The sequence below is a fragment of the Chlorocebus sabaeus genome, chromosome 16 (genome assembly GCF_047675955.1).
Source record: "Chlorocebus sabaeus isolate Y175 chromosome 16, mChlSab1.0.hap1, whole genome shotgun sequence".
Lineage (NCBI taxonomy): Eukaryota > Metazoa > Chordata > Mammalia > Primates > Cercopithecidae > Chlorocebus > Chlorocebus sabaeus.
Genome location: NC_132919.1, coordinates 43,228,892 through 43,805,607, shown reverse-complemented (window position 1 = coordinate 43,805,607; position 576,716 = coordinate 43,228,892). Strand labels below are relative to the sequence as shown.

The following is a 576,716-nucleotide window of genomic DNA, read 5'->3' as shown; positions in this document are numbered from 1 at the left end:
GGAAGAAAGAGTATCAGCGATTGAAGATCAAATGAATGAAATGAAGCAAGAAGAGAAGTGTAGAGAAAAAAGAGTAAAAAGAAATGAACAAAGCCTCCAAGAAGTATGGGATTATGTGAAAAGACCAAATCTACATCTGATTGGTGTGCCTGAAAGTGATGGGGAAAATGGAACCAAGTTGGAAAACACTCTGCAGGATATCATCCAGGAGAACTTCCCCAACCTAGTAAGGCAGACCAACATTCAAAATCAGGAAATACAGAGAACGCCACAAAGATATTCCTCGAGAAGAGCAACTCCAAGACACATAATTGTCAGATTCACCAAAGTTGAAATGAAGGAAAAATTGTTAAGGGCAGCCAGAGAGAAAGGTCAGGTTACACACAAAGGGAAGCCCATCAGACTAACAGCAGATGTCTCGGCAGAAACTCTCCAAGCCAGAAGAGAGTGGGGGCCAATATTCAACATTCTTAAAGAAAAGAATTTTTAACCCAGAATTTCATATCCAGCCAAACTAAGTTTCATAAGTGAAGGAGAAATAAAATCCTTTGCAGAAAAGCAAATGCTTAGAGATTTTGTCACCACCAGGCCGGCCCTACAAGAGATCCTGAAGGAAGCACTAAACATGGAAAGGAACAACAGGTACCAGCCATTGCAAAAACACGTCAAAATGGAAAGTCCATTGATGCTACGAGAAGTTGCATCAAATAGCGAGCAAAATAACTAGCTAATATCATAATGACAGAATCAAGTTCACACATAACAATATTAACCTTAAATGTAAATGGACTAAATGCTCCAATTAAAAGACACAGACTGGCAAACTGGATAAAGAGTCAAGACCCATCAGTTTGCTGTATTCAGGAGACCCATCTCACCTGCAAAGATACACATAGGCTCAAAATAAAGGGATGGAGGAAGATCTACCAAGCAAATGGAAAACAAAAAAAAGCAGGGGTTGCAATCCTAGTCTCTGATAAAACAGACTTTAAACCATCAAAGATCAAAAGAGACAAAGAAGGCCATTACATAATGGTAAAGGGATCAATTCAAGAGGAAGAACTATCCTAAATATATATGCACCGAATACAGGAGCACCCAGATTCATAAAGCAAGTCCTTACAGACCTACAAAGAGACTTGGACTCCCATACAATAATAATGGGAGATTTTAACACCCCACTGTCAACATGAGACAGATCAACAAGACAGAAAGTTAACAAGGATATGCAGGAATTGAACTCAACTCTGCATTAAGCAGACCTAATAGACATCTACAGAACTCTCCACCTCAAATCAACAGAATATATATTCTTCTCAGCACCACATCACACTTATTCCAAAATTGACCACATAGTTGGAAGTAAAGCACTCCTCAGCAAATGTAAAAGAAGAGAAATTATAACCAACTGTCTCTCAGACCACAGTGCAATCAAACTAGAATTCAGGACTAAGAAACTCAATCAAAACCACTTAACTACATGGAAACTGAACAACCTACTCCTGAATGACTCCTGGGTACATAAGAAAATGAAGGCAGAAATAAAGATGTTCTTTGAAACCAATGAGAACAAAGATATAACATACCAGAATCTCTGGGACACATTTAAAGCAATGTGTAGAGGGAAATTTATAGCACTAAATGCCCACAAGAGAAAGCAGGAAAGATCTAAAATTGACACTCTAACATCACAATTAAAAAAACTAGAGAAGCAAGAGCAAACACATTCAAAAGCTAGCAGAAGGCAAGAAATAACTAAGATCAGAGCAGAACTGAAGGAGATAGAGACACAAAAAACCCTCCAAAAAATCAATGAATCTAGAAGTTGGTTTTTTGAAAAATCAACAAAATTGATAGACTGCTAGCAAGACTAATAAAGAAGAAAAGAGAGAAGAATCAAACTGATGCAATAAAAAATGATCAAGGGGGCCGGGCGCGGTGGCTCAAGCCTGTAATCCCAGCACTTTGGGAGGCCGAGACGGGCGGATCACGAGGTCAGGAGACCGAGACCATCCTGGCTTATACGGTGAAACCCCGTCTCTACTAAAAAATACAAAAAACTAGCCAGGCGAGGTGGCGGGCGCCTGTAGTCCCAGCTACTCGGGAGGCTGAGGCAGGAGAATGGCGTAAACCCGGGAGGCGGAGCTTGCAGTGAGCTGAGATCCGGCCACTGCACTCCAGCCCGGGCGACAGAGCCAGACTCCGTCTCAAAAAAAAAAAAAAAAAAAAAAAAAAAAAAAAAAAAAAAAAATGATAAAGGGGATATCACCACCAACCCCACAGAAATACAAACTACCATCAGAGAATACTATAAACACCTCTATGCAAATAAACTAGAAAACCTAGAAGAAATGGATAATTTCCTGGACACTTACACTCTCCCAGGACTAAACCAGGAAGAAGTTGAATCCCTGAATAGACCAATAGCAGGCTCTGAAATTGAGGCAATAATTAATAGCCTACCAACCAAAAAAAGTTTTCTTTTCATTGTTTTTGAGGAATTGTTGGAATAATGGAGCAAATGAATGTATTTGGTTTTCCCATAGCTGACACTTACTGTTTCAGATACTGCATTAGGCACCAGATCCCAATTAACATGCAGATTTATTTGTCATACAAATCTTGCAGGATACTTCACCCTACAGTTTGACATAATCCTTAAGTTACATTATCTTGCTCATCATTTTACATTCAAGTCCCCAGCTATAATTGTACATGTATCTTATCTTGTATTTAAGCTCTGTCATTTTGGCTTCATGAATTTTAAAGCTTTGTTGTTTGGAACACATACATTTAGGATTGCTCTAGCCTGTTGTTGAATTGACTTCTTCTTATTATGTGATAATGCTTTTTGTCCTAATAACTTTATTTGCTCTGAAAGCTACTTTGTATTATATTAGTATATCAATTTCAATTTTCTTTTGATTAGTTTCCTTGGTCTATGTTTATTCCATTCTTCATGTTCAATCTATTTGCATCATTATATTTGAAATAATCCTAGTAGATAGCATATAATTGATATTTTAATCCATTCTACCAGCCTCTCTCATTTCCAGACTTCTATTTAGCCCATCCAGTTTTATTTCACGTATTATGTTCTTCAGTTCTAAAGTTTCAGTCTTGGAAGTGAACATAACAGTCCAAGTCATGTCTTCAGATGACAGAAGCTCCAGTCAACATCTTGAGTGTAACCTTATAAAGAGACCATGAACCATAGCCACTCATCTAAGCCATTCCTGGATTCTCCACTCAGAATCTATGAGGCAGTAAATGTTTGTTATTTTAAGCCATTGAGTTGTACTATAATTTGCTACACAGTAATAGATAATAAATATATACTTTATGCTATCTGCCTTAAATTTTATATAGATAGATATATTAAGAGGGGAGGACTTCAGGTATTTGTTTTATTATGTCGTTTTTATCAAATGGGTCAGTCCTCAGAAATATTAAGTCCAAATTTTGCAAAAATAATATCAGTTAAAACAACTCCAAGATTTTTTGTCCTTTTCTGTTAGAGAGGTTTGTATTTCCCAAGATACAGAGATTAGGCTATGTGCTAAAAAATTAAATTAATTTATGCTATGAATTATCTAATCAGACCATCTTGGAACTATTCCCATAGATAATATATTTATTTAACCTGATCCCCTACATGTCATATAGAACTTTGTGGTGGGACCTTGACTTCTTAAGATTTCTTTTTTAAATAATCTGTAGATGCAAATTATCTTCCTCATTCCAGTTAAGATACTGGTAGCTAAAACCTCCTATGGGCAAGCAATACATTTTTAATTCAAGAGATATGGGAGAATATCTTATCAGAGATATTTTATCTGCCTCAGGTCCCTGTTCACCCGGAAAATTACCAAGCTATTTGAACAATAAAATAATTCCCAAAGAAGCCAAGCTCTTTTCAGAGTGAACCTTTAACTCCAAATCATCAACAAACACCTGAGACCAAACATGAGCGCTTATTTGACTAGACAGTTAAAATAACCAACCCATATCACAAATAATCACTATTGCTCTTTATACCACAGCCTGAACACCCATCCAGGTGGAAAAAAATAATAACAAAATGGCAAAACTTGCAGGCCAATATAAAAACTGTTTAGAGAAACCTCTAGAGATTCTGGAAATCAGAGTTTCTAGTTTGAAGTGATTCAAAGCACCTGTTTCTAGCATAAGCTGTCCAGATGTAAGATGATGTTTTAGTTTATTCTGGCACTAAAGAGATAATATCTGATTATTCTATGTCTATAAAGTCTTAGTTATTCCTTTGTCATTCAAAGTCATACAAATGAAATATAATTTGTGTGTATCCATGCACTGCTTAGACAGATGGAAGCACAGCAGGTAGGTAAACACTGACATTCTCTTCCATGAATACCATCAAAGGAAAGGTCAAAGATAAGGTAGTAAGTAAAGTGAATGCAGATTAGACAAAACATCTGTTTAAATAGGATAATGGAAGAAATATTCATTGCTTTTACAAATAGAATTTTCTCTTCCAAGTTATCAATGAACATCTGCTTAATTCTCCATTCCTTGCAGCCTACTACATTAGCTTTCTGATGAAAATTAATAGCTTGATAAAGTACAATTAGTCACAAGAAAGAATTTATGCTTTCTCTTTTTTATTACAAATTGTTAATTTTGCAAGCATAAGAGAAGTTGTTATTAGAGATAGCCTAACCCAGTTTGAGAAGAGAGAAAGGCATTTTAAGAGAAGAAACTTTTAAACTATCCAGTTATTCTTTCAAATTTGCAAAAGAAAATTAGAACTTCCAGGTTTTACATTATAATTTTAAATAAACTACTCTTCTAATTGGCAAAAAGAAAGACTACTTTGTAAGAAATGAAGAAATAAGGTAAATACGATTTTTTAAAATAATTAGTTTGCATCTCACTTCTCTTTTGTAGCATTTAATGCTTTTCACTTCCTTTCCTAATTTGACCTCCCTAGTTTTTGTGTCAGAGGACAACCTCAGCTCTCTCGTCTCTATTATCTTCTTTCTTTTCTGTCACATGCAAATCCCTCCATTTCAGCTTTCTGTTTTAACTACTGGTTCCACAGATTTTGATTTATCCGAAGTAGGTGGGATCCAGGTATAGGTCCATTCTTTGTATGTCTTGTAATTGTTTATTGTATTCTGTACAATAAATATAAAAATACAGTGGAGACCAAAATATAATATTGTTATTTTGTTTCACTTGCTCTTGTTTTGTTTTCAGAAAATAAAAGTCTTTCCCTATGTCTTAAGGTTAGAGTGTGAGGCTGAGCATAAACATTATTCCAAGAATTGAGTTTAGCTTGAGTGGGGCGCAGTTTTAATTGGATTGAGTTCACTTTACTAGCCCAACCTCCAACTTCCTACAACAGTTATCAGAGATCTCAGTATTTGAAACGGGGGTTGGATTGGGCCACATTTTTAGAACTTTTTTTTTCATCCTTTAATTCAAATCTATAAAGGCCCTAAATTTGTAGGAATGTGAAAGCCTGTGCAAAAATATTATGTTTTCTAGCCTTTTCTCTGCAAATTCTTGGCAAATTTTTTTTGTGCAAAGGGCCTGTACAAAGGGATATAATTTTCAGGCTGAATCTCATTATGTCTAGATTACAATTTATTCTACTAAATTATTATTTAAAGGCTCAGCTGGTTTTCCCTCATCCCTGCAAAATCTCTTGATATGTCAGGTCAATGGTTCCACCTGGAGAAACCCAAACCAGATATGTTCCCTCAGGTATGAATCTCTCTGCTCCTTAATAAGACTCCTTCCTCTCTGGAATTCAGTTCATCAAGACTTCCTTGTTATCATCATAGCCCCAAAGAAACGTATGATTTTTATATTATCTGTTTTTTCTTTTTTCTTGTTACTAAAGTAACGAAAGTCTTTTGCAACTGGAAGCAGATAGCTATTCCTCTTAGACGTGCTGATTCATCAACCTATGGGCCGTGCTTTGAGAAATATACTTCAGTGTCATACTAGAAACTGTTTTACATTCCCTGTAGCCTGAGGCATGTACACAAGCCAAGTAATTTTCTTATTTTATCAACATATTAAAACTGCCCAGCTTGGTGGCTTTAAATATTAAAACTATCAGCCACTAGGAATCCTAGGTAAAACATCTCTTTCTAGTTAAATTGACATTATCTCAAATTTTACTACTGGTTACTCAGAGTCTAACCCTCTTCTCTGTAATTCAGGTGTTGAAATGTGACTTGTCCTTAAAAAGTACATAGCAGATGCACATCTTCTATTTTTCCTCTGAAAGTTAAATTGATATTTAAAAATTAATCAGTACATTTTGTCTCCACTGTGTTCAATAAGGAAGAAGCACTGTTTACAGCATTACCTAGCACTTAGTGGACTCTCAGTAAATGTTTTAAATGAATAAATGGTATTCATTGATTCTGGTTCCTTCCTTTTGTCTTTATCCTAACTCTTTCCTCAACCTCCCAATTTCATCTCTGAAAATCCTAGCAAGAATAATTATCCTATTCATTCCTATTTTCTATTACAAATTTTTGATAGCTCTTTTTTGCCTACTAAATTAAGTTTAAATTCACAATTTGGCCATTAAAGTTTTCCACAACAGGGTTTAAAGCTATATTTTTAGCTTATTGCTTTGCATATATCTTGCGTTTAAACAACACTGGAAGAATATTCTCTAAGTTTCCTGAAAATGTACTGTGTTTTCATTCCTATATGATTATGTCTGCTACAGATGGAAATTGTCTTTTTCTCACTGACTTCTTTACCTATCAAAATCTTATACATCCTTTAGTATCCATCTCAAATGCAATAATCACCTAGACACACAACTTGATCTTTGAAACTGGACATGATCCTTTTTTCCTTACATTCATTATAGCATGTGGCCTATAGTTCTTGAAAATGATTGCTTAATTCTATGTTGTAATAATACATTTTTTTGTTTGCCTGTTTCTAAATGTGAATTTCTTGAAGGCAGGGGCTATACTGACTCCTGTCTATATCCCATATCACTGCTACAATAACAGAGGCAGGAGGCAGAGAAATTATACACAAAAAAGAGCAGGTCCCTGGTAAAAGCCCCACCCTCAAGCCAAAAAGCCTGCGATCTGAGCCCAAAGTAAGAATTTATGTCATGTTTTCCTGCTCAAATGTTACCTTTTCCTAAACCACCCTTATCCCTACCCTGCCCCATCCTGTGTCTATAAAGACCCCAGACTCAGCTGGCAGAGAGGAGAAGCAGCTGAACTGGAGACCACAGCTGGACATCAGAAAGAAGCAGCTTGACTTCAGAGGGACAGCTTGATGGTGTAACTTTGGAGAAGAATCTGACTAGAGATGACCAGCCTTCTTGGGAAGATTACCTACACCTGCTTCCGTCCCCTTTTGAGCTGAGAGTCATTTTCACTGGCAATAAAATCCCCCACACTTACCATCCTTCTATTTGTCCATGTGACCTCATTATTCCTGGATGCTAGACAAGAGCTCAGGAGCCATGAGTATGGATACCAAAGGCTGTGACACTGGCCCTTCGCCCTCACTGGTGGAAAGAAGCCATGGACCCACTGAGTTTTTAACACTCAAGCTGTCTGTGGATGGCAGAGCTAAAAGAGCTCTGTAACATGCCCTCTGGGGCTTCAGGCGTAGCAGGTATCCTCCACCCCCAGATGCTGCCATGGGGCCCACATGCAATTTGCTCCTCCTGGCATCCAAAAGTGCTCACCCTGGCTTCTACAACCGTTCACCTGCACACTCCCTCCTGCAAGGGGTGAAACATAGTGGGTCCAAGTGAGTGGAGTTCACTCCTGCCAGTGCCAAAGTGACTGGCTGGTTCCAGAGTTCATGTATTCCAGTTCCTACCTTGTTCACTCATGTGCTCCCTCCTGCGAGGAGTTGAGAGCAGTGAGCTGAGTAAATGAGGCACCCTGTTGCAAGTCCCATGAAAGGATGAGGGAAACATCCTGCTTCATCACTCCATTTCCTCCAGCAACAATCACATCACATTATATCTAGCATATTATACACACATTTTAAAAAATAGTATACTTTTGTATGTGGAAAGGTACTGGTCACCCAGTTTCTGTGTACTCACTTCACCCATTTCATAGATAAAATATATGACTCTAGAAAGTTTAATGAATTGAACAGAATTTCATCAAATTTAAAGAAACCTAAATACAAAATATTAAAGTGATACTTAAGTGACTCCATGTTAGCTAAGACTGAGCATAATTTAATTAGGAAAAATATGCTCCATAAATTTCAATTGTTTTTCATATAATGTTTAAATTCACCATGGTAGGATGTTCCACTTTAATTTCACTATGAATTAAATAATCTTAACACAGTCAATCAAGACAAACCTTTATTCATTTTAATGTATCTTTTGTGGTAAAATGCAAAGTTTATAGAGCATTGATGTGACTGAGACATTATAGGACATGCATTATTACTCAATTATGAATCTTACACTAATCAACACTTTTGTATATTCTCATTCTAGGCTTTTAAAATAGTTTTTAAAACATTAACTCATTCATTAAAATTAACACCAAATTTTGATTTTGAATATGTTGTATAATCTATTGACCTACATAACAGCTGCTTCCTTGCAACTAGTCAAATGATATTAATATCATAACACTTTTTATTTATATACTTTTGTATATTTATTTAAGGAATATCAGTGCTTCTGTGCTGGGTCCTCAAAAGAAAGTCAATATGTAAAGAGGACTGGAGAGGTACAGAGTGACTAGCCATAAAACAAGAGTGTATGGTTCTCACCTTGTGACAGATGAATCCACACAGGCTCAGTTCACAAGTAAAGAGCCTTGTAAACAAACATAAATGCTTCACCTCTGAGTCCATTTTGTATTCAGTTTCAGCTGCTCTAAAGTTGTTCTTTTATTTTGTAGAGCAGCCTGGAATTCATCAGAGACAATCAAGCAGTATAGAAAAAGTCAATATCCCGCTACATAGTGGCTCCCTGGTTACCTCCAGCTTCTCTGGTGTCCTACCATAATGTCTTTCTTGCAAGCAGAGCAACAAGTGAGTCACACGTCTAAATGTGTATCTGAGGGCAGATGTTGCCCAATGGACTTAGAAGTTTGAACTAATTCTTTTGCAAATGAAGTCAGTCCGAATCTATAGCCTCAAACTTACAATTACTCAGATGGAATCACAATCAGCCTTCTGGAAACTGGACAAACCAGGACTCTCAATAAAAATGAAACTTTAAATATACACAAATATCTATATTAGTCTGGCAGTTATGGACACATTCCTAACTAGTGGTCAGACAGAATTCTGAGAAAAACAGAATAACATTTGGTTCTATTGAACGACCAAAGTCCCTGCCCAAATTAAAAAATAAAAAATAAAAAAAGCTTCTTGACACTGATTTTCTTATGTTCAGGGACATTTTAACTATCCATTGCTTGACGTTTCAATGTTATTCAGTATGCTGTAACTGAAAGATCAGTAGGTGTGGAATCAGAATAACTAATCAAAACACGGCTCTAGGGAAATGCAACACTGAAAGATGAGGAGAAGGAGAAGTGAAAAATGGAAACCAGATTTTCCTGGAAACCATGCAAAGACAGTGCTTCAAGTTAAATATTACCAAAGGGAGGGGCCAACTGTGACAAAAAAATATGTATATAAATTAACCATTGGATGTAACATTGAAGTCTTCAATGCCTTTGATGCAAGCAATTTGAATAGAGTGGTAAAAACAAAAGTCTGATTGAAATGGACTGAAAAAATATAGGAAAGTAAGAAATGGAAATGTTTTAAAAAGGAAAAGGGAAATGTGACAGGAGCTGATGGGATACATAGAATTAAGGAAGGGTCTGGTTTTGAAAACAGTCCCTCGAGTATGATTCTATGGTATATTATTAATCTATAACAAATCATCTCAAAACTTAGCAGTTGATAACAATGCACTTATGCTCACACAGCTTCTGAGTCAGAAATCTAAGAGTAGCTTAGCTATGCGGTTCTAGCACATAAAGCGACAGTCAAAATGTTGGCTGGGATTACAGTCATCTGAAGGTGTGACTGGTATGGAAGATCTGTTCCCAAGCTCACTCACACTGCTACTGACAAGAAATTCCAGTTTCTCACCAGGTGGGCCTCACCAAGCAGGATGGCAGCTGGCTTCCGGAATGAATGATGAGAAAGAGAAAGGAAAGAAAAGAGAGAGGGAGAAATCAACCAAGACAGAAACCTCGGTGTTTTATAAGCTGATTGTAAAAGTAACATATTGTTATTTATGCCATAGTATACTGATCACACAAACTCTAATACAAAGTAGAAAGGGACTACACAAAGGCATGAATTCCAGGAGACAGGAAAGATTGGAGGCCATTCTAGACACTAGTTACCACTTACAGTAAGGTAAATTGGAGGAAAGGGAAGATACAGAAAAGTGTAGGATGAAAGTCCTTGAATGAGAAAGAATGTCAGTAAGTGTTTAAGTGGAAGGATCAGTCTTAGATAGCAGCAGGCAGCAGAGAGAAATGTAGCCATTTTAAAAGGAGAGAGGAAAAAACATGGTAAACGAGGTAGTTCCTCATAACTGTTTTATATCTTGACAGTAGCATGAGCAAGGTCATCAGTTAATAGTGAAGAGGGGACGGAAGAATTTCAAATTTAAGGAGAATGGTGGTTTAAATAGCCACTTCAGAAAGTAGTGAATTGGCTAGGAAAAAATAACAGAATTTAGGACAGTTTGGGAAAAGAAAAATAATCTAGATGTGTACATGAGACATAAAAGCAGGCACCTGCCCCCTCCTCCAAGTTCCATTAACCACAGGATATGAGAAGAGAAAAAAATAGCTGCAAAATAACAGGATTTCAGGGAAGCAAGGTCCTTAGATGTAGTTAGATTTTAGTCAGAGCAAAAAAATCAGGGAAATATTCAGGTAAGAAATTGAGGCTCTAATGTTTTGCTGATGAGTTCTAGGTGGTTCATTGCGGAGTAAGGAAAGGCAGGAGGACTGACTCAGATTGGAGTTGAACAGAGTAATAGATAAGAGATTTGGACAGCTAAAGTGATGACTTCATAAGGTAAGGTAGAGTCAGTTATATGATAATTCATCTCTTAGGATTAGACCTAATCCTAATTAGGTGTGAGGAAGAGAAAGAAGATGGTATTTTTTTTAATGGAGAGGAGAATAAAGTAACATGCATTTTTATATCCTTTTAAGAGTATTAATGAAGCTGGCAAGATATAGTTAATAAACTCAATATTCCTGCCCAAACACCAGAAACTTGAAATAGCCATGTAGTTACAGATATAGACTAAATATGCATCTATTAATTTTTGTTCATTGAGAATTTCTAGACTTATTATCAGACATTGATTTTATGAGACAATTTTTCTATTATGTAGCTTATGGAGTAGTAGAACTCAGCATAAACCAGCCTAAAATCTCTTTAGCTGAATCCAGTGGTGGCCAAATTTCTTATATAAAGAAGTAAAAAGTAAGGAAAAATAAAGCATAATGCTCTTAAAAATCTAACAGGGTTGAAAGAGGATTAGCTTTTCTAGCATGAATATTGAATTTTCAAAACTTAATGAATCCTTTTGTCTCATAGTAACATATCAAAATGAAATTAGGATTTAAACTAAGATTAAACTTAAAGCTCCTCCTCTTTTTCTTTACCTTCTTTTCTCTTTCTTTTCCTTCCAGAACAACAAAGCCCAAAAGCCATTAGGTATTGTTCAACAGGTAGACATCCTGTTGGATGGGGCAGAGGGAGCACCCTGGTGTGGGGTGCCAAAGTGGGTAAAGAGAGTATCCATATGAGAAGATAGAAGTAGCCATGCAGGAAGGCACTGGGACCCCAGTAAAGAGAGTAAGCATCCACATGGGGGCAGAGTAATGGCAATCCAGTGTATCAGGAAGGGATGGTATCAGGCAGCAACAACATATTAGGAAATTAATCAAATAAATAACTATATTAAAAATAATGGGTTCCAGGCTGTTCATTGCCAGAGAAGGGAGTTATAAATATAGAAAGAGAGAAAACTGGAATGCACTTTGTGCATTTGATTTGGATTGGAATTGCAGATATCAGTGTGAACTCATAGGTTTTGAGATAAATGGATGGATCGATAGAGAGATAGATAATAGACAAATAAATATAGATGTAAATGTGTGATATAGGATGTGTGTGTATATATAGATAGATATGTCTATACATGCATACGTAGAGATAGAAAAATGGTAGATAAATGATAGATGATAGATAACTTAGATAGGTAGGTAGGTAGATTGATGCATGTGTGTATGTATGTATCCCTAGTTCTGTCTACTGAGAGAGCCTGTTGCTACCCAATATTAATGAGCATAATGATCATTCAGATCATAGTTTCTAAACAACATTCTTCTAAATACCATTCTTCACTACTGGATTTTCAGATGAAGTACTTTGTTGAAACATCTCTGGGTCTAACTTTCTGACTGACCCACTAGTTTGAAACCTTGGATGACACACAACAATTACTGAAAACCAATTTTTTAAATTAGCAGGTGAGATTGAAGAATAGTAGTTTCCAGTGTTTGTTCTCTCACAGAAATATCAATATGAACAATTATTCACATGGGAAAATACCTTCACAAGGGCTAAGAAAACCAAATAAAATATTTTACTACTTGGGGGGAGCACATAAAATTTTAAGAGACAGTTTAAAGAGGGTAGGAAGGAGAGTTTCACATTGCGCACATCAGCTATCTCCCAAGCTCACTCAGCACAGCATGGAGAGAGATCCTCCACGTGTGGGCAGGAGAATGAAGTGAATATCTGACTTTGCCATAGACACCAGCACCAGGCCCATCCCAGTGAAGCTGAGGACCAAGCCAGCCTCCATAGACCCAGGTTCCAGCCCTGCCCCAGTGCCAAACAGTTTCCAAGTTCCAATCTCCAGGCTCCAGGCCCACTTCTGTGTCTTCAGAACCCAGGCCCACCATTGCAAACTCAAGCTCTAGGCCACTCCACTGCCAAACCAGCTCCTGTGCCCCAAGATCGAGGCCCACCCCCAAGGACTCAGGCCTGACCCCATCGATTTAGGATCCAGGCCTGCCCTATCACTAGTCTGGCTCCTAAAGAACCAGGTTCCAGGTCTGTTTCCAAAGTCAGACCCAGGACCACCCCAACAGGCCCAGAAATCCAGGCCCAGACCCATAGACCCAGGCACCTGGCTTGCCCACACAGACCCAGACTCCATGCCTGCTCCTGTGGACCCAGCACTAGGCTAGCTCCTATGGACTCAGGTTCTTGGCCCCCACACCTACTTAGCCAGTAACCAGACAAGCCCACCCATAGAACCTGCTAGGCAGCTCATCCAGTATCTCCAGATGTGGTGACTGGTGAAGGGCTTTACATGCCAAAGCCAATTTGTAAAAACTAAAATAGGCACCTATGTGTTTAAATGAAGAGACACCAATGCAAGGCCACAAGGATCACAGGTAATCAGGGAAAAATGACACCACCAAAGGGATAAAATGAAACATTAGTAACTGACCCTAAAGAAACAAAGATGTACTAATTGCCTGACAAAGTATTCAAAATAATTGTCTTAAAGAAGCTTAGTGAGCTGTTCGAGCACACAGACAACTAAATGAAATCAGGAAAACAATACACAAACAAAATAAGAAGTCTAAAAAAGAGATAGCAACTATATATTTTTAAAGGGCTAAATAGAAATTCTGGAGCTAAAATACATAACGACTGAACTGAAAAATTTCATAGAGAACTTCAATAGCAGACTCATTCCAGCAGAAGAAATAATCAATGATCTCACAGACAGGTAATCTGACATTACCTAGTCAGAGGAACAAATAGAGAAAAAAGAATTAAAAAGTGATGAAAGCCTAGGGTACTTCTGGGACAGCAGCAAACAAACCAATATACACATTACGGAAGACCCAGACAAAGCAGAGGAAGAGAAAAGGGTAACAGACTATTTAAAAAATAACGACAGAAAGCTTCCAAATATGGAGACAGAAATAAACATCCAAAGCCATGAAGTTCAATAAACCTAAATAGATTAAAATGGAGATCTTCACAGAGACACATTATAATCAAAATCTCAAAAGTCAAAGATGAAGAGAGAATTATGAAAATAGCAGGAGAAAAGTAATTATTACATACAACAGAATCCACATAATACTGTTGGCATATTTACCAGCAGAAACTTTGCAGAAGAGAGTATGATACTATATTTGAAGTACTGAAAGAAAAAAAAATGCCAACCAAGAATATTGTACCTGGCAAAGTCGTCCTGTGAAATAAAAAATAAAGACTTTCCCAGACAAACAAACGTTAATAACCACTAGAGCTACTATAGAAGAAATTCTAAATGGAGTTCTTAAAGTTGAAATGAGAGAGCACTCACTAACAATATAAAAATACATAAAAGTATAAAACTCACTGTAAAGTTAAGAATATTCAAATTCTGAATAGTGTAATACAGTAATGGTGATGTATAAATCATATTTAACTCTGGAATAAAAGTTTAAAAAGTATTATTTTAAACTAATTACTATACCTATAATAATTTGTTAATGGATGCACAACATAAAAAGACATAAATTACAACATTAGTAACATAAAATGTGAGAAAAAGTCAAAATATACAGTGTTTGCATGCAAAGAATAGATGTTATAAATAAATATAAGATGTTTTATATAAGCCACATGGTAACCACAAGAAGAAAACCTACAATATATACAGAAAAGGAAAGGAAAATGGAATCAACACATACCACTAGAAAAAATAAAATCCTAAAAGAGAACAGCAGGAGAAATATAGGAATATAGGAGCTATAAAACAGAAAACAACAAAATGGCACTAATAAGTTCACGGCTATCAACAGTTATTTTGAATGTAAATAAATTAAATTATCTAATTGAAAGATATGTAGTGGCTAAATTGATGGGAAAAAAAAAAACAAGATCCAACTATGTTTCACACGAGTCTCACCTTAGCTTTAAAGATATATATAGGCACAAAAGTAATAAATATGTTCTATGCAAATGTAACCAGAAGAGAATGGCGTGGCTATACATATATGATACAAAATAGATCTTAAATAAAAATTGTCACAGGAGACAAAAAAGGTCATTATATAATGATAAAGGGATCAATTCATCAAGAGGATATAACAGGTCCACCCTGTAAACTATAAATATATATGCACCCAATATTGTAGTACCTAAACGTATAAAGCAAATATTAACAGATCGAAGGGAAAATACAATAATAGTGGAAGATTTAAAAACTCTACTTTTAACAAAGGACAGATTATGCAGATAGAAAATTGTGCAGATAGAAAAGAATAAATTGAACAACACTATAGATCAAATTTACCCAATAGATATATGTAGAACATTCCACCAACAGCAGCAGAATGCACATTCTTTTCAAGCACATATGGAACAATTTTCAAAATATACATTAGGCCACAAAATGCAATGTAACAAATTTATGAAGATGGAAATCACATCAAGTATCTTTTCCAGTCACAGTGGTGTGAAACTAGAAATCAACAACAAACGGGAATTTACAAATATGTGGAACTTAAACAAACTCCTAAACAACCAATGGGTGCAATAAGAAATAAAAAAATACTTTGAGAAAAACAAAAATGAAAACACAACATACCATAACTTATTTAATACATCAAAAGCAGTTCTATATAGGTATGTTGCATGATGATGAGGTTTGGGGTACAAATCCCATCATCCTGGTAGTGAGCGTAGTACCCAGTAGGCAGTTTATCAACCCATATTCCTTTCTCTCTCGCCCCTGTCTAGCAAGTCCTCAGTGTCTATTGGTCTCATGTTTCTGTCCATGTGTGCTTAATGTTTAGCTCTCACTTGTAAGGGAAAACAAGCTGCATTTGGTTTTCTGTCCCTGCTTAAGATGATGGCCTCCAGTTGCATCCATGTTGCTGCAAAGGACATGATTTCATTCCTTTTTATGGCTGCATAGTATTCCATGGTGTATATATACCACATTTTCTTTATCCAATCCACCTTCTATGTTGGATTAGATCCATCTATGTTGATCCATAGATCAATATCATGCAATATACCCATGTAACAAACTGGCATATGCACCCACTGTATCTAAAATAAAAGTTGAAATCAAAAAAAAGGAAGTCCCAACTGATGTAATAAGACAAAGAAATAACCTCTCTGCTGAGAGCCGAACACTTGTTGGGATGCCCTGGCTACAGAGAGGAGCTGCCCGCTGTAGGTCTCCTCTGAGCTGTTCTATTGCCCAATAAATCTCCTCTTCACCTTGTTCACCCTCCATGTGTCTGCATACCGCATTCTTTCTGGCTGCAGGACAAGAACTCAGGACCTGCCAAATGGTGAAGCTAAAAGAGTTCTAACACAAACAGGGCTAGAACCCAGACCTGGGAGTTCCTTAAGCCAGGACTGTGACTTCCTTTTGGGTGCCCAGAAGTTCCTGGCATTTCCGGGTTTCCAGGTGCTACCATATTCCCCAACGCCAGCAGTGGAAGCTGCTTGCAGTGAACTTGGTATAGCTGCAGCCTCACAGAGAGTCGGCACCCATGCTGGCACTTGAGCCACCAACCCCCTGCAGCACCCATCATATCTGACTGTGTGCAGTAGCCAGACCCCATGCTCACTCACACACCCCTCACCACTCCACGCCTGACTCGCCCTTGGTAGGCGTGGGATCCAGGCTGGTAGCCTGAGCCAAGTGTAGCCTGCCAGGCTGAGTGGGTAGAGTGAGTCCAGTGTACCTGAGCAGAACTTGGGCAAAGGCACCACTGGCCACAGAGGTTTCCAGTCAGAAAAGTGACACCCCAAGGATCCTGTAAGAAGAGTATCAAAAAGAGTAAATACATATAAGAATAAATTTAATAAAGAAGGTGAACAGTCTATACACTGAAAACTATAAAGGAATCTAAACATTTGAACTCATAAAAGCAGACAGCAGAATGGTGTTTACCAGGGGAAAAAGGATGAGGAAAATATGAAGATGTGGTCAAGAAAGTCTGTAGAGTTTCAGTCATGCAAGATGAATAAGTTTTAGAGGTCTAAAATGTATATCATGGTTACTACATATTTTCAGGCATTGCATACTTGAAATTTGCCAAGAGAAGAGATCTTAAATGTTCTCACCACACATACAAAATGGAATTTATGTGAAGATATAGATATATTAATTAGCTTGATTGTGGTAATCATTTTATAATGTGTACATACATCAAAACATTACACTGTATACTTCAAATACATACAACTTTTCAGTGTTAATTATACCTCAATAGGCTGGGTATGATGGTTTACACCTGTAATCCCAGCACTTTGGGAGGCTGAGGCAGGTAGATTGCTTGAGTCCAGGAATTCAAGACCAGCCTGGGCAACATGGTAAAATGCCATCTCTACAAATATACAAAAAAATAGTTGGGTGTAGTGGCATGTGCCTGTAGCCTCAGCTTCTCAGGAGGCTGAGGTGGGAGGATCACTTGAGCCCAGGAGATGGAGGCTGCAGCAAGCCGAGTTTGCACCATTGTACTCCAGCCTGGTCAACAGAGCCAGACCCTGTCTCAAAAAAATAAAAAAGATTTAAAAAAAAAAGAAAGAGAAAAAAGAAAAACAAACTCAATAAAGCTGAAAAATAAAACTTTAAAAATGTTTAAAGTTAAAAACTTAAATAAAATGATCAAATGTCTTTATATAAGAAAAGCAGAGTTATTTTTATAAGGAAACACTATGCTTTTATTTCTCAGCTTCTTTGATGTCTGTATTCAAAAGTCTCTGAAGTCATAATACATTTTCAAAAAGCCAATGATGCATTGTATGGTTGTCACCCCTACACAACCCCCATTCCAAGAGCAAGGAGTTAGTTCAAGCCTTTCAGGCTCACTGTAGGAAACATAATAGGGCTTACCAGGGAACTTCTGAGATTCTGATAGAACAAAAAGTAAAAAGAACAATACCCATGTTTGGGAGATCAAAACTTCCCATCTTTTGGTTGCCAGTTTACACACACACACACACACACACACACCCCACACACACCCCACAACTAAGAATAAAATGGTAATAAAAATGAAATTAGGAGACTTTTTTAAATTGAGACAGGATCTCACTCTCTGGAGTGCATTGGCACAATCTCAGCTCACCGCAGTCTCCATCTCCTGGGCTTAAGTGATCCTCCTACCTCAACCTCCCAAGTAGCTGGGATTACAGGCATGCACCCCCATGCCTGGCTAATTTTTGTATTTTTGCAGAGATGGGGTTTCACCATGTTGCCCAGGCTGGTCTTGAACTCCTGGGCTCAAGCAATTCACCCACTTAGGCCTCTCGGTGTGCTGCGATTACAGGCATGAGCCACCACTCCTGGCTGCAATTAGAGGACTTCTGATGCAGCTGCAATGGCAAAGACTTATTGCCCCCACACATACACTAAATACAAGTATAATACCTGGAAGGCAAACTGGTCTAGGGCCTCTGCATTGAAAGAAGAGCACAGTAACAAGATATCTTACTATACCCTACCACCATGACCCGACAGAAGAAAGTACCCCAGGCCTGCTGTTTCTTGACCTCTGACCTAGCAACCAAGGGCAGCCCTGACAGGCCCAATTATTTTCTAGGATGGAATGGGAGTTCCTGTGATAACATCAGGAGAGCCTGGCACCACTGGTGAGGAGAATGGATGGGAATCCCCATTAATAAGCAGCAGCCATGGGAAGTGTCCTTCTTCCCCAATGCTTGGTCCCTGTCGTAAGTTGTCTGACCCAGGAATCCTCTTTATGTCCTGAGCCTTCCATTCTTAACTAAGGGACACTGAGGTGGCCCAGGCCAGAGAAATTGTGTCTACCCCCTTAGACAGCACCAGTAGGAACCAACGGAGACCCAATGGCACCAGATAAATCAGATAGACCAAAACAACATTGCAAAGATTAAAAATTAAACTCTCATTGAAATTACAGCCTGCAAAGGTAGGCCACGATTTGCATGCTAATCTAAACAGAGTGATCACCTGCTAAAATAAGAGATTTAAATAGTACCCAGAGTGTCCTAACATAATAGATAAAATGTATGGAATACAATAAATAATAACTCATCATACCAAGAATCAGGAAAATCACAACTTGAATGAGAAAAGATAATCAACTGATGCAAACATAAGATGAATCAGATGTTGGCACAATGTGACGCTAATTTTAAAGCAGCCATCATAAAAATGCTTCAACAAATAATTAGAAATTCTTTTGAAGTAAATTTTAAAATAGTGTATAACAACACATAATAAGAATTGTAATAAAAATCAAATGCAAGTTGTAGAACTGTAAGACTACAATAACAGAAAGAAAAAAACTCAGTGAGTGAGCTAAATAGTATAGTAGAGATGAGAGAGGATAGAATCAGTGAACGGAGGGCAAATGAAAGAGTTTACCCAATATGAACAACCAAGAAAGTACACTGAGGAAAAGAATAAACAGAACTTCAGAAACTTGTGGGACAATAACAAAGAAGTCAATGTTTATATCATTAGGCATCCAGAAGAAGAAGAGAAAGAGAGTAGGGCTGAGAGAATATTCAAAGGAATGATAGCTTTGGTACCTCCTTCCTACATTTCTGAGAAATAATTGATTTACAAATATTCTAGACTCCTTAACTTCAAGCAGTAGAGAGACACAACTGGATTAGTTTCTTTTTCTGGTTCCTCACTAACTCAGCGTATAATGTGGATCCAGTCATTTTATAACTATGGCTCATGAGGCTTCTATTTCTTCATTTGTAAAATAAGGCGGCAGGTAATGGAGACAATATCTAGGGTTCCTTCTAGCCCTCGAATCGATGGTATTTATGTTATTTTTCAATTGTTTTCAGATATGTGGAAGGTATAAACCTCTGAATTCTCCCTGCTCTGTTGTTGGCTTCCCTTTGGTTGTAGACTAAAAGCTATAATATATTAGACCTGTAGGACCCAGGCTATGAAGGAGGTTTAGCCTCTCTCCACCCATGCCGAGCCCCCTAATTCTCATGTAAACACATTTCATTCCAATTTTGTTGGTCAGGGCGTGTCTTCTACAATATTCTATGTCATCTAGACCATTTCAAATCAACACCTACGAACACTTGACACTTTCAATCAGCACTAAAGCATCACCCTAACTTCCTTGATGTGGGAAGGGAGTCAAAAATTGCCAGGCGCCCATTGGGGAGTTTCATAAATATAATGTCAGAACTCTCACCTATATTAGATTTGCTAGAAGGTGGTAGAAAATCACTTAACCTCTCTCTGTTCCATTTTACTAATTTACACACTGAAGAATAGGACAACATTTAGGAAGCATTTTGAAGTCCTTTAAATGAAAATGCACTTGGCACTGAAAACTATCATTATCCCATTTGTGAAGGCCTTTATCTCCCTGTCTGTAAGAGTTTCTGCCTGCACTGAATTCCAGCATGTCTACAAGCTGCCAGTGCCCTGCATTAAGTATTTTCTGTCATCTGTGCTTGCCAGAAATTAGTTTGCAGACATTTTGCAAAAAGCATGCATAATACATGCTGCTGAATACAATATTTATCATAGAAAGCTCCAGTGATTGAAAAGCATTACCCGACAGCATCCTGTATTGTGTGATTGCCCTTTCCATCAATGCGCCCTAAGGAGGCAGTACAGCCCTAACCACTGAGTCACATTTAGTTAAATTTCAATGCCAAGCCTGGGAGTTGTCTCAGTTTTGCAAAAGCATTATGGTGCTCTCTGAAGGTATTTGTGTGGTGTGGGATAAGGAAAAGATGAGGAGACAAGAAATATCTTATTCCTTATTTTCCTTCATCAAAAAACATCTTGCTGCCCATTTCAATGGAAAGCTAAGCCCTTTCTTATGTCCATGTGTTAGAATTAGGAGAAGAGATATACTTAGTCACAAGGTACATTAAGCAGCACCTCATCTTCCTTTCCTAATATACATGCTCTCGGGATAATAAGATTTTGAACAAATTACTCTCTTTATTTCATGAGTGCCATGAATTCTGGCAGGGTTTACTTTGACAGCTATTTTAACAGCACTGTTAACTCTAAAATCTGTCAGATCAAGTTGGTATCCCCTCTGCTAAATGGCATCCTTGTCAAAAGTCAAAGTAAATTTTAGTAGAGGGAAGGAGATGCTGGAATCAAATCAGTGAGAGAAGCTGAAGATACCACAGGTGAAAGACTGAGCTCTCTCTTCCTTCTTCCGTAGGAGAGACATTTCAGGCCAGTTTATCCACAACAAATACCTCTTTCCTTGTTCTGTTCAACACACAAAGTGATGAGTATATACTAAACCCTTTCTCTACTTTGACATAAAATCTTGATTTTCTTCTTCGAGTTTCTTTTAACAGTCTTGTTCTTGGCAAGGAGCACTCACTGTTCCTTTCCTATTTTACCTCTCTATTGAGGCCAGCATGTGATAGTGATAATATCATATTGGAGAAAGACGGCAATTTCTAAATGGAAATAATAACTCAAAGTATATTTGAAAGAAGCAGGTATTAGAAGAGAAGTAGAATAAATACTGAGGAGGGAATGCGAGATAAAAGTTCTTTTTCCTAAAACATTAGTGCAAAGTAACTCTGAAAGAAAAGGATGTGAAGCTTGGAAAAAATACACACACACACACACACGTACATATACATACATGCATGTACATGTTTATATACATATATATGTATATATATGTCTAAAGGGTTATATAGTCTCCTTGTGCCCACCTCCAAACCATAAATAATATATTATGGAACTATTTCTACACTAGGTCACAAATATCTACCTTATTTATTTTAACATCTGAATAACAGTCAATTGTAAGAATCCACCATAACTTATTTGATCACCTGATCTGGGGCATTTAAACTGTTTTCAGTTTTCACTATTATAAACAACTCTACACAGAATTACTTGGTCTTAAAGAATAAATATGTAAATGATAGAAGTAAAGCTGAGATCAAAAGGTATGTGCAAATTGTCCTCCAAAAACAGTTACAATTCCCCCATAAAAAAGGTTATATGAGAATGCCTACTTCCCAACATCCACATCAACACTGAACTCTATTCACTTTTAGTTCTAAAACATTGTTTTATTGTTGCTTCAACTGATATTTCTTTGTTAAGAAGTGCAAGTAAACATTTTATCCCATATTTGTTGGCCAACAGAATTTTTATGCTTGGGTATGTGTTAAATATTTGTTCTTGTTTTTTATCAGTTTTTCCATTAGGATATTGTTTTCTTAGTGATTTACACACATTTTTACTTACTAAGGATAGCAACCTTAGTTGCATATTAGGCAAATGTTTTTCTCAATTTGCCAATTATTTGATAGTATGATTTTGTGAGGAAGGTTTTTAAAAACTTCTACAGTTTCTCATTTTGAGCCTTTCTCAGCTAGGCTTACAGACAACATTGATTTCATATGCTTGGTTTTAGTCAAGCTGGAGTTGCTTATGTTGCACTGCTGTCCCTAAACCATTTTGCCAAAGATGAATTCAGACAGTCACATATTAGGTCATAAGCATTCATTTCTGACTATTATATGTTTATACTCTCTACTGGCAATGGTCAATTCCAAAAGCATAGCTAGCTATCTTTACTCTTGCAGAAGGGTTTGTGCAATTCATTATTAGCCACATTGTTTTGCCTTTACAAAGATTGGTTCTAAAAAGCAACACTTTTTTCATTCTATATGAAAGCAGTCCTCCAGCATTCATTAGGACATGTAAAGCTAGTTACTATTCCAAATAACCCCAAAATACCTGTGGATTTCCAGAATGAAAGTTTATTCCTTGTTCATGTTACAGAACAAGGTATTTCTTCCAGGTGACTCTGCTTGCAGTGGTTACTCATTGTGTGGCTTTGCCTCCTCATAATCGTTTGCTTGTAGGCTTGCGGATAGGGGAATAAGAGAGTATGAAAAGCTATACAGATGTTGTATGGCCAGGTCTTTAAATGATCTTTATCACTTCTTCCTAGACCTCATTGCTCAGAATAGTCACAAGATCCCAACCACACAGAAAAAAGGATAAGCAATTTAGATTTCCTGCACTACCAAAAAAAAAAAAAAAAAAGGAAACAGGACTAATGTACATCTAGCCAGTCTCTCCTCTAACATACTCCTGACTATATCACCTCTAGTGTTTCACATCCATACATTTGCATTTTATACACATTTTATAAACATATATGATTTATGAAAGAATGGAGCTGTATGAATGGAATTGTCTTCTATTTATTTTATTTTAAATAATACATGTTTATTCCACCTGGAAATTGGTTTTGTATATGGAAGTATGTACAATGTGAAATGGGCATCCATTTAAGTTTGTCTGAAAACCTTACACATGTATAGAATAATATTTTCTTTTACTAAACAAATGATAATGTTTCATTTATCATTTATTAACAAATGAAATACAATGCTAATTATATATCAGGTACTTTCTTAACACTTTGGAAAGTTAAGCTAATTTTCCCTCAAACAACCTTATGAAGTATTAATCTTATTATTTTCAGTGTAAATACCAGAAAAATTGAAGCCTCTAAAGGTTAATGAATTGCCCAAATTCATGCTGTTAGTAAATTGCATATCTGGATTTGAACCCAAGAATCTGGCACCAGGAAAAGTTCCTAAACAAATCCAACAATGGCTTGAGAGAACAGGAAAACAATGCCGGCGTTAAGTTTCATTAGTTTGCTAGGGGAGCCATAACAAACTGGGTGGCTTAAACACCAGAAAATTATTGTCACACAATTCTGGAAGTTAGCAGCCAGAGATTGGATACTGGCAGGGTTGGTACTTTCCGAGGGTTGTGAGGAGGAATCTGCTCTGGGCTTCTTTCCTTGGCTTGTCTTCATGTTCATATGGCGTTCTCCCAGCATGATTCTCTGTGTCCAAATTTTCCCTTCTTATAAGGATTCCAGTTATAGCAAATTAGGAACAATAATAACCTTATTTTAACTTTATTAGTGCTCTTAAAAAAACAAAACAAAAACCACCTGTCTCTGGAAAGATCACATTCTGAGGGAGGTACTGGGGGTTAGATCCTGAGGCCATTAATTTTGATGGGGACACAATTCAACCCACAACAAAAGTGTTTATGGTGGTGAGAGAATGGGGGCTGGAATGAGGGTTCCCATGGAAGACAGGGTCTTGGGTGGCTTGAACTTCCTGCAGATGCCAAAGAAGGGAACACCTAAGCTTTTTTTTTTATCAGCTTGCCCAAATATGGGCAGAAAGTGTGTTGGAGCTTCAAACTGTCAGCAAAAAAAGTCAAGAGTTTTCACTACCACTATTGATTTTCACCAGGTTATTAAATTATTTTTAAGCCAGCACCACTACATTGGTTTAATTACTAGAGCTTAAAAAATAGCAAATAGGGCAAATGCCTACTTAATTATCTTTTGTCAAAATTTGAAAATATCTTCATGTGTCTAATGCATTTATCATACTTTATTTAAAAACAGCCAACTTGTCAAAGTCCTTGACCTAAAAATAACTTATTAACATTATAGGAATAGCATTGAATAGTATTAATATGTATACTTTGGGGAGAATTAATATTTTATAAAGTATTGGTCTTCCCATCCTGAAACATGTACTTTTCTTAACTTATTCAACTCATATTTAAGCACTGGTGGTAGCCAACCTCCAAGACAATCCCCTATGATCCTCACATCCTGGTATCAAATTCCTCACGTAGTCCTCTCCTACATTTTATCAGGGTTGCTCTGAGTAATCCTCAGAATACAGCAGAAGTAACAATATGCTATTTCTAAGGCATTGTCCTTTGGCTATCTTTTGGATTACTCACCCTGGTGGGAAGCCAGTCATCATGTCGTGAGGATGCTCCAGCAGCCCTATGGAGAAGTCCAGTTAATGAGGAACTGCAGCCTCCACTAAACAGCCAAGCCAACCTGCCAGCCAGGTAGGTGAGCCATCTCAAAATCACATATTTTAGCCTTCAGGCAATTGTGACCCTATACAACATCTTAACTGTAATCCTGTAAGAGCTCCCAAGCCAGAAACATCCAGCTGAGCTTTGCCCAAATTCCTGGTCCTCAGAAAATGTGTCACATGATATATAACAGTTACATATTAAAATCTGCTAAAATTTGGAGTAATATTTTATACAGAAATAGATAACTAATACAGTTCTTCAGTCTAGTTTTATAGTTTCCTCATAAACATCCTGTACGTGTCTTAGTAAATTTATTCTTTGGGATTTGACTGTTTTTACTTGCAAACCTCAGTATGCAGAAGGCATCTGTGTCTCATTATTTACAAAAATCACTCCAATATAAATGTTATATGTATTATATTGATTGTAATGCTCAATCTGGAGGACAAGTTATATAATGTGACTCACCTAGGTGTCATCAAGATCAACAGTAAAGACAGAGAACACTTTCATATTTCATATCCGTAGGAGTGTCCATCAGTTTAACCCATTCATGCCTGAGGTTGTAATTATTTGAATTTTGAAATCAGACCTTGGCAATTACCTTGAGAAGTAGGATATAAATAACTCCCACATGCTTAGAGTTCCAGTAGTGGAACATCAGGCATAAATAAGTTTAATGGAAGTAGTCAGGAGGACAAATAAGCCCAACTCAAAATGAATGGGTGAAATATGTTCATTGCAGCATCTTTCACCATCCCCAGATCACTTTCTTCCTGTCACTGTAGGATCATGCCATATAGAGCTGCAGGGCCATTTATCAAGACAGTAGAGAAACAAACTTAATAATAAAAGATTTACCCTGGTGCCTTATCCAATGTTGTTGTTTTTAACCTCTTCATTATAGCCTATTGATATCTTAAAATATATGAACACTCATTCATTGGTGTCAAAAGTTTCTGCCACCAGACCCAGGAACCCCTGGCATCTTCGTGATCAGATATAACTTAGAACTAACTATATGTACTTTTCCTAGTACCCATAAGTGGAGGGAGACCCCCTGAAACCATTACTACAGAATAAAAGATGAAGTACTCCTGATTATTGTAAATACAAAGTTGCATGCAGGATTGTGTAAAGACAACGCCAGGTTGGGCTGCCAGAATGAGCCAACAGTGTGTGATGTGCTTCCCCCTGCAGAGAGCCTATGAACGAACGTGCAGTCAGGGAGGTTTCACATCACCAAGATTCCTATCCCAGAAAAGCAGATGTTCATAGCTCTGGGAATGGAATGCAACCCTTGTGGAGAGCCTATAAATGGATGCATGAGGGGCGCCAGTTCATATGGATAAGACGGGGCTATAAAAGCCCTCATCTTGCCACGGCTCTTCTAGGCCTCTTTAGGGTTAAGGCATACCCCCTTCTGAGAATTTATGGTCTAACAAGTTGTCTGCTTCACGTCCTGTTTCTATGGATTGTTTGTAACCAGCTTTTGCTGCAACTGTTACTGCTGATTAATATCTTGCTAATCATAGGTTATGCAAAGACTGTGTTTCTGTTTTAAGGCTCTGTTAGAAATTACTGATACACACACTATATTATAAATTCTTATCTCTATATACTGTACTTCTGCATACCAATGTTATGTTAAAGAATTACTTCATCCCCATGTGACCATCTCACCTTATAATCAAATGACCCTAAATCCCTCACTAACCTACCCCGTCCTCACTAAACTTAATAATAAATGCTGGTATATCCAGTGCATTGGCAGCATCACAGGACCAGAAGGCGGTGACCTCCCTAGACCCAGCTTTCGCTATCTTGTGTGTCTATTATTTCTTGACCTGCCGATCCACCTGGGAACAAAGAGCCCCGTTGCATTGTGGGCTGCTGGCCAGATCCCACAATACATAAGCACATCTACAAATCCCTGCTAGGACAACCCTAATCACAAAAGAAATTGGAAACACTCTGGGATCTTTCAAGGTTCAGTGGGAGACAAACCATACCAGTAACTTGCATAAGAAAAATATATAAAGAACTGTTATTTAGTAAAATGAGATTGACTATCAAGAATAATAAAGAGAACTCTAAAGATACATGAATAGCAAATGTGGGAAAAAGTCACTACTTCTAGGGCTGAGAATGAGTACTCAAGGAAGGGACAAACTTGACAAGATTCGCCTCCCATGAGGCTGAGATTCAGATCTCATTGAAGAGGTTGTGGCTGTGGCTCATTGGACAGGCAAGAAAGAAACTTGCCAAAGTGCCACCAGTGGAAGTTAGCAAGCAGGAAATGCCTGCTTGGGTATCAGTAAGGCCTCCTGCAAAGCCCACCCACTGGGGTGGTGGTGAGATTCACAGTGAAGCTGCTCACCAGCTGTCATGCTATAGGAATAATGAGAAAAGCCTCAGAACTAGGAAAATAAGGCCCTTTCTCTCGCAGCATACCTTCAGTGTCCTCAGCTGAGGAAGGCTAGCATCGCTCCAGTTGGCTAAAGAGAAAAGTTTATTGGGCCCAGCTCCAACGCTACTAAGAATGACAAAGAAAGATGTATTTGGAGTGAGAGACAATAAGTGGATGACTGGCATACATGCTAAAGCACAATGAAATGCAGAATGTTAAGGAAAAATAAAAGAACTTTTGGGGGAAAAAAAGGAAATTACAATTTAACTGGCCTCAGGTTCTACCTTACACCTAGGAATTCAATATTGCGCATCCTAACTCTATTATAATCCTCCTCTAAGTTTTCTCAACACTGATATTTTCATTTTATGAATAAGAAATCTAGAAGGTCAAAGGATGAGCACAAAATATTTCCTTTTTCAGCCTTCACAGTCTGAAACTCTGGCTGAGAGAGAAGCAATGAAGTTCAGAGTTCCTAAGGGACTACAATTCTCTGAAAATAAAGGCTCTCATGAAATACCAAATTATTTTTATCACAATTTCTATTTTCCTTTCATCTCATTTCATTCTGCTAAATTAAATACATCAGCATGGATGCAATAAAAAGGGGAGTAATAATGAATTTTTGACCTACAGGGAGCAACCATGAGCCCATCCACCCTTACTCTGCAGCTGCTGACACGCAGGGGAAAATACCAGCAGTTTTTACTCTTGCTTAGAGAAAACACTCAGGATATATATTCTACCTGCAGCATACGAGTCTACAATCAGACCTGCTTTGGGGAATAGATTCCTGCTTCCTTCTTTACTTCTGTTTGAGTTTTCAACGTAATAAATAAGCAATTTAATCAGCAGCTCCACTAGAATGCTTCAGATATTTACATATCAGCACTACTTGCCTTTTTCCTTATTAAAATTGGCATCTGCCATGTCACTACACAGGACTGTAGAGCCAAGCACCCTGAGCCAATAACAGCACAAATATGACTTCTTGCTCAACAGCCTAAACTATGATCTGGTCTCTGCTGCTTGTCCTTCAGACCTGTATTTTACCAGCTGTAGAAAATCTATGCTGGTTTTCCCCTATCCAGAAGAAACCTGGAGAGAGATATATTTTGCTATTGTTAGTGAAACTTACTTAAATAAAAATTCTTCAACGACAACAACAAAAATCTCTCTCTTGCATGGTAAAGCATTTACAGGCCAGGGAAAAGGTGAGAACATTACAAAAAATCATAGTAGTGATGTGACAGTCGGAGAATTTCTGTGACTATGTTTGTACACTGCATTCAAAAGACAGTAAGAAATTGTGCATTTCAATAAATTAGATACTAGGTTAGAAGTACCACTAAAAATCATCTGGTTGCAGTATGTTTGCAGAAACCAAACAAAGGGACTTAGTTATCATGCAGTGATCTCCCTTAGCAACCAGCTTCCTGATGTGTCAACTCAGCATTACTATTCAAATACTGAATTCAATTATTGACTTTAAACATCTGATATTTAAAGTATAGGAGAGACTTTCTCTGTTCATAAAATTCATTCTCTTACACAGCTCATTTTTCAGTGATATGCGATGTAGCCATACGAGCAATTCTTACCAAAGGACTCTAAGAACTGATTTGTATCACCTGCCAGACAAAGCTTTTCAGAAGTTCAGATGCCTTTTCACCACTTCCTTTTCCCTTCCATTAACTGAACGCAGAAAATAATATTGCCATGGGACCTCCAGAATGGGGGAGCCACAATATGGAAGGAGCCTGGGTCCCTGAATCACCATGTGAGAAGAGTTTCCTACTGACCAAGCATACATACCATGGCCTGCTTCATGAGGAAAAAATAAGCTTCTATTGGGTTTGAGGCAATACAGATTTTGACAACTCTTATTATGTATTTATACATTACCAAAATAGAAGGATCATTTTGATGCAACTTAAAAGGTTTGGGAATCTGATCTTTCACTTCCCAAATGCTATTTTATTCTAGTCAAGTCATCTAATATTTCCAGTCCTAATTTTGTCGGCCAACAGTGTAGATTTGCTAGACATGCCCATAGTAAACACATTTAGGAACATTTAAAGTGCATTTTTAAAGTATAGTCAAAAAGTCATTGTACCAAAGAAAATAAATATTGCATGTTTTGAGGCAGTTTTAGGATGCAACAGAATGATACTTAGAATTTTGATTACATTTGGGCTTTCAACACATGCCAGCACTTCCCCACTGACATTTATTCAAAGTGACTAGTGACCTACACAGCCATCAAAATATCCATCAAAGCAACTAAAACATCATGTTCCAAACTATAAAATCTCTGTGGTAACCTGAATGAAGCTTTCAAACTTCAGCATTTTCCATAGCACTAAGCACTGTGTTTCATGCTCAACACATATTTTTTTAATTAACTGGCCAATTAAAAAAAGCATTCATTTCTCTTAGATTCAATTGGTGAATATCACCAACACTTCCAAATATGCTCTTTACCTTCCACGGATACACAAGATTTCATATTCTTGTCTATATTTAATGTTACTTGGTTTTCTGGTTAGTTGCCTTGTAGCTTTGCTAGTGGTAAATCCAACAGCTTTTCTCAAACCTCTTTTTTTTATAATTCTGTTTTTGAGCCTTCAAAACACCTCTTTCCAAAATCATATTTTCTCACAGTTACAGCCACTCTGTATAACAGTAACATATATCCTATCATTTTTACTTATTTTTCTCTTTTGGTCACTGCTCCCTCTTTCTTTTCTTAGAGACTTTCTGTCTTTGTTTGCTTTGAAGTGCTATAACAAAATTTCATTGGCTTATAAACAACAGAAATGTATTTCTTACCTTTCCAGTGGCTGAGAAGTCAAATACTGAAGTGCCAGCAGATTCGGTGTCTGTTGAGTGCTCACTTCCCAGATGGCAGTCTTTTTGTTATAACTTCAAATGGTGGAAGAAGCAACGTTCTCACTGGAGCCTCTTTTATAAGGGCACTAATCCCATTCAAGAGGATTCCAACCTGACGACCTACTCAACTCCCAAAGGCTCCACCTCCCAATACCATCACTTTGTGGATTAAGATTTCAACATATGAATTTTAGGGAAACAAACATTTAGACTATAGTCATTTTTGTGAAGCTGTTTTTTTCTCTCACTCTTTTATCTCTGGGCTGGTGATTCCCAAATTTTGTCTCTGGTGAAGTCAATTTTCCTAAGATTGCAAATACATACAATTAATTGCTTAAAGGATGCACATGTTTTCCTTGCCATCACGTCGATCTCAACACATCAACAATTTTTTCTTCCTTCCATCTGGATATCTGTTCCCCTATATACTTTGAATTAGTCAGTGACATCAACATTCTGTCAGTTTTGCAACCTTTGAAAAATCATCAAATTAGCTTTTTTCTTCATTTTCCACATTCAATTTGTCGCTAAGTCTTTTCAGTACTTTCTGCAAAGTGCCCTTCTATTGCTGTAATCAGCGTCCCATTCCAGGTGCTCAATCCTCAGGTATGGGCTTGTTTATCCTTTCCTAATTTACTGTAACTCTACATTCACCTCCTGCTCCCACCCATCCAAAATACAATTTACCAATGGTTCTCACACCTGGCTACACATTGAAATTCCTGGGGGGCTTTAAGAATGGCAAGGCTTTCTCCTAGAAATTCTGATTAACTTTGTCTGCAGTGGTGCAGTCTGAGCATTAGGATTTTTACTTCTCCCAGATGATAATAATATGCAGCCAATATTGAGAACTGTGGAGTTTTCCCATTTCCAGTCTACTTATTCCAAGGGACTTCATATTTTTTTGTGGATAAAATAATCAGATCCATTGTTTCACTATATTATCTAACTGGTTCCTTTTTGTATACAAAAAAAAAAGCTATTGATTTCTGCATATAATGTATAAGTAGAAATCTTATTGAATAGTTTTATCTCTTAGAGATTTTCAATATTTATAATCTTATGCTTTCCAGACATATATAAACATATCATCTGCATTGGTTTACTATTGCTGCTATAACAAATCACCATAAACTTAGTATTAAAGCAACATACATTATCTTACAGTTTTAGAGGTCAGAAGTCTAAAATGAACCCATGAGGCTGCATTTCTTTTAGAGGCTCTAGGGAAAATTAAGGTTCCTTGTCTTTTCCAGCTTTTAGAAACCACCTACATTCTTTTGCTTGTGGTTTCTTCCTCCATCTTCAAAGTTAGCAGTATACCATCTTCCCTTCGCTCAGACCTCAATTTCCATCTTCATGTCTTCTCTCTACTTTACACTTAAATCGTAACTCCACTGCCTCCCTCTTACAAGGACTTCTGTGATTATATTAGGCCTACCTGGGTAACTCAAGATAATCTCCACATCTCATGATCCTTAATTTAATCATATATACAAAGTCCCCTTTACCATGAAAGGTTCCAGAGGTAAGACATGGAAGTCTTAGGAAGTCATTGTTTGGCCTACTGTATCATTTTAAAATAATAATAAATTGCCTTCTCATGTCCAATTCTTAAATCCCATTTATTTATTATTTTCCTCTTGGATTTGGTCAGTTCTTCCTCTTCTTATTGTTTATAGTAATATCACATACAATCATGTACCACATAATGACATTTCAGTCAATAATGGGCCATACGAACTACAGTGATTCCATAAGATTATAATACTGTATTTTTACTGTGCCTTTTACATATTTACATATGTTTAGATACACAAATACCCTCGTGTTACAATTGCCTACAGTATTCTGTATAGTATAGACGTTGTTTAGATTTGTAATCTAGGAGCAATAGGCTATACCAGATACCCTAGATGTGCAGTAGGCTATATGATCTAGGTTTGTGTAAGTTCACTCTATGACATTTGCACAACAACCAAATCACCTAATGAGGCATTTCTCAGAACTTATCCTTGTCATTAAGTGATACATGACTGCATTTTTATATATACATATAGGTTATTGTTTCTCTCTGAATGTAGGCATCCGTCTCTGGTCCTGCTAGTTGGTTAAAAAAGAAAAAAAGTAATTGAAGTTAGCAGAGAGCTTATAATAACGTTCTCTCTCCCCTGTCTTGGCAGAATCTCTCCTCCATTTTCAGAATTCCCACTTTTGGAGTTAAGATTATTCAAGCTCACGGACCCTCTACGTAATTTAGTTTTATAAATCTATGCTTAATCAGAAGAGGACTTTTTTTAAAAAAGATTGCTTTTTCTCCCCTTATTCTCTCTGTGTGTGTGTGTGTGTGTGTGTGGCAGGGTCTTGCTCTGTCACTCAGGCTAGAATGCAGTGACATGAACCTGGCTCACTGCAACCTCCACCTCCCAGGTTCAAGTGATTCTCCCACCTCACACTCCCTGGTAGCTGGGGTTTCAGGCATGCACCACCATGGCCAGCTAATTTTCTTTCTTTCTCTTTCTTTCTTTCTTTCTTTCTTTCTTTCTTTCTTTCTTTCTTTCTTTCTTTCTTTCTTTCTTTCTTTCTTTCTTTCTTTCTTTCTTTCTTTCTTTCTTTCCTTCCTTCCTTCCTTCCTTCCTTCCTTCCTTCCTTCCTTCCTTCCTTCCTTCCTTCTCTCCTTCTCTCTTTCTTTCTTTCTTTCTTTCTTTCTTTGTTTCTTTCTTTTCTTTCCTTCCTTCCCTCTTCGTCTTCTCTTTCTTTCTTTCTTTCTTTCTTTCTTTCTTTCTTTCTTTCTTTCTTTCTTTCTTTCTTTCTTTCTTTCTTTCTTTCTTCCTTCCTTCCTTCCTTCCTTCCTTCCTTTCCTTTCCTTTCCTTCCCTTCCTTCGCTCTTCATCTTCTCTTCTTTCTTTCTCTTTCTTTCTTTCTTTTCTTTCGTTTCTTTCTTCCTTCCTTCTTCTCTCCTTCCTTCCTTCCCTCTTCATCTTCTCTTCTCTTCTTTTCCTTCCTTCCTTCCTTCCTTCCTTCCTTCCTTACTTCGTTCCTTCCTTCGTTCCTTCCTTCCTTTCTCTTTCCTTCCTTCCTTCCTTCTTGCTTGCTTGCTTGCTTGCATTTTTGGTAGAGACAGGGTTTCACTATCTTTCCCAGTCTGGCCTCTGGCCTTGAACTCCTGGGTTCAAGTGGTTTGCCTGCCTCAGTCTCCCAAAGGTGTGAGCCACTGCACCTGGCTTCCCCTTATTCTTTTACTCTACCTCACCTCGGTTCATCTCTCTTGGATCAGAGGCTGTCTAAGAAAAAGGAAAGATGGTGTGCGTTTCTAGTAGTACAAAACTGGGTCCCTAAATGTGTGTTTGTTTCTTCTCCTTATGCCACCTCACGCTTGATCATCTTAATTTCTGGTAAAGAATTCTTTGTTTAGGCTTTTAAGACAAGCTCACTAATGTCTAGAAATTTTTAGCTTTCTTTAGATTTGAAAAAATATGAGTCTATGAAGGGGATCAATTAATTAATGTATAGATGTTCACTCACATTCCTTCCCAAGCACTAGTTGGTCCCTTTTCCCATACTTCGAGGAGAACCTGTTGTGCTTTTTGTGTGTTTTTTTTCCCCTAGACCAATTTCTAAACTTCCGTAAGGAGCAACTGAGAAAATGAAAATGACCAGCCAGACTAAAATGTGGTATAGCTGAGAGGAGATAAATCAGCAGAGGCGATTTTATGAAGTCTCACAAAGGATTTGTTATTCATTCATGTAGCTTCTCATAACGTATCCATTTTGTACCTTCTATGTGTTAGACACTCTTCCAGGTACTGAGGATAGAGCAGTGAACAAAATATCAAGTTTCCTTCCCGAAATGTACATTCTAGTTGGTGGAGATAGTCAACAAGCACACAAGATTTATTTCAGCTTAATAAATCCTAAAAAAAAAAAAAAAGAAAGAATTAGACAAGACACTGAGATGGAAATGATGAGACTGGGGCAGAGGAGGGGGTCAGCGATGTCATCTTAGAATAAGTAAAATTACAACTGAAGCCTACAAGATTAAAGTAAATTTCCCTTTGAAAAGTTGAGGAAGAGGTGTTCAGGGCAAGGGACACAGAAAAGAGCTAGTCTCATCTGAGGAGCAGACTGGTATGAGGAATGTCTTGATACAGTTGGATGGGGAAATGGTGCAGAGTGGTGCAAGGTGAGGTGGGTGAGAAAGCTGGGTCAAGATGGTGTAAGCATGGTAGGACATGGTCAAAACTTTAGATTTTACTTTTAGTGTAGTAAAAGGCACTTAACCATTTTCAGTGGGCATATGATGTGTTCCAATGTATGATTTTTGAATATCGCCATGATTTCTTGGGGTGTGAATGATAAATATTATATTCATCACATTTATGTTTTTCTCTAGAAACTTAGTCTTAAGCATCCATACCTTGCACCATAGATTATAGATTAAAGTAAGGGCGGAAGTATGGAGATCACTGAAGAAGATACTACAGAAACCCAGATAAGACATGATGGTAGCATGGGCTAAGGTTGGAGCTGTGGAATTGGAAGTTTGAGATCTTTGTTAGGTAAGCAAATTAAAATGTCATATAGGCAGTTGACTATACATATCTGGATTTCAGGGCAGGTTAGGTGTATATTTGTGAGTCCTTAGCAATAAATTGCATTTGGAGCCATGGGACTGGATGGGATCACCTAGAAAGACAGCATACAATGAAAACCAGAATACTGATGTCTCATCAACATTTAAAAACCCCATGAACAAAGAGGAGACAACCAAGTATTCAAGGAAAATGAAGTATGCCAAGGTTGTTGAAGGAAAACCAGGGGATGTCATGAAAGCCAAAACACAAAAATGTTTCAAGAAGAAAAGAATAAAAACCTTTATCCAATGTTTGCAAATGGCCAATACATTGCTATCAGAGGAATGGACATTGAACATTAGCTTTTCCAAGCTGTTCCAAGAAAAGAACAATTTCAGTGGAGCCATTTTTTAATTCTTATGATTAACATACAGATGTTCATGCTCCTTCTAATTGGGTAGGTAAAAGAGTGAGTAGAGGTTTTAAAAAAAAGAAGAAAAAAGGAGACAGCGAGTGTAGACAACTCTTTCCAGAATATTTTTTGGGAAGAGGGTCAAGAAATATGGCATGATTAGACAGAGTACATGGGATCAAGGGCATGTTAAGATGTTGGCACTAACTTATTCATATGCTGACTAGATTGATCCCATTAAACAGGGGGATACATGATGCAGGAAAGAGAGGGATTAACTATAGGACTAAAGTCTTTTAAGAGGATAGAGGGATTCGAGAAATTCAGAGTGCAAATAAAGGAGCTGGACTTTTCCGAGAGAAGAAAGTTTAGTTTTGAATTATTTTTAAATTGTTTCTGGCTGCTAGACTGCTATACAGCTCCAAGGCTGGACCATATGGATCTGAGTTTACATTTGAATCATATGTCAGTTTTTAGACACTATGTCCATTATGGGCAAATGCCTTTCGTGATTGGTAAATTGGTAGCCATTTTTTAATTCTTATGTGAAGGGAGGTTTCTGTTTATTTTTATTTGCTTATTGTTTCAGGCTGAAGACGGGGTAGGAAAAAATATGTCATCCATTCTTAACAATGTTTGCAGAGAAGTTCTTTACTGATTTCATGAAACTATTATTTAGTTTTATTTTTTTCTCTAGAAACTTAGACTTAAGCATCCATACCATGCACCATAGATTATAGATTTTAAAATTCTAAAAATTCTGCATATGTGTGTGTGTGTCTGTGTGTGTCTCCCTCCCCACTTCCTCCCTCCTCCAAGACAGCATAGTTTAAATGCTGTTGGCTTGAAAGCCACACAGAGTATTTCCCTCCACTCAGTGTTTTCTCCAAGGGTATCCTAGGATGATGCTTAATTAGAAAACATAGTGATTTAAACATTTAATTCTTTTAACTAGGTCCAAAACAGTATGACTGTATTGGTGTAATTTATTTTTGACCACAAATTCCAAGTTTATTTTCCAATTAGTAGAACTGGGTTGAGATATTGACTAATTAATGAAATTAACTTATTTTTTCATAATAATATTACATAATCATCAGTCTCACTTGAATATGTGTTAGAGATTTTATGTTAGTTTAACAGGCAGCATAGGATGCTTTATGGGATAATGCAAAAAGCCCAGAGAACTGAGAAAGCTTCTGTGTACGTACATCCCTTGGCAGATTAAAAAGCCTAAAACTGGCAAGTGGAGCAAGATGGCATAATAGAAACCTAAACCATTTGTCTGTCCCGCTGCGGTAACACCAAATGTTAACAACCATCTGCACACAGAAAAGCACCATCGCATGAACCAAAAAATCAGGTGAACAATCACAGTACCTGGTTTTAGCTTCATGTCACTGAAACAGGTATTAAAGAGGGTGTGAGAGACAGGCTTGAATCACTGATGCCACCCCTCCCCAAGGCCAGGCCCTAGCTCATGGATGACATTTCTAGGCACATCCTGGGCCAAAAGGGAACTGTTGGCTTGAAGGGAAAGACACAGTCCTGGCAGGATTCATCAGCTGCTAACTAAAAAGCCCCTGGGATCTGAATAACAAGCAGCAATACCTAGGTAGTACATTGTGGGCCTTGGTTTCTGAGACATGCTGACTTCATGTGTGACCCAGCAAATTCTCAGCTGTGAAGGCTATAGTGAAAGACTCCTTTAATTTGAGAAAAGCAGAGGGAAAAGTAGAGGAGACTTTGTCTTGCACCTTAGGTACCAGCTAAGCTATAGCAGGGTAGAGCAACAAGCAGGCTCTTCGTAACCTAAGACTAGGTCTAGGCTCTTGAACAGCATTTCTGAACCTGCCCTGGGCCAGAGGGGAGCCCACCGCCCTAAAAGGTGAGTCCTAGGCCTGGCAGAATTCATAACAAGCTGACTGAAGAGTACTTGGGCTTTAAGTGAACATCGCCTGTGGCCTGGCAGAGCCCCCATGAGCCGGTGGTGGTGATAGCTGCAAGGAGAAGCTCCTCTGCCTGTGGAAAGAAGTGGGAAGAGCAGGAAGGACTTTGTCCTGTGGTTTGAGTGCCAGCTTAGCTGCAGTAGAATAGAACATCAGGTAAATTTCCAAGGTTTTTGACTCTAACCCTTGGATTCAACACAGCAACTCTTGACTTGCCTGGAGCCTAGGGGAACTTGCCACCTTGAAGGGAAGGACATGAAGCTGGCTGGTTTTGCCACCTGCTGATCATAGAGCCCTAGAGCCCTGAGTGAACACGGGTTGTAGCCAGGTAGTAGTTAAAGTAGGTGGGAGAGACCCAGTGCTGTGTTGGCTTCAGGTCTGACCCAACACAGTCCCAATAGTAGTGACCACAGGGGTGTTTGCATTACCATATACCCAGTTCCAGGCAGCTCAGCACAGAGCGAGAGACTACATTTGTTTGGGAGAAAGTAAGGGAAGAGAACAAGAGTCTCTGCCTGGTAATCCAGAGAATTCTCTGGATCTTATCCAAGACCACCAAGGCAGTTCCTTTATGAGTCTGCAAGAACCACAGCATTATTGGGCTTTGAACCTACGTCCCTTTGCATATCTGGAAATCCTTCCCAAGAAAGACAAGCACAAACAAGCCCAAACTTCAAAGACTACGTTAATACCTCATTTATCAATGCCCAGACAAAAACTAACATCTACAAGCATCAAGACAATACAGGAAAATGACCTTACCAAATGAAAGAAATAAAGCACCAGAGACTGATCTTGGAAAAGCAAAGATATGTTACCTTTCAGACAGATAATTCAAAAGAGCTGTTTTGAGGATATTTAAAGATATTCAAGATAACGCAGAGAAGGAATTCAGAATTCTATCAAATAAATGTAATAAAGAGATTGAAAGAATTAAAAAGAATCAAGCAGAAATCTCGAGCTGAAAAATTCAATTGACATACTGAAGAATGCATCAGAGCCTCTAAATAGTAGAACTGATCAAGCAAAAGAAAACATTAGTGAGCTTGAAAACAGGCTATTTGAAAATACACAGTCAGAGGAAACAAAAGAAGAAAGAAGAAAAAATAATGAAGCACACCTACAACATCTAGAAAATAGCCTCGAAGAGGAAAATCTAAGAGTTATTGGTTTTAAAGAGGACATAGAGAAAGAGATAAGGCTAGAAAACTTATTCAAAGAGATAATATCAGAGAACTTCGCAAATGTAGAGAAAGATATCAATGTTCAAGTACAAGAAGGTTATGGAACACCAAGTGGATTTAACACAAAGATGACCACCTCAAGGCATTTGATAATCAAACTGCCAAAGGTTACAGATAAAGAAAGAATCCTAAAAATAGCAAGAGAATAAAAACAAATAACATACAATAAAAGTCCAATACATCTGGTAGCAGACTTTTCAATGGAAACCTTGCAGGCCAGGAGAGAGTGGCATGACATATTTTGACTGTTGAAAGAAAAATCTTACCCAAGAAGAACATCTCCAATGAAAATATCCTTCAAACACAAAGGAGAAATAAAGACTTTCCCAGATAAACAAAAGCTGAGGGATTTCATCAACACAGACCTGTCCTGTAAGAATGCTAATGGGAGTTCTTAAATCAGAAAGAAAAGAATCTTAATGAGCAATAACAAATTATGTAAAGGTACAAAATTTACTGGTAATAGTAAGCACTCACAAAAACACAAAATATTATAATGCTGTAATTGTATTTGTAGTGGGTAAACTACTCTTAAGTAGAAAGAAGAAGTGAAGAAGCAATAAAAAATAATAACTACCACAGTTTTTTAAGGCATAGCATAATAAAACATAAAGACAAACAACAAAAGGTTAAAAAACAGAGGGACAAAGTTATAATGTAGAGTTCTTATTAATTTTTTTAATGTTTGTTTATGCAGTGTTAAGTTTTCATCAGTTTAAAATGGGTTATAAGAATATTTACAAGCCTCATAGTAACCTCAAATTGAAAAACAAATAACAAATACATAAAAATAAAAAGCAAGAAATTAAATCATACTACCAGAAAAAGTCTCCCTCACTTAAAGGGGTATAGGATGAAAGGAAAGAAGGAAGAAAAGACCACAAAATACCGGAAAACAAATTAAAAATTGGCAAGAGTAAGTCCTTATTTATCTTTAACATTGAATGTGAATGGACTAACCCTCAAATAAAAAGACATAGAGTGACTGAATAAACTTTTTTAAAAGGACCCAATGGATCTACTGCCTACAGAAAAACAGACTTCACCTGTAAAGATACACAGACTGAAAATAAAGAGATGGAAAAACATATTCCATGCAAATGAAAACTAAAAGCAGGAGTAGCTATACTTAAATTAAACATAATAGATTTCAAGAGAGAACCATGAGATAAAGAAGGTTATTATATAATGATAAAGGGGTCAGTTTAGCAAGAGGATATAACAATTATAAATATACATGTACTCAATGTTGGAGCACCTAGATAGAGAAAGCAAATATTTGAGCTAAAGAGAGAAATATGCCTCAGTACAATAATGACTAGAGACTTCAACAATCAACCTTTCAGCATCAAACAGATCTTCCAGACAGTAAATTAACAAAGAAACATCAGACCTAAACTGCACTACACACCAAATGGACCTATTGGATTTTTACAGAACATTTCATCCAACACCTGCAGAAAACACATTCTCCTCAGCACATGTACCATTCTCAAAGAGATACCATAGGTTAGGTCACAAAACAAGTCTTAAAACATTCCAAAAAAATTTAAATAATATCAAGCATTTTCTCTGACCACAATTGAATGAAACTAGAAATTAGTAACAAGAGAAAGTTTGGAAACCCTATAAACACACAGAAATTAAACAACGTGCTCCCAAATGAGTAGGTCAATAAAAAAATTAAGAAGGAAATTGGAAAATGTCTTGAAACAAGTGATAATGAGAATACAACGTATCAAAACCTATGGGATACAGTGAAAGTATTACTAAGAAGGAAATGTATTGTTATAAGTGCCTACATCACAAAAGAAGAGAAACTTCAAATAAATAACATAATGATGCATCTTAAAGAACTACAAAAGCAAGAGCTGGCCAAACCCAAAACTAATAGGAGGAAAGAAAGAATAAAGATCAGAGCAGAAATAAATAAAATTAAAATGAAGAAAACAATACAGAAATCAATGAAACGCAAATTTGGTGATTTGAAAAGATACAGAAAGTTGGCAAAGCTATAGCCAGACTAAGAAAAAAATGAAAGCAAGATGACCGAATAGGAACAGCTCCAGTCTGTAGCCCCCAGCTGATCAACACAGTAGACAGGTGATTTCTGCATTTCCAACTGAGGTACCTGGTTCATCTCAATGGGACTGGTTGGACAGTGGGTGCAGCCCACGGAGGGTGAGCCAAAGCAGGGCGGGGCATTGCCTCACCTGGGAAGTGCAAGGGGTCAGGAGATTTCTCTTTACTAGCCAAGGGAAGCCGTGACAGAGGGTACCTGGAAAAACGGGACACTCCCACCCCAATACTGCACTTTTCGAATGGTCTTAGCAAACAGTACACCAGGAGATTATGTCCCGTGCCTGGCTCAGTGGGTCCTGTGCCCACAGAGCCTTGCACACTGCTAGCATAGCAGTCTGAGATTGACTTGCAAAGGAGCAGCCTGGCGGCGGGGGTGGGGGGCATTCACCATTACTGAGGCTTGAGTAGGTAAACAAAGCAGCTTGGGAAGCCTGAACTGGATGGAGCTCACCACAGCTCAGCCACCCTGCTGCCTCTGTAGACTCCACCTCTTGGGGCAGGGCATAGCAGAACAAAATACAGCATAAACTTCTACAGACTTAAACATCCCTGTCTGACAGCTCTGAAGAGAGCAGTAGTTTGCCCAGCATGGTGTTTAAGGTTGGAGAATGGACAGACTGCCTCCTCAAGTGGTTGTCTGACCCCCGTGTAGCCTAACTGGGAGACACCTCCCAGTAGGGGCTGACTGACACCTCATATAAGCGGGTGCCCTTTTGGGACAAAGCTTCCAGAGGAAGGATCAGGCAGCAATATTTACTGTTCTGCAGCCTCCACTGGTGATACCCAGGCAAACAGAGTCTGGAGTGGACCTCCAGTGAACTCCAACACACCTGCAGCTGAGGGACCTGAGTGTTAGAAAGAAAAGTGAAAAACAGAAAGAAATGGCATCAACACCAACAAAAAGGACATCCACACCAAAACCCCATCTGTAGGTCACCAACATCAAAGATCAAAGGTAAATAAAAACCACAAAGGTGGGGAGAAACCAGAGCAGAAAAGCTGAAAATTCTAAAAATCAGAGTGCCTCTTCTCCAAAGGATCATAGCTCCTCGACAGCAATGGAACAAAGCTGGATGGAGAATGACTTTGATGAGCTGACAGAAGTAGGCTTCAGAAGGTCGGTAATAACAAACATATTTGAGCTAAAGGAGGATGTTCGAACCCATCCTAAGGAAGCTAAAAACCTTGAAAAAAGATTAGATGAATGGCTTACTAGAATAAACAGTCTAGAGAAAACCTTAAATGACTATTGGGAGAACACGCTCCCAATGTTTAACATGGGTTCTTTTCTATTTCCTAAGTGTCTCAGCTAGGTTGAGAAATAAAGGGAAAGAGCACAAGAGAGATAAATTTAAAGCTGGGTGTCCGGGGGAGACATCACATGTAGGCAGGATCCATGATGTTCCCCGAGCTGTAAAACCAGCAAGCTTTTATTAGCGATTTTCAAAAGGGGAGGGAGTGCACGAATAGGCTGTGGGTCACAAAGATCACATACTTCACAAGGTAATAAAATATCACAAAGCAAATGGAGGCAGGGCGAGATCACAGGACCACTGGATGAGGCAAAATTAAAATTGCTAATGAAGTTTCGGGCACGTATTGTCATTGAAAACACCTTATCAGGAAACAGGGTTTGAGAGCAGATAACCTGTCTGACCAAAATTTATTAGGTGGGAATTTTCCTCCTCCTAATAAGCCTGGGAGTGCTATAGGAGACTGGGGCTTATTTCATCCCTTCAGCTTCGACCATAAAAGACGGGATGCCTTAAAAGGGGCCATCTATAAGCCTACCTTCAGGGCGCATTCTCTTTCTCAGGGATGTTCCTTGCTGAGAAAAAGAATTCAGCGATATTTCTCCTATTTGCTTATGAAAGAGGAGAAATATAGCTCTGTTCCGTCCAGCTCACCTGCGGCCAGTTCAAAGTTACCTCTCTTATTCCCTGAACATCGCTGTTATCCTATTCTTTTTTTTAAGATGCCCAGATTTCATATTGTTCAAACACACATGCTCTACAAACAACTTGTGCAGTTGACACAATCACAGGGTCCTGAGGCAACATTCATCCTCCTCAGTTTATAAAGAAGATGACGGGATTAAGAGATGAAAGTAAAGACAGGCATAGGAAAACACAGGGGTATTCATTGGGGAAATGATAAGTGTCTATGAAATCTTCACAATTTATGTTCAGAGATTACAGTAAAGACAGATGTAGGAAATTATAAAAGTATTAATTTGGGGAACTAATAAATGTCCATGAAATCTTCACAATTTATGTTCTTCTGCCATGGCTTCAGCCGGTCCCTCTTTTCGGGGTTCCTGACTTCCTGCAACAAATGACCTGATGGAGCTGAAAATCATGGCACGAGAAGTACGCGACACATGCGCAAGCTTCAATAGCTGATCTGATGAAGTGGAAGAAAGGGTATCAGTGATTGAAGATCAAATTAATGAAATAAAGTGAGAAGAGATGGTTAGAGAAAAAAGAGTAAAAGGAAATGGACAAAGCCTACAAGAAATATGGGACTATGTGAAAAGATCAAATCTACGTCTGATTGGTGTACCTGAAAGTGATGGAGAGAATGTAAGCAAGTTGGAAAACACTCTGCAGGATATCATCCAGGAGAACTTCCCCAACTCAGCAAGACAGACCAACATTCAAATTCAGGAAATACAGAGAACACCACAAAGATATGCTTCGATAAAGCAATCCCAAGACACGTAATTGCCAGATTCACCAATGTTGAAATGAAGGAGAAAATGTTAAGGGCAGCCAGACAGAAAGGTCGGTTTATCCACAAAGGGAAGCCCATCAGACTAACAGCGGATCTCTCAGCAGAAACTCTGCAAACCAGAAGAGAGTGGGGGCCAATATTTGACATTCTTAAGGAAAAGAATTTTCAACCCAGAATTTCAAATCCAGTCAAACTAAGCTTCATATGTGAAGGAGACATAAAATCCTTTACAGACAAGCAAATGCTGAGAGATTTTGTCACCACCAGGCCTGCCTTATGAGAGCTCCTGAAGGAAACATTAAACATGGAAAGGAGCAACCAGTACCAGTCACTGCAAAAACATGCCAAATTGTAAAGACCACTGATGCTAGGAAGAAACTGCATCAACTAACAGGCAAAATAACCAGCTAACATCATGACAGAATCAAATTCACACATAACAATGTTAACCTTAAATTTAAATGGGCTAAATGCCCCAATTAAAAGACACAGACTGGCAAATTGGATAAAGAGTCAAGACACATCAGTGTGCTGTATTCAGGAGACCCATCTCATGTGCAGAGACACACATAGGCTCAAAATAAAGGGATGGAGGAAGATCTACCAAGCAAATGGAAAGAAAAAAAAAGAGGAGGGGTTTCAATCCTAGTCTCTAATAAAACAGACTTTAAATCAACAAAGATCAAAAGAGACAAAGAAGGCCATTACATAATGGTAAAGGGATCAATTCAACAAGAAGAGCTAACTATCCTAAATACATTTGCACCCAATACAGAAGCACCCAGATTCATAAAGCAAGTCCTTAGAGACATAGAAAGAGACTTAGACTCCCACACAGTAACAATGGGAGACTTTAACACCCCACTGTCAATATTAGATAGATCAACGAGACAGAAGGTTAACAAGGATATCCAGGACTTGAACTCAGCTCTGCACCAAATAGACCTAATAGACATGTACAGAACTCTCCACCCCAAATCAACAGAATATACAGTCTTCTCAGCACCACATCACACTTATCCTAAAATTGACCACATAATTGGAAGTAAAGCCCTCCTCACCAAATATAAAAGAACAGAAATCACAACAAACTGTCTCTCAGACCACAGTGCAATCAAATTAGAACTGAGAATTAAGAAACTCACTCAAAACCGCACAACTACATGGAAACTGAACAACCTGCTCCTGAATGACTACTGGGTAAATAACAAAATGAAGGCAGAAATAAAGATTGTCTTTGAAACTGATGAGAACAATTACGTGGTCAATTTTGGAGTAAGTACGATGTGGTGCTGAGAAGAATGTATATTCTGTTGATTTGGGGTGGAGAGTTCTATAGATGTCTATTAGGTCTGCTTGCTGCAGAGATGAGTTCAATTCCTGGATATCCTTGTTAACTTTCTGTCTCGTTGATCTGTCTAATGTTGACAGTGGAGTGTTGAAGTCTCCCATTATTATTGTATAGGAGTCTAAGTCTCTTTGTAAGTCTCTAAGGACTTGCTTTATGAATCTGGGTGCTCCTGTATTGGGTGCATATATATTTAGGATAGTTAGCTCTTCCTGTTGAATTGATCCCTTTACCATTATGTAATGGCCTTCTTTGTCTCTTTTGATCTTTGATGGTTTAAAGTCTGTTTTATCAGAGACTAGTATTGCAACCCCCGCTTTTTTGTGTTCTCCATTTGCTTGGTAAATCTTCCTCCATCCCTTTATTTTGAGCCTATGTATGTCTCTGCGTGTGAGATGGGTCTCCTGAATACAGCAGACTGATGGGTCTTGACTCTTTATCCAGTTTGCCAGTCTGTGTCTTTTAATGGGAGCATTTAGTCCATTTACATTTAAGGTTAAGATTGTTATGTGTGAACTTGATCCTGCCATTATGATATTAACTGGTTATTTTGCTCGTAGTAGTGGGCAAAGACTTCATGTCTAAAACACCAAAAGCAACGGCAGCAAAAGCCAAAATTGACAAATGGGATCTCATCAAACTAAAGAGCTTCTGCACAGCAAAAGAAACTACCATCAGAGTGAGCAGGCAACCTACAGAATGGGAGAAAATTTTTGCAATCTACTCATCTGACAAAGGGCTAATATCCAGAACCTACAAAGAACTCAAACAAATTTACAAGAAAAAAACAAACAACCCCATCAAAAAGTGGGCAAAGGATATGAACAGACATTTCTCAAAAGAAGACATTCATACAGCCAACAGACACATGAAAAAATGCTCGTCATCACTGGCCATCAGAGAAATGCAAATCAAAACCACAATGAGATACCATCTCACACCAGTTAGAATGGCGATCATTCAAAAGTCAGGAAACAACAGGTGCTGGAGAGGATGTGGAGAAATAGCAACACTTTTACACTGTTGGTGGGATTGTAAACTAGTTCAACCATTATGGAAAACAGTATGGCGATTCCTCAAGGATCTAGAACTAGATGTACCATATGACCCAGCCATCCCATTACTGGGTATATACCCAAAGGATTATAAATTATGCTGCTATAAGGACACATGCACACGTATGTTTATTGCAGCACTATTCACAATAGCAAAGACTTGGAATCAACCCAAATGTCCATCAGTGACAGCTTGGATTAAGAAAATGTGGCACATATACACCATGGAATACTATGCAGCCATAAAAAAGGATGAGTTTGTGTCCTTTGTAGGGACATGGATGCAGCTGGAAACCATCATTCTTAGCAAACTATCACAAGAACAGAAAACCAAACACCGCATGTTCTCACTCGTAGGTGGGAACTGAACAATGAGATCACTTGGACTCGGGAAGGGGAACATCACACACCGGGGCCTATCATGGGGAGGGGGGAGGGGGGAGGGATTGCACTGGGAGTTATACCTGATGTAAATGACGAGTTGATGGGTGCAGCACACCAACATGGCACAAGTATACATATGTAGCAAACCTGCACGTTGTGCACATGTACCCTACAACTTGAAGTTTAATAATAATAAATTAAAAAAAAAAAAAAAAAAAAAAAAAAAAAGAAACTGATGAGAACAAAGACACAACATACCAGAATCTCTGGGACACATTTAAAGCAGTGTGTAGAGAGAAATTTATAGCACTGAATGACCACAAGAGAAAGCAGGAAAGATCTAAAATTGACGCCCTAACATCACAATTAAAAAAACTAAAGAAGCAAGAGCAAACACATTCAAAAGCTAGCAGAAGGCAAGAAATAACTAAGAACAGAGCAGAACTGAAGGAGATAGAGACAAAAACCCTTCAAAAAAATCAATGAATCCAGCAGCTGGGTTTTTGAAAAGATCAACAAAATTTATAGACCACTAGCAAGACTAATAAAGAAGAAAATAGAGAATAATCAAATCAACACAATAAAAAAATGATAAAGAGAATATCACTGCAGACCCCACAGAAATACAAACTACCATCAGAGAATACTATAAACACCTCTACGCAAATAAACTGGAAAATCTAGAAGAAATGGATAAATTCCTGGACACATACACCCTCTCAAGACTAAACCAGGAAGAAGTTGAATCTCTGAATAGACCAATAACAGGCTCTGAAATTGAGGCAATAATTAATAGACTACCAACTAAAAAAGTCCAGGACCAGATGGATTCACAGTCGAATTCTACCAGAGGTACAAAGAGGAGCTGGTACCCTTCCTTCTGAAAGCATTCCAATTAATAGAAAAAGACAGAATCCTTCCTAACTCATTTTATGAGGCCAGCATCATACTGATACCAAAGCCTGGCAGAGACACAACAAAAAAAGAGAATTTGAGGCCAATATGCCTGATGGACATTGATGTGAAAATTCTCAATAAAATACTGGCAAACTGAATTCAGAGGCACATCAAAAAGCTTATCCACCACGATCAAGTTGGCTTCATCCCTGGGATGCAAGCCTGGTTCAACGTACGCAAATCAGTAAACATAATCCATCACATAAATGGAATCAACAACAAAAAACCACGTGATTATCTCAATAGACACAGAAAAGGCCTTTGACAAAATTCAACAGCCCTTCATGCTAAAATCTCTTAATAAACTACATATTGATGGAACATATGTGAAAATAATAAGAGCTATTTATGACAAACCCACAGCCAATATCATACTGAATGGGCAAAAACTGGAAGCATTCCCTTTGAAAACTGGCACAATACAGGGATGCCGTCTCTCACCACTCCTATTCAACATAGTGTTGGAAGTTCTGGCCAGGGCAATCAGACAAGAGAAAGAAATACAGCGTATTCAATTAGGAAAAGAGGAAGTCAAACTGTCCCTTTTTGCAGATGACATGATCATATGTTTAGAAAACCCCATCATCTCAGCCCAAAATCTCCTTAAGCTGATAAGCAACTTCAGCAAAGTCTCAGGATACAAAATGAATGTGCAAATATCAGAAGCATTCCTATACACCAATAACAGACAAACAGAGTCAAATTATGAGTGAACTCCCATTCACAATTGCTACAAAGAGAATACAATACCTAGGAATCCAACTCACAAGGGATGTGAAGGACCTGTTCAAGGAGAACTAAAAACCACAGGTCAATGAAACAAAGAGGACACAAACACACAACAAATGGAGGAACATTCTATGCTCATGGTTAGGAGGAATCAATATTGTGAAAATGGCCATACTGCCCAACGTAATTTATAGATTCAGTGCCATCCCCATCACGCTAACAATGACTTTCTTAACAGAATTGGAAAAAACTAGTTTAAAGTTCATATGGAGCTAAAAAAGAGCCCACATTGCCAAGACAATCCTAAGCAAAAAGAACAAAGCTGGAGGCATCACGCTACCTTACTTCAAACTATACTACAAGGCTACAGTAACCAAAACAGCAGGGTACTGGTACCAAAACAGATATATAGACCAATGGAACAGAAGAGAGGCCTCAGAAATAACACCACACATCTAAAACCATCTGATCTTTGACAAACCTGACAAGAACAAGCAATGGGGAAAGGATTCCCTATTTAATAAATGGTGCTGGGGAAACTGGCTAGCCATATGTAGAAAGCTGAAACTGGATCCCTTCCTTACACCGTATACAAACATTAACCCAAGACAGATTCAAGACTTAAATGTTAGATCTAAAACCATAAAAACCATAGAAGAAAATCTAGGCAATACCATTCAGGACATAGGCATGGGTAAGGACTTCATGAATAAAACACCAAAATCAGTGGCAACAAAAGCCAAAATTGACAAATGGAATCTAATTTAACTGAAAAGCTTCTGCACAGCAAAAGAAACTACCATCATAGTGAACAGGCAACCTACAGAATGGGAGAAAAGTTTTGCAATATATCCATCTGACCTAGGGCTAATATCCAGAATCTATAAAGAACTTAAACAAATTTAGAAGAAAAACAAACAATCCCATCAAAAAGTGGGCAAAGGATATGAACAGACACTATCAAAAGAAGACATTTATGCAGCCAACAGACACATGAAAAAATGCTCATCATCACTGGTCATCAGAGAAATGCAAATCAAAACCACAATACGATACCATCTCACACCAGTTAGAATAGCGATCATTAAAAAGTAAGGAAACAATGATCCTGGAGAGGATGTGGAGAAATAGGAACACTTTTACACTGTTGGTGGGAGTGTAAACTAGTTCAACCATTGTGGAAGACAGTGTGGCGATTCCTCAAGGATCTAGAACTGGAAATACTATTTGACCCATTGATCTCATTACTGGGTATATACCCAAAGCATTATAAATCATGCTACTATAAAGACACATGCACACGTATGTTTATTGCGGCACTATTCACAATAGCAGACTTGGAACCAACTCAAATGCCCACCAAGGATAGACTGGATTAAGAAAATGTGGCACATACATACCATGGAATACTATGCAGCCATAAAAAAGATGAATTCATGTCCTTTGCAGGGACATAGATGCTGTTGGAAACCATCATTCTGAGCAAACTCTAACAAGGACAGAAAACCAAACATTTCATGTTCTCACTTATAGGTGGGAATTGAACAATGAGAACCCTTGGACACAGGCGGGGAACATCACACCCTGGGGCCTGTCATGGAGTGGGGAGCAGGGGGAGGGATAGCATTAGGAGAAATACCTAATGTAAATGATAAGTTAATGGGTGCAGCAAACCAACATGGCACGTGTATACCTATGTAACATACCTTCATACTGTGCACATGTACCCTAGAACTTAAAGTATAATTTTTTAAAAAAAGAAAAAAATGAGAGAAGATTCAAATAAATAAAGTCAGAGATGTAAAGGAGACATTATAACTGTTACCACAGAAATTCAAAGGATCATTATTGGCCACTATGAGTAAATATATGCCAATAAATTGGAAACTCTAGAGAAAATGGATCTTAAACATATAATGCCTATCAAGATTCAACCATGAAGAAATTCAAACACTGAACAGACCAGTAACAAGCAACAAGATCAAAGTCACAATAAAAAGTCTCCTAGTAAAGAAAAGCCCAGGACACAACGGTTTTCACTGCTGAATTCTACCAAATGTTTAAAGAAGATCTAATACCAATCCTACTTAAACTGGTCTGAAAAACAACATAGGAAGGAATACTTCCAAACTTATTCTACAAAGCCAGTATTACCCTAATACCAAAGCCAGACAATGACACATAAAAAAAAAGAAAAAAAGGAAAGAAAACTACATGCCAATATCTCTGATGAATATTTATGCAAAAATCCTCTACAAAATACTAGCAAGCCAAATGCAACAATACATTTAAAAGATCATTCATCATGATCAATTAGGATTTATCACAGGAACGCAAGTATAATTCAGTGTATGCAAATCAATCAATGTGATACATCATATCAACAGAAGGAAGGACAATATCCATGTGATAATTTCAATTGATGCTGAAAAAGTATTCAATAAAATTCAACAACCTTTCATAATAAAAACCCTAAAAAAACTCAGTATAGAAGAAATATACCTCATTATAATAAAAGCTACATATGACAGACTCACTGCTGGCATTGTAATAAATGGGGAGGGAAACTGAAAGCCTTTCTTCTAAGATCTGAAAAGAGACAGGGATGTCCTCACCACTGTTATTCAACATACTACCAGAAGTCCTAGCATGAGCAATTAGACAAGAGAAAGAAATGTCAGGCATCCAAACCGGAAAGGAAGAAGTCAAATTATCCTTGTTTGCAGATAATATGATCTTATATTTGGAAAAACACCAAAAACTATTAAAACAGATAAATAAATCTGGTAAAGCTGCAGGATACAAAATCAACATACAAAAATTAGTAGCATTTCTGTATGTCAACAGTGAACAATCTGAAAAATAAATCCAAAAAGTATCCCACTTACAGTAGCCACAAATAAGATTAAATGCCTAGGAATTAATTTAACCTAAGAAGTGAAAGTTCTCTACAATGAAAACTATAAAATACTGATAAAAGAAATTGAAGAATACATGAAAAAATGGAAAAATATTTTATGTTCATGGATTGGAAGAATAAATATTGTTAAAATGTCCATACTGTCCAAGGCAATCTATAAATTCAATGCAATCTTTATCAAAATACCAATGGTGTTCTTCATATACATAGAAAAATCAATCTAAAATACATATGGGACCACCAATGATCCAGAATACCCAAAGCTGTCCTGAGCAAAAAGAACAAAACTGGAGGAATCACATTACCTGGCCTCAAATTATACTATAGAGTTACAGTAAACCAAACAGCATGGTATTGGCATGCAAAGAGACACATAAAGCTGGGCGCAGCAGTTCATGCCTGTAATCCCAGCACTTTGGGAGGCCAAGGTGGGTGGATCGCTTGAGGTCAGGAGTTCAACACCAACCTGGCCAATAAGGTGAAACGCCATCTCTACTAAAAATACAAAAATTAGCCAGGCCTAGTGGTGCTAGCCTGTAATCTCATCTACTTGGGAGGCTGAGGCAGGACAATCATTTGAATCCAGGAGGCAGATGTTGCCATGAGCCAAGACTATGCCACTGCACTCCAGCCTGGGCAATAGAGCAAGATTCCATCTCAAAAAAAAAAAAAAAAAAAAAAAAAACCATAAACCAATGGAACAGAATAAAGAACATAGAAACAAATCCACACACCTATAGTGAACTTATTTTCAACCAAGATGCCAAGAACATACACTGGGGAAAAGACAGTCTCTTCAACAAATGGTGCTGGGAAAATTGGAAATTGGATATCCATATGCAGAAGGATAAAACTAAACCCCGATTACTCACCACATACAAAATCAAATCAAAATACATGAAATACTTATATCTAAGACCTCAAACTATGAAATAACTAAAAGAAAACATTGAGGAAACTCTCTAGGACATTGGAGTGGGCAAATATTTCTTGAGCAATACCTGACAAGCACAGGCTACCAAAGCATAAATGGACAAATGAGATTACCTCAAGTTAAAAAGTTTTTACACAGCAAAAGAAAAAATTAACAAAATGAAGAAACAACTCACAGAATGGGGGGAAATATTTGCAAACTATCCGCCTGACAAGTAACTAAAAACCAGAATATAAAAGGAGCTCAACAACTCTATAAGGGAAAATTCTAATAATCTGATTTTAAAATGAACAAAATATATCAATAGACATTTCTCAAAAGGAGACATACAAATGGCAAACAGGCATATGAAAAGGTGATCAACATCATTCATTGATCACCAGAGGAATGCAAATCAAAACTACAGTGAGATATCATCTCACCCCAGTTAAAATGGCTTTTTTTCTAAAGACAGCAATAACAAATGCTGACAAGGACGTGGAGAAAAAGGAACCCTTCCAATGTTGGGAATATGAATTAGTACGACCACTATGGAGAACAAGTTTGAGGTTCCTCAAAAAACTAAAAATAGAGCTACCACAGAATCCAGCAATCCCACTGCTGGGTATGTACCCAAAAGAAAAGAAATCAGTATATTAAAGAAATATTTGCCCTCTTATGTTTACTGCAGCACTGTTCACAATAGCCAAGATTTGAAAGCGATCTAAATGTTCATCAACAGATAAATGGATAAAGAAAATGTGGTATGTACACACAATTGAGTACTATTCAGCCATAAAAAAGAATGAGATCTTGTTATTTGTAACAACATGGATGGAACTAGAGGTTGTCATGTTAAGTGGAATAAGCCAGACACAGAAAAACAAACATCATATGTTCTCACCTATTTGTGGAATCTAAAAATCAAAACAATTGAACTCATGGACATAGAAAGTAAAAGGACAGTTACCAGAGGCTGGGAAGGGTAGTGGGGTCAGGGGGAAGGTGGGGATGTTTAATGGGTACAAAAAATAGAAAGAAGAAATAAGACCTACTATTTGATAGCACAACAGTGTGACTGTAGTCAATACTAATTTAATTGTACATTTGAACATAACTAAAAGAGTATAATTGGATCGTTTGTAACACAAAGGATAAACACTTTGATGTGATGGATACCCTATTTTCCATGATGTCATTATTATGCATTGCATTCCTGTATCAAAATATTTCATGTTCCCCATAAATATATACACCTACTGTGTACCCACAAAAATTAAACATAAAATTTTATTTGAAAGCCTGAAACTGAAGACTGTACAAATGGACTCAATTTTTTCTTAGATGTATTCCTTAAAAGCAAAGGGACATCTGATAACTCTTATAGCATTTATCCAACTTCAATCTTGGAATATAGGAGAAGTAGCAATAAATGCAAAATTATTAAACCTGAGTTATAACCTAGCTCTGTCTCCTAAGAGCTTTGAACCATGGACAAATCATCAATTCTCAACTACCTCTAAGCCTCAACAAGTTATTACTGGAATTAAATGAGAAAATGTTTGTGAAAGCATTTTGAAATATAACACAGTATAAAAAGATAATGTCTGTTGCATTTATCATCATCATCATTATTTTTGTCCTTGAGCTCAAGCCATCAATTATAATCATTAAAAATTATGTCTGATATAATAGATACTTATGTATTTATTTATATAAATCCATACAGTAAGCAACTTGATAGTAAGTTAATACCAGATCTGATTTTACTTTTATTCTCCCCACATGAACATTTTCATAAATATCATTGAAATGTTTACTAAATGTCTTAGAAGTTTGTTCCCACATTTTAAACATGCTTCCTAAAAGCTCAGTCCTCAATTTTAAAGTAGCTCACAATTTTTGAGTTCTTACCTCTTACTTTGAGCTAGAAACTGTTCTGGGCATTTTAAATACAAAACCTCATTTAATCCTCCCAATAGCTCCATAAGGGTCACGCACTGTGGTGATCTCTACTTTGATAATGAGACTTCCCTAAAGTAGACAATTTCCCATTCTGCAAAGACTGTGTTTCTCTTAAAATATTGGAAAGACAGATAAATCAGCTGTGGTCCTCTCCCGGGGAATGTGTTTACCATGAGGAGGGATTCGTATTGCAATAACTTCAGCATCAGTTACAGTTTACCTTGGAAACTTCAACTTACTTGCTTAGCGTATTTTGTGACATTTTCACTAACCTCCTAATGGAGAAAATGCTGAGCCATCAACTGTCAATTCTGGATAATTTTAAAGATGACAGGATAATTTTTCATCTACCTCATTCCAAAAGCAATACGATGTAGCTATATGGTGACACCAACACATACTTTGGAGAACATGCGCCATCAGAGCAGAATTTATATTACCCACGGGGGCTAAGGCAATGTTAAAAACATAGACTCTCAATAAATGCTTGCCGAATTGAAATGAATTCAAATTGTTAAATTAAATGAGACAATAGCAGAAAAGTCAAAGCAACACATGACAAGCAGGTTATCATAGAAATAAAGAAGGCAGAAGGTAAATTGCCCTCCATCTCAGAGCTAGTAAGTGCAGTAAACTTACTACTGTGGAATGTGTTTAATGATAGATAATTGAGTTGTTTCATTACTTGCCAAGAGAAGAGAAACATGAAACAGTACTCAGAATAATTTTGAACAAAAAGCCCCTCTGTTTTATCAAACCATATTATGTTCTGTTAAATGGCAAAGTTGAAGGAAAATACCTTCAAGTTGTAAAAAACTCATCAAATATGGGACATTAATAAAATAGTTGTATAACGTTGGATCTCTCACCTTTATGCAACCATTTCTTCCCTTAGATGATGAGACTGTCTGTAAGTAAGTAGGGCAAGTGGAAAAACAAAGATTTTAACTCAACCACCAAGTTCATTTTTTTCTCCTTTTGCAGAATAGCACTATATATTTCCTTTAAAATCATCTTTATCTTTAATTTTTGTGGGTACCAGGTCTGTGTATATATCTATGAGGTACATTCGATGTTTTGATAAAGGCATGCGATGTGAAATATTCACAGCATAGAAAATGGGTTATTCATTGCCTCAAGCATTTATCCTTTGAGTTACAGATAATTCAATTAAACTATTTGTTATCTTAAAATGCACAATTAAGCTGTTACTGATTATAGTCACCCTGTTGTGTTATCAAATACTAGGTCTTATTCCTTCTAAATATTTTTTGTACCCATTAACCATCCCTACCTCCACACCAGCTCCCCACCACCCTTTTAGCCTCCAGTAACCATCCTTCTACTCTCTATTTCTGTGAGTTCAATAGTTTTGATTTTTAGATCTTACAAATAGGTGAGAACACATGATGTTTGTCTTTCTGTGTATGGCTTATTTCACTTAACACGATGACCTCTAGTTCCATCCATGTCATTGCAAATGACAGGATCTCATTTTTTTTATGGCTAAATAGTATTCCATTGTTTATAGCACATTTTCTTTACCCAGTCTTCTGTTGATGGATACTCAGGTTGCTTCCAAGTCTTAGCTATTGTGAATAGTGCTGCAACAAACATAGGAGTGCAGATATCTCTTTAATATACAGATTTCCTTTCTTTTGAGTATATACCCAGCAGTGGGATTGCTGGATTATATGGTAGCTCTTCTATTTTTAGGGGTTTTTGTTGTTGTTGTTGTTGTTTTAGGAACCTCCAAATTGTCCTCCAGAGTGGTTGTACTAATTTACATTCTTATCAACAGCGTACAAGGGTTCTCTTTTCTCCACTTCCTTGCCAGCATTTGTTATTGCCTGTCTTTTGGATTCAAAGCCATTTTAACCGGGGTGCGATGATATCTCACTGTAGTTTTGACTTGCATTTCTCTGGTAATCAACGGTGTTGATCACCTTTTTATATGTCTGCTTGCTATTTGTATGTCTTCTTTTGATAAATGTCTATTCAAATCTAGACCACCAAGCTTGCTACTCTGACCCTAAGCAACTTACTTCTCTCTGGTGGTAGTTCTTGAATGTGAAGTGGATAAGAATCACCTGAGATGCTCGTTAAATGTGTATTTCAGGTGCCAACAACAGGGATTCTTGGTTAAGGGGAGTCGCTGGAATCTGACTTTTTTGGGGGAAATCCAGTTTTTAATAGGCACCCCAAAATATTCTAATGAAGGTGGTCCTGGTCTCCCACTTAAATAAATAGTATTCTGGAATCTTATTTCCCTTATTTTTCAGAAGGAAATAACAATACCCACAGGATCAGGAAGAAGTTTTTTAGTGGGGTGGGAGGTAAATGAGCGAATGTATTTTACCAACAGTTTTGAACATCTACTGTATTGGTCTGCTAGGGGAACAATAAGAAAATACCATAGACTATGTGTCTCTACCAACAGAATTTTATTTTCTCACAGTTCTGAAGGCTAGAAGTCCAAAATCAAGGTGTTACCAGGATTGGTTTCTGGTGAGACCTCTCAACCTGGCTTATAGATAACCACCTTCTGACTGTGTCCTCACATGGCTTTTCCTTTCTGCATGTGTGGACAGACATAGATACCATCTCTAGTGTCTCTTCCTCTTCTTGTAAGGGGACAATTTCTGTCAAATTGACTCCATCCTATGGCCTCCTTTAACCTCCCTAAGGGCCCTATCTCCAAAATATAGTCACATTGGGTGTTAAGGTTTCACCATGTAAATTTTAGGGGGCACAATGCAGTTCATACTACCTGTTAAGTGGAAATACATGTTTTAGATAAAATGAGGAATATGGATAAATGAGATTTCCACCTTGCCCTTAAGACATGTACATTCCAATGAGGACATATAAATTGCAATCATCTTCCAATCCACATTACTCTCACCTCAACTGCTCTGTGTATGCCACATTGTTTCCCACTTATAATATCCACATCGTTGATCAATGAACTGGGAATATCTTGTCCTTAGGTTGTCTATAATATATTTCTCATTGAGAATATGAATCAAAACATAGAAGGTGTGGCTCAGAGTTGACTCATAACAACTGTAGAAAACTAGAAGGAAGATCCATAAACTCTAGCTGCTAAGGTTCTCAGAGTTTCACTTTTGAAGCCTCATCATCCAACCTTTCCTTAAATTCCATGACAACCATATTGAAATACAAGTAGGTTTTTCCTTATTGAGCTAAGTACATGCTGAGATAATCATACTATTAGGAAGAATGCTAAAAGTATAAGAATATAGGTATTACGGAGGTTTAGAGAAAAACAATTTTTTCACTAGAATGCTCAGTGAGATATTTGACTTAAGAAATAGAGACTATGAATGATTTTGATATCCGATGAAGGAACTATAGAGTTTTTTGGTGAATAAATGAACAGGAGCATTATATTCCATTGGATTTGGGAAAATCACTTAATTTTTATGTTAAGGAAGGGAATCTGAAATACAGAGAAGCTACATAACACAGTGGGACCTGAATTCAAACCCAAGTGGCCTGACTCTTGATCACTATACTCATTTGTCTCCAAGGGTATCACTTCTACTCCTACAAAGTCAAATGCTAAACTATGTGCTACATACTGAGGCTATCATAGAACATCTCAGGGGAAGCAAGCCAATTAGACCTAAAATAATCAGAGCTTTTAGGAAGGAGTTGAAACAGGCTGGGCCTCAAGTGATATAGGATATTTAGGAAAAAGGAGAAGATTAGTGAAAACAATACACATTTCATGCCAAGGTCAGCTAATATAGGAGTTGAGTTCCCGGGAGTCAAAAACGTTTTTAAAATGTATTTAAATTTAATATGGATGCAATAATGTCATCTAATACACAATTCATATTCAAATTTCCACCAAATGTCTTTTACATCTGTTTTTTTTTTCTAGTCTAGAATCCAATCAAAATGCAACATGACAGTTGTCTGTATCTCTCCATTTTCCTTTAAACCAGATGAATCTTCTTTAATCTAGAATAATCTTTCATGTTATTGACAACTTTTCATAGTCTAGGTCATTTGACTATTAGATTGTCCCATATTCTGTATTTGTTTTATTGCTTCTTTATAATTAAATTTAGGTTAAATGTTTCTGGCAAGAATATTGCATAGATGATGTATAATTTCCTCTGAATCACAACAGAAGGCAAGTTTTATTAATTTGTTCTGCTGATGGAGAATAAGTTTGACTATTTGATTAAGCTGGTATCTGCCAGATCTTTTCATTATAAAACTAACTTTTCCCTGTAATTTAATAAACAATCAGTAGGGGAATATTTTGAGACCATGCAAATATCTTGTCTCCTAACACCAAGGTATTTGTTCTCTTTCACCAAGTAATTTTGACATCCATTGATGATCCCTACCTGAATTAATTATCCCATAGGTGGTATCAGAATGGTTTTATTCCAACACTATCCTTTCTTCTACATATGTTAGCTGGCATTCTTCTATAAAGAAAAGCATTTCAATCCTCCCCCTCACTTTTGACGTCATTATGGTTTCATGTATTACAGTTTTACACATTGTATTTGTGCATTGTTTTACACATCATTATTTTTCATGCTCAAGTTGTTCCAAATGTGGCCAGTGGAAGACTCTTCAATTCAGCTCTTATGCCTGCCTGACTCATTCCCAGTAGTTTTTGAACCCTTCCTTACTTTCAGGCACCCCAAAATGCCTAGGCTTACTTTGTACCTTCTCTGCCCCAGGCCTAACATTACCCATTTCTCAAAGGAGCCCTGCTCCCCTTTACTGGGTATTTAGGGGCTCACTTTTCTCAATGAAGCCATTTAAAGCTTTTGTAGTCCAATTTTGAGGAGCAATTTGCTGGTCAGCCACTTCACTGTCTTCACATAATTTCAATATGATATTGATTTGAAACTCAAACCCTGACTGAACTGTGATTGAGGAGTGGTTGATGTTCTCAAATTTTCCTAGCGTGTGCTGCAAAAGGTTAGCAACCAAAATATAAGGTGTAAAAGATAAACCTATTACCTGAAAAGATATTGAGTAGTTGATATCTCAACCTACATGCTTCTGAAATTTATATCATAATATGCATTACACAAATATAGTGTTCTAGGGCTGTTTTGTTTTTTTCTCCCCAAATACTTCTAGTATATCCTCAGTCAAATTGTGCTCAGATTATCCTATTAGCCTGGCACACTGTTTTAAACCAGGGATCAGCAAAGTTTTTCTTAAAAAGCCAGACAATAAATATATTAAGTTGTGTCAGTCATTTGATCTCTGTTGCACCGTTCAAATCTTCAGACATAGGGCAAAATTAGCCATCGGCAATACATGAACAGGCATGACTATGTGTCCAATAAAACTTTATTTGCAAAATTAGATTATAGTTTGTGGACCTTTGTCATAAATAAAAGTAACAACAACAAATGTGACAACTATAATTTCTATATTAGTAGTACTTCTATAATAAAATTTAGTGATAGTCCTAGAATCCAAGATATTCACTTAATATTTTGCCATTATTCCTTCCAGTCTTTATACTCCATGCCTTTTTTTTTTTACATCAGGGTAATTGTTCTTCATACATGTGGTTTACCCAGCATTTTTCATTTAATTTTGTAATCAAAACACTTCTCACCTGTAGTAGATACTGCTATGTTTTTTCCCTTCCCCATATCACCTCCACCCTCTCTAAGCTCATCTGCAGTCACACTAGACAATCCTATACACATTAACAGCTTTCCACCTTAATATTTGCATCTCTCTGCCTTTCTACCAAACACTCTTTCCAGGTTCGTGGGAGTGTGCTTTTCAGGGACATCCTAACACACGATAGTTTCAATCCTTCTGAGGGCAAGCCCCAACCAATGAGGGGTTAGAAATGGGAGGTAAATGATCCAACCTCCCTGTTTTTCAATGCCATTTTTACAATTTACCAATTATATTCTTATTACATTTTCTCCAGTGTGTTTATTAACTTTTATGCATATAAGTTTTAAATAATCATCTTTATTAACAGATTTTTACTGCTTTACATCATGGCTTTAGGTTGATTAAAATCCTCTCTCAGAAAGAAATTTTACATGTATTCTTCATTTTAACTTTAGAACCAGTCAAGCCTTCAAAAAGCCCAAAATTATACAAATGTTGATGAGAAGTGAATTTAAACAAATGCATTTGTTGATAGTTATACCTTAGTCATATTCAAATTTCCCATGTATTAAGTTAGGTTGACTTTTCATAGTTCAGTCTTTTTTTAATGACTCTCAGAATGTTTATGAATTTTCTTGATATAAATATCAGGTATTTGGGATAAAGATTATTTCTGGATTTTTCTCCTTTATTGTAATTGTGAGTTAAAGATTTTTTTCATCCATCACATTCTGTACAGTTATCTTGTATCTAACTTAATGTTCATATTCACTGTGATACTATGTAGAAGTCCATTTATGGAATTATATTCTGGAGAGATGCTATCAACTATATACAAGGACCATATAGAAATCAGTTTGTTGAAAGTCATTGTTGTAGTGACATAAATACTTTCAGAAAGCCATTCATGCCCATCTACAAGCATATAATAGTTTATGGTCTGATTTTTTCGTGTTTTAATTCCTGGCTTCACTTATTGTTTTTAGTCTCTTCTGATTATAATATGCTAGTTTCCTGTATTTTCGCTATTCTCATAACCACCCTAGATAACTTCTGAAATAAGAAGGGCATAATTCTTTTAAAATGATACTAACTCTAATCATTTCAGGTTGATTCTTTTATATTCTAAATACACATAAAAAATAGAATTTAGCTTGCATCTTTTCAATAAAAATCATTTACAAAATATATTGTAGAAGAAAAATGTATTCTTCCTAAGTGGAACTTTGTACGCTCTGACCAACTTCTCTCCATTTCCCCCTACCCTTGGCCCCAGAACCTGGTAACCACCATTCTACTCTCTACTTCTACAAGTCTGACTTTTTCACATTCCACATAAAATTGAGATCATGTGGTATTTGCCTTTCTATGCCTGGCTTATTCTATTTAGCAAAGTCTCCTACAGGACATTTGCTTCTTTACGAAACAAATTGCCATGTGGTACAGAGGCACTGCTTTCCAGTTTGTTGATATTCCAATTTTGTTCATAATTATTTGATAAATATATGTCTTAAATGTTTATGTAATTACATCAGTTTATTTTTACCACTTTATTGGCTTTAGATTTATAAAATACTCTCTTGGATAGGGAAGATTTGACTCTGGGATCAAATCCCAGCGCTAGAATTTACTCTATGAACTTGGGCACGTTAGTTAACCTCTTTCTGCCTCAATTCCCTGACCTATAAAATGGGGTCATTGTGAAAATTAAGATGTTATAATCTAATACAATAGGTATACCTTTATTTTATTTCTTATTTTATTATTTTAGACTACCCTTTTATTTTATAGTTATTCTAATAAGTGATTTTTTTTAAAGTACAGATGCTGCCTATCCTTATGCAAAAGAAAAAGCTTTGGGGTGCTGAGGCTACAATCGGTCCCCATGGAGACCAGAAAGAACCACCATATTTCATTAAAGCAAAGATGTGCCATTACTTATGTACCATTAAAGAGAAAGAAAAAATACAGATTATAAGTCTGTCACATTATCTCAATTAAAAGATGGATTCCAAGTTCAAAGATGCTAAAATTTAAGGGGGCAGAGTTGCATCTTAGAATGAATGAGATGTGATAAGTTTTATATGTGCATTTGTGGCTGTCATGCACCATGCTAACATTTTACATATGTTATTCTGCTGAAGATAGCATTATTATACCCATTTCACAGGTGAGATATTATTATACCCATTTCACAGCTGAGAAAATGGAAGTTCTATAAGACAAAACTTTTACAGGAATAGAATTAGGATAGCACTATTATACCCATTTTACAGTTAAGAAAATGTAAGTTCTTTTTGCTTCTGCATTTTTTCTTTTTTTAATTTTACTTTAACATCCAAGATACACGCGCAGAAGTTGTAGGTTTGTTACATAGGCATATGTGTGCCACGAAAGTTTGCTGCACCTATTAACCTGTCCTCTAGGTTCCCTCCTGTCACCCCACACACCCCAATAGGCCCTGGTGTGTGTTGTTCCCCTCCCTGTGTCCATGTGTTCTCATTGTTCAACTCCCACTTTTGAATGAAAACATGCAGTGTTTGGTTTTCTGTTCCTGTGTTAGTTTGCTGAGGATAATGGCTTCCAGCTTCATCCATGTCCCTGAAAAGGACATTATCTCATTATTTTTTATGGCTGCATAGTATTCCATGGTGTATATGTACTACATTTTCTTTATACAGCCTATCATTGATGGACATTTGAGTTGGTTCCATGAATTTGCTATTGTAAATAGTGTTGCACTAAGCAGACATGTGCATGTGTCTTTATAGTAGAATGATTTATATTCCTTTTGGTATATACCCAGTGATGGGATTCTTGGGTCAAATGATATTTCTGGTTCTAGATTCTTAAGGAATCACCATACGGTCTTCCACAATGATTAAACTAATTTACATTTCCACCAACTAAAAGCATTCCTATTTCTCCACAGTCTCTATTGTTTCTTGACTTTTTATTAAGAATCTATTGTTTCTTGACTTTTTATTAATTGCCATTCTGACTGATGTGAGATGGTATCTCATTGTGGTTTTGATTTGCATTTCTCTAATGATCAGTGATGTTGAGCTTTTTTCATATGTTTGTTGGCTGCATAAATGTCTTCTTTTGAGAAGTGTTGGTTCATATTCATTGCCCATTTTTTGATGGCGTTGATTTTTTTCCTTGTAAATCTGTTTAAGTTTCTTTTAAATTCTGGATATTAGACCTTTGTCAGGTAGATTGCAAACATTTTCTCCCTTTCTGTAGGTTACCAGTTCACTCTGATGATGGTTAATTTTGCTGTGCAGGAGTTCTTTAGTTTAATTAGATTCCATTTATGAATTTTGACTTTTGTTGCAATTGCTCTTGACGATTTCATTATGAGTCTTTTCCTATGCCTATGTCCTGAATGGTATTGCCTAGGTTTTCTTCTAGGCTTGTTATGGTTTTAGGTTTTACATTTAAGTTTTTAATCCATCTCGAGTTAATTTTTGTATAAGGTATAAGGAAAGGAACCAGTTTCAGTCTTCTGAATATGGCTTGCCAGTTTTCCCAACACCATTTATTGACTAGGAGATCTTTTCCCCATTGCTTGTTTTTGTCAGGCTTGTTAAAGATCCGATGGTTGTAGATGTGTGGTGTTATTTCTGAGGTCTCTGTTCTGTTCTATTGGTCTACATGTTTGTTTTGGTACCGGTATCATGCTGTTTTGGTTACTGCAGCCTTGTAGTATAGTTTGAAGTCAGGTAGCATGATGCCTCCAGCTTTGTTCTTTTTGCTTAGGATTGTCTTGGCTATATGGGGTCTTCTTTGATTTGATATGAAATTTAAAGTAATTTTTTCTAATTCTGTGAAGAATGTCAATGGTACTTTGATGGGAATTGCATTGAATTTATAAATTACTTTGGGCAATATGGCCATCTTCACAATACTGGTTCTTCCTATCCATAAGGATGGAATGTTTTTCCATTTGTTTGTCTCCTGCTTTATTTCCTTGAGCAGTGGTTTGTAGTTCTCCTTGAAGAGGTCCTTCACATCCCTTGTTAGCTGTATTCCTAGGTATTTTATTCTCTTCATAGCAAGTGTGAATGGGAGTTCATTCATGACTTGACTCTCTGCTTGTTTATTGTTGGTGTAGAGGAATGCTTGTGATTTTTGCACACTGATTTTCTATCCTGAGATTTTGCTGAAGTTACTTATCAGCTTAAGGAGTTTTGGGGCTGACATGATGGGGTTTTCTAAATATAGAATCATGTCATCTGCAAACAGAGACAATTTGACTTCCTCTCTTCCTATCTGAGTACACTTTATTTTTTCTCTTGCCTGATTGTCCTGGCCAGAACTCCCAGTACTTTGTTAAAGAAGAGTGGTGAGAGAGCACATCTTTGTCTTGTGCTGGTTTTCAAAGGGAATGCTTCCAGCTTTTGCTCATTCATTATGATATTGGCTGTGGTTTTGTCATACATAGCTCTTATTATTTTGAGAAATGTTCTATCAATACCTAGTTCATTGAGAGTTTTGAACATGAAGGGATGTTGAATTTTATCAAAGGCCTTCTCTGTATCCAATGAGATGACCAAGTGGTTTTTGTCTTTGGTTCTGTTTATGTGCTGGATTATGTTTACAGATTTGCATATGTTGAACCAGCCTTGCATCCCAGAGTTGAAGCCAAATTGATCATGGTGGATAAGTTTTTTGATGTGCTACTGTATTCAGTTTGCCAGTATTTTAATGAGAATTTTCACATCAATGTTCATCAGGGATATTGGCCCGAAGTTTTCTTTTTTTGTTTTGTCACTACAAGATTTTGGAATCAGGATGGTGCTGGCTTTTTAAAATGAGTTAGAGAGGAGTCCGTCCTTTTCAATTATTTAGAATAGTTTAAGAAGGAATAGTACCAGCTCCTTTTTATACCTCTGGTAGAATCTGGTTGTGAATCCATCTGGTCCTGGGCTAGTCTCAGTTGGTAGGCTATTAATTACTGCCTCAATTTCAGAACTTGTTATTGGTCTATTTAGGGATTTGACTTCTTCCTGGTTTATTCTTGGGAGGGTGTGTGTGTCCAGGAATTTATCCATTTCTTCTAGATTTTTTAGTTTATTTCCATAGAGGTATTTATAGTACTCTCTCATGGTACTCTGTATTTCTGTGGGGTCAGTTGTAATACCCACTTTATCATTTTTTATTGTGTCTACTTGATTCTTCTCTTTTTTCATCTTTATTTGTCTAGCTAACCATCTATCTATTTTGTTATTTTTTTCAAAAAACCAGCTCCAGGATTCACTGATGTTTTGGAGGTTTTTTCATGTCTCTATATTCTTCAGTTCTGCTCTGATCTTAGTTGTTTTTTGTCTTCTGCTGGCTTTTGGATTACTTGACTTGCTTCTCTGGCTCTTTTAATTGTCATGTTAGAGTGTCGATTTGAGGTCTTTCTAGCTTTCTGATGTGATCATTTAGTGCTTTAAATTTTTCTCTTTACACTGCTCTTTACACTGCTTTAGCTGTGTGCCAGAGATTCTGGTATGTTGTCTCTTTGTTCTCATTGGTTTCAAAGAACTTCTTGATTTCTGCCTCAATTTCATTATTTACCAGGAGTCTTTCAGGAGCAGGTTGCTTAATTTCCATGTAATTGTGTGGTTTTGAGTGAGTTTCTTAATCCTGAGTTCTAATTTGATTGCACTGTGGTCTGAGAGACTGTTCGTTAGGATTTCAGTTCCTTTGCATTTGCTGAGAAGTGTTTTACTTCCAATTATGTGACCAATTTTAGAATAAGTGGCACATGGCACTAAAAAGAATGTATATTCTGTTGATTTGGGGTGGAGTGTTCTCTAGATGTCTATTAGGTCCACTGGATCCAGAACTGAGTTCAAGTCCTGAATATCCTTGTTAATTTGGTCTCATTGATCTCATATTGACAGTGGGGTGTTAAAGTCCCCCAGTATCATTCTGTGGGAGTCTAAGTCTCTTTGTACATCTCTAAGAACTTGTTTTATGAATCTGGGTCCTCTTGTATTGGGTATATATTGAAAACAGTTAGCTCTTCTTGTTGAATTGATCCCTTTATCATTATGTAATGCCTTTCTTTGTCTTTTTAAATCTTTGTTGGTTTAAAGTCTGTTTTGTCAGAAACTAGGATTGCAACTTCTGCATTTTTTTTTTTAACTTTCCATTTGCTCAGTAAATTTTCCTCCATCCCTTTATTTTGCGCCTCTCTGTGTCTTTGCATGTGAGATTGGTCTGCTGAATATAGCACACCGATGGGTCTTGAATCTTTACCCAATTTGCCAGTATGTGTCTTTTAACTGGGGCCTTTAGCCCATTTACATTTAAGATTAGTATTGTTGTGTGTGAATTTGATCCCGTCATCATGACACTATCTGGTTATTTTGCACATTAGTTGATGCGGTTTCTTCACAGTGTCATTGGTTTTTATATTTGGGTGTGCTTTTACAGTGGCTGGTACCAGATTTTCATTTCTATATTTAGTGCTTCCTTCAGGAGCTCTTGCAAGGCAGTCCTGGTAGTGATGAAATCCCTGAGCATTTGCTTGGCTGGAAAGAATTTTATTTCTCCTTTGCTTATGAAGCTTAGTTTAGCTGGATATTAAAATCTGCGTTGTAAATTCTTTTCTTTAAGAGTGTTGAATATTGGCCCCCACTCTCATCTGACTTGTAGGGTTTCTGCTGAGAGGTCCACTGTTAGGCAACCTGGCCTTTCTTTCTGGTTGCCTTTCACATTTTTTTCTTCATTTCGACTTTGGAGAATCTGATAATTATATGTCTTGGGGTTGATCTTCTTGTGGTGTATCTTAGTGGTGTTCCCTGTATTTCCTGAATTTGCATGTTGGCCTATCTGGTTAGGTTGGGGAAGTTCTCTTGGATAATATCCTGAAGTGTGTTTTCCAGCTTGTTTCCATTCTCCCCATCTCCTTCAGGTACTCCAATCAATGGTAGGTTCACTCTCGTAACATAGTCCCATATTTCTCGGAGGCATTGTTCACTCCTTTTCGTTCTTTTTTCTCTATTTTTTTTCTGCATGCCTTATTTTAGCAAGGTGCTCTTCAAACTCTGATATCCTTTCTTCCACTTGGTCAATTCAGCTATTGATACTTGTGTACGCTTCATGAAGTTCTCCTGCTTTGTTTTTCAGCTTCGTCAGGTCATTTATGTTCCTCTCTAAACTGTTATTCTACTTAGCAGCTCCTCTACCTTTTTATCAAGGTTCTTAGCTTCCTTTCATTGGGTTAGAACATGCTCCTTTAGGTCAACAGAGTTTTTTATTACCTATCTTCTGAAGCCTACTTCTGTCCATTTCTCCAGCTTATCTTCCGTCCAGTTCTGTGCCCTTGCTGGAGAGACACTGCAATTATTTGGAGGAGAAGAGGCACTCTGCTCTTTTGGGTTTTTCAATGTTTTTTCATTAGTTCTTTATCATTGTCATGAGTTTGTCTAGTTTCAATTGTGAGGCTACTGACCCTTGGATGGGGTTTTTATTGGGACTTTTTTGTTGTCGATGATGCTGTTGTTGTTTCTTTCTGTTTGTTTATTTTTATTTAACTAGTCAGGTTCTTCTTCTGTAGGACTTGTGTGGTTTGCTGGGGGTTGAATTCAGACTCCATTCATTTGGTTTACTCCCATGCCTGGAGATGTCACTCAAGGAGACTGGGAACAGCAAAGATGTATGCCTGCTCCTTCTTCCAGTATCTCTGACCTAGAGGGGCACCAACCTGACGCCAGTAGGATCACTCCTGTATAGGGCGTCTGACAACCCCTCTTGGAGGTTCTCACTCAGTTGGGTGGCACTGAGAACAGGACCATTTTAACGAAGTACCTTGACTGGCCCTTGGTGGACGGGGTGTGCTTTGCTTGGGGGAAACCCACTTGTCTAGGCTGCCTGGATTCTTCAGAACCAGTAGGAGGAAAGGTTAAATCTGCTGCTCCATAGACTATGGCCACCCCACCCCCTAGAGGCTCAGGCCCAGGGAGCTCACGGTTTTGTCCCTGAGCCTCTGGCTGGAATTGTTGCAGTTCTTGCAGGGAACCCTCACCCAGTAAGGAAGAACGGGTCAGGACCAGGCCTGAAGAGGCACTCTGGCTGCAGTCTGCCACAGCCGGTGTGTTGGGCTTTTGGGGGCACCTCTTGGGACCAAGCCATCCAGCCTCCCTGGCTCCTGCAGGGGAAAATCGCAGCCCGGAGCTATAGAGATGAATTCTGCCCTTCCCCAGCACAGGGAGCTTAGCACATTATGCAGTTATGAGTCGCAGTGCTGGCTGCCGCTTCTCCCTCAAGGAGTTCAAAAGGCTTATAGAGCAGTCAGCTACAGCTGTGGTGCTGGTCACCCCTCCTCCCAGGAACTAGGCAGGCTTAAGCAGATTCTAGCTGAGAGGCTGTTGAAAATCTGCACAGCTCCAGGATTGGCATCCTAGGCCCCGGTGGCATGGGTTCACGAGTGCGATCTTTGGATCCATGCGTTGCATAGTTCCGTGGAGTAAGCATGGTTTCCCTGGCTGGGTAGCATGCTTACTCACCACCTCCCTTGGCTGGGAATGGGGGCTCCCCTGCCCTGTGTGGCTCTCAGGTGGGCCACGGCACCACACTGCTCTTCCTCCCTCTGTGTGGATCACTCCATTGCCTAGTCAGTTCTGCTGAGAGAAAATGGATAACTTAGTTGCCGGTTCAGGATTCACACTCTAATCGTGATTCTTTTCGATAGGAGCCTCTGATCGCCACTGTTTCTATTTCCCCATTTTGGCCCCGCCCTGAAAATGTAAGTTCTATAAGGTGAATTTAAGTTATTCATTCCAAAATTACAATTCAGATACAAGACATGCAGATAGATGCTGAAGATACAATGGTGAGGAAGATCAAAATCTTTGTCCTCATATAAGATACATGTTACTGAAGGAGGCCTGTAATCAGAGGGGGAAGATTTAACCTAGACTAAAGGATCTTGTGAGGCATCTCAGAAAAGGTGTTGTTTAAGATAACATCCAGTGGATGAATAGCCATTATCTAGAAGAACATAGCAAGAGAATTTCTGCATTGAAAATTGAAAAAAAGTACTTAGTCCAAAGAAAAAAAGAAAAGTGGAGCTATGATTTAAACCCAGGTCTGACAGACTCCAAATCATGAGCATGCTCACTTATCACCTGCAGAGGCAAATCAGGCTGTCTACCTCTGTTACTTCTTGCCAGACCCCTAACGAATATTTTTATACAAATCAAGTCAATTCCCAATTAATGCCAAAACTGCCCTTAAAGGTAAAATATTTGGACAAAAGGTGCTAAATCTAAGAGCTATATCAGTGTTTTTTTGTTTGTTTGTTTGTTTTTTGTCACCACCGCCTCCCACCACCACCTATTCTGAGTCTTTCTTGATTTGCTGCCAAGCTATTCAAGGACTCCTGACAGGCAGTGTTCAAAGCAATCAGACCAACTTATTGGCCATGAGATAACCCAGAAAAGGGCGCCTGTTTGGTTTATATGTATTATATCCCCACAGCACTCACTAAAGACTCCTTGATCTGCACACAAAGCCCTAAAGGAGGTAGCAATTTGAGAGGATCCAAAAGCTACTGAGAAAACATAGAATAGATGGACTAAGTCTGCTCCCTAAGGAGCTATTCTTCCAGAAGATTGGGTCTTCACCTTAGAGAGTAAGAAGGAAGAGGGACACAGGAGTTCTTACAAAACTAAGCCTGCATTTGAAACATCAGTTATGCCTTTGCTGTGACACACAAATTGAAAAAATAAACTTATGTTTGCCTAATTAGAAGACCAAGAGCATCAATGACAATGTATGTGGTCATGTTCACACATGCATCAGCAGTGCTTTTGTATTTAGCATAAAAAAGTGAAATGTTGGCATTCATAACTTGATAACATTTTAAATGCCTTTCCCACATATCCTCTATTCCTGTCCACTTTTCCTCCTTCTCCATTGAATTTGCTGTTTCCTACACAGGTGTATTACAAAAGATGCCAAGCATAAGCCAACAGATGTTGCCAAAAAAAAAAAAAGCAAGAAGCAAAAATAAAAGCTTTCCAGTTCTTAAAATCATAAAGACACACCTTCTTAAGAGGCTAGGGTCATGTGCATCAGACTACACATTTACATTTATTTGAATTTGTATTTATGCCACCTCTCAATGATGGATAAGTTTGTTGCTTTCATCAACAATGAAGGCAACATTAACATGTTTCATCAGATGTATCAATGGAAGTGGCACCTGTGATAGCAGAGAAAGTTCCGTGCATCTGCAGTATGATCAGTCTGAGTAAGCAAACACACTGCATGGTTGAGCCTATGTGTGATGGGTAGGTTGAAGAGATAGGGGAAGGGGGCTGAGCAGGCTGTCCTATGAGCTCAAAGACTTTCAAGAATATAGACTAAAAAAACAAAAGAGAATATAGACTAATAGGGAGCTGGAATGACTTGTATTATCCATTTAAGACAGAGATAAATTAGACTTGTCCTATGTCTGTCTGATTTTCCCACTTCAATTTAGTATACATGAGATCTTTTATGACCCTGTTTATCACTGTGCATTGTAATGGCTGAACATTTCATTGAAATGCATTTTTGAAGCATTTTTTCAGTTACTCTGAAATTTCTATATGGTAAATTAGGCAATATTTTCCATTCTCTCTGGCCAGCTGTCCTGCCACAGGAATGGCCAATGTTCAGCATTCTCTGATTATTTCTATACTGGACAATTAGGTTCCCACCTTTTTTTGGTCCACTTCTATCCATGTTTCACTTTGCCATACACATGGAATTAATTGCTTAATGCATCTCAATACATTTGTGTGTGTGTGATTTTAGTCCAGGTAAAATTATGCACATTTATTATTATTTTTTCCAGAGAGTACAAAATACTAAGATTCTGAGGGGTAGAAAAAGCAAATAAATACCTGTGTAAGAATATAGTGACTAACTGCTATATGTTAAAACCTACATATAAAAAAATAAAAAATAAAAATAATTACAGATGGAATGTAAAAGTAAGTGGACTCCCAGTAGCTGACTCAAACAACACAGCAAGTTCTACTGCCCCAGATGGAAATACATCTCTCCCTACACCACCAAATAAGTCACTACCAATAGTCCCCACTTACCCACAAGAGATACGTTCCAAGATTTCCATTGGATGCCAGAAACTGTGGATAGTATCAAACCCTATATACGCTATGTTTTTTCTTATACATAAATACCTATGATAAAGTTTAACTTATAAATGAAGCACTGTGAATGAGTAACAATAGCTAACTATAAAACAATAAATATACCAATATACTGTAATAAAAGTTATGTGAACATGGTCTCTCTAAAAATAATATTATTGTACTATACTCACCCTTCTGGTGATGATGTGAGACAATAAAATGCCTATATGGTAAGATGAAGTGAGGTGAATGATGTAGTTATTGTGATGTAAGTGGGAAAATTCCAGAAAGAGCAATTCATAAGTTTTAAATAGGGTATCATTCAGAGTAACATGATGAAATCTCATGCCATCCTTCTTCATTCTGCCTGGATTGTCGTTAGTTACTTAGTAGCTGCCATCTCAGTTATCAAGTGGACTGTCTCGGAATTGCAGTGCTTATGTTCAGGTAACCCTTATTTTAGTTAATAATGGCCCCAAAGAGCAAGAACTACTGTAATTGAATTTATGCCAACTAGATTTCATTCCAAGCACCTGTTAAACAAAGACATGTGTATTATTTTCATTAGTTCAATATATTTTCTTCCTTGGTTGCAAAGGGAAATACTTTGTTTGTTTTTGTATAAACTTAGAGCTAAAGGTTTCTTTTCCTCTCTTCTCCCTTTGGAATAACTAAAGTTGAATGGAAACATAAATGAGGTAGAACTGCTTGCTTTGAACACTTAGATAATATGAGGAGGTCATGGAATTTTTCTATTCCTGCTTATTCCAGTTCACCAAGATAGGAAATCTTGTGGATGGAAAAAAAGAAAAAGAGTTATTTTGACTGCAAGGTATCCTGTGTTTTATATTTTAAGGAGCTGAGCTGGGCAGAATGCAGTTTCATTCTACTAGAAGAAAATGACAAGTGACTTTTACTGTGTGTCATCTAAAAAATATAGCTAGATATAGTTCAGTGTGGGGATTTCAAATAGGTTTCATCTCAGGTGCTAACTTTGATCAGTTATAGATATCTGCCAGGGACATGGGACCAGGAGTGGCAGCAGATATGTACATATTTGCCATCCTTTGATAAGAATAATGAATTGGTAGTTCAGAGGATCTGTGTTCAAGTTCCAATTTGATTATTTCATTGTGTTGTAACTCAACACAATAAAATGCCTTTGAGAGAGACAGAGAAATATGGAAGAAGAACAAAAAGGAGAGAAAAGGGGAATAAATAATGAAAGGAGAAAGAGAAAAGCTGAGAAAAAGAAACCATACTCAGAAAATAATTTGTGAAATAGTGGTAAAGAAGCATTGGATATTGCATCTTACACTCAATAAATATATGCTAGAATAGAAACTTTCGTACACAGATTGTGAGGGCTTTGATGTTGAATGACACAGTTGAGTTGGCAGAGTGGTTTTCTATCATCAGTCTCATCTAGTTCTGATAGGAAGACTGTGGAGAAAGAGGTCCTACTGGTAGCATGGCAGAGTGGAAAGAGAACGAAGGAGGCAGTCATAGAGGTCTGGATTTTAATTCTGGCTTTCCACTTAGTTTTCTCATTTTTAAATACAATTAATATAATAAAGGGCAATGTGGAATTGCCATTCCTTTTATCAGGGCTAGTCTTGTGACTGTCCCTAAGCAACAGAAAGCAGAAGTAATATTTATGTGTCTAGAGCCCTACTCTCTATAATGTCTTGCAGCTTCCATCTTCACTGTCTTGAAAGCCTGAGGCCATTATGAGTGAAGAAGATCAGTCTACCCTACAGAAGATTGACAAGCCACAGTAAGAAAAATGGAGTGCCTCAGTCAGCCTCAACTTCCAGATATCGACTGAGGCTCCCGTGGAAACTCCAGCCCAAGTGGAGCCATCAGATGACAGCAGCCACATGAGCGATGCCAGGTGAGCCTGGGAGAAGAATCACCCTGACTATCAATCCACAGAATTATGAGAAATAATAAACTGTTATTATTTTATACCATTAAATTGTATAGTATTTTGTTACACCATAATAGACAACTAATACAAGGACAAGGCTCACATTGTAGGATTATAACAAGGACTAAATAATATAATGTATTATGTAAAGAATTCAGTAAAGTATGGATACTATTACCACAGTTAATGATATTATTCATGCCCTGGTCACAGGGCTTTTAATTGTGAGGTAATGTAGTAAAAAAATTAAAAGCAAGGGTAAAAACTTTGAAGTCACTGTACCTGGCTCCACCACTCAGAGTGAGACCTCTGGTAAGCTGTTTATCTGTAAAAAAGGGGCAGTAATTATACTCACCTGATAAGGTTATTATGTGGATTGGAGATAAGGCATACATATCAATTAGCATAGTGCCTGGAACATAGTAAGAACTTAATAAGTGGTACTTAAATAGTTTAGTGGTTTTCCATTTTAAAATATCAAATTTTTAAATTCTTTTTATGGCAGATGTTATTATTGAGTAGAGATTTTATGAGCCCTGAGGCCAGCCTAGTGCTTCATCCCAGTCAAGGTCATAGACAAGCAAAGAGCACATGAGGTCTTGCAGTGAAGAAGTTGACAACACATACAGGTGAATTTACGGCATCATATACAGGGTCAGTTACCACTAGATGGCTCAAAAGACAGGCATGGGCAGATGGAATTTTCTAGAGATCAGTCATGACTAGATGGTTGTGGTTTAAATGAGTAAAAAGCAACAGATAAAGCAATGCGTTAAATTGAGTAAAGGAGTTGCATCACTCAATGAGTTACGAACAGTCTATCTGAGGTAAAACAAATGCTGTTGACTCTATGCCTTCTTCTCAAGCACAATTCCAGTCATGTGCTACTAAGAGTTAGTCACTGTTGGGTACTTTCTCAGTCCAGGTTGTCCAAAAAGCAGATGACAAGATGGGAATAAATTTGCAAGGATGTTATTAGGGAAATACTTATGTGAGAGAAAATGGGAGAGAATGCAGACAATACTGGAGAGCCATCAAACCATGGTGTGAATCAGACCTCGAGAAATGGAGAAAGAGAAGGTTCTGTAAAAGTGTTTTAGACAATCATGGCCTCCAAGGAAGTTTTGATAAAGTCTTTCAGAGAGTTTTTGAGTCAAAGGTGTCCATCAGAGAAGTCCCACGTCTCCCAAGGATGGCTCTACCATAGGATCCCTGCCAAGCTCAGTTATTGGCTGGAAGCACCAATAGAAAGTATGGCCTCAGTACATATGTGGCCTCAGTACATACGTGGCAATAGACCTCTGAGCAAGGTACTTGGGGCACATCCCAAGGTGCTACATCCACCAGGAACTCATTAATATTCTGGCAAACTTACCAGTGTGTTTTAGTTGTAAACATAAGGATGATATACAAGTGATGAAGCTACTCTGTGACCTGTTCTTAGTGTCATTAAAGGCAAGAAGGTTTCAGAGACTTTAAGTGGTTGGTCTCTGTTCTGAGACACTGGTTTTACTACTTCTGCAAAAAGACATGCAAAAAAGCAACATGTCTTTTTGCATAATTGATAGACAAAGATCTGCCCAGCATTGGTTGAGTAGAGTGTGAAAAAGGTATCAGTAAAACTGAAATAGATCCTCTGACATCTCTGCTAACAAGAATAACTGCTTTTCCACAGAGAGACCTGAAAAGAGGCTGAATAGATGTCTGAAATCAAAGAGTCTTTATCATCATTCATATTTCAAAGAATGCTATTTCATTATGATATGAATGAAGATTTAGATCTCCAAAAGCAATCATAGAGTTACCAAGTTCCCTAAATGAAATTATGTAATATATTAATATTTACAACACAAACCCATTTGCAATTTCACCAAGCAAGTATATTCACCTCTCTTTCTCTCTCTATTTTTAAATACTTCCCTTTCAGTTCAAGTGAAATGTTTTGCAATAGCCAGCTAAAAGCTGTTGAAAACACACATGACAATTTCTAGAGTACGCTATCCTGATATTTCTAAGCTCAATATTTTGTTCCTGTAAGTATTTATCAAGAACTTATGTGTTCAGGCCTTTCCTTTAGTTACAAGGGGAAATAAAGAAGACCAAGCCAGAGTTAATATCCTCAGGAAATTTCCAATACCAATGAGACCCCTTGAGGTCAAAAAAAAAAAATCTGTTAATCTCTAGAACTGTCACATGCTATTGTACAGGTTGTCTGCTGTCCAAAGTTCTCCAGCCAAGGAAATGAGTGGAGTTCTGAAATCACCCATCCTTTGCTTATCAAGGTATGCAACCTGACATGAAACTATGTCTTCCCAGAGAAAAGGGTTCATTTTTCTAAATAGCACGAAGGTTGCTGGGTGTGGTGGCTCACACCTGTAATCCCAGCACTTTGGGAGGCCAAGGCAGGCAGATCATGAGGTCAGGAGTTCGAGACCAGCCTGACCAACATGGTAAAATCCTGTCTCTACTAAAAATACAAAAATTAGCCAGGCCTGGTGGTGCATGCCTGTAATCCCAGCAACTCAGGACACTGAGGCAGGAGAATCTCTTGAACCCAGGAGGCGGAAGTTGCAGTGAGCCGAGATCACACCACTGCACCCCATCCTGGGTAAAAGAGCAAGACTCCATCTCAAAAATAAATAAATAAAATAAATTAAAATAAATAGTACAAAGATGCCACATGACTAATAGTACCCTGAAAATAGCTCTGAATCCTAAGTATACTCAGACTGTAGCACCTAGTTGAAACTGAACTTCAATGAGACAATAATACATCAAAAAATGCAAACTTTTTTCCATTCTTCACATGCAAAGTACAGAAAATAGTTTGTCTTAGAGATCAGAATATGAATAGATTGCCATAGGCTATACCATCCTTGGAAGACTGTGTAACAGAATCAATTCTCAAATATACACATGGATGATTCACAATAAAGATAATTGAAAAGGTCAGAGCAAACAGTGTTGTGGGCTTTGAGTGGCAATTGGATGATTTCTGGGACTCAGCAAAATTACTTTTGTAGTGTATTTTGCTCATGCTGGTATTCAAGAAGGTCTGTATTGCTCTAATACTCATTGACTGGTAGCCAGAAAGGCAAACCCTACATTAGGAAGATGAAGCTTATCTGGGAACAAATGCTGGTGGAAAATCAATCTACCAAAGGGATAAACCACCGACTAATAATCACATCTAATAAAAGAGCAAAGAAAAATATGTTTGCCAGAACTCCAGAAGCAGGCTGACTGGCTAAGTGGAACTGCTCTCCAAAAGAGAAGCAGGTACAGCTGGAGACTGAATGCAGTAGCTCTTGTAGCGGGACAGATATAAGACAGCAAAGCCTGCAGAGTGACAATGGTAGATATGGCAAAAGCAATATCCTCATGCTGGCAAATCCTAACCAAGGAGTCAGAAATGGAACCAAATACAATGTAAGTGGTTGGTCATCACTTGACCATGTTCACTGTTTCTGTACAATCTAGAAGGAAGTAAACTTGAGGGACCTTGTAGGACATGGATAAAAACTTTGGCTTTTCTTGAGGATGAGATTGGAAGCCATCAGGAGAGTGCTACAAACTGGACTCAAAATATTAAAAAGTCCTCTGGCTGCTCCATTAACATTTGACTAACAGGGCAAGAAGAGGTATGTTATTTAAAGGCTGCTTCAATAATCCAGATGAGAGCTGTCAGTGGCTCGGACCAGGGTAGTGACAACAGAGGTGGTCGGAAGTACGACATATGAACATGGTATATTAGGCATAATGCCAATATAAATGGATTTATTTTCAATGAATTTACATGTAATTGTAGTTCTGAAACCACCCATCTGTATTCTCCTGCTGTCATCTCCGTTTTCCCACTCCTCATAACTGAAGAGGGTTATCCTTGCCTGAAAACGTCTTACTTGAACCTTCAAAAATAATAGTCGGTTTTTAATGCTTACAAAAAGAGCCAATGTAAACCAACCTTTAACAAAAAATAGATGGGAAGAGGAGTATTTTTGAAGAGTGAAGTGAAAGAAACAAATGAAAAGAAACTAACACTGCTCTGCATTATACTGTCCAAACCACTTTTGAGGGATACTTTCAGATTATATAATTTTTAAGAAGATTTATTTATTGTCAAGTTGGTTTTTATTATGTTGCATAAAATCATTCTATTCAAAATTATTTTCCAAATATAATTTTTCTTATAATATATATCCACATAAAAGCAAATAAAACTGTATTGTATTATTATAAAATGATACATTAATTACTGATATAAACAAAAAAGCAAAAATAAGTAGAATAATTATTTTTACATAGATTATCAATTTACTTAAATCAGTTTCTTTGTCATATCTATTGCTAATAATGTGTTGAAGGTATTTTTCTTAAGGCCTTTTTTTGATAAACCCTTATTATTTTTAATTTTTTAAATAAAATTATATGCTCACCTTCAGTGTTCCATTTTATATATAATGTATTTAAAATTATTTACACCTTCCATTGACTCTTCTCTGTAGACCATAACATTTTTAGTGGAGAAAATCTCTCTCTACAAAAGTTAAGGTATCTACTAAGCACACAGCAAGTTTTAGTAAATGGATGTGATTCTCATTCTCATGTTTTCATCCTATTGATGCATAAATATTTCAGAACAAATATTTTTATGGGTACTGCACTTTTGCTTTCATTGATACTTTTCTTCAATTAATAATTATCAAATATTTCTGATTGTTTCTGATTATGTTTATCCTCTAATTATGATTATTCGGTATACTTTGTCAACTTTAGATATTGAAGCTTTATAGGCCTTTGCCTATATGCTCCTGTCATCCTAGCAGAGAAGCTAAGTTTTTCCAATTAATAAAAAAAGTCACCAAAGTATTCTTGCCAGTGTCAACATATTCAAAAGTGTAATTACCAAATTTCTCAACGAAATCTGTTACACCAGTGCTTCTCAAATTTTGATGTGAACACAAATGCCCCAGAAGTCCTATGAAAATGAAGATTCTGATTCAGTAGGTGTGAGGTGGAAAAGAGTCTGCATTTCTACCAAATTCCCAGGTGATGCTAATGTTAGCCGGGACCACACTTTAAACGGCAAAGTTACAATGTTGGCTTTTGCTCTTGTATTTATACAGTTATTCTTTTCCTTTTTGAAAGAACAATTTTAGTGCCTTCTCATTTGCTTGCTAAGTACTTCCAAAGCTGCAGATTTTTTTAAATTGATGTGTTAAATATTTTGATTAACGATTTTCAACTAATTTTGAAGAAAATGCAACCAAAACTTAAGACTTACTTTAAAAATTTTTACTCCCATTACCATCATAAAGCATTTAGTTTGTTTTAAAGAGTAGCTCATCCCAAATTCAAAGATTTCAAAACTCTGAGGCTGGCTAAGAGAGGTAAGCACGTATTGCCAATGTGCCAAAATGCCAGAGCAGTTTTTAAAAAGTAATACTATCTTCTCAAAACAAAGTTGCAGTTTTTACTCTCAGTAAATTTATATGACAACATTTAGTATTTTTATATCTACAGCTTCCATTTTTACTGGTAGATAGCATAGATTTAGATGTAATTATACATTATGTATGAACTATATCAAAATCCAAGTACGTTTCTGCTCCATGGCCTATTAATTTAACAAGAACGTTATTTCCATGAATACACTGTATTCTACTAAAATCTGTGCTCATATTTTTTCCAAAAACAAATATTTTCTATTAAATGTTAATATATTTAATTAAAATTATAACAATAGCATTCACAATATTGTCAAATGTTGTGACTTTGATAGAATGATTGTGATTCCATTAATTGAGACTTCAAAGGATCAACTATTACTAAACTTAATTCTTTTTTTTTTTTTTTTTTTTTGAGGCAGAGTCTTGCTCTGTCACCCAGGCTGGAGTGCAGTGGTGCGATCTTGGCTGACTGCAAGCTCCACCTCCCAGGTTCATGCCATTCTCCTGCCTCAGCCTCCCTAATAACTGGGACTACAGGCGCCCGCCACCACACCCAGGTAATTTTTTGTATTTTTAGTAGAGATGGGGTTTCACTGTGTTAGCCAGGATGGTCTTGATCTCCCGACCTTGTGATTAATTCATTTTTAACTTGAAGCATTTGCTGATATTGAGAAAAATAAAGTGGCATCATTTCAGTCTTTGCAAAGTATTTCAGATGATGAAGTAATCATATTAACAGTTATTTCTTTACTTTTAGTATGTTCACAGGGAAAGTTGGAATCAATAATGAAATAATGTAATGCAGTCATCTGATCTAGATGAAAAGTCATGTTTCACAGAATGAGCTATAAGTGCACTTTCTGCAGCTGTATGTGTTAACATTATTGTGACTAGGATAGGATAGTTTTCTTAAAAGCAACTATTAACATTTGAAGTAGATCCTAATGCTTTCTTACTATATTTATGACTCTGGTTTATCAAAATAATCCCTTGTATTAGTCTGTTTACACACTGCTACAAAGAACTGCCAACTGGGTAATTTACAAAGGAAAGAGGTTTAATCGACTCATCGTTCAGCATGAGATTTAGTTGACTCACAGTTCAGCATGGCTGGGGAAGCCTCAGGAAACTTACAATCATAGCTAAAGGTGAAGGGGAAAGGGAAGCAAGGCACCTTCTTCACAAGGTGGCAGGAAGGAGAATGAATACAGGAGCAGCTACCAAACACTTATACAACCATCAGAACTGGTGAGAACTCATTCACTATCACAAGAGCAGCGTGGGGGAGAACGCCCTCATGATTCAATTACCTCCACCTGATCCGCCTCCTGACATGTGGAAATTATGGGGATTGTGGGGATTACAGTTCAAGAGATTTTGGGTGGAGCACGGCCAAACCATATCATCCCCTTAATGGATAATAATTGTCAACAAATATCTTACTCGAGTTTCACATTCACTAAGTTTTTAAGAAATAAAAATTTATATTTAGTTTCTTATTAAATATACATTATTCTTTTTTGCTTTAACTAATTGCTGCCAAGAATTCATTGAAAACAATTTTTAAAAGCATAAATAGTAAAATAAATAAATTGCTCTAGAGTTACCATTAAATAGATGACAAAAATCATTGTAGCATCAGCATTCCAACTACTCTCTATTTCCCTACATATTGCACATATATCTAGCCTATAAGTTTGCATGTTTCCCACTGTCTGCAACCATGATCTGGTACTTTATTTATCTAGCATCCCAAGGCAGGACCACGGCAATTCACCAAGTGGCCAGCAGAGATAGCAACAAAACAACAGTTCTCCCATCAACACCTAAAAGTAGATGTTAGTTATCTCTAGCTTCTCCAAAAGGAGTCTACTTTATTTCACCAACCAGAACGCTTAATGCTGTCAATGACAGGAAGGATTTAGGGTGTTAGTTAACTTGCATTTTCAAAGGGCCAGAATAGAGAAATGTGGCATCACTAGTTCATTTTTTACATTAACTACATGTTAAAGTGAAACCTCTATTCACTGCACATGTAACTTACACTTGGCATGGCAGAAGATGGAAACAGAAATGAAATCAACCAAATGCACACTGCTTATTTCAATGCAGCTGTCAATATAACACTATGCTTAAAAATTGAAAAATCTAAGAAAAGTGCTAAAGCAAACTGGGTACTATGATTATAGTCATAAACCAGAAGTGCCTCAGGCAAAGCAAGAGGTAGAGTCTTTCTAATTATACTGTGAAGTACTATCCTTGCTGTAAGAAAAACAATCTCTCAACTTATTAGGGCAGTTAGGAAAATGTTTCTCTTGCGCATAAACGATGTAGATGGAAGGCAGTTATCTTTGCTTATAGGACAAATTTGGCCAGCAGACATATTTTGTTGGCTTACACAGAGTTGTTTTTGACTTGAATTACTTGCAAAAAATTAAATTGGAAGATTTCACATAGAATTGTGACTTCTTTTGAAAAAAATGCAAGATCTGACAACTCTAAGCTTGAATTACCACATACTGAAAATCAGCTATAGTATCACAGAGCCACATTATTTTATAAACTCACAGGGCACCACTTAGCTTGTATCCTAAGTGAAATTAATACAATGGAATTGTACCTATGTTATATAAATATGCCAATGCCTTGGAATTGAGCAGCTGCTAGTGCTCTGAGGTCTATGAATGATACCTTTAGAAGAAATAGGTAGTCTTCGTTTTGCCACAATTCCTACCCTACCTAATTAATTCATTTCATTGCCTGGTCAAGTAAGCAATAGAATTTGTTACTTTTGGTTTAGACTACAGTCTTCTTAAAAATCATTTCTTTTTTAAAGGTAAGAATTCCTCTCTGTCTGATTTTATAGTTAGTTACTGGACAACCAGGTGCATCTTACACTCCCACTTCTGGAAAATACTCAAACGGAATTGCCTTACGCCATCATGCATCATTGTGTAGGTTTTGAATGATAAAGCCACTCATACCCTATTACTCTTTGACACTTTATTCTGTGGAACCAGAGAGGCAGGAGCCACAGATTTTGTTTTGCTGGAGTCCCCAGAGCCATTATTCTAAATATTATTTTAAACCAAATAATTTAAACATCGGCTCATATGAGTAGATCCTTGTGGGTAGAACATACCATGGATGGCCTGAAACCGACCAGATACTGGAAGGAAATAGTGGTCCCAGAGTGAGATGGGTGTGAGAGCAGATAGACAGAGTTAGGAACAGAAAATATTCCACAGAAACCCTCCCCACCCAAATCAACCCTTATTCCTCAAAAACTAAGTGTCTTAGATGCTTTCCACTATAGGAAAAAACTTCATTTCATATTTTTCCCCTTTTGTATTGTAGTTTCCCTCCGTTACTCTAATCTTTCTGTAAAGTTGGTTACACCCAATGAGGTATGCACTGTACTGTTTTAGGCAACAAAGGGAAGACAGAGGAAAGAATAGTGTGATTTCCTGGTGCCCAAGAGGAGAGCCGAGCAGACTACTGTGCATGAGAGATCCAAGTCATGTGTCCAGCAGGGTGACATGGCAAAACACCTGATCCATGGAACAGCAGTTTCATGAATAATTCATCACTCAAAAGAATATAAAACTAATTCTTCTCTACTGAATGTAAGAGAGTGGGGATAGAATAGACAGTAGAAACATACATACACATGCACACATATGTGTGTATATATACACACATATTATATATACACACATATATTATAATATATATATATAGAGAGAGGGAGACAGAGTTTGAATTTCACATAATTCCTTTTGAATGAAAGAACTGATTAAAATCTGCTGGAGTATTTATATTTTCCTTGCAAAATTTCTGGAGACTAAAAAATTGCACCTTGCATCGTCCAACAGCTTCATAACCAATGAGTGACATTTTATGCTAAAGTTTTTTTTTTGAGACAGAGTCTCGCTCTGTCACCCAGGCTGGAGTACAGTGGCAGGATCTCAGCTCACTGTAACCTCCGCTTCCCGGGTTCAAGTGATTCTCCTGCCTCCGCCTCCCAAGTAGCTGCGACTACAGACACATACCATCACGCCTGGCTAATATTTGTAGTTTTGGTAGAGACAGGGTTTCACTACATTAGCCAGGCGGGTCTCAAACTCCTGACCTCACGATCTGCCCTCCTCAGCCTCCCAAAGTGCTTGGATTACAGGAGTGAGCCACTGGGTCCAGCATAGGCTAAAGTTTTGACACCATAAGCATTATAGCAGTCATTCCCATTGCCAGTTTAAATGTACACCCTTGTTTAAAAGGCTAGAATGCATCTTAGCGGATAAAGTATGTTGAATAATGTCAATACACAGCTTGTTAAAACTGACAATGGATCCTCAGAAGGTGTCAAACAGGAGCAGAACACAGCCTTTATCCTGCCCCAGGTTGCTTAAAGCTGAAGTGTGGTAAATTGGGCATGTCTAAAATGGAACTGTCATGCTTACAAGGTCTAATATTGAATCTTTCCCTACAGATCTCAAACAGACTAATATATCTGGGCACTTGAACTTTTCTTGGGTTATAAAGCACCTGAAAAATAATACTTATTAGAGTTACTAAAAATGCCCTGTGAGACAAAGGAGCAAGTAAAATTATTACATGACAAATTATGTCCTTCTACAAATATCCATATGCTTCTAGACAATTTCCTTTCACCGTTTAATTCCAAGGATGCAAATAAAGCAAATCAGTTTCTCTTTGAAGATTACCTTCCTTCCCTGATGCTTCACGATGGCTGTCTTTTTTATATTCTTGAGAAAAAGTGTTACTTTGCTGTCACCCGGGCTGAAGTGCAGTGACATAATCATAGCTCACTGCAGCTTTGACCTCTTGAGCTTCAGTGATCCTCCCACCTCAGCCGCCTGAGTAGCTAGGAATACAGGCACACGCCACCGTAGTTGGCTAATTTTTATTTTTATTTTGTAGACATAGTGTCTCAGCAGGTTGCCCAGGCTGAACTCAAACTCCTGGCTCCCTGCAATTCTCCCACCTCAGCCTCCTCAAAGGGCTGGGATTATAGGCATGAGCCACTGTGCCTGGCCATTATGGCTGTCTTGAGCGCTGAGTCGAAAAGGCATCTGAGGCCATTTCTAGGCTAAAGCTAGAGTATCACAATCCAGGCTGACCAAGGAGGTCTGGGTAAATGCTATCAGCACCGAGTCCAGGTGCTGGCTGTGGCCTGAACTTCTGGATATGGCACTGACCTACACTATCTGTCTCTGTTTGAGGTCATGTTCAGTATAGTTAATAAGTTAAAATTTTGTGGATTTGCAGGGAAAGGTTTATTACTGAACTAAATTCATCTTCCAGTCTGATGATATTACAGTATAGAAAAAATAACTCTAATGAAATCAGGATAGAAGAGTCAAGACTGTACATTAAAAGGAACCTAACAGTGTATCCTGAGTAAGGGAGATATAAAAACAATAAAATAAAACATCAAAACAAAGAAGACAGTAGGTAATGAATTTGAAGCAAATGATTGATCACAGTGGTTAAGGAAATAGCAAGACAGTTCAAGGGCCAGAATCTGGAGAAAGTCTATGAGATAAGAATATACAGAGGAAAGGAGCCCTTTTTCTACGCCTAAAGTTGCAGCTGTGAATGGAGAGAAAGCTATTCAAGGTGAAAGACCAAGTTGGACTCTCCAAATATTGCTAATAAAAGATAACTAAAATGGATTTGACTGACAATTGCACAGAAGTGTCTGGTACCCAGGGTGCCAAATATTATGTAAAAAGGAGGCTGGGTGTGGTGTTCATGCCTGTAATCCCAGCACTTTGGGAAGCCAAGGCGGGTGGATCACTTGAGCTCGGGGGTTTGAGACTAGCCTGGCCAACATGGTGAAACCCCAGCTCCACTAAAAGTACAAAAATTAGCTGGGCGTGGTGGTGGGCACCTGCAGTCCCAGCTACTTGAGAGGCTGAGGCAGGATAATCGCTTGAACCTGGGAGGTGGAGGTTGTAGTGAGCCAAGATCGCACCACTGCCCTCCAGCCTGGGTGACAGAGTGAGACTGTCTCAAAAAAAAAAAAAAAAAAAAAAAAGGAAAAATAAAAGTGTAGGTATGCTACATACAACAAAATAAGAACTTATATGATTTACAGGACATTAAATAAAATAGGTTAACTACAGATAAACATGCCCTGCCATATATTTTCTTCTTTATCCAACCTTAAACCTGTCTACAACAGGAGTTCTTAAAGGTAAATGAGTTGAAAACAATGTACTGAATAATGCCCGCCTATCCCCTCCCCTCACCCCCTGGAAATCGATTCTGTCTTAGAGCCTGGAGAGGAAGTGCAGCCCTGCCAATATCTTATCACTCAGTGAAACTCATTTTGGACTTGACCTCTAGATAATAAATATGTGTCATTTATAAGTCACCACATTTGTAGTAATGTATTACAGCAACAATAGCAAACAAATACACTATGCAAACTAATAACATTGTTATTGGTTAAATGGAATGTTTATTTTCAATAAGGGATAAAGAATCTGACATAATTTCCTGTACTTGCATAGCACGAAGTGGAAATAGATTCAAATTTATTTTGTCTTAAGTTTCCTGGAGATTGGGAGACAGGGGTACATATTTTTTAATGAACTCATATGGCTAAACACAAAGAAACGTCCTGAGTGTACTCTTTAAATATTCAACATCACCATTGTTCAAACCTTCAAGATTCCAGGGCCTCACACTAAAAATGTAGGAATTGGATGAGGAAAATGTCCTCGGAGGGAATTTAAAGGGAGAATACTCACAAAAGATGACACGGGTGGAGAGTAGAGTTGAAAGTTCAGCCCCAATGTACAGGAGGGTGCTCAGAATGAGAGAAAGCACTTGCTAGAAACTTTCAAAGCAGAAATATTTGCCATAAAGGAAAGGTAGGTGAGAATCATGTATCTAATTTGAAAAAAAAAAAAAAAAAGAATTAAAGAGCATTTCTGAAATCTACCTGGAAAGATATTTCTACCTCAGATGGTTTGTAATCAAGTTTCCTTGTATTTCTTATGCCTATTTTATTCAACCTGGAGACCATTTTTGTTCTTCTAGATTTTACAACCCACTTAACTCACCTTGTGTACTCAAATAGTCTCACTTCATGCTGAGCACGTAGGTTGGATATCAGTTCTACTTTTCAGGTGAATGGTAAGAATTTTAGGAGTTCAATGAGAAAGTACAGTGACTGGTGAATTCTAACCCCCTAAACAACTAAGCAAGCAATGAATTGCACCTCCAAAATGATTGATAGAACCCTGGATCAAAGAAAAGGTGTGTGTCTTTATGTGTATCGTAAAAGAGGTTGGTAAGGAGATAACTGAGTTGGGAAAGACTGAATTTCTTTTAATGGGCTCCGTATGTTTTTTTTGACAGATCTCATCTTGATTGAAGAGGCTGCGTGTCTCTGGAAAGCACCACCTCATTCTGCGTTGAGGAATAATTTTGTGCCTGTAGTCAAGCTAACATCCCGCCCACCCACACACTGCAACTCCTCACACACACACGCTGAGTTAGAAAAACATGCGCATCCCTGCTTCATTATTCAACCTCAGTGATATCTATGGCTTTCTCTTCGAATACTCTGTGGACGAATCACTGACCTGCCGGCAGACAGCAGTTGATTTGTTACACAATTCAAAGCCCAGATCTCTGGAGATTAGAGATTGCTGAGAATACTAGTGTAGTTATTAGTTAGCACCAAAATGTCCACGATTTCATAACTGGTGTTTCAGAACTGTCACCCCAACTCTGTTTCATTATATAACCCTAGAACAGCAAACAGGCAGTGCTATGGGATGAGGGAAAAGGGAGACTAAAACAACGTTTCAGAAATGCCAGTAATTCCCCGGCCACTCTCATGATTTGTACCAATGTCATGCACCATTGGTACAATTATTTATATAGTGTTATCCCTTAAATTGACTCACTGTTTTTACTTGGTCTCATCCCAACCAGATAATAACCACAACAGCATAGATTTAAGGGATAAATAACATTTTCAATGCTCATTAAAATATATCCATAACTGATGCAAAAAAAAAACTTGTCCACATACAACCTCAAAGCATCTTACGTGCCTTATAAGTCATACTTTGAGAAATACTCAACTGAAATCAGTTTCAGCTTAGGGCTTCTAGGATTTCAGACTCAGTCCAAAATATGCAAGCTTAAGATGGATGAAAAGGAAGGAGTGGGAAATTATCATTACAGACTCCCTCCTCATCTAAATAAACCATTGTTTCACTCCATTTTCCCACATGCTTGTTACTAGTAGATAACATTCAAGTACCAGCAGCTGTTAGAAGAAACTAAAAGGGAAAGAAGCAGGCATAAAAAAAGAAAGGAAAACATGAATCTGACAACTGAAATGGACTCTGCTTGGTTTTCCACTATTCCTGTATGTTGTGGGTTGAATGGCTAATAGCAAAATATTGTGATTTTTAAAACATCATAATTATAGGATCTTGAATCATGTTGTCATCGCTCCATGATTTTGCCTTTGTCTCTCTTTTAATCTCCTTAATGTACCATAATTATGTCTTCAGTGTGGGTCAATTATATTTGAACTAGAAAACAAATTACCATCATTACCTCTGATTATTCTTCTCTTTTCTTTGATCCTATTTTGTGCAGCCACCAGAAATTTTGTGTTCATTCAGCCCTTCTCTTCCCCAGTTGCCTTGTTGGCAGAGCTGAAATACAGAAGAAAATAATCCCTCTGCCATTTCCAGTGTTATCTTTTCCCTTCATCCCACTCTTCAAACATTTTTGGGGCCTGCACACTACCAAAATATGTTCAAATGATCTTATTACCAAAGTAGCTCTTGGCTAAGATGGCCTTTTAGTCACAGTGCCCCTTTAATCCTTTTCTTCACCTCCCTAACTATATTTACAAAATCCAAATTAGTACACAAAGGTTCATTCAAATTGCAGTAATATCATAAAAAGCTACTGCATCCTAGTGTCAATAACCCTGAGATTAATAGTCCCCAAGACTTATGTGACACAGAAAATTAACAAGGCTGGCTTGACCAATGATCCATGAATTATGACGGGCTCTCCACTGTGATTACAAATCTTAATGCAATTAGCATTTATTTTAGTTGAAAATAAAAAGGTAAGAATGGGGATGACAGAAATTATACTCAAGAAATAGAGGCCTGGTGGCTCAAGCCTGTAATCCCAGCATTTTGGGAGGCTGAGGCGGGTGGATCACGAGGTCAGGAGATGGAGACCATCCTGGCTAACACGGTGAAACCCCGTCTCTACTGAAAAATACAAAAAAATTAGCCAGGCGTGGTGGCGGGCACCTGTAGTCCCAGCTACTGGGTAGGCTGAGGCAGGAGAATGGCGTGAACCCGGGAGATGGAGCTTGCAGTGAACCGAGATGGTGCCACTGCACTCCAGCCTGGGGGACAGAGCAAGATTCCGTCTCAAAAAAAAGGAATAGAAATATTCAGGTTTCCTTAATCAAGTTTTCTGGACAGGTTTCGAGTGAAACCAAGAGGCGAGGTGACGTGTTTGCTTTCTCTTTACCAAGAAGGAGCATAAACAAGGGCTGGAGGAGCATCAGTGACTCATTCTTTTGAGAAGTCTTTCCAGTTATGGGGCATGAAGCATCATGATGATGTATCTTGCGCCATATTGACAAGCTGATTTCCCAGAAATCCCCATAACAAATTGGAAACACGTCCTTAACACCAAGCAATTGATATTTGATATTTGGATTTGTTGTGCAGCAAAATGGAAGTGGGAAACGGGGTTTGACAGGAGCAATGTCCTCTAACTCATGCTGGCTGGAGCCCTGTATTGAAATCAAAACCTTCACTCCTGCCACATCTTACTTCCACTTCTGCATGTTATGAGGTGCTTTCCTTCTGCTGTTTATTCCCCTTCATTTCTGGTAGCCCAGAATCTGCACTAGAGAATGGGGGAAAAATCTAAGAAATATAGTCCACTGTAGCACCTACTCAGCAAATAATACAATAAGTACTTATTACTTGTAACTCAACAAATAAATCCCTGGTGTGTTGCAGGTGCCAGGGTACAAGACTCCTCTGTCTTTGTTCAATGTAACTGTTAGGTTTGGGGCAGGGGGTAGGAGGACTGTGAAGCTGGAATGAAACAGAAATACTTTACATTTCAGATGAAAAATAATCCCTCTTTAATGATTGAGTCATGAGAGATGGAACACGCTAGAATTCAGCCCACACTAGAATTCTGATACTGCCTTGTTCCAGCTGAGTGACTTTGAGATCACATAAACTCTACACATATGTTGGTCCCTGCTCTGGCTACATCACAGGGCTTCTGTGAGGATGCTCCTAAGTAATGCATAGAAAATGGTTAACATTAAGATATTGTGCACAATAAAATAGTGTGCACTGAGGTCGAATAAATATTGTACTTAAATAACATGATCTGCCTATTCCGCCTCACTTTAGGTGGAAGAAGGAGGAAAGCTCTACTATATATTACACGCATGTGACACTCAGCTAGGAGGTTTTCTCATTTAAACCTTATAATATGTAAATAAGCATAAAATTAATATCCTGATTTTGAAGCTAAAGAAAATGAAGCTTCAAAAAGATTGATAATCCGCCCTCTTTTGTATATTTAATGTACTGATTTATTCAACAAATATTGGGTGCTATTGTTCTAGGATACAGGTTGACTATAAACTATACCTCACAGGCAAAATCCTATTAAACATCTGTTTTTGCAAATAAACTGGAGCAAATAAAGTTTTATTGGAACACAGTCACACCCATACTATGGTTGTTTCACACTACATTGGCAAAGTTGATTAACTACAAGAGAAATCATATGGCCTGCAAAGCAAATAAAATATGTACTCTCTGAGCTTTTACAGAAAAAAAAAAAAGTTAATCACTCTTCTAGGAGCTTGGGATACAGCAGTAATGAAAATACGAGGAAAATTCCCTGCTCTTGTGGTGCTTACATTTTAGTGGAGGGCGACAGTCAATGTAATGCACTTAATTTAAAAGTTAATCGTTTTCTCAAAGTTCTGGAGGCCAGAAGTCTGAAATCAAAGTCAGCAGGACCACACTCACTACGAAGGCTCCGAGGGAACCTCCTTCCTTGCCTCTTCCAGCCTGCAGTGGCTCCAGGCATTTCTTGCATAACTTGAATGTTTATTGTGTTTCTTCTCCCCTGTCTCTCATAAGGACATCTGTCATTGGATTCATGGCTCGCCCAGATAATCCAGGATGATCTCATCTCAAAATCCTTTATTATATCTGCAAAGTCTCTTTTTCCAAATAAAGTCACTTTCACAGGTTCCAGATAGAAATATTTGGGATGGACGCCATTCCGTCCTCGGGGAAGCAGAAGCCTGGAAGGTTTGTTTTATTTTATTTTATTTTATTTATTTATTTATTTATTTATTTATTTATTTATTTATTGAGGCAGGGTCTCCTCATTCTATTTATTTATTTATTTATTTATTTATTTATTTATTGAGGCAGGGTCTCCTCATTCTATTTATTTATTTATTTATTTGTTGAGGCAGGGTCTCCTCATTCTATTTATTTATTTATGTATTTATTTATTGAGGCAGGGTCTCCTCATTCTCTCACTCAGGCTGGAGCACAGTGGTGTGATTAGGGCTTACTGTAGCCTCAATCTCCAGGGCTCAAGTGATCCTCCTACCTCAGTCTCCTGAGTACCTGAGACTACAGGCACGTGCCACCATGCCCAGCTAATTTTTTTATTTTTTGTAGTGATGGGTTCTCGCTATGTCGTCTAGGCAGGTCTCAAACTGCTGGGCTCAAGAGATCCTCTCGCCTCATCCTCTCAAAGTGCTGGGATTACAGGCATAAGCCACCATGCTCAGCTTAAGTTTTGTTTTAGACCTACTAAATATGAGACTTCTCTTAGTTAACTAAGTGGAGATGTTGAGTAGACAACATATAGACCTGGAATTCAATCACATGATGACAGAAACCAAGAGTCTCACCCATTTTTTTTCTTTACCCATGCTTGCTCAGTTATTATGTGGTCTCCCATTCACAGAAACAACTAGTAAAATGACCCTTGATATGCGGTAATATGACCTGCCTATGCCATTCCCAATGTTGATGTCCTTGGGTATAACAAAAACAGCCCCCTCCTTTCTCCTTTAAAAGATGGTGTGGACTTGACTGAGCAAGACAAGATTCTTAGGGGTAGGAGGAAAGTGGCATTGTTTATTTCCCTTTGGTGATTATATCAAGCTTAGCAAAGCCTAGAAGACACTATAAATGCGCTGGTTTGATTGTTCCTGGTTCCCACCTTGTGAAACACCACAAACATTTACAAGCTGGGGTTAAGGGTCTAACCAATAGTTTGGAAGAGCAACTTTCTCTACCCCACAGAGAATAAACGGCTTTGCTAGCAGCATTTTCTAACCCAGGGAGATAACTAACTGACAAGAAATCTGAGCATTAGGTCACTTGATACTGAGTCAACATAGAAATTCTGCCAAATCAAAAACTTCAAAGCTCAATATATTAATGAGCTTCTGGAGTCTCTGAAGACCTCGTACTGGCCAGAGAAAAGATCTATCGAATTATCTTCTCTTTAATTTAAAGTGAAAATTGATGCTATCTGGGTGTCAGGTATAATCATCTTAATTTATTGTGGAATATGTAAGGGACTGCTGAAAGTACGAGTGTTCCAATTATAGGTTTAAATGACTTTGAGGTTCCTTGTTTCCCCCAGTCTTATTCATGAAGCATTTTCACTTTCAGACAATCAAGAGTTATTTATATAGGTTTGGGGCTTATTGATATAGCTAAAAAGCCCCCAGAGGTGGAATTACAGCTGTTTACTAAAAAACACTGAATTTGATATATCAAAAATCTAATTTAAATATTAGCAATTGAGTCAAAGCTACTCTTAATAAGTAACAAGAGAATGAATCACTTGGGACAGAATAACCCCAGAGAAGGATGATCAAATGTGGCTCCTTCCTCTAAAAGGTTTCTGGCTCCATTTTCCAGAATCTGCAGGGATAGAAAATATCCTCATCCAATGGTGTGTTCAGTGACATACATGAGTTTGTAACATCCCTAAGCTCCTATTAGATAGGAAACATTAGGAAATCATTGAAAAGCCTGGTTTATTTTCTCAATCTGGGCAACAAAGGTGCATTGAATCTGCTCTGCCACCTTATTCTTCCAGAACAGAAATGAATACAATTGAGAGGACTCAGAAAGGTTGGGCATAAGAGAAAGAGGGCAAAGTAACATGTCCAGCCCCATAAGTATGACTCTTTGTTCTAAGGGAGATACTATTGTGCAATCGTTGAAAGAATAGGCATGTGCATTAGAAGAGCAGTTGTGAACAAGTATGTATTCTGTTATTTGCCTCTTCTGTGACTTTAGACAGTTATTCAACCTTTCTAAGCCTCATGTCTTCAAGGGATAAAACATACTGCATATCTCATAAGGCCTTTGTGAGGGCTAAATGTAAAGAATATATCACCCAGCACAAAGTAATTGATTTTAATTGCAGCTACAATAATTATTATCTGAATAATAAAAGCAGGGCTGTAGTTAGGTGCCGACAATTCCAAACTCTTCTGTGTGAGCCAAATATCCATTGATTAATTCTCAGACCCAGTCACCCCAAACAAGGGACTTTGATGAAAGGCCAAATGTTCTGAGAGTGTGATCTGAAGTTTATTCTCCTATTAGTGAAAGTGGGAAAGTTGTTTTTCTTCATTTTTATGATTTGGCTGAGATCTAAAGGCCTTGGGGCACCTGGCACAGAGAACTCAAAGTTATTATTGAAAACTGAAAATTTTGATGAACCTAATAGCCAGAGGCAGATCAAGTCCACATGGCATGAAAGTAGGGCAATGAGAAAAGCAGGGCTGTGATAACAGTCAAGTCTCAGACCTGTGGTGAGAAACAACAGAATGAATCAGCATGCAGGAGAAACAAACCAAGCCAGCAGAAATATTGATTTAGATCCTTTTTAGAAAGAAAATGTCTAGCAGTGACCATTCATTTTGAAATCATTTCTGCTACCAGAAGTCAAAAGCCAAATATATCTAATTGGAATCCCACCTAGATGGGCAGTATTGCCAGATCCTACTGACTGGTAATCTCTTACTCCAGCATCTACTTTGAAAGAATCTTAGTCTTTAGGAAAGAGAAAAAAATGCTCCCACTTCTATAACCTTAGAATGTCTTGGCCAACTCAGCCCCTTAGCCTGAGGTGGAGCCCACTTTCTTGCACCTGAAGGGACTTTCACTGCCTTACTGGAGTAATCTTGGCAGTCTTTAAAGTCTATTTAAAGGAGATGGAAGTGAAGATTGTGTGTGTGTGTGTGTGTGTGTGTGTGTGTACACAAGCACATGTGTGTTGGTTGGTGAAGGAGACAAAAAGCCATCTCAAATCCTGAGAATGAACCTGACTGACATGACCTCCAACAGCCAACTGGCAATAATAGGCAACCACACATTCATTCATTTAACAAAAGTGCCCATTCAAATGGAATATGAATTCAATTACTCCATATTAATTGAATGCCTGCTCTTGTCAAGTTGGGAGGGAGGGGCAGGGGAAATTAGGAGGTTATTATAATAACACAAGTGAATGACAATATCATTTAAGGTAAAATTGGTGTAGAGAAGGTCATGACAATTAATTGAAACCAGTATATATTTTGAAGATACTGCTGAAAAGATTAACAGATTGAACGTGGAGTATAAGAGACAAAGGAAACTCAAGATGACTCTATGTTTCTTGGCCCAGGCACCTAGTAGGATGAAACTTCCAATCATTGAGATAGGACAGCTGTGGGAGGAGCAGATTTGGGAGCTTAGGAATTAAGAGTTTTGTTTTGGCCATATTCAGCCTGAGATAACAACTTTACATCTAAGAGGGATGTGTTGAGTAGGCAGTTGGATATATGAGAAGGGTTTGAGAAGAAAAGTCGTGAGTTGTAGATATAAATTTAGGAGTTGTCAGAGTTACGATGGCTTTTAAAACCCTGAAACTGGGGAAGATAACCTAGGGAGTAAGTGTAGAACCAAAAAAGAGATCTGAAGTCTGGGCTTTGAGAGATGAGGAAGAATAAGCAGAAAAAAATTAGAGTGATAAGTGAAGTGAAAGAAAAACTAAGAAAGGCAGCAAAGGGAAGAAAGAGCTTCAAGAAGAGAAGGGTCAGCTATTCTAATGTTGATAGACCTAATGTGATGAGGAATTATAACGAACTTCTGGATTTGGTGTCATGGAGATCGTCAAGGACTGTGGCAAGACTCTTTCAAAGAAGGAGAAAACAAAACACCAATGAGTGTGGGTTCAAAAGAGACTGTGAGTAGAGGAATTGGAAATAGCTAATATAGACAACTGTTTTTAAGGAATTTTTCTATAAAGAGGAGAAGACCCTGACAAAGGGATCAAACCACTGACTACTTGTCCTAGAAAGTAAAAATGATTCAGGATTCCCAATAGGCTCCAGAATGAAATTTAAGTCGACAACACTTTAGAGATCTTATGCTCAACCCCACTGGGATGATGGAAAAGGATAGAGATAAAAGTAAGGTACAATACCATTCCTCAGAAAGATTTAAGTCAAATAGAAAATATATTTATGATATCAAGGTCAGAAAAAAAAAAAAAAAAAAACATTGCATTTTGTCCTTGAAATGGCCATATTACTTAAGTATAGCAGACCATGCGCATATGCATATTTAACATTGGGGGATTTTTGAATATGTAGAAGTCACTCTGAGGGTTAAAGATGTGGATCATTTGCAGTTTTGCTGAGGAGAAAACTGGAATGTGTGTGCTGTTGGGCTGGTACAAAAAAGAGTCATCCACGTACTCAGCCCACTTCCCAGTATCTATGTCTTACTCAGCTTTGTGGTTGTCAACTGTTATGTTCATGATAATATACATCAAGTCCTAGGTCAGTCACTTAAGATTTTCTTTCGTGCTTTACAGAAAAGAAAATATACCATTATGTTCCCTAGTTGAGTAACACACTATTGAATGAAATATTTGCTCTTATCTTTTCAGAATTTTGGCTGAAGACCTATAGGTAAAAACAATAAAACATACTCCTAGATTCTTATACTCTCTCTGTGGCTATCTCTCTGGGAACCATCATGAATGACACAGTAATTATTCTGGACTAGGAAATTAATGATGAACTAACTGATTCAGGGAAGACAAGTAGTAATAGATGCCATTCTAACTCAGAAGGCAACAAACCTACCTTACAAATACCGAAAAACCTAGTTAAAATACACATGATCATACAACTTGCTGTTTTTCTCAGAATCAGAGACATGTTGTTAATGGCAACACAACAGATTTTCATGATACATATTTGTTGGGTTATGGAAAGAAAATTAAATCCAAACACAGACTTACAAGATCTGACTCGTTAAAACAATAGAAGTGTCCAAACACACAGCAAAGCATGAAACGCACAAACAAAATAAGAATATAATAAAGAGAGTCAAGAAAATTACAAAGACTAATTCGGTATGTGCAAAAATAATTAAAGACCATGCAATACCTTGATCTGTGGTAATTGTAAAAAAAAATTTCAGCAGATACTTACTGGAAATAAACATTTTTAAAAGAATTGCAAGATAAATCCATGCTACACTAGAGGATAGAAGTTCCAATTCAAAGAATGAAATCCACCCCCCAGCCCCCCAACATCATAACCTTCTGCTTCTGGTCTGTGTAAGACTAGAAATTCAAATGGTTATTGAATAGAGTTGGTAGGAGAATTTTCAAACAAGTGAAGAATTTCTTTTTCTTTCTCCTCCCACCCACTCAGAAGGAGAGTTGGAAGGGTAGTGCCTCCCCTCTATCATGCTAAGAGAAAGAGAACTTAAAGATTGGCTTGACACCAGAAAAGAAGTCATGTTAACACTGGTTTAATGTTCTTTGAGCAACAAAAATTTATAGGCCTACCACATGCTGCTACAGGACCAGAATAAAACTAGGGAGAAAGATATTGGAAGAGTCTGATATGTGTTCCCAGGAGTTTCAGGGCACAGATGAACACACAGACTAGTTACTGTGGAAGTCTGAAGGGGGAAAGCTGGCTGGATTATCCCTTGTCTACATTTTAAGGAGAAGGGGATTTTAACTTGGGCAAGCTACTTGTCCATGATTTGGCACCATAAGAATGTATGAGGGTTCCAACGGCCAAGCAGCCGTGTTTGAGTTATCTTAATAGGCTTATGACACCATGCTGAAATATGACAAGCAAGCTGTGAGAAGCTATAGAGGATTCTGCAACAGACAGAAACTGATTGCGGGTGTCAGGAGGTCAGTTGGAGATGCATCTATACCAGGGAACTATGCATGACAAATGTCTATACAAGAGCATTTTGGAGGATCCACCAATACATTCCACAGAAAAGCCAAAACCTTATGCCTGACATAAGACAATATGTGTCCAACCACAAGAGGAATACAAACAACTAAATAATAATACTTTTTTCCTACTATTTAGGACCCTCCTTTTGGCTCAGCCTCAACAAGAAGGAGATATGAAAGCTCCAGAGGAAGAGCGACAAAACAGTCCTTGCTACTTTTCCTTCTGCAGCCTTGACCTCCCTTTCAAAAGAGAAGACATTGCATTTCACGAGAGGTGCAGATACAAGGCTCAGGAATGCAGAGAATAGATCACCAATTCTGTTGCCTTTTACTGGAGTCCTATTCTCTTCTATGATTTTAATAAAAGTACCAAGGAACAAATGGTGAAGAAACATGGCACTGTGTTCAATATTCCGTCCTTATTAGCTTGAAGGTAATCACTTTGGAAAAGCAGGCATTAACACCCACTAGAGCACTAGTGGAAAGCTTAGTCATTCTAAGCAGATTCTCATAACTCTGGATATTGATTTTGGATTACAAAATTATTGATAAATTGCAACAGACATCCAGCTGTATTGAGTGTCTTCAAAAGGGTCTGGAGAAATGGAAAGTCAGTAGCAACATTAGACAATGTTTTGGAGGGGTCAATGTTTGGAGTACATTGTCATACTGGGATGGCAGCATCTATTATTCTACAAATCCACATCTTTGTTTTTCTTTAGATTCTTGGTGCTCATGGGGCAACTTGAAGAGGTTTCAATCTCAAGGCACAGAAAGTATAGATGTACAAAGTCCTAAATATAAAAAATAAAAAATCTAAACAAGAAACAAAATCTCATCTGTGTATTTCCAGATTGCCCCCAAATGCTTAGAAAATTTGATGATAATCCAATGATAAAAAGTTAGAGTAACTATAAAATATCATGGCTTGGAAAAAAATTAATTCAGAAACAATTAAATGATTTTAAAAGTTTTGAATTAACAGGATATACATTTTAAAACAATGTAATTTTAATATTTTTTAAGAGCTCAGATAATATTAGGTGTTTTATAATCTGTTTTAAATTCAATATTATTTCAATACAAGTATTTTAAACTAATTGAATCAAATATTAAATGTTAAAATTTGTGTTTAATTACATAACCATTTGTTTATAGATTCATATCTACCTTATTCAAAAAAGAGGAGGAATCTGAGGCAGCTTACAGAAAAGTAAGCAATTAAATAATAGAAAAATTTAAAATATGTAAGGAAATTGATGTGACAAGGCAATGAAGGCAAAAAAATAAGTCAAGGACAGTATTGATGCAAAAAACTATAATATCTTGTACACTTTCATGAAATGAGGTATACTTAGATCTCATTTCCTGGGGCAAAAATGAAAATATAATTAATTACTAGAGTCACAATATTACTAAGAGGAAGTCCAGCCTTTCTTAGCTTCAGACATGAAGGAAATTTATTTTGAATCCTCACGTAGAAGAAACTATGTAATATAACAAACTGAGGCCTCAACAAAATGCCTACAAGACATACATTTACAAAGTTCATATGGCTGTTTTCTATATAACATCCCTCAGCTCTAACGTTGATGCCATTTCAAAACCCCGATCAGCTTAAGACAGTTACAAAACGAGCCGAACTAAAGCAGTCCTGGTACACAGTCTTCTAAGTCTGAAGTTCAGTTATTTCATTCCATCTGCTTACTGGTAGATGATATTGCCTGCTTGGAACATGAGCCAGATTAGCCTGAGAGCCTTGACAGAAGCCTGTAGTTATTGATTAATTACTATAGACTGGAGAGAGGGGTGATGGGAGGAAGAATAGAGATTCTAATCCCTGAGAAAAGAAATTAGGACCCATGGTGACCAGACAAAAATGAATAAAGCAAAACTGTTGACAAGAGAATTTATGTAAAGGTAAGCATATAATAATAACAAACAGTAAAAACAAATCACCATCATCTTATATTCCCCCTTTCTATAGAAAGAATGAATAAGCCACTGAAGGATGAGGGCATGTATTTTCAATTAGTTGTTATTGAAGAAGAGGATTTGCTGTCCCACTCCACTCCTTTCCTTGCAATTTGCAGCAAGGGGTAGGGATATAATGATGAATTCAAGTGCTGTTAATTAAGTCATTTTATGATCTTAGCTCATTTGTATACCTGATTGCATTTTATGTCAAGGATCAGGAATGAAGTCTCCTAGCCACAGGAAATATCATGGTAGAAACTCCAAAGGGGAGCTACGTGGGATGAAAGGCATAGGTCAGGCAAGCAGCTATTAGGGAATGTGCAGGCATAGCTAATTAGAAATGTATTTAATGACTCACCTTAAAATATTTTGTTCCTCAAACCCATTGCTCTAAACCTCGCTTCTTTTGAGGTTTTAGTGCTGAGAAAGAATGCTAACAAGGTATCCAGATTGTGACAAGATAATGGTTTTACTATAATGGAATTGGCTTTAATTCTTCAGGGAAAATAGAGCTTTGAGGTACCATGGAGCTGGAATAGTGCTGTTAGAACCTAGGGGACTCCATGTAAAACTACAACAATAGCAAAATAAATAGAAGACTACCTACGGCTCATCTTTCTCAGGAAAGAAGGTTGGATCATCCAGTGGGAAAAGAACCCTATCACTGGAAGTGATGGCTAAAGGCATCAATCAATCAATGAACAAGGAGGAAAGCCATACATACCAGCTGTTCATTCATTAATTTGTTCAGCATATTTATTGAATATCTACTTTGTGCTAGGAACTATTCTTGCTATCCTTACAGAAAGAGGATTGTGTATTAAATTTCCTTTTCTCACACACTATCAGAATATCTAAATATGAGGTACACCCTGATCTTCTTGTGTCATTTTTAATAGCCTCCTTTTCTATAAAGGAATTTTAATTGCAATTGTTTTGGTTAGCTTAATTTTTGCTCCAGTGACAGTTTGCCATCTTATCCTGAAAGACACAATATTAAGATGGAATTATGACAGAATCAGGAGATAATATGAGCTATGAGGTTGGACAACAGTTTTTGAAGGAGGGTCAGGAAATTACCTCTGCATGCAGTAACTAGAGGTGACTTTAAGTTGCCATCCTATTGTAGAAGGAAAGAGCATGTTGCCATTGTGCATAAGAAAGTTGTAGTGCTAGTAAAGAGCATCATTGGAGTTCCATAATCACAAAGAAGGGAACTGTGTGATCTGGAAGCTGGGGGTGAAATGCATGGACAAGAAGCCTCAAACAAATCTTGCTGAGAAATGCATACTCAGAAAATACCCAGTGGCGGGCCAAATCATATGCTTCAAGCTAAATCATATTGATGCCTTTTTCAAAATTGGTTGGACTAGGGAGAGTTTCCCAGTTTAGGGACCACCAAAGAAAAACTGGTCCACATTGAGTGATGGTTAATCAACCAAACTTGCCTTGAAACTAAAGATGTGAAGTAGAAAGCAAAACAAACACACCTGAAAGGACATCATGAGCATTACTGGAATGACTAAGCACTAGAACAGAGCCTCCATGTTCTCATTTTCTGCAAATAAAGTAGCACAACGCTCACAAAATGAAAGGGGCTAAACTAATACAGTAGCATTTGGCAGACAGGTGTCCCAAAGCCTTAGAGAAGATACTGTGTGGTATAACATAGTAAGCTCAGGACTTGAGGTCAGGAACATGAGTTGGAGAAGTAGTCAACTTGCATACTAGATTTGTGATATTTTCCAAATATTTACTCTGAATATTTTATTTATTAGGAAAACATAATTTACACTTCCTATGATGCTCAAAATCATGTCGATTTTGATATAATACTGACGATTCTTAAGACACTAAATTATACATGCCAAGCACAAGCAAGAATGTTACAACATTATGTTAAATGGAAGAGCATACGAAGTAATATATTCAGGATGATTGCCACTGGGGGAATATAGAAACATATGGAAAACTGAAAGAGAATACTCAAAAATGGAAGTTATGATAGAGTCATGGAATTTTATGCATTTTTTATTTTTAAAAAGAAATCAATATTGTTTCATATTGTTATACCAAAACTAAAATAATGTGTATAGAAATATTGGCCCTCACACAGAAAGAATGAAATGGTTAAATGGAAAAACCCCTCTGGTACTGTGGACATGTGAAGTTTTTCTTTTGCTGTTGTTTATTTGTTTGCTTGTTTTTGTTTGTTTTTTGAGACAGAGTCTCGCTCTGTTGCACAGGCTGGAGTGCAGTGGTGTGACCTGGGCTCACTGCAAACTCCACCTGCTGGATTGAAGTGGTTCTCCTGCCTCAGCCTCCGAAGTAGTTGGCATTACAGGAGCACGCCACCACGCCCAGTTAATTTTTGTATTTTTAGTAGAGATGGGGTTTCACCATGTTCACCAGGATGGTCTCGATCTCCTGACCTCGTGATCTGCCTGAATCAGCCTCCCAAAGTGCTGGGATTACAGGCGTGAGCCACAGCGCCCGGCTGAGATTTTTTAATAGTATAAAACAGTAAGATAGGAGAAAGTCAACAATTTTCAGAAGGAAGGTGTTTTCAAGATGGACCCAACCTGAAACACCTTACTTTCATCCGTACCTATTGCTTCAGTTCAAGTCAGAGAGCACACAAAACAGAAACACCTTGGACAATGTTGAGCACCAGTTCTGTCGGGCATTGTCTTTAGACACAAAGATATACACAACAGTGAATAAGCAGACTTGCTGCTTACTCACACAAGGATTCTACAGGGCTTTTTTTTGTTGTTTGTTTTCTTTTTGTACTATGTATATGCTATGGTTTGAATGAGCATCCCCTTCAAAACTCCAGTGTTGCCAATGTGGTAAGAGATAGGGCCTTTAAGAGGTGATTAGGCCCTGAGAGCTCATTTCTCATAAATGAGATTAAAGTCCTTATACATGGGGATTCATGCAGCATTAGGTAGCTTGCCCTTCTGCCTTCTGTCATGTGAGAGCCTTCACCAGACAACCAAACCTGCCAGTGCCTGGGTCTTAGATTTCCCAGCTACCAGAACTGTGAGGAAATAAATTTCTGTACTTTACAAGCTACCCAGTCTCAAGTATTTTTGCTATAGCAGTACAAAATTGAAAAAGACAGTATATAAAAGAAAAGAAAAATCCCCTACCTTCTTTACAGATAGAAATGCACATGACCAAATCCATGGAGACCATCAGCGATGGCACTCTGAACTCTGAACTTGCAGAAATAGCAGAGAGACTAGACATTGAAAATTCTCTAGCTTTAATACTAATTCTGAGGGGGAAAAAGCCATAAAAAAGGTTGTATAGAATATAAATAGCACATAGTGCAGAAAGGATCAATGGGAAATGTAGAATAAAAATAATAATTTTCTAAATGTCCTAACAGAACCAAGAATGAAATGTTACCCTTTGCCGTGTTCTACTTTCAATTTAACCAATTCCTCCAAAATTGTTGATGGTTAATTAAATATGAAGCTTCTAATACTCAAGGGTTTTTCTTTCAAGAAACTAACATCTCATGGAACCCTGATATCCTCCGCTAGTTGGAACCAAGAACAGCCTCATTTTGATGAAAATGCAGTGACTTCATTGGCATCAGGGAAACTTCAGAAGTACAAGGATTCCAATATGTACATCAGCAAATATGAAAAGCCTAGCAAATAGAGGAAGAGTAAGGAATATGCCTTCAACTATTTAGCTAGAGCTCAGTATTTCTTAATAGGTAAAACATTCTAAGATCAAGAGAATGAAGGATAGCATGAAAAATGCTGGATGTTAAGGCATACATAAGGAAACAAAAAGCATAAAATACTATGGAATAAATTTAACAAAAGTTCAAAACATATTCTGAAAGCTACAAAACATTGTTTTAAGAAGATAAAAAGAACTAAAACATGAAAAAGTATTTCATGTTTCTGGATTGGAAGTATTAATATTGTAGAGATGACAATTACCCTCAAACAGATCTACAAATTCAGCACAATCCTTATCAAAATCCCAGCAGCCTTTTTTATAGCAATGGACAAAAAATGCTAATCCAGGCTCGTTGCAAGGGACCCCAACTACATAAAACATCCTTAAAAAATGAAGGAAGTAGGAAGATTCATATTTCACAGTTTCAAAACTTACTACAAAAATACAGCAATTAAGACCGTGTAGTATTAACACAAAAATTGATATATAGATCAATAAAATGAAATTGAACATTGAGAAAAGAAATTTCCATATATTTGAGGTCAATTGATTTTTGACAAGAGTGCCAAGACAATTCAATGGAGAAAGAATGGTCTTTTCAACACATTGTATTAGGACAACCTGATGTCCTCATGCACAAGAATTAAATTGAATTTCTTCCTTACACCATAAAAATTAATTCCAAATGGATCACAGAGCTAAACATAAGAGCTAAAAATATAAAATTTTTTGAAGGAAATAGGAACAGACTTTGACCTTGGGTTACGCCTAGGCTTCTTAGATGCAATACCAAAAGCACAATTATTTTAAAAAGGCATAAATAAACTGGACTTTATCAAAATTAAAAACTCTTGTGCTTTAAAGGCCATCATCAAGAAAGTAAAAAGGACAACCAAACCATGGAATGAGAGTATTTGCAAATAATATATCTGATGAAGGATTTGTGTCAAGAATATACACAGAATGCTTGCAACTCAACAATAAAAAGACAAATAACCTCAACAAAAATTGGGCAAAATATATGAATGAATATTTTGTCAAAGAAAATATGCCAATAGCCAATAAGCACATGGGAAGATGCTTACTATCATTAGCAGTTAGGAAAATACAAATCATAACCACAATGAGAGTCTACTTCACACCCATTAGGATGACTATAATAAAAAAATAGTAACAAGTGTTTGCATGGATGTGGAGAAGTTGGAACCCTTATACTTATGCTGATGTGATATAAAACGGTGGAACCACTATGGAATACAGTTTGGCAGTTCCTCAAAAAGTTAAACAGTTACCATGTGACTCGGCAATTCCACTTCTAGGTATATGCTCAAGATAAATGAAAACTAATATTCACACAAGAACTTGCATACCAATGTTCATAACAGCATTATTCTTAATAGCTAAAAAAGAAAACACTCAAATGTTCATCAACTAATAAGTGAACAAATAAAAACTGGTCTTACCAAGCCTTCTGGTTTGTCTCTGGAGGTAGGAAATGCCAAGGTGCAACCAGTCAAGCTACTGCCCAGGGCTCATCAAGACAATAGTCATCTTGTAGGGCGGCTCTGGTTCTAGTGTCTGGCAGTGGAATTAAAGAGCCACCATGTTCAGCAAAAGGACAAAGACCAAGACCACCAAGAAGCACTCTCCAAACATAATATTCAGTGTGTTTGCCACATTGAACAAGTCACAGATTCAAGAGTTCAAAGAGACCTCTGACATTATTGATCAGAATAGAGATTCTTTCAACAAGTAAGATGTGCATGACACGCTTGCTTCTCTCTTCATCAGAATCCAACTGATGTATACCAAGATTCTGTAATGAGTGAGGTTTTGGGCTTATAAATTTCACCAGTGCCCTACTGTTTGGTGAGAAATTAAATAGCACAGATCCTGAAGATGTCATGAGAAATGCTTTAGCCTGCTTTGCTAAAGAAGCAACAGGAACCATTCAGGAAGACTATTTGAGAGAACTACTGGCAACAATGGGAAGTGAATGAGCTGTACAGGGAAGGCCCTACTGACCAAAAAAAAAGGAAATTTTAATTACATTGAGTTCACATGCAGCCTTAAACATGGGGCAAAATACAAAGATGATTGAAACATCAGCTAAAACCTCAAAACTATTGTATCTTATGCTATTTCCTGGATACTTTGCCTCATCATCATAGACCCTGTTGCATGTACTTAGTTTTACAGCTTTGCCTTTTTAAATATATTTATTCCAGATCTTTTTGCCACTTAGCACTTGTATAATCAGACTCTAAATGAAGTTGTACATTGTATTGAAAAAGAAGATTGCTAATAAAAATCAACATATATAAAAGCTCAGGAGAATATCTCTTTATTTCTGGTTTTACTGGATTGTTACATTTTTATATAATAAAATGCAGTTTAAAAATGCATAAAACATTAAATATAAAAATGAGTATATTCATACAATGGAATATTGTTTGGCAATAAAAAGGAGCGATATACTGATACATTTTCCATATTAAATTAAACCTTGAAAATATTATGCTAAGTGAAAGAACTCAGTCACAAAAGATCCCATAATGCATGTTTCCGTTTATATTAAATGTCTAGAAGAGAATAATTTATAGACACAGAAAATATGCTTATGGTTGCCTAGGTCTCCAGAAAGAAGAAGTAAATAGGGAGTGATTGCCAATGGATACGGAGCTTTCTTCTTGGAATGATGAAAATGTTCTATAAATTATTGTGTTGGTGGTCACACAACTCTGTGAATACACTTTAAATGGGTCAATTGTATGATGTGTGAATTATATCTCAATAAAGCAGTTAAAATACACGTAAGGAGAACCTGACAAAGCAGTTGTCATGCTAGAACGCTTTAATACTCTTGTAGTATGGATACAAAATAAAGAACATAGAAACTCTGAGTTATATCATTAATATAGTTACGTAATTTTTTTTTTTTTTTTTTTTTTTTTGAGACGGAGTCTTGCTCTGTGCCCCAGGCTGGAGTGCAGTGGCGCTATCTCGGCTCACTGCAAGCTCCGCCCCCCGGGTTCACGCTATTCTCCTGCCTCAGCCTCCCGAGTAGCCGGGACTACAGGCGCCGCCACCTCGAGCAATCTCCTTACCCTACAAATGTGGGGAAAAAAACAGTCTTCCAAATTTCCCTAGAACACGTAGTAAAATTAGTACATACAAGAACATAAAATGATTATATGCATAATGCAATAAATTTGAAATAAAGACAAAATATTCAACCAAAAAAATGAACTATGTTAAAATAGGAAAGATTTCCTAAAGCAATAACTGGCTAAAAAAAAAAGGAATTCAAGCTGATTTTATAAAATGAATACAAAAACAATAACAAACAGAATGGTTTATGTCAGATCATATAAGACACGGACTATAATTAATGTTACTATTAAATAAGAAATAAAAATAAATTAAGCATTCAGCTCAGTAATTTATAAAAACTAACATCAAATTATAGTAGAAACACAAGAAAAAGAATTAATAAAGAGCATGCAAACACCCAAATGTAGGAGTATAGAAAGGAACATACCATTATGCAGGCCTATATTTCAAATAGTTTAATACTGTCTATAACTCTATGCTTATATATTCTTACAATTGCCATTAAATGCACCATTTTCCAAAGAAGATGAAGACTATTAACACTATATCAATAAAGATGAAAAAACTAGTCAATGTAGAAGGAATTGAGAAATATATTCAAATCAATTATTGTGTGTTATGAGTGAATCTTTGCAAATCTTTAATTAGCAGAAAGTCCAAATATTACTTAAACTACTGCAATGCAAATAAAAAAGATTCAACACTTCTCATTTCATTATACAAAGCTAGCATATAATCTTGATAGCAAATTTAAGATAGCACAAAGAGAACTAAAATATAGACCAATTATTATCTAAAAACACACACAGGAATATCCTAAATAATAGTAAATTGAATCCATAAGCATAATTAAAACTGTAATGTATTATGATAACATTGGCTTTATTACATAATGCAAAAGTAGTTTAGTAGAAAAACCTGCTATTGTAATTCATTAAATCAACAGATCAAAATAGATAAATCATGTGACTATCCTGATACTAAAAAGACATTTGATAAAATCTAACATCCATTCCTAATAATCCTTATACTTAATCATGTAAAGAAAAGAACTCCTGAAACTGATAATAAATGTCATTTTTAATTGTAAGACTCTAAAGTATTTCTCTTCATAGCAACAAGATATTACTATACATGATTATTATGATTATTTGAAACTTATTAAAATAGAAAAGTGGTATAGATATATGAAAAATATAAAAATGAGCAAGAACTAGGTTAAAGCAAACGTATTATTGTTTTTAATATGATGTGGAAATTTTAAAATTTATGAAATTTATTAAAACTTAATCAAAATTTTAAAGGTGTTCTTAAGGTTGTCAGATGCAAAATAAAGACATCCAATCTAATAGTCTTTTTATAAATGAGAAATAGCCAATTGAAACAAAATCTTATTTACAATAGCAGCAAAAAAAACCACAACACGCCTAAGAATTAACTAGAGGCTAGAGCCATATAGTTCAATATAATTAAACCTATTGCTCTCTCTTGAGAGATACCTATGGATTTTTAAATATTTGGAAACACAAATGAGGCTTGTGAATGAGAAAACTTAAAACACTGGAAGATGTCAGTTTTCCTCCCTCCTTATCATCAATGATTCTGAAATTCCATTGCAATATTAATCAAAATTCCAAAAATATTTGAGAGAGAATTTAAAATCATTTTAAAGTTTATTGGGAAGAGTAAACATACACATTAAAATTCAAATCTTCACATCATAAGTTTCTAGTCTCCATCCCCATGTGGCTCTTTGCTCCTTTTTGGCATATGGGAAGACGATATTTCCCCCATCCTTTGCAGTTAAGCTGACTAGTTCTGGCCAATCAAGTGTCAGTATAGGTAACTTGTCTCACTTCTGGACATAAGAAAGGAATTGCCGTTATGAGATCTTCCAGCTCTCTCCCTGCCACAGGAATTGTTGTGTAGAACAACAACAATTTGTGCTGAGATGGCAAAGCCACAAATTCAAAGCAGCCTAGGTTGCTGAGTGATTGAGTAGAGGACAAGTATCCTGAAGAGCCATCTAAACCCACAACAGACTCTAAGTGGAAAAACAACAACAACAACAATATTTTGTGGCATTAAGCCATTGAGATATGGAGGATGTTAACACAGCATAATTCAGCCTGTGCTAACTAATGAACTTCTGGGTAAGAAAAACAGGGTATTTGTTTTTGTTGCAATCGTTTTTGGCATCTTCATCATGAAATCTTTGCCTGTGCCTATGTCCTGAATGGTATTGCCTAAGTCATCTTCCACAGTTTTTATAGTTTTTCGTTTTACATTTAAGACTTTACTCCATCTTGAGTTAATTTTTGTATATGGTATAAGGAAGGGGTCCAGTTTCAATTTTCTGCATATGGCTAGCCAGTTATCCCAGCACCATTTATTGAACCAGTTATCCCGGCACCATTTGTTGAATAGGAAATCCTTTCTCCCTTGCTTGTTTTTGTCAGGTTTGTCGAATATCAGATAGTTGTAGGAGTGTGATCTTATTTCCAGGTTCTCTATTCTGTTCCATTGGTCTATGTGTCTGTTTTTGTACCAGTACCATGCTGTTTTGATTACTGTAGACATGTAGTATAGTTTGAAGTTGGGTAGCATGATGCCTCCAGCTTTGTTCTTTTTGCTTAGGATTGCATTGGCTGTTTGGGCTCTTTTTTTGTTCCATGTGAATTTTAAAATAGTTTTTCTTTCTAGTTCTGTGAAAGTCAATGGTAGTTTAACAGGCATAGCATTGAATTTATAAATTGCTTTGGGCACTATGGCCATTTTGCAATATTGATTCTTCTTATCCATGATCATGGAATGTTTTTTCATTTGTTGGTCATCTCTGATTTCTTTCAGAAGTGGTTTGTAGTTCTCCTTGTACAGATCTTTCACCTCCCTGGTTAGCGGTATTCCCAGGTGTTTTATTCTTTCTGTGGCAACTGTGAATGAGAATTCATTCCTGATTGGTTCTCAGCTCAATTGTTGTTTGTGTATAGGAATGTTGCTGGTTTTTGCACATGGATTTTGTTTCCTGAGACTTTGAATCAATGATAGACCCAATAAAAAAAATGTGGTACCTATACACCATGGAAAACTGTGCCGTCCTAAGAAAGAATTACATCATGTCTTTTGCAGGGACATGGATGGAGCTGGAGGTCATTATATTTAGCAAACTAACAGGAACAGAAAACCAAATACTGCACGTTCTCACTTATAAGTGGGAGCTAAATGATGAGAACACACGGACACATAGAGGGGAACAACACACCCTAGGGCCTACTGGGGAGTAGGAGGAGGAAGAGGATCAGGAAAAATAACTAATGGGTACTAGGCTTAATATGTGGATGATGAAATAATCTGTACAAAAAACCCCCACAACAAAAGTTTGCCAATGCAACTAATGTGCACATGTACCCCTGAACTTAAAATAAAAGTTAAAAAAAAAAGAAAAATAGAATCACCACAGACAAATACAAAAGGCACCCCAGGCTGACAAAGGACCATAAAAATGAGCAAAGGACATTATAGTTGCAATTTACAAAAAAAAACCCACCATAACTGGTTGATAAATATATGAAAAAAATAAAAATTAAAAATGTGATGCCATTTCACATTTCCTTTCATTGGATGAAATTAGTAAGACTGGTGAAATTAAGTTTTGGAAATAATGTGACAAAACAGAAAACTATATTGCTTATACATTAATACAATCAATTCAGAGTAATTTTACCACATCCAATAATGATGAAAATTAACGTAACATACAACCCAGAAGCAATTCCACTTTAAGCTGCCTAAAGATTCTCTTACACATGTTCAAGGAGATATGTACATGTATGTTTATGGTAGTACTATTGGTACTACTAGAAAGGAAAAAGAGAAGAATTACTGAGAAGGAATCTAAAAAAAATGTGGTTTATTACTTAAATGGACCTATATGTGTATATGCCATTACGATTAATGTCAATAATCTAATGTCAAGTGAAAGAAAAGTTACAAAAGAACACATGCAGTTTACACATTGTGAAGATGGCATTGACCAAAAATAATAGAAAATGCTTATGCATATTGTTCTATATCTCTATGATCTATTGCTATGCAATAATAAAAATGAACCATTAAACTCTCAGCACCATAAATGAATCTCAAAACTATTGTCATAAATGGACCTGGTGTGGTGGCTCACGCCTGTAATCCCAGCACTTTGGGAGGCGGAGGCGGACCGATTACGAGGTCAGGAGATGGATACCATCCTGGCTAACATGGTGAAATCCTGTCTTTACTACAAATACAAAAATTAGCCGGGCATGGTGGCGGGCGCCTGTAGTCCCAGCTACTCGAGAGGCTGAGGCAGGAGAATGGCCTGAACCCAGGAGGCAGAGCTTGCAGTGAGCCGAGAGAGCGCGACTGCACTCCAGCCTGGGGGACAGAGCAAGACTCGGTCTCAAAAACAAAACAAAACAAAATTATCTAATGGGTACAGCACACCAACATGGCACATGTATACATATGTAACAAACCTGCACGTTGTGCACATGTACCCTAGAACTTAAAGTATAATAATAATAATAAATAAACAAAATAAAATTACTTTAAAAAATTATCGTAAATGACAGAAGCCATTCAACAGAAGAATGCTTACTGTGTGAGTCCATGAATATGAAGTTTGGACAGATAAGAGTCATATATAATAATAAAGATCAAAACGTTTGCTGCCTTTATAGGGCAGGAGTTAACGGAAAGAAGACACAAGGGGTCTTCTCAGGTAAAGAAAATATTTCATTTCTTAACTAGAATGATGTTTTCACAAGGTATATACTTATAAAAACTAATAAAATTATACACTTTCAAAAGTTGAGTAAATAGGAATAGCTGTTAATTATTTGAATGATGGTAATTAATAGAAAAACTAAAAATAATGTAAATATCAAATATTAGAGGTGAACAGGGGGAACTGGAAAGTAGTGAATATAAATTAAGTAACCTTTTTTATTGAGAATCCATAATATTGCCTTATATTGATAAGCTAATAAACATATTATCTATATATAGAGATTATATATAGTCTCCCTTTTCATCTTATATTACATATTATATATCTTAATATATAATATATGTTATATATAATCTCCCTTTATTATATATATATTATCTTCCTTTTTAGTAATACTAATAGTGCTGCCATGAATATACATGTACATATCTCCTTGAATGTATGTGAGAGAATCTTTACACAGCTCAAACTGGAATTGCTCCTGGGTTATAGGTTATATTAATTTTAATCATAGCATTATAATACATATTACATATATAATAACCATAATGATAATCAAGAAAAGAAGTATAACTATTTATAAGTAACACCATTTAAAAATGTATTTTTCTGAACTGTGAAAAGGGAAAAGGCTGAACACTCATATTGTATGCTTTGATTTGTTACCATGTACATCTATTATTTTGAGAATTTTATGTGGTAGAATAATCATTTTTAGAAAATAACAGTTAATAAAATATATTTAGGTCAAAAATTGCAATTTACAAGCAGTATTATGATATTATACCTTTTTTATTAATTATGTTTGTATGTGTGTGTATTTATCTATACTTAGAAAGACAGAATTCAAATATATACCCAAATGTTACAGTGGTTATCTCTAGGTATTGGAATTAGAGGCACCATTCATTTTTGTTTTTATTTTATGCTCTTTTCATTTTTCTACTAGATTTTATTTAAATATTTTTATTCCAGGTCATCTTATGCCGTTGATTTCAACACACTAATAGTCAGAAGCATCATCAAATAGCAGTATTTACTGAGCGCTTACTGTGTACCAAGCTGTAAGCTGGGCTTTGGGTTGGACTAGACAAGCTCTCTGCTCCCAAGAAGCTTAATCTAGTGTCAGATACAGATATATGTGAATATGATATAATTTTTCCCTAGGGCTGTGATAGAGTCAGGGATGTATGAGGTGATATTTGAATTTACTTTTTGTAAATTTACCAGTAGAAATTTACTAGATGGATAATGTGAGAAAGTAATCAAATTCGGGGTGCTGCTTCCAGAAGTCCCAAGATATGCAAAAAGTAGGTAGCTGACTACTTAGTTTGATACATTGTGGGAAAAATTCAAATATCAAGAGAATGATCTTTCATTCTTTTGAAGCACAAAAGTCCTCTGACAATCCTATATGCAGGCTAAGTCATTTGTATAATCTCTATTTGAAAATTCTTACTTCACCAGGGATAACATATGCACAAATTACAGAACACTACTTTAAATTTCATATGGAACTAAAAAAGAGCTCATATAGCCATGACAATCCTAAGCAAAAAGAACAAAGCTGGAGGCATCATGCTACCTGACTGCAAACTATACTACAAGGCTGTAGTAATCAAAACAGCATGGTACTGGTACAAAAGCAGATATATTGACCAATGGAACAGAACAGAGGCCTCAGAAATAACTCCACACATCTAAAACCATCTGATCTTTGACAAACCTGACAAAAACAAGCAATGGGGAAAGGATTCCCTATTTAGTAAATGGTGTTGGGAAAACTGGCTAGCCATATGCAGAAAACAAACTGGACCACTTCCTTACTCCTTAGACAAAAAGTAACTCAAGATGAATTAAAGACTTAAACGTAAGACCTAAAACCATAAAAACCCTAGAAGGATACCAAGGCAATATAATTCAGGACATAGGCATGGGCAAAGACTTCATGACTAAAACACCAAAAGCAATGGCAACAAAATTGGCAAATGGGATCTAATTAAACTACAGAGCTACTTCACAGCAAAAGAAACTATCATCAGAGTGAACAGGCAACCTACAGAATGGGAGAAAATTTTTGCAAACTATCCATCTGACAAAGGGCTAATATCCAGAATCTACAAAGAACTTAAACAAATTTACAAGAAAAAACCAAACAACCCCATCAAAAAGTGAGTGAAGTATATGAACAGACACTTCTCAAAAGAAGATATTTATGTGGCCAACAAACATATGGAAAAAAGCTCATCATCCCTGGTCATTAGAGAAATGCAAATCAAAACCACAGTGAGATACCATCTCATACCAGTTAGAATGGCAATCATTAAAAAGTCAGGAAACAACAGATGCTGGAGAGGATGTGGAGAAATAGGAAAACTTTTACACTGTTGGTGGGGGTGTAAATTAGGTCAACCACTGTGGAAGACAGTGTGGCAACTCCTCATGGATCTAGAACCAGAAATACCATTTGACCCAGCAATCCCATTACTGAGTATATACCCAAAGGGTTATAAATTATTCTACTATAAAGATACACGCAAACGTATGTTTATTGCAGCACTACTAACAATAGCAAAGACTTGGAACCAACCCAAATGCCCATCAATGATAGACTGGATAAAGGAAATGTGGCACATATACACCATGGAATATTATGCAGCCATAAAAAAGGATGAGTTCCTGTCCTTTGCAGGGACATGGATGAAGCTGGAAACCATCATTCTCAGCAAACTAACACAGGAACAGAGAACCAAACACTGTATGTTCTCACTCATTAGTGGGAATTGAACAATGAGAACACGTGGACATAAGGAGGGGAACATTACATACTGGGGCCTGTTGAGAGGTGGGGGGCTAGGGGAGGGATAGAATTAGGAGAAATACCTAATGTAGATGATGGGTTGATGGGTGCTGTAAACCACCAGGGCACATGTTTACCTAGGTAACAAGCCTGCACATTCTGCACATGTATCCCAGAACTTAAAGTATATTAATAACTAAAAAAAAAATTTCCTAAGATATATGCCACAAGATTAATATATGCTCATATAGATAACTTTTCATGTTTACCAAAATAACTTTCAGTTAAGCCCTAGTGCCCTAATGCACATTGTTTGTGTATTACTTTCCTATGGCTTCTGTAACAAATTACCACAAACCTGGTGGCTTAATGCAAAAGATACTTATTTTCTCATAATTCTAGGGACCAGAAGTCTGAAATCAGTATCAGTGTACCCAAATCAAGGTGTTGGCAGGGCCATTCTACCTCAAAGAATAAGCTGTTTCTTATCTCTTCCAGCTTCTAGTGGCTGCTGCTGGGGAATTATTATGAAGATTAATTAATTGATTTTATGTAGTTTGTGTATTATTCAATCTAGAAAACATGAAATAAGGACATTATACCTTGTTTTTTCTTCCCCTATATACCTACTCTTATTTTATTTTATTTTTCAAAAACATGGTCTCACTCTGTTTCCCAGGCTGGAGTGTGGTGGCACAATCTTGGCTCACTGCAACCCCCACCTCCCAGGTTCCAATGTGATTCTCATATCTCAGCCTCCCAAATACCTTGGACTACAAGCATGCACAACAATGCCCAGCCAATTATTTTTATTTTTGGTAGAGATGGAGTTTCACCCTGTTGACCAGGCTCACTGCAACCTCCGACTCCTGGATTCAAGCAATTCTCCTGCCTCAGCCTCCCAAGTAGCTGGGACTACAGGTGTGTACAGAATTAGTTCCTTCCAGTGGGTTCTTGGTCTCACTGACTTCAAGAATGAAGCCACGGACCTTCGTGGTGAGTGTTACAGCTCTTAAATGTGGCACTGACTCAAAGAGTAAGCAGCAGCAAGATTTACTGTGAAGAGCAAAAGAACAAAGCTTCCACAGCATGGAATGGGACCCCAGCGGTTGCTGCTGCCACCTGGGGGTGGCCAGCTTTTAGTCTCTTATTTGTCCCCACCCACATCCTGCTGATTGGTCCATTTTAAGAGCGCTGATTGGTCCACTGTACAAACCTCTAGCTAGCCACAGAGAAGATTGGTGCATTTTTACAGAGCACTGATTGGTCCATTTTACAAACCACTAATTAGCCACAGGGCACTGATTGGTGCGTTTTACAGTCCTAGCTACAGAGTGCTAATTGGTGCATTTACAATCCTCTAGCTAAACACAGAGCACTGATTGGTGCGTTTTACAATCCTAGCTAGAGTGCTGATTGGTGCATTTTACAACCCTCTTGTAAGACAGAAAAGTTCTCGGAGTCCCCACCCGACCCAAAGGTCAATCTGACTTCACCTCTCACAGGCACACAGCACCATACTGGCTTAATTTGGCCCCTCAAAGTGTTGGGATTACAGGTGTGAGCCACTGTGCCAGGCTATACCTACTTTATATGACTGTTCATCTCTTCTAGGTGAAATGTGTGACTGGAAATAATTTTGTGATCTTGCTGCATACGTAGATCTTCTTTTCCATTTTTAATTATCTGTTCTTTTTTTCCCCAAGGTTGCCTGTAAACATCACTTAACGATTACAATTATTATTATTATTATTATTATTATTATTATTATTATTATTTTGAGATGGAGTCTCGCTCTGTCGCCAGGTTGAAGTGCAGTGGCGTGGTCTCAGCTCACTGCAACCTCTGCCTCGCAGGTTCAAGCAATTCTCCTGCCTCAGCCTCCCGAGTAGCTGGGACTACAGGTGTGCGCCACCACTCCTGGATAATTCTTGTATTTTTAGTAGAGACAGGGTTTCACCATGTTGGCCAGGATTGTCTCAATCCCTTGACCTTATGATCTGCCTGCCTCAGCCTCCCAAAGTGCTGCAATTACAGGCATGAGCCACTGCAGCCAGCCTACAATTATTTTTGTAGATTACTTTTACCTGTTGGTTACTTTAAAGGACTCTTCATTCTACAGCTTTTCTCTTCTCTTTACTTATTTTTTTAGAGACTTTAAAATTAACTTTTATAGCAAAGCAAATATTTCCATGAATTATAAAATGAATAGAAATAGTATCATCAAGTGCCTCTGTTCTATAAATTATAATCAAAGGAATCTATTTGAGGCAAATTATATTTTGTTTCTAGTTATGTTTTTACGTGGGATTGATTAAACATTTTTAATTGTAATACTAAATTTTTTCAAATCTAAATGTTATTTTTAACCTTTATTATTACTTCTGTCTTTTTATCAGCATTGGCATATTATATTGTAACTTTTTCATTTTATTTTACACAGTTTTTAAATTACATTCTAAAACTGATTATGCTAATATAGGAGCATACAGCTAAATTTGCTACATATGGACCATTTTATTATAAATCTCATGGTGTCATTTGAGATTTGTAGTTTTGTGTATTACTTAGTACTATAGTCAGAATGTTTCTGTCTACCCAAAATTCATATGATGAAATCTAATTCCCAATGCAATAATATTAAGAGGTGGGAACTTTAGGGGCCAATTAGATAATGAGGGCAGATCCTTCGTGATGGGATTAGTGCCATTATAAAAGTGGCTGAAGGAAACTTGTTTTGCCATCTGAGGACACATAAAAGGCACCAGCTATGAAGAACAGGTTCTTGCCAGACACAGAATCTACCAGTTCTTTGATCTTGGGCCTCCCATTCCCCAGAACTGTGAGCAATAAACTTCTTTTTGTTGTTGTTGTTTTTTGTTTTTTGATAAATTACCCAGTCTAAGGTACTTTGTTATAACTCAGACTAAGACATTGTGTTAGGTTGTTTCTGCATTGCTATAAAGGAATAATTAAGACTGGTATTTGTAAAGAAAAGAGATTTTCTCTTTCCTTTTTCTCAGTTCTGCAGGTTGTAAAAGTATAGCACCAATATCTGCTTGGCTTCTGGTGAGGGCCGCGGGTAGCATACAACCATAGGGAAAAGCAAAGCAGGAGCAGGCATGTCACATGGTGAGGGCAGGAACAAGAGAAAGAGAGGGGAGGTGCTACATACTTTTAAACAATCAGATCTCCCATGAACTCAGAAGGAGAACTCACTTATCACCAATGGATGGCACTAAGCCACTCATAAGTCATTCATCCCCATTATCCAAACACCTTCCACCAGGCCCCACCTCCAACAGTAAAGATTACATTTCAACATAAGATTATGAGGGGACAAATATCCAAACATACCAAACACTTAGTAACACAAATATAAAATAGAAACTACAGCCAGTTGAAGGAAGGCATTTGTTTTTCATTGCTTTTTAGACCCAACTAAAATTCCCTTTTTTTTTTTTTTTGAGACGGAGCCTCACTCTGTCACCCAGGCTAGAGTGCAGTGGCGCAATCTCCGCTCACTGCAACCTCCACCTCCCGGGTTCGAGCAATTCTCCTGCCTCAGCCTCCCGAGTAGCTGGTACTACAAGCGCACACCGCTACACCGGCTTAATTTTCTGTATTTTAGTAGAGACGGGGTTTCACCGTGTTGCCCGGGCTGGTTTGGAACTCCTGAGCGGAGGCAATCCATCCGACTCCGCCTGCCAAAGTGCTGGGAATACAGGTGTGAGCCACCGCGCCTGGCCCAGTTGCAACTAAAATTCTAATGTGGACTTTAAGAAGCCTAACAAATACTGCTTGATCACAGCATGTTACATAATCGATCTTAACTTGATTTTCATTTCAAGAAGAAAAGCAATAAAACTACTTATTTAGAGCTACAAGCGTTAGCCTAATTCATTCATTTTAAATAAGACCTAGAGGCTGATTTTCATACAAATTCCACCAGGCCCCACCTCCAACAGTAAATATCCAAACATCCAAACATACCAAACACTTAGTAACACAAATATAAAATAGAAACTACTGCTCTATTATCTTCATTTATGTGTACCCTACCCCTTTCTACCTCCAATGTTAAGAATGTACTATTTAGAAAAAAACTGCTTAATTCTTTTTTTTGAATACCTCGAACATACCTCATACCTCATATTATATTGTTCAAGAGATAATAGGTCTTATAAAATGACTAGGAAGCTCATATTTTGCTAATTATATTTTATACTTTTTAAATATTGTTAAACTTTTTAAATAATATTAAACTTATATTATCTTAATAGGCCAAAACAATAACAAGTTTTTAAAATTGTGATTTACCACATATTAGGGAGAATAATGGGAACTGCTTAAATTTAGCTCAAGTAATATGCTAGAATCTAGTAATCATATTATAGTTATAAATCAACGTTTACCCATTTATTTTACTTACATTGCTTAACATGAAGAACACACACAAATCAAAAAAAAAAAAAAAAACTTAAATGACTAAATGTCCCGCCATGGCACCCGCCATGGTGCCCTGCTAATTTTTTGCATTTTTAGTAGAGACGGGGTTTTGCTGTTTTAGCCAGGATGGTCTCGATCTCCTGACCTCGTGATCCGCCTTCCTTGGCCTCCCAAAGTGCTGGGATTACAGGTGTGAGCCACCGCACCTGCCAAACATTTTATCTTGTTAATTTATTGTCTATGGCCGGGCGCGGTGGCTCAAGCCTGTAATCCCAGCACTTTGGGAGGCCGAGACAGGCGGATCATGAGGTCAGGAGATCGGGACCATCCTGGCTAACACGGTGAAACCCCGTCTCTACTAAAAAATACAAAAAAAAAAACACTAGCCGGGTGAGGTGGCGGGCGCCTGTAGTCCCAGCTACTCGGGAGGCTGAGGCAGGAGAATGGCGTGAACCCGGGAGGCGGAGCTTGCAGTGAGCCGAGATCCGGCCACTGCACTCCAGCCTGGGCGGCAGAGCGAGACTCCGTCTCAAAAAAAATAAAAAAAAAAACAATAAAAAATAAAAAATAAAAAAATTTATTGTCTATGAATATTAAAGAAAGTATGCTGATTTTTTGTTACATCTATATTTTTTTCACTTCTCCTAAACTTTCAGTTGTATCTAGTTTTGATTAAGATCTTAAAAAATCTTGTCTTTAGATAGTTCCCACATACAAGAGAAGATTATGCCATTGTAAATTCAGTTAGACTTTCCCAATCTGCTGAAGTAAATTTTTCTCATTATCTATTGCTAACTAGCTGTGATCTGCCCATGGAAGGAATTGTTCAGCATACTCAGCATACGTGAATCAGCAAACCAATTTATAAGTTCTGTTGAGTAATATGTTATGCTTAAGCCTAATAGAACATCAGTCTAGGACCCAAATGAATGGAGATAGATTTTGGTGGACTTCGCTGTTCCTTTCTTTCCTTGTTTCTTTTTCTCTCTATAAATTATCTTTTTCATATTAAAACTGAAGGTTGTTCAAAGTTAGTTTCCCGTTTCTTCATTCTTTTATTTTTCTAGTTGAATCTTCAAATTTACATTTTCTTCAGTTTTGAAAGGCCATAGCTCACAGTGATCCAATTGTAGTGGCATTAGATTCATTTATAAACATTCCTAACCTCATTTGGAGTAAAAACGATTTAAACTTTGAACTCAGAGAGAAAACTGCAAGATTAACTCTTTATAACTATTTTCAGCATTTGATTGAAATTTTTTATTTTTGTTACATTTTTGGAATAAGGACACTGCAGCCCAACCTTGTTCTATTATTTCTTTTCCTATGGCTATTTATTCATACTAATTATAGATGTTCCATGATTGTATTTATTTTAAAATATGAAGTATCTGAAGAACTCTTTTACCATTTCTTTTTTTTCTCTGGTGGATCTTACAAGATCCATGTGGTTACTCCAAGACACAAACAAGTATGTCCCTACAATAATTCATCTTGGTGGCTTATTTTAAGTACTTTAAAATTTGAAGGTTCATGAGATAAAAAAATATGAATTTCATTTTTGTGTCAGGGTCTCGCTCTGTCACGCAGGCTAGAGGGCAATGGTATAATCATGGCTTAGTGCAGTCTCAACTTCCTAGGCACAAATGATCCTCCCACCTCAGCCTCCCAAGTGGCTGGGACTGCAAGCATGCACCACCACCATGCCCAGCTATTTATTTTCTGTATTTTTTGTAGAGACAGGGTCTCACTATGTTGCCCAGGCAGGTCTGAAACTTCTGGACTCAAGCAATCCTGCCTCGGCCCCCCAAAGTGCTAGGATTGCAGGCATGAGCCACCATGCCCAGCCACTATTTTTTAAAGGAAAAAAAAAAGCTTTATTGAGACATAATTCATATATCATAAAGTTCAAAATTTTAAATTGGACAGTTCAGTACTTTATAGTATATGCACAATGTTGTATATCATTCACCACTGTTCAATTCTAGAACGTTCCCTCCCCTCCCAGTCCTGGCAAACACTAGTCTACTTTCCGTGTTTTTGGATTTGCATATTCTGGACATTTCATATCATTGGAATCATACAATACTTGGCCTTTTGTTTCTTTCCCTCATAATAATGTTTTCAATGTTCATCTGTGTGGAAGAGTATATCAGAATTCCATTCTTTTTTATAGACAAATAATATTCTATTGTGTGGATATACAGTACTGCATTTTATTTATTCATCAGGTAATTGGAATCCATTCTTTTTGAACCGTTGTCAATCTTCAATGATAAAAAGTCTGAAATTATAGTTTGGTACAGAGCAGACTTTGATATATACTTTAGACATTAAAAAAGTATGTGTATGTGTATGTGTGTATGTTTTAATTTTTATGTTTTAATCTTGCATTTTAAAACTCTAAAAAACTATTAGTTCTAAAACACTGTGATTATCCAAAGGTTTTGAATGAGAGATTTTGTATAATAACTTGAAATTAAGAAGGAAGAGGATTTGGTCATCTGTAAAGGAAAATTTTTAACATATCCTTTTTTTCTAGGTAGACATTCACTAGACCCTTTTTTTCCTTCTCCTTATATGTCTAAATAAGAGGCATCTCACTGACAACAATTTTAATTCTTTATCTTTCTTCCCTCGTCTGATTGGTCAGGATGCCCAGTGTGTTCTACTCTATTAATAGCTCCCATTTGTTCTTTCCTTTCTGTTCTCAACACCAGAAACTGAGTTCAACTTTGTTTTATATAATAACAGAGCGACTTTACATGTATCAGAGAACTTATCAGTCTTTGTACTTGTCTTCTTCCAGTTACAAGCCAGTAAGCTCTTTGAAAGCAGGAACTGTCATTTTGCTCTTGACTTTCTTCCATAGTGGCTTGCAAAGAGTTTGTACTCAACTGTTGGCTGAAAACATGATGATGAACAAGTGGTACGAATAATATTAGCACTTAATTTTTTTCCTCTTCTTTAGTATAGTGTTTCTCAATGTTTCTTATCAGGTAAACCTTAAGATTTTCAAAACAGGATGTTATTATTTTTGAGTTACAAAAAAATTTCAGTGCTAAAAATTATATTATTAAATTATTTTAAATATAAAGTAATATGCATAATAAAGACATTAAAATGTTTTCAAAGAATATGGAAATCAATAAATGTAATCCATCACATAAACAGAACCAATGACAAAAACCATATGATTTTCTCAATAGACACAGAAAAAAGCTTCAACATCCTTTCATGTTAACAACTTTCAATAAACTAGGCATTGATGGAACATATCTCAAAATAATAAGAGCTATTTATTACAAACCCACAGCCAATATCATACTGAGTGGGAAAAAGCTGGAAGTATTCCCTTTGAAAACCAGTACAAGACAAGGATATCCTCTCTCACCATTCCTATTTAACATAGTATTGTAAGTTCCGGCCAGGGCAATCAGGCAAGAAAAAGAAATAAAGGGTATTCAAATAGGAAGAGAGGAAGTCAAATTGTCTCTGCAGATGACATGATCCTATATTTAGAAAACCCCATCATCTCAGCCTAAAAGCTCCTTAACGTGATAAGTAAATTCAGCAACGTCTCAGTATACAAAATCAATGTGCAAAAATCACAAGCATTCCTTTACACCAACAATAGACAAGCAGAGAGCCAAATCACGAATGAACTCCCATTCACAATTGCTACAAAGAGAGTAAAATACCTAGGAATACAGCTAACAAGGAACACGAAGGACCTCTTCAAGGAGAACTACAAATCACCATTCAAAGAAATAAGAGAGGAAACAAACAAATGGAAAAACATTCCACCCTCATGAACGGAAAAAAATCAATATCATGAAAATGGCCATGGTGCCCAAAGTAATTTATAGATTCAATATTATTCCCAAACTACCATTGATATTATTCACAGAATTAGAAAAAAAAAATACTTTAAAATCCATATGGAACGAGAAAAGGAACCTGAATAGCCAAGACAATTCTAAGCAAAAAGAATAAAGTTGAAGGCATCATGCTACCTTACTTCAAACTATACTACAAGGCTACAGTAACCAAAACAGCATGGTACTGGTACAAAAACAGACACATAGACCAATGGAACAGAATAGAGATTTTAGAAATAAGACCATATATCTACAACCATCTGATCTTTGACAAACCTGACAAAAACAAGCAACGGGGAAAGGATTCCCTATTTAATAAATAGTGCTGGGAAAACTAGCTAGCCATATGCAGAAAATTGAAACCAGACTCCTTCCTTACAGCTTATACAAAAATTAACTCAAGATGGAATAAAGACTTAAATTTAAAACCCAAAAATATAAAAACCCTAGAAGAAAATCTGGGCAATACCATTTAGGTATTGAAATCTTTGGCACAGCCAAAGATTTCATGACAGAAACATCAAAGGCAATTGCAACAAAAGCAGAAATTGACAAATGGGACGTAATTAAACTAAACAGCTTCTGCACAGCAAATGAAACTATCTCCAGAGTCAACAGAGAACCTACAGAATGGGAGAAAGTTTTTGCAACCTATCCATCTGACAAAGTTCTAGTATCCAGAATTTTCGAGGAACTTGAACAAATTTACAAGAAATAAACAAACAGCCTCATCAAAAAGTATGCAAAGGACATGAACAGACACTTTTCAAAAGAAGACATTTACGCGGCCAAGAAACATGAAAAAAACTCAACATCACTGATCATTAGAGAAATGCAAATCAAAACCACAATGAGATACCATCTCATGCCAGTCAGAATGGTGATTATTAAAAAGTCAAGAAACAACAGATGCTCTTTAGGCTGTGGAGAAATAGGAATGCTTTAACAATGTTGGTGGAAACATAAGTTAATTCAACCATTGTAGAAGACAGTTTGGCAATTCCTCAAGGATCTGGAACAGAAATACTGTTTCACCCAGCAATCTCATTACTGGATATATATTACTGGGTATATACCCAAAGGAATATAAATCATTTTATTATAAAGATGCATGCATGTGTATGTTTATTGCAGCACTATTCACAAGCAAAGACATGGAATCAACTCAAGTGCCCATCAGTGATAGACTGGAAAAAGAAAATGTGGCACATATACACCATGGAATTCTATGCAGCCATAAAAAGTAACATCATCATGTCCTTTGCAGGCACATGGATGAAACTGGAAGCCATCATCTTCAGAAAACTAACACAGGAACAGAAAACCAAATACTGCATGTTCTCATTCATAAGTGGGAGCTGAACAATGAGAATACATGGACACAGGGAGGGGAACAACACACACCAGGGCCTATCAGGGGGTGGGGGAAGGGAGAGCATCAGTATAAATAGCTAATGCATGTGGGGCTTAATACCTAAGTGATGGGTTGACAGGTGCAGCAAACCACCATGGCACACATTTAGCTATGTAACAAACCTGCGCATCCTGCACATGCATCCTAGAACTTAAAATTTTGAAAAAATTATACCTATTATAATCTTCTGCAGTATATTTGTATTTATACTTGTTCCTATATTTTATACATTTAATTTTCTGAGAACAAATTAATTTTACAAGGTAGTGAGATCACCAAAAGTGTGAGAACAGTCCAAAGCTAAAAATAGGTCCCAGGTAATAGCAAAGAGGTCAACAATCCACATGCAAATAGTCAAGAATCCATCCTACATATTTCTTTAACCTTCTCCTCTTCTCTATACAGTTAGAACTTTTGGTTCTAACACAAGGACTTCATAAAAAGACATGTCCAAATAAAAATAATTAAATAAAACGTTGTTCTCTGTGTAAAGCTGCTGTCATCTGTTTGGAGAGAGGTAAGGTCTCTGTTAGAACAGGTCTGAATGAAAAACATGAGCTACTGAGATTCTAGGAAAAATGAGAGGGCCATGCTAAGAAAGGTCTAAAACTACAGAGTAAAGAGTAAACTACTGTTATAGAGTAAAGGTTTCTCTCTCTCTCTCCTCTCTCTCTCTCTCTCTCTGTCTCTCTCTCCCCCCGTCTCTCTTTCTCTCATTTACTCTTTCCCACGCACACATATGTACGCACACACACACACATTCACACAGGAAAAATAATAACCCAGCTTCCTATTACTAAAGACAAAGGTATAAACTAATGCACATGGAGGATCTGTTACTGTGGCAACAGCAACCCCATGTGCTTTGTTTGAACTCAACAAACAATAAAAAATCCTTGAAATTTCGCCTTCATCATCTTCATTGAAAACATTTTCTGAGCTCTGATGAATCATGAAAAGCACCATTTGATTGCTATTGGGTTACAGAGTATGGAGAAACCAATTTGTTTTTGTTCTTTCAAGGTTATGATTTAAATAGGAATGTCAAGACCAGCTGAAGAATAATGATGGGGCTGAATTATGCTGATACATCAATCACAAATTCCCAAGAAGAAGAAAATGATGGTACATATTTTAATACATTACAGAGATAGGTATTGGCTACAGATTTATAGATATGCACACAAATGCAAATATAAGTGTGTGTCTGTGTGTATATATACATACATATATAGAGAGAGACATATATCTATATGGATACAGAGATTTCTGTTGATTTATAGAAGACAACATTTGAAACAATTGATCTTCACACAGCCCTCAAACAAACAAAAAATACACGAACATAGTATCCCATAGTCCAGAATTTTAGAGATAGTAGAGGCATTTCAAAAATATCCTAATCTCTTCTTTCCCAAAGTAATAAATGTAGTATGATAATATATTATTTTAGATTATATATGTGCCCTTTATTTTAGTCAGTAAATGTTTGCTTTTATCAATATATTTATGGAAAACTTATATCATTGCTACCTATTTTATAAAGTTTATTTTTAAACAAATCTATTTAAGTTTAAAATGGATTGATCTGTACTATCTGTGCAAATTTTGTATAACTGTAACATTGTACCATAAAGACTATTAATTTAAAATGGGTTGGTTGAAAGGAAAACATTAATTAAATAAAAGTATAGATGATCCACAGTTATGACAAACATTATAAGGTAAAACACAAATTACTACAGGTTGGAATACACTAATCTTATCCAAGGTGGTCATTTTGCAGACAAGTAGACTATGACTGATAGAGTCACACAATACTAAGGCCGAGTGTGGTGGCTCATGCCTGTAATCCCAGCACTTTGGGCAGCTGAGGCAGGCGGATCACATGAGGCCAGGACTTCGGGACCAGCCTGGCCAACATGGCAAAACCCTGTCTCTACTAAAAATATAAAAAATTAGCCAGGTATGGTGGTTCATGTCTGTAGTCCCAGCTACTCCCTCAGGGGGCTGAGGCACAAGGATCACTTGAACCCAGGAAACTGAGGTTGTAGCAAGCCAAGATCATGCCACTGCACTCCAGCCTGGGCTATAGAGGGAGACTCTGTCTGAAAAAAAAAAAAAAAAAAAAAAAAGGGTCACACACTGTTCTAGATTCATGTTCAGCCTCCAGACCTGCGTTTCTGGTGTAGAGCCTTCTCCACCTATCATGTTGCCCTCTTTTGTCACTAAGTCAGTTCCTTGCAACTTTATCTTCTAGAGTGAATCTGTATTCTGTTCCTTATTGTTGCCCAGCATACAGTGTTCGCTGCTTTATTTCTCCCAGAAACCTCACAGCTACTGTAATATATTGGAGAGGGTCAAATCCAGAGAAATAAACTACACCAGTAATTGGAACAGGGAAAATTTAATTAAAAAATTATTAAGGGGTAAAGAGTGGTTAACTACTAAAAGGAGCAAACAGGATACTAAGGCATAGTAGCCACTGAAGTAGCAATTGTAGGAAACAGCTACTTTTCCTAGGGATGAAGGAGAACTAACAAGGAAGGAATTTAGCAACTTTTATTGGAGCCCTTTCCACAGTCTGGGATTCAGACCTCTGGGGAAAGGTACAGCTGCGCAAGAACACATAGTCCATTAGTAGAAAATTAGCTTGCTGGAGGGCACCAGTTTTCACTGGACCACAGCAGCAGCCTGCTGCTGGGTGGAGGAAAAACTTACTGAACAGTATGGACTGCAGCTAAACCATGAGGAAGGCTGAGGTGAGCATAACTCCCACCAACACACACACACATGACAATATGCGGGCTTCCATAGCGTACTGGAAGAAGGAAAAGAAGTCCTTCTTTCTGCTCTGGCCTTGAAGAATTACTCGAGCATCCTTTACTATTAAAGATTAACATTGTGCCAGCTGGGAAGAAGAAATGTTCATAGCGTCCCGTTCTAGTATCACAAAGCACCGTGAAGAAGGGTAAATTTCAGGCTAAAAGGCAAAAATTAATAGTAGTATAACTAATTTAAAGATGTGGTCCATTAGTGCATGCTATTACTCTAAAACAAAATAGACTATAAGAAAATGCTTCCCGCGCAAAAAGAATAGAGACTAAGGCTTTTAAGTCTGAATGAGGGACTATAGATTCTTCAAAATGAGAGTTTGTTTCCAAAATTTTCCATTTAAAATATCCACTCCTTGTCAAAGTTTACTTAACGCATTCTTTAAACTCATTATTTAAAATTATTTAATTACAAATAATAAATCTCTTGTGGCAAAATATACTACATATGATATCAAAAGAAAATACAAACTATTTGCAACATTTATGAATGACAAAGATAATTATCATTAATTTATAAAGAGTTCCTTCAGACTGATTAGAAAGGCAAATAAATCAGTATAAAGTGGGCAAAGTATTTGAAGAGGCAATCATAGAAAATGAAATGCAAAAGGTCAATATATGTATGGAAATATACTCAAACAAAATAGTTGATAAAATACAAAATAAATCATCACATTACTTAAAATGTGAAGTTTTTCCCTGTGATTGAAACATTTTAATAACATCCAATGAGACCAAGGATGTAAGAAAACAAACTTACTCACACATTGTTGAGCATTATAACTTTCAACAATTTGTGAAAAGCCTTCTGGTAGTATTAATTAAAATTTATAATGCAATTATCTTTTGACCAAGCAATCTACCTCTTGGAAGTATTTTTTTAAAACATATATATATGACTATATGTGTGTATATATATGTATGAATATATATGAATGATTCAGAAAGCAATGCATTTTATTAGCAAAAAATAACGAATAATCTGAATGTCTATCAGTACGAGAAGGGGTGATTAAATTATGGTAATTCTCAATATGAAACAAAATACAGTAATTTAAAACTCAGTTATATTTTTGAATGTTGATTTGAAAGTGTATTCATCAAATAAGGTGAAATTTTTAAAAGTTTCCAAATAACACATATTTTGATCTGGTTTTTATAATGCAATTACATATGGATATAGTTCATATAATCTTGTTTAAGCAGATAAAAATGTATAGTGTAGAATGATGAACATTGCATTTTAAACAGTGGTTACATTAGCGTGCAGAAGTAAAATTTAAAGAAGACAATTTTAATATAAATAGTCCCATAATGTTCAAATTATTAGAAAAGGCATAAATTATTTTTTAAATTTAAATAGTTAATATAAATATATATGTTTTCTTTATTGCTGTCCTATGAACCTGTGATCTCCTTTTTCCTCATGGCTAAGGGAGAAAAAGAGCCAATTTAATGGGTAAATTTAAAATTTTAAAAATTAGACTTGGTGATGTGTGAGATCCCTTCTTTTCCAACATTATGTAAGGTATGTGGGAGATGTGTTGTCAGATGGAAGGAGGGAGTGTGGCTGCCTTATGGAGGAAGACAAGTGGGCTGTGTAAAGATTTTAAGGATGAATACAGATGAGCAAAGCTGAAGGACAGTTTTCTAAGCAGAAGTGAAGTGGGCAGTGAGTTCTATATTCATGTTCTTCATTCACAAGAAATAGTATCATCAGGAAAGAAAAAAATGCAAACAACCTTCACCCTTCAAAGTATAGCAGAGTGATTAAAGGATGCCATCTGCCTCATGCACTGTCATAGGAAATTAATTTCTTAAGGTGCTAGCAAGTTCAGATTGCTACTTCAACCTATCTAGTTGAAAATCAGAGGATATCTTAGAAATAACTAGTCAAGGTAACTGCACACAGTACAAGATAAAGCCTGACTCAAGTTATAAATAGCAATGACAGAGTTAGCTTAAAGAGGAGACGATCCTTCTGGATAACCTTACATGCAATACAAACACAAATGTAAGACTTGAAACTATGAAACTACTATGAGAAAACATAGGGGAAATGCTTCATGGCATTAATCTGGGCAAAATTTCTTTTGCATAAGACTGCAAAAGCATAGGCGACAAAAGCAAAAACAGACAAATGTGATTGCATCAAAGAAGCTTCTGTACAGCAAAGGAAATAATCCACAGAATGAAGAGACAAACTACAAACTTGGAGAAAATGTTTGCAAACTATACCTCTGATAGGTATTAATATGGAAGACAACAAGCCTTGGCTAAGATGTGGAGAAAAAGGAACATTTACACCCTGTTGGTGGAAATGCAAATTAGTACAGTCACTATAAAAAATAGTATGGAGGTTTGTCAAAAAATTTAAAAAAGAACTACCATACTATCCCACAATCCCACTGGTGGGTATATGTATCCAAAGGAAAAGACACAGTATATCAAAGAGATATCTGCACTCCCATATTTACTACAGCACTATTCACAATAGCCAAGATATTGAATCAAGTTAAGTGTCCATCAATGGATGAATGAAAGAATAAAGAAAATGTGGTACATATTAAAAATGGAATACTATTCAGCAATAAAAAAGAATGAAGTCTTGTCATTTGTTACAACATCGACAATCCTGGAGGACATTCATTTAAGTGGAGTAAGTCAGAAACAGAAAGATAAACACCGATGATCTCACTCATATGTGGAATCTTAAAAAAAAAAAAATCTAATTTCATAGAATAGAGAATAGTGGTTATCAGAGATTGGGGAGGGTAGTGGGTAACACATGTTGAGTGGAAGGATAGAGAGAGGTTAGTCAATGGGTATAAAGCTGCAATTAAATAGATGGAATAAGTTCTGGTGCTTTATTGTGCAGTAGTATGACTATAATCAGAAATAATATATTGTATACATATTCCAAATAGCTAGAAGAGAGGCTTCTGAATGTTCTTGCCACAAAGAAATATTAGGTGTTTGAGGTAATAGATTTGCTACATACTCTGATTTGATTATTACATAAACTATACATGTATTGAAATATCACTTTGTATCCCATAATTTCATACAATTATTACATGTCAATTAAAAATAAAATAAAAAGTCATGATCAGCAGGTTATAGCAATGTATAAGATGCAGCATTCCTTTGGAAACACCAGGTGAAGAGGGGAGGCACTTAGGGGAATACCTCAATTATGTACCTTGTAGTACCAGATACTTAATTGACTAAATCTCATTGAACACTCAGGACAACATTAGAATAAGTATTATCACTCTTCTGTTTTATAGATGAGAAGATTACAGAGAGAATTGTCTCATCCTTTTTGCAATGCTAATAGGCAAAGCCAAAACTGAAACCCAATTGAGCTATCTAACCTCTATGATCTTTATATCACACAATGTCTCCCACACTGACTTATTGTAACAGATGGATATTAGTGAACTGTACATTTCAAATTCAATACATTGATTGCATGCTAGCTATGTGTCTAGAAGAGCCATATCTGTAATAAAGAATCTGAAAGAAATATGTATAGTGGAGGTTGCCTTCAGGAAGTAGTGTTGCCATTTGATTCCTTTCTCTTCCTCCTTTTCAGGATTGCTTTACCTGTAAGTTCTATACTTTCTTGTGTTTTTATGATGGTAAATATTGTTGTTTGCTTTCTTTCTTTTTTTTTTAGACAAAGTCTTGCTCTGTCACCCAGGCTGAAATGCAATGGCACAATCTTGCCTCACTATAACCTCTGCCTCCAGGTTCACGCAGTTCTCATGTCTCAGCCTCCTGAGTAGCTGGGATTACAGGTGTATGCCACAATGTCCTGCTAATTTTTGTTTTTTGGGGAGAGACCATGTTTGGCCATGTTGACCAGGCTGGTCTTGAAACCTTGACCTCAGGTTATCTGCCCACCTTGGCCTCCCAAAATGCTGGGATTACAGGTGTGAGTCGCCATGCCCAGCCATCCTTTTCTTTCTGAGTTTAGGATTCCTTCCAGCATCTCTTGTAGGACTGGCCAAGTGGTAATGAATTCCCCCAGCATTTCTTTGTCTGGGATTTCTTCTCCATTAATAAAGCTTAATCTTGCTGGGTATAGAATTCTTGGTAGACAGGGTTGGTTTTGGTTTTCTTTTTTAGCACTTTAAATATGCCATCCCATTCTCTTCTGTCCTGTAAAGATTCTGCTGAGAAGTTCACTGTTACTCTGATGGGGTTTCCTTTATAGGTGACCAGCTGCTTTTCTCTTGCTAATTTTATAATTCTTTCCTTCACTTTTACTTTAAACAGTCTGATTATAATAAGACATGGTAAAGACTTTTTTGCAATTCATCTGCCTGGGGATCACTGGGCTTCCTGCATTTGAATGTCCAAATATCTTGCTGAAATTGGTAATTTCTTATCAATTATATTGTTAAATAGATTTTTTTTAACTTTTTAATTTTTCTTCCCTCTTAGGAATACCAATAATTTATAAGTTTGTTCACTTTACGTAGTCCCAAACATCTCAAAGGCTTTGTTTGTGCATCTCACCATATTGCCACAGCTGCTGGCACATGTAAGTAAGCATGGATCCCTCTGTCATCAACCCAATAAAGCACTTTGGCTGGCACCACCCATTGTACTGTTGTGGCCAGCAGACTGGGAACATCTTGCCCCCTCCAGTGCAGTAGATTCCTAACCTTGAGGAGCCACAGAACAAAGATAGGGGGCTGGTATTAGCCCCCAGAGTTAGAGCATGCAGACCAGGAGTGCTGAGCTGAGGCTTGGAACTGTATAATCCTCTAGAAACAAACCCAGTTAACTGATCCTAACTTATACCACAATCAAACCCCCAGGAGCATCAAAGGAGACAGAGGCAAAAAAAAAAAAAAAGTCCAAAAGACAGCAACCGCAAAGATTGAAGGAATATCAATCCACACAGATGGGGGGAGAGGGAGAAGTGCAATATCTGGCAGCTCAAGAAGCCAGAATGTCCTCTTACATACAAACAGTCACACTAATTCCCCAGCAACAGTTCTTAATTAGACTGCAATAGCTGAGATGACAGAAATAGAATTGAGAGTATGTGTAGCAATGAATATCATCAACATTCAGTAAAAAGTCAAACCCCTATCTAAGGAATCTAAGGAATACATTAAAATAATGCAAGAGATAAATGACAAAATTGCCATTTTAAGAAACAACCAAATTGATCTAATAGAACTGAAAAATTCACTTCAAGAATTTCATAATACAATCACAAATATTTACAGCAGAATGGATGAAGCCGAGGAAAGAAACTCAGAGCTTAAAGACCAGTATTCCAAAATTAGTCAGAGAAAAATTTTTAAAAACAATAAGAATGAACAAAATATTTGAGAAATACGGGATTATGTAAAGAGACCAAATTTTCAAATTCATTGACATCCCTGAAAGAGAGGGAGAGAAAGCAATCAACTTGGAAAACATATTTGCAGATATTGTGCATAAAAATGTCCCCAGTCTGGCTACAGACACCAGCATTTAAATTCAAGAAATTCAGAGAACCCCTGTGAGATACTATACAAGATGACCATCCCCTAGACATATACTCATCAGATTCTCCAAGATCAAAGTGAAAGAAAAAGTGTTAAAGGCAGCTAGAGAGACAGGGCAAGTCACCAACAAAAGGAACCCCAATACGCTAATAGCAGACCTTTCAGGAGAAACTCTACAAGCCAGAGTACATGGTGTGTGCTTACTCAAAATTCTTAAAGAAATTCCAAACAAGAATTACATATTCAACTAAACTAAACTTCATAAGCCAAGGAAAAATAAGATCCTTTTCAGACAAGCAAATGCTGAGAGAATTCATTACCACCAAACTTGCCTTACAAAGGATCATAAAGGAAGTACTAAATATGGAAAGGAAATACCATTACAAGCCACCACAAAAACACACTTAAGTACACAGACCAGTGACACTACAAAGCAACCATGCAAACAAGTCTGTATAATAAGCAGCTAACATTATGATGACAGGACCAAATCTACACATATCAATGCTAACCTTTAATGTAAATGAGCTAAATGCCCACTAAAAGGCACAGAGTAGCAAGTCGGATGAAGCATCAAGACCCAAGTGTATGCCATCTTCAAGAGATGCATCTCACAATGACATCCATAGTCTCAAAATAAAGGGAGGTAGAAAAATCTACCAAGAAAATGGAAAACAGAAAATAAAGTAGAGGTTGCTATGCTAATTTCAGACAAAACAGACTATAAACCAATACTGATCAAAAAAGACAAAGAAGGGCATTATATAATGGTAAAGGGTTCAATTCAACAAGAAGACCTAACTATCCTAAATATATATGCACCCAACACAGGAGCACCCAGATTAATAAAGCAAGTTCCCAGAGACCTGCAAAGAGACTATTTTCATACAATAATAGTGGGAGACTTCAACACCCCACTGACAGTATTAGACAGATCATCAAGTTAGAAAACTAACATAGATCTCTGGGACCTAAACTTGATATTTGATAAAATGGTCCTAACTGATATCTACAGAATTCTCCACCAGAATACAACAGAATATACATATTTCTCACCTGCATATGGCACATACTTTAAAATCAACCACACCATTGCCCATAAAACAAAACTCTACAAATTTTTTTTAAAAATGTCAAAATCATACCAAACACACTCACCGGCCTGAGTGCAATAAAAAGATAAATCAATATTATGAAAATCACTCAAAACCATATAATTGCATGGAAATTAAACAATCTGAACCAGAATAACTTTAGTAAAGAATGAAATTAAGGCAGAAATCAAGAAATTCTTCAAAATTAATGAGAACAAAGATCACATACCAGAATTTCTAGGAAGCAGCTAAAGCAGTGTCAATAGGATTATAGCACTAAATGCCAACATCAGAAAGTTAGAAATATCACAGATTAACAATCTAACATCACACCAAGAGGAACTAAAGAAACAAGGGCAAACCAACCCCCAGGCTAGCAGAAGACAAGAAATAACCAAATTCAGAAGTGAACAGAAAGAAATTGAGACTCAAAAACCCATAGAAAAGATCAACAAATCCAGGAGTTGGTTCTCTGAAAACTAAATTAGATTAATTGGTTGCTAGCTAAAATAACAAAAATTTAGAATATCCAAATACATAAAATTATAAATGACAAAGGGGATATTCCCACTGACCCCACAGAAATACAGGTAACTGTCGACGACTACTGTAAAAAACTCTATGCACACAAACTAGAAAACATATGAGAAATGGGAAAACTCTTAGACACATACAACCTCCCAAGATTGAAAAAGGAAGAAACTGAATCCTTGAACAGACCAATAATTAGACCCAAAATTAAATTAGTAATAAAAAGCCTATCAACCAGAAAAAAGCCCAGGACCAGATGAATTCACAGCCTCATTCTACCAGATGTATAAAGAAGAACTGGTACCATTCCTACTGAAATTATTCCAAAAAATTAAGGAGGAGGGATTCCTCCATAGCTCATTCAAAAAGGCCAGCATCATCCTGATACCAAAAACTGGCAGAGACACACACACAAAATGAAAATTTCAGGCCAATATCCCTGAAGAACATAGATGATGAAAAAATCTTTAACAAAATACTAGTAAACCAAATTCAGCAGCACATCAAAAAGCACGTCAAAACCATGAACAAGCAGGCAATATCCCTGGGAGGCAACGTTGGTTCAACATACACAATTCAGTAAGTGTGATTCATCACATAAACATAACTAAAAACAAAACCACATAATCATAACAATTGATGCAGAAAAGCCTTTCAACAAAATTCCACATCCCTTTATGTTAAAACCCTCAACAAACTAGGCAACCAACATATTCCCAAATAATAAGAACCATCTATGCAAACTTACAGCCAACATTATACTGAATGGGTAAAATCTGGAAGCATTCCTCTTAAAAACTGAAACAAAACAAAGATGCTCACTCTCACCACTCCTTTTCAACATCGTACTGGAAGTCTTAGCTAGAACAATCAGGCAAGAGAAAGAAATAAAAATGCATCCAGCTAGGAAGAGAGAAAGTCAAACTATCTCTGCAGACAATACTACTCTATACCTAGGAAACCCCATAGTCTCTGCTCAAAAGCATCTAGATCTCATAAACAACTTCAGCAAAATTTCAGGATACAAAATCAATGTACAAAAAAAATTAGTAACATTTCTATACACAAACAACATCCAAGCTAAGAGCCAATCAAGTACACAGCCCCATTCACAATAGCCACAAAAAGAATGAAATACCCAGAAATACAGCCAACCATGGAGATGAACGATCCTACGGTGAAAACTACAAAATGCCACTCAAATAAATCAGAGATGACACAAACAAATGGAAAAACATTTCATGCTCATAGATAGAAAGAATATATATCATTAAAATGGCCATACTGCTCAAAGCAATTTAGAAATTCAATGCTGTTTATCTATTAATCTACCATTGACATTCTTCACAAAACTAGATAAAACTATTTTAAATTTCATATGGAGCCAATAAAGAGGCTGAATAGCCAAGGCAATCTTAACCAAAAAGAACAAAGCTGAAGGCATCAAATTACCCAACTTCAAACTGCACTACAATGCTACAGTAACCAAAACAGCATGGTACTGCTACAAAAACAGACACATAGACCGCTGGAACAAAATAGAGAGCCAAGAAATAAAGCCACACACTTGCAATCACCTATTCTTTGACAAAGTTGACAAAAGCAAGCCATGGGGAAAGGACTCTCTATTCCATATATGGTGCTGGGATAACCGCCTACCTATATTCAGAAGATTTATACTAGTCCCCTTCCTTACTCTACATATAAAAATTAACTGAAGACTTAAATGTGAAACCAAAAACTGAAAACACTGGAAGATAACCTAGGAAACACCATTCTGCATATAGGCTCTGGCAAGGACTTCATGATGAAGACACCAAAAGCAATTGCAACAAAAATAAAAGTTTACAAATGGGACCTAATTAAACTAAAGAGCTTCTGCACAGCAAAAGAAACTCTCAACAGAGTAAACAGACAACTGACAGATGGGGGAAAATATTTGTAAACTATGCATCTAGCAAAGATCTACTATGCAGAATCTATAGGGAACCTAAACAAAATAATAAGTAAAAAACAACCCCATTAAAAAGTAGGCAAAGGTCATGAACACTTTTCCAAAAAAGACATATAAGCAGACAACATACAAGCATATGAAAAAAATACTCAACATTGGCCAGAAGCAGTGGCTCATGCCTGTAATCCCAGCACTTTGGGAAGCCGAGGCTGGTGGATCACAAGGTCAGGAGATCGAGACCATCCTGGCTAACACGGTTGAAACCCCATGTCTACTAAAAAGACAAAAAATTAGCCAGGCATGGTGGTGGGTGCCTGTAGTCCCAGCTACTCGGGAGGCTGAGGCAGGAGAATGGCATGAACCCAGGAGGAGGAGCTTGCAGTAAGTCGAGATCGTGCCACTGCATTCCAGCCTGGGCGACAGTACAAGACTCCATCAAAAAAAAAAAAAAAAAAAAAATACTCGGCATCATTAATTATTAGGGAAATGCATATGAAAATTATAATGAAATGCTATCCCACACCACTTAGCATGGCTATTATTAAAAGACAAAAAATAACAGATGTTGGTGAGGTTGCGTAGGAAAGCACTTCTACACTGCTTGTGGGAATGTAAATTGGTTCAGCCTTTGTGGAAAGCATTGTGGCAATTTCTCAAAGAACTTTGAATAGAATTACCATTTTATCTGGCAAATCCATTATTGAGTATATACCCAAAGGAATATAAATTATTCTACCAGACTGACACATGCACATGTATGTTCATTGCAGCACTATTCACAATAGCAAAGACGTGGAATCAACCTAAATGCCCACCAATGGTAGACCGGATAAAGAAAATGTGGCACGTTTACACAGTGGAATACTAAGCAGGCATAAAAATGAACAAGATTATGTCCTTTGTAGAAACACAGATGGAACTGGAGGCCATTATCCTAAGTGAACTAATGCAGAAACAGAAAATGAAATACTGCATGTTCTCGCTTATAAGTGGGAGCTAAACATTGAGTACACATGAACTCAGAGAAGGCAAGAATAGACACTGGGGCCTACTTGAGGGTGGAAGGTAAGAGGAGGGAGAGAATTTAAAAACTATCTATCAGATCCTAAGCTTATTACCTGGATGATGAAATTATCTGTACACCAAACCTTCGTGACACACAATTTACCTACATGAGAAACCTGTACATGTATCCCTGAGCTTAAAAGTTTAAAAAATTAAATATATAAATAAATACATAAGTAAAATCAGACAAAGATGGGGTTCAAGACCCATGTCCAGTACTTAATAGCTATGTGGATCTTGAGCAAGTAGTTCAATTATTAAAAATGTGTGTGTGTTCTCTGTAACGTTAGAGGGAGTGTTCCTGAGACTGTATAGGTCACATTGAGATGCTTTAGAGTGACATGTGAATTCAGCATAGCCAAAGTTTACCAGACCTATGACAGCTCAACTCCACTGTGCCCAACTTTTAAAGTACTCTATAATTATTAGGTGTGTCTAAGATTTTGAGAAATAATGAAGAGATTCACTGGCATATAGGACTCTTGAACACTAGCTTTCTCAAAGTAGTCTTGAGATAAAGAAAAAATCTCTGTGTCTACTAAATGGAAGAAAATGTGTCCTTTTGGCATCTATAATTCTAATATAGAATATTAGATCTATATTAGATCTAGATTTTCATATTAGACAATATGAAGATCTAGAAGATCTTAAACCCTGAAGAGAAAGATGTTGTCTAGAGACGCCGGCCGATGAAATGCCATAGCAATATGGGCAGATGAAAGTTGGAAGCAGTTTTCAGACTTTCTTCTGTTATAAACAACTCTGAGATGTTGAAATTATGTGCATTTTCAAAGCAGGTGTTCCTCTAGACCTAAACTTACCTCACCATGTCTTATTGATAAAGGACCTAGAAAAAATTTATTTAGGCAGATAGTGAGGACAAGTGTCCTCAGCAAGGTTTCCCTTTCAACAAAAAGCAGCCCTAAATCATTTCTTTTCTAACATAAAGCAGCCTGAAAATTGAGCTGCAGACATAGATAAGCAAGCTGGAAGCTTGCACAGGTGAGTGCCAATAGAAAAGGACTACCTGGAAGCCAAGTATGTTCAACATGGAGGCTTCATCTTATATTTTGTTTGTCTCCACGTGTATAGGAAAGAACCAGGCAACATGGCACTGACCAGGTAGAGAACCCATCTGCATAATAAAAGATTAGGGTGGGGCAGCCAACTTCTTGCACACTATGCAAATAACACACTTGGTCTGACCAATCTTTCATGCCCTATGTAAATTAAACACTGCCTCCTCAAGCTAGTCTATAAAACCCTGTGCATTTCACCACGGAACTGGCAACTAATTTTTCTCCAGGACCCCTCTCTGCACAGAGAATTCTTCTCTTTCTTTTGCCTATTCAACTTCCACTCTTAACACTCTTAACCTCACTCTGGTGTGTCCGCATCCTAGTTTTCTCTGGCCGTGGGACAATGAACCTCAGGTATTACCCCAGAGGAACAATGCCACATCACTATATCAGATTTTTCTGTCCTTTGGGAGACAGAAGTTTATCATCTCAGAAATAGAGAAGCACTTTAACAGGATGACCAGAGAATCTAGCTTAGGATGAATATTTCAGCTCAGCTAAATATTCAACAGGCATTATTATTTTATCACTGATGGCCCACGGATATTGTGTGAAAACAATATGGTTTTCCCATATCTACAGTTATTCAAGGAATGTCCTTCTCAAAATACTGATGAGAAGAGAGGGTAGGGGGCAAAATAGAAGAGATCAGAGAAAGAAGGAAGGATAAGAGGAAAGGAGAGAAATCTATTTTACTGAAGGAGAAAGTCACAGACTCCTGAATAGACAGGACTACAAGGAAAAGCAAGGAGACAGATGAAAAGATTTATCTTTCTGATATGACTGCCTATTGGTTAGTTGATTGATTTATGAATCTCACAAATGTTGTTGTGAATTTTCTATGCACATGAATGCTATGTACTGAAATGTATAACACTTCTCAGGTTAGTTTTATTGAAATAGCATTATGTAAGTGGTATGTGTGCCAGAATATTAATTTTAGTAATTAGGTGACACCGATCCACCCCTAGTATCTATATTTAACAGCACCTGGAGGGTTTCTTTAGCTTGAGATAATATAAAGATGAAAAAAGGAATTGTTAAAAATAACTGAACTAGCAGTCTGTCATGGGGATATGTTGTAAATATATAGTGTGGAGGGCACCGTGAATTCTGCTATATCCTCTACTCCTCCCTACACTAGAACACTGGTAATTCTTAATCAATGTAGTGTTTAATGGACTAGCTCTAGTCTAATTTCCCTCGGTCCTAGAGAGGCTCTTGTGGGTTGCACAGTGCTTTGACTCATTGTTTGTACTTCTTGTTTCAGGGGATCATCTTAATTCTGGGTTTATATGTTCAGTTAAAATATAGCCTTTAAGGACTGAGGCTGAATCAAGTGATTTCTAAGGTTAGTTTTCTTTTCTTAAAATGTGATCTGAAAAATGTTGGCTAGGGCTTTATTACGTCATTAATCTATGTTTCTATACCCTGGGCACTGAAAGTGGGACATTTTTCTAGGATAACATCCTTCCTTCTGAAGGATTAGAATTTTCTGTGTACTTAGTCACAGTGCTGGAAGATAGAAAGAGAATGGTTAGTTTAAGTGTTTTATTTTCCCCTTTTTCTCTTTTCTTGTGTATTTATGTATTCATTTATTTACTTATTGATTGAATTTTTGGGTATTTTGTGAGAAAAATCACTTCCTGCCAAGAAAATGAAACTAAATATGGACTTTCTGTTTTACAGCATACTGACACTTCCTGTGTAACCTCATAAAACTCCCCCTAGGCAACATTCTAAGGAAAGAACTGTTAAATCACTTCATAACCAGTATCACGTGGAATACATATAATCTTCTGCTAGACTTTAAGAACACAATAAATCCAAAACAATTTTGTCTGCCTTCAAGAAGTTTACAATCTATTCATCCGTTCCATGAATTCATTCAAAAATCCTTTTGAGGAATTACCATGTACTAAGCTACATCTAGCTAGGGACACAAGCCACACAAATAAAAACTTTCTCTATCAGAAATGAAAAACATACTATTGCAATACTAACATTGGTATTTTCATTACTAAATATTATTATAACATAGCACAAGTTTGCGTTAAGTTAACGGTACAGATTGCATAAGAACCATGGGAATTCAGAAGCAAGAAAAGTTACAAGAAACTAGGTGTGTCAGAGAGAAGGATTCTTTCTAAAAACAGTATTTTGCCTGGCATATGAAGAGGAGCTTAATTTGTCATCATCATTTTCGTGGCATCTGCCTTTCCCAAACCAAATCTTTAAGTAAGACTCTCTCACCTGGGCAAATCATTGCACTATACGTTTCTCTATCTTTACCTCATCCCCTCAACCACTTGTCCTGATCATAGGAATTCTATTCATAGAATTTTAGAACCAGAAGAGATCTTTTGAATATAAAACAGATAAACAATCCACTCTGCACTGAAGCAAGAATAGGGCCCAGAAGCTGGTCCACTCAGCTTCCACCTCATTGCTTTTCAGTAAAAATCATGACATCTCAATGGAAACATAGCATTCACTTTTAAACCATTGATCTAGGCCAACCCACTAACCAAGAATTTACCAGGAAGGTTCAATGGTCCACTACCAGTGGTGAGACTGCTAATTGGTGGTGCCTACTAGGCAATATCTCAGTCCAGTGCTTCTGTTATTACTCTCAGTTCACCGTCAAAATAAACATTACCTCTAAATTACCCTCAGGACTGACTACATATTTTGCAACAAATGTTAAAAATGTTTAAAAGGTGAAGAAGAGCATTAAATAAATCATGAGGCTCTTGTAGGCTTGGGGATTCTGTGTGACTGCATAGATTGCACATCCTTGATGTCAATCTATTTTGATCCTAAAGACGGAGACAGAAAATGGGTAACTCGTTAAATGATCAATTCCAAGTGAAAGTCATTTACAGCTTCAGTAACATTTTCCATGTTTTCCATCTAAGAAACTTGGGCAGATCATTCAGGCAGCAAGTCTCTGGAGAGGAGTCTGCTGGTTTTACTGTAGCAAATTTTACAACACAGTCCTTGAGACTTGAATTTTTACCCTCTAGGAAAATAAATAAATAAATAAATAAATAAATAAATAAATAAAGCACCTGCCCATCAGTGACCCATATTCTGCCTCCCTTGCTCCAATTAAACTTTTCTGTTCTAGATACTATTCTTGATTCTTTTATGTGAACTGAAGTCCTAAAGTTGGAAGGTGTGGTAAAATATTATAGCAGCCAGGGGAGGTTAGCCTGATTTTCAGGCGAAACAGATGGGCAATCAAGGGATTTGGGAGTTCACTGTCTCTTACTGCATTTTTTGAAGTTTTTCTCGAAGTGCAGTGAGTAAACTAGACCTTGGAGAGTTCATTTGATGTAGGTCAACAAAGTTCTGCCCTTTTGCCAGCTTTTTATACTCATGTACCCTCTCCAGGCCTCAGAGTTGGCAATCCAGCAGAAAAATCTCCAACACCCTTTCTGCCAAAGACAGATAGCCAGAAAAGGGAGCCCTTGACAGTCTGCTTATTCTATTTTCTCTGGTATTAGGCTGGACTCTATGATGCTATTATTCTAAAAAGAAAGTAATCAACATGAAAAGGAGTTTAATTTTTTTCTACCCATGCCTCCACTAAAGGATCACTTGGATTTTACATTTCTAAATAGTTATGAGAAGGAAAAGAAAGAAATATGTTGGGTTGGCTGACACAACCATCAAAAGGCCAGATTCATATACTCAGGAAGCAGCATTTCCCAACAGTTAACTCATGGTCCTCTGAGGGTGTTTCAATTTTCCCTGACCCCATTAGCCTAAAAAAGAGAAGGTCTAAGTTTCCCTCAAAGGCAACTAACTATGTATTCTCTCACCCTAAAAAAATGGCGTAGTGGGGACTATAATCCAAATCAGTGAATAATCAAAAATGCTTCTATTAGGCTTTGAGATGCAGTACTTTTTTTTAGGGGCAGACTTTCCTAATTGTATTGACAGAAGTAAATACGCGTAAGATAGACAAAGTGCACACACTGACTAATGAGAGAAGTTACATATCCCAAAGTTTTCTGAGAAGAAAGATGTTATCAATTCGGGATGGAAAAAGGTAGCTAATCCATATATTTTTAAAAGACTATAAAAATGCTCTTTATGTGCTCAGAATTAAATCACTGCATTTAAATATATTGATCATTAAAATCAGGAGATCCCTTCCTGAACATTTGTGCCTGCCCACATATCCATATTTTTGTTGAAGAATAGATGGTTTTCATTATATTTTCAAAAAAAGAACACAGGCCTATCACAGGTTGATCTTTTTAAAATCCAAAGCACTTTATACCCATTGCTTCAATCTGAGCAACACTTTTAAATATTCTTTAGCTAAGAGACCCTGAAATAGACTTCCTTGATTTTCTATCTAATGAAAACGTATTTATTTGTGAAGACATAGGAAATGTCAAAAATGTACAACTATCCTGAAAACTAAGGCAACAAAACTGATAACCTACTCACACCTTGACTCATCAAATGAAACCCTCCTGGAAAAAAGCAATAAAACACATTGTCCCCTACACCCGACTGCCCCTCCAAAACTCAGAGACCTAGAGTTGGTTCCAGCCAGAAATTGAACATCTGCCAATCAGGTACCAATATCTGAAAAAGACATCTTTTTATATCCAAATTGGGAATGACATGCTTTCATGGGAGTGGAGGAAAAAAAGACAATGAGGATTTGAGAGGTCTAAAGGCAGCGACCTTCCAGATTAAATCACATTCCCACAAGTAAAACACCAAAGGCAAAAAGTGATGAGGAGAACTCTCAGGATGTTATAGTTTGAAGCTCAAGGACAAAGCCTTTTGTTTTTATTTAGATTCATTATTATTGTTGTTGATATATTTTTTATGTTCTTCATACTTTAGAGTATTGTGAACAGCCACTGGGGAATATGATGAGATCCCAACTCGTGTAGCAAGACCAAACCAGATAAATCCCTGATAGAAACTCGAAGTGGAGCTGGAAGCTGTGCACATCAAACTGTCCTGGAACTGTAAAGCTGAAAAGAGAATTCAAAAGAACAGTGAGCAGGAATAAAGAAAATCCACACATCCTGAAAGAGGGAGTATCAGGACAGAAACTACCCCATTCACACATGTGTGTTTCTGATTCTTTCAAAATATTACCATAAAGAATTAGAAGGGTCCAATAAATAATGGGCCTGGATGGAAGAGAAAATATTTGCAATGACTGCAACTTCTGCAGCCACTTACCTGAAAAGATCTACTACTGTTTTACTGGATGATACCACAAATGTGTTTGTCTCTCAAAATTATCACAGAAGTAGCAAGCCACTTGACTCCTTGATTTTTCCTGACCAATTTATATTAATTTAAGGATAAATTTATCCACATTTGGTACTCTTAATATGTTCTCACCCCATGGTGCATTTCAATTTTTAATTTCACTGACATTTAAAAAAATCTAATGACTAAGAATTTATATTCATCTATTTGATCTTTACAGGTGATTTAACAAAAGCCAAGTCTAATTCTTTGGGAGTCACATATATCAGCCCTTCTTTTGCTTGTCCTGATTCTGCCTTATTCAGAATATTAGAATATTTCCATTGAATCCACTGAAGAATCCCTTTCAGAGAGTCAAACTTGCTAATCCCAGTAGTTATAAGGTATGAAATATAATGCCATGTATCCATGTTCAGTCTCTGTGTCGTCTGCCATCATCATTCTCACCGTCGCAACCTCAGGCCTATCCTCCCTACCAACTCCTTCATAACCTTTCATCTCCACCACTCCCTGTCCTACCTCCATAACTGATCAGTATGCTCTAGCTTTCTCCTTTTCCCAGGCCTACTGCAGCTTGTAAATAAGACACTATCTCAGAAATTAGGATCTGCAGGCCCTTCTCTCCCAAGTTTCCTCCTCCATGCTGAATTTATTTTGCTACCATTAACTTTATTAACATAGGCACCCTCACCCTGAAACTTTAGAAGCTCATTGTAGAACAGATGTTCTTCTGAACTCTACCTACGTGGTACCCCCTTTCTCTAGATTAATCTCTGCTATCAATTCAGATAAAGAACCTCTGCCTGAACACCTGACTTCCATCCCTTTCATACCTCTCCTCAAAGGTCTATTAGAGGATTCCCTTCCCAGAACCAAGCTCCAAATCCAAGTATATTTCTCAGCCTTTATACTTGACTGATCCATATTTCTTTTCACTCTTACCAGACTTTGTTGTCTAAACCTTATACACTACATCAAAGTCCTTCAGAGTTACAGTTATAAGCTGTGTTCCTTTGTTTCTGGTTTGTGTTTCTTAGATATCATTGCCTTCTTGAGTCTTACTACTTTGAAATATAAATCTAATTTCTAGCAACAGGTATCCAAGATTTAATCACATAAAGTGTAGGAAGATTTAGCTTTTTGTGCTCAATTCTTAGAAAAAAAAAAAAAAAAACAGCACACATAGTCCAGATTTGAGGAGAAACAATTCTGTGTATTGAGCTTCTAGATTTCTTTCAGTGTGCTGGGAATATAAATACCCTTACGTGACTTCTGTAAAGAAACATAAAGTACTCCTGGAAGTCTATAAAATTCCCAAAATTTGAGGTAAGATTCATGTGCCCTGTGTTCTTGTTGAAAAGCAAATAGCCTGAGTTGTGCTCTAAAGAAAGAAGATCCATTACTTTCAACAGTGTGTCTTAGGCAAGCTGATTGCCAAGCAGGAAACATGCTGAACTAGGTCATATGACAAACGGCCAGTTTGAGAGCATGAAAATAATAACTTTCATCTGCTTCATGGTTGCTACCACTTCCCTTTGCTACCAAATCATAAAATCATCAGTGTAAAAGAATACATGAAATAAAAATGCTAGGAGGTGGAGGAAGCTTAACAATGTTCACTTTTTCCTCATAGAGAGCCCAGAGCTTTGTGATCTAGGATTGCACACAATTTAAAGAACTCAGAGTCATAAGCTTAGGGAGAGGAGAAAGCAGCACTGAAGGCTATACCAACTACCATATAAAGAAATTCCCTGTTATGTCACAGTAACTTGTTTCCCTGCTCTGTTGACTTCTGTGTCACGATTAGGAAAATGCTTTTGGCATCCAAAGACACATATTCATAAATAGACCGCAGCCAGCTTCTTTGACTATAAGCAACAAAAATAAACACCGACACACTTAAAAAGAAAATGGTTATTTCTCGGAAAGATCTTGGGTAACTCACATAGTCAGTAGAACAGCTGGAAAACCTGGCCATAAGAAGGAGTTCTGGGTAGCAGGGCCATACTAAGCCATCTGATCAAAGCGCCCACACTAGAATGAAGCAGCTCTAAATATTTTTCCATGTTTTTATAGCACCACCAATATCATACGAGAGATTCTAAATTAGCCAAACTTAGATCATGTGCCCACTCCTTGGATAGGAGAATAAAGACTAACTTAATTTACAGTGCCAACAGGATGGCACAGAATCAGAGAAAAGTTGTTACTCAAGAGTTAATTGGAATGCTATTACACAAAAGCAGGTGGTGGCTGGGAAACAAACGCTGAGTTGTTGAACCCACAACAAATTTCCACTACATGGCTTGATATATTTATGTAAGATAAGTATCTTTCTTCCTTGTTATTCTTTCTGCTCAAATGCTCTTTGGAAGGCCACTCAGCCTATTAGGAGATGTCATCCTGCCTATAAAGACAGTTCACAGGCCGGGCGCGGTGGCTCACACCTGTAATTCCAGCACTTTGGGAGGCCGAGGCAGGCGGATCACGAGGTCAGGAGATGGAGACCATCCTGGCGAACACGGTGAAACCCCGTCTCTACTGAAAATACAAAAAAATTAGCTGGGCGTGGTGGCGGACGCCGGTAGTCCCAGCTTCTAGGGAGGCTGAGGCAGGAGAATGGAGTTAACCCGGGAGGCAGCGGAGCTTGCAGTGAGCGGAGATCCGGCCACTGCACTCCAGCCTGGGCGACACAGCGAGACTCCATCTCAAAAAAAAAAAAAAAAAAAAAAAGACAGTTCACAGAATTCTTGCAACTGAGGTGCAATTCAGGTCTTGAGAAGGTGTGCTAAAGTAGCCCATGTTACTTGCTCTGTCCTCACGAACCATGACCCTGACGTGAACTCACTAGGTTACTGCTGCCCTTGGTAATAAATTCAGTGCCTGTCAATTTTTACAAATGTTTTAGCTGAAAGAGTTTGAAGAACCATCCTCTCTTTTCTGCCTCACTAGAGATTCCTCCAGGAAAAAAAAAAAAAAAAAGTTCTTTAACCTCTACTGCAAATACTTCCTGCTAGCGAGACCTACATCTCTCTAGGCAGTGTCTTGGAACTCAAGACAGCATTTTTAATCTGTCTTGAGAGTATAAAGAAACAGAGAGAGAAAGGATGAACACGAAACAGTGAAGAATGGCGTGCACATATTTTATCCATTTGGAGAGCAGTTATTTCACCTGCACTAAGAAAACCAAAACAAAGTAAAAACACCAGCTGTTTCTGTCCTACCTAGTAGGCTATAAGACAATGTGACTGATTCCTTTAAATGAAATTAACAAATTACTTAAGCTTCTAATGATCAAGCTGAGAATTTGCACTGGGATATAACAGAAAAATACATACAGCATTGGTAAAAAATAAATAAAATAAAATAAATAAATCAGACCTGAATTTACATCTCTGCTTCTCTATTAACTAGACAAAATAATGAACCCTCCTAAACCTTATCCAGCATCTCTAAATTGATTTTATTTTGTTGCATTCAATGAGAGAATATATATAAAGTGGCTTGTGCTTAATGGTTACTCAATAATGATCATTCATGCTACTGTCTTTGGTACAATTAAAAGAATAACATCTGGAGCACACAAGAACATCTACTAATATACACTTCTTCATCATTAAATGAGCATTTATTGCACGTCAACACAATGCCAGATACTGTTCTGCAGACTGGGCTTGTTATGGTATGGCAAACAAGACAAAGCCCTTTCCCTCAGGAAGTCTAAATACTGGGGTAGAAGATAGTGATACACAAACAAATAAAGCAGAATATAATTAGAGAAAAATATTGATGAGTGAGTGCTCTGAAGAATAAAATGTAGGATGAGAAGTGACTATTTAAATAAGAAAGTTAAATAATATGACTTCCCTGAAGAGGTAACATTTGAATAACAATATGAAAGATGAAGAAAAAAAGCTGACCTTGGACAAATACGGAGAAAAGTTGTCCATGTAGAGAGAACAGCAAGGGTAACAACTCTGAGGTAGCAGTGAGCCTAACATGTTTGAAGAACAACAAGAAGGTCTGTGTGAGCAAGGCTTCAAGAAAGTGAGACAGCCTGTTAGAAGAGGAGATCGGGGACAGGTGCGGTGGCTCACGCCTGTAATCCCAGCACTTTGGTAGGCTGAGGCGGGCGGATCATGAGATCAGGAGATCAAGACCATCCTGGCTAACACGGTGAAACCGTGTCTCTACTAAAAATACAAAATATTAGCCGGGCATGGTGGCAAGCGCCTGTAGTCCCAGCTATTCGGGAGGCTGAGGCAGGACAACGGCCTGAATCTGGGAGGCAGAGGTTGCATTGAGCCAAGATCGCACCACTACACTCCAGCCTGGGCAACAGAGTGAGACTCCATCTCAAAAAAAAAAAAAAAAAAAAAAAAAAGAGGAGATCAGAAGCTGGCTCTGGCCAGATCATATAAGGCCTTATAGATATTGGTGTGGAATTTAGATTTCATTCTAGTATAATGGAAACTCATAGAAGTGTATTCAGGAAATTAGTGATATGAATTGATTTCTAACTTAAAAGAATCACTCTGACTGCTATGTGGGGAAGAAATTCTTGAAAGCAATGATCATTCCCCACACTAAACACATTTTAATTCTAGTCACGCACTTCTGGCTACAGCAGAGGTTACCCATGCAGTTTTAAAAAGTGTATTTAACAAAAAATTTCAAGTGTTGTCTAACCAGTTCCAAGTACCAAGAAACTATTTACCTCAGTTGATCTGTACACACAAATTCTATCAACAAAATCTAAGGTCATATTTACTTTAAGAAAAAAAAAAAACTACATGGCAAGATGAAGTAGCAGTGGCTGGACTGATTCCTGCCTGCAGTAATTTTAAAACTGGGCAAAATGCGTGAAATAGGTTTTTCAGACATTATATGCTGAGTAACACAGGATAATGATCCTTGAGAAAAGTGAAGCAAATGTGAGCCGCACACTTGTTCTAGCTTATTATCTGCAAAGTTTCCAGACCACTGATTCAAGGAGATAAATCTGGGAATCCACAGTGGCAAGAGTTCCCAGAGCAAACTACCAGGGAGGAGAGGAAAGCTGCACAAAGAAGTGGCTCTAGAGACTTGTTGAGAGTTCCCCTTGAAACTTCAGCTGAGAACTTACCAACACATGCATGTAAGGAAAGTATGCAAGTTCAGGGAAAGAACCATTCAAAAGGACTAGAGGGAACAGTCTCCAGAGTTCACTTGGCACCAGGAATACTTTGTGTTGTCACCAGGCAGAATGAAAGAACTTTGTAACACATTGGCAACATTGAGTAGAGTATTCAGAAGGGCGTAGTAATGGAGAAAGATTAGGCATGAAGACTGTTCTGCTCCATATTAAAAAGTGTAAAAGCAAGCTTAGAAAGGATAAAATAGTTTCTACATAACTTAATTGCATTCCAGAATAAGTAGAAAGTGGAAATCAAAATATAAATTACAAACTAAATAAAAATAAAATATCAAAATTAGCAGAATGCAGCAAATACAGCATTTAGAGGGAAATTCATGGCACTTAAAACTTACATTAGAATAGAAGAAGGTCTCCAATCAGAGACCAGCTCAGTTTTGGAGACTCTAGCCCAGCGGCGCTAGAGGAATTAAAGACACACCAACAGAAATATAGAGTGTGGAGTGGGAAATGAGGGGTCTCACAGCCTTCAGAGTTGAGAGCCTCGAGTAGAGATTTACCCACATATTTATTGACAGCAAGCCAGTGGTAAACATTGTTTCTATAGATTATAGATTAACTAAAAGTATTCCTTATGGGAAACAAGGGATGGGCTGAAATAAAGGGATGAGTCTGGCTAGTTATCTGCAGCAGGAACATGCCCTTAAGGCACAGATCACTCATGCTATTGTTTGTGGTTGAGGAACGCCTTTCAGCGGTTTTCCGCCCTGGGTTGGCAAGGTGTTCCTTGCCTTCATTCCAGTAAACTGACAACCTTCCAGCATGGGTGTCATGGCCATCACGAACATGTCACAGTTCTGCAGAGATTTTGTTTATGGCGAGTTTGGGGGCCAGCTTATGGCCAGATTTGGGTGCCTGTTCCCAACACAACTTGACTTTAAAAAAAAAAGACCAAATTATAACCAAAAGGAGTGGAAGAAAGGAATAATATCAGAATATACATCAATGAAATAGAAAACATAAAAGCAATAGTGAAAATCAATAAAAACACCAAGAGTTGGTCCTTTGAATAGACAAATGAAAGTGATAAATCTCTAGCCATATCAATCAGTATAAAAAGAGAAGACATAACCTAAAAGAGAGAGGAGACATAACCACAGATCCCACAAATAATAAAATATAATATAAAGGAATATTATAAATACTATACCTACAAATTCGATCTAGCCAATAAGATGGAAAGATTCCTTGAAATACATAAATAACTAAAATTCACTCTAGAATAATTAGATAATCTGTACAGCTCTAATACCTATTAGAGATATTGGATTTGTATTTTAAAAATATTTCCACAAAACAAATTTAGGGCTCAGGTGTTTTCATGGGTGAATTCTACAAAATATTTAAAAAGAAAATAATACAGTATGTTTAGAGACAGGGTCTTGCTCTGTTGCCCAGCCTGGAGTACAGGGGCATGATCAGAGCTCACTGCAGTCTTGAACTCAGGTTCAAGGGATCTTGCCACCTCAACCTCCCAAGTAGCAAGGACTAAAAGCATGTACCACCATGCCTGGCTAATTTTTTAAATTTTTGTAGCAATAGAGTCATGTTGTGTTACTCAGGCTGGACTCAAATTCCTAGGCTTAAGCAATCTTCCTGTTTCAGCCTCCCAAAGTATATATTTTTTAATTTTTATTTTTTAATTTGTGTAGCTATATAATAGGTGAATATATTTATGGAGTACATGAAATATTTTGATACAGGCATGCAATGCATAATAATCACGTCAGGAACATTTCTCCTTTATTTAAGTTACAAACAATCTAATTTGTTATTTTAGTACTCTATTTGTACTCTCTTTGTTATTTTAAAATGCACAATACATTATTGTTGACTGTAGTCACCCTGTTGTGCTATCAATTATTAGATCATATTCAATCTATCTATCTATCTATCTATCTATCTATCTATCTATATTTTTGAAGCCATTAACCATCTCCACTTCCACTTCCTACCTGCTCTACTTCCCAGTCTCTGGTAACTATCATTCATTCTCTATCTCCATTAGTTTAATTGTTTTAATTTTTAGCTCCCACAAATAAGCAAGAACATAAAAAGTTTGTCTTTCTGTGTCTGGCTTATTTCACCTAACATAATGACTTCCAATTTTATCTATGCTGTTGCAAATGACGGTTTCATTCTTTTTTATGGTTGACTAGTACTCCATTGTGTATATGTACCATATTTTTAAATTCATTCTTCTGTGGATGGACACTTAGGTTGCATCCAAGTCTTGGCTATTGTGAATAGTGCTGCAATAAACATAGGAGTGCAGATATCTCTTGGATATTCTAGTTTCATTTTTAAAAAATATATACCTAGCAGTGGGATTGCTGCATTGTATGATAACTCTATTTTTCATCTTTGGAGCCCTCCAAACTGCTCTCTGTAGTGGTTATACTAACCAACAGTGTATGAGGATTCCCTTTTCTCCACATGCTCACCAGCATTCATTAATATCTGTCTTTTAGATAAAAGACATTTTAACTACGGTGAGGTGATATCTCATTGTGGTTTTGATTTGTATTTCTCTGAAAATCAGTGATGTTGAGCACCTTTTCATATACCTGTTTTCTATTTCTATATCTACTTTTGAGATTTGTCTATTCAAATCTTTTGCCCACTTTTAATCAGATTTTTAGATTTTTTCTTATATAATTAATTGTTTGAGCACCTTATATATTCTGGTTCTAATCCCTTGTCAGATGGATAGTTTGGAAATAGTTTCTCCCATTCTGTAGGTTGTCTCTTCATTTTATTGATTGTTTCCTTTGCTGTGCAGAAGCTGCTTATCTTGATGTGATCCCATTTGTCCATTTTTGCTTTGGTTGGCTCTACTTATGAGGTATTACTCAAGAAATCTTTGCCCAGTTCAACATTCCAGAGAGTTTGCTCGATGTTTTCTTTTAGTAGTTTTATAGTTTGAGGTCTTAGATTTAAGTATTTATTCCATTTTGATTTGAAATTTGGAAATGGTGAGAAACAGGGGTCTAGTTTCATTCTTCTGCATAGCAATATCCAGTTTTCTCAGCACCATTTAATAAAGAGACTGTCTTTTCTCCCAACGTGTGTTCTTGGTTCCTTTGTTGAAAATGAGTTCACTGTAGATGTATAGATTTGTTTCTTTGTTCTCTATTCTGTTCTATTGGTATATGTTTTTTTTCTTTCCAGTATCATGCTGTTTTCGTTATTATAGCTTTGTACTATAATTTGAAGTCAGATAATGTGATTCACCCAGGTTTGTTCTTTCAGTAAGAATAGCTTTGGCTATTACAGGTCTTTTGTGTTTCTATGTCAATTTTAGGATTTTTTTTTTTTCTATTTCTGAGAAGAATGTCATTGGTATTTTGATAGAGGTTTCACTGAATCTGTAGATTGCTTTGGGTAATAGGGACATTTTAACATATTTTTTTTACTGTTTATTTGCTGTTGGCATATAGAAATGCTACTGATTTTTGTATGTTGTTTTTGCCCTTCTAGATCTTGTAGGTGTGCTGCACTCTTCTTTATTCTTTTCTCTTCTGTCTCCTCTGACTATGTATTATCAAATAACCTGTCTTCAAGCTTACTAATTCTTTCTTCTGTCTGATCAGTTTTGTTATTAAGAGACTCTGATGCATTCCTCAGTATGTCAATTGCATTTTCCAACTCTAAAATTTCTGTTTGAACCAAAGGCTGTTTACTCAGCATTTGGTGAATGAAGCCAGGCCTGGACTCTCCCTTCCTGGCAGTGGCAACCCCTGGTCCAGGGAAGGTCCAGTAATGCCGCCCAAGAGCCAAGGCCTCAAATCAGAAAGCCAAAAAGCCTGTGCTCTAACCCACTGTGGCTGAGGTGATACCTAAGCTACAAAACAAAGTCACCTTTAATCTTCCCTCTCCTTTTCTCAGGCAGGAGTCTCTCCCCACAGCCATGACAGTTGAGAATATACTGGGTCATACCTGAAGCTGGCACAACTCTATGTCTCCACCCAAGGACCACAGCAAGTATTGCTTGGCTACCACTGCTGATTATTCAGGGCCCTAGGGTTCTTTAGTCAACAAGTGATAAATCCTGCCAGGAGTGGCTCCTTCCCTTCAAGGCAGCAGGTTCCTTTCAGGCTCAGGGTATATCTAGAAATGTCATCCAGGACTAGGGTCTGGAATGGAAGCCTCATGATTCTGCCTGTTATATAATCCTGCTGTGGCTGAGCTGGTATCTGACTTGCAAAACAAAGTCTGCTTTAATCTTCCCTCTCCTCTCCTCACGTGGATGAAAGGAGTCTCTCCCAGATCTGTGAGCTGTGCAATCTGGGGTGGGGGGAGGTGTGACACAAGCAGTTCCATGGCCACTACAAGCTGGTGTCTCACTAGGTTGCATACCCCTCAAGTCCACTGGCTTCATGCCCAGAACAGCACCTAGACTAGCCCAGTAATTGTAATCCTTGTGGCCTAGACTGCCTTTCAGTTTTGTTTAGGACACCAGAGCACCTTAGCCTGCTATAGTGAGGCTCACTGGAACTCAGTTTCTGATTGCTGGGATAGGCAATTTTCCAGTGGCTAGGGCTGGTCTAAATGCTCCCTCCATGAGCACTGGCTGAGTTCTCCCTTGTGCTGCTTTCCACTGTGACAGGGTAGCACTGAGTTCCAACGCAAAGTCCCACAATCACTGCACTCTCCCATTTCCAAGTGCATAGATTCTCTTTCTGTGCCACACAGTTGCTGCTGGGGAAGTGGGGAAGTGGGGAAGCGGGGAAGAATGGCCTTTTGATTCCCCTTGAATCAGGAATTCAAGACAATCTTTCTTACCCTCTTCAGTTCCTCTTTCAGTGGTATGAAGTTAAAACCAGGTACTCTGATCACTCACTTGCTTTTGGTTCCTATGAAGGTTCGTTTTTGTGTGGATAGTTGTGCAATTTGGTGTTCCTGCAAGGAGGGCATTCAGTGAAGGCTTCTCTTTGCCCATCTTGCTTCACCTTCTCTTCAAAGGACAATTTCTTTTTGAGTTTGGAAAATATATCTTAAAGAACACAAAAAGCACAAAATAAAAAAATTTTAAAAATTGACTTCACTAAAATTCAAAACTTCTCTTCAAAAGGCATTGCTATAAAAATAAAAATATAACCCACCAACTGAGAAAAAATATTTGCAAAATATTTATCCAATGCTATGGTTTGAACTTTTTCCCTCCAAAATTCATGTTCAAATCATTCTTTTTAGAGATTGGATCTTGCTATGTTGCCCAGGCAGGAGTTCAGTGGCTATTCACACATGCAGCATCATCACACACTACAGCCTTGAACTGCTGACCTCGGGAGATCCTTCCACCTCAGCCTTCTAAGTAGGTAAGACTACAGGCACATGCCACAGCACCCAGCTCAAATATGAAACTTAATCCCTTTTTTGCTCTTCTGCCATGTGAGGACATAGCATTCACCCCTTTTTGCCCGTAACCTTTCACCATGTGAGAATACCTACACAGAGCCATCTACGAGAAACAGGCCACCAGACACCAAACCTGCCAATGCCTTGATCTTGTACTTCCCAGCCTCCAGTGCTGTGAAGAAATACATTTCTGTTTTTGATAAATTACCCAGTCTCACGTTTTGTTTTAACAGTGCAAATGGACTAAGACATTAAAAAATGAACTTGTATCCAGACTATATAATGAACTCTTGCCACTCAAAAAGGATAAGACGACACAAAAAAAATGAGTAAAGATTTGAACACTGCACAAAAAAAGACCTCGAAATGATAAATAAGCATTTGACAAGATGCTCAACATCATTAGTCACCAGGGAAGTGCAATGTCAAACCATAATGAGATAGCACAACTAGAAGTGCTACAATTAAAAAGCATACCAACTTTTGGTGAGAATATAGAGCACCAAGGAATATCATACACTGTTAGTGGGAATGTAAAATGTTTATTAAAATGTTTAGCAATTTTTAAAAATCTGAAACACACCTCCACTGTATAACAGCCTTATCACTCCAATGAAAATGAAAGCATAAGTCCATGTAAACATTTGTACATGAATGTTCATAGTAGTTTGATTTATAATAGGCAAAAACTAGAAAAATCCAAATGTCTATTAACTGTTGAATGAATAAAGCATTCTACTCAGCAATAAAAGTGAATGAACTATTGATACATACATCGACATGGATGAACCTCAGAATAATTATACTGAGAGAAGCTAGGCCAAAATAGAAGAGTATACACTGCATGATTCTACTTACATAAAATTCCAACCTCTAGAAACAAAAAGACGATAAGTTACGGTGTCTGGCTTAGTATGCTTTTGTAAATGCTACATGAATTATTTAAAAGAATACAGATCCCCTAATTGTTGAATATAATTACTTTATTTCCATTATATTAAATTTTTAAATTTTGCTAATCTTCTTTAGATTTTTTCTTTCTCTTAATAAATCAATTACTGAGAGACATTCGTTAAAATCTTATGCTATGTTTGTTATTTATTACTTTTCCCCTGAAATTCTGTTGATTTTGGCTTTACATATTTTGAGGTTGTTATTCATTGCAAACAAGTTTATAACTGCTACATCTTGCTAGAGAATTTTCCTCTTTTCATTATTATTTCTAATAATGTTTCCTGGCCTAAAGTTTATTTTTTAATATTAATATAGTTACCCCAGTCTTATTTCTGTTAGTAATTTCCAGTTATAGCTTTTCCCATTCTTTTACTCTCAACCTCTTTGAATCCTGAAGTTTAAGTGGTTCCCTTGTAAACAACTTACATCTACATTTTGTAATAATAATATCTGTTCCAGTTAATAAATTCAGTTCATACATTCATTGTAATTATTTGTATATTTTGGCATGTCTGTCATGTTATTTTGTACTTTTTATTTACAATATTCTGATTTTTAAATTATTTTTCTATTTTTTTCTTGTTTCTCCCTTTCTAACTTCTATTTTGCTGATCAAGTTCCCATTATTCTTTCATTTTCTCCACTGGTTAAAAATACAAACATTCTGGGCCAGGCACAGTGGCTCACCGCCTATAATCCCAGCACTTTGGGAGGCCAAGGTGGGCAGATTGCTTGAGCCTAGGAGTTCAAGACCAGCCTGGGCAACATAGCAAAACGCTGTCTCTACAAAAAAAATACAAAAATTAGCCGGGAATGGTGATGTACACCTCTGTAGTCCAAGCTACTTGGGGGACTGAACCTGGGAGGTCAAGGCTGCAGTGAGCTGTGTTCACACCACTGCACTCCAGCCTGGGTAACAAAGCAAGACCCTGTCTTTAAAAAGAAAAAAAAAATTATTCATCTAGAAGTAACTTAAAATTTTACTTATTTGCTTGGTAAAAGTCAAAAGTTAATCACATTTATATACACTTTCTGAACAATACAAAAACTAGGAAATATTGGAAATTTAATCATATACCTCCCCACTTAAATGGGGTTCTTTTTTGTGGTATTTTACTTCCATCTTGTTCATATCACCTCCTCCCTCCAGTACAGATGATTTATTTATTTTCAATACAGATTCTTATTTTTATAATTAAAAATTTCAAAGGTACCCATTGGAAATTGAACTACCATGCTTTTTTATTTATTTATTTATTTTTATTATACTTTAAGTTCTAGGGTACATCCAAAGGATTATAAATCATGCTGCTATAAAGACACATGCACACGTATGTTTATTGCGGCACTATTCACAATAGCAAAGACTTGGAATCAACCCAAATGTCCATCAGTACCATGTTTTTTCTCCTTTCTAGAGATTATATAAATGTTTTCTGATAAGTAGTTCACCATATATTGCAGCAAACCAAAGCAAACAAATAACTAGTAAAGCTGTTTATTACCTCCTACTCATGCTCAGCTGGACCAATGGAACACCATCTCAGTAGGAGAGACTTAGAGCAGGAGGAAACTGCAGAGTCCCTACCTAACCCAGAGAACCTAACAAACTGGTTTATACAGAAAGGATTTTCAGCAAACATGCAAACACACCAACATGTTGTTATAAGAACAAGATATCTTTTAGTCTATTTCTAGCAAACAGCATACATTCATAGGTACCCAGTAAAATAGGAATGAATGCCAACATAGAAAGTTTTTTTGCCTTCACAGCGCTAACTAAAAAGCACACAGCATATAATACTTTGATCTATAAGTGGGTAATCATGGAAGTTCCAAGATCATACCCACTAGGTTAGCCTGAGTATTCATCTATAAAAATTTAAAAAAAAAATTAAAACTTAAAAGAGACTTCTAGAAACAATGGGATTAGCAGAAGACAGTGACACAAGGACTATAAATGTTAAAATCAGGAGTTGTTTTTTGCATGTAGCTTTTATGTAAAAGGCATCTCTTTCCATTGATTCCTATGGCCAAGACAAACTGTGGTCATATGAGATTCCGAAATCTCAAGATGGCTTGAATAACACGTTGATAAATATCAGAAACCACACTGAAGCTGAAGGACTGAAACTCTGACTCATGTAAATAAGAGGTGTGGGTGCACAAAGATTCATGTAAAGCCTACTGGGACAGAGGGTGTTGATGGTGGATTATTCCACACTGTTACACACCAACATGTATACTAGAGGAAGGGGCCTCCCAGGTGGAATGATTGACATGGCCTGCTCCAGAGGAGTCGAACTCACAAATACCCGAGAGAGGTGTCTACTTGAGGAGGGGAGGAGTACCAGCGTTACCAATTGGGAGGATTATTAAGGTTAATGAATACAATAAGGTGTTTCAGGAGACATAGGTCCAGGAGGGTTAGGTCATTTTGGTTTTGACCTATTGATACTTAGTACGGATGAAGAATTGCAGAACAGAAGTCAGTCTTTCTAAGACATATTCTTCTGTCATCATTATGAGCAGACTCTGTTGGCTTATTGGGTCAGTGACATCCAGGATGATCCCATTTATCAGCTGGAGGTAGGACCTAGTGTTGCAGATTGTTCTGAAAAGCTGGTATAGATGATGTGCACAACAAAGTCACCACTGGACCACTGCTTAAGTCCAGTCCCCAGCCTTCTTTTTCTGCTCTGTAGTCCAAAAACATTTATTTAAAAGCCAAAACATTGGTAAAGGTGAGCAGCATGTCGAATATGTCACCAGTCACTTCATCCTTATGATGCTGTAACATAGTTATGAAAACTGCTATGTTGAACTCAGGAATCTGCTACAGAGGTTATTCTTCAACATATTTTTTCTGCCAAAAAATATATGTGTTAAAATAGACTTGTAGGTTAGTTTATTCTCTTCCATGTCCTCAAAACTCCAGGTAGTACTTATTTATGAAATTTCTCTGTAATAAGTGGAACTTTTCATCCACGACAGCGTCCTCTAATTATGCAACCACAGCATCAAATTCTGCATTAGAGGCAGAGAAGGACAGATAGAAGCTCTCTTCTTCTAAAGTACCCATGGCCCCCTCTGCTGCCATTACCTCCCCCGAGTGGGCAAGCGGGTGACTTGGGCTCCTGCCTTGCCAGGGGTCCAACTCATATGGAAGGCATGGCGGTCAGCCAGCTGGGGTCAAGCCTCATGGCCCAGGCCGCCCCCCGCTCACTGCCTGGCCGGGTGAGTACCCACATGCCAAGCTTGGCCTCATGCTCCAGCTGTGGCCACGCAGCCCACCAGCTGGGCCTCTTCATCCCACCAGGCTGCCCTGCATGCACTGCCAGAGATGATGATGATGATGATGATGATGATGATGATGATGATTATTATTTTGAGACAACACCTCCCTCTGTCACCCAGGCTGGAGTGCAGTGGCGCAATCTTGGCTCACCACAACCGCCATCTCCCAGGTTCAAGCGATTCTCCTGCCCCATCCACCTGAGTAGCTGGGATTAACATGCTTGTGCCACCACATCCAGCTAATTTTTGTATTTTTTAGTAGAGACGGGGTTTCACCATGTTGACGAAGCTGGTCTTGAACCCCTGACCCCAGGTGATCCTCTCACCTCGGCCTCCCAAAGTACTAGGATTACAGGTGTGAGTAACAGCACCCGGCCCACCAGAGATTATTTAACAGTATCTACATCTTTACAAACTTCTTTGATGAGTACTTACCCTCAAATCTCACTCTTTGTGAGTTCAATTTTATTTTTCCAGAAGCACATCTTTTAGAAGTTTTTTCAGTGAATGCTAAAAATGCCTTAGCTTTTGTTTTCTGAGAATAACAGCATGTGGAGCTTCGCAACACATTACTCTGACAACAACTCTAGGAGCAGGATTATCTTTAGGTTACAGATAAGGACATGTTGCTCAGAAAGGTTATCTTACATCTCCATCAAGTAATGGAGGAAAGCAAGACTCAAAGTAGATCGGTTTGACTCCAATGCTCCAAAACCTAATTTCCCAATGCACTGGGAAGGAAAGTCAGGTAGGGATGGGATGGGAGGCAGTGAATGCAAGAGTCACATAGAACTGATGTCCCAGGCATGAGAGTGCTAAACAGCAGCTGTGGTCCCTGGAGGAGACTTAGCTACTTCCTGGGCATTGGTTTAATATTATGTTTTAAAAGAGAAAGAAACTGGCTATCCATTTTAAACTCATACTTGCTTAGAGTCAGCTGGCTCTCAGGCTAGCCAACAAACCTTGTTATAACACATAGCTCCAGCTTCCATCTGCCTCCTCAGAGCAAATGACATTATCATAGGTTTTTTTTTTTTATCATTAAACAACCATCAAACATAAGTATTCAACTTGTCTGTTTGTGTGTGTGTGTGTGTGTGTCCCTCCTTTGGTCACCAGGAACTTTTGGCTTGTTCTACTTAGATAGCTCTTTCTGATTTTCTCAAGACATTGGTGTTCTATGCCTCTTGTGTGTCCTGATGAACTCCATCAACTATACTATAATTTGAGGAGAATTGAGACAAGAGGCATGAAAAACAGAAGGAGATCATAGGTTGGAGTTACATGTCTAAGCTCCCTCTTACTCTGTTGGGTTTTACTCACATCCTCGGCAACAGTTGATATAGGCCATTTGTAGTGTCAAGTGCCAAGATTTTGCTCACACAAGTCTACCTGTCCAAAATCTTTGCTGCTTCCTGTCTGCCTGGGAAAATGCCATCCATGCTCTCAGAGTGGCCCAATTCTCACCTCCAGGATAGCTTTCCTTCTCCAACTCATGCTGCTCCCTCCCAATATGCACAAATTCAGTTCACAGTACTATCTACTGTTGCTGTCATCATTATCTTTTCTTCTGTAGTATCTTACGAGCTCCTCAAAAGAAGTATTTCTTTTTAAACTCTTATGGTAATGGACCAAACTAACAGCAGGGTGGAGGCTCAAATAAATTTCTGCTGATTCAGTGACTCTGTGTCTAATAATGATATTGCTGGTTCTACCACCCCATGAGAACATGTGAACATGTAGAATAGAGAAAATAGGATTTTAGAATCAAGTAGAGCTAGGTTCAAGTTTTAGATCATTGCTCAGTAGCTATACAGCCTTGGGCCATTATCACACATGTGTGAATCTTAGAGTTTTTGTCTATGAAATGAACCTTCAAGGATCAGTGAGGATTAAATGAATTATGTGTCTAAAAGTGCCTAACGTTGAGCTGGTATATAGTAAAGGCTCTACACGTGTCAATATTTCTCATGTCTCCCAGGAAAAAGATTTCTTAGTAAATAGCCTCTCATCACCACAGGCTCCTAAGGAGCAACATCATAGAAGGCACTCTATGCAAATTTATGCTCTGAATCTCAGCCCTGTAAGACAGTGTTTCCCAAAACATAAACCAAGGACAAACTACATGGTTTGTTAAAAGACATGGATTAGGTGATCCTGATAAAAAAAAATAAAATAACCCAAGAGGCCCAGCTTGGTGGCGCTTACCTGTAACCTCAGCACTTTGGAAGGCTGATCACTTGAGGTCAGGAAATTGAGGCCAGCCTGGCCAATATGGTGAAACCTCATCTCTACTTAAAAAAATGCAAAAATTAGCTGGGCATGGTGGCAGGAGCCTGTGATCCCAGATACTTGGGAGGCTGAGGCAGGAGAATCACCTGAACCCGGGAGGCAAAGGTTGCAGTGAGCTGAGGTCACGCCTCTGCACTCCGGCCTGGGTGACAAGAGCAAGACTGAGTCTCAAAAATAAATAAATAAAATAAAATAAACCTGAGAATCAGGGCAATAGAATAAACTTATATCACACCAATGTCATTACAGTTAGGATTCCAGGGCTCCTCATGGGCGAGATCGCTTCTCACAGAATTCTCTCTTGACAGTGACTGTTTCTTCGTGTTTATACTACATGTTACAGAAACTGGCTGTATGTATCTTGCTGCTACATAGATTTATATTTTGTCAAACTATTAACCATTTGGGGAAATAAATCGTAAAAAGTTAGAAATAATCTAAATGTGGAGCCAAAAGGGATAAGAGATTTTCTGGTAAAGTCATATGACAAAATGAATTACTAGGAATTTAATAGTTAATATGAATTACTGGACCCACATGTGTCCAGGTGGATCGGTCTCAAAAACACTGTTGAATGAAACAAGGAGCTTCAGAACATTTACGGTTGTCCCTCAGTACATGCTGAGGATTGCTGCATGTACTTCAGGCTGAGTATACCAAAATCTGAGCATATTCAAGTCCCATAGTCAGCGCTGTGAAACCTGTGTATACAAAAAATTGGCCCTCCATATAGGCTGGTTTCACATCCTGTTAATATTATATTTTCAATCTGTGTTTGGAAAACATCTGCATCTAAGTGGAGCCACACATTTCGAACTCATGTTGTTCAAGGATCAACTGTACACACATTTTTAAAACTACAAAACAGTATTACATATTGGTCTTAAGATTTTATATGTAGTGAAAATAACACATGGACTAGAAAGATGCATGCGAAGTTAACGATAGGATTGGCATTGAGTAAGAGGAACAGGATTAGTGAGGTATAGAGACATTTCAACTTAAATCAAAAATTAGAAGTAAAAATAAATTTGCCAATTTCACAATTATTAAATTTCTATAGTGGATACATAGATGTTAGCAATATTATTCTCCATGCATTTTTATTTATTTTTTTTTCAAAATATTCAAATCAATTATTTGAAGTCTGTGTCTCAAAACATTGTGAGAGTAACAAAATAACCATAAAGTAACTAGTGACAGAGATAATAAAGCAACATAAAACAGCAAAAGAAAAAAATATGAGTCAGTTGTGATTTCTATAATTACACTGATTGAATTTTGTTGTTATTTGGGGAAACAAAGCTGCATTCCCACATGTGAAAGTGTTACAAAACAGCAGCTTCAGGTTTCAGGGGCACCTTGCTTTTGATAGGTGTGTCTTTTAAAGGGCTTTTCGGGATAACCTGTCCAAGACTCATTCTAACCCCTAAAGCATTCAATCAAATTACACACAAGCAGAACTACCTGAACTTCACAATAACCCTGTCCTATCACCTTCAGGATACAATAGCCCTTATTGTTAATGTCTAGCACTTTATAAACCAGGAGATAGCAAGTTGGAAGAGATCTAACAATGACCCCTATCACGTGCCATTTATTGGATTGAACATATTAAATAGATGTTAATATATCATTGTACTTCACTGTAATGCTATGAGACCCTGTAACCCTACTCGTTTTACAGATGAGGAAATAGATGCTTATGAGATTAAGACTCATAGCCAAAATGGAGTGGATGCAATTTCTAACATGTATCTGAGTCCCCTTACCCACAGTTCAGCCTCACTCCTCCCCTTTTTCAGGGAAGAGGTACAGGATTAGGAAAGAGCAAAATAAATTATTTTGGAGGCAAGAGGGCAGTTACTTATGTATTAAGTGGTGGGAGTGAGTTACCAGAAAAGAGAAATCAAATTGCCTTCGCGTGGCTGATAATGTAATTTCTACAGTTCTTAATCACTTATTCAACATGTCTGAAGCAACTGACTGGAATCTAAGCAGAGGGTGCTGACTTGATTGATTTTTACCTTGTTAGCCCAAAGTTCCTCAGCCCTACAGGGGCTTACCCTGTACTTTACCTCTAGCTGAGCCTTAGGCAAGAGCTCAATGATGTTCCCAACAGCCCCCGCAATACACCTGCAGTTTCAGCTCAGTTTTTTGGCCAGTCACGTAACTAGTGAGAGGCAGAGAAGTGTCTTGAACGATTTTCAACACTCCAAAAACCCATAGTCCTGCGTACCTCACTGACTTTCCCATTTACACACTTGCAAACACAAAGGAATCTTAATTAACATTTGCCCATAGAGAGAAACCCGAAAAATCATCTTCAGGGACTAATCATAAACCTCTTTTATCTCATGTTGAGTTTTCTGTGGGATGCTTAGCATTCATGGAACTTCTGACACATTTAATAGCTAAGAAACAGCCTGTCTTGCTTTTCCCAGTCTCTGCATTTGCCCAAGCCTGATGGTCTCAGTTCACAGCAGGGAACAAACCCTTTGGTTTGCACTTAACTGATGTGCATTTCCTAATAAAATCTCAGAGAAATAAATACAGAGGGGAAATTGAGACCCAGAGACTGAGGTAGTCAGCTCTGAAAGCTGCATTCCCATTAGCCCTATAAGACTTGTTGATAGGGAAGAAGGCATTAAGTGGAACCAGAGTCCCTAAACGATTGCAGTCATGCTTCCTAAATTCGGGGTTCCAAACACCAAAAGAAAGCTTTTCCACTGAGTTTGTCAATTAATTTCTCACGCCCAAAGGGGATTTAAGAGAAGATTAAGCCATATGGTACTGATTCGTTTACACTTTACTCAGTAATATGCTGTTTAGAAAGTAAGGTTTGGTGGGGGATAAAAAGGCAGAAAAACTTTGAAGTGTCTTCTTAATACTAGTGAAGATTTATTTGTTTCATAATAGTAAAGTGGAGATTATTTTCCCAAAGGTAATTCAAAGCTCATCTCTCTTAACACCTTAAAGCTAAGTTAAAGTCAGAAACATCTGGGTTTCAGCTGATGCTGTGCTCAGCACACCTTTAGTAGGATCGGGAAACTCAGGTTTCTAGAGGACTCCAAATAACAAGGCTTTGAAAAGAGAATATTCAGAATAAAAGCTTAAGGGCAATGCTGATGAAATTACATTTACTCTCATTTACTCCAGGATTTTTTTCCCCACCGTGTTTCCGGTGGGAGTAAGTCTGATGTGCCCAATTGGTAAGGGACAAAGTGTGGGGCATGGAGAAGAAACTTCAGTACGTTGCTGCACGTTGCTCTTGTAAGAAGTAATGAGACTTAAGAACCTGGGGCTAGCATAATCTCCACCATTTTCCTTTACCCCACTTCTCCCAGTCCCCACTCCATTTCATCCCTCCGCATTCCAAATAATTCTCAAGTTTCTGAAGGCTTGGGTGGAACTGTTAACAGAGTGTTATGTCTGAAAAAAAAAAAAAAAAAAAAGTGCCAAGAGAAGAAACCCTCTATTTCCTCACGTCATGAAGCCTATATTTTCCTTTCATAGATTTCTAAGCTATGAAGTTTTATGTAGAGTGCATTAGAAAGGGCAGCTTTTAGAAAGATTATACCTGCTTCCTGGAAGTTGATTATGAGGAGGGCAGAGGTGGTATGTCATGTGTCCTTTCTCTAAACTTATTTAACCCTCTTTTTTAGACAAAAGGCTCTCTGAGGTAGCTTCAGAAATGTAGTTACATACAATAGCATGGGATTAAAATATGCATCAGATGGAATGCTGGGATGATAGCAATAGTGGTGACCATATATAGTATAAGATTCTCTCTGAATCGTCTCATTAAAACAGATGGAGTAACTAAAATAGCAAAACAAAAGTCACACAGATGACATCCATAACAAAACTATGTAACAACGTTACTCCCCTGAGCCGCAAGATATATACAGGTGAAGAAAGACTGTTTAGAGTCAAAAGGTCCTTGTAATATCAGCATTTATTTGGAATTATTTGGAATGAGGCAAAGGGAAATCACTGGACATCATGCACACCTGAGAACAGGAGAGTCCCAAGTTTGTCCACAGGTACTCACTGCAGAGCACACACAGCAGGCCTAGTGGGGAGAGCAGCAAACTCTGGGAGAGAGCTTGCACTCTTCCTCATAGCCATCTGAGTACCAGGAATCCACGAAGAGATCTGAAAACACCGGAAGAAATATAGACCCTATGCATTCTCAAAACTAATAAATGAAAGCCCCCTTTGAGTACAAAACCCCATACTCAGGGAAACTGCTGGAAAATGAATTCCAATTGAACACGGCAGGAACAATAGGTGCATAGGAAAAAAGATAACACTGATAAAGACAGGGGAGCACCACAGAAGAGGCAGTTCTCAGAATAGACAATGTTTTTATACTGAGTAGAAGGGAATAAAAGAAGCAAATAAAATACCTAGGAATATACTTTCACCTCACTAAGGAGGTGAAAGATCTCTACAAGGAAAACTACAAAATATGGCTGAAATAAATGATAGATGACACAAACAAATGGAAATACATTCCATGCTCAATGGATGGGTAGAATCAATATTGTGAAAATGACCATACTGCCAAAAGCAATCTACAGATTCAATGCAATTCCCTTCAAATTATCATCATCATTCTTCATGGATCCAGACAAAATAATTCTAAAATTCATATGGAATCACAAAAGAGCCCTCATAGCCAAAGCAATACTAAGCTAAAAAAGAGAGAGGGGGAGAGAGAGAGAGAGAAGAAAAGAAAGAAAAGAAAAGAAAATCTGGAGGCATCACACACTCAAATTCAAATTATACTACAAGGCTATAGTTACCAAAACAGCATGGTACTAGTATAAAAATGAAACAGAAGAGAGAATCTGTAAATAAAGCCAAGTACTTACAGCCAACTGATCTTCAACAAAGCATGCAAAAACATAAATTGGGAAAAGAACACTCTATTTAATAAACAGTGCTGGGAAAACTGGCAAGCCACATGTAGAAGAATTAAACTGCATCCTCATCTTCCACCTTATACAAAAATCAACTTAAGATGGATCAAAGACTTAAATCTAAGACCTGAAATCATAAAAATTCTAGAAGATAACATAGGAGAAACTCTTCTAGACATTAGCTTAGGCAAAGACTTCATAACTAAGACCCCAAAAGCAAGTGCAACAAAAACAAAAATAAAATAGAACCTAATTTAACTAAAAAGCTTCTACACAGCAAAAGAAATAATTGGCAGAGTAAGCAGACCACCCACAGAGTGGGAGAAAATATTTACAAACTGTGTATCTGACAAAGGACTAATATCTAGAATCTGCAAGGAATTCAAACAAATCAGCAAGAAAAAAAACCAATAATTTTATCAAAAAGTGAGCAAAGGACATGAATAGACAATTCTCAAAAGAGGATATACAAACAGTCAAGAAACATATAAAAAATGCTCAACATCACTAATTATCAGGGAAATGCAAATTAAAAACACAATGAGATACCACCTTACATTTCATAAATGGCCGTAATTAAAACGTCAAAAAACAATAGATGTTGGCATGGATGTGGTGAAAAGAGAACCCCATTACACTGTAGAAATGTAAACTAGTACAACCACTACAGAAGCAGTATGGAGATTCCTCAAAGAACTAAAAGTAGAACCATCATTTGATCCACCAATCCCACCACTGGGTATCTACCCAAAGGAAAAGAAGTCATCATACGAAAAAAGACACATGCGCACACATGTTTATAGCAGCACAATTCGTAATTGCAAAAATTTTGAACCAACCTAAATGCTCATCATCCAACGAGTGGATAAAGAAAATGTGATATATATACACCATGGAATACTACTCAGCCATAAAAAGAAATGAAATAATGTTTTTGTGCAACTTGGATGGAGCTGGAGGGCTTTATTCTAAGTGAAGTAACTCATGAAAACTGTTGTTTTTAGATGTTTTCATCATGAATGGAAAACCAAATATTGCATGTTCTCACTTGTAAGTGAGAGATAAGCTATGAGGATGTAAAGGCATAAGAATGATAAAGGTTGCACTAATTTACATTCCTACCAACATCTAAAAACAACAGTTATTGGCAAGGATGGGGAGAAAAGGGAATACTTATATGCTGTTGGTAGGAATGTAAATTAGTACAACCTTTATGGAAAACAATACAGAGATTTCTCAAAGAACTAAAAACAGAGCTACCATTCGATCCAGCAATCCCACTACTGAGTATATACCCAAAGGGAAAGAAATCATTATAACAGAAAGATACCTGCACTTGTATGCTTATTGCAGCACCATTCACAATAGCTGAGATAGAGAATCAACCTAAGCGTCCATCAACAGAGAAATGGATAAAGAATATGCAGTACATATATACAATGGAATACTACTTAGTCATAAAAAAGAGTGACTTCATGGTTTTTGTAGCAACATGGCTGAAACTGGAGGTCATTATCCTCAGTGAAATAACTCAGAAACAGCACATCAAGTATTGCATGTTCTTACTTATAAGTGGGAGCTAAACAACGCATCCACATCAACTTACGAAATGGAGTAATAGACATTGAAGAGTATGAAAGTGGGGGATGGGAGAGGGATGAAGGTTGAGGGTTGAAAAACTACCTATTGGGTACAATGTTCACTAGCTGGATGATGGGTAGACTAAAAGCCCAGGCTTGACTATTACATAATATATGCATGTAAAAAGTCTGTGCTTATACTCCTAAATATATATTAATTGGTTAATTTTTTAAGTATAAAGCCCACAGACTAACTATTATGTACATGCAATAATTTGGGGAATAGAATTCCTTTACATCTTTCCTGAGGATTATCTAAGCTGAGGACAGATGGCTGAGGATCATCTAGGCTGAGAGATTTACATTGAGACTTTCCAATTACATTGAGTAGAACTTTTATAGTTATCTGGAAGATTTCAAATTGTAAAGGTCATAGTGTGACTTCTTAATGTAGTGCTAAAATATTATTGTCAAAAACTCAATCTGACAAGAGTAACTAATTTAATGTTACAGAAAGACAATAACACAACAGTGTTTGCCTATTTTGTAATTGACTCTTAATAAAACTTTTCTTCCACTATTCTTAGTCTTTGAATTTGAAAAATAGATAATTGGTCAAGGAAGGTTCTGGATGATCCCGAAATATCTTTGTGACTAAGGGTGAAAAGTCACATTGCAAAGTATTGGTTTGTTTTTACTTGAGAACTCTTAGAATCCTACACAAAACTAGAGATTATTCTCTTATCCTTGCCACACAGATGAGAAAACTTATATTCAAAGATGTTATATTGCTCACCTAAGATCAAGTAATGGTGGGGGACACTTACTCTGAGCTGAAGTCTTTGGGTACCAAATTCAGTGTTCTTACCACTGTAGCAGTTAATTCTTGGTAATATATTTGGCCAGTGGAGCTCTCAGATGTTATCATGAGCTCTAAAAATACAACTTCACATAAGTAATGAAAATAAAGTAATCTTGAAGAAAAACACAACAAAAACAAAATATTAGGAGACAGCCCAGTATCCTCAACTGGAGGGGGTTTTGCTTCCGCATCCCCACCCCCACAGAGGACATTTGGCAATGTCTGGAGACGTTTTTATTTGTCACAATTGAGAAAGTACTGCATCTAATGGGTAAAGGACGATGATGCTGCTGAACATTCTACGACACATAGTACAGCCCTCACCCACTACAAAAAAGTATTATTAAGCTCAAGATGTCAATGGAGCTAAAACTGAGAAACTCTAATAACCTAAGATTTGTTTAATCTGTTGCATATCAAGCAAGACTAATGCACCATGATAATCAGTATAAGAACAGAACAATTCTCATCACATTACCTTGAATCATTTAGTTCATCGTTTTAGTTTTAAACATTATTATTTAACCAAGGTACTTTGCTTACATATAAAACTCCTTAATTGGCATTTAATTACCACTCAATTCTTTTCTTGTAATTAACTCATTAAGCGTCTTACTACGTGAAAACAACACTAAGCAAATGAACTAATTAGTGCCTAATTATCAGTTACTAAAGATTACTACAAATGACTTACAAATAGCTAGTTTCTTTACTACTACTGGGAATTCCTATTGTTAACCTTAAGTAATTGACTGTAATTTGTACAGCATGGTGTAGACATAAACTACATAACTGTTAGAGCTGAGACAAAAAAAAAAAACTTTTGTCACTTCCTGAGAAAAGAAGTGCATTAGCAGAAGGATGTCTGGGATTCATAATCCCATGCCTTCATCCATCATGCAGGAGAGCCTGGAATGAGGAGTGGCATTCTTTTTTTAATTATTTTACTTTAAGTTCTGGGATACATGTGCAGAACGTGCAGGTTTGCTACATAGGTAAACATGTGCCATGGTGGTTTGTTGCACCCATCAACTCGTCATCTAGGTTTTAAGCCCCACATCTGTTAGGTATTTGTCCTAATTCTCTCCCTCCCCTTACCTCCTACCCCCCGACAGGCCCCAGTTTGTGATGTTCCTCTCCCTGTGTCCATGTGTTCTCCTTGTTCAACTTCCAATTATGAGTGAGAACATGCGGTGTTTGATTTTCTGTGCTTGTGTTAGTTTGCTGAGGATGATGGTTTCCAGCTTCATCCATGTCCCTGCAGAGTACATGAACTCATTCTTTTGTATGGTTGCACAGTATTCTATGGTGTATATGTGCCACATTCTAGTCTATCACCAGTGGGCATTTGGATTGGTTCCAACTCTTTGCTATTGTAAACAGTGCTGCAATAAACATACGTGTGTGTATATGTCTTTATAGTAAAATGATTTATAATATTTTGGATATATACCAATAATGGGGATTGCTGGGTCAAATAGTATTTCCAGTTCTCGATCCTTGAAGAATCACCACACTGTCTTCCACAATGGTTAAACTAATTTACACTCTCACCGACAGTGTAAAAGTGTTTCTATTTTTCCACATCCTCACCAGCATCTGTTGTTTCCTGACTCTTTAATGATAGCCATTCTAACTGACATGAGAAGGTATCTCATTGTGGTTTTGATTTGCATTTCTCTAATGACCAGTGATGATGAGCTTTATTTCATATGTTTGTTGGCCACATAAATAACTTCTCTTGAGAAGTATCTGATCATATCCTTCACCTACTTTTTGATGGGGTTGTTTGTTTTTTTCTTGTAAATTTGTTTATGTTCCCTGTAGATTCCGGATATTACACCTTTGTCAGATGAATAGATTGCAAAGATTTTTTCCCATTCTGTAGCTTGTCTATTCACTCTGATGATAGTTTCTTTTGCTGTGCAGAAGCTCTTTAGTTTAATTAGATCCCATTTGTCAATTTTGGCTTTTGTTGCCATTGCTTTTGGTCTTTTAGTCACGAAGTCTTTGCCTATGCCTATGTCCTGAATGACATTGCCTAGGTATTCTTCTAGGGTTTTTATGGTTTTAGGTTTTACATTTAAGTCTTTAATTCATCTTGAGCTAATTTTTGTATAAGGTGCAAGGAAGGGGCCAAGTTTCTGTTTTCTGCATGTGGCTAGCCAGTTTTCCTAGCACCATTTAACAAATAAGGAATCCTTTCCCCATTGCTCGTTTTTGTCAGTTTTGTCAAAGATCAGATGGTTGCAGATGTGTGGTGTTATTTCTGAGGCATCTGTACTGTTCTGTTGGTCTATGTATCTGTTTTTGTACCAGTACCATGCTGTTTTGGTTACTATAGCCTTGTAGTATAGTTTGAAGTCAGGTAGCATGATGAGGAGTGGCATTTTGGAGTCTGACAAAAGTAGACAGCAGATGCACTAAGCTAAGAAGGCATGAGATTCTTGTTTCTCTAGTGCTGTAATGCTGGCAAGAAAGCTCTAACTAAACCATAGATCAGGAGTCAGGGTCCAATAACTACATAAGGTAGGTTTTGTTATTGTGCCTGTTTTTCAGGTAGAGAAACTGGATACAGAAGTTGTTCTGCCTCTTGCCCAAGGTTATACAGCAAGTAAGGAGGGATTCAAACTAACAGTCTAGAAACAGAGTTGCTCTTTTGATCACTAGGCAATGACACCTTCTTTCTACTCTACTGGCAAACTCAATACAAATCCTGCCATTGAATAATGAAGTTAATTAGGTTTCTTTTATTTCTGAATCTACTTGAAGTTGTAGTCTCAGAGAGTGGTCACTTACATAGGCACCAGCCCTGACCTCAGACACCATTTCATTGGCCATGCTTTAAATAAGGTATATTCTTTGCAATCAGGCAGGTCTAGGTTTGGGTTTCCACTCAGCAAATTACTCTTCATATGATTTTGGATAAAAAACGTAATCACCCTGATCTTCAATTTTCTCATCTGTAAGATGAAGATAATAATACTTATCCTAAAAGAATCCTATGATAATTAACTGAAATCCTATAAAGTGTTTGGACTAGGACTTGGCACATAGTAGATGTTTCTTTCCCTTTCTTGCTATATCAAATATCAATCTGAAAAATTTCTGTTGTAATTATTTTCATTATTGTGCTAAAATTAAGAAGTGTTCTATACCCTATAAACCAAAGTCTACACTAGAGAAACTTTTTTTTACAGTTGTATAGTTTTGTGGGGTAGTGGTATTTGTAATTGATGGAGTAGCAAAAACAATCAACAACAACAACAAAAAGCACGGTAAAGCAAAATAAGGAGAACTGCCATATTAATGGAAGTTGATCTACTCCTGCTTCGTATGGGTACCAAGAAAGATCTCATAAACCCATTTGCTCTTTCATTTGGCCCAACACTTACTGAGTACTCACTGTCTACTAAGGACTGAATTACTCACTAGAAATATAGAACATTTTAAAACAAAAGGAAATGACTTCTTTTGAAAACAAGTTATTCTCCGATCCACAGATGTTTACAGAGCACAAGGCATGGAAATGCAGGAGAGACTGCGGAGATGCTAGCACGTACAATGCTGTCTGTGTTATAACGGGGGGGTGCACATGGGGTACTAAGGAACACAGATGCACATCACCTCTATAAGACGCAGCGGGAGGTGGGGACATCACAGGAGCTTCCCAGTGAAAATGCCCTCTGAACTGGATTTTGAAGGATGAGTAAATGCCTCATGAGACCTAGAAGCAGTATAACACCTTGGCTAAGATCATATGCCCTGGAATCCCATACGTAACTCTTACTCCATGTGTAACCTCAGGTAGGGAACTTAACTGCTCTATGCTTCAAGTTCCTCCTTTATGAAGCCAGGATACTGAGGGCACCTACTTCATACTGTTGCTGGGAGAACTGAATGCATTAAAAAATGTAAAATCCTCAGAATTATACCTGGCTCATAATTAGGTGCCCAATAAATTTTAACTGTTCTTTTTCATCCTTCAAATTTTAGCCCTAACGAGAAGTTAAAGGCATGTACAAAGGATCAGAGACAAGAGAACACAGAACCATTTGGGAAACTGCACATAGATTGATTTGACAGGAGCAGAGCACTCCTTAGCTGTACAGATAGAGCCCAGATAGTGAAGCAGGGGCCTCGAGTCCTCCTCTATCAAATCTCAATGTTATCATGATTACTGTGGGAGATGTAGGATTTAAAACATGGAAATGATCAGCTCTAATTTCTATTTTAGCAAGCTCCTTCTGTTAACAATGTAGAAAGCAAGCAGGCTGGAGACAAAAGAAACTGGTTGAAAAGAAACAACCAGTGCTACTGCAGTTAGTTTTCCAAGTGTAAAAGCTAATAATCTTGACCCAGGGCATTGGCAGTGAGGATGAATGGCTTTCTCGTGAGTGGGATGATGGAGTTGAAGACTTCCTATAAGACTGACCTTAATTTTCTTACCCAAAGATAGGAATTGAATAAAGTTGTGCATTTTCTTCCCTGGGACTCGAATGATATAGCTTTTCTTTCTTTTCCTTCTTTTCCCCCAACATACACTTCTTTTCTTGAATGGTCTCAAGGATGATGCTTTCTGAGTGTTTGCCAACACAGAAAGAATATAGAAGAATCGCTGGCCTCAGTAGGCAGGCAGCAGTCTGCCTGTGCACAGGAGTGCTGAATGGAACACCAGTGGTAAAAGACATTTATGGATTTAAATCCTTAAGTGAGCTGGATTACCACACCTCCCATTCATTATAACATCTCCATGTACTCATTTCACGACAAAAGGTTAGAGCAAATTTATTTTTAATTTCATCCATTTCACTGAATTAATTCATGCACTTCTGAAATATGCATCTTAAATTACTAACAATTTGGATTAATGCCATTTCTATAAAAGGTACTAATAATGAGTTCTCTCATCCCTCTATTTTACAGAAAGAACTAATTCATCAAGGCTGACTGAGCTGCTTTAGAACCTCCTAAAAAGTACAGATGAATGCGATTTCAGAATCATTGTGTTGCTAATGTACAGAGCTAAATTTGTTGGCAAAAGCCCTCTGGTATTCTTGGTGAATGACTCCAGGTGCAGTTATTAAGGTCAAATATTATAGTGTCATTCTCGAGAGTTTTTTTCTATAAAAACTAAGGGGAGGATTACATGTCTTATAATATAGAGGTCCCTAATGAACCATGTCCCACTTGCAGCTGTTAAGGCAAGATTCATCTCAGTAAAAATGTGTGGTTATCAAAGTTTCAATTGTAGACTTAAGAAAATCAAAGCCTCATTAGCTATAAAATCGTAAAATTACAGGCCTAGGAAAGAATTTGTATAACTTACTTCTTACTCCCTTGGCTCTAGATGAGACAGTATGTAAAATGGTGCAGTTCCCTTTGGCATGTGAAGGCCATCTGCTTATAACACATCTCCCCTGAGGGCCAAGGTTGCTTCAGCTGATCTGGCAGGGAAGACGGCTACCTTCTCTTTCTCTCACCATTCTACTTGGGCACCTGCCAATGATGTACATTTGGTCAAGGAGCACAGCCTTCTAAACAGAAGAGTCATTTATCTTATCAAGGGTATTCAAGGATCTGTGCTGCTCTGCAAGTTCCATATAAGTTTATTTGAGGCCAATGGGGGAATAACACAGGACAGTAAATCTTTTAAGACTGGGGCCTATCATGGGGAGGGGGGAGGGGGGAGGGATTGCATTGGGAGTTATACCTGATGTAAATGACGAGTTGATGGGTGCAGCACACCAACATGGCACAAGTATACATATGTAGCAAACCTGCACGTTGTGCACATGTACCCTACAACTTGAAGTTTAATAATAATAAATAAATTAAAAAAAAAAAAAAAAAAAAAAAAGACTGCCTTTCTCTAAAAACCTGTCCCAGAGATTGACAGTCCTCACAGTTCAGAATTTGAATACAATCTGAATCTGTATACAAGAAAGACTTTAAAAACCAAGCCTAATCATTTAACAAACCCAGTTCTGCACGATGACTCTCTCAGGTCATGTAACTAGCTAAAAGCAGGCAAGGATTATAACTCAATTATTGCACATTGTCCAAATAACCTGAGTTCCTTGAGTTGTGCAATATATCCATGTTTCTAGTTTCTCTTTTAATATTAAAATGATTTTCATTTTACTCTTCAATATTTTGGGGGAGGGGATATCTGGAAAATTTTACTTCTGGCTTGCAGAATTATTGAGATGAGGTGTCTGAGACAAAAGTTTACAAGTTGCCGAGTCACTGCTGAATTGTTTTATTGCCTCAGAAAATGAGGCCAAGGGCCCCAAAGATGAAAATTTCTTGTTTAAGGAAATAATCTCAACAATACAAAGAAAAACCACACTGAATTCCCTGTGCTTTCTGGGTATGTACAATTAGCGCTTGGTGTCAGAACTGAGGACAAAAAGCCTGAACATGTTTAGGAGAGCATGAGCTTGGAACTTTTTACACTCTTCAGGAGACTAAAAGAGCAACAGGGGAGAAGCAGCAATTAGAGTTTCAAATTCCTGTGCCACTTTCTGTATCCCAACCTTATAAAATAATCGAACGTACCTACCAGTCCTCTCCTAGCTCTGCTTGATATTTAATTTAGTAGGGACTTGTGCTAAGGACTGCACACGTAAAAGGATTTATGAGCAGACTGTTTGGAGGAAACTTTATACTTTCAGGATTGCAACTCAAACCCACTAAAGAGAGTGTTATTTCCGAGTTGTAAACTCCATTTCTGCGACTAGGAAAATTCCTGGGAAAATTAGAGCTATTTTACCTAAAAGGGCCCTTCTGTTTCTGTCAGGACCAACCACTTTGAGCATTGGAAATGTAGTTGCAGGTCAGGGGTGGAATGGCGGGTGAGAAGTAGAAGTTTAGCTATTTATAGTCACTGAAAAAGTCATTTGGAGATTTCTACTGGTAGGAAGGGGGAAAATTTTTGAAGCTAACCAAGTAGCTGACAAACGCTTTTTCATCTTTCTATTTGATGTACTTTAAAATGGTAAAATAGAAAAAAGCACAGACTGAGAAATGTCTGTCAGGGTTAATAGCTTTCTTTTGAATAAAAAAAAAAAAAAAAAAAGAAATGGTATCTGGGTTACAGCCAGTTCTGATAAACTTTCAAATAATACATTTTTAATTGAAAAAATAGTTTTCTATATATGAGAGAATCAAGAAGGAAAAAAAATGTCTTGCTTCCAGCCCTATAACACTAATCAGAATTAGGTTAGACCACGCAGGGGTCAGTGAACTATTTCTTTAAAGGTTCATAGTAAATATTTTAGGCTTTTCTGCCTTAAACCATCACAATTACTTCACTCTGCAGTTATGGTATAAAAGTAACTGCAGACAATTCGTAAGCAAATGGGTGTGGCTGTGTTCCAATAAAACGTTATTTATAAGAGCAGTCAGTTTGCTGAAATTGGCCTATTGGCTGGCTGTATTTTACTAGCCCCAGTCTTGACTTTCATGCCAAAGCTGGCTGCTTAAAATCCTAAGGGGGTCAAATTTCAAACTGAACCTTCATAGAAGAAGAAAGTACGTGTGTGAAATGGAGGTATGGTTTACCATAGATCCCATGTTGATAGATGCTATATAAAATTTTGGAATATTCCTTGACTTTCGCTTGACTTGATGTTTTTGACATTCTCACATAAAAATCAAAGATTTATGAATTAACTGTATGCTCCTGGTCTACTCTGTTTTAAGGAATCCTAATTTAATTGTCAGAAATAGAAAGTGGATATCGTAGAAGAGAGGGGTAGGGGTAGGTTTGTGATGAAACCAACCCACTTCAGCTTTCTAAATGAAAATCACAATGCATTTTATAAATATGAAGCATAGAAATGGTGATGTAAGATTGGCATTGAGATGAGAAGAGACTAATGGACTCTTAGGTAACTTTTCTCAATATTATCCCATGGAATGCCATACAAAAACTTGAAATGGGGGAATCACCTGCAATTCAGATATTTTAACTCTCATATTTTAGAGTTTTCATTTGAGGAATTATGCCTTTAAAATTCATATACCATTTATCACTTTGTTTTATGTGAGAGAAAGGAACCCCCTAATGTGCACATGTGTTGTCATTTGTTAAAGGCTTTCTTTAAATGTGATGATAAATCAGTCTCCAGCTGTGTGTCAGCAACACTGTCACACTGAGAAAAGGAACCTTGGCTGCTTCTCATATTTTAGGCTTCTCTTAAAATGAACAGAATTTTTATTTGATCTTTATAGAATCAAAGAGAGAAAAGATGTTAGAAAGTCTCCTTTATCACCTAAAATGTAACCCTGTGCACACATTGGGCTTCTTTTCAACACTATAAAGGAACTTCTCTGGCTGCTGCAAAAGATTCTCTTAGCAAGAACCCTACACTTTATTGTTTTGCCTTTGTTATGACTAGGTTACTAGTCATAACCTCTGATAATTGATTTATTCTAAAGAATATAAAGTTTTTTCTATAGAATTATTATTTAATTTTAATGTATATTTTCAAAATTTCAAGCGAACAGAATATTTTGAAGCAAAAGAATACAGTAAGTTTTCCTCTGTTTGTTAGAGAAGGTCCAATTTGGGTGGATTCTTAGATTATAGGAAAAGTAGCCCTTCTTTGCCCCATTTCTGATCTTGTGATCTTTACTTATAGTTTATTCCTGATCTTTCATCTACTGCAGATTTTCTTGTATTTGCACTATGAGGAGATCTCCTTCTTGCCTGCCTGGTCTCTCTTTTAATGAATCATTTAAAAGACCTGTACTTTTATACTCAGGCAAAAGGCAATACTGATTTTATTTGTGTTAGGAAGACATAAAAATTAGGAAAGGTACTTTTTCTGGCACCAACTATGAGTCATCAGGAAAAGAGGTAGGATTCAGAGCTACAAGATCTTGATTCGGATTCAACTCTGACTGTGCACATTCTAACCAAATCATAGCCTTTCTGAGCCTCATCTGAAAAGGGGATCCTATTATCATCTCATTCAGTGTTGTGAAGACAAAAGAAGATAATGCATTTTGAGGATTAAAAGGGATAATACATGTAGAAATGCTTTGTAGATGCTTTGTAGATTGCACAGTGCTAACCTGTTGTTGTTGGCCTGATTACTTTACTTCTGTGTACTGGGAAAGTCATCTCGTGAATGTAACTCTACTCTCCCTTGAGCCAGATTGCCTTGGATAGGGTCAGGTATCACGTAAGTTGTTTCGCTGCCATATCAGTGTCTGCATATTGTGTAAACTTGTGCTTTTGTAGCCCACACTGATATTGACCTGAAATACTAAGAACAATACCACTCCACTTAGCCATTTAGCTAGTGGCACTGGGGAGCTCTAGGGGGAGAAGAAGAGGACCAATGAGTTAAAGGATAAAGGGAATATTATGATGATGCCACACTAGAGTCAAATGATTTCTTCAGAAGGAGGAGCTTTTCCCAAGTGATCCCACAGTGAGAAATGGCTTAATTCATTTCTACAGATCAAAGAGATCAAACAGAAAACTGGAAGCTAAAATGGCAACAGGCAGTTCTCACAAGGTGTAGAAAAAGATGAGGACTCTGCACTTCAATAGTGAATTTTTTTTTTTTTTTTTTTTTTTTTTTTTTTTTTGAGACAGAGTCTCACTCTGTTGCCCAGGCTGGAGTGTAGTGGTGTGATCACGGCTCACTGTAGCCTCAACCTCGCAGAACCTCCTAGGCTCAAGTGATTCTCCCACCACAGCCTCCCAAGTACCTGGGACTACAGGTAGGTAGCATCATACCTGGATAATTTTTTTAAATTTTTTTTGTAGAGACGGAATCTCACTACGTTGCCCATGCTGGTCTTGAACTCCTGGGCTTAAGCAATCTTTCTAACTTGGCCTCCCAAAGTGCAGGAATTACAAAGATGAACCACTGTGCCCGACTAATAGTAAAATCTTAATAATTGACAGTGGAGAGGCTGAATTTTCTGTATTCCAATATTCTTTAACGGTAGAAGTGACTAATGCAGCATAAACTTGTGTGGGATAGGAGCTGCCTGAGATCAGGACAAAACCGTCCATGAAGAAGAATTGTGAAAGAAAAGGAACCAAATAAGGCCACTGCAAAAACGCTAATGTTCCTTAATGAATAGGCTTAGAATCATACTATAAAAAATTAGATAAATACATAAAACCATGTTGTATGGAATTCAATTTATTTTATAGATAGTTATGCTTCTAAGATGTGTTGTCCTAATAGTTTTTCTGTCTCTCTCTCTGTCTCTCTCTCTCTTTCTCTCTCTCTCTCTCTATATATATTATATATATATAAAATAAATGTGCATGTCTATGTGTGTGTAACTTTCAAAACCTATTGTAAGAAATTACCTGACATGAGTGAAAAGCAACTGATACATAGTCAAAATCTGTTGTTCAGAATGGGTGAAGAAAACAGCCTCATCATCCCTAACAGAATCATGTCATCACCAGGGATCTTTTTAATCTAGTTTTGTCACATTTTATGCTTACTGTGAAATGTTCTCTTGACTCTTAGAGTCACATATTGTGAGCAGAAACTGTTAGGATTTGTAATTTTCAGATCATGTACATTCATGGGGAATAGAGTTGGTGTGATACAGAATCATTCCTTAAATAAACTAAACTTAAAATCCTACAAAAAGTGAGATGAGAAGAGCTCTCAGGAAGAATCACTAAAGGAGGGAGAGCAATTTTCCAAGGGAGTTTTGCCTCTTTGATGAGCACATCCTACTTTTAATCCTGATGCCAAGCAGGTTCAGCCTCCACAGACACTGCTCTTGCTAGAACAGACTGAAATGTCTTAAGCACAGCTTGATTAATATTAAGGAATTAGCAAAGTGCAAAGAAGGCACGCAAATGTAAAAACAAAATCATCACATTTAAGAATTGTAAACAGGATATCACAATGTGTTTAACAGACATGGTACTATTTACAGAATATAAATTATTTAATCAAAACTGGATTCAAATACTGGCTCTGCTATTATTAGCTATGCAATATTGCAAAAGTGCATTTCCATGAATGTCATTCCTTATTTTTCTAAAGAAGGTAGTGGTACTTTTTTCATGTTATATTACATAGTTCAGTCTCCCAGGAATAGCTGAATGATCCAGAGGTTTATATTTGACCAGCAATGGCTAATCAAATCCTTTCCCCTAAGAAACTGGAAATTTTAATTGACAGATAAGACTGAAAGTCTTTGTGGTAGACATTGATACCATTACTCTAAAGAGACCATGGACCCCTGCTTCTAAGGTTCTACAGATTACCTTTTTTCCTTGCATCTCCACAGGCATGTTCAACTCTTCCTTTGATCCTGTGAGATACCTAAAGTTTCTTCCAATACTTGTTGCTGGATTTGTTTGGGTTTTTTTGTTGCGTGCTTGTTTTTGTATTTTGTTTTGTTTGTAGCTCTAGCTAGCTATAACTTGCCTTTTCTTTCATGCAATCAGAATTTTGAATCGAAAAGAAAGAAGCATTAGGTAGGAGAATGCTGTAAGTAAAAGTTTCTGATGTAATTAATCTAGGTAAAGTAGGAGCAGTGGTTCCCCATGATCTTAAACTGTGAATGATACAGTTTGGCTGTGTCCCAACCCATATCTCGTCTTTAATTGTAACTCTGACAGTTCCCATGTGTCATGGGAGGAACCTGGTGGGAGGTAATTGAATCATGGGGGTGGGCCTTTCCCGTGCTGTTCTCATCATAGTGAATGAGTCTCACAGGATCTGATGGTTTTAAAAATGGGAGTTTCCCTGCACTAGCTTTCTTCTCTTATCTTCTGCCATGTGAGACATACCTTTCACCTTCCACCATGATTGTGAGGCCTCCCCAGCCACATAGAACTGTAAGTCCACTAAACCTCTTTCTTTTGTAAATTGCGCAGTCTCAGGTATGTCTTCATCAGCAGCATGAAAACGAACTAATACAGTAAAGTATATCAAATGATGCCATGGTAGTTATTTAAATGATTCTTCAATCCCACAGTCCCTGTGACTTGGGTGTCATGTGATCCAGGTTGGCCAACTGAATCATTAAATCTTCAAGACTCACAGGAAGTGATTAATTCCGTATACGTTCATGACCCAACCTAATTCACTAAGATTCAAGTCTAGAAATTTTGTTTGAATTGTTAGGAAGGAAGAGTCTCTCTCTATTGCTTAATGAGGAACTAGAAAATAAAACTAGTGCTACCAGCAGCAGTCTTGGGAACTAAAGCAGAGAATTTGCCTAAGAAAGAATCGATACAGAGGAAAGCATAGCCAAGAAATGGGAGAATGCAAATTTGCTTGAGAAACTAGATGTAGTCAGGCCTGCATATTATCTTGACACAAATACCTGATGCCCTCCAAATAAATACAGCTTCGTAAAAATAATTTCCTTCTTTGATATCCTGTATACTTCTATAACATTATTAAAGTTTTTAGTTTTATCTATATTTAAATTGCCATGGTATTATCAAGTTACATCGGCCAGCATTGTATCAGTGGCTAAAAGCTTTTGTGTTTTGTTTTGTTTTTTTAAGACAGGGTCTCACTCTGTTGCCCAGGTTGGAATGCAGTGGTACAATCACAGCTCACTGCAGCCTCAATCTTCCTAGCTCCTAGCTTCCTAGATTGTGCCTGAAATCCCAGCACTTTGAAAGGCCAAGGTGGGTGGATCAGTTGAGCCCAAAAGTTTGGCACCAGCCTGAGCAACACAGCAAAACCCTATTTCCACACAAAAAATGACAAAATTAGCCAGGCATGGAGTTGTGCACCTGTAGTTCCAGCTATTCAGGAGGCTGAGATGAGAGAATCACCTGAGCCTGGGAGGTAGAGGCTACAGTGAGCTGTGATTGCACCACTGCGCTCCAGCCTGGGTGACAGAGTGAAACCTGTCTGAAAAATAATGAAAACAATTTTTAGCCACTGATACAATGCTGACTGATGCAACTTGACAATATCATAACAATTTAAATGTAGATACAACTATTATATTTGAAATGACAGTGTGTAGGTGGTTTTTAATTATATTTTTAAGGAATTTGTGTTTTTTTTTTTTTTTTAATTTAGTTCAATTGCCTAAGTGCCTGGCAAAGCTTGATGCGCTTGAGTTGCCTAACTTGTATATAGATGATTCTGTAAAAGAGAGAGTTCATCTCTTCTGGACATCCCAAGGTAAGAGGACACACACTAGCCTGTCCTTCTGCTATTGCATCTAGGGAGTCACTGATTAGACATGTTTTTTTTCCCATGTTGCAGGACAAATAAAACACCCAACTTTGTTGAGGATCGAAGACCCTGGGCTGTCAGGACACCTTTCCCATCTGCTTGGCTGTATTAGTGAGACTCTGTTACCACTTAACTATCCTCTTGACTGGAATGCTTTATTTTGTTCCCTGCTATGTCTAAGAAAAACAAGTTGTTGTCTTGAAGCTTACTTATGTTGTATCTACATTAAATGATTCTAATTCCATGCATAAAACCCCCTTATTTAGAAGATAAAGAATCTGTTCTAATTACCACCTCTGAAACTAGAAAATTTGTTTCTGATCCCACTAATACACAGTTCTATGTCCTAGATTTTTCAGGTACAGGAGCCAATAAATTCTTTTTGTCTCAAGCCAATTTGAATTGCATTTTCTGTAATTTGAAGCCAAAAGAGTCTTAACTAATACAATGGCTTGCCTACAACTTATCTAGTTTTATAGCCTTAGGCAAGCCTGAGTATTATCTGTTCTTTCTTTCATCCTCAGATCTTCCTTGCTGATTAGCTTTATGTCTTTCTACTTCTTTACTCATCCCAATTCTCACATGTACAATATACTACAATAAGTTGCCTGTTGAAGGCATCGGTATTCAACAGATATTTATAAAGTCAATCCAAATGAACACTAATACTGACTGGTTTTAAATCGTTTTAAGTATTTCTGTAAAGATCATTTACTTAATAGTGAGAGTCATACTCTGTGTGTCTCTATATGCCCTGCGCCTAGGAAAATTCTAAGCATATTAGTTGCATGCATTAATAAAGTTAAAATGAATTAGAAACATTCACTGGGTGGGGGAATTGAAATGGATAACTGCCAGGACAGGGTCCCTGTAGGCTACATGAAAATGTTGCATGAGAAAATTCTTTTTTTGTGAGAAAGAACAAAAGGCAAAATCATAATAAGGAATGCCTAAAAATAAGCAAAAGGTATACCAGAGGCTGTACAAAGGTTTGATGCCCTAGAGAAAGTAGAACTGCTTACACTGCTTTGGTAGTAGAACGACAAAGGTTATACTCTCATAAGTTATGTGGACACCTTCAATTAATTATTGTAATCCCGGCAAGGAGAAGGCCCAGTACTGCCATGTCATGGAGACTACCGTGTGAATCATGCTCCTTGATCATAGTAGCCCTAGGACAGCCAGTGGGGTCATATCCAAGGAAGGACCATGACCCCTTAGGAGGATAATCCCACCTCTCTTATTTTCTTCCCCTTTCACTTCAGACTCATGTATTCAATTAAAGCAGGGAAGGTGGGGGGCAGTGGAAAAAGACTTTTAAGCTAACTATTTTAAAGTCTATGTTAGCAAAATCCCTAGTCCTTATATTGTCCTAAGGAGAAACTTTTCCCTAACTGAAATAAAGTTTATTTTGATAGTCTTATCTTTCCAAGCAGTCTAACACAAACAGCCTAGTGTTTTCTATTGGTAAAACAGACATAATACTACCTGCCCTATATTCCTATAGTTATTATAAGAACCGTTGCCAAAATAAACTCATATATCTTAAAGTACTTTGTAAATTTGAACACATTTTATGGTTACAAGTTTTATTATTCTTCCTTATGCCCTCCCCTGGTGTCCGGATATTGAGGATTTGGCCCTAAGTAAGTCAAGCACAAACACTGAATAGTTAGAATTAACCACTTGCTGCAAACACAGCCCCCTAATAACGGTGGCTTGGCACAATGGCTCCCTCATCTCATAATCCATAATGGTCAGCAGTTTATTATTCATCCCAGTTTCTTGGATCTCATGGCCTCACCCAAATCTAGGTTCAGAGTCCTCTCATTATACCAGCCAATGGGGAAACAGAGGGAGGGCAGAGCACGGGAGGATTTTCTAAGCAGGTGCATATCATGTTTGCTCCCATTCTGTTACACAAAACTCAAATCACATTGCCATGCCTAACTACAAATGGAACTGGAAATGACAAGCTTGCTGGTACCCAAGAGAAAAAAAGCAGAATATGAATAGTTGTGAGCCCTGGATCAGAGACACTTGGCAAAGGCATTAATGAATTTACACAATTCTTCACCTTACATTTCATGAAGAGATCTTCCCCAACCTTGTCCCCCACACCATCTGGTTTATAGACCCACTATAAAACCTAATAAAGGACACTGTAATCTTCTTAAGTATAGGAACTTTTTTTTTCACTTTATTCCCACAATGTTTAAATATAGTGGGGACACAGAATGTGCTAGTTGAATCTATAAAACTAGTCAGGTACCTGACTCCAACTCATTTAAAGAATTCAAGTCCAAAATCAGTGGTGGTTTCTTAAACACCTCCCACAGTGCCAAGTTGCTGCCAAGAAATGAATGCCTGACCAGAGAAGTTCTCAAACTCCACTTTCTAACCCAGAGACTTCCGTCACCTAATACAGAGCTTAGCACATAGTAATTGTAAATATTAACTGTGGTGAGCAAGCGAGTAAGTGATTAAGTGAATAATTTAATGAATTAACATGAGACTAACCCAAAAGTTTTATAAATCCAGTGAGTTTGCTATTTGGATCATTTGGAAATCAGTAATGTTTGTTTTCTTTTATTCTCTCATTCTCTTCTAGGCTTTTGACCCTCTCCCACATCAGTCTAACTGAAGAGCTGTTGTCTGGTAGGCGAAAGACTCCAGTTTTAGTTCCTGATTGAACATTAACTCTGTGTTCTTGAGCAACTCAGGGGATCCCAAGGCTGCCCCTCCCTCCTCTGAATCATAGCCTTTATTTGCTACTCACGTAGGACTTACTCACACACTAGCTGTACCAGCTTGCTGTCTGGCATTAGTGTTATCTTTCAGATTGCCACATAAGTCTTCATCTGGGGAGGACTTTTCTCTTCCAATTGATTGCAAACAACGGTAGAGTAGGGCTCACGTGTATTTTCTTTGCTGCTTCTCATTGTCTAACAAAGTCACTTTGCTAAACAGAAAGGAGTAATTCAATAAATAATCCTGAGTTGTGCTGAGAAATGGTTCTACATTCTGCAGACACTTTGGCTCTGGCCATGTGCCAGTACAACACTGAACTGTACACCCAACTCAAGGTCCTTGCCGTTAGGGAGCGTCATCCGGTGGAGGAAGAAAGCTATTAAACAAGTACCCATTATGCAATGTCATAAGTGCCGTAAATAAGTATAAAGGAATAGAAAGGAGAGGTAAAGAAACGTAATAAATTGCCTAGACTTTTAAGATCTCAGCTTTACCATTTATTGGCTATGTTACTTTGACAAGCTATTTTAACCTCTCTGACCCAGACTTTCCTCATCTGTAAAATTAGAATAATAGTATCCAACTTACAGGGCCACAAAGAGGATTAAATATATTAACATATGTAGAATGTTTAAAACTTTTAGAACGGTGCCTCATGTCAGTAAATGTGATCTATTATATTCATCGCTATTAGTTATTTTTATTTCTTGTGAAGTACAATGATGATGTGATAAATAATATGCCTAGATTATGGTATACTTTAAACACATATTCTAAAAATAGTTTTTGAAAGTGAGATGAATCTGGAAGTGTTTTAAAAAGCACTGTATAAGTCCAACTTTTATTATTTACAGAATCACAATTCTGTTGTTCTATCTTTGTAACTCAAATGAATCCAGTATACACTGGATATCAAAACTCAATTTGCACTAACCAAGTACGTTCTATTAATCTGTCATTGGAATGGACCTGATAAGTATCAGAGTTTCTACTTTCTGAGTTATTGCTGCAGCATGCTAACTCATGAAACCTTCCAGTTGCTGAGAAATCTTGACTGCTTTCTCTGCTGTTTCTGTGTGTGCAGAGATTCAAAAGCAAGATTCAGAGCTGAGTTGTTTGTGGAACTGGCAGGCTGGTAACACTGTTGAGTACATATATTCATAAGATTTTATGCCGAATTTTGAGAAGATAATTTACTGCAGGTAAGTTTGAATCAAAGATATAGGGGATAATTAGATACAGGGGAGCAGTGGCAGGGGAATTACCTGGCATCTGTCGCCCTGCTAGCCAGAGGAACCAGTTTTAAGTCTTCTAAAGAGAGAAAACAGCGCTAGAACTCACATGATGAAGTCTGATAAAGGATATGTGAGATTCTGGGAATAAATGGTGCTTCTTCAGGACATGTTATGAAGTGAGGCTGAATTAGAGTAAGGGCCATTTCTGTCACCCCAATCCCATTTCCAAACTCATATTCATTTGCCACAAATTCAATGCACATTGACTTCACGGCCACCATGGATGGCAGCTAACTCCATGGAGCCTGGCTGTAAAGGTGCAGAACCACAGACAGGAGCCTTGACAAGAAAGAAGAGGCAAAAAACACACACCAACCTGCTCCTGGGCACATGCATGCACATGCCAAAATCCTGAGCACTCCCAGATATAACTAGGAGAAACTTTGAAAGGGGCTACTGGCCGGGCGCAGTGGCTCACGCCTATAATCCCAGCACTTTGGGGGGCCAAGGCGGGCAGATCACCTGAGATCAGGAGTTCAAGACCAGCCTGGCCAACATGGTGAAACCCCTTCTCTACTAAAAATACAAAAATTAGCCAGGCCTGTGATGGGTGCCTGTAATCTCTGCTACTCGGGAGGCTGAGGCAGGAGAATCGCTTGAACCTGAGAGGCAGAGTTTGCAGTGGGCCGAGATTGCACCAATGCACTCTAGCCTGGGCAACAAAGCGAGACTCTATCTCAAAAAAATAAAAAATAAAAATAAATGAAAGTGGCTATGATTCTGTAAAATGGAAACTAATGATCTGCATTGACAGGTGAGAAAACAGAAGCTCAGCAGAAGTAGGCCATTTTCATGATTTGGTAGGTGGCAGGAGTAGGTTTGAAATTCACTGCTCTGGAACCCATTTCCTTTTCAGAATATCCTACTGCCAAATGACTTCATAGTGTGGCCTATACTAGCTGTACTAGCTATGCCATAATAGCTGCCTATAGGGAAAGAAACAACAGAACTATATAAAATGGAATTGTGGGCCTTCATATCATCCAAAGTTTTATTACTACAACATCCACTACTTCTGCTACGGTCTGCAGCACCTATGTAAACACACACACACACACACACACACACACACACACACACAGAGGAATTCTTTTTGTACCAGAGGCAGTGTGTTTTAATCAGCTAATATTTGGTCGAAAAAAAATTAAAGAAAGAATAACTTCCATGTTATCCACCCACTTGGCCGAGAGAAAGGCCAAGGAATGAGAGCATTTGGACCATGGTGTGGTGGTGAGATACTGAAATGGTAGAAGTTATATCTTACACGTGCCTCTCTGAATCTGAATCCCTCCATCCCCAAATGGTAGAAATGCTTAATTAAATCCATATTTTTTAAGCACTCCAATCTTTTTTAATGTCATTAGTTTTCATCTTTTGCATCTGGGTAAATACTCCTATTTTGGCACAAGAAAGGAAAGGCAGGTTCCAGAAACCATTCTGCTGCTAGGAGACCTTGGGGCCCCAAAAATGAGTTTTTGACAAATTGGAGAGGCTACCTCCTTGCCCTATACCTAGACAGTATGTGGCATTTCGTAAAATGGTTTCATCCCATCCACCCCCGAGCACAATCCAGACCACGTTGTTCAGAGCACTTCCAGGAACCATCTGGTGCCCAGAACATTGCTATTTCAACGTGCTTTGGAATCTTCCAGGATGGTTGCTGCGACCAAAGCATGTTTTTAAATAGAAGGCCTTCAGTTATTTGGATTTGCATCCCCCAGTGATCTGTGCTGCTTTGTTGCTGAGGGCTATTTCTCTGCTGTATTCATCACTGTGCTTTCATGCTGACGATATACACTGTGGCCAAAAAGATTCCTTCTAAATATGATCCCAAACAGTCGATCATAAAAGGTTGAATTATGGTCTTGCAAGATTAAGTATTTTTTTTCAGATTTAATGGGTCGGTGTTTTTTTTAAGTATTTCTACACACTCAGCTTTAATTTGAAATAATATCTTCACTTGACTCAAGAGATTTTCTTTAATTTCATGATTATTAAAGGCATCAGCTCTCCCATAGTGCCCAAATTAAGCCAGAAAAAATTGAAATTCACCATCATACTGAATTAGTTTTTCCCTTCTCTGGTTCCCACAGCACTCCAAGCTTACCTTTAATTTTCTATTAACTAGCTGTCATAATTGTTTGTTTCTATTGTTCTTTCCCAGTAGCCAATAATTGCCTCAAAGGCAATGTATTTCAGTCATCTTTTTATCCACAAAGTCTAACCCAATACTTAGCAGTACCTAATGGGTATCCAATGCATATGTTTTTGAATTAAAAATTTACATGTCCATGACAATTGTTTTAATTCCCTCAGACACTGGTCCTAGATCTTCTTACTTTTTCTCATGTTCACCTGCTCTTTACTCTATGAACTACCGGAGTCCTGCCACCCAGCTCTTCCTGAAAGCACAAAAGGATACTTAATTCTAAGAAGGGGGGCATAGAAGAATGTTTAGAAAGTTAATGAATATGATATTGAGATTTCTCTGCTTCTTTACCCTACATTTTTCCCCATGTCTTTTCAAGTTCAAACTTCGCATTACCTACACTAATAAAGGGAACTCACAGCATAGGTAATTCAAAATAGATTATGTAAATAAGCCCCTATACTTTTGTGGGAATGTACCATACAGATGCAAGAGCCCTGGCTTGAGAGACATAAGGCTGAAATCACATTCCTTACTTATGAGGCCTTAGATAAGTCACTCGACCTTTCTGAAACTCAATTTCTTCACCTGCAGTGCTTAACTTGCCTAGCCATAGGACTGGTGCCTGGATCACATAAGCTGTTCAGCATTCTGCAAATTATAAAGCACAATACACATTGAAGACCATGTGGATATTACATCTGGGATGGATTTTCTGATGGCAAGGAGTGACAAATAAGTTAGCATCAGATTCATGGCTGGCATTCTGCCAAGTAAATATTAAAATTAGTTTACAGTCCCCAAGTCACAATGTGGGGAGGCGACCCAGCTAAATACTAAGTGCAGGAATAGCTGGATGGGGTTATGAAGAGCCATGACAGATCCACTACATGGCCAGTTCCTCTGCAGGTAATCAAGAGTTGACTAACTCACATCAAGGGCACAAAATGGCATCTTGCACCGCCGTTACCCATATGGTGAAAAAACGAAGGTTGCTTGTGCCAAATGCAGATCCAATTAAAACTTGGAAAGGTTGCTCCATTATCACATTTGAAGCCATAATTAAATTTGCGAACTGAGAAGAGCTGCCAAGCTTGCCTCTCTGTTTTGGAAGGTGGGACATCTGTTAACATTAGTATGGACATGGGCATGGGGGAAATCACAAAAATTCTGCTTCAAAATGAACATTCAGAATAAACTATAGTGTATTTAAGGCTCTGAACACTTAGCCTTCTATATTGCTTAATATGCTTCAGTTTTTTGAAGCTAATTTCTGGGTTTCTTTAAATATATAGATGACTTTTCCCTGACACTCCTCATTTCTAGAGTCAAAGCTTTTAAAGATTAGAATGTATGTGTTACTGCCATTTCAACCAGGAGGGTGATTTAAGATTAGAAGCAAGAAGCTTTAAGGAAGACCCTTGATACTTCCTATGGAGCCATCAGACAACACTGGAATTTTATGTGGCTTGATTCAACCACCTATCCGAGGCAGCCAAGCTAGAGGGCTCTGGAGCATGCAGTTAAATAACATTAATGTATTTGCATAATTTGTTACAGACAATATAAACTTTCTCATTTGCAAATTCTTTTCAACTGGGTAGTAATCTTATGTAGAAGGTAGCTGTATCTCCATTTTGCAGAAAAGTAAATGAGATTCTGAAACATAAGTGACATGCTGATATTCTCACAGCCACATGAGAGAGACCAAGACCAAGAACCCAGGTTTTCTAAATTTTATTTCACATATATGTCCTTAATTTGTAAGCTACATCAATTTATGTCAATAGAGCCATTCACTCACCCATAAAGAGCCAAATGTTTTTGTCCAAACTTTTTTTTCAAGATTATGATTCTGAAAAGTGAACTACAATTCATTTCCTGGCTAATAAGATGAAGCCCTCAATTGAACAATGAACCAAAATTCCCTCAAAATAGCATTGGCACATAGTGCATTGGATTATGAAAAAAAAAGTAAGAATGCATTCAGTACTGGTTTCAAAATACCAAAATGAGAAAGGAAAAGAGCTGTCTGGAAAGCGCTCTACACTGAGAGACCTGAGTTCTGGTCCTTGTGGCGTAACCCTGGCCAAATTCATTTTAACATTATTTTCACAACAGGTAAAGAGATGTGGCTGAACTGAATTCTCTCTTAGATCCCTCTCATGATTCAGTAAAGGATATTGAGCTGGAATCACCCCTTACACTTTACTGATAGATCGTCAGATCTGAGTTTGAATGACTTTAAGCACATGCAGGCTTACACACACACATACACACACACACACTCTTATCAACACTTTCCCTATAGTAATTCAGCCCACAGACTGTTACAAATCACGGCGAGTCTTAAATGACCACAAACCTAGCCAAGAGAGCAAACAAATTAGTGCTGCAATTAATTACATGACAGCAAAAGAGATCTTGGAGCAGTGATTCATGTAGGAGGATTCGAAGAAGAGAACGCAGATTGCTAGGCAGGATCGGTTGGTCTTGAGTGGTCATTCAGCTTTATATGAAAGGTGGCTCAAAAGTAAGAAGATGGGAAACTGAAAATCAAGAGCATTGTGGAATTGTTTGAAAAGTCAGAATTTTTCAGAGGCCTTAGCTTGGTATTAGTTTATAGTCTATGAAGGCTTTCACACACATGGCTTTGATTTTCACTTCAAGTCTGCGAAGTAAAAGAAGGGTATTATATTCCCCGGTTAATAGGTGAAGAAACAGGTGGAAGTGCATTAAGGGTTATGTCCAAAGTAACACGCTCAGGAAGGCTTTCATGTATTTGCATGCATCGGAGAACCTGTTAAAAATCCACAATAGGCCGGGTGAGGTGGCTCGTGCCTGTAATCCCAGCACTTTGGGAGGCCGAGGCGGGCAGATCACGAGATCAGGAGATCGAGACCATCCTGGCTAACACGGTGAAACCCCATCTCTACTAAAAATACAAAGAATTAGCTGGGCATGGTGGTGGGCACCTATAGTCCCAGCTACTCGGGAGGTTGAGGCAGGAGAATGGCGTGAACCTGGGAGGCGCAACTGGCAGTGAGCCGAGACCACGCGCCACTGCACTCCAGCCTGGGCGACAGAGAGAGACTCCATCCAAAAAAAAAAAAAAAAAAAAAATAGCAGAAAATACGCCATCAAAAGTTAATAATTCCAACAGCCCTTCCCCCACCCCAAAAAGCAACCAGATGAAACAACTAAAGATTCAAAAACATACATATCAGCAGAGTTTGAGTTCAGACCTTCTGAGTCTCTAGCAAGTGGCCGAGACAATGTAATGTGGCACTTTGGTCAAAGTTTAGCTTACTACAGAACATAATTATTCTTTGAAATGTATATAACATAACCAAATGATAGCTAAATGAATCATTTCTCTTTTGGACACATGCATCTTTGAATTTATAATTATTATTATGACATATGTATTGGTAATATTTACAGCACATTACAATAAGTTGCAATTTACAAAAATAAATTTATCTGATGTTACGTCAGTTTAACTTTCTTATTGAAGTCCTGTTATTGAAGCAATCTGCTTTCACATTTTACCTAGTGAACTCTTACAAGCTATTAAAACTCGGCTCACCTCTAGAAGCATTTCTGACCTCCGAATCCAGTTTCCATCACAAATTACATTTGATAATTTTCTCTTTACCCCATTGGACTATAAGCTCTTCAAGGTCAGGGGTCACACCTAATTCATTCTTGTATCCTGGTCTCCTGCCACTTAGAAGTGCTCAATAAATGAGAATGAACAGATGGATGAAAGAAGGAACTGGAGAATATAATCCAGGTAACATACTGGGAAATGTAATTTAACGCTATTTACTGCATTATTATTTGAGCCGTTTGGCCAGTATTGTAGAATGTTCAACAGAGTCTATATTTTAACCATGTTTAAATTAAACACAAACTGCCTTCTCAGGAGACAGAGACTCTCAAAATCATGGGCTGGATGGGGTCTCCAAGAACCATCTGGTCCATCCATGCCTGCAGGCAAGTGAGTGTCTAAATAATCCAGGAGCTTTCCTGTTTCATTTAAAGCTTTGCTTTTTTTAAACAAAAAGGAGGCAAAAATCTCCCTTTGTGGAGCTTCTGGTTTCCACCCACAAGAATCCCGTTCCCTTGCCCTGACCCTTCAGAAAAGAATGGACTCCAAAAGTCCCTGGAAAACTGCCTCATGCATGAATTTGTCCCTGTTCATATTTTCTCCTCCGTTCTTTCACTAGCATAATCTCTTCCTCTCTCATACACACTTGCAACTACAGAACAGAATATCCATTTCACACTGTTCAAAATCCCTGTCTCATTTTTCAGTGCTAAAACGATACAGTGCCCTGCAGATTTTCCGACACTCATTCTTTTAAAGGCATTGCTGCGAACCAAGTTCATTGGCTGTGGGTTTAATAAACTCTCCCGGGCACTGGTATCTTTCAGTCTGTCAATTTAAAAATCCTACCTTGAGCACTATAGATCACTGCAGAGAGAGAAGTACACTCACAAAGAGAGACAGCAGGAAAATACCAGAATGCAAAGAAATGAATGGCTCAAAGGCTGCCACTGATGAAGATAATTAATAGCCTAGTTGTAAATAAAATCACTTTAAGAATGCAAAATGAGATACCACTATTAGAAACGGGTTGTTTATGTTCTGGCACCTTCAGGGATAATAAACACAACATACATTAAGAAATACTCAAGATGTTCATTTAAAAATTCTTAAGTTTCCTACTCAGCACTCCACCCCTCTGCCCAAAAGGCTAAGATATAAACAGCTCTATCAGTGGTCCTGTTTCTTATTTGCTTATTTCATCTTACCTCAAATAAAACACGGATCAGGTTTAGGTCCAACTTTCCTTAAGGATAGCACATTTTCTTCTTTCTCTTTTAAACCTGATCCTATTCTCTATTTAGATAATTTGCAACCTGCCCACATACTGCCTTGCGTTGCCTTTTTAATTGTATATGTTTAAATGTCTTGTTTCACTCATTGAGATTATAAACTACTTGAGGGTAGGAATAATGTCTTATATTTATCTTATCTGATGCACAACAGCTGGCAGAGTGAAAAAGCACAACACAGGTGCTTCACATAAACTCTTCGATATGAATGAAATGAGAAACTTGGGAAACTCAGAAAGTTTGATTCTGTCATTCCTTCTGGACTTAAGAGAAATGCTATCGCAGAGCTTTCTCGACTCATGCATTATTGATTTTTACAGGTGCCACCTTTTTCTAAGGAGATATGGGGCACTAACAGCCAACTACAGTGTGTTACTCTAATCAGCAACAATTGCGGTCTTATCCTAATCAGAACCCATTGTGCAGTTAGGATGGGTCCTCCAAATGACAATCATCTCACCATTGTTAAATAGTGAATGCACCTTAATATCATCAAAGCAGAAAACTGCCCCAAAGTGTTCTCTTGAGTAATCGTACTGAAAGATTAGGCACCGGCAGGTAATTGGCCTTATCTTTCTTTGGGAAACTTACAAGAGACTTGAAGTTGAATAAATCACCATGAACAATTGTAAGAGCAAATCGCTCTGGGCAATTTGATATCTTTGTACCTTCACACACATGGGGAAGATCATTTTATAGTAATGATTTCCATATCATACTCAGCTCTGTGATTCTGCTAGAGTGAATAATGTTCCCCTTTCCCCACCCAAAACAGTGTACCTGAATTGACTCAGACCTAAGTTTTCCTAGAGATAAGAAATATTGACATAGGATTAATCACTTTTCCATTTCGTGGAAGATCTTAGAACCTGAGACCAACAGTCTCAGTCCTTTTAGCCAAAAGGAAGTATTGGTCTTTTCAGCCAAAAGGAAGGATCAGAGTGTGATAAAAAGATATTTTGGACAAAGAAAGTAAGGCCAATAACAGATAGGGTTTGACTGGTGTGGTCTGATAAATTGTAAAAAATAGTCACGTTAGCTTATTGGAGGACTACATTTTTTACTTATCCAATCTATACGCATTAAACACCCACTATATGCAAATAACTGTGCTGAGAAATGCAGACATACAAAGATAAAGATGCATCCCAAGCTCTAAACAACTCTGTAATATAGTAGAAAACATCTTATTATAAGGAAGAAATGTTAAGTCACCACACTATGGTTTGAATGCTTGCCCCCTCTAAAAATCATGTTGAAATTTAATTGCCATTGTAACAATATTAAGTGAGACATTTAAGAGATGATTAGGCCATGAGGTCTCTGCCGCCACTGGTGGGATTAATCCCAGGGCAAGTTTGGCTCCCTTCTCACTCTCTTGGCCCTACCACCTTCTGTGATTTGAGCATTCAGCCTTCCTCCCCTCCAAAAGATGCACCATGCAAGGTTCCATCTAGGAAGAAGGGAACGGCCTCACCAGACACCAAGGTGCCAGTGCCTTGAACTTAGACTTTCCAGCTTCCAGAACCATGAGCCAATAAATTTCTGTTCCTCCTAAATTATCTAGTCTGTTACAGCGGCACAAAATGAACTAAAACATACCATAAGGCAATATGTGAAAAGGAACACCAGTGTGTTTGATATAAGTCAGTATTTCACACCTGACATTTCATGGAGATTATGAGTTAATAGGTTTGCCAATACCTAAGAATCTGTATGTCTTTACAAAGCTCAAATGATTCTCATAACTAGTCAAATTTAAGAGAGCTCCAATGACAGAAATTGTAGTTAAGTTGGAGTGTGAGACAATTACATATAGAATAATCAGTACAGAATTAGGGAAGTCATGTCTGTTGATCTGCTTTTGAGGCTCACATAAGATTTCTATAGCTAGAGAAATGTAGGCATGGAGAACATTCCAGGTTAAGGGAACAACTGGAGCAAAGCACAAAGGCAGGAAGTTACCAAGTCTATCAGGGGAGAGAGGGAAATCAATCAAGAAAGGAATGTTGAGCCAGAAAACAGAGGGTATTGATGAATAAGCTAATAAGTGAGTTTAGACTTTAATCATCGGGGCCTAGCAAAATAACTGATAAATTTCAACAAAAGAAGAATATAATCAAACTATTACTTTAAAAAGAATTATTTACCAAAAAAGAGTTCACAAGATGGATTGTATTAGTGAAAACATTGGAAGCTTAGAAACAACAGTAGGGGCCATGATAATAACCAAAGCAGAGGTGGCACACAGAACTACAAAAGTGGCACTGGAAAAGGGGTACTTTAGCAAAGGAGGCCTTGGAAGGAAAGAGCCTGCACAACTAGGGCACTAATCATACATGGAAAGAAAGGAGAAGAGGTAGTTGGCTAGCTGTCGCTAAGTCATGGAAGATCAGAGGTATTATTAAAAAAAAAAGAAACAATTCAAAAGTTGAGCTAATTTGACAGTATAGGGGTGTGGTTGGGAAGATGGTAATTTCAATGTTAGATTTTTTTTTTTTTTTTTTTGATTTGAGGAACATCTGACTGAAAATATCTTGTATAGAAATGAGAGGATGATCAGGCCCTTTGGTTATTGTTGAACTTTGTGACTCCATCCCTTTCTGCACAATGCGGAGCACAGATAAGAAAATCTCCATGCTCCATTTTAATACTCCTATGTTTTTAAATTACTCCCTCGAAGGCAGCATTATTCAGATAACTTAATATTACAAAGTCTTAAATTATTTAACTGTTAATTACAGAATCCCTTCATCATTTTGGTTTCTGCCTCCTTAGTTATTATTCATTATCATCTTTATTGCCATTTAAAATGCTTCTCCAGCACAATACCCAAATCCTTTTGCATGTATAAATTATGCCTCCTATTTCTGCTGCTGACCCTACTCTCTGCTCCTTTTGAACAGATTCTCAGTCTTCTATATCCCATGCCATGCTTTTTCCAGGTGAGAACATAAGTTTTCATAAGGTACCTCCACGTACAGATCGCCTGAGCAAGAAAAAGAAACCTCATATTTACAGGAACCAGCAGTTTCCTGTGCAGATAATGCACTCCTAGGTCTTGTTTTTTCTGCTAAAATTTCAAAGAGAACAAAAACAAAAATAGCATGATGTGAATCCATTCTTATGACAGTAATTGTAATGAGAATGGGAAATGGTACAATTTAAGCATTTGACACCTGAAGCTCTACTTGGTAAAAATCTAATCTATTTTTCATTAGAGTTTCCTCTCAGAAGATCCCATGGGACAGGATAGAAGCCCCTGCTCCACTCGCAATCAGATTAGTCCATCTGGCTTCCTGCCATCTCTCAATGCTAACCTCAAAACAACAGTCACATGCAGACCAACACTCAAGTGCCTTTTTTTTTGTTTGTTTCATCCAGAGAAGAAAATATAGTCCATTGTGGTAAAATATCATGTTAACAGTGCATGCAGAAAAGATATTGCTTTCACAAAAGCTAAAGGGCGGATTTTGTACGGTACTTAACTAAAGAATCCAAAAATTTCCAAATCATGCCCTGATGATTACTCTCTTGCCAAGTAATATTTCTAAAAGAGCTTAACATCAATAAAATTTTAACAAAAGATTAATAAAATCCCTCTTTGTCTGTAGCTGAGCCTTGCCCAATAATCCTTGAAGACAAGTGCCAATAATAATTGAGTAGTGACACACAGCTTAGATCCAAGGCCTTTGCATGATCATATATGTTTCACATGCAAGCCTAGATCCAACCCCTGAGCCAGAGCAATAACCAATATTCAGGTGAAGAAAGAAAAAGGAAGATGGCTCACCCCATTTGTGGGCTATCTCAGTTTACTAGTTTCGAGGCCTAAAGAAGTGGTACCAGATTGAATAATCTGTTAAAAAAAAAAAAAAAAAAAAAAAAAAAACCACTGTACCAACCAATAAACAAATTCAGTAAAGATTCAGGATAAAGAATCAATGTGCATAGCCTTTTAAAACACAGTGACCCTGCCTGCTGGTGAACCTCATCCAATTGAGGTTTGAAGTCATGGGTCAGTAAACTATAGCTCACAGGCCAAATGCAGCACACTGTGTTTTTGTAAAAGTTTTATTTGAACACCACCAGGCCCATTTGCTTACATGTTGAAATGACATGTTGCCAGGGGTGGCACCCGACGTTCTTGATCTCATGGTCAAGGAAATCATGGACGTGGACTCACCATGGGTGAGGTTACAGCAGAAGTTTAATAGGTGAAAGAGAGAAAACAGCTCTCCGTTGCAGAGAGGGGTCCTGAAAAGGGTTGCCATTCCACAGTGAAATGCAAGGGTTTTTGTAAATGAGCTAGTGGAGAGGGGTATCTTATCTACACAGGGCACAAAAAAAATGGTTAGGACCAAGTGTGCCATCTGCATAGAGCACAAATCTCTGCCAGCCCCTACTCCAACCTTTTATTATGCAGGAGGGTCCTTTGCCTGAAATACTCCAAGTTGCTTTCCTACTGTGCATGTGCTAAAAAAGAGGGAGGAGGAGCTTCCATGGTGAACACGCCTGGCCACAGGTACCCCTTTCTATCTTTGCAGTTGCAGATATCCCTGCCCCCATGCAAGCTCCCAGCTTCCTTATCAATGTAGCCCGATCTTCCAGGCTGCTCTTTGTTAGAAAGGAAGTGATTTCTTGGGCTGCTTTTCGTTAGAAGAGAAATTCTGCCAAGGACTCTTTGCCCTAACTATCTGCCTAGCTAGTCTCCTTTTACCCCCTCTCTCAATGTTGTCGGTGGCTACTTTTACTCCATGAGGACAGAAGTGAATAGCTGCTGCAAAGACTATGTGGTCTGCAAAACCTAAAATATTTCTTTTCTGGCCATTTACAGAAAAAGTTTGCTAATTTCTGCTCTAAATGATATTTATAAATTATCCTCCCTATGGGAAAGCAAGGAAAAGGCAGAGAAAAAAGAAGAGAAGCAGGGGGCATTCCCTTCCTAGTTAATTATCTCACTTCTGCTTCTGTTATTCCATTGGTTTAGCAATCAAGCCAATCTGGGGTGTGGCTTCCCCTCAGGTTCCCCCATGAAGCCATTGGATATACAGATATGCAAGGGTCTTGCTTTCTCTTTCTCTTTCATGTAATGTTTTCAATGAGACCACAGATTTTTTTTCACTTCTGTGATCTATCCTTGGGACATACAAAAAGACATTTATCACATTATTATTTATAATAGACAAAAATTGTAAAAACATATATATACAACAGCAGAGAAAGAGCAGAGCCATATGTTATAGCATTAAATACACTGTCTTCAAAGAATACAGAATGTATTTTATATTAAAATTTCAAATAAAAGGTGAGATATAAAGTTATATAATCAGTGTTTTCAAAACTTTAAAAGCAAACACATATATGCAGGCACATATACACAAATAGTTAAATCGAGTATTGTGTGATGTGGTTGATTTATTTCTTTTTTATTTTTTTGAAATTTCCAAATCTGTATATAATAAATAAAGCATGAGTTATGTTTAAAATATTGAGCATTGGCGCAAGAAGCTATTTGAACAACCCAGATTAGAGTGAAACATGTGAGGTGTTGAGTTTCCAACCATTTTTAACAAGCTCTCATAAACTTTAATTTTAACGAGGGGCTCCAGAACTAAGAAAAAGTTGAAAACCACCATTCTTCAGCGTCTTCTCAAAGCTTCTGTGTAATAAATTCCAAAACCTCTTCTAGTCCATGGGTGGTCAGGAATACATTTATCTCTGGCTTCTTGGATTCATGATGAAAGGAGGATGTTGTGTAAGCCATCTCAGACCCTGGGGCTCCAGTGTTTTAATCTCCAGGGAATAAGGCCATACTGGTATAGAATTCAGAACTCTGGTAACTTAAAATAGTGGAAAGGAATCACAAAAATACCTTTCTTCATAAGCACCACCAGAGAAAAATGGAAGGAAAGAGGGTAGGGCAGCTCATCATTTTCTGACCCTTGAGTCTGTTCCCAGGGCAAAGGAATGACCACTGCAGTCATTCTATCTAGAAAAATTGACTGCTCCAACAAGTTTCTTGTCAGCTTTCTTTCCTCTTCTTGGTAATTCTTCCTGACATTTCAAATATTTTTTTTTACTTTTTTTGCTTTTAATTTCCTTTATGATAGAAGAAAAAAATATTTAAGAAGGAAAGAAATAAAACCCTCTAGTGAGCATTGCTTTGATGGGCAGATTTGCTTCAATGAGCTATCCAGAGTAATCCCCAGCAAAGTTACACATAATGAAATGCATCCTCTGTGTTGAAGAGTCAGCACTGCATAAAATTGAGAAACAATTTGCTTCCACCTCTGCTCTCCGTAGGTAACTGTTGCTTCAGGAACATGCCAACTATGCTAAATGCCATTTACTAGCACTGGGCTTACAAGCTGATTTCAGAAAGTGTCACTGTGGCAGCCTGGGAAGGAAGGAAGGCCCTCCAGTTTCATACGGGAATGAGATGTTCAGCATCAGTTTGATGCCAACTAGCTTGACCAGGCTCCCACATCAGTCATGATAAATATTACCTACACATAAACACACACACACACACACACACACACACACACACACACACCACTTCCCTTAGAGTCTTTCCTCCTCCCACTCAAGTTTTACCAAGCAGTTATTTTATTCTTACTACAAGTAAGTCGGTAATATATAGCAGCATTTCTCAATAATGGTCCTCTCTATATTCTGGGATCCTGACATGCAAGGGAAGTTTAATAAATATTTGTTCAAAGAATCCAGATATAGGTTAGTACTATAGATTTGGTCTTCCTAATAAACATTCTTTAGTTGATTCTACTGTCTCAATTCAGGTCAGAAGCTAGAATCACAAACCAGCTTGCCCACAAGAGGAAGAGAGAATCCAAGGTAGATGATATCCTCAAGTCCAAACAGGTAAGTAGAATTAGAATATTGCATCTAAGAAGAGTAGGCCTGTAGCCACTGGGTGAAAGCTCAGAGGCAGGGCTCTGATTTCTAGGAGGACACTAAAGTTAAAGATTAGTTCCTAGCCCTAGATGGTTTACAGTAATTTTTTTGGCCTCAGGTCAGACTTTTTCTGGTATTGGAGTAGGCTTGAATCTACAAAAGGTAATTAAGTATTAAATAAGTAAAGAGCAGAGGAATACAGAAGACGGTAAAATGGGTAAGTTATGACCCTTGCTCCATTAACATGGAATACATTGGTTGGGAATTGTGAGTATCCTGATAATCAATTTTCTCCATAATTTTGTGAGCACATATGTATCCTTTTCATATACAGCTTCACTTTTCTTACTATCCATCCCAAGAAACAAACTTAGATGCCATATGAACTTGATTTGTCAGAAAAAGCCCAGAGGTATATGGACTTTAAAACTTTCATTAATGTACTAACTTACTTCAACATTTGGTCTCCTTTCCCATGTTATCTTATTTCATTTTCACAAGAACACATTAAAGTAGGTATTTTATTCCCATTTTTACAGATGAGGAAAGTTAAATTTGAAGTGTGTGCACAGAACAGCAGAACTTGGATCTCAACCCAAATCTCTTGGATGCCAAAACCTACTTCTCAGTTGCTCCTTTAAAATTGTTTGGAATTTTGCTAACTGGCCACTTAGCCTTTTACACTTTCAATTGAAAAGTTACAATTTGAAATGTGTAGAGGGAAACAAGCAGAGGAGCCATATGGGAAAGAAGTCAATGTGAACTCAAAAACTTCTACAGCCTCATCAAGCAATGAAAATAAACCATTGAGAGATAACAAATCAAAAGGGAGCCGGGCGCGGTGGCTCACGCCTGTAATCCCAGCACTTTGGGAGGCTGAGACGGGCGGATCACGAGGTCAGGAGATTGAGACCATCCTGGCTAACACAGTGAAACCCCGTCTCCACTAAAAATACAAAAAATTAGCCAGGCGTGGTGGCAGCACCTGTAGTCCCAGCTACTGGGAAGGCTGAGGCAGGAGAATGGCGTGAACCCGGGAGGTGGAGCTTGCAGTGAGCACAGATCGCGCCACTGCACTGCAGCCTGGGCGACAGAGCGAGACTCCGCCTCAAAAAAAATAAATAAATAAATAAAATAAAAATAAATTAAAATTTAAAAAAAAATCAAAAGATTTTTCTTCCCCACCCCCAGCCCCGTTGTCTTCTCTTAACAATCTCAATCAATGAGTTGAAGCTATATTACCCAATAATGAGCCAACCATAGTTCAGACAACACACAAAAATATTATCATAGTCATGATCTCCTGAAATCCCACCACCAAGATAGACATTGATAATAACTTTGGTGTACAGTACAGTCTCCCTATCAGTGTCATTTATACATATTAGGTATAATTATATGCACTATAATTAACTACATATATAATTGTATGTGCTATAAATAAGTTAAATATGCACTATAATTAACTTAAATAATAAACTATTTTTATTCTTTGGCAGTTATTATAATTTTTTCTAACTTGCAATGCATTTTATCCCAACTTTTTATTTTGGAAATTTTCATACGTATACAAAAGTTTAAAGAATTGGTCACTGATCAAAAATATACCCAGCATTGAGATTTAATATTAATTACATACCTGGCTATATTTAATTACTCACATATCCATGTATCTATTCTTCCTCTATATAGCTGTCAATTCTGATACATTTTAAAGTAAATATTACAGATAACAATAGGTCTAATCTCTAAATGTTTTAGCACGTATATCAGTAACTAGCATGCAATAAAAATTTCTTAATTGACAACTGTATAAAATATACCTTTTCTGAATTATCAACTATTTTCTTAAAGTGGGGTTTTGAAAAGAGAATTACTGGGTCAAAATTCATGAATATTTTAAGGTTGTTCACACATATAACCAAATTGCTTTTCAAAAAAATGTTGAAAAGTTATATTTCTAGCAGCAGTGCATGTGAGTGTTCATCTAGCTGTATCCTTGTGAATTACTAAGTATTAACTTCTTTTGTAATGTGATACCAGGAAAAGTGGATATTATTGCTAGACTTTTAATTTGTTTGATTTTTGATAAGTTGGAGCATTTTTCTTTGTTTATCATTTATAATCATTTATCATTTCTTCAGTGAATTGTCTAATTCAGATATGCCTCTCCTTACATTCAAATTTTAGTGTTTTTATTATCAATTTGTGTAAGCTTTTTGTACATCAAAACTGTTGACAAGAGAGTATAAACAGTTTTGAGGAACTTGATAAATATATCCAATTTCTTAAAAAGAATATGACACATTGGCATAATAATGAGAAATAAGACAGGTTCATAAAATCTCTATCTCCCCATAATCAAATCTCCATTTCCCAATAACCAAATGTCATTCAAAAAGAAAACAAAAATAATACATTTTTCACTCCAAAATAAGAAAAAAATAAAGGCAAGGATGATTCTAACTGATTCTGGTCTTCAAAATAATAAAACCTTAAATGTTTTCCATAAATCTAAACTAACAAAATTATTTTCTTGAATTTTGGCTATGCTACTGCCTGAAGATAGGTCATAACATTTCTGAATGTGGTAACATGTGAGAGGGTTGCTGATTTTCACTATGAGCAGAACAAGATAACCTTAGTAACCATGACAGTTTTACATTTTGTTTCCTTAAAATACTTGTTGTGTTAGGGATGTGAAGGACCTCTTCAAGGAGAACTGCAAACAATTGCTCAAGGAAATAAGAGAGAACACAAACAAATGGAAAAACATTCCATGATCATGGATAGGAAGAATCAGTATCATGAAAATGGCCTTACCACCCAAAGTAATTTATAGATTGAATGCTATCCCCATCAAGCTACCACTGACTTTCTTCACAGAATTGGAAAAAAAACTATTTTAAACTTCATATGGAATCAAAAAAGAGCCTGCATAGCCAAGAAAATCCTGGGCAAGAAGAACAAAGCTAGAGGCATCACACCACCTGACTTCAAATTATACTACAAGGTTATAGTAACCAAAACAGCACAATACTGGTACCAAAACAGACATATAGAACAATGGAACAGAACAGAGGCCTCAGAAATAACACTGCACATCTACCACCATCTGATCTTTGACAAACCTGACACACACAAGCAATGGGGAAAAGATTCTCTGTTTAATAAATGGTGTTGGGAAAACTGACTAGCCATATGCAGAAAACTAAAACTGGATCCCTTCCTTACACCTTATACAAAAATCAACTCAAGGTGGATCAAAGATTTAAACGTAAGACCTAGGACCATAAAAATCCTAGAAGAAAATCTGGGCAATACCATTCAGGACATAGGTGTGGGCAAATCCTTCATGTCTAAAACACCAAAAGCAATGGCAACAAAAGCCAAAATTGACAAATGGGATCCAATTAAACTAAAGAGCTTCTGCACAGCAAAAGAAACTATCATCAGAGTGAACAGGCAACCTATAGAATGGGAGAGAATTTTTGCAATCTATCCATCTGACGGAGGGCTAATAGCCAGAATCTACAAGGAACTTAAACAAATTTACAAGAAAAAAAACAAACAACCCCATCAAAAAATGAACAGACACTTCTCAAAAGAAGACATTTATGCAGCCAACAGACATATGAAAAAAAGCTCACCATCACTGGTCATTAGAGAAATGCAAATCAAAACCACAATGAGATACCATCTCACACCAGTTAGAATGGCGATCATTAAAAAGTCAGGAAACAACAGATGCCGAAGAGGTTGTGGAAAAATAGGAACACTTTTACACTGTTGGTGGGAGTGTAAATTAGTTCAACCATTGTGGAAGACACTGTGACAATTCCTCAAGGATCTAGAACCAGAAATACCATTTGACCCAGCAATCCCATTACTGACCATATACCCAAAGGATTATAAATCATTCTACGATAAAGACACATGAACACGTATGTTTATTGCAGCATTATTCACAATAGCAAAGACTTGGAACCAATCCAGATATCCATCAATGATAGACTGGATTAAGAAAATATGGCACATATACACCATGGAATATTATGCAGCCATAGAAAAGGATGAGTTCATGTCCTTTGCAGGGACATGGATGAAGCTGGAAATCATCATTCTCAACAAACTATCACAAGATCAGAAAACCAAACACCGTATGTTCTCAGTCATAAGTGGGAGTTGAACAATGAGAACATATGGACACAGGGAGGGAAACATCACACACTGAAGCCTGAGCGGGGTGGGGGACTAGGGGAGGGATAACATTAGGAGAAATACCTAATGTAGGTGACAGGTTCATGGGTGGAGCAAACCACCATGGCACATGTATACCTATGTAACAAAACTGCGTGTTCTGCACATGTAACCCAGAACTTCAAGTGTAATAATAAAAAAAAATACTTGCTGTGTTGTATATTTCATGAGCTAATCCATTTGAAGCCTCTCTCACTGTCCTGCCCTTTTTACAAGTGAACTTTTCCTCTCATTATCTAAATACACCACTTCTGAGTCTTTTGGACATAAGCAGTGATTTACCAGCAGAATTCCAGTAATTATGTAGTAGCTTCTATATTAGATTTGTCCTCTTACAAACGACAATTACAAACTCTGGACCAAATTTTTATAAACAACTATTGAAAGGCATAGAAAAGCAACCAAAATCATGCAAAATATGGAAAGGATTTGGCCCCTGAAAACGTACTATGTTAAGTGAGATTCACGTTTGTATGGCTTGTTCCATGACGGTACTCTACAACTGCAGACATGAAGTGGTCAAAACTCATGAGCAAGGCATAGATTATTTGTTTTGTTTTGTTTCTGACCCAAAGAACCAGAAAAAGGAGTTCAGAACTGCAAGAGTGATTGGAAATTGAAGAGAGAAATTGCAGATAAAAAAGAAATCCACAGGGACCCAACTTGGCTTATGAACTCCCCTTCAAATGCTTGGCTGACCTCTGTATTGCACATGCATGGGAGAGAGGCCAAAGATTCCAGAGGAAAAACAATAGCTGGAAACCCTACAGAGCTAAATGATGGGGAAAAAAAAGTGCCGTTCTCGTACCCCAAATTGGACAGACTTGGAAAACACCTCAAGCTTTCCATGGAAGCCCAGAAAGATCTCCCACTTTAGGAGTAAAGACAACGTTCCTGGACTAACAGACTTTTTCAAGGGCCAAGGGTAAATAATAAATAGTCATGGTCTTGCAGATTACAAAATTAAGTCCTCACATGTTCAAGATGATCAGTCAGTAATTTAACTGCCTGCTAAAACCAAACTCGACATTCTCCAGTGAAAGAAAACGGGATCTAAAGCCTCTATAAGGTGTCATTCAGCACACCAGTATTTAATGAAAAAATTACCATATTTGGCGGGGGGGGCAGAGAACATAGACCCAGTAGTCAAGAAAAATGTCATTCAACAGAAACATACAGATGTTCCCTGAGTTACAATGAGGTTAGGTCCCAATAAAGTCATTGTAAGTTGAAAATATCATGTTAAAAATGTATGTATTTAATACACCTCACTTACCCAACATCATAGTTTATGCTAGCCTACCTTAAATGTCCTCAAAACACTTACATTAGCCTACAATTGGGTAAAATCATCTAATACAAAGCCTATTTTATAAGAAAGTTTTGAAAAACCTCAGATAATTTATTGAATGCTGGTCAAAAAATGAAAAACAAAACGGTTGTATGGATGGATACTTAATGTATGGTTTCTACCGAGCATGTATAGCTTACACACCATCATAAAGTTGGAAAATCATCAGTAGAACTATTGTAAGCCAGAGACTATCTGTATTCAGAACAAACCAGGTGCTACTATTTTTACATGGACAACTAAGATAAGAATGTCAGTCTACAGGAAAAGATAGAGATGTAAGTAAAGAGAATGAAAATTTTATAAGAGAGTTGAACATTGTAAAATAAATAAATCTAATAACTAAACAATATAATATCAGAAATCAAAACTTCATTTAAGAAACTTGATTGAATGATGTTAACAGCAGATTATGCACGACAAAAGAAAAGTGCAGTGAACTTGAAGGCAGGTCAATAGAAATAATTTAAAGTGCATAATGAGAAAAAAAGACTGGGAAAAAAAACTAACAAAGCCTCAGTTACATCTGAACAATATCAAGCACTCTAACATTTATGTAATTGGAGAGGAAGAGAATAGGGTAAGAAAAAAGTACCAAAATTTTGGTCAACTTTTCTCCGAATTTGATCAAAAGGAGAAACCCCCAAATCCAGGAATATCCATGAATGCTAATCAGAATAAATACAAAGAAAATCACACTTATGTTAATCAGAGGTAAACTTCTGGAAAACGAATATTTTTAAAAAAATCTTAGAAGCAGCCTTTGAGGGAAAAAACGCATTACATACAGGGAACAATGAATAGACTGACCGCTGACTTCACATCATTATCACAGAATGACAACTTTAAGGTGCTAAGAAAATAAAACTGTCAACCTGGAGTTCCATATTCAGTAAAAATATTCTTCAAAAATGGAGGTAAAGTAAAAATGCGTTCAGAAAAAAAGAAAGCTAAGTGAATTTATTGCCACTAGAAATTATACCAAAAAATTTGGATCTACTACAAGTTTATATTTTAGACATATTTTTCAAAAATATTTTCTGCTTTATGTTTCCTTTTAAGATTTTATATCTAAATATACTTTTACATTTTACATAACAGTATCTTTCCCTTCTTTGTCTTAATGTATGAATTAACAGTAATAATTATGGATGACAAGGGATGTGGTTATGAGACAGTTATTATGCTAAACACTTTACTCATCATGACATTTTGTCCTGGCAACAACCCTATACGGTAAAGTTTATTATTATTCCAATTACAAGCTTTATTATTGCAATATAATTTGAGATGAGGAAACATGTGGAAGAACTGTAATCTGAACTCAGAAAATCTAACTCCAGAGCCTGAATTCTTAAGCACTATGCTATGTTGCCTCTGGGACATTTATTGAGCAATTACTACATGCCAGATATTGTAGAAAGCGTCTTGCATTCATTATCTCATTTAATTCTTAAAATAACCCTAGGGGATAGTTTCAAATCTTCCTCTCATTTTACAGATTGCAGAATTGTGCATTTGGAAAGATTAAGCAACCTGCCCAGATGTAAAAACCACTGAATCGCTAGGGAAAATTAAATCACAGGTTACTGACTCTAGAATCAAGTTCTTTATCAAAGCATTCTATACTATCTACATTTATCCTACAAACTTCATTCCAGTACAAAGAACAGAAAAGAAATCACTCACAGTTTCCTACAATGTTGGTATATTTTATTACATTAAAATCTAATGTGTTTTTTGAGGATATAAATGATGTAGGATGAGCACTTAGCTGTGTACTAAGTTTTTACATATTTGAAGGTCTGGGTCATCTAGCCCGTTCATTGATTAATCCATCCATCTCTGTGCCAGTAGCGTAGTATTTTAATTATTGTGGCTTTATGGAAAAGAGTTTTGACAGCTGAGCACCGAAGAAATTATTCAGCTTTCCTTGTACTGTGATCTTTTGATATATTGAGGCAAAACTCCAAATACAGCCTCAGGAAGGCTACACAAATTTCAGCTCTCATAGCACCGTTTCCTTTAGATGGCACCGAAAGTAGGGGAACTTTTGTGGAGTTCAATTGTGCATTTACTGTTTTAACACCCTGCTAACAACTAATCTTCAGCAAAGCGATGGGTTTTTTTACTCCATTCTGATTGCTAATGCAGGAGAGACATCTTATCATCATCATTTAGTTTCCTGGGAAAAGAATAGCAATTGGGCAGCATAGATTTATTAGTGATAGCAAGAGCAAAAGCTTCAGAACATACTGCTCAATTTTTACCTCATAATTCTTCTAAATTTTCCATCATTATTTCTTTCTCACTTATAAATTTGATTTTAATAGAAGGATCATGAACGAGCATTTGTCTTTATTCTGTCACCATGAAAGGTCATTTCCCAGGCTAGAATGTAAATAAGGCTACGCAAACCTTACTCTCATATAGTGGGATTCTTTGGTCCAGTCTTTTCTATTCCCTTCTTTCAAAATTATGAACATTTTCTGGAACATTGTCTAAGATACCCTTTGCCCTACACTTACAAAAACTATAAATAATATGGAAAAGTCAAGCTTACTTTCTGAGCTTTCTAATAAATAATTCAGGAAAGGTCATCTCTCCCATAGAAGCCCACAGACACGGCATAGGGGGTCCTTGGCATGCTGTGACAGCTTGGATGTCATTTCCACTGATACATGTCCCCATCTTTATGGTCAAAATGGACACCCATGGTTTACCTGCACCCATAGCTATCAGAAATAACTCGCTTCCAACCTGCTATTCCCAAATCAAAATGAGACAAAATGTAAGATTCTTGTGCACTGCCACTGTTGACACTATGGAGTTACCATTACAAAATTTAAAGCTATTTCTCTAACCTCTGGCGTAAACATCTACAACATACTTTTGTTGCATTTATTATGTTCACTGTTATTGAGGCAGGAGAACAGGGCCTGGAGGCAGGGAACCTAAGGACTTCCTAGAACTAAATCAAATGGAAATACTGCAACTATGACAGGAAATATCCTCTTCATTTACATAGGGTGTACATGGAGTAAATGACTTTGTAACTTTACTTCATCCTCTTCATTTACATATGGCGTACACCAAGTAACCAATGGAAACCTTTAGAGGATATTTAAACCCCAGAAAATTCTGTAACGAGGCTCTTGAGCCCCTATGCTGGGGCCCGCTCCCACCCTGTGGAGCGTACTTTTGTTTTCAATAAATCTCTGCTTTTGTTGCTTCATTCTTTCCTTGCCTTGTTTGTGCATTTCATCCAATTCTTTGTTTAAGATGCCAAGAACCTGGATACCTTCGATTGGTAACCATATGATCATCTCTCAGCCCCTTCCTCTTTATTGCTGCCCTCATTCCTTCTTCCTCTCCTCTTTCTTCTAGACTTCATGGCTTTTTTCTTCTAGCAGTCATGCCTTAACATCCTTCATCTCGAATTTCAGTTTATTTTCTGCTCCCAAATTCATAATCTTCTTTCACACCACGTATCTCTCATCTTGATTTATGTTAATCTTTATCTTTCTTCTTATTCAAATAGAATCTATTCTTCAAGAATGTACTCAAATGAAGCCATTTCTGACCTCTCCCACTCACAGTGGTTGCTATTAAATATGTAGCTTGAACCACACTACTTTTTACTTAGTTTTATTTACTGTATAAAATTATAAAATGTTGGAGCTGAAAGGAATCTCAAAATCAGTTATTCTAAACACAAAAAAACGTGTAGAAAAGTAGGGGTAATAATAATAAGCACAAAGTAAGATGATATAAAGAAGTCCTAATATATCAATAATTACAGGAGATTAAACTTGTAATTGGACCAAACAATTGGATTAAACTTGTCAGTTAAAGATAGAAATTGTCAGACTGGATTGTTTTTAAAATCAGAAAATGGCATAGAAAGAAAATTAAAGGACAAAAAGTATACCAGTAAAATACTTTAAAAATGGTTTGCATAAAGATATTTATACAGGAAAAATAAACTTTAAGAGAAAACCTTTATAAGTGATAGCCACTAATATTGCTGTCTATTCCCCTTGAAGATATAACAGTTCTAAACTTGTATAATTCTAATAAAAATGCTGAAAAAGATCCTCTTCTTTTACAAAAAGTTTAGTCCCACTCTTCTGAGTCCTCTGCTTGACCATGCTATACCTTGGGCTTCCCTCTGTTCTTACAGAATCTGGTTTTGCAAAACCAAATTAATATGTGACCACTTAATCACCCTTGATATGTGACCACCCTCGACATCTTATCACCCTGGTTTGCCTTCAACAAGAATTCTGTTATCCGCTTAGCAAGAATTACCCTCCTACCCCTGTTGTTTCCCCTGGATAATTTTCCATCCACTGACCCTAACTCTGCTCCTCCGTTATAAATCCTACATGTTCTTGTTGGAGTCAGAGTTGAATTTAATCTCTCTCCCCCACTACAAGAACCCATTGCTGTGGTTCCTGTATCTATTGCTATGGCCCCCTTGAAGAGTCTTTCTTACCACCTTTAACAAGTATAATAAGTAATTTTTTCTTTAACAATGTCCCAAAAGTAATTAGCAAAAACCATTAACATTGCAGAAAAAAATTTAAAACCATCCTCATAGTGGAAGACCTCAACATACCTCCAACATTACTGATACACTAAACATATAAAAACTAATAAAGATGTTACCAGAAAGGGGTCCAGATCCAGACCGCAAGAAAGGGTTCTTGGATCTCGCACAAGAAATAATTCAGAGTGAGTCCACAGAGTAAAGTGAAAGCAAGTTTATTAGGAAAGTGAAGGAATTAAAGAATGGCTACTCCATAGACAGAGCAGCCCTGAGGGCTGTTGGTTGTCCACTTTTATGGCTATTTCTTGATAATATGATTTTTTAAAAAGGGTGGTTTATTCATGCCTCCCTTTTTTAGACCATATAGGGTAACTTCCTGATGTTGCCATGGCATTTGTAAACTGTCCTGGTGCTAGAGAGAGTGTAGCCATGAGGACAACTAGAGGTCGCGCTCGTTGCCATCTTGGTTTTGGTGGGTTTTAGCTGTCTTCTTTACTGCAACCTGTTTTAGCAGCAAGGTTTTAATGACCTGTATCTTGCGCTGACTTCTTACCCCATCCTGTGACTTAGAATGCCTAACCATCTGGGAATGCAGTCCAGTAGCTTTCAACCTTATTTTAGCCAGCTCTTATTCAATATGGAGTTGCTCTGGTTCAAACGCCTCTGACAAAGATAGTAAAAATTTGAATAACATAAATAACATGATTGATTACTTGACATACATACATCAGTACCTATTAATTAAAGAATATACATTGCGGTCGGGCGCGGTGGCTCAAGCCTATAAGCCCAGCACTTTGGGAGGCCGATACGGGCGCATTACGAGGTCAGGAGATGGAGACCATCCTGGCTAACACGGTGAAACCCCGTCTCTACTAAAAAAACACAAAAAACTAGCCGGGCGAGGTGGCGGGCGCCTGTAGTCCCAGCTACTTGGGAGGCTGAGGCAGGAGAATGGCGTGAACCCGGGTGGCGGAGCTTGCAGTGAGCTGAGATCCTGCCACTGCACTCCAGCCTGGGCGACAGAGCGAGACTGCATCTCAAAAAAAAAAAAAAAAAAAAAAGAATACACATTGCTATGAACTGAATGTTTCTGTCCTCCTACAAATTTATATGTTGAAGCCCTAATCCCCTGTAAAAGAAAAATAAATCTCAGGACCCCAAAATCACTAAGCCAAGGGAAAAATCAAACTAAGAACTGCATCAGGCAAATCTGTCTCCCATTGAACTCCTAAATAAGATAGCTACAAAGATAAAAAAAGATACATACCTCCCTCACAATTCTCCCACAAATAAATTCCTTGTGGACAAAGGGCAGACAGAACTCAAAGTCATTCCTCTGAGGCTCATGTGAGACAAGTGTATATCTGATGGCTTCCTCTGCCCTATTGTTCCACTAAAGCCAGACCAAGGCATAAGTGACTATTTCTTCTACTCTTCTCTCACATGTAAATTGTGTATTCAGTGAAAGGCTAATCAAAAACTCAAAGAATGCAATCATTTGTCTCTCATCTACCTATAACCTGGAAGCTCCCTTCCCTGCCTTGAGTTGTCCCGACTTTCTGGACTGAACCAGTGTACATCTTACACATATTGACTGATGTCTCGTGTCTCCCTAAAATGTATAAAATCAAGCTATGCCCCCACCACCTTGGGCGCAGGTCCTCAGAACCTCTTGAGGCTGTGTCATGGGTGCATACTTAACCTTGGCAAGATAAACTTTCTGAATTAATTTAGACTTTACTCAGATACCTTTTGGGGTATGCCCTAATGTGATGCTATTTGGAGATAGGGCATTTGGGAGGTATTTAGAGTTAGATTAACTCATGAGAGTAGGACCTTTAAAATGGCAGTAGTGGCCTTCTAAGAAGAGGAAAATTGATCTCTCTCTCTCTCTTTTTCTCTCTCTGTCTTTTCCTCTCTCTCTTGTTGTCTCCTCCACCATCTTCCCCCCAGTGCTACCTGCACTGAGGAAAGGCCATGTGAGTACAGAAGGCTGCCTGCAAACAAGCTCGGAAGAGAGCTCTTACAGGAACGGAATTGGCTAGCACCTTGATCTCCAGAACTACAGTCTCCAGAACTGGAAGAAATAAATTCCTGTCGTTTAAACCATCCAGTCTATAGTGTGTAGTTATGGTAGCCTGAGCAGACTAAGATACGCATTCTTTTTATGAGCACTAGGGACATCTGCATTTGCAAATATTATCCATAGGCATAGTCTCAACAAATTTCAAAGAATTCATATAATACAGATTATGTCTTCCTACCACAATGCAATTAAATTAGAAATCAATAATAAAGAGAAAAATTTGAGACTCTTCATATCTTTGGCAATTTTAAAACGCCTCTTTTTTTTTTTTTTTTTTTTTTTGAGATGAAATCTCACTCTGTTGCCAGGCTGGAATGCAGTGGCACGATCTCGGCTCACTTCAATCTCTGACTCCCTGATTCAAGGGATTCTCCTGCCTCAGCCTCCCTAGTAGCTGGGATTACAGGCACACGCCACCATGCCCAGGTAATTTTTGTATTTTTAGTAGAGACAGGGTTTCACCATGTTGGCCAGAATGGTCTTGATCTCCTGACCTCATGATCCGCCCGCCTCGGCCTCCCAAAGTGCTGAGATTACAGGCGTGAGCCACCGCATCTGCCCCAAAACACATCTTTTAAATAACTGAAAAGTTGAAAAAAATCGTAAAGGAAATGTTAAAATACTTAGAAGAAAATTTTAAAAATTACATATAAAAACTTGTGGAATACTGTTAAAGTGATACTTAGAGGGAAATTTTATATTTAATATAAACATATACTAGGATAGATAAAAGCTGAAATTAATGAGTGTGAAACATAAAAAAAAAATGTTTTAAGCTATCAAATTGAAAGCAGGAAATAAATAAAACAGAAAACAAAGAGTCATTAGAGGGCATCATGAAGAAGACACATTCAACTCCTTAAAGAGAAAAGCTCAATAATTCTCTGGAGGATTAATCTACGAAAAGGGAGACAAAGAGAAGGAACAAACTAAAATGTGATTTAAAAGGAAGAATAGTCCAGGCGCAGTGGCTCATGCCTACAATCCCAGCACTTTGGGAGGTTGAGGAGGGAGGATCACTTGAGGCCAGGTGTTTGAGACCAGCCTGAGCAATATAGTGAAGCCCAATCTCTACGAAAAATTTAAACGATAAAAAAATTAGCTGGGTATGGTGGCACATGCCTGTAGTCCCATATACTTGGGAGACTGAGGTGAGAAGATTGCTTGAGTCCAGAAGTTTCAGGATTCAGTGGGCTATGATCATGTCACTGCACTCTAGTCTGAACAACAGAGTGAGACCCTGTCTCTGAAAAAATAAACAGATAACATAAAATAAACGGAGGAACAACTACCACTACATTACAGATTTTTGTAATGCTGAGAGCACTATAAAAAAAAAAAAAACTATGCCAGACATTTTGAAAACTTAGATGATACGAAAATATACTAGAAAACAAAACTTACCAAAACAGACTTGAAAAGATATAGAATAGTAGCATAACTTTACGAAGTCACATACAAATTTCAGGCTCAGGTAATATTGAAGGAAATTTCCAGCAAACTTCAAAAATACATACAATTTTAAAATTACACAAAATCTTCCAGAAAATAGAAAAAATACGCAACACTTTTATGGAATATAATTTTTTCAAATGTTCAGTTTCTCAACATGATCATGTGAAATAAGAAATATTTACACATTGGTCAGTTTGTAATAACTCTTTGCCTTTGATTTTTTTTTTTTTTAGTCTTCATGTTTGCTTATCAAATGTATACAAGTCTCAATTCAGTCACAATTAATTCTCTCTATGTTTGTACATAGAAATCTAAGAGCATATTATTTCATTAGCACCACCAATTTGAAGTATATGAGTCCCAAATTTTCAAAACAAACTCAAGGATTAAAGAGTTGAATTACTATATTTTACTGTAGGAAGATAGAAAAAAACCAAAATATTATTTATCAATTCTTTGAAGAAACAATCACTTCCTCTATTTGAAGCAAGCTAAGAAATCATAAAGACAATTGAAAATATGTTTGATCATCTAAAATTAAAAGTATTTTGCATTAAAAATAAAAAATTAAAAGAAAAAACTAAAACAGGAAGATATTTGCAGCAAATTATTACTATATATTATAAGACAATATGTCAACCCACCATTAGATAAAATGGGCAATGAATAGAGGCACAATGAAAGTTCTAATAAACAAATATATAGAAAATGTTCAACCTTATTTTTCATAAAAATGTAAAGTCAACCTTTAGATAACAATTTATAACTATTAAATTATTCTGAAGTTTTAAATATTCACATTGAAAAACTGGCAATATTGTGTCAACTTTGCCATACTCCTATGTGCTGGTTGGCACTGTGAGGTGGAAAAATTTCAATAATTTTTTAATCTACTAGGAAATGCTTTCTAAAGAAATGAAAGAAAAAAATAGCTAAATGCTATATTCATAGTATAATGCACTAATACCTGTAACAGCAAATATTTGAAAACAATTTAAATGTCCATGTAAATGAGAGCCCATTAAATTAATGGAATAAGACACTGCCAAAATATTGTTAAGCACCAATTACAAGAGGTAATGATAAATATGACATAACATCATTGGAAGTGTTAATAACATAATGTTAAGTAAAAAACACAGATTCTAAATCTGTCTGATCATTAGGATAATAACTACAAAACAATATATGCTAATGGATTCAGAAGGATATATGAAAACAAGTAAGTCTATTATTGCATTAGGATAGTGGCATAGAAAGTGACTTATATTTCCTTGTTTAAATTTTCTTTCATTTTGTTGTAAAATTGCCTTTAAATTTTTTTAAGGAAATTGTTTTAATGAGGGAGAGATGGTGCAAGCTGGCCTTCCAAACCCAGGAACTTTAACATGGACATTAATCACAGTAAATGGATTTGAAGGATGATCAATAAACTTCCAACATTATTAAATGATAATCTCAGAGCATTTGGCCACACTTATATGCTTTTGGGTAGCTCATCAGTACAAGCAATTTTCCGGAATGCTGTTGCCCTTTTCATTTAAGTAAATTCATGTTCAAACCAAAGAAATACCAAAAAGCCCAGTGCTATTTCCATAGGAGATTTGATATGGCTAATATAAAGTTCTATAGTTTATAAGGCATAGATATATCTTCCCCAACAAGAGTCAATTTCACAATTTTCCAGCACTTCAAATATTCTCAGCAATAGATTTTTAGTTTTCATATCTAGATTACTTGATCAAATTTAGCTTCATTTGAAAACAACCAAGAATTGCCATTACGTGTGATTTGGTCACAGGGATAATGGATACACACAGATATTAAGAAGCATACTAAACATATCTGTATTGGACTTACCCTAAAAGGATGACTGACTCTTTGCCAATACAAATCAAATTTCCTGAATATAACTATAGGCAAGTAATTTATAGGCCCCTCCATTCATATTCTATTTTCCTCTCTCCACCACTAATCTTCTCTGTCGTCACATGGAAATTATTTGACCCCGATGTTGGGGTACAGCAAGAAGAGAAAGTGAGGTGTGGAGATTAAAAAAAAAAAAAAGTATCCTTACAGTATAGGGGATCTTTTGCATGGGAGTCTCCTCAGCTACAGTTTGACTTTCAGGTACTTCCATTGTAAAGATGTTGCTTCAAAATTGATCGAGAATGGAGGAAGCTTTTGGATTTAATGTTGTAGAATAAATAACTACCTGTGAGATAATCACTGTTAAAATGGAGACATTATAAAGAAAATAATAGCTAATGTTTATAGCACAAATTATGCTTTATGAAATGTCTCTGCAGGTATTCTTTTGTTTCATTTTTACAGCAACTTCGAATTCCAAAAAATATGATTATTCTCATTTTACAGATGATAAAAAGAGGCTCAAAGAGATGATCGATAGATGAACAAAACTATAGGGACTTAATATAGATGAACCAAACTATGAGTATTTATATGTAAGTACCTTTATATGGAAAAGATGTATTATGAGCCTTCCACAGTTTGAGATATAAACTTATCTCAAAATAACTCAGGTACGAAGTCATATAGCCAGGATTCAAGCACAGGTCTTTCAACTCCAAATCCCATGCTCTTTTGCAAATAAGCAGTGATACTCTTCTTATGCTTGAAGAGTGATACTCTTCTTATGCTTTTTTCCTGGTCTTTAGAGTGATACTCTTCTTATGCTTTTTTCCTGGTCTTTAGCAAATAAACATGTATGTCTGTCAGGAAGTGTAGCAGGATGAATAAATTTTCACTTAAAACCTTAAGCTGACTTTAATAGCTTCTGTATTTTGTAAAGAAAGCAAGAAAGTGTGGAAAGCCTAGCTTAAATCATACTAACTGAAAAAGAAATCCTTATACACTCGTTAAAGAGAAGAGAGAGAGGAAACTGAAACCTTAAAGGCCTCTGCCAGCTCTTCTGTTGGACTAAAGGGTTAGATTACTCTTTATTTTGGAAAAGCCTAAGAATGAGTCTTTGAAAATGCAAAAGTAGATCCAAACTGAGTGGAAGTGTGGAAAGATAAGTTATTCTGTATAATAATGTGAAGGAAATTGAATCTAAAGAGTGGGAGACTGTAGTGATGTGGTAGATGGACCCTTAAAAGCATTTAATATTCAGTTTTAAGTTTATTGTCTGTGAAGTGCTAGCCCTCCATCATCCTGGACCTTCTCGAAGTCTGCACACACACATACACAAACAGATGCACAGACATTCGTGCACACACATACATACACACACACACACACAAAAGCTTTGCATCAAGGATTTGGGGAACAAAGAAAAAGTTAAGTCTCATATTTGATTCACTGTACAGCAGAAACAAGAGTCATAGGAGGCAAATTGCAGTCAAATTGAAAATTCAATGTGAAAATCAGATGATCAGAACATAATCCCTAGGAATCTGCCAAAGTGTGTAGGAAAGTATTACACTTAAATCAGACCTTAAATCTCAAAAAACAGGTTGACTTCACAACATCTGGGTAAAAAATATATGTCTGGATGAAAGTATCCTTTATGTGTAGTTACCCATATTTAGAAGACAGATATGAGCCCTCCATAGTTTAGTTTATCCAATTATTTAACAAATGTGTTTTCAGTGTTATCAATTGCCAGGAATTACAGTTAGACACTAATGTCTGGGAGAGTTAGACATAGCTCCCTTTCTTAAGAACTGCGTGGTTCAATGTGTGAGAAAGATAAGAAAATGACCATTGAACTGCACAGTGAGTTTGACAGCAAAAACTGAAAGAACCATCCTTTTTCTGGCAAGAGAACTGAGAAAAAGGACTCCTGCAAGGCAATCAGTATGTGAGAAATTCCTAGTTTGGCTTTCTTTTTTTTTTTTTTTTTTTTTTTTAAACCCTATCTCTCTCTTTTTCTCTCTGAGACTTGCCCCTAGGTCAGCCCAAGTCACAGAGCCACACTGCAAACTTGATGGTGATGGTTGTGTGGGCATCTGAATCCCTGAGAGAAAACCATCTATCTGGCCAAAGGAGATGAGGAAAACGATGTTTGTGGTCCAAAGAGTGTAAGGAAAAATTCCTGTTCAATTTTCTCTCTCTTCCCTCTTGCTGCATTATATTGAGGGCAGTCCCAATTGTGTGGAACGACAAGACAGTGCAAGGGGAACCCAGTTTTTCCTGTTATTCTGACAGGAAAAGCTAAGATAGTAGGCTCCCAGGAGCTGAGGAGTTCAAACCAGGCTGGGACTAGGATAATGCAAGGTAGGCACCTAAGGAGAAAATTTTAAGAGGTGTTAAAAAAAAAAATTCAATGATGCTTATTAAGGATCAGTAAGGAAGACTTCATTCAGGACCATTGCAATAGGTGCAGTGACCACCACGATAATGGGATTTTGCAGTAGGGGAAAGAGATTGGACTCAACTTCAAATACAGCATGGGCCAGCAGGAATTCATATCTAAGGAGCAGAGTGAGGCTCAGTGGATGGAAAATTAGTAAGAGGAAGCATCAGGTAAGGGAAATTCTAGCTAAACCAATCTAACAGGATTTATGCTAGGGTGATCAGACATCGCCTAGGGCAGGGTGGAGGAAGAGGAACTGGATCAGATATCAAGAGTGATCAGATAATGAGGGTGAAGGTTCATACTAAACTGACTTAGTAGGGTTCGTTAGTAAAACTGGATTTTACAAGGAAATACACAAACGGGCAGAGGAGAAAGTTCAGGAGCCCGACTAAAGTTTGGACAAGAAAAGAATCTTCATGAGAGGTCACTGGCTTTCAGGGCTGGTCAACTGCCAACACTGTACATGCATCACCTTGAGAGTGAGTGCTTCCTGAAATTTTGCACTCTAGGTGTCTCACTGTTAAGAAAAACTCTTGAATGCAACCAGAAGAAAAAAATGAAATCTTGGATAAAATTTTTTTAAATATGATCCAAATGAATATGGATTTTTCATCAGAAACTTTCAAAGCCAGAGGCAGCAAAAGAACATCTTTAAACTGTTGAGAGAAAAAAACTGTTTACCTAGAATTCTATATCCAGTGAAAATATCCTTCAAAATAAAGAAAAAATAAATAAATTTTCAGATGAAGGAATTCTTATGAAGTTTCAGATGAAAAACCAACAAACCTTTTCTAAAATGAATACAAAAGGAAGCCCTTCAGGTTGAAGAAAAATGATACCCTATAGAAACTTGGAACTTTAGGAATGAAGAAAAAGCAATATCAATGGCAAATATCTGGGGAAATGTAATAGACTCTTTTTCTCCCCTTAAGTTGTTAATTTCTCTTATGAGCACAAATAAATGAAACTAAAATAGAAAAACAACAGAGAAAACAATGATATCAAAAGCTGATCCTTTGAAAAGATTAACGAAATGTATAATCATCAAGAAAGACTGATGAAGAACAAAGGGTGAAGATACAATTTACCAATATCAGGAATGAAAGCAGTACACCACTAAAGACAGCACAAATATTAAAATGATAAAAAGTAGTTACTACAAACAATCCCGTAAGTTCAACAACATAAATGAAATGGCCTGTGATGGTTGATACTGAGTATCAACTTGATTGGATTGAAGGATCCAAAGTATTGATCCTGAGTGTGTCTGTGAGGGTGTTGCCAAAGGAGATTAACGTTTGAGTCAGTGGGCTGGGAAAGGCAGACCCACCCTTAATCTGGGTCAGCACAATCTAATCAACTACTAGCACAGTTAGAATAAAAAGCAGGCAGAAAAATGTGAAAAGAGAGATGGGCCTAACCTACCACCCTACATCTTCTCCCGTGCTGGATGCTTCCTGCCCTCAAACATCAGACTCCAAGTTCTTCAGTTTTGGAACTCGGACTGACTCTCCTTGCTCCTCAGCCTGCAGATGGCCTATTGTGGGACCTTGTGATTGTGTGAGTTAATACTTTAAAAACTTTGCTCTCTCTCTCTCTCTCTATATATATATATCCTATATATATATATTCTATATATATATAGAGAGAGAGTTCTCTGGAGAACCTTAATACAGATTTTGGTACCAGGAGTGGTTTTAGAGGAACAGAATATTAAGAATGGAGTTATTTCTTTGGTTTTGGGGTTTCTGGAGTTGGCTGCTTTATATGATTGGACCCAAAATTGCTAAGGACTGTACTTCTAATAGCATAGAGGATACTGATAGTCCTTGGCATCAACTGTTTAGAGAGTTATGCAAAATAAATGCATTTGACACTCCTGATTCATCGCTCATGAGAGGCAAGGAGTCTAGTGACTCTGTACATAATATATTTGACCATATGTGGAGAAACAAGAAACATAATGAAACTGATTGGCTCCTCCTAAGTTCAGTAGATAAAATGATAAAAGAAAATGATGAATTCAAGGATGCTATCTCCTGGCTTCAGAAGCAGATACTGAGCCCTCGATATGGCACCATTCCTTGGGGTGATGAGCAAGCTACCTGGAGGCAGGTTGATTGTACTGAACCTCTTCCATCATGGAAAGGGCAGAGGTTTGTGCTTACTGGAATAGACACGTACTCTGCTCATGGGTTTGCTGATCCTGCACACAATGTTTCTGCCAAGACTACCATCCATGGACTCATAAAATGCCTTCTCCACTGTCATGGTATTACACACAGCATTGCCTCTCACCAAGGCACTCACTTTATGGTTAAAGAAGTATGGCAGTGGACTCAGGCTCATGGAATTCACTGGTCTTACCATGTTCCCTACCACTCTGAAGCAGGTGGATTGATAGAATGGTGGAATGGCCTTTTGAAGTCACAATTACAATGTGAACTAGGTGACAATATTTTCCAGGACTGAGGGCAAAGTTCTCCAGAAGGCCATGTATGCTCTGAATCAGCATCCAGTATATGGTACTGTTTCTCCCATAGGCGGGATTCATGGGTCCTGGAATCAAGGGGTGGAAGTGGAAATGGCACCACTCGCCATCACCCCTAGTGATCCACGAGCAAAATTTTTGTTTTCTGTTCCTGCAACATTATGTTTGTTCTCCTGGCCTAGAGGTCTTAGTTCCAGAGGGAGGAATGCTGTCACCAGGAAACACAACAATTCCATTAAACTGGAAGTTAAGATTGCCACCGGGACACTTTGGGCTTCTCCTACCTCTAAGTCAACAGGCTAAGAGAGTTACACTGTTGGCTGGGGTGATTGACCCAGACTATCAGGATGAAATCAGTTCACTAGTCCACAATGGAGGTAAAGAGGAGTATGCATGGAATACAGGAGATCCACTGGGAATCTCTTAGTATTACCATGCCCTATGATTAAGGGCAATGGGAAACTACAACAGCCTAATCCAGGCAGAACTACAAATGACCCAGGTCCTTCCGGAGTGAAAGTTTGGGTCACTCCACTAAGAAAAAAACCACAACCTGCTGAGGTGCTTGCTGAAGGCAAAGGGAATACAGAATGGGTAGTAGAAGAAGGTAGTCATCAATACCAGCTACAACCACGTGACCAGTTGCAGAACCAAGGATTGTAATTGTCATGAGTATGTCCTTCTTTTGTTAAAAACATATCTGTGCATGTATACACTTGTACTAAGAAAATATCTTCATTTTATTTCCTTTCTCCTTTATCATGACATAAGATTTATTGACTTCACATCAGCATTTAAGTATTGTTAACTTTATATAATAGTACTTGGGTTGGGGATTGGGGCGTTTCCAGTTGTATGAAGGAGAGTTATCTTATTTTAGGCATAACTATGACCTTATTATTGTCTTTATTTGAAGATTACATATAATCTCAGGAGATGTGTATGGGTTCAAGTTGACAAGGGGTGGACTTGTGATGGTTAATACTGGGTGTCAACTTGATTGGATTGAAAGATACAAAGTATTGATTCTGGGTGTCTCTGTGAGGGTATTGCCAAAGGAGATTAACACTGGAGTCAGTGGGCTGGGAAAGGCAGACCCACCTTTAATCTGGGTCAGCACAATCTAATCAGCTGCCAGCACAGCTAGAGTAAAAAGCAGGCAGCCCCATCCTGGCTAACACGGTGAAACCCCGTCTCTACTAAAAATACAAAAATTAGCCGGGCATGGTGGCGGGTGCCTGTAGTCCCAGCTACCAGAGAGGCTAAGGCAGGGGTGGTGTGAACTCGGGAGGCGGAGCTTGCAGTGAGCCAAGATCATGCCACTGCATTTCAGCCTAGGCAACAGAGCAAGACTCCGTCTCAAAAAAAAAAAAAAAAAAAAAAAGGAGGCAGAAAAATGTGAAAAGAGAGATTGGCCTAGCCTCCCAGCTTACATCTTTTCCATGTGCTGGATGCTTCCTGCCCTCGAACATCGGACTCCAAGTTCTTCAGTTTGGGAACTCAAACTGGCTCTCCTTGCTCCTCAGCCTGCAGATGGCCTATTGTGGGACCTTGTGATCACGTGAGTTAATACTTAATAAACTCCCCTTTATATATATTAGTTCTGTCCCTCTAGAGAACCCTGACTAATACATGGTCCAAAGGCCTTTAAAAACACAAACTACCAAAAGTCATTTAAGAAAAAATACATAACTGGAATTGTACTATAGCCACTAAAAAATTAAATTACTAGTTTAAAACCTTATAACAAACTCCAGTCCCAGATGATTTCACTTGCCAATTCTACTAAACATTTCTTAGTAGAATTTTCTTAAAGAAATTTCTTCATGTCCCTAAAGAAAGACATAAAATTTATACAATAACTTCTATAATATAAAAAAGAAAAGAATACCTCCAAATTATTTCATGTGGCCAGCGTTAGCTTGCTGCCAAATCCAGACAATACACAAGAAAAAAATCCAGGGCATTAATGTAAATTAAAAGCCATAAAAATAGAGTTTAAAATATAAGCAAATAAAATCAAGCAATATATACAATGGATAACACATCATGACACAATAGGGTTTATCCCAGAAATGCAAAGTTGTTTTAACATTCAAAATTCAATCAATGTAATTCATCATATTAGCAGACTAAAGAAGAAAACCTACATGATCGTTTTAATAGATGCAGAAAAATCAATTGAGAAAATTCATATCTAGTAATGAAAGTTTTGAAAAAAAAACTCTCAGCAATGATGAATGCACAGGAAGTTCTTTATCCTGATAAAAGTCATCTACCAACAAAATATATAGTACATAACATATATTAATACATATATTAATGGTGAAAGACTAAATTTTTTTTCTAAAATTAGAAATAAGGTAAGATAGCTGCTTCCACTACTCCTATTCAATATTGTGCTGTAAGATCTAACCAGTGCCATTAAGTGAGGGGAAGAAAAAGGTATATAAATTATAAAGAAGAAAGAAAATGCCCTCTGTTTGCAGATACTATGATTGCATATATCAAAAATCCAAGGGAATCTACAAAAGAGCTCCTAGAAATACTAAATGAGTTTAGCAAGGTACTAGGGTTCAAGGCCAATATACAAAAATTAATAGTATTCCTATATATTAGCAATGAATAATTGGAAGTCAAAATTAGAAACAGTGCCATTTACAATAACACAATAAACAGACACATTTAACAAAATGTGTACAGAACCAATATGATGAAAAATACAAAACACTGATAAAAGCAATCACAGATCTAAATGAATGAAAAGATATATGATATCCATGGATTAGAAAAGTCAATATTGTTATCATTTTTTTTCAACCTGATATATAGAATCAATGCAATCCCATGGAAATCCCACAGCTCTTTTCTAGGTATTGACAAGCAGATTCTAAAATTGATATGTGAAGGCAAAGATACCAAAATGACCAAATTATTTCTGAAGAAGAAAAAAAGCCAGAAGATTCACATTACCTAAATTCAGGACTTACTATAAAGTGACAGTAATTAGCCAGGCATGGTGGCTCATGCCTGTAATCCCAGTGCTTTGGGAGACAGAGACAGGAAGATTACTTGAAGTGAGGTCAGGAGTTTGAGATAGTAATTAAGACAGTAAAGTACTAGTAAAAGGATAGCCACATAGGTAAATAAAACAGAACAGGCAGTTCATAAATAGAACCACTCATATATGGACAATTAATTTGTGGCATAATTGCAAAACAAATTTAGTGGAGAAAGGAGAGTCTTTTACTAAAGATGCTGGACCAACTGGATGTTCATATGTGTAAAAACAAATTCATCACACCCTGTATCTTACCTTTCCAACGAAAAATTAACTCAAAATAGATCTAGATGTAAAATGCAAAACTATAAAAATGTTAGAAAAAAACATAGGAGATATTTGTGTCCGTAGGTTAACCAAAGAGTTCTCAGATATGATACCAAAGGTGTGATTCATAAAAGGAAAATAATGAAAAATTGAACTTTATCAAAATTTAAAACCTTTGACCTATTAAAATACAAGCCATAGATGAGGAGAAAATATTTCCAAGTCATCTGACAAGGGACTTGTAAACAGAATCCATAAAAAATTCTTAAAACTTAACAATGAGAAAACAAACCACTCAATTTAAAAGTGGGCATAAGATCTGAACAGACACTTCACCAAAGCATATATGCAGATGGAAAATAAACTATAAAAAGATAATTAACATCATTGAAAATATAAAGAGACACCACTATATATCTAATTGAATAGCTAAAATTTAAAAAATCTAATAAAATAAAGTGCAGTTAGGATGTGGAGCATTGGGAAATCTCATACATTTACTGGTAGTGGTAGCATCCAGACCAACATGGCTGAATAGGAAGAGCTCCATTCTGCAGCTCCCAGCATGATTGACACAGAAGACCGGAGAAGACAGGTGATTTCTGTATTTCCAACTGAGGCACCTGGTTCATCTCATTGGGACTGGTTGGACAGTGGGTGCAGCCTGCAGAGGGTGAGCTAAAGCAGGGCGGGGCATTGCCTCACCCAGGAAGCACAAGGGGTCTGGGGATTTCTCTTTCCTAGCCAAGGGAAGCCATGAGAGACTGTACCTGGAAAAATGGGACACTCCCGCACAAATACTGTGCTTTTCCCATGGTCTTAGCAACTGGCAGAACAGGAGATCCTCTCCCACGCCTGGCTCAGTGGGTCCCACGCCCACAGAGCCTTGTTCACTGCTAGCACAGGAGTCTGAGATCCACCTGCGAGGCTGCAACCTGGCAGGGGGAGGGGCGTCTGCCATTGCTGAGGCTTGAGTAGGTAAACAAAGTGGCCAGCAAGCTCAAACTGGGCAGAGCCCTCTGCAACTCAGCAAGGCCTACTGCCTCTATAGACTCCAACTCTGTGGGCAGGGCATAGCTGAACAAAAGGCAGCAGAAACTTCTGCAAAGTTAAACATCCCTGTCTGACAGCCCTGAAGAGAGCAGTGGTTCTCCCAGCATGGTGTTTGAGCTCCAAGAATGGACAGACTAGCTCCTCAAGTGGGTCCCTGACCCCTGTGTAGCCTAACTGGAAGACACATTCCAAAAGGGGCCAACAGACACCTCATACAGGCGGGTGCCCCTCTGGGACAAAGCTTCCAGAGGAAGGATCAGGCAGCAATATTTGTTGTTCTGCAATATTTGCTGTTCTGCAGCCTCCGTTGGTGATACCCAGGCAAATAGGGTCTGTGGTGGACTTCCAGCAAACACCAACTGACCTGTAAATGAGGGACCTGATTGTCAGAAGGAAAACTAACAAATAGAAAAGAATAGCATCAACATCGACCAAAAGGACATCCACAACAAAACCCCATCTGTAGGTCACCAATATCAAAGACCAAAGGTATATAAAACCACAAAAAAGGGGAGAAATCAGGGCAGAAAAGCTGAAAATTCCAAAAACCAGATCTCCCCTTCTCCTCCAGAAGATTGCAGCTCCTCACCAGCAACGGAACAAAGCTGAAAGGAGAATGACTTTGAGAAGTTGACAGAAGTAGGCTTCAGAAGGTCAGTAATAACAAGCTTCTCTGAGCTAAAGCAGCATATTCTAATCCATCACAAAGAAGCTAAAAACCTTGAAAAAAAGGTTAGACGAATGGCTAACTAGAATAAACAGCATAGAGAAGACCTTAAATGACTTGATGGAGTTGAAAACCATGGCACGAGAATTTCATGATGCATGCACAAGCTTCAATAGCTGATTCAATGAAGTGGAAGAAAAGATATCAGTGTTGAAGATCAAATTAATGAAATAAAGCAAGAAGACAAGTTTAGAGAAAAAAGAGTGAAAAGGAATGAACAAAGCCTCCAAGAAATAGGGGACCATGTGAAAACACCAAATCTACATTTGATTGGTGTACCTGAAAGTGACGGGGAGAATGTAAGCAAGTTGAAAACACTCTTCAGGATATTATCCAGGAGAACTTCCCCAACCTAGCAAGGCAGACCAACATTCAAATTCAGGAAATGCAGAGAACACCACAAAGATACTCCTCGAGAAGAGCAACCCCAAGACACATAATTGTCAGATTCACCAAGGTTGAAATGAAGGAAAAAATGTTAAGGGCAGCCAGAGAGAAAGTTTGGGTTACCCAAAAACGGAAGCCCATCAGATTAACAGCAGATATCTCAGCAGAAACTCTACAAGCCAGAAGAGAGTGGGGGCCAATATTCAACATTCTTAAAGAAAAGAACTTTCAACCCAGAATATCATATCCAGCCAAACTAAGCTTCTTAAGTGAAGGAGAAATAAAATCCTTTACAGACAAGCAAATTCTGTGAGATTTTGTAACCACCAGGTCTGTCTTCAAGAGCTCCTGAAGGAAGCACTAAACACGGAAAGGAACAAAAGGTACCAGTCAGCCACTACAAAAACATGCCAAGTTGTAAAGACCATGGATGCTATGAAGAAACTGTGACAATTAATGGGCAAAATAACCAGCTAACATCATAGTGACAGGATCAAATTCAAACATAACAATATTAACCTTAAATATAAGTGGGCTAAATGCCCCAATTAAAAGACACAGACTGGCAAATTGGATAAAGAGTCAAGACTCATCAGTGTGCTATATTCAGGAGACCCATCTCACGTACAAAGATACACATAGGCTCAAAATAATGAGATGCATAGGCTCAAAATAAAGAGATGCAGGAAGATATCCAAGCAAATGGAAAGCAGAAAAAAAAAAAGGAGAGGTTGCAATCCTAGTCTCTGATAAAACAGACTTTAAACCAACAAAGATCAAAAGAGACAAGGAAGGCCATTACATAATGGTAAATGGATCAATTCAACAAGAAGAGCTAACTATCCTAAATATATATGCACCCAACACAGGAGCACCCAGATTCAGATTCATAAAGCAAGTCCTTAGAGACCTAGAAAGAGACTTAGGCTCCCACACAATAATAATGGGAGACTTTAACACCCCACTGTCAATATTAGACAGATCAACAAGACACAAGGTTAACAAGGATATCCAGGACTTGAACTCAGCTCTGCACCAAGCAGACCTAATAGACATCTACAGAAATCTCTACCCTAAATCAACAGAATATACATTCTTCTCAGCACCACATCACACTTATTCTAAAACTGACCACATAATTGGAAGAAAGCACTCCTCAGTGAATGTAAAAGAACAGAAATCACAGCAAGCTGTCTCTCAGACCACAGTGCAATCAAATTGAAACTCAGAATTAAGAAACTCGCTCAAAACTGCACAACTACATGAAAACTGGACAACTTGCTACTGAATGACTACTAGGTAAATAAGAAAATGAAAGCAGAAATAAAGATGTTCTTTGAAACCAATGAGAACAGAGACACAATGTACCAGAATCTCTGGGACACATTTAAAGCAGTGTGTAGAGGGAAATGTATAGCACTAAATGCCCACAAGAGAAAGCAGGAAAGATATAATATCGACACTCTAACATCGCAATTAAAAGAATTAGAGAAGCAAGAGCAAACAAATTCAAATCTAGCAGAAGGCAGGAAATAACTTAAGATCAGAGTAGAACTCAAAGAGATAGAGACACAAAAAAACCTTCAAAAAATCAATGAATCCAGGAGCTGGTTTTTTGAAAAGATCAAAAAAATTGATAGGCTGCTAGTGAGACTAATAAAGAAGGAAAGAGAGAAGAATCAAACAGATGCAATAAAAAATGATAAAGGGGATATCACCACTGATCCCACAGAAATACAAACTACCTTCAGATACTACTATAAACACCTCTATGCAAATAAACTAGAAAATCTAGAAGAAATGGATAAATTCCTAGACACATACACCCTCCCAAGACTAAACCAGAAAGAAGTTGAATCTCTGAATAGACCAATAACAGGCTCTAAATTAAGGCAATCATTAATAGCCTACCAATCAAAAAAAGTCCAGAACCAGATGGATTCACAGCCGAATTCTACCAGACTTACAAAGAGGAGCTGGTACCATTCTTTCTGAAACTATTCCAATTAATAGAAAAAGAGGGAATCCTCCCTAACTCATTTTATGAGGCCAGTATCATCCTGATATCAAAACCTGGCAGAGACACAACAAAAAAAGAGAATTTTAGACCAATATCCCTGATGAACTACAATGCAAAAATCCTCAATAAAATACTGGCAAACCGAATCCAGTAGCACATCAAAAAGCTTATCCACCACGACCAAGGTGGCATCATCCCTGGGATGCAAGGCTGGTTCAACTATGCAAATCAATAAACGTAATCCATCACATAAACAGAACCAATGACAAACATTATAAGATTATCTCAATAGATGCAGAAAAGGCCTTCGACAAAATTCAACAGCCTTCATGCTAAAAACTCTCAATAAACTAGGTACTGATGGAACATATCTCAAAATAATAAGAGCTATTTATGACAAACCTACAGCCAATATCATACTGAATGGGAAAAAAACTGGAAGCATTCCCTTTGAAAACTGGCACAAGACAGGGATGCCCTTTCTCATCACTCCTATTCAACATAGTGTTGGAAGTTCTGGCTAGGACAATCAGGCAAGAGAAAGAAATGAAGGATATTCAATTAGGAAAAGAAGAAGTCAAATTGTCCCTGTTTGCAGATGAACGACTGTATATTTAGAAAACCCCATCGTCTCAGCCCAAAATCTCCTTAAGCTGTTAGGCAACTTCAGCAAAGTCTCAGGATACACAATCAATGTGCAAAAATCACAAGCATTCCTATACACCAATAACAAACAGAGAGCAAAATCATGAGTGAATTCTCATTCACAATTGCTACAAAGGGAATAAAAGACCTACGAATCCAATTTACAAGGGATGTGAAGGACCTCTTCAAGGAGAATTACAAACCACTGCTCAAAGAAATAAAAGAGGACACAAACAAATGGAAGAACAATCCATGCTCATGGATAGGAAGAATCAGTATCATGAAAATGGCCATACTGCCCAAGGTAATTTATAGATTCAATGTCATCCCCATCAAGCTACCAATGATTTTCATCACAGAATTGGAAAAAACTACTCTAAAGTTCATATGGAACCAAAAAAGAGCCCGCATTGCCAAGACAATCCTAAGCCAAAAGAACAAAGCTGGAGGCATCACGCTACCTGACTTCAAACTATACTACAAGGCCACAGTAACCAAAACAGCATGGTACTGGTACCAAAACAGATATATAGACCAATGGAACAGAACAGATGCCTCAGAAATAACACCACACATCTACAACCACCTGATCTTTGACAAACTAGATAAAAACAAGAAATGGGGAAAGAATTCCCCATTTAATAAATGGTGCTGGGGAAACTGGCTAACCATATGTAGAAAGCTGAAAGTGGATCCCTTCCTTAAACCTTATACAAAAATTAGTTCAAGATGTATTAAAGACTTAAATGTTACACATAAAATCATACAAACCCTAGAAGAAAACCTAGGCAATACCATTCAGGACATAGGCATGGGCAAAGACTTCATGACTAAAACACGAAAAGCAATGGCAACAAAAGCCAAAATGGACAAATGGGATCTGATTAAAATAAAGATCTTCTGCACAGCAAAAGAAACTACCATAAGAATGAACAGGTAACCTGAAGAACGAGAGAAAATTTTTGCAATCTACCCATCTGGCAGAGGACTAATATGCAGAATCTACAAAGAACTTAAACAAATTTACAAGAAAAAAAATAAACAACCCTATCGAAAAGTGGGCAAGAGATATGAACAGACACTTCTCAAAAGAAGACATTTGTGCAGCCAACAGACACATGAAAAAATGCTCATCATCACTGGTCATCAGAGAAATGTAAATCAAAACCACAATAAGATTTCATCTCACACCAGTTAGAATGGCAATCATTAAAATGTCAGGAAACAACAGATGCTGGAGAGGATGTGGAGAAATAGGAAAGCTTTTACACTGTTGGTGGGAGTGTAAATTAGTTCAACCATTGTGGAAGACAGTCTGATGATTCCTCAAGGATCTAGAACTAGAAATACCATTTGACCCAGTGATCCCATTACTGGGTATAAACCCAAAGGATTATAAATCATGTTACCATAAAGACACATGCACACATATGTTTATTGCGGCACTATTCACAATAGCAAAGACTTGGAACCAACCCACATGTCTGTCAGTGATAGACTAGATTAAGAAAATGTGGCACATATACACCATGGGATACTATGCAGCCAAAGAAAAGGATGAATTCATTTCCTTTGCAGGGACATGTATGAAGCTAGAAACCATCATTCTCAGCAAACTATCACAAGATCAGAAAACCAAACACCACATGTTCTCACTCATAGGTGGGAACTGAACAATGAGAATACTTGGACACAGGGCAGAGAACATCACACACCAGGGCCTGTTGGGGGCTGGGGGAAGGATAGCATTAGGAGAAATACCTAATGTAAATGATGAGTTGATGGGTGCAGCAAATCAACACGGCACACGTATACCTATGTAATAAAACTGCACATTGCGCACATGTACCCTAGAACTTAAAGTATAATTTAAAAAGGAAGAAAAAGCCGTGCAGCCACTTTGGAAAATAGTTTGATAGTTTCTTATAATTAAATATATATGTGCCATACTACACAATAGTGTCACTCCCTAGGTATTTACCCAAGAAATATAGAAACTATGCTAACAGAAAAATTTGTATGCAAATATTTATCAGTTTTATTCATAATTACCAAAAACTGGAAACAACTCAGCTGTCCTTCAACTTGTGAATGAATGAATGAATAAATAAATTGTATGCAGTCACCAAATGGAATACCATTCAGCAATGAAAAAGAATGAACTGTTGACTCTCACAACAACATGGATCAATTCCAATCTTGCTAAGCAAAACAATAAAAATTTAAAAGCCATACTCAAAAAACTCCATGTTATATGGTTTTATCGTATGACATTCTGAATAGGAAAAACTGTTGGCACAGAAAAGAACTCTGTGTTTGCTGAAGTTTGGGGCTAGATGAAGAAGTTTTGACAACAAGGAGGTAATAAAGAGAATTTTTTTTTGGTAATAGAACTATTCTGTGTTATGAGTGTAATAGTGGATGTACAACTCCATGCATAGAATTTACACTACAGAGTGAATTTTACTGCATGTAGCTTTTTAAAAACACCTACATACTCCTGAACATACAGAAAAGTGAAAGATAGACCATTAACACTTGATCCCCAGAAAAAGTTAATAGAAAACATGCCCAAACACCAGGTCCCTAGACCATTGTGAGAACGTTAACATCTAGCTTTTGTAAAAATTTTCATAATGGCATATGAAATTAAATTAACAATGTTTCCATACCTAGTTTTAACCTTTAACTCAAAATGTATTTGATTTAATCCAATGATAAAGCTCATCGTGCAGACAGAACATTTAATTTTGCCCTCTTAGAATCACTGCACTTCTGAATAAAACATTTGGAGGCACTTAACGGAAAGGTGTTAAGTTCATTGACTTTGTTATTACCACCATAATTAAGGCAAAATATACCCAGCTAAAAAGTTCTTGCCAAGATAATGAACATTTCTTAATTACCTCAGTGTTTGTAGCAAACCAACTTTATGTTAAACTCAAGTTCCCCTTGTCACGCTAAGCACTTAATCAGAAAGAAATTTAAAAGGGAATCCTAGCATTTGAGAAATTGGAAGAAACTATAGGGATCATAGAATCAGATCAAGTCCCTCATTTTATAAACTTGAACTATTGTCTTTGTATTTTACTTATTTTATGATATAATGTTTTGACATCCTAATAAAAATCTTTCTGGCAGGAGAGACCCTTCCTCCCAACCCCAAGCCAATTCTTAGCAATATAAAGGGCTCAGCTGAAAGCATGACTTTGATGTGCAAACTAACAAATCCAGAGCCATACCTTCTCTATCAGCCATTGCACATCAGGAAGCAATATTCCTCTGACTTAACCATCCCAGAGTCAGGTATCAGGCACTTAGAGACCACCCTTAACCCTATATCTCAAAGTCCACTGAAATTGTTCAAACTTGTCAATACAAAATTATTCACCCTGCACCGCTTTACCTTTCCCACCATACCCCATGACCCAAGTGCTCCCTTTGTTCTAGTCTTTAGCCTCCTGACAGCTGCAGTATCTTTCCCATGTGGCCCTGCATGGTGTGCTGTGCCTCCTGTCTTTAGGGCTTGTGAGTATAATAAACTCTGCTTTCTTCTGAACCTCTCTTGTGTCTCCTCTTGGGGCCACATTTGACTGACCATCTCATAAAAGAGTACAAAACTGTCTTACCTTGTAAAATGTGGGATACAGAGCTTAAGCTCTTATGATAATTACAGATGGTTTCAGACTAGAATATGAAACTTGAAACATCTGCATATGAAATAGGCAGAGAAGAAGAACTGGCCAAAATAATCTTAAAATCTATTAATCTACTGACTTTGCTTTAAAAATGTGTGGACTTTGTTGGAGCATTTTATAATCACTTCTGGTTCTGTAGATTGGCGTAGAACTCAGGATGATGTTTTCTGCAAACATGCAAAGGACAACAAACCCCACCCGAACCCTACACCCTCATACTCCCATCCCAGGCCTAGTACTGTCTGCACCAACGAGACAAGGTTTCTGTGGCATCCCAGGAAATAAAGTCACAGAAGGAGAATGGCAGATGACCTAAGAGCATATGAGAAGACCCTCTTGATAATAATAATTTTCAACTTTTTCTGATCTCTCTAATGGAGGACAGAAGTAAATGTGTATTCCTAGAGAGGTTAGGGCACAGCCCAAAGTACACTACAGAAATACAGAGTTTCCTGAAAACATTGTTATTTTTAAAATCCAAGCAAAATTTGAACTCTGCTTCATAATTTACCAGTGATTGCTTTAATATCCAAATAAAAATTTCCACAAAACAAAAATCACCCATTTCTTTTTTTTTTTTTTAATTTATTTATTATTATTAAACTTCAAGTTGTAGGGTACATGTGCACAACGTGCAGGTTTGCTACATATGTATACTTGTGCCATGTTGGTGTGCAACAGGTGCTGGAGAGGATGTGGAGAAATAGGAACACTTTTACACTGTTGGTGGGATTGTAAACTAGTTCAACCATTATGGAAAACAGTATGGCGATTCCTCAAGGATCTAGAACTAGATGTACCATATGACCCAGCCATCCCATTACTAGGTATATACCCAAAGGATTATAAATTATGCTGCTATAAAGACACATGCACACGTATGTTTATTGCAGCACTATTCACAATAGCAAAGACTTGGAATCAACCCAAATGTCCATCAGTGACAGATTGGATTAAGAAAATGTGGCACATATACACCATGGAATACTATGCAGCCATAAAAAAGGATGAGTTTGTGTCCTTTGTAGGGACATGGATGCAGCTGGAAACCATCATTCTTAGCAAACTATCACAAGAACAGAAAACCAAACACCGCATGTTCTCACTCATAGGCGGGAACTGAACAATGAGATCACTTGGACTCGGGAAGGGGACATCACACACCGGGGCCTATCATGGGGAGGGGGGAGGGGGGAGGGATTGCATTGGGAGTTATACCTGATGTAAATCACCCATTTCTAGGAAATTCCCCAAGTTTGGTAGATATAAGTACTGTTTATCCTTTAGCTCTTTGGATTATTTCCTGCAAGCACACATACTCCAACGTAATAAGCAGGAAAAATTATGTTATAAACACACACACACAACACACACACACAACATACAACACAATAATCTGATGAAACTGGGATTTCTCTGAATTGTGGAAGCAGAGGTAGGTTCACTATGCTAGTGCGCGTGTTCGCATAGAAGGATCAACATAAGCATTACACTTTATTTTGCAATGTTTAATCTTTTTCTCCTTTAAGAGAGAGTCCTTCTTCAGTGTGTCCTAGACACTGGCAACCCTGGACAAGTGTGACAACTCTCAGTATTCACTCCATAAAATTGTGAATTGCTTTTCCCAGAAGAAGTGACGACGAGAGCCCAAAAATCTTGGCAGATTAGAAAATGACTCTGAGAATAGACGCATCTTAAAGTCTTATCCACATATTGCAGGAAATAGAAGGTGAACATTAAAATAGGTTGATACTTTCCTTTTTAAAAAGAAGGGAAAATAACATTGAAGAACTTATCATGTGCAAAGCACTGCATTAGGGCACTTTATATTCAATACCTCATTTATTCTCCATTACAAACTTATCCCTATGTGTCCGTGTTGAATATATTTTCCAGATGACCACGCTGAACCTGAGCTTTAAGTCAACACAGCAATTTAGTAGCAGAGGTAGGGTTTGACTTCCATTCCCCCACTCCCTCAAACCTTTATGTCTTACAACAGAGCCTATATATCTGTCACACTATGCTCCTCTCTTATTCGGCCACAAAGATCACATTTGCTATCACTGGGCAGGTGGAATAGTAATCTTTTGCCCTGCATCAGATTATTTGCCTTCAGAACAAACTTCTAAATTCAGCTTTGACTAGAAATCGTTCAAAGCTGTCTACTGTGATTGTCTTCCTCATATTATTTGGAGAAATCAATTTGACAGTATCTAGAAACATTGAAGAAACACATACTATATGACCAGTAATTCCATTTTTGGGTATGTACTTCAGAGAAATGCAGACAAATATTCACCAAGATCCTTGCTTAAGAATGTTGATAACCCTACTGTTTGCCATAGCTCCAAACTGAAGACAGCCCAAATGTCCATCGACAGTAGGATAGGTAAATAAATCATAGCAATTCATACAACTCCATTCACGAACACTACGCAAGAATAAAAATTAATTATGCACACAATATAAATTCATCTTTCAATCCTAATGTTAAGCAAAAAAAAAAAAAGACATAAAGGAATTCTTACAGTATGCTTTGTATTACATAAAGTTCAAAAACATGCAAAACTAAACTATATCATTCAGGAATGCTTGCATATGTGGTTAAACAACTTTTTAAACCAAGGGATTAATTACCATAAAATTAATTAAAGGAGATATCCTGAAGGGAGAGAAGGTAGTCTAATGGGGCAAGGCCTCACAAAAATGGCTTATTACTTAACTTGGGTTGTGATTATACAAGTATTTACTTCTACAATTATTATGCACTTTTCCATATGTGTGTTTTATTTCATAATTGCAAAATGTTTACAAAATTAAACATTCAAAAACTAAAATTCTTGGGAAGTCATTTCACTCTACCATATAGTAAACTCTAACATCTCAGTTCCTCACCTGACCTCTCACTTTAGTTATTCAGGTGCTGAGAAGGTTAATATTGCAGATGAGAATAAGATAAACATGAGGACTACGAAAAAAAACAGTTTCTGAAATTATTTGAACTAGAAAATAAATATACATGTAAGACTATATGTAGATTAAACAACAGAATTCACATTTATTGAATGCCACATATGTGCCAAGACAGAAACACACTAATGCACACAGAAATTTATGAGCAATATTAGTAATACATCAGCCTTTTCCCTCCTCTACATAGGGAAAAAAATCAGTACTAAGGTGATTGTATGTGATGAGTGCTTATACACAAAGACCTCCAAGAGGTAAGTTTTCATCTAAATTTTAAAGAACAGGTATGCCTTGACAAAGAAAGTAAAGGGGCATTCACCATGGAGAAGTATGACACAGATCTAGCAGGAGTTAGTGTCAGCCAAGACTGAGTATGGAATATTGACTTGGCTGGAGTAGAGTAGCTATAGTATAAAGTGATATTTGTGATATAAATAGTATCAAAGAGAATCGAGTGAGGGTGTGTGTGTGTGTGTGTGTGTGTGTGTGTGTGTGCATAGAGAACCCTTGAAAAATTAAGAGGCTGGACATAGTAGATCATGCCTGTAATCCAAACACTTTGGGAGGCTAAGGAAGGAGGATCACTTGAGGCTGGGGGTTCAAAACCAGCCTGAGCAACAGAGTGGACCCCATCTCCACTAAAAAAAAAAAATGCTGGGCATAGTGGCACACACCTGCAGTCCTAGCTACTCGGAGGCTGAAATGGGAGGATCCCTTGAGCCCAGGAGTTTGAGGCTGCGGTTAGCCAAGATGATGCCCCTACACACCAGCCTGGGAGACACAGCAAGATCTTATCTCAAAAAAAAAAAAAAAAAAAAAAAGTAAGAAAGAAAGAAAAATTAGTAAGAAAAAGACAAACATCCTTAATCTTAAAATACAGAAACTGGCTGGGCACAGTGGCTCACACCTGTAATCCCAGCACTTTACGAGGCCCAGGCAGGCAGATCACCTGAGGTTGTGAGTTCGAGACCAGCCTGACCAACATAGAGAAACCCCGTCTCTACTAAAAATACAAAATTAGCCAGGAGTGGTGGCACATGCCTGTAATCCCAGCTACTTGGGAGGCTGAGGCAGGAGAATCACTTGAACCCAGGAGGTGGAGGTTGTGGTGAGCCGAGATCATGCCACTGCATTCCAGCCTGGGCAACAAAAACAAAACTCTGTCTCAAAAAAAAAAAAAAAAAAAAAAAAAAAAAAAAAAAAAAATACACAAAGACTGGAATAGATTTTTCACAAAAGAGGATTTCAAAAAGCCAATAAGCATATTAAAACATGCCCACCTTAATTAATTAGCAAAAAAAAACCATACAAAACAGAGCTAAACTGAGTTGCCACCATACACCCATCAAATTGACTAAAATGAAAAAAAATCAACAATCCCATGTACTGGCAAGGACATGGAACAAATGGAACTTTCTCACTGCTGAGCGAGGTGTCAGAGCCCTGGCATCAGAAAGCGGTTGACCTATAGGAACAAATAAGAATTTACTGATGATAATGTAGGGTTGAAAAGGAAAGTTTTGTTAGATAGACACTGCAGAAGAGTGCAGCAGAGCGCCTAAGCAAGAGAGGACTGAGCGTGTCTCGATGGACTTTTCCTTAGGTGTATTTATGGATCTTAAGCGGGAGCTTGAGGGTGATAATGAACTAGGTTGGCTACAAAAGTCATGATAAATGATTACATATGTAGACATTTTGGTGCCTTGACATCAGCAAGGGTTGTACATTGAGTTTTGACATGTATGCATTTCAGAGATGTATAGAAATTCCAGTCACTTCCAAATCTTGGAGAAAGAAACCTGGTACCAGGTGTTGACTTCAGATAATAAGGAAGCATAATTACTTCTAAATTACTCAGATAAGGAGTTGTGCCTCTGGACGGTCTGCTTGGTAGCCACTTGGTGATCTTTGCTCTCCTCACTCACTTTTCTGGTAGTCCTGTAAATTGGAATAACTTTGAAAAATGTTTGGTAGCATCTACCAAAGCTAAACATATGTCCTATGACCCCGCAGTCCTGCTCCTGGATATACATTCAACAGAAATTAGTTCCATGCCCACGAAAGACTTGCACAGGAATGTTGACAGCAATTGTATTCAAATAGCCAAACACTGGAAATGACCCAAATTGTTCATCTACAGTAAAAAAGAGCAAATAAATGATAGTATAGTCATATAATGAAATACTGTAGAGCAACAAAAAAGAACAAGTTACTGACTATATAACTATATAAATGAATCTCACAGATAAAATGTTAAATGAAAGAAGTCAGACTTTACTTAAAGAGTATATATTTACATATGATATACATTCATAAAACAGGATTTCATTTCCATGTATTTGATGTTTAAAAACAAAAACTTGTCTGCAGCCACAGAAGTCAGAACAGTGGTTAGCTTTGGTGGGAGAAAACCTACCCAGGCGAAGGCACAATGAATCATTCTGGGCCCCTACACGTGTTCTGTATCTTGATCTAAGTGGTAGTTACATAGGTTTACACACATGCAAAAATGTATTGGGCTGTACACTTAATATTTATAACTTACTTTAGTTATACCTCAAGAAAAATAAATTTAAAGACTGTAGCAACCAAAACAAAAAATATAAAAAGAAGTGAATGAAAAAGCGCAGGTCTGGCAAAAGAGGGTAAATGAATTATTTATTTTCCCATAAAGCATTAATGCCTCCCTTTACATTTTTATGTTGGCCATGTAATTACTAAAATTTTATAAAATAAGATTTTTAATCACATATATCCCCACTTATAACTCAACCCTAAAATGTGAACTGTTTTTATTTATTCATATTCCCTTGCATATCCTTTTCCATTGATCTGTATACAATATTATATAAGAAGTCATTCTGGACACAAATTCTATATAGAAGAAATCAGGATTTGCAATCGGAGAATCTAATTTGAATCCTTGCTGGGCTATTTATTAGTTGTGTGATCTCAGCCAAATTACCTAATCTCTCTAAATCACAGTTTGCTCACTTATAAAAGGGAAGAAAAATGTTCTCTACCTCACAGAATTGTTGTGAGAATTAAATTAGATAATGTGTATTTATAAACACTGTTCAAATTATTGGTAATTTACATTAATATTGGTGATCGCAGTGTGGATACAATTCTTCATTCTGCTCTTCTCGTTTCCTCTATAATTAGCATTTCCACAATAGTACATAATCTACATAGTGGCCTACCTAATTTCCATTTCCTCCTCATTTTACCAACAGGAACTCAGTTTTATTTGAGATTGGCACTGTGCCCAGCCTAGTGATAAATCATGATTGATCTACACCAATGATGGCAAATCTGTTTCCTACTTTCCCAGCCTTCCTTGCAGCAGGGCGTGGGGTCATGTAACTAAATTCTGGCACTGAAACCTAAGGGGAAATGCACTGGGGGAGAAAGAGATGCTTCTGATAAAGGTGTTCCTTTTACTGGCAAAAGGAACAAACCATGCTGGCCCTCCTTTTCTCCCACTTCTTTCTGTCTTAAACCCACATGCACCATTTAGAACTGTGGAAGCCATCTTGTGTATGCAAGAGAAATGCTTAAGAATTTCAGAGACATCAGCCCTTGATGCACCTGTGGCCACCTACCTCTGGACTTCTTGTTATGTCAGAAAAATAAATTCAAGTTTCTAGAAGCCATTGTTAAGGTTTCTGTGATTGCAGTTGAAAACATTCCAAATTAATATAATGGTGTCAATGTCTTTGGAAAAGTTCGTCGACTTCATATAATGAAATTAGTCATTTACTTTTTGCCAGAAATGTACATTGTTTAGTTCCACAAACATTTACATATAGTCTTCTATGTATCAGTTATCTGGGTTACTGAATAAATAAGACACATTCCTTCCCATGACGGAACTGACAGTGTTTTCAATCTTGCTCTACTAAGAAAAAAATTCCTAGCTGAAAATCATTATGCATACAGTTTCTTTGGGGTTATTTACACAAGAAAAAATACTCTCACCCCATCTATCCACTGTTCTTCCAATGACTTTCTATTGGTTCTGGAACACACCAAGCTCATTTCATTTTTTTGCACATCATTTCATTCTTAGGCTATATTCCATCATGGACATACAGCCATATGATTGGTTTTGGTTTGTTGGTTAAACTTTTATTTTAGATTCAGGAGTCCATGTGCAGGTGTCACAGGATTCTTAGGGTGCTGTTTTTCCAGCCAGAAACATTTGTGGCCAGTGGCACCTTTGACTGAATTTTGCTTGGGCCCACTGGGCTTGTTCCACCCACTTGACCCAGCAGGCTGTGCTCAGCTTGTGCTACTGGCCCAGATCTCATGCCTGCCAAGGGCAAGCCAGGTGTGGAGCAGTGAGGGGTGTGTGAGTGAGCATGGGGTCCAGCCACTGCACACAGCAAGGCATGCCAGCTGCAGTGGGGCAGGCAGTTCCAGGCTCCAGCACAGGCCATGGCTTTGTGTAACGCAGTGGCTGAATCAGGCATACCAATAGCAGCTCCCACTGTGGGCACCAGGGAACACAGTAGCACCCAGAAGATCAGAGCTTTCAGGAACTACAGAGCTCCAAAGGAGGTATCATAGCCTTGGCTCAGGGAGACTCTAGGTCTGGGTTCCCTAAAGGGCTGCAGCTCTTCTTTCCTTCCCATTGCCCACAATGTGACAAGCAGGGGGCATGTTCTCACCCTATTTGTGTTACTTGGTGGACTTTCAGTCCCACCATTCAGCGGGTCCTGAGTTCTTGTCCCCCGTCCAGGAAGAATGAGGTAGGCAGACAACTGGAGGGTCAGCAAAGCAGAGAAGGGCTTCATGGAGCAACAGAACAGCTCTCAAGAGACCTGGAGTTGGTAGCTCCTTTCTGCAGCTGGTAGTATGGACATCTCTGTGAGGCTGGCTGAGTCCTGGGCTTTTATGGACTTAGGAAGAGGGAAAGTGCATGCTGATTGGTCCATAGGTGGCCATGGGCACTGGAAAAAGCACCACAGTTCTCACTTCGGGCCACAGACTATGTTTCAGGCCCTTCCTGGCTTGAAGGTGGGGCTTCATCAGAGACCTGCCCCTTTCCACCCAGAAGCTTCTCTTTATCCTGCTACCATCAATCATGTCATTCCTTTTCCAGTATCCAGGCTGTTAGTGCAGAGGGGCGCCTGCAGGCCCACACCCAGCCACCCTCAGCCCCACCTCAGCTTCCCTCTCATGCTTGTCAGTGCCCAAAGTCTGGAGGGGGCCAAGGCAGCAGTGGGCTGAGTTACAACAGCACCTGGGCTTGGCCTCAACTTTGCTCCTAAATCGGAGCAGGCATGGCGAGAGGCCAGGCAACAGGAGCAGGCACTTTCCAGCTTGCAGGGGCAGGGAGGCTTCCTGGGTCTCAGGGAGTACAGGGATGCCTGGGTCCACAGCCATGGCTAGGAAGCAGCAGCTGTGCCCGGGAGGGTGGGACTGCCACCCCACAAACTCAGGAAGGCAGTGGGGTTTCCTCCTGTTCCCAGCTCCCACCAGTCCATGGAACACGCTGTTGGTGTCTTCACAGTGGCCACTTCAGACAGGCCACTGCTGCCATCACAGGTTTGTTATACAGGTAAACAAACGTAATGTGGGTTTATTGTACTGGTTATTTCATCACCCAGGCACCAAGACTAATACCCAATAGTTATTAGATCTTCAATTGTCAACTCAAATTACACTACCGACAAGTGAAATATCTAAATTTTTTATCACTGACAATTAAAATTGTGTTCTAAATAATAACAACGTCTTCATTTGATTTTCCAAAAAGCAATAGGTTGCTCTTTAATTCAGATTATTTTCATGCATTTTCATGCATTTTTTTATCACTGAAATAAAATAAAACAGCTCTGAGCCCAAGTTAGAGAAGCAGCTCCCATATCCATTCGTCACTTTTTTGTTTTCGCTTCTTAGGAATATAACTTTTAATAAGTTTTGACATTAAATATTGAAAGCTTAATTCTCAGAGGACTGATTTTGAAAATACATTTCCCATATTTTTCCTTGCTGCTGAGACCTTAGAGTGCACTACTAGGTGTATCCAGGGCGGTTCCAGTGACAGTTTATCTTTGGCAGGTTGTGGGTATGGATAGGGTTGGGGAGAAGTTGCATACAAAACAAGTTGTATTGTGAGCACACTAATAAGCTCCTCTTCCAGCCACCACAGAACCTCCACGAAAACCTCTAGGATTATGGATAAGATTTCAGAGTCTCTCTTTTGGGGATCTATTGCTTATGTCCTGGACCAAATCAATCTGTTCTGCTTTTCTTTTCCCCAAATCTGCCTCTTTGACATCTACCTGATTTATGCCTCTGCCAAGTCCTTTCAGATTAAGGTTTTGTTTAGTGTCTGAGCTTCACTCCTAAGCATTGTATTTGTGTCCACTTTATTTTTATGACCTGTGGCCCTCAGAGTAGACTCATCCTGTGGTCACATTCAGCCAGGTTCCCAGATTCTTGTTCTATGGGACTTGGAGAGGGAGTTACAACATCCAAATCAATATGTAGAAAGCTGATCTAGTCTCAAAGAATAGAGTTTAATGTATTGCAGAAGCTTATTGTCCCCTGTGGTAGAGACAGTACAGCTCATTCTGCACTCTCCAGAAATGTGATGAAAACAAACAGAAAAATAAAAAATAACCAATGACTCGCTGCAACCCCTGCTCTTTAATATTTCAAGAATTGTCATATTAAACTTCAGACTCTCAAAGTATAAATAAAACAAGTAGTTGGAAAGATCACTGTCTTCAAAGGACTCAAAAATTTTTAATTAATGCTGCATTGTGCAATACATTTTGAAACTATAATCTTTGGTGATGATTCCATTCAGCATTTTCATAATTTCTATTTGGTATGTTCATGTGTTTGTGTGTTTCCTTCGTATATTCTGCAGATATTTCAAATAAGCACTTACTTCAAATCTCTAGACCCAATCATTTCAGAATAAGTTGTCACTTGGCATAATCATAGATTACCGTGTTATTTCCCAAAGTAGATTACTACATGGTTCACTAATCCTGTGAGATGTTCTAAGTTTAAGACAGAAATTATCTTCTCAAATACTGTTATACACTTAGGAAATTCTGGATTCTATACCACTCTCTTCATCAGTGCCTGTGAACTGCAATAGTAAAGAAATCTGTTTGTTTACCTGCCATTTCCCAAAATTATTTAGCTATAAACTTTATTTTAAATATTTATTAACATTCCATATATCACACTGTGGGAAAGGACAGTCTATTTCAGCTGAGCAAGTTCAAATGCCTTCAATGTCCAGGTGTGTAAAAAAAATGCGGAAAGCAGTCTGGTATAAGACAAGATGGAATGAGGGATGTGGAACTAGTGGGGAAACTTTGCACTCCCAAAGGCTTTCAAGTCCAAAGCACTGAAAACAAATGATAGACTGAGAGACAGAAAGAGACAAAGAGAGAGAGAGATCAGTAAACAAATCTTTTAGTCAACTGAAGCACAACTACGGAGAATATTCAGCTCTTAAGCCACTAGTTTTCAACTCCTAACTTCAACCATCCTTAATATAACAAGAGAGAATGAGAGTCTCGGAAGAAATAATTTATCCAGTCCACCCTAGAATTGTGGTTCTTTTTTTTATTTCAAACTGGGTATGATCTGGGGGCTCATGTCATTACCAAGCACCTGTCATTGCATTAGGCACTAATTATGTTATTCACTCCTATTTTATAGATAAGAAAATTATTTCATCTGCCCAAGGCAGGCAAAACAAAGCTGGAGTCTGTTCTCAGATCTCTCTCTGCCAAAGCCTATGTTCTCCTCATTATGTTATGCTTCCAATCTGGCATGACAGAGATGTGTCACTTCATGTGACAAGAGTAACACATATGGCAAGTAACAGAATCTTTAACTATTGTGTTGGGCCTGACAGAGTTGAGTAACCAGGCATTTTCCAAAAAGAATCAACTCACATTGATAACCATGCATTTTCCAAAAGGAATCAATGCACAGGTCCTAAAAAAATAGCAACAATTGGTAGAACTACCATTTTTAAACACCTACAATGGACTAAGCCCATATTATGAATGTTATGTTAGTCATATTATCTCCATATTATATACTGTGATAATATTATTCATATTATTTCCTGTCAACACAACACCCTTCAAAAAAAGGTATTAAATACATTTTTGATGAAAAATAAAACTCACTGTGAGAAAGGTTAGGTAAATTTTCAAAGTGACAGAGCTTTAATAGCTGGAATCTGATCACCCTGCTTTTTCTTACGACAAAACTCCCTCTTATGTTGTAAACCTAGGCTTTGGAATAGGAAAGTTATTTTTTTTTTATTCCTTTAGTAGGACATGTCTATATTTATACCACTTCTTTCATTCAAGTAGTCCCTGAAAATTTAAATATTGCTTTAACATACATAATCTCATTTGATTCTACTAATGGTTTTTTGGTAGAGAAGGCAGATTTCAAACCCCCCAAATTCCAGCTGCAGAATCTGAGACTCGGTGAAGTTGAAATGTGTGTAGAACAGGGCCTGGGCACAAACCCAGGTTTTCTGATTTTCATCATCATTCATGATTCCCAACACACTGCACAGAGGCACGTTACTTAGTTCGCATTTTACATGTGGACAGAGGCCCAGAGAAATTGCAAGTCACAGGTAAAAGAAACAGTGGTAGATTTACCTATGACTATTATGGTTGAGAAAAAGTCACCCAGTTCCCTAGACTCTGACACATCATGTTTAACAATTATTCTTAATCTAATGCAAAATTTTTATAGCATTTAGCCACCATTGTACTTTCTTGGGCCTCTATTTCAAGGCAGTAAATATCTAAATTGTTACCAACACGCACACTGTAAGAATAGAATAGATTTGTAAACTTTTAAAATCCCCTGATTATTGATACACAGGAAAACTTGGATGCTTGGATGAATTTCAAGGGCATTAGGCTGAGTAGGGGAAAAAGCCAATTTCAAAAGGTTACACATGATATGATTTCATTGATGTAACATGTTCAAATGACAAAATTATAGAACTAGAAAACAGACTAGTGTGTGCCAAGGATTAGGGATACAAGTGGAGAGTGATGGGGAAGGGAGGTAGTAATAGATATGACTATAAAGGGGGAGCATGAAGATTTTTGTTTTTGTTTTTGTTTTTGTTTTTGTTTTTTGAGACAGAATCTTGCCCTGTTGCCCAGGCTGGAGTGCAGTGGCACAATCAAGGCTTCCTGCAGTCTCGCTTCAACCTCCTGACCTTAGGTCATCCTCCCACCTCAGCCACCTGAGTAGCTGAGATGACAGGTGCATGACACCATGCCTGGCTAATTTTTGTATTTTTTCTAGAGACTGAAACTCGTGGGCTCAAGCAATCAGCCTGCTTCAGCCTCCCAAAGAGCTGGGATTACAGACATGAGCCACTGTGCCCGGTCTGCATGAGGAATTTTTGAGGTGACAGAGCAGTCTTGTGTCTTGGTTGCGGTGGAGGTAACAAAATCTACATGTGACAAAATTGCATAGAGCTACACACACACATACACACATGAGTACATGTGAACTGGTAAACTCTGAATAAGCTCTATGGGTTGTACCTCTGCCAATTTCCTGGTTTTGATATTGTACTATAGTTACGTAAGACCTTACCATTGAAACTGGGTGAAGCATACACAAAATTTCTCTGTATTATTTTTACAATTTCCTGTGAATCTATAGTTATTTCAAAGTTTTTAAAAAATGTTTACTCTTCTGATCTTAGCAGAGGACCTTGTTGGATTGCCAGCATCTTAGATTTTACCAGCCATACCTTGGGCAAATCTGCCTCCTTTCCCAAAAGTCCTCTACCCCACAGGAGAAGTGCATGGGCTCTCAGGGCTGCTGTCAAATGTATCCCATATCCAATCAGATTGCTTTTCTTTTTCAAACACACCCACAAATTAAAATTCAAGTTCCTTATTTAGTATGACATGCTCATAAGACCATATGACATGCATTCAGATCATAATTGGCTCCTTATGGCCTAAATCCTGCTTACTTTTCCAACCTCATTAGATGTTCCTCCTCCCCACCCCCTCCCACAAAATGAGTACTCTTATGCTTGTGGTTCTGGTTATGCTCTGGGTTCTTGCTGGAATGCTCTTCTTCATTGTCTTTCCAGGGGTACTTAGCTGTGAGTCCTCCGCAGCCCTGCAGTACTGCCAGTAGCTGGGGGTATGAATGTCTCCAGAACTTCTTGCTTTCCTCCACAGATTCAGTATGTTTTGAGACAGTGCAGCTCTGCTCCCAATACACCTTGCAGCTAAGGAGCAGCATATGTCAAGTCAATAGCTCAGCTTAGCAACAGCCTCATTGCAGATGCCTCTGAGCCTCTCTCCCCAACCGAATTCTCAAGCATTTACCTTGGCCAAGTACTAAATCCACTCACCATTTTTTTTTACAGCTATCCTTCGGTGAGTCCAGAAGGAAAGCCTACCCTAAACTATTCCCAGAAGGAAAGCATGTTGATTTTCTCTCCCACCAATTTAGGTATTTACTGCCCACTAACGTTTCCAAATCTATACCAGATTATGACAGTAATAAAGGGTAGAGCTATGACTAGGATATGGAAATAATCGGCAAGACTTTGCCTATGCTGGTTACCTCTGGAAGTTTCAGAAAAACAGCTTAATTTGCATCACACAGCCGCAGGTTTTCATAAGCATTTATTTTAGAAGAGAATATAATACGATATGGATACAACTTACCTAATGTATGAGCAAGGAGAGCAAAGAAAGCCCAGTGGCATTCTAGAACCCAGGACTACTAAGCCAACCCAGTCAAATTGGTTGTTTATCCTGAGAATATTTTTACCAGCTTTCATTCTTCTTTTCATTCCTACTATTTCTTCCCTGGTGACTAATGCCAAGGACAAATAGTAGCACTCCTAAAGGAGATGCAGTTTAAACAAAGTTATTTTGAGGGATTATTGAAGAGACACATCAGCACAAAAGAGTGGAAATATATTTGGGAGGCTGATTCTCATCCCACAGAGTACACATTTTTATCTGTCCCCTGAACTGATTTTTAACAAAGAAGGAGATTCAGATTAACTTTCTCTTTAAAATCTCTTCTCATCATAACTGCACAAAGCTAGCTGGATAACCAAGCAATGCATATGGATAAGATAAAGAATTGTCAATCCTTTTAAATAATTTAGCAGCATATTAATCTTTGTGAACCTTTGCGGACTGCGTTAATGTCAGCTTTACTTCGGTTCTATGGAACCACAGAGAATTCGGGACACATTTCTCACCTCAGGTAAAGAACTACAGCAGTGGAAACTCTGAAAAGTTTAAGTCTGGAAGTTAAACTGGAACTCAAAGAATGTGAAGCATTTGGAACCTGGCCATACAAGAACATTCTGTGGAAGTATGGCCTTGTTCTGATACTCCATTTTTTCACAGCATTTTTTCCCACCGGGCAAGTAATAACCCCAAAGCTTTGCCCATGACACCCAATGGAAAAGGAGAGGATCAGACTATTAAAGCAGAAGGTACAATCCAGTGGATAGAATGGTTCCTTCCTTTCAGCCATCTAGCCCTATTCAGCCAGTCCCAGATAGTCAAGCTGCTCAAAGAGACATCAAAGCAATGTAGATGCCTAGAAGTTATCTGGTCAACTTGATGATCCAAGTTAAAAATGTACGAATACAGGAAGCTGCGAAGATGGCGGAGTAAGGCGTGCCACTGTAAACTGGCCTTTGGGCCGGGGGCGGGCAGCCCCCAGGAGGCCGAGTGTATCTGTTGGACCGTGAGAGGAGAAGAAAAAAAAGAGATCGGCCAGAGGAAAGGAACTAAACAAACATTCTTCCTCCCTACCTTACAGAGGGGAGTGGTCATCTACACTAAAGCAAAGGGTCACGCGCATCCGTGTGAAGAGACCACCAAACAGGCTTTGTGTTCTTTATCACAGGAAGAAAATTTTCCTTGACCTTTAGGTGCTTTTATATTCATCTCAAAAACAAAATTCTGAACTCAGGACTTGGCAAGTGTCTCTATGTTGTCTCCTAGAGTGGGTAGTCCTGCTTCTTTTACCCAGTTACTTTCCCTATTCTTGAAATGTGGCTATCACTTCTCTACACATTACCTCCATGATTTGTAATGGAAAAGGCCACTTTTCTTTTTGTTCTGCCTCTCAAATTCAACACAGAGGAGCTCCTAGGATTCCAGTTATCCCGCCAACATCTCCAGGAAGAAAGAAGCAACTCGCATGGGTCTTCTGCTGTTTGCTTAATTATAAAGACATCATTTTGCAAGCTGAAGCCTGAGTTTCATTTGAAACAGGTGCTTAGGTGGTGGTATTTGTGAATACTTTTCATTCCAAGCAAGAAAACTAAAGAAGTAGCAAGTGTGGATGACTTCAGGGTTTTAAAAAAACGTCTTCCAGTTTCCGCCACTACCATGATAAGCACAGTTGAGACTGCAGCAGTAAATTCCAAATATGTGTTTCTAATTTGATGTGAAAGATACTAAAAATTTATATTTGTGTATTTTTTTAAAATGCACGAATACAGTATTTTACACAGATCAAAATACTAGATATTACTGAATCTGCTCAGAAACACAAATGCATAGAGCTTTAGTGATTTCCTAATTCAATAAAGTTTTAAATGTTTTGAACTCTAAATGCCCTAACTTTATAACTGCACCCCATGTATGTAAAATTTAAACACTACCTAATTGGGAAATGTTAGATCCACTCGTTACTGATTACCTGATTAAGCACCGTCATCAAAGAATATTCCTGAAAAAAAGGATTTTTTAATCCTTGCAAAACAATTTAATTTAATTAGTGGCTCAGGTATACATCTCTTGGGAATGGGTTCAAAGTACAATAAACCATGCTTTTCATGAGAGCATCCCTCTACTCATTGTCTTCATAAAGAATTGGCCACTTCCAGGTTCAACTGGTATATCCTTGTATATTTGTATCTTCAAATTTATCTGATGGAGAAGATTAATTAAAGATTTTTTTAGAAGTAAGAATTGATCTACACCTAGCGTGGCTATAACACCTCCTTTGGGAGATAGGACTGGTCCACCTGATAAGCTAGGAATTCCTAAAATCTTAAATTGAAGGGTGACAACCTATTCAAGGCAGCATAAAAAAGTAGAAGGATGCATATGAGCCAAAATCTATTGAAAAGAGCTGAAAGTAAAAGATCACAGAAGCAATTTTTTAAAAGTAAAATCCAAAGTGTCAGTAATAGGAGGAGATTTTAGAGAAGACGTCAAAAATTTGAAGTCAGAAGGTCAGATCAGATGAAGACTACATCAAGAAGCAGCAAGGAAGATCCAAAGGGCTGAGAACAAACATTCAGGTGTCTGTGCATGCTTTTCCATTTGGACAAGTAGGAAGAACATAACCAGCTGGCTTAAGGCATCAGCAGTAGGTCACAGAAGCCTTTGAACACACAGATGGAAACAGTGCATGGGGTCAATCACCTTGAAACAGGTCATGAACTCTAAATGATTCTTCCAAGCCTTTGTCAAATTACCCCTGTGAAAAATAGATCACACAGGAATGGGCTTGTGGCATGGTTAATTGAGAACCTAACCAATATTTTTTAACACTTAAAAGGCTATGTTCTAAACCCTCTACTTAAAAATTTATATTTAGGATAACGATGCAAGTAAGTTTCCTTAATTTTCCTATCAACATGTTAACTCTTCCACTTATCTGTCAGCATCAAAAGTATATGAATCTCCCTGAATCAATAGCACAGGATAGTTGTACTTTCACTTAATAGTATATTCTATTCATCTAATGTTCAAATTCTCACTGAGACAACTGATATTTAGAGAAATAGGGTAAGAGACTTGATAAATATTCATTTCCCTCAATCCTCTAAGTTCTATCCCTGAATCAAGTCAAACAGCCAGAAAAGCTACGTGCAAGGACTATTATATTAGTTCCCTGTAGAAATGCTTTTACAGGCCACTTTAGTAGTATGTCTTCTTATTGAGGAGACCAAAAATGTGTCATCTCTTGCAAAATTGCTATTGAAAAAATGATCTAATATGTTACGCAATGTCCTCTTTATAAAACATATCATAAGCAAAATCAGTGCAAGATAAGTGTTATGTCCCATGGTAAACAGAACCACCCTGTTACCCTTATTAGAAAACTGTAAGCATTAAAATTTTCCACCATGATCTCCCAAAAGCTCAAAACTAACATTTTTATCATCTTCTCTGTTATTTACTTTGTATTCTTCTACTCTTGTCTTATTGGAAACCCTCTTGAAGTCATTTGTGGAAAGAGGAAGTATATAGATTAATAGATATTACAATTAAATGTCCAGTATGTGGAAGGATCATTATAAAGTGGAATAATAATTACAGCTTCACGATTGATTTGATTTTTTCATGAATGTATATGACCCATGATTCGATCCATCTATTAATTTCTGGTACTTAGGAAAGTTCACTGGGGCAGAAACAATACTATGCATTTATCATCTTCTATTTCGTTTTCCTCTCCTTGGACATCAAAGAAGAGTATACTTCCTGCCCAACCTACAGTTAAATTGGCACTATATCTGTAGGTTCTGGCCAATAAAATTTAGATGGAACAAATGTATGTCACTGTAATCATGATACTTAAAAGCATTCCACACTATCTCCTTGCATTATCTTCCCTGCTTCTGCAACCCTAGAAGCTGTAATAAGAGCAACATCATAAGGTAGAAAAGTATAGCAGCCTTCATCAGCCTGGGTCCCTGAGCAACTATGAGAAGTAGAGGTGTCCTATATATCCACGCTGAATTAGCAGCATAATTGTTAAATAAATCTGTATCCTGTAACGAGCCACTGAGATTTCAGGGTTAATTTTGTTACCACACACAGCGACTTCTCTACTGACAAGTCCCTGGGGATTATTTGATTCAAGGAAACCTTTGTAAAACTTCCCACTCTTTACTCTTGACTTGACTTTGCGGGCCCAAATACCTTTCTGATCCATTATCCCAGTGAGCTGGACTGGAAAACATACAAAATTCTATAGCCTCCTCCTTACATCGTCTTTTTTAAATTGCAGTAAAATATACGTAAGGTAGAATTTACCATCTTAACCATTTTTAAGTGTACAGTTTAGTAGTGGTAAGTACATTTATATTGCTATGCAACCATATCCACATTTATATTGCTATGCAACTATATCCACCATATCAACCAACCATATCATCTCTACAACTCTTTTAATCTTGCAAAATGAAAACTTTGCTCATTAAACAATAACTCCCCATTCCCTCCCTCCTCAGCCCCTGGAATACACCATTTTGCCTTCTGTCTGTATGAATTTGACTACTCTAAGTACCACATATAAATGGAATCATATAGTATTTATCTTTTGGTAACTGACTTATTTCACTTAGTATATTGTCCATCCTAGTTGTAGCATATGTCAGAATTACCTTCCTTTTTAAGGTATAATAATATTCCATTGTATATACATATATATAAATCACATTTTTTTATCTACTCATCCATTGATAGACACTTGGTTTGCTTCCACTTCTTGACTATTTTGAATAATGCCTCTATGAACATGGTATGCAGTAATGCCCCTTATTCCTTGGTTTCAGTTAAGTTCAGGGTTTTTTTTTTTCCCATGTCTTACTTTTATTTTTTATTATAAAAAATACATACAAGAGTTTTAAGAAATGATGAATATAAGACAAATCAAAACCACAGTGAGTTAGTAAACCCATTTTCTATATACAAATATAGATAAACCATTATACTAAAATATACTAAATACAGATAAACAAATATACTAAAATTCTGAAAGTGGAATATCATCAAATGTGAGACACATCACAGCATGGTCCATATGTACAAAGCACACAAAGTTCTGCCTGTGGTCATCTGTGAATTGCTCATTTACATGTCACTGATAACAAAAACCTGCAAGGGAACTTCTACCCTTCAGTTCTTGTCTTCCTGATGCTTCACTATTGTCCAAAAATATTAAATGGAAAATTTCAGAAATAAACAATTCATAAGCTCTGTGTGTGTGTGTGTGTGTGTGTGTGTGTGTTTTGAGACAGGATCTCACTCTGTCACCCAGGCTGAAATGCATTGGCACAATCACAACTCACTGATTCTCTCCATGACTCTCTCCAAAGTAATAATTGGTTGCAGCCAGTGCCAGAGAAAGGCAGTCTCCCAATACATAGAAAAACCTGAAACCAGTGATCAGCTTCCCGATAAGATGTCAGGAGTTGACATCTTATCCCGATAAGATGTCACGTGGTGAATGGACTCAAGCATGTGCATTAAGAGGGAAAGTGGCAGAGTTTAACTGGTATATGACCTTGCAGGAACACCCGACTGGTAAGGGAAGAGTTGAGCATGCGCACAACTCCAGTAAACACACTGCACATGCGACCCCTCCCGGGCGCTGACAGGCCACTCCACATGCAGACAACCCACCCCAAGGGAAGGAATCAAGAGCGAAGGGGTGCAACCCCCCATGAAGCATGCCAACGTATAAAACCGCAAGTCAAAGGTCAAACAGTGCACCTGATCTCGCAAGCTGCCCAGTTGGCCCTCTTCCAAGTATACTTCCTTTCATTTCACTCCTGCTCTAAAATTTGCCTCAGTCTCTCCAGCCTTATGCCTCTCAGTTAAATTCATTTTTTCTGAGCAGGCAAGAATTGCGGTTGCTTCAAATCCTTACAGATTTGTTGCTGTGAACATAATCTGGTGCTGCGTAGCTCAGATACATTCTACTGCTAACAACCCCTATTATTCTTTTATTGCCCTCCTTATCCCAAATTAGCCCAAAGAGCTAGGTCAAGGTGGACACATCCCTCACTCCTGCTTTTTCAGGAACTGTAATATCTAAGCCACATCACGTCGTTTCTCCTTAGACTTGCTTCCACCTCCCAATGTGTGGAATCCCATATAGTCTCCTGACCTGATTCCTGGCTCTGGCTCACCTTGTATTCTTCCAGCTCTACCATTTATTCCCTAAGTATTCTTGAAGGCTAGGTTGTTCTTTTGAAACAAATTCCAAAGTTGTTTTTTTGTTTGTTGGTTTGTTTGGCTTTCTTTTTCATTCCCCTTAACTTAAGGCAATGAATGCCACAGAGCTAGATTCCAATGAGGAACAGGAAATTAAAAAAAAAAAATTTTTTTTAACTACTTTTAGTAATTATTCCAAAAATATCATGAAGCCATGACTGTCAGTCCTGTTGATTGGTCTTTGCTTATTGAGAATTGTATTCATTTGTTAAAGAGTGGTCTTCTGCAGACATCTTCAATTTGGGGAAATAAATATCTTTATCTGACTGGTTTCGAGAGCTGTAAAAGTATTTACTTAAGTAAATATTGCTATAATTTCACAAGTTCTTTTTTCCCATCCATGAGGTTACCAATGCATTATTTCTGTCACTAAAAATGAGAAGAATTAACCTTGCTACACTCTCTGGATTTACTGATTGAGGCTTTAGTGGCTGTCCCTTATGTTTCTGGATTTGCAAATGAGACAGGGCTGAGCGTTATCTCACAACTCATGCAAATTAGATGCCAGGAAGGCTATTGAAAAGGGAAGATGGTATCATCTGTCTTGCAAGGGCATTGCTTAGAATGACAGTCCCACATTTAACCTCCCCTTTTCCTTCACATAAATTAATATCTCAACTCAGCCTCCCTAACAAGTCATCTGCTTCATTGAAATGAAATTCCAGCCACACTGGAGACAGCCACTAGACAGAATCTGTCACTTGTTGCCTTTGTTTTCTTAGGCTATAAAGGTCCATAACCTGAAGGATGGATTGCATTGAAGAATGTTTAATGAAAACTTTTGATGTGACTGATGAAAGGGTGAGGGGTGGCAAGGAAGGATGCTTCCCTGATTTTTAGATGCCTCCACATCGATGGGCTTTAGCCAATGGCATACCTGCTGGGTCCTGCCATCCTTCCTACATTTCCTATGATGTCTACAAAAGAATTTGTACTTTGATGCTGTCCGAGTTATTCACCACCTAATACATTATGACAGTCCAGGCCTAAGATAAATTCAAATTCAATCCATGGCATAAAAATACAAGCACCTAAGCAATAGTAGGCATCATTTGTTTCGGTATATTCAGGTAAACCAATCATTGGGGTCAAACTCCTCAATCAAGAGGTGCACATATGTTTATGACAGGAATACAAGTGGAAAGCATGCCTAGGAAACTAATCATTTATTTAACAAATATTTACTTATGTTCCAGGGACTATTCTAGGTGCTCGAGATACAGCTGCAAACCAAACAGACAAGATTGTCATGCTTGAGAGTTTATAGTGTTACTGAGAAGACCAAGAGGATATACCAGAAAACCAAATACTATAATATAAACTAGCCGATTTCAGATTGATATAAGTACCACGATGAAAACTAAACAGGGTGAGGTGATAGGAACAATCAGTGGAGTAGATTCACTTTGAGTAGGGTGGGCAGGGAAGACCTCTCTGAAGAGATGATGTCTGAGATGAGACATGAACAATAAGAAGGAGACAGATATAAAACAAAGTGCGTTCAACAGTAAAAACTTGAAGGTATGAACGATCTTGAGGATGGTCCAGGACTTCAGAGCCCTGTGTGGCTGGAGACTAGTGACCAAGTCCAAGGAACAGAATGGGCCAGGACCATTGGAATTGGTGGGAAGACCGTGAAGTGTTTTCAAGTGAAAAGCATGCCATCTAAGTTTTTATATCACATTGGGTGACAGCAGACAAAGAGTGAGGCAGATACACTGATTAGCCAGCAACAGTGTAACCCAGGTAGGTGAGTAATGGAAGGGAACATAGACTAGGGTGTGTGGCAAAAACTTAACCACATCTGTTTTGAATCCAAAAGAAATATATATAGTTAATTAGGTAATTCTTTGTTTTATTTATTATGTATTTATTTATTTATTTATTTTTTGAGACAGGGTCTCACTCTGGCATCCAGGCTGGAGTGCCGTGGAGCAACTGTGGCTCACTGCAGCCTCAACCTCCGGGGCTCAGGTGATTCTCCCACCTCAGCCTCCCAAGTAGCTGGGACTATAGAAGTGCACGCCACCATGCCTGGCTAATTTTTCTGTTTTTCATTTTTTTGTAGAGGCAGTATTTCAGTAGGTTGGTCTCAAACTCCTGGGCTCAAGCATTCTGCCCGCCTCAGCCTCCCAAAGTGCTGGGATTACAGGCGTGAGCCCCCGCACCTGGCCAGTAATTCTTTATTCTATAACTAATGGATGCTGAAAGAAAGAGAGATTAAACTACTTTCTCCTCACTTCAGAAAATTTTGGAGAGAATCTATCTGGGAGGAAAAAGAAAAGAAGGGCAGATACATCCATGATGTCATTGGCAACATAAAGAAAAGCACGTGTACGTTTTAGGAATCAACATCACTTCAACATTTCATGATTCCATTCACTTTTTTCAAGAGGGGAGATCAAAGGTTACCATGCAAGTGCTTAAAGGCAAATTCAGATAAAAAGAATTTGCCAGTAAAACTGTCTTTATAGAAGATGAAAAAAAAAAAAATCTCAAAAGAGAAATCCTAGGGACAGGGAGAAAAACATAGTTAAATTTAGTTTTATTGGGACCCACCCTCAGCTTGATTAATTGGATAATCAAAATTTCTATTTAGTTTCAATTGCTTATCAGATCAAAGTAAAGCCATTCATGAATATCACACCATCTGTATAAGCAAAATTTCCACAGCATCTTCTCTCAGTGCAGGATTCTTTGTTTTAAGTTTACTAATAATATCACTACAGTGAGAGATTCTTTGGTTTAAATTTATTAATAATATCATTACAATGACTAGTGATTACCTTGTGTCAGTTTTAAGATACCTTATATGTATTGTTTTACATAATCTTCACAAAAACCTATGGAGTAGATCCTGCTATCCTCATTTTACAGATGAGGAAACTAAGACAAAAGGTGTCAAACAAATTGCCCAAAATCACATGGCTAGCACGTGGCAGAGCCAGAATTAGAACCCACACTGACCATCAAGCTTTGACTCAAAACCACTGACATTCTTGACATTCCTGATGTTCTTGACATTCACTGCAGGTGAATCAAGAAATTCTGTAGAAACTCACTTGGAAGTATACACACACACACGTACACACATAAACACGCACACACACACACACACACAGAGAGAGAGAGAGAGAGAGAGACAGAGAAAAAGAGAAAGAAATTTATTTTTAAAAACTGGATCACACAATTATGGAGGCTGGTAAGTCCAAAATCTGCAGAGTGGACCAGCAAACTAGAGAGACCCAGGAAGAGAGACCCAGGAAGAACTGAGGCTGCAGTTCAAATCCAAAGACTGCCAAAGAGGCCCAGGAAGGACCAGTGTTGCAGTTAGTGTCCAAAGACCATCCATGGACCGAATCTCTTCTTACTTGAGAGAGACCAGTCTTTTATTCTATTCATGCCTTCCACTGATTGGATGACACTCACCCACAGGATGGTGGGCAATCCATTTTACTCAAAGTCCACCATGTTACACGTAAATATCATCAAAAAACACCCTCATAAAAACATCCAGAATAATGTTCAACTGTATATCTGGGGAACCATGGACCATCTCACACCAGTTAGAATGGCGATCATTTAAAAGTCAGGAAAAAACAGGTGCTGGAGAGGATGTGGAGAAATAGGAACACTTTTACACTGTTGGTGGGACTGTAAATTAGTTCAGCCATTGTGGAAGACAGTGTGGTGATTCCTCAAGGATCTAGAACTAGAAATACAATTTGACCCAGCCATCCCATTACTGGCTATATACCCAAAGGATTATAAATCATGCTGTTATAAAGACACATGCACACGTATGTTTATTGCGGCACTATTCACAATAGCAAAGACTTGGAACCAACCCAAATGCCCATCAATAACAGATTGGATTAAGAAAATGTGGCACATATACACCATGGAATACTATGCAAGCATAAAAAAGGATGAGTTCATGTCCTTTGTAGGGACATGTATGCAGCTGGAAACCATCATTCTCAGCAAACTATTGCAAGAACAGAAAACCAAACATCACATATTCTCACTCCTAGGTGGGAATTGAACAATGAGAACACTTGGACACAGGAAGGTGAACATCACACACCAGGGCCTGTCGTGGGGTCAGAGGAGGAGGGAGGGATAGCATTAGGAGATATAACTAATGTAAACGACCAGTTAATGGGTGCAGCACACCAACATGGCATATGTATACATATGTAACAACCCTGCACGTTGTGCACATGTACCTTAGAACTTAAAGTATAATTAAAAAATAAATTAATTAATTTTAAAAAAAAGAAGGAAATTATCTGTGGCCTCCCAACCTCTCAACTTTTTCATGTTGATTCTTCCCTGGAAATGTCCCTGTCTTCTTTGGGATGCAGTACAACAGAGACTAATGATTAAATGCATGAGTTTTGGTTTCAACCTGCTTTTTGAGTCCCAGCTCTGCCTGTTACTATTGTTGTAACTTCAGGAAGGTCACATTTACTCTACCCAAAAGTTTCTCATCTGTAGAATAGGACTGAAATATCTCCAACCCCTACGGTTGCAACAAAGTAATTGAAGTAGAGCTCTTGGCTCACTGGCACATGAAATGTCTACCCAATGTTCAGTAATAGTAGAAGTCCTCCAGCCTTGCCCAGGTCATGGTGAAGGCAACAATTTTCACTATGTAGAACAAGAAAACACACACACACACACACACACACACACACACACACACACACAAAATCAGAATTATAAAATAGTCCTTAAATTCCCAAAGCCAGACTCATGCTAGGATATTTTTCTACCTATTTAAACTCACCATGATGATTCTTTTCTTTGCATTGCTTTGCACATAATTGCATCTGCACAGTTTAACACTTATTTCTATTCTTTAAATCAGTGTATTCCTTAGAACCACAGGATATTAATAGGTGTCACCCAGGCAAATAAAGCCTGCTTGTCACATGAGATTAGGGATTTACACAGGCTACTTTATCACAAGATTTCTCAGAGTGTTTATGTACTTATGTACATTGAAATCTCTGAAAGGAAGATATAATATGCAACATTTCACATTTAATTGACCACAAACCCTTTCTGAAGTAGCACTTCCACAAGGAGTGTTCTGCAGAACATTCTGGCAGACAGTGCTCTAATTGTTTCAAGTGTGTTAGACTTGCCTTCCAAGTTAAACGATAAAGTCCCCAAGAGTAGAGAAATAATCGCCTCTTTCATATTCCCATAGAACCTGCACAGTGTGAAAATAGAGCAGCTCAGGAAATATGTATTAATTGATAAAATTATCTAAACTATTTTAATTCCTTAATCAGCATATATTTTATATGTTTGGAGTGCCTGCTATGTTTCAGATATTACCCTAGGTACTAGGAAAACCAAAATTAATTAAATATAGTCTTTTCCCTCAAGAAACACACAGTTCAATAACGAATAAGTATGTAAATAATTGCAATATTGTTCATTGACAATATATTTACATATTGTATATATGGATATACATATATGTATGGATATATGGATATATATACACATGTTAGTAAGGTCTTGGGGTGACACAAAAAAGGATATAATAAGTTCATAGCCAGGGCACAAAGTAGAGAGGGAGGGTTGGAGAAGGCTTCGTTTAGAAGGTGGCTATCTGAATCTGTTTGTATGCTGTTGAAACAAGATAATCATAGCCTGGGTAATTCATAAAAAATAGACACTTATTTCTGATGGTTCTGGAAGCTGAGGGTCCAAGATCAAGGCATTGGCATGACTGGGGTCTGGTGAGGGCTACTCTTTGCTTCCAAGATGGCACCTTGTGGCATACTCCAGAAGGGAGGAATGCTGTGTCCTCACATGGCAGAAGGGATGGAAAGGCAAGAGTGCTCCCTTCAACCTCAGACCCTTTTATAAGGGTGCTAATCCCATTCATGAAGGTAGCGCTCTCATGTCTTAATCACCTCCCAAAGGCCACACCTCTCTATACTGTTGGATTGAGGTTAGATTTCAAGTTTTGGTGGGGACATCATCATTCAAATCGTAGAAGTAACCATTGAACTAAAGCTTGAGCATTGAGAAGGAATTGTCCAGGCAGGCAAAAGGGTACAAGGACATTCTAAGAAGAAGTAAGAGGCATGTCCAAAACCACAGACATAAAAGTAACATGGCTGAATCATGAGAATTCTGTATGTGTTGCATATATATACAATGCATATGGGGCCACAGAGGGAAATGGAGATGGGGAGATAGAACACCTGGTATTGTGAATATCATGTTAGAAAGTTTTAACTGTTCTTGAGGTGATGAGGAGCCAATGGCAGATTGGGGGGGGGGGGGGAGGTAGTCTTTGAAAGCGTCAAAGAAGTTATTATAAAAAAGGAAAAAGTGGAACCCAGGAACTACATGCTTCCTACACTATTGCCAACTCAAGGACACTGCTGACAATAGCTCAACATGATCTCTGTGTTTCTTCCTAAACTCATTTCCTAATTGAGACAAATTCCTATAATCTTAGTTTGATTATACAAAACATCAGTATGATTGTCATTTCCCCATTCTAGGTATCCTCTTTTGGAATAATAGTGGCCTATGGTATGAGAAATTGTTCATTAATATTTTGACTATTTAAAAAAGATTAAGTGAAAGCCTTTGGAAACTTGTGAATGATAATGTTATTACAAACAGATCTGGTTTGGAAACCCCATGATATCTGAAGAAGAGAATTATGTCAGCAGCATCCTTGAAGATATTTCAGTTTTATTGTTTTTTGAAATTATTCCTTAATTTGAGAGTACATAAAGAAGATACTTTGGAAGTATGCTCTGTAATATAAGAAAGGGATTATGATTCTAGCTTATAACACCAGCAATTAATGAAATTGTTCTTTGGGGAGAGCTCAATGTATACTTTTAAATATGTTAAAAATTATACATGATTCTTCAAGGATTCTTTTAGAACAAACCTCAGAGTTAAGCCATTCACTCGATACTGCAACTTGAGATAAGTCTCTGGCCCTTGAAGTGATGCCTCTACTTCTTCCCTCCCTTCCATCAATTATTAGTCCTCCCAACATTGCATCACTTGGTCACCACAAGTGCATTGAGTGACTGAAAGCTGCTGGATGCTTTTCCGGAGTAATGTGATTTCATAGAGAATGTTTATTTCCCTGAACAATAGAATAGAAAGTAAAGAAAGTCATCCTATGCCAGATTCAAAAAGATCAACTATTTGTCAAGTTTTACAATGCCTATGACAGCAGCTGCCTTCCACCACGGCACTGCAGGATGAGGGGAAATATGCTCCTGAGAATGACAGGAGGAGATGAGGGAGGTATTTACTCTATGAAATCCTTCTAAATGAAATAACCAAACCAAACAGGAAAACAATAAAATTCAAAATGACCTGGTTGTTCCCAGAAAAGGCGAGCAAATAAAGGACAAAGCCTCCAGTGAATCCCAGGGCTCTGATTTGAGAACATAATGAGGGACAAGTCCGCAGGCAAGCGGAGAACGCTGCTGCTCCCTTGAAAGAATCCAAGCCATGCCTGGTGTCACCTTGGACCTCAGAGGGCGGTAGTGCTTGGTGGGCCACAGGAATCCAAGGCTCACCTCAGCTCCATGAATTAAAGCATTCATATTTATCAACCCAAGGTAATCAGGTTCAGAGCTTCTAGCACTGCTTAACCATTTTAAGACTTAGGTTTAAAAAGCAGTATGTCATTGAAGCAACACACCCTCTTGTGCTAGAGGTATTACAGAGGTTTCACTGAGACCCCAAGACCCAAGCTTCTAGTTTCATACCATCAGCCAATCCTACCCTATGCACAGTATAGGTGTTGCTGAGATAACATGACATATGCATTTCCGAATAACCTCAAGTTTTACAAAATGATGCTTAACAACAACAAGGCTTAAGTGGAATATGGAGTTAGGGCAACCCACTTAATGCCTATGGAAATTTATAACTGGGGAGCTATTGATAACAATAATTGAAATCTTGGGAGATACTTGGACAATCCAAACAGGCAGCTCAGATGGACTGGAGAATGCCCTAGGTAATACTAAACTGCCCTCCATCCCATGAGTGGAAATCCATCCAGGAGGTGTGAGACAATGCTGGTGCAACTAGAATCATGCACACAGGAGGAAGTGCCACCTGCCGAACGCTAGGGAAGTCCCACTCTGGGGAGAAACACCTGGGTACAGATGCTTGTGTTTCTTTGCTTTGCTTTTTTTTTTTTTTTTTTGAGACGGAGTCTTGCTCTCTCGCCCAGGCTGGAGTGCAATGGTGTGATCTCGGCTCACTGCAACCTCCGCCTCCCGGGTTCAAGCCATTCTCCTGAGTAGCTGGGATTGTAGGCACCCGCCACCACACCTGGCTAATTTTTTTGTATTTTTAGTAGAGGTGGGGTTTCACTATGCTGGCCAGGCTGATCTCAAACTCTTGACTTCATGATCTGCCCACCTCGGCCTCCCAATTGTGTTTCATTTTCTTCATATAGGGTTATAAAACTTTCTGCTTGTGTTTCAGACAGCGGAGGGTTTTTTCTTTCCTACTGAAGGTTATAGTTCTTTCGTCATTCTAGTATTCACGCTACAGAGAATTGTGTTGCATAGGAGAACTCCCCAACTCTGTGTTCCTTATCTCTCCTCTAATCCAGTTACATTCTTGAGTGGAGCAGCGAGTGGAGATGTGGGTATATCACTGAACCACAAGACACAAACAGTGATCCTAAAATGCACTCACATTTCCCTTTTTGAATAGCCGGTAGCAAGGTGATAGCCAAACTGGTGGGGAACCAGCCTGAAGGTGGATGTGGGCAGATGTGCATGTAGCTCCACGGAGGGGTTTTATAACTTCAGAATGTCTCACGCAAAGCAAGTACAGGCTGTCCAAGTACAATGAACTTTTCACATCTTTGGCTTTACTGAGAATGAGGGTGGCACAGTGGGTAGTAAGGTAAGATAAGGATATAGTGTCATGGAAGCCTAGAGAAAAAAGTGTTAAAAGAAACACCAGCCGGGCACGGTGGCTCACACCTGTAATCCCAGCACTTTGGGAGGCCGAGATGGGCAGATCACCTGAGGTCGGTAGTTCGAGACCAGCCTGACTAACATGGAGAAACCCCGTCTCTACTAAAAATACAAAATTAGCCGGGCATGATGGCACATGCCTGTAATCCCAGCTACTTGGGAGGTTGAGGTAGGAGGATCGCTTGAACCCAGGTGGCAGAGGTTGTGGTAAGCCGAGATTGGCCCACTGCACTCCAGCCTGGGCAACAAGAGCCAAACTCCATCTCAAAGAAAGAGAAACACCAACTGTCTTTAATGTTGTTGAAAAGTCAAGTAACAGGAAATCCCTGGATCTGGCAACATGAAAAACATTGTTTTGCTAATCAAAAGCAGCCACTGTAGAAGGATGCAAACAGCCTGAGAGGAGCGAACTAGGAGGAGAATGTTGTGAAGACATGCAGAGACTTTAGACCGGGGATCTGTAAAGGCCCAGATATCAAACATTTTAAACTTTGCAAGCCTTGCAGTCTCTCTCACAGCTCTGCTGTGTGAAAGCAGCCAAAGGCTACAGCTGGCCTTTGAACAATGGAGAGGTTAGGAGTACTGATCCCCTGGGCAGTCAAAAATCTGCCTATAACTTGTGACTCCCCAAAAACTTAACTACTAAAAGCCTACTGTTGACGGGAAACATTACCAGTAACATAGTCAATTCACATGCATTTCATATGTTATATGTATTATATACTGTATTATTACAATAAAGTAAGCTAGAGAAAAGAAAATGCTTACTAAGAAAATCATAGGGAAGGGAAAATATATTTTCAATGTATTAAAGTGGAAGTGAATCATCCTAAAGGTCATCATCTCATTGTCTTCACATTGAGTAGGCTGAAGGGGAGGAGGGGTTAGTCTTGCTGTCTCTCACGCATGGCAGAGGTGGAGGAGGTCAAAAGGGAAGCAGGAAAGATTTCTTGTAAAAAATCTACAAATAAGTGGGCCTGTTCAGTTAGTCCAAACTCATGTTGTTCAAGGGCCAACTGTATATATTTAATATAAGACAACGGGCATATCTGTGTTCCAATAACACTTTATTATGGACAATAAAATTTGAATTTCATGTAATTTTCACATAACAAAATATTTTTAAAAATTTTTCCCCAACAAATGTAAAAACCGTTCTTATTCCTTGGGTTGTACAAATATAGGTAGTCAGCCAGGTTCAAACTGTGGGCCATAGTATGTCAATCCCTGCAATAGAACCCTCTGGAAAAGGTTTTCTGTGCATAGTATTGAATAGATGGCATAAAATCTGTAGATCAAAAGGGAATGCAAGTTCCTTGAAGAAGAAATATTTTCTGTCTTATTTTCTAGTTTAGATAATTCTCTAACACAGGTCTTAGCATATAATAAGTGCTTAATAAACATGTGCTAAATAAATTAATTTTAATGTAAATCTGACTGCTAAATCAGTCCACTATGTTCCATTCTATTCCACTGCCACACAGGCACACAGATAGGCCAAAGTAGAGCCTACACGAGTTCTCAGCAGCTAATATAATAATAACCCATCTGTATGCCATAAGTGCTTCACTGCTTCAGGGACAGGCGACAGATAGCTGTCTGCAAAACTGGGTGTCTGCTTACTTGGCCTTGCTCTGAATCCCCAGTGCAGACATCTGGCTGTGCACTCAGACCTGAACCCTGCAAACTCACCTGAGACTATGTGCCCTATTCTTTGAAAACAGCCCTGATTGAGTAAAATTCCCCAGCTCAATTCTAATGTCGATTTTCTTTTAGTGAAGAATTATTTTCCTTAACAGAATGATAAGGCCCAACCAAGAAGAAAATACACACAGACACACACACACACGTACACACACACCCCTATATATAATATGCATATACATACATAATACATACACATATATGTACACATATACACACATATGTTTGTTTTGTTTTGTTTTGCTCTGTCATTTCCCCTGCTCCCTTTGGAAGCCTGCTATCTTCTCACAACCAGCGTCTGAGCTAGCTTACCTGATAAGCCTATGAAGGGGTAAACTCTTTCAGACTTCTCCAGGGTCTCTGGCAGCTATGCTGGTTGAAGGAACAGATAACCCTGGGTTTGAGGAATGACAGAATTTTTCTTGATCCACTAGCTGACTTACTAAGCACTGTTCTACATACAGATCCAGGGTCTGTGTTTTCAAAGATCTCATGAGAAACAGAGCCAGGGAAAGGCATTGTCAGCATAGAATTTCCTCTACAAAATGATTCAAGGAACAAATGCTCATGCGACGTTTTCCTTCCTGTGAACTCACATCACTGACAGTGTAAGCCACTTGGAATTGAATCACACACTGTGCTGTGGAAGTAAAGCCCTCTGCCCATCTTGTCAGTCTTATCATTCCTGGCAGAGACTTTTTCATCTCCCACAGCCTACATTTGAGTTACACTGAATTTTCTGCCATTTTGGAACAACCCATTTTCCTTCATTTCATTCATGTGCTCATTTTGCAGCCTATTGCCTAACCCTCTCTTGACCTCTTCTCTCCAACCCTCATCTCTTTCTCTCAGAGTCCTACTCATCCTCAAGGCTTCACTAGCATTTTCTTTCCTCCAAGAAGAGTTCGCACATGCCCATGGAATCACTTACATTTCCAGGTCCTACTATGAATTTGACTTTGTTTCCTCCTCCACTGCAATACCTGCTGCATGTAGTGGGTTTCAACAGAAAGAGCATGTGCTCTAGAGTTAGACAGACCTGATTCAAATCTTATCTCTGCCACTTACAAAGGGTTCTTCATGAAGTCAGTTAACCTCTCTGATCTGTTCACTAATAGATAAAATACCTAAATGTTTCCAAGTTTGCTTGAACAGCAAATCAGATAATGAGTGAAAAGCACCTGACAAAGGTGATTTTTTTAAAAAAAAAAAAGACAGTTACTATTTGCCTCCTTCACCCAACTCCATTTTGTAAAGATGACTTCATCTTCACAACCTCCATATTTGCTCCTACCCAAGTTTTTTCCGTAAGAGATCTGGTCTCTTTTTTCAAGAGGGAAGTGATTAACCCAAGCTCCTACAACCAACTTCTCAAGTTAAACAGAAACAGAATCAGAGAGTTGTAGAATAGAAATAATTTTAAGAAGGAATCTGGTAGAATTAGGAATTTTCAAACAACTCAATGTCTGCCACCTGATAATCACAGGTGTCTGTCTGCATACGGACCCAACCTAATGGAATCATTGACCAATATCTGGTGCTAACATTCCAAGCTCACAAAACTGCTTTGGCCAAAGGTCCTACTCTCTAATCCATCTCCTTTCAATGGGCTGACTTTACCTATAATCATGACAACACTCTCTTGGTTTCTAAGTAAAAAGAAATTCTTGAAAGAAATAACTTAAAAGGTATTCACCTCAAGTGACTGTCCTTACGTTTTTACATTACCAAGTCTTTGATATTCCTGACCTCATCTTTAATTCTCTTATGGCTTTAAACACCTCATTTCAAGGTGGTGATATTGGAATAACCACAGATTCTTCCTTTTAACAAATTGGAAATTTAGAGTCATAATGGTGAAAACAGTGTGTTTCCACTGATCCCTTCACAATGACCCAGAAAATATAGAAGCCCCTCACTGGCTGGCCAGCTGAGTCCCTGGTCAAAGGGCAGGCTCAAGTTTAGCCTGTGGCCATCTCACTCACAGGGCAGGTCTGGCTTCCATCAGACTGATCTGGAATAACACTAGAAATGAAGTGCTTAGAGTAGGATATTTTCAATTTGCAATGAAAGAGAAATAAGGGCAGGTAGAGCAAGGCAGGAGTTGACAGCCCCGCATGCTAAAAAAAAAAAAAAAAAAAATGCTCTCAACAAAGGAGATTTACCCAAGAATATCACATTGAAAAATCGAATTTCCTCAGGCAAAGCAAACTGTATGCCAGTAAAGGTCAGTTATTCCTCCTAGATCACAGTTATTGCAACCAACTATTTGTTTTAAAGCGAGTTTCTTATTGTTTGTGTTTACAGATCCTGGTCTGTCTTATGTAGGGAGACTACTAAAGAAAAAGAAAAAGCAGAAACATCATTTTTCTATTCCATGCCTGGGAATATTAAATGGTACTTGGCTATTTAAATATGCTGTTTGGACTGAATTCAAAGTGCATTATCCCATACATCAGTTGATGCTGAAACACTTAGCCAAATGCCTAATGCCTAGAAAAACTGTGTTGGACCTTAACAGCAGTGGTTTAAAAATAGGTAATGTCAGAATTTTTTTACTAGCTCTTGAGTTAACTCTTGGTCATCCAGCATGTGAATCAAGCCTAAAATTGTCCCTGAGTTGTAGAGGAATCACTGAATGGTGGGGGAGAAATGCTGCTCAGGTTGTTCTCCTGAAGAGTTTAGATCTTTTAATAAAGTAACAAAAGGCTAAGGGACAACCCACAAGTTAGGATGACTGAGATAACTAAAGAACACTCCTTGGTGGAACCCCTAAAATGACAAATAATCCTTATCTCCAGGAGTGCTATGGTGCTGAGCTAGGAATATCCAGGGAACTGGTATCTTCTAGGAATAATCCTTTCCAGTTAGAAGCCAACAAACCAGTGGGTTTCTACAGGACACAAACCCAGGTCAGATGCTGTCCGACTCTTGGTAAGAAGCCAGGTTAATAACTATAGTATCATACATTCACCATGTTGGATTCTAAAATAGCGGCTTTACATACCTCTTACCATTTAACCCTCATACCACTTCTGCAAGGTAGGAATTATTTTCTATATTTCACAAAGAGATGGAGGCTCAGAAGGTTAAGTAAACTGGCCTGAAGTGACATAGCTTGTTAAGTGGCAGAGGTGGTTGAGATTTGAAATTCCTTTGTAAAGTGCTTAAACCCAAGTACTCATCACCATATAGCCCTGACCCACAGGAGGTCAGAGACAGTAGAGTTAAAGACACTAGGAGGGGTCAAGAAGGTCAAAGTCAAGAGTGGAATCCACCCATTTATCATTTGGCCTTTCATGCAAGAGCAGGAAGTTAAAAGGTGGAATCTGACCATTTGCATTGATTTTTCCATGCTTCCTCATGCTCCTTTCCCTGGATCCACATTCCCTGGTTTATAGTATATGTTTCTGCCTCCCCTGGCTGGTCCAGGGAGCCTTCTAAATCCCCTTATCTGGAATGTTAATCTCCACCCTGCAAGTTCTCTTGGTCTCAGTATATTTGGCAGTTCATATAAGACATATCCACTCCACCAACCCTAGTTGGAAACTTTAGCCTACAGAGTAGCCTCCAACTTCTCTGACTTCCTTTCTCCTGCTGCCCCTTAGCTTCATCCCTCCAGCCACTGGGACAAGGTTAAGACACATGCAGGAGGTCACAGCATTCCTAAACACTGTAAAACTGTAGGCTAGGCAAAAATTTCAATTCTAATGAGACATTCTAATGACAAGGAACTCACAAACCCCTCATCTCTTTTTCTTTGGTTCTGAAAGAGGCCATGACTCAGCCTGGTCAAACACCTATCCAGATTCTGTTAAATGACAGATAAAAAGAGCAAGGACCCTTTTCAGATGTTCAGACTTAAGTGGAAATTTACACTGCTGGCCTCCAGCCCATTGCTGATAAAACATTTTCTCTCAGCCAGAAAATTCTGGCAACTCCTCCTACTCAGGTTCTATTTGTAGATTCAGCGGATGCACCAATACCTTTCCTCTTCGCAGGGCCAAGCTGTCAGTTACCTAACTCCCTCTGGTTTTCCTTGGATTCCACACTTTGCCTAGCAAGTGCTTAATTGCTGCTTTAATGCCAGTTTAATTCTCTCTCCATTATTCCCTGAACTCTGACAGCCCCATTGCATTTCTCCCCTTTAATGTTTAATGCGATGATGACTGTTGCTGATCAGGACTAAATTTTACCCTAGGATGCCCAGGGAATAAATGTTTTTATTAAGAGTACAAGAGAGGGAAAGCCATTCTGAAAAATAGAAAAGATTCCCGTAATGTTCCTCTGGAGACTCATCGAGCGGAGAGCAGAGCTGACTTGTGGTTATTATTTGATCAGCTTGAGCTAATCTGTGTTGATGCCTCCTGCCAAGTCCTACCATTTGCGTGTGATTTCACATCTACTAATACATAATGTATAGATCTGGATATAGGCAAATCAATTATCCTGCTCCTAAGAAGCAAAGACAAACTAATAGAAACATTAGCCTAAGACTTCAGGAAAATTGCAGAATTGAATATGTAGGTGTGTGTGTTTTATAAGCGTGTGTGTTGGTGATGAGTGAGCCGTCAAAGAGGAGAGAGGCAAGGAAAGGGGTTCAGAAAACAAAGAGGGGAAATGAGAGGCAAAATCACATCACCTGAGGCCACAATGACCTGCCTATTTTGTATGGAGGACATCTGATCATAACAACAAAAATTCTTGTAAAACAATATCCAGATGATTCCAGGAATCTTGGCTTTCTTGTGTTAAATTATCAGATGCAACAAGATATGTATTTAGCTCTATTGAGCCAAACTAAGGATCGGCATGAACATACACTGGAGAAATGATGAGTAACAGGGTGTCCTAGGGAAGATTGTCTCTGCCATGCTTGAATTCTTCAGTTCACAAGAAACTCGAAAATTGATGGCACAGACACAATGTCCTAATATCCATGGGGGGTTAGAGGATGTTAAATTGAAATGGGTTGGGGGTACTCTTGAAAGCTGGCTGAAGGGTAACTGCATGCGTGTAAAGCTAGTTTAAATCCATCACTCTCCAAAGATTGATTTTTAAAACTTTAAAAACACATATTGTGCCCTTGCAGTTATTTGCACGTAAAAATGTTACCGGATGGGTTACTTTTCAGAAAATACAGACTTTCTAGGTGAACTTAATCCATAATTTTATGATTTAAGACACTTGTGAGAAGCAAGTTTGCTTATTATTAAGAATTCCTAGGACTGAACTCACACAGTGAGCTAGTGTACAGTAGGTACTTAATAAATGTTTAAATGGAAAAATAGATGAGTGAATGAATGAAAGGGATAATATGCATTCAGCTACAGCATTCTATATGCATGTGGGTGTAGGCAGATAATACTTTAAAATATTTTAAAATTATAAGAACATTTTTACAAACATATTTTAAATGTTTCTGACCATTTTCCAGTGTTTGGTAGTGAATTTACCTGTCTCTGAATAAAGCAGAAACCAGATGAGAACCCTTTATTTGTGAGTGGAATACAGAAATGACTTCGTGAACTTTTCATTTGGGAAGTCGTAACCCTTCCAGCTGATATGAGACTGAACTATCACACACCATTAAGAAAATGCAAGTGAAACAGACATCAGCAGATGCAATAGGATCTGTGATACCGAGAGTAGAATTTGGACAGGTAGGGAATATTCTAGATGGTTCAAAGGATATAGAAAAACATATTTGCTCTAAAACAAATACTGCATTTTGATGGAGGCCTGTAATGCTCAACGTCTTAAATTTTTGTAAGACAGAATACTGCGATGATGTGAATGCAAATATGGAAATACATTTTTATGCTTCCATTACAAACAGCTCCCATGTATTGAATTCCCTGTGCTATGCACTTTGTGTGACTCATTAAACACTCAAAACAACCTGAAGCTGAGTGTCACCATCTCCGTATTATAAATGAGAAAACGGATGCACAAAAGGTAAACTAGTTGTCCAAGGTAGCAGAGCCTTTGTGTGACAGAGTTGGGATTTGAACCCAAGTCTGATGCCAAACTCAGCTTTTGATCTCCATGAATACTGCCCTTTGTTTCTAGGAGAACATATGAATACAGAAAATTAATGTTTTGTTACTTTGCACTAATCCAGACATCATTTTAGTAACACACCTTCAGATCTCCAGTGTCTGTGTGAAGGTCCTGTAAGGGATACTCGGGATATGAAGGCAAATAAAGCATAGTTCTTGTCCTCAAGAAACTCATAATCCAAAACAAGAAATAGATATTGGCATCATGAAATGTAGCACAGAGGCCCAGTGGCTGTCCTGGTGATACAACTGAATGAGGAAGTAACTGCGTAGGTAGAGAAGAAATTAAAATGAATTTTTTTTCACTAAAGAACCATGAATATTCTTAACTGACGTAATCAATATTAAGTACTAAGGCAAACACAAATTTGCCCAATGAGGTAAATTTCTAATTCTATTGTTATGATTTGTTTCTGTGCAGAATCTTATACAAGTATCAACTGTTTTATGAAATATATTATGTCATATCAAAAATTAAACTCCTTAAAATACTGAAGCAAAAAAGCAAGAATAGATTTAATAACACAATGATAATTATTGCCAACAGTGAAATTTCACTATTTTGCCTAACTAAATCAACACTTCAGGAAATAAACACAGCATTCTTTATTATAGAGTTGACTCAGTCTTTACATAAAATAAAAAAGAAAGTGATTTTCAACATGTCATTAAACTGTAGGCTAGTGTATTTACAGATAAGTAATTAAAAAGCAAAAATAGGTCAAAGAACACTGAATAACTTATTGCAACAGAAAATATGTTCATGATAGTGACTAGGCAAAAGAACTCTGATAGTGACTCACATGCATAATGAGAAAAATATCGGCCAGGCATGGTGGGTCACACCTGCAATCCCAGCATTTTGGGAGTCCAAGGTGGGTGGATAGCTTCAGTCCAGGAGTTCGATATTAGTTTTGCCAAACAGAGAAACCCTGTCGCTACAAATATACAAAAACTAGCCACGCGTCATGAAGCACACCTGTGGTCCCAGCCACTTGGGAGGCCGAGGTGGGCAGATGACTTGAACCTGGGAGGCTGAGGCTGCAGTGAGCTGAGACTGCACCACTGTACTCCAGCCTGGGTTACAGAGAGAGACCTCATGTTAAAAGAAAAAGAAAAATATCTACAAGTAGCTCTACCAACACAGAGAAAGTCTTATTAGGAAAACAGCACGGTGAACTAAAATAATTCAGTTAGAAAGATTTATTATATCTATAGGAGAGATTTACCTAAAGACATCTGCAGAGATGTAAATTTCTGCAAAGTTTTGTAGCTGTAGAGAATTTTCTCCAGATTTTATAAAGAATTATTTTCCTTATTAAAGAGTATATATGAAGGCTAGCCAAAGAATTATTGGATAGGTTCAAAAAGCATAAAGTATCAAAAAAATTGATAAAAGAAAACTTTTATTTAATAAAAATTGAAAATTTCTTTTTGAACAACACTGTTAACAAAGTAAAAATAAAAGCCACAAACAAGGGGAAAATATTTGTAATATACATATCAGAAAATGGACTAATATCCAGAATATATAAAGAACACTCACAACTTAATAATTAGAAATGACTCAATTAAAAATGGAAAAGATTTAGACATTTTATCAATTAAGATAATGAATGGCAAATACCTACATGGAAAGATGCTCTATATCTTGTGATTTGTTGACTACCTACTCATACCTAATAACTTCATTACTTGTTAGGAAAGTGCAAATTAAAACCACAATGAGATATTACCACACATCTGTTAGAACAGCCACCTTAGAAAGACTGACCATGCTACATGTTGGTGAGGATGTAAAGCAACTGTATCTCTGACACACTGCTAATAAGAATGTAAAATCATACAACCACTTTGGAAAACAGTTGGCAACTTCTTAAAAAATTAAATATACACTCAGTACATGACCCAACTATTCCACTTCTAGGTAGTTACCTAAGGGAAATGAAAGCATATGTCTATACCAAAACTTCTTCATGGATGTTCATAGGAGCTTTATCGGTATTAGCCAGAACTGGTGGGAAAATGTTCATTAACTTATAAATGAATAAAGAAAGTGTGGTATATCTATACAATAGAATATTACTTAAAAGCAAAAAGGAACAAATTATTGATGTAGGCACCAAGGATGAAGCTCAAAAGCTGTATGCTACATGAAAGATGCCAGATTTTAAAAGTATATGCTGTTCATTTCATTTATGTGATATTTTAGAAAAGACAAAACTACAGTTAAAGAAATGAACAAATAGTTGCCAAAGGCTCAAGAGTTGGAGGAGGTGGAGAAGATTAACTACAAGGAACATGAATGAAATTTTGCAGGTGATGGAAATACTGTATATCTTGATTGTGGAGGCAATTATGCAGTTGTATATTTTTGTCAAAAATCATAAAACGGTTTATCAAAAAAGGATAAATCTTACAGTATACAAATTATTGTTATTATTACTATTTTTTTTTTTTTTTGAGATGGAGTCTTGCTCTGTCACCTAGGCTGGAGTGCAGTGGCGTGATCTCAACTCACTGCAAACTCTGCCTCTGGGTTCAAGTGATTCTCATGCCTCAGCCTACCAAGTAGCTGGGACTACAGGAATGCACCATCATGCTAATTTTTGTATTTTTTTTTTTTTTTTTTTTTTAGTAGAGATGCGGCTTTGCCATGATAGCCAGGCTGGCCTATAACTCATGAGCTCAAGTGATCTGCCTGCCTTGATCTCCCAAAGTTTGGGATTACAGGCATAAGCCACCATGCCCAGCCTCTTACTCTATACAAATTAAATATCAATCAGCTTGACTTTAATAAAAGACATATTATATTTATGTGACTTACCTTTAAACTTTAATAATAGAAAAGCATTTTATACAACCTGGATTCCAAATAGAATTGCCATATGTAGTAAATCAAATATTACCATTTATTCAACAGTAAAAACAAAATTGCTACCTAAACTTACCAGTAAATGGTTTTACATTTTTAAAAATAATTAAGATGAGCTGCTAAATCTCAATTTCTCCCCTGTAAAAGAAAGTATACTAAGCCGAACGGAGGTTTTCCCATTATACACTTTGGAGTTGATCATTCTCAGCTAATCTTTTGTCACCTTCAGAAAGCCCCAGTTAAACACCTCTCTTAGGAATTGTGAAACATAGCAATATGAACCAAGTGGATTCCACCAGTTACATTTCTGCCTTTTCAGAGTGAACAAAATACAGCAATTAGTATGAGCACCCTTTATATGATTCTAATTTTAAGGATTATTTTAACCTACATGCATGACATGTTACCTCTGGTCTATAGAACACTTTCTAATGAGCAGTACTGAAAGAAGAGTCATGCTTTCAAGGGCGAACCTACTGAATAACCGCAGCAAATTCACACTCATGAAGACTGACATCCCCGAACTGATTCCGGCTCACTGTGTGCAATCTGAAACTAAGCAATTGGCTCTGACTGAGAAAGAATATAACTTCTCATTATTTCTGAGCTTTCTGAAACAGAGTCTCTGGCCTGGCACATGATAGATATACTTACTTCTCTCTGTTTATTTTCATCTCATTGTATGGAATATTTCCCATAGAGGACTCACAAGGGGGAATGTAGGAAGTTGCTTTAGGCACTAGCAGAATGGCCTAATCATTTAATTTTTTGCAGTCGTGGAAGGAATCATGAAAGGATTCATATCAAGGGAAGAACTGCAACTGCCCCGTAGAGCAGCTGATGCTTAGCATGGCACTAGAGTGACACATCCATATGTCTTAATAAAGCACCATGCATTAATCTATTAGTAGGAACTCAAGGAAATACTCCAGTGGCCAAAGCAGAGTGAGGCTGTGGTAAAGACTAACAAGATGGAAGAGAAAGAAGTATTACAAAGAAACTTAGTAATAATGTTTTCTCTCCTACTCACAAAGAATTATCTATCTTCAAAATTGAGAAGAATGCTTTACTTCAAAGGAATTATAGTTGGAAGAGTCATCTGGGTATGGTGGGAATTGAAGGAAGCTGCGCAAGCAAGTCACATGTGTATTGAGGTTACTAGTCTTCACTGATATACAGAGAATCAGTAGGAACTGCAACTGCCAACTCCTGGAATTTCAGCAACAGAAAAAATAATGGAGATGCAAATACAAAAATAAGAATTACTTAAGTTTGTAAAACATAAAAGTATTATGCAAGTCAGTTTGGGGGAGAGAAAAATGCAGCTGCTTGACCAGGTTCTTTGAGGTCTAGAGTCAAATCTGTTTACAAGCAATGGGATAAGGTCAAGTGGGTCGTAGTTAATAATGGTACTGCAGTGGGAATGCTGAACTTAGCATCAAAAAATTTACATTTGGGTCAGGCGTGGTGGCTCATGCCTGTAATCCCAGCACTTTGGGAGGCCGAGGCTGGCAGATCACCAGGTCAGGAGATCGAGACCATCCTGGCTAACATGGTGAAACCCCGTCTCTACTAAAAAATACAAAAAAAGTTTGGCCAGGCGTGGTGGCGGGCGCCTGTAGTCCCAGCTACTCAGGAGGCTGAGTCAGGAGAATGGCGTGAACCCAAGAGGCGGAGCTTGCAGTGAGCTGAGATCGCACCACTGCACTCCGGCCTGGGCAACAGAGTGAGACTCTGTCTCAAAAAATAAATTTAAAAAAAAGAAATTTACATTTGATTTTTATTATACCACTTGCTAGCTGGGTGACCTTTGGCAAGTTGCTGAACTTCTCTGGAATGAAGTAAAACAATGTATATGAGTGTCTGGCACTAGCAAACACCAAGTAAAACTTCACTTGATTTGTGCATCTATTGTGGAGATGTCAATACATGCAGTTCAGTTTCATGTGATGGACATTTATTTTTTCATTTACTATCATAAGCAGTTCATTGCGATAGGGTCCATCAGTCAAGATGTCAATACTTTTCCTGAGTAGGACCACTCGGGGGGGGTCACTCTTTCAGTTGACCCACTTAAATACTTAATATACACTCCCTTCACTTGTGTGTACTTACTGGTAAATTACTTTGTAAGGATTCTTATATCTGTTCATGAGTGCATGCCCTGTCTACTCAATTAGGATTATTGACTTATTGAGCCAGAAGGCATTTTAGAGAATTAGGCCAAACTCTTCATTGGATAAGTGGGAATATTGAGGTCCAGGGAAGTGCAGTGACATGTCTCAAGTCATATGTTGATTAGTGACTGAGTCAGGATCCAGTTCTCTTGACTTCCTAGTCAATGCTTTCTTCTCCCATATTCTCACCCCAAACTATTCTAAAAATAAGCATTTGAGGACAAGAACCACTTTTGCTGCTATTGTTATTTATTCCTAAAATTCAGTACACATTTGGGCAACCTAATGACCAAGGACGCTGAAAACTTTCAACATTTATAAATTGTTTTACTCAGAAATAGCAGAAATATTTTCTAGTGATCAATCTGTTTGATAAATCCCATTCTTTCTTCATGAGGTTATTAATATTATCATAGATACAGGTATCTTTATGCTTTATAAAACATTTTCACACCTATTGTCATATTTGATTAGTTTAGAAACCTTGTGGAAAAATCAGAGTAGGCAGTCTTATTCCCATTTTACAGTTAAAGAAATGAAAGTCCAGAGAGGCTAAATAATTTTTCCAGCTACACACAGCTACTAATTGATGGAACTGGCATTCGGACGAACTTGAGTTTTCTGGTTTAATAATCCAATATACTTCCACTGTTCTATACTGCATTGCATTTACAGGTACACTTTTCATCAACTATTAACTATGATTATCTGTACTGTACTACTCAGATTCTTTAGTGTATAAATGACTAAAATCCAGTTCAAACAAGTTTAAATTTAAAAAAAAAAAAAAAAAGGCAAGGGCTAGGGAGGACTGGAAGAATGCAGAACTCACTGGCTTAAGATCACTAAACCATAGAGAAGGCAAAGATAGAACAGCCTGAAGAACAGTCCTAATTCTAATCTTTGCAGCTTTATCACCAGGACAAAGAGGACTTTCTTTCCTAGTTCTGTTTGGAAATCATAAGGAAAAATTGTGATAGAGATAAGGGGTCAACTTGTATCCTATGTTTATCTTTGTTAAACCACTTTAGGGAGGTATGATTGACAGGTTAAAAACCTGTATATATTTAATGTGTACAACTCAGTGAGTTTCGGGATAAGTATGCACCATGAAATTATCACCACCAACAAGGTCATAGACATCCATCACCTCCCAAAGTTTTCTGCCATTTCCTTCATTATTATTTTATGTGTGTGTGCGCATGTGGTAAAAAGACTTACATAAGCTCTACCTTAGCAAATTTTAAGTCTACAATACAGTATCATTAGCTATAGGCACTATGTTATATAGCAGATTTCTAAAACTTATTTATCTTGCCAACAGGCAGGTGATGGTCAAAGGGTACAAAGCTTCAGTTATTTCTTAAAGTCTTAGACCAGTCATTTCAGCCAGAGTCTGGCATCAAAAAATTGAGAGATGGAAACTAGGCAGAAAGAAAGTCAATACTTGTTTACTATTCTGATGTTCAGATAGCAATGGAACAACTGGATATAAAACAAACTGAAGAAATAAAATATCTGGTTTGTTGCATTTGCATGTGCTGATTTCTTTCTTTTCTTTTTTTTTTTTTTTTTTTTTGAGATGGAGTCTCGCTCTGTCGCCCAGGCTAGAGTGCAGTGGCGCCATCTTGGCTCACTGCAAGCTCCGCCTCTTGGGTTCACGCCATTCTCCTGACTCAGCCTCCCTAGTAGCTGGGACTCCAGGTACCCGGCACCACGCCTGGCCAAACTTTTTTTGTATTTTTTAGTAGAGACGGGGTTTCACCGTGTTAGCCAGGATGGTCTCGATCTCCTGACCTAGTGATCCGCCAGCCTCGGCCTCCCAAAGTGCTGGGATTACAGGCGTGAGGCACCACACCCGGCTTTGATTTCTTTCTCTTTATTTTTCCTTTTATTTTCTTTCTTTTTTTTTTTTTTTTTATGAGACAGGGTCTCACTCTGTGCCCCAGTTTAGCGTGCAGTTTAGAGCGATCTTGCCTCACTGCCCCCTTGAACTCCTGGGCTCAAGCAATCCTCCCGCCTCAGCCTCCCAGCATTTGCTGATTTCTAATAAATAAAATTTGCATTTACTAATACTCCCACCAAGGCTGCTTTCAAGGTACCAACATGACATCAATCAGCTCACAAGATTCCTAAAAACATAGCAATTCAATCTTGTGGACCAGTAGGAATCAGTCTCAGCGCACCATGGCATGTAGCACTGATTAATCATACTCTGACCTAAACAGATCAATAAATTCATAGAAGCTACCAGTTCGCTGGCAGATGTACCTTTCCACCTCTGGAAAGGGGAAACAATTCAATTCAGCAAGCATTTATTTAGTGCCTACTAAATGACAGGTATTGGGGTTGTCAATATGACAATAAAAAGATATTTTCCCATCCTCGAGACGTTAAGGAAGATAGAGCAACTCAAGAGTGAAGATAATGTGAGATGTACTATAATGGAAACATCAATTCATTGTTTCACAATTGTTTATAGATCTCATACTAAGTTTAATTGAGAAAACGACAAAAAACAAACAAAAATAAAATTGAGTTATGATAAATGCTGTGAAAAAAACAAAGAGGACTCAAATAGACAATGAGAGATAAACTTTTAAAGTAAGTACATTTCCCAAACTTGAAATGTGTTATTGATTTGTTATTAATTTGTTTTAAAATTTTAATTTGTAATCCATTTATTTTTAATTATTTATTTATTTTTGTTCTTGAGACAGGGCCTCACTCTGTCACCCAGGCTGGAGTACAGTGATGTAATCACTGCAGCCTTGACTTCCCAGGCTCAGGTGATCCTCCCACCTCAGCCTCCCAAGTAGCTGCGACTACAGGCATGCACCACAACACCCAGCTAATTTTTTGTATTTTTTTGTAGAGATGGGGTTTCACCATGTTGCCAGAGCTGGTCTCAAACTCTTTGGGTTCAGCCGGGCATGGTGGCTCATGCCTGTAATACCAGCACTTTGGGAGGCTGAGGTGGGTGGATTCACCTGAGCTTAGGAGTTTGAGCCCAGCCTGACGAATACGGTGAAACCCCATCTCTACTAAAAACACAAAAATTAACCAGGCGTGGTGGTATGCACCTGAAGTCCTAGCTACTCAGGAGGCTGAGACAGGAGAATTGCTTGAACCTGGGAGGTGGAAGTTGCAGTGAGCCGAGACTGCACCACTGCACACCAGCCTGGGCAACAGAGCAAGACTCTATCTCAATAAAAACACACACACACACACACACACACACTCCTTGGGTTCAAGTGATCTATTTGCTTCACCTTCTCAAAGTGTTGGGATTACAGGCATTAGCCACTATACCTACCCTGAAATCCATCTATAAATTACTTTTATTATTATATTTATAATTATTCATTATTATTTTTACTTCTTTTAAGTAAAAGCACAGCTCTTTTGCTGCACTGTCAATTTTACACAATTACTTCTCTCATCTCTTTAAAGGACTTGTTTCTAATGCCCAAATACAAGAACCATTAATCCAGAGGAGCAATGAACTGGATCCAATCAAACTTAGCTCTCAAAAGAAGGAAACTGAGCTGAGGAATGCAAGAGAGGTAAAGGGAGGACTCTTGGCCCTCACCAGTAGTTGAAAAAGCTCACCAGTAGTTGAGTTTAAGTATGCTCAATGTTGTTTTTGTTTCATTCGTGTATTAAATATTTAGGAGCCCTTCCTCAATCATTCAGTGTTTATTTATTGAGCATTTGCTCTGTGTCAGGCATTTTTCTTAGTTGCTGAGGCTACAGTGGTGAGTCAAACAGATAAAACCCATTACTCATGGAGCTTACTTAAAATGACCAAATAATGAAGAAAAATAAGACGGTGATAAGTGCTGTGCAGAATATTATAATAGAGTGATTTGATAAAGACAGTGATATGGTTTGGCTATGTACCCACCCAATTCTCATCTTGAATTCCCATGGTGTTGTACGAGGGGCCCAGTGGGAGGTAATTAAATCATGGGGGTAGGTTTTTCCTGTGCTGTTCTTGGGATAGTAAGTCTCACGGGATCTGATGGTGAGATCTTATTATAAGGGGGGAGTTTTCCTCCACAAGCTCTCTTTGCCTGTTGCCATCCACATAAAATGTGACTTGCTCCTCCTTGCCTTTGCTTTGATTGTGAGACCTCCCCAGCCATGTAAAACTGTTAAGTACAATTAAATCTCTTTCTTTCTTAAATTGTCCAGTCTTGAGTATGTCTTTATCAGCAGTGTGAAAACAGACTAATACAGTAAATTGGTACCAGTAGAGTGGAGTGCTGCTGAAAAGCTACCCGAAAATATGGAAGCGACTTTGGAACTGGGTCACACGCAGAGGCTGGAACAGTTTAGAGGGCTCAGAAGAAGACAGGAAAATGTAAGAAAGTTTGGAACTTCCTGGAGACTTGTTAAAGGGCTTTGATTAAAAAGCCTGATAGTGATATGGACAAATAGGTCCAGGCTGAGGTGGTCTCAGATGGAGATGAGAAACTTGTTGGGAACTGGAGCAAAGTTGACTCTTGTTATGTTTTAGCAAAGAGACTGGCAGCATTTTGCTCCTGCCCTAGAGATTTGTGGAGATTTGTGAACTGGAGAGAGATGATTTAGGGTATCTAGTGGAAGAAATTTCTAAGCAGCAAAGCATTAAAGAGGTGACTTGGGTGCTATTAAAGGCATTCAGTTTTATAAAGGAAGCAGAACATAAAAGTTTGGGAAATTTACAGCCTGACAATGTGATAGAAAAGGAAAACCCTGCCGGGTGCGGTGGCTCAAGCCCGCACTTTGGGGGGCCGAGGCGGGTGGATCACGAAGTCAGGAGATTGAGACCATCCTGGTTAACACGGTGAAATCCCGTCTCTACTAAAAATACAAAAAAAAAGAAATTAGCCGGGCGTGGTGGCGGGCACCTGGAGTCCAAGTTACTCCGGAGGCTGAGGTGGGAGAATGGCGTGAACCTGGGAAGCGGAGGTTGAAGTGAGCTGAAATCACGCAGCTGTACTCCAGCCTGGGCGACAGAGTGAGACATTGTCTCAAAAAAAAAAAAAAAAGAAGAAAAAAAAGAAAAGGAAAACCCGTTCTCTGAGGAGAAATTGAAGCCACCTGCAGAAATTTGCATAAGTAACAAGGAGCCGAATATTAATCTCCAGCACAATGGAGAAATGTCTCTAGGTCATGTCAGAGGTCTTCAAGGCAGCCTCTCCCATCACAGGCCCTAAGGCCTACGAGAAAATGGTTTCGTGGGCCAGGGCCAGAGTCTCTGTGCTGTGTGTAGTCTATGGACTTGGTGCCCTGTGTCCCACCCACTCCAGCAATGACTAAAACGGGCCAAGGTACAGTTCAGGCTGTTGCTTCAGAGCATGGAAGCCCGAAGCCTTGGCAGCTTCCATGTGGTGTTGAGCATGAGTGTGCACAGAAGTCACAAACTGCGATTTGGGAACCTCTGCCTGGATTTCAGAAGATACACGGCAACGCCTGGATGCCCAGGCAAAAGTTTTCTTCAGGGGTGGGGCTCTCATGGAGAACCTCTGCTAGGGCAATGTGGAAGGGAAATGTGAGGTTGGAACCTCCACACAGAGTCCCTACTGGGGCACTGCCTAGCGGAGCTGTGAGAAGAGGGCCACCATCCTCCAGACCCCAGAATGGTAGATCCACTGACAGCATGCACTGTGCACCTGGAAAAGCCACAGACACTCAATGCCAGCCCATGAGAGCAGCCAGGAGGAAGGCTGCACCCTGCAAAGCCACAGGAGCAGAGCTGCCCAAGACCATGGGAACCCACCTCTTGCATCAGTGTGACCTGAATGTGAGACCTGCAAAGAAGATCATTTGGAACTTTTAAGATTGGACTGCCCTGCTGGATTTTGGACTTGCATGGGGCCTGTAGTCCCTTTCTTTTGGCTAATATCTCCCATTTGGAATGGCTGTATTAACCCAATGCCTGTACCCCAATTGTATCTAGGAAGTAACTAACTTGATTTTGATTTTACAGGCTCACAGGCGGAAGGGACTTGTCTTGTCTCTGATGAGAGTTTGGACTGTGGACTTTTGAGTTAATGCAGAAATGAGTTAAGACTTTGGGAGAAAGCTGGGAAAGTATGATTGGTTTTGAAATGTGAGGACATGAGATTTGGGAGGGCCAGGAGCAGAATGATACGATTTGGCTCTGTCTCCACGCAAATCTCATCTTGAATTCCCATATGTTGTGGGAGGAACCCAGTGGGAGGTAATTGAATCATGGGGGCAGGTCTTTCCCATGCTGTTCTTGTGATAGTAAGTCTCACGAAATCTGATGGTTATTATGAGGGGGAGTTTTCCTGCACAAGCTCTCTCTTTTCCTGCCACCATCAACAGAAGACGTGACTTGTGCCTCCTTGCCTTCCACCATGATTGTGAGGCCTCCCCTACCACCCACCCCATGGAATTGTAGGTCCAATTAAACTTCTTTCTTTTGTAAATTGCCCAGCCTCAGGTATGTCTTTATCAGCACCAAAATGACTAATACAGACAGTTTGGGGAGTCCTTTAGATTGGGTGGTGAGGGAGGGCCTCTCTGTGTTAGTGACTTAAATTAAGATTTCAATAACAAGAAAGAACCATCAGTCCCAAAGTCAAGATTGGAAAAAGAATATTCCAGAAAGACTGAATGTTAATATAAAAGTTCTAATTTAACCTGGTAGTGGCATGCGTCTGTAGTCCTAGCTACACAGGCGGCTGAAGCAGGAGTATTGCTTGAACCTAGGAGGTGGAAGTTACAGTGAGCTATGATCACACTACTGCACTCCAGCCTGAGCAACAGAGTGATACCCTGTCTCTAAGAAAATTAAAAAATTAAAATTAAAAAAAGAGTTCTAATTATGGGGAAAGAAGGCCCAGAGTGGATGGAGCATAGAAAAAGAGAAGAAAGTTAATAGGGGCTTAGATAAGTAGTAGGCAAGGGCAGGTTGTATGGAGTACTGCTTTACAAAGTTTGGTCCCCAAACCAGCAGCACCCACATCACCTGGGAACTTGTTAGAAATGTAAATTCTCTACCTACACTCCATGTTTACCAAATCAGAAACTCTGGGGTAGGGCCCAGCAAGAAAATGTACCAACAAAAGTTTTAATAGGCCTTCCAATGACTATGGTGCATGCGCAAGCTTAAGAACCACTAGTATAAAATTTCATAGATCAAGACAGATATTTTGAATTTTAGTCTAAACTGTGGAGTCAAAGCCATTGATAGGTTTAAGTCATGGGGAGAGGATGTGTGACATCACTAGATTTGTGTTTTTAAAAGTTTACTTTGGAGAAAGTGGAATGTAGGGAAGCAAGAATTGGAGCAGGGCAATGAGTTGAAAGACTTTTTCAGGCTAGAAATTAGGGTATCTTAGATTGGGGTACCGGGGATGGAGACAAAGTGAAATGAATAGGTTTAGGATACATCTTGGGAATCCACAAGATTCACTGAGTGGCAGGCAAAAGAAAGTGAGAGATCAAGGCCCAGGTTTGGGTCCCAGGCAACAAGGTACACTGTGATGTCATTAGGGGAAGTGAAGAAGATTGGAGAAGGAGGATATTTGGGGGTGAAATCAGGAGTTCTCTTTCAGTCATGTTGTGTTTGACATGGCTAATAGATTTATATGGCTGTGTCAGGCAGTTTGATGGAAAAGTCAGGAGTTCCAAGAAAATGTACCAACAAACGTATGTTTTTGGATTCACCTGTACATAGACTGTATAACTTATCCAAACCCATGGGAAGAGATGAGATCACCTGAGGAGAGGATGTGAATAAAGAAGAAAAGAGCACCCAGAACAGAACCCTGGGGCATCCAATATTTACTGATCTGACTGAGGGGCAGAACCATTGAAGAAAGTGCAATGTGTGAGATTAGGAGGACACTAAAGAAACTAAGCCTTTGGGGTCATGGAATCAAGTGGAAAGAAATCTTTCAAAAAGGAAGCATCGGCTTTGTTGAATGCTGCAGAGGAATCAGTAACACAAGACAAAGCAATGGGCCCTCCTGGATCATTGGTGATTGTGATGAGAGAAGATCATGATGAGAGATGCAGTGAAAGAAAACACTTAGAACATGTTCAGGAGAAAATGTAAGGCTTAAGGAAGTAGAAAAAGCAAAAAAATAAATAAATAAATAAACAACTTGTAAAGGATGACAGAGAAATGAGAAGAAATTGGAAGTCCATTTGGGGTTAAGGCACTTTCCAGTCACTGTATAAGAGAGACAATACAGACTCAGAGAGCTTTATCATACAAGAGAGAAGGCAGGAAGGGAGCAAATAATACCCCCAAATCCAACCAATCACAATTTTAGTAAATATATAGGACAGAGTAGCATTCAATGAGCATCTACAATGGGTAAGCAACTATGGAGATTTACAAAGAGTAATCAAAATGGAAAAAATGAATGCACATTTAGATAATTAAAATAAAAGCCAGTGTGTGTTAACTCTATAACTTAGATACAAAGTGCTTTGCAATCAAAAAGAAGAAAGGGGATCCACTCTTGTTTGAACTTAAATCTTCAAGAAATTGAATAGAGAGAAACTAGCTTCTAATATAGAGGGGCTAGTTCACTAGAGACTAATTAAGGGAACAGTGAATCAGTAAAACTGGAAATATCACATTTCATTCCAATTACATTCCAGAGAATAATGCCTAATACTGTATAATCTCTGACTTTTAAAATAATGTATGTTTTATTCTCCATATTAATGGAAAATAGAAAGTTTGAAGACCTACACAGAGAGACAGAGACTGAGAAAATATGAGATTAAGTCTACAAGAAAGAATAAACTTATTAAGCACTTATTAATCTATTACATATCAATCTTTGTTGTGATACTTTCACACCTATTGTCTCATCAAGCCCTTGGTCAACCTCGACTGGACACTTTCATTTTATAGGGAAACATTCAGTCCTTGCACGGTCATTCTAGAGAAAATTACATTTAGTTTCTTCTAAGGATGTCTCAAAAATTTATCTCCTCCTCAAACAAATGAGTAATAAATTATTTTCCTTCTCTCTATATTAATTAATTGGGCATTAATTGGGCAACTATTATTTGCAAGAATCTTAATTGGAAGAAAAAAGAGTTTTTTTCGTTTGTTTGTTTGTTTTTGTTTTTGTTTTTTTTCACTCAAAGGATTTCCAAACAATGAGAGAGAGACTACAGAAGGTCATCTTGTATCGTGGTTTCCAAATCTGGCTGTACAACTAAATCCTGGGGAAAGCTTTTTGAAAACACAGATTCCCAGATTTTACTCCCAGAAATTCTGATTCTGCTCATCTGATGTGCAGGTAAGAAGCTGCAGTGCTTGGGAGGCTGAGGCGAGTGGATCACCTGAGGTCAGGAGTTCAAGACCAGACTGAGCAACATGGTGAAACCCCGTTTCTACTAAAAATACAAAAATTAGTTGGGTGTGGTGGCATGTGCCTATAATCCCAGCTACACGGGAGGCTGAGGTAGGAGAATCACTTGAGCCTGGGAGGCAGAGGTTGCAGTGAGCCGAGATTGAGCCATTGTACTCCAGCCTGGGCAACAGAGCAAGACTCTATCTCAAAAAAAAAAAAAAGAAAAAGAAGCTGTGATGTTTAATAGATTCTCAGGTGATTCTGGAATGCAGCCAGTTGTGGAAAGCACAACTCTGAAACAGGCAGTTCTCTTGCAATTTATGTTTTCATAACATGACTATTATAAAATTGAGAAATTAGGGAACACTATTTGCATTTCAAGGACAAGTATTGATTGTAAAGGGACGGCCAACAGCTAGCAATATGAGTAGAGAGAAAAAAATTCTGTCGTCCACATAGTGTAGTAAGAATGCTTTTGCTGGCCGATTGCAGCTACTTTGTTTGAGAGGCTCTGGGCTTCATTTTGCAATAACAAGAGATATAACAAGTCAATAAAAGAGTGTACAAGATGTTCCAATAATGAGGGTGCTGGTGGTTAAAGGAGAAAAAAGCCATTTCACTTCAGACAATTAAATGCTGGGTCAGCTCAGTGATGTTTGAAGATTATAACTACGCATTTAGCCTACGGAAACACTCTCATTATTAAAAAATTTTTAGGAAAAATAACTTCCATTGTATTTATTTATTTTTGAGACAGAGTCTTACTCTGTCACCCAGGCTGGAGTGCACTGGCGTGATCTCGGCTCACTGCAACCTCCACCTCCTAGGTTAAAGTGATTCTTGTGCCTCAGCCTCCTGAGTAGCTGGGACTACAGGCGTGCGCCACCACGTCCAGCTATTTTTTGTAATTTTAGTAGATACAGGGTTTTGCCATGTTGGCCAGGCTGGTCTCAAATTGCTGACCTCAAGTGATCCGCTTGCCTCGGCCACCCAAAGTGCTAGAATTACAGGTGTAAGCCACCACACTCAGCTGATTTTATACGGTTTGAAGACAGTCATATGCTACATAATGATGTTTTGGTCAATGAATGACCACATACAGAGCAGTGGTCCCATAAGATTACAATGGAGCTGAAAATTCCTATCACCTAATGACAATTATATACAGCCCATAACACTTGATAATGATAGTACACACCTATGTTACTGGTTTATGTATTTGCTATACTATGCTTTATATCATTACTTTACAGTGTACTCTTACTTATTTAAAAAAAAAAATTAACTGTTAAACAGCCTCTGGCAAGTCCTTATGAGTTATTCCAGAAAAAGGCATTGTTATAGGAGATGACAACTCCATGTATGTTATTTTCCCTGAAGACCTTCCAGGGGACAAGATGTGGAGGTGGAAAACACCGATATTGATGATCCTGACCCTGTGTAGGCCTAGGCTGAAGTATTTGTTTGTGTCTTTGTTTTTAACAAAAACATTTAAAAAGTAAAATAAGGAAAAATGTTAAGAATAGAAAAGACCTTACAGTCTGGGTATGATGGCTCAAGCCTATCATCCCAGTACTTTGGGAGGCTGAGGGGGGCAGAATGCTTGAGGCCAGGAGTTCTAGATTAGCCTGAACAACATGATGAAACCCTGTCTCTATAAATAAAATACAAAGTTAGCCATAGTGGTGTGTGCCTGTAGTCCCAGCTACTTGGGGAGGCTGAGGTGGGAGGAACAATTGAGCCTGAGAGGTCGAGGCTGCAGTGAGCCAAGATTGTGCCACTGCACTCCAGCATAAGCAACCAAGCAAGACCCTGTCTTGAGACAGAGAGAGAGAGAGAAAAAAAGGAAAGAAGGAAGGGGGAGGGGAGGGGAGGGGAGGGAAGGGGAGGGGAGGGGAGGGGAGGGGAGGGAAGGGAAGGGAAGGGAAGGGAAGGGAAGGGAAGGGAAGGGAAGGGAAGGGAAGGGCTGTTCAAAAAGAAAAAAGCTTATAGAATAAGAATATAAAGAAATATTTTTGTACAGATGTTCCATAGGCTTGCGTTTAAAGCTAAACGTTATTACAAAGGAGACAAAATGTTAAAACAAATTTAAAAGTTTATGAAGTAAACAAGTTATCATAAGCTGAAGTTATTTTACTACTGAATAAAAAATTAAAATAAATTTAGTGTGGCCTAAGTGTTTTTACAGTTTACAGTAGTGCGCAATAATGCCCTAGACTTTCACACTGACTCACCACTCTCTCTGTCTCACTCAGTGCAACTTCCAGCCCTGCAAGCTCTATTCATAGTGAGTGCCCTATGCAGGTGTAGCAGTTTTTATCTTTTATATCATATTTTTACTGTACCTTTTCCATGTTTAAATATGTTTAGATATGCAAATACTTACCGTCGTGTTCTAATAGCCTACAGTACAGTAACATGCCATGCAGATTTGCAGCCTGGGAGCAATAGGCTATCAAATAGACTGGGTGTGTCATCGGCTGTACCACGTAGGTTTGTGTAAGTACACTCTATGATGTTCAGATAACCAAGAACATAATCTCCCAATGACACATTTCTCAGAACATATTTCCATTGTCAAGTGACGCTCGACTGTAGTTGTTTTGGTAACTATTTTAAAAAATAACACCATGTTTCTGTAAGGAAAAGCAAAATTTAGAATTTAGTTGTTTTGGTAACTCTTCTTAAAAATAACGCCATGTTTCTGTAATGAAAAGCAATATTTAGAAGTAGAATAGACTACTTTCTCTGTCCATGAATAGATATCATAGTAAATACGCAAGTGTGTGCTGAAAGTAAACACAAGGGGCACCTAATTGGAGGGTCTTAAAAGACAGGGAAGAATTATGTTGAAAAGGTAGGAGGCCTACTTAACTTCTTCCTACTACTTATTACGTTTGTAATAACTTACTGTAGTAACACTACTTATTACGTTTGTTTACCTTGTCCTTTTAGGTGTTAAAGAGATCTTCCATTCTCTTTGTTTATTCTACAGTCTCACCACTCTGCTAATTAGGAAGTTCTCAAAGGCTCTAAATTGTTTTCTCTGTAATTCCAATTCATTCCTAAGAGGATGCTTTTGTTGACAGAAAGAAATCCTGCCTTATAATCTCAACATTTGGGTTGTTTGATTTCCAAACAGAGGCAGGTATTGACCCCTATGGGCAACTCAAGGCTCCTTTCTTCTCCCCATCCTGCTGTTGCTCCTGCCCAGGGATGAGTCAGGGTGAGGAGGAAAACACTTCAGCCTTCAAGGGGCAGGAGTGCTGGATGACAGACCTAGTTGGCAGGTTGTGCTTTGAAGGGTAGAAGTTTTAACATATGATAAAATGCCACCCTATTTGCATAGATTTTTCTCCCCTTTCCATAGGGTTCCCTCAACCACCAGATACAGCTAGGGCTGCTTCCAAACAAGAAGAGGCTGACCAGCTCTGTCACTTCCGCTGTCCCCTTTCCCAGGGCTAGGCCAGGGCACAGCCAGGGCACAGATATCTTTGAACTGGGGGTAAAGGGGCTTTTTTGCACTCCAGCTCTCTTGGAATGGCTTCTTCTCTGAACAATGGGACAAAGTTCCAAAATTGGAAGTGCACTTAGGAGGAAAAAGTGGTCATTTTCCCCAGCTTTGGTTCTAGCCTCTTAATTAAGGCTAAAAAGAATTCTCCATAATTCAAATTCTTTCTAAAGTTTTACACAGGCATGTATCGATTAATGACAAGGAAAAGTTCTGAGAAATGTATCATTAGGTGATTTCATCATTGTGCAAACACCACACAGTGTACTTAACACAAACCTAAACAGTTTAGGCTACTATATACCTAGGCTAGATCGTATAGCCTGTTGCTCCTCGGCTACAAACCTACACAACATGTTACTCTACTGAATACTATAGGCAATTGGAACACAATGGTAAGTATTTGTATACCTAAACATATTTAAACATAGAAAAGGTACAGTAAAAATGCGGTATAAGATACTAAAAAATGCTACACCCGTATGGGGCACCTACCATGAATGGAGCTTGCAGGACTGGAAGTTGCTCTGGGTGAGTTAGGGAGTGAGTGGTGAGTGAATGTTAAAGCCTAGGACATTACTGTACACCACTGTAGACTATGGAAACACTGTACACTTAGGCTACACTGAATGTATTTTAAATATTTAATAATAAATTAACTTTAGCTTACTATAATGTTTTTACTTTATGTGATGGTTAATACTGAGTGTCAACTTTATTGGATTGCAGGATGCAAAGTGTTGATCCTGGGTGTGTCTGTGAGCGTGTTGCCAAAGGAGATTAACATCTGAGTTAGTGGGCTGGGGAAGGCAGATCCACACTTATTCTGGTGGACACCATCTAATCAGCTGCTAGCCAATATAAAGGAGGCAGAAAAATGTGAAAAGGCGAGACTGGCCTCGCCTTCCAGCCTACGTCTTTTCCCCATCTTTTTCTGGATGCTTCCTGGCCTCGAACATCAGACTCCAAGTTCTTCAGTTTTGAGACTGGGACTGGCTCTCCTTGCTCCTCGAGCTTGCCTTGTGGGACCTTGTGATCATGTAAGTTAATACTTAATAAACTCCCCTTTTTTTATATATATATATAATATATATTATTATATATATTATTTATTATATATATAAAATATTATATATTTTAAATATAACTTAAATAATAAATATTATTATTTATATATAAAATATATATATTATATAATAATATATAATATATATATTTTATAATATGTATGTATAATATATATATTATATATATAAACACACACACACACACATCCTATTAGTTCTGTTCCTCTAGAGAACCCTAATACACTTTATATATATTATAATTTTTAAACATTTTGACTCCTTTATAATAACATTTAGCTTAAAACACAAACACATTGTGCAGCCAAACAAAAATATTTTCTTTTCTTTCTTTATATCCTTATTCAGGCTATATATCCTTTTTTAAAAAATTATTATTATTTTACTTTTAAACTTTTTTTGTTAAAAACTAAGACACAAACATATACATTATCCTAGGCCTACACAGGGTCAGGATCATCGGTGTCACTGTCTTCCACCTCTACATCTTATCCCACTGTCTTCAGGGACGGTAGCATACATGGAGCTGTCATCTCCTGTGATAACAATGCCTTCTCCAGAAGGACCTGCCTGAGGCTGTTTTACAGTTAACTTTTTTTAATAGGTAGAAGAAATATACTCTAAAATAATGATAAAAAGCATAGTAAATACATAAACCAGTAACATAATTATTTAGTATTATCAGTAGTATGAACTGTGCATACTTGTATTGCTATATTTTTATACACATAGCAGAGCAGTAAGTTTGTTTACACCAGTGTCACCACAAACACATGAATTATGCTTTGCATTACGATGTTAGGACAGCTATCATGTCAGTAGGTGATAAGAATTTTTCAGCTCCATTATAATCTTATGGGACCACCATCGGATATGCTACCTGTTATTGACCTTAGCGTTCTTATGCGTTACATGACTATAATGAGGTTTGAGGACAAACCCTGCTAGAAATAAACTGTTTATTCATTTTTGCCTGCTTTGTGTTATATCATCCCATGGGACTCTGCTCAAGTTTTTCCAGGTGACCCAGCCCAATCCCATCCTCATTCATTCTATTAATGACATCCCTTCCCACCTCAATAGAAAATGCAAGCCCAAACTGAGTCAGTGTTTTCAGCCTCGGTGTCTTTCCTTTAAAAAATGTGTTCTAGGTAGCTAAACATATTCTGGTTGTGCTCCCCACTTTCAAGTGGCAAGTTTTTTTGTGAGTGAATTACTAAGAGTCTTCAGGACTTTCTACCCAGCACTTGCCTATTAATTTGCTATGACCAACCTACAACATCTGTCAACTCTTCCCATGGATTAATAGATCTGTAATTAAAATCCAACAGAGAGCCCCCAAAATTAATTAGGACATGAAACAGCCATGTAAGCAGCATGGAGCACAGCTCTGTATAAAGAAAAGAAAAGCTTCATGTAAAACAAGTGCATACCCCAGGCAGGCCTCTGTCCGTCTCTCATCAGCTGGCCCCTGAACTGCCTGTTTCTGATCTGTAACCTCATGGTGAAAGTGCCTAATAGAGGGCAGCCACACCGTGGGTAGCAATACAACGCAGTGACTGCTTGACTTTTTACTTGAAATATAATCCTCAGGGGAGCCTATTTCTTCTACTTACAGAAAAAAGGAAACTTTAGAGAGATCAAATATCTCATTGCTCACACCTAGGTTTTCCCTTCAGATCTCCATGCTCTGTGGATGAAGACTTCCTTTAAGTTTTCTGGAGCCTGAGCTTATGGACATAATGTCATGAAAGCAGGATAGTGCTGCATGTGTATCTGCTTCTTACTGTGAGACCTTGGGCAAGTTATCAATACTCTGTGCCTCAGTGACTAGCACATGGCAAGTGCGCAAATGCCAGGTATATTATTAATGCTGATTGGCCTCTAACAGAAAGATAACGGTAGTGATGTCTATTTTCTCCCATTCTCAAGGGGTTATACCTAGGGGATCCATATTAACTTTAATGTACATCCAGATTTATAAAAAACGGTTTCTGAAAGCAAGGTGCCATGTTTTCTGCAACATTTGGCAATTAACTGTTTTTCTAGTTGTTGTTGTTGTTTGTTTGTTTGTTTTTTAATAATGAGGCGAGGTGCAGTGGCTCACACCTGTAATCCCAGCACTTTGGGAGGCTGAGGCTGGTGGATCACCTGAGGTCAGGAGTTCAAGGCCAGCCTGACGAACATGGCAAAACCCCATCTCTACTAGAACTTAGCTGGGCGTGGTAGTGCAGCCTATAATCCCAGTTATGGAGGAGGCTGAGGCAGGAGAATCGCTTCAACCTCGGATGCGGAGGTTGCAGTGAGCCGAGACTGCACCACCGCGCTCCAGCCTGGGTAACAGAATGAGACATCATCTAAAAAAAAAAAGAGCCAGAAGTAAAATGTCCTTCAACATACCTGTGAAAGGAGATATATTAACACATCCAAGAATTCACTCCTTCAATGATAAAACATCTTTCTACCCTGAATAGCTACAAAATTGTACCTTTTTTCTCGTACGGTAGAAGAAGAGAATGGAAATTTCTTCCAAAATCGAAGTTGTCTTAAGATTGGCAGCCAGAGCAGGAGACCATAAAACACTGTCAGAGATGACAAGGGTTGAATTAAGTTCCAGGGACTGCTAAGAGCAACGTGAAGGACTCATCTCTGGTCAGGGATAACTGGGCATAAAAGCATATTGATTAATAATGTTACCTTCCTTTAAACCTTTTCCCAGGCAGTCCAGAAACCTTCACTGCACTCAGGTGAGAAACATGAAAAGGTTTTCCTCAAGATTTTCAATAGAAGCAACAACTGGAATAAACCAGACTTGTCATGGAACAATTTTTACCATATGGGGCCCTGATGCCTCACTGAGCAGGACTGTCAGGCCTGAGGTGGGTACACAGCCATGCTTCCTCCTCGTCAAATGCCCCCAGAGAAACTGGCTGTGCATTTTCAAGAAAAAAATGACTTAGACTTACTCAATCCATTCAGAGACTAGGCAGAAAGTATAAAACAAATGATTCAGAAATCTCCCAACATAGCCAATATTTGCTGATAAATATTTGATACACACCTCCAGTTCCCAACCTACAGAAAGAATGTCACCTAGGCTTTTTGGAGTTGTTGGAAATAGATATTCATTGAGGTCACGCTAGCAATGGGAAATCAGCTATTAGGCTACATGTGGAAATAAGAACAACATAACTCCTCCAGGAACCCAGGGATGGCTAGACTGAAGCTGGAATGCAGATTAATTGTGGTAAGATTTTTTTAGGACACACAATTCTCAAGACCCACAACCCCCACCAATGTGAATTTTCTCAAATTCTCTAGTCTCAATCCTATTAACTAACTACCCCACCCCTCTAGTTGGTTATCTTTTAAAAATATTTTCATTTTACTTTACTGATCGCTTCTGATTACTCTTGACTCCTGATGCTGCTGATCCTACTAACAATTGCTCTGTCTGTCCATCTGTCTGCCTATCTAGAGACACCAATTGTTACAAAGATCTCATACAAGGACCTTGCCAGGGCAACATATTGGGACTGGCTAACAGATTTGTCACCCTTATTTTGGATGCCCCCTCCTAATCGAATCAGCCAAAATGCTGGGGTCGAATGATTCAGCACAGGGATTTTCAAAGTATGACCTGCAGGGCAAATCTGACGTGCCATCTATGTTTGTACACTCATTAGCTTATGTATTGTCTATGACTGCTTTTGTGCTACGATGGCAGGCAGAGTTGACTAGATGCCAGCAGAGCTTAAAATATTTACTACCTGGCCTCTTACAGACAATATTTGCTGATCCCTGGTTGAGAACACAGACAAGTGTTCAGTGTAAGAAAGTGCACAGGAAAGGAACTGTAAACGGGTTTTCTTAGGAAGGGCTCAAGAGTATAGAAGATAGTCTGAGGCCAAAGATCTCAGGGAAACTGCAGGGTGGCCTTCTTGGGTCCATACACATGCCATACACTAAATAAACAGGTACACATACAAGTATATACTTGTAGGTAAGTATGATTTTAAGTGAATAAGATATAAATTAATTAATTTAAAAGTGAAACTGATTCTGTACTCTTTAATAACTTTTTTTTACATGAATCAGAATGCACCTCTAATCACGATGCAAACCCCTGACACAGCAATATCAAAACTGTACATGACCTGTTTTGCATTTCTATTTAGCCCTGGAATGCAACCAACGCTATTGTTGTTGTTCTTATGTTTTTGTAAGGAACATGGTAGGACATTCACTTTATAACTTGGGGCTAAGACTAATACAAAACACGATGATTTCTACCACTTTCATCCCTACTACTTTTGAAGCTCATCCTGATCTTTTTATGATTAAGAAACTTAATAAGGAAACACTGTATGATTACTAGGCTCGAGAACTTGAGGAAAAGTAAAATTTCTGCCCATCTGCATGAAGAATTAACTTTGTCCAGTGATTTATAACTTCTTCCTTAGTTGATTGTGAGCACTTGGGATGCAGATTGGATTTGTGCTTGTTCATATACCACTAATTCCTAGCATCGTGACTGGCGCATTCGGGGACTTCATTATATGTTTGTGGAATGAATGAGTGCATGCTGCCATATGTTCTCATTGCTCAGTTGGTAAAGCTAACATAGAAGGACTTTTAACTGTAAAGACATTAGGAACACCTTAGTAACTGCGCTCATCACTATAGAGATGGGCTAGCACTGAAAAGTAAAAGTTCTCTCTATAAAAGAGTGAGGCACAGAATGAGATTCAGACTGACTAGAGCTCTCTTCTCCTACATTACAATGGTCATTACGTTATTTGGTCATTACATTATTTGTGCTCAGGCCTACACTAACAGGCCTGAGTCTAACCCTATGCTGCCCAGATCTTTAATCCAGGACTCAATCCTCCATGCAAAGTTAGTTCCTAGTTTGTACTCCCATGATACTGTGTCCATATTTTTATTTACCACTTAGACTGAACTGCAATGATCTGCTTACTAGGAAGTTTCCCTCACTGGCTTAGGAGTTCATGTTGAGCCTCTGTATAAAATTCAATAATGTGTGATAAAGAAAGGAAGGAATAAATGATCTAATAAGGATATAAAATATAAGTCACTATCCCCTTTTGTCTCCTTGACCATCTATGCTGATTGATCGTGACATCCATCCTCATTAGACTTACCTTCAACCTCTCCCCTTTCTTAATGGTTTTGCCTCTCCAAACAGTCTCTAGCAATATTTTAAACTTTGGGCCAGGTGCAGTGGCTCACGCCTGTAATCCCAGCACTTTGGGGGGCCGAGGAAGGTGGATCACTGGAGGTCAGGAGTTTGAGAGCAGCCTGGCAAACATGATGAAACCCCGTCTCCACTAAAAGTAAAAAAAAAAAAAAAAAAAATCAGCCAGGTGCGGCGGTGCGTGCCTGTAATCCCAGCTACTTGGGAGGCTGGGGCAGGAGAATCTCTTGAACTCAGAGGCAGAGGTTGTAGTGAGCCAAGATTGTGCCACTGCACTTCAGCCTGGGTAACAGAACGAGACTCTGTCTCAAACAAAAACAAATAAGTCACACACACACACACACACACACAAAGTTTGCATAACTATAGGTATGCATGTGTTATCAGAGATTCAAATCTCAGACATGGCCTTTGTGAAAGCATCCCCTCCTGCAGCCACCTAATTTCTGATACACGTCAGCCTTCCCAGACAGCTCCTTCCCCTGGATCCCCCATCTGCCTGCTAAATAAGTAATACCAGGTTTCACTGCCAATGTAAGACACTCAGGAAGTAAAAACAGCAGCATCAATGTGCTTCCTGGCAGCACAACTAGACTTCAGCAAATAAAACACCCTGAAAACAGCTGGCTGGGGTTCCCGGAGCCCTCCTCCCCCTCCAGTGAATCACTCTGTAGAATGTGGCTGCCCAGCTAGGCCTTTGCGAGAATTTGATAAGTTAAACAAGGCTGCCCTCTCATGGTTAAAAAAACTACCTGTTATAAAATGTTTTCTATTTTTCAAACACGAGAAATCGAGGGCACCTCACTGAAATACCTGTGTAATACTTATCTTTTTAAAGCAGATAATTTAAAGTATGCTGCATTCAACTTCTAAGAAACAATGAATGAGAAGTAAAATTAGAAGTGAAAAAGTATATTCAAAATTTTAAAACTTGCTCTAGATTGAATTATCATCAATAAGAATTCATTGGCCGGGTGTGGTGGCTCAAGCCTGTAATCCCAGCACTTTGGGAGACCAAGGAGGGCAGATCACCTGAGGTCAGGAGTTCACGACCAGCCTGACCAACAAGGTGAAACCCTGTCTCTACTGAAAAAAAAAAAAAAATAATTCATTGATTCTAGATTTTAAGTAGATGAAATAATTGCTCAACCTTGATGAGCCAATAATAAAAAAAGAAACAAAGAATTGCTTAATACATGGGATTTCTGTCTTAGGTGATTTATTTTAGACTTTAGTTGGCTTACACAGCAGTAACACTGGTTCTGTTTATGCATTAATTCATTTAGTAAATATCTGCAGGGAACATACTAGAGAATCTCAACTACTATAAGATGTACTGTTTTTCCTCCGTATTTTAAACATCTCTAATGCAGCCAGGCATGGTGGCTCACACCTGTAATCCCAGCACTTTGTGAGGCCGAGTTGGGCAGATCACCTGAGGTCAGGAGTTAGAGACCAGTCTGGCCAACACAGCGAAACTTCATCTCTACTAAAAATACAAAAAATAATTAGCCAGGCATTCTGGTGGGCGCCTGTAATCCCTGTTACTCGGGAGGCTGAGGCAGGAGAATTGCTTGAACCTGGAAGGAGGAGTTTGTAGCGAGCCAAGATGGCACCACTGCACTCCAGCCTGGGCGACAAAGGAAAACTCTGTCTCCAAAATAAAAATAAAAATAAAAACATCTCTAATGCATCTCACAATCTGTGGTATGTTATAATCTCTGTCAGCCAGGCAACAGCAGAAGTGCATACACAGTTGTCATTGCGTGGGTATGTGCAATCTGCTTGTCATTTCTGGTGGCTTATGGGACACTGACACCCTTGATATTTCAGTCCCAAATCTATTTAAGGACCATTTTGGGAAGAAAAATGAGTCCTGTTTGTTGTCTGGAAAAGCTTTCATTGATACTTTGTAGTAAGATTTTAAAAAGCACCACCATCAAAACTTAAAATGAGTGTCAACAGCTTCGAATAAAGTATTGGGAGACAATAGCAGAGCTCTCTAAAGAAAAGCAGGGTCACCAGTGCTGATGGTGGCATAAAAAATGACAGGTTGGGGAAAAACACACTGATGTCTCTGAGTCAAGGAGTGAGTTTGGAGAGTTGGATTCTGTATGGGAAGAAGAAATATCTTTGTTAATTAATTAATTAATTTTGAGATGGAGTTTTGTTCTTGTTTCCCAGGCTGGAATATCTTGGCATGATCTTGGCTCACTGCAACCTCTGCCTCCCAGGTTCAAGCGATTCTCCTGCCTCAGTCTCCCAAGTAGCTGGGATTACAGGCACCCACCACTATGCCTGGCTAATTTTTGTGTTTTTAGTAGAGACATGGTTTCACCATGTTGGCCAGGCTGATCTCGAACTTGTGTCCTCAGGTGATCCACCAGCCTCAACCTCCCAAAGGGTGGGATTACAGATGTGAATCACGGCATCCGGCCATCTTTGTTAATTTATTTTGCTTACATTTTCTTTTTCACATATGCAAAAGAGTCATATATACAAAATATCAGGTCCAATAATTCTCAAAACATTATTTAAATAAACACAAAATAAAAATTATAAATAATAAGAAAACAGTATCTCATAGTTTAACTGGCAGTTTTTCTTTTCCTTTTTGTTGTCCCTAAAAAAAAAAAATAGTGCATCTTATCACAGAAAGAGTTTTAGATGTAATGAACTATAGAACATACGAGGCGGTGTTACAGTCACTGAGTAATGCAGTGATGAGCAAAACAGAACTTTCTGTGCCCTCCCCAAGCCAGATAAGAAGACATCTATAAATACGCAAACAAATGAAGAAATGAGAGCATTTCAAATAGCAGTAAATGCTATGAAGACAATAACCCAGAAGAAGAGGATTAAGAGAGGTGGGGCGGGGGACAAGGAGGCTTTAAATCAGTACTGAAGGTAGAATCAGGAGAAGTACATGGCAGTTGCACATCACACCATAATAGGTAGGAGAAGAAATGCTTTCAAGGAGCAGGCAGAGGTCAACAGTGACAAATGGTGTCAGAAGAGAAAAGAAGGTGAGGTGAGAGGACTGTTCTTAATGTCGGCAAGACGATGTCTTTTAAAAACGGTATTATAGCTGGACTAAAGTAGGTTATAGGATGATGGACCACCAAATCTGCATTTTTTGGGTAGATCTGCTTTAGGACCTGAGGGAAAGAGTTGGCCTGGAGGGCTGTGGCTGCAGCGCAATATAGAATCACAAGGGTATATTTTGTGGATCAAGGGAGCAACATGAAGTCTTGCAAGGCAAGTTTACAAAACAATTTCAGATTATTAACAGTGTTATAAAGGACATAACCAAGATGATATGATGGAAAATAGGGAAGAGAAGCCTACTTTAAGCTTTGGGCTTTAACAGGTATTGAACACCAAGGACATGCCAGGCATTTATTAAAAGCATTCAAATGGCAACTCATTTAATCTTGAGATCTACTTTTGGAGATATGTTCGATTAGTTCCATTGTTACAGATAAATGTTCTGAAATAGTGATTTGCCTGTCAAAGATCAATTAGCAAATGGTAGCCCTGGGATTAGAACCAAATTTGACATTGAAATTAAATGTGTTTCCCTTGCTCTACACCCCTTTTTTCAAGGCTTTCCTGCAAAACAAACCTCAAAGCAGCCAGCCTTTCATAACCCCTGCCACAAAAATCCCAGCTCATGGTCTCTTTTTAGAGCCCCATTCCTATGAGACCTTTTTCAATGGAATTGATCACCAAGTTGCACATTATTCATAACATGCTAACAGAAACCAAATGTGTAATTATACTGATGCTAGTAGGTACTGATAGATAAAGATCCCAAACAGCATCTTTTAAGTAGTGGCTTTTAGAGAGACATTGCCAAACCTCAAATGCCATTTTCTAATAGTGGAAATTTTAGGCCACCTGGTAGATTGGAAGGATAAATGATCACGATAACTAGTTAATATTTACTGAGATTTATTATATGCCCAGAATCATTCCAAGTGCTATAAACATAATATCTCATTATTTTTCCTAACAACCCTATGAATTCAAAATTATTTGTATCACCTGAGAGCTGATTTGAGCCCAGCTAATCTGATTTGCAAACTAAAACTAGGATCCCAAAGGAACACACAGGAATTAAATGACAAACCCCAAATGAGTTGTGTGCACCGATGATATTATAAAACTCACAGAAAGCTGGTTGGCTCAGGTTTTGAAAATATTGATTCCTTTGGTTTATTTTCCAGATAAAACTTTGGTTTTAAGACTCACAGGAATCCACTGAGATAACAGATTTAACCAACAGGTGCCCTTTAGTCTCCCCTCTCAATGGAGATTCTTAATTGTACAGATGATGAGAGAAACCAAGGAACCTTTCTTTGTGATTTAAAGATTAATGTTTGGAGGATGCTTGTGGTTTAAAATCAATCAACAAACTTCTGGTTGGCATTGCTGCATAAGGAGCACTGGGCTCGTTGCTTCAGATGCTCTCCAAGATCAGCAACAGATCCTTGCTGGTGGGGAAGGCAGGGGCTGGCAGTGTGATGCAATGGAAAAAGGCTTAAGCTTGGAAATGAGGAAAACCCAAATTCACCTCCATATTGAGAGTGACTTTAGGCAAATTAGTTAATGAAATGGGAGTAATTATTTTTTAAAAAATAATCCTGAAGTTTATTGGAGATACCAAATAGGAGACATAGGAGACATAGGAGAAAAAAAAAAAAGAAGAAGAAGAAAAGAAAAATCTCCCACATAGAAGTATGTTAAAAATCTATCTCTCTGGATGCTTGGTTCCTTCCTAGTTCTCATTATCTGATGGAAGGCCACTGACACCAACATTGGCCTAAGCTAAAATTGGCTTTCTTTTTCAGAGATTGTAGGTTGATTGTAGGTTGCAGAAAAGGCAAAACACTTTGCTAGAGGCTGTAGCATGGAATACAGATTAGGTTGGTGATGTCACAAAAGAGGGTTTCAACAGTGTCAGCAGAGGCTGTAGTGATGACTAAGGAAGTTGATAAATGGCACCATCTGAAATAGTTACTCGCCCTGAATAGGCAGGTGGAGAATATTAGTTACAGATGAGACAAATCCCATTATGAGAAATAGCATCACAACAAGAATATTTCATTCCAGATTTTAGAATCCCAGGTTTTGGCTCACTTCGGTCAAGAAAAACTATAAATAATTGAGTTCGAGATAAATAATTAAATGTTAGCCTCTTGGAGTGCATGGCAATTTGTTTTGATGTCTATATTAAAATTCACAAGACCACGGACATAAGTCAAAACAGGTCCCCTTCGTCTCCCTCGTCACCATATCCAGGGCTAAAAATCAGACTTTAAATGGGTGCCAGTTAGACTACAGCAAACAGGATCTACAAGCACCAGGAGCTCATCTATGGCTATCTGACATGGCCTGGGGACGCATCACTCTGGCAGCTGGAGATTGTTAACATCGCCAATTCAATGTTAATTGAATGCAAAGGAATAAGAAGTAAATTCTGGTTCCGAAAGGGCAGCTGGAAAGGTGTTGGGCTTCTCAAACTCAGGCCTAAAACCAAGCATCCTCCTTGCCAGAGGAAACGGAAAGCCCCTCCCCCATTTTTAGAATCAGGCTGGAAAACAGGGCTCCCAGAAAGTGGGGTTAGAAAACAAGCGTGGCGGCGCCCTGTGGTCCCTCGAGGAAACAGGAGAGAGACAAAGAGGGCCTGCTCCTGGGAAGCCCTAACTTCGAACCCAATCCTTCCTCCTAGACATTACCTACAGCTTCAAAGGGCAGGGCGCACACCTCCCCTCCCGCATCTGTAGGGCGAAGGCAGGTCAAGGGTAAACATTTCTAGTTATTCAATTTATTCAGTGGTTAACTATTTTGTGGGTACCAGACACCGACCTAATCGGTTTACGTCCTTCCCTTAATTCTCACAATTCTAAATTTGTGTTATTAACCCCTTATTATCTTTGGTCTACCAAGGGCAGCCAAAGAGGCGCAGAGAAGAGTGACAATCTGCCTAGCAAGCGGCGGGATCAAAGCCTGGGTCTCTACTTCCCAAGCTGGAGATCTTGGGCTGCCTGCTCCTCCTGCGCGGGGCGAAAAGCCCACCTGGGATCCGAGCGGGCGGCCGCGCCACTCTCGCAGGCTCCATACGCCCACCGCTGCCCGCCTGTACCACCTGCAGCGGGCAGCGACGCCTCCTTGCCGGTCCCGCAGGGCGCGCTGCAGGTGCGCGGGGCGTCCCGAAGCCCCGCCCTAGCGTCCCTGCCCCGCGCCCCGCTCCTCACGCTCGGTACCCGCGCCCCGCAGCGGCAGCGCACAACGCACCGCCTCCGCCAGAGCCAGGGAAGCGCTCGGGCGAAGAGGAGGAGCCAAGGGTACCGAGCGGGTGGAGTCGGGAGCCAGAGAGCGGTGGAGGCGGATTTCCTGGGCCCGGCCCTCTGGAGCTACCATGGCGTTTGGCAAGAGTCACCGGGATCCCTATGCGACCTCCGTGGGCCACCTCATAGGTAAGGAGGCGCGGGGAGAGACGCCCAGGCAGGCAGGGGACCGTGGGATCCTTTCCTGCTTGATCCATTCTCGGCCTGCAGAGGACGGAGTTAGTCCAACTTGGAGAAAATCCTTCCCCTCCCCCAGCAACTTTCCCAGGGCACCCGCATTCCACCCGGCCCCCTTTCGTCCGATTCCTTCTTGGCCAACTCACTCTAGAACCCGCAGTCCTCAAAAATGTACCTTCCTTTCGATGCCTCCTGGGGAGTGGAACCAAACAGGTGAACCGCGGGAGTCAGGCATGGAGTATTTGGGCCTCCACGAGGAGACACCAGAAACTTCTCGGCCAGGGGAAAGTTATTCCTAAAGGCACACTCTCTAGGGCACGGTATTGTTATGCCCGTTTTACAGATCAGAAGAGGAGGCTCTGGGAGACTAAGTGATGTGACCTTACTGTGAGGGGCAGGTCTCCCCAAACCAGTTTTCAATAGTGCCAAGCTTATACAACCTAGATTGCTTTTCTGGGTAAACAAAGAGAATGAAAATGCTTGACATTGGAGTGAAGAGGAGGGGAACAGAGGAGCCACCTGGGGGCACGGAGGTCTCTTGCAGGCCGCTAAGGACTACACCGGCATCCACCTAAAAGATTTCTCTCTCCTCCGAATGTACCTTGCATGATGTATGTAGAAGCCAGTGATTGGACTCTTACAAGCACCAGCTCACTGCTCCCTCTTTTCCCTGATTCCTCCCTTGGGAATTGGGTGTGGCGCGAGTGCATATTAATGCCAGGCAAAGTGTGATGATGCCAGGAACTTAGTGGGGTGATGAAATCTTGAGAACCTAGTAGTTGTAGTAAAGAGGCCGAGATTTGGAAAATGTAGCTCACAGCTCTACTAACTGCCGTGACACCGAACACACCACTTAAACAGAACCTTAGTTTACACATCTTTATAAAATGGTCAGAGTAGCCACCATTGAGGAGATGCTTTCCCTTGATGGCTGTGTTTTGTTGGATATTAGAATGAACCCTGAGCAGAAATGGGTTCCGACTGTATCTTCATAGGTAAAAGAAACTTCAGCAATTCATCTGCTTAATTTTTTAATTCTGTAAACATGGACTGTCAGCTGTGTGTCTGGACCTGGATCAGGCACTGGTGAGGCCAAGGTGAGACGTGATCTCAAACCTGAGGGAACTCATTTTCTTGTAGGGAAGGCGGCACGGTTTTGTGCCGCACCTTTGCAATGCAAGAAAATGCAAAACACACAAAACTTACCGGAAGGGAGAAATGAATTCTACTGTGGCTTTTGAAGGGTGAATGGGAGTTTTCTAGGAAGATAAGCTTTGTCCATTTGGTGCCAAATTCAAGTTTTGTTTGTTTTTTGGTTTTTGCTTTTTTTTTTTTTTTTTTTTTTTTGAGTGTCGCTCTGTCACCCAGGCTAGAGTGCAGTAGCGCTCGGCTCACTGCAACCTCCGCCTCCCGGGTTCAAGCAATTCTCCGTTCTCAGCCTCCCGAGTAGCTGGGACTACAGGCGCATGTCACCACGCCCAACTAATTTTTGTATTTTTAGTAGAGATGGAGTTTCACCATACTGACCGGGCTGGTCTCGACCTCCTGACCTCAGGTGATCCACCCGCCTCGGCCTCCCAAAGTGATTGGGATTACAGGCGTGAGCCACCGCACCTGGCCTCAAGTGGTTCTTTTCCTTGATTGAAAGCAAGCCAAACTTTGGGGTTCCCCGAAACAAGTCCTTATTCTTTCTTTCCCTTCTCTATCCTTTTTGTTTTTTTCTCCATTTTCCCCAGAACCCCGTGTTTTCATTCTTAAGGATCTTATCCTTCTCTTAGGAAGATGTTAGCGCATTCATGTTGAGTGTTCCATTACCCTTTCCAGGTAATATCTTGTATTGCCTGATTATCTAATGATAGGGTTCCAAGTGCAGAAGCATTCTGGTCAGCCTGGTGCCCCTGTGGTTAGTTTAGATGCTTGTTATTATTAGTTTGGATAGTTACTCAGTGCCAGTTTGAAATAATTAAGACTGATAGTAAAAGTGTATGCAATGGAAGTTTTTACGTAGTCAAGATAAGCAGTGTCTTTGCAAGTATTGGTTGAAGTTATAATAATTGGTAAAATTAGAAGGAATCGTGAGATTAAGATAGGAGAATAAATATATTACTTTTATTTGGAGTTGTGCCAATATTTTGGCTCCTAAGACCAACAGATTACTTCTCTCCTTTAAAAATTCTTTCCTCCTGTCCCCCCAGAGAATAAATTATTTTTAAAAACAAACAGTGAGACCAAACAACCTAGATTTGAATGCCAATTCTACTTCATACTGACTGTATGACTTTGGTAATTTCCTAACCTCTCTGAACTTCTGTCTCATCATCTCTAACAGTGGGTTAAATGAGATTGCATATGATAAAATACATAGCACTATGCAGTTCACCTTGTAGGTAGCTGCTCACTAAGCCCTAGTTCCCTTGTCTGAAAGCCAGGCAGGTGGAGATTTAGCTGGCCTGGCCTGGGCCTGTGGCCAGGTATTGTGCTTGCAGTCTTTATTAATAGATCACTCATTACTGTTGCTGCAACAGTACTCTGAACTTGGGTTCTGATTGATTCCTGAATTACTGAGAACTGTTCCAAAAAAATCACTTTGCCCTTTGGCAATATACACTTAATGACACTTGCTAGTGCAGCCTAGGCAGATTATTTCAGGAATACCAGACATTTTTTATTCTGTCGTAGCTCAGACTCAACAGCTTTTTCTTGGCAGAAAAGGCTACATTTGCTGCAGTTCAGACCGAAGATTGGGGCCAGTTCATGCACATCTGTGACATAATTAACACTACCCAGGATGGGTGAGTACAGCATAGTTTCCGTGTATTTGCCTCTGATAAGAAGCATCGGAACTACAGCACGTTTTCTCTTACAAATGTTTCAGTTTTGTTGTTGAAAGAGTGTTTTCATCATTCATTAGGCGCCCTCTACCTTTTGAAGACTTGTCAGATTGAAATATTGGGGCAGCTGCTTGCTTCAGCATGTAGAGTATCTATAAATCCACTATCATTTTTTTCCTCTTGGCAGTTTCTTTAACAGTTTCAAATTTTGTCACTGTGAAGCTCAAATTGCTTCTTTTTAAAAGATTGAAAAAGGCCAGGTGCGGTGCCTCACGCCTGTAATCCCAGCACTTTGGGAGGCCGAGGCGGGTGGATCACGAGGTCAGGAGATCGAGACCATCCTGACTAACACGGTGAAACCCCGTCTCTACTAAAAATACAGAAAATGAGCTGGGCGTGGTGGCAGGCGCCTGTAGTCCCAGTTACTCGGGAGACTGAGGCAGAAGAATGGCGTGAACCTGGGAGGCGGAGCTTGCAGTGAGCTGAGATTGCACCACTGCACTCCAGCCTGGGCAACAGAGCGAGACTCTGTCTCAAAAAAAAAAAAAAAAAAGATAGAAAAAGAGAGATTGTTTCCTTCTTTAGGAATATCTCCAGCTCCCATGGCCAGTATTTGATGAAACCGTCAAATATTATCAAGAAGCTGGTTGACTCCTGGTGGTGACCTATTTCTGGGCAATTGTCTTTAGTAACCAGGAAACAATATAGCAGTCTTTTTTCCTCCTTGTCACAGGACAATTTTTTTCCTTCTGAATGTCAACTCACCCATGTTTAAGCTGTATTCTTATAGCATGTGCTATCTTTTGCCCTTAAACTTCTTAAACTTTAGAGAATCGAAGTTGTAAGAAAAAAGTCATTAAGAAGAACAAACTGGTTTGCATGTAGTCAATTACAAGTTATTCTTTGGAACACAATTCTGGTAATTTTCCTGTGCATATTAAAGTGATAACTGACAGTAAAAGAGATTTAGTCTAGCTTATATTGATAAAGAAAACATCAAAATTATTGGTTATAAATAAATGGAAAGTGCTTATGGTTAGTACTTTTTTTTTTTTTTTTTTTTTTTTGAGACGGAGTCTCGCTCTGTTGCCCAGGCTGGAGAGCAGTGGTGCAATCTCGTCTTACTGCAAGCTCCGCCTCCCGGGTTCACGCCATTCTCCTGCCTCAGTCTCCCGAGTAGCTGGGACTACAGGTGCCCGCCACCTCGCCCGGCTAGTTTTTCGTATTTTTTAGTAGAGACGAGGTTTCACTGTGTTAGCCAGGATGGTCTCGATCTCTTGACCTCATGATCCGCCCATCTCGGCCTCCCAGAGTGCTGGGATTACAAGCTGGTTAGTACTTTTAAGTGTGTATGGTTTTTTTCCTATAATTCTATTTACCATGTTTAGTTCCTCTGGGAACATTTTCATTGATAATACCAATTCATTGATAATACAAAAAGAGAGTCTTAAATTTGGACCCTTATAAACAGTTATTTGTAACGTTAAATTGTGGCATATTGGCAGCTGACCTAGTTTGTTGTAATTCCTCTTACATCCCCTTGTCTGTAGGGTGCTCAGGAAATACTAATAGTTTTAATAAAAATGGTAACATTTGTTGTTTCAGAAGTTGCATTTCCTATAAGTTGGTTCTGTGCATTGATAGAGGGATACAAGAATGAGCGCATTTCATGGGTGATGCTTTCTAGGTAATAGATTTGTACAAAAATATTTTATTTGATTCTCATAAGGGGGTAGGTGGTATTTTCTGCCTGTATGTGTGAAGAAATTTAGGTTCAAGAAGTTAAGTCATTCGTGTAGGGTCCCACAGTAGGACCAAGGCCTTGGTTTTCTCCTTAGCCATTCCTCTCTCCACATGCATGTTGCTTTTCAGATAGACTGCTTGTTTTCAGCAATGCCTAAATTGATGATTTCAGTGTATTTATTACCGTAGGCCAAAAGATGCAGTGAAAGCTTTGAAGAAAAGGATTTCCAAAAACTACAATCATAAAGAAATCCAACTTACCTTGTCAGTAAGTACTTTAATTTTATAAGTAAGACTCAGTTTCTTAAGCTATAGTTACATTTTTAATCCTGGGTGAAAAAATAAGAAGCAAGTATTCTGAGAAAACTAATAGGTTAGCTAATAGATTACCTAAGAGTTGTGTACAGTATGAGTTAAAATTCTTCATTTATGAGAATTGCAGAATAAAGAAAGTTTAGTTCTTTGTAATAGCATTTAATTTCACGGGAAGAGCTTGTTCCTGAAAAATCAATTGTTCTTGGTCAGGAGATGGGAATTAGTGGTTAACATGTATTATACATGGTGAACTGATGAAGAACTTTGTGTATTGGCTGGGTGTGATGGCTCATGCCTATAATCCCAGCATCGAGGTGGGATGATTGCTTGAGCCCGGGAGTTTGAGAATAGCCTGGGCAAGATGGTGAGACCCTGACTCTACAAAATATTTAAAAAGTAGCCAGACATGGTAGCCTGCATCTGTAGCCCCAGCCACTTAGGGGGCTGAGGCAGGACAATCACTTGAACCCAGGAATTCAAGATGGCAGTGAGCTATGATCATGCCCCTGTACTTCAGCCTGAGTGACAAAGAGAGACCTCAACTCTTAAAAAAAAAAAAAAAAAAAGAGTTTCTGTCTGGGCATGGTGGCTCACGCTTGTAATCCTAGCACTTTTGGAGGCCGAGGCAGGTGGATCCCCTGAGGTCAGAAGTTTGAGACCAGCCTGACCAATATGGTGAAACCCCGTCTCTACTAAAAATACAAAAAGTAGCCGGGCGTGGTGGCGTGTGCCTGTAGTCCCAGCTACTCGGGAGGCTGAGACAGGAGAATTGCTTGAACCCAGGAGGTGGAGGTTGCAGTGAGTCAAGATCACACCACTGCCCTCCAGCTTGAGCAACAGAGCAAGACTCCTTCTTAAAAAAATAATAATAATAATAATAAAGTTTGTGCATGTATTAATTAACCATAATTTAAGATGAGGAGAATTGAAATTTTGAAAAATACCTCCCTGTTAGCTTTCTACCTCACTTGAACAGCTTTGTGGAATCCTGAGATGCTCTCAGCTCATTAAATTCCAACCAAGTTCTGCTGCCTGGCATGATTTGGAGAATGTTCTATGTTGGTTTAAGCAATTCTCCTGTGTGTTGTATTGTCTGTTATTTAAGTGTGGACTCTTATTTGACGTGTTCCCATTTTCCCACCATCCTTGGCCATATGACCTCTTCAGTCACGTTGGTGAGTTGTCCTTTTTACTTTAGTATGTGTTGCAAGCCCTGCCTGCTGCCTGAGAGTGAGCTGTGTAGCTTTCTGATTTATTCTGCACGCCTTTGTTTATCTCAGCCCAGCCCAAGACTGTGCATGGTCATGGCACTAATCAGCCAGCATCACACTGCCTTAGGGGCATTAGTCTTTATCGAGAGGACTCTGAGGCATATGTGAGCATAGCTCCTGGTTTCTAGTTACATGTAGAAGAAAATGGACATCATGCATAGGCTCACTGAATGAGCAGAAATGCAATGAACGGTCTTCATGATTTGATCTTTAAAGAAACCCTTCACGTTGGGATCTGAATATAGTTTTAAAGGCATTTTCCCCCTTCACCTTTTTTTTTTTTTTTTTTTTTTTTGACCTCTCACCTATCCTTAACTCTTGAAGGTCACAGAATGGAGGAGATTGTGGAGAGAGGAGTGAGGCACTTCTGTAGAAATCCCAGAACGATGGGTCACTGATAGAAATGCCTGGCACCTGTCAATGTTCTTGAGAACCCTGTGAAGTAGTTCTATTATTAACTCCATTTCACAGATGAAGAAATTGAGACTAAGAGAAACTGATTTATTTCCAAGATGAAAATGGCTATTACATAGCATAGGCAAGATTTGATCCCAGTCCTCAGATTCTAAATTCCATGCCCTTGCCTCATACTTCTTTGTTTCTCAGAACGAATCAAGCCTCTTAAAAGAGCAGGCTACTGTGTTTCCTTTGTGTCTTTAGTTTCTTCCTGTGTAGTACAGGGCCAGGTATATCAGATGTTGACTGGATTAATGATTAAGCACCACACCCTCATACACACACCTAATCCCATCTCTCCTAGTATCCGGGAAGTCTCAAGGGCTAATGAAAGGTACTGTAGAACCAGAGTAGAAAGATGGGTAGATGTACTCTTTTCCTTGGATTTTCTTTAAATAGGCCTTTGACTCTTCATATCTTCATGCGGATTTCCCCAAGCTGTGTATTTAATGGTCCAGTCACCTCACCTCAGACTACTCACTGCCTTGCAGAGGTGTGCTTAGGGCCTCAAAACTGACTTTAATATTCACATAAGCCATTCACATGGTATATCTGGGATATCTCAAGGGTGCCAAAGGTTAGGAGAATTGAGTAAGGAAGAGAAGGGCATAAGACTAATTTATGCCCTCTTCTCTATTTCAGCATGGGGCATTATTATTCTGCTTTTTACAGGTGTTCACCATTCATAACAGTTTGCCGCTTCCTCCATTGTGCCCAGCCTACTTGATGTGTCAGTGGTTGCTTCTTAATCCCACCTCCATATCTTCTTCCATCATGGTTCCCTCACTATGCCGATGGACCAGGGACCCTCCCTGAGGAAGCTGGGTTATTCCAGAGGGTCGTGCCTCTGGCCCTCTGTTTCTCTTTGGGCTTCCACTCTTCCTTCTCATCAGGTAGTCTAATCTCTCAAGCCTGACTACCAGCTTGCTGCCGTTCCCATGATCTGTTCCACCTCAGATCTGTAGCTCCCTTACCTCATGGGTTCTGTCCAATGTGTGCAAACAAGAGAATCTAAAGCCTGTGCCTAAAAACAGGCAAGAGTCACAAGTCAGAATACACCTTCATCCTTGGGGTCACAGTACATTAAAGTCAGGAAAAACAACTGGCTTTTCCTTGGATTTTCTTTAAATAGGCCTTTGACTCTTCATATCTTCATGCTGATTTCCCCAAGTTGTGTATTTAATGGTCCAGTCACCTCACCTCAGACTACTCCCTGCCTTGCAGAGGTGTGCTTAGGGCCTCAAAACTGACTTTAATATTCACATAAGCCAAATTTAATTATAAGGGGAATTAGTCACAGAAGGAGTCACCCATGTCTGTCAAATGCAATTATAAGTTTACTAGTAAACTCTTTAAAAAGTAATCCCTATATATGACATTTCCATTTTATTAATGTAAAGTGATGAGAGCCTGTCAAATTCAATTATAAATATTCTTTATGTTATCTGTCATGTTGAGTTCTCCATGGACATGTTAACCTTGATTAAGCTTTAATGGAATCTGACTGAACTATGATTTCCTACCATCAGTCGGTAGAGTAGTTTTGTGTTTCAGCAGAATTTTGTTTCCAGGCTTTATTACTCTGAGCCAGGAAGTATTCTCTTCTTGAATGAGTCAATTGTGATAAATCTCAGCAAGAGGCTACTATTAGTGTCAAATAGAAAGTGGTTGAACAGGTTCTTAAGAATCAATTAGTTAATAGGCCTTTGTGGAGCACCCCCTAAGCAGTGAGCTTCAGGGGTTTCATAAGATGTGTAAAATGTGGTTGAAAATAATAATGAAGGAAAAGCTTGGTTTATTCTCCTTTGGCAAATTAACCAGTGAAACAAAATATCAGGCTGGGTGCAGTGGCTCATGCCTGTAATGCTAGCACTTTGGGAGGCGGAGAAGGGTGGATCACTTGAGATCAGGAGTTAGAGACCAGCCTGGACAACATGGTGAAACCCTGTCTTTACTGAAAATACAAAAATTAGCTGGGCATGGTGGCACGTGCCTGTAATCCTAGCTACTCGGGAGGCTGAGGCAGGACAATTGCTTGAACCCAGGAAGCGGAGGTTGCAGTGAGCCTAGATTGTGCCACTGCACTCCATCCTGGGTGACAAAGTGAGACTCTGTATCGAAACAAAACAAAACAAAGCAAAACAAAACCATGTGGTTGTCCTCCCAGGAGCTTGTTGCAATTGGAGGGACTGAGAAGACTGAGGCCTCTAGGCTGGGGTAGTCACCTTGGTGAAGGCACTATTCATGGCCCAGGTGTAGCTCTGATGGCCCTGAAACCTGGTTGTTGTCACTGTGCCTGGTTTGGAAATTTACAGTGAGAAAATCTCTTTTGATTCCAGCCCTCTCTTAAAATACTTAGGTCAGCTAATCATCACATTCAGTCCTGCTAGGAAGTTCTCCGTGGAAGATTATCTAAATAGTTGCCATGTATTGAGGTCCTGCTTTGTGTCACGCTCTTTGTTATGTTTCATTTGGGCCTTTCAACAAGTCTCTAGAGGGAGATATTATGTCCATTTTGCAGATAAGGACACTGAGGCTTAGGATAAGTGATTTGCCCAGCTAAGCCCAAAAGATCAGTGAAGCCTGGAGTCACCCACTTCAGTCTCTCTTTGTTCCTTGGCTCCAGAGTTTTCAATCCCACCTCAGCTTATGCATTCTTATTTGTCTTATTTCTAAATATAGGTTATCTGAACACATTCGCACCAAGTTCAATTTCAGAATATGTGAAAACAACACACTTAATTTTAATTTAATTTGCTACAGTAGGTTTTATTACTTATCTGAGTGAGTTGGAGGGTGAAAGAGGTTCTAGTGACATAATAGAGGAGGTGATGCAGAAGTAATTAGTCCTGGCATTCTTGATTCTAATGGGAAAACACAAAAGGCATGACTGCTAATCTCCAGATGTTCACATTTTTAGCATTTCATGTTGACTCTTTGATTTTGTGCATGTTCCTCCTGGGAGTGTTACTCATTATCATAAAATCTTGTTGTACCGAAGATAAAAATTAGTTTGTGAGAACCAGGTGCGGTGGTTCATGCCTGTAATCCCAGCACTTCGGGAGGCTGAGGTGGGTGGATCACCTGAGCCTAGGAGTTCGAGACCAGCCTGGCCAACGTGGCGAAACCCCATCTCTGCTGAAAATAGAAACATTAGCTGGGCATGGTGGTGCATGCCTGTAATCTCAGCTACTTAGAAGGCTGAGGCATGAGAATCACCTGAACCCGAGAGGCAGAGGTTGCAGTGAGTCGAGATTGCACCACTGCACTCCAGCCTAGATGACAGAGTGAGACCCTGCGTCAAAAAAAAAAAAAAAAAAAAAAAAAAATTGGTTTGTGAATTATTTAGCAAGAAATACGCCTAGGGAGAATGAGACTTGGAGCCTATGTATTTGCCTAAGACTGTACAACTAGTTAGGTGAAATATTTCTGTAAACTCACATTGAGCTAGAGGCACCTTTCCTTTCAGCATTTCACCCATTAAAAACTCATTATACTCATTATAATAATCCATCAAGTTAAATGGCATGTTATTCAACTTTCCAACTTTGTTTTAACAACCTGCACTAGTATAGATTCATCTTAGTATGTTTTGGATTTTGTTTTTATTTGCCTTTGCCTTAAAGGTTTTCGCTGTGTTTCACACAGCTACATGTGCTCACCTTCTGTATTTTCTGATTACCTTCTTGGTCACAGTGCTTTAAAACTATAGCGTTCATACCTGCTGCCACTTTATGTATTTCCATTGAAGAGAGACTAAAAATACAAAGACAAAGCATGGCATGAAGTCCATTTTTAGGGCTTCTATTCTGCAGAGATGATTATCCTGGTCATGTTATGGTTTCTATGACCTTTCTAATTTGAGGTGGTAGCATGGAAACTAAAGATTTAATTTTGTTTTTAGATTGCTTTTAGAAATCTACTTTCTGCATGCAGTTCTTCAGTATTGGCTCATTCTTTCTTAGTCAAGTTTCTGCTCATGTTGCTTAATTGCAAATGTGTTTTTCAAGGGAACTGATGTTCCTTAGTGCATATTCTTAACTGTATAACACCCCATCCTCCAGGAAACTTTTCTTTTGACTTTACCAAAGGGGTGCCTTATGTACTCCTGATTTTGTGCTTCATTTTCTGTCAGTTACTCTTTGATTGCCTTCCTTGGATTTTTGTTGGCCCGTGTAATAGGTGAACCCCAGTGTTTCAGCCCTTCCTCCTCTCTTCTCATTGTAGGCAGCCTTGATAACTCACTTTTGGTCCTTCACTCTCTTGAACTATAGCTGTGTGTGTCCAGCTCACTGCTAAACACCTACTTAAATGTCCCTTATCTTTTGAACTCAGAATATCTAAATTTCAGCCCATCATTTTTACCCCTAGACCAGCCATACCACCCCCTCTTCCAAATTTCCATCACAGGGGTCTTCATGCAGAATGAGAGTCACTTAACTTTCAGTCATCTTCCTTTTTTGACCAGCATTATCATTCAAAGTTCTTCCTTCATAATTCTGTCATGACTCCTTTTCTTGTACCCACATCATCTTAGTTTAGGCCTTTTGTATATCATGCCTGAACTAGTGGGTTGCTAGTGGATCTTTCTGTCATTCCAGGTTTCTTCTCCCTCCACTTGCCTTTGCAGAGTGCTGCCTGACAACCTATCCAGAATATTACTTTGCACACATTAACCTTTTCCTCAATTTCAGGGTAAAGGTGTGATGGTGACAAACTAACAGAGACCCTCCGTAACTTCTTAGTGCCTTCAAGATAATATCCACACCCTTTGCACTGCCACACAAACTTCTCTACAACCTGGACAGACTTTATCTACCCTATCTTTCCAGTGTCCCCAATTTACCTTTATCAAGATGCCTCTGCTAGAGACAGACCAGAGTACTTATCTTCCCCTTCATAACTTACCCACTTTTCCACATTTATATATTTTTCATACAATTTCTCTGTCTGGAATATAGCTCTATACTCATTTTTACTGTTCTTAGCCATTTTGCAAAGCCCAGCTTCCAATTAGCCTTTTCCAAAAGTCTTGTAAGACCACCTAGCCCTAAATAATCACTCTTGCCTATAAGGACCTATAGCTAGGGTGAGTGTGTAATTCATCATCCAAACCAGGACATTTTTGAAAGTGAAAGGGTGTGTCATCATTAATAAACAGGACATTGGGAATATACCTGTGCTACCCTGGGTAAACTGTGACAGATATTATTCCATCTGTAGCTCATATGTTTGGCCTGCACGTCCCTTCAGCATTTAGCATTTAGTACTCTGCATTGCTGGTTAATTCCCTTTTGGATGTGCTGGGACTCCTCGATAAGTCTGTCCTCTAGACTGTTACATTATGCTCATATTTCCAGATATCCCCAGAACCTAACATTTTGCCATATATTTTAGTAGATACTAAATTATGTTTGTTAATTAGTATGCTGGTGGAAATTATTATCGAGCAGTTTTTCCCTTACATTTTTAGGAGGTGGTTTTTGCCAGATAAATACAATGTTTAATTTATTTTTCTAATTTAGCTTATTGACATGTGCGTGCAGAACTGTGGTCCAAGTTTCCAGTCTCTGATTGTGAAGAAGGAATTTGTTAAAGAGAATTTAGTTAAGCTACTGAATCCTAGATACAACTTGCCATTAGACATTCAGAATAGAATCTTGAATTTCATTAAGGTAAGTCTGTCGTATACCTCATGGGATGGTAAATTTCTAAGATTAGGGATTTCACAGCTTACCTCCTGATTGTTTTGCTTATCTTTTATATGTCTTGGATTGAGCCAGAAAAGCATTTTTGCTATTTTTAGTTTCTGTGTAATAATAATTTTTTGGCATTGGATGGTACACTTTTTCTGAAGATTTGTAGTCATTTCCCTACTTTCCTCTCAGTTTCTATTTTATCTGCGTCAAATAGGAAAGACAATGATGTGTATGTTCATTTTGCAGGTTGGGAAACTGTTCCAACTAACTGACTAATTCAAGGTTACTTGGAAAAAGAGCTACTGATGTTGTTTTGGAATCTGTTAATTTTGGATTCAGAGCAGCAAAAAACAATTGATAGTATATATCCTAGGGTTTCTTCAAGATTTTGAGGCATGGAAGTCTGATTTAAAATATTTTGGGCCGGGCGCAGTGGCTCATGCCTGTAATCCCAGCACTTTGGGAGGCCGAGGCAGGTGGATCACGAGGTCAGGAGATTGAGACCATCCTGGTTAACACGGTGAAACCCCGTCTCTACTAAAAATACAAAAAAAAAAAAAATTAGCCAGGCGTGGAGGCGGGTGCCTGTAGTCCCAGCTACTTGGGAGGCTGAGGCAGGAGAATGGCGTGGACCCAGGAGGTGGAGCTTGCAGTGAGCTGAGATCTCGCCACTGCATTGCAGCCTGGGCAACAGAGCAAGACTCCATCTCAAAAAAAATAAAAAATAAAAATAAAATATTTTATATTTTCCTAGCCTTTGAAAATGAGCATTTTGCCCATGGCATTCAAAAGTAGCTTTCTCTTTCTGAGTGGGGTACATAATTATTGATCTCTCATTTTCTATCAGGAGCTTAAGAATTGTGTTTTCAGCTGGGCGTGGTGGCTCACGCCTGTAATCCCAGCACTTTGGGAGGCCGAGGTGGTGGATCACAAGGTCAGGAGTTCCAGACCAGCCTAGCCAACATAGTGAAACCTCGTCTCTACTAAAAAATACAAAAAATAAGGCAGGCGTGGTGGTGGGCGCCTGTAATTCCCAGATACTCGGGAGGCTGAGGCAGGAGAATCGCTTGAACCTGGGAGGTGGAGATTGCAGCGAGCTGAGATTGTGCCATTGCACTTCAGCCCAGGAAATAGTGTGAGACTGTCTCAAAAAAAAAAAAAAAAAAAAAGAATTGTGTTTTGGTTTTGTTGCTGTTTTAACTTTGGAACGTTTTCATCTCTTGAACTTTTTCATCTCTTGAACTCAGGCTTGGTCACAGGGTTTCCCAGGAGGTGTGGATGTAAGCGAAGTCAAAGAAGTATACCTCGACCTGCTTAAGAAAGGCGTTCAGTTTCCTCCCTCAGAAGCAGAGGCTGAAACAGCAAGACAAGAGGTAAGAGGCCTTTCTTTGACCCATGGAGAGTATAGTAGTCTATCAGTTGGGTCTTTTCTCATTGCAGGAGACAACCCTAAATCCACTTAAGCTTAAGCAAAAAGATGAATTTATTAGAAGGATATTGCAATATCTCATAGAATAACTGAGACTTGGGATTTTGCTACTTAAAGTGTAAAAGTTTGTTTGGCTTGCTCCACCCTAGGCTAATCAGAACCTCCCTTTTTACAAGATTTCTAGGTATTTTCTCTGCACATTTATGTTGAGAAGCACTGGCCTAGAGCCTTGAGCTTTCACCTTGCCACCCAAGGTTGGAGATGTGGCATTGACCCAAGGAGGGTCATTGATGGAGAAGGAGATGCCTTGTCAGCTGTGGCTTAAAAAGACTTGACATGAATTGAGCTATCATTTGTTATTAACAGTCCAAAGAGAAGGCATCAATAATCTCACATGGCAGTTTATCACTTAAACCCTTGGTAAAAAAAAAAAAAAAGGCATTTTATTAAATTGTAAATGATAATTCTAATAGCCACCTTTTGTTGAATACTTGCTTTATTATGGGCGTCTCATTTGCTTAGCATTCTTCACAAAATGCTGGACAGGTTGTGTAGTTGATGATTTACTCCGGGCAGATACCCTGTACACAGGACTTTGTTTGAGAGTGCTTGAGTTAGCTGAATGGAAAAAACTTGGCGTTGGGTGGCTATGTTAATTCACATAATAATATTACCATATTTTATACTCATAGACTGCTCAAATCTCATCAAATCCTCCAACATCTGTCCCTACTGCACCAGCTCTTTCTTCTGTAATTGCTCCAAAGAACTCGACTATTACATTGGTCCCAGAACAGGTAACAACAACAATCACTGTATTTATTGATTTGTAAGCACCTTATATACAGTTTGTCCTTTCTGGTTAACAACATTGAGATGTAGGTACATTTATTTTACAGATGAAGAGACTGAGGCTTAGTCATACTATGTGACTTATAGTTCAGTTCCAAGAAGGATTAATCCCATTGGTTCTGTCTACTTCCAAAGCCCAACTTTGTAAGAGTTGTGCTTGCCTAGTAGCTTTCATGGCTTTGTGGAGCCTTAACTGTGGACTGGATCTAGTGTCCATCAGCTAATTCTTGTTACTTCTGGTAGGACTGTCACATATTTCAGAGAGTTTTGTAAATGGTAGTCTTATTACTTGTATTTACTATGCCAACTGAATTGTATTTACTTCTTTGTGTATATCAGTTTGTCCAAGGTACAGATAAGCAATTATTGTATGAAGCCCATTTCCGTTCCACTATAAAGGAACTATAATTGAAGACTTTGTATTATTATTTTTTTCTTATATAAAAATTCATGTGACTAATTCCTCTTAGAATTTAATACAGGAAAAAGGTTTCTTTATTCTTTCTTCTTTAATACCATGAGAACTAGATAACCCTCATTTGTTTTTCTTTTATCCTGTCGGATAAACTCAGGATAACTTTTGCCATTTTATCCAGGTTTCTGGTACCTTCTTCTGCTAGGTACCTAGTACTTCTCCCCTCTCCATATTGGGTTCTAACCTTTTTTTTTTTTTCCTTTCATTTCTAAAATTCGTAAAGCATATTTTGGGGTTTATTACATGAGATCTCAAGTCCTTTTACAAGGTGACAAGGTATACATTGTAAAATAATTATGTGTATATTTATATGAAATTAAATTTAAGTTTGAAAATACTAAATTTTGCAGAAGTATTTTTTCTTCCAGCAAATGTCCCATGGGGGCAGGAAACAAGGTAGTTATTCTCTGTGCACCACACTGACTGGTGATTGTGTTGCTCTCTACAGATTGGAAAATTGCACAGTGAATTGGATATGGTGAAAATGAATGTGCGAGTGATGTCCGCCATATTGATGGAGAATACTCCTGGGTCTGAAAACCAAGAAGACATAGAGCTTCTGCAGGTGTTGTACGATTTCAGGGACAATCAGTCAAAGTGTCTCTTAAAGTTATTCTCTAAATTCTGAGCTTTGGAGATGGAAGACACCTTAATATTGTCTAGTACGTCCTCCTACATCCTGATTTCAATTGATTTCTAAACTTAACAAAAATATCCAAGAATGACTTTGTCAGAAATGCAGTAGTGACTTAGACATGGATTTTAGCCTCTTGCAACAAATAATTTATTATAAGTTATAACCTTGGTCATGTACAATCAATTCTCTAGTTGTTTTAAGTATGTAAAAATTGCCTCTATTTTCATCCATTCAACAAACATTGAGTAACTGTGATATAGGAAGGGATGTAGAAATGAGGAGGAGGCTGTTCTAGTCCTTAAGAATTTATGCCTAATGAGCAAGATTGGTTTGTAAACAACAAACATGAAGAAGTATTATAGATACTGTAATATAAATTTGTTCAGTGTATGGTGGGATCATGGGTGGGCAAAAGGAGAGATGTGAGGTTTTTAGGAACGGTCTAGATGGAGGCAGTGCTTGAGCTGTAGAGGAACAAGTAGACAGGGCATTTGGACCTGCATGAGTAGTTCTATAGCCCTCCTATGCCTTCTGCTATGTCTCTGTATACATATACTTTATTTTTCCCTCTACTGGTTTGCTGTTCTAATTATTTTAAATTTTAAAACTTATTAATTTTAGAAGCAGTTAGAGAAAAAAATCAGTTTCTAGTTTCTAAGTCCCTTTGTTGCTAAACTAAGAAGCTTAAGATATTTTTACTTTTCTCAGATTCCCACTCCCCACTTCTCATGTGTTATTTTTCCTTTAACTTCTTAGATTGTTAGTAAATAACTTTTCCCGTGCTCATTTCTTATTTGGGAAACAAAAAAACATTGTAAAAATTTTCCCAATAATGTTTCTTATATATCACTGCTATCGTGAATAGTTTGTTTTTTCCTTGCTGAAGTACACCCATGTTGGTAAACTTTGGTGCAAACTTTGAGTGCTTGCCTATCCAAAAATGTCCTTTGATTGTCATGTTAAATGCAAATTAGTTTAGCTAGATATAAAATTCTAGGCACAAAATTCTTGTTCTTCAGGCCTTTGAAGATACTGCTTCATTGTTCTTTTACACCTACTAATGCTGATAGAAGTATTATATTATTCTGCTTCTTAATCCTTTGATTTATATTTTTTTCTAGTTGCATTTGTTATTTCTCTACTTTAATATTTCAGAAATTTTACTGTTCCCTATCAAGAGATATATGTACATGTGTGTGCAGATGTTTATTTTCCTTACTTATCCTACTTAGTAGATGATAGGCTTTTTTGCCTTATTGACTCATGTGTATTTTTAATTCTAGGAAATTCTCAGCTCCTACTTTAAATATTGCCTTTCTACCATTCTTTCTTTTCTCTTCTTATGGAACTTTTTTAAGATGATGAAACTTCTAGTTGGATTCATTTGTCTCTTAACATTTCTTTTATACTTTTCATCTCTTCATTCTAAGTTCTTGGATAATTTCTCTGTTTAATGTATTTCTCTAAAACTTGTACATTGGGTTGCTTATTCAGTCCTTCTAATAAATGTTTCAAAAGTTTATTTTTATTTAAAAATACATACTTTAAAAATATTTACTATGTACAAATATGTATATAATGTTAAAATATTTTTAAAATATGTTGGATTTTTTTAATAGTTCTTTCATTTCATGGTTCTACTTTTATCTTTCCAAGAATAATAATTATATTTAATACTGCTTTTTTGTTTCTTCTGTGGATTCTGCAAATTTTTTTGTTGGTCTTTTTAATTTGCATTTCTCCAGTGTTCAGCTGGATTGCTGTTAGTGAGCTCATTTTTGTGTGAGACTCTCTGCCAGCTGGTCTGCATTCTCTGCTGACCCAGCTCACCCATGCTGAAGGGAGAATATAATTGCTACAGCTGTGCTTGATAATGTTTTCAGAGTATGGTATAGTAACATGGGATGATGCTGTTTGGGACCCATTTATGGCTGGTCTTCTGGATTATGTATTCTTTATTTTTTTTTCCTGAATGCTACTAGCACCTAGAAATAATACCCTATCCCTCTGTCCTAATTCATTGTTTCCACCTGGAAACATTACTCCTTTCTCAGCTATCTGGTCTCAAATGAGGGAAGGGGTATGAGCCAGGGGTTGTCTTGCCTGGTTATTTCACTGCTATACCTCAACCAATCTGTTAGAGCCCCTTGTGCTTCTTGGCTTCTGGCTTTTAGGCATGGAGCACCCTTCATATTCCTTCCATGTTCTAGGCAGTACTCATTGTGGGCAACCTTGAATATCCTGAATTGTGCTGTCCTCTAATTCAAGAGTTAGCAAACTGTGGCCTATGGGCCAAAACTAGGCCTTGCTCTCTTTTGTGCTGTCTCCAGGCTCAGAAGGGTTTTTTAAAGGGTTGTTTAAAAAATAATAAAAACAAATTTTAAAACCAGAGGTCATTTCTCCTATATCCATGCAAGCCTATACCCAGAGACCACTGGGGACTCAGATATTCCTCTTAAGGAACTCATTGCCATGCCCCACCCCAACATTAATGGATGTGAATGTGTGGTATAACTCAGGTGTGTAGGGATGAGAAGAGGATGTAAGCCACAACGTGGGAGTATAAAGTTCCAGGTGAGGTAAGAGCTGACCTGTACAGGTAATGGAGGATTATGCCATGCCAAAGAGTGGGCTTGACAGGCTGGCAGAAGGGAGCTGTTGAAAGGGTATAAGCTGAGGGGCTACATAACCAGGTCAGATTTTAGAAAAATCCTTCTGGTGGTGGTATGATGATAAATTCTCAGGAAGCAAGACAAGACTCTAGAAAACAAGAGAGTATTTCTCATTGGTTGTATGCTGTGTTCTGTGGGTAGAAAGTGGCATCTTTGGTCAAATACGTTTGCAAAACCAATTGTCTACTGTATTTCTCCTCTTGGAGGTGCATAAAGTTCACTGATATAGCTAAGAGTCTTTGTTTAACCCAACATTTGTTAACTTATTTAACTAAAGAATCCCAATTTGCCAAATGTCTGCTGATATTCTGCAGAACATCAGAGTAGTACATGTTGAGAAATAAATCAATATTTTGGATCAGTGGCTTTAAGTATATTATTTTTGGAATATCTTAGGAGAATTAAAACATTTTGCTAAGGATCCTTGGGGTTCTTGACCTTAGGCAAGTCATTTACTACCAATGGACTTAGTTTATGTATCAAATGAAGAGCTTAGATGACAGCCAGAGTAATATTAAATACATCCTCTTTATAGGGGATGTAAAAAGGAAAATTCATCATTAAATAGATTTCAAATGTAGTAGTCCATAATGGAGGCTTTTCCAGATATAAACTTTTTAACTCATGATGTTAACACGTGTTAAACTAAAATTGAAAAATTAAATATCAAAGTAAATGGTTATGTGGTGGATAATATTTTTTTAAATGGCCACAGCAATATTTCTAGTTCCACCTGGTCTTCCTGGACCTTTCAGAGCTCAAAAATGAAATGATTTATGACTTTTTGTCTCATATTCTCATCCATCTGTGGCATACAATCTTTCAGTAAACATACACCGAAACATTTCATTTAAATACATGAATCCAGTTTTATATTTTATTCCAATCTGAAGTGCCTTTTTTGTCTCAGAGTGTTTGGGTGCAGATGTTTGGTTGAATTTTGCAAGGATAATACTAATTTGTTGGTTGCTGTTTTAATGCCAGAGCTCAGGGCTGTGTTTTGCCTTGAATAGTAAAGAGTCTCAGGTTATAAATCAACATGAGAATACTACTCATGGCCAATTCAAATTGAATAGGTTCTGGCAGGGGATCAATTTGTTTGTAGAGACTGTTGAATGTGGAATGTTATTTTTCTTTGTGTGCTTTTTGTTAGTGACATATAAAGATCTGGTGTGGGGAGTGCTATTCTTAATTTCTTTTGACAAATAATTAATTTTTTTTTTACATCTAAATAACTCCACTATGGTTGATCTGAAATAATTCAATTAAATCGTCTATGGAGAAAAAGGACAAGAAGTTTATCTGATTTAAGAATATCAGAATGAAATCAGCAGCAACGATAGACTGTGGAGAGACAGAATTCTTTTTTTGGTGTTTTTGTTTTTCTATTCTTTTTTTCCCCCCCTCTAACCTTATGTCATAAACAAAGAATTCTCTAGGGTGTACTTTTTCAAAGGTTTCTCACACCCATCTGAAGGAGTCAGGTCAGTACAGTTGGAACCCCCTAGATAATACTGGCTCCTGGTTGGCTGCCCCCTTATAACTGCAGGGCCTTTTGGAGGCTTCAGCATAAGCCTAGGGAGTCATCAGCAGAGGCAGCACCCAGGTTGGGGGTCAGTGAGGGCCCACGGGCATACTCTGAGGGAAGGAGTACAACTGTAAAGAAAGAATAAAAGTATTTGAAATCAGCTACGTGAACTGTAAAACAGGCATTTTTCTCCCCAAACCAACCAATAATCACAATTTTTTTTAGCTTGCCAAAATATATTTACATCCTCTTTCTTCCCCAAATCCCATTGAAATGACAGAAGAAATATGAAAATAAAAATAAACCCCAAGGATTACAGAGAAGGCTAAACTGACCATCAGGCCTCCAGAACAGTGAGACTATTCAGTGCCTGATAAAGCAGGTGGGATCAGACCAGCTCAGATCTCACAGCCCCACCCAAGTGAAAGAGACCCTTCCAAAGGACTTTTCCCAGAAGCAGCCCATACTAACCTCAAAATCAGAGCACGATTGAATAGGCCTTGGGCACTCACATGGTGAGGAAAACAACTGTCCTCTGTCCTCTGCTGTCTCAGCCACTAACTCAGGAGCAGGGAACTTCCAGGGTGACTGTCGAGGCCAGAAAAAAGGACTCTCTTCCAAATAACTGCTGGTTTCCAAAACAATCTGGGAACCTCTGCAGTTAGAAGAAAAATAATCAGCACTCATTAGGATTTTTTAAACTTTGAAGGCAGCAGCCTCATTCCTAGAGATGAGGATGTAGTAAGGCTGCTAGATTTCTCAGGAAAAATAAGTATTTTCACTCTCTCCACCAAGAACCGACGCTGACACACAATTTGGCTTGCCATCTCGCTTTGTGGGGCTGAGGTTTTTCTGATTTGCTGACTTTCATAGGGAGTAGTCATGTGGGGCTTCTGTCTGAGTGGAGGAGGGGTTTTTGCTCCAGCTTCCCATCTTGTTGCACCCTGGGCTTTGTCCTTTGCATCTGCTGAGAACTCTACTGGAGATTGGCAGATAGGTGCCTTGTGAACCATCGTTCCTTTCTTGCTGCTTGAGTCTTTAGATCTTACTTGGTTTTGAGCCTTTGAGGATTTCTCATGCTCTCCTGAAAATGTAGGCACAAATGTTAAAATATTTTTAATATCTAGCATTTTTAGGTGTTTTGTTATGAGAAAGGTTTTCAGGATATTGAGTATAGTGCTGTGCAAAAAAAAAAAAAAAAAAAAAAAAACCCAAAAATTCTATATAGCATTTTTTAAATTGGGGCAAAATTCATATCACATAAAATTAACCATTTTAAAGGGTACAAGTAAGTGGCATTTATGTACATTCAAGGCCGGGCGCGGTGGCTCACATGTGTGATCCCAGCACTTTGAGAGGCCAAGGCGGGTGGATCACTTGAGGTCAGGAACTCAAGACCAGCCTGGCCAACATGTGAAACTTTGTCTCTACTGAAAATACAAAATTTACCGGGCATGGTGGTGAGCGCCTATAATCCCAGCTACTCGGGAGGCTGAGACATGAGAATGTCTTGAACCTGGAGGTTGCAGTGAGCAGAGATCGCACCACTGCAGTCCAGCCTGGGCAACAGCGGGAGGCACCACCTCAAAAAATAAAAATAAAATAAATATACATTCATTGTAACTACAGTTAACCCTTGAATAACACATAGCAGTTATGAGCACTGACCCCATAATGTAGTTGAAAATTCATGTATAACTTTTGATTTCCCCAAAACTTAACTACTAATATCCTGTTGACCAGAAGCCCTATCAATAACATAAACAGTCAATTAACACATATTATGTATGTTATATACATATGTGAGTATTCTTAAAGTAAGCTAGAGAAAAGAAAATGTTATTAAGAAAATTGTAGGCTGGGCGTGGTGGCTTATGCCTATAATCCCAGCACTTTGGGAGGCTGAGGCGGGAGGATCACAAGGTCAGGAGATTGAGACCATCCTGGCTAATATAATACGGTGAAACCTCATCTCTACTAAAAAATACAAAAAATTAGCCGGACATGGTGGTGGTCACCAGTAGTCCCAACTACTCGGGAGGCTGAGGCCTTAGAATGGCGTGAACCCAGGAGGCAGAGCTTGCAGTGAGCTGAGATCGTGCCACTGCACTCCAGCCTGGGTGGCAGAGTGCCACTCTGTCTCAAAAATAAAAAATAGCACATGTATACATATGTAACAAACCTGCACATTGTGCACATGTACCCTAGAACTTAAAGTAAAATTAAAAAATTAAAAATAAATAAAATTTTTTTAAAAAAGAAAGAAAATTATAAGGAAGGCTGGGCACAGTGACTTACACCTGTAATCCTAGCACTTGGGGAAGCTGAGGCAGGAGGATTGCTTGCATCCAGGAGTTTGAGACCAGCCTGGGCAACGTAGTGAGACTCTGTCACTCCAAAAAAATAAATTAGCTAGGCATGGTGGTGCATGCCTGCAGTCCCAGCTACTGGGGAGGCTGAGGTGGGAGGATCACTTGAGCCCAGGAGGTCGAGGCTGCAGTAAACCGTGATTGCACCATTGCTAGGCAGCAGAGTGAGACCCTGTCTCAATTTAAAAATTAAAATTAAAAAAAATTTAAGAAAATTATAAGGAAGAGAACATATATTTACTATTCATTAAGTGGACATGGGTCGTAAAGGTCTTGGTCTTTATCTTTTTGCTGAGTGGGCTGAGAAGGAAGAAGAGAAATTGGTCTTGTTGTCTTGGGTAGCAGAGGCAGAAAACAATCCACCTCTCAGTGGAGCCATGCAGTTCAAACCCGTGTTGTTCAAAGTTCAACTGTATTTCCTCCATTTAATTCCAATACCTTTTCATTACCCCAAAAGTAAACCCCATGCTCATTAAGCAGCCTCTCCCCTTTCTGCCTTTCATCAGTTCCAGATAACCACCAATCTGGTTCTGTGTCTGTGGATAACCACCAATCTGGTTCTGTGTCTGTGGATTTACCTGTTGTGGATTTACCTGTTCTGGACATTTCATATTTCATATATGTGGAATCACATAATATATGACTTTTTGTGTCTAGCATCTTTCACTTAATGTTTTCGAGGTTCATCCATGTTGTAGCATGTATCAGAATTTTATTACTTTAATGGCCTAATATTTCCTTGTATACACCACATTTTATACATCAGTTCGTTGGTAGACATTTAGGTTGTTTCCACCTTTGGCTATTGTGACTAATGCTGCTATGAGCATTCACATACAGGCTTTTCTTTGAATACCTGTGTTCACTTCTTTTGAGTATCAATCTAAGAGTAGAATTGCTGGGTCATATAGTAACTTTAACTTTTTGCGGAATTGTCAAACTCTTTTGCACAATGGCTGCACCATTGTATATTCTACTAGCAGTATGCGGTACTACTAGGATTCCAGATTCTCCACAATGAATACTTGTTATTTTCCATTGTGTGTTTTTTTAATGGACCTCTGGTAGGTGTGAAGTGGTATCTCATTATGGTTTTGATTTTGATTTGTGTTTGCATTTCCCTAATGACTAATGAAGTTGGGTGTCTGTATTATAGCTTTTTATTTTTTTCATCAATTATTTTATTTATTTTTTTTTTGAGATGGAGTCTTGCTCTGTCGCCCAGGCTGGAGTGCAGTGGCGCGACCTCGGCTCACTGCAACCTCTGCCTCCCGGGTTCAAGCCGTTCTCCTGTCTCAGCCTCCTGAGTAGCGAGACTATAGGCGCCTGCCACCATGCCTAGCTAATTTTTGTATTTTTAGTAGAGACAGGGTTTCACCATGTTGGCCAGGCTGGTCTCAAACTTCTGAGCTCAGGTGATTTACCTGCCTTGGCCTCCCAAAGTTGTATGATGGCTTTTTAAAAAGGTAATTAGCCAGGCATGGTGGCAGGTGCCTGTAATCCCAGCTACTCAGGAGGCTGAGGCCGTGAGCTGCCCCGGAGCTTGAACCTGGGAGGTGGAGGTTGCAGTGAGCTAAGATCGCGCCACGGTACTCCACCTGGCGATAGATCAAGACTACTTCTCAAAAAATAAAATAAATAAAATGAAATGTAAACCAGATCGTGTTGTTTCTTGCTGGAAACCCTCCATTGGCTTCCCATTATACTTGGAGTAAAACCAAACCTCTGTATTCTGGCCACAGAGCCCTTCTCAGTCATCTTTAGCCTACTTCTTTTTCCATGGCACATGCTTGCTAACCAACCTCCTTTCTATTCCTTGAGCGCACTGAGTTCATTCTTGCTGGGGAGCTGTTTCATCCCTGACTCTCACGCTTCCCCATCTTCAAATGGCCAGCCAGGCTGGCGTGCAGTGGCGTGATCTCTGCTCACTGCAACTTCCGCCTCCTGTGTTCAAGTGATTCTCCTCCCTCAGTCTCCCGAGTAGCTGGGACTACAGGCACCTGCCATCATGCCTAGCATTTTTTTGTATTTTTGGTAGAGATGGGATTTCACTATGTTGGCCAGGCTGATCTCGAACTTTTTCTTATCATTCTGATCTTAGCGTGTTACTCTCCTGAGAGGTCTTCTTTGACTCCCCAGTCTAAAATTAGCCACTGTCCTATCACATCACCATTTATTCACCTGGCACTCACAGCGTCTGAAGCTTTTCTTGCGTGGTTGTCAGCTGTCTTTGCCTACTAGAATGGAAATGCCAAAAGGCTTGTCTTATTCATTACCAGGTTCTGGCTCCCAGATTAATGCCTAACATGATGTAATCATTCAGTTAAAAACAGGCTTAATTAATCAATAGCTTTCTTCCCCTGGATTTTATGTGACTTAAAATTCGAATTTGTATTCTTGATATGAGATGGGGACTTTACCTTCATTTATTTTTTCAATTTGATGGCTGGTTGTCCAAATAACATTTACTAACAATTCATGCCTTCTCCAATGGTTTTAAATGCCCCTTTATCATATACTGTATATTCTAATTCAAGGTTGTCTTCTAGAGACTATTCTCGTCCCTTGACCTATTTGTGCCTAACTTGGCATCATACTATTTTGATTACTCTAAAGATGTGTTTTCATGCTTTGTAGGGTATATTAGCAAAGAGATGACATACTTCATTTGGGTAATTTGAAGAAAGCTTAATCAAAATACTGTTTATTTAGTAAGATGTTTTAAAGTTCAGGGAAACCACAAGGGCTTGATCACCACCCTGGATTATTAACTAATATCACTGGACTATTAACTAATAATTACATAGGCAAGAAGAGGGCACTTTTGCCAGAACCTAGAGGAAAGAATAATGTGGAGAGGGCAGCCTTGAGAACAGTGGTGCCTTTGGTAGAAGGGGTGGAAAGAATAAATATCCAGACCTCATTCTCCTCCTTCCTCCTGTTTCCTGCCAGCCAGCATGCCCATTGGCTGAACACAGAAGCAAGAAGACAGGGGACCTGGTGATGTGATCCCTACAAGCCAGGCCCCAGGCACAGAGTTAAGGCGGAAAGTGTGGACGGTGGATCTGGAGGGCCAAGGAAAGTTCTCCAGCAGAAAGGAAAAGCTTCCACTCAAAAATTTCTTCACTGCTCTTGCACATATACTTCACCAGTGACCACAGTCTTATAATACCGGTTTATTATAAAACCAGCCTGAGGCTGGGTGCAGCGGAGCACGCCTGTTATCCCAGCACTTTGGGAGGCCAAGGCGGGTGGATCACCTGAGGTCAGGAGTTCGAGACCAGCCTGGCCAATGTGGCAAAACTCTGTCTCTACTAAAAGTAACAAAAATCAACCGGGCATGGTGGCATGCGCCCGTAGTCCCAGTCACTCAAGAGGTTGAGGCGAAGTTTGCAGTGAGCTGAGATGGCGCCACTGCACTCCAGCCTGGGTGACAGATCGAGACTCACTCTCAAAAAAATAAATAAACCCACCTGTATATTTGGAACTTCTTCCTGTTTTGTCTGTTTATACTTACCTTCTAGTAGCTGTTCTGTTTCTTTGGAACCTATTTCTTGTCTGTTTTCTTTCATCTGAAACCCAATATATTTACTTGGAATCCCCTTTCTGTTGCACCAACCTACGCTGAACAATTAGATCCTGAAGCCCTACTAAGAGGGTCTTGCTCTTTGTTAGATTCTTAGGCCATAAAACCATTTTGTGCAGTAGACACATTTTCCCACCACTGTGTTGCTTGTAAACTTTAAACTTTTCATTAGGGGTGAGGACTGGATTTTCTTTCGTTTTCTGAAGTGGAACGTGATAATTCTCAGGCTCTGTGCAGTCTAACAACTGTTGTGACGAGTTAAAGGCAGCCACCTTGGCCGTAGGAATGAAGAGTTGCAACATGTGTTTTGTGTATTTGCTTTTTTGGTGTTATACACTCAGCTTTGGGCCACCTTCTTCTTATCTTGAATAGCTGACTTTTCCTGGTACCTCCCACTTTAATCTTATCTCGCTCTTTTTTTTTTTTTTTTTTTTTTGCCTAGCCTCAGTAAGACAAGAAGAGAATGCTCTAGTATTTAGAATAAAGGGAGCTCAGATTTTGAAATGACAACTAGAGAAAGCCTTACTCTAACTTACTGGAGAAATTTAAAATCAAGGGAATCTGAAATTGGATCCTATGAGGATTGTAACCAGTTGGAAAAAAAAAAAAAAAATCTTGAGACTAGGAAAAAGAAAGCCATCCTCCCAGACCAATTCTTGTCTTTACCATTCAGAAATGTGTAAGATATTAAGAGTAGAAGGGACTGTCAGCCTCTTTGAGTCCATCTCCCTTCCTTTGCAGATGAGGCTGCATATGCAGAAAGAATAATTGCCCACACCGTGACAAGTGGTGGAGCTGGAAGGAGAACTTCATTCTTATGAGCTTATGTTCTGTCCATTAGACTAACTAGCTTCTCATTTTGAACCCAGGACTAACTTTCTATTATACCTAGCTAACCTATTGTGTTTTCATGTGGGTATAGGAAGCAATTTGAAGGCAGCAACCAAGTCCTGTACTTTTTGCAGACACTGTTTTGTTGGAAAGAAGAGTTGGAAGGGCTTTAACATGTTAATACTTTTCTTAAGGATTATGCTGACAATTTGTCATTTGACTGAAGCCTGTATAAGGAAAAAGAGACTATATAAGCAAGTTAAGCTGAAGAATGTTCAGTTTTAGAGTAAGTGGGGAGAGTATTTACTTTGAGCAGATAGAGACATTGGAGTTTCTTGCACTCTGAGTGGGGAATACTGGGATGAAGAAAATACGTTATGGGCTAATAATAGGGATATTGCCATACAGATAGTATTTCCAGAGACATTTTAAAGCAAACACATTTCTTCCTGTTTTGGCTCTTTCGAGATAGATATGCAAGCATTTTTGTGTTCCTTTTTATTGAGTTGCCCTCTGTTGGTCAATGTGGGATGACTATAGTTGGAATTGAAAGTGCAGAGGGATCTCCTTCCTTAATTCCTGAGTGCCCTATGGAGGAGTAAGAGCCATCTGGATATCAGAAGAGGAATCTCTTAATGAGCTCCTTTTTGTTTTGCTCCAAAGACTTTTGAATTGATTGTTAAATTCACTTTAACTTAGAAGCTTGGCTTTGCTTTTATATGGTATAAAAGGAGACAATTCCAGGGTCTCCGTGAGGGACATATGCATCAGCAGCTGTTGCTCTGTATTTTGACTTGCCCGCCCCCCCCCCACCCTGGCTTCCCACATCCACAGCCCTGCAAGTACCTGCTCTGGGCAACTGTGACCTATCCTTTTGTCCATAGAGCTTGATCTCGGGTGTTTCCAGGTGGCTTGGCCCTCCTCTGAGACAGACATCAATTGCAAAGATCGGAGTGGGATGGCTTTTGAAGAGGTTTTTCACATTCTGCTTTGCAGACCTGTTGAGATGTGCTATTCCTTTCATGTTTCCATCCCATCTGTCTCTTGAAAGGGCAAAGGGAGTGTCTTCATGTGACTGAGGGCTATTGATGTTGGCTTCAAATTCATTTCAATTAATTTCTACATTTTTGTCATAGGTATCAGCCATTGAATTCCCTTGATCTTGACATTGCTCTAGCAAGGCTGCCAGTGAGCAACAAGAAGAACAATTTCTGTACACTCTGTAAAGCAAGAACAAAGGAAAAGTTCTCATTCATTCTGGGGGTTATATTAAATGCCATTCTTAATTCTTTCCTTTGTAGAAGATCGGATCCTGGATAATAGCGTATTACAGGATTGTATTCGTTATCTAGTTGAGCTTCTAGTGACACCTTGTCAAGCACCCATAATACATTTATTTACTACCGACTGCCTCTGTATGCCAGACACTGGGGTTTCAATGACACCACTGCCAATTCTTACAACAACCTTACAAGATAGCTGTTCTCCTTGTATTATAGATGGAAAAAACAAAAAACAAAACGAAACAGCAACAACAAAACCTAAGGCTAAATTTTAGCCACATTTCCCCAAATTCCATAGCAGGCATATATATGGGAGATGTGTTTGGCATCTGAGTCCAAAGTTTTCTCTTTGCATTATACTAGGGGTGTATAAAGGAGCCAAATCTAGCCTGCCACATATATCTGTTTTATTAGAAGATGGCCACACGCAGTTATTTATATATTTTCTAGGGTTGCTTTTACACTCTAGTGGCAGAGTTGAGTAGTTGCAGCAAAGACTAGATGGCCCACAAAGCAGAAAATGTTTACTATCTGGAGCTTTAAGAAGAACACCGTTGACCCCTACACTATACTGTTCCTGAAGATGGCCCTGTGGTTGGCAAATAGGATGGTTTTTCTGGCTGCACATTGCAAGTCTAAAATCGGAAAGTCTATCATCTGTCTAACTCACCTTTTTTTTTTCTCTTTATGTCATGTTGTCTTTTAAATATTTGTTGTTATGATTTTTTAGAGGCTAGTGGCTTTTACCTCTGAGTCTAAACGCCAGTTAGTAATAGTTTGATTTATTTGTTTAGAGATTTCCTGTCAGCAGTCTTGTAATAGATTGTTTGAGATTCTGAATGGTTTCATAAAGCATACATACATTTTTCAGCAGAGCTTTCTTTCTTGAGGGGAAAAGTCAGCCGAAGTGATTGTGCGGTGTTTAAGGAAGTTCTATTGCTTTCATTTTGAGAGAAGCAGTGTCCTTGTGTTTTTGCCTGATGTTAAGGTACTATTACACAGACAAACTCTAGCCAAGGTGGGATTGAGGAAATATTAATATCAGTTTTATGCACCTCGGGTTAATCGAAGGTATGCCTAGAAAAAAAGTCAGTTGTAAGGCAGCAGTTCTTAAATATCAGTGTACGTAAGAAACACTTTGGAGTGCTTCTTTAAAAAAAAAAATGTAGATTTTCAGAACCCCAGCCTGGAGATTCTGGATCAGTAAGTCTGACGTAGATGGCTGTGATGCTTATGAGAAAAAAAAAATACAAAGGGTTTGGGATGTGGAATCATGGTTTAATGCAGTATTTCTAGGTAGTCCAAATAACGGTATTCATGATTTGTTTGTTAATCCTGTTTTAGTTTGCCTCAAAATGCGATATAACTATAAACTTTAAATGTTTAAGTACAACAGGAAAAAAAAATGCCACTGTAAATGTATTTTAACTACTACTACTACCACTAATAATGCAATAACATTTTATGTTTATGCTTTATAGTTATAGAGTTCCTCATTACACACATCTCATTTGATTTTTATGTCAACCCTTGAGGTAGATGTGGCAAGGGGTATAATTTTCATTTATCAATGAGAAAACTGAGATTTTAAAAACGTGTTTATTTAATTTATTTTTTTCTTCCCCAACATGGCACAGCTAATAAGCACTACATTTAGAATTCCCATACAGCACTTCTGGATTTTACTCCAGCATTATTTTCAATGTACCATATTATTCTTATGACACTTATTTTGATTTTTAAAGGAAAATATAATCAGTTTATGACTCACTGCCTTCCAATAGGAAGGATAAGCTGTTTATAGTTAAGTACTTTGGTAGTGCCCCACAGGCGACTTAAGGGTGGAGGTGACTGTAGGTATGCACAGATTGGTGAGTCATATGTCTTTATAAAATGTTTCAGGTGTGGAAGAAGAAATCTCTCTCCTTTCTTTGACAGAAACTCTATAAAACAGGTCGGGAGATGCAGGAGAGGATCATGGACCTGCTTGTGGTGGTGGAGAATGAAGATGTAACTGTTGAGCTAATTCAGGTGAATGAGGATTTGAATAATGCCATCCTTGGATATGAGAGGTAAGCAAATCATGTACCCTCTTTACCCCTCTTCCATTTCTACTTTCACCACCAATTACTCAGCATCCTTATCAGAGTACCTACAAGGAACCCCTCTTTCTAGATCCTCCATTTTAGAAAGGTATAGGAATAGGAAAGGTATTGGCATGTGGGGTGGAACAGTTTTCCCTTGTGCGGCTCCTACTCAGTAAATGCCAGAGGTCTTTCTCCTAGTTAAAGTGACATTTCAGCCCAGCATGGTGGCTCCCACCTATAATCCCAGCACTTTTGGAGGCCGAGGCAGGAGGATCACTTGAGCCCAGGAATTCCAGACCAGCCGTGACAACATAGTAAGACCCTGTCTCTACAAAAAAATAAAAAATAAGGCCAGGCGCAGTGGCTCACGCCTGTAATTTCAGCCCTTTGGGAGACCAAGGCAGGCAAATCATTTGAGGTCAGGAGTTCGAAACCAGCCTAACCAACATAGTGAAACCCCATCTGTACTAAAAATACAAAAAAATTAGCTGGGCATGGTGGTGCATGCCTGTAATCCCAGCTACTCAGGAGGCTGAGACAGGAGAATCACTTGAAGGGGGGAGGTGGAGGTTGCGGTGAGCCAAGATCACACCACTGCACCCCAGCCTTGGCAACAGAGTGCAACTCTGCCTCAAATAAATAAATAATAAATAAATAAATTAGCTGGGTGTGGTGGTTCTAGTAGGTGCTTATAGCCTAGCTACTGGAGAGGCTGAGGTGGGAGAATAGCTTGAGACCAGGAATTTGAGGCTGTGGTGAGCTATGATCGCACCACTGCACTCCAGCCTGTGTGATGGAGTGAAATCCCACCTCTAAGAGAAATAATTTAAAAATGGCATGTTAAGACACCCTTAGGGGCACTGTTTCTGTTGAGAATTACTGGGAATCTCTACTTGCACAATGACTGTATTTCTAATCAGCTGATAAAGAATGAGACCAGTCTGACATAAGGGAAAGAGCTGAACAGGCCTGGATTCAAATCTAGCTGATGATTTTGGATAAGTTGCATAACTTTTCTAAGATTTAAGTTTTTTTCTTTCTTATTTTTTTTTTGATGTATTAAATAGGATAATACCTTTTTAGAGGGTTGGGCTTTTTTGAGGATTAAATGAGATAATATATATGAAAACACCTAGTAGAGTGCTAGCACATTGACGTCCATTCAATAGTAATTTCTTCTCTTCCTCTGCACCAGTGTCCCATTTAACCTTTAAATTTATTGACTAAGTTTTTCTTCCCACTTATCTTGAGTGAGTTAAGAGAATCCATAAAATAAAGCCAGTAGCTATGGACCAAGAATGGTGGTGCACACCTGTAATCCCAACACCCTGGGAGGCTGAGGTGGGCGGATTGCTTGAGCTCAGGAAGTTTGAGACCAACCTGGGCAACATGGCGAAACCCCATCTCTACCAAAAAATTACAAAAATTAGCTAGGCATGGTGACGCACGCCTTTAGTCCCAGCTACTTAGGAGGCTGAGGTGGGAGCATCTCTTGAGCCCAGGAGGCAGAGGTTGCGGTGATCTAAGATCGTGTCACTGCACTCCAGCCTGGGTAACAGAGTGAGACCCTGTCTCAAAAAAGAGAAACATAAAAACCAGTATCTATGAAATGATAGTGTCTTTCCTTTACTGTCTCATATTTACTGTGTATTCAGAGAAGGGCATCGACTGAAGATGTAAGCCTAGGAACCATGCTTCCTTTCTTTCTTTTTCTCTTTTTTTCTGAGATGGAGTGCCCAGGCTAGAGTACAGTGGCACGATCTTGGCTCACTGCAAACTCCACCTTCTGGGTTCAGGCAATTCTCCTGCCTCAGCCTCCCAAGTAGCGGGATTACAGGCACACACCATCATGCCCGTGTAGTTTTTGTATTTGTAGTAGAAACAGGGTTTCACCATGTTGCCCAGGCTGGTCTTGAACTCTTGACCTCAGGTGATCCACCCTCCTCGGCCTCCCGAAGTGCTGGGATTACAGGTGTGAGCCACCTTGCCTGGCCACCATGCTTGCTTTCTTAGCACTGAAGAAACTCACAATTGTTACTCTTGTTTTCTGTGGAACAAATTTCTATAAACAAAAAAATATCCAAGGAAAACCACATCGTTTTCAGTAGAGTGCTGCCTTCTGGCTTTCATTTTGGAGAATTCTATTGCAAACCTTAAGACCACTGCCTAAAGGCTTCCTCCGAGGGGGAACTTGTGTTTATTTGGTCTAGCTCTCAGGAGATTGGATTACTTCTATGAACAGCTTGTTCTGACTGGGCTTTGAACCGTGTGTACCAGAACAACTGGGAAACACTTATGTCCTAAGGTTCAGAGAGAAACTCTTGCCTCTAGAAAAGATACTAGTCTCCTAGTTTTCTCTGGCTGCTGTCACAAATTACCACAAACTTAGTGGCTTATCCTCTGTTTTATCTACTTTTGGATGCTCCAGAGGAGAAACCATCTTCCTACCTTTTGCAGCAGCTAGAGGCTGCTCACTTTCCTTGGCTCATGGCCTCTTTTCTCCATCTTCAAAGCCAACAGTGTCTAGTTCAGGCCTGATTGTATCATATCACTCTTACTTCCACTTCTGCCTCTCTTCCACCTTTAAGGACCTTTATAACTACATTGGGCTTATCTGTACATTCCCGGATAATCTCCCAATTAAGGGCAGCTTACTAATGTGAACCAAAAGTATCTGAGACAGGTCTCAATTAATTTAGAAAGTTTATTTTGCCAAGGTTAAGGATGCACCTGTGGCATAGCCACAGGAGGTCCTGACAATATGCACCCAAGGTGATGGGGGCACAGCTTGGTTTTTTGTTTCGTTTTGTTTGTTTTTTGAAAGAGAGTCATGCTCTGTCACCAGGCTGCAGTGCAGTGGCACAATCTCAGCTCACGGCAACCTCTGCCTCCTGGGTTCAAGCGATTCTCTTGCCTCAGCCTCCTGAGTAGCTGGGGCTACAGGCGTGTGCCACCACGCCCAGCTACTTTTTGTATTTTTAGTAGATACAGGGTTTCACTGTGTTGGCCAGGATGGTCTCGATCTCTTGACCTCATGATCCACCCACCTCGGCCTCCCAAAGTACTGGGATTACAGGCATGAGCCACCGCACCCGGCCATCCACAACTTGGTTTTATACATTTTCAGGAGACATGAGACATCAATCAGTATGTGTAAGATGTCCATTGGTTCCATCTAGAAAGGTGGGACAACTCAAAGCAGGGAAGGGGGCTTCCAGGTTATAAGTAGATAAGCGACAAATGGTTGCATTCTTTTGAGTCTTTGATAAACCTTTCACAGAATACACAATTTACATGTGAGAAGGGGCTAGAGGAATAGTCACTCATACCTTAGTCTGGCTCGGTGAATCTGCATTTCTACATAAGCAGTAGGGCAGAGGACTCAGTCGAGTTCTGTCCTTTGTCCTGTACTTGTGAAGATAAGCTATCAGTTTATATTGCCAAGGTGAGACTCAACAGAACTGTTTTAGGGTGAAGATCTTGAGGCCCACAAGGAGTTTTCTCTTGGGCAAATTGTGAGAGAGGTAGGTAGCTTTTTATCTTTGTAGCTATATTAGTTAGGAATAAAATTTGCCTGAGGCAGTTCCCAGCTTGACTTTTCCTTTTGGCTTAGTGATTTTGGGGTCCTGAGATTTCTTTTCCTTTAACAGTAGCAAACTTCATTCTTTTTTCAACCTTTAATTTCCCCTTGCCATGTAACCTAACATATTCACTGGTTGTGTTGACTAGGATGTGGGTACCTTTGTGAGGGTGGGCGTTACTCTACCTATCACAGCCCACGCTCTGGCCCCTAAAGATTCATATCCATCCACTTGCAAAATACATTCACCCTGTTCCAACATCCCCCAAAGTATCTGCTCATTACATCCAGGGAATAGTTGTGCAAATAAAGAAACTGAAATTTGTCACTCAGGGCTTGATCTAGGAAAGTTGTTCATACCCAGCACATAACTGACTAGAACACAAGAAGCTAATGTCATAACTAGATGGATTTTTTTTTTTTTTTAGATGGACTCTTGCTTTACTGCCCAGGCTGGAGTGCAGTGGCATGATCTCGGCTCACTGCAACCTCCGCTTCCCTGGTTCAAGCGATTCTTCTGTCTCAGCCTGCCTAGTAGCTGGAATTACAGACCACCACGCCCAGCTCATTTTTGTATTTTTAGTCAAGATAGGGTTTCACCATGTTGCCCAGGCTGGTCTCAAACTCCTGACCTCAAGTGATCCACCTGTCTCGGCCTCCCAAAGTGCTGGGATTACAGGCATGAGCCACAGTTCCCAGCTTCACTAGGTGGAATTTAAAAGCACATGTTTTTGAAAAATCGTTAAACTGTGTGCGCAGATTCTGTCACGCGCATCCTTGTGAAGAGACCACCAAACAGGCTTTGTGTGAGCAATAGAGCTGTTTATTTCACCTGGGTGCAGGCAGGCTGAGTCAGATAAAGGAGTCAGCAAAGGGAGTTAGGGGTGGGGCAGTTTTATAGGATTTGGGTAGTAGTGAAAAATTACAAAGGGGGTTGTTCTCTGGAGGGCAGGGGCAGGGGTCACAAGATACTCAGTGGGGGAGCTTCTGAGCCAGGAGAACGAAGCTCACAAGGTAATGTCATCAATTAAGGCAGGAACTGACCATTTTCACTTCTTTTGTGATTCTTCAGTTGCTTCAGGCCATCTGGATGTATACCTGTAGGCTTGGACTCAGAGGCCCAATTGAGTATAAACTTATACTTTAAAGTGTTTAGGATCATGAAGTCAAATTGTCTTAACAGTGATACTGTATGTTTCTAAAGCAAATCTCAGTTTGCAAAGCATTTCCACATTCATCCACCTGTAGTGTCTAGTTTTGCCCCTGAAAATAACTTTCTGAGGAAATAGTTCAAATGTTATTCCCTCTTAGCAGCTGGGGGACCAAGGTTCAGGAAGTCATCTCCTTAGTCATGTAGCTACAAGGTACTAACACTGACACTTGAACCTTGGATTTCTGCGTTCAACTTCTCTAGACTTTTACGTTTATACTCCTTTACTCTCAGTGGACAAACAATGTAAAATTAAATCAGAGTTGTAGAAGGTCAATTTTTGGGTATGTATTAAGTATCTTATAAAAATACACAGTGAAATAGTGAAAATACTTTAAATATATTTGAATATTTTGGAAAATTACTTATAATGGCAAAATAGAAAACAAATAATTGCTAATAGTAAGAGTGGTTAAAGGTGTGATAGATTCATAAGGTAAAATATTATGGCCATTAAAAATTGTATTTCAGCTAGAAAAATTCTCACAGCATAATCAAATTAGGATACAGAATTATGTAAAGTATAATTTTAACTAAGTTTAAAAATAGATGCACTTATAGATGAAATACTGGAATAATGTTAATAGATTTAACAATTTCTGGGTGATGAGATTTTTTAAATACTTTTCTATTTTCTCACAGTTTTCTCTGAGGGTGTGAATACTCTGTAAGCTGGAAAAAAGTTATTAAAAGTTTTTTACTGATAATTGTTGAGGATGAGGCTGATTGTCTTTATTCCTAAATATTTGTGTATTAATAATTGTTAGATTTTTATCGCATTTTCGTATATTTTTTTAAAACACATGCATTTTGATCATTTAAACAGGTTTACTAGAAACCAACAAAGGATTTTGGAGCAAAATAACCAGAAGGAAGCCACCAGTGTAAGTGATTAGAAACGTTATAAAATAAACAATTGAACATTTTGCCAATTACAGTAAGAAGCAAGGTTTACCTAAAACAAGTCTTAAAAAGAGGGAGATATGCATTGATAATTTGGAGTGGTTTTAATGGTATAGATTACTTGCCTTAATAACTTAATGTTATTAAGTTAACGTTAATGTTAAACTGTTAATGTCATGTAATGTAAAGTTAATGTTATTAAGTTATTAATAAGAAGCAGGAACCTATGTAGGTGGTTAAGATGGGATTCATGCTAATGTTGCCCATTGGTTGAATGGAGAATTCTTCCTTAAAATGCATCCAAACAGGATCCTCCCCTCAACAAAGGAGAAAGTATGGGGAGAAAGCTATGATAAACTACATGACACTTTTTTTTTTTTTTTTTGCTTTGTTTTCAGACTACCAGTGAGCCTTCTGCCCCATCTCAAGATCTCCTCGACCTGAGTCCCAGTCCCCGGATGCCTAGGGACACTCTGGGAGAACTCAAAACCATGAATAATCAACTTTCAGACTTAAGTAAATAAACACTCAGGTCTTTTCAGACCAGCAGAAGAGCTTGATGTGAAACAGTTCTCCTTAATTACATGATTAAATACCACCTAAGAAGGACTGAAGACAGTTTGAATGTCAGAGCACTATGTTAGGAGATGTGATTACTTCCTGACAAATGGTTGAGTCAAACCCGGTATAGCAATGGGATGTGTCTGGGGGAGGAGGTCCTTGAAACTCATCCTACTCACTTAGAATTTCATGGAATTCACCTGGCCTGCTTTGTAGAGGCTTTTCAGCCCAATGGCCAATACTTAAAGTCTACTCTGAACCTATACACTATTATCATTGGGCTCTTCTGCTATACCTCAGCATCAGGTAAGGGAGTATCTCTGATGCAAGCGGAGAAATTTAGAAATTACAAGGTATGAACCAAGTGGTTGTGAAATGAAGAAGGAAAAACACAGGCTTTAAAGTCAGAAAAGTCCAAGTTGAAATGCCAGTTCTGCCACCTCTCAGCCACCTAACCTTTGAGACTCTCACTTTATAAAATGGGAACAATGATTGCCTTAAAGGGTCGTTGTCAAGATTAACAAACTAATGTTTATAAAATGCATTGTAAGCTTTGTTACAGCTCTCCAAGTTGTGATGTAAGCTTTGCTACAATGCATTTTATAAACATTTATAAAAGAGTTACCTATCTTACCTAACTTGTTATCTTCTGCTGTCCTTATTCCCAACAAGGGTTTGGTAAATTACAAAATAAGGATGATGAAAAATGCTGAAATCCAGTTTTGCCAAACTAAAAGCAGTTTGTTTTTCTCCTATGTCATCTGCTGTTTCCAGAGTAAAAACACTCAGTATCACTGAATTTGTGGTTTTCTTAGATCTCTACCCAGTTCTAAAATGTTGGCTACTTGTTTATGTAGGCTAGTGGGATGTGTAGAGTCAGTTACATTGGAAAGTTTTCCCAAGTTTTTAATAGAGAATTTTCAGAGGGGAAAGTAATTATTCCCTTTGGGGTATCTCACTTAAGATTATGGCCTGGAGGCCAGGCATGGTGGTTCACACCTGTAATCCCAACATTTTGGGAGGCCGAGTCAGGTGGATCACCTGAGGTCAGGAGTTCGAGACCAGCCTGGCCAACATGGCAAAACCCCCTCTTTACTAAAACTACAAAAATTAGCTCGGAGTGGTGGTGGGCACCTATAATTCCAGCTACTCAGGAGGCTGAGGCAGAAGAATCACTTGAACCCAGGAGGTGGAGGTTGTGGTGAGCCGAGATTATGCCACTGAACTCCAGTCTGGGTGACAAAGTGAAACTCCATCTCAAAAAAAAAAAAAAAAAGATTATGGACTGGAGCTTGAGGTGAAGGTAGAGCTCAGTATGTACTATAACTTTTTACTTTTGTGCTGGGCAGAACAAGATATAAAATCCTTTCCATTCTTGATCAGCTTAGGATTTTAGAAAATCCAATACAATAATATTTCTTACCCTTACAACAACTTCTTCTCATGGCAGGGACATTCTTTCTCTCTCTACCTACCATAAATGATGCTTTTTAATTTCTCTTAGAGCTAGGAAATCTCATGATTTTATGGTGACAGAAATATCTAAATTAATCTCTTTTATTTGGTGGGTTTTTCTTTTTTTTTTTTTTTCTTTTTTCTTTTTGTTTTTACTGTAGAAAATCCAGCATAATAACTGACTGACAAAATGTTTTAAAACCAAACAAGTCCATTTTGTGTTTTAGATTTCAGCTCTCCAAGTTCTGATGTAACAAACAACTTAAAACCCAGTCTTCATCCACAGATGGACTTGCTAGCCTTGGAGAATACAGAAATACCCCTGTAAGTATGTCAGTAACACTGCAGAACTAATATGACATTTGGATTTCTTACAATTAAGAAAACCTGATGGCTGGGCGCAGTGACTTACATCTGTAATCCTAGCACTTTGGGAGGCCAAGGCACATGGATCGCTTGAGCCCAGGAGTTTGAGACCAGCCTGGGCAACACGGTAAAACCTCAACTCTAGTAAAAATATAAAAATTAGTTGGGCATGGTGGCATATGCCTATAATTCTAACTACTTGGGAGGCTGATGCATGAGAATCACTTGAATCTAGGCGGTAGAGGTTGCAGTGCAGTGCAGGTTGCACCATTGCACTCCAGCCTGAATGACAGAGCAAGACCCTGTCTCAAAAAAAAAAAAAGAAAAAGAAAACATGATAAAATAGCAAAAAATAGAGACTTAAGAATCAGACAGTCCTGAATTAGAATCTCAGCACTACTTCCTGCTAGCCATATAACCTAGATGAGTTATTTAGCCACTGTAAATGTTCATTTTTCTTCTAAGAATATTTTCTAGGATTCTTACAAAGATTCAGTGACATGCTATATGCAAAACTCCTAATATAGCACTTGGTACAAGTAAGCCTTCAATAAATTGTCCCTTTCTGTTATTTTTAGTGGTAACAGGAGATGGGGAAGAACAGGGGAAATACAATGATAAAGGAGGCAGAAAAGCAATGAGGTTCAAAATTAGAAGTAATGGCCCCATCAGTTACAGGGCACTTGCTGTGTGGCAGGCACTCAGTTAAGCTAGTTTTGTTTATTTCATCTAATCTTCACTAAAGTATTTAGGTCAGTGATGTTAGGTCAGGGTCTTGCTCTGTCACTCAGGCTAGAGTACAGTGGTGCCATCATAACTCACTGCAGCCTCAAACTCCTGGGCCCAAGGGATACTCCCACCTTAGCCTCTTAATAGCTGGGACTACAGGTGTGCACCACCATACTGGGCTAGGCTCATTTTTAATTTTTTTTGTAGAGATGCGGTCTCGCTTTGGTGCCCAAGCTGGTCTTGAACTCTAGGCCTCAGGTGATCCTCCCGCCTTGGCCTCCTAAAGTGAGCCACTGCACCGGCCTGTTACCATTATTCCCATCATACACGAAAAGAGACTGTGACTTCTTGGTCATTTCTCTATTGAAGGAGCTAGAACTTGCCCAAGTTTGTATGGCCAGTAAGTAGCAAGTCTGATGGACTGATAGTCCAGTATTAAACTTGGACTAATAAAACCTGATAGAGTAGCTGGAACCTCCCGAGTAGCTGGAATTAGAGGCGTATGCCACAATGCCCTACTAATTTTTGTGTGATTTTAGTAGAGATGAGGTTTCACCATGTTGCCCAGGCTATTCTCAAACACCTGGGCTCAAGCGATCCAGGTGCCTCGGCCTCCCACAGTGCTAGGATTACAAGATGTGAGCCACTGCGTCCAGCCATCAGGTTTTCTGATAGTATAGTATTAAAAAGAAATATTAATGACCTATAAACATAGGCAATGATGTTCAACTTTACTTATAGAGAAATGTAAATTAAAGTCTAATAAGAAATCGTTTTCTACTTCTCAGGGTGGCAAAAGTACCAATATTTCATAACATACTTTGTTGGCTATGGAAAGACAGTTACTATGACAAAATTTATGTAACTCTTCTAGGGGCAAGTGGCAATATCTTTTAAAATTATAAATGCATTTATTTCTTTCAATCTGTAATCTTATGTGTATAAATTTTTACCACACTTATACAGAGTTAGGTGTTTACAAGATTATTCTTTACAATGTTTTGGGCAATAGCAAGTAATTGGAAACAACTCAAGTATCCATCAGTTGGGGACTGTTAAACATCTGTACAACATATTACTATATAGTTGGGGGATAAAATAATCACCAATATATTTATTGCTAAGTAGGAAAAAAAAGGTGCTAAGTAGTGTGTGTGTAATATATTGCATTTGTGTAAGAAAGTTGTAAATAAGAATATATATTAATATTTGCCTCTATTCACATAAAGAAACAAGAATGATACAGGAAGGAAAATAATGAAAAAGAGTGAAAGAGTGGTTATGTAAGTTTCAGAAGAGGCAGGATAGAATAAATAGCAGTTGAATTTGCCTTATGCCAATGTCAATAGCTTTTTTCCTTTTAAGTGTATATATTTTAGATAATAGGCAATACATTTTCATTATTCAGATATCAAAACAATATAAAAAGTTGTATAAGACAATTCTTGTTCTCATTCCCTCTTCATCCTCCCTCTTTCCCTTTCCCTAGTGTCACGCTCTACTCCCACCCAGATAATTACTTTGTTAGGTTCTAATTTGTCCTTCTGTAGTGTCTGTAGGCAAATATGAATATGAATTTCTCCATTACTCAATAAAATGCAGCATACTATCACTCTGTTCTGAACTTTGCTTTTGTTTTTCACTTCACATATTTTGGCAGTGTGTTTATATCAGTGGATTTAGATTTTTTAAAAAGTTGCCTAGTGTTTTGTTTAAATACTTGTGTACCCAATCACTGAATTACTTTTCTATATTTAAAAGGGGGAGGGGCAGAGGGAGGAAAATGAAAAAGAAGAATCAAACTGGGAAGAAAAAAGCAAAATATAAGGGAAGAAGAGAAGAAAGGATTCATGTGTTGGGAAATGATAAAGTGTCAATGGCTCTCTCATGAAGATACTGAGTTAGGTCAGTTTCTTTGGTTGGCTACCTCTTGTCTTGGCTACGTACAATACAAGTAAATGCTGACATGTAGGCAGATTGAAGTTGCTTGGTAAATAATGTGGTTTAAAGTAGGTGATTCTGTTTGAGTTGTCTTGCTAATCTTGTTGGGTAATGTGAGAAAGAATAATACAGATAAAAGCCCATTAACAACAAGTATCTATAAAATTCATTAAGAGTCAAATTTCAGCTAATAGCTGCCTGTTTTAATCTGTAGCCTACTGGATCTAATAATTCAGTGTGCATAAAAATCCCTTGGGTGACTGTCAAAAAGTTGCTGGTCCCCAGAAACTCTGATTCTGAGAATTAGGACATGACATAGCTTTTGGGGGGCCACCACTTAACCCACTAATGGAACTTCTTGAATGTGGTTTGTGGCTTTATGTCTTTCACCAAACTTGTGATGTTTTTAGTCTTTTTTTTCAGAACTACAATCTTTCTGCTCTTCTGCTGGAACCCTGATGACACAAATTTTAGACCTGTGCCATTGTCTCATAGGTGTTTGGGGTCCTGTTTGTCTGTTTTACTCTTTGCTTCTCTCTGTTTAGATTGGATACTTTGTGATTTATGTTCAAGTTCACCAACTGTTTCCTCTGTCATTTCTATTTTGCTATTGAGCTCATTCTGTAAGTTTTTTTTTTTTAATTCAGTTATTGGGGTTTTTAGTTCTGAAATTTCATTTTGGTTCTTTATATCTTGTGTTTTTGCTGTGACTTTATTTTTCTGCGTTTTTAAAAAAAAAAAAAAGATTGTTTGCAGTTCTTTGGAGCATGTGTACAATAGCTGCCTTAAATATCTCTGAGATAATTTCAACATCTGTGTCCTCTTGGCATTGATATCTGTCATTGTCTTCTCGTGCAAGCTGAAATTTTCATGGTTCTTCATATGCCTCATAATTTTGGATTCTTCTTGCGCATTTTTAATGTCTTATTAGGAGACTCTTGGTCTTAATTTAAATCATATCAAGAATATTGATATTTTGATTTTAGTATGTAAGCAACCTGGCTAGATTCATACCACAATTTTACCCTTCTTCTATGGGGGGTGGCTCCAATGTCAGCTACATTTTCAAAGCCTTTGCAGTGACATTGAAATATGTCTCAGGTATGTTCCATCCTGTGGTCAATCTAAGGTCCAGATGGCAGGTTGTTTGTTCACTTCTCACCATTTTTGGCATCGTGACTGCGGTGGGATCCGGGGGGTGAGCTCAGTATTTCATAAACAACTTCATGGGGTTGTTTTCCTGAGTCCTCCATCATCGTGATTTATCTGGTACTTTCTAGTTTCCTGGGACTCCCATTTTTGTTTCTCCAGTCATAAAGCTGGAGCTTTAGTTACCCTATGATACCACACATTTCCTTGACTATGCTTATGTCTGTGACTAAACGGCAGGAGAGAAAGGAAAAAAGCTGTGGGTATCACAGCTCCTATTGAAGAAGAAGATTCTTCTCACTGTTTCAATTTCCTACAGGTCCCATTGCCTCTGCTGTCGCTACAGCCACTTTGGGGTTGCCTGTGGTTTAGGGTGTGAGAGAAAAGAGAGAAGAGGACAAAAAAGGGACAAGAGATTTCCACATTCTGAGTGTTAGGATTATTTTCCCTTTTCTGCTCCTTGAGAATGAGAAGGCTTCTCCTAGAGCTCTGTGTGTTCTCATGGATGCCTAGGGTTCAGGCTGCGTTGCATTTGGTCAGGAAATACGAAGGGGCAGAAAACGGTAAATTCACCAACAGTTCAGTGATACTTGAATTCTGGTCTTCTTTCCCAATGAGGCTGCTCCTGTTATTCAGAGTCCTCAAATAGTTGCTCTATGCATTCTGTCCACCTTTAAGTGACATTCAGTGGAGAGACAGGGTGCAGTACGTTTGCTCCGCTTTATCCTGGACTGGAACCCTTACACCTTTCTTCTTAACCTGTGTTCTATACTACTTCTCATCCTTTAGGAAACGATGGGGTGGTAGCTACTCTGATGGAAAGACTAAAGGCTCTGTTCTTATTGTTGTGTGCATACTCCACAGTCTCAGGGCTCCCACTGCCCATGGCATCAAAACCTGATGTGCACTGAAAAACCAATTGTTTTATAAATAATTACAAAATGACACTTTATGCGGTCTGAAGGTACATTTTAGGTTTTGTTTTTAGACTAGGAAAATGATCTTACTTTTTGCATTTGTGTTCTCACTGTAGGGTAATCATTCTGTGTTATCACACTATCCTAGGTTTTCCCAAAGGATCAGCCAAAACCTCACCTCAAGTCACGCATATGATAACGTAAGTAACAAGACTCTTTTCTAGCAGTGCACCTAGTCAGCAGATTCTTGTGGCCAGAAAATAACTCACGGTCATTAATTCCCATGTTCTGCTCAGTATTGTGTTGATGCGCAACCCCTATTGGCAAGATGATTAAGGATCAAAATTTTTTTGGAGTGTGTAATTGCTGTCTCTACTTCCTTTGCTTGTATTCTCTTTGACAGACTTCAGACACGCTCTTCTACCACTCTGTGGACATAACTCTTGTCAAGATCACTGGTGACTTCTGTATTATGAAATTTAGAACTGCAGTTCCATAGTCCCTCATTTTATCTAATTTATCAGCAACAAATGACAAAATTGATCACTTCCTCCTTCTTGCACACATGGCTTTCAGATATCAGTCACTTTGGTTCTTCTCCTGCCTCCCTTTCATTTCTTCTCCATCTCTTTTGCTGGCTCTTCCTCCTCTACTGACCTTTCATTGCTGGAGACCCCAGGGATCAGGCTTCAGACTTCTCTATCTACATTCATTCCTCTGTGGTCTTTTGGTCTCATACCTTGAAATAACCATTCAATTTCTGACAACCTACAAGTTTGTATCTCTTGTAGCTCAGACCCCTTCTCTAAACTCAGAACTCATATATTCACTTTCCACTTAATGTCTTCTCTTGATTTCTTCCCAGTCTGCACTCTCAACCTGCCCTTCCTGCAGGCTTCCCACCTCAGTCAATGGCCACTCTACTCTTTGCTGCATAGGTCAAAAATCTTGGGTAATAGTGTTTGACATCCACCTTTTTACTTTTACTTTTGCCTTTTACTTTTAAAATATGTCAATTATCCAGCCACTTCTTACCACCTCCACCTCTGCATCTTAGTCCAAGCCACCATCAGGTGGACATTGCAGTGGCCTCTAAGGGAAGCCTGTTTCAACCTTTGCCTCCCCCTTCGCATCCCTCCTGCCCACCTCATAATCTATTCTCAAAACAAAAACTGGGGCATTCTTTTTCAAAAAGTCAAGTCATATTATGTCACTCATTTGCTCAAAACCCACCTATGAGTTTCTTCCTCACTCCATTTTACTCAGTAAGTGCCTGAAATGCTGATCTGACCACACCTGTCACCTCTCCAGCCTCACCTCCTGCCCCTCTCTACCTTGGCTCACTCTGTTCCAACCACACTGGCCGTCCCCACTTCAGAGACTGTGAACTTGTGTCCTCTTCAGTAACCACAAGACTCACTTTAGTCAGGCTCTGCTTAAATGCCCCCAATGATGAGACATTTCCTGACCACGACCTATTAGAGCAGTATTCGACTTCAGTCTCTCTCCCACCCACTACTCTGCTTTTACATTAGAGCACATGCCATTGGATATCTGTTTACATTTGTTGATTGTCTGCGTCATCAGGGCAGGGACTTGGTCTGCTTTATTGCTTTATTAATAGTGCCTGGCAGCTGATAGGTACCCAGGATATATTTGTGGAATGAATGAGGACAATTCTGAGAAATTTCTAATTATGATTTTAATCTTTTATCAGTCCTGATTTTGTTGTGTCACTGAGTGCCTCTCTGTAGATTTAAGATTTTTTTTTTTTCCTACTCAGGACTGAGATTTTATATTCAGAGTGAAATAACAGAGAATCTGGCCTGAGCCATTGAATCTGCTTCATTTTTAAAAGCAATGTGTGTATATATATATATATATTTTTTTTTTTCAGTTTCTATGGGAAATGGGGTGCATTAGGCATAAATCCAGACAAACATATAGTAAATTCTTGCCTTTGAGATAAGAGTCTCACTCAGTCACCTAGGCTAGAATATATAGCAAGATCATATGATCATAACTCACTGCAGCTTCAAACCCCTAAGCTCAAGCGATCCTCCTGCCTTGGTCTCTGGGGTAGCTGGGACTACAAGTGCGAGCCACCATGCCCAGCCTTTTTTTTTTTTTTTAGAGCTGGGGTCTTGCTGTTGCCTGGGCTGATCTTGAACTCCTGGGCTCAAGTAATCCCCCCGCCTCATCCTCCCAAATTGCTGAGATAGACAAAAAAAAAGGACAAGAGATTTCCACATTCTGAGTGTTAGGATTATTTTCACTCAGAATGTGGAAATCTGGGCATATGAGCCACCATGCCCAGCAGAAACGATGTAAATCTCATAAGTGATGATTACCTAAAAATACTAAAGTAATAATTACAAACAACTTGTTCTGGTCCAGTTCAAAGTATATGGTTCTTGGAACAATGTACTTGGAAGTGTAGGAGTCTAACTAATAAAAGAAAAGCTTAATGTAGAATGTTTATATGAACATGTGTTATGCTTTCTTCAGTTTCTGGAACATTCACATTCAGTGTTTCTACAGCCGGTTAGTCTACAAACCACTGCAGCAGCACCATCAAACCAGAGTCTGCCACCTTTGCCCAGCAATCATCCAGGTACATGGGACCTTATTATTTGCATCAAATAAGGAAACTTACGAGAATATATGAGTCTGCCAGAGATTCGTTGGTAACTGAAAATAGGAGAAATTAGAGGTGCTCCTTTGTATTTTTAAGCTAATGAAATAAATTCAGGGCAGATACCATTATGACTGACTATGAGAGACTGTAAAAATGCTTGTGTTAAACTTGTATTAAACTGACTATTGTGTTTTGACTGCTAAGGTAGTTGAGGTTTGGAAACCTTTCTGTTATATACAGATTTGTTGAACTTGGGAGTAGCATTGGAACATCAGTCTGTTTTGGTTGTGTTTATTAGGATCTAATATTTGAAGTCTAAATTATAAAAAGAATATCAATTGCATGTATTCCTCAAAAAGCACAATGTATGTTTACTGGTCTCTTTTTTTGCCTAAAGCGATGACAAAAAGTGATCTCCAGCCACCTAATTACTACGAGGTAATGGAGTTTGATCCCTTAGCTCCTGCTGTCACTACAGAGTAAGTCATTTACAAAATAATTGATTTTTTTGTCTTGGTTCCCTTTGATAGCAGAGCTAACAGGCTTGGTTATACATTTAACTTTGTTTAGGTCTTGCCAGAAATTGATGGCCATATTAAAAATGCCTTATGAGGTTTTATGGCAGCTCTTACTCTTAATGGTCTTATCGTTCCGGCCGTGTGACTAAAAAATAAAAATGCTGGGGTTGCACATTAAGAAGTAACTGGAACTAACATGCTTAATGGACTCCTCGTAGATTCCTTGGCAGAAAGTCATGTTCTCTTTAGCTTGAGAAGAGCACTAGTCACTGGTGACGTTAAGTTTATGCCACATTGATGGAATATTTTAGCTGCTCTTTAAGAACTGATCCAAAAAAAATTTTATATTAGAACTTGTTTTTAGTCTTTCAAAGCATAACAATTACCTTTTACTTAAAATCCTTAAAGCAGCATTATTGTATGGTTTCATATTGGGCAAGATATATAAATATTAGTGGAATGGTAAGGTCCTTAGAACTTGAATATACTTTGAGTGACTGAAGGTTACTCCCCAAATTGTTAAAAATTATTAAAGCACGTTTTTTGGAAATCATTGTTTGGAAACTGACAGCCCACAGGCTGCATCTTGCTTGCAGTTGTTTTTTTTTTTTTTTTTTTTGACCTGTGCAGAATTTAAAATGTGCATTTTAAAAATTAATTGCTGGTTCGGGAAACTTTCAACCATGTTTGGCTCTCACACTGATACAACAATGAATGCAGACACTTGTGACCCCCAAATATGTGAGGATTTCTCTCCATCAGCAGGCAAGCAATGAATTCTACAGTGGACACCAGCTGGGTGTCCTCTGATTCAATTCCAACACCATCTACCTGGAGATAGTGTCAGATCCCACAGGTTGAGGGCTCAGTCCCCACCACCCTGACACTTACCTTCCCAGATACCAGACACAAGCCTGGGTCTCCAAACTTAGGACTGACTGGCTTCAAGTTGGGTTCCCACGCCTGCCTCTTTGGGTTTGATTAGTTTGCTGGAGCAGCTCACAGAACTCAGGGAAATACTTACATTTACTGGTTTATTATAAAGCACATTGCAAAGGATGCAGATGAAGAGGCCATGGAGTTTCCGTGTCCTCCCTGGAGTCCCACCCTCCAGGTACTTCTACATATTCAGCTATCCAGAAACTGACTGGACCCACCCCAACCCCAACCCAGTCCTCTAGGGTTTTTAATGGAGGCTTCTTGATGTCAGCAGTTCCTTCCCCCAGGGTATAGGGCAAGACCCTCTCTAGGGAGGCTCTTATGACCCACAGTCAAAAAGGTGGGCGATTAGAGTGGTGCCTTGGGGCGGTGAAAGGAGGACTAGAGAAGGTCAGAGCAATTCTGCTTCCAGAGGCTGGCTCCTAAGGCCTAACACACCCAACATTATAACAAAAGACTGTAACAAGGGCTATGGGAGTTGTAAGCCAGGAACCTAAGACAAAAACAGTATGTATCATAAGACCACAGTTGCCAACAGCTGAAAACTTGGATATTTGAAAATAAAAAATCTGGACTTCTTGATCATTTAGATACTCTGGCAACACCAAGCCTGAATTTTTACATGCCAGCTATGGGTTGGGGCTGAGTAGTAGATCTATCTCCTTTACACAGGCAGGCTCTGCAGCCCTCAGGCCCTGTTACCTACCAGAAAACCCAGGGTTCATTCACCTGGATAGTAACAGATGACTCTTCCCAAGAACACAGGTTTTGATCAATAGCAATTTTATTACTTAGCACAAGTAAATTCTTTAGGGGCCAGGGTCAGAGGGCATTCTTTTGTAACTTCTTCATGTTGATCCAGGGACACTGTATCCAGAGATGTTAGAGGAGTGAAAATCTCTAGGCACTAAAACTAAGTATGTTTTAGGGTCTCCCAGGATAGAGGTCGCAAAGGCACCTACAGTTGAAATTTTTCTAATCTAGAAGATACGAATTTTACGAAGAGGTTAAAGATGCAGGGACCAAACAACAGTAGTAAGAAAATAAACAGTGGTAAGAGCAATAGTGGCCCCATTAGGGGAAGAAACCAACTAACACTTGGTATTGCTAATTTGAGAGTTTCTCAAATAGAGTTAGAAGTATGGCTATTAGGCCGGGTGTGGTGGCTCACCCCTGTAATCCCAGTGTAGCAGGACGAGCCACAGACAAAACTCCTCAGACACCTAGTTAAAGAAGGAAGGGGTTTATTCGGCCGGGGCCGTCGGCAAGACTCCCATCTCAAGAGCCGAGCTCCCGGAGTGAGCAATTCCTATCCCTTTTAAGGGCTCACAACTCTAAGGGGGTGCATGTGAGAGGGTCGTGATCAACTGAGCAAGCAGGGGGTACGTGACTGAGGGCTGTATGCACTGGTAGTAAGATCGGAACAAAACAGGATAGGGATTTTCACAGTGCTTTTCTATACAATGTCTGTAATCTATAGATGACATAACCAATTGTCAGAGGTCAATCTTTAACTACCAGGCACAGGGTGCGGCGCCAGGCTGTCTGCCTGTGGATTTCACTTCTGCCTTTTAGTTTTTACTACTACTTTCTTTGGAGGCAGAAATTGGGCATACGACGATACGAGGGGTGGTCTTCTCCCTTATCAGCACTTCGGGAGGCCAAGGCGGGCGGATCACCCTGAATTCGAGATCAGCCTGGGCAACATGGTGAAACCCCATCTCTACTAAAAATACAAAAATTAGCCAGGTGTGGTGGTGAGCGCTCATAGTCCCAACTACTCAAGAGGGTGAGGCAGAAAAATCGCTTGAACCCAGGAGGTGGAGGTTGCAGTGAGCCCAGATTATGCACCACTGCACTCCAACCTGGGCAACAGAGTGAGACTCTGGAAAAAAAAAAAATATATATATATATATATATATGGCTATTGATTAAAAGTGTGGAACCAAGAGGCTTGGGCATGGACCTTCCTAATGTTAACTTCCTATTTCCCCTGAGGTATTTATTCAGGTACAGCAAGAGGAATTAATAACTGCACAGTCTCCTCCCTGTTACTGCTAAGAGGCTATACAGTTATCTAGTACCACATTAGCCAAGGAATCTTATGAGGTCCCAAGTTTGGAACTTCCCCAGGAACTAGGGCTAGCATGGCAGTGCCATGGGCTCAGAACACCTCTCTATCCTGTCCTGATTTAGAGAAATTGTGGCTCCAAACTTAGAAGTCCAAAAGGAGAATGGGACATTTGGGGAACAGAAGAAAGAATGAGTCAAAGTTTTAGATATGATTTCATGGACCGGAGGCTCCAAGAATCTTTTATATCCTTTATGAGACACATCCTTTATATACATTCCCTCCTGGATAGGGTCCACTTTTAGTGATCAACACAGAAAACATGACTACAGTGTTGATCAAAAACTCAGCTGGTGGCCAGGTGTAGTGGCTCATGCCTGTAATGCCAACACTTTGGGAGGCCAAGTTTGGAGGATCATTTGAGCCCAGGAGTTCAAGACCAGCCCTGACAGCATAACGAGACCTTGTCTCTACAAACAAACAAAAAGAATTAGCCAGGTGTGCCTTAGTCCAGCTACTTGAGAGGCTAAGGTGGGAGGACTGCTTGAGCCTAGTTGGAGGCTGCAGTATGCCATGATCATGGTGCTGCACTCCAGCCTGGGTAAGAGATTCTGTCTCAGAAAAATTAAAAAAAATTTAAAAACCCAACTGGCTGCCCCCCTTATTCTGTGTAACCTGGGGGGGAGATGTGGATCTTGTTTTGAGGAGCCAGGCAGGGAGCCCCATGGCCCCATCCATCAGTTTCTTGTCCAGTTACAGGGAACTGGTACCTCAGGCTTGTCCTCTTTCTTCCCTCTCTGGGGATGATTTGGACATTCCCTTTCCCAGCATCCTTTCTGCTTCCAGTAAGCACATTGTTTGGGCCTCAGTGTAGGCAGGCCCTGATTTCCATGGCGGGGCCCTGGTCACTCACTCATGCCATCTTCTTCCTGGTTTTCCTGAAGTAGTCTGTAGGGCTGCTGCATCTTCTTGTCCTCTTTTTCATCAGTTGCCACATCTCTTTACTGTAGACCTTAAAGGAGATGTCTACCAGTTGGAAAGGGGGAGTGTGTGGACTTATTGCCAATTTTTAGAGTTTTCTCTGAATATCTGGGGCTGAGAGATGAAGTGGGATTAAAGTACTACTCAGCTTTTGGGTCATCTGGGTCCCAAGGGGTGTAATTCTGGAGGCATTCTTATTATCAATTTAGGAATGCTGATGGATTTTCATTAGGGCCTTGTTCTGTTTCTCTGAGATTTCCCCAATTGACCAGGGGCTGGCTTGCTTCTCTCATACTTCTGAGAAGCATATTCCTATAATGATGAAGCCACTCTTGATTCTTGTCATCATTGGGGTCCCAGTTTGGGTTAGCTATTGGGACCGACACCTCAACAGGACAGGTCACCAGGTTATCAGCACACATATTGTCTGCCTCCTCCTCAGTTTTGGCCATGGTGGCAGATTTATCTTCTGCTGTGAGCAGGGTTGCTGTTAAGGTCTGCACACCTGGCCAGGCAGGGTTATGTGTGGAGAATATTCTCCATATGCGAGTTATGAACTCTTGTGGGCTCACCCGTAAGCCCTTACTATGGGATTTCCAGTTATACAAGTCAACAGTTTTAAAAAACATAGACCCGAGCAAAACCTCTTTCTCCAACAGACACGCTCTGAGTGGGAACAGTCACCCTCCAGGGTTATATGCATTCCCACTATGAGTGGTGCTCCCTGGCAAAGAAGAGTACAGCGGGGGGTGGGGGGAGGCTGCTATTGCCATAGCAGGAGCCATTGCTGGCTCTGCAGAGTTTGGAAGGCCCAGCAAATACATAACGGGCCCTTGCTTTCCCCTGGAGGTGCTGAGAGCACCATTCCCAAGGAAGAAGGTGGACTATTCCCCTGTATTGGTCAAGGTACCAGGCCCCGAGTAGAGTTAGAGGGCCTCACTTCTCTTGGAGAGGGAAATAAAGGGACTCTTCTTGTTCCCTTTCCTACAGGCCCCCACATGACCGGTGCTTCCTCTCCAGAGGCTTCTAGAATTGGCAGTATAGTTCCCTTTGGCCAATTTACATATTCTGCATTTCATCTGCAGGGCAGGGTTTTGATAGAGGGCCATAAAACATTGCATATAGGGTATTTCTTCCCATTTACCGTATTTCTTGCAAAGTCAGTCCAATTGGAGAATTGTAGTAAGTGACCCATGTTCAGACCATCTCTTCTGATCGCCTAGGGAATACTGGGGCCAGGCTCTATTACAGTAATATATCATTTGCTTTTTGGTCATGAGTTGATAGGCAGTTTCCATTGCCAGAGGAGGCACCCTAACAAGCTCTCCTTCCAAGACCTGGTTCACCACATCCTAGGGTCTCTGCACAGAGTTTGAGGGGCTTCCAAACTCTGGAGATTAATGATAACACAAATCCCACAACTCAGCTTGAATACTTGTGGTCCTCTTTGCTTGCCACTATGCAAAGCCATCTGGAGTGGAGGTCCTGGGGAGCTGAGAGTGTAACAGTGATTTCCTTTCCCTGGATCATGTTCAGTCCGGGCAGCCTCCCAGGAGATCTCATGGAGACACTGAAGTAGTTCTGGATCCAGCTCAGGTGGTGGGGAGGTAGGTAAATCAATCAAGTGAGGTGTTTCCTCAGAGAAAGCGCACACACTCTGTTCACATCACCTTTGTATCACTGCATTCTGGTTCCAGGGATCATGATCCCACCAAAACTGCCCCCCTTTGAAAGTTGGTCTCCTCATCAAACCAATAGCAGTCCTTCTGTGACTGCTTGCAAAACAAAGCCCGATATTTTAGGGGTTGCCACAAACTAAGGGTAGAGGAATCCAGACTTCATATTCATTCAGGCCACAGACAAGGAAGAATATCGAGCCCTACAGTCATACCAGATAGGGATCAACTAAAGACAAGCATCCTTGTCTTTATGTTGGGGATTCCCCTTGTTAAAACGATGGCGATGTCTCTGACTCCCAGACCTGAAAGGAGGAAGTTCTTCTCCTCAACAATCCTGGATCCCTTGACCTAGGTCCTAATCCTGACAACCCAGAATCCGAATGATCAAAACCCAGACCACTCTTTTAGTAGTTCATGGAGCTGCTGCTTCGAAGGAGCACTGAGCAAAAGGTCTGGACTCTAGGCAGCCACTTCTACTCTCCCAGAGAGATCTTGTGGTGCTGGTTAGTGGCCTACACTAGACACCAGTTCGGGGGTCCCAAGGCCTTTCTCTAGTCTCCCTCTTGGCAACCGAGATGAGTTGGCCCAGGCATGCTTCCACAGCCCACTGCTTTGCCTGCCAGGAGCCTATAAGGGAGGTCAAGTCAGGGCTCAACGCTGGGTCCCATCTGGGGTGCCGGACTTGTTACCCCTAAAAAAACCTGAGATTCATTCATCTGGTGAGTAACAGACAACCCTCCATTAGAACACAGGTTATTTTTTTTTCTTGACAGGGTCTCGCTGTGTCACTCAAACTAGAATAAAGTGGCATGATCATGGCTTACTGCAGCCTTGACTTATGAGGCTGAAGCAGCCCTCCCTACTCAGCCTCCTGAGTAGCTGAGACTATTGGGGCACGCCACCATGCCTGGCTAATTCAGTTTTTTGAGACAGAGTGTCACTCTATCAGGCTGGAGTACAGTGGGGTGATCTTGGCTCACTGCAACTTCCACCTCCTAGGCTTAAGCAATTCTCATGCCTCAGCCTCCTGAGTAGCTGGGACCACAGACAGGTACCACCACGCCTGGCTAATTTTTTGTATTTTTAGTAGAGACAGGGTTTTGCCATGTTGCCCAGGCTGGTCTCGAACTCTCAGTCTCAAGTTCATTTACCTTGAACTTGAGCATGAGCCTCCCAAAAAGTGCTGGGATTATAGGTGTAAGCCATCGTGCCCAGCCTTTTTTTTTTTTTTTTTTTTTTTTTTAGAGAAGGGGGTCTATGTAGACCAGGCTAGTTTTGAACTCCTGGGCTCAAGCAATCCTCCTGTCTCAGCCTTCCAAAGTGCTGGGATTATAGGCATGAGCCACTATAACCAACCAAGAATGTAGGCCTTGAGCAATAGTTTTATTACTTGTCACAAATAAACCACTGGGCATAGTCTCCAAAGCAGGAAAGTGACAGGAGGGTTTTATGGGGTGATAGGGAAGAGGGTATGTTATTGTATGGAGAGGGGTTGCAGTTGTACAGATGCAGTGAGTTATTGTAGCACACAGGTCACATGTTATGGTAATGAAGCAAGTATACTGGGATCCATCTGTAAATTTCTGAGGTCTGTCATGAGCTGGTTTAAACCAGCTAGCTGGCTGCATTCCACACAGGGTTTGGGGAAAAAAGTAGGTGATTAATCAAGTTGATTATATTCCTATAGTCCCTGGAGACCCTTCCTATCTGCTTACAGCCCCACCCAACCCTCTGCATCTCCTCTTTGGCTGACATGTGAAGACATTTGGTATTATGGTCCCTGGTTTAATCCCTCAATGTAATGGTTGACTTAATTTATGAGCAGATGGTTAAGGGACTTAGGAGTCCACTATGTACTTTTTCCTAACTCAGGTTTGAGAAATTTCTCTAAGTCATGCTGCCTGATAGAACAGATATATTACTGATCATATTAGTGGTTTAAGAAACTAGCACTAAACTAGGTATGCTTTCTAGAAACTTGTTTTTTCTCCATCCAAATAGGTAGTGGAAAATTTCTTGATTCTATTCAAATTAGGAGATTGCTGTATGTAGATATGGCAGTGTCACAGAGACTGGAGGTGGGAGAGATAGTAAAAAGCTGGAGAGGTGAAGCTTTGGAACTCTTTATCCCTGTGATGGGTCTTTCTTTCTGGGGGTCAGAATGTCTCAGTTCTTTTGAAAGTCCCATGAAATTCAGGGACTTCTCTCCAAGGAAAAGCACAGAATCTTGGAGGAAATTACTGGGTTTTTTCACATCACTGGTTGTCCATGAACTGCAGGTTGACAATTTTTGCTCTACCAGGACAAACAGTATGTTTATGAAGATATACACGATTCACTTATTTCAATATTATGTGCCAGGGACTATGACTGGACTAATTTATAATTTTGAGCAAGAAACATGCTCCCTTATCCTCACAGAGATTAAATGTAGCATGGATACAGAAATTAGACAAATCACCAAATACAGGTTTACAATTTGTGTTAATGTTATGAAAGAATATGGCAACTTCAAAGTGTGTAACAGAACTAATTTAAATAGGGGTTAAAGAAAGCTTCAGGTAGCATTAAAAGCTGAGGCCCGCAATTCTTAGTTTAAAAGTTTGGAAGTGAATATTGTAGGCTCAAGGAACAACCTGTACAAAGACCCAGAGGACCGAGTTCTGGCACATTCAAGGAAATGGAAATGCTAAAGGCAAGAGTAAAGAAAGTTAACAGGGAGCTCAGTACCAGATGAGGAAACTGTAATTTGGAAGCAAACAGAAGTGAGTACAACTGTGAAGAACACTGCTAGGGGCAGACAAGTAAGATGAGAACTGAAAACTAGATAATGGATTAGAGATCACTTGATGATTTTAGTAAAGCTACTTTGATGGACTGATGGATACAGAACCCAAATTTCAGTGCATTTGAAAAGCACATAAGACATTAAGTAGACACAGTAAGTGCAGATAACTTCTTAGAACTTAAATGAGAAGCAGTGATGAAAATGGGTTTTGGGCCGGGCACGGTGGCTCATGCCTATAATCCCAGCACTTTGGGAGGCCAAGGTGGGCAGATCGCCTGAGGTCAGGAGTTCGAGACCAGCCTGGCCAACATGGCAAAACCCTGTCTCTACTAAAAATACAAAAATTAGCCAGGCATGGTGGCGGGTGCCTGTAATTCCAACTACTCAGGAGAAGGAGGTAGGAGAATTGTTTGAACCCAGGAGGTAGAGGTTGCAGTGAGCTGAGATCACACTATCACACTCTAGCGTGGGCAACAAGAGTGAAACTCTACCTCAAAAAAAAAAAAAAAAAAAAAAGGTGGGGTGGGGAGAGTTTGGTAGCTAGAGGATACCAAGGCATTTACTACAAGTAGAGATGGAATTAAAGACTGTACTTTGTATAAAATGGGAGATATGGAAGATGCTGGAGAATCTGTGAATGTCAAAGAATAGGATCTGGCATAGAAGGAGAGGTTGAAGACTCAGAAAGGGGAGAATAACTGGGTGAAGTACTTCAGAAGCCAGGAATAGACAGGATCACAGAAATAACGGACAATACAGATGAAGATAAACTTGAAGATTTAGTGATGGGAAAATGAGAAAGTTTCCATATCAAGACATTAAGAATGATGTTTCTACCAGAGAGGTCAGAGGTTTGAGGAGAGTGAAGAAGACTGAAATCGTTTTGAGGGAGATGAGACCAAACTTTTAAGGGAAACATTAAAATTGTAGGACCATTCTGGGGCCTTATGAACTTGGTGATCATGGTTTCACAGTGCTGTGATTTTTGAGATTTTTCCTCAGCCATGTTTTGCTATACTGTATATATGAATGTGCTTTCAGTTATAGATATTTTCCAGCTACAGACATACGTAAGATACATATAAAGAACTGAATGGGCCTGGCATGGTGGCTCATGCCTCTAATCCCAACATTTTGAGAGGCTGAAATGGGAAGATCACTTGAACCTGGGAGGTTGAAGGTGCAATAAGTCATGATTGCACCACTGCACTCCAGCCTGAGTGACAGAGTGAAACCCTGTCTCAAAAACAAAAAAAGAAAAAGAAAAACGAATGAAGGATGTCATTGAAAAAATACAATATAAAAAATGTACAGAAATGACAGTGATGAGCTATAGGTGGCTGAGGAGTCTGGACTATAATCACATAGGTTAAATAAGCTGGAAGACGCCTTTAGTCTTGCTCTGTAGCCCAGGCTGGAGTGCAGCGGCAGGATCTCAGCTCACTGCAGTCTCCACCTCCTAGGCTCAAGTGATCCTCCCACCTCAGCTTCCTGAGTACCTGGGACAACAGGCCTGTACCACCACACCTGGCAATTTTTATATTTTTTGTAGAGATGGTATTTTGCCATGTTGTTCAGACTGGTCTTGAAATCCTGGACTCAAGCGATCCACCTACCTCAGCCTCCCAGAATGCTGGGATTATAGGTGTGAGCCACTACACTTGTCCTAATATTTTAAAAAAATGTTTGAAACCAGAAGAACTGAAGACTTTTTTAAGCAAAACATAAACTGTCCAAATTTGAGCCATATTTCTCATTTAAATCACAATAAAAAATTAATTGGTTCTATAAAATACATACTTTTAAGAGGCATAGGAATTGCAACATTAAGGGCGGGTTTGGTGGCTCACACCTGTAATCCCAGCATTTTATGAGGCAGAGGCAGGCAGATTACCTGAGGTCAGGAGTTTGAGACCAGCCTGGCCAACATGGTGAAACCCTGTCTCTACTTAAAATACAAAACAATTAGCTGGGCATGGTGGTATGTCCCTGTAATTCCAGCTACTCAGTAGGCTGAGGCAGGAGTATCACTTGAACCCGGGAAGCAGATGTTGCAGTGAGCCAAGAAAGCACCATTGCACTCCGGCCTGGACAAAAGAGTGAGACTCTGTCTCCAAAAAAAAAAAAAAGGAAGTGCAACATTAGAATTTAACAAAACTAGAATATACACTTCAGGGCAGAAACTTATTTTTAACTCATATATAGCCGGAACTCCAAAAACAGCTCAATTTTTAATTACGGTGCTGGCAGTTAAAAACGAAAATAGCACTTTGAAATTGATATATAACCCTTTTGCTGTGATGGCTTTGTTTCAGAGCTATTTATGAAGAAATTGATGCTCACCAGCACAAAGGAACTGAAAATCATGGTGACTGAGGTAAAGACTTCAACTTATACAACTTCATTCCATATAATTTCAGTATAATTATCACTTTACATATTTAGTATTTATATTTTGTAAGAGCCATCTGAGTCTGTCACTTTGAAATATGAGTTTCCCTGAATCATTCCAATTGTGCTGAACCATTGTTCACTAGTGAGATTCATTCTTTGTGATTTTCCCATCTGTAAATAAGACTTGGAAATATAGTAGTTTATGGTATAGAAATATTAATGCTAACAAAATAGATGAGCAATAGGAGTAGCACTGAAATCAGGCATTTATTTGTCTTTTATGTGCGGTTAATACTTGTTAACCGGTACCAGTAGGCCCATTCACTGTTAGTACGCCAAACAGGTCTGAGTTTTTCCAGCACTACTAATCCCATGTATTTACTATTTAATGATCACCAATGAATTATTAAACTTATTTATTCCCCTTATACTCTCCCCTATGGAAGAAGCACATTCTTACCTTTCTTCTACTAGACTGTGGCTCTCCAGCCTCCCAGTAAAGACAAGCGAGTTATCAAGGAATGGGGAAAGAGGACAGGATGAATACTGCCCATTTTCTTCTCTTTATTTTAGAAGAAAGTGGATGATCAGCTCACTAGCCACATCAAAGGTGCCAACTCTCTAAAGGGTAGACTATGCAGCTTTGAAGCCTGGAAGACAATACCTGCCACCATGTCAAAGCCACGCTGGAACATTTCTGCTATAATGAAGATTAAACAGAAGAATAACAGTTCCAGGATAACACTGATTCCTGACAACAGCGTGAGATTTCAACAGAACTTATTGGGAACAAATACTCACTTAAAACTTCAGCAGAAGAAAAATTACTTAGTCCTTAGGCCAACCAATTTAACTGCAGTGTCATATATTTCATCAGCCCTCTTACATTTAGAAATCGTCACACAGCTGTGATAAGAGTAGATTATTTTACTACAAAATAATTCTGAATAGATGAAAGCATAAAATGTGAGAAACTGAATGTATTATTCAGGAAGAATACTGAGTGCCTTCATTTAACTAAAGTTGAATGTAAAAGTCAATTTGCACTTCTTTATAATCCTCTGGTTTAGAATTGTAAATTGTTAAAACCTTGATGATTGTCATTTAATTATATTTCAGGTGTCCTGAACAGGTCACTGTACTCTACATTGGGCGGCCTTGAAATATGATTCTTTGTAATGCTAAATAGTTTTTCTCTTTTTAGTGCAACTTAACATTTCTATTTGGAACACAGAAAATGAAAATATTTAGAATAAGTTGTACATCTGATGACAAATAAATCACTATTACAATAATTTAATATGTTTTTTTTTTTTACAAAGGTTTTTTTCCAGAACTTTTGATGTCAGTAAATCTTCACAATCCCACCTGTACATTTTAACATTCATGAGCTTGTAATGATGACGCTTTGGCTAGCAGCCTAGTTGTATTTTATTTCAATTTCATGATACTACAATTTCAAAGTAATCATCTATTCAGAACTCTGAATATAAAATAGCCCTGAATCTTAAAGCACAAATCAAATTTGAAATAAGAATTTAAATCTTTGGACAAGCTGTTAGGGCTTAGTCACTCCTATTCTACTTTGAGCTTTTAAAATACTGACTGTTTATAAGGAAAACAGCAACCAACTCTTTTAGATATAATAAACATGGTCAGAAGTTCTGGCCTATGACTTGAAACAAATAACCCTGATCATACCTTTTTGAAAAACATTGTCAGATTCATTGCTCTAAGTATGAAGAGTTAATAATCTGGAAGGGAATTATAGAATTAAGATGAACCCATGCCTGCGTATTTAAAAAACAAAGTGGCTTATTTTAACACTATCAAACTCTTCAGTATGGTATTGAATAGTCAATCATATATTCTAGCTAGGTACGTGGGTTCCTTATGACAAAAGCTGAACTTGTTCTCTCAATTTTAAGTGAAATAAATTAGTTGAGAAAAAGTAATTATTTAAAATGTAAGACTTCATATTATTGTACAGTATTTCTCCTTTGAGAAGATAGGATACATGATTTTCCCAAAAATCAACTTTGAAGGAAGACTTAGTTGCTGACTTCAATTATATCCTGGAACTGGCAACGTGTGCCCGCCCTTTGCTTCAAAAAAAGTGTAAGAAAGAGTGATAAGATCAACATTAATCATTCTTGGATCTTCAGCAAATTCAGGATCAATGTAGAAAAACACTGGCATGTCTACTTCCTCTTGGGGATTAAGCCTTTGTTCTTCAAAACAGAAGCACTGGAAATTATAGAAAGACTTTAATAACATTTCTATTCTCATATTGCATAACAAACTATACACTTCTTTTAGCATTCTAGTACACTTCTTGATTTTAATAAGCATATGGTTAAATACACAGTTCTGTGATAAGAGCATCTTTTCATCTCAATGAATTCTGCTTTAAGGATCAAGAACAAATTCTAATCTTAAAAGCAGATACTCATTTGGTTTGGTTCTCAATATCTGCATAGCGGGTATAGACAGTGAAGAAAAATAGCTTGATATTTAGAAGAAATTAGTTTTCAGAAATCACAAGATCTACTAAAAACACTAAGTTTCATACAACAGTTTCATGTACCTTTATCATATTCTATAAAGTTTACACTTTGTTTTACCTGTATTTTATTGAAATACTGTCCAGCTTCAAATGGAACAACATTGTATGTAGAAATTCCAATTATTGGTTTGTCAGTAGGATTCTTAGCTCTGTAAAACGCCAGTGCAGTCTCTCCTGGCACCACCTGTTTTGAAGAATATATATATATATATAATCATCAATACTTTGAATCTCACAAAGTTCATCAATACTTTGAATCTCACAAAGTTCCTCTTTTCCCTGCTAAATTAGTCTCATTATTTTGCCTATTCATCAGACCATAATACCTAATCTAATGCAGGGTTCAGCAAAATAAATTGTGAGTATTACCCATAAACATATGACTTTAAAAACTTACTTGCATATGTCAATGAAGAACCAATGTTCTAATATCCACAATTAGTTATGAATTGTCCTCTTGTATATTTGAGGTCTTCAAGGAATAATCTGCAAATTACATTATTTAAAATGTGTCCAAGCCAATCATATAACAGCCCTAGCCCAACTTTTCTGTAACACTTATACCTGAATGTCATGATTGACTTTTTTTTTAAAAAAAGATACCAACATTAAACTTACCTTAAAACCAGAATAAAACTGACTGACTAGAACCTTTATTATGCCACAAAGTGTTAATACTTTGTTTGGAGAAAATAAGAAAATAGCAAGGCTTAAAAAATTTTTCCAAAGGATATTCTGTCACTTGTACCAATTCAGCCACTAATACCTTGTATACTACCACATAATTGGATAAGATTCATAATTATAACCTATAAAACCTTTAATAAGAGATTCAGTCATGTTTACTAAACTGCGCAAGCAATAATATTTATAAGGCTTTTCCAATATGGGTTGAAATTAATTCACTCTGGCTAATTCTCAATTAATGAGATATCAGTTAAAATCTTTCTTACAGTTGGTTAAAATTTTAGGAAAGCTTTTAGGTATAGTCTCAGTCTCACTGGAGTATAACATAACTATTTACTACTTATTGATTACTTCAAAGGTCCTCAATTTTTTTTTCTTTTATAAGGACAGGGATACTTTTGATATAAACCAGTAAACTAATCATTGTCACCAATGCTTTTCCACATTTTCCCCATGTCTTCTATGCCTGAGGAAAAGTCAGGAAGCTATATAGCCTGACAGTTACTGCTATTCCCAACTGTTTCACTCATCTAAACTTAATTTCAAAATACTGACGGGTTCCATTACTATAAGTTTTTTTATGCCCATAGACTACTTTTTGATAGTGCCTTACATTTAATGTAAACAGAATTTATACTTTAATTTTTATGACAGTAAAAGTCAGTTTGGAACAAGAAGAAAATGTCATGTTTTATAAGAATCACATTGTTAAAAGTAGTTCTCTGACAGTTTAAGTGATGAAAGAAAGGAATTTACATTAATAAAGTAATCTTTTAATGACTGGTTAGTCACTTACATATATTTCTGTTTGCTGAGGTCTAAAGTTCCACTGGAGACTTGCATGCACATCTGCATTAAAGCTAATTTTAAGGATTCGATCCTTAACAGGTACCATGTTTTCAATCTGGTCTGAGACATGACCTGCAACTGCTGATCCTCCAAGTCCAGTAGTCTAGAAAAAGATGCCAAATATGTTAAACAATACTTTTAGGTGTTGATGATCTATTTATTTGATAAAAGTTTAAAAACAATGTAGTATTAATAATCCATTTGGAGCCGACTTTAATAATCCATTTGGAGCCAATCCATTTGGAGCCAACAGCTTATTAATTTGTAGTATTAATAATCCATTTGGAGTAACTGACCATTTCTGTAACTGTGTCAAGAGTCTGACCACTTTTGGGATGTCATGAGCCTGTATTCGTTACAGTCATTTCTCTTTTTCAGCAATCCCTTGGTCACCTGGCATGGTCAAAAATGAGTCTGGGAAAAGCAGAGAATCACTAGATTAAGTGAACTATTATCACTGATAGTAGAACTCACAATTTCCAGCTTAGCCATTTGTAAAAAAAACACATTTCTCTTCATTGCTAGTATTTCATTAATAGAAATAAAATTTACCCATCAGCTCGTAATTTCACTGAAAATATTAGTTCAATTTTTCCATATTCTTGTCTGGTCCTTTTCCATATCACAGCTTTTATAATCCAAATTAGATTGTAGCTTCACTTTTATTAACATTCAGCTTTTCTAAGGCATCATAGGTATTTTCCCATGTTGGTTAATGTTTTTGAATCTTTCTCTGTACTTCTCTGTATAGTAGAGTTTTATATAAATCAGTAATCAGAGCACCTAATCCCTATGGCCACAGAAATAATCATAGGGCATCAAGAGTATTTGTGTCTGACACTTCTTTTATTCATGACAGTTATTTCCTTGACATCACTTTAAAAGAAAAGCCCTTACCCAGCACTTTGGGAGGCCAAGGCGGGTGGATCATGAGGTCAGGAGATGGAGACCATCCTGGCTAACACAGTGAAACCCCGTCTCTACTAAAAATAGAAAAAAAAAATTGCTGGGCGTGGTGGCACGTGCCTGTAGTCCCAGGTCTACTCGGGAGGCTGAGGCAGGAGAATCCCTTGAACCCTGGAGGCGGAGGGTGCAGTTAGCCGAGATCGTGCCACTGCACTCCAGCCTGCACGACAGAGCGAGACTCCATCTCAAAAGAAAAAAAAAAAAAAAAAAAGCCCTTACTTCCAAGGTCATCTTCGGATACTTGAGGTTGCCAGAATTCTAATTTCCAGATAATTAGCCTGTTACTATGCCAGGAAGAAAAAAACAAATTTGAGGCTAAGGGAAGACTCCCAGCAAGATACAGTGTTTTAGCATCCTCTGTTTGTTACACAAGTCAACTAACTTTATTCGACTGCCATACAACATAACTGAATTACATTATATCCCTAAAAGATGCATCAGAGGGCAAGCCTTTATCCTTGTTTATCCTTCTGCCTGAGTGCTATAATGTTTAAGATGTAACTCCTTTTCCTGAAGAATTTAAGTCACTTGAATAAAAATATTTTTGGCCGGGCGCGGTGGCTCAAGCCTGTAATCCCAGCACTTTGGGAGGCCGAGGCGGGTGGATCACGAGGTCAGGAGATCGAGACCATCCTGGCTAACATGGTGAAACCCCGTCTCTACTAAAAATACAAAAAACTAGCCGGGCGTGGTGGCGGGCGCCTGTAGTCCCAGCTACTCGGAGGCTGAGGCGGGAGAATGGCGTGAACCCGGGAGGCGGAGCTTGCAGTGAGCCGAGATCGCGCCACTGCACTCCAGCCTGGGCGACACAGCGAGACTCCGTCTAAAAAAAAAAAATATTTTTAAGTGTCCTCCCTCAATAAAGATTCCCTGATACAGTCTTTGAAAATGGATTCTTCAAATTTCTAAGTTCAATGCCTAGAGAAAGTAAAATAGACAAAAAGACTAGAAAACTGCACTGAAAAGATGTCCTGGTCGCTATTCTAGCTCTAAGAACCTGATAGATTACAAATTACATTTGCCTTCCTGACCTATGATTGCATGTGGGCACATTTCATACTCAATATTATCAGTTATTTCAGTTTGGGGCAGAGTTTCTCAACCTTAGCACTATGGACATTTTGAGCTGAATAATTTTTTGTTGTTTGGGGGTGAGGCAGTGCTTTGTTGGTTATTTAGCAGCATTCCCAGCCTCTACCTATTAGATGCCAGTAGCACCCTATACCCCCACACCTCCATGCTGGGACAACCAAAAATGTCTTCACACATTGCTAAATGTTCCCTGAGGGACAAAATCACTCTCCTCCAGACCCTTGGCAGTCTGAGAATGATCTAGATTTGCTGATTTGGATTCAGTTCTGCTTATGATTTAACCAACTGGTGGTTTTAGAATTCATGCCTGGGTTTGGTCTCTGATGAAAAGTAATTCACATTCTGTACTCATCCTCAGAAATCAATTATTGCAGATTCCCACATAAATGCTGGCATTAGGAGACTATGCCAGATAAGAAAAGTCCTTTTGCCTTCTGCTGCTTCATCATCTAAAAGAAGTTAAATTTATCTCCACAGGCTGGGCATGGTGGCTCACGCCTGTAATCCCAGCACTTTGGGAGGCCAAGGCAGGTGGGTCACTTGAGCCCAGGAATCGAGACCAGCCTGAGCAACGCGGGCAGACCTATCTCCACAAATTTAAATAAATGTGTGTGCGTGCGCGCACACACAGACACACACACACACACACACACACACACACAGAGACACAGTGAACTCCAGCTAAGAATACCAGTCATGGTGTTAAAATAGCAATTCCCAAACTTTCCTGCACGTTGGAATCACCTAAAACATACCTGACAATTACTGATGCCTGGTTCCCACTCTGGCACTGTGATAAAAATGGGTAATGTGTGTGGATTTTTAGAAGCTCTCCAGGTGATTCCCAAAGTTGCTGTACAATGAATTTTGGAAGCCACTATCTTAAACACTTACTGAACACAATGTGTGTAGCTCTCACTTGTGGCATGATTTTTAAACCGAAATTCCTGTCCCTACCCTAGACTTCCTAACCTGAATCTCTGGGGTAGGGGATCCCTGGAACGTGTATTTAACGTTAAGCTCCACCGGTGATCCTAATGCCCAGCCAAAGCTGCAAATTATTAGCTAAGGACAAAGGCTAAATCTCTAAAATACGTGAAACTTGACTTTGCCAGTGGTTCTCAAAACTTGGCCTCAAAATCAACTACAGGACTTACTAAGATCTAGATTGCTGGTCCCATCCCTCCATGTTTCTGACTCAGTCCTAGAGTAGGGCCCTAGAATTTGCACTTTTAACAGGTTCCCGGGTGATGCTGATGCTGCTGGTCCTGGGCACCACACTCCCAGAACCACTGCAATGTACTTAAGAGATTCCAGATTAAGTACATTACAGTTATACATTAAAAAGGGCGGGCGAGAGAGCCTCAAAGGCCTAATTCATGCCTCTTTGTATGGAGGAACTGCTAATCCCAGTTTAAGCACAAGAAACACGATAAGTCTAATTTCCAGAGTTACCCTTAGCACATAAACCACATGTGGTTTGCAGACTGAATGTATGAATAATATACATTTTAAAAGCGTGTGTGCGCAGGAGAGTAAGGCAGACCGCTGGATACCCGATTAGAGGCTGCGGACCTTTTTTTTTTTTTTTTTTGGACGAGGTGCAGTTCATAGATGAGGGAGTTTCACGCTGCAGCATAGGATAAACACAATCACTAAGAAGAACTGGATGCTACTTGCAGTTCTGCCACCAATTTCTTTGGTGGCTTTGGGTGTTAAGTGGCTGTTCTGAACCTCTCTCCTCTTAGGTAGATAATATCGGACACCTCTTCCACCTACGACCCGCAGGGCGACGGCTTGTCCCGGAATTTGTCCTGCACCCCCACCTCTCGCATCTCCGCCACCCTGCGGGCGGCGCCGGCCCCTACCTGACAATAGAGCCGATAAAGGGGTACGGCAGCGTAGGACGCCCCCAGCATGGCCACGGCGACAGCGGCCACGTAAGTGAGGGTCGTTTTGTTCCGCCGCCGCCATTCCTCCACATGCGCGCGCGTGAAAGGGTCGGAGCTCTTGGGCCGCCGCGGCGGCTGCAATGCTGGATGCCGGGCTGGAAGAATGCAGTGCTTCCATGTCCCAAGCCACCTCAGTCCTCTCTCGGGACCTCCTGTCCCACTCCACTCTGGCCTAAGAAACGGCTCTACTCTCTCTGCAGCCCTGGCTGGAGACCCAGGGTGGATCCAACGCCAGCCACAGAAAGCGACTCGCCTCCATCCCGGATGCCAGAGCCCTCCCATAACCCCCTGAACTAACACACACCAGCCTCTCAGGGACGAGGTCAAATCTCGCGACGCCTGCTCCCTCTCGCGAGATCTGGGTTGAGCCTGCCGCTGCCTTGGCTACCAGGCTCCTCAAGTGGCAGCGCTTGCAGTCGGGCTACGGAGGCCGGGTTGCCAGATTACGGGTAAGTTTGCGTTTTGCTTTGTGACCGTTCCTCCCACTTCGCTTCCCGCCAGAGCGTCTCTTAACGTTTAGGAAAATGCGTTTCGCCCGTCCGCTTGCAAGCTTGCCATCACTTGGGGTTGTGCCTGTGATCTTTATTTAAACTCCACCAGCCTTTGTCTCCACCCGGCAGCCCCGGCGGCGACGCTCTCCCGCGGTCTTTTCTCCTGGGGTCCCCTGGCCGCTGGCTCCTGTGCTTACTGCCCTTGACTTGGTTCAGGGATCATCTCTCTCAGGAAGCCTTGCTGCGTTAACCGCAGCCCTCATGGACACCCACGATGCCTGCATTTTCTCAGCCCGTGGGCAGTCGGCTTCCCCTGTTCTGATGCCCCTTTACAACTTGGCCAGTGGAAATCACCACACAGCTGGAGCAAGAAGGAGGCTGTCAAGCTGAAGTTTGTTCGGGAGAGAGTGACCAGGACAGGAGGGCCATTTAAGGAGAGACTGAAAGAAAAGAAGCCCTTGGGGGGATGTAATAGCTTTCTTCAGTTGTCCCACAGGACGAACTCGAGGGAGGCAGAGAGCATAGCGGATTTTACTGTATTAGAAGGAAGCATCTTTCTAGAAACTATAAAATAGCAGTGAAGAGCTCAGATTCTGAGGTTAGGCGGTTCTGGAATTTTACCCGGGTCCTCACCATGGCCCTGTGCCCTTAGATTAGTTGCTTGCCCTCTCTAAGACCTGGTGTCCTTATTTGTAAAATGGAAATCATAACAGTAAATGAGAATATTCATATAACGCGACTTTCATGATGACTGAAGCATAGTAAGAATTAAGTTAGAAGTTAGGCTGTATTTCTACTTGCTACCTGGCCATTTCTAATGGTCAGAGCAGGTATAATTATACCCCACTATGTGGATGAGGAACTTGGAGGCCTGAGAAACTTTAAGTAGTCATTCGACATTTTATTTATTTATTGCCTCTCAACTGTGAGCCTGACACCAATCGACCTGCTGGCGCTATAGCACAGAACAAGTCGGAAGATCACTTCTGTGATGGGGAGTGTCCTTTCTACTGAGGAACTCAGAAAATAATCAAGTAACAGTTACCTAAATAAGGGAACTTCAGATGAACAATCAGTACAGTGAAGACAATGGAATAACATAATATGATTGACAGTGATGAGAAGGGGTAGTAAAGTAAGGTCCTTTTGAAGAAGTGACATTTGAGTTTAGACCTGAATGATGATAAGGAGCTACCTGCTCAATGACGATTCCAGGCCAAGCAAAGGCCCAGGGGAAGGAAAGAGCTAGAATGATTGAAGAACAGAAAGGAGGCCACTGTGTTCCCAACATAGTGAGCAGAGTGGAAAGTGGTTGGAAATGGGGTCAGAACAGGTAACAAAGGCCTGGTAATACCAGCCTTTAAAGCCATGCCCAAGAGTTTGGATTTTATTCTAAAAGTAATAGGAAGCTATTGGAATGTTTGACTCATACAAGTGATATGATCTGACTCACATTTTTTAAAAGATATTGGTTACTTTGTGAAGAATGGATTAAAGGTAGGGGGAGGAATGGAAGTAGAACAATTAGGAAGCAATTGCAGTAGTCCACATGAGTGATGAAGGTCACCTTGAGTGAGTAATTGATTAATTTGTGGTCACAGGGCCAGAAAATTGCAGAACCAATAAAATCTAAATACCTTCTGACTTCTTTCTATACTCTGGCATACTGTCTTAAAAATTTCAGGTCTCCATGATTCTACAAATTTATTCATATTGTGTTATGACAGTGTTTGAAAATCTTTTTCATCTGCATCCGCCTTGGTTCTTGTACCAGATTCTCAGCTCTTCTAGAATTAAACTATGAGATTTCTCATAGTTTAATTTTCTTACAACATAGACTGAAATCCCCGACACCAACAATACATTTCCACTCACCATTCTTTTTCTCCAGGCACCCCTTCCTTGTAGCTCCAGGTAGCAGTATAAATATATGTCAGTAATACAGTCTTTGTCTTGGACTCCAGTATTTTATTTTTGGTATAATAATTGCAAAATGAAACTCTTATGTACAGTGATATCGATAGCAATGAAGTGGTGTTGGTCTTTGTAGCTTTCTACTTTAATGAAAGAAAATATGCATCGTATCTGATCTTAGTATGATAATGTGAAATGGCAGTTCATGTTTATGAAATACTTCTGAATGACAAATATTTTGGTTTTTTATATTTTGCATGAAATGTGTAGAACATCATTTAGTTCAGTGTCCGATTAACAAACATATTAAACCATTTAAAACATTTCTGCAACATAATAGTACTCAAATTTCTTGTATACTCTTCACCAAGATTAGGGAATGATGAAGATTCTTCAGTCTTTATCTGTATACTTACTTGTTTATTTCCTATTACAAGGACAGTTTCTCCTTCCAAGCCACAGAGCAGGCATCAAAACCATAAGTTAATATTTATCCAGTATTACCATATATAGTCAGCTTGGACTACCGATAACAAAATACCACAGACTGGTTGCTTAAACAACAGAAATACTTGTTTCTCACAGTTCTGAAGGCTGGAAAGTCCAAAGTCACTGTATCAACTGATTCACTTCCTGGTGAGGAGTCTTCCTGGCTTATAGATATCTACCATCTTGCTGTGACCTTACATAGATTGGAGTAAATGAGCTCTTATGTCTCTTATAAAGACACCAATCCCATGAGATCAGGTTCCCATCCTTAGGACCTCATTCAACCATAATTACTTCCTAATCCAAATACAGCTACACTGGGAGGTTAGGGCTTCAACATATGGATTTTGGGGGATATACATTAAGTTCTTTATATCATGTTATTCATGGACTCTACGTAAATTACCCCATTTGTCCCAATCATTTCCATTTTAGATCTAGAATTTAATCCAGGATTACTCGTTGATTTTAGTTGTCATGCCTCTTCTGGAATAGTTGCCAGTCTTGTCTTTTTTTTCCTTTTTTTTTTTGAGAGTCAAGATCTTGCTGGGTTGCTCAGGCTGGTTTCAAACTCCTGGCCTTAAGTGATCTTGGTTTCCCAAAGTGCTGGGATTACAGGCGTGAGACACCATACCCAGCCTTATCTTTCATGACTTTGACATTTTTGAGGAATACAGGCTGGTTATGTGATTAAATGTTCCTCAGTATAGGTTTGTCTGATGTTTCCTCATGTTTGTGACCCCTTGACAGGAATATCATAGAGGAGATGCTGTGCTTCAGTCAGTGAGTCCTCTTAGGTCTCACATGATCTCAATTTGTTCCATGGCTTCATGTTGTTAACTTCTGTTTCTTTAAGATTGTGTCTGCCAGGTTTCTCTGTTACAAGGTGAATTAGCAACTATGTCACATTCATAAATGAATAGGCGATGTGTGTTTTGTGGGGAGAATCTTTGTGTTTTGTAGGGAGAAGCTTTGAGACTGTAAATATTCTGTTTCCCATCATCTTTTCTTCTGCCAGATTTAGCATCCATTGATGCTTCTTGTTTGAATCTGTTATTACTGTGATGGATGCCAAATGACAACTTTCTAATGTTAACAATCCTTCTAGATTTATTAGTTGGCATTTTACTGTAAGGTAGAGTTTTCCTTGCTATGCCATATATTTCTTGTTTGTTTGTTTACATCAGCATAGACTCATGAATTCAAATTTTAATCAATTTATTACATTTTTTAAAATTCTAACTTCAAATTTTCTTAGACTTAGCCAATCGAAGCCCCTTTTTGACATGTTTCCATCATTCTTTGATCACTTCCTTATTTTCTAGCACAACAACGTGCCACGCTTATCTTGTATTTTCCTGACCTGCCTTGGAATCAGCCGTTTCTGCCAGGAATTTTGGTTTCTTTAGTGGAAAGTCGTATTTAAAAACAAACTCTGAGCACTAGAGGTGTTCATTACTGGCCTTTCTCAGCAGAGAGACCCTGGAGAATTTGTGTGTATAAACAAGTATGCATTTGTGTGTTCAACAGCAGGAAACTACCTTTATCTTCAATGTATGTACTTGCTCAATTCCCCCCATATGTAAGCAGATTACTATGGCTGAAAGCTTGACCCCAGACAAGTGAATTCATCTCTGCCTGGTATGTCAGCCCAAAGCTGGGTATTAAATATGCTGCCCACTGGACACCATCCAAAAACTCAGCAAGACAAAAGTGACGAGGAAGAAGGAAAGAGAAAACTGTATTTAGGAAGTTCAGCTGCAGACATTTTAGAAGGGGTAGGAGGAAGGAGGAAAGGCCGGTTAGGAAGTTTGGTTCTAGACACATAGGCCCTTTCCCCTACTCTTTTCCCAAGCTCGGCCCATGAATAGGGGAAGCAGCCTTAGAATGATGAGTTAACTTGTCCAAGCCTAATCAGTTGGGTCGTGGCAGAGCTGGAGTTTAAGCCTGGATTTTTTCTGACTCCATACAACTTGCTATTTTTACTGCATCTTGTAGAAAGCAGCTTTGCAATGAATGACAACAAAACAACAACAAAAACACAGAAGCCTTTCTTTTCTATGTTAGGAAATACTGCTTTACTTTTGTCTCAGGTGAAAATCATCATTAACGTGGTTAGATGCCTGTTTGTAAGATGGCACATTTGAAGTTATTTCAAAGCTAGAACAAACAGTTTAGACAGAGTTGAGCATAGGCCTGGGGTCAGAGACCAAGGTTATAACCTGGATACAAGGAGTTCTCATGATGATGAAAGGTCTGTCAATATGCATAGATACAATAACAACACAACACTGGGAGATGCTGAAATGTATTTTTTTTTTCTCTGAAGCTTTAAATGAATGCATAAGCCTGGGCTGAGATTTTTGTGAGTCTGAGTGTGCTTGTAATAATGCATAAATCGTTATGATAACTAATGCCAAATAATGAGTTATACCATGAATGGAATGAGAGCTCCTCAGGGCAGGGCTAATCCAACCCTGTTTTGTAGGTATAGGTGTTGATTACACGTTTTAAATATCAAGAGCTGGACTGACATTTTAGATTTGACACCTTTAATTTGCAATATTATTCTTCAGCAATAAACAATTAGACCTTGTAAACTCTTTCTGGTTAGCTATAATCATGTCCAATTTTATATATTAGGTAAAATAAGTTATGTAAGTTATTTTTCATATAAGCCATTTTGATATTCACATAATATTTTCTTATCTGATTATTGATTTTTAGGCTTTCTGTGGATTATAAAGGTGTATTATTTTAAATTTTGGTATTTTTAATCCATAACATAAGTTAAGGAAATTGGGTCTTCAGTCTTAACATGATGGTCATCACTGAACTGTATTTTCTGGTGGTTTTCCTAATAAAGCTCCTGAACTCATTTAGGAATGTGAAATATCTAACAGTAATTCCAACAATACTAACAACTGTTTATTTAGTAGCTATTTATTACAATACTTGTATCTAAAAGAATAAGAGTAATATATTTGAATAAACAGTAAGTACAAATATATTGTGTTTACTTAAGAAAAGGCAGGGTAATTATTGTTTTCCAATTAGTGCACAATAATGCCCTGAAGTCGTCTCAGTCAGTTTTGATATCTTAGTTTCTTATTTCCTGGCAGCGGCCTCTGTGCCATCTTTTTGAGGAGCTACTCCATTTAAAAGCTCTTAAGTTTATATGATTGACAGATAATATGAAAGGAAAACAAATCATTTATCAATAGAAGGCATTTATTAATTCAAGTAATATTTATCAAGATCAGGACCAGCTTCATGAAAATATGACCTGTGCAGTCACACAAGACCCTACTCTTAAAAGGGCCCCTCACTTATGATGTAGGACACGCAAGCCCCTAAATTGGGGCTTAGCCCAGGAGGGTTCTTGGCTTGGCCCAGAAGAGAATTCCAGAGCAAGCTAGTGGTGTTAAACAGCAACTTTTACTGAAGTGGCATTGTACAGTAAGCAGCAGAGATTCTGCTTCTTGCTGAGTGGGGCTACCCCACAGATACTGTGCCCAGAATAGCAGCTTAGAGGCAGTTTTGCACTCATAGTTCTACCCACTTTTAATTATATGCAAATCATGGAACAGTTTATGCAGAAATTTCTGGGATGAGTGTGGTAGCTTCCAGTTTGTAGAGTCATTGCCGTGGAAAGGGGTGGTAAGGTCTGTGCGTTGCCATGGTGATAGTAAACTGATGTGGCACACCAGTGACCATGTCCTATGGAAAGCTGCTTCTATCCAGGAACTTTTTAGTTGATCCTCAGTTTGGTTCCAACTCCTGATTCCTACCCCACTTAGATAAGCCTTGTGTTTATTTTTAATGCTCTACTGTCAGCATCTTGAAATTCTTTTCTGTTTTTAAGACGGAGTCTCACTCTGTTGCCCAGGCTGGAGTGCAGTAGCATGATCTCGGCTCACTGCAACCTCTGCCTTCCAAGTTCAAGTGATCTTCCTGCCTCAGCCTCCTGAGTAGCTGGGATTACAGGTGCATACCACCATGCCCTGCTAAAAATTCTTAATCATTATTTAACATGGGGCCTTGCATTTTCATTTTGTATTGGGCCCTGCAATTTATGCAGCCAGTCCTGGTCAAGATGTAAACAGATATATAGATACACATACAGATATAGATAAAGGCACAATATTATATCTCAAATGCACTGACTGACAGTCTCACATGATTCGGGCCAAAGCACAGTTTAATTATGTGATTAAAGGCAAAGGCATAAAACTCGGGAAAGTACAAAAGTGGAGAGCAAAGTGAAGAGCCTTTAGAGCCTTTACTTTTAACCTTTAGAAGGTTAAAGGTAAGAGAGAAAGGAAAAGGCAAATTCAGGTCTCCTGAGAATAGTCAGGTTAAGTGAAATATGATCAAAACTCCAAACTTGCTACCATAGCCCATAAGACCCTAGGAAATCCAGACCCTGTCTACTTCTCTAACCTTATCTTCTACCACTCTGTCCCTGTTCACCATGCTCTAGTTGCACTTCTTTCTTTTCTGTAAACACCTCAAGTTTGTTTTACTGCCCTCAAATCTTTTCTCTGCCTGGAATGCTTTGTCCCTCAGCTTTTTTCACAGCTGACTTATTTGGATCTTAGCTGGGATACCATCCCCAGTCTAAATTAGCCCTTCTCTCCTTAGTCACATTTGCTATCTCCTTTCAGTATCTGAAATCTAGTTCATTTAATTGTATCCTTTTTTATTGTTTTTCTCCCACCACTAGAATGTAAATACCAAAAGAGCAATGAGCTTGACTTGTTCACCATAATATCACAAGCCCTTGGTGTGATACCTGCACATAATTGTACTGAGTTAAATGTTTGGTGGATGAATGCATGCATGAAAGCAAACAGAAGGCAAGTAGCCTAAGGAAACTTCTGAGAGCAGTGAGCTGTTGTGCTGATGAAGACTCCTTTCAAGAAGACTAAGACTTTCTTTGAAGTAGTTTTCTGATGTTTCCCACTGAGTTGGGCTATGTGTTACAGGCAGATGCTTACGCATCCTGAAATAGGACCAGTTGTCCCATAGAACTGACATTAATGGTTTCTTTGAATAAACATAGAAGTTGATTCTCCTATTGTTAAAACTTGAGAAAGTTAAATTTGTCTTATCTGAGTTACTTTCTCAAGAAACAAACCATCAGGCCTCCCAGGTACTATCAAGGAACTGAAACTTACCAGATCGTTGCATCAGGACAATATGATACCAGACCCCTCACCCATCATGACTACCTCACCCAGGGGTACCCAGTCCCTAGGCTGCAGACTAGTGTCCGTCAGTGGCCTGTTAGGAACCTGGCCGCACAGCAGGAGGTGAGTGGAGGGTGAGTGAGCATTACCTCCTGAGCTCCACCTCCTGACAGATCAGTGGCAGCATTAGATTCTCACAGGGGTGAGAACCCTATTGTGAATTGTGCATGTGAGTGGTCTAGGTTGCATACTCCTTATGAGAACCTAATGCCTGATGATCTCAGGTGGGACAGTTTCATCTTGAAACCATCCCCCACCCGGAGATCCGTGGAAAAATTGTCTTCCACAAAACTGGTCCCTGGTACCAAAAAGGTTGGAGACCGCTAGCCTAACCAATCACTTGCTACCTGTTGACCAACTCCTCTTCCTTACGCCTCCCTAATTCCTGTTTTCCCACACATAGTTACATTTTTTTCCCTGCCATGTAAGCCCCTAATTTTAGCTAGTCAGGCAGAGGGATACAAATTTCCCATCTCCTTGACTGCAGCACCCATTAAAGCCTTCTTCCCTGGCAATACTCCTTCTTTCAGTGATTGGTTTTCTGTGTAGCAAGCAACAGGACCTAAACCGAACCCCTGGCATTTTGGTAACACCCCCAAGACAAATGAGCAGCATTTCTGAACTCCTTAGGTTCTTGAAAGAAAAAAAACATGCAATAGCAAAGGGAATATTGCCTTTGGGTACAGAATAAAAGAGAATAAAATACAGTTGGCCATCAGTATCTGCAAGTTCCACATATACAGATTCAACCAATCACAGATTGAAAATGAACATCAGGCCTCAACGGCTGTGTCTTTACTGAACATGTACAAACTTTTTCTTGTCATCATGCCCTAAATAATATAGCATAACATATTTACGTTGTGTTTGGTATTATAGTTAATCTAGGGGTGATTTAAAGTATAAGGAGAGGATATGCATAGGTTATGTGCAAATACTACATCATTTTATATCAGGGACTTGCATATCTTCTAATTTTGGTATCTGCAGGGTCCTGGAACAAGTTACCTGAAGATCCTGAGGGATGACTATAACTCTTTGATCTTTTGTACCTTGGTTTCCTGAAACTTTTATGTTGTTTAAAAATGATCAGTTAAGTTTAGCCAAGGGAAAATAGTCATTCCTGATTTTGCCAATTTTCTTAAACAACCTTAGGATTATATAAATAGCTGATGTTATCTTGAAGAATCTCTGCTGTGATAAGGTATAAAACAAGTTAGCAGTTTCTAAATGCTGTCATTTTCTTGTCTCCTCAAGTATAATACATCTAACTTTATAGGAAGAAATATTTATATGTTTAATACTAGCTTTAGTGAATAGATAAATAGTAGGCATTTCTAACTTGTCAGTCCACAGAAACCGGACAGATTGTTGAGCAGCCAACATCATTGTGCCCTCTTCTTCTTTTGAAATGACCTTAATGTGAAATGTCACTACACCAGTACACTTTTCCCTCCACTCTGATCCCTCCCAAATGACCTACTGCAGCCTACCCCGTCCCATTCATGGGCCATACTGATCTTAGAGGTGGATGTATGTTTTAAAAAGAAAATCTTTCCCTCAAAAACACGGGGGAATTATAGTTTAATAAGCTTGCCAGAAAATTTTTGATTTGTAGAGCCAAGAAAGAACCTTTAAAGATCATTTGATGAGTGATTTTGACATCATACATATGAAGAAACTAGGGATTAGAGTAAGTGGCTGCTCAAAGTCATATGGCTAGTGGGCATCTACCCTCTAGACCAGTACTCTTCCCAATGCAATAAAAAAACCATGAAATATATGTACTGTGTAATAGGTACTATGAGCTTCTTTGCTATGAGTCATCTTTCTTTTTAAATTATAGCAGAAAATAAGTGTATTTATTTCTACTGCCTGTCAATTTGCTTACAAAGGAGTTGTCATAAGAAGTTATTTAAAGGATATAGCTGATTTTCTTTGGGAAACACCAGATCTGTATTATTTTCTCTTTTAAATTGCAACATTTGTTGATACCTTAGCAAATGAAGATGAAAGGAGAAAATGACATTAAAGGAGACAGAAAGAGCTGATTTTAAATATTAGATACCAAGAAGGTACACTTAAACCTGGTAGCTTTTTTGGTATTTTTCCTTCTTTATCCAAATAATATATCAAAGTATATATCCTTGTTTTAAGCCATTCAAAAAATAAAGAATAATTTAAAGAAGGAAATAAAAATAACAGTAAATAAAAATAGTAGTTCCAATTGTCAATTATTGTTTACATTTTATTGTGTATTTTTAATAAATGTAATTTTAAAAGATGAAATTATTCTATACATTCTCTTTTTACCTTGCTGCTGCTGTTTACCTAGACCATTTTTGATGATTACATAGTCTTGTTTTACATCATTGTACTGTAAATCATTTAACCAATTATCAATTTTTACATATTTTTGAGGTTTCTGATATTTTATAATTACTAACTATTCTGTAATGATACTTATGAACTAACAAATACTTCTTTTTTTCTTTTTTTTTTTTTTTTTTTGAGACGGAGTCTCTCTCTGTCGCCCAGGCTGGAGTGCTGTGGCGCAATCTCGGCTCACTGCAAGCTCCGCCTCCCGGGTTCACGCCGTTCTCCTGCCTCAGCCTCCCGAGTAGCTGGGACTACAGGCGCCCGCCACTGCGCCCGGCTAATTTTTTCTATTTTTAGTAGAGACGGGGTTTCACCATGGTCTCGATCTCCTGACCTTGTGATCCGCCCGCCTCGGCCTCACAAAGTGCTGGGATTACAGGCGTGAGCCACCGCGCCCGGCCGCTAACAAATACTTCTGTATGTTTGCTGAATCACTCCTTGCCAGCCGCAGAGTATTAAAATGAACTAGTATCCTGCCTTTGGTAGACAAACCGTGGATTTGGATTTTCCACCATTACTGATATCCCGTTTCCCCAGGTGCCACTCGTGAAAATGTTTTTGTTCTCTCACTTTTTCTAACCCTCTTTTTCTTTATTGTTCATAATTGTTTATTAAATGTGCTGAATTTTCACTGTTAAGGGATATTTTACAAACCATACCTAGCATTTTTAAGATACTTCTGACCCCAGCCACATCTTCCTTTTTGAACATAAAATCAAGGAGTGCCCTGTGTGTCCTTATTGCTCTATCAGGAATCTGGTTACTTTATATAGTGTGTGAACCCCAGAAAGCAATTAAATCTCTCCTTTTTGCTCCTGGAAAAGCTAACAGTGCTCTCTGCTAAGAAAAAGCCTCCTTTAACCCCTTTCTTTTCTTTTGTTGCCTCACTAACAATATAAGCATAAGCCCTCATACGCAATATGAGCTACAATTCCCCAGTCTACAGCCATACCACCTTGAACATGCCAGATCTGTCTGAAAATCCCCATTTTATCGAGATAATTTAACGTATCTTTAGAGACCTCCAGATAACCAATAGCTTCGACAAAGCACTTTTCTTATGAGCTTTTTAACACTTTTATTATGAAGCGATTGTTTGGACTTAGTATTAAAGCAACAAATCTTGCCTTCATTGGTATCATACTGTCCTTCCGTTTCCTTCTTGTGATCATTTCACTTTAGACAAACAACTAAAAAGACATTAGAGCTCTTGACCTTACAGCTCGTTAAATACTTCAAAGTAAATATAAAAGTACTTCGGCAAGGAAGGATGGGAATTAGGCTTTTGCTTACAAAGCCTTTATACGTCTATTCTAAATGTATTATTTTAGACTTTGTAATGATAGCTCAATAAATTGTCTAGTTATTTGTTTGTGACAGGTGTCTATGTGTGTGTATTGAAGTGTTAAGTAAAATCCACTTGTATGTAAACCAATATGTTACAGTTACATAATTTTTAACAAAAATATAACATGTATGAATTGTGCCTGGTTTTTTCTTCCACTGCTTTGTCAGTAACATTTTTAAATGAAGACATATATATAATCATATAACCAAGCAGAATTTGGGGTGGGAGGGAAATTATTTTCTAGAAGATGATACACTTAAAGCTTTCCCAAAACATTTTTTGTTATTTACAAAATAGTGTATTTTTAAAAGACATGAAATTAACAATAAAAAAAATAATAATACCTAGGAAGTAACTAAATAAGAAATGTGCAACTGTTACCAGTGCAGGGTCTTGACTCCAAGTCGTCCAGGTTCTTGGCACTTTGAACAAAGATTTGGACAAAATGCATAAACAAAGCAATGAAAGAATGAAACAATGAAAGCACAGATTTACTGAAATGAAAGTACTCTCCACAGAGTGGAAGCAGACTGGACCAAGTGGCTCAAGAGGGCTGGTTACAGAATTTTCTGAGGTTTAAACTTTCTCTAGAGGTTTTCCATTGTTTACTTGGTTACACCCTGTGTAAATGAAGGAGTGACCTGCAACCAATCAGAAGTACTTTCCATTTTTCATCTGCCAGGCAATGCAAAGGGAGTAGCCTCTGATCCTTTTGTGGAGAGGTAGGGTTTTCCTTTTGATTCAGTTCTAGGAAGGCAGCACCAATCAGCCTTAGGCTCCCTGCCTCCAAACCCTATTCTCCTGCCTCACAAGGTCACTGTGAAGGCAACTTTAAAACACCATAGAAACAAGCTTGTCCCACCTGTGGCCCATGGGCTGCATGCAGCCCAGGACAGCTTTAAATGTGTTCCAACGCAAATTCATAAACTTTCTTAAAACATGAGGTTTTTTGCGTTGTTGTTGTTGTTGTTGTTGTTGTTGATTTGTTTTTAAGCTCCTCAGCTATCGTTAGTGTTAGTGTATTTTGTGTGTAGCCTAAGATAATTCTTCCTCCAGTGTGGCCTGGGGAAGCCAAAAGATTGGCCACCCCTGCTATAGAACATCACAAAAGAAGATTTGAACAAATGGAAAGTGATACCAAATTCTTGGATAGGAAGACTCAAAATAACATCATAGATAACAATATGTCTTCAATTAATTTGTAAATTTAGTATGATTCCCTTACAAATAGCATTGTTTTGTTTTTTAAACAAGATAAGAATACTTTGAATTTAATGTGTAAAAATAAACAACCAAAAACAACCGGGGAAACTTGGTTAACAAAAGAACAAATGAGAGGTGATTGGCCTTACTAGATAATGCCTCTGTAATTAAAATAGAACGGCATTGGTGTACAAATAAACAGACTAACCAAAGGCCCAGAATAAAAATTACAGAAGTAGACCCAAACCCTTAAGAGATTTTGTATATGATGAAAGTTGTATCTCAAAATGGTGGGGAAAAGATGGGTTATTTAATAAATGTGGTTGAGATAATGGGGTGGTCTTCTTGGGAAAAATATGAGTTGGATTTGTACTTTATATTACGATGGATTCCAAATGGATCAAATATTTTAAAATGAAACCGTAAGAGTACTAAAAGAAAATATGAGAGAATTCTTTATAACTTTGGAGTGGGCAAGGAGTTTCTAATTTGACCTAAAACCTGGAAATCATAAAAGATTCATAAAGTTAGCCACAAACTTTTGCGTAACAAAAAGCCTATAACCCAGAAGAAAAGTGTTGGGGGCGGGGGATATATTCTTAGTGCTGATAGAGAATTTCTGTAAGATTTAAGAACTCCTAGAAACTGAACAGAAAAAGACCTAACAATAAATAGAAGAATTGGCAAAAGGTGTTAAAAAAAAAACACAGTTCACATAAAAGAAGATACTGAATGGTTCTTAAAGCATAAAAAACTCTTCAGCTTCACTCCAACCACCTTGAGATACCATTTTCATCAATAAGACTGACAAAAATCCAAAAGTTATTTAGTATACCATAGTGGAGAAAATTCAGAGTAACAGGCACTATTGCTGGTGAGATAGTAAATTAGTACAACCCTGACTGAGGGACATTTGGCAATTTCTATCAATTTCATTATGGCATTTTTGTAATTTCATTAAATTAATATTTACTATAATTTCTGGCAGAAGATATTTTTATCCCTTTTATTTTCTCTATTTTTTTGTCCAGTGAAAAGAACTGCTTTTATTGAATACCATGTCTGAGAATATAAATTACTAAGTCTTACTCAAACACCATATGCGTTATGGGCAGATTTTTTTTTATCTGATGAGATTTCTAATTATATGGGATGAAGATTGTTTTAATGAGATCATAAGTAAACAGATTTATCAAAGAAAAGCTCTAATTTAAGTTTTCTGGAATAGATTCATCTTATACAACAAGATTTTTTTTTCTCCAATGTTCTACTTTCTCTGTTTTTGCTGACCTAACTGTTTCCCTCTTATGATTCACCAAACTAGAATAACAATATATTTGTCTTCAATGTGCATATTTTTAGTAAAAGAACAGAATGTTTTCCTTCTGTGTTATTTATTAATTATGGGAACTTGAGGGTGGCGTATGTGTGTGTGTGTGTGTGTGTGTGTGGTGTGTATGTAACATTACTAGAATCCCTGTTGGTTGAGGGCCTTGCAAGCTTGTATTAAGAAAGAGTAGGAAGCAGTTAAAGGAGAGGGAAAGGACAGGCATGTTATGATATTTAAGGACATGACAATAAATACCTTGTTAATACAAAAAATAAGCCCACTGTTGGGATGGATAAGATTAAACCCACTTCTGTTTAATCAGTAGTGTCATCTTTATAGAAAAGAGATAACACATTACTACTCTTACTCTCTTATTCTACTTTTTTGGTGAATCAAGATTTTTACCTGAATTAATTTTCCACCATACTGTAGTAAAAACAGCTTGGGTTTGGAGCAAGAAAGAGCAGGATTCAAACTCTACTTTACAACTAGCCTGTGACAATGGACAAGTCACATACTTTCTGTATGACTTATTTTTCTTGTGTATAAAATTGGGTTAATAATACCTCCCTTGTGGGGTTCTTGTGGGAAGAAAATCCTGTGACATGGTGCCTGGCTGTATTGGTATTTAATGATGACTTAGATCCCAGGTTACACAGCCTTTCTCCATACTCCCTGTGTATACTGCTGTCAGAGCACTTCGCCCCTCCTGATCTCATCTCATCTCTAGCACTTAGGACACTGCCAACATGTTAAGTGAATGGAATAAACACCTAAATTTTATTTTATACCTTAAAATAGAAATGTTTTAAAATGTCTTGTTAAGTATATTATATGGAATGTGTTGTACAGTAGCATTTATACATCATTAGACTTGGATACGTTCCCAGAGGACCTGGGGACCTGTGTACAGTTAGAACAGCTCACCAAAGATGAGGATCTTACTCACTTTGATACCAGTAGAAAGACTGCTCAATTTTTCACATCTGTTTTTGAGCAAGGTGCTACTATTCCTACCTTACTTAATATGAGGAGATGCTAAGAGGTTAGGCAGTTTTTCTAATGCCATATTACTAGCACATGGCAATATTGCCATTTGAACTCTGCATTTCTTTTCTTTCTTTTTCTTTTTTTAACTTAGGTCTAGTACATTTTCCACAATATTAAATAAATACATTTGGAATACATAGTATGTGAAACATAGTGCCAGTTAATGGTAGTTACTGTTATTATTGTTATATGAGAATGACCTCTCTTGAGGTTTGAGAATCTGCTCCATGCATGCATTATTAAAGCAGTGTATAATGAACTTACGCAAACTTAGTTTTAGAATTGAACTCTCTTCCATGACTATATCAGTCTTGTGGACAGCTGCGGTGGCTCTTGACTCTGAGTGACTGCTAGTCAAAGCCCAAGGATTGTAAGCTCCTCCCTCAGGTGGCCCTTCTTTTCCTCATGGGTACCGAATAACTTTCTTACTTCATGGTCATTGGACTTTTGCCACCGACATTGTGGCTTGGTGGCTTCATGTCTCTGGCTATTGTTGATCTGCATGCTTCCATGGTTCCTGTCGCTTGCTACTACAGAGGCTGTGAAGTCAAAATGTGTTTTTACCACCCAGACCAGTGAATATATCGCTATGTTAGGTTCTCAAAAGTAGTTGTTTTGTGTTTGGGGCCCATTCAGTTCATTTACAGAAGAATCTGTGATTTCTTCTGCATACAGTGGTTGAAGAAAAGATAGGATGATCCTCTTGATTTTAGTCCTCAATCTCTCAGTTTTGTTCTGCCTAGAACTTTTTGTTTCTGAGTCCTCAGTTTCTCTGGGATTCTTTAAGATACATTCCTCCTGCACCTGTTTCCTAGGCCAGAATTTTGTTGTGAATCAGTTGCTGATGTGCTGCTTTTCAGAGGATATCACCTTTCTTTAGCTTAGTATGCCATACAAATATTACCATTATGTGTGTGCTCAGACTTAAAAAATGTTTAAGAAGCACTGCCCTAAATTTTAGCTTCTTCAGCCCTCTTGTTACCAATTATCACCCAACCATCTATTTTTTATCTTCCAGAAACTTAATTTTCATCCAATGGCTCTTTTCCCATTTACTCTTCAACATTCTGAGTTTATACTGTTTGTAACTCTTTACCCTAAGACTTTCATATTAGTTGGCTGTTGGGAGGGAAAGAAGATATGTGCCAAGGTCAAGATGCCATTTTTAACTGAAAATCGAGTGTTTTAAAGTTTAACTTTGTTAAGCTATAATTGATTTACAACAAACAGCAGATATTTAAAGTGAGACAGTTTGTTACATTTGACATGTGTGTCCATTTGTGAAATCACCACAATCAAGGCACCCACTGTACCTTTGTGGAAACCGAGGCTTGGAGAAGCCCAAACTTTCAAATGAGAACCCAGGCCTATCAGATCTCAAGGTCCATCCTGTAGACTATAACCTGAGTTCTAGTTAGGAGGAGAAGAAGATAAAAAAACACTATTTTTCATTTGTGAGGGAAAACCACACAGTCTCTGAATCTAGCTCTTCATTTCTTCAGGAAGAGAGTTGTACTAAATGATCCTAGTGTCTTTGTCAACTTTAAGTTCCTTTGCTTCATTCATTTTTCTTATGAAAAGGTGGTAAATCTCTGTTCAAATACAGTTTGTTTTAATTCAATGAAACTGCACTATTCTCTGTAATTTTCACAGTGGAACAATATAAGACATTAAAAGCATATTTTTTTTCTCTTCATAGGAAAGCCATTTAAGAAGTTCCTGGAATAATATCAGTCAGAGTAATATAGGATCTGCAGGAAGTGCCTCAAGATAGTTGGTAAGATAATAAGAATTTAGTTTTTTTCAAATGCATTGGATAATTACTTTTCTGACTATAAGCTTCATAGCCTTGTGCTCGCCAGAGACATTTTCCTCAATCTTTAACTATTATGTGATTTTTAAGCTTACCAAGGGTGGAAGTTGTAATAGTTACCTAAAGCTTAGCTGTATTCTTCACTTTTGCCAGAGAATGAAGGTTTTATATAGATATGGATATTCATAATGATATAAACATAAATCTATCTATCTAATGAGTTGTCTTTACACTTCTCTGATGTTATTGTCAGTGACTAAAATGCCGTAACTCAAAATACATACATCTAACATCTATACACAGGCTTATATTATTTATGTACCAAGTGTATATAATGTTTTTATGAACAGTTGGAATCAAATTTGACAGTTCTAAGACCTGACAATTTAATTTCTACTTCTTCAATCCTAGGAAAAGAAGAATTTCTAGACTCTTCATCAAGATCTTCGTTTATACAGCTGTTAAATCCAAGGCTACTTTGGTGAAAGCATGAATAAAAATACATCTACTGTAGTACCATCCAGTCTACTTGAAAAGTAACTTTTAAATTTAATACATTTTGAAATATAGTTTGAAATATGTAAACTACTAATGAACATTTGATTAAAAGTTTTTTACATCTAGCTCTCTAATGTGGTCTAGGATAGCAGTAATGAGTAGTAAGTAAAGTAATACATTGAATTACCTTTCAGTGTAAATCAGTGTATAGAACAAAATCTGCATTCTTTTTAAAGTCATCTGTACAGGGCACAGTAGGGCATGCCTGTAGTCCCAGCTGCTCGGGAGACTAGGACAGGAGGATAGCCTGAGATTGGGAGTTTGAGGCTGTAGTATGCTATGATTGCACCTGTTAATAGTCACTGGACTCCAACTTGGCAACAGAGCAAGACTCTGTCTCTAAAAATAATAAAAAATAAACAATTATAAAATTCATTTTTAAAAACTCTTCTGAGATTTCTTTTTTAAATTTTGACTTTTTAATATCTAGAATATTCTATGATTCTGTTAAAAATTTTGATAAGATTAACTATTGGTGACTAACAAACCACCCTAAAGTCCCTTAAAACAATAAGCATTTATTCTTTCTCATGATTCAGTGGGTTGGTTGAGCAGTTCTGCTCTATTCCAGATAATGTAGGATGGCCTCATTTACATCTTGTGAGGCCTCAGCTAGGAAGGCTGAATGGCTGAGGTCTCTTTAGAACTAGTCTGTCATTCTTCAGGAGGCTGGCTCAAGCTTTTTGCCTGGTGGCAGAAGCACAGGTGTTTTCCAAATGTCCATTTTCCTCACATTTGCTGGTATCTCATTGGCCAAAGCAATTTAAATAACCAAGTAAAAATTCAAAGAGTGGAGATATAGACTTAGCTTTTTGTTTTTTTTTTTTTTTGAGACGGAGTCTGGCTGTGTTGCCCAGGTTTGAGTGCAGTGGCACAATCTCGGCTCACTGCAAGCTCTGCCTTCCGGGTTCATGCCATTCTCCTGCCTCAGCCTCCCAAGTAACTGGGACTACAGGTGCCCACCACCATGCCCGGCTAATTTCTTTGTATTTTTAGTAGAGACGGGGTTTCACCGTGTCAACCAGGATGGTATTGATCTCCTGACCTCATGATCTGCCCACCTCGGCCTCCCAAAGTGCTGGGATTACAGGCGTGAGCCACTGTGCCCAGCCTAGACTTAGCTTTTAATGAAAGGAAGCAGTAAAGTCACATTACCAAGATGCATGCAGACAGGAATGGGAGGAATTGGTGGCCATTTTGAAAACATAAAACATACCTTTAACAAGGTATATTAAAAAAAATCTTGCTCTTAGTCTAGTCTTCACTGTGTGCCCTCATTCTCTCTATAAAAAGTTGTTTTTATTCTTGGTCCTTTTGTAGTGCTTCTTTTTGTTTAAGCCAATGCATATATATAAAAATAAATATACACATATATAATATATGTACACATGATAATTATATATATTTGGATTCCACTTCCCAGAATATTCTTAAGTAAAAGGTATCATGTATACTGTTTTGACCTTGCCTTTTTGTTTTAATGTATATCCTGGTGATCCCTTCATATCAGTTTATAGAAATCTTCCTTGTTTTTTGTTGTAACTGCATAATATTCTATGGTGTGGATGTACCATGGTTTATTCAGCCAGTACCTTATGGATGGACCTTTGTATTGTTTGCAATTTCTGGTGAATACAAATTATGCCAAAATGAATAACCTAGCAGATAAGTCATTTTCTATTTTTTGCCAGAGTATTTTTGGGATAGATTCCTAGAAATGGAATTGCTGGACCAGAGGGTTGTTTTTTGTTAGAGGTTACCAATTTATCTCTTTAGAAGTTGTACCATTTTGCATTCCCACCAGCAGTGTGCAAAAATGCCTGTTTCCCATAGCTTTGTCATCAGAGTATGTTGTTGAAGTTTTAAATTTTCATTGGTCTGGTAGGTGAGTAGTAGTATCTCTGCAGTTTTAACTTGTAATTCTCTTATTATGAGTAAAGTTGAGCATAACTATTTTAATATTTAATAGGAAAAAAGTATATAATCTAAAATCTTAACAATAGAAGAGTTTTAAAATAAGGTCCTAGTCGTGTATGTAAATTTTATGCTGCCATGAACATATAAATTTATGTTTAAGAAGAACTTTTAACAACATAGACATTGCTTATAATAATTCTGGGTAAGAAAAAAAATAAGATCTAAAACTGTTTAAGTAGTAAGATAGCAATTCAGAAAATATATGGATATTAATTCAGAAAATATATGGATAGATTTATAGAGAAAAAAATATTAGCAGCACTAAACTGCTGTGCTAATAACACTTTGTTAGAATTAGAAAAGTAAGATCCTGCACTGAAACAATAATATATGCTGGAGATTATTTGTGCCCCCAGTGAAGGACATTCACATTTGGAGGGTTTAAGAGTTAGTGGAGAGATCTAATAAGGCACCTTACTTCCCTTTCTTACCTTCTCTTTCATTTCAAGGCTTTACTCATTTATGTTTTTGCAATCTACTATCCTGTAAAGAATGGGTTTATTGGCCAGGGGCGGTGCCTCATGCCTGTAATCCCAGCACTTTGGGAGGCTGAGGGGGCGGATCACTTGAGGTCAGGAGTTCAAGAGCAGCCTGGCCAACATGGTGAAACCCTGTCTCTACCAAAAATACCAACAATTAGCTGGGTGTGGTGGCACATACCTGTAATCCCAGCTATTCAGGAGGCTGAGGTGGGAGAGTCACTTAACCTGGGAGGTAGAGGTTGCAGTAAGCCGAGATCACACCACTGCACTCCAGCTGGGACAGAGCAAGACCCCGTCTCAAAAAAAAAAAAAAAAAAAAAAAAAAAAGAATGAATTTAGGGTGCATTTGGAACCTTGGACCCTGTCCTCTGCCTGTTTTCTGGCTGACTGACTATTGCCCTAGAAACCAGATAGACCTTCCCAAATTAGAGCTGAATTCAGTATACCTGTAATACAGCTCTAAATGATGTTATACATGGAGAGCAAAATATCAAAAACAGGGAGTGCTATATCCTTTTTTAAAAATTTTCTTTCTTCTTTTTAGAAATTTTTTTTTTGAATGCAACAGTTTTCTTAAAGATATTCTTAGAATTTCTATGGTGGAAGCTAAGAAAGCTTTTTCTAAAAACTATAATCATGTAAGATATGAAGTAACTCTTTTTTTAATAGTAGTTTCAGTTATTCGATGTTTTTGAAGATAGCTGGAAGTCCTATATTCAACAGTGGCTCTAATACAACAACAAAGTAGATTACATATCACATTTTGCCTCTGAGGTAAGACTGACTGGGCTCACTCTTGGGCCATCAAGTTAACCTACCTGAATTTTGAGTCCTTTAAAAAAAAAAAGGATAAGAATCTTAAGGATTTTATAATATTAAATTAAATGTCATTATTTAGGTATTGTTTAGCACAGTACTCAGTACATAATAAGTAAGCAGGCGGCCCTCAGTCTTATTTCAAACTTAATTCAAGTTTTGTTTGACCAGTGAAAGTCGCTGGTCTGACCTAGGTATTCAGAAACGCAACTTGGATATTCCTTTTGCAGGCCTTTTTTTTACAGTCCCTTCTTTTCAAATGGCATTGCTTTTATGTCTGGCAGAAATTACAGTTGAAACAAGTACTTTGTACCAAGAAAATATTCTTTCTAAATTAAAAAGATAAATTTTGAGATTCAAATGGAAGTCACATTAACTTTGCTTTAAATGGCCACAGGCATATCTTTTAAAGCTATTTACTTAAAATATTTAGTTTTAGAATTCTTCAAGTAGTCTAATAACCAGGTAAAAGCAAATCTTTTCCATCACCTTTAATAAATTTTTGTTCTACCCCAAAGAAATAAGCATTATCATTGTAAATTCTTTTGTGTTTTGGTTTTGTAGATAATAGGCAAGCAAACTCGTTTAATTGCTGTTATGTCACCATACTTTTAAAAATGTCATTGCTAGTAAGTACTAAGTATTTTGGGTTGTCTGAATCAGGGGTCCCTAACCCCTGGGCCGCAGACTGGTAGTGGTCTGTAGTCTGTTAGGAACCAGGCCACACAGCAGGAGGTGAGCTGAGGGCAAGCGAACATTACTGCCTGAGCTCTGCCTCCTGTCAGATCAGTGGTGACATTCAATTCTCGTAGGAGCACGAACCCTTTTGTGAACTGTGCATGTAAGGGATCTAGCTTGCGTGCTCCTTATGAGAATCTAGTGGCTGATGATCTGTCACTGTCTCCCCTCACCTCCAGATGGGACTGTCTAGTTGCAGGAAAACAAGCTCAGGGCTCCCCCGATTCTACATTATTGTTAGTTATATAATTATTTTATTATATGTTACAATGTAATAATAAAGTGCACAATAAATGTAGTGCATTTGAATCATCCCGAAACATCGCCTCTTTGCACCCCCATCCCCTCTCCACCTCCCATGGAAAAATTGTCTTCCACGAAATAAGTCCCTGGTGCCAAAAAAGGTTAGGGGCCGCTGGTCTAGATCTAAGAATTTGATTTAATAAGTAGTTTAAAGAAAAAAATAGGTACAGATCTCTAGACTAACCTGTGTGTGCTAATTTACTTTATCTTAGGGATCCTGCCTTTCAGATGATTACAATTACCAAGGAAACAGGCCTTGGCCTGAAGATACTAGGAGGAATTAACCGGAATGAAGGCCCATTGGTATATATTCAGGAAATTATTCCTGGAGGAGACTGTTATAAGGTAAAAATATGTCCCCTGCCCACCAAAAATACAAACAAAAATACCTACCAGTGGTGAAGTTTATTTTTTCTTCTTTATTAGTGAATTTATAGCCACTGTGACCATACCTCAGTGAAAAATACAAAGGAACTAGGAGATAAGACTGTTGCCCTCAAGGAGCTTTAAACTAAGAAATAAATAGGTTATTCTTATATGAAAATAATAGATATTTCTGACTGTAAGATAAGGTTATTATTTTTAAATTACATGTTGTTCAACTTTTATCCTGTATCTGATTGAGAGAAATTATATTTGATGACATGTTATCTTTCTACTACTATGAGTTTTTAAATTAAGTTGGATCAGTAGAACTTTAATTACATTCATTTAGCCTCTACTAAATGCAAAACAAAACAGAAACAGCAAACAAAATCTACTAATTTCTGAATTTGCAGTTCTTGTTGAGCTAATGAGTTTTATCACTCGTTAAAACCAGAAATTGTCTTTTTTTAGGAATTAGGAAGTCTTACTCTCCTCTTCAATGTAAGAAATATGTTGTATAATGAGCTCCCTTTCACTTTGGTTGGTAGGAAGCTGAGACCCAAATTTGAAGCACAACCCCAGCAATTTAACAAACTGGTTACTATATTTGAATTCTCATTCTTCTTGGATTTCATTTGCTGTTTCTGTTTTACTAAAGTGATTATGTGTCATTTTTTGAAAATTGCGTCCACTTTATTTTGGAGAGATATCAGATATAAAGAATTTAATAAAATTATATTAATAATAAAATTAATAAAATATTCTCCATTTGATTGCCTCCATTTGATTTTGGAGAGATATCAGATATAAAGAATTTAATAAAATTAATAATTAAGAATTAATAAAATATTCTATTAATATCAAGCGATATAGCAAGAGAAAGGATCTTCTTATTTTGTTCTTGTTGTTTGGTTAAGTAAATAGTCCTACTACTTTTACCCACTGCCCCATCCGTCCCCCACCACTGCAAACACTTGTTTACCAAGCAGTTTATCTTTTCAACTGGATTTTTTTGTCTTGTTAGGGAAAAATTCCGTTTTACCAATAACTTTCAAAATAGTTGTAGTAATTTCAATTGCTTTACGGTTGTTCAGATAATAAGGCCTGTTTTAAATGTACTTTCTAAGTGTTATATAGGCCAGGCATGGTGGTAATGCCTGTAATCCTAGCTTTGGGGAGGCAGAGGCAGGAAGATTGCTTGAGCTCAGGAGTTTGAGACCAGCCTGGGCAATGTAGAGAGACTTGAACTCTATTAAAAATTAAAAAAATCTTTTGTATTTTTAGTAGACGGGGTTTCACCGTGTTAGCCAAGATGGTCTCGAGACCTAGCTCCTGACCTCGTGATCCGCCCACCTCGGCCTCCCAAAGTGCTGGGATTACAGGCGTGAGCCACCACGCCTGGCCGAGGTGTTTCTTTAGTGTTAAAGCTGAGAGGTGTGTGTGTGTGTGTGTGTGTGTGTTCAATATAGCTAAGGCATTTCTTAAACTACCCTTGATATAACGCACTAAGAGATCAAGGTACCTAACAAATGATAAGAATTTGCTTGCTTTTTTTTTTTTTTTTTTTTTTTTTTGAGACAGAGTCTCACTCTGTTGCCCAGGCTGGAGTGCAGTGGCACAATCTCGGCTCACTGCAACCTCCACCTCCCAGGTTCAAGCGATTCTCCCACCTCAGCTTCCCGAGTAGCTGAGATTACAGGTGCGTGCCAACACACCTAACTAATTTTTGTATTTTTAGTAGAGACGGAGTTTCACCATGTTGGCCAGGCTAGTCTCGAACTCCTGACTTCAGGTTATCCACCTGCCTCAGCATCGCAAAGTGCTGGGATTACAGGCGTGAGCCACCGCGCCTAACCTAAGAATTTGCTTTTAAGATAAGCATGAATTTGTGCTTGTTTATTACGATGAAAACTATTTGGAGTTAGAGTAATAAATTGATAGCAGTGGTGCTGAATGACTCTTTGTCTTCTGTCAGTGATAGCAAATTAAAGAATTATTCTTATCTACTTTTTCTTAGAATTTCATTGAAAGAAGTATTAAAAGGCAAAATTTTCTCATTGACTATATTCTCTACGTACCACTAGAGGGCAGCACAGAGCTATTAATGTTCTTTCTACCTGGTCACAGCTGACCAAAAACAGGCAAGATAGAAAAAGGTGTAGGAGAAGAGGACCGGGGGCAATGGCTCATGCCTGTAATCCCAGCACTTTTGGAGGCCCGGGCGGAAGGATCCCTTGAGCCCAGGAGTTCCAGGTTGCAGTGAGCTATGATTGCATCACTACACTCCAGCCTGGGCAACAGAGCGTCTCTAAAAAATAAAAAATAAAAAAACGTATACAAGAGTAATTTTCTAGTGCTTACATTATTTTTAAATATTTTCTCAAGATGGAGAGCTGTATGCATATGCATATTTATTCTTCAAATACAAAATTGATATAACTATTTCAAAACAATGTATTAATAATGATACATTCACTGTATTCTAAATACTGTTTTAACATGTTATAAATTTCTAGTCTGCACAGAATTTCTACATAGTATAATCTGTAGAATAGGAAACACAAACTCATAAGGTTATCTTAATGAAGTTGCTGAACTGAGTAACTGTTAATATTTTTTAAATGCGTATGAATGCTTTAACTTTCTGTAATTTTAACATTATAATGTTTCATAATTAACAATATAGGCAATCTCAATCTCAAGCTTATAGCTAGATTATATTTCATTTATATTTGCAAATCTTCTAAACTGTAAGGGAGTTATTGGGACTCAGAAGGACTTTAATTATTCATGGTTTGCCACCACCCACCTCAAATGTTTTCCTCCTGGAAAATATGAGAATGAAATACTGGTTTAGTAGAAGCAAAATATTATGTTTCTTTGAAAAACATATCCAGAGTTCAAATATGGGATATTATGAATACATCTTTTCAGTTCAAGTAGAACCAAGAATTCCTCAGCTCTAAGAGCTAGAGGCACCCTATAAATTGAGAACAACTATATTAGTTGCTAAAGTTAAGGAAATAAGAGAGGTCCAAGGCCCTTTTACCTTGTCAGCTAGTCCCATATCTATCTGGGGTCAATACTAGACCCTTTTTCTGGCCTAGACACTCCTTTAAGCTTCATACCCATATTTAATTCCCTGATCAACATTTTTGCTTGGACCTCTTAAGGGTATCTCAAACTCAACATTTCTGAAGCTGAACTCATAACATTTACATCACACCATATTCTGCTCATCTCTTCCCAAACAGAGTCTCTTCCAGTTTACCTAGTCTTGGTGAAAGACAGCCAGGTACACAAAGTCAGAAAATTTATTTCCACTCCCATGACACTATTCAATTCATTAACACATACCGTTGACTTTCTACTCTCTAAATATCTCTTGAATCCATCAGTCTTCTTGATCTTCATTCTCATCACTGGAGCTTAAACTGTCATCAGTTTTGAATCAGCTCTTTCAGTAACTTTGTTTGTTCTCATGCGCCATATCTATTTCCCTCCCAACCTATATCTTACTAATATTTGGTTGCCTACAAGGTTCCATATAGTGTGGCTTCTGCCCTCTCCTTCTCTGGCTCTCTATCACTATGCATTTTCTCAGTTCCTGGAAGGGGCCAATTTTTTTTTTTTTCCCATGTCATATGCTGTTCCCTTAGTCTGGAAACAGCACTCCATTTTCTTTCCCGTATTATTTCGTTATCAATTCAAATACTATTGCCTAAGGATTATGTTGCCTGCTTTTCCCCAGTCTAGGCTAGGTTTTATTTTTTCTATATATGCTCCTAACTCCTGTTCCTTTCCTTTGTGTCACCTATCTCAGTTTGTAATGATGTATTTATATTTATGATTGTTTAATCAACTCTGCCTGAACCACAAGACAGTGTTTCTTAAAGGCAAGGATGCTCTCTGATTTTATTCACAGGAACGTTGTTGGTCTTTGGTGTGGTGCCTGACACATACATACTTGCTCAGTTTAAATTTAGGAATGAATGGTTCCATAGTCATTTTGTCACATTTCCGAGGATTTCTGATCTCCTTATTTACCCTTCCACTGACACCATTTGGGCTCCACACCAAGGTACTTCCTCCTTGGGCCTCTGTGTCAGATTTCCGACAATACTTTAAAGTTCTCAAATGTTCATTTTTTTTTTCTTTCTTTTGTTGCTGGTAACATAGGGAAAGCAGACAGAAATCAAAATCCTCTCTTCAAATCTGATAGTATATTTCATATTTTCTTCAGTTGGTTCTAAGACATATATTAAAACATACACATATAAGCTATGCATGCACACACACATATATATAACATGCATATATCGGTATGTAATATACTTCTGAGTGTGTGTATATATGTAACTTTTCCTCTTCTATCTCTGAAATTATAGGTCTCACAATCAATGTCATCATGTAATTGGTGGCATTGAAGTAGGACATATTTAACTTTCAGAGGAAATCTGTTTTCTTGCTGAACGTAGCGCTGGAACCAGGGCTAAGGCTTTTAGATAAATAGCAGGATCAGGCCTCTGGATGGCAAACTATGAAGAAACCAGTCCCACTGGTGGGAGCTGAAGAAGTAGCAGCCAAGATGGTTCCCCTTGCAATGTCACTCTCTTTATTCCTTGGCCATTATTATTTCTGTCATAGCTACCCTAAAATCCTCAGACTGTTTCTTGGCCCCCTTTAACTTCCTGTGTACCTAGCACTGTGCCAGGGAAATAACCATGAAAAGGACAGAGTTCTAGTTCTACCGAACTGAAAGAATCGGTGATTCTGGCCCACTGAAAGAATCATTGCCCCTAGATTGGGAGTTGCTAATTTAGTATATTCTAACGCGAAGGCAGGGAAAAGTGGATGTGTAAACATAAGGACCATACAGATTAAGTGCAATCCTTTAGGTAAGTAAAAGTGTTTTTTGAGCAAAAAGATACAACAATTAAGTAAATCCTGGGGAACTAGAGAAAACTTGCAGCAGAGATAGTGTTTGAATTGGGCTGTGACGTTTAAGTCAGAGTTTATCGCAGAGAAGTGGGAGGGTAGATGGTGGCATTCTAGATGGGAATTCACATGTGTAAAAACATTGAGGTTCGAAAGACCGTGGCTGATTTGAGGCACATTCTCTGAGAGTAGCATGAAGAATTTATATGCTGGTGTGGAAGGTGAATGGTGAAGCTAGAAAAAATAAGCTGCAGTAAATTTGTTGTGCTGGGTTTGGGACGCTGAGGAGTGTCAACTTTTTCTACCAGTTGGCAGCCATCGAAGGTTCTCAATCTGATGAGTAATATAATTAAATTTGCTATCAGTATGAAAATTGTCCACAACAGATATGGAAGTCTCATTTACCTCATCTTATTTAACATCTATAATGTGCTATAATTTGCACATGTTACTTCTTATAGCAACCTCGTGTTACATATATTTATCCCCATTCTACAGCTAAGAAAATGGAGTTTCATAAAAGCTAAATAGCTTCCCTCAGTTCACAATAATAACTGGAGTTAAAAGAATGTTCCTGTCAGTCTACATCTTGTAAAAGTACAGGAAAGGAATCTTAAGGCTTACAGAAGGACTGTTCCTTAGTATTAGGTATAATGAGTTAGTTAAATCAGAATTAGGCTGTATAGATGGTTTCTGATAATATTGAAATGTATTATTTAGAAAACTATATACCAAAGTCATAATATAGAAATGAATAGTACTGGTCTTTTTTAACAGAAGTGTTTACGTGATTAGGAATATATTATTATTTCAACATCTACATGAATGTCAATGTGAAAGAATTCAGATCTGAAGTTCAACATATGAAAGTGCTTGGCACATTGCCTCACATGTCAGGTAGTTGCTCTGTAACTGCTGAATTGAAATCTAGACTGTGTGGAAGAGATCTCAGCCTATCTCTGAAGTTAGTATCTTCACATATACATTAATCCAGCTGGGGCAGAATGCACTCGAATGCCAGACTTACAAAAATAGCTTTGTTTTCATTTTCAGGTTCTGACTTTTAAACAGGTTCAGAAATTCACATGATCAGCTGAGATCTTATTCTAGGAGGCAAAGAAAAAAACTAACTGCTATGAATACTTTTTAGAAAGAAAAAAATATATAAACACCAGAAGTCATAGTCAGAAGGCATGCTTCTTCTTCTCTTCTCTGACTCTCTTCCTGCCAGAAAATGCTGCTTCAGTACATCAGCGTACTTTAATATAAGATGGGTTAAATTGCCTTCATGTGAACTTTTTCTCTGTACTAACACTGCATGTTATGTTGTCTGACTTTGCTAACTATATTTAATCACATATTTACATAAAATGAAAATTTGTTTTCAAATTATATATAAATCATATATATATATATATATTTTTTTTTTTTTTTTTTTTTTTGAGGCAGAATTTTGCTTTGTTGCCCAGGCTGGAGAGCAGTGGTGCAATCATGACCTTGACCTCCTGGGCTCAAGTGATCCTCCCACTTTAGCCTCCTAAGTAACTGAGACTACAGACATGTGCCAGCTATTTTTTTTTTTTTTGAAAGATGGAGTCTAACTATGTTGCCCAGGCTGGTCTCAAACTCCTGGGCTCAAGCAATCTTTCTGCCTTAGCCTCCCAAAGTGTTGGGTGTACAGACGTAAGCCACTGTGGCTTATATATGTTTTAAAATTAAGTTGACTCTGTTGGCTTAAGTATTTTAAATAATGTTTACATTTCAGTAGGATAGGGTCATTATGCATCTAGATTATATCATCTTTTACACAGTAGTTGAGATATGTTTCTATAAAATCCTTTCATGAATGTTTTATGTCAGTTTTGTTCCTATGTATTCTTTAGTCAGTGAAAGAGATAGTACTTCATGTCTTTTTAAAAAATAATACCTATTGTTATTTAGGAGTAAAATAACTGTGAATCACCATTATTATAAATAATACAGCTTAGAGTAAAGATCAGTATCCAAGGGATATATTTTAGTAGATAAGACTAAAGAAAGATGTTTTCTTGAATTTGTGAAAGTTACTTAAGTACCATCAAGGTGAAAATCTCCCTTTTTAACCATATAAGCTTTTTCTGTAGTTATAAAAATAATGGTTTCTACCACTGTACTAATTAATGATCAATAGGGAAATACCTTAGGAGCTGTAAAAGAAGAAAGCTTATTTTTATTTTCTGGTTTGAATGAAAAGAAAAGACAAAAACTGGGAAACTTATCTAACAACTACATTAACTCTTGTTCCTGATATGCTCTGTCTTATTCAGTTAGGCTAGCTATGAGCAAGCCAGGCCTTAGCAAAGGCAACACCAGGCAGCCAGTTAGAATTGTCATTATTAGCAGGACATGGCTAACAATATATGCACAGCCAAGTAGGCCTTAATCACAGGGAGATAGCAGGTCTAGTAAAAAAGATGATGCTGAAATACGGGTAGGATCAATATAATTAAAATCCTTGGCCAGGCGCAGTGGCTTTCACCTGTAATCCCGGAACTTTGGGAGGCCGAGGTGATCCTAGGCTTGAGCCCAGGAGTTTGAGACCAGCCTAGGCAATGTTATGAGACCTCATCTTTACAAAAAATTTTGAAAATTTAAAAATTTTGTTAAAAAAAGACCCTTGACTAAAGTTTTAAAAATTTCAATGTGGGATAACTGCACATTGAACAGTTTGGTGGGAGGAAATATGTAGGAATGCAGAGAAATTAAAGTAAATGAGTTTTGTATTCTGAAATAATCCCACAGTTATTTGGCCCACTTTATCACAGAGTCAGAGCTTGATCAGCCTCATAGAGCTCAGTTTTTAAAACAGGTCCCTTTTCCTGGTATACTGGCCTATGTCCTACCTGCCATATTCAGAATTCTTTAGCATGTAAATTTATTCATGGAATGCATGAACCATTCCATTTTACTCATATATATTACTAAACCAGACTTTAATCAAGACATTTTGCTACTGAGATTGTCTAAGATTTTACTTTTTACTCTTTTTGAAGGTGTTCTTCACAAAAACTTTTCATTGCTTTAATTGCATCAATTTTTTTAAAATACCTCATTAGTTCCTTTATAAATGTTACTGTTTTTGTTAGGATGGTCGTTTGAAACCAGGAGATCAACTTGTCTCAGTCAACAAGGAATCTATGATTGGTGTATCATTTGAAGAGGCAAAAAGCATAATTACCAGAGCCAAGTTGAGGTAACTATACTACCCATGGGATAGAATGAGTCATTTAAGATGTCTCCTTGGAAGCAGTAATTTAAGATGTGTTAAGTACTTTATAAGAAATATTTTTTAATAACATTTGAAACATTATCTTGGAATTCAGTTGTACTGTATTCATAGCATATCCATAAAGTGATTTCTTTTTAATAATAGGTCAGAATCTGCTTGGGAGATAGCATTCATCAGACAAAAATCCGACAACATTCAGCCAGAAAATCTGTCATGTACATCACTTGTAGAAGCTTCAGGAGAATATGGACCTCAAGCCTCAACATTTAGTTTTTTTTCTTCTCCTCCTGAAATACTAATCCCAAAGACCTCATCCACTCCCAAAACAAATAATGCCATTTTACCTTCTTGTGAGGTAAGTCAGGTAATCTTAAATTTATGTATGTACTCCATAAATTCCCTATACATTTTTATATTGGTTATATACATATAGAATTATTTCAGTAAAATTGTTAACAAATTAATATTTCTTTGAAAGTTTTTTTTATTTTTTTCTATTTAAAATTTTTATGCTATGTTTTCAATAAACATATTTTAAGTCAGCATGTCCTGTGGCCAGAAGCATGATGAGTTAGAAAATACCAGCATGACAAAATGATTCCGCAAAGATATGCCTAGATATCACTCAAAACTATGTTAAGAATGTCGTATTTAGTTTCAGTTGGTTTAGTTATTTGCCATTTCTGTTCTCTGCTTGACTGAAGTCAGGCCATCTTCCTTTTGTTCCTTAGCTTCTTTCCCACACAGTGAGGCTAATCCCAGGCTAATCCAGTCTAAGAGGGTATTGCACCTTCATGTGTGCTATAGTTCACCCAAGTAGAATCACACAAAATGGGCAATTTCTATATCAGAATTAACATACTCAATTACTAACTGCTATACTGTCCTAATAAATTACAGTTATAGAATAAAGTGTGTATTATTTATGTCTGTGTTAGCTGTAAAATAAGGAACTTATGCTTTTAGTCAGTAGAATAAAATTCGTCAAAGGTAGCTTCAGTCTCTGGTACATGCTGAACGAGACAGAGTATAAGATTTTCTGTCAGCCCCTTATACTTTGTCACTTGCAGCTATAATACTTTTAAAAGACAACATGTGTGGCCTTATATTTTGTTATCCTTGGATGTGGTAGAGCTGAAAGCAATTGTTACCTTTAATTCTGAATTGCTTTGTTTGAAGATGCATATACCAAAATTTTAGAGGGTTCATGTTTGAGGGACAATTACTTTAATCTCTGTAACCATTCTTTTTATGTTAACATGGGCTTCAAGTGACCTACTTTAGTAAATGACATTGCATGTTCCTCATTTTCTTTCACAGATAAAAACCGGATACAACAAAACAGAACAGATTCCAATTACTTCTTCAGAAAACAGTTCTGTGGGTTTGTCTAATACAGGTAAATACACGTTTAATTTCTCTTTCCTGTTTTTTTTTTTTTCAATTCTCTCTCAATGAGGAGTATGTAATGTGACTTAAGACTTCGAAGAAGGGTGAATTATGTCTTTGTTCCTTCAGTGAATGAAAAAGTAAAAATAATGTCTTTACGTTGGTCCCTGTTAAAATATGACTTTTATTAGAAATTTCCCTGAACAAAGAGTTGAAATTTCAAAAGATGCATTGTCATAACCGTGTTTATAAAGCTATAATAATTCATGAATTGTTTAAATCAAATAATGAAAAGTCTTCTATAAAGATCAAGATTAGGTTGCCGTGTCCTTTTAGTGCAATACTGATGAGGCATATTAAATACACCTTTCAGAAAACACATTATAGAAGGGAGCATACCTTAAGAAAAGAAATGTGTCTTGTTTTTTTGGAAGAAATCATATGGATATCAATCAGAAAGGATGTCAGTATTGTTAATTCATTATTATTGATTCTTAATTACCATAAAATGATTTACTGACTTTTTAAAACAATAAAGCATTAATTATCTAAGCCAAGTGTAAAATAAGGATTTTTATTTGGCTGTAAGGTGTTTACAGGATCAATATCAAGAAAAAGTCCCCTGAAATTATCTCCAAAAGTTAAACACAACGATAAAAAGACTAAACATAACTGAACAACTAATTATATATGCCTAATTATAATGCAAATTTTTACCTGTATATTTTAGTTTTGTTTTAATAGCATTATTCATATAAGAACAGAAAAATAAGGAAGCATTAATTTAAATTAAATAGCAACCAATCTTTTTTTTGAGACAGATTCTCGCTCTGTCGAAGCTCTGCCTCCTGGGTTTACGCCATTCTCCTGGCTCAGCCTCCCGAGTAGCTGGGACTACAGGTGCCCGCCACCATGCCCAACTAATTTTTTATACTTTTAGTAGAGACGGGGTTTCACCGTGTTAGCCAGGATGATCTTGATCTCCTGACCTCGTGATCTGCCTGCCTCAGCCTCCCAAAGTGCTGGGATTACAGGCATGAGCCACTGCTCCCAGCCCAATAGCTGCCAATCTTTACAGGAGTTTATACTACATTCCACAGTGGTTTACTCCGATTTGGGGTGGTATTTACCAGTGGGTTAATAGCAATCTTCAGCCATGAGTTATATTTGCTTTTACTTAGATTTATTGACCCTTAGAAACTTTATAGTATTATTCCTCTTACATAATTAATTTCCAGTCTCTGGATGTACTATATTTATTTTAAACTAGGAACCCGTATGAGAAGAAAAAGACAAATGAAACAGTCATGAGATGAACATCAAAATTGCTGGATGATGGAAGTCAGAATCCTTTATTCCTTGATTAGATTATAAAATATTAATAATTATATAACATGTTTTTAACTTTTAAAGTAATTGAACTATTCAATGCCTCTTTTAACCTTTTATTCAGTAAGGATTTACTGTGTTATATAGAATACAGTACAATGGGATTTATGAAGAAATTAGGATATTTTCTGTGACATACTTAATAGTATATTGTGAAATAAAACATGGGGCTAAAAATTCTAATTATTCAAATTAGGAAACATTCTAATTTATATGCATGTGTTTGTATATAGATGTGTGTGTATGTTTATTTTATCAAGCAGCTACTATTTGCAGTTTTTTGTGTTAATCGGAGCAGGATGTGGGTGGTTTTGTTACTCTAAAAACCATTCTGTCTTGTGGATGAATAACACATTTAAACAAATTATGTAAAGACATGAACATAGAGGCCTAAGGAAAGAAGTAGTGAGTGCTATGAGTATGGTATAAGGAAGGCACAGTGGTTACCACCAGACTCTGGATACAGACTCAGTGTCCAAGTTCTTGCTTTCATCTTATTAACTCTGTAACCTTGAAATAGTTACAAGTTACACAGAGTTGTTATGAGGATTAAACAAGATCATGCATGTCAAGCACTTATATTGTAATTAGCGCATGGTATATGCCTACTAAATTTTCCTGTTACTAATAATATAGAACCTACAGCTTAGAGTATAGCTCAGATAATATTCTAGGTCATGTTTATAGAGCAGAAGGAAAAGCTTCCAATTCTTGATTCAATTTTATGTCCTCCCCTTGACCCCAAAAACTAGTATATAACAAGGAATCTGTCACAATATGCAGAAATTAAGAAAAATTTCTTGGCAAAAGTCAGACATTATCCATATCTTGAAAAACGTGGTAAGCATCAATTGATAACTGAACACAGGAGATCGTTTCAAGTTAAGGAAGCACCACAAATAAAAGAACTAAGGATGAACTAGAGGTCAGATGACTCTAAGAGTCAGGTGTGATTAGAACAGAGATCTTGTTAACAATAAATAATCTCAGGTAAATTTATACCAGTCACTGTAAGAACAGTGGTAGATTTTGTAGTAGAAAAATAGGTTAGTGAAAAATACATTTAAGTAAGTTATAGGTAAAGTAAATACTAAAATACAATTAAGATGGAACATTTTTCTAGAGTAGAAATTGTGTCAACTCAGTCTCATTTTCTTCTACATAAATGTAATAGGCAAGATATTTCTGGGGAGTGGAAAAAAGGCAAAATCACCTCTAAATTATCTCTAGATAATTTATATATATTGTGATTTGCATGTTATAAGTACCTAATTATAGATGGTTACAAATCAGAAATTAACCATCACTTCTAGATTCCTTCAGTTACCTGATACTAATTCAAAAAATATAAACAAATTTTAATGTTAACCTCAACAAAAGTAAATGTAATTAGATAGTTCTGTGTCTGTTCTTATCTAAAAATCATCCCAAAGTGTAAAAATTGGTTAGAATTTTAAAAATCCACATAATATTTAAATGTTTTCAAAAACGATGCTATTACAGAAATTTATTTCAAAATCCAGAGTTGTTCACTAGTGCCGTATATAAGTTGAATATCACGTCTATAATCCCAGCACTTTGAGAGGCCGAGATGGGCAGATCAGTTGAGGTCAGGAGTTCGAGACCAGCCTGACCAACATAGTAAAACCTCATCTCTACTAAAAATGCAAAAAAAGAAAGAAAGAAATTAGCCAGGCATGGTGGTACACGCCTGAAGTCCCAGCTAGTCGGGAGGCTGAGGCAGGAGAATTGCTTAAACCTGGAAGGCAGAGGTTGCAGTGAGCTGAGATTATGCCACTGCACTCCAGCCTGGGTGACAGAGTGAGACACCATCTCAAAAAAAAAAGAATTGTTGCATGAAGAAATAGTCATTATTTTAACTTTACTAATAGTGTGAAGACTTAATTCCTTTAGACCAAGTCTTTTGAAACTGAAATAAAGTAGTTATGGGGAAAAATATCCATTCAGAGTTCGTGGTATTAAGTAAATTGTATTGATCCTTTCCTTGCAAAACATTCCCTTTCTTCTGCTGCTACAAAGAGGATAGGAACAGAAGATCTGAGAGGAGCCAGGCATGGTGGCTCACACCTATAATCTCAGCACTTTGGAAGGTCGAGATGGGAGAAATCACTTGAGCCCAGGGGTTCAAGACCAGCTTGGGCAATATTGCGAGACCCTGTTTCTATAAAAATTAAAAAATTAGCTGGACATGGTGGCATGCACCTGTGGTTCCAGCTACTTGGGAATCTGAGGTGGGAGGATCACGTGAGCCCAGGAGGTCAAAGTTGCAGTGAGCTATGTTCGGGATACTGCACTCCAGCCTGGGAGACAGAGCAAGACTAAGACGCTGTCTCTAAAGAAAGGAGAAGGAGGAGGAAGGGGAAGGAGAAGGAGAAGGACAAGAAGGAGAGAGATCCAAGAGAATAATAAGCCTTACTTGGAAAAACTCACTCCCCCAGAGAGGAGCAAATAAAGAGCTTGGGGCTGGGATAGAGAGATGTCTTTGGCAGATGAGGAAAACTGTCTGTGAGGGGCTTTCGGGTAAAGCTACTCTGAATTGACAAAGTATGCTGGAGTTATACACAGACCCTCTTAAGGTTTTAACTCAAAAGTAAAGGTGTAAGTTGTCTGGAAAAAGATTTTGTTAAGCCCTGATTGCATATTGTTAAATGAAGGTTAGTATAATTTTACATTAAATCTCCTTATAATACAGTGTCTCTGTGTTGATATTAATAATACTGTATACGTTTTCACAGTAGTTTTCTATGATACTGTTGATCTTCTAACTCCTATGAGGCAATCTGGTTTATTCCTCCAACTTTGTAGACGAGCAAACCGATTATTAAAGATGTTGAACACATTTAAGAACATTGGTCTGGAGTCACAAGAGATTAGACTCCTAACATTATCATGTACTAGCTATGTGACCTAGGCTAATTTCTTTACCTTTTCCTGCCTTGGTCTTTTATCTTTGGGATGGGAATAATAACATCTGTGGTCACTGTGAAGATTAATGAGCTTATATAGGTACATAGTTTACTGTTTAGATAGAAGTAAGCATAAATAGGAGCTTCTGTTCTTTTCACTGTTAGATATAGCATTTTTTTTTTTTTTTAACGGAGTCTCGCTCTGTCGCCCAGCCTGGAGTGCAGTGGCACAATCTCAGCTCACTGCAAGCTCCGCCTCCCGGGTTCACGCCCTTCTCCTGCCTCAGCCTCCCCAGTAGCTGGGACTACAGGCGCCCGCCACCACGCCCGGCTAATTTTTTGTATTTTTAGTAGAGACGGGGTTTCACCGTGTTAGTCAAGATGGTCTCGATCTCCTGACCTCATGATCCGCCCGCTTCGGCCTCCCGAAGTGCTGGGATTACAGGCGTGAGCCACTGCACCCGGCCAATATAGCAAATTTTTGTGCTTAGATGTAGGAAAACGTGAGAACACATTCCTCAGTATGTCAATGTTGTAAGTGTTCCTGTCTCACCTTCTCTCATTCTCCTCTCTTCCCCTTGCTCTCCCCTCTGCAACTCTTTCAATTACTTAACACTTGAAATGAATAATTCAAGCCCAGGTTTAGTCTTTGAGACCATAATCAGGTTCACTTGGGTCCACCTAGTGTTAATGTGCCTTAATTGCAGGCCAAACACCAAGCTGGAAGTCGTTGGACAAGCTTCACATATCCAAACCTAAAGGATGAAAAATAAAGTTATCTGCTGGTTGGTCTTCCATATCATTCCACTCCATGCTGATCTTTATACTACACTTTAGGTTTGGCATAGAATTTCTCTTAGGAAAGGAAAAAAATTACATGTATGTATATAAAAAAATTATATGTGTATATACACCCACACATATACATATATGTGTGTATATGTATATGTGTGTATATGTATATGTGTGTGTATATATGCATACCCACATATGTATGTGAATATATGTGTATGTATGTGTGTATATACACTATGTATATATTATTTTTAATTTCATAGCCAACAATTAGGTATGATTACAAAGGAGATTCACTTTTATCAGAATTGTAAAAATTCTATTTAATACTAAAATCAGTCTTTTTCAAAGTTTAATTCCATTTGAAGCTAAAAGTCAGCATCCATTTTTTTATGATCTTGACACCTATAAGCTATATTAAAGATTTTACATAGAATGTTAAGGATGTGTTAAAGGTTTAGAGGAAGACTATTTATTTTCATATGCACTTCTTATATTCTTAAGAGAATGCAAATCATTTTGTACTTAGAGACAGATGCTCTGAGAAATTTTAAAAAATTAAAACACTGCATAAAGATGTGACATTTTCCAAAGATTTTTCTTCTTCCTCTTGTTTCTATGTAGAACTAGTAAAATATCATTTAAAAGTGTATTTAGAATAGTGGCAATTTAGATAGTAAGATCAACATGAATTACAGGAATTTGTTTTACAAACTTTGGCATATTGAAACAGAGTATTTCAAGTTCTGGTCTTTTGTAGCATCTTTTTTATTCATGCAATAAGGACAAAGGCTCGTTTAAATAATCAGGGTATATTGAGAAGATGTAGGAAAATGGATAAGAAGTGTATGACTTTTAGCTCTTGAAAATTCATTTATGCTACTTGAAATGTAACCTGTCTTTAAAATAAGAGATAAGATTTTTAGCTCGAAGTACAGAATCTATATAATAGTTTATGTGCAAACTTGAAATGACTTGCATTTATGTTTTTTTCCAGAGTACTTCCAGAATTCACATCACAAAACACTTTTGCCACTCGAAAAAATATCAACATCTTTGAACAAAAAGACTTTTTATCTTTTTAAGGCATTGTGGTGATGTAGTAGTGGTGGGATGTATGTTTGTCTTTTAAGTTAATATATCTTTGGGACTTCACAATGCATAATTGGCTACTCTTGTATCTTAGGACTTAAGACAGCTTATATAAAACATTTAGACTTAAAAAAATTATGAAAACTGGCCGGGTGCGGTGGCTCACTCCTATAATCCCGGCAGTTTGCGAGGCCGAGGGAGGCGGATCACCTGAGGTCAGGAGTTCGAGACCTGCCTGGCCAACATAATGAAACCCTGTCTCTAACTAAAAATACAAAAATTAGCCAGGTGTGGTGGCATGCACCTGTAGTCCCAGCTACTCGGGAGGCTGAGGCAGGAGAATCACTTGAACCCGGGAGGCAGACATTGAGCCAAGATCACGCCACTGCACTCCAGCCTGGGTGACAGAGTGAGACTCCATCTCAAAAAGAAAAGAAAAGAAAAGAAAAAAGAAAAAGTTATGAAAACAAAACTAAAAGCTGCCAACTGATTAGCTAGAATTATTTTTAAACAGCAGGAACTCAGAACATATCCTGTCAAATGAAAATTTCTATTCCAATTAAGTTCCCAATTAATGTGCACCCTGTTGTCTCTTAGATGTTGCTTCTGCCTGGACTGAAAATTACGGACTACAAGAAAAGATCTCCCTAAATCCCTCTGTTCGCTTTAAGGCAGAGAAACTGGAAATGGTAAATCCTTTAAATTTTCATTTTTCTTCCGTAAGACAAAAACAGGAAAGAGGTACTCTCCTTCTTTGAGAGGATAAAGTACTGGAGTCATTAGTTTCTTGAAGTTACTTATTTACAATTAAATGAATGGCAGTTTGGATTTAAATTATTTAATTCACATTTGAATTTGGTAGTTCATGTTGGTTCACTAGTACAAAATAGAAATAAAATCTTTCATAAGTAAATTGGCATTTGGATCAAACAGTTTTCTCCTGAGAATAAGACAAATATGATTTTTACAGTCTAGAATACATGCAAAGATGTAACAAATTATGGCAAAGTAGATGAGGCTTCATAGATAATGGCAATAAATGCAATCAAATAATAGTCCATTATTCAATTTTTTTTAAGTAAAGAGAAACAAAATTTTAAAGAACAAAATAGTCAGATGTCCACTAAATATAGAAAGATGGTGGCAATATACTAAATCACTAAAAAATAGTCCTGGGGAAAGTGGAACATTGAGACGCTGATGTAAAAGAACATTAAGATAATTTTAAAAGAAAAATTAAAGGCAGAAAAGCACTCGAAAGCATTTCTTATCAGGTTACCAGGGATCTGAAGGGAAAAATAAGCCACTTTTTTTTTTCTTTGATGTAAAATGGATATACTGCTGAAAGTCCACAATCTCTACCTTCCTGTCAGTTTTTGAGGATAAAGCATTTTTACATTTTAGGAATAGTATAAAAATGCATAGCTAAAATAAAGTACACAATCTGTTTATTCCCATATCCATACCTTTGCTTGGTCCTATGATAGTCCTTTCTCATTGCCAATTTGAATCTTATCTAAATTCTAACTCACACAGGGGAGAAAAGATTTCTCACCCATTGGTAGATTCATGGCCCAGACACCTATAACAAAAGACAGATTAACAAGAAAATAGCATGCAGATTTATTTAATGTATGTTTTACACGACATGAGAACCTTCAGAAATGAAAACCCAAAGAAACAGGGAAAACTGTATTTTTGTGAACAGTCATACAGAAGTGTAATTGGAACACAAAAGGGTGTAATCTAATGGTAATAAACCGGGGGGAGCATAGCATGGCCTGGTTGTTCAGATTCTTAACATCTCCGTCTCTTCAGAGTTGAAGATATTTCCTTTCCTCTGGGTATAGGGAGGATCTCTCTGGAATGAGGGTCTTTTAATCTGCTTTTAGGGGAGGATCAGCTGGGTTTTATGGCCCACTTCAGGGGAGAAAAGGTGAGAGAAGGTAAGAAAGACCTTCCTGCTTCTGCTGTTTTCTTAAACACCAAAGTGCCGTGCTTTGAGGCAGCATGTCCTGGATTTTGTCGTTCAGTTCCATCTCCTTCATTCAAACTTTGCTAACTCTTATAGTTCAGACCAACATTACCTCCTTTTGCACGTTAATAGCACTTACCTTCACTTTTTGGTGCCCTGTAATCTTTTCTATATCTTGTTTTATCAATGAAATTATAAATGTCTTCACCACAGACCCGGTAGTACCTATTAGTGTTTAAATAGCTGGTTTGTGCTCCGTAAAATTTTCCAGTTAATTAGATACTTGAGGTGTTTCCTTTATACTTTCAAAATCCTGAGTATCTTTTGTAACGTGTGTCTCTGTTTGTGGCTAAAATGTAAATTCTGGCTAAAGCTTGGTCTGCAATCAGTTAATAGTAACATTTTCAAAAACAGAGTGTTTGAAGTTTAAAAGCATGACTATTACATATCTAAAAATGAATAATTATTCAATGATATTGATTTAGTATACATTTCTGAACATCCAAGATGTTCATTCTTCTGGATAAGGAGAAATTTATCCAGCTAACTGCTTTACCTGACAGACTTTGTTATTTTACTTAGTTTAAATTTTTCTAGCACATGATATTATTTTTAATTTGATTAATATTCTTAGAGGTATGAAAATCAAAATTTGTATTGATTCTGAGAAATATGAGTTGCTTGGCCATTAAATCCGAATTCCAGTTTTGGTTCCACTTTAAGCCTAAACAAATTATTTTTGTGGAAAAGTAAAATGCCAGTTTTACATCAAAGAAACCTACATTTGATATAAATTCAGCCTCTGCTCTTAATCAAGATAGACTTGTTAATTTTATTTAGTAGAGCATTCTTTTTTTTCAGAATTTGAAATTATATTTCTCTTAATAACTTTTTTCCTAAAATCTACATTAGCATCTATCCACCCAAATTATTTCTTGAGCTACTCTTCTTGTTTTGCAGTTACATATTAATGTCATAATATCAGTATCACCTCAGCTTGAAATAGGTCCTTCTCTTGGTTGCTACTTTGTAGACAGATTCAACTTTATTGTCCATTACGTTTTAACATACTCCTATTCAGTAATAAATAAGGCCAATGTGATCAGGTATTTAAAATAAAATAAATTAGTATATATTTTTCATCTTCTATAAACATTACATGTGGCAGCTCGAAAACTGGTGTTTTAATAAAATTTCACAAGTAAAGGATGTTTGCTAATTATGAATTTATTAAGTAATTAGCCTACCTGGTACAATTTTTAAGGAAAGCAGAGAGGTTAGAATTTGGTTAAGGAAATTACCTGTCAAGACAATGTCGTGTGTATACACACACACACACACACACACACGACAAACATGTATGTTCAGATATATGTATATATATGTGTGGCATTGTCATGAAGTCTTTTATATTTTATTGGTTTAAGTAGAGAAATTTATAACACTGAACTAGTTATTTAATTCCTTGTCCGTAAAGTGGATTTACATTTGTCTCTTCCTATGAATACTCTGAGAATGATTTAATATACAGATATTTTAATGTTATTTCAGCATTATTTGTAGTGATATATTGCATCAAAGTATGAATAGGATGTGTCTCATTTGATCCTAATATTAAACTTAAAAATATGCATTATAAACTTAGCAAATAGGGATACAATTTATTGCTTGGCTTGAAATCCAAATATTGTACCTCTGCATTATCTATATATTTATACCTATGGAAGATGCTTTGGGATATGGATGCCATTTCACTGATACTTACTTTTACCTCTTGCCATTTCTGTAACATTTCAAGAAAACTGTAGAGAGTAATGGCATACCCAATGTTAATGAAATGTTCTTTGTATTAGGCTGAAAGGTGTGTGACTAATATTGTAACAAAGTAATTTTTAAAATTCATCATTCAGACATCAGAAAAACTTCAGTACATTTATTTGTTTAATTAACAAACTTTTATTTTTGCTTCAGGTTAAAAGATGACCTTAGTCATTTAATAAATTATTGGAACCAACTTATTTTACTTTTTTCCCCATACATACTGTGCTTACATATGAGACCTACTTTTTGATAAAACATGTTACTTCCAACTTAAATGTAAGAACTTACCTAACATGACGTGCCGTATTCATCTAGTGTGAACTTTCAACAAAACTCATTTATTACTAAGCTTAGCTCTAGATCAGTGTACACTGTAGTTAATTGCATTTTGTAATTTTATTATTACTTATGTAAGAATTACCATATATTGAGCACCTTCTGTGACACACTATTTGCATTATTTTTAAAAATTTTTTATTTCTTTATATTAAAACATTCATCCTGTACCAAGAATGCATTATACACATACAGTTTAAAGAATAATAAAGCAAACACACATTTACCCATCACCCAACTTAAGAATCAGAACCTTTGACGTTGCTAATGTATTTCTTCTTGATCATATGTACCTGTCCCCATCCCCAACAGCAGTTGGATTTTCCTGTTGAGAGGGGGGACTGAGGGACAGGACTAGCTGGATTTCCTAGGCCGACTAAGAATCCCTAAGTCTAGCTGGGAAGGTGACCGCATTCACCTTTAAAAACAGGGCTTGCAACTTAGCTCACACCCGACCAATCAGGTAGTAAAGAAAGCTCACTAAAATGCTAATTAGGCAAAAACAGGAGGTAAAGAAATAGCCAACCATCTGTCGTCTGAGAGTACAGTGGGAGGGACAGTGATCGGGATATAAACCCAGGCATTCAAGCTGCCAACAGCTACCCTCTTTGGGTCCCCTCCCTTTCTATGGGAGCTCTGTTTTCACTCTATTAAATCTTGCAACTGCCAAAAAAAAAAAAAAAAAAGCGCGGGGGGGAAGAAAAAGAAAAGAAAATAAACTCTTTGATCCCACAATATTTAAAATAAGTGAAAATTTTTAAAAAATTCAGAAATGACGAACTCAAAATTTCCCCTCTGTTGGGGAGGTTGGCTGACAACTGCTCTAACTGCTTCCTGCTGAATTGGGGTGTAGTAGGGGTTGCGCAATTGAGATTTCCTCGGGAGGGGTGCCACCAATGTCATTAACATCGGAGCATGGGCTAGCAGGCCGGTCCAGGGGTCTGCGGTAGATCTTAGTCATGGACTGCATCAGGGGCTCCATTTGAAGAACCATTTGTAGTTTTACAGCTTCAATTCTGGAAGAGACAAACTTAACAAGGAGGTTAAAGATACAGGGATTGAAATGTATAACCTGCAGTGCAGGGGATTATTTCTTTGGCACACTTCACAGTGTGCCATTGGTTAGCTGCAGGCAAAAGTATTTTTCCTTCTTCGGTGGCTAGCCATCCTGAGGGGAGGAAACTATGTCCTCGTGAGGTTCCCCATTCCATTTCTTCTTCTGAGTACTGGGGCTTGGTTTCCCAGTGGGAATGACCCCATACTAGGGGTCCTTCTATAAGCATTTCTAATAGAGGATCCTGCCTTGTGGCTCTTTTTGCTTCAATATCTGCTTGGCGGTTCCCTTTTATTTCCCTTTCCTTTCTGATGACCCCAGCAGTGTAAGACTGCCACCTCTTTAGATTTCTGTGTAGCCAATAATAATCTCCTGATGGTTTCTTGATGTTTGATAGATGTTCCCTCAGAAGTTAGGAATTCCCTTTCTCTCCATATTGCCTCATGGGCATGGAGGACTAGGTAAGTATACTTAGAGTCTGTATATATATTTACCCTTTTCCTTCTCCTAATTCTAGTGCCCGAGTGAGATTAGTTCTGCCAGCTGAGCACTAGTTCCTGGAGTGAGGGGATTACTTTCAAGTATTCCATTATCACTGACCACTGCATACTCCGCTTTTTGAAGTCCTTTTTCTACAAAGGAACTTGCATCAGTATACAAGTTGAGGTCGGAATCAATCAAGGGAACCTCTAGAAGGTCCCCTCGAGTGGCGTAGGTTTGAGCAATTATTTTTTGACCGTTAGTCTACCTTTTCTTCTTTGTCTGGAAGAAATGTGGCTGGGTTAAGAGTTGCACAAGTGCGCAGTTGCAGCACTGGCCTTTCAAGTAATAGAGCCTGATATTTAAGTGAATGGTTGTCTGACAGCCACAAGTCTCCTTTAGCAGTGAGTATACTGTTCACATCATGAGATGTCCACACAGTAAGATCTCTTCCCTGTATTATTTTAACTGCTTCAGATACTAAGACTGCTACTGCCGCCCCTTCCCGTAAACAATGAGGCCAACCCTTTACCACTACATCCATTTCCTTACTCAGGTATGCCACGGGTTGCAAGCTCATCCCTTGGACCTGTGTAAGGACTCCTAGAGCTATTTTTTTTTTTCTGTGACATATAAAGAAAAGTCTTGCCCTGTTGGCAAGCTTAACACCGGGGCTTGGGTTAAGGCCTTCTTTAGGGCCTGGAAAGCCACTTCTGCTTCAGGTGTCCATCTTACTAAATGGGTATTGGCTTTCTGAGTTTCCTTAATTACTGAATATAATGGCCTTGCTATTTCACCGTACCTGGGAATCCATATTCAGCAGAAGCCTGTTATGCCAAGGAACCCTCTTAGTTGCTTTAGGGTTTTGAGATGAGGATAAGGCAGTATAGGGAAATTTAAGAGCGCTTGGGTGGCTTGATGGCACATGGTTTCTGAACAGACGGCTAAAGGTAAATCATCCATGTACGGAAGGACAAGCATGTCCAGGTGTGAGAACTGGCTCCAGTCTTGGGCTAATGCCCCAAATAGATGGGGGCTATCCCTGAATCCTCGGGGTAAAATAGTCCAGGTGAGTTGAGACATTGGGTTTGAAGGACCTTCAAAGGCAAACAAGAATTGAGAGTCAGGATGTACAGGGATGCAGAAAAATGCATCCTTAAGGTCCAGGACTGTAAACCACTCTGCTTCCTCTGGTATTTGGGAAAGCAGAGTATAAGGGTTAGGTACAGCTGGGTATAGAGGGACAAGGGCCTCATTGATAATCCTGAGATCTTGCACTAACTTCTACTGTCCGTTGGGTTTCTGTACTCCTAAAATTGGAGTATTGCAGGGGCTATTGCATGGTTTTACTAGACCTTAGGCTTTTAGGTCCTTAACAGTTTATTTTGAATCCTTGTTGGGCCTTGGGTCTAAGGGGGTACTGCCTTTGGGGTATAGGAGGTGGAATCCTTTAGTTTAATTTGAACAGGATGGGCATTCTTTGCTCATCCATATTGTCCTTCTGTTGCCCAGACTTCAGGATTAATTCCTTCCTCAAGCAGGGGACAACAAACGGGTGTTCCTTCTCCTATGTTCAGGTGTACAATGGCCCCTGCTTTTGCTAGAATGTCTCTCCCTAACAAGGGAGTGGGGCTTTCAGGCATAATTAGAAAAGCACGTGAAAAGAGTAAAGTTCCCCAATCACAACTTAGTGGCTGGGAGAAGTATCCAGTGACTGGCTGTCCTAGGACCCCTCGGATAGTGACAGATCTGGACAGTTGTCCGGGATAGATGAGAAGGCTGCACCAGTGTCCAGGAGACAGTTAACCTCCTGGCCCTCAATGGTCAAGCATACCCGGGGCTCTATGAGGGTGATGGCATGGGCTGGCGCTTGCCCCGGTCACCCTCAGTCCTGTTGCTGGATCATCTGGTTAGTGGCTTCTGACTCAGAGGACCTTTGTCCCCTGAGACAATTGGCCTTCCAGTGATTCCCTTGACATAAGGACCATGGACAGGGGGGCAGCTTATTTCTACTTGTACAATCTTTTTTAAAGTGTCCTTGTAGGCCGCACTGGAAGCAAGCCCTATTAGGCATTCAATTTGCCTAGGTTTTCCCTTTTCCAGAGCCTCCAAAGTCTGCTTGCCTGAGGGCCATGACTAAAGTGGTGGCCTTTTTTTTTTTTTTTTAATCCAGTTTGTCCCGTTTCGCCTGCTCCTCCTGATCTGTAATATAAAAAACCGAAGTTGCCAAGTTCAATAGGGTTTCTAAGTTTTGCTCCAGGCCTAAGGCGGACTTTTGAAGTTTTTTCTAATGTCTGCAGCTGACTGAGTGATAAACTTATCCTCTAAGATTAGTTGGCCTTTAGTAGAGTCAGGTGACAGAGAGGTATGCTTCCTCAGTGCCTCCCTTAGTCTCTCCAGAAAGGCGGTAGGATTTTCTTCCTTTCCCTGTGTTTTAGTGGACATCAACGAATAATTCACAGGCTTCTTCCTAGTTTGCCTTAGTCCTTCTAGCACGCAAGTTAGCAAATATCTGTGGCACCAATCTCCATGTTCTGATTCTGTGTCCCAATGAGAGTCTACACTGGGAACTGCCTGCTGGCCTGTGGGGAATCCTTCTCTTTCCTCTGTTGTCATCCTGTCATTGACCTGACTGAGATACCAGAGCTCGTCAAACTCTCTGGCTGCAGTTATGGCGGCACTTCTCTCATTTGGGGTTAATGTCTGATTTAGCAGTAACATTATATGTCTCCATGTTAGATCAAAGGATTGTCCTAACCCTTGTAAAACATCAATATAGCCATCAGGTTATCTGAGAATTTACCTAGGTCTGTTTAAATTTGCTTCAAGTCTGAGAGGGAAAAAGGTACATGCACTCTGACTGGGCCAAATTCTCCTCCTCCCACTGCTTGGAGGGGGCATAATCGGGGAATATTGGCACTCTTGGGTTCATTGTTTACCCCTTTTTCTATCTCCTTTTGGACTGTTTGGGTTGAAGGGGGGTCCTTATTAGTTGAGGAAGGAGTTGGGGGGACGCTGGGGTAGGGAGGTAGACTCAGGGCTTCCTGTAGGTCATAAATCACACTTTTTACATAATCGTGAGTTGTCTCTTAATGAAAAGAAAGTTTGTACATATGGCACTTGACTCCATTTGCCTTCTTTTCTACAAAAGAGGTCTAGCTGTAAGATGGTGTTATAATTTATACTTCCCTCAGGCGGCCAGGTTTCTCCTCCTTGAAGTAGATATTGTGGCCAGGCTGTACTGCAGAAGAATATAAGTTGTTTCTTTCTTAGTGTCTGAGGGTCAAATTGGTCCCAGTTCTCCAGAATACATCTTAGGGGCATTTTTGCCTTGAGGGAAACATTTCCTATCTGAAAAAAGAACATAGGGATGCCAGCACCCCTAGTCATTTTCTGATGAGCATTAGTCCTAGAGCGTCCTCTGTGGTCCTAATGCTTATTCCTTTCCAGGGTGCATAACCACCCATGGACTTCTGCTTATCGGATTAGTTTCGCTCACCGATGTAGCAGTCCTGCACCTGTTTTCCCGCCTTTCTTGACCACAAAGAAAGGGGTCCGGGCTGCTGGATTCTAGTCCTTTACCAGCATGCCCAACATTGCCTTTGTGCTGGAGGGCGAGTCCTAGAGCTGGACTGGGTTCCTGAGTATTTCATAACAACCCAGCTGCCCCATCAAGATGCATTACCATAAACAATTCTTATGCAAATTCGTTTCAGAGAGGGTGTAGGTAACCTTTGGAGTCAGGATTGAGATAGTCTTTGATTCTGTAAGTACTTTAAGGCTTCGCTGAGTGCAAACTGCTCGTAAGTTTGAGGAGACCAATTATTAGGCTATTTTTCTAACTCTGCTTCCACAAGAGTCTCCCTATCAATTACTGAATGCTCATTGTGGTTTTTCCCTCAATCACCTTGGAGGAACCATCTGTCATCCTGAAGGGAGTTCCTCCTAGGTCTGGTCAGACCTTTGTATGGTAATTAAGATTTAAATCCCCTGTAAGGAAATCTGCTGGGTTAAGGGAATTATCAGTGGTTAATGTTAAATCACCTTTTTCTAACAGAATAGCCCTATACTTTAAGATTTTTGAGTTAGTAAGCTACCTTTTTGCTTTTTGGACTTAGAATAATTCGGAACTGGTGAGGTGTGCTCACAATGAGGTTTCCTCTAAAAGTTACTTTTCTACTTTCTTCTGTTAGCAAAGCAGTTGCCACTACAGATTGAATGCATTTGGGCCATCCATGGGTTACTGGGTTAAGGATTTTTGATAGGAAGGCTACAGTTTGTTAGTGGTCTCAGTGTTTTCAGGCTATGCCCTTGTTTACACTGACAAGGTAGTATTGGAGTGTTACAGGGTCGTGGAGAAGACCTTCAATTATCAATTATAGGTTTTAAATTTACCCTGGCTTTTAAAGGAATAGGGCACACTGTTGGGGTTTGTTTGTTTGTTTGTTTGTTTGTTTTTTACTATTTCTATCTTTCTCTTTCTTTCTCTCTTTGACTCCCTTTTTCTCCTCTCTGCCTCTTTCTCCTCTGCTTCTTTCACCTCTCTGCCTGTCTCGCTCTCTGCCTCTGTCTCTCTCCTCTCTGTCTGTCTCTCTGTCTCTTTTCTCTTAGCCATTTACAAACTTGGGGTCCTGGCAAGGGTGGTGGGGAACAGGTCCCACATAACCGCCCATGTGAAGAGCTGTATGCCTAAATTGGGAAGGACACCAGGGACAAGACTAGATGCCTAAGGATGCTCACATGTAGAACTTCCTTAGATCACTTTGGAGATGCAACTTGCTAGAGGAAATGAAAGTCTGAAGTATCAGTACCTAGGAGGCAGGGATCAGAGGAAGTAGATTCAGAGGTAAGGAGAATTTTGGGGCTACACTTTCAAGAAAGTCATGTTCGGGACCCAGAAGCTATGGGTCACAAAGAAAGGTAGGGGCACACGCATGGGCGACTGTTGAGTAGAGACTTCTGGCTGTGCAATGATCTCAACCAGCTAACGCTGGGAGTTTGGGATGATAGCTTTCTGCCTCTAGTCGGCCCTCGGCTTCCCCAAGAGAATTGAAAGCGGAAGCTGGTTCTAGGCAGACGAATGCTCCCAACCCAGAAGTGTTGGGGGTTGTTAGAAAGCCCTTCCCCAGACAGTCTCACACCTGAGTCTTAAGTCTGGTGGCCATGCTAATCGTTTTTAACCAGCCGACAGGTGCCCAGTATTTTCCTCCAATTGTAAGGAAGGATGGGACAGAATAGCAAGTGAAAGTGGTCCAATATTACTCACCGCTTTGGAGGTCCCTTCATGGTCTCCAAAATGTTACCAGGTCCTTGCTCCCAGAGCTCCCAAGATGGTGGCGGGCCTCTTCCAAGATGGTGGCAAGCCTCGTGTTCTCTGACCTGGGGTTCTTGGCCTCATGGATTCCAAGGAATGGAATCTTGGGCCCTGCAGTGAGTGTTATAGCTCTATTAGAAGCCAAGGGTCATGGAAGAGAACTGTGGATCCCAGTGGCTAATGTTCAACTCCATTAGGACAAACCTGGGCGCTTAGCCATGCAGGAACAATGGCAAACCTTTAGCCCGATCAGGAGCGGCAATGGGCACCTTGCTGGATCAGGAGCACAGCAGACACCCTGCCAGATCAGGAGGGATGGAAGTCAGTGGCGGATTGGGAGGGATGGAAATCAGTGGCGTGTCTGCAATGGCAGCAAGCAGCAGTGGTGGACGGCAAGCAAAAGCTCAGCTTGAGCCGTAACAAACACGGACCAAAGGAGTGCAGTTGCAAGATTTAATAGAGTGAAAGCAGAGCTCCCATACAAAGGGAGGGGACCAAAAGAGGGTAGCCCGAGTTTATTTTCAGTTTATGTGAGGTGTTGCTAAAATTTTTGCTTCTGTGTTTTCAGCTCCTACAAAAATGCTTGGCTCATAGTATATGCTGAAAAAATAATTGTTGGATTACTTAATTGTTTTCTAAAGTCATTTTCTCAATTGTCATTCGTACTAGTCTTATGTAAGAGTTCTTATTGCTTCATATACTTTAAATGTATTCTAATTATAAAATAGTTTGATGTATTTCTACCATCTTATTTTTTAAATTTCTTTTTGTTCTCTTTTTTATCACTTCTTTTATTCCCCTTTTTATTATATTCTTTTGGTTTGATTATATTTGATTATTTGATTAATTGCTTTTGCGTTTTACTTTTTACCTCCAACTTGTTTGAAAATTATGTCTTCTCTTGCTATTCTTTTAGTGATTTCCTTAAGATTTTAACATGCACATTTAACTTAAAAGTCTAAAGTTAATCAGGTAATTCCTTTGTACATACAAAGCCCTATAATACATTAATTCTGATCACCCTCTTCTCAATTTATGTATCTATAATTGTCCAATATTTTGGTTTTGGCCTATGTCTGTGTAGTGTTACAAATTATGAATTATTAATATCTATGTATAGTTTTATAAATTAGGAATTATAATCTTGTAGTCAGTGATAGTTTAGATTTGTGCATGTTTACCATATTCTTTATTCATTGGTCTATTTTGCATTTCTGACATTTTGGGGGGTCATTTTCCCTTTTCTCTAAGTAACCCCTTTAAATGTTCTTTTTGTATAGGTTGATAGAAAACTCATTTTTAAATTTTTCTGAAAATATTTTGCCCTCATTTTTGAAAAAGAATTTTATTAGGCATATAACTCTAGGGTCACAGTTATTGTCTCTAAGATTTTTGAAGCTCTTATTTTTATTTTTTCTGGTTTCTGTTGTTGCTATTTTGAGAACTCAACTGTCGCTCTGTCTTTATTTTGTAATGATCTGTCTTTTCACTATTTCTGCTTTTGAAAATATTACGTTATTGGTGTTCTGTATTTTCACCTTGGTGTATCCAGGTGTTGATTTCTCTTATGTTAGCCTATTTAGGATTTTTCAGGCTTCATAAATCTACAGATTTATATCTTTTTTAGGTTCTACAAAATTCTCAGCTAGCATCACTTTGAATATTGCCTCTCTTTAATTCTCTTTATTATCTGTTACCAGTTCAATTACATATTTATAGACAGACTTGCTCATCTTCCATGTCTTTCAAGCTTCTCCTTCATATTTTGCATCTTCTTATCTATCTGTGCTGCATTTTCTTTTTTTTTTCTTTTTTTTTTTTTTTTTTTGAGACGGAGTCTCGCTCTGTCGCCCAGGCTGGAGTGCAGTGGCGCAATCTCGGCTCACTGCAAGCTCCGCCTCCCGAGTTCACGCCATTCTCCTACCTCAGCCTCCTGAGTAGCTGGGACTACAGGCGCCCGCCACTGCGCCTGGCTAATTTTTTTTTCTATTTTTTAGTAGAGACGGGGTTTCACCATGGTCTCGATCTCCTGACCTTGTGATCCGCCCGCCTCGGCCTCCCAAAGTGCTGGGATTACAGGCGTGAGCCACCGCGCCCGGCTGCATTTTCAACTCTTTCTCCTATACATTGTTTCTCTGCTTCACTCTCTTCAACCGTCTGCTATTTCACATACTCATTAAGTTTCTAATTTGTTATTGTCTACCTAGTATTGTTATAATATATTGTTCCTCTTATTCTTGATTCACCTTTTTAACTTAAATATGTTAAACATATTCTATGTCTAACTATACAGTAGCTGCAGTCTTTGGTTGTCACATCTGTTGTTTGTATGTATGTTTACTTTTGCTTATGATGTCATATTCCCTCATATGTTGTGATTTTTTAAAAAATTATACTTTCGGCCTGGCACGATGGCTCATGCCTGTAAGTAATCTCAGCACTTTGGGAGGCCGAGGCAGGTGGATCACCTGAGGACAGGAGTTCGAGACTAGGCTGGCCAACATGGTGAAGCACCATCTCTACTAAAAATACAAAAATTACACAGGTGTGGTGGCATTGGCCTATAATCCCAGCTACTTGGGAGGCTGAGGCAGGAGAATCTCTTGAACCCATGAGGCAGGGGTTGCAGTGAGCTGAGATCATGCCATTGCACTCCAGTTTGGGCGACAAGAGTGAAACTCCATCTCAAGAAATAAAAATTTAAAAAATTTAAAAATAAAATTATACTTTAATGAAAAAATGGAATTTTATCTTTGTGAATTTTGAAGCTAATATATAAAACCTGTGGAAAAGATTTACATATGTATGTTTCTTAGACATCAGGAACTACTGGAACTAAATTCCCAGGTTGTGATTTTTCAGGCTATAAAACTATTGTACCTATTGTTATAGTTATACACTCTCAGGAAAAATATTTTTTCTTCCACCCAGACCTAAGGAAGACATATTCTGTAATGTCTGTAGGACTTTCTTCTTAGTTTACCATTTTACTGAAAGTGTTCACTATGAGGTTCCAGCATTGTTTGGGTGATTTAATCCTGCCTCCCTGTATTAGGCCTTAGATGCTTTCCTCCTGCTTGCAGGTTTTAGGCCATCAAGAATTAGGAGATTCTTGGGGTGGGCATGGTAGCACATGCCTGTACATTCAGTGCTTTGGGAGGCCAAGGCAAGAGGATCGCTTGAAGCCAGGAGTTTGAGACCAGCCTGGGCAGCAGAATGAGATCCCATGTCTCAAAAAATTTGTTAAAAATTAGCCAGTCGTGGTGGTGCACACCTGTAGTCCCAGCTACTTGGAGACTGAGGGAGGAAGATCCCTTGAGCCTAGGAGGTCCAGGCTGCAGTGAGCCATGATCATGCCACTTCACTCCAGTAAGAGTGAGACCCTGTCTCTGAAAATAATCGTAATCATAATTTTTTATAAAAAAGAATTGGCATCCATTGTCTTTATGCTTACTTACCTCTGTGTATTCTTGTGTCTTCATAAATTTTGGTATCACTCTCTCTCCTAAGCCGATCCAAGCGTTTAAGGTGTTTGTGGATGTTATTGTTTATTATTATCTAGTAATTTTTAAAAACTTTTCTGGCAGGATTCCCCCAGGATCTTTTCTGTATTATCAGAAATACATTGTAACTCTCACATAAATTATAAAATATTACTATTTTTTTAAGAAAAAAATGAGGATTTCTTAAAAATTTATCAAACAAAAATGACTCAAGAATAGTTTCACAATATGTATCAAAATTTGAATTTTGCCTATGCTTTTCAGGTAGTAATTCCTCATTTAAGAAATTTTCCTAAGTAAATAATAGACGGGGGCACAAAGATGTATGTGGAAGGCTGTTCACAGTGGCAATGTTTATATTAGTGAAAAATTCATGGCAATCAATAGGAGCTTGATCTAATAACACATGGTATATTTAAGAGTTATGTTCATTGACATGGAATGCCTTTTTTTTCAGTTCTGACTCTTCTGTAGGAGTGCCTTTTTAAAATAGATTTGTTCATCAATAAAATTCTGAAAGCTTTATATACCAAAATATTAATAGCGGTTATTGCTTGCTAGTGAACTTCTAGATGTAGTTCACTTCTTTCAAGATTGTTTGAATTTCTCTAATCATGAAAACATAAAGTATGCAGTATCAAGGCATATATGCATTCTGTTATTTTTTTGATTCTATCCTACTGGTTTCCTTCATTTCTCATGGCAAGTCAGAAGAGGTTGTAGGTGAATCCAGTTCAGACATCTTAGATTACCAAAGATTACAAGGTTACTTTTACTCAACAAATATTTATTGTTTCCTTCCTCTGGTTGAGGCACTATAGGGTTTTGGCACTGTAAAATTGGTGGTAAACAAGACAAAAAGTTATTTCTTGGTCTTTATAATTCATTGTGGTGGAGGAGGTAGAAAATTCAAAAAACAAGTGAATAACAAGAGTACATATCAAATAATAAGAGTGACAGAGTGACTGGTAGATTATTTCAGATTGGTAGTCACAGAAGAGCCCTCTGAGAAGGTGAAATTTAAACTGAGACGTGAAGTGTGAGAATTATGGTGCTAGGGAAAAACATCTGAGATATAAGAAAACAGTTAATGCAAAAGTGCTAAGACAGGAGAGCCTGGACTTTTTTTAAGAAAAACAGAAATGTGTTCCTGGCATAATATGATCAAGGGAAAGAGTGTTACTAACGACCTAAGTCAGGGAGATAATCAGATCATTTCTTTGTAGGCCTAGGTGAGGTCTTTGGATTTTAATCTGAGTTCAGTAAAAAGCCATTGAGGTATTTTTAATAGGAAAGTGACCGCTGTGTGTGTGTATGTGTTTGTGTGTGTATAATTTTTAACTCTTCATTATGGAAGATTTCAAATATATATCTGGAAAATGATTTTTGCCTAGTAACAACTAAATGGCATAACTTACAGCCATAAATGCTTAACTTGGAGTTTATGAACCCCAGAAATTCTAGATTAAAATTTGCATATATGGCTATTATTCTGGGAGCGGGTCCATAGTTCTTAACAAACTTTCAAAAGTGTCTGTGTAATCCTTGAACAGTTAGGCACAGAACTTCTACTTCTGGCAACATTGTATAATCCAGGAAATCTAGAACCCATTCCTGCCATGAATATAGGATTGAGTCTCCCTTATCCAAAATGTTAGGAGCCGGAAGTGTTTGAAATTTTTGATATTTTCAGATTTTGGAATATTTGCATGTATACCTAATGAGATATCATGGGAATGGGACCTAAGTCTCAACAGGAAAATTCATATATATGCCTGAGAAACATAGCCTGAAGGTAATTTTATACAATGTTTTAAAATAGTTTTATCCATAAAACAAAGTTTGTATATACTGAACCATCAGAAAGCAAAGGTGTGGACTCAGCCACCCGTGTGGACAATTTGTGGTATTATGTTGGCACTCAAAAAGTTTTAGATTTGGGAGCATTTTCGATTTTGGCTTTTTGGATTAGAGATGCTAAACTTGTATATAGAGACAATGAATTAAATAAAGAAGTTTTTAAAATTTATAGTCAAGCTAGGAAGGAAGAAAAAAAAGAAAAATGGAAGAGAGAAGAGGAGGGAGGGAAATCTCACAATAGAAGTGTGTGAGCACTTGTGAGCCATCATATGGCTCAGGGAAGGACTCAGATATTGGGGCTCAGTTTTAGCATGGCCTCAGGCCATTTTCAGATGGAATTCTAGAACTGGTATCTTTATTTAGAGAAACACAAGATTCTGCAAGGGCTGGTTGCCCTTTTCCAAAAAAAAAAGAATTAGGGAAAATGCTCCAACTAGCCCAAGGAAAATACAGATAACCCCAAAGAAAGATGATTGGTACAAATGAATGGACTATTTACAAAAGTAAAAAAAATTGATGGCAGTTAAATATATGAAAAGATGCCCTCTGGAAAAATGAAAATAAAGCAGCGGTGAGGTACAATTGCCTACTCATGAAGTAGACAAACATAGAGTAATTGTTCACAAAGATACAGAGAAAGACCTGGGAACTCTCATGTGATACTCATGGGGATTGTAACTTTAGAGAACAATTTGGCGACACTGAACCTGCTTACATCATTTAACCTCACAATTCTGCTTCTGGACATATACACTAGAGCAATTCTAGTGCCACCATATAAGGAGATATGTACAGTACAGTAGTAGTTAGAGCTTTTCAGCTATATCAGGTTCTCATCCTTGTCAGCCAGTGATAGAATTGTACTTTCCCATCTTCTTTAATAAAGAGCCAATGTGCAGTTCATCATATTTCTTTCATCTCTGCTTTAGCAGGCAGCAAAACTTCTGATGGTGGAAGCTCTGACAGTTAGAGTCCCTAAGTGAAAAATACAGAGAAAGAGAAACCAGCTGACTCACACTGAATATGTAACATTAGCAAGGAGAAAACGAACCTTTATCTTTTCTAGGTTACTAAGACTTTGGGGTCTTAGAGAGAAACAATGGTGTAACTAGACCATCCTGACCAATAGATACAAGAATATATCAGCATTATTTAAAAGAATAAATGATAGGAGACAGTCTAAATGTTCATCAATAAAAGAATGGATAAATCCATGGTAGCATGATTATTATTATATGAGGAATACTATATAGTAAGGAAAATGAAGGAACAAGAGCCTCCCACATCAGCGCAAATTTCACAATGTCATGTTTTAGTAAGTTATAGATGGCCGGGCACGGTGGCTCACACCTGTAATCCCAGCACTTTAGGAGGCTGAGGCAGGTGGATGATGAGGTCAGGAGATCAAAACCATCCTGGCTAACACAGTGAAACCCTGTCTCTACTAAAAAAAAATACAAAAAATTAGCCGGACATGGTGGTAGGCACCTGTAGTCCCAGCTACTTAGGAGGCTGAGGCAGGAGAATGACGTCAACCCAGGAGGCAGAGCTTGCAGTAAGCTGAGATCCCATCACTGTACTCCAGCCTGGGCAACAGAGCGAGACTCTGTCTCAAAAAAAAAAAAAAAATTAATTTAATTAAAAAAGAAAGTAAGTTATAGATATTACTGTTGCCCATATGAAATAAAACAAAATAGGAGAATACTATGAATAATTATCTGCCATCAAATTAGGTAACCTAGATGAAATGGACAAATTCCTAGAAAGACACAAACTACCAAGACTAACTCAAGAAGACATAGAAAAACTAAGCAGACTATAACAAGTAAAAAGATTGAATTAGTAATCAAAAAAACTTTGTACAAATAGTACTGACCCATCTCTTGATTTCAGGAATGCAAAGTTGGTTTAATATAGGAAAATCAATATGTTAATAGAATAAAGGACAAAACCATATGATAGTCTTTTTTTTATTATTATTAAAAGCAGATACTTGATTTTTTTATTCTTTTACATGATAGTCTCAATAGACACAAGAAAAATATCTGACAAAACCTAACACCTTTGCATGATAAAAAATACCCAATAAACTAACAATAGAAAGGAATCTCCTAAACTTCAAAAGGGACATTTATGTAAGCCTACTGCTAACATCATACTTAATGGTAGAAAACTGGATGGTTCCTTCCTAACATCAGGGATAAGACAAGGATGTCTGCTTTGCCACTTCTACTTTATACTGTGCTGGAGGTTCTAGCCAGGATAATTAGACAAGAAAAGGAAATAAAAGGCATCCAGATTGCAGGAAGAATTAAAACTATCTCTATTCCCACATGATGTGATCTTGTATATAAGAAATCCTAAGGAATCCACCACAATATTGTTAGACCTAAAAATGAGTTCAGCAAGTTTACAGTATACAAGATCATATATAAGAAGCAATTGTATTTCTATACACTAATAATGAACAGTGGACAATCTTTTACAATAGCATCTAAAAGAATAAAATATTTAGGAATAAATTTAACAAAAGAAGTGTAAGACTTACATAATTAAAACTACAAACCATCATTGAAAGAAATTAAAGAAGATCTAAATAAATGGAAAGACATGTTGTGCTCATGAATCTATGAGCTTAATTGTTAAGATTGCAATACTCCCCACATTGATATACAGATTTAATGCAATCTTTATCAAAATATCAGCTGGCTATTTTTCAGAAATGGATAAGGTGACCCTATCCATTTGTAGGAAATGCAAGAAAAGACGGATCCATTTGTATGGAAATGCAAAAGACCCAAAGTAGCTGAAACAGTCATGAAAAAGAAGTTTTTTGTTTTTGTTTTTTTCCCAAGATGGTAGATTAGAGTGGTATTAGCATGTCTGTCCTCCTTGGAAAGACAAAATAGTGTGTCGATATTCACACTGTGAACCTTTTCCCAAGAAGCAATGTAGGAGCTTAAAGGAAAATGGAATGAAACCCCAAAACCCTTTGAAAGAAGCAGGAGGCTGCAGCCTACACCATGAGCCAGCCAAAAAACTAAGTCCCAAGAGTGTAAGATGGGTAGAGATATACACCCCCACTGGGGAACCTAGCAGTGTAGCTCACAGGAGAAGGCATTAACCCTGCCCAGCACTGGAACTAATATAGGGGGCAGTGGGAAGAGCATAGCGTGCATTTGCAGCCTCCAACATGGACCGAAGGAAGCCATTCCTGATTCTACATTACAGGGGACTTTGTGGAAGTCAGACAACTAAGTCAGGCAGTGGTTGCAGGTTGAGAGAAGCTCCCAACTGAAATTCACGATTTAATCTCAAATGGGATGAACTCCCTTGTCCAGAACCAGGGAACAAGTGGGAAGTATGCTGCAGCCTCAGGCAGAGGAGCTTGGGCACCCTGGCTTTGCAAGTAGACTGGAAAGGGTGTGGCCTGAAAGCCTAGGGTTCCTGTCTATGTGAAAGGCTTATGACCTGGGGCAGTTGTGAGTTTAGCTAGCTGGAATTTAGCTAGCTGCTTCTGGCCAACACTGCAAGTGAGAGACCTGCCTTGCCAAGTGCATGGGAGCTAGGTGATGCTTACTGCCATCTGCTACTCCCTACTCCCTGTGTGAACTCTTCTGTACAGCAGAGGCAGCTATGCTCTTAACCTAGAACATTACTGCTGGTGGCCAGAGAACTACTCGCTAAACCCCACAAGGGCCACTGCTTGTCCTTCAGGTGGAGTCAGAACACGGACTTGCCTGACCCAGCTCCCACCTGGCTTTGCCCCTCCACCCACTCTGGTAGCTTAACACAAAGGACAGAAACTTGTGGGAACCCTATGGCCCTTCCTGTCACCCAAGAAACCAGAGTACGTCCCCTGGGTATCATAAGGCAAGCATAAAGGAAGTCAAATAATGGACTTTGGAGACTCAGAAGGGGGATGGTGTGTGGGGCAGGGATAAAAAACTACATATTGAGTACAGTGAACACTACTTGGGTAAATAGGTAAACTAAAGTCTCAGACTTCACCATTAATACAATTCATCTATGTAATCAAAAACTACCTATATCGCAAAAGCTATTGAAATTAAAAATTAATAAAGAAAAAAGTTGAACTCACACTTTCTGATTTGAAATATGTAGTAAACCTTACTGTAGAGTGAAAAAAGCAAGCTTTAGAAAACCATCTGCAGCATTTTTATGAAGCTAAAAAACCGGTAAAACAAAATAACATGTTAGGAATACATATGTATGTGAAAAACCATTTTAAAATAAACAGATCAAGAATGATAAAGAAGAAATCAATAGTTCAGAATTCATTAGTATGGTTACCTCTGGTGAAATACCATATCCATATTGTAGTATGAATCCAACAGTGTTCACAGTTTTATGCTGCTTAAGTGGATTCATAGGTGTTTTACTGTCCTACTTTAAAACTCATGTTTTTTTACATATATGCTTTTAGTATATACCAAATATTATATAATAAAAAGTTCATGGGAATATTAAATCAAATATATGATAAGTCTTACCTCTGGGAATAAGTTCAAAAGGGGTTTTTATAATGTTTTGGTTACATTCAAAAACGGAAGTAAATATAGCTGAGTGCTAAGCTTTAATGAAGCAAGATAGTAGATATCTATTACTTTATTATAGTATTTTCTATAACTGCTGTATTAATACTTTATAATTTTTTTTAAAATTCAGATAATTCCTACAGCTGCTGAAGTCATTGGCATAAAGCAAAAAGCACTAGCACTTTGTAGCACTGTGTTCCATAGTGAAAAATTGTGTGCACTCTAAATGATTATCAGAAGGAGAACGCTTTAAAAAAAGTTCATTTCAACAGTGTACAATTATGACAATTTTAAAAAGCATGCAATGTTTGTAAAATGTACAGAATAGAAAGATATGATATATTAATAATTATTAACACCATGTATAGTGTGACAATTTTTGCAAAAAATTCACAATTTATATAAATTTATAGGTACTATATTCATAGAAAAAACCCTGAAAAAATAGATACAATTGTTAATACAGCAGTTGTCTTTGGAGCAGTGGTTCTCAAGGGCAGAGCTGCAGTGTTTCTTCTTGGGACACTTGGCAATGTCTGGAGACATTTTTGTGTGTCGTAGCTGGAAAAGGAGACCAAATTCAAAATCAGTAAAGATACTTCTTAAAACCTCATGTATGAAAATTTAAAACATATTTTAGATAATTTATGAGTCAAAAACATTGCTAATAAACATGTAAATGATGTTTAATTGCATTTGTAACTAGGGGAATTCAAATTAACAAACAACATACTATTTCATATACAACACTGACAAAATAAAAGAGTGGAAACAGCAGGTGCTGTTAAGAATGTAGAAAAATAGGAATGCTTATTCACTACTGGTGTGCATAAATTGATGAAGCCAATTTGGAGAACAATTCCACAATATCTAATAAAATTGACCATATGCCCCCTGTGGCTTAGCACTTCCTTTTCTAGGGCTATAATGTAGAGAAATTTTCATACATTTATACAAAGAGGCATGTATAATCTGTAATTTTTAAAAAAGCAAATTGCAGTAGTTATAAAAGCCTGTTAATCAGGGAATGGATAATAAATTACAATAAATTTATACAATGGATTACTATTCACAGTTTAAAATAAGTGAACTAGTTTTGCAGACAATATTGAGCAATTATGAAATCACAAAATTGAGATAAAAATAAAAATAATTTGTAGAGTTACTCTTTTAGATTATACTCTTGATGTGAAACCTTAAATGCACAAAATAATAGTAAATATTATTGGGGGATACTTGCTTACATAGTAAACGTCATTAAATTAGGACTAGGAAGAATACTTAGGATAGTACTTCCTGCTGAGGAACAATTATAAAAACTTTTAACCAAATATATAGTTTTATTTATTGAAAATATATACATAAATTTTAAGTACATATTAACGACTAATTGATGATAGTGAGTATATAGTTGTTCTTTGTATTATTCTTTTTTGTGTTTATATTTGAAACATTTTTATAACTGAAGAGAAAAACATACAGAAGGTAAAAATCATTATGCCATGTTATACAATGCAAATACTTGACTGCAAGACAAGATAAGCAGATGATGCTACACTAAGCTCAGAAATCATTTTTGAAAGAATCTTTCCTGAGATTATTCCTCCATTCTTCATTGTTCCCAAATTGCGCACTTACAAATTAACCAGTTGCTTTGTATATTAATATACCCTATACATACTTCTACTAAATTACATGTTTTACTTATTTCTTTACAGTTGTTCTCACCCTAGAGACCATAAACTCTTTGGGGTGAGAGACTATATTTCATTTATCTATCAGCTATGCATAGTTTAGTGGCTAACAAATAGTAGGCACCAAATAAATTATTTAATGAATGAAATACTAAATGATTGAACAAGATTCTAAAGGAGGAAGAAATATGTAAGAGATAATTACCAATACTAAACTTTGCCTACATTTTAGTTTTGATGTGATCGACACTATATATGCTCTTGCCATATCCAATAATAGGACATCCAATCAGTCCCTTTGCATTAGTTAAGATTAGATTTTGCTATGTATAACTGGTGAATTCAAAATAACAGTAGTTTCCTTTAGAAATTTCTTTCACACCAAAAAGAAGCTGAAAGAAGGTAATCCAGGGCTGCTGTGGAGGTTCCAGAGTGTCAGGGACCATGTTCCAATTATCTTTCTGTTCCACCATCTTTACTGAGGTACCACGTGAACCAAAAGAACTGCTCAAATTCCATCAATCCCTCTTTCTTTCCTTCCTTTCATCTTTTTTCTTTCTCTTTCTTTCTCCCTTATTAATCCGAATAGACAAGAAGTGTTTACCCTGACTTTTGAAAGGAGACTTCCTAGTAGTACTCTATGGCACTTCCCGTTGTATCTCATTGGCTGGTACCTAGTTAGTGGCATGGCTGCTTGGAGATGTACAAGGGGCTGGGAAATGTCTTTTAGCTGCATGGCAGTGTTTTCAGCCGAAATTGTGGTTGGTTCAGTTACTAAGGAGCAAGGAGAGAATGGACATTGGAATACAATTAACAGTCTCTGAATTTTTAATCACTAATGGATACCAAAAGGAGAAAGAGCTTTCCCTTAAGGGACGAGCCGGATGAAAGAGAGAAGTAAGTGGCAGAGAAAGCTTTTTAGTTTACTATTTGTGTAATCCCCAACAAGCCAAAAATCAGAAGATTTTATGTTGAACCTAATTCCTATCAACTTCAGTTTTGCTCTCAAAGACAAGATATTAACCAAATATAATTAATGTTTTAGAGTGTCACTTGTAAATCTGATGTGGTAGGATTCTTTGGCCATTTTACTTCTGCCAAATCATACAAACTAAGAAATAGTTTGATTTTTGGTTATAGGATAATGTCATAAATTTGGTATTAGCCAAAGTGCTAGTCTTGGGGAAAAAGTGAGGTAGTAGTAAAATCAGGAAGCTAATATTTTATAGGCACTTAATCCATAGTCAGCCGACTTCCCTAGGGTGTTTAATCCTGGTCAACTCTTTCTGGTATTGATTATATACCCTGGGTTGTAAAGTTTGTAATGAAAAATTTTATTCTTTGGAGATTTGAAAAATTGCTTTTCATGAGTTCTCTATCTTGCAGGCTCTAAATTATCTTGGTATTCAGCCCACAAAGGAACAACACCAAGCCCTGAGACAGCAAGTACAAGCAGACTCAAAAGGGACAGTGTCTTTTGGAGGTAATATTAGGTTTACTGTGTTGTATTATCACCGAATCATCATTCAAGAGTTATTGTGACACATTTTCATTAAGAGTGTTTGTTCTTTAGAAGGAGAGAAGGAAAAGTAAAACTACACCATTTCAAGTTTCTTAATCAGTACCCCAAGAACTCAGCTAGAATTACTGAGCTGTCAGGGTCAGCAAAAAGAATTTTATTAGGACCTAAACAGCTCTAAACTATCATCATTCTATCATATTCTTTTTATTTTTTATTTATTGCATAAACATTGCTTTAGTAATAACAAAAGAAACAGTACAAAATATGGAAGTTCTAATTTCACTACTGTGAGGTTCCTTCTAATTCTTTTTCAGCTAATATCATGTAGTAAATATATTTATGATGCTACATAATTACAGTCATCCCTTGCTATGGGAGGGGAATTGTTTCCAAGATGCCTGCATATACCCAAATCCAGCCATACTCAATCTCATAGACAGCCCTGCAGAACCCACATACAGTAAAAGTTTACCCTCCATATATGTGGCTTCTGCAACCGGCAAATACTGTATTTTTGATGCATTTGGTTGAAAAAACTTGATGTATAAGTGAACTTGTGTAGTTCAAGCCTATGTTGTTCAGGGATCAACTCTATTCTTATTAAAGATACCATAATGTACCACTTAGTTGTTGTACTATAATATTAAGGCTTTCTACTATTGTGAATTTTGATTGTTTCTTAGTAGCTGATATTACAAATCTGTATTTATCATCATTGTGAATGTAGCTGTTTTTCTTTCTTTTCTTAAGCCTAATCCTCACAAATGGTTTAGACTTTTGATATATACTGGTAAATTGTTTTTCAGAGATATTTTGCAATATATTTGTTCTACCACCAGTAATGTTTGAATGTAACATGTTTTGTCTTCTTGTCACTATTAAGTATTTAATTTTTTCTTGTATAGTAGATGTAACATTGTATCATTTATAAAGCATCTGTATCGCTAAAAAGAGAATTGACCTTTTGGTTTTTAAGTGATGATAAAAAGATATTTTTCATCCCATCTCCACTTGAAAATCATCCCAAAATAATCATGAAAATAAGAAACAGAAAAACATATACAACTAAAACCACAATATCTAAGGACAGGAAAATGGGTGAAAAAGTAAACAAATTTGTGAGCAGAGGTAGGTAAAGCCCAAGTGTGTGAAGATAGAGGAAAATCACAATGAGGAACAAGTTGATTTGACCCTAAAATGATTTAGGAATTGAAGACATCAAGTACTTCTGGAGACTGAGTTTTTAGGCAGGATATTGAAACAGAATTGTTGGAAATCTTTATAAGGAGAATTATGCATGCTCTTTTCTGCCCTTTCTTAAGTAGTCCGGCATCTACCACGCTACACCTCCGGGGAAAAAGAAGTATATTCCTTTGAGAAATTAAACCAGAGATCGTGGACCCATAGTTGCCAGCAGCAAGGGAGTTTGTGGAGTATATAGTGAGTCATCACGCGTAATATGCATCCAGATTGCTCAGGGAACTTTGCCGCCATGTTTATTACTATAGGCAGAAGACTATAGTATTCTCTCTGAAGAAGTGAACAAAAATGTCAGCTGGCCACCAGATTTCCCTGTAGTGAAAACTGCCAGTTGACAAAGCAAGTTACACACACAAAATTTCCAACCAACTTTTTTAGTGCCCAATTCTTAAATATGAACTCATAGTCAAGAGTCACCAGAGATTTGGAGAAATCCTCCAACATAAAGTATAGAACCCCAAACTATCAGACAAACAGAATAAAGGAACTTAGAAAAAAAGAAATACAGAAGCACAGAAGAGAATTTCAGGTAGGAGGCCAGGAGCAGTGACTTATGCCTGTAATCCCAGCACTTTGGGAGGCCAAGGTGGGTGGGTCACCTGAGGTCAGGAGTTCAAGACCAGCCTGGCCAATATGGTGAAACCCTGTCTCTACTAAAAATACAAAAATCAGCTGGGCATGGTGGTGCATGCCTGTAATCCCAGCTACTCAGGAGGCTGAAGCAGGAGAATCGCTTGAACCTGGGCAGTGGAGGTTGCAATGAGCCACGATCGTGCCACTGCACTCCAGTCTGGGTGACAGAATGAGACTTCATCTCAAAAACAAAACAAAACAAAACAAAAAATTCAGGCAAACTCTTATAACATCTTTAAAAAGATAAGTGAAGGTAATGCAACCATGAAATAAAGTAGGATGTTGTAAAACAGGAACAATCAGAGAACATTTAAAAGAATCCTTGGAAATTAAAAATACAGTAGCCAAAGTGGAAAATATTTGAGAATACATAGATAAGTAAGTTACTCTTCATGTCAGAAGAAGCCTATGAACTGTTCTTTTTCCTGTTTAACCTGTCTTAGCCTCAATTTTTTTCATCTGTAAAATGGACAGGATAAGAGGACCTACCTCAGAAGACTGTTGGGAGGATGAAATTGCTAAGCACCGTGCCTGGCATACAGCAGCTGTTACATAAACATTAGCTGCTGCTATTAATAATTGCTATCAAACCCCAGGTTCTTCCAGCTAGAAAAGCCATAAATCATAATATTATCATATGTTTCAGAAAAAGTTCTACTTATTACACAAGGGTTGAAAAACTGTAGGTCCACGCTATATATTTGCTTTATTATTATCTTAACCGAATTATTAATTTTAGCAAAGTTAACTGAAGTAAATTCAGACCAATTTGTCTCTTACTTCTTATTTGGACTACATTTACCTATCACTTCAGTCAATACTATTTTAAGATAATTTATGCGGGTTAAAGTTGAAATATTAGCAACTTCATACAGAATAAAGTAAGATTTAGAAGGGGTTAAATGCTATGTTCTTACTTAAATGTGTTCCATTTTAGATTTTGTCCAGGTTGCCAGAAACTTGTTTTGCTTGCAGTTGGATGACGTAAATGTTGGTGCACATGAAATTTCCAATATATTAGATTCACAGGTAGAGTATGCCCTATAGAATTGCTTTGACACGTGTAAGTCACAAGTCTTGAATGTTATATGTCGTATGTGTAGGCTTTTTTCACTTCAAAATAGCAATAATACATGTTTCTTGCATAAATATATAAATACAAATCAATTTAAAATCAAAAGTAAAACTTCATCCTGATCTTCATTCTCCTCTCTCACCAGCTCCTTGTGCTACTCCCATACCTAAGTTTACCAGTATTGGCAATTTGATATGTGGAAGATACGTGCTGTAACTAGCTAGCTAGACAGACAGATACCATGTGTGCATGTGTCCATTCTAATCTGTTTTATCTCTATAATATACACACAGAAAAGCACCTATATAATGTGTGTATATACTATGAAATTTTATAGTCTAAACCATCCTTATTAGCATCAGATCAAGAAACATAAAATTAAATAAATACATTACCAGATGCTCTCCTGCCCCCAGGTTCCGTTTTGATTGCTAGTAACACCCCTGTACCCCTACAAAAAAATTGGGTAACTATTCTTTTACCTTCTAACAGTGTAGATTGGTTTTGCTTCTTTTTGTGCTTTACATAAAATGGAATTGTGAAGTCTATTTGCTTCAATCATGTGTTCTATAGAAGTTTGACATTTATATTATTGAATATTTTAGTCCTTTTCAATGTGGATTTTTGGTAATATTATCCTCTTAAGGACCTCCTTCTTAATTTATGTTCTATATAATTTGTATATTTAATTAACTAAAAAGTTCATTCTTATTTATGCAAGGCAAACCACTTGTTTTTGTTCCACCATCATTTGTTTAAAAACCCATCTTTTTTAAAACAATTTAAACATTTAACAATTTAAACATTTTAAATAATTTAAACAATTTAAACATTTTTTCCATTGATTTGAAATGCAAACTTTATCATATACTAAATTTCTATCTAGATACACAGATCTGTTTCTATATCTACCATTCGAATGTTTTTTACCTTAAAATTGACTTAGTCTTATGATATAGTTATAACAACTTTTCATTGGTTGATTTTTTTTGTTTGTTTCCAGTGATTAAAATCATTGGATATATAAATATATATATATTTTTAAAAGAAACCTGTTATTATATAATTCTTTTAAATGTTACCAGTAGAATCTATATACTACAGTATTCTATGCCCATAGTCATCTATTTCAAAGAAAATTCATGTATTATCCTTTTATTCTCAAAACTTTTTCTTTCATTTTCTCTGTTAGCTCTTATTTCTGTTCTGTATAGACCTGGAATCTCATCCTGATAACACAAAATTGTATGCTTGGGAAATGATCGCCCTGTCATTTTGCTGCAAAAAAAAAACTTTAAATGAATTAAAATGATTTGTTTTATTTTCCTATGTTTATAAGGCTTTACAAATTAAAATTTTCTCCTGTATTGAATTATAATTATACTTACTATTGGTACATAATTAATCAATAAAATTAGAAATATGACATAACTTTTGATCAATTTTTATGAACGTAATATTAAAAATATAAATCTATATTTTAATGGGATGAAATAATTATTTTCATGCCAGCTCTATCCCTTATGAAATTACCATATTTACCTGGGAATTTCTGGACTCTATTCTGGTGGTTTCTTGGCTCCATAAGTCTTAATATCTGATAAGATGTTCTCCTATCTTGTTTATCTTATTTACTTACTTTTAATTGACAAATAATACTTTTGTATGTTTATTATGTACAACATGATTTAGAATATGTATACATTGTGGAATGGCTCAATTGAGCTAATTAACATATGCTTTCTCTCAAATAATTTATCTTTTTTTATAGTGAGAACACTTAAAATCTACTCTAGCAATTTTCAAAATGCAATACATCGTTATTAACTATAGTCACCATGTTGTACAATATATCTCTTGAAGTTTTTTCTGCTGTCTTATGGAAGTGTTATGTCCTTTGACATCATTCCAAACTGCCTCCCAGACCCCCGCCATTCTTTTAAAATATCGCTTTGGCTAATCTTCAGTCTTATCTTGTCCATATGAGTTCCATGAAAAATCTTGCTCTATTGAATTTATACGTTATTTTGGGAAGAATCAACATCTTTATAAATTTAAGTTTCTGTGAACATGTTATGGCTCTCATGTATTTATATCTGCTTTGATGTCAATATATTTTACATATTTTTAAATTAATTATATTTTAATAATCTAGTTACCTTACACTTTTTGTTGCCATTAAAATTAATGGTACATTTTAAAAATTTGTTCATTTTAAATTTATTTGGTTACATATAAAATAAAATTAATTTTTATATATTTACCTTATATCTTACAACCTTGTTATACCCATTTTCTTTTTATTTTCCAGGAAGTCTTCAACATTTTTTGTTCTAATGATCCCCTTTCTGAATTGCTAATAGTCTTATTAACTTAGATATTTCTTTATTTTTGTTTCTGTTTTCAGTGATACTTTTAAATAAATAATACGGTCAGTCAAGTTCTTTGAATGCTGCTAGAAACCCTAAATTCAAGCGGGAGAATAGATGTGTTACATGTTTTTAATAACTTTTAGTTCAAGTTTAAAAACAAAAATTGCACATTTATTTCTTGGACATATTTAGAGCTCTACTGTTTTCAGGTGATACCCTTTATTGACAGGAAGTTTGAATACTGTTTATTATTAATTACATAATTTCAAATTCCAGAAACACAGAGTATATAAGTATATGATTAATTTATTGAACAAATAAATCTGACCGCTCATTTAAAAAATGATGCATGTCACTTTTTTTAATGTTTCAAATCACTTTTTTCTCTTTTGTAAGCAGTCTCTTTTGCTGCTAAGCATGTTGCCCATTGCAGTCACCCAAAGATCTGGTTGTTCTATAACCCTCAGGAGAGTACCCAGTTCTCCCAGCATGAAGCACTGATTTATCAGAACTAATTTTGTAGCATTTATTCAAAGAGAACTAAAGCTGTATTCAAGTAGCAGAGTTTTCATTCTGCTGATTCAGGTGTTGTGTATTTATCTACCTAATGTTGATGGCAGGGAGCATTGTTTTTTACTGCCAAACAGTTCTCAGAGCTGCCATGCTCATTTTTTATGTGGAAGGCAAAGATAGTTGGGTAATTTACAACATGCCAATGAAGTGGGCAATTCAGAGTATTTTGTGTGAGTAAGCAAATCTTTTTTAGCAGCTGCAAATGGATTGTCATGCTCCAAGTTAGCAATTTATTTCCTCCTTACCAATTAATTTTAGGGCAGATAAGAATGTTTTTATAGTTTGGAAGTTGTTGGGATTAAAAAAAAAAAATGTGTTAACCTGTGATACTTTGACAGCAAAAGCAAAGTGCTAATGGCAATTGTGCAAGAGTCAATAATTCCAGACATGTCAATAATTCCGATATGTCAATGATTTCCAATTCGTGGCTTCAGATCAAAATGTTGTGTAATAGAATTGTATTAATTTTGTATTGTATTTTTTCACTTGAGTCCACAATAAGAAAATGTACTTTTTCACCATACTTACATATATAACTGAAGCAAAAGCCTGTCAAAGCATTAGTTACCTTTTCTATGTACATTGCATTCTTATTTAATATTCACTTGTATTTCATTAAAACTTTGGTTTCACGTTCACTAATGGGTAATGTAACAGTTCGAAGAAACATTATAAAAATCACGATTACTGTCATGTGGCTCACCAAAAACAAATACAAAATTACTGATTGTTTTCCAGTGTAATTCCCTACTTTTTTGAGTTCAAAAGCAGTTTAGTCCCCCATCTGAAGTATGTCAATCAGTCTGTAGTTATAGATGCCAACTGTCTGTGAGGGTGGGAAATTCCACTATGGTTACCCCCTCAACCATCTCAGTTTTACAAACAGCAGGGCTGGGTCATTCTGTTAGGCATACATGTCTTTCACTCATATGTTTTCTTTTTTTGGCTAATAAAGATGGCTTGTCTTTCTTAATTTATTTTTAAAAACATTGTTACTGAAATCTAATATACACAAAATAAAGTACAAAAATGTGAAGTGTACAATTTGATGAATTTTTATTATGTATCTCAAGTGGAATCACCACTCAAAAGGCTCCCTCAGGCCACCTTCCCAGTCAACCACCACTTTCCCACCTTTACATTGGAACCAATATTTTGACTTATAACAACATAGATTATTTTTGCCTTTTATTGAATTTCATAATAAATAGAATTATAGAATTTGTACTCTTTTGTAACTTGCTGCTTTTGCTCATTATTTTGTCTGACTCATAAAATCTCTTGAGATGCTATCTTTTAAGTAGGAATTGCTGAGTCAGTTTAAAATCAGTCCTACTTTTGTTTGTTTGACAACTTTTGGGTTTGGAAGAATATGACATTTAGAACCAAAAATATAATTATCTTACTGTGAGTCTAATCATCATTGCTACATAACAAAATTCACACAGTGCTACACCTGCTGCTGGCACAAGGTTATATGCAGAAAGGGCAAGGCTGGAGCCTACATTTAGCAGTACTCTAAACTTAGCAATAGCAGAATATAGTCCATCTTAGTATGATTTTACCAGACTAATCAAGTACTGTATCATGAATGGATTATCTTAAAATTATAGACAGAACACTAAATTCCCTAAAATAGATTTTCACAGTTTGGGCTCTTGTTAAGTCAATTTAGTGTTCTGCGACTACCCTTAAACAAGTGAAATAGAACAAAATGGAAAATATCAAACTGAACTCTATATGATAAAACTGAGTAATGTTTCACTTATACTGGATCATAATATGTACATATTTCTCACCATGTATAGCAGTAAATACTTTATAGCCACTTCCCTAACAAAAACACAAAATATATATTGAACAACTGCAGTGTGCATGTTTTGTTATGTTCACATGTTATTAAGATAGATAAAACTTGGCCTACGTATTTTAAGGAAAAGTCATGTGCCCAAATAATTATAGTAAGAAAAGCTGCATTGTGTGGCAAGGCCGTAAGAGTAATAAAGCTTAGAACATTCAGAAAAGATTCATAACAGTTGGCATTTGAGTAAATTTTGAGGGATAAGTAGGATTTTATGTACTCAAGAGGTGAGTAGGGAGTGATAAAAGTATTAGCATAAACAGAAAAATTAGAATGTAATGCACACAGAGAGTAGTCTACTTAAGAAAAAAAGATAATTGGGTTCATTCAGGTGACAGAAGTTATGCCTCAAAGGGTAAATGTTAAATTTAGAAGTCTGTACTCAGTAGTCAGTGAGGAGCCATTAAGGAAAACAGTTAAATGACAAAAGTGATATTTTAGAAAGAGGAATCTTATGTGTGGTTATCTAGGAAGGGAATGAAAGTGGTGGTAGGTAGTCTAGACAGAGGACTATAGAAATAATCCAAATAAAGATAATAAAAAACTAAAGTATAGTGAAGGTGGGGAGAATAGAAAGGAAAGACATGATAGATCTAGATTACTTACCAAAAACAACAACTGCAACAAATATATCATCAGTAGGACTTGCTGACCCTTTGGACATGAGAACTAAGGAAGAGGAATGAATGGAAAACAAAACAAAACAAAACTCCAAAGTTTTGGCTAGGATAACTAAGAATATGATGGTACAGGTAGCATTAATAGAGAAATAAGGAGAAAGCCTTTTTCAAAGTACAGACAGTGACAGGTTGTGTTTTAGAGAGATTTAAGAAGCTGGCAAGTACAAGTAACCAAAGGCCACTGGAAATTAGGAAGTAGACACTGGGAAGGAATTTGGGGATATTTTGGAGAGTAATAGTTGAAGCGTAACAGTGAATGTGCTCACTCAGAACTTGTAGGGAAAAAGGAGAAAAGGAACAAACTTTGGGGAACCTCCCAAACCCCCTTTCTCCATTTAAGGAGTAGACATGAAAGTAACTCATTGGGAATAGCCTAAATGTGCAGAAGGCTGGGTGAGATATTAGGATATCATAATCTAAAGAAGATAAAATTTCAAGGAAAAAAGCCTTCAATACTGTTATATATAACAAAGAAGGAAGTTGGTTGGGGTCATTTTCTTTGTCACATGGCAGTTTTATTGGTGAAATTGGAAGTAATCATTTTAGAAATATGGGAATGAGGGGAAAGATGTATAAGCCAGATTATAAGAAGTGAAAGGAATGAGCAGGGAAATGGAAGGAGAAAAGAAGATACCCAGAAATTTTTAGGTGAATAGGATAGTAAAGTCACACACACTTTTATAAGGAAAGGAAGTAATTGAATAGGTCTCTAATGGAAGGCCTTATCAATAAAATTAGACTGACACTAAAGTTAACTGTTTTGTAACTGTTTCTGTTTAAAATGAATTGAGATTAGGGAATATGGCCAACAGAATAGCAGTTATCCAGAATTGATACAAGTCAAGTAATTTAAAATATGATGGAGCAGCAACAGTAAAAGGAGAGGTGAAGTCAGACCTAATCAGCACAGCCCAATGACCTATAGTATGTATTTCTTGACATCTCCAGAAGGAAATTCTAGAAAGCAGAGTAGAAATGATTCACAATGTTATTTACCAGCTGTTGGAAAGTTCAAGGGATCCAAGGATCACAAATGATATTGTGAGAACCAGACAGAAAACAGATGTGGAAGGTTAAGGAATATAAATTTCAGTAGTTAGTGATAGATTTTGAAAACAGGCATCTGTCTGGAATTGTTGCTGTTAAATAACAATTCATTTGCTGCTTCCTTAGCTGAAGTATATTTGAATGGAACTGTATAAAAGAAGTCACTGAACACAAAGGGGCTTTTCAAAGAATTCACAAGGAACATTCATGGCCAATTCTCTGACTGCAAGTTTTTGCTGCACAGTCCAAAATAGCAGTGGGATCATAAAACATTTTTTTAATTCATGATTTGTTCTATGACTACTTAGTCTAGGCTTTGCCTCTTGAAATAGTACCATGGATTCTTTTATGCATGATTTACCTCCATGATGTTAAGTTCAAAAGTTTATTATCACATCCCTAAAATCCCAATCTATAATTTCTCTTAATAAATTAGTTTAGCTCTGGTATCCAAAATGTTATTTAGACTTTTTTTTTTTTTTTTTTTTAAAGACATGGTCTCACCCTGTCATCAGGCTGGAGTGCAGTGGTGCAATCTCAGCTCACTGCAGCCTTGACCTCCCGCCCACCTCAGTTTCCTGAATAGCTGGAACTACAGGAGTGCCCCACTATGTCTGGCTAATTTTGTTTACTTTTTGTAGAGACAAGGTCTCATTATGTTGCCCAGGCTGATCTCAACCTCCTGGACTCAAGCAATCCCCCAGCCTCAGCCTCCCAGTGTGCTGGGATTACAGACCTGAGTCACTGCACCCAGCCTTATTTAAACTTTTGAATCCTCCGTATTTCACTTCTTAGAATGAAAAAATGGAATAGGCCATATGAATGCTGAGTAGCAACACTGAGTTTCCCAGATTGTGTTTTGTATACTTTAGTTCCATGAGCTAGTATAAAAATAAATAAATGAAGGCAACAGGGTGAAGAGGTTAGGGGTTTGTAGTATGGTGAAATTACTGAGGAAACATGACAAGTTATTACACTTTTTTGTTTGGCAATTCAAATGCTCATTGGCATATTAAGGCTGTTGGAAGCCATGCAGGAAATAAGATTAATTTTTTCTAAATCATTGACAACTACCACCATCACTACCACTCAATTTTGCTTTTACACAAAGCCTGTTAATATCCTTTGGAACACACTCTGGGAAATATTATTACATTTTGAAATGTGTTCAAAATTATTCTAACAATTAGGAATGAATTCTTATGAGTGTGTGTGTTGAGTACTTCTGAGAGAGCAGAGTAACAGAACCATGAAGAATGTAGATCATATAAATTGTTGGCAATGTCCATAGATACACAAAAGCTAATGTGACAGACCAAAAAGAACCAGTGATGTTCAGGGAAATAAATTCTCCCCAAATAGGAAGAATAACTCCTACTTTTGTTATTCTAGAGTTTGGAAAGCAAATATGAGTTTATTACATCTATTCCACCATGTTTTTTGTTGAATCTTTAGTAAAAATCAGAGACTATGATTTGTGGGACTCTTGGAATGGCCACTTGTTAGCTGTGAAACCTTAAGCAAGTTATTAACATTTCTGAGCTTGTTTCTTCATCTGTAAAATGGAGACAAGGTGATTGATATTGAATATATACAGTCCTTAGTAATACATCTGCACATATAAGTTTCCAGTAAGTGATTGATATTATTAATTATTTTTATTATTTTTTTCTACTCCACATTTGCTTCACCTATCTAAAGGGCCCTGCTTTAAGCCCATGCTTACATAACAGCCGCTTTCTCCACTTAATCCTTTAAATTCTATTTTCTTTAGTTGTTATAGCTTCCACATAGGAGATGGCTGTAAACTTGGATTTTTATCTCTGATTAGACTGTCGTTGTTTTTTACATTATAATTGATGGTCAAAGACATCATGCTAGATATAAGAGAATTGGTCATCTCTGCTATTTTTTGTTGTTGTTATTCACTTGTGCATAAATTATTAATATTATCTTCAATCTACAATTTCTGTGCAGGAATCTTTTTAAGCCACTTGTCTGATGCATTACATTTCACTTAGTTAAAACTAGATACATAATTGATAAATATACTTTACTAGGCTCATGTAAACTATCTGATTTATAATGTACAGCATTTTGTTAGCCTTAGATACCATGCTAGAATGAATATATTTAGGGAATAGTTTATGTTGGTAATTCCTGAAGTCTTTTTGACATTATAAACACAGTCTTCGAATTTGGAATTTTAAGGAAAATTATATTGTTAAAATAATGATAAAGGTGACAACAAAATCAAAATTCTATTATAAGTAATAACAATGTAAAGTTAAACCTAAATGAGTGAAATTGCTTTAATACTTTAATATTCCCTTTTATCTAATCAAATGACTCCAACGTAAGAAACTGAATTTTGTTATTAGAATACAAAAGCCTAAGACTAGTCAAAAAGGATTTTTATGTTACCTCTCATAATTAGCATCTAATGCACAACTTTTCTCTTATATTTTAATGTTGACAGCTTCTTCCTTGTGATTCTTTAGAAGCAGATGAAATGGAAAGGCTCAAGCGTGAAAGAGATGATGCCTTTAAAGAAGTAAATACACTTAAGGTAACCTCTAATTTAGTTTCCTTATATTTTCTTCAGAAAAAAAAGAAAAAGAAAAATATCCTATATTGGATTCTGAAGTATTGGGGCTTAACTTTATTTTTAATGGAAAAATATTAATATCAAATAGTAAAAATCAGATTCTTTATTCAGTTAGCCTTTAGAGAATTAATTTTTTGGTCTACATATTTATATTTCACATTATCTGTACAACATTTAGTGTGAACAATGGTTTTTGCTCATGTCTTCTGTTCAGGTTCTTTCTTACCCTTTTTATTCTCTCTCATTGGTGGCCAGGGCAGAATTAGATGAAGAGGCAATAAAGCAAGTCGTGGCAGTTTTGGATCCTGTGAGTTCTTTGGGAAATACATTTTTTTTCATGTGCAGGGCTATTCTTAAGGGACATCATGTTTTGCTAACGTAACTTGAAATTAAGACAATATTATGTAAGAGAGGAAAAAACACATATCCCAAATATACTATAACATTTTACTTCTATTTTTTTTGTTTGTTTGTTTGGTTTTTTGTTTTGTGTTTTTGAGACAGGGTCTCACTCTGTCGCCCAGGCTGGAGTGTAATGCTACAATCACGTCTCACTGTAGCCTTAACCTCCTGGGTTCAGGTGATTCTCCCACCTCAACCTCCCAAGTAGCTGGGACAACATGTCCATGCCACCATGCTCAGCTATTTTTTTTTTTTTTAATTTTTATTTTGTAGAGATGGTGTCTCACTCTTTTGTTCAGACTGGTCTCAGACACCTGGGCTCAAATGACTCACCTGCCTCGGCCTCTCAAAGTACTGGGATTACAGGTGTGAGCCACCATGTCTAGCCTCGATTGTCTTTATATGGTTTCTTTCTGTTTTTAGAGGAATATTACATTTAAATTATATCCTAATTTTTACAGAAAGCTATATTTTCCAAATCTTCAGGAAAAGCAACATAACCACTTGATTTACCACTAATTCACCATAGGAACATATTTTTAAAATTATTTTATTAAATAAGGTATAGTATATTGACAATTATTTAATTTTTATTAAATAGAAAATCTTTACACCAAAAAGAAAGAAAATTTTTTTGCTATCTTAGTTTTTATAATTCCAACCTCTAGAGGAAGCCATTGTTGCAAATATATTATTTATCTTTTCATAGATTTTTCTCTACACAGAAAATTATATTTTTTAAAAATAGGCAGGGCATGATGGCTCACACCTGTAATTGCAATACTTTGGGAGGCTGAGGCAGGAGGATTACTTGAGCTCAGGAGTTTAATATCAGCCTGGGCAACATAGCAGGACCCCATCTCTACTATTTAAAACAGAAAAACAAAAATAAATAAATAAATATATGTATATGTGGGGACAGGGAGTATGTGAGAAATTTCTGTACTTTCCTCTCAATTTTGCTATGAATCCAAAACTGCTTCAAAAACTAATAAAGCCTTAAGAAAATTTGTTCCAGTATGTGTGTATTTTCACTTCTATGTAAGTCACTTCATCCATCCACACTTTTTTTTATAACTTGCCGTCTTTTTTTTCTCTCTCTCTCTCTTTATAAGAATTATATCTCAGGCAGCTTTTCAGGTTAATATACACAGATATACCAAATTCTTCTCGATAACTCTCCTATAAATTAAATGGTAATTTAGCCAGTTCCCTATTGATAGACATTAGACTATTTCCAGTTTTTAAAAATAATTTCATCTTCAGCAGCTTTGTAGATGTATCTATGGGCATTTGTACAGTGTATACAAAGAATAAACGTCTGAAAATATAATTGCTTTATTAAAAATTATAGACACTTAAAATTTTGCATATGTTACCATATTCCCTTTGAAAAGGTTTTGCCAATTCACATTCCTTCCTAAAGTATATTAGGATTTCACTACTCTAATAGTATTTTATATATTTATTTTCTTACCTTTGAAACCACTATCATTCCACATTTTTTAGTTTAACAATTGTTTTGCTGGAAAATAAAAATTTAGTTTTAAAAATACATTGCCAATGGTTTCCTTATATTCTCTTAGAAAACTTACCCAGTGTTGCTTACCTTAATAAGATAACTTTTTATGTATTCTCTTATCTCTGCCTAAACCATTAGACTGTGATTTATCAGAATTTTCAGAGGCTCTCAGATCTTTTTCATTTCCTTATAGTTTATCATTGTTAAATTTAGTGATATGATATATTTGTTTTTATTTTAATATCAATAGTAATTATTAGAATGTTAATTTGAAAGTGTCTATGCCATATTAATTTAACATTTAAATAAGACATTCCTGAGGAGTCATTCAATAAATTAGGATTTACCTTTAAAGTTCATGAAATGTAATTGAATATACCCTAATATGACAAAACCTAAACTCCCAGATAAGCCGGCAACCGGCTAGCTCAGTTGGTTAGAATATGGTGCAAAAATTCCAGATAAATCAAATTTTACATGTTATAATTACTTTTACCTCAAAACCTATCTATTAGCTGGCCAGATAAAAGAAGCCATGTAAAGTAGTGTACAAAGCAATAAATATTTTGTTAAAGGTAATGTTTTTGTTTTCAGTTTTTTTTCTTGTATTATACACTCATATAAAAGCAGAGGTTGTTAAATGAAGTTCATAAAGCATTTAGATGGTGTCTCATCACTTTCCATTATCCTGTGACATCTCTATTCTTCATGTCTAATATGAGTACAAATAAAAATGAAACCAAGATAATTTTATGTCAGTAGTTAATTTTTATCTTGCAAGAATAATTTTTAAAAGTGTTGTGGGCTTTATTTAAGGAAGCCTTTCTGCAGAATTCACACTGCTACTGCTTTGCAAAGGTGAATGGAAAATAGATATATTTTCCATTTACAGATACAAAAAAAACTAGGGCACCAAGAGTGAAGGTGACTTGCCAGAACATAAAATCACAGGAGCCAGCAGTCTCTTGGCTCCTGTGGCATATTCATTAGATTGCTATATTACATTCATTTTCATATACCTTCATTTCACCTCTTAGACAAGAATAAGCTGAAATATACCAGAAAGGATGTTGCCTCTTATAAACATTGCAATATTGCCATGAATCTTTACCACTCAATTTAATGTTCAAGCAATTCCTCTGTTCAGGTTTATATTTAATGGCTCTTAAATTACTCTTAGTATTTCTGATTTGACCAATAAAATGTGGATTTATTTAAGATATAATTAACAAAATTGGACATTGTAGGGTATATACTTCACTTAATTTTAAATCCAAAGGTATTTTATTTGTATGCATAATATTAATCTTAATAACTATTATTTTATATTTTGGTTACATTAGTCATATCTGTCTTTTCATGGATAATCTTCCAAGAATAAGCTAAAATTAAATTAGGAAATAAAGAAGTGAGCCAGTCTCATCATATGCCCTCTTTAGTATGGTCGAAGACCTTTAATTCTAATTTGTAATAATAATGCTCTTCAATTTTGTATCTCTTTGGCAATGATAGCTTAACCAAAATCCAGTTAATATTTACACATTTGTACTCTTAACTGGCTTCCGTTTGAGCTTACATTTTGCAAAATTAAGGTAATAAAAAGTATATTTACATCACAATTTACTGTAAATAACTAATTACTTTTAAGTGCCCCATGTAAAGCTGGAAAAATGAATAGAAGCAACATTTTCAGATTGTAGCAATTTGATATTTGGGGAATATAAGCTTTGAAACAAGGGACTAATAAGTCATACTTGTTGATAGTTTCATAACAAGTTGTTAATTTGGTGGTTTTTTAAATATAGGAAAAATTATTGGAATCAGATAAGCAAAGGAAACAATTGACAGAAGAGCTCCAGAATGTGAAGCAAGTAAGTATATGTATTGTGTATATGTGTGCTCATGTGTCACATATGTGTGTGTGAACATATGAGGTATAATCATAAAGCAGTGGTTCTTTATAATATCGCAGAGCTTCCTGATATGTATTATATAATACAAAATAGCATAGATCTTAAAAGCAATCACTTTTGGAGGCTTTACCTATGCTAAAGTCTTGCTACTATTGCTCAAAACAATGTTAAAATCTCTTTGAAATTGTCTTGAAAGAAAGATATCCATAGACCAAAATAACCAATCTCCTTACTTTTCCATTATGTTTTCTTTTCTTTCATTTCCGCTTTTTTCTTTCTCTTTTTTCTTTTGTTACTCATACTTCATTTTACTAAAGAACAAAAAAGCCATCAAGGCAGAGCATTTTTTACATTTATTTGTTAATGATAAAAAGTAAATATTTATTTTCACTTTGCATTACTCTTCAAAGAATTTGAGGTAGCTTACTATAAAACAAATATATGACATTATCATAAAATGAAAACCCAAATGACAAATAAAATATAAATAAGAGAACTTTGTTAGAGATCAACAGTGATCACCTGATTTTGAATCTCCCTCACACAGTCCCCCTAGAAAACATAAAATCAACAAAGAAAGCAAATAGAACCATGCAGGACCCATATTTTGAATATGACTATGTGACATAAAACACCACCACCTTTAAAGTATGTATAAATAAAGTAAGAAAAAGAATAATTCCAACAAAACTCCTGCAGCTTGCCTGTACTGAAACTTGGATTACAGAGAACAGAGGAGGCAAGGCTTGAAAAATTCTGAAATAAAGAATAGAGAGAAACCATGAATGAGATGAAGAACAAACAAAATCAACCCCAGAAAGAGAAAATGTAACAATAAGTGCCAAAATACTGGACATAGGTCAGGACTTGTTGATTCTTAGCACTAGCTACAAAAAAGAGACTTCAAGGTATGAATGCAATCAGAAGTGGCAGGCTTGAAGAATCATTGTTTCTGAGGAAGAACCAGATAAATAGAGAATGGATAGAATTCCTTGGAGACTAGGCAGTGATGGGAAAGAAAGAAATAAGAAGGGAAAATTAAGGATCTTATAGAAATGAAAGCGGAACACAACTTACTAATCCACCCACCCTACTCTATGACCATCAAAACAAGATCCATTAAAGAAACTGCACAGAAGAGAGTGCTCTTGAACTAAGAACTTTTTCTGTGAAATAAAAAAGAATAGAACAAAAATTCTATCTCCATCATTATAAAATAACTGAAAAAATCAGATTGATATCAATGAAAGTTTTCCTCCTGATGAAAACTTTCCAAAACAATTTAACCAAAAAGCTTAAGAAAACTGTAATGTCACACTCCATACTCAAAGGGATATCCTCAAATAAGCATTTCAGGCTAAGAAAAACACATCTCAAATCAGAAGCTTAAAAAATAATAGATATTGATGCCCCCCCCCCCCAAAAAAATCAGGAAAAACTGAAATGAGAGTTGATAAAACTTAGGAAAGAAGGAAGAGACAAAATCCTATCAGAAATGAAAACTAAATTACAAGTTGCCCTAGGAAGAATATAATCAAGTGAAAAGGCAATGAAAAAACAAGAAAAGCAACTAGGAAAGTGAAAGTATAATCAAGAAGTAAAAGAGTTTCTTAAAGAAATCAATCAAAATAACTGAACAGCACTAATACTTAGAACTATAATCCAAGAAAACTTCTAAAGTTAAAACAAGACCTGAATCTAATATAGGTACTGGGGAAATCCGACCTGGAAAGATTACTCTACAATATATTCTAGTAAAATTATTAGACTTTAGAGGAAAATAAATGCACAGTGCCTCCAAGTAAAAAGATTAAGTAACTTACGAAGGCAATAGAATTAGACCAGCATCAGGTTTCTCAAAACAACATACAAAGTAAGGCAATAGTGGAACAACATTTTCAACATTAAAGGAAAGAAAGAAGGTATACAAAAATGTTGTATACAGCCAACCTGACTTTTAAAATATCAAGGCCATAGCAAACAGTTTGGGATATACAAGCACTAAGGGAATACTACACACGTGTGGTATTCCTGAAGACATTCAGATAGGATGAGTTTTATCCAACTAAAAAATGCCTGAAATAACATTGAAAAATGTTTCCAAATGCTTCATATATTTTATTGTACAGGTGAGACTAAAATGAGTCAGTGCATGGATGAAAAAACTAACACGTCAACATTAAATGTGTTAACAAAAGTCAAAAGATGTAAATTTTTTGATGGGAGGATAAGAAAGAAAAAAGAGGAATACAGAATACCTCGTTTTCTTATGTAAGCAAAGGGTAGCAGTCAACAAATATTTAAAACTGATATCACATAAAAATTAGGTAAAAATAGAGGAGACAGTAAGCACTTAAAAAGTAATAATGGAAAGATAACCTATAGAATGAAAATACAAACCTTCATAAACACCAAAAAGAATTTTTTAAGTAAATGCAGTAAATATACACAAGAATTTCAACATAAGACAATTTGATAGAACCGCGACAAAACATAATGATTATCTTAACATGAATAAGATCGACTCACCTATTTTTAAAAAAATTTTTTTTAAAATGTAGTTTGCCAAAACTGACCAGAGTAAAGATAGAAAGCCTAAAAGGCCATTTTATGTAGAAGAGATAAAGTAAGTTATCAAGAAACTACTAGATAAAAGGACCCGGCAAGATGGCTTCACAGAGAAATTTAACCAAACCTTTGACAGTCTTAAAGCTATATAAATTGCTTCAGAGTGTAAAAAATGAAAGAAAATTTCCAAATTCTTTTCATGAAGCAAGTATAGCATCAGTGTATAAACTTAATAAAAATAGCACAAAAAAGAAGATACAATTAGAGGCATATGACTTGGAAAAGAAAAAATACAACTGTCTCTTTTTGCAGATGATATAGTAGTAATCTGGAATACCCTAGAGAGTGATAAAAGTAACTCAGTAAGTTGATAAGCTAGCAAGATATAAAATTAATGTGCAAAATTAAATTGCATCCATATACACAAATAATAACCAATTAGAAGTTTTAATAGTTGAAGAGAACCCAAAACTATATAGAAAAATAGGCAAAAGACCTGAACAGATAATTCATCAAAAAAGCTGTAAAAATGTCCCTTAAACAAATGAAAGATACTCAATCTCTTTCTCTCATAATAAAAGAAATGCGAGTTAAATCTATACTATCGTTGAACTCCTAGCTTCTAAAATCATTAAATCAAACCATCTAAAAAATTATGGAATAAGACTCTGACAGACGACATCCCCCAATAAAAAATAACTCCAGAACCTAAACATTTAATAATAAGCAACTACCAAAGGAATTGGAGATTGAACATCATCAGACAAGTTGCTACTCCTGGAAGAGAAGCAGAATATTAACATGTACCTAGAAGTAAGAAGTAAAAATTACATGAAATGGTTTTCTTTTGTTTGTTTTTGTTTTAGATGGAGTCTTGCTCTGTCACCCAGGCTGTAGTGCAGGGGCACAATCTCAGCTCACTGCAACCTCCACCTCCTGGGTTCAAGCGATTCTTCTGCCTCAGCCTCCCGAGTAGCTGGGATTACAGGTGCGCACCACCATGCCCAGCTAATTTTTGTATTTTTAGTAGAGATGCAGTTTTGCCATGTGGGCCAGGCTGGTTTTGAACTCCTGACCTCAGGTGATCTGCCTGCCTCAGCCTCTCAAAGTGCTGGATTACAGGTGTGAGCCACTGCACCGGGCATAAAATGATATTCTTAGAGAGGTGTCACTCCTTTCTGTATGTTTTATGAACAAGGAAAATTAAAAATAAACCTGCTTATTTTTGTAAAAGAAATCAAAGGAGGGATAAACTACACAGCAATGAAATTAATTACCTACAACATGGGTAGACATGCATGTTAAGATACAAGAAAGAGTGACACCTCTCTAAGAATACATTATCATGTAATATTTACTTTTGTGTACATGTTAATATTCTACTCATTCAAAAAATATATTAAAAATTAAGATGGAAAGGGGAAAATAAACCTAAAACTGCAAGTGTACTGAAGAAAATGAATCTAATTGTATTTCAAATGAATACCATAATTATGGTAAGAAAAAAAAAAAGATAGATAGAACTAATTCAGGTAACTAGTGAATACAGTATTTGTGTTCAGTGTTTTGTCTGGACGGAATTGAGTTGGGAAGGAATTTCATACAAGTCCTAAACCTTTTTTTTTTTTTTTTTTGGTATGTTTTTTGTTTTGTTTTGTTGTTTTAGTGGTGGAGCAAAGCAGTTCTGAAACAATTTTAGATGCTTTATAGGTCTTAGCAAATGTGTTGATTGTTATTGAGAAGCAGAATCTCAATGAAAAAGAAAAGACGAAATAGAATGAATGAAGTCAAGAAAGGACCCTGAGTTGGGTGTGGTGGTATACATCTGTAGTTCCAGCCATTTAGGAGACTGAAGTGGGAGGATGGCTTGAAGCCACAGTATGCTATTATGGTACCTGTGGCTAGCCACTGTATTCCAGCTAGGCCAACATAGTGACACCTTGTCTCTTAAAAGGAAAAAGAAAGAAGGAAAGAACCCTGTGGGATGGGCTTGAATTGGATGTATTATTGTGAATACATCATTTCTTATATATGTATGTGCATATGAACATGTATGTACACATCTGTATTATATATATGCGTGTGTATATATACAAATGTTCCTCAACACAATGGGGTTATGTCCTGATACATCCAATCCAAGTTGAAAATATTATAAGTAGAAAATGTGTTTATTACCCCAGTAAGTCTATTATAAAGTCAAAAAAACATTAAGTCAAACCATCATAAGTCAGGGACCGTCTGTATATGTATATTTTCCCTAGCTCTGTCAACTAAAATAAGGACTAAGAAACAGACACCCTAATAACAGTGAGCACATTACTATATCTAAGTGTCCAGATACCACTCCCCACTAAGAGAAACTCAGGCTACTCAGAGAAATGACTGATTTTAGAAACAAGGAAGAGTAAGTAAAATATAAGCTTGGAATATCTTAATATGTCAGAAAATAAGGACATGTTCAAAATGACAGGGGCATATCACAAGGAACTAGCTTGAAAGGGCTTCCACTGGCCAAATATGGAAGAACTTGAGTACAAAATAATTGAGTAGTAATGTATTGCAGACTATAGAAGAAATCGTAATTCATGGTATCATTAGTAAATTGATTAATTAATAGGGAGAAAGGAGTACTTTTGCTCATAGTAGGATGTTGAATACTGACTGGTAATTGCAGAGAAGCTGCTAGTTTTGGAAATCAGCATTTTACATCTATTTTAGTAAAGATAGGCACAAATCATTCAATGCTAAATTTAGGGGAAAATTTTGATGAAGAGCAGAATATTTACATGGTTTTAAAGTATCTCTCTACAAACTGCTTATTAATTGCAAGGGGATAAAATAGCAATTATATAGTGGAGGAATCAGAAAACACCTTGACTGGTGCTAAATGTTGATATCCCAATGAAGAACATATGGGCATTGTGTGACTCCAAATGTGATGCCCAAAAAATGACAACAACATCACCTGTGTAGTTTTCTGGCTGAGAATGTGTAATCTGAATCTAACCATGAAGAGAGGTCAGGCAAGCTCAAAATGAGAGAAAGTTTTGTTTAAAAAAAAAAAAAAAGACGTGTATGACGTGTGTGTGTGCGCGCGCGCGTGTGTGTATGGGTTGTATTCTTTAGAAATGTCAATGATATTTTCTTAAAAAAAGCAAAGATAATAGAAGTTTACAGATTAAAAGATGCTAAAGAGACGTGAAAACTAAATACAGCATCTGACTCCAGACTGGATCCTGTACCGGAATGGGAAAAATGCTATAAAGGACATTATTGGGTCAGTTGACAAAATTGGAATACAGATGGTAGATTAAAGCATTGAATTGATGTTAAACTTCCTAAATTTGTTAACTGTACTGTGGTTATATAAAAGAATATCCTTATTCTTAGGAAATATCTGGTTATATAAGAGAATATCCTTATTCATAGGAAATATTGGAGTTTTTAGGGATAAAGGACCGTGATGTATATAACTTACCCTCAGATGGCTAAAAAAGTGCATGTATATATTTATATATATCTGTATTATTTATACACATATATATGTAATTGCATTATGTTTAACTATTACATATATGAATACATATATGAGAGAGATTGAGAACATGTAAAATCTCAGCAGCAACCACTTACTATCAGTGGCTTACAAGAATATATTGTTTCTCACTCAGGAACATGTTGGCAAAAGGATGAACCTGGGGAATTAGATAAATCTGGGTAAAGGATATGAGGATATTCTTTATATTATTCTTGCAGCTCAACTGAATATTTGAAATTATTTCCAAAGTCAAGTTCTTTTAAAGTCCTCTATTTCGGGGCCAATTTTCAGACCCTCATTTTATTAAATATTTTTGTACTTTAATTGATATGACTTTTTAGTGCTTTTCATTCTGTATCTTTTATACCTCCATGAGTTTTTATGACCAGATCTTTTTACATTTTAGTGTTTGCATCCTGAAAATGGACATTTACAAATCTTTCTAGTTAGTTTTTGTATGTAGAATAAATTAGGGAAGTTTTCTCCTAACTTTAAATTTTTCTTTTCTCCTAAAGGCTTGGAATATATAATCTTTAGAATATCAACCATGATTGATTAAATAATAATTATATTAAAGGCTGATGTAAGACGTGAATCTAAAGAAAAACAGTAGTTGTTTTTTTTTCTTTTTCTAGCAGTACCTACTTTTTCCACATGAGGCCCTCCTGTATTTATTTCTGTGAAAGGATTAGTTTCTGTTATTAAGAAAGGTCCTGTCTGCAGGAATAAGTAATCTAGGGCTAATTTGTATTAGAATTTAATAAGACAAAAAATGAATATATGAAAAAATATATAAATAAAAGAATCTTATATGGTTTACAGTGAATTAGCCAGGCACGATGGCTCGCGCCTGTGATCCCAGCATTTTGGAAGGCCAAAGTAGGTGAATCAGTTGAGGTCAGGAGTTCAAAACCAGGCTGGCCAACATGGCGAAACCCCATCTCTACTAAAAATACAAAAAATTAGCCGGACAGGGTAGTGCACGCCTGTCATCACGGCTACTCGGGAGGCTGAGGCACAAGATTTGCTCTAACCTGGGAGGTGGAGGTTGCAGTGAGCTGAGACTACACCACTGCGCTCCAGCCTGGGTAACAAAGTGATATGCAATCTCAAAAACAAAGCAAAAACAAAAAAACAGTGAATTGGCCTAAGGATAAGTGCAGTAGATAATGGGGTTTGGAGTTATACCATTTTAGTTTATACCCTGACCCTGCCTCTTGCTAGCTTTTGACCTTTATCAAACTACTTCACCTTTATGGGTCTTAGCTTCCTCATCTGTAAAATAGGGTTGATAATAGGATCCTTCACAATAACATTAGAAGTATTAAGATAATATACATAGATGATAATGTGTATAGCACATACCACTCAACAAATATTATTATAAATAATAGAAGCAGAAATATTAAGAGCTGGAAATGATTTGTATTAACTATTTAATAAAGAGGAGGAAAATGTAATTTTAACTGAGCGCATAAGGGGACTTTTCATAGATAAGGTGGCACGTCAGCTGACCCAGACACAGAAAGGGAGAGCATTTCAGGCTGGGAAAACAGCATGAAAATCATGGCAAAAAAGGGGAAATTTGCTTGTGTTTGGGGTCAAAATAGACCTTTTCTATGCTAACTTTATTTGTTAACATATTTCTGTCGTCATGTCTTAAAAAGTGTTAATAATATCTACCTTATAATTTTTTCATAGGACTTGAGAATTTAAGAGCCTAAACCTGTCAGGAATCTAATTTTGAATACTAGTTTTGACATGTATTCTTTTATCAACATCATTATCAAAGGCCCAGGAACATAAGGGAAACATGGAAAGATGAATCTGTTAGGAAATGACATTTGGGTGGGTGTGTTGGGGCCTACACATATAAACAGTTGAATACCAGCCTAAGATCTTAGAGGACTGCCATTTAAAATATTTAACAAAGAGAGAAAAGTGAACAACTGTCTCCACACATAATCTGACCCCACTCTTTCTTTCATACTCCATAACCAATTTGTTGGGCCTACTTTTTTTTTTTTTTTTTTTTTTTGAGACGGAGTCTCGCTCTGTCGCCCAAGCTGGAGTGCAGTGGTACGATCTCGGCTCACTGCAAGCTCCACTTCCCGGGTTCACGCCATTCTCCTGCCTCAGCCTCCCGAGTAGCTGGGACTACAGGCGCCCGCCACTACGCCCGGCTAATTTTTTTGTATTTTTAGTAGAGACGGGGTTTCACCATGTTAGCCAGGATGGTCTCGATCTCCTGACCTCGTGATCCACCCGCCTCGGCCTCCCAAAGTGCTGGGATTACAGGTATGAGCCACCACGCCCGGCCAATTGGGCCTACTTTTTGGAAGTCACAGAATTTTGCCACTTTTCACCACTTCCATCAGTGGTCTAAGCCGCCATCAAGTCCCGCCTGTATTTCTATTACAGCTTCCTACCAGATCAGCCTATTTTTACACTGCCTCACTCCCATACTGTCTAATCTGAACAAAGCAGCCAGAAATATTGTTTTAAAACTGCATGTAGAATTCTCCAGGACTTTCTGTCTCAGTCAAAGTAAGCTGGAAATGCTGCAAGTAGAAATCTCCAAGTAATTGTTAAAGCCTATGAGGGCCTACATGACCTGCTGTCCTTTCCCCACACTAACACTCCTTTTAAAGTACCTCAGCTCTTTCCACACTTCTCCCCTCCACCCCTCTACTCATTCTCCAGGTCATCTGGTCTCTTTGCACCATCATTCCTCTAACCCTTACTGTGTGTGGAGGAGTTTCTTTCAGTATAACTGATTACTATCTTACATCTTAAATAATTTACTTACGTTTTGCTCTTTATCTATGTCCCCCATCTGAAGGGTAAGCTTCATGAAGACAGCTATCTTGGATTTGTTCTCTGATTTATCTTACAATAATAGCTGTTATTAGGTACTCAAACATTTGGTGAATGGATGAAGGAATAAATGAAGGATATACTTTAAGGTTAAACTGACAGCAAGTTGGGAAGTAACCAAAGATCAGATAAAAGACTGTCGTAATAGTCTAGAACAGCAATGTCCCTTAGAAATATAATGAAAACCATGATATATTGCTATATTTTCTAACAGCCACATTTTTTAAAAAAGTAAAAAGAAACAGGTAACATTAATTTTAATATGTTTTATTTAGTTGATCTAAAATATTACTTTAGCATGCAATAATATTTTAAAATTCATTATGATATATTTTTACCTTTTTTTATACTATATCTTTGAAATCTAGTGTTTTTTAAATTTAGAGCACATCTTAATTTTTACAGTGAATTTTCAATGGAAATATTGGATCTGTGTTTAGATTTAATAAAATTTACGGTTGAAAAAGTGAATTCACATACTCAAATTGTTCCAAACTTATTTTAAAAGTTTCTGATAACTGAACTGAACACCAAAAATCTTTTTCTCTTTAATATTTATATCCACACTAACAAAACTATTTTATTTTTTAAGAGGAATTTGTTTTTAAGAAAGATCTTTTTAAAGCTGCGTCTGTTAAGTACCTTCACTAATTCTTGTCAGCTCAGTATTATTAGCATAAAATTCAAGCCTGGGAGATGGAGGCTGCAGTGGGCCATGATCATGCCGCTGCACTCCAGCCTGGGCAACAGAGGAAGAACCTGTCGCAAAAACAAACAAAAAAACTGGCCAACCCCAGTGGCTCATGCCTGTAATCTCAAAACTTTGGGAGGCCAAGGCAGGCAGATCGCTTGAGCCCAGGAGTTCGTTCCAGCCTGGGCAACATGGAGAACCCCCAACTCTACAAAAAATATTAGCATCAAATTCAAGGAACGTTACATATAATGAAAGCAACTCTAAATTTGGCAGTATGAAGAAAACACCCTTCAAAATTTTTTCAGTTTTCATAGCCAGTTTACGTAACACTATCAATAATTGAGATCTACATATTACCTTATAGTAGAAAAATGGGTAAAATCATTATTTTTTATTTATATTATGAAAAGGTTCAATTTCACTATAAATTCTTATACTTATCTAGCTTCATAAACAAACTTTCCTTTTCCTTGTAGTTTGTAGTTTAACTCATTTACATGCACTGTGATATTAATGAGAAAATGTAAACCACACTGACATTTTCCTTTGTCTGGTTACTGAATATTAGATGCACATTCCTTTTGTTTAAGAAAACCTTCAATTGGAGTTAAAAGTACAGAAAATCTTTGTAAATCTCTTTCATATCTCAGCCAAAAAGTATTGGCAAATAACAGCATCAGAAAATGTATTGTCTTCCTTTTTTCTTTTAACAGTTTTATCAACTACTGATGACTCATAGAATTTACGTGCATATACTAAACAGTGTTAGCAACTCTATCTATGATGCTTGTCATAAAACCAGCTTGAGAAAACTGAGCACAAATATTTTCAATATGTATCATACAGTGGAATAAAACAATAAAGCAGCCTCTTTCTTCTTTGAAAATCAATGAATTCAAATTTTGTTGTTGTTTTTAATTTTACTTTGAGTTCTGGGGTACATGTGCAGAACGTGCAGGTTTATTACATAGGTATACATGTTCCATGGTGGTTTGCTGCACCTATCAACCCAACATCTAGGTTTTAAGCCTCACATGCTTTAGGTATTAGCCTTATGCTCTCCCTCCCCTTGCTCCATCTCCTGACAGGCCCCAGTGTGTGATGTTCCCCTCCCTGTATACATGTGTTCTCATTGTTCAACTCTCACTAAAGAGTGAGAACATGCGGTATTTGGTTTTCTGTTCCTGTGTTAGTTTGCTGAGAATGATGGTTTCCAGCTTCATCCGTGTATCTGCAAAGGACATGAACTCTTTTCTTTTTTATGGCTGCATAGAATTCCATGGTGTAGATGCGCCACATTTTCTTTATCCAGTCTATCATTGATGGGCATTTGGGTTGGTTCTAAGTCTTTGCCATTGTGAACAGTGCCACAATAAACATACATGTACATGTGTTTTTATAGTAGAATGATTTATAATCCTTTGGTTATATACCCAGTAAGAGGATTGCTGGGTCAAATGGTATTTCTGGTTCTAGATCCTTGAGGAATCACCACACTGTCTTCCACAATGGTTGAACTAATTTACATTCCCACCAACAGTATAAAAGCATTCCTATTTCTCCACATCCTCTCCAGCATCCATTGTTTCCTGATTTTTTTAATGATCGCCATTCTAACTGGCGTGAGATGGTATCTCATTGTGGTTTTGATTTGCGTTTCTCTGATGACCAATAATGATGAGGCTTTGTTCATGTTTGTTGGCCACATAAATGCCTTCTTTTGAGAAGTGTCTGTTCATATCCTTCACCCACTTGTTGATGGGATTCATAAATCTAAATTTTTGATGCAATATAGCTGGAGCCCCATTTATCATCATGAAAATTTGTTTTTTATTATCTACCTGAAACTCTTTTTTGACAGATATAAAAGAGTTAAAGATATCTACACTGCAAGTTTGATTTTTTTAGGCTGCAAATCAACAACATTTTATAAGTTTGGACACCCTTTGAGGCAGTACATGCCTGAAGTATGAATTTGGTAGTGTCTCTTACAGGATATGGCCCACTGAAAGCTATTTTAATCAATTGATCGTTGATATTCTTAGGAAGTTCTTATCGTTGATGGGCATTTGTTTTATTACTTAATTGAATGTCCTCCATTTTTTATAAAATATGTTTCCCAGTAGTTTTGTCATAACTGAAATTACTATCTCAATCTAAAAATGGTTTTCTTTTTTGTGCAAAAATTCTAGCCATTTTATAGTTACAAATGTTGGACATTTACTTCTGGTGACTAACTTTATTGATTTTTTTTACTGCTAATAGGAAACTTCTTATCAAATTCACCATTAATCTGCAAAAATGACTATCAATATTGCTCACTTTTTATATATTTCAGAATTCTCTTATACAGTAGACACACTATTTGCAAATTGCAATTGCATTGTTCCAGTAATATTACTAGCTAATTTATCTCCATTTTATTCTACATCAGTAGTATGTCTTCACTTTTAATTTAAATTTAATTTTGTCCATACTTATTTTATGGACAAATTTTTACTAAATAGAAAAAATAATTATAGCCTAATAAAAATAAGTATTTTAATTTAATTACTAATATGATTTACCTAGGTATCATTGTAACTCATGCTGATTGCATAAAATATTCAGATAAACCTACTGTGTATACATATTAGTTGTAAAAAAAGATTTATAATTAATTAATTTTTTGACACTGACCACATCAGTTACGCGTTTATGTATACCACTCAAATGACTCATGTGCCTGACACAGACATTACAGTTCAACAATAATATATTAAATCTTAAAAATAATATCTTAAATAAATATCTTAATATCTTAGTTGTACCAAAACAATACAGTCTTATTTGTGAAAAAACTTACATTACTTGAGTTTTTAAACTTAAATACAAGCTAATTAAAATTAAATTAAAAATTTAAAATTTAGTTCCTTAGTCAACTAGCTATATTTCAGGTGCTCAGTAGCCACATACAACTAGTGGCTACTGTGATTAGAAATGCTGATGTAGACCTCTACATCCTTTCTACTCAGAGTGGTCAGCAACAGGAGAGCAATCAGGAACTTAGAAATGCAAAGTCTCAGGTCTCATTCCAGATCTATAGAATCAGACTCTGCACTCTTCAGATGATTTGTTTGCACCTTAAAATTTGAGAAGCCCTTGTCCAGGCAATAGGCAATGGAGGATTTAACTGGGTAATCATAAATAGTAATATACCAAAAAGGTCTATGCAAAAGACACCGTGAGGATAAAGTCAACCCGATATAACAGTGATAGAATGTGCAGTAATAAGGAGAGACAACAGTCAAGGCTTTGTAATTTAGTGACTGAGAGGCTGTAATGATGCAATCAACAAAATAAGACAAATGAGATTGAGGGTAAAAATGTGTGAATTCAGAGTAGTACTTAGTGTATAGTTTCCAGTTTAAACAAAAATAATTAAAAATACATGTATACATCTGTGTATACAAACCCACATGCATACATACTGAAACACCATTCATTTCATAAACAAACACCATAAAAAAAAGTAGACTACCCAAAATCAACCCTAAAAGTATCCAATTTTAAAATATGTTGGCCATGGGTACTATTCAGCTTTTCTTATGTATATAGATTGATATTACTTTGTTAAAAGGATTTTGATGATACAGACCTATTGTTAATGAAAGAGTACCTATGCTTTAGTGAAAATACCTTTCCATTTTTCCAAAGATTGATTTCTTTTTTCACAATAAATGAGTCTTTAAAAATTACAGAGTGTGTATAACTCTTCTCTTAAAAATTTTTGAAAACTAGAAACTTGAATTGTGTGAAATTTGACAGTTTCTTTCCTTTGATATCCTTTTTAAGATCTTTACACCAAGCTAGTACAGTACTAATGATCATCCCATGTGAATTCCTTAAACATGTAGATATCCTAATTATTAAAACAGGATGTGAAGGGCTCATTTTTCACTGGAAGGATCACCTTCATTGTTTTATTCAATCAGGGATAGCTACCAGAATACCTACTCACTGTTTTGAAAAGAATTAGCTGTACTGTTCTCTAAAACTCAAGTGGTTTTTTTTTTTTTGAGTTTTTATGTCTTACAGAATAACCGAACTTAAGTTTAAAATCATGAGCACAATTTCCCATGAAATTGTTGTTATTTTTTCTTCAAGTTCTAACAATTTTTAACAGGCATGGGCCACTCTTTTAGCAACTTCCTTTGATCAACAGCTTTCTAAAGCCTACTCTCACACTTACATTGTTTTTAAAGTTTCTTTCAGCGTAGTATTATGACCTAAGGCAGCAATGAATTGGTGAACAGTCCAAAGCCAAAATATTTAGCTTGTCTGAACCAGTCTTTGCCCTAAAGAAACGTGGGATCTTAAGCATTTGGCAAATTCTCTAGGTTCAGATAAGCCCAGTTGTAGTTGGCCTCACCTGTGTAAAGGTTGGGTTCAGTTCTTGAGGAGAGCATGAAGTCCTGAGGCAGAAATGTAAGGTCAAATCAAGACAGGATTCTCTGTGGACAATTGAGGTTGAACATGAATCAAGTAACAGCTAGTGCAGCTGACATGTGAGCTATCTTAGTTTTCAGATGAAGCAACAAATTAAATATATCTTTAAAAGGAACAACAATAATAAGTGATTCCTAAAGTACTTTTCACATTTTCACACTTTTAAAGATTGTTTGTGTATTTATTTAAAAAGCAGTAAAGCCTCTAATTTTTAGAATTGATATGATTTCTCACTCTTTTTTCTCTTTAGTGATCTAAATTTTTACTAGCTTTTCATATAGCACTAGTAGGTGTTTTAAGATGCTATCTCATCTTCAGAGGGAAAAAGAAGAAAAATACATATATTTGTCAGTCTTTTCTGTTCTAAAAGCATGCTGTAGTAAAATGTTCCTGTTTCCATTTCAGATAGTCACTGTGGCCTCAGAATGTCAACTTTTATTTTCTATCAAAAACCCTCTTTACACAGATCCTTTATGCTATTCTTTTATAACCACAGCCACATCCTACCTGCTCCCCTAACACCTGGCAAACACTAATCTATTCTATATCTCCATAATGTTGTCATTTCAAGAATACTGTATAAATGAAATCATACAGTATGTCATTTTTTGGGATTGATTCTTTTTACTTAGCAGTAATTCCCTTGGGATTCATCTAGATTCTAGGTTGTTCCTTCTTATTGATGAGTGCATGTAAAACTGGTTAAATCTAAATAAAGTTGGTGGATTGTATCCATGTCAGTTTCCTAGGTGCGATAGTCTATTACAGTCATGCAAGATGTAACTGCTGGGGGAGATTGGATAAAGAGTACATTCTCCTATACATGCCTGTAATCCCAACACTTTAGGAGGCCAAAGCAGGAGGATTGCTTGAGACCAGGAGGTCAAGATCAGCCTGAGCAACAAATCATGACTCCATCTCTACAATTATCTTAAAAGGCTTTTTTTTTTTTTTTTTAAATATGTACTTTAAGTTCTGGGATGCATGTGCAGAAGGTGCAGGTTAGTTACATAGGTATACACGTGCCATGGTGCTTTGCTGCACCCATCAACCCTTCATCTACGTTAGGTATTTCTCCTAATGCTATCCCTCCCGTCGCCCTCGATCCCCAGACAGGCCCCAGTGTGTGATGTTCCCCTTTCTGTGTTCTTGTGTTCTCATTGTTCAATTCCCATTTACGAGTGAGAACATACAGTGTTTGGTTTTCTGTTCCTGTGTTAGTTTGCTGAGAATGATGGTTTCCAGCTTCATCCATGTCCCTTCAAAGGACACGCACTCTTCCTTTTTTGTGGCTGCATAGTATTCCTTGGTGTATATTTGCCACATTTTCTTTATCCAGTCTATCATTGATGGGCATTTGAGTTGGTTCCAAGTCTTTGCTATTGTGAATAGTGCTGCAGTAAACATATGTGTGCATGTGTCTTTATAGTAGAATGATTTATAATCCTTTAGGTATATAACCAGTAATGAGATTGCTGGGTCAAATGGTATTTCTGGTTCTAGATCCTTGAGGAATCACCACACTGTCTTCCACAATGGTTGAACTAATTTACACTCCCACCAACAGTGTAAAAGCATTCCTATTTCTCCACATCTTCTCCAGCATCTGTTGTTTCCTGACTTTTTAATGATCACCGTTCTAACTGGCGTGAGATGGTATCTCATTGTGGTTTTGATTTGCATTTCTCTAATGACCAGTGATGATGAGCTTTGATTGGTGTACCTGGAAGTTGGAAAAGGCTTATTAAAAAGATTTTTAAAAATCTCTTTGAGAAAAGAAGTTATAAAGCTCTTATAGTGATAGACAGCAATCTGGTTGAAGAAACTCATTAAACAAACTTAATTGGATTTTTTTTACACTAATTCCTTTTTTGTGATTCAGAAAGTGACTCCTGTATTCTCCACCATTAGACTCTGCCCAAGAAACTGCCTAACGTGAAGACAGTGAGCTTGGAGAAGGAACACCAGCACATAGCTTTTGGACAGCCCAGCTGGCATTCCTGTTTGCACAGATACCAACTGTACCTAGTGATTCATTAGAGGTGAATGTAGCCTTCTAAGCAAGCATTGGCAAACAAAAGTGTCTATTTCAGAATTATCATTTCCAAATAGTTGTTGGTCTTTTTAATTGTAGAAAAGATCTTACCATCTTAATGATTCTAAGATAAATTTTATTATCCTATTTATAATATGGAACTCAATTTAGAATCACAGAATTTTCAATATTGGAAGATTCTGCAGGAACCTTCCAGTTCATTTGATTATTGCCTACAGTAGGTTGGCCTATTTAGAACTGATGCTGTTAAAGTTCTAGGTTCCATACTGTGAGTCACTTATTTTCTGGCTATTTAGGGATCACATGTCATACTTTATCATCAATTGTTTCACACAGCCCTGTAGTAACTTATAAGGGAGACCTGGTAAGAGAATTTAAGAAACATTTTTAAATGCATGCTTTATATGGAGTCATTGTGAATGCTAAACATACAGTTCTACAAGGAGCTCTCAATCTAGTAAGGAAAAATAAAAATAGAGCCAAATCATCACTTTCTAGAAAGCATTTCATAATAGGTGCCCTGTGGCTGGTGAGTTGTTAGAGGCCTATCTATATAGAAAAGTAGGCATTACTCCCCATAATTTTCTTTGCTTTACTAGAAACAAACAAATACGCATCACTAAAATTCCATTATTCAGTTGCTAAGAACATCTTTGAGAGTATATTTTAAACAACTACTTAGAAGCTGAACATTTTGCATTTCTTAATGTTAGAGCAATATAAATTAATTTGGCTGACAAACTAGTAAATTTTACCCAAGGAGGAAGTAGTGATAAGGCAGTTGATACTGTAAAACTCTTATCTTGGCAGTTTACTATGTGAGAAACACTTTCTGTCCCTTACTTCAGTATGGGACTCATGACATTGTGTTAAATGATTTATTCACAAGCTATTTTAGAGTTAAAAACAAGACTTCTTTAGTCATGCCTAATCCCACAGAAATAAATCACTCTGTTTGAAAATATTACTTTGATTAACTTTCATCCATATTAGATATCAAAGATTGTCTGTAACCATGGATTTGAAATTAAAATGTGAACTTCATCGCAGTTCTTCAGTATTAAAGGCAGCTGATTTCCTAATGTGGTTGCTAGTGGTATTCTGCTGCCCCTGCCACGTGCCCTTTATCTTGTCTGTGTCCCCTTCCCACCACTGCTTTTTCCTCTTTCCTCCTCTCATATCTTAATCACTGTTTTTCCCCTTTCACTACTGTAATTATAAGATCTCTTTACGTTGTAGTTATTAACCCTATTTCTGCCAATTCTGGAGCACATATTTCCCTCTGTCTACAAATTGCCTTTCTAATGTTTGTTTGTTTGTTAGAGATGGAGTCTTGCTGTGTCGCCCAGACTGGAGTGCAGTGGCATGATCTTGGCTCACTGCAACCTTCAGCTCCTGGGTTCAAGCGTTTCTCCTGCCTCAGCCTCCTGAGTAACTGGGATTACAGGCACACACCACCATGCCTGGCTAATTTTTGTACTTTTAGTAGAGACAGGGTTTCACCATGTTGGTCAGGCTGGTCTCGAACTCCTGACCTTGTGATCCACCCGCCTCAGCCTCCCAAAGTGCTGGGATTACAGTCTAATTTTTTTCTGAAGTTTTTAAACATAAGTGTTTTTGTGTTGTCAAACCTTTGCCTTTATGATTTTTCCTTTTTTATAACTTTAAGTTCATTCCTAGCCATATTTCAGATATATATTTACGCACATCCCTGTAATATCTTTAATTCATCTAAGAAATTATTTTGTTAGACATATGGTATGAGATGAGGGTCTACACTTTACACTGTTTTTCCAAACAGTTGTCGCAACCACTTTTGTTTTGTGTTATCACCATTGTCATAGATTAAATTCTTACATAATATAGAGTCTGTATGGGGCTATCTGGTCTTTCTAGTTGCTTTTTCAATACATATTTATTAGGTAAATCACTGTTTTATCTAACTCCTCTTTGGCCAGTACCAACTATTGCTGCTTTATGAAAGCCTTAAATTCTTGGGCCGTGTTTCCTCTTGTTTCTTTCTTTATTTCTTGTAGTTTCAAATTTTGCTTACCAGTTTTCACTGATTTATTCATCGACATCAACTTAAGAATCTTTTTATTTAGCTCTTGTTATGTCTAGCTTTGAATTTAGAATTCTTGGTCAAATTCCTCCAAAACAAAATTTGATGAAATTTTGATTCCAATTTAATTAAATCTCTAAAGGTTAATTTGGAAGGAGTATTTTTATGTTTTAAAGACCAGATCTCCCTTAAATCCCAAATTTCAGATGAATTCTAATGTTTAATACCCCAAAAGTTGCTTTTGAACTGTACCATTTTTCAATGAAAAGAGTTTAATCTTCAATTATGAAAGGAAATTTCCAATACTATAAATTTTCCCTTTTGTGTAACCAGAATTGGAGAATTAGGAAAGTTTTTTTTTGTTTTTTTTGTTTTTTTGTTTTTTCTTTGTCAGTCTTCATTAAACCAGAAAATACTTGTTCAGGGTTAAATATATTTTTCAAAGAGGGTTATAACTGATATTTATATAGTGAACAATTTTCATATGATAAAATTTATCAATTAGGTGTATTTTTATATCTGTCCTTGATTAGGGACTTCTGTTTGTAAAGGAGATTGAAAATTGTTTCTTTGATTTTCTTTGATGGTCAGAGGCAGAGATCAATTTTGCACCTTTTGGAGAGTGAGGCAGCTGCAGGTAAAAAAAGTTGAAAGCTCTTGGGAGGGTTAATTAGAGCTAATTATAATCTGATTGACCTGCTTTTCTTCCAAAAGCTTAACCTATCTTTCTTTGTAAAATGAGGATGGATTTTACTTTATCATAAAAAATAAAGAAAATCTTTGTTTCTTGAAGTTCTAGATATCCATCATTATTACACACTTTAAAAATAAGTGTTGCTACCTAAATTGTGGAATCAAGGATTAGGTAAGGTTGAAAAAGACCTTCAAGATTATTTAGTCTTAGAGAACATGCACTGTATTTCTCATGATGGAAAATTGTGTGGTTTTTTTGTTTGTTTGTTTGTTTGTTTTGAGACAGAGTCTCTCTCTGTCACCCAGGCTAGAGTGCAGTGGTGTGATCTCAACTCACTGCAACCTCCACCTCTCAAATTCAAGAAATTCTCCTGCCTCAGCCTCCCAAGTAGCCGAGATTACAGGGTCCTGCCACCATACCCATCTAATTTTTGTATTTTTAGTAGACATGAGATTTCACCGTATTAGCTATGCTGATCTCAAATTCCTGACCTCAGATGATTCACCTGCCTTGGTCTTTCAAAGTGCTGGGATTACAGATGTAAACCACTTCACCTAGCCGAAAATTGTAATTTTTAAGGAATATAAACTAATGTTCATAATTTTAAAATCGTATATATTTAATGAAAATAAGAAATAAAATTGACAAGTGTAATTGTCATTTTTAGCATTGGTATTTTCTTCATTCCACTTAGTCTTATTTGCTTGATAAATACTGTAAAAAGATTTTTAAAAATTTATATAAAAAGAATATAATGCAGCCAGGCATGGTGGCTCACACCTGTAATCCCATCACTTTCAGAGGCCGAGGCAGGCAAATGTCTTGAGGTCACCTTGAACCTAGGAGGTGGAGGTTGCAGTGAATCGAGATCACACCACTGTACTCCAGCCTGGGCAACAGAGTGAGACTGTCTCAAAAAAAAGAGTATAATGAAATAATTTGCCTGTTATTATATGGTGTTTCTCAAAGCATGGTTTATGATTATTTTAATTGTTAAATGAAATGTAATTCTAATATTCCCATACATCTGAACCCTTTTTTGAAGAAATTTCCTATGAAAGCTTCTTGCCTAATAAAGTTTCTTAAGGCAGTTTTTTTATATGAAAAATGAAATAGTCATTTTCATGGTTTGTCAACTCAGTTATATCTCATTTTATGTTAAGTAGAGCACTTGCTCATATTAGATAGGGTTTTTACTCTCAGGCAGATTGTGTTCTAATTTGGGCAGTCAAGACCCTTTGATTTTAGAAAGTTGGGTAATAAAGCATTTTAATGACAGTTCAAGATAGCAGTAAGAGTACTAAATATATGATTAATTACAGATGAAAAATATAAAAGATAAAAAAGGAGAGAAAGATCATTTATACAAAAGTAAAGTGGAAAAAACAGATAAGGTGAAATCTAAGAAAGATTTTGAAGGACAAGTAACACCTAGATGATGGAAAAAGGTGAAAAGTGTATATACCTAGAGGATTAATGTGACCCAAAGTGTCTTGGAAGTAGAAAAATTTCATCTGGTAAATGTGGTAAGTTAATGTACTTGGATATGGGAATCATCTGAGAGTTAAGTGGACTAAAGCTAGTAAGTGGGTTGATTTGGAATAGGTAGTAGAGAACTTTGAAGAATGAAGAATGAGGATATATTTTATCATTTACCATGTTCTTAGGTTTGTTACCTAAGGTGGTACTTCAGCAATATTTTGAGGAAATCAGTCTTTCAGAAGTATGCAGAATACATTACAGTAAAGAACACAATAGGCAGGGTGATCACATATGTGATTTTCATAGCACCCAAGCGTGAGGTGATAAAGACATAAATCAGTAATACAGTGTTTAGAATGGAAATTAAGCAATGGCTGCAAATTACATTATAAATGAAGACTTCGCAGTGGTTAATTACCGGTTAGGTAAGGAGGAGGAGGAGTTGGCTAGATGAATCATGAAGGGGGAGTGAGGAAAGAGAAAAGAAAGCATATGTCAGAGGTTTATTAAAAAGTTCTATGAATTCATATTCTCCCCCATACACATTCATGCCTGAGGGGTGATTTATACCTTCATTTGTCAATATCTGCAAAGCATTTTGGGATTATCCATTGATAGGTATATTATATATATTTTAACAAATCAGACTCATAAGTTAAGGAAGCTATATATAACTTACTTTTAAGCATTTTAATTCAATAGCCCTTTTCCTGCAGTAACCCTTAATCTTTTTCACAAGCTGTAATAGTACCAAGACCAAGAAGGGCTTTCCAAAGAGTGGATGTAGGAAGCTGATAAGAGAAGTATTCTTTAGGGTTTGGTAGCATAGGTTACATTGCACAAAAACAATTTCTCTTTGCAGTCACATTTTTCTCCTGTCACCTATTGACATTTTGAAAGATTTACTGATGAACTTAAAAATTGCAGAACTTTTAAAGTTGGTGATGTGAATGTGTTAGCCTAATTACAGATGGGCCACTGCAATTAATGCTTTTTCCTTCTACTGTAGGGAGCCATTCATTACAACTCGTAACTAGAGGAAAGGGCTTTGCATGATTGTTGCTAACATTAAAAAATACATATGCAAATTGTGTTTCCAAACAACTCTCCAAAGTTCAAGAGCTGGTGTTACTAATTGAGTGCCTCAGGAAAACCCTTAATAAATTATTTTGTCTAGCTCTCTGATCACACAGGTGATTATGTATATTTTTTTCAAGGTGAGAAGGAGGAAAAGGAAAAAATTGTGCCAAGAACTACAGTAGTTTCTTCAATTCTTTTGTGAGAGTAGTTTTGATCTAATAAAATAGGTGTGATTTCCCATTATAAAAATGAGCGACAGAGTCTTAGAAAATTACGCAGCCAGAAAATTTTTATAAAGTAAGATTCTGATCTGAGATTCTAACCTAGTTATGTCCCATCCAAAGTCCATGCTTTTTCATTCTAGATCATGTTACCTTGTGGGGGAAAAGTGCTGTATGTGGACAAACACATAGCATATTTATTGTCCTGTGTGTGAGCTGTTACTGTGCTTTGTCCCAACAAAAATCCAAAGTATTGGTAGCCTACAAAGATTTTCATTAGTTCAGATTACGTTTTCAAAAAAGACTCGGTCTGATTTTCTTTAAAGATTCATTATGTAATCGTGAGGCAGAAAAACCTCATTTTATCAAGGGACAGTGTAAGTTGAAGACATTTCCTCAGTGTTGTCAAAAAAAAAAAGCTAGAAATTTTACTTCATAATTCAGGATTCCCTTCTAGTACATTTGCTCACACTGCTTAGTATTAAAAAGCATAATGCTTTTGTGGATTTTCTGACTTACTACTATATCTTCGTTTTTCTTTTATTATCTAACCTTCTAAACTGAATTAAATTCTATCTAGTACATAGTAAATCAGTAAATAGACTACAGCATTTTCCCTGATAGGATTTCAGTCTCATGGTGAGGTACCAGGAAAATTCTGACTCAATTGTTACTGACATAGGAGGCTGTACAGTTATTTATTAGAAGACAGCCTGGGAGGAAAAGAGAAAGTGGATTTATGTGATCTTGTATTGCTAAATACAGCACACTGCTGTTATCTTTTCTTTACTGCTTCCTCTAAAAGTCATCATTTCAATGCACTAATCTTTTAAACAGCCATTCAGTGGTAACTGGGCTAGAACTTTGCTAAGGGGTCACATTCACCAACCTGACAGTTATATATTTACTAAAGAAATAGCATGAATTTATTCAGCATCAAAACCTCTGCATCTTTTACCACCCAACTACATTTCACACTGTATTACCATCAGTGCACAATAATGGCTATATAAATTCCATCCAGATTCTTCATTTAATTAACTAGCATTCTTTGAACAAAAATAAAAGTGCTGTTTTTATAGAGGAATAAAAGCTGCTTGAAGTGAGTGTGAAGAAGACAAATCATCAAATTAGTTATTCTTCATTGCAGCTATGGAGAATTTTCTGCCCTTCCTCTTTCTCTTTAGAGGCTTTTTTTTTTTTTTTTTTTTTTTTTTAGCTTGATTGAATGAAAAATGGAGAGTGAAGCAGCTTCAAATATACCTATTATAATGACCACATCATAAGCTCATCCAGGACTGGGCACTGATAATATTGTCATCTAAAAGTGATTTTTTAAAAATATTTTCTGTAGTTGGCAGGGTAGTACAGCATAGCAGCCAAGAACGTGAACTTTATAACTAGACTGCTAAATCTTGGCCCTGTCACTTATTAGGTTTGTGATTCTGAGTTAGTTACTTAACTTTCCTGTGCATCAATGTCCTGTCTATAAAATGCAGATAATAATAGGAGGATAATAATAGACACATCCATGGCAGTGTGTGGATTAACTGAGATGATGGATGTAAAACATTGAGAACAGTACTGGCACATAGCCAGCCATTACCTCCTGTATGCACGGCAGCAGTCTGGTGTGAAGTTGATCCAGCTGTGTCACTAGAGACTCTCTTGATCATCTGAATGAAATTGACTGATGTGGTAGACTAGGTTAATGTACCTATCTTTTCCAGATATTTCTTTCCAAAAGTATTCTTTTATTATAAAACAATTACTTTCAGATACAAGGAAATAAAGTTATTTGAGTCAAGGGCATAGAAGGCAATTGGTTGACCACATCTCTCCATCTGGCACCCTGCTGCCAAATTTAGCTTTCTAAAGCACTGTTTTCTCATATTATTTTCTGCTCAGAAACCTTCAAGTCTTCTTCAGACTCAAGCTCCTTTCCCGTCATGCCTGCCATTTCTGTCAGAGCCTGACTCCCTCCCTTGGCACGACCTTTTTTTGTCCATTACTCCCCTATAGCAAGTCTCTACTCCAATCATAATTGATATAGTATTGTTTCCCAGTGTGACACATTTCTTCTTGTCTCTCTTCCTTTGTTCACATGGTTCTCTTTTGTAACATCCTCTTTTATTCATCCATTTATCTAAGTCATACCTGATGTTCTAAGTTGAGACAGAAAAGGAGAGGTTATCTTTTACCCCTTTGTATTTTTGTCATAAACATATTTGCTGCATGCAGTGGCTGCTAAATAAATGCTATTGATGAACTATCCTGTTGGCTTTACCTTCAAACTATATTTAGAATCTAACTACTTCACACCAACTCCACCACTATCACCCTTATAGAAGCTACAGTTAATTTTTGCCTGTCTCCTTTTTCTTCTCCCTGCTTCCAGCCTTGCCCACCATCTACAGTCTATTCTCAACACAGCAGCAAAAGTAACACTTTTAAAATTTAAGTCAGATCACATTGATTCTCTGCTCAAAACCCTCCAATCATTTCCTGTCTCACCCTGAGTAAAACGAAAGTCCTTGCAACGGCCTACAAATTCTCTTAGCCTCTGCCACTTCACTCTACCTCCATCCCTATATTCACTCTTGTTACCACTCTGCCCTCATGTCTTACTACTCCCCTCTTCCTGGACCCTACCACTCCTACCTCTGCTACACTGGCTTCCTTGCTGTTCTCTAGAAGACGTAAAGCACAACTCTATCTCAGGGCCTTCATGAAAACTGTTCCCCCTTCCTAGAAAGCTTCTCCTTGGGAAATCCTGATTCCATTCCTCCTGCAGGTCTCTGGTCAGTTATCTTCTCAATGAGACATTTACGTCTCATCCCTGATTTACTGCCTATCTCCCCAAACTTAGAGTGTAAATTCCAAAGAGCAAGAGGGAAGGCTTTTTGTCTATATTGTTTAGTGTCTACCCCCAGTATCTGAAACAGAACCTGACACATAGTAAATACTTAATAAATCAGTATTGAATGTATGAATGAAAAACTGACCCTTAAGAATATGCCAGTGTTCCTAACCCTCCCAGCACTTCAAATGTATTTAGGCTCAAACAAAAGCAAATGTCCCTTAACAGCTCTGAAAAAATTAAAATAGCCATAGTTTAATATTAGCCATGGCAATTGGAGCAGAAAGTTCTATCGCAGAGAAAAGAGATTTCTGCATCAAGTAAATAAAAAGAAATGGTTTACAGTATAAGAAGTGCCATATTAAATTATATTGGTGTCCTGGGGGACTTTCTTTGACCCGATCCCAAAGTACATTTTTTTCCCTCCAACTACATTTTGAGAGAGCAAGTGGTTTTGGCTACCCTATCCTCTTCCTAAGGTGGAGGGTATAGCTGTATGAGGAGTTTTTGTTTTTTCATTTAGAAGCAGAGTAAAACAGTAGAAAGACAGCATTAATGATGCAGTCAGGCAGACCTAGTTTCAGATTCTGGCTGTGTGTTCTTGAACAGGTCATATAACTTCTCTGAGTCTGTTTGCTTGTGTATGAAATGTTTTTTGGTAATGTCTTTCTCTCAATACTGTTTTAAAGATTAAGTAAGAAAAGACACGTGAAGCACCTGAGACATAACATGTGTTTAATAAATGTCTTGTGAGCATTGCATTCAACAACACAATTATGTACTTTGCTACTAACTGCTACTTTTTGACTTAAACCGAAAGTGAGAAGTAGTAGATAGATTGATGTCCCTGAGATAACTTTGGCCTCCGGAACTTGGTCCATGGAGAAGCCCCATAACACTACTACAAATCTCTCCGCAGCATCTGATGACACTGCAAGAGCCTTTTTAGAACATGAGTCCTACCACCTACTTGAGTTTTGTTGTAGCCTACTCTTTTTATCTTTTGAGCCCATTCTTATTCTTCTGTTTTCCATTTTCAACTCTCTTCTACGTCGTTTATTTTCAAAATGTTATGCTAGGTATATGAAGTCAAGAGTTTCCATACTGAAATCAACAAAGGAAAAAGTAAGATCAGGCCACTACCTCATATAATAAAATAACATAACTATTAATTTTCAAATTGAAAAATTAAAAAAATATGTGTATTGATTTTTTGGAATTGTAACTTCCAGAGCAGGGAAAATATTTTGTGTAAACCTCGGAAGTATTTCTTACATATTTTTTAAATGACATTAATTTTGAAATCTTTAGGAAGCAAAAGCTGTAGTTGAAGAAACAAGAGCCCTGCGTAGTCGGATTCATCTTGCTGAAGCTGCGCAGAGACAGGCACATGGAATGGAAATGGACTATGAAGAAGTGATCCGTCTGTTAGAGGCCAAGATTACAGAGTTAAAGGCTCAGCTTGCTGATTATTCTGACCAAAATAAAGTAAGCAAAGCAGTCATCTCTTCCAGTTACCATGGTTTCCTTGCCGTTGTCATGTATCCTGTTTTCATTTTCTTTTCATCTGCTCTTCTAAACTAGGTCAGTGTTTGTCTTCTATTATTCAATGATAGGATGCTGTGTCCTGATGGGGGTACTGTAAAGGTCTTGAGCCTTCCTTTATCCAGATGGCTTTGGGATGGAAAAGCATGTGCCCCAAATTTATTTAGGTCATCGGTCAAAATTGTTCAATTCAGGTATTAAGTCCTGGAACTCTTTAACATTTAGTTGATTACACTGGTATTTTTCTTTTGTTTCTAAACTCACTAATTTGTTTTATGGGAATGGGAGGAGGGGAGTCTAGGAATGGGTATGCTCTTTGATTGGAGCATTCAAGGAAGCATAAAAGTGAAAGAATGTTTACCTAATGCCTAGATAATTAACGGGAAGAAACTGAGTTTGAATTTTTTTTAAAGTAAGGTGTACTAAAATAGTTTCCAATAGATGATTTTCCAATTTCAATAGCAAAATACTGAATTTTTTTCAGAAGCCAGTGTGAACTTTTTGTTGTTGTTGTTGTTGACACAGAGTTTTGCTCTTGTCACCCAGGCTGGAGTGCAATGGCGTGGTCTCGGCTCACTGCAACCTCCGCCTCCCAGATTCAAGTGATTCTGCTGCCTCAACCTCCCAAGTAGCTGGGGTTACAGACACCCACCACCACACCCAGCTATTTTTTGTGTGTTTTTGTAGAGACAGGGATTCACCATCTTGGCCAGGCTGGTCTGCCCTCCTGACCTCAGGTGATCCACCCACCTTAGCCTTCCAAAGTGCTGGGATTACAGGCATGAGCCACCGCGCCTGGACAGTGCAAAGTTTTTTATGCAATTTTTTTTTACGTAATACATACTATATTCAGTGAAGAGGCTTCAAAAAACTATAATAGTCATATATATTTTTACTTTACTGAATTAAGGTAGAAAATCGAATAAATTGAAATAAATATTCATACATTTGTTCACTTATAAACATAACTGGTTATTTATATCTCTAATCCAATCAGTTTCTAAGAGAACATAAAGCAAATCTGAACAATTTATGACTATTTATTTAAACATTAAAAGGTTAAATACTTTAAATATACCACATGAAAATGAAACGGGTGTTAGAAATGCAAACTACCAAAGAAAATTTGAAATCTGTTAAAAGTCAGTAGGCTATTTCTCACATCTGTTCACTTAAACCAATTCCACAAGAAGGCTGAAGTTTCCATCACCCTTTGATAATACCACAAGGCCAAGAGGAAAACATTTAGTTGACAAAGCAGCAATATTTAGGAATATTACATATTTGTTATTTGTGACCTAGTATTTACATTCTGAAAATAGATATGTGATTATGTTATGTAGCTTTAGCCTGAGTATGAAAATACTTTGAGATTTATCACAATATCAAAAGTATTATTTATTATGGTTACTTTTGAAGTGAAAAATCAAGAGTGTTTAATATTTTAATTTTAAATAATATAACTTTCAAGAAAGTTCACATGAAATTATTCATTGTTTTTTGTTTTTTTTTAAGCTTGGGTTATTTGTAATCTCTTCCAGCTCTTAACTGAGAAACATTTTTGTCCTAAGTTGCCTGGTAATATAATTAATTCAGTTTTTGTCTCTTTTATCATAATTGGGTTCTCATGCCATTTCTTTTAACAAGACTCTAAGCCAGTAACCTGTCTCTGAAAACAGTCTTTAAAGTCTCTTTAAAGAGCTATTAATATGAGCATCTCAACATTCAACATTTTCTAAACCCAGTATCAGTGGAAAAAAAGAAGGAAACCTTTTTTTTTTTTTTTTTGAATCGTGAGATTGCTTAAAGAGACATTGACCAAGATGTTACAGAATTAAGATTCAAGTGTCTATTTGTAGGATAACAGATTCTTTTTGTAACAATACTTTTATTTTTCATTATAACTTTTTCTTTATGTTATTTATTTATTTATTTACCTTTTGGAGTTTTTATTCACCTTCAACATAAGAAATAAAACATTACTATTACCTTTGAAGACCCACAGTGTTTCTTTCCAGTTGCATCTCCCACCCTTTCCCTCAGAGATAACCACTTTCTTGGATTTATTGTTAACCATTTTCTTGAAAATTTTAGTACTTGTGTATACATTCCTTAACAATATGTTGTTTAGTTTTACCTGTTTATCAAATTTATATAAGTAAAAATATACTCTATGAATGATTCTGACCTGCTTTTCTTCACTCAACATTTTGTTTTTGCATTTCATCTCTTTGAAGTTTTTAGCTAGTTCATGTCTTCTCATTGTTTCTTTGTACTCTATTGTGTGGATATACTACAGTGTAATTATCCATTCTGCATTTGATGGACAGTGCAATTGTTTCTGTTCTCTTCTGTTATAAATGGTGCTAAGAACATTTTAGTACATGTATCCTGCTCCACATGTGTAATAGTTACCTGCTAGGAATAGAATTGCTAAGTTGAATAATTGTAAGTTTGGCTTTACTAGGTAATGCCTACTTATGCTTCAAAGTATTTGAACTAATTTGTATTCCCACCAGTAATGAATAAGAATTATTGTTTACCCCACATGCTTGCTGATGCTTTATTTTATTTTACTTTTATCAATCTGGTAGTTATAATACGTGTTGTCATTATAGTTTAATTTGAATCTCCCTGGTTACTAATGGCTTTGAGACAGTGATATGCTGGGACCAACTGACACTAGCTCATGAGAGCTGATTGCATGCATCTCTTCTCAACTCCATGTACAGTGATATCAGGTTGGTAGCTTGAAATCAGCCATAATGGGGTTATTTCTACCCATAAATGTTATAAACCAAGGTTTCCTCCTCCGTGGTAGCCAGTTGAGCATATATTTATCTCCTTATTAGGCGTTTGTGTTTCTTTGTGAAATGCTTCTTCATATCTTTTGACCCTTTTTCCAGTGGATTAGTTATCTTTTTCATATAGATGTGTAGTGATTCTTCTGGTTACTAATCCTTTGTTATTATATGTTATGAAAATATTCTTCCAAATTTCTAGCTTGCCTTTTCACTGTATGGTAAAATGGACAGGAGTTTTTAATTTTCGTGTAGACTAACTTAAAATCTTTACCCTCATGTGTCTTTTTAGAAGTCCTTCCATTTTCAAGGATATAAAGATATTCTTTTATATGGGCCTCTAAAAGTTTTAAATTTTGATCCCTCTGTAATTGGTTTTGTGGCAGTGTATGAGGTGAGGATCCATTTCATTCTTTGTTTATTCAAAATGAGTAACTATGTCATCACCATGTTTAAAAAGCCCCTTCTTTCCTAGGTGATCTACAAAATAATCTCAGTCATATATCAAGATTTCATATGTGTATGAATCTGAGGTTCTCTATTCTCTTTTGTTGGTCGATGTATATTCCTCTGTGAATAATACATGGTGTTGCTTACTCTATCTTTTACAGTAAGTCTTGATATCTGATCATCCTACCTAATTCTTTTTCTTCAGAAATGTGTTGGTTACATGACCCTTTGATTTTTTATTATCTATTTTGGATTCAGCTTATCAGTTCCATCAAAAGAAAAAAAATGTATCGGAATTTTCACTGAAAATGTATTAAATATGTAGATTAAATTGGGAAGAATTTACATATTTATGATTTTCTTTATTTATGAACACCACTGAGGCACAGAAAGGTTACTTTCATTGTGACCAGATAATCTAGTTTATAGAATAATAACTGTTCGAAATTTGTTGACATTTGCCTCATGGCTTACCTTGGAGTCTGTTTACAAATGTTCAAAGAAAGCTTGAAAATAATTCTGAACTTGTTGGATGCTGTTGTTCTATATAATCCACTAAATCGGGGTCATTAATTGTGGGGTTCAGTTCTTCTCTGTTCATATTAATTTGTCTGCTACAGCCATCATTTACTCATAAAAGTGTGGCAGAATCTCCCTTTTGGCTTCTCTTTTTAAAATTGTTTTGTATATACTTTGAAGTAATGTTTTTAGGTGCATACAAGCTTGGAATTGTGTTATAATTCTTTTATGAAAATGTCATGACTCTTCAATCTAGTAATCCTCTCTACCCCTTAATGCCTATTTTTGATTGATAATAAATAGTAGCACCAGCTTTCTTTTAGTTGGTATTTGTCTAAATACCATACATTTACTTTCAACTTTTCAATACATTTTAATTGTATCTATAGTAAATAACATGTAGCTGGATTTTTTTCCCATCTTACTAATTTTTGACCTTTAATTGGAAAGACCTTCCTATCTACACTCTTTTATTTGCTCATGTACTTGGCCTGATTTCTGCCCTCTTATTTTGTACATTTTATTTTCCCCATGTGCTCTAGTTTGTAATTTCCTGCCTTTTCTAATTTTTTTTATTGGTTCAGATTTCTCCTATGTCACCTTGCCCCATTACATTCATTCTTCTCTGTTGTTTTCAAAGTTACACATTCTGTTTCTAATTTTTAATGATTATCCTAGAAATTTTAACATTCTGATTTAACTTCAATTATAAAATTAATCAGTACCTTTTTTCTCTTCTTCTAAATATTATAAGCACTTTAGAACACAAATCCAATCATCCCTCCTGACTTAATTTCCATTTTTGGCAGTATTTTAGTTCTTTCTTTTCTTTTAAGACCACAGATTAGACATTGATTATTTATTTTGTGTGGTCAGCATTTGCTTAACAGACTCCATGTTTAACATTTTCTGTTAAACGTTCTTACATCTCAGACCTTCTCACTTTGTTGCTTTCTTCATGAGTATGTATTTTAGAAATTCATGTAGTAAGGATCTGATGATAAAAGCTCTCCACATTTTATTTGTCTGAAGAACATCTTTATTCAACTCTTGTTCTTGAAATATATTTTTGCCACATTTAGAATGTTAAGTTGGCATTTAATATCTTTCACTGTTTTTATTTCATGTCTATGATGTCAGCTGTCAATCTGTCATTTGTTTGCAATCTGTTTCCTTCTATATGATTTTAAGATCTCTTTGGCTTCAGTGTTCAGCGGTTTGACTGTGATGAATCATGTGTTGACTTACTTTAATGTGTACTGTTTGGGATTCATTGAGCTTCCCAATTCGAAGAGCAATGTCTTCTGCCATTTCTGGAAATCACTAAGCTATTATCCTGAGTGATTTCTCTTTCATTCTTTGTATTTGTTCTTATGTAATTCAGATTGGATGTGTGCTATAGCTTCTTCTGGCTGTTTTCTCTTTACCTTTTCTCCCCATTTATATTTCAATTTTTGTCTTTCTGTTCCATTATGAGAAGTTTCTTTACCTCTGTGGTCAAGTTCACCCATTCTCTTTACAGTTGTATGTAATTGGATGTCAAATCTATAAATAAAGTTTCTAATGTAGTTATGTTACATTTTTATTTTTGAGATTTATTTTTTATGTTATCTGGATCTATTTCAATAGTTTCTTATGTATTATACTTTAAGTTCCCTCTTATTTTAAAAAACATATTAAACATAATTGCTTTATATTCTGTATCTGCTCACTTAAATATCTGCTGTCTTTATAGATCTGATACTGTACTTTATTTCCTTCAGTTAGTTTTCATTCATAGAGCTTATTTTCTCATATGTTTAGTGATTTTTGCTTGTGTCTGTGAGGTCATGTTCTATCAATGCATTATAAATGGGAATTCTTTGAGCTCCAAGTTTTAGAAATCTCTCTCCAGAGTTTTGTGTTTGCTTCTGCTAGCCTGGGACCAATTTAAACCAAAATTTCGGCATATGGCTTTTTAGGCCACACAGGTAATGTAAATTCTGGCCCCAAACCTGCGTGAGTGGGGACTTTTGGTTAGGAATTATTCTGGAGAAACTTTTTTACTCAAGTCACCTGAGCCAACATCAAAACACTGTTTACCTCTGTGAAGTTTACTACTTCCTCGTTCCCATTAAGGTTCTTCTGTTTTCCATTTGTGACTCTTGAGACCCCAAACTCTAGGCCACCAGGGATCAGCGTATACCCTCTAAGCAAATTATGCTTCAGTGCTGTCTTACCCCAGTGGGTTCACTTGGCATTGCTGTTGCATGTCTCCATGGAATTCCTTTATGTCCTTGCTAGCTTTGTCTTACTTCGTGTGTGTGTGTGTGTGTGTGTGTATCCAGCATTTTTAGTTGTGTTAAATTGGTAGAGGTTTCTGTCAGCATCTGGTAAGACACATTGCAAAAAAAAAGAAAAACCCATAAACTAATTTAAATGTATTTTTTACTATAAGAATCAATAAACTCATATACAGCTTATCTCATAAAACTTGCAGCATCTCCATGCAAATTAACTTTTAAATATGCAGTTAATTTCATGCTTCCCAAATCAAAAGATATGTACAGTAAGAGAAAAAAATAATTTTGTAATATTGAATAATAGGGATCAGTAATATAAAACTGAAGAAATGTGTAAATGTTCCTTTTGATATCTCTGTGCAGGAAAGTGTTCAGGATTTAAAAAAGAGAATCATGGTACTTGACTGCCAATTACGAAAATCAGAAATGGCTCGAAAAACTTTTGAGGCATCTACTGAAAAGCTTCTTCATTTTGTAGAGGCAAGTTTTTCTGTTCTATTACGTTCATCTTTAAAAAATATATAGGCAACTAGCATATAGATAAATGTTACTGTATTTGGTACCTAGTGAAACATTCTCTAGTCTCAAAGCAGCAGTGCTGACTTGTGATCAGATTTAGAACTGCATACATGTTGAAAAGATTGGCTCACATTTTATAGATTGTTTAGAGAAATAATTGACACCAGGTAATGTGATTCCAAATATATACTATATTAATGAATAGTTTAATAAAAATCCTGATAATGTATAAACATTATTTGATAGCTATTTACCTTATAAAGAAATGTTTTATAGCTGTTATATTTCTGAGTAAAATTGCATGTTAGTTCAATTGTTTCCCCCACCCCCATGTAATAGAAACATCAGTTTAATCCATGGACAGAGGAGGTTGTAAATATTAATCAAGAAAAGATCTTTTTTAAAAACTGTCAAACTTATATATCTCCTTCACCATCTTGTTTGTTGCTAGGCAATTCAAGAAGTATTTTCTGATAATTCTACTCCTTTATCAAATGTAAGGTAAGAAAATTTAAGTGCTTTTTGCAGAATATGGGTAGTGATTAAATTCTTCATCTGGTCATTGTGACTCAAATAGTAAAAATCTCTTCAATAGTCCTAAGATGCTGCATAACTCCCATTGGATGCCATCACATGGAAATAGGTGCCAGGACATGTTGTTTTGGGTCCCATCTCTATTAAAGAAATTCCTGGAGGTATTTAGTCAATCATTGTAACCTTGTAATCTAAAATTGTGGTAGGAACCACCTATCCTGTCTTTGTCAAAAATTCTATAAAGATGAGATTAACTTGAAATTCTTTAATTGTCCTGCATATGAATAAAAGTTACTGGTCACAGGTTCACTACTAAAGGTTAGACTCAACACAGCAGACTAGTTGTTCTGACAAACAGAATTTTGGAAAACATATTCATGCAATCATTTTCTTTCATTTTCATCTCTCAATAGATATAAACAAAAGAAATATATTTGGAGAGTATACCTGTATTATGTCGTTATTCATAATACGTTTTGGATTTAAAGTTTCTTACTAGAAGCTGCAAACATACCAATCAAATTTATTTATTTCAAACCACAAGTTTATGGTCATTTTGATACATGATGAAAGAGATTTATAAAAGAAAGATTCTTGTTTATGCATTTCCAAAGCAATTTTTTTCTGATCTCATAATAGCTGCCACTAGTCCTAGATACATCTTCTACTTCTAGCAATATACGCTTGCAGAAACAGGTAGACTCAATGAGGTCAGGTGTGGTGGCGCATGCCTATAATCTGAGTATTTTGGGAGGCTGAGGCAGGAGGATCACTTGAGCCCAGGAGTTTGAGACAAGCAACATAGTAGTACATAGTGGGGCCCCATCTCTGCAAAAAAAAAAAAAAAAAAAATAGCCAGATGTGATGGCACATTCCTATATTCCTGGCTACTTGGGAGGCTGAGATAGGAGGATTGTTGGAGCCCAGGAGCTCCAGGAGATTGAGGCTGCAATGAGCTGTGATCATACCACTGCACTCTAGCCAGGATAACATAGTGACACCCTGCCTCAGAAAATAAATACTCTACCCCTTACTGTGAAAACAGCAGCTTAATAAATGAAGATATTTTGGTCCGCATAGCATTTTTTAATTTAGAAGAATATTTATAATTCACTTCTAAACTCATTTTAGTGTAATGTTTTACTTCTTATGATGAAGGGATCTGACATGTCTTCTTACTCTCCATGCTGCTTATGATACAAGAAAACACTGTGAATTTCATGATTTTTACTCTCAGTAAGGATCTTAAAATAATCAGTAATCATATTTATTTCTTATATGGGTTAAGTGTGTCACCCACCCTCAGCTTTCCAAGGTCTTAGTTTTACCTTGACTAATAATTCAAAAGTTTTGTTTTAAAAATTAAGGTTAAAATGGCTATGTGAAAGCCAGAGCCTGCCCTTGCCTTAAACTGCTTCATGGAAAAAAAGACGACTTTAAATAGCTACATCAAGCAACATTTCATGATGTCTTAGTAAATTAAACACTAGTAAAATCTGGTGCAGTCATTTCAATATAGCATATCTTCTACATGGATGTTGGCCTTGGTCATTCAACACAGAATAAAGGCTATGTATTTGAATTTGAGAATTGATGCTTTTGTTTCCCTTTGTGAGTTAATATCATTATGCTTAGGAAGATGGACTATAAATAATGACAATTTTGTCATCAGTTTAAAATTTTTTTTTTCAAGTAAGTTTTAGTGTTTTTTTTGAGGAAAACATTTGATTTTTAATTAGATCAGAATGCATTCATTTTAGGTGACATTTGCATTTCTTAGAAGTGATATAAATGCTCTAGGCTGTTTTTGATTCGAGGCAAAAAATGGAATAGTTTAAGAGATAATTTCAGGAGCAAATACGTATATTGAATTTATATTTAATATTACTAGAAGTAATAATAAATGTATTTTAATAAAGTCATGTTTATGTGCTTATTTTGAATTTATATAGAACTAAATAAAATTATATCATATTAGCAAAACAGAAGCACTCACAAAATCAGCCCAACAAATGATTTAGGAGACAGGTCGTCCTTCTATTACTTCTTTCTCATACACGAAGTCAACCTAATTTTAAAATATTTCTACTTATTATGTAGTAAATAATTGAAGACAGAAATATTGTTTTATGTGAATTACTTCAATTTTGGTTATGTGAAATAATTTCCTCAGAAATAGAATTATTTTTGTACAAATCTATAACTAATACAACTTCAGATTTAGTAAAGATAGATGTTATTTATTGTGTAGTGAGTTCAACTTTATTTTATTGCCTTTATAGTGAAAGAAGAGCTGTGTTAGCTTCTCAGACTTCCCTCACACCACTGGGAAGGAATGGACGTAACATCCCAGCAACGCTGGCGCTTGAGTCTAAGGAACTTGTTAAATCTGTTCGTGCCTTACTTGATATGGATTGTAAGTTGTCTGCATTTTTTCACTTTTAAAAAATAATTTATTTAACAAAAACACTGAAGTCAGACAGTTGAATTTCATTATAGTGGCTTGCCCACAGCAAAACTGATACCTAATCAATAAAAATCTTGATCTACCAAGATCATAGGAGGAGAATATTTCCTTTATGTAAAGACTCAGAATGGAGCTCTAATTAAGACATGCTTTTACATCTACTTCCACCCAAAGTTTCTTTGAAATGGAAGAATAAATGTAAAAATCAATTGGCAGCAGCACTGGAAACTGGAGGAGTGGAATCAGCATTGAGGAACTTGTTGTTAAATAATAATATACCACAGATAGAATAAGATTAAACGTACAGTCCAACTGAGCAAAAGACCCCAAAACTCAAATATAACAGACAAAACTGCTCAATGAGTTAAGCAGAACCGTGGAAAAAACCGCAGGATCACAGACTGTGAATACTGGGAACAGACTCTGGGGCAGTCAGCAAGGTAGTTAATTAACTGTCTCGGAATAGCTGAACCAGTTCCCTAGTCTTCAGAGCTGCTGGCTCAGGCATATCCTCCTATGCTAGGGCCAGGAGAATACCTCTCTAAAGGAACTACATGACCTGTCACTAGATACCTCTAGAGTCAGCATTGGGCTAGAAAGAGAAGTAAGGCAATGCTCTAAGTAACTTCCATCATCCCAACAGACAGAGAGATCCTTGGGGAAAACATAATTGGACATTTTCCTCTTTCTCTGTGTCTTTGTGTCTCTCCAGACACTTTTGCCTCTTTATGAATTTCAACTCCCTTTTTCTAACTATTTCTCACATACCCTTTATTTTCCTGCAATGAAAATTATAATTTACCTAACTATACCTACAATTTATAAAAATCAATGGCATGCTAATGTTCTATAGAGGAGAAACAAGAGGGAGGTGATTTATAATAAAATGATATATATTTCAATATGTAAATGCTTTAGTACAACTATACTAGGATATATAATGTAGTCATCAGATGCCTGCACCTAAACAGAGAATCACCATAAATGTGGCAACCATGAATGTAGACTGATACAGAAACACTGTATTGTCATTTTAAATAGCATGAGCAGATTGTCATCAGTAATGTTCAAATGATTGTCCAAAATGGTGACCAATGATAAAGTTCTGAAGAGAAGAAAGTAAAATCTTCCATCAATTTATATACTGGGTACAAGCCTAGGAAATGTAATGTATATTAAAACTATGCAAAAATATTTGGGGTTTATCTAAAAATGGAATTTTGTTCCAGATTTGAATAATTAAAAACAGATGTTTTACCACCATAAATCTCTAGTAGGGCATTTAAACATTATACAGGACACAGAACAATTCTTTGTTGCACAGGACTGTTCGGTGCATCCTATAATGATAGGATGTTCAGCATTCCTAGTACCCTTTCACTAAATGCCAAAAATATCCCCAAACCCTGTGACAATAGATAATGCCTCACAAATTTCCAAAAATGCCCCCTAGGTGTAATACCATTCTTAGTGGGAACCTCTATTGTTGATCCTTGTTTAAAATATGAACCAACAACCAACAATCACCTAATAATGGTCCAAGGGTGAGAAGAACTACGTAACAGGGAGATTCTGAAGAGAGAGAAAAAAAGTCTTTAATTAAATAAACATAATGTAATATTCTAATATTCTGAAGATAGCTATATTATATTCTTGAAATAAAATGGAGTTATTATCCTTAAAGAATCAATAACACATTGCATTCATAACACAAGAAGTAGTTGCATGCAATAAAGCGTTTTTTTTTTCAAGACACGGTCTCGCTTTACTACCCAGGCTGGAGTGCAGTAGCTCAATCTCGGCTCACTGCGACCTCCTCCTTCCCCATCATCCCCCATCACTCCCACCCCCAGGTTCAGGTGTCTCAGCCTCTCAGGTAGCTGAGACCACAGGTGCACACCACCATGCCTGGCTATTTTTTTATTTTTAGTAGAGACAGGGTCTCTCCATGTTGCCCAGGCCTGGTCTTGAACTCCTGGACTCAAGCAATCCACCCGCCTCGGCCTCCCAAAGTGTTGGAATTACAGCCATGAGCCACTGCACCTGGTCAGAAAAGAGCTTTTAAAAAGTATTTTACGTTTCCTTTTTCACTAAATGAAGATATTACTCAAAAAAAGTTATTTGATTATTAAATAATGTAATTTATTTGAAGCACCTACCTATCACATTCCTAGCACAAAAAAAACATACTCGGGAGTAAGTTTTGAATTGTGGTTGAACTATAGACATAGCACTTTTTAAAAAATAAGCTGTTCCATTTACCATTGCTGCAGAACAAATCAACCCAAAAGTTAATGGCTTAAACCAGCAATTTAGTATTGTCTCTCATGGTCCTGTTGGTTAACTAACTGCACTCAGCTAGGCAGCTCATGTTAGAGCACTCTCCCGTGGTTGCAGTCAGATGTCTGTTGGGGTTGCAATCATCTGATGACTCTACTGGGCTGGACATCTAAGATGGGAGCTCATCTTTGGCTATCAACTGGAACACCTACCTATATTTGGCCTCCCTAGCATGGTGACCTCAAGGTAGTTAAACTTCTTGTGTGGTGGCTCAAGGCTCCAGCATAGGTATTTCAGTGAACAAGACAAAAGCTGTATCAATTTTTATGACCCAGCCTCAGAAGTCACACAGCCTCACTTTCACCATATTCTGTTCATCAGTGCAAATTTGAGGTGATGGGACTTAGACTCCACCCATGTATGGGAAAGTGACAAGATCTCTTTATAGAAGAGCATATAGTCAGAAGTTATTATTGTGGCCATCTTTAAAGAATAAAATGTGATACGTTAGTATATATTAAATGCAAGTTAATTTAGTTGGGATGGCTCAGTAAACATTATTACAAGTGCCCATTAATATATGGTATATTAGTAGATTAGTGTGTTAGATTTTGGTTGTTTTTCTGTCTCTTTCCTAATGTCACCTTACCTGCTAGTTGTCTTTCTGCTTTCTTCTAACATTCCACCATCCCTCTAGTTTGCTACTTTTAATCTTCCCCATGCTGGGGAATAGATGAAAAGAGAATGAGAGACAGAGAAAGAAAGATGTAAACGTCCATGTTAATTAACTATGAAAATGATGTTTTCAGTACAGTTCTGGGTATTAGATAGCTTGGCTTGATATGGGGTAACATTCAAAGACCCTCTGGGATAAGTTCTGATTTCACAACTGTGTTATGGAGGATTGGAAACTATGCCTCTCATAGTGTCTACTCAATTTTCACAATAAGTATATACTTAAAAATTTGTATTACCTAATACGATTGTAAAAATCAAATTATGTGTCAAAAACTCATAAGGGCTAATTATGTGAAGAAATTCTGTGGGTTTTAGGAGGAATGAAAATAATCACTCCTAATGTGTTATGTGTAAGTTCAGAATTTTATGTATCAGACATTTTTATGTTGGGGTGGCAACAGTGTAGGGAAACACCTGCATAGACATAGCCCAGTGGACATTACCATCATTAATTTTCATTACTTTGCTAACATTAACTTGAATATCTGTCAAAAATGATTATTCAAAGAAAATATTTTAAATTCAGCAGAACTTATTTCGAAGAAAATTTAAAAATTTCATCTGCACTTTTTTTCCCCCAATGATAGTAATTTGCATGCTGGTTATAAATTAATTATGCAATCAGGTTTTTAAAATTTTATTTTAATTTTATTTTCAATTGACAAGTAATAATTGTATGTATGCATGGGGTACGTAGTGATATTTTGATACACATAATATATAATAGTCTGATAAGAGTAACTAGCATATCTATCATCTCAAACATTGATCATTTCCTTGGGTTGGGAACATTAAATATCCTCCTTCTAGCTATTTCAAACTATGTAGTACATTATTGTTAACTATACTCATCCTGCACTAGTATAGAGCACTAGAACTTATTCATTCTATCTAGCTGTAATTTTTTATCCTTTAACAAATCTCTCCCTATCCCCTGTTCTCCCTGTCCTTCCAGTCTCTAGTACCCTCTGTTTTACTTTTCACTTCTATGAGATCAACTTTTTTATTCATATGCGGGGACACACACACACACTCACACACACACACACACACACACACACCGTGTTTTCCTTATCCATTCATCTGTTGTTGGACACTAAGATTGATTCCATATATTGGCTATTGTGAATAGTGCTGCAATATACATGGCAGGATGTCTCTTCGATATGCTGACTTTCTTTTCTTTGAATAAATGCCCAGTAGTAGGATTGCTGACTCATATTGTAGTTCTATTTTCATTTTTTGAGGAATCTTTATACAGTTCTCCATAGTGGCTATACAAGTTTACATTCCCACCAGTGGTGTACAAGGGTTCCCTTTTCTCTTTATCTTCTCCAGCATTTACTTTGTGTGTTTTCAATAATAGTCATCTTAACTAGGGTGAAATGATAACTCATTGTGGATTTGATTTGCATTTCCCTGCTGATTAGTGATGTTGAGCATTTTTCGTCTATTTGCTGGCCATTTATATGTCTTCTTTTGGGAAATGTCTGTTCAGATCATTTGCTCACTTTTTAAATCAGATTGATTGGTTTTTTGCTGTTGATTTTCTGATAGTAGTTTGAGTTTCTTGTGTATTCTGGATATTAATTCCCTGTCAGATGAGTAGTTTGCAAATATTGTCTCCAATTCTATAGGTTATCTTTTCACTCTTGATTGTTACCTTTGCTGTGCAGAAGGTCTTTGGTTTGATATAATCTCATTTGTTTATTTTGCTTTTGTTGCCTGTGCTTTTGAGGTCTCATTCATAAAATCTTTTCCCAGACCATTGTCTTGAAGTGTTTCCCCTATTTTTTCTCTTAGTAGTTTTATAGTTTCAGATCTTACATTTAGGTCTTTGCTTCATTTTGAGTTGATTTCTGTATAGGGTGAGATGTCATTCATCTGCATATGGATATCCAGTTTTTCCAGTACCATTAATTGAAGAGACTATCCTTTCCCCAGTGCTTTTGGCACCTTTATCAAAAATCAGTTGGCTGTAAATATGTGGATTAATTTCTGGGTTGTCTATTCTGTTTCATTGGTCTGTGTGTCTGTTTTTAGGCCAGTCCCATGCTGTTTCGATTACTGTAGCTTTGTAGTATATTTTAAAGTCTGGTAGTGTGATGTCTCCAGCTTTGTTCTTTTTGCTCAGGAGTGCTTTGGCTGTTCAGGGTCTCTTGTGGTTCCATCCAAATTTTAGAGTTTTTTTCTATTTCCATGAAGAATGTCATTGGTATTTTGATGGGGATTGCATTGAATGTGTAGATTGCTTTGGGTAGTGTTGTCATTTTAACAGTATTATTAATAATTATTCTGATCTGTGAGCATGGGATGTCCTTCCATTTGTTTATAGCCTCTTCAGTTTCTTCCATGAGTATTTTATAGTTTTCCTTATAAAGGTATTGTCTCTTGCAAGGGTTAATTAGCAAATCTATGTTGTCCTTTTATTTAGAAATATAATTGCTAATGTTGGCACATTTTGCCAGTACTTTTTATAGGTTTATATGACATAGCTTTTCAAGTTTAATAATTCAGATTAAATTCAACTGATTTTCTTTCTCTTTAAGCGACAGCTTTTTCTGCATGGAAAACAGAAAATTACAAACTACCATGAGGTAGATAATTCAGCCACAACCCCCACCTGGTTTTCTTTCTTTGCCTTGACTATCTGGTTATTTCAGGTTACAATTTGAAATTTTTACTTGGGTAATTGCCTCTACTTTCTTCTTAATATAAGTGTTCTCTAGGATGTTATACTACGGGATTTTCTCAGAAAGCTGAAAGGTAAGGTTTCTTGGCTCTTACAGCTTAAAACCAGTCTCTAAGGAATATCTAGAAGACAATTCTGTCGCCCAGGCTGGAGTGCAGTGATGTGATCCTGGCTCACCGCAAACTCCGCCTCCTGGGTTCAAGCAATTCTCCTGCCTTAGCCTCCTGAGTAACTGGGATTACAGGCACCTGCCACCATGCCCGGCTATTTTTTGTATTTTTAGTAGAAACAGGGTTTCACCATGTTGGCCAGGCTGATCTCAAACTCCTGACCTCAAGTGATCCATCTGCCTCGGCCTCCCAAAGTGCTGGGATTACAGGCGTTAGCCAGCACGCCAGGCCTAGAAGACAATTCCAAACCTTTCCTGGATTGTGGACTCCATTGGAATCTGATGAAAACCCTCTTCCCAGAAATGTGAGATTACACACATTTTGCATCCATTTTCAGAGTATTTACAAACCCCTACCTAAGACTCTCCCAAGGAACATACCTAAGGAACATGAATGCTTTTCACATCATTGCACACATGGTCATCCCAGCATCACCAGAATACCTCTAACAGTGGAGAAGTGTGTAAATCATAGAGGCAGGCTGGAAGGAAGCAGCAGTTTGGATACATGTAAACAATGCTCCGCAGAATCTCTGATGTTCCTTAGAGATGCTCCACAGAGCACCCCAATTGTTCATCCAATTTCACTAGCCAAATTACTTAACGTCTAGGTCTGCTTTTGCATATAAAAAGTGGATCTCATAATATCAAAGTGGCAGGATTGAAAGATTAAATAGTACATATAAAATTCCCAAAAGAACCTCTGGTAGGGGAAGATGTTCCTTATATGGATATTGTTGTTGCTGCTGCTGCTGCCACTGCCATGACTACTGCTGGTGCCACATTGTTATTTAAAGTAATTAATTTAATTTTACTTTCTCCCTATGGTAGTTATTAAATTATTATTGTTTAAAGCTTCTTTCAACTTGGATACATTTGAAAATATGGTAGATGAGAGCTTTTCACAATATGTATCATTTAATGTTATTATTGATGTTGAGTTAGAATGTAATTGTCACAGGAAACTGTGGCTAAATGTCTTAATCAGCATCTTATCTTTTAGTTGTTTATTGCTAACTGTGAGGAAACTTTTGTCTGTTCTATCATTATTTATAGTGAAACAGTCTGAAAACAGAATAGGCATTTTTATTTAGTGTTGGAATCCCTGGAGATGCTTCTGTTGATCTCCTTATGTTTACGTGTTCTATATCAGTATAATGCCTTTGTGTAGTTTTTATTTGAAATAAAATAGTTTTGAACTACATGTTCAGAGCTGCAATTTCTGTTTAACTGACATATAGATTGACAAAATGGTTATGTAACAAAAGAGGCAGTTCTATCATTAAAAATACATAATAAGAAAAAGTCTGGCCAGATAAGCCAAATGAGGTCTTTAATAAAAAGAGAATATATTGACTTCTTGTTAAATTGGCAGCATAATCACAGGCCTCTAACTACCTTCCTTCAGGCCTCATGGAAATGATAACTAGAATACAAAATAGGGCAAAAATCTTTAAAAGCACTAGCAGTTACAGGTGAATCCTAAAAACGTTTTAATATAGCAGAGGTAGGACCACATGGAAGGAAAGCAGGAAGGGTCAACCTGTTACTCCCACTGCTAAACAACAGTAGCGATTGTGGGCATAACTGGCTGGCAGGAACCCTGGCAGGAGGACACTCTTAATATGTTCTGAGTTGAAGGAGTAATGAATAAAGTCAAAGACAGGCTGGGGGTAGGGGACAGATGGTCTCTTTTCACTCTTTTTTGTCTTAGTGAGTCAATGGCATTTGTTGAAATCCTCAGGTTCACACAGATTATTTGTCAAGCAGAAGGCCAACTGGGGCTTGATCCTTTAGAAAGCGGAGATACACTTTAGATCTGACAGACACGGGGGCATACAGGAAGCTTTAAGTGTAAGAGGAGCTGTCACGACAGCTTCAGCACCAAAAGCCACATCGCTCTGCACAGCCACCTCTTGTTCTAAGTCACTTTTCACCCCACTCAGACTGCTGAGTCATTCTTAAACCCACAATGCAAGGGTACATTTCACCCAGAGGTTTGAGAGGGTAATTCCAACAACAATTTGGTCAAATTTTAGGGCAATCAAAGGGTCTACACATTCTTTAAAAGGTCAAAAACCAGTTCTGAGTAGAGAGTTCTCTAAATTCAAGCTTTTATGCATAAAAATGTATGACAAATATAACGTGTATGTATACACAAACATCTCATTCAAGCTATTCGAGCTCTTATAAACAAATGCATACATATACATATTAATATATGATTATGAAAAGGTCCACAGTATTAAAGCCAGGAAATATAGCTGTCAAGATTCACAATGGACTTCAGGATCAAGGTAGAAGAGGGATCTCATGCTAAAACCTTCCCATTCTGCTCTTACACATAGAAATGACATTTTAAATTGTGTGTGTGTGTGTGTGTGTGTGTATGTGTGTGTGTGTGTTTAGATAAAAAACAAGAAAGGAATATCACCTTGCGTCAGAAACAATATGAAACTATCATGATAAGTAGGATTTTAAGCTTCAGAGATTTCACAGAATTGAGATCAGCAGTTGGAGCTAAGGTTTCTACACCCATGAGGCCCTAAATGATGCCTAAGCAAAGGAAGCAAGGGGCAGGAATCCTTCTGTAGAGAATATACTTTGTTTTCTTAAATTGCTTATATATTAGGCATTTAAAAAAATCCCTCCAGTTTAGGAGCCATCTGGGCCTGCTACTAATTAAAGTTGAAAGTAAACATTCCATCCACTACAGGTGGGAAATATAAATTGGCATGAGACATCCTTGGGAATCAGTTTTGCAGTATATATCAAGAGCTTTTTAAATATCCATTTGGAAGGTTTTTGTGAAAGTTAAAATGTTTTTAATGGTCATATGTTCTCACTCAATAACCCCACCTCCCACCACCTGTTACTATTTGCAAAAAAGATGTGTATAAGTATATACATGTACTTTTATTACTGCATTTCTTATACGGATTGAACATCCCAAATCTGAAATCCCAAATTTGAAATGCCCTAAAATCCAAAACTTTTGAGTGCAGATATGGCCCCAGAAGTGGAAAAATTCACACCTGACCTCATATGATGGGTTGTAGTCAAAATGCGGGAGCATAACACAGTTTATTCAGCGTCCCCAAGAGAAAAAAAACTAACAAAACGAAACAAAACACCCTCCCAGCCCACTTCAGCTTTGATATATTTTTTTCTGAGCAAGCATGATGGTGATGCCAGACAACCACAGATTGTCCACATGGTTGACCAGAATAGTGACACCTTTGCTTTCTGATGGTTCAATGTTTACAAATTTGGTTCATGCACACAATTGTTACAAATATTCTATAAAAGCTGTGTAAAAGGTGCTTATGAAACAAATGAATTTTATGTTTTAGTCTTGGGTCCCATTCCTAAGATACCTCATTATGTATATGCAAATATTCCAAAATCCTAAATACTTCTGGTCCAAGCATTTCAGACAAGGGGTACTCAACCTGTAATATCAAAAATATGGATGTTACCATTATTCTAACGGAACTCACTCAGGAATGGAAAACCAAACATCCTTATCTTTTCACTTATTAGTGGGAGCTAAGACATGAGGACACAAAGACATAAGAATGACACAATAGACTCTGGGGACTTAGTGGGAAGGATGGGAGGGGGTTAAGAGATAAAAGACTACACATTAGGTGCAGTGTACACTGCTTGAGTGATGGCTGCACCAAAACCTCAGAAATCACACCTAAAGAACTTATCCATGTAACTAAACACCCTGTTCCCCCAAAATTGTTGAAATAATAACAATAAATAAATAAATTAAATGAAATACATAACATTTTGAAAATATTTCTATTAACAGTAAAAAAGTCCTAATTTCTCTCAGTAAAGAAAGATCATGATTTTGTATTTTATTAACAACAGTGTAATTTGGTATGTTTCATTACTCTGAAAAATCTTTAGCATATTATTTTAGGCAACAAAAGAAATGAATGTTCAACTTTTACAGGTTGGTTCAATATCTTTGTTATTTTTACTCAACCAATTGAAAATAAGACTGTCAAGCGGTGACCATCTGATTGCATATGTTTGTCTGTGCAAGCCTCCTGCATCACTTCAGGTGTTCCTATCTGAAATCAGCAATATATTAACTTTTAAGAAGAATGTGAGTAGTAGCTGCCTTTTTTTGTTACATCTGAAGCTAATTAGAAGTTACGTAAGCAAATTAGAAAAGGTTTTCTGAGAAAAAAGGGAAAAGCAGTACTGTAACATTTTAAAGGCCTTGGATGGGATTTGTCTTTTAAATTCTTCCCTTCTTTACGAGCTAAAGCTCAGACTTGATATGGCATCTTCTCATTCTACTTCTTCTGGACCTCAGACATTCATCATTCTTTGCCTCATTTCTCACTCTATCGCCCAGGCTGGAATGCAGTGGCACAATCTCGGCTCACTGCAACCTCTACCTCCTGGGTTCAAGGGATTCTCATGCCTCAGCCTCCCGAGTAGCTAGGATTACAGGTGTGTTCCACCATGCCCAGCTAAGTTTTGTATTTTTAGTAGAGACGGGTTTTGCCACGTTGGCCAAGCTGGTCTTGAACTCCAGGCCATAAGTGATCTGCCCGCCTCGGCCTCCCAAAGTGCTGGGATAATAGGCCTGAGCCACTGTGCCCAGCCAAAACTCTGTTTCTTTAATGAAAGTCAGCTATACTATTAATATTTAGAATGGACATTATGGTATTTTCCTGTACACAAAGTAATTATGCTATTTTGTGTCCTAGAATTGGGATGATGTTCCAAGCATTAGATAATAGCTTATGTGATTCTGTCATTTGAGATAAATTTTACCTGTTTTTGTAAAACAGACCTGTTGTCTGCTGACTTGATTATTCAAAGCCAGATAATAACCACAACAAATATTTGTGGCACTTTGCCATTCAAGGAAATGGCGAACTCACATATTCTCCTGTGTTGTTTCAAACTGAAAGTAGGTCACTGCTGTAAGGTTCCATTAAGAAAATATATCAAATTTAATCTTGGGTGATTGAACTTTAAGTTGGCAAAATATTGCCAGCAACAAGAGAAATAATTATTTTCCTGGTACAATTTTATTTCCAGAAAAAATGAGTTAAAGAGAAAAACATATCACTTAAGAAAAGGTAATGATTTACATTCATTATTTCATTCCTTCCAGAACTAGTTGTTGAGTATCTACAATGGGCCAGACCCTAGGATAACAACACAAACAAGGCCCTTGCTATCAAGCTGCTTGGTAAATTGTAGTAGGCAGAGATGGACAAGCAAGTTAGCAAATAAATTTTAAAAAAAAGTAATTGTAGACAGTGATGAGTGTTATGCGTATAATAAAACCAGATGATGTATTAGGAAAGATGAGTAAGTGGGGATGCTACATTAGATTAATTGACAAATAAGTCTGCTTTGAAGAGGTAACATTGCATCCCAGACTCAGCCGGCAACAAAAACTGTGGGAAGGACCTTTCAGGCCCAGTACAAAAGCTGTGAGATAGGAACAACCTTGACATATTTGAGGGACAGGGGAAAAAAAAAAATCCAGTGTATCTTACACGTATGAGCAAGAAGGAGAGCAGCACAAGATAAGGGTGGATGTGTAGCAAGAAGCCAGATAATACAAGGCTTTGAACACCACACTAAGGAGTTTGGATTTTATTTTAAGTGTCATAGGAAGGCAGAAGGAGTGACATGATATGGTCTACATTTTAAAAGACCCTTTGGGTGTTTGTTTAAAACTGGGCTCTAAGAGTAGCAAGAGTGAAGAAAGCAGGAAGACTAGCTGACTATTGCAGTGATTGAGGTGGGAGATGGTGGTAACTTGGGCTCGGTTTGAAGTAACAGCTAACAAATATTTATTTTTTAAAAAGGATTAGTAATGTGTCAGCATGTTTAACTTTTTGGAACACCTGAAATTCGGTATTAATTTTTAAACTTCCCTATTCATGTGCATATTGGTTCAATGAGTAAACAAAAGTCCGGTAGCACAGACAGATCTGCTGTCATCTTGGATCTTAGACTACTCCATGTTTTTCTATTGTGCCTTCTCTGCACTAATCAACTATTGGGTATATGCTTTTTTCATCAAACAAATTCCTAAAAAAGTGCCAAAATTATTTAATGCCACCAGATACATAGCAGCAATCTACTAATCTCTGCTGGTACACAGGAAGCAAACATAGACAGTTCTTCACTCATAGAAGTCAGGAAGCCATGATGTTTCTAGTGTTTAACATACAAAAACAAATATCTAGTGTGAATCAATCCCAAAGCCCCACATATTGTGGATTTTCACAGAAGATCATTTCCAAGAAACTATTTCAGATATATACTTTAATCACATACACTACTGATAGCCTTAAGATATGAAGGCACAGCGAGACAAGCAAGACTTAATTCCCACTACAGGCAGGACTATAGTAGTTGTCAAGGGGATTGCAGGATGTATACTATCTAGTATTTAATCAAGTAAAATCTATATACCTTACTACTAACATGTGAACAGTCTATCACATAAAATGGTTACAAGCACAAAGGCCGAAAAAATGCAAGGACTGCTTCTAAGATTCTAGAAGGCATCAGTGGTAAAATAGAGTCAATTATCACTTTTTCAAAAGATGAAACTCTGATTCTTTTCACAATTAGAACTGACTATAATGATAGAATGGCTAACGTATAGTGCATGTTTCAATCCTATAACTGGACAAACAACGTAAATGATGCCGGTAAGAAACATCTTCCCTCAAGGCCTGAAAATCTCCTCATCCAAACTGAATGCATTATTTTGGGTTAGTGGAATAGGTGTTTTCCAGAGTTCACATGAGGACAAAATATTAACAGCTCATCTCAGAAAAGGCGGCAGTACTAAAATGTGTGCAGTAAGAGCTTTCATAATTATTTGTCATGATAAAATAGTTCAGTTTGGATCCAGAAGTTCAGTTCTTGCCTTCAACAACAGAGTATTAATATTACTGTTACAGATAATATTTAAAAAAATAATAACATTGACACAAAAGGTTTTAAATTTTTATCAGTTTTGCACTTCTAAAGTTCTGTTTTACATTAATATGTCCTCACAGCAACCCTGTGAGAGAAACATTATTCTTTTTAGTTTAAAAGATATGGAAAGATCAAAGCTCATAGAACTTAATGATTTGCTTGTCACAAGTTTAGAAAGGACAATGTGAGAATCCTAATTCAGGTCTTCTAATTGTCAGTCCAGGGTTCCTAATAAATCCTGTGAGTCTCATAGGAATGTAGTTAAGACATTATGTCACAATTGAACTGGTAATTATTTTTTTGTCTTTTAAAGAATATAAAATAGCATGGTGTGTTAAAATTGATGGCACCTTAGATTTGGTGAAATATGTTAACCTCTCTGAGTATTCGCTTCCTGTCTCTGAAGTCAGGGTACAGTCTGCATATGGTTGTCTCAAGGATTAAGTGACCTACTATGAAAGTGCTTTGCTCTGCAACTATAGGTTTATAGGGGTTTTGTGTGTTTGGGTATTGTTTTGTTTTGTTTTTTTAGACAAGGTCTCATGCTGTTGCCCATGCTGGAGTGCAGTGGTGTGATCACAGCTCACTGCAGCCTCAACCTTCCTGGCTCAAGTGATCCTCCCACCTCAGCCTCCTGAGTAGCTGGGACTACAGGCACACACCACCACAGCCAGATAATTTTTGGAATTTTTTATAAAATGGGATTTTGCCATGTTGTCCAGGCTGGAGTTTATGTTTTAGAGTTCAATTTGTATTTTAATTAGAATCATTAAATAAAATACACTTCATCTTACCTAATTTTCATGACTTACAAGTATTCAGGATAAAGCAATAGATTGCATTGCCTCAAGAAGCTTTAGTAGTTTTCAGTCTGCTATAAGATATCTCCCTCACTGATAACATTGATCTTCTCAGGAGATAGGATAGGGAGATTATCTGTTTTTTATTAGAAACTTTTATATGGCCTTTTTTTTTTTTTAAGAGCAAGCATTTGTTACTGCTGAATTTTAAAGTTTATTTTTTAAGTAAAAGAATTTTTAAGCATCATGGAGATCTCACAGTAAGAAACAAAAGCTCTCTTTGGGACTATTTGCATAACAATACATAAAGAGGGAATAATAAATGTGCCTAGGTAAAGATCTTAAAACTGGGGATGCACTCCTCCATAAAGTGAGCTTAAACCTCCAGACAGAGTTAACAGCTCTTTGCTCAAACCTGTATTATTGCTCTTTTCATATTGCTTTGTAATTATCTATTTGTATGTTTTTCTTCTCACTTAATTTTGTCCTAAACTGCTTTGCATCTTTAGTGACAAGCACAGTGCTGACCTCATAATAAGTGAATAATAAATCTTTGTTGAATGACAAAAAAAAAAAAAATGAAGATGTAAAGTCAACAACTGAATCTTTAATAGTTTTTTTTTCCTGAAAATATGTGACCATTTCCAACCGGCATTATTGATAAAAAATTATAAAGCAATTAGTTCTTGGGACTACACAGTGCTATTTGTGTTTCCCATTTCTTTTATAATAACTCCAGAATTCTAATGAAAGTGAAAGTCGAAAGTAGAATAGGAAAAATATTCAGAGTGAGAAAACTTGCTTCTTAGAAAAGTTATTTTACAACCTTAAATAAATTATTCAACCTCATTTTTGCCCCATTTATAAAATGGGAAAAATGATGTATTTGTCTCTAAGCATTATAGGATAAAAATGAAGTAACATTTGTAAAAAATTGCCTGTAGTTTTTACTACAGATAAATAAAATAAATTAGTTCACACCCTAATTCTATTTTTATCCAAAAAGTAGATTCATTTTTACTTGTAGAGAAGCAGAGTAGTGAAAAGATCATATGCTATAAAGTTCAAATGCCAGCTCTATGGCATAATAGATTTGGCTTTGAGAATTCTATAAGCTAGCTGAGTCTCATTTTTTTTTTCATCTATGAAGATGGAGATATCACCAACCCATAGGTTTGTCCTGAGGATTAAAGCTAATGTATCTGAAGTGGCCAGCTCATTGAAAATATTATGGCTCACATCTGGTAGGTACTTAATATTCTCATTATCATCATCACCATTATAATCTTCATTTTTCATTGTCATTGCATAAAAGGATTATTTTGTCCTTACTGCCTTAAACCATTATCTTCTACACCTCCTTTTTTTTAAGAACTGGAAACCCTGGAAGATAATGAACAATTTCTACTAATGTAGATTTCTATGATCTATCATTACATTACTTCTTTGGGAACATGTGAGAAACCGTGTGCTAAAACCCTGGAAAACAATTGCAAAGTAACATTTCATGCTTTCAAGTGGCAGTAATTTTAGGTAAGAAATCAGTCTTCAACTCAAATTTATTTAATGGATATAAAGATAGAAATAATAAAGAAGTTTATATCTAACTGGAAGCCTCAAAGGCCCCCTGGAAACATTTCATACAGTCTTATATATAGAATGAAGGAAGCCTTGCTGAACTTGTGTAGAAAATGGAAATACTAAAATTGCACAGGGATGAGGTCTAAATAGCCAGTAGTTCCCTGCAAACCCATAAACTAGATATTCACAGGCATTTCATCCATATGAGGTAGGAGTAAGCCATATAGATACCTGAAGGAAAAGTGTTCCAGACAGAAGGAACAGCAAGTAGAAAGGCCCTGAGGCAGGAGTGTGCCTGGTGTGTTTGAGAAAAGCAAAGAGAATAGTGTGGATTGAGAGGTCCAGTTCATTCTATCATGAAGCCCCCAGTTTTATTGTCTACTGTCAGAAAGGCCGTACCTAATCACCTGTCTAATGTTGACCTTCTCTCCACCTCCAATACTCTATTTCACTCCCCTATTTTATTCTCTTCACAGTACTTTATTTGTTGTTTGTTTGTTTACTTGTTTATTTTCTACCTCCTTTAGTAAAATATAAGCTTCTTGAGAACAGTGATCTTGAACGTCTTCTTTACCACAATTAGGTAACACCTAGAACAGTGCCTGGTACATAGCAGGTATTCATGAGACACTCATATTTTATTATTGTGCTTAATATCTATTTAGTAAGCACATTTAATATTTAACAGATGAATGTTGAATATATATATATTTTAATTTCACTTACTTAGGAATGAACTTAAAACAATGAGGCGCCATTTTTATTCCCCAGAGTACCATATATTAACAATGATTTGTCATCTACAGTGTTAGTAAATACGCGAGGAAACCAGCACAGTCATACATTGTTGATAGTTGTTTACTAGATTCAGCTTTTTTGGAGAGCAGTCTAGCTGTATCTCTACGAATCTAAGTGCACATTTTTTTGACCCTTCAGTTTCACTTCCAAAGTCTATGTACAGAAATACCCATTTATATGCATAAATATAATGTACAGATTATAATCATGTATTGGTTAATGACAGGGATATATTCTGAGAATACATCATTGGGCAATTTCATCATTGTGTAAATATCATACAAACAAACCTTGGTGGTATAGCCTACTATCTATTTAGGCTATATGGCATATAACCTATTGATCCTAGGTTTCAAGTATGTATAGCAAAAACTGTACTGAATACTGTATGCAATTATAATGCTAAGTATTGTGTATCTAAACATGGAAAAGGTACAGCAAAAGTACAGTATTATGATCCTATAGAATCACTGCTACAAATATGGTCTGTCATTGACTGAAATATGGTTATGCAGTACATTACTGTACCTACTTGTATGTACAAATAGATGTCAAATAGTCCATTCTTTCCACAAGTATTTTGTTGAATGCAATTTATCAGGCACTAAGAACATAGGCCAGCTTTGCTAATGTCCTTTAGTATAAAGCAAGCAGGTGAAGCTCAGTATTGAAGTAGGTAAAACTTGGAGGAAGAACAGAATCAACTCTTGTATATAGAGATCCTAAGTAGGTACCACATACCATCTGCTGAGACTTTCTGATTAAAATCTTTCTGTGGAAGGTTATACCTTTTTTTCAGAGCAACACACCTTATAGAAGGGGAATAAGACTACAAAGTTTCCTGTACAGAAAGTGATGAATGTGAGTGAGGATGATACACCAATAATGAGCGTGAGAGATGAAAAAAGGAAGAAACCAAAATAAAACCATTAGAGTGAACCTCAACCAGCCCAGGCATAAAAGGAGTATGAATGATGCCTTCTGAAAGTGGATCATTAGTGCCTGCCAACCTGTTGCAATACCGAAGCACTTCAGCTATTTTAATATCTGCTGGAATTGTATTTCTACCAAAAGATGCTAAAGAGGGTGTGATTGTTTAATTATGTACATATCTGGACAGATATTACAGACTGCATGGGCACAGTTTTGTTTTGTCTTGTTTTGTTTTAAACTTGGCTAAAATGAGTTTATTCTCATGTTTAGAGACTGTAGATGGGATCGTAGCTTGTGGGATAAGAAATCCTAAAAGGTTAACACTACTGTGTATGATTACTTATATCCTAAATAAGGAAAAAGCATAAAAGTACACAAGTAAATCAAGGAAAGCTTAACAGAATTCTTTAATGAACTTACATGTTTAAACAAATATACAAAAGATGAACAAAGAAACAACCTAGAACTAACAAAAACTTTTACAAATAGTGTTAGAGAACTTAAGGCCAGGATTAACTTAAACTTTGAAAAATAAAGATGAGAAGAACTACATTTAAAGCAATAATGGAAAAGTAGAAGAATTGGTTTTTAAAGGTAATACAAAGAGGAAGAGTCTAAGAATTGTGTTGGACAAACTCTTTGGGTGGTGTCCATGATTCCTGTTTTCTGGTGTTCATGCCTTTGTGTGATCCTCTCCCCTGGAGTATGTTTGTGACCTGTGATTTGCTTTTAACTATACAATACAGCAAAGTCACAGGATGTACATGATTATATTACGTGAGATTTTAGTGCCAATTTTGCTGGAATCTTGAACTCTTTACTGGCTTCAAAGATATGAGCTGCTATGTTAGGAGACTCATGACAAGGAGCTGAGGACAGTCTCTGGATGAAGCCTTCAGTGCTCCCCAGTCAAGCCTCAGATGAGACCACAGCCATGCTCAACCTGTAGATTGAAGCCTTATGAGATCCTAAGCGGAGGACTCAGCTAAGCCATGCCCAGACTCCTATCCTAGAGAAACCATGAGAAAATATACATGTTGTGTTTTAAGCTGCTATATGTGTGGTAATTTGTTATACCACAATATAAATTAACACCATAAACTATTGCCATTTGCTTCTATCTTCCCAGTGGGAAAATGACCTTTACAGTGGCAAGGCTAGAACTTTTCCTGGATTAAAAAATATTGTTCTATTGGCATAAGGGATAGAAATTACATTATTAGGGCTTTTAGTCACTCTTCAGACTCCTTATGAGAGATAAACATCCTCCCTACCCCCTTGACACTTTTCTGTCTAATCAAAAGAAATTTGGGGGAATTAGAAGGGTGATTTTTTACCATCTTAATTAAGACACCAGCCTCCAGAAGCAAACAGCAGCTGTTATATTAGAAACACCACTATGAATCTTCCTGAGAGAAATAGCTCTCCCTCCTTACCATCTGATATTGTCTTATTCAGCTTAACATTTCTAGAACCTATCATGGTGCTTGACACAGTTGATACTCAATGATTAATGAATGAATTCCTCATTAAGTTATCTCATCCGAATGTATATACATTCAATAAGAAAGAGGGAAATTCACCCTTTTCCTGTAGCACATTTCCTTCTTAGACTTTTGGAAATGAAAAAGCATACATGATATTTATTTATATACAAAGAAGCATGAATGAACCATGAGAATACAGACATTAGTGAACTGCTTTTGTAAGTAAAAGGAGCTTTAAAAACCTAATATGAATTCCGATTACTTCATAATTCTCTTTATTTTTTCTCAATCTATAGAGTTTTGTATAGTTTTGTTTGAGACATGTTCAGAGTTAGTAAATGCCAGGAGCTTGTCTGATTCCAAATGATACTGACATAATGGACTCATTTGTTATGTCTATGTTCTCTATCTTTGCATCACATAAAAGTACAAACATTTTTATAACTTGACAATAATTGAAAATGAAATGCCTTTATCTTTTTCTTCATTTATTTTTAGCTACCTTCTTTGTACACCCATGATGAAAACAAAATTTTAGCATTATTTATTCCTGTCGAATGCCTACATTGTATCTCATTACTAGCAATTTGTGAATTCTTTTTTTTTTTCTTTTTTTTTTCTTTTTTTTGTACTTTAAGTTCTGGGATACATGTACAGAACTTGCAGGCTTGTTACATGGGTATACATGTGCCATGGTGGTTTGCTGTACCCATCAATCCGTTATCTACATTAGGTGTTTCTCCTAATGCTATCACTCCCCCAGCCTCCCACCCCCAGACAGGCCCTGGTATGTGATGTTCCCCTCTATGTGTCTATGTGTTCTAATTGTTCAACTACCACTTATGAGTGAGAACATGCAGTGTTTGGTTTTCTGTTCCTGTGTTAGTTTGCTGAGAATGATGGTTTCCAGCTTCATCCATGTCTCCGCAAAGGACATGAGCTCATCTTTTTTATGGCTGCATAGTATTCCATGGTGTATATGTACAACATTTTCTTTATCCAGTCTATCATTGATGGGCTTTGGGTTGGTTCCAAGTCTTTGCTATTGTGAACAGTGCTGCAGTAAACATACATGTGCATGTGTATTTATATTAGAATGATTTATAATCCTTTAGGTATATAACCAGTAATGGGATTGCTGGGTCAAATGGTATTTCTGGTTCTAGATCCTTCAGGACTAGCCAAACTGTCTTCCACAATAGTTGACCTAATTTACACTCCTACCAACAGTGTAAAAGCATTCCTATTTCTCCACATCCTCTACAGCATCTGTTGTTTCCTGACTTTTTAATGATCGCCATTCTAACTGGCGTGAGATGGTATCTCATTGTCGTTTTAATTTGCATTTCTCTAATTACCAGTGGTGATTAGATCTTTTTTATATCTTTATTGGCCGCATAAATATCTTCTTTTGAAAAGTGCCTGTTCATATCCTTTGCCCACTTTTTGATGGGGTTGTTTGTTTTTTTCTTGTAAATTTGTTTAAGTTCTTTGTAGATTCTGGATATTAGCCCTTCGTCAGATGTATAGATTAGAAAAATGTTCTCCCATTCTGAAGGTTGCCTGTTCGCTCTGATGGTAGTTTCTTTTGCTATGCAGAACCTCTTTAGTTTAATTAGATCCCATTTGTCAATTTTGGCTTTGTTGCTGTTGCTTTTGGTGTTTGAGACATGAAGTCCTTGCCCATGCCTATGTCCTGAATGGTATTACCTAGGTTTTCTTCTAGGGTTTTTATGGTTTTAGGTCTAACATTTAAGTCTCTAATCCATCTTGAATTAATTTTCATATAAGGAGTAAGGAAAGGATCCAGTTTCAGCTTTCTACTTATGGCTAGCCAATTTTCCCAGCACCATTTATTAAATAGGGAATCCTTTCCGCATTTCTTGTTTTTCTCAGGTGTCAAACATCAGATGGCTGTAGATGTGTGGTATTATTTCTGAGGGCTCTGTTCTCTTCCATTGGTCTATATCTCTGTTTTGGTACCAGTACCATGCTGTTTTGGTTACTGTAGCCTTGTAGTATAGTTTGAGGTCAGGTAGCATGATGCCTCCAGCTTTGTTCTTTTGGCTTAGGATTGTCTTGGCAATGCGGAGTCTTTTTTGGTTCCATATGAACTTTAAAGCAGTTTTTTCCAATTCTGTGAAGAAAGTCATTGATAGCTTAATGGGGATGGCATTGAATCTGTAAATTACCTTGGGCAGTATGGCCATTTTCACAATATTGATTCTTCCTATCCATGAGCATGGTATGTTCTTCCATTTGTTTGTGTCCTCTTTTATTTCACTGAGCAGTGGTTTGTAGTTCTCCTTGAAGAGGTCCTTTACATCCCTTGTAAGTTGAATTCCTAGGTATTTTATTCTCTTTGAAGCAATTGTGGATAGGAGTTCCTTCATGATTTGGCTCTCTGTTTGTCTGTTACTGGTGTATAAGAATGCTTGTGATTTTTGCACATTGATTTTGTATCCTGAGACTTTGCTGAAGTTGCTTATCAGCTTAAGGAGATTTTGGGCTGAGACGATGGGGTTTTCTAAATATACAATCATGTCATCTGCAAACAGGGACAATTTGACTTCTTTTCCTAACTGAATACCCTTGATTTCTTTCTCTTGCCTGATTGTCCTAGCCAGAACTTCCAACACTGTGTTGAATAGGAGTGGTGAGAGAGGGCATCCCTGTCTTGTGCCAGTTTTCAAAGGGAATGCTTCCAGTCTTTGCCCATTCAGTATGATATTGGCTGTGGGTTTGTCATAAATAGCTCTTATTATTTTGAGATACGTTCCATCAATATGGAATTTATTGAGAGTTTTTAGTATGAAGGGCTGTTGAATTTTGTCAAAGGCCTTTTCTGCATCTATTGAGATAATCATGTGGTTTTTGTCTTTGGTTCTGTTTATATGCTGGATTACGTTTATTGATTTGCATATGTTGAACCAGTCTTGCATCTCAGGGATGAAGCCCACTTGATCATGGTGGATAAGCTTTTTGACGTGCTGCTGGATTCAGTTTGCCTGTATTTTATTGAGAATTTTTGCATCAGTGTTTATCAGGGATATTGATCTAAAATTCTCTTTTTTTGTTGTATCTCTGTCAGGCTTTGGTATCAGGATGATGTTGGCCTCACAAAATGAGTTAGGGAGGATTCCCTCTTTTTCTATTGATTGGAATAGTATCAGAAGGAATGGTACCAACTCCTCCTTGTACCTCTGGTAGAATTCGGCTGTGAATCCGTCTGGTCCTGGACTTGTTTTGGTTGGTAGGCTATTAATTATTGCCTCAATTTCAGAGCCTGCTGTTGGTCTATTCAGGGATTCAACTTCTTCACCCAGGCTGGAGTGCAGTGGTGCGATCTCAGCTCACTGCAAGTTTTGCCTCCCAGGTTCATGCCATTCTCCTGCCTTAGCCTCCCGAGTAGTTGGGACTACAGGTACCCACCACTACACCTGGCTAATTTTTTTTTTTTTTTTTTTTTTTTGTATTTTTGTATTTTTAGTAGAGACAGGATTTCACCGTGTAGCCAGGATGATCTCGATCTCCTGACCTCGTGATCCACCCGCCTTGGCCTTCCAAAGTGCTGGGATTACAGGCATGAACCACCGCACCCAGCCTCTTAATCCTTAGTTCTAATTTGATTGCACTATGGTCTGAGAGACTGTTGTGATTTCCATTCTTTTGCATTTGGTGAGGAGTGTTTTACTTCCATTTGTGTGGTCAATTTTAGAATAAGTGCAATGTGGTGCTGAGAATAATGTATATTCTGTTGATTTGCGGTGGAGAGTTCTGTAGATGTCTGTTAGGTCTGCTTAGTCCAGAGCTGAGTTCAAGTTCTGAATAACCTTCTTAATTTTCTGTCTCATTGATCTCCTAATATTGACAGTGGGGTATTCAAGTCTCCCACTGTTAATGTGTGGGAGTGTAAGTCTCTTTGTAGGTCTCTAAGGATTTGCTTTATGAGTCTGAGTGCTCCTGTATTATGTGCATATATATTTAGGATAGGTAGCTTTTCTTGTTGCATTGATCCCTTTACCATTATGTAATGCCCTTCTTTGTCTTTTGATATTTGTTAGTTTAAAGTCATTTTATCAGAGACTAGGATTGCAACTCCTACTTTTTTTTTTTTTTTTTTTTTTTTTTTTTTTTTGCTTTCCATTTGCTTGGTAAATATTCCTCCATCCCTTTATTTTGAGCCTCAGTGTGTCTTTGCACTTGATATGGGTCTCCTGAATAGAGCACATCGATGGATCTTGACTCTTTATCCAATTTGCCCATCTTTGTCTTTTAATTGGGCATTTAGTCTGTTTACATTTAAGGTTAATATTGTTATGTTTGAATTTGATCTTGTCATTTTGATGCTAGCTGGTTATTTAGCCTGTTAGTTGATACAGTTTCTGCATAGTGTCAATGGTCTTTACAATTTGGTATGTTTTGCAGTGGCTGATACCAGTTTTTCTTTTCCGTATTTAGTGCTTCCTTCAGGAGCTCTTATAAGACAGGCCTGGTGGTGACAAAACCTCTCAGCATTTGCTTGTCTGTAAAAGATTTTATTTCTCCTTCATTTATGAAGCTTAGTTTGGCTGGATATGAAATTCTGGGTTGAAAATTCTTTAAGAATGTTGAATATTGGCCCCCACTCTCTTCTGGCTTGTAAGGTTTCTGCCAAGAAATCTGCTGTTAGTCTGATGGGCTTTCCTTGGTGGGTAACCCGACCTTTCTCTCTGGCTGCCCTTAACATTTTTTCCTTCATCTCAACCTTGGTGAGTCTGACAATTATGTGTCTTCGAGTTGCTCTTCTTGAAGAGTATCTTTCTGATATTCTCTGTATTTCCTGAATTTGAATGTTGTCCTGTCTTGCTAGGTTGGGGAAGTTCTCCTGGATAATATCCTGAAGAGTGTTTTCCAACTGGATTCCATTCTCTCTGTCACTTTCAGGCACACCAATCAAACATAGGTTTGGTCTTTTCACATAGTCTCATATTTCTTGGAGGCTTTGTTCATTCCTTTTCATTCTTTTTTCTCTAATCTTGTCATCATGCTTTATTTCATTAAGTTGATCTTCAATCTCTGATATCCTTTCTTCTGCTTGATCGATTTGGCTATCGATACTCATGTATGCTTCTTGAAGTTCTCGTGCTGTGCGTTTCAGCTCCATCAGGTCATTTATGTTCTTCTCTCAACTGGTTATTCTAGTTAGCATTTCCTCTAGCCTCTTTTCAAGGTTCTTAGCTTCCTTGTATTAGGTTGGAACATGCTCCTTTAGCTTGAAGGAGTTCGTTATTACCCACCTTCTGAAGCCTGCTTCTGTCAATTCATCAAACTCATTCTCCATCCAGTTTTGTTCCCTTGCTGGCGAGGAGTTGTGATCCTTTGGAGGATAAGAAGCGTTCTGGTTTTTGGAATTTTCAGCCTTTTTGCACTGGTTTTTCCTCATCTTCATTTGATGTTGGCGACCTTTGGATGGTGTTTCTTTGTGGACATCCTTTTATTGGTGTTGATGCTATTCCTTTCTGTTTATTAGTTTTCCTTCTATCAGTCAGGCCCCTGTGCTGCAGGTCTGCTAGAATTTGCTGGAGGTCCACTCCAGACCCTATTTGCCTGGGTATCACCAGCGGAGGCTGCAGAACAACAAAGATTGCTGCCTGTTCCTTCCTCTGGAAGCTTCATCCCAGAGGGGCACCTGCCACATGCCAGCTGGAGCTCTCCTGTATGAGGTGTCTGTTGACCCCTTCTGGGAGGTGTTTCCCCATCAGAAGGCACAGGGGTCAGGGATCCACTTGAGGATGCAGTATGTCCCTTAATAGAGCTCAAGTGCTGTACTGGGAGATCCGTCGCGCTCTTCAGAGCCAGCAGGCAGGAACATTTAAGTCTACTGAAGCTGCGCCCACAGCCACCCCTTCCCCCAGGTGCTGTGTCCGAGGGAGATGGGAGTTTTATCTATAAGCCCCTGGCTGGGGCTGCTGCCTTTCTTTCAGAGATGCCCTGCCCAGAGAGGAGGAATTCAGAGAGGCAGTCGCTACAGTGACTTTGCCCAGCTGTGCCAGTTCAAACTTCCTGGCAACTTTGTTTACACTCTGAGGGGAAAACCACCTCCTCAAGCCTCAGTAATGGTGGATGCCCCTCCCCCAGCAAGCTCCAGCATCCCAGGTCAACTTCAGACTGCTGTGCTGGCAGCAAGAATTTCAAGACAATGGATCTTCGCTTGCTGGGCTCTGTGGGGGTGGGATCCGCTAGACCCCTTTGTTCCCTGGCTTCAGCCCCCTTTCCAGGGGAGTGAACGGTTCTGTCTTGCTGGTGTTCCAGGTGCCACTGGGGTATGGAAAGAAACTCCTGCAGCTAGCTCAGTGCCCAAACAGCCTCCCAGTTTTGTTCTTGAAACCCTGGACCCTGGTGGCACAGGTACCCAAGGTAATCTGGTCTCTGGGTTGCGAAGACTGTGGGAAAAGCATAGTATCTGGGCTGGAATGCACCGATCCTCATGGCACAGTCCCCTCATGGCTTTCCTTGGCTAGAGGAGGGAGTTCCCTGACCCCTTGCACTTCCCGGGTGAGGCAACCCCCCACCCTGCTTCTGCTCGCCCTCTGTGGGCTGCACCGACTCTCTAGCGAGTCCCAATAAGATAAGCTGGGTGCTTCAGTTGGAAATGCAGAAATCACCTGCCTTCTGCGTTGATCTCACTGGGAGCTGCAGACCAGAGCTGTTCCTATTCGGCCATCTTGCCAGTCATCAGTTGTGAATTCTTTATACATGTTTTAATTCATTCCTAATTGCCTAGTTGGATATTACTGATAATTAAATTCCCCCCCAAATTTCGCTTTATTTACATAACCTATCAGTAGAAAGTTGAAAAAAATACATCCCCCATTGCTTTTACTGTCGATTTCAGAATTATAGTATTATTTTAATCTAAACTAATGCAAATAAAGGTATTTCAATTCATAATATAATTATTTATGAATTGGGAAATTACATGCTTGTTGATTTGAAACCTTCATTTTTTAAAAGTGAATCAAAAAGTGCTTAATTACCATGTGTATTGCCTAAGACTATTAATCATCTTCTAAGTTTTATTAATACTTTTAAGATATTGATTTTTTAAATAAACTCACTTTTTCAGAACAGTTGAGAAAAGGACTATACAGGTTATTTGAGTATTCTGATTATCATATATGCCATATATACATTACAAATTTTCAAAAAATGTCAAGCATTCATTAATTATGAATATTTGTTGATTTATTGCTATGTACAAGGTACTATGATTGGTATTATAGTAGATACAAAGATGAATCAGATATACACCCTGACTTCAAGGATCTATCCATTTACAATGAGAATTAAAACTTCTATATGAGTATAATATAAACTGAACATGGTAAGGCCCCAGAAGAGTTCAAAGTGGTTATGGAACCTAAAGGATAGTCCATTAGTTTCCTATTGCTGTTGTACCAAATTGCCACAAACTCCATGTCTTTTTTTTTTTTTTTTTAATACGGAGTTTCACTCTTGTTGCCCAGACTCGAGTGCAGTGGCGCGATCTTAGCTCCCTGCAACCTCCGCCTCCCGGGTTCAAGCAATTCTCCTGCCTTTGCCTCCTGGGTAGCTGGGATTACAGGCACCCGCCACCATGGCCAGCTAATTTTGTGTATTTTTAGTAGAGAAGAGGTTTCACCATGTTGGCCAGGCTGGTTTTGAACTCCTGGCCTCAAGCAATCCACCCATCTTGGCCTCCCAAAGTGCTGGGATTACCCATGTGAGCCATAGCACCCAGCTGTCAATGTCTTAAAACAATACAAATGTATTATCTTACAGTTCTACAAGTCAGAAGTTCAAAATATGATTCACTGGACTAAAACCACGGTGTCAGCAAAGCTGCATTCTCTTCTGAAGGCTCTAGGAAATACTCCATTTTCTTGCTTTTTCTAGCTTCCAGAGACTGCCCACATTCCTTGGCTCACGGCCTTTCCATCTTAAAAGCTAGCAGTGGTCAGTCAAGCCCTTCTCATGTCACATCATTCTGACACTGACTCTTCTTCTACCACTAGCTGCCACTTTGAAGGAGCCATAGATAATAAGTAAACAAAGGTGTAGTGTTCCAATAAAACTTTAATTCTAAGAACAGGCGGCAGGCCAGATTTGGCCCATGGCTATAGTTTTTTCAAGTCCTAGCCTAGCACGTAAATAATATTTTTTAAAGTAATGGTAAATAAGTCAGGACTTGGTTATAGACTGTCTTAAACACCTAGCAAAATGTTCTGGAGATTGTTTTTAGTAGACAGTAAAGAGCTAGTGATGGACTTTCAGCAAGAAATGAGTAGACTCATAACTGTACTTCAGGAAACTTTACCTGGCCAGCACTAGGGTATGAGGTAAAGAAAGGGAAGCAGCAGTGTGAACAGGGAAGCTTTAACACTGGTATAGATGCAGGTAATGAGAGCTTAAACTAGAATAGTCAAGAGGAAGGAAAATGGCACAGTAACTTCCTAACTTGTCACCCTAATTCCAGATTTCCCTACAGTCTATTCTCTAGTAGCCTTCAATACATAAATTAGACCATGTCACTCCCCTGGTCAAAACTCTCCAATCATTTCCAATTTCACTTAGAGTAAGATCCAAACTCTTTACCATTCCTTATGAAGACCTTCATTTTTGGCCCTAGCTAGCTGTCTAATCTCATTGTCTACCACTCTTCCCCTGCTTACTATATACCAGTCATATTAGTGTTTTTGTAGTTCTTTAAACATGCCAAACTTATTCCTAGCTCAAGGCCTTTGCATTTGCTATTTGATATAGTTTGGATATTTGTCCCCCCAAATCTCATGATGAAATGTAATCCCCAGTGTTGGAGGTGGGGCCTGGTGGAAGGTGATTGAATGGGTTAACACCATCGCGTTGGTGCTGTCCTCACAAGAGTGCCTGAGTTCTCAAGAGATCTGTTTGTTTAAAAGTGTGCAGCACCTCCCACAACCTTATTCATGCTCTCACTGTGTGACATATCTGCTCCTGCTTTGCCTTCTGCCATAAGTAAAAGCTCCCTGAGGCCTCCCCAGAAGCCAAGCAGATGCTGGTGCCATGCTTGTATAGCCTACAGAATCGTGAACCAATTAAACTGTTTTTCTTTATAAATTTCCCAGCCTCAGGTATTCCTTTATAGCAACACGAGAATAGCCTAATACACTGTTCCACCTGCCTGGAATGGTATTCCTTCAGACCTTCACAAGACTCATGCTTTCATTTTATTCATGATTTTGTTGGGTTTGTTCGTTTGTTTAGTTTTTTCTTAGAGATGATCTAAATCTGTCACCCAGGTTGCAGTGCAATAGCACCGTCATAGCTCTCTGCAGCTTCCGACTCCCGGGCTCAAGCTATTGTCCCACTATAGCCTCCCAGATAGCTAGGACTATAGGTGCACACCACCACACCCAGCTAATTTTACTCTTTTTTTGTTGTTGTTAGCAATGGGGTCTTGCTAAGTTTCCCAGGCTGGCTCAAACTCCTGGCCTTAAGTGATCCTCCCACCTCTGTATCACAAAGTGCTGGTATTATAGGCATAAGCCACTACACCCAGCCACAGGTCTCTGCTTTAATGTTGCAGAGGCTTTCTCTGATCAACTCCATCATCGCTACTACTCATTCTTGATCTTATTTTTCTAATAGGACTTATTGGGCACCTGAAATTGTGTCTTCTCACTAGAATATAAGCTTCAGGAAGGCAAGATCCTCACTTGTCTTACTGCTGTAGCCTCAGAATTTACTACAGTAGTTATTCAACAAGTATTTAACAACTAAATGAATAATATTGCAGAAGTCGATTATGTAAGACTAAACAACAATTAACAAGAGAAACAAGGACAAAGAGTAAAAACGACACTGGATTTTTGAGCCTGGATTATTGGAGGTTGGTAGAAGCATTAAAAATCAAGGAGCTCAGCAGGAAAGACAGATCTGGGAGATTAGAGTGAGGGAAGTTCCATATTAGACATCATGAGATGCTTGAGATGCCAGCTGACATCAAGAAAGAGATTGGGAGAAATGTCAGTATTTGGAGATGTTGTTTGGGGGATTCTTCATGTCATTTTGATAGTTGAAACCCTAATATTGTAGAGAAAGGATATTAACAGGAGTGGGAGGAGAACTCATTTGGGACAGTTCAGAGGAGGAAGGGTGGCCAGATGGGGAGCAGTCAGGACGATAGGGTCAAATGAAGAGTAGATGACTGGGAAGAGAGGAAACCCATGGAGAAGGGAATTTCAAAGAAGGAGTGAGAAATGCTGATAACAAGTGGACAACATGTGAAAAATAGGTTGGCTGAAATTGTAAAGATTTGTGACCTTTCGAGGAGAAATTTCAGTAGATTGGTGAGGGCACAAATACAATTTACTCTAACACCATTTTGAATGTCAATTTAGTCATTCTTTTATGATTCATATGGCATTTCAGTACCTCTTAGGACCTCTTGGTCATTTCATAAATATCGGTTATGTAACACTGCAGTTTAAAAGATATAGGATTAAGGAAAAAGGTATAGGATATTGTATATTGAAAATTTGCTAGGAGAGTAGATTTTAGGTGCTCTTACCACACACACACATGAGGTAGCTATAGAAGGTGATGGCTATATTAATTTGCTTACTTGTAGTAATCATTTCATCATGTATTTGTATACCAAAACATCATGTTGTACACTTTAAATACATACAATAAAAATGCATTAAAAGAAAAAAGGTATGGGAAATTCCACTGAATCTATACTGATCCTGTAACATATGTTAAAAGTTACTTAATTTGGACAAATTCCTGCTTATGCCCAGATTTCTGTGACTTTCTAGTGAGATGTGCTCTGATAGCTGTCATCGAAGTGTGGTTTAACTGTATGCATAGTTTTTCTAAATTGAGAAGTGCTATCATAAGAGGGAAAATGTTAGTTAGGCCAGCAATATTTTTATTTTATTTTCTGCTGATATAAAAAAAAAGTGTTAAACTTTATTTTTGTTATTTTGAAAAGACCTGAAGAGAATGAATAAGCCGGAAAAATTGCTCATAACCCACCACGGAGAGGCAATCGTCATTTACATTTTGGCCTAATTACTTTTAGTCCTTTTCTAACTTGCTAACACTTTTGTGTATTGTTTGTTTGTTTGGGTTTGGGTTTTTTGGTGTTTTTTTGTTTTTCGTATAATGAAAGAAGCAGCATATAGTGGCTAACAGCATGGGCTCAAGAACAATATTACCCGTGTTCAAATCCTACCTCTGCCTCCTACAAGCAACATAATCTTTGCAACTTTCTTGCCTTCTCTGTACTTCATTTTCCGCACCTATGAAATGGAAGAACAACTGATTTTGTGTAAGCTTATTCGTTCTAGTATCCAGTATCCAAAACAGAGTTGATCCTATACTCTTTCCACCTTTCCAATCTTATTTATTCTGTTTTTTCCCTTAACTGGCACTCATTTGGAAGGCTTCTTACCTCTTTTATCATTTTATCTGTCATTCTCTTGATGTCCTGTAGTTCTGTCATTTTCACTTATTTGCAAATATTGTTTACAAATATAATCTAGGTTGGAAGCCAACCTTCCTCCTGGAAACTGAACTAATATGAGAAACTGAGGAACCCAATTGAGAATTATACTTGTCTATAATGGCCTTAAATTTACATTGCACTGTGCTCTCACATTTAAGTCAAATATGGCCTGGATCTGTTCTAAAAGAAAACAGGATAATAAACTAAGTAAAGCGCTTGATTGTCTGTATCAGAGTTATTATCCTAGAAAGGCATTTACCATACAGTGATAATCAAGCGACTGGATGGGCTGTTAACAGTAGTATGTCCCTTAGGGCACAACATTACAACTGTGTGTGCTATGTGCAGACTATGATGACAGAAAAGTTTCTAAGTTGAGGCTAACTGTGAACTATTGAAGTAATCAAGATTCCTGTGGAAAACAGTTTCTTCTTTTCTTTATTTCAGAAAAGGCTTAACATTTAAGTATCTTTAATAAAGGGGTAGGAAGGAAGATCATCTTGTTAGCCTTTTGGTTAAAGTCATTGGTCAAGTAGCATCAAGGCAGAACATGGTCATAAAAGATAGAATACCTTCCCTCTTAGCTTCATGACTGAAAACAAAAAGAAGCCCTAAGTTCTTCCCATTGAACACAATGGGCCCTTTGCTATGACAATCACAGTTCCCGTATTTCCCAGAGCCAACCTTGATTGCATATGTTTTGGCACTCTTGCAATTACTCTCCTGAACTGGAGCTCAGAAAAAAATAATTGAAGTACATATCATATCCTTTCTTTGTGAACAAGTTTGTTGTTGACCATATTCTTTATTGAAAATGTCTTTGCCCTGTCCTAATACTGTAATGTAAGTTGTTATTCAAAAGTGGATCTGTCTTTATTGATAAGGTGCTGATAAGGTTCTGTGAAGTGTATTGATGTACTTTGGTTTGGAGAGTTATTAAAATGTAATATGCTATTGTTTTATTGCTTGAGTAAATGGCGAATTGACATTAACTTAAGGAAACAGACCACTGTAGGTTTTTCTAAGTATCTTGCAGTAAATCAACCTCCAAAGACTTCCTTAGGAAGCACATTGACTCTTTAAAAAAATATAAGTGCAACACATGATCATAGTTCTAAAACCACCTAGCTCTTTTTTTAATCCAAAGATAAGAAACATATATCAGTATAGAATATGGCTTTCTGTAGATTTAGAGAAAAAGCTCGCATGTTTCTAATCTAATCAATCTTATAGTTCTTTGCATGTTTTCATTTGTTCAGGGTTGACTAAGAGGGTGGTTGCATTTGTGTAACAACTTGCCTTAGCTCATCTTAAGTTTTCTTCTAAAGAGCGTGTAATTATTTACTGCTTCCCAAATAGAAGCACAGATTTTGTTCATGTATTTTCTGAATTTTTAACTATACCCTCTTTTTTATTCTTTGGAGTAAACCTTTGTTTGATTTTTCTTTAATAAAATGCAGTGATACAATTATTGCAAAATGTTTACTGGCATATTTTAATCTGTAACCCAGTCACAGTTTAAAGCAATAATTCCTCAGCAAAATTCTTCCAATAGTGAATCTGAAGCTTAAAATTTAAGGCAAGTGCGAACGAATGCAGACCTGAATAATAGGAACATTTGTTATGATATAGAGATGTCATCCTCCAGCATCTAGGGTTATTTTTCAAATGTACAATTCAGGATTCAAAGCTGAACTAAATTTGACTAATCAGACATGATTTATGTTCTAGATTTAACCATGGTTAGAAATGACAGAGTAAGACTTTACCTTCCGATTCTTTTCTGAATTGTTGAAGGAGGTCGGAGTTTGGTTTAAGACTTGGTAACCCAGTATAGGTGTAAAGACAAACTGTAAGGAATGGTGCCTTATTTGATTGCTTGTATTTTAACTGAAATATCTGAGCTACTTATGTCTCAAGGACTGAAAAGCTTAATGAAACATACACATTTATAAACATATATTTTTAATACCACTTCCCAAAGACCTGATAAATGTACTCAAATCATTGCTATGGAGCATTTTTGCATTTGGGAATGTAACTTAAATGTTTTATCTTTGAAATACGTTTTTGGTGTTTGTGTTATTTCTGAATACCATTAGTTCCTAAATCACAACACACATATATATTTACCATAATATCACATTCAGAAAACCACAAAGGCAAGCAAACCTTTTAGAACATACCAGGCGTCTTTTCTATGTAGTTGCTGACTTGCCATGTGACATGCCAAATTTCCCCATTTTTAACTCTACTGCTGCCCAATGATGCTACAGACTCTCAATTGGTATTTAAAACAGTTTTGGGATTTCCAGCTTAAAGATTTCACAGAAGCACAAATTTCAGTGTCTGGCTTTCTGTCTAGTGGTTACCCTTAGTACACACTGAATGTAAATTTCCTTGTATATAACTGTAACATGTTAAGACTGTGAAGAGATCAAAAAGGATAATTATGTGACAGTTATAACTGTCGTATAAGTTAACCAAATGCAATTTCAAAGCAGGCAATTGTTAAGTTTTGTTTAAACATGATGATCATATTTGAGTGGAAGCTGAAAAAACATTGGGCCTTTGTGCTCTTCTGTTATAGCAGGGCTCTGTTATGTGACCTAGATTTCAAATCTCTGTAGTATTTCCTGTAGAAAACCAATGTATTCCCTCTCTGCACACCTACCACTAATAATAAAATGAGCCAGCTACATAGAGGCACTATTTGTGTAAAGTTTTTAATGAAACCTTTTATTGATGAAAAACAAGTAGATAGTGCTATAATACTGCAGATGAGTTAATAAGATAAGCATAATTAAGAATCCTTCTAGAAGGAAATTTCTCAGGAGGTAAATATTTAAAGATTTACTCTTAAATTTTTTTTAAATAATAATATGCTTTTGTGTGTACATGAATTCCTTATCTGTTTCTAATGTAATCTTGAAATTCTTCGTAGGCAAAAACTGTGACTCTGACATTTTGCTAAGCAATTTTTTTAATCTATCGTCTCTTAGAACTAAGAGTCTTTCCTGCTATTAAAATCTACCATATGATCTCATTTTGTAATGGGTATTCAAGCTATGGAAGGAGAACAGCTGTCCATTTCTATTACATGTCAAGTGATATGACAGATTTCAGCCTTTCCTCTCTCTCAACCATTAGTGTAAAAGACGAGTTGTAAATTTTTTTCTCTATAGCCCATTCAGGTTTTGATGATGACCAAAGGTCTTAGGCAACCATTGTGCCATAATGTTACTGTTAGGAAATTGGATCAATTCCAGGTCATTTGACTGAACACACATCACATGATCAAGGCTTCCCAATACCCTGACTTTGACTAAATAGCACAGCTGTCATTTAAAGTTATGTATCTTTGAGAAACATAAGTCTACCCAAATTTGCTGTGCTAATCGAAAAATAATAATAATAATAATTTCAGCTGTATGTAAAATAACTTTGAACATCTGCTTTATACGTGAAAAACTGATCTAGCTATTTCTAAAGGTACAGATGTTTACATCGTGTGGGCAAAACAACTGAATGATGGACAGAATGTTTTTAGCATTTATTTGAATTGTTGCCGTAGTCTCAGAACATTAGTGTAAAACAGTCTCCTTTACGTTCTGTTCTCTCCCTCAGTCGTATCATCACTTCTGCTCCCTTCCTTTCACCAACAGATATTGACTATCTATGTGTCAGACACTGTATTGAATAAGGAATAAAACAGACACAGTCTTCCTGGAACATTTGCTTTTTAGGGAATAACTGGACATTTTTGTAAAAGTTTACTGACATAATTACAAATAGTGGTAGTGTTCTAAGGAGTAAAACTAAAACACTACTCATTTATTCAGCAAACATTTTTGAGGGCCTATGATATCTCATGCATTTTGGTAGGCCCATAGTATGCAAGGATGGATGAAACAGGCACGATCCCTACCTTTATAGAACTTATGGTTTAAGTTGGGAAAGCAGACAATAAACAGGAAAATCAATATATATGTAATTTCAAACTGAGAAAGTGCTGTGACTGTGGTGAATATGTTGCTCTGGTAGAAATGAAGGGAGGACAAGAAAAGTCTGTCTTCATAGTAAGATTTAAGTTAAGATTTGAAAGATGAGTAGGAGCCAACCATCTAATGAGTTAAGGAGAAAGCATTCCAGACTGACGCAAAGAGTTGCCTACTCAAAGAAATGAAAGGAGGCCAGAACAGATTTACTTAGTATAACGAGGAGGATTGCAGACAGGATCAGCTTTTGAGAAATAAATTAAAACTTAACTTTGGAAAAAATTAAGTATAAGTTGCCTGTGAAACATTTAAGTCAAGATGTTATTGGCAAGTTGTTTATACCAGTCTGGAGTCAAAAGAAAGGGCTGGGCTGGAGAAATAAATTTAAGAGTCTTTAGCATATATATGGTTTTTAAAGCTATGAAAATGGTGAGATCACCTAGGAGGAAAGTACATGTAGGGAAATAAAGAGTATCCAAGACTTAACACTAGGAACTTTTAGAGGTCTATTGAAAGAAGAAACTGAACTAAAAAGGAGTGGTCAGAAAGATAGAAGGAGAATTAGGCAAATGTAGCATTATAGAAACCAAGAAAAATGGCTTTAAATACATATGCTTTTCAGTAGTTAACTGTCCTGATAGTACTTTTTAAAAATTTTCTCAATAAATTATAAAAGACTCCATCACCATCAGTATTTTTTTTTTAGAACCACTTTCTCCAAAAAGTGGAAGCTGTATTAACTGATCTCTATTTTTAACCCACTTGCCAGATTAGCCAATTCATCCATTCTCTCTAAAAAGCACATTGATGCCCATGGGCAATGTCGACTTGTGCCTAAGAAGCCTCTCCCTGGTACTACCATGTACTTAAACTGCTATTAGTTAAAATATATATCATTTTATTTTCAAAAAGTTGATGCCACTTGTGCTTATTATAGTTACACGAATGTGAAAAGAAAAAATTGTTTCTACAAAAACTAAGTAGAATGCATCTGATGATGGTGAGTTAATACTATTGATAGATTGCAAAGAAGTCATCTGTGAAAGACTGGGAGAAAATTATAGAAGTCTAGAAGGATTCTGCCCTTGGATTATTTTATAACCACTCTTAATTCTTAATCCACTTTAAAGAAACCCCACCTGGAAGTGATAGCTGATATATTTTTAGTATGATTTCTGAACAATACAAGAACCCTAGAACTAGAAGAACAATACAGAACCCTAATCAGAAGTCAGTCACCAAAGACAAGACTTTTGCCTAATAAAGATTGGCAAATGAATATATATTTATATGTTTTGATTTAAAATAAAATATATAAGTATATAAAATAAAAATATATCCATAAGTATATGACATTTTGACAGTAAATCTTCTACTGTATCTAATACAGATAAACTTTAACTCAGTTTATGTTCTTTACCAAAATATATTAATAAGTTATCATTGAATAAATGAAATCTTACAATATTAGTTAATCCCTTTTCTTTCATGCTTCTGATATTTAAATGCCTCAAACAAAAAAAAATGAGTCTTTGGATATTTTGAATTTTCTAACCATATGCATGTTGTGTTTCTATAGCTAGCCTTTGTATTTATTTTTGCTTTAATTATACGGAAAATGTTTTAAAATGTATTTGATGACACATCACATAAAATCATTATAATCTCACTTTTATTGTTAACATATAGCCATAGTTAAGGCTACTAAAGTGTACTTCTCAAGTAGAAAATATTGTAAGTTAAAGGTGTTCTTCCCCTTATTTTTGAAATCCTCTTTAAACTTAATTTCAAGCCTTTCCAAAGATGCTTAGAGGACATGAGAAAGAGTGATTTTTAATACTGCTACCTTTTAAATGTCAGTCTTTATTGCTCTATAAATTTAGCTGTGAGCATTTGTTTTTTTAATCAATAATATTTTCAAATTAAAATTCCATATTTAATAGTCTAATTGTTAGTGAGCCGTATGGGATGGCAAGTGAGCCCACATCAGCCACTGTAAAATGGGGTAGGTAACAAATTAGAGGAAGATTTTACATGTTCACACAAATGTTAGATAGCCAAATACAGTGTTGGTAGTACCTACCTATAAATAATTACATTCCATTCTATTATGCGTTTCTTAGGAGGCAGCTTCCTGCCAGAGATATGTACACTGCTTCGAGACATGATTATTATATCTAGCATCAGAAGTCTCAGGTCATCAGATAGGAAAAATAGGAAGACAAATTTTGGCTCAATTGTGAGCAAGTATCTTGGACAATTAGACCCATTCAAAAACGTGAAGCTCTGAGTTTACCATCATTATAAACACAGCCTGGAGAAATCACAAAAGACTTGTAGATATACTGGGTAAAAATGGAACTTCTGAAATCTTTTCTAAATGGCTGCTGCAGAGCACTGAGCATTTTGTGCAATAAGCAGAGGTCAAGGGAGTACATTGCGGACTGAAATCCAGCCCTTGCTCTGTTCACCCAGCTGGATGCTCTGGTACAGGACTGTGTTTCCTAGAAGAAAGAGTGTTTTTTTTTCCTTTATTTTAGTAATTTGCACAGAAGGAACATTAGCCCTACACGTTCCATGCCCTCAGAGTTGCATCAGCTCAAAGGAGGCACTATTTTCTAGCCCTTGCACATGGAAGGAGTGCCATTTTCAACACATAAGGGAAATTATTTTTTTTTAGTTTTTGCCACATAAACATAGGCTAGCAGTGGCCCTGTGTTTGTACGTGCTGAGTTTTCCTCTCATTTCCTTCCTTCTAACACTAAGCAAATGAAATGAATTAAATATTCAACTCAGAAAATATTTTTTCAGAACCTAGTATGACTGAGGAAGATTCAGTACCCTCAAAGAGCTAGCAGTCTGTGAGAAGAGAGGAGTAGAAGAGTTGTGCAAATTCTTGTAATGCAAAGTTTAAGATATTAAGTATTTTATGAATGGTACAAAGTGCTGATAGCTCAGAGAAATGAGAAAAAAATATTTTAAAGTCAAGAAAGCATTTATAGAGAATGAAACATTTAATATTTGACTCTGAGAAATTTTGAATGGCAGTGATGGAACCAAAGTGAGGTTGGGGTGAATAGGAGATAAAGGAAAACTGTCATAATTGAAAAAAACAGAGAGAGAGATGAGATGCAAGATTGAAACATCTCATTATGTCATTATAAGCAACCACAATCTTGAGAAAATGTCTCCGTGTGAATTATTAACTATGTCCCCAATTGCACTGATACCCTAGAATCCCCAGGGTCTCCAGCATACTCATTTCAACAAACCTGGTAACCCTAATATCTTAATTAACCTTAATCCACTCTTCTGTTGTCTTTTTGTTTTTGTTTTTGTAATCGATGGCAGACTTGGTGTTTTGCCCTAGTCAGCCTGTTGCATTAGAAACTGTAAAGTCAGACAGTTGCCCTCTCAGGGGTAGCCTGCCTCACAGAGTGGCCACCCACCCCAGTTCTAGTCAATGAGACGTCAAGTCAAGTCTGCTTAGAAACTTCTGCTTGGGGAAACTTTTAATTAATGGATAAGGACATGTGGAGCTGGGACCACCTCTTTTTCCGTCCTGCCTTCAATACGAATATGTTGCCTATATAACTCTGGGGGCTTTTTGGCCCCCACAAGACAAAATATGTAGGGATAAGCCACTTACACCCAAAGGATACTAGAATAGAAAGATGAAAAACTTTATGCTATTGTCTAGCAACCTCTAGGCTCCTTAAAAATAAATACCTATTTGTTTTCCCAGCTACTTGGGTTATCTGTCATTTTCACCTGAAATCATTCGTAACTAATATGCCATGTATTTTTCTGAATCCCTCCAGACAATATTGCTTTTTAAAAAATGTTGAAGATGTTTTACTTCTTGGAATGTAAATCCTCAACAAACTGTTGTTAAACATTTATTATGCACCAAAGCCTGAGCTGTGTACCAGAAAATGACACAAAGATGGATAAAACATGGTCATTGTCCACAATCATGTTTTCCACAGAAGAGTGTTAAGTGCTGAGATAGAAACTGGTACAAACCACAGAAGTACCATAGAGGAGGGGAAGATGAAGTCTGCCAAAGAAATTAGGAGAGTATGCACAGAGGAATTATCTTCTAAGCTGATTCTAGATGGATAAGCAGAAACTCACAAGGCAGATGAAAAGGAAGAGTAACTCTGGGCAGAGATATATGAAGGAATGGAGTCTGTATTGTACAAATGCAGAGATAAATGAAGGAATGTGCTCTATACTGGCAAAAGCAAAAAGTTGAGTTGGAACATTTTATGTTTACTTTATATCAGGTATGGCTATATTTTAAAATGAATGCAGATTTTACTCCATGCAGTTAATTTTGTAATTAATAGAAAGCAGTATATTTAAATTCCATCTAGTTTGAATTTATAAAAATTATAACAAGAAGCACTCAAAAGTTTAGATTGTCATTTTACATATTGAGATATGTGTGTATGTGGGTTAATGTATGACTTCCAAAGCAGATTAAAATATTAAAATTATAAGGGGATTACTTACAGTAAAAGAAGAAACTTTTAAGTGCTTTTGAAGCACTGTTTTATAAATACTTAAAGTTTTGAGTTACAAGTATTTTATCCAGTCATTAAAATATATCCTTAAAGAACATTATCTCAAATCAAAGTGTACTTAAAAGTAGAAAACTAAATTTTTTAATTAGAAAATCTTTTAGAGATTTTGCTAATTCCTCCTTTGTTTTATTCACATTTATGGGAATTTATGTTCCTTGTAAATGTGTTATCCCTCTCCTTTTTTGTTATCAGTTAAAGCAGACACACAATTTTAAGAAGAAAAGTATGCTCAAATTTTAGTCTCAAAACTTGCTTTGCCCAGAGAACCCCAAGATCTAATCTAGTAGTTAGATAAGTTCTTGCCAAAGTACTTTTCGTATCAGGATCCCTAAACATAGCAGCTTTTGTGTGTGTGTCCAGTAATTTGTTAAGATTGTTCAGTGAAGGGGAAAATGTAAGGGAAGAGGTAGCAGAATTGGTGCCTGGCTTACTTGGAATGATTGACCGCATCAGTCAAGCCAAACCAGTATGTCAAAATAAAAATGGACTATTTATAATTGCATGCAGGTTTTTATCCTGAATTAATCAGAAATTACTATCACTGGTCAAATGAGAGATAATTGTCATATTTCTTAGCTTCTTGTTATATAGGTTTCTTTACTAAGTACTGCCAGACAAAGAGAAGAGATAAAAGAGTTGCAGTGTAGAAATTAAATATTGTGTTCTAATGTTACAATAACGGACTATACCTGACTGCAACAGTAAGCAGCAATGAACAACAACAACAACAACAAATATAAAAGAATAGGATGGGCCGGGCGCGGTGGCTCACACCTGTAATCCCAGCACTTTGGGAGGCCGAGGCAGGCGGATCACAAGGTGAGGAGATCAAGACCATCCTGGTTAACACAGTGAAACCCCATCTCTACTAAAAATACAAAAAATTAACTGGGCATGATGGTGGGCACCTGTAGTCCCAGCTACTCGGGAGGCTGAGGCAGGAGAATCATTTGAACTCAGGAGGCAGAGGCTGCAGTGAGCTGAGATCATGCCACTGCACTCCAGCCTGGTGATGAAGAGAGACTCAGTCTCAAAAAAAAAAAAAAGAATAAGATAAAATGAGAAATATGACTTGAAACTCTAATGCATAATACAATTCTAACTGTACTTAACACCTCCTAATTTCTATTAATACCTTTTATTTGATAATGATTGGTTGCTATAAATCTAGGCTATACTGGATTGTGTCAGCCTAAGATGTGACAAGAAGGTCCCAGGCCAGTCACCACGGAAAGATCTTATCAAGAGTGTTTATGTAAAAAGGGCAGTAAGGCCCCATGATATCATTAGAAGAAATAGGAAAACAACATTATGTGGCGACCTAAGAGAATGAGATGGAGGTCCAAATAAGACAGGCTGTGAGGTCAGAAGGTGTGGAAATCAAGAAAAGATGAGCAGAGGTTCATGATGGATCAGAAAGCTTAGTTTGCAAATAAAGGATATGTGTTCAGGCCTTACTTTTGCATGGTACCTGTTTACATGCTGTTTTGGAAGCCTTGACCCTTTAAAGGCATTTGCAGAATAGACTGTGATATTTATTAATAGTTGTATATAAACATTTTAAAAATAAAGTGGGGAATACAACGAGATTAAATTGTTTTAGAAACACTGTTGCCTTCCAGCCTCACAACAGATCTGCTTCAAGTGCCACATTTATCCTTCAAATTTATTTTTTACTGCATTGATTGGTAGATTTTGTTTTTCTGAGTTCAAGCTCTTTTACAGAAGAATGAGTTTACCTTTACAGTGTAGTCAGACTGAAGTAATTCTGTCAAGTAAGCTGATTTAACAGTGTGCAAAATTTGGATCCATTTTTATGGCTGTATGTGCTCAGGCTGCCATAACAAAATATCACAGCCTGAGAGGCTTAAACAACAAAAATTTGTTTCTCACAATTCTGGAGACTAGAAGTCCAAGATCAAGGTGGTGGCAAGGTAAGCTTCATTTGAGGCCTCTTCTCTTGGCTTGTAGATGACTGCCATCTTGCTGTGTCTTCACATGACCCCTTCTTTGTACATACACGCAGAGGAAGGGTGGAGTGGGTCTTCTCCCTGCTCTTCTGAAGACACTAACTTTATGGAATCAGGGCCCTACTCTTTATGACCTCATTTAACCTTATGACTTCCTTAAAGGCCACACCTACAAACGCAGCCATATAGCAGGAGTGAGAGCTTCACCATAAGAATTTTTAGAGGACACAAACATTCAGTTTATACCAATACTAAACTGTTAAGCAAGTGGTAATTAATAAATGAGAGTTACATAATGAATGGGCAAAAACTGGAAGCATTCCCTTTGAAAACCAGCACAAGACAGGGATGCCCTCTCTCACCACTCCTATTAAACATAGTGTTGGAATTTCTGGCCAGGGCAATCAGGCGGGAGAAAGAAATAAAGGGTATTCAGTTAGGAAAAGAGGAAGTCAGATTGTCCCTGTTTGCACATGACATGATTGTATATTTAGAAAACCCCATTGTCTCAGCCCAAAATCTCCTTAAGCTGATAAGCAACTTCAGCAAAGTCTCAGGATACAAAATCAATATGCAAAAATTACAAGCATTCCTATACCCCAATAACAGACAAACAGAGAGCCAAATAATGAAGGAACTCCCATTCACAATTGCTTCAAAGAGAATAAAATACCTAGTAATCCAACTTACAAGGGATGTGAAGGACCTCTTCAAGGAGAACTACAAACCACTGCTCAGTGAAATAAAAGAGGACACAAACAAATGGAAGAACACTTCATGCTCATGGATAGGAAGAATCAATATCGTGAAAATGACCATACTGCCCAAGGTAATTTATAGATTCAATGCCATCCCCATCAAGCTACCAATGACTATCTTCACAGAATTGGAAAAAACTACTTTAAAGTTCATATGGAACCAAAAAAGAGCCCACATTGCCAAAACAATCCTAAGCCAAAAGAATAAAGCTGGAGGCATCACACTACCTGACTTCAAACTATACTACGAGGCTACAATAACCAAAACAGCATGGTACTGGTACCAAAACAGAGGTATAGATCAATGGAACAAAACAGAGCCCTCAGAAATAATACCACACATCTACAACCATCTGATCTTTGACAAACCTGACAAAAACAAGAAATGCGGAAAGGATTCCCTATTTAATAAATGGTGCTGAGAAAGCTGGCTAGCCATATGTAGAAAGCTGAAACTAGATCCCTTCCTTACACCTTATACTAAAATTAATTCAAGATGGATTAAAGACTTAAATATTAGCCCTAAAACCATAAAAACCCTAGAAGAAAACCTAGGCAATACCATTCAGGACATAGGCATGGTTATGGTTAAGGACTTCATGTCTGTAATACCGAAAGCAATGGCAACAAAAGTCAAAATTGACAAATGGGATCTAATTAAACTAAAGAACTTCTGCACAGTGAAAGAAACTACCGTCAGAGTGAACAGGCAACCTACAGAATGGGAGAAAATTTTTGCAATCTACCCATCTGATAAAGGGCTAATATCCAGAATCTACAAAGAACTTAAACAAATTTACAAGAAAAAAATCAAACAACCCCATCAAAAAGTGGACAAAGGATATGAACAGACAATTCTCAGAAGAAGACATTTATGCAGCCAACAGACACATGAAAAAATGCTCATCATCACTGGTCATCAGAGAAATGCAAATCAACGCCACAATGAGATACCAAATCAACACCACAATGAGATACCATCTCAAACCTGTTAGAATGGTGATCATTAAAATGTCAGGAAGCAACAAGTGCTGGAGAGGATGTGGAGAAATAGGAACATTGTTACGCTGTTGGTGGGACTGTACACTAGTTCAACCATTATGGAAGACAGTGTGGCAATTTCTCAAGGATCTAGAACTAGAAATACCATTCAACCCAGCCATCCCATTATTGGGTATATACCCAAAGGATTATAAAAATCATGCTGCTATAAAGATACATGCACACGTATGTTTATTGCGGCACTATTCACAATAGCAAAGACTTGGAATCAACCCAAATGTCCATCAGTGATAGACTGGATTAAGAAAATGTGGCACATGTACACCATGGAATACTATGCAGCCATAAAAGAGGATGAGCTCATGTCCTTTGTAGGGACATGGATGCAGCAGGAAACCATCATTCTCAGCAAACTATCGCAAGGACAGAAAAACAAACACCACATGTTCTCACTCATAGGTGAGAATTGAACAATGAGAACACTTGGACACAGTGTGGGGAACATCACACACTGGGGCCTGTCGTGGGGTGGGGGGAGCATTAGGAGATATACCTAATATAAATGACGAGTTAATGGGTGCAGCACACCAACATGACACATGTATACATACGTAACAAACCTGCACGTTGTGCACATGTACCCTAGAACTTAAAGTATAATAATAAAAAAAAGAAAAAACAAAAATAATTGAGAGTTAATGTACAATTTATTTACATGTGAAAGAAAGGTCTGAGTGCAGCATTTTACACTGCACAGAAGCTGCTCTTTTCATTCAGCATTATTGCAGAATGGCATAGTGGATGATCACTAAAGTAGAAGTTAGATTACTATCTTTTCCTCTAATTGACTCTATGAGAAAGCTCTGTAACCATTTTTGGTGTCAGTATCCAATTTATAACATAAGACAATTAGAGGATTTCTAAGATCTCTTTTCACTCAAAAATTCTAAGCTTCTGAGAGTTCCACTTCCAGTAAGGCTAAGTAAGTTCCTGACAGACTAACCATCCTGCAGAAACCCATTGTAAACCCTGGACAAAATACAAAAAAAAAAAAAAAAAAAAAACAATTGAAGCTTCTGAAAAGTGAATGTGACCAGGCAAATTCTGGAGATCAGTCAAAACTTGGAAGAAGGACCCAACATAGGATAAGTTTCCTGTTTGTTCTACTTTTAGATTGATGGTAGGACCCAGGGCTGGGATTAGGGTAAGGCAACAAGGTACCCTGGGTGCATCTCCCTCTTAAGGAGGCTCAGTCTCAGGTAGTGACCCTGCACTTGCATGAGCCTGAGGGAGGGTGCCTCCTTAAATTTTCTATGTAGACACTGCTTGCCTCAATCTAGTCCAAACCCTAGCAGAAGTGGTAAAACTGATAACTTGCAGTCTTTCTGGCTTATAGAACTAGCATATGAAGTTTGGAACAACTGGAAAGGCAGAGGGGAAATCCCAGAAAGAAGAGCACTGGAGACAGAGACCCCCAAATTCTGCATGTAAACTCTGTCCAAGCTTCTGGGTCTGACCACAAACTGCACAAATATAGGGCACATTGCAAACAGCCCAGCAAAGGAGGATGGGGAGGGAAACTGAACTGAGGTTTTAGGTGCTGCCTAAGAAATAGAACTTATTGCTTGAGTCCGACCAACTAGATGTCCTGCCAAAACAAAAAGATTAACATTCTTCACAGTAGTGTAACAGAATCCAGAGTTTTTACAGTATAATGTTTATAATTTCCAGAAAACAATCCCAAACTACTCAGTGTGAAAATAAAAAACAGGAAAATGTAACTCATTCTCAAGAGAAAAAACAGTCAACAAATGCCAACCTCCAAAAGACCAGATGTTGAAATAAGGACTTTAAAGTGTTGTTATACCTACGTGCAATGAGGTGAAGGAAAACATATTCATAATGAATGGAAAGAGAAGATCTCTAAGCAGAGAAATAGAAATAATTTTGTAAAACTAAATGGAAATGCTAAAAGTATGATACCTTTTAAAAAATCAGAACAGTGGCTGCCTCTTGGGGCACGGAAATAGAAATCAACAGGAACGGGATATTTCTGGGGTGATGGTAATATTCTATATCATCATTGGGGTTGGGGTTACACAAGTGTAGGCATTTGTGACAATTCAGTAAATATACACTTAAGATTTTTACATTTCATTGTAAGCAAATTTTACATCAAAAGAAAGAATTTCTGGATAGATCTCCCAACTGAAGAAATCCCTAAATCAAAGACCTGCTAACAGCTGGACAAGGAGATTCTGGTGTGTGACCATTGTCCCTGAAGTCATTCCAGAGTGCTTATTGAGTTTCTATATTCCATAGTGATGAGCATTGCAGGTAGAAGGAACAGTATCTGAAAAAGCAGAGAGGAAAAGAAATCTGTAGTATGCTCCAGGAAATAGCTCATTGGATGACAGTAAGTGGGACTGACACAGCATAAAGATGAAAGGAAGATTGCAGTCATTTTGTAATGGGATTGCTCATACTGCAGCTTTTTAAATGGGATTGCATATACTACTGGTTCAGGAGATTTCCCCTGCTTTTTAAAATTGAGATATAATTTACATACAATAAAATGTAAGTGTACAATTCAGTGAGTTTTGACAAACGTAGACAGCTGCATTATACTACCACCATCATACCCTAGAATATTTCCATCACCTCACAGCCTTTCCATGTGCTCCTTTGTAATCCATTCCCTGCCATCCCTTGTCCCAGGCAGCCCTTGATTTGCTTTCTATCACTATAGTTTTGCCTTTTCTAAAATTTGGAACAAATAGACTATTAAGTTTCTAGCTTCTTCCACTTAGTGTAGGGCTTTTGAGATTCATCCTTACATGCGTAATGTTGAGTGGTATTCCATTGTATTGTTATGCCACAGTTTATCCAGTCACCAATTGATGGATCTTCCAATTGTTTTCAATTTGAAGCTAGTGTGAATAAAACTGTTGTGAACATTCAAGGATGTGATTTTCTGGGGATATATGTTTTCAATGGTCTTTCAAGATTATTGAAAACATGGATTAACATATCCATGGATGGATTTAAATGATTTAAATGATTAAATTTTTTGAGTGATAACAAACTGTACAGTCAGAACTGGTATTCTTTGCGGAAGAGAAAAAGCAAAATGGGGTCACTTTTATTTAAGTTTATAACTCTTTAATGTAATGACTATTGAGTTATCTAACTTCATGAGAGCTATTATTTGAAAAAATAACCCTCTATGAAGGTGTTTTTATTGTTTTTCTTTAAATCTTTTTAAAAACACATTTAAAATTTTCAAACATCCTCTTAAAGGCAGATGTCTTCAGGGAGCTTGTTTTTATGATTTTTTTCCAAATTTTACCTGAAAGTAATGTGAGGTTGTTAACAGATTTTAAGATAAACTTTTTTAAATTTGAAAGACAAAGATAGTAACAACAAATGCTGTATGATTAGGGATCAGTGGTGTTTAGGGTTTCATTATGTATATATATTTATATTCAAGGTCGGAAACAGCAATGATCTTGACTTCATTTCATCTCATCTGTGACAGCATTTCTAAAATTGTATGTCTATTGATCCTCGTTACCCTGTTGTCAAAATCCACAAATAACAGTTGTACAAATATTTATAAGCTCCCCTGGTGAGTACAAAGACCTCATAACAACAGTAAAATTTCAAATATGTGCAAGATTCACTAAATCATCAGTCTTCATGGGAGGCAAATTTCTACAGTCAATCAACAGATAATTCTTGAGTGCCCACTATGTGTGAGATACTGTCCTGAATCTGGGTACCATTATACCAGTTCTCTGACAGTAGGTATTCAACAAATGAAAGTCAAAAAAGTGTTGAAGTTTCTGGCAGACCCAGCGTCTGGGCAGGTGTTGCTGAGATAAGTTCAGGTAACTGAACTTACCTGAGAGGTAAGAGGGAGAGGCATTGCTGAGAGTGTTCAGGAAGTTACCACACTGGCTGAATGTGAGGGAGATTTTAACCAGTTGTCCCAGAGGTTGCTTGGATGAGATTCCAAATCAGATTGAGAGGTGGGGTCTGGAGATTTGAGTCTACCACCCCCAAATGCACTTTACCTGCTCAACTTTACTGTGCCTAACTTTAGCCTCCCATAATCCCTTTTATGTATTCTCTCTCTTCCTTCTTTTTAAAATATAGTCTATAACTGGACACAACTATAAGATTTCATAGTCCTTTTGCTTGTTTGTTTGTTTGTTTGTTTGTTTTGAGGAGTCTCGCTCTGTCACCCCAGCTGGAGTGCAATGGCATGATCTCAGCTCATTGCAACGTCTACCACCCGCTATCAAGTGATTCTCCCACCTCAGCCTCCCAAGTAGCTGGGATGACAGGCACCTGCCGTCATGCCTGGCTACCTTTGTACGTTTGTAGAGACGGGGTTGCCCCATGTTGGCCAGACTGGTCTTGAACTCCTAATCTCAGGTGATCCGCCCGTCTTGGCCTCCCAAAGTGCTGAGAATACAGGCGTGAGCCACTATGCTCAGCCTGTAAGGATTTTTTTTTTTTTTTTTTTTTTTTAAGACGGAGCCTCTCTTCATCACCAGGCTGGAGTGCAGTGGCGCAATCCCAGCTTACTGCAACCTCCGCCTCCTTGGTTCAAGTGATTCTCCTGCCTTATCCTCCTGAGTAGCTGGGACTACAGACATTCGCCACCACGCCGGCTAATTTTTGTATTTTTAGTAGAGATGAGCTTTCACCATGTTGGCCAGGATGGTCTTGATATCTTGACCTTGTGATCCTCCCACCTCGGCCTCCCAAAGGGCTGGGATTATAAGCGTGAGCCACCGCACCTGGCCAGATTCTTTTTTTTTTTTTTTTTTTTAATCTCTGCTCTCTCTTCTTACCTCTGGCTTCTCATTCTCCTGCCTTCTTTCTTCCCTTTCCCCCCTTTTTCTTTTATCACTTTCTCTCCCTCGTTAACTGACCACAAGATGAAATAGAAAACTATTTTTTTAATGTTCCGGGTTTATTGGAAGAAAATGTTTATAATCCCATGACAAAAAAAAATAAATAAAGAAAACTAAAATTAAGTAGGTGCCATGGCACATGTCTGTTGTCCCAGCTATTCATGAGGATTGAGGCAGGAAGATCCCTTGAGCCCAGGAGTTTGAGTCCAGCCAGGGCAACACAGGGAGATTTTATTTCTCAAAAAAAAGAAAAAAAAAAAAAGGAAAAGAAAAAAAAAGAAAGAAAAAAACCCAAAATTCATTATTAAGTTCTTTTTATTTGTATGTAACCCTTGATATATTTTTCTTAGTTACATTTTCCTTCCTAGGAACAACAAAAAAGTGTCCCAGCTCTAATTTAGACATTGTATAAAATAAATAATAGGAGCATTGTGGTAGGCAACATTCTCAGGTGGCCCCCATATTCCTGGTTCCTTGTGTACACACACCTTCTGTCAGTTATTTAACCAAATACTAATCTAGCTGCTGCTGTGATGAGATTTTGCGTATGTAATTAGTTAACCTTAAGACAAAGAGATTATCCTGGTGGGCCTGACCTACATGAGCCTTTAAATCTAAATCTTGAAATCAGAGACAGAGAAGTCATATTAGAAATCTGAAAAGGACTCTTGTGTGTCACCACTTAAGATGGACTGAAAATGGAGGGGTCACATGGCAAGGAATGCTAGCTACTTCTAGGAGCTGAGAGTGGCCCCCAGCTGATGGCCAGCAAAAAAACAGGGACCTCAGTCCTACAGCTGCATACTGAACTCTGCCAACAACAACAAAAAAATTAATTTGAAAGTAAATTGTTCCCCAGAGACTCCAGATACAAACTTACCCCAGCTGACACCTTGATTTCAGTCATGCCATGCCAGACTTTTAACCTACAGAACTTTTCAGAACTTGGATCTAATGCATAGGTGTTGTTTAAGCTGCTAAATTGGTGATATGCTATGCAACAGTAGAAAACTGTTGCTATAAAAGTATAAACATTATGTTTTTTTGAAACCTTTTATATTTTTTAATTAACAAATGATAATTGTATATCTTTATGGAGTACAATGTGATGTTTCAGTATATGCGTACATTGTGGAATGATCAAATCAGGCCAATTAACATTTTCATCACCTCACATATTTATCATTTCTTTGTGGTAGGACGTTTAAAATCTACACTTTTAGCAATTTTGAAATATACAACACGTTCTTATTAATGACAGTCATGATGCTGTGCAGTAGATCACCAGAATTTATCCCTCCTGTCTAACTGAAACTGTATACCTTTGACCAACATTTCCCCTTCTCCTGTTCCCTCCCCACCTACCTCTGGTAACAACTATTCTACTCTTCATTTCTATGAGTTTGACTTTTTAGGTTTCACATATAAGTAGAGGTCATGTCATAGATGTCTTTCTGTGCCTGGCTTATTCCACTTTACATAATCTCCTCTAGATTCACCCATGTCGCAAATGGCAGAATCCTTTCCTAAGGCTGACAAGATTCCATTGTTCATAATATCACATCCATTCATCTGTTGATGAGTGATATCTTGGCCATATCATGATGTTTCCATATCTTGGCTATTGTGAACAATGCTATAACTAACATGGGCATTCAGACATCTCTTCAACATGCAGATTTCAATTTCTTTGGGTATATACCCAAAAGTGGGATTACTGGATCATATAGTAATTCTAGTTTTAGTTTTTGAGGAACCTACATACTATTTTCCAAAATGGTGTACTAATTTACATTCCTACCAACAGTGTACAAGGATTCTTTTTTCTCTGCATCCTCACCAATGATTATCTTTCAACTTTTTGATAATAGCCATTCTAACAGGTGTGAAGTGATATCTCATTGTGATTTTATTTTGCATTTCCCTGATGATTATTCGTGGTGAATCACTTTTACACATCTATTGGCCATTTGTATGTCCTCTTTTTAGAATTCTGGTATGCTGGTATGGGATACTCTTAGAAACATGGTACAGTAATATTAAGTGAATGACATCCCATAGGGATTTTATGAAATCACCTTGAGACACACTAATTTCCCTGTCAGTTTTGAATCTAGCATTTTGACCTAATTAGCAAGCTGCTGTTCCTATTTTCTTAGATCAAGTATGTCTACCTATTGCTGTCAGGCAACCTGTTACAAGCAAATGGTAGTGTCCATTTTGAACTATCAGACATGCTGCTATGACTCTTAACCAGCGTAAATCAAGTTTGCTGGATAGCAACTTTACCACCTCTAATCACTAAATCAGTTTTCCTGGATAGAACAGAAAAGAGAAGGTGCATTTTTTTTCCCAGGAATTCATGTTCAACAGCCACTGGCCCCTTAATATTTTTATCATTGTAATAACAACAGTGCTTCCCCAACACCCCGATTTGAGACAGGGTCTGGCTCTGTCACCCAGGCTGGAGTGCTGTGGCGCCATCTAGGCTCACTACAACCTCTGCCTCCCAGGCTCAAGCCATCCTCCCACCTCGGCCACCTGAGTATCTGGGACCGTAGGTGCATGCCACTATGCCTGGCTAATTTTTCGCATTTTTTTTTTCCTGGACTCAAGTAATCTACCTGTCTCAGCTTCCCAAAGTGCTGAGATTACAAATGTGAGCCACTGCACCTGGCCAACAGCAGTTCTTTCTAAAAACATGTTATCTTTGTGTACTGAAATAAATTAGAGCCCCTCCCCTCTTCATCTCTGTACCCATAAGGAAAAGAAGAATATCAACTCTTGGGGAAAATAATTCAAATATTTCAGCATATTCTTTTACAGCCTCACTTTCAATTTTTTTATTATTATTATTATTATTATTATTATTATTATTATTATTTGACACGGAGTCTCACTCTGTCCCCCAGGATGGAGTGCAGTGGCATGATCTCGGCTCACTGCAACCTCTGCCTCCGGGATTCAAGCGATTCTCCTGCCTCAGCCTCCCGAGTAGCTGAGATTACAGGTGTGTGCCACCACGCCCTGGTGATTTTTGTATTTTTAGTAGAGACGGGCTTTCAACATGTTGATCAGGGTGGTCTTGAACTCCTGACCTCATGATCCGCCCTCAGCCTCCCAACGTGCTGAGACTATAGGCATGAGCCATCATACCCAGCCCAATTATCTTATTAAACACCCTCTCAACATCTTTTTCTAAAGAACTCTCCTCCCAAATATTACATCCTGTTAAATAGTAGGTATTTGTATAAATACAGATATTTGGTGAACATTGATTCCTTAATTCAGCAACTAAGAGCCTATCATGTGCCACAAGAATACTGGCAGTGAAACAGTGAATGAACAGTACCTCCTCTTATGGAATCTGCATCCTAGTGAGGAAAGAGAGAGAAAAGAAACCAGGTTGAGGGGGATAATGAGTGTCAGAGGTTGAAGAGGAAGGGAGCTGGCTCTTTTATGAGTGACTAGGGAAAGGATCACTGATTGAATGACATCTGAGCAGACCCTGAAAGGGAATGACAGAGTGAGCCATGCATTCAAAGGGAACAGCTCTCTAGGCAGAAGGGCTAGCAAGTGCAAAGGCCCTGAAGCAGGAACATACTTGTTATGTTCAAGGAACAGTATGAGACCAATGCAGCTGCAGCACATTGAACATAAAGAATTAAGAGATGAAGTCAGAGAAGTTGGAGATGGGGGAGGCAGGTCATATAGAAGGAACATAATCTGACTTTTTGTTTTTTTAGTGATGCTGCCTACTAGTTTGAAAGTAGACTGTGGCAGGGATACCAGTTACAGTGCTATCAGAATAATCTAGGTAGGAGATGGACCAACTTAATAATGCTAAAAGTTTTGGGAAGTGGTCAAATTCTGTAACTAATTTGAAGACAAAGCCACCAAGATATGCTGGTTGATTACATATGGGATGTAAAAGAATGAAAAGGGTCAAGGATGTGTCCTAGGCCTGAGCAACTGGAAGGATAGAAATTGATGGGGAAAGCTGAGAGGCGAGGTTTGGGTGAAGAGTCAGGAAATCAGTAACGGGCACCTTCAGTTTAAAAGTGATACAATGATAAAGGAAGAGAGGGCATGCACCTGAATTTGCCAGTCTGGAAATCAGGAGAGAGGTCCAGACTGGGCATAGAGAATTCTGGGTCGCGTATGAATAGTATTTAAATAGAAACTGGATGAGATCACCTAACAAATGAGTGTAAGCAGGAAAAGAACAGAAAGGAAGGACAGAGAGGAGTTGAAGAACCAAGCCTTGGAGTAGTCCAACCTTTAGAGACTGGGGAGATGAGAAGAAACTAGCAAATGAGCAGGGAAGAAACAGCCAGTGACAGAGGAGAACCTAGAGAAAGCTGTGTCTTTGCAGTCAAATAAACTGTTCCAAGGAGATAGTGATCAACAGCATCACATACAGTCAAAAGTGAAGGAAGCTGAGGACTGAAAATGGACTTCTGGACATAAAGTGACAAGAGCTGTTTTAGTGGCATAGGGCAAATGGTAGCCTCACTAGAGTTGATTTAAAAGAGAATGAATGAAAAGAGGGAAATTGAATGTAGACAAATCCATTTTTGTAAGGTTTTGTTATAAAGTAGAGCAGAGAAATGGAGTAGTAGCTGCAAGGAAATGTGAGGGCAAGACAAAGTTTTGCTTTTAATTTTTTTTTAAGATAGAAGATAATTACAGCTCATTTTTATGCCCATGGTAATAACCCAGTACCGGGAGGGAACACAGATGTTGGGGAAGAAAGCAGACAATTGTTGGATTGAAGCTTTGAGTAAGTAAGATGGAAGGAATGCATGAGGTATGATCACAGAGAAAGGCGGAGTATGTGAATTGTTGGTGGATGTTGTGGTGGGAATCTAGAAGTTCTCTTCCTGATGCTTCTGTGTTCTCAGTGAGGTAAGAAGCAAGGTCTTCAGCTACAAGAGGATAGGGTGAATGTACTGAAAGGCCTTTTTTTTTTTAATGAAGTACACAGTTATTTTATATGAAATGTATTATGAGATAACCAGTGAAAACCATCTCTTACCATAACAAATTTAAAGTGTTTAGCTTAGCAGTTGATGTACAGTAGATGCCAAAAAAATGCTTTACTGTAAAACAAAATTGGGATCAAATTTTCATTTGATTTGTGAAATGAAGATCTGTTATTTCATCCAAAGCAATTATATATAACTTCAGAATTTCTGGAGAAATTGATGTATGGGGTGGGGGGTCCCTATAAAAATAAGAAGTTGGGTTGAGAAGAGTCAGATGTATTATTCATCATTACTGTCTACATTGATTAAATTTATTAGATGACTAATCATAACCAAGGTTGTTGGCAGGACAGAGTATGAGAAGATCATTTCATCCTGTTATTCAGCTCTGTCTTTAGGCTGATCTCACACTCTAGTGAGGAAAGCTTCAGCAAGTTTTATGCTGAGTTTCATTAGTGCACAGAATAAAGTCCGTTGTCTATTACTGCTTTTAAGCAAATCAAATCAAAGTGCCTTAGCCCAGATCATTCCCCCAGCGTTACATAATATAAATGCCCAGAAACAACTGCTGGGGAAATCGTACATTCTCATCTTCAGTCTGGGTCATGGGATCAGAGTTAGCAATGTAAGAGAAAACATTTAAACTGGCCCCTTGAATGTCTGTACCTCAGAATTCAAAGAAGTGACTCCATAATTTAACTGAGAGGGAGAGAACTCCAACTGTAAAAAACACTGAATTCTGCATCTATTGGGAAGATAAATGCAGAAAATGAATGTTGGCATTTCCCCTTCTCTTTTACTGGTAACTTGTATAGTATATGTTGGCAAAAAAAATAACGACAGACAGATAAAGCAGACTGTGAACCACCAGATAACCTCTAGAAGTTTTTTACACTGTTCTTCCTTTAATATGTTATAGCTTTTCAATTGCCGGGTAAGTGACTTCTAACTAGAAATAGCTCATATCTAATTACATTAACATTTTAACTTTTGCATTTGGGATGCACAAAATGTGTAAAATTATATATGTATATATGTCATTTGCTTTTTTTTTTTTTTGGCTCAGACAACAATGATGTATATAACCAGGTGGTAAAATAATCGAGTCACAGGTCCAAAATCAAGTTTGTTAAAACACAGCATTTTTGCAAGGTCAATATTAAGGAGTGTTTAAATCACAATTCAGAAAATATATACATTTTTTCAATTATTTTGATTTTAGTAGTGATTTTAATGGTTGAATGATTTTAATAGTTGAAATGATTTTAATAGTTGAAATACTGCATTATTTGGTTATTTATAGGTGGCAACCATCTCTCAGTATATAGATTCCTTTTTCATAGGAAAATTAGCTAGTAGTTCTTTTTAAATTGGCACTGCAGTTCAGACCTACAAATTAACTTGTACAATTGTAAACATGTAATGTCTCTAAAATAGACTGCTTTGTGTTGAAGCCTAGAAATTATTTCAGTTCCTTTTAAAAGAGCATTGCTCTGGATAATAATGCACAAATTGAGACGTTGGGAATCTAGTTTACTTTTTGTGTTCCTCAAAGAGTTAGGCAAAAGTATTATTTGATTGTTTTAATTTTGACTGTTGGCAGTGCAAACAGGAGTTAGGGAAAAGAAGCAACACACAGTGCTTAAAAGCATAGGCTCTGGCATCCGAATGCTTACATTCAAATCATGACTGCACTATCAGCAGTGTGACAATGGACAAGTTATTTAAACCTCGTTATCCCTCAGTTTCCTCTCTGCAAAATGAGGTTAATAACAGTATCTATCTCAAATTGTTGTGATGGTACAATGAATTAATACTATTTATAAACTACCTAGAAGAATGTCAGAAATAGTAGAAAGCACTATGTAAACATTCGATAAACATAGTTTATTGTTAGGGCAACAATTCTTTACACTTTTGAAAGCTGCTATCAATTTCATGTCATCTTCTATTGGATAAAACAGCGTTGCTGTCCTTTGATTTTTGGAACTTTCTGTGTAACGGGACCAGGGAGCTAAAAAGTGGGTAGCCACAGTAGTATGTTTGAGCTGGCTTCTACTGGCTTACAAGAATTTTGTGAGCCAATTGTCAAACACAGTCATTATTAATAATTAAAATATTTAAACTGAAAAGTATATTAAAAGAAATGGTAATAAATATTTTAAAAACTAACCACTTCCTAATTATTTATTTGCATAAATAAATATTTTATTTACTGTCTTTGTTCTTGAGATTATTTACACCTATTGTATCTAAGAATTATATATCATGGTGTATTACTATGCATTTCTTCCTGTCTCCGTATTCAGTGACATCACATTGGTAGCTCAAAATAGGCATGGTATAGTATTTACACTATGAAACTGAGCAAATGTTGCAAATCAAGTCTTGCCCCCACCCCCAAGAGCTGGTTGTTAAAACATTTACCATCACACTACTGGATCAGGGTCAGAGTGTCCCACTAGTTTCTGTTATTCTATTGCTGAGTGTTATCACGAGTAAAACAGAGATTGAGGAAAGGATTTTAAAAATAAAAAAGTGCTTATGCCTTAATGGAGGTTTCACCTATAAACACTTTCCTATGTTAAGCTTCCAAAATACTCTATATCACCAGAACCATAAGCAATGAAGAACGGGCTGTTAATTTCATTACGATTAATAACAATTGTCTGCTTTTGTATATCATTGTGTAGTTACATGTTATCTAATAAGAGTATCATGCTAACCCCCTAAGCTAGAATGGTAGCTATTATCATCACTACTAGATAAATGACAAATCTATTTATATAGAAAGTTCAGATTCCATAAGATTATTACTTTCCCATGGTTATTCAGCTTGCAATTGAAGAACATTACATATGGATTCAGATTTTCTGGCTGCAAATCAAGTGAAAATTCCATTTATGTGATGAATGTTATATTCTTTAGCAAAGCCTTATTAATTGTAAGTTAGAGATATCTCCCCCCACACCTCCACGCTCCCTCCCTCCCTCCCTCCCTCTCTCCTTCTGCTCTGCTCAGCATGTTGGATGCTAAAAGTTAAACGTATTTGAGTTTGTAACAATTTTATAGCACTAACAAATGTTTTTCAAATACATCTGGCTCTGTTATTACAGTATCTTTATTTAATCAGTTCCCATTGATGGTTATTTAGATTATTTCCAATTTTTTGTTTTTACAATGAACTGTCTTGTCAATAAAACATATCTATAGGATAAATTTCTACAAGAAAAATTGCTGGATTAAGCTATATGGAGATCATTCAACATAGTGATGAAGAGTCTGGGCTCCTTCCCCTGCTAGCTGTGTGACCTTGGGAAAGTGATTTAAATTTTCTGTGCCTCAGTTCTCTATTGCTAAAATAGGGATAATAGCAGTACTTCTCATAGATTATTCGTGAGGATTAAGTGAATTGGTACATGTATGGTGCTTACGACAGTGTCTAGAGTCTAACTGCTCAATAAATGTCAACTCATTGTTATTAGCATTGAAAATTTTAGATAGGTATTTACAAGGTTCTCCTAAGTGTGTAATACTTAATACTTCTGTTAATATGAGAATGACTATCTCTTCACACCATCAGTGCTGTGTCTGATTAAACTACTTTTTAATGTTTGCTAATCTGATAAATGAACATGGTATTTCATAATAGCTTTTTATTTCTTTAATTAAGCATGAAGTTAAACATTTTCACGTGTTCATTTGTGTTTCATGCCCTAAATGTTTCACGTTTTGCCTATTTTGTTGTCTGTTATTGATCTTATTATCGATTTGTAGGAATTCTTTCTGCATTAGGGAGTTCAGCCTTTTTCTGTGCTATGACTTACCTTCATCGTATTCCATATTTTTTTCATAGAACTTATTCCTATTTTTAATAACGTCTTTATGTCGATTTCAAGCTTCATATGATCAAGGGTCATGTCTATTTGTTTATCATTGTATATTGAGCATCTAGCAAAATGCTTTACACATAATGAAGGATCAATAAATATTTAATGAATGATACATATGGGCCAGGTATGACAAAGAAAATATTTGATACATAAATAGACTGGGAAATCAGAAAGGAAACTATTTTGTCTGCAAACATAATGACTTTGGTTTTGGATATGTTGAGTTTTAGGTAACAGCCTCTATTCTAAGTTGAATGTGTTTAAGACTCTTACATTGGCAAGATACTCATGAAGATTTTGGAGTCATCACTATGAAGTTATTGATTCAAAACAGATGATCACTGATGGAAAGAATGTTATGGGAGGGTTCATAGACAATACTTCTAATCAAAAGCAATTCCAGGTGGTTATAGTTGTCGTAACATTTTTAAAGCAAATATGAAAAAAAAATGGAAGCATTGTATATTTCCAAGTATAAAGATGTGATAAATGTGGGAAGATTTTAATGTTTGGTACAAAAATTATTATGGAAAAGTATTTAGATAATGTTAGTTATATCCAAATCACTTATTATGAAGAAATGAAACCTTTACTAATGGAAAACTGAGTTCATCAATAAGCTGGTGGGAATCAGAAGTCCTATTTTTGTATAAGGTAGGCTTTGTGTTTTTTAGTTTATAATTGAACAGTGATTGTTTTCTATTACTGAAATATCACTGAGAGATTAATTACTATCATTTTAGTCTCTAGGTCTGTCTTTTATATAATAGATTATATGAAATCTGCACAAACTATAAGAAACTATTGAATCTCTCAAAAAGAAACACTTATTTTCTCAGAGCAGAGAACATCTTCTAAAATAAGCTATACATATTTAATATCCAGGGATATCTTTATGGCTGCAGTCATTGAATAACCATTGTGACTTAAATGCCTATGAATTAGTACCTTTATAAGGCTGTTATAAAGTTATAATTCTTTTTTAATAATTGTAAAGAAATAATCAAGGCAGAAATTCTATTCTGATGGCACAGGGGATGTGGTAATCTGATATTAATGTCGATTTTCAAATGCTCCTGTAGATTAAGAGATACTGTCTTGAAAGTGTCCATTTTTCTTTATTTATTAGAACATATCTGTAACTTAAGAAATTAGAAGGACAGATACAATTGTACTGATCAAATTATTCAGCAGACAAAAATTGTAGTCACATTAGAATAACTTCCTACTTAACTGTTAGCTGCCTTTGTCTTATTGATTGGAAATCCTGGTATTTCTGAGCATTTTTGTCATGAAAGCAAGGTTCTTAGGTACAGTCATCAGTTTCTTTCCTCCAAGTGAGGGGCTTGTCAGTGATGAATGAAGTGATCTATAAAAGAAGATGCAGAAAGCATGAAGACAGAAAATAAATCTACTTGAACTGGTACAGCAGAGCAGTTTATGATGGCGCATCTGGCTGAGTATGTGCTTGCAGTGGACACTAGAGGAGACGTATAGTGAGAGTCACTCAGGGGCTTTCAGGAAGCCAGTCATTTGCGTATGCCAAGCTCTAGGAAGTGCTTATTTTCTACTTATAAGAGGAACATTTATTCATAAAGAGAGAATGAAACTCCAAGGTGGCCTGCGTTAATATACAAAGGAAATAGTTACAGAGTTTTTGCTCAAGGTGTGTATGACCTGTGGTAAAAGACTGGAAATAAACACAATGCAAAGTGTATTTCTTGTTTTTCATAATTACAAAAACATCATCCTTAGAGTTGCTTCTCAAAGACTATTCGCAAGAAGCAAATGGCAGTAGAGTAAGGTTTCATTTCATTCAAATAGTTACTGTTAGGCCAAGCACAGTGGCTCACAACAATAATTCTAGCACTTTGGGAGGCCAAGGTGGGAGGATCACTTCAGGCCAGGAGTCTGAGTCCAGCTTGGGCAACATAGGGAGATCTGGTCTCTACAAAAAAATTAAAAAAAAAAAAAAATAGGAATGGTGGCACGTACCTATAGTCCCAGCTACTTGGGAGGCTGAGGAGGGAGAATCACTTGAGCCCAGGAGTTCAGAGTTGCAGTGAGCTATGATTGCGCTACTGCACTCTTGCCTCGGCAACAAAGAGAAGCCCTGTCTCTAAAAACAAACAAGCAAAAATAGTTACCTTTCCTGCACTTTTGCTCTGCCCCTTGCTGAGACTTGGGGAAAAGAAGTCAATGATTTGTTGTTAAAGCTCAGTTACTTTCCAAAGAGGTAGGCTACCTGAGTCGTGATAAGCCAGTGTCAAAGAACTGATCCAAAAATTGGATTAAAATCCTTAGCAGTACTTGGATGGAACAGAGGGGTGGAAACCACTGTGTTCTGGAAACGTACCACCCAAAATCAGAATGTAGGAAAATGTGGCTGCCTCAACTTGGGGCTGTTCTCTTGGTATGATGAGGGCCAAAATGTACTCATTTACAGAAATATGGCCAAATATTGCTTGCTTACGTCAATCCACATCTCTTTATAGCTAACTATTCTCAATCCCATTACAGAAATGGAAGCTAAGTTTAGCAAATTGTTTGGCCGTTTATGTTTAGTGCACAAAATTCTTAATTAACAAAGTAAAATGCCACAATCCATTGTAAATCGCTTTGCTAAACTTTCAAACTTAATAAGGAATTTTGTCTTGTCCAAAAGCTACTTTCAAACCCCTGCTGATCTGGCACTCATGTCTGATTCCCTGTGGAGCTGAGTGAAAGAATGTAAAGGGAGCCAATTAAAGAAACTTTGAGCCAGAATAGACAAGCAGAGGCCATCTTGTCCATCCTTCTGCCTTCAGGCAAAAACCATCCACTGCAACACAAATTTTTGCTTGAATCCTGCTGACAAAAATGCTCACCACATGTAAATGACAAGTCATAATCCAGTTATTGCAACTAAAGCAGATTGTTAACTGCTCAAGACTTATTTATTGTGTTCTAAAGATGCTGAATATGAAAGCTCATCTGAATTGTCTTAATTCCCCCTTTCTAGAAAATTATTTTGTACAAGAAATGTGCTCAAATAATTGTAAAGATGAGGGAGGTTTGTGTCCAGGAAATAAAGTTATCTTTATCATCTTATTAAATATATTTTTGGTTTCCTTTCACTCTAGGTTTACCTTATGGGTGGGAGGAAGCTTACACAGCAGATGGAATCAAGTACTTCATCAAGTAAGTACAAGCATCTCAACCAAGTAAGCAATTTTCTTCACATCTGGAGAGAACCTGGAAGTTGCAGAATAATCAGCAAAACTAAGAAACCTTCTTGGAGGTTACAAAAATTAGTAACAAGAAATGAAGCCTCACCATTTTCATTTCATGTGATTTAAATGCTAATATCAGATATCATTTGGGGGAAAAATCCTGGTAATAATTTCTAGGGAAACATCAAAAAATTGGAACAGGATCATCATTTGAACTTAAACGCTGGCTGCCTAAATTCACTTGCTGGCTAATAGTATTAATGTTTATGAAAAGTTAATACCTAACAAAAAAATCCATTTTGTATATCTTTAAAAGTTATTAACAATAATACTAATAATCAACATTTTTTAATGCTTTAAAATGCACACAGTTCATTCTGCAACTATTTTTTGGGCATTTGCTGTTTGCCAGGCAGTGTACCACACCCTAGAGATAGAGTGGTGAAATATATAGACTGGTTTCTTGATAGCATAGAATTTACACAATAGGAAAAACAGACAGTAAATAACTTGAGATAAATAGGACAGTATTTGAACAAACCTTACCTCAGTGGATTCTCAGAAAAACCCCTTGAGGTATGTGTACCTTGTCATTTTTTCTGTTTTATAGATGAAGAAAATAAGAGCCTTGAGTAGTTACCAAAAAATCTATCACTACTTAATTAGCAAGTCAGAACTAGAATCAAAGTCTTCTGACCCCAAGATTCTACTACTACTCTAGACTATCACTGATAAAGACCCAGCCTTGAAAGCCTGAATGGGAATACACTCCCTAGTGCTGAACTGGTTAGTTTTGCCCTGGACAGAGCACTGTGATATACTTCTACCATTTCCTGAAAATTCCTTTTATGTCAGAATTGACATTTTGAGAGCACAAAGGGGAATCCCAGCAGACTCCTAAGATCTCAGGGAACTCCTTTGTGTATCCTTTTAGCAAAGTATACTTGGTATGCATTTTGGGAAGAAAAGGGAGACATGTCTTTGCTATCCCCTTTCAAACATGCAAATATTTTACAAAGCAATATCCAGATTTTGGATTCTCACGCCCTGCAACTTTACACAGTTCCTACATCTCTCTTAACCTCAGCTTTCACATCATATACTGAGGGGAATATTACCTACTTTATAAAGTTGTTCAATGTTAAGCACCTAGCATAGGACTTGGAACACAGTAGATGCCCAATAAATGGCCATCATGAATTTACAGTATGGAGAAGCCATCGTGGAGGGGAAAAAAGAAACCTGAACAATCTATATGACCATTAAAAACACTGAGGATTCAAAAGCTTTGTATTTGAAAAAATTTAAGGAAAAGCTAGAGATAAACCTGTTTTCTCTAGTTTTTTCTCTAGTGTTTTCATGCTGAATTTTTTTCTTGCAATCTCTAGCATGAAGTGATTAATCAGGCAAAGATGTTGTTTATAACATGTGAAAGAAAAGGAACTTTTGGCATAGAGGACCCAGGAATTCCATGTGCAGATTACATTTAGTGCCACACTCTTTACTTGCAGAATCAGACCACTTCTGGAAGGGGCTCTCTAGTATGCAGGATTAATCATGTTTAGTTTCTGGAAGCTTTGAATCACTGTACTGTAGGAATGGCAGGAAAATGAAAAAGTACATTCATATCTGTGTTGAATTTCTTTCTTTCTCTCTTTTTGATATTAACTTTATAAATTTATAAAGGAAAAGATGAGGGCCTGAGCGTTTACTGAGCACTAACTTGTGCTTAATAGTCAGGAATATGCTAGGTATATTTCTCTATGCACTATATCATTTAATGCTCTTAACAATGTGGAAAGTAGATGTTGCTAGGCTCTTATTGGAATGGCATTATGATGTTGGTGCGCTGCATCTTGCCCTGAGCCATGCCTTTCTCCTAGAAGGTCCCCAAAAGAAATGCGTGATTAAAAGAAAGAAAATTAGCATGCATTATTGACTGGGGTTCTGCATTCAGGGACCTTTGAAAAATGTCAGTAAATGAGTCTGGACCCTGTGGGGAACTCCTTTACCTAAACTTACCTGGCTGTCAGTATATCCTAACCCAGAGCTGAATGTCAGAATCTAACTAGTGCCTTAAGAGAAAAGAATACGAGGGGCACAGTTACCCAAAACAGAGAACAAAGCGGGAACAAGAGATGGTCAGTCAGAAAGTTGATTTGTCTCCTTACCTGTGACCCACCTAGCTTAAGCCACTGTTCTTTGCAGCCTAGAACAATAGCCTTGGGCTGGACTCCCACTCTACGGGAGAAGAGAGTCCCAGAAGAGGAGACAAAAGGGAGTCAATAGCCCTTTGGCTGCCCTGGGAACCAACTCAGTGTCTGTGGAGAGAACAGAGAGACGCTACATTTATCCTAACCCCATTGCTTTGCTCAGAAAATATACCCCCAAAGGGTGTGTTTTGGAAGTCCATCAATTTTTTTTGCCTTGACCTTAGTCTTGACACATAAGGAAAACAGAAAAAGAGATGATAAAATAAATGTATTCCCCAAAGGGCCATAGTAGGTTTCATTGCCTTACCATTTCATTAGGAGAAACTGTTAAAGAGGCTGTACTCATCAAGGTCATACAGTAGTAAAATTGCAGAGCCAAGATTCAGGTCCAGGGTTGTCTGGCTCCAAAGCTACCCACGCACGCACACACACACACACACACACACCATGCCTCACCACCTCCATATCCTCATGTTAATATAGTATGTTGACATGTGACAAGAAAGACACTTTAAACAGATCTCAATTTAGGAAGAGCTCTATACTTTATTCATTTTAAAATAGTAGAATAGAAACTTGGTTGTAAGAATAAGAAGTTGTCTTCCAGAGATTAAAAAAGTCAAAGAGTAGAAATAAGAAAATCTAACAATATACCATTGCTTCTTTTACTCAGCCTCATGAAGGAATGGGGTGTTTGGTGTAAGTTAGTTTTTTGTTGTTGTTGGAACTTAACCCTGTTCAAGCACCAAGACTTATTTTAGTTTAACTGTTCTTGATGAAAGTCTTACTTTAATATATGTTACACACTTCCCTGACTTCTTATACAGAGGCCAGTGAACCAAATCCTTATGAACATCCATCATTATACACAATACAGTGAGTTCTACAGGGGATATTAAGATGTATAAGACAGAGTAGAGACACAGCTGTCATCTCTTGCTTCTCTCAGTGTCCCTGTTTCTCTCCCCATGCCCATTCTCTTTTGCCCCCTCTCCACAAGTCACCTTCTTCCCCAGTTTTGTATTTGGAGAGGACTGGATGCCAGATAATGAGGCTAATTTGAACTGCTTGTAAATAGCCTTTGAATGGAGTTCTGCAGGAGTGCTTATGTAAGTCAAGTGTGATACGTAAGTTCTGTTGCAGGTGGATTTGATTACAGGAAGGCCATCTGGTATCAGGGAAAGAAGAGCATGGGCTTTGGACTTGGAGAAACTTTAATTAAAATGACAGTGTCTACACAAAATAGCTGAATAAAATAGCTAAACCTCAGGCACATTGACTTAACCTCTCCGGGCTTAATTTCTCCATTTATAAAATAGGAAGTATATTAGCCCTCTCATAGGGTTCCCGTCCAGAATGAATGAGTTTGTGTATGTAAAGGGCCTATCATAGCATCTGGTCCAAAACAGACACTTTGAGCAAAGGTTAGCCCTCTTCACTCCCTCCCCTTGCTTTCACATTTTGGTGGGAGTTTCTTCATGGTTCTTAGCTGCATTCAACTAGGTGATGTTGCCAGATAAGTAAAGTTTGCATAAGCAGACATCTACTATATGTCTTTTTTTTTGGAACTATTTAGTTTTGGTTTGTCATTTTTGTTTTGTTTCAATCTTGATTCTCTTACTACCCTAACAAAAATTTTCAGTCTGTATAGCCTGCGTTAACTTTTGAGGTAAGAGTGATTCATTTACCATATAGATGATACTTTGAAGGCAAGAAATAAGTAATGGACTCAGATCATTGCTCTCTCATCTCTACTTAAGAATAGTGACTGAAATCACCCTCCCAGAACACCAGAAGGGATGATGGTCTATATACACATAATCTCGTCCCTGAAATTGGCATCTGTCACTGCCTTCCCTGAAATTGAATTGTTACATCTGATGGAAGCCAAGCCTCTGGCAAGGGAATAACTGTCAGTGGTGCCCTAAGAATGTCCAGATGAACATAATCCTCATTGAATATTCCTGCCCATCCACATGTCCATTACACATATATTAATACTTTGTCATCTACTTAAATTCTGATGCAAGAGAAGAAAGCATTTTACCTAGGATGAACAAATTTAATCAGTGTTGGCATTTCTAGTGTTTCATAGAATTAATAAACATATATGTCTGTGTGTGTGTGTATGTTTCCGTGTGTGTGTGTGTGTGTGTACCAATATGTATATGCATATATGCAGGTGGGCAGAGCTTGCTCACTTGCCTCATATATATGTGAAAAAGAAAATACATTATTTATATAGTTTTCAAACGTATTTGTGCATTCTAGGAAATTTTTTCTTATGTTCTCCTTAGAGAGAGAGTTGCAACATTCTTAAATTTAATAACAAACTATCCATGATCTTGAGAATGCTATAATGAAATTTTCTGATTAACTTGATCCATTTTTCTACCCAACTTCTTATCTTTTTCCCTTTGAAGTTGTATACTGTTATAGATTCATAGTAGTCTTTGGTATGATTCCACTTAAAAGTTCACATGCTTTATATGTGTTATATAATGTAACAAAATTATTAGGAGAGTTATTAAGTTTGCAATAAAACTGAATTTATGACAAATTAGACATAGCTGCTAACTGCTTTTTTTGTATTCTATTATCTTTCTGTTGATTCAGATTCACTGTGATTTATTATCATACTTGTACTAACCCTATATCTGCATAATAAGTTTCTCCAATATTTTAGCTTAAACCAATATGCATTTTCTTACTCAAGTTTAGAGCATCTTGAATCCAGGAGTGGCTTCACTGGATTATTCTGACTCTCTCACTTTCTCTCTGGGTCTCTCATGAAGTTGTAGTCACTACGTTAGGGCTGGGACTTCAAGAGTGGCTTAGTGAGCCAGCTAGAGTATTTGTTCCAGGCTCACTCATGAGGTTATTGGCAGGAGGCTTCACTTCCTCACCATATCATGAACACGTAGGGCTACTCACAGTATGGCAGCTGTCTTCCCCGAAGTAAGGGACAAAAAGGACAGAGAGAGAGAAAGACAAAAGCTACTCCTGCTATATGACCAACCCTGGTTCAGTGTAAGAGGCTCCTACCCAAGAGTATGAATACCAGAAGGTAGGGATCACTGGGAACCATCTTAGAGGATGCCTAGTAGATGCCGCTTCACAGTATATGTAAAATATATGTTTCATATGACTTACATAAATAATACAAAATTGTCTATGTCCATTACTTGCTTTGAATATTCAATTATACCAGCAGTTCCCAACCTTTTTGGCACGAGGAATCCATTTTGTAGAAGATAATTTTTTTTCATGGACCAGAGGGCAGGGGGATGGTTTTGGGGTGAAACTGTTCCACCTCAATCATCAGGCATTAGATTCTCATAAGGAGCACGCAACCTCCATCCCTTGCATGTGCAGTTCACAATGGGGTTTGCGCTCCTAATGCCACCACTGATCTGACAAGAGGCAGAGCTCAGGCAGTAGTACTTGCTTGCCCGCAGCTCACCTCCTGCTGTGCAGCTGAGCTCCTAACAGGCCATGGAACACTACAAGTCCATGGCCCGGGGATTAGGGACCCCTGAATTATCCATGGCCCAGGGGTTGGGGACCCCTGAATTATACTGTTGGTGAGTTTTCAAATACATATAATCATTTGCTTTTAAGTTACTTAAATTTGGCTTATAATTCTCCATGCATTCATTTGAGTTGATATGCCTTTATATCAGATCCTAAAATCTGAGATATTGTTCCTCATATTATAAATTCCATTCTTTGTCACCTAGGCAGTATTATACCTAAAACATTACAAATGTATATCAGTAGAACCTAGAAAGTCTATGTGTTTGAATAAAACAAAAGTTTCTGTCTAGAACAGGGAAGGGAAATAGATTTTAACTCATGCCATCTCTGTTGATAATAGCTGTCTCAAGTATTATTTTGAGAAGAATTCTGAGGACATATTCAGCTTCAGTGATGTATGCCTTGATCAGCTGGAGATGTCTGCCATGGGTTTAGAGGGAGAGGTGGTGTGGAGGACACATGCCACATCTTTGCAATCTTTTTCTTCTAGAGTGTATTGCTAGCACATGACAGGAACTCTGCCATGATGAACAGTAATGATGCAACTATTAGGTTGGAATAACAAAATAAACAATGAGAACACCCCTACCCCAAATTTCTTACGAGATGTTCAGTATGTGAGAGCTTTGTTTTTATGACTCTACAGCATAACTAAATTCCAGTACGCATGGTTTCTCTCATTTCTCTCCAGTCAAAATTCATTAATGCCCTAAAGTGATGTCTGTACCTGGGTTAAAATAGCCAGTTAGTTTGTTTGCAAGTAGGGAAGAATGGCTCATAATCTATAAGTGAATAAATTGTATTGTCTGCCTATCGTATTAGTTAAAAGCTTCAGTTACATTGTGTCATCTCATTTATAAACAAAGGAAAACACAAAAGAGAAGAATTTTAGATTATCATTTCTTAGGCCCTAACTTTATTTGCAAAGTAAAGCCTAGCTTTGGTAAATCTAATGCAATTAGAAATTAGGGAGGTTGGAAAGGAGAGGATGAAGAGGAAGGAATGGTTTCTGAATTAGAAATTTTAAAAGTACTACTGTTAGCTTTTTCTAAATGCTTTACAATTATTTTAGCTTTTTTTTTTTTTTTTTTTTTTTTTTTTTTGAGACGAAGTCCTGCTCTATCACCCAGCCTGGAGTGCAATGGCTCAGCGGCAACCTCCGCCTCCTGGGCTCAGGTGATTCTCCTACCTCAGCTTCCCAAGTAGCTGGGATTATAGGCACCTACCATCACATCTGGCTAATTTTTATATTTTTAATAGAGACAGGGTTTCACCATGTTGGCCAGGCTGGTCTTGAACTCCTGACCTCAGGTGATCCACCCACCTCAGCCTCCCAAAGTGCTGGGATTACAGGCATGAGCAAACACCTGGCTTATTTTTGCTTTTAGTGGACACTGCCTAACACCCTTCTTCTGAAGATCTCATTAATTTGGGGGCTTTGATTCATTTTCTGTGAATGAGGAAATGTCTACTGACAAATTAGTAAGATCTAAGGCTCACTGCATGAGGTGTCAGGGCAATTTCTATGCAACTGACTTCAGACTAGATAAGGAGAATATGTGTAAGCTCCTCACTCTCTTTTACATGTGTAAGAATTCTGGGCATTTTATTCTTAATGAAGCTACAATGAAGAAACCAACAAAGGACTTAAAAGATGAAATATGGACCTTTTTAAATATTTTGCCACCAAACACTTCTTAGCTATGAATGAGTTGTAAGGTGTTGAAATTATTAGACTGCACTTTAAAGCTGTAACCATCCATGTGACAACTGGTTGAGAATATTCATTACCTAGCACAGGGCCTGGTATCTGTAGGGATGATAAATATTTATCGAATGAATACTGTTGTTGGCAGTCTGCGGAAGCAATTGATGGGGGAAAAAATAAGCACTTTAGTAATCAGACAGAGGTAACTTCTAATGTTTATGCAACCACTTTTGAGTGTGACCTTGGTGGTGTTATTTCAATACTCTCTACCCTCTATTCTCATACAAAAACAAAGATAATAATTTCTATCTGTCTCCCCAGATTGTTTTGAGAATTGAGTGAAATGTGGGGTAAAAAGCACCTAGCAAAATACCTTGCACATAATGGGTGCTTATCAGCTGTTAGTTCCATGTCCCCTTCCTTATTTTATACTATTGCTACTTGCCAATGGAGGAGTTTAAAATGACAATATTTGCACAACTGCAGATGGAAACCAGTAGCCAAAACCTACACCTGTGCTACTCTCTGGCCAGTCAAAAGCCCTGTGACAGAAGCAGAGACATTGCAGTGATCATGAGCCTGAGACAGCTTGCTCAGGATTTTCTGTAAATACCTACAAAGACATGTAGGAATATGAAGTACTGTGTGAGAAATCATCATGAAATGAAAGACCAGGCAGCTGGCTTGCATTATTCAGAATGGCAAAGCCCACTAAAATAAAAGGAACATCTAGACCTAAATATTCAGCATCAAAGCCCTTTTTCCCCCTCCTTTAACCAATGACAGGTATAACATAGGCATGAAGCATGTTTTTTTTCACATTTCATCGAGATATTAAAATAAATTATTTGGGGTTTCATAAAGTACTTTGGAAGCTCGTAACCTTTCTGAGGGTTAATTCTTTTATTTGGAAGGTGTGTAATTTTCTTTACTGCCAGGACCCTTTATTTAGATTTACTAACAAATACTTTTTGTCAAACTCTTACCCTTCCAAATTTGGTTGCTATATTAGTCTGTTAGGGCTGCCATAACAAACCACCACAGACATGACTTAAACAACAGAAATTTATTTTCTCACAGAAGTCCCAAAATCAAGGTGCCATCAGGGTTAGTTTCTGGTGAGATTCACTTCCTGGCTTCTAGATGCCTACCTCTGGCTGTGTCCTCACCTGGCCTCTTCTCTTTGTACACACAGAGAGAGATATCTCTGGTGTCTCTTCTTACAAGGACACCAGTTCCATCAGACCAGTGTCCTGCCAACCCTACAACCTCATCTAACCCTAATTATCTCCATAGAGATCCAGTCTCCAAATACAGCCACGCTGGGGATTGGAGATTCAACATATGAATTTAGGAGGGACGTAGTTCAGTCCATATAGTTGCTTCTCCCAAAAATTACTTTTCATAAGGTCCCTAGCAACTTTTTTCTTCATTCAGTAGATTATATTCATTATAGTGTCATACATATATATATATATATAAAACTTTTCATGCTAAACGTTTAGCAAGTTTTAGGCAAATTGCAAAAGTTGATCCCAATCAGTGCATTTTCCATTAGGCCCTAGTCTTAGGGGAAGAAGCAGCTTAAGGGAAGAATAGGATAGGCAGAATAATGGCCCTCAAAAATGTTCGCATCCTATTCCCCAGCACCTGTAAGTGTGAATATACTAGGTCACATGGTAAAGGAGCATTAAAGTTGCAGGTAGAATTAAGGTTGCTAATCAACTAACCTTAAAACAGGGAGCTAATTCTGGATTATCCAAATGGGTCCAATCACATGACTCCTTAACAGTGGAAGAGGGAGGCAGAAGAAAAGAGTCAGAAAGAGATATGACAGTGGAAGCAGAATTCAGGATATATTATGTTGCTGGCTTTGAAGTTGGGAGCCATAAGCCAAGGAATGTGAGTGGCCTGGAACAGTAAAGAAACCAATTCTCCCCTAGAGCCTCCAGAACAATAAGACCTGTGTGGGACTTCTGAATTATGCAACTAGAAGATAGTAAATTTATGTCGTTTTAGGCCATTAAATTTGTGGAAATTGGTTACTGCAGTAGAAAATGATTACAGGGAGTTAGAAGTAGATGGGGGAGGGTAGTGGTCACACTACTGTGTGACCTCGGACCGGGCTTTGATACTCTGAGCCTCAGTTTCATCAGTTGTAAAAACTGAAGAGAAAAATAAGGTCTGTGAGATTTATATGAAAAGCAAATTGGGAAATTGGTATCAAAGAATGTTGTAAAGTACAAAATGCTCACCTGATGTAAAGTCTTACCCAGCTGCCACATACCTGAACATCTCTATCAAATGAATGATCTCAATATTAAGAGGGCCAGAGGTCTTCTTTGATCACACCTGCACTTTGTTACTTAGCATTGGTATTAAGCAGGTGTGAAAATCTCCATCCCTCTATTGGGTATCTGGTGCCTAGAAACATGGCTTTGGCTGCATTCTCATCATTTCAAAGACTAAAAATTCCAATCTGTTAAATCACTCCTACAGTTTAGGGACCGAAGGGAAGGGTGAGCTGTTAGCCAGGCCACTTACCATCATATTTATTTGTCTTTAGTAAAGTTTTATACTCTAATAGTTAAAACAAGGTTTGCTTAGCTAAAAATGGTATTTGTTTGATGTAAATAATTTTCACAAAACCTGGGATTTGAGTAGATTGACATATAATTCCAGCTATGTAGAAAATAAACTAGTCAAAATGGTTTGAATTATCACAGTGATTCAACTGTTACTTACAACCAAATGTATGAGTAGACCTTTGGAAGTTACTTGGATATGAGAATATTGGTGAGAAGGACTAGTAGTGCTGGTTATTTGGTGACTTTGGAGCTATTTAAATCTTATTTTAATAATGATCAATTTATTTATGCATATTTCTTAATAATTTATGACAGTACACTGGATTACCACATCTGAAGATTGTTTTATCTGATCCCCCATTATAAGTAAGCTTGTCTACCACTTTTGAGTATTTTTTACCCAGTGATATAACAGTAGTGGTACATCCGTGGAATGTATCCATGCATCAAACATTTATGGACCTCCCTTTCTGTGAGCCTGACACTGGGGCTATAAAAATGAGTAGGACCCTTCCCTACCCTCCAGAAACTAACAACCTATTAGACGAAAATAGATATATGAAGAATTTGTTGCTACACGATGTAAAAAATATGACTGCTGGCACAAAGCCTCTGACTCAGGCTTCTTACAAGTACTTTTAATTCATGGTCATTCAGATAACAATTCTTATGCATTTCATGGTATATTAGTTTGTTTTCACACTGCTCTAAAGATATCACCTGAGACTGGGTAATGTATAAACAAAGGAGCTTTAATTGACTCACAGTTCCACATGGCTGGGGAGGCCTCCTGAAACTTACAGTCATGGCAGAAGGGGAAGCAGGCATCTTCTTCACAAGGCAGCAGGAGTGAGAAGTGCAACCAGAGGAAATGCCAGACGCTTATTAAACCATCTGATCTTGTAAGAACTCAGTATCACGAGAACAGTGTGAAAGAAACTGTCCCCATCATCCAATCACCGCCCTCCCTTGATACATGGGGATTACAGGTCCCTCCCTTGACACATGGAGATTACAATTCAAGATGAGATTTGGGTGGGTACACAGAGCCAAACCATATCATGTGGCAAGTACTTTAAAATATGTGTGTGTGTGTGTGTGTGTGTGTGTGTATACCTTTAGACATTTCATTTATAATCAATGAACTAGTCAATACATCTTTAATTAATTTTACCTTGTAAAGCTGAAGAACCCCTTTCAGATGGTCACTTAATCCATTCCGGAGCCTCCCTATATATTGTTACTGACACCAACCCAGAAAACAGAACCTCAGCGAGGAGGTTAATATAATGGTTAAATTCTCAGAAGTCAGATTTGGATCTAGATCCCAGCTCTAACATGCACTAGTTTTATGACCTGGAATAAGTTATTTCACCTTTCTTAGTATCAGATTCCTCATATACAAAATAAGAATGTAATTCTTTCTTGCCTTTAATATATGCTAAGGTCCTAAAAGACAGTTAATTCCATTTAGTCACAAGTCTAAGGTGGCACTATTAGAAACAATCAGTATTTAAAAGTTCATGAGAAAACTACAGAGGTTGATGGCATATTTTTATCCTATAATTTTCATCATAATGGAAGGCTTTTCTTTGTAACACTCACTCTGAAGTGGCTTTAGCATTTATACATGATGGAGTCAGTAATACTGACGAAATACCTCAAGACATTAGAGATGGTCTCATAAGAAGCCTCTCAAAGTCGCTTCCAACTCTTGTGATTTTTAGAAATCATTCTGTAGTATGATACATTTGCTTATATTTAAAATTTGAGGTGTAATCATTTTAACTTTGATAGATAAACGTAATATTAGAATCAATATAAATTAGTTGAAATATGTTTTAAATTTTAGTTTTCTTAAGGTTTTAAATTTGTTAATTAAGAAAAATGTTTAGTCAGATGTTTATTAAACTTTCTTTGTTGATTAAATTAAGTGAACGCCTGTATGGCTTGTAATATAATTCTATTTTAATAAGAACACTAAAAATTAAAGTAGCTTCTGCATTTCGTGTACTTCTCACAGTGGGAATTTAATATGGAAACGTTGACAGTGGTCTTATGAACTTGTTTCCAATTAAATTTAGTATTCATTAATCTATATTCTGACAGTCTTGACTATTGATATTTAAAGTAGCATGAAAATATATAGTTATTACTTATTTTCTGTATTTTAGAAAGATAGGCTTTTAGTGTATAGAAGTTGTACATATATTTGTTGAGAAAGTAATAGTCATAGCTGCCTCTTGAAATATTCTCATCTTGCTTGACAGTGATCTAGAGTGATGCTAACTGCAATAACAAATCATCTGCTTTCAGTGGCTTAATACTCACAAATCAATGCAGGCATTCTTGCTTGATGGGTGTAGCTTTTCTTCAGGTGGTGATGTTGAGACCTAGGCTCCTCCCATTTCATGTCTCTGCCCTCCCCAGTGACCTCAGAGTCCTCTACATTCGGTTAGTGGATGATGAGTGAGAGTAGAGAAGGCATTCCAGCTTCTTAAAAACCCCTGACCCACAAAAGATAAACAATTCTGTTACCTTCTATTGACAGGAACTAATCACATGCTCACATAAAGATGTGAGGAGAGCTGGGAAATGTGGTCTCTGCCTAGGCAGCTGCCACCTGGCAGCAACTCTGTGGCATGGAATGGAGAACATAAATTTTTGGTGGATACTGTAAACAGGTATATGAGAAAGTACAAATTTACCAACTATACAATCCTATATAATTGTTTGTTAGTATCTAATAATTCAGTGTATAGATATCAGTGTCAGTAGGACATGTTCTTTGTTTTTTTCTGTTTTGTTTGTCCCATTATGATAAAAAACAGCATCAATTTTTAAGAGTTACTCAGGGCTGTACTCTGTCACTACAGAGTTGTTTCCTTCTTTGAAAAATTAATTATGTTGGCTTTATACCTGGCATGTTTTAGCCCTCTACAGAAATCCAGCCTGTGGATATTCTTTGAAAAAATGTAATTAATATTTTCCATACTTTTTCCTCAGGAATTTTCTTTTCAATGTTTATCTTTTACAAGTCTAGTGACAACAATTTTTTCCAATGTTATACATAAGTAATATATTACAGTAGCTTTAGATTCTTATAATATAATTTGATATCTCAGACCTAAATATTTTTTAATTAATTGGAATTTAAGATTTTAAAAGATAAATGATTTTTAATAGAAATTACCATAAATATATAATAAAAATAAAATTTGTCCTCTCGACTGTAAAGATTTGGATGAGATCCTGCTAATATTTGATCAGAGCCTCATTGGATTTCCAAATGCCTAATTAAAAAATGCTCAAAGTGTTCTGTGATATTTACAAAGTTCACTAATGAGAAATATTTATTTTGATTTTAGTGGCATATTTCCAAAATTATGTAAGAGGATACTCCTTATATACCAGTGGGAACAAAATGCCTGCAATTTTCTCTTAAACGTATTTTAGAATAAATACTTCCCATTACTAATTTGTAATTATTCTCATAACCAGTATTTATATAAGATTATATGCTGCTTTATCATGGTTTGGTTGCTTTTTAATAATCTTATTGACAAGGCTCACCTTGTGTTCCTACCTTCTCATTTGTTTTCAATTGGGATTAGTTTTTAAGTATAAATCTTTTAATGTCATTACCACTTGCAGTTTATGCCCAGTTGTAAAATTTTCCAGCGATTCAAAGTTACTGGTGCCTGAAACAAATTATATTAACATATAGTTACTTATTTGTCTTTGTTTTCTGGTTTATATAAATACTATATACATATAATTATCACCTCTCCCCCCAAAAATGACACTGGAAGTTAATTACTTTTGGCTCTTTATTCCACAGCTTTATCTTAAACATGATAAAATAGTATATGCAAATTCACAATGATGTATAAATAGTGCCATCTATGATGGAAGATTAACAAAAGAATGTCTTTCATCATCACAGACGGTTGTAAGAATGAATTTCTACAGAACAAGTGTCCTTTTTGTCTTTAAACCCTTTCTGTTTAACAGGTTGTCCTAATTTTTATTTTGAAAGAAAACATTTTGCTCCTTTAGGAGGTAAGAAACATAAGGAGGGTAATTATAATGGGATTTAAATAATTCACTTACATTTCTATGCCAATAAAATAAAGCATGTTCTCTTAGGTTTTTTAATAAGCTCTAAAATGTGTCTTTCAGTTTACTAATATTATTTTTTAAAACACACAATGCTGTTATCTTCCCAAATCGAATATTATTGTTTTCCAACAATGGATTTGGCAACCATTCAGAGGCAAATAGTATTATTATGCTTTTGAGATTTTCAAATATATCTGAAGTGCTGTTGACTGCTCTCCAAATCAGGTCAGATGCACTGTCTCTTTAGGAGAATTTGCCAGAGGTACTGTATGTTCAAATGGAAAATTTTCATGTTCCATAGTAAGCTTCATTTATTTTCCAAACCTCTAAATTTTTTATACTAAGTAGCAACATCTCCCTTTATGAACCATGGGGTCTTTATTAATTAAACAGAGTCAACAGGGCTGATTTATTCTCTCTCTTATCAGCTGAATTACCGAGCACACAAATCACAGAGGAAATGTTTTTAATACTAGAATGTTCTCCAAGCCAGTAAATCTGGGATTATCTCATCATACCGATTATGTCAAAGCTCTTTAGCCACAGTGCTCACTAGGACAGAAAATTGAATGGTATACACACAAATGGCCCCCTTCCAGCATCATAGGAAGAATTCCAAGTTTTTCTTACAATAATCAGAAATCCCTAATTAACAATAAAACTAGCTATAATTATTTATTGAATGTCTCCTGTCTGCCAGGCACTTCACATGCATTACCTGAGTTTCAGAAGCACTGTGTCCCATTGGTTCTGGACATTTTTAACAAAGACCCAGGTCTGAAATGTGTGCTTGAAGCACAGAACACATCTCTCTGTTGCTTTAGTTTTATTTCTTCTAGTGAGTAGCTGTTGTAATTGCATATTTGATGCTTAGGTGTGTGCATGTGTGTTTTTACACATATACAAAAAATACTGTAAATACAAGATTAATCAAGTTATAAAGTTAATCAAATTTTATATTACTTTTGTATTTGGAGTAAGAGCAGATGTTGATTTGTTGATTAAAAAGTGCTTAATGAAGGTTACTGGCAAGGATGACCATCTGGTAGAACTTTCTGATATTCACCATTCAGAGTCTGTAACTACGTTTTTTTTCTTAGACATTTTCCTTTTGATTATTTTAAATTAGCAATTTAATGGAATGTTCATATATGGACAGTTGTAACATTTCAGGCATGAGAATGTTATTTATAAAAAGTCAAATAGCAAAGCATACTACCTGAACTTACCCTCGGGTAATTGCTCCTGTTTTTCTTCCTTCCCATCTCCTCCAATTATGGAACTTCAAAGGAGAGGAAGAAATTTAAGTGATTTAAATTATCGTCTCTTCTTTGGAGTAATATGTGCTGATAAACAAAGTATTAAAATATATACCAATATTTTAAAATAAGCAAAGCTGTCTCATCAAGCTTTTCCCTTTTAGTTTTAAACATGTACTTTGAACAAGGCGATGTGTCCTCATTTCACCTTGCAGTGGCATTCCAGCCCTCTCATGTTACACTCATTAGTATTTCTTTAAACCACTTTCAAGTTAGGCAGCTTTCCAGCTTTATAAAGGCCTTGAAATGAAGTTAACCTGTGCCGAATCAAATGCTTTAGTAAATTTGGCCCTTATAATAAGAAATTCCATTAAACCATTTTAAAGGGATATTAGTAATGTGGATTATTGTCAAGAGAATAATGATTCCTTGTACACTAAACCACACTCTGAATTTTTGAAACGATGAAGATGCCTGGGCCTTGTCACTTTCACCTTGATTCTTAAAGAACTGAAACCCTTTTTATGCCATCATAAAACTGCTAGTAATCTTCTTCCATGAAAAGATACATTTTTAATATTTAAACAGAGGAACTGAACAATTTGTGTAGTGGGGACATGAACAAAATGTGTAGTATAGGATTGGAAACAAACCAAACCAATAATAACAGTGGAACTTACCATTTGTACTACCTAACATTTTCAGTATTGTAATCAGTGGCCAATAAAGTGAATGCATTTTTGTGATAGTTCCCAAATTGTGTTCTATGGAACACTAGCCCTGTGTTTGTTAACAGAGATATGTTACTTTGAGTAATATTACATAGTCTTGGAGACTCACAGAGCACATTAGCATATAGCACATTAGCATATTAAAGTCTCTGGGAAATCCTATAGTAAAGAAACCTATTCCATTATGTCAAACTTATTTGACTGTAGAATTATATTCTTAACATAACATTGATTAATTGGTTGATTGATTGATTGATTGAGACAGGGTCTTGTTTTGTCACCCAGGATGGAATGTAGTGGATCATAGCTCACTGCAGCCTCAAACTTCTGAGTTCCAGCCGTCCTCCCATATTAGCCTCCCAAGTCAGTAACTGGGATTACAGGCATGAGCCACTGTGCCATGCTATTCTTCACATAACATTTATTTAAAACTCTTGGGAACATAACTTTGGAAAATGTTACTTTATAATTTAGGAGGCACTTTCAGATCCACAATCTTAAGTAACCTTTATAAGTACTGGCCTTCAGATGCACTTGATCTAAGACACGGTGCTGCTTCTCAGGTTGAGTTTGGGAAGGACGAAGGCTAGGGAAACTGATCTAGGATGGATGAAGGCAGTGAGGTAAACCAGGGCTAGAAACAGTGTCCAAGGAGAAGAATCAAATCCTCGTCCTAATTCGTGCACTCGGAGTTGGGAAGATGGTGATGGATTTAGGAAAGTCATCCAGCCAAAGGCTGGGAGTAGGACACTAAGTGTAAGAAATACCATCCACCAGGTTAAGAGCATGATTTTGTGATGTGTCACCACTTCCTAGACATACCCAATATCTTTTGTACTTCCTTTCTCATCTCTGCTTGTGTTATTTCCCTGAAACACTTTTCAGGATGCTGGTCATTTGTTCTGAGATCATGTTAGGCCCCACAAATTCAGAGATAAGAAACATAGCTCCTGCCATTAAGGAGCTTTATATGTAGTAGGAAGGCCTAAAAATAAACAAGCATTTATAAGTTAATGTAATAAGAGATAAGACCATGGGCACAGATTGGCGGATTCTTAAGGGATATTTGGTTTTTTAGAATTAATAAAGTTAATTTCTCATGAGAAAGGATTATGGGAAAGAAGAAGATATTATTGGTGGGGTGCAGTGGCTCATGCCTGTAATCCCAACACTTTGGGAGGCCAAGGTGGGTGGATCACTTAAGCCCAAGAGTTCCAGACCAGCCTGGCCAATATGGTGAAACCCTGTCTCTACCAATAATACAAAAATTAGCCAGCTGTGGTGGCATGCACCTTTAGTCCTGGCTACTTGGGAGGCTGAGGTATGAGAATTCCTTGAATCCCAGGGGACAGAAGTTACAGTGAGCTGAGATTGTGTGGCTCCACTCCAGCCTAGGTGACAGAGCAGGACTCTGTCTCAAAAAAAAAAAAAAAAAAAAAAAAAAAAAAAAAAAAAAAGATATTGTTGAGGAAGCTAAAAAAACAAAGTATTTCATTGAATGTTTACCAAGTGAGTAACAGCGTATGATTTGTCATTTAGAAAGTTATTTGGCTGGAGTAGAGAATGAATTAGAACTAGAGCCGAGTCAGGGAGGCAAACCATTTCAGTGACCCAGACTATTTCATTGAAAAAGGAGAGCAAGAAACAGATTCCAGAGATGTTACAGGAAGGCAGTCATTGGACTTGCTGACTGACTGAATGTCAGATACTGAAAGGAAAGGAGTTAGAGATGCTGCATTCACCTGCATTCCTTTTTAACCAAAGAAAAAAGAAAGAAATGGTTTTCGTTGAAACTTAAAATGTGTCTAGAACTTATCAAAACTATTGGATCTAGTTCTAACTGCTTCCTCTCACAGGGACTTTACTGGGGTAGAAGCCATGTCACCAGGATCAATACTTGCATGGATGAGTAGAAAGACAGTCTTTCAGATTCTAATTGCATTCTTGTTCTTCTCAAGTCATGTAACACAGACTACATCCTGGATCCATCCTGTGATGAGTGTCCTGAATCTGTCTCGCTCAGAGGAGAATGAAGCGGATTTCTCTAGAGAACTCCCCAACCAGAGAAGTTGATGGTTTTCCTTAGGAAGTGGAGCTACAAGGATGACGTGAGCAGAGACACATAACATTCAATTCTGAGATGCAACAGTCTAAAATAGGAGTAAAGCATGCACTACTTGTTGAAGTGTGAAATGGAGATCTGGACTTTGGGTATTTTTGTAAAACTTTTGATATTTCTGTATGCATTTAAAAAATCAATTGCCACTACAGTAGTTCCTTAAGAATAATCTAGTCATATTTTTTGAAATCACATATAATTAGACTTTATAATATATATACTTTTTCAGATATAATTAGATCTGTTTTTGTAATTTCATATGTAGTTCTTCATAGGGTCTCAGATACAATGGTTTTTATAATTGACATATAGAAAAAGTATATGAACATAAGGAAACGCCTCATTTATTTGATAATTCACTAACTTTTTATATTCACATATTAGGACAGTGATCTTAGCAAACTTTTTGGAATTTAAGGGTCACATTTAGACATCTCCTGGGCTAATGAATACAGCTTATATCTTTGTTGAGCTTTCTAATTTACAAAATGCTTTGCAGACCTCATTTTCTTTCAACCATGCAACATGCCTGTGAAGCTGATCTGGTGGGTATGTTTATTCTTGGTTTTCAGTAGGGAAATAGCAGTTCAGAGAGAGGAGGCTCCCTGTCCCAGCACCGAGACTCACTCCTAAGTCTTCTGATTCCATGTCCAATCCCCCTTCCCCCACACCCTGCTGTCCCCACAGAGGGAGGTCACAGCCCATCACACAGGACACTGTGATTGTGTTGATACAGCTGGCTCCACAGCTGTGCATTCCACAGAGATTCAGAAGGCACCTCTTCAGTCGAACATGGCCCCTCTATAACCCCACTATTCTTCTCCTATAAACTCTTCCCCCTTCTCTGCACCCAAGCCTTCGCCAAGTAGGCGCGCTGTTTGTGATATTGTTTCAACAGATTTCTTTCAGCAGCTCGTGTTTTTCTAAAGTGAAAGGCATGGTTTGTCCTGCTTAGGTTGCCCTTCCAAGAGGGATGGTTTGAGGGGAGCTGATGAGAAGAGAGTTATCTGTTAAAACATTGCTGCTCTACTCGAAACAAGATGGAAGCCTACAGCCCAAGTCAAGCAGCCCCCAGCACTGCTGTGCAGTCCTAGAAGTCCTTAAAACATGGTCTAAGAACCATTCATTGTAACCATTTTATGGATGAGTAAACTGAGATCCTAAGTCTCCTAGTCTACCGAATTTCATATGGTGTATAATACAGATTTATATGGTAAAGATATATAGACATTGTGATCAACTATACATTCCTGAATACATTTAGGATTTATGATTTATGTCTTGAGTAATAATATAAAGTCAACTCCAGACTGATAGGTAGTCATTAGCCTTGAGAAATGTTTCAGGATGGCTAGAGAAGACTTGTGTTTTGCCTGACAGCCATTTGAATGTTAGGAAGCTCCAGGGAGACAAGTTTTGAGAGAAGCCCCAGAGGGACCTATTTCCTTGCACCCCCCACAAAGGTGAATGAGGTATTCTGTAAGTTAGTGTCTATAATTGTGAAAGTACAAACTTTTTGTTTTTGTCAGATTAATACTATGAAATGTCTCTCCCCCTGCTTGGAGAGTTTTCTAATTTGTTTCTAGTGAGCAAAACAAAGAAGGTGCTTGAGTCACCTGAAATCAAAGTACTCAGGCACACAGCCCACCGACAGAGACACCTCATCCTTTAACTGCTGTTTTGTACTACTTGCCTCCCTGTTTCTGTCAAATACCTAGTGAAAAAGGCCTAAACAAGTGTAATGATATTATTTATTGAGCATTTTGTGTCAGACATGGTGATGAGCAGTTTGCATATATTTATTTATGATCTTCTTAAAACCATTCCATGAAATAGGAACTGTAATGATCCCCATTTCTAAAAGAAAAAACTTAGGTTTAAAGAGTTAGTAATCTTTGCCTAAGGGTCACAAAGCACCTATGTGTAGAAGCTAGGGTTCAAGGCAGATCTATGATTCCAGAACCTGTTCTCTAAACCACTATGCGGAACTGCTTAGATTCATTGTCTATGGGTACAGTTTATAAAAAGGCAGATTCTAGTTCAATGCCATAAGGAACTTTCTGGTAGTTAAAACTGATAAGAAAAGGATTTCCCAGGAGAAAATGGAAGCACTGTCCCAGCAGATTTCAGTCAATCTGAATTCCTTACGTGGGGAATGTTGCTGAGGAGGTTCAGTGTGTGAATAGACTGGACCAGTTGGCCACTCTCTCAGATTCCCTCTTCATAAAGCTTGTGTGACCTCTAAACCATCAGGTCAATGCCATAAGAAATGTTCAAAAAAACATGGTCAGGGCTTAGCAAGTCCTTTTCCAGTGCAAATAGGACCCTCACATTATGTTTTGATGAATAGCCAGTCTTTCTTTAACATCAATCAACCATAGCAACGGGGTCATCATGAAGTCTTCATTGACTCACTGGCTTGGATTTTAGGGTTAGAAAATCTGAATGTTCTTATGTCCTTCCATCTCACTTTACTAGAGTGCCCAAGTTGAGTCAACCTTACTCACTCATTCCCTCAAAATATTTATTGAGCACCAACAATATCACAAGCACCGTGCTAAGCACTGTGGTGAAGGAGAACAATTGCTAATCATTTCCTGGGTTCCACTTACTCTTGATTTTAAAAAACAACAACAAAAAAGTTTTTGTGTGGCCAGAACTAAACAGCTTCTTCTTAATTTTTGAATTTTAAAACTAATCTATTTTCTTTTTAAAAAATCAAGTACTATGGAAGAGAATAAAGTAAGAGATAGCCCATCTCACTTTCGAGAGGTAGCAGTCACTAATACTGTGGTAAGTGATTTTACTCAAAGGAAAACACACTATTAAGCAGCTTGTTTTTGACATGTTAATGTTGTGGTCATCTTTTCATGTCACTACATAGATTAATCTTTTATTTCAAATATCTCCATAAAATATCACTACCCACATAACCCATAATTTGTGTGGCCAGCAATTTTTTGCACGCTAAAATGTTTTAACTTTTCTTATTACCAACAATGTCACAGTGAACATTTATATATTCATTACGTCCTTTTCTTCATATATCTTTGCTTCTTGTGCTAGTATGTCTATAGTGTGAATACATTCCTAAATTTCTTGATCAAAGCTAGGTCAAAGTTACATTCATTTTAATTTTGGTATATATTCATAAATTCTCCTCCATAAAAGTAGGACCAGCTTACATTACCACCAATAGTGTATGTGAGCCTTTTTTTTTTAATGTATGATAGGACTTTTTTTTAGTCCAAAGGTTCCTATAGATTTTCTGGGTTTTTTGTTTGTTTGTTTGTTTGTTTTTGTCCTTGGAAGAATAACCTTCCTTCCACCAAGTCCAAAAACCTGGATTTTTAATCATTAGGTTTTAGATTTCCTTTAGCTGCAGAGACTGACTTGCTGTACAGAGGGAAGTGTAGCAGTGACTAGTTCACTATATGTCAAACACATCATTACTCTTCTCTTCCTACTTTACATGTAATGGTGGCGAGGACCAACTTTTAAATGAGCTAACTTGGGTGAGAATGTTCAGTAAAGTACCAAGCACAATACAAATGCATCCTCCAGTTCTTTGGGCCTCACTTTCCCTATCTGAATAATAAGAATAGTAATCCCTTGCCTTTTCCCAAACCAGTTCAACTCAGCAAACACTTCCTGAGCACCTACTACATGCCAGGCAAAATGTGAAATTTGTATGCTACGAGGCTAAATGGTACTGATTCTCAAAACGAGGAGCTCATAGTCCAAAACCATTTTTCTTTCTCTTTTTTTCCCCTAAAAAACCTTTTAAAGGGGTAAGAAGTTAGGGGGTTGTTTATTAAGAACCCCTGAAGAGCAACCCTTTATCACTCTCTTAAATTTGAATAATTCCAAAATAATATTAACACCTCTTGACTAGAAAAGGAAAAGAAAGGAAGATGCCGTATGAAGAGCCTCTCCAATAATAAATGCAAAGCAGCTGTCAAAATATAGAGTCAAATGATACTTTCATAAAGTGTTTGAACAATCAGAAAATGTTATCCTTTTTCTCAGGAGAAATGGGACATTTTCATTTTCTCTTCTAACTGAAATGCAACTTTTTGAAGAATCAACATGCTTGACATTTTTACAATGTACGTAAAGAACTGAACTATTATTAAAACAACTTACACACTCTATTGCGTATAACTTTTGAGAGAATGAAAAGAAACTTAAACAGAATGTGCCTGTGGAGCTTCACTTTAGAAATGAAATACCCAAGGTGTTTTAACTACAACTGTCTACATGTAATAGTGTGTCTACATAATGATTTTGTAAATATTAACTGCAATTCTGTGTTTGCTTTCTTGATACGACTTTTTACATTTAAACTTATACTGTTTCTATCTACTTTTTTTTAAAGTTCAATTTTTACTTTTGGGGGTTGGGCTGTTCTGAGGGAAAGGGCAATCAGATCAATAGTTCTGTCCCCCATTGCATTCCCCCATCATCCAATTATTCTCTATATCACTCTACCCTGTTTGTTTATTTTACATTATCAGTTTGCCCTAATCTTGTTTTGTTGTTACCTTCCTCAATAATGGGAGTAATAATGGGAGTCAGCTTCATGAGGGCAGGGATTTTGTCTTTTTGTATTCATTTACTCACTGACACACTTACTGAGAGCTACTAGATGCCAGACACTTCACTGAGTAGTAGGGATACAATGTGAGATATATGTGTTTCTAGCCCTGTGTAATTCGTATTCTATGCAAAGGCTATACAATTGAAATTAACCAAAACTTTTTCCTTTTATTTTCTTTCTCCCCATTCTTTATCAGATATTTGAACTACTGGGCCGTTTAACATTCATTACGCTAAGAAAGGGTGTGATATCAGAAAGCAGGAGAAAGCATGTTCTTTTGAGTTTCCAAAATCTAGCTCCTTGGGGAACTAGAAAGGATTTATGATTTAGGGCAAAGATTTGAGAGCACATATGATGAGGAAGATGAGGCTTTCTTACTCACTGTCTAGGAAATAATTCCCCTGGTTGTGAGGAGAAAAAAGAACAAAAATGTTGGTAGGGCTCAGAGAAAGGGACCTGGGCTTAACCTTCTGGACCAAGTTCCAGGGAGCAGCAAAACCTCAATGACATTTGTCCCCTAGAATGGAAATGATTATGTGGTGTGTTTAGGCAGTGGGACCTCGGACAACCGCAATGAGCTTCCTCCAGCCCAATGTGGTCCAGACCGGAGGATTAGATTGATTTCTGTGAAACCCAAAGGATCACAGGAGTAGCAGTAACACCTGCTGGACCTGAATGAGGACTTTTCCATTCAATCCACATGTTCTCTCAATGGAAATCAATTCGGACAATAACATTAGAGCATCTTAACCCAGAGTGCCTTAGCACTAGATAAGCCTCTGCTGTGGTCTGAATGTTTGTGCCCAGCCCTTAATTTCATATATTGAAACCTAACCCCCAAGGTACCAGTATTAAGAGGTAGGGCTCTGGGGAGGTGATTAGGTCATGAGGCTCCATCCTGGTGAATGGGATTAGTACCCTTATGAAAGAGGCTTCAGGGAACCTGTTTGCCCCTTCTGCCTTGTGAGGATGCAGCAAGAAGTTGCCATCTTTGAAGCAGAGAGCAAGCCCTCACCAGAAGCTAAATCTGCTGGCACCTTGATCTTGCACTTTCCAGCCTCCAGAACTGTGAACAATACATTTATATTGTTTATAAATTACCCAGTCTAAGATATTTTGTTATAGCAGCTCCTGAATGGACTAAGGCAGCCCACAGAGTTGAGCAGTGACCCCAAGGGAAGGAAAGAACTGCAAGTTGCCTGAGATTAATGTTGCTCGGATCATTTATTCCCTATTCCTGGTGTTTCTTTGTAGAGAGTGCTCCATTAAAGTAACCCTTTTGGTCTGTCTCTGCTTCTTCCCTAGGCAGTGATTTACCTAACTGGTGAGTTTAGGATTAAAAAAAGGAATACATCCTAAAACATGTCTTAAATATATTCCCTTTTCTTTGTTTCATGCAAACATGGCCTATTTATTTTTCAAGTCTTTCTCATTTCTTACCTGGATGATTTCAACATAGGTGATATAGCTTCTTCCTTCTCCACCACACCTGTCCCCATCAATCTACCCATCACATTTCTGTCAGAATTATCTTTCTATAACACAAAATTGCTTCTATTGCTCCCTTGCTAGTGTTCAGTAGTTCCCTAGCACCTTCTACTATCTGAGCCCCTGGCTTTCTCTCTAGCCTCATTTCTTATCCCCAACAGTTGATCAGATATACTGTTCTCTGTCTAGGAAGCTTCTCTTGCCCAATTCCTGCATGATATTTCTTCTCATACATCAAGACTCTGCTCTCATTTTACCTCTTCTCTGAAGAGCTCCTTGACACATGCTGCCTTCCCCATGCCCAGGGCTGGCACTCTATAGATGCCATGCCTGCATTTTTACACACCTGCCCAGCCCCCCTTCCCACTCAGGAGTGGTGGAGCAAGAACTTCCCCCTCAAGAGAGTTGCTGGCCTGTTTGTCCAGACACTCATTTGGTTGCTATATTTACTAATTTACTTTTATCTACTGAGCTGGGTTACTGAGTCTTAGAGGCCTGAATTCTGGTTCTACCTTCTCTTTCTGCATGTGGTAATGAAAACTGGAACTCTGATTAAAGCCAACTGGTCTCTCTCACTGTGGCTGTTCCACTCAACATCAGTAGCTAGGTGGGTAAATCAGGTGGAGGTGGGAAGGAAATGGGAAAACAGAAAACTGGCCAGGATCTGTTGTTGCTTTGGGATATTTTATTCTAAAACCCTGGAGGCTGAGAAAGTTAACTGGAAGAGTTCCAACTCAGAAATCCTACCCCAGTCCCCTATTGCTGCATACATTTTAATAAAGTATCAATCACACTATATATGTAATTAATTTGGATAGGAAAGTAGGGCATATGTCATCTCTGCTGGTAGACTGTGAGTCCTTTATTATTAACTCAGAGTCCATATATTTGTTTTTCATTCCTCATGCAAGACATGACACAGTACAATCTAATAAAAGTTTACAAAATAAATTTAAAATGTAACTTAAATAAATTTAAAAACAATGTTTTTAAAAAAAAACAATGTTTCCTGCTTCTGGCAGGGGAATTAAAAAGAAAATGAGGTGAGGGTTTAAGTAAGCATGTCTGTATTAACTAGTTCCACTAATGTGGGAACAATATAATGAATTTTGCTGAAGAAGGAAGTGCACGCTACTTAAGTTGGGCCATAAAACTCACAGTATGATTGCAGTAAAAGGATTGTAAAGCACATACTCACACATTGTTGATTTGCCCAAGGTTCTGAAGAAATACCACAGAATGATTTTGGTTTAGAAGGGTAGATAAAGCCTGAAACCAAAATACAAGGTTAGTGCATTTCAGAGCAGCAGCAAACTTCTGTTCTTATGGGTTAATTAATCATGTTACTGAAGAATTGATTTGGCACAAGGGAGCTATGTATTGCCACAGTACTCTGAAATTGCAGAAATTATCTCATCTATAACTAACCCCACTGGAATTGCTTGACTGTTCTGTTTCGCAGTGGAGAAATTCATCTTTCATCAGCACATATGAGAAGAGAAAACAGGAAGACAAAACAATTTGAGTAGATTATAAAGTTACCTTATAGGAATAGGTAATATAGACATGTAAGGTCAGAAATTTCTATGGAATGGAATATGAAAAGATATTTATGAGCAGATCCTATTTCTTTAGGCAGTTTTATCATTCAGAGAAGTAATCTATGCATTTAATCTAATGCCAGCTTTTATTTTTCTTTGGTGATTACCACACAAAAATAAGAAGTTGACACCAAATTAAATGCATGGATTACTTCTCTGAATAATGAACGTACTCAATATAAGGAAAATCTGAAGGAAATAGAATGCATATATACACACACACTTAGTGTGTGTGTGTATGTGTGTGTGTGTATATCTATATATCTGTATGTATATACACCACACATACACACAGATATTGGAGGAATAAGAAATATTTAATAAAATATACACAATTTCAAGAATATGACCAAGCACTGGTGGTTCCTCACTTACCAGTAGAGCTCCCACTACAAATGGAAGGTGAGAAGTCTATGAAGTTACCTTAGTTTTTCCAATTAAGACTGTTCATTGACTGTATTTCTTCTGTGTCTATAAGTACCATATTCCCAACTAGTATTTCATCAGTTATAAGACTTATCATTGTTTTGTGTATAAATAAAAATGAAAAAAAAGATTTAAAATATGTTGTAGTACTTAGAATTTTTATCTTATAGCCCTTTAAGTAAATACAAGGGAACTGTTTCAGCATAGATTTTTAAAAATCATGTGTGTAAAAGAAAATGAAATATAAATAAATTATGATATTTACAAAGCTCTGTACATTCAGAATTGAACTCTTTCTGCATCTCTTTGTTGAATCACAGTTGTCATAAACCACATTTTTTCACAATAACACCCTCTCTGCCATCAAGATAAATAACATTTCTTAAAGGAACATTCTACTGCAGTCTCTGAGATTTTTTTCCCTGTCTTAGACATCCATTCTACAACTCTGATGCTGGCACGTCTTTTATCTTGTCAGAAGGACTTAATAGAAAATTTTTAGATAACAATCAAGATTCGTACTCCTTTCTCAATAGTCCTTAAATGGTTTATTAACCAAAAAGTAAAGGAGTAACAGTCCAGTCATATCATGGAAAGTACAACCAAATTCATGCGTGCACAGGCAAAGACAACCATATCACTATGTCCGCTGGCCGACAGCAACTGCAAGACATCATTTATTGTAAGACACTTCCTGTAATGTGTTTAATTCCTCTGACATAAGGATTTTGTGAATTAGGAAATGACCCAAGGGTGAAAAGTAGTAGGGGAATAGAGAAATAGAACTGACCCAAAGGGAAGGGGGAAAAAAAACTCACAAAAAGTGTGATGTCAAGCAAAGCCTATTCTGGAGATGACTTTGGTTTATTCCCACAGGAGAGCCCTGGAGACAAAAAGGTTCTACAGTAGGTTCAAGTCAGAGGCCAGAGAACCAGGAGTATTTATACCTCTACACCGTGAGTTATTGAATGGGCGTGGGGGTGGGTGTAAATTTCCAGGTGCTTCCAGCCTGTAATGTAGTCAAAGCACGTTCCTGTAGCCCGAGGACAGCCCTCCAACAAAGAGGTGCAGGTGCTGAATGTTGAGAGTGAAAGCACAGGGAACTATCGTGCATGAGAGTGGTAGAGGGATCTGAAAGTGCTAGCAGTGCCTATTTTACACCCAAATGCTAAAGATGCTTAGATGTGAAAAATGTGTGTCTTAGAATCGATGGAATATGGTGTGGAGAATCAAGTCTCCTTGTTTCTGGCTTATCCCATAGCATACTTAAAATTCAGCTAAAGATGAAATGCCTTAACAAGTGAAATGGGCTTTCTGAAAAATTATTTCAATCAAAATTATGTTAAAAGCTATTTCTAAAGACACTGACATGAAATACTTAGAAGACATCAAGTGGTTTGTCCCTGGACATTCAAGCAATTGAATGTCTAAACAATCCAGGACAGATAATTTTGTGTTATTTACTCTGTGAAGTGAACTTTTATGGCTGTGGACAATGCAAACTCCCTCAGTAATCTATTCCAGTACCTTCTTTCCTGCCAATTTCAAACAAACCCTCCCACCTACGATATAAGGCTTCCTTAGAATTACTGATTAATTATCGAAGATATAATAAAACCAAAGTATTTTTTAAAACACAGTAATTATGTTAGTGCAGGTACATGACATAGATATCCTCAGGTGTTCTTAGGGCATCTGTGAATCACCACAAACTTTCTGGAAAGCAGTCTTGGAATATCTATCGAGGGCCTTAAAAATTTCTTCTTCTGTGAATTTACGCTCACAAATGACCCCAAGTTTAGACCAAAATAAAAAAATGCTTAAAAGGCTTGTTAAAGCATGATTTAAAATAGAAATTATTTCCTAAATTCCTGAAAACAGGGGAATGTCTAAATAAAATATGATATCTAACATGATAGAAAAGGTGTAATAATGTTTAATGATACCAGGAAAGTATCACAGTATAACATCAAGTGGTAATAAAAGGAAACAGATCTATATACAATATAAAACCAACAATATTGTATATATAAACACCATAGAAGATCTGAAAAAAATATTAGATGACATTATTTGTGATATCTATTTTATTCATTATATTTTTCTGCATACTACTCTATAGTGGGCATGCCCTTTATAAGAAAAAAGGGCTAGTGATGTATTATGTGTGAAAAAAGTGTATCTGATTTGATTATATATTTTTATTTTCACTTATATTTTCTAGAATTATTTTGCTTTTGAATTCTATATATAATCCTGTGAAAATTTGTAGTGTTGTAGGAACTGGAAAGATCAGAGATTACGTTATGGCCATGAATGAGGCCTGACCTGCATTGTCAATAACTAAATTGATTATTGTGGAAACAACAAAAACAAATCATTTTTTGAAATGAAAATCTGTATTGAAATAACTGTTTTACCATTGTGTGGTCAGATTCACTGCATTTGGTGCTTATTCAGGATTTGTTTTTCCTGCTAGAAATGCTAGAGTTGTCACAGATGTGATATTTATGTTTTCTTTCTCTGGGGAGGGCCAAATTTCATGACAGAGAAAGAACTGGGGCCAATGCTGTGATTATGGATGTCAACTTAAATATCTCAGAGCAGTATCATTGGTTGAGCAGTCCTGCAGGGCATCTGAGTTTACTGTCTTTATTTTGCTATTGTCAAAGATCCTGGACCTATTATTTTCTGCCTTGAAAGCTTTTGTGTGTAAAACCAGCAATGGATTTTAGCAGAGCTGATGCATCATTAGGATTTTCACATTAACTCTTTGGACTTAGAGCCATGTCTAAAGTATCCTTCCTTTGGATATAGTGCCTGGTGGAGAACTGTACCACAAAACATCCGGTGTGCCTCTGAATAGTCTTTGCAAGAAGCACAAAACCCTAGAGTTGAGGTGAATTTGTAAGTTCCTCTAGTCCAATCACCTTTCAAATGAAAGAATCCTTCCAAAGCACCCCTGGCCAATAGCTCATCAAGATTTTGCTTAGATATTCTTATTGAGGGGGAACTTACTAACTCCTTTAAATAATTCTTATTTTGCCTAAGACTGAGTTTTTAAAACCTCTGACATCAGCCAAAATTATTGATTTATCTATAAGGAATAATCTGTGAATTAATCTTCTGTAGCTTTTCCTTGCTGACCAGGGAATACCTCCCCATTGAAGCCTAGGGCAGATTCCAGTCCATTTTGGCCATACCCCATCATGGTATTTTAGAGTACACCTGAATAAGATACATGGTGCCATGTACGTGGAAACTGACCGCTCTCATGTTATGGGTTGAACTGTGTCCCCCAAAAATTTGTATGTTGAAGTCCTAAAATGGGCACTGTTGCCACAAGCCAGAGAACTACCTAGGAGATACTAGGAGAGAGGCCTAGAATAGAAGCCCCCTCCCCTGCCCCCAGGGCCTTCAGAGGGGGCAGTGCCCAGCTGACACATTGACCTTGGACTTCTAGCCTCCAAACTGTGAGACAATGAATTTCTGTTGCTTAAGCCACTCAGTTTGTGTGCTTTGTTTTGGCAGTCCTAGCAAACTAATACATCCCCCAATCCAGAACTGTCCTCCTTTGGATAATGAAAACAGCAATAATTATAGTATTATTACCCTGAATGACTGGTCCCACCGTTGGGCATTCTTTTTAGATGTGAGTTATTGCCCTATTGAGATCAGAAGTCCTCTCACTTAGAGGCATATCTAAGACTTTTTTCTTGTGGAGGGAGCTCACTCAACTGTAGGTAAGTTTTGACTGATCTGGGATAGTAGTAAGAACAAACTTCCAAGTGGCACCATCTTCAAGGTGCAACCCCATTTGGGCGATGACCAGGTCTGGTATATTAAGAGGCCCTTGGTAGCACATTAGAAACACCTGGAGAGATTTTAAAATTTACAAAGCCTAGCCAAACCCCAGACCCATTAAACCTGACTCTCTGAGAATAGGACCCTGGCACCTGTGTTTTAAGGATTCTAGGTGATTTCAATGTGTAGCCAAGGTTCACTGCCATAGCCTGTCCTGGAATCCAGGTAACTAAAACTTCAGCAGATTACAAAAATCAAAAGTTACTTTCTTGGATGCGTATATTCTTATAGCCTCAAAACTGAAGCTGCAAACTGAACAATGCTGCAGTCAGATACACACACATATTCCAACTGCGTAACTTCCTTTAATAATACTTTTATTTTTCCAAATTTTTAGACTGTCCCTAAGTCCAGTTTCTTTTAAAAGTTAGTAATAATCCCACCAACTCACATTTACAGTTACAGTTTAAAGTTTGCATGTCGTAATAACTTGGTGAGATAGGGCAAGCATTATTTCTATTTTGCGTGTGAGAAAAAAACTAAGCCTCAGATAAGTTATGTGACTTCCCTGAGTCATGTTAGAGTAACTGACTCCTGATTTTTAAACTGGAGGTCCCAAATCCTGGGAACTCCCTCAGCTCTGGGCAAGCCAGGACAGGTGGTCACCCTGCACCTACACAAGGACTGAGCTGAGTCCTAGTTACCTGCTGTGAAGAACTGTAGAGGTTATCTACGCCAGCTCCTCCTTTTACTGGAAAAGGAAAAGACTTAGGTAAGTCTCCAAAACTCCTGCTGGAGCACCTTCTACTTCTAGAAAGATGTTGAGGGGCTTCCAGCGCACAAAGGAAAGAGAAGTAACTGTGTCTCCTTCCCCAACCATGTATGTGATACATTCATTCTTTGGGACTGGAAATTCCCAGACAGCTGTGTCAGCAATGAGATTTGTTTCATTGTTTTGCCTTGTTTTGTCATTGAGTTGTTATAGTTTAAGTTTATTATTTTTTAATACAGAAAAAAAGTGACTTTTGGGGGAGTGCAGAGTTCTATGAATTTGTAACACGTCTAGTTATTTGACCACCACTATAATCAAGATACAGAACAGTTTTATCATTTCAAGTGCTCTCCTGCTATGCTTTTATAACACACCCTTCCCCACCCCAACTCCTGGCAATTACTGCTCTATTCTCCATAACTGTAGTTTTGCCTTTTCGAAAATATCATATAAATAATCATGTATTACGTAACCTTCTGAGACGAGCTTCTTTCACCCAGCATAATGCCTTTGAGATTCATCCAGATTGTTGTGTGTATCAGTAGTTTGTTTTTATTACTGGGTTATATTTCATTGCATGGATATACCACAATTTGTTTAGCCATTCACCCACTGAAAGTCATTTGGGTTGTTTCTAGGCTTTGGTGATTATGAACAAAGCTGCTATCAACATCCACATATTGGTTTTTGTGTGAACATAACTATTCATTTCTCTAGATGAAATACCCACAAGTAGGATTTCCAGATTTTGTGATATATTTGTTTTCTATTGCTGCCCTTAAAAATTACACAAACTTAGTGACTTAAGCATTACAAATTTATTATCTTACAGTTTTGTAGGTCAGAAAGGTCTTACTGGGCTAAATTCAAATTATCAGCAGGATTGTATTTCTTTCTGGAGGCCCTCAGAGAGAATCCATTTAGGTTCAGTTCCTTGAGGTCATGGAACTTGCCTTTTGACCCCCTTTCTCCACCTGCACAGCCAGCAATGGACAGTCAAGTCCAGTCCCTTCACATACATCTCTTTCTAACCCTTCTCTCATCCTCTCTGACCTTTCTTCCGTTATCATATCTCTCTCTCTGACCCAACCATGAAAGGTTATCTGCTTCTAAGGATTCTTGCTTAGATTGGGTCCACCCTGATAAAATTCAGGATAATTTCACAAGTTCAAAGTTCATACTCTTAATCACATCTGCAAAATCCCCTTTGCTTTTAAAGGTAACATCTTCATGTGATCTGGAAATTAGGGTATGAGCATTTGTAGGGGAGAGTGTTATTCTGCCTGCTTATCTTTTCAAGAAACTTCCAAGCTGTTTTCTAGAATGGCTGTGCATTTAATATTCCCATCAGCTGTGTATGAGAGTTCCAGTTGCTCCATGCCCTTGTCAGCACTTGGTACTGTCAGTATTTTTTATTTTAATCATTCTCATGGTTATTTCATCATGGTTTTATGATGAAATATCATGGTTTATGAAATAGTGGTATTTCATCATGGTTTAAATTTGCATTCTTCTCATGGCTAAAGATGTTGAACAACATTTCATCTGTTTATTTTTCATCTATTTATCCTCTTTGGTGAAATTTCTGTTCAGATATTTTGCCCATTTTTTAAACTGGGTTGTTTTCTTGCTGCTAGGTTTTAAGAGTTCTTTATACTGGATACAAGTCCTTTGTCAGATATGTGATTTTCAAATATTTTCTTGTCTAAATCCAACTTTTCCATATTTCACCTATATACCAGTTGCACACATACAATTTTCCTGCACCTCAGGCTCTGTTTAGGTTGGCCTAGACCACAGAGTGATCTGATTTGGGTTTCTAAGCCAGGGTTTTCAGATCTGAGAATGTCTCTGCCTTCTCCAAGTTATAGTAAATCCCAGATATCTACCTATCACAATTCTCTCCACTCCTATATTCCTCTTAGAGAATGCAACTTTTAATCTATTAGAACATTTCATTTATAAGATCACAGAATTTTAAGGGGAAACACTGATCCTTAAAAACATGGCATCTGCAACTCCTTTCACACTAATGTCCCTACATTCCAACAAATGTTTTTTGAGTGCGGATGTGGCCTTCATAAGAGAACCATTAGGGGAGTTAAATGACAAGAAGTCAGAATGAACTGGGAGGAAATTTGAGAACACTGCAGAGTAGTTCCTAAGCATGGGGAGAAACCTCTATACCACTGAATTATATAGATGTATAGATACCAAATCTACTTGGAACAGTGTGATTTTTGAAATCTAAAGACACCTGCTGATGCTCATAGCAGAAATGCTGAAAATTAAGCAGAGAGTGGAAATTTTATTGCAAGCCTTCTGGAAATTTTTGTCTATGTCTGTATAATAAGGCAGCAATCTGGAGCTGTCTTGAGAATTAACTTCAAGAATCTAAAGTTGACAGAAACCAGCCCAGGCTATTTGAAAATCATTCTCTTACTGCACTAAGCAGAGGAGTTTATCAGTCAGAAACCCTGCGGGAAATAGGATCCGTCACAGATGGTCCAAATGAAGGCGCTGCTCATAGATACGTGGTGAGGGGTCAAAGAACAGGCAAGTGATGGTGAAGCACCCAAAAACTAGCAGTAGGCTGGAAGCCATCTCTCTGCTTTTAGAGTTGGGGGACAAAGGAGAACATAATGTCACTGGAAACCACTGAGAATGAGACCGTGGAGGATCAGGCACCCTGCCAGAGCTGTAGTTGCAGAGGGATGCAGCTAGTATTGGAACATAGTGTCAAAGCAAGAAGGACAGAAAGAGATGGAGCCATCCCAATCTCCCATCCTCCCTTCTCCTTTGAGAGCTTCCCATTGCTAGAAGGAAGCCAATCCAAAAGCATTCAGCGGGATAATCCAGGGGAGGCAATCTATAGGGCTCTACTTCTTCCTGAGTCACAGACAAGATCACAGATGGAACTGAGGGGCAGGTGGGGAATAACTGGCACAAGAGTAATCCAGTGATTCTTGACGCATATGCAGGAGGAGGTCTGCTATCTGAGAAAGATGAGTATGGGTGAGTAAACAAACCATTCATTCTTCGATGGGTAATTATCGCCCACCTTCTAGGGGCACAGATGCTGCCCATGGATGAGATACACGCAGTTCTTACTCTCACAGAGCTTACAGCCAGTCAAGAGAAGCAGAGAAGTAGGCAAACTCAGCACAGGGGAGGAAGTAGGTGTGACAGACGCACATAGTGGAAGAATGTAACTCAGGAAAGAGCGGTCTGCAAGGGCTTTTTGGAGGAAGTAATGCCTCAACAGAAATGTAAATGATTAGTAGATATTGATGAGGCATGTGGAGAAGAGGAAAGGTGAGAGAGCCTCCTGAGTAATGGCAGGCGATGAGACAGAGTGATGCTGTGGAGTGTTACACAGAGTGTAACTGTGTAACCAGAGCACATCTTCAGGTGGGCAACTGGGTGGGGACAATAGGAATAGCCTGAAATAAGTCTGGAGAAGTAAGCAGGGCTCAGATGCCAAAAGGCCTCATAAGCTATGTTAAGAAATCTGGACATTCCCCTAAGAGTAAGGGTGAGGCACAAAAGATCTTAAGGAGGGTGTGACCGTTAGTTTTATGTGTCAGTTTTACTGTGTTGAGGGATACCCAGATAGCTGGTAAAACATTTATTTCTAGGTGTGTCTGTGAGGGTGTTTCTGAAAAAGATTAGCATTTGAATCAGTAGACCGAATGAAGATCTGCAATGTGGGTAAATATCATCCAATCCACTGAGGGCTTCAACAGACCAAAGGCAGAGGAAAGGAGAATCCTCTCTCCCTCTTCTTGAGATGGGACATCATTCTTCTGCCCTCAGACATCATAGGCCCTGGTTTTGGGGCCTTGAGACTCAGATTGGGCCTTCCACCAGCCCCACCCTCACCCTATCCCCACCTCCACCCTTAGTTCTCAGGCCTTAGAAGAGAGTTTCATCATTGGTCCCCACTAGTTCTCAGGACATCAGACTGGGACCAAATTACACCCCTGCTTTCCTGGTTCTCCAGCTTACAGAGGCATATCCTGGAACTGCTCAGCCTCCGTCATCACACAAACCAATTCCCATAATAAATCCCCTGTTATCTCTGTACCTCTAGCAATACGTATGAAGATACTGATTCTGTTTCTCTGGAGAACCCTGACTGAAACACAGGGCAATGTCATAATAAGATTTGTTTTTAAAAACTCCCAGGTGTAGGGGACAGCTGAGCAAGGAACAAGAGTGGAGGAAATTTTCAGACTGGCCCCTTCTCTGGCTGTGACACCCTGGCCAAGTGTCTCAACCTCCCTAAGTCTAGCGCCCTCACCTGTTCAACAACAATAATCAGGCCTGTCTTGCCTGCCTCACTGGAGTATTGCAAGCAGTGAAGGGACATGAACAGGCTCTGGCAACCAGAAGGCCCAGTCATAATTCCAAATAATGTGATGAAAAGAAAATGTGGCTGATATTGTTAATTTCCCAAGGAAATCTATGTAGTCCTCTGACTCATTTTGCAAAGACTGGAGAGGAAATGGAGAAGGAAGCACACCAGAGCCAGCACTTTGAAAGGAGGTTGTTCATTCCATCACTTTCGAAATAGAGATTCTGTCCTCCTGGCTGTGTGGCACAGGATTGCTGCCCAATAAATAGGAATTGATGAATGACTGAGTGGAGCTTTGTTTTGTTTTCATTTCTCAAACTCTCTTATGACCACAGAGGGGAAAACTAAATCAAAGCCATATGCCTGTAAAAATCCCTCTGACATCTTTTATTGTAATGGAAGATGACAATGGTTATCAGAGCAGAAGGAACATGCCTGAGTGAAAGTAAATACCAAACACCTTTTGGGAAACAAAGCACCTCCTGGTGACCTTTGCAGCTGTTCCACTCCCTAAATTATGGCAACGTGGAGTTGTCTAATGACAGTCTAACCAGGATTTCCTCTTGTTCTCAAATGTGTGCCTGCTCTCTCTCCCTCGGTTGTGCAGACTTTTAAATGTCACAGTAATCACATTTTTCCCGAGGATAACATGAAATATCATTGGAGCTTAATGGAGATGAACAAATGATCAAATTCAGATGTTAGTGATATATCATGTTAGAGGAATGAGATCTATTACACAAGCTGCAAAGCCTCTAAATTTTGTTAACACAAATAAGAAATAAAGTAGCAAAAGCTACTATTTCTGAGTCCCTACCATGCACCCCACCCCGTTCCAAGTACTTTACACCTATCATCTCATTTAATCCTGACAGTTCTTCAGCATGGGCATTGCTGTCCCCATTTAACACATAAATTCAGATAAATTCGTTGAACTGCTCAAAACCACATGGCAAGTGGTTATGTGAATGTCCCCCATCCAAGCTATATGGCCTTAATAAAGTTACTTACCTGCTGTAGGCCTCATCTGCAGAATGCAAATATCGAAGACATCTCACTCGTAAGATTGTGAAAGATTACATTAAATAAGTTATGTGTAGCACTTAAGTGCAGTGCCTGCTATACTGCAATCACTTATTGTATTACAATTCTCCAGAGAACCAATAGGAGATATATAGATATTTGTTTTATACATATAGGGAGATTTATTGTAAGGAATTGGTTCACGTGATTATAGAGGCTGTGAGTTGCCATGTTCTGCCATCTGCAAGCTCCAGTAGACGCCAAAGAACTAGTGGTATAGTTCCAGTATGAGCCTGAAGACCTATGAACCAGGACAGCTTAGGAGATCCAGTTCAAGTGCAGGAGAAGACCAATGTTCCAGCTCAAAAACAGAGAGAAGGAAACCTTTCTTAGCCTTTTATTCTATCCAGGCCTTCAATGGAGGATGAGGCTTAACCTATACTGGGGAGGAAAATCTGTTTTACTCATTCTATCCAATCAAATGTTAATCTCACCCAGAAATACCCTCACAGACACACCCAGAAATGTTTAGTAGGATATCTGGGCACTCTGTGCCCCAGTCAAGTTGACATATAAAATCACACTAAATGGTGCTTTATTAACATTATTATTGTGATTGTTATTAATGTAGATCTGGTATTTTACATCCATCTAGCCCTTTCCACACTGCCCAAAACCAAAACCAATCATCAGTATAATCATAATGAAATCAAAGCTGCATATAATTTTTTTCTTCCCCCAGGAAAATTTTCAACATCTTGCACATTTAATTCATGGCAAGAGTTACTACCACTGGGACTATTTTCTCTAATACTCTTGGGGAAAAGTGGAAATGCATGATAGCATTTCGGAAATAAAAGAATGTCTCATATTGATTCCTAGAGCACTGAAAAAAAAAAAAAGAAGGGGGCCTAATTAACAGCTTCTTGTCAACGCTTCAGACTAGACCTATGAGTATAGGTAACCAAGCAAAGAAGAGCTTAGACCATAAACTGAAGGAAAGCACATCCTTGGGCTGCAGGCATGTCATTAGACTCCCCTATATAAAACTAAACAAAAATGAGTTCAAATCTGAAGGCAAAAAGCTATATACAGTTGGTCCTTGAACAATACGAATTTGAACTGCATGGGTTCACATATACATGGATTTTCTCCCACTTCTGCTACCCATGAGATAGCAAGACTGACCCCTCCTCTTCCTCCTCCTCCTCTCTGTATTCAAGATGAAGATAATGAAGATGAAGATCTTTATTATGATCCAGTTCCACTTAATGAGTAGTAAATGTATTTTCTCTTATGATTTTCTTAATGTTGTCTTTTCTCTAGCTTATTTTGTAGTAAGAATACAGTATATACCATATGTCACATACAAAATATATGTTAATCAACTTTATGTTATCAGTAAGGCATCCAGTCAACAGTAGGCTGTTAGTAATTAAGCTTCAGGAGAGTCAAAAGTTATATGTAGATATCTGACTGCAGCGGGAGTGGGGGGCAGATTGGCACCCCCAACCCTAGCATCATTCAAGAGTCAACTGTATATATCTATACCACACAATATTCCACGGCATTTTCCTTGACTCAGACTGATACCTCATTTACTAAGGTGCCCACTTTCTACCCACAACCTCCCTGTCTGGTGGTGGAGTGAGAAAGAGCTAAGCTTAAAATGAAGCCCTGTCACATACTAGCTATGTTACCTTGAGCTAAATACTCATCTCTGATGAGTTGCCTGTGCCTCCTCCTTTGGGCAAAAAACCAACTCAACAGAGTCATTATGAAGGTTAAGGAGGTGCCTGGCTCTATGTCTGGCATATGATAAGACCTTCGTAAATGTGAGCTTTCTTCCATTCTCTTTCTCCCACCTCCATAAGGAAAAATTAGTAATATTTTCTTAAATAGCTACTGTTTGGGGATGACTGAAAGATGGCATTTGTTCTTCTTTGCATAAGGAGAAAGCTAGAACTAAAAGAACTATAGGAACTTTTAAGTCCACTGGTCATCAAACCATACTCTATGAAGCCTTCTGAGGGAGTTTGAGGTTGGATGAGATTTCTGTCCCTGTTCACCACTCTTCTTCAACCTGAGTTCTTTTTACTTGCTGTATGTATGTATTTAAGACCTTGCTTGAACAAAGGAATCCCCAGAAAATAATTGCAAACCACCAGTCTAAAAGAATTACAATTTAGAGATGAGGAAATGGAGACTTTACAAGTAAGGCGACCAACTCTCCAACCATTTGAGACAGAATCAGAATCAAAAGGCTGGTTTCAGAACTCTGAGACCACCATGCTTTCTGTCATTTTAAGCTGTAACATCTCACTATTACCAGTGTGGGAACAGTAATGTGGTATGACAGAGAGCCTCCCACATCACAGAGAAACTTAGGTTTAGCTCAGGTTTACACTGAGGGGAGTTTCCCATGAAGAGACTTGAGACAAGAGAAAAGGCCATTTTAGGTGTATCTCAGAGGTCATGGTGGATAGCACCTGCTCCATATGGCCTATAGAAGTCAAAATCCCTTTTAGGTTTCTATTCCAAGCCTTCATCCTACATCATGTCAACTGACACAAAACAATCCATTTTTTACTTTCTGCTAGAAAAGCTGAGTATACTTCAATTCACTAACATTTGGGAGAATGGAGGAGGAGACAGATGCAGGTTCACTTTACTAAACTCATAACCTTACTCTATCACACTAGCAACCTATGTTTCTTAACCTTTCACCTTTGTTTCTTCTCAGCTCCTTCATCGATGATTGTCATATAAGACTCGAAAGTCTTCTACTATTTTGCAGAATTATCTAGTTTTTCTACCCTTCTTGAATATTCAGAACTACCAAGGTGCTTAGCAGGTTTGAAAAAGTCTTCACGCTGTCAATTATCAACCTTCTTAGAATGTAGTTGTGATTATAGGTACAAATTTTTTAAATAAATCTTAAATGAAATTGTATTCTGTTATAGGAAAAACAGAGTCGCCTATGATATAATGAGAGGATAAAGCAGTAGTTCTGAATTTTTTCTACTCAAATTTCACCTTCCCTTTGGAGTGCTGTCAGAATTCTTTTGCTGCAATCTCATTCAGGCCCTGGAACATGTTACTTTCACCTTAAAATTCACAGCCCAAGCCTGGACTGCATCCCTCTCCTCAGTTCCCATAAGAAGCAGAGAGAAAGGGAAATTTAATTTTTAAGATAATTAAATAGCATCTGAAATGGTGGACTAAGTAGTTGAAACCAACACTCCCACTGAAGACAATTAGAAAGTCTAGACTTAAAAAAAAAAAAATCTGCCTAAAGTCATTGGAAAGCTGAAAGGGCGATGAGAAATTGTAAGACTGCAATCTGAAAGAAGGTGGAAACCAATAGAGGTAAGTTAAACATTTGGGCCTATTTACCCTAGGGTATCTGCTGATTCTAGAAGGGGTGAATAAGAGTATGAGTTACTGAACAGAAATTTTAACAGATTCATTAGTGTTAAAGAGACAAAAGTAGGAGTCCAGAGCCTACCAAAGGGGTACTGATAAATCTTTGGAACTTTAAAGGCTCAACATCCTATGAGTAAGGGTAAAGTGGAAGAAGATTAACCCTTGCAGAAACTGAAGACAAGGTTAAAATCATTTCAGTCCCGGAAACTGGATCAATATAACTCAAAGTTTCTAGTGCCCCTACTTATCTTCCATAAGCAAACACAAATTCTCTTTTTCTTTTTTCTTAATTTTCATAGTACCACATCCAGCACGTGGTCAAAAGAAACCAAGCACATGAGACAGCAAGGCAAGAATCAAGAGAAAACAGCAAAAAGAGAGTTCTAGATAATGGAATTATTAGTCACAAACTTTAGCAATTCTTATAAAGGAGATAAAAGTCGAGATTCAAGATTTTGGCAGATAATTGGAAACCACAGAAAAGGGGATATTTTGGAGCTAAAAGATACAACCAAAATTAAGAACTCCATGAATGTGTTTAACAGCAGTTAGGCACAACTTAAAATAGGGAAATGGAAGAAAACATCCAGAATTATGCAAGAAGGAACAAAAGAATAAAAATACAGAAGAGACTAAAGGGCATATGAAGTACGATGAGAAGGGGTAGTGTATAATTTGAGTCTCAGAATATACAGAGGGAAATAATGAATTAGAAGAAATATTTGAATATACATTGACTGAATTCTTACCCAAATTGATGTAATATATTAAGCCATAAATTCAAGAGTGCTTACAAACCCCAAGTAGGATAAATACAAAGAAAGCCACATCTAGACACATCATAGTAAAACTTCTAATAAACAAAGACAAAAATAAAATATTAAAAGTGGACAGAGGCCGGGCGCGGTGGCTCAAGCCTGTAATCCCAGCACTTTGGGAGGCCGAGACAGGCGGATCACGAGGTCAGGAGATCGAGACTATCCTGGCTAACATGGTGAAACCCCGTCTCTACTAAAAATACAAAAACTAGCCGAGCGTGGTGGCGGGCGCCTGTAGTCCCAACTACTCGGGAGGCTGAGGCAGGAGAATGGCATAAACCCGGGAGATCGGGCCACTGCACTCCAGCCTGGGAGACACAGCGACACTCCATCTCAGAGAAAAAAAAAAAAAAAAAGTGGACAGAAAAAAACACTGCTTACCATCTCAACAGAAATAAGAGACAAAAAACAATAGAATTACTCCTACAAAGTACTAGGGACAACAACAACAACAACAAAAACATTGCTAACTTAGATTTCTATGTCTGGCAATAATAACTTTTAAGAACGAAGATAAAATGAAAATCTTTTTTAGACAACAAAAGTCAAGAGAATTCAAGAGATCCATGTTAAAGGAAGTTTCTTAGAAAAAAAATTACTCCAAATGGAAGCTTAAAGATGAAGGGAAGGATAAAAATCAAATAAAAAGAATAAATATGCAATTAGAATTCAATGAATATTGAGTATAAAAAGCAATAGTGATTACATCTCATAGTGTTTTAAATATCTCTAAACTTATTGATAGGCAGCAACAATAGCATATAAGTTAAAAGGAGGGTAGACTTCAGATATTCTAAAGTCCTTGCACTTTACATAAAGAGGGTAAAAACTACCAAGTAGCATTAGCCTTTAATGGGTAATGGATGAATGTTGTAATCTCTCGATCCACCACCATAAAGTTAGTAAAAGTTAAAAACCAGAAAATTCAACTAACATAAAATAAGACAAGAGGCTGGGCACAGTGGCTCATGCCTGTAAACCCAGCACTTTAGGAGGCTGAGTTGGGAGGATTGCTTGAGCCCAGGAGTTCAAGACCAGCCCAGGCAACATAGCAAGACCCAGTCTCTATAAAAAAATAATAATAAATAAGAAGACAAGAAACAAGAAATATATACATACATTGGTTGACATAAGTAGAAAGCTCACATTAAAATGATAGATTCAAGCCAAATAGATCAGCTATTGATTAAACATAACTGGACTAAATGCTTCCATTGTAGGCAAAGATTGTCAGACTTTATAATTCAACAAAGCTCAACTATAACCGTGACTCTTGTTCAAAAGAGTCATCTCAACAACTAAAACTGTGACTCTTGTTCACAAGATTCATCTCAACATGGAAATATTGTAAAAGGATATAAAAAAGCAAATGAATTTTAAGAGATATACAGTGCAAAGAAAAACTAAAAGAAAGGTAGTATCACTAAATTAACAAAAAAAGATATACTTGAAGGCCAAAATTGTCACAAATAAATAAAAGAGAAACTTGATAATAAAAAATAGTTTAATTTGCCAGGTAGCTGTGGCAATTATACATTTATGTAAACCAAGTAATATACACGCTTATGTTATTATTTCAATATCTTACTAAGAGTTTTTCATCATACGTTGCAGTATAAGCA

General features: G+C 37.6%; 3 protein-coding genes and 3 pseudogenes across 11 annotated transcripts; 3 read left to right on the top strand and 3 right to left on the bottom strand.

The window, feature by feature from the left end:
• Window positions 1-102,341: 102,341 nt before the first annotated feature.
• Window positions 102,342-102,839, top strand: LOC140708771 (myosin regulatory light chain 12B pseudogene; annotated as a pseudogene).
• Window positions 102,840-154,559: 51,720 nt separating this feature from the next.
• LOC140708770 (ADP-ribosylation factor-like protein 2-binding protein pseudogene) lies at window positions 154,560-155,081 on the bottom strand (annotated as a pseudogene).
• A 140,703-nt stretch (window positions 155,082-295,784) lies between these two features.
• On the top strand, window positions 295,785-354,265 carry TOM1L1 (target of myb1 like 1 membrane trafficking protein). Of its 7 annotated transcripts, none has more exons than XM_008011415.3 (16): window positions 295,785-296,039; window positions 298,795-298,879; window positions 300,851-300,929; window positions 308,229-308,378; window positions 309,650-309,775; window positions 310,524-310,628; window positions 311,607-311,723; window positions 326,003-326,136; window positions 331,768-331,825; window positions 332,243-332,360; window positions 334,088-334,184; window positions 339,111-339,162; window positions 341,471-341,576; window positions 341,998-342,079; window positions 352,892-352,953; window positions 353,544-354,265. In XM_008011415.3, the coding sequence occupies exons 1-15, from the start codon at window positions 295,982-295,984 to the stop codon at window positions 352,950-352,952; spliced, it is 1,428 nt and encodes a 475-aa protein (XP_008009606.2). In that variant the 5' UTR covers window positions 295,785-295,981; the 3' UTR covers window position 352,953; window positions 353,544-354,265. The 7 variants fall into 7 exon arrangements, with proteins under 7 accessions (XP_008009606.2, XP_037848994.1, XP_037848993.1 ...); XM_037993066.2 differs by having other exon boundaries at window positions 295,859-296,039; window positions 341,504-341,576; XM_037993065.2 differs by having other exon boundaries at window positions 295,861-296,039; window positions 353,547-354,265.
• Window positions 345,251-353,548, bottom strand: LOC140708655 (uncharacterized; annotated as a pseudogene).
• On the bottom strand, window positions 354,251-361,390 carry COX11 (cytochrome c oxidase copper chaperone COX11). Its single transcript, XM_008011416.3, has 4 exons — window positions 360,999-361,390; window positions 357,020-357,175; window positions 355,595-355,720; window positions 354,251-355,217 (listed from the first exon to the last, which is right to left on the bottom strand). The coding sequence occupies exons 1-4, from the start codon at window positions 361,362-361,364 to the stop codon at window positions 355,035-355,037; spliced, it is 831 nt and encodes a 276-aa protein (XP_008009607.2). The 5' UTR covers window positions 361,365-361,390; the 3' UTR covers window positions 354,251-355,034.
• A 61-nt stretch (window positions 361,391-361,451) lies between these two features.
• STXBP4 (syntaxin binding protein 4) lies at window positions 361,452-559,394 on the top strand. Of its 3 annotated transcripts, XM_008011417.3 has the most exons (18): window positions 361,452-361,531; window positions 378,238-378,315; window positions 378,763-378,887; window positions 383,438-383,570; window positions 391,655-391,761; window positions 391,942-392,152; window positions 393,118-393,196; window positions 399,987-400,078; window positions 423,372-423,468; window positions 426,338-426,429; window positions 435,488-435,577; window positions 439,346-439,411; window positions 465,388-465,564; window positions 472,037-472,153; window positions 472,644-472,693; window positions 475,009-475,142; window positions 534,413-534,470; window positions 552,619-559,394. In XM_008011417.3, the coding sequence occupies exons 3-18, from the start codon at window positions 378,841-378,843 to the stop codon at window positions 552,731-552,733; spliced, it is 1,665 nt and encodes a 554-aa protein (XP_008009608.1). In that variant the 5' UTR covers window positions 361,452-361,531; window positions 378,238-378,315; window positions 378,763-378,840; the 3' UTR covers window positions 552,734-559,394. The 3 variants fall into 3 exon arrangements, with proteins under 3 accessions (XP_008009608.1, XP_072861024.1, XP_072861025.1); XM_073004923.1 differs by lacking the exons at window positions 465,388-465,564; window positions 472,037-472,153; window positions 472,644-472,693; ... (1 more) ...; window positions 534,413-534,470; window positions 552,619-559,394 and adding an exon at window positions 442,888-444,037; XM_073004924.1 differs by lacking the exons at window positions 439,346-439,411; window positions 465,388-465,564; window positions 472,037-472,153; ... (2 more) ...; window positions 534,413-534,470; window positions 552,619-559,394 and adding an exon at window positions 435,872-435,907.
• The last annotated feature ends 17,322 nt before the right edge of the window (window positions 559,395-576,716 follow it).

What these genes read in the sequence shown, in the direction of transcription:
- TOM1L1 (XM_008011415.3), top strand. Translation starts at nt 295,982, where the DNA reads ATGGCGTTTGGCAAGAGTCACCGGGATCCCTATGCGACCTCCGTGGGC. An exon ending in TAATCAACTTTCAGACTTAA is followed by an intron (nt 332,361 to 334,087) that starts GTAAATAAACAC and finishes TTTGTGTTTTAG; the next exon opens with ATTTCAGCTCTCCAAGTTCT. An exon ending in GAGAATACAGAAATACCCCT is followed by an intron (nt 334,185 to 339,110) that starts GTAAGTATGTCA and finishes ACACTATCCTAG; the next exon opens with GTTTTCCCAAAGGATCAGCC.
- COX11 (XM_008011416.3), bottom strand. Translation starts at nt 361,364, where the DNA reads ATGGGAGGGCTCTGGCATCCGGGATGGAGGCGAGTCGCTTTCTGTGGC. An exon ending in TTTATCGGCTCTATTGTCAG is followed by an intron (nt 357,176 to 360,998) that starts GTAGGGGCCGGC and finishes ATCTTTTTCTAG; the next exon opens with ACTACTGGACTTGGAGGATC. An exon ending in CTCAGCAAACAGAAATATAT is followed by an intron (nt 355,721 to 357,019) that starts GTAAGTGACTAA and finishes TCTTCAAAACAG; the next exon opens with GTGGTGCCAGGAGAGACTGC.
- STXBP4 (XM_008011417.3), top strand. Translation starts at nt 378,841, where the DNA reads ATGAATAAAAATACATCTACTGTAGTACCATCCAGTCTACTTGAAAA. An exon ending in CCATTTTACCTTCTTGTGAG is followed by an intron (nt 392,153 to 393,117) that starts GTAAGTCAGGTA and finishes TTTCTTTCACAG; the next exon opens with ATAAAAACCGGATACAACAA. An exon ending in GGAATCAAGTACTTCATCAA is followed by an intron (nt 534,471 to 552,618) that starts GTAAGTACAAGC and finishes GTTCTTCTCAAG; the next exon opens with TCATGTAACACAGACTACAT.